This window comes from Schistocerca gregaria, chromosome 1 (assembly GCF_023897955.1).
Source record: "Schistocerca gregaria isolate iqSchGreg1 chromosome 1, iqSchGreg1.2, whole genome shotgun sequence".
NCBI lineage: Eukaryota > Metazoa > Arthropoda > Insecta > Orthoptera > Acrididae > Schistocerca > Schistocerca gregaria.
The window spans coordinates 932,953,321-933,530,036 of NC_064920.1; the positions used below are offsets into that span (position 1 = coordinate 932,953,321).

At 42.4% G+C, this 576,716-nt stretch overlaps 1 protein-coding gene and 1 non-coding gene across 2 annotated transcripts; both read left to right on the forward strand.

Moving 5' to 3' along the window:
• The first annotated feature begins 136,059 nt into the window (after window positions 1-136,059).
• On the forward strand, window positions 136,060-408,015 carry LOC126309833 (discoidin domain-containing receptor tyrosine kinase B-like). Its single transcript, XM_049992104.1, has 18 exons — window positions 136,060-136,784; window positions 174,281-174,418; window positions 254,197-254,299; window positions 258,148-258,379; window positions 282,337-282,484; window positions 326,392-326,565; window positions 332,932-333,065; window positions 335,963-336,170; window positions 339,745-339,855; window positions 352,133-352,374; window positions 358,546-358,696; window positions 364,934-365,115; window positions 374,224-374,367; window positions 389,818-390,116; window positions 397,365-397,457; window positions 402,833-402,974; window positions 404,587-404,736; window positions 407,518-408,015. The coding sequence occupies exons 2-18, from the start codon at window positions 174,322-174,324 to the stop codon at window positions 407,671-407,673; spliced, it is 2,766 nt and encodes a 921-aa protein (XP_049848061.1). The 5' UTR covers window positions 136,060-136,784; window positions 174,281-174,321; the 3' UTR covers window positions 407,674-408,015.
• On the forward strand, window positions 257,532-257,606 carry Trnas-cga (transfer RNA serine (anticodon CGA)). Its single transcript has one exon. It is a non-coding gene; the product is annotated as a tRNA-Ser (tRNA).
• Window positions 408,016-576,716: the final 168,701 nt, after the last annotated feature.

Sequence of the window (576,716 nt, forward strand, 5' to 3'; positions counted from 1 at the left end):
GAACATTGGCATACAGTCCCTTGGTTAAAAACTTAAGACAATACCTGTCTTCTCATTGATGGCCAAATATTAGTGGTGAAAATTGCTTCCATTGACAGGGCTCTAACTCCCTTCTTCTGCGACGAGTACAACAACAAAGCAGGTACATTAGTGATCTTCCCAGTAGTAGGCCAAAGAGAGCATAGATCTACTCTGCATTGCTGCCAAATTTATTCAAGATGGCGGATCCAAGTGGGCGGCGATATACGTGGCAATATCGTAATGTAGTCATGGCAGGAAGTTTAAATTTTGGAGTGAAAATAGATGAAATGGGCTACCTCCATTAACTAAACTCCTCCCCTCCCCTTCTCTATCACTTCCCTTGCCCTCCCTAACGAAGTGGTGGCCAGAAGAAAATAGCATGAAGAAACTTCGCTTGGGCTACTTCCACTAACCTAGGTCATCCAGGTACCACCTGTTCCTTTGAGTTGGCAGGGAAAGGAATCAGTCAGTGCTAGGCTGCTGGTTGGGATGGACATATATATTTATTTTGCATGCATTGTTTATTTACACAATTTGAGTTGTCATAGGTAGTAGCTCCATCCAGTGACTTCGCCAAGATGTGAGGTCCAGAGCTCAACTGACCTAGTACACAGTACTACCACCAGAGAGAGCAGTTGTATCTTCCATGACATAATCCAAGACATCGGTCAGGGTAAATAATGGTTGGCAGAGTAGTCAGTCTGTGGCCAGCTGCTGGAGAGGAAGTAATACACTTTAATTAAATTTCAACAGGAAGTTGTAACAATTTATTTAGGAATAGATATCACTTAGTTTATTTATTACACTGACAAAAAAAACTTGCTCTTATATGCCTGGAGTCACAATAAATAGCCTACAACCTACAAACTACTCTTAAATTACTGAAATAATACAGTACACTGATGTACAGACATGCAAGCAACTCGTTAATTGTCAAAATAATGCATGTAAAACGCTCTGCAAACATGCTCATTAATTGCAAACTGTCGAAATAAAGCACTGCACAGCCTACTGGCAAGTTTGCAAAGTAATGCAGTACAGTGATGTACAGACACGTTCATTACATGTAAAATGGGCAAAATAATGCATGGATAACGCTTTGCAAACACGATCACAATGCTTAAACAGTGGAAATAAACCAGTACACAAACACTCAGTGCTTGGAAAAACTATTTAGATTATCGTTAAGAAATTCGACCATAACGTGTCAGTGATCTGTTCCCTACAGAGGTCCAGGGCAGAATTATAACAAGATGCGTCAGGCACACACACTGGCCCAGCCTGTCCCACATGTGAGGTGTTTCTGGCTTCATACATGTTCACCTGCTGACCATGGCTGGTGCGCTGATGAATCGCCTTAGCAACTGCAGGTCCTGCACCAGCCTAATTGCCTAGGGAGATTTTTGCCTAGCGACTCACCCTCGCAGATGCAACTGAAAGGTTGTCAGTGCTACACTGACATATCATGTCCATATAAAGCACAGGTAAGTCTCCCTCTGGATACACTATACAATTCTTTCGCAATGCTTTCAGAAACTGATTATGATAATATCCCAGAATAACACAGGATGCATTCTTCCTAGCGATCGTAATGAGACAGCCCGTCAATCACGTATCAACCCTTCCTAGAAATCATTAAGTGCTGTAGAAGCAGTTAACAGTCGCTTTTGTAGTGGAAGCTTTCATGATGTCTCTGTTTGTAAGCATGCAAATTCATGTCCTAAAAGAATTTGTTTAGGAAAACTTCCCAGAATAATACCGAATGAAATCTTCCTGATGGTCCTAATGAGACATCCCAGCTATCACATGTTACCCTTCCTGGAAATCATTATGTCCTTCTTACCAACATCCGTCTCAGAAATGGTGAACGTTTGCTCATGTTATCATCACTAAAAGCCTTCATCACGTGTGTGCATGCTTAGGTAAACACCACTAATCATGAAAGCAGTCTTATTGTTTGGGAAGAGAGAAATGTCTATGCACAAATTGGAAAATCAGAACAATTATGTAAATAGAATTCGAAGCACTGTCCTACAGAAGAGAAAAATGGCTGGAATTTTCGATGTCCTAAAGCTGCTGGCCTGGAGATGTTCTAATTCCACAATGGCAGATGAGGGACAGCATACCACCAGAGATGGATGGTCTGCTTCAACTTGTCTTAGAACACCTGAACAAAGAAGACATCATGTTACTCTCAGAACTTTCCGTACATGACACCTTGTTGGAACCAGTCTGTAGAGGCTTCTATGCCCCAGCACAAAGGATGTGTTGTGAATGAATGGAGAATTCTGAATGGTTCTTACTGAATTTACCTGTCAAATTGCTACTGTTGGTGACGTAGGAGCACTGTCCATCATTTCTTTCTGTGGACGAGACTTTCAGTGGCAAAGATATTTTGTACAGATTGCCATATTGCACTGACGATTAACCCCAATAAAAGTGGTCTACAGATTGCCAAATACGGAAAGACACTGCCTCAATTACACTGCTCTGCTACTGATGAGCAATGCGTAAATTTTTGTCGGTACTACTGCTGCTGGTGTGGGAGCACTGTCCACCGTTTTGTGCACACGAGGCAGTCAATGGCAAAACTATCTTGCACAGATCGGCATATTGCACTGACAGTCAAATCTTGCAAATGGTGTCTACAGATGATGAAATATGGAAAGGAACTTCCTCTATTACACTGGTCTGGTACTATCGAGGAAACCTGGAGCATTCCAATGTGAAGCCTATCTCAAACCCGGCTATATCACCACATACCATATCGATATCGTAAACACACAATTCGTAACCTGCGCCATACAAAATCACTATTTTTTCATGCCGCATATACCTATCAACCACCAGACACTTGTACATATACCACAAAGGCAGACAGCATAAGCACAAGCGTCATTTATACTCCTTGGAGAACTAAACATTTCTCATCCGCTGCAGCCAACGGTTAAAAGTCAGCTGTCCCCACACACACACTAGCCTAACGGATGATCAGAACATCCTCGGCAGACTGAGGTCACTCTCCGAACTGCTGCACAAATGCTGGGACAGTTCTCTTCAGCACAAAAGCGTTACTGTTTCTGACTCCTACCAGCTTACTTCCCTGTTTTCTACACCCATCTCCAAGCTCTGGGATTACAAGAACATATATATATATATATATATATATATATATATATATATATCTTCATATGGTTTACCGGAATATTCTACCATTTATAGCATTTTGCGATATTTCTCGATATCAACCACAAAGCAATTTCGATTGCATACCATTATCGCTTCCACAATGTAATTCCCAAGGTATAGACTAAAAATTGTGTGTCTACAAACCCAAAATTTTAGCTATGTGCAGCGAGCTAGAGCGTACTGTAAACCACAAAGGATGATAAACTTATCTCGTCGGGGAAGGTATTTACGCGAATACTTGAAGAAAAACTGATAATTCTACTCGTGAATACCGATTTTCGTGGTATAACAGATTCAAAACTATCCTTATAATTTACAAAGTCAACTAAGGTGTTTCACATGTCTAGAGACCCTGCAAATATGTCTTCCACTCATCTTTCACCTGCTAGATGGCACAACATACACCAAAATCAATGTTCTCTCAACCAAGTAAAGACAGGAAATGTGCAGAAGCAGTCAACCGGACAATTTACATTGGAGAGACTAATGCTCTAGCGCAAAATACGTTCATATTGAATCTTCTCGAATTTCCATACAGAACAAACGCGATCACCAACACACACTGAGTATTAGTCCGCCATCTAGAGGGCGTGTCGAAATGGTTAGGTCAGCTTTATTCCTGTACCCCAACTAGCCTTTCGATTCAGATGGCTCCTGCTGTGAGCTAAGAACGTGAATCGTCCCCACCACAGGCCACCACTGCCGCGCGCTACTCGCCCCCAGGCAGAATCTCCCTGGGAAATCAGCCATATATGTATTTAATTGCTCTACTTACAATTAAATATTACAATTGCAATCTCAATCAGATGACATTTGACAATGAGGGTAATATCGAAAATACCCCCTCCTGACAACTGTTTCTCTGGAAATAGAAATATCTGTACCATTCTTATGACTTGACATAATTTTCGAAATAAAAAGTATATTTCATTCCCTTTGCGGCTATCGCAGTTTTTCACGTCAAATCCATACCTCCCCTTATGACAGGACACATCCATTTACTATGCACATGCCGGAACACACACACACATTATAAGTCTGACGCTAAAGGTGAATCTAGCACACATCCCCTACTACTAAGTATAATACTTCGCCAATAACTGAATGCTGGCGATATGAAGCCATACTGAGAGAAAAATCAGCAATGGATGGACATGCTTCATAATTTGTCTTGCGAGTGGTACAAAAGTGTGTTAGAAAGAGAGATGTAACCATCTAACAAGCCGCCAGATATTAAAAAACACGAGCGCAACGCCTATGTTACTGTTACAACCGGTCTTGGTTATACAGGTGCTCGTAAGTGTCGGTAACGATACCCATGTTAAAACTTGCACAAGCCATGTAATTCGAGGTATGGCATTACCTCTGAATGAAGTGGTATTTCCACTCAAATGCCGCAACACTGAATGTAAATGATGATCGATGGAGTGTATTTTAACAGACTGCAGGCTCAGTTACTGGTCGTCACAGTGTAAATTCGTAATAAAATCATGAAATTTAGAAAGTGAATTGGCTAGGGTACATGGTATGAAGCAAGTATTTCCAGCTTCCTCATGATGCTCCTATTTATTTTTTCAGTATTTGTAATGCATTCTGTCTTCATGTCACATGAGAATTTCTGTGATGTTATAGCCGATGGTTAACTGAGAACGATCACATGCAGTAAATGGTGTGCTGATTGAGGTCATAAGAAATGTACACAGGCTTTTCAGATCTCTAGTGTTACGCTTTCCAGTACAAATGCTGTCTGTGATTTGGAATCAAGTTTTTCCATTCATCCACACACCTGAGTTTGATCCTACGGTAAAGTCTTTTCATGATTACGACCACGAGTGCATCGTATTCGTGGCACTCTCATACCTCGTAACGAGTCACCTTTTTCGAACTTATATGCTACAGTAAAACTGGGCTTTTGAGAGTCACTGTGCATCTTGAAACTGCTCCTCAGACTCTGCCCTGCCGTCTCTTGCGCATGTGCTCGTTCGAATTTAAGCCGGAACTGAGCAGAAGTTGGAGAGAGCTATATCTACCACATTCTGCATCCATTTTAGAAACACGCTAAGCTGAGTTAGTGCAACAGGATCGTGTTTTGACCATTCAGTGGAAATGCGAACATGTTGTCATAGCTCCGCAAACTGAGTAAGATCTGTAAAGTCAGTACCAAATGAAGCTCGATCCTGCAACATGAGGTAGTATAAAACACAGTGTGATCTGTTATGGTAGTCCTTCTTATCGAGAAAATTAGGAAGTCTCAACATCAAATGGTTCAAATGGTTGTAAGCACTATGGGACTTAACATCTGAGGTCATCAGTCCCCTAGACATAGAACTACTTAAACCTAACTAACCCAAGGACATCACACACGTCCATGCCCGAGGCAGGATTCGAACCTGTGACCGCAGTAGCAGCGCGGTTCCTGACTGAAGCGCCTGGAACCGTTAGGCCACAGCGGCCGGCGTCTCAACATCACACAGGTACTGTAGTCCGTAGCACATATGCGTCCCTCAGGGACCATTCACGTCTATCACCCCAACATTCTATCGTCGTTACTCTGTATCATACAATGGGGAAAATTATGAACTATAAAAGTTCTTATATCTTCATAATATTTTACCACATTTCTCTCTTCCCGTATATCGAAAACAAACACGGTATGTGTGTCGGCATCAGGCATATGTGGCGATCCTATTAAATATACAGTCACGGTCCAATTCACAGACCCGTGTTAAGTGTCAATGCCCTTACTGTAAGAGGAGGAGGACCATATTCCAGAGACTATTAGATTGTCTTTCTCATAGGAAAGTAGATGTCGCACAATGTAAATCACGTTGTTGCTGCTACTACCACAAAGTACACACACTGGATGATTTTAAATAAAAGACAATCACAACATAAAGAAACTGGAAGAGTTCTGTGGCGTTGTGTAGCGTTTCCAAACTTTAGTCCGAAGGTGACTGATGGCTTCTGCATTTAAACTCATCTGTCACAGTGATGGAATAGATGATGGCACTATGTTCCATTTCGATAGATTCCTCATATTTCAGTCATGTACACAATCACTGTTTCGGCGCTAGTCGCCGCACGGGATTATCCGAGCGTTCTAAGGCGCTGCAGTCATAGACTGTGCGGCTGTTCCCGGCGGAGGTTCCAGTCCACACTCGGGTATGGGTGTGGGTGTTTTTCCTTAGGATATTTTAGGTTAAGTAGTGTGTAAGCATAGAGACTGATGACCTTAGCAGTTAAGTCCCATAAGATTTCACACACTTCTGAACATTTGAACATTTCGGTGCTAGTCGTCTCCATAAGGTGTGCCTCTCCACTAAGACTCTTCCTCCATCTCAAACAAGTGATGTCAGTCAACCATTGTGTGGTAGTCAAAAGCATACCAGTGGACAGATGGAAAAGACACCATTAGTGTACTGTAATAGTAAGAGCCACAGATGATAGTGTGAACAATTTAAGCATTATTACCTTAGTTTCATCTCTGACCAATGACGCAGAATCGTGCTTCCCTTATTCTGTATCATTGCTAAACAGTCCCCCCCAATACTTTGCGAGAACCATTATGAATGTAGATAGATGACTGAGCAGTATTCCCACCCACTGTTAATTCACGGACATATAGAGCAAAGTATACCAGATAGCGATCTACATTTTTTTAGTACTTCGCCCATAGCGTGTAATTTACGATCATCCTATATGTGTGTGGAAGTCACAAGATATTCTCTCATTCTTAGAATAAAGTTAGAGATTGAAAGATCTCCTTGCATTGTCTTTCATCAACCCACCCTGCAAAACTGTCACCAACTTCATCTGCAAACGGACGAGAAGTAGACCGCTACATTCCACGTCTCGTGAAGGAATGGAATGTGACTAGTCTGTAACTGCTGTTCCTTACCCATCGAAGTGCACAAGATTTCTCCAGATGCGCGCATGTCGAGGTGGTTAGCAACCCTTTTTGGAGTATAGTAGTAGATAAGGAAGTGTTGTGATGTAGGAGCAGACTATTAAGAACGACAAGAAACAGGCGGGCGGACTTCGAAGCAGTTTACGTAAATAAACTACGCTATTTCTAAAGTTTTGTTCTAGTATCTGGGATCAGTACCAAGAAGGTATTGGTAAGAGAGAACGTAAACATATGCACTCCTAAGGCTACACGTTTCTGCACTTAAAACTGGCTACAATGTTAGATCGTGGCAGTTTCTGACCTATTGGTCATGTGGACCAGGTTCTGTTAATATTAGAATGTAAGAAATATATTCCCCGTGCATGAAATACACCCTTCTTGCAGGTTTCTCTACGATAAACTATAGTGACAATTGGGAAAATTAAAAAACTACTTCCTTAAGACATCAGTTCCATGTCAACCATGTGGAATATAGCTTTCCACTGTTCACATCCTCATCCCTTCTATTAAACGATCGTTAGTAACAGAGAATACCTCTTACAAGGAAACAACTAAACGCATAGCAGTGGCGTATGACGTCTGAAATCACACGTCATGAAGCCACTATCTCTGTCAACAGGAAATCTGTCAACTAGATGTATACACAGGGATTGCAGTGCCTTACAAACACCTGTCGATAACTTAGAATGACTTTATTTATGAGAGGGAATGGAGTATATCGTGTAAATCTTCGTTCGCTTAGAGGAATGTGTCGAAACAGGCTGGTCACTTTTGTTTACATATGGCATGGGAGTAGTCTGATGACTGAGAGGCTTGCTCTTGACGGTCACAAGTAGACAGTGTTCAAAGTCATACACAGAAGACGCAGCTGTATACGAGTGGAAAGTGGGCTATGTCATACAATTGATGCATCCTGACAGAAAAACGGAAGAAAATGGTCAAATGACCTGCAGCAGAATCTCCCTTTCTCTCTAGAATGCGTCATCAGTCTATCATTAAATCTTACCTCATTACAACTCCATCTCAGACGATCGCTATATCCACTGTACGTCATCCTTTAACGCAGATGCATTAAGTTCAGCGGCTGGTGACACTCATTTTTTTACAGGGAAATATCAAAGGCAGCAGCCAACTCGTATCATTATTACCTCCAGAGGCATATTGTAGAATGCTGGCTCGACGAAAAAATGCCTGTATCCCTGGTTCCCGTTGCTTCTGTGGCAACGTTTTCTCGTTTTACTCTTGCTGTCACATACTCGTTCTCATGTACAAGAATTGTTCTGCGCCAGTCATAAGATACGGAAGTACTTCCTTCTGGGGAACATTCAATAAGTCTCCCATGGGACCTGTGGCAGTATTCGAAGGCTTCATGACACCTGCGGTATACGTGAACATTATTGCTGATCATTTAAATCTCTTCTTGCTTGATATCTTCACTTATGGCAGTGGCCTGTTCCAGCAAGATAATCGTGTCACTTGGCTAGAATGCCACTGCATTGGTTTAAAGAACGGAATCGTTAACTGATATCGATGGTTTGGACAGAAAATTCTATTTAAACCCGATGGAACTCATCTGGAACTCTATCAAGTGCCAGCTGCCAGGCCAGAAACCACCAGTAGATAATTTACGAGAATTGTGTGATCTCTTTGTTGACATCCGGTGCTACATACCGCTGGAAAACTGCCAAAGACTTGTCGTAGCCGTGATATGCCTAATCGTTGTTGCACTGCCTTGCAAAATGGACCGATATGCTACTAAACAGGTGGTTATAATGACATGTGAAATAATCGGGTCTACTGCCTCGTGTTTGTGTCGCTCTGCCACAATATTTTCGCCACATAACTCGTTGCCTTCTTCAGGTGCTACATGAGACTGCCGTATTGGAGGATTTTGTCCAGTGTTTATGCCCAGAGGGCGCTGGAAATTCTGTTTGCCCTCAGCGCCCGCCTGGCGCTGCTTGTAAGATGTTACTTGGTCGCCTTCTGTGGCAGCTCTCTGAGGCCCGTTCTGTGTCAGGCGTTCCGTTCGAGGTCCGCGCCCACCTGGTGCTCCTACTGAGGTTTTGGCCCTTCCCTGATTCTCCCACGGACGTCCGTGCCCGGCTCGTCCACCATCTGTGGTCGTGGCAGCTGTCTGGGGCCGGACCCGCGTTTGGCGTTCCGTTCGTGGTCCGCGCGCGCTTGGCACTGCTCCTGAAGTTATGGCCCTTCCCTGGTGCTCTGACGGACGTCCTCGCACGCCTCGTCCACCATCTGCAGTTGTAGCAGCTGTCTGAGGCCCGTCTCGCGTCAGGCGCTCCGTTCGCTGTCTGCGCCCGCCTGGCGCTGTTCCTGAGGTGTTGGCATTTCCCTGGTTCTCTGACGGATGTCCGCGCCCGGTTCGTTCATCATCTGCAGTCATGGCGACTGTCAGAGGCCCGTCCCGCGTCGGGAGTTGCGTTCGCGGTCCGCGCCCGACTGGCGCTGCTCCTGTGGCGTTACTACTTCTTGGAGGAGTTTCTTGGTTCCTTTCGTTGGGCCCTGATAAGCTCCAGAGCCGCACTCCGCGCCGAGCTGAGCTGGTAACTGGTGTCTCGGTTTATTAGGTTGTCTGTGACCTTGATCTCGTTGGCCTCCTTTATGACACTGTCCGAAAATCTTGACGTCTGTGTCACAATTTCGGTGCTGTTGTAGTCCACTGAGTAACCGACCTCCAGACAGTGCTCCGCTATCGCGGATGTGGTTTCCTGTCCGAGTCTGGTGTGCCTCTGGTGCTGTTTGCACCTGACGTCCACCGTCCTGGTTGTTTGGCCAATGTATGACTTTCCACACTGGCACGGAATGTTGTAAATGCCTGGTTTACGCAGCCCCAGGTCGTCCTTCACACTCCCTAGCATTGTCTCAATTCTGGAGGTTGGACGGAAGGTACTCTTTATATCATATTTTGAAAGAATTCTGCTGATCTTTGCAGAAATAGGTCCAGCATATGGCAGGTATGCCACAATGTTTGTTATAATGTATGCCATAATGTTTGTCATAATGTTTCGGCCTATCAACGTAGATTTTATATTATGCGTTATATGCACTTTGTCTGATACCTGGCAGTGTTCTCATTTTCCAAGAGCCTCTGAAGCAAGGGTTCTGTCGATGTTTTCGATATCTCTTGTAACTTCTTTATCTAAGCATTATCGCTAGAAATCGCTTGCAACAGTAGTTGAACTACCTGTAGAAACGACAAGAACCGACTGAAATATGAAATTTGTCACTTGTTACACTATTACGCTTCTGGAACCACATGGGCTCTCCCACTGCTGTTACAAACAGAGAAAAAGAAATTCCCTTCAAAGGCCGTATAATCCACCTTCAGGTAATATTTGTTACGTAGAGCCACGCTGTCTGTAACAGCAAAAGAAACGAGAGCCTGTACAGAGTCGTAAGAGTTTTAATACATTCAAATATCTTTGTAATTCTTTTTGTTTTAGTCACTTACTGCGCACAGTGGTATTCCATCTACCCTATAGTTACTCGTATATTTTATGTTTTAGTTTTTACTTCAACTCCAGAGTACATGACAAATCTCTGTGTGCAGTTACTCACTCCATAGAAAATAATTATATAGTCCTTACAGTCTATAAAAGCTCTTTTTTTTCACATGATGTGACAGATAGCGTGGCGTGCATAAGAGACTGTAACTGAAAATTTTAAAATAAGAATGTTATCGGTGATGCACCGGTGTTGTACACTGCAATTGTAATTATAATACTTGAGGAGTGGTGGAAAATCTCTCTTTACAGTTAGCGACTGTAATGAAAATAGTTATATAATCTCAGGACACTGGATATTTTTTTTTATTTCATCTGTCTCATTTGCATTAACACACAACTTTTGCTGCAGTGCTTACCGATTTCAGGCTGTCTCATCCATTCTCTAACAAGACACCTTGTTATTAACCGCAACTAGTCAGACATACTGTTCCAAAATGCTCGCATAGCTCCTGTACAAAAACTCCAACTATGGCCAACAAGTATTCTCGTCAATATTAGTCTATGCATCTACTGTTAATCTGACTGAGTTTGGTTGTGTCAGTCAGGTACAACAGTAGGGACATAGACTAATATCTGTGAGAGGACTTGTTGCTAACAATTGGACTACATGTAAGGAACTGTTATCACCATGCTGTATTACCAGTTACGGTTAATAACTAGGTGTGTGATTTAGGGTGGGCGTGACAGCCCGAAACCGGTACCCACAGCAGCAAAAATTTTATATTAATGTAAGTGAGACAGATGAAATAAAATGATCCAGTTTCCTCACTACTGAACAGCTCCGGACCTACCCTCTCGTGGCAGCATGCCTAGAATTAGCCAATCACAAAGACGTTTCACTGTATATGCCCTACGCTTCCGTTGCTGACACCGATAGTTTGATCTGCAGTTGGTATTCAAACTACCGAAACTGGTCATCACTTTAAAGTTAAATGCTCTTTTGGCAATACATAGATAATATTGAAAATATTTAAAAGTTGTTTAGAAAATTTTTAAAATTTTTCTAAATTCACACTGGAATCTTTTGATCGCCAATTATACATGAGCTCTGAGTCGATCCGTGGTTCCTGCACGAATAATGTAATTCGTAGTGTACTACCCTACAGATGTACGGGCTCAAGACTTTAACTGTGTGTTTGCTGTACTTTATTATTTTGTCCAACAACCAAGGCGTCACGAAATGTCCTTGTATTTCGACAGCCCACCGCTTGAGATTCTGTAGCATCAGCGCCCACGTCATCTGCTCCTGGTGCCTGTTTGCAGTTAATAAAACGAACTCTCGGCAAACAACAGCGCGGGTGCGTCAGTGTTTACACGCTTGGTTGCCGGCAGCTCCCCACAGCAAGTGCTCGCGTCGGCCTGGGACAGATAAGACGGGCGGGGTGGCGCCCGGGCCTGATAAACACGGTGTGTGTGTGTGTGTGTGTGAGGGGGGTTGTGCGACGAGGGGGGGGAGGGGTTGCGGCGAAGTGCCGAGCGGGGGTGTGATATGGAAGGCCTATCAGCTCTCCGGCACCGTCACGGTGCTGCTCGGCGTTAATGAAAATCACGCGTAGAGGTTTTGCAATTTGACAAATCAAATATTTTGTCAACACTGCATAATGTTTAGCTTGTACAGTTTGAGCGTCGAGGACAAGTAAACAATGAAAATAAATTTATTATCCTGCGGGATCGGTGACGTAATCCGAATTCTCGTGAATCTGGTTGTGTCAAGAGCAGTCGTGCTGAAACCTTGCCACGATACGTCATTATTTATCACACTCTGATGAGACAGAAACTGGTACACTAAAAGGAACTCTACAGGGTAGGACGTACATTGTCCAGTATACGATTTTAAGTCATATTTCATTCGCGTATGAAGCGAGACCAAAATAACAACCAACTCTCCACGTATGCTCCTTAATCTCTGTTTTTCGTTGTCACTGGGTTGAACAGACGACGGAAGATGAGGAACACATGTGCAGTGTTCTCCAAATAACTATTGCCTAAATTTACGACACATTGGTTTCCCTAAATCCATACATTTCTGACAGAGAATCTTCCCTAAACATTTTCGTCAAATACTCTTGCTGATTATACTGATCTGTTATAATCCTAGCAGCGTGATTTTGCATTCTCTGAATGTCTGTCGACTCACCTACCTGTCAAATGGAACAATATCTCAGAGTTGTTTATCGTAGCGTCTTGTATACAGTTTGCGCTAAACGTACGCCAAATTTTCTCAGAATCGTCCCAATTCAAATGTTCCAGACGCCTTCCCTGCAAGTGATACTAAGTGTTTATTCCTGTTTGTGCCTTTTCTGGTTTTATGACTATTTATTTAAATAATGTCACGTACTGCAGAATATTTAGCTTTATTTCGTGAGATAAACATGACATTTAACCTCTTTCCATATTTTTGCCTTCTTACTGCATTCTACATCAATAATGATATCTTCCACTAATTAATAGGCGGCCGGAGTGGCCGTGAAGTTCTAAGCGCTGCAGTCTGTAACCGAGCGACCGCTACGGTCGCAGGTTCGAAACCTGCCTTGAGCTTGGATGTGTGTGATGTCCATAGGTTAGTTAGGTTTAATTAGTTCTTAGTTCTAGGCGACTGAAGACTTCAGAAGTTAAGTCGCATAGTGCTCAGAGCCTTTTTTTATAATTAATACCCTCACAACACAACAAAAAATTAGTCACCTGCACTAGGCGTCACACTAATACTGTGCAACACCGGCTCTAACGTTGAAAATGTCTTTATTTCGGCGAGAAGGATAGTCGACAAACTTCTTCAGCATAACCAGTTCACTGTCCGCCCCTGGTAGCTGAATGGTCAGCGCGACAGACTGTCAATCCAAAGCGCCCGGGTTCGATTCCCGGCGGGGTCGGAGATTTTCTCCGCTCAGGAACTGGGTGTTGTGTTGTCTTGATCATCATTTCATCTCATCAATGCGCAATTCGCCGAATTGGTGTCAAATCGAAAGACTTGCACCAGGCGAACGGTCTACCCGACGGGAGGCCCTAGTCACACGACATTTATTTACCACTTCATTGATGATTAGATCACATATAGCTATCAAACTGCTGATATGAAGGGGTTAGATGTATAGATACACATGTTGTGATATTCGGAACCTTAATAAGTACCAAATTCAGTTGTTGTCCTCGGTTTCTGTCTTCCTACAAACACATGGCATGATTTACCACCCGATGTTTTGTGCACGGTCGCAACGGCGTTCCCAAGTGGACTGTGCCTCTCACTGTAGACTTTTAATACCTGACCTCCTGCCCAGAGGAAAATGTGCGTAAATGGCTTGCTTCTGCCACATGTACTGTTACTTGGAAGTACTAACAAATCTACAAACTTATACCTTCTAATACCTATAATTATTGGTCTTCAGTTAATGTAAATGCTGATATAATGTTGTACAGTACACTGTGATCATTCACCAAGGCAAATATCAGCACTCGTACCCCGAAGACCCTGCATTATACTACGTTTCCCCCTCTGTTCCAATTTTTTTTCCTGAATTACGACTGGGCAATATAGGAGGTCAACTAAGTTTAGCCGCGCTGGGTAGCCCTGCAGTCGAAGGCGCCTTGCCACGGTTCGCATGGCTCCCGCCGTCGGAGGTTCGAATCCTCCCTCGGGCGTGGATTTGTGTATTGTCCTTAGCGTAAGTTAGTTTCAGTTAGATAAAGTAGTTTTTAAGCCTAGAGACAGATGACCTGAGCAATTTAGTCCCATAGGAACATAACACAAATTTCCCAATTTCCATATTAAGTTGAAATACGATGCGTGAGCTTTCTTCGAATCAGGAGCATATGCACGGGTCCTGCAGATATGGCTGTTGCCATATAGGAAACTCGACTGTACACAAGATTCTCAACAAGAATATGTAGATAGAAGAGCTGCACGTGGTCTCTGCAAACATTGAAATTAAGGTGCCAGTTAAATTCCTGGTAACAGAAATGCGTTGGCTTAGGGCGGAGTTAGGAAGACAGACAACGCAAATATTATTGGTACCTATAATGTGCAAATGAAAGGACCTCAAACAGTCCTTTAACTTAGTAATGTACATCGTGCCGATGATTAGTGGGCTACAACGATGGTCCGATCGAGAACATTTTTCCACACAATCGACACACACAGAAGAAAAACAAAATATAAAAAATCATAACGTCAAGGAGTTGTGCGACATAAATCAAAGTTGGTGGACGTGTTGCTACATCTGAAAGATGACATCTACACTGCTGGCCATTAAAATTGCTACACCTCGAAGATGAAATGAAATATCGTGTGGCTAGGGCCTCCCGTCGGGTAGACCGTTCGCCTGGTGCAAGTCTTTCAAGTTGACGCCACTTAGGCGACCTGCGCGTCGATGGGAATGAAATGACGATGATTAGGACCACACAACACCCAGTCCCTGATCGGAGAAAATCTCCGACCCACCTGAGAATCGAACCCGGGACCTTAAGATTGACATTCCGTCACGCTGACCACTCAGCTACCGGTGCCGGACACATCGAAGATGACGTGCTACAGACACGATATTTAACCGACAGGAAGAAGATGCTGTGATATGCAAATGATTAGCTTTTCAGAACATTCACAGAAGGTTGGCTGACATGAGGAAACTTTCCAACCAATTTCGCATACACAAACAGCAGAGGACCGGCGTTCCCTGGTCAAACGTTGTTGTCATGCCAAGTGTAAGGAGGAGATATGCGTACAATCACGTTTCCCACTTTGATAAAGGTCGGATTTTAGCCTATCGACATTGCGGTATATCGTCTCACGACATTGCTGCTCACGTTGGTCCAGATCCGATGACTGTTAGCAGAATATGGAATCGGTGGGCTCAGGAGGGTAATACGGAACGCTGTGCTGGATCCTAACGGCCTCGTATCTCCAGCAGTGTAGATGACAGGCATCTTATCCGCATGGCAGCAGCGGGTCGTGCATCCACCTCTCGATCACTGAGTCAACACATGGGGACGTTTGCAGGACGACAACCATCTGCATGAACAGCTCGACGACGTTTGCAGCAGGATGGACTATCACCTCGGAGACATGACTGCGGTTACCCTTGAGGCTGCATCACAGGCAGAAGCGCCTACGGTGGTGTTCTCAACGAAGAACCTGAGTGCACGAATGGCAAAACCTCATTTTTTCGGATGGGTCCTGGTTCTGTTTACAGCATCATGATGGTCGCATCCGTGTTTGGCGACATCGCGGTGAACGCACATTCAATGCGTGTATTCGTCATCGCCAAACTGGCGTATCACCCGGCATGATGGTATGGGGTGCCATTGGTTACACGTCTCGGTCACCTCTTGTTCGCATTGACGGCACTTTCAAGAGTCCACGTTATATTTCAGATGTGTTACGAACAGTGCCTCTTTACCCTTCATTCGATCCCTGCGAAGTTCTACATTTCACCAGGATAATGCACGACCGCAGGTTGCAGGTCCTATACAGGCCTTTCTGGATACAGAAAATGTTCGACTGCTGTCCTGGTGAGCACATTCTCCAGATCTCTCACCAACTGAAAACGGCTGGTCAATGGTGGCCGAGCAACTGGCCCCCTCAATACGCCAGTCACTACTCTTGGTGAACTGTGGTATCGTGTTAAAGCTGCATGGACAGCTGTACCTGTACACACCATCCAAGATCTGTTTGACTCAATGCCTAGGTGCATCAAGGCCGTCATTACGGCTAGATGAGATTTTTCTGGGTACTGATTTCTCACGATCTATGCACCAAAATTGCGTTAAAATATGATCACACGTCAGTTGTAGTATAATATATTTGTCCAATGAATAATCGTGGATCATCTGCATTTCTTCTTGGTGTAGCAATTTTATTGGCCAGGAGTGTAATTATATTTCGTGCCAATTGTATAAGAAAGGCGCTTATAATGGTAGCATATAACGTTTGCTTTAAATACATTGTGTAAAGGACGTGAGTGTTCGTTACTTTTGAAATCGGACGTGTTGAGTTGACGTCAGTCAAGAGTGCCTTTTAGTAGACAAAGCCGCCATTATCAACTCCTCATTAAAATTTAACGAGATCGTGAAGTAGGGCTGCGAGAAGCTGAATATTCGTTCTGCTACATTGCGGAAAGACTTGACAGGAATGAAGCCACTGTACATAATTGTTGGCAGCGGTGGTCACGAGAAGATACAATCGGCAGAAGAGCGGACACCAGACGGCTGCCAGGCACTACCGTGACGGAGGACCATCATGTTCGGCACATGGCTCTGGCACATCGCACTGCGTCTGTAACAGTAACTCGAGCAGCACCACAGTGACGCAACGAACTCTTACAAAGCGGTTAATTCAAGGACAGAGCCTAGCCACGCGCCCCGTAGCATGCGTTCCACTGACCCCAAAGCACAGCCATTTGCGAATTCACTGGTGTAAAGCGAGAGCTCATTGGAGAATACGGTGGACGTCTGTTGTGTTTTATGATGAAAGCTGGTTTTGCTGCAGTCCCAGTGACGGCTGTGAGTTGTCTATAAGGAGGCCACTTGAAATCCTGCTGCAACCGATCTGAGTGCTAGACACACTGGACGAACGCCTTGAGTTATGGTCTGGGATGCGATTTCGTATGACGCAGGAGCACTCTCGTGGTTATCTCTCGAATCCTGATTGCTAATTTGTACGTCAGTCTGCTGATTGGACCTGTTGTGCTGCCGTTCATGAACACCGTTCCAGAGGGTTTCTCTCAACGGGATGACCCTGGCTCACATACCGTTACTGTAACCAAGCACGCTCTACAGAGTGCCGAGATGTTGCCATGACCTCCTCCATCACCAGATCTGTATCCAATCGTGCAAATACGGGACATCGTCAGATGAAAAACCGAGCGTCATCCACAACCAGAACTAAACCTTCTCTGTATTGACTGATCGAGAGCAACAGGTCTGGAATGGCTACCCCACAAATATCTGGCATCTGTATAATGCAATGCTAGCACGTCTGCGTGCTTGAATTCAACATTCTGGCTGTTACACTGGTTTTTAATGTACAAGCATTTGACTTAGCAATGCCTCATCTCACGCTTACAGTAAAGGTTGATGTTGCAATGTTAAACACTTAATCATGTTATCTAGAAAAATGTATGCCCGAATTTTTATTATTTTACTTTAAATATTTGTGAGTGCTGCGACTTTTTTCTGTCAGTGTATTTTTTTATGACTCCCGTTTCCCTCGCCGTCCTCACTCCTGTGCCATTTACTGCCTTTCCATTAGCTCTTGGTAAGACGTTTACAAATAAATCTGAACACAAATGTTGCATAAATTTGTTTTTTTTTCCTTTCAAAATAAGTATTACAGCGACAGTTATTTATAACAGAAATAAATTACTGAATATTATTCTTCGTATTATTACCCAGGCAAATTCGTAAGAAAATCACAAAAAAGGGGGAAAAGATTTATAAAGCTACGAAACTTGGAGAAAATACTCATAAGGGATATAGTAATAAGAAACAGAAAAGTTCCCCTTCGCAGGGTAAAGGGGGTGGGGGCGGGTCGCGTCCCCCTCTTATCAGCTCCAAAAGTCAGTTTTTATCATATTTTAAATTTATACGCTAAAAGGCTCAAATTTAGAACATAGCTCTTATTAGTAAATACATTCCTCGCAAAATAGTTCACGAAAAAGATCTCGCGCATATTTCATTTATAGGAATGGTTATTTAACGTAATAGTTTGCAGTTTTTGTTGCTTAGCAAAGTATTTAAATTAAAAGTGTAATTAAGTCTCTGGAAATATTTCATAGCTTATATATTCTACTTGACGATATTTCTTTTGCGATCAGCGTTGTTGAAATCTTGAGTACGCGCCAACAATGAAAATGTAAAGTTCCCCTTCCCAGTCACTCAGCACTCCCCTACCATTATTGTCGCTGCCGTTTCTTCCTACCCAGTGTCCAGTTCAGTTGAGTTAATATTGTGAAATGTCAAAGTATTCCCAGAGAGTTCTGTTTTTGTGACAATATTCATCAGTTTGTGGCGTTATGAAGTGCCTCTTCTTAGTCTCATTTCTTGTGTCTGGACTGAGAGAGGAATAATTCTTGACCTTACCACCTGTTTTATTTGTGGTAAATCTATTTCGGAAGGAGAGACATCAATAGTGATGAGGGCTTAGAAACTCTGATATGCGTCAGCAAGGAACAGTAGGATGGGGCTCATAATATTTTACAGTACGCTGGACTGATTGAAGTGCATAATGTATGTCGAACTGAATATAGTATGAAACATAACACAAGGAAACTAATTAATCAGAATATTGCACAAGCAGATGATAAAAGTTAGAGATCCCCGTCCTCTTATCCATTCAATTTCGAAAAAGACTGTTTCATATGTGCTGAAAAGTGTGACATAGAGGCGGAAACAAAACAACCACTCCACAAACGTCGTGGAGTGTTTGAAGTTCGCTCTTTAACTGTGAAACATACACCGCTTGAGAAAACAGAGAATTGCAATGATGATTTCGGTAGAAAGAATACCGAACGGATCAACAGTGTTTTGTGTTTAGTAGCTGCAGAAACTTGTTACCATGAAGATTGCTATGCAAAATTAGTGTCGAATCCCACCTCTATTAAAAAAAGAAGCCGCCCTTAAGATATTAATTTTGATGCCGCTTTTGAAGAATTATGCAAATGTATAGATAGTTCAGAGGAATGTTAATTTTCACTGTTCGATTTGTCGTAGAAAGTAATGAATCTCTCACAGAAGAAGAGACCATGACTATAAAAATTCTGAAAAATAAAGTGACTGAACACTTCAGTGATGAGGTCTTGTTTGCCACAGTGCCAAAAAATCTCCCAATTGTATGTTTTCGTGGCAGTGGCCACAAACTTTTGAATCAACGCGGCAATGAACGAACTCTTTGTGAAAAAGATGAGAGAAAGAGAATAATAGAAGCAGCAGCAGCTAACATCCGTGAAAGTATGAGGATGACTCTTTACAGTATTGCCTATTATCCAGATATCAATGACTTGACAGAGAATGCTGAAGTTATGGTTCCTGAACGAATTTGTGAAGGGTGTGGTTTTGTCAAAAATAAAGGTAGTGAATAGTCCCCTTTAGTAAATGTACAGCAATATCCGCGATTGTGTCAGCTGCCAGGCCTCTTGATCTAGCTACCAGGCCTCTTAGTCTTGCAGTGTACTTGTTACGTAAAGTGGAATAAAAAAACATTGTTGAAATTGTCTCGTATATGGGTTAGTGTTCTTCATATAGCTCTGTGGCTCTATTGGAGGCTTTTGCAGTTCATTTCTGGAAACTAAATATTTCAAATGATTCGTTCTCACAATTCGTTTTCGATAATGCTGACTTCAGTACTGCAACAATGACGGGCAAAGGTACATTCCATGCTATGGCTGAAATCATGAGTGTGACTCCAGACACAGCGATAGAACATCAGAAAGTAACAAAGCTCTCTGTTATGCCGAGCTCTACTGAAACAGTAAGTGCCCAAAAAATTAGACTGCTAACATTCCGAAGGCAGAAAAGAGTTGGAATTGAAGAAATTGTTCTGAAAAATGTCTACTCAAAACGATCATTCACTAAAGCGACAGTGCCTACGAATTACGATTTTGCTTACATGTTGGAAAAGTTTTTACAGCTTTCTATTCCTGCATGGCAACGTGTTATTGACAAAAAGCAAATGGAGAACCTTTCACGCAATCAAATGTATTATCGCTTCCATTCTGCAATAACCCGCCCACAGATTATAGCACTATTTTAATTTCTTTAACTTATGCCAACATGGAGAGTAAAAAGACCACACACTAAAGGTTTATCGTGATGTTTGATCGACAACACTACATGAAAACTAAAAATATAGTTGTAGTGAACGCTAATGCAAGGTACGAGCTATTCACTAATGTAGTTATTCGATTAGGAGGTTTTCACTTGCTAATGTCTTTTCTAGGAGCAATAGGATTCTTAGTGAAAGACAGTGGACTCTCTCGACTTTTGGAGAATGTATATGCTGCAGCCTCTGTAACCCATATGATTTCTGGTTAAGCTTACATGAGGGCAATTCATGCTCACTCGGCAGTCATGTGTGCTCTTTCAGTCATAATACTGGAGGAAATGGCTATCATGGAGGAGGAGAAACAACATATTGAAGACTGTATATCTGATATGAGTGGAAACGGTGCATCTTTCGGCGATTTGGAAAAAGATCAAGTGTTTGAAAAGCTGAAAAATAAATTTGTAAACACAATTGATGGTATTATGCAAAGAAACTTCCCAGTTAGGGATACAAGACATTCAGCTTGTCATCTTGGCACTGCATTCCATCCAAGCAGAGCGTATGGGAGATTGGGAGCTCCATATAGATTGTGTTGGACCTAAGCTCCCAATATTCCATGCAACTGGACACTTCCCTTATGCTAAGGCGTGTCATTTGTATCTCTAGGACGTGGAAAAACTTAAGGAAACCATGAAACCGCGGAGTTAGATAAATTCACCAAGGACAGATTCTTCACGGTTTCAAGCTCTGATAAGTATTGGTGTGGAATATGGACAGTCATGACTACAGGACAAAATCTTATGAAAAGTCTGAAGAGTGTTGGAAGTTTCACCGACAGTGCGTTGAACCGATGGATCACCGGCAAACCAGTAGACCATCACATATGTGAAGCTATGGAACAGTTCTGTAATTTACAATTGGTTTCGAATGATCAGCATGTTGAACTGAGGAGCCGGAGGATAGAAATCGACGAGAAAATGGTTGCAACAACACTTCAGCCTTGTTTGAGAAAGGAAAGCTGCAAGCTTTCCAACTATTCAACCACTATACCCAACTTCATAATATTCCACAGATATTCACCGAGCCTACTTCCTCTCCTGATACCATTGCAAAAGCAGGAAAGAAATTTAAACTCTCTACACAAAAAAAGTAGAGAGTCCTGATGATAACTTAAATGTCATTCGATTTCTCTGTTTTAATGTACTTGTGGGTCAGGCAAACAATGCCGTTACACTCTATCGTTTGCCACCCACTACTGATGCAGGACGCCTCCACTCTTACCGAGTTTACCTACAAGTCCAGCTATGGCTGAGGAACAAGTTGGATCCCAGAAACTGGGGTAGGAGGGAATCAAACTCATCCCTCCTACCAATTCACGTGAAACTACCACCTGCTCCACGGAAAATACTGATACTGATTTCACGCGGCTGCACTCAGGGCTACCGAAGACATTGCGGATGTGTGAAGGCTGACGTACATAGCACAACAATGTGCAAAAACTGTCGTGGAGAAAGCTGCACTAATATGCGACGCCGTAGCTTGATACAAGATTTGGATGATGATTTTATGTAAAAAAAACACATTTACAGGAATTTATTTGTTTGATAGGTATTGTCGAGATTTCATTGTCTACATGCTGTACATATGATTGTAAATACATTAGAACAAAAGTAATTATTGATTATTTTTGCAGTAATTATTAATTTTCATGAAAAATTATTTTAATTCCAATAATTTAAGTTGCATAAATGTAAAGTAAAAGACTATAAAGCAAATTTGTTCCGTATAAATGAAAGTCTGTTTAAAATAAAAATTCACTTTTTTTCCTACAAATTTTAGCTCTTTTAAAATATTTACCTTGCTTAAACATGCATTTGACCTTCTATGAGTACATTTTCATCAGAAATATTTCATCAAAAATATTCGTTAAATTAACCATTTTCGTTAAGTTTGGAATAAGGAATATAAATTACATTAATGGGTGGGGGTGGGGGAAGCTTCCCTATAACGCAGGGAACTTTTCTGTTTTTTACTTCTTCATTCCCTAAGTGTGTTTTACCTAAGTTTCAAAACTTTATAACTTTTCATCCATTTTTACTCGCTTACCTGGACTATTAGGAAGAAATAGTTCATTTCCATTACGGTAATTCCGGCGATCATTAAATGCCTTTCGTGAAAGTAAGAAGAGCTATAGTACTCTTTTCGAAGAAATAATATACAGCCAATCAGTTGCGAAATTGAAGGTTTATTGAAATCCCTTGACCACTTTTTCAACATTTATAAACACATCTTCTTCAGAAGGACATAGTGGTAAATATGTTACATGTTGTGTTGGAAGTACGTTAAAATGTAGCGGAAAGCATCTGTGAAATATACAATTTCACTTCCATAATAATTAAACCGTGTTTAAAGTAATGTTGTATTGTAGTAACCACAGTAAAGACGTGTAATCTATTAGTGTGAATGGAAAGAATAATAACTCCTGTAAATTTTTTCTTTAATAGTGTTGTTGTTGTTGTCTTCAGTCCTGAGACTGGTTTGATGCAGCTCTCCATGCTGCTCTATCCTGTGCAAGCTGCTTCATCTCCCAGTACCTACTGCAACCCACATTCTTCTGAATCTGCTTAGTGTACTCATCTCTCGGTCTCCCTCTACGATTTTTACCCTCCACGCTGCCCTCCAATGCTAAATTTGTGATCCCTTGATGCCTCAAAACATGTCCTACCAACCGATCCCTTCTTCTAATCAAGTTGTGCCACAAACTTCTCTTCTCTCCAATCCTATTCAATACCTCCTCATTAGTTATGTGATCTACCCGTCTAATCTTCAGCATTCTTCTGTAGCACCACATTTCAAAAGCTTCTATTCTCTTCTTGTCCAAACTAGTTATCGTCCATGTTTCACTTCCATACATGGCTACACTCCAAACAAATACTTTCATAAACGACTTCCTGATACATAAATCTATATTCGATGTTAACATATTTCTCTTCTTCAGAAACGCTTTCCTTGCCATTGCCAGTCTACATTTTATATCCTCCCTACTTCGACCATCATCAGTTATTTTACTTCCTAAATAGCAAAACTCCTTCACTACTTTAAGTGTCTCATTTCCTAATCTAATTCCCTCAGCATCACCCGATATAATTTGACTACATTCCATTATCCTAGTTTTTCTTTTGTTGATGTTCATCTTATATCCTCTTTTCAAGACACTGTCCAAACCGTTCAACTGCTCTACCAAATCCTTTGCCGTCTCTGACAGAATTACAATGTCATTGGCAAACCTCAAAGTTTTTACTTCTTCTCCATGAATTTTAATACCTCCTCCAAATTTTTCTTTTGTTTCCTTCACTGCTTGCTCAATATACAGATTGAATAACATCGGGGAGAGGCTACAACCCTGTCTCACTCCTTTCCCAATCACTACTTCCCTTTCATGCCCCTCGACTTTAATAACTGCCATCTGGTTTCTGTACAAATTGTAAATAGCCTTTCGCTCCCTGTATTTTACCTCTGCCACCTTTAGAATTTGAAAAAGAGTATTCCAGTCAACATTGTCAAAAGCTTTCTCTAAGTCTACAAATGCTAGAAACGTAGGTTTGCCTTTTCTTGATCTTTCTTCTAAGATAAGTCGTAAGGTCAGTATTGCCTCACGTGTTCCAACATTTCGACGGGATCCAAACTGATCCTCCCCGAGGTCTGCATCTACCAGTTTTTCCATTCGTCTGTAAAGAATTCGCGTTAGTATTTCGCAGCCGTGGCTTATTAAACTGATAGTTCGGTAATTTTCACATCTGTCAGCACCTGCTTTCTTTGGGATTGGAATTATTATATTCTTCTTGAAGTCTGAGGGTATTTCGCCTGTCTCATACATCTTGCTCACCAGCTGGTAGTTTTGTCATTACTGGCTCTCCCAAGGCCGTCAGTAGTTTTAATGGAATGTTGTCTACTCCGGGGGCCTTGTTTCGACTCAGGTCTTTCAGTACTCTGTCAAACTCTTCACACAGTATCGTATCTCCCATTTCGTCTTCATCTACATCCTCTTCTATTTCCATAATATTGTCCTCAAGTACATCGCCCTTGTATAAACCTTCTATATACTCCTTCCACCGTTCTGCATTCCCTTCTTTGCTTAGAACTGCGCTGCCATCTGAGCTCTTGATATTCATACACGTGGTTCTCTTCTCTCCAAAGGTGTCTTTAATTTTCCTGTAGGCAGTATCTATCTTACCCCTAGTGAGATAAGCTTCTACATCCTTACATTTGTCCTCTAGCCATCCCTGTTTAGCCATTTTGCACTTCCTGTCGATATCATTTTTGAGACGTTTGTATTCCTTTTTGCCTGCTTCATTTACTGCATTTTTATATTTTCTCCTTTCATCAATTAAATTCAATATTTCTTCTGTTACCCAAGGATTTCTAGCAGCCCTCGTCTTTGTACCTACTTTATCCTCTGCTGCCTTCACTACTACATCCCTCAGAGCTACCCATTCTTCTTCTACTGTATTTCTTTCCCCTATTCCTGTCAATTGTTCCCTTATGCTCTCTCTGAAACTCTGTACAACCGCTGGTTCTTTCAGTTTATCCAGGTCCCATGTCCTTAATTTCCCACATTTTTGCAGTTTCTTCAGTTTTAATCTACAGGTCATAACCAATAGATTGTGGTCAGAGTCCACATCTGCCCCTGGAAATGTCTTACAACTTAAAACCTGGTTCCTAAATCTCTGTCTTACCATTATATAATCTATCTGATACCTTTTAGTATCTCCAGGGTTCTTCCACGTATACAACCTTCTTTCATGATTCTTAAACCAAGTGTTAGCTATGATTAAGTTGTGCTCTGTGCAAAATTCTACTAGGCGGCTTCCTCTTTCATTTCTTAGCCCCAATCCATATTCACCTTCTATATTTCCTTCTCTCCCTTTTCCTACACTCGAATTCCAGTCACCCATTACTATAAAATTTTCGTCTCCCTTCACTATCTGAATAATAATTTCTTTTATTTCATCGTACATTTCTTCAATTTCTTCATCATCTGCAGAGGTAGTTGGCATATAAACTTGTACTACTGCAGTAGGTGTGGGCTTCGTATCTATCTTGGCCACAACAATGCGTTCACTGTGCTGTTTGTAGTAGCTTACCCGCATTCCTATTTTCCTATTCATTATTGAACCTACTCCTGCATTACCCCTATTTGATCTTGTGTTTATAACCCTGCAGTCACCTGACCAGAAGTCCTGTTCCTCCTGCCACCGAACTTCACTAATTCCCACAATATCTAACTTCAACCTATCCATTTCCCTTTTTAAATTTTCTAACCTACCTGCCCGATTAATGGATCTGACATTCTACGCTCCGATCCGTAGAACGCCAGTTTTCTTTCTCCTGATAACGACATCCTCCTGAGTAGTCCCGGCCCGGAGATCCGAATGGGGGACTATTTTACCTTCGGAATATTTTACCCAAGAGGATGCCATCATCATTTAATCATACAGTAAAGCTGCATGTCCTCGGGAAAAATTACGCCTGTAGTTTCCCCTTGCTTTCATCCGTTCGCAGTACCAGCACAGCAAGGCCGTTTTGGTTAATGTTGCAATGCCAGATCAGTCAATCATCCAGACTGTTGCCCCTGCAACTACTGAATAGGCTGCTGCCCGTCTTCAGGAACCAGACGTTTGTCTGGCCTCTCAATAGATACCCCTCCGTTGTGGTTGCACCTACGGTACGGCCATCTGTATCGCTGAGGCACGCAAGCCTCCCCACCAACGGCAAGGTCCATGGTTCATGGGGGGAGGTTCTTTAATAGTATAGCTTGGTAATTCTATAGTTTCTAATTATTTCATCTTACATCAGAAAATATGAGACAGAAATTAAAATAAAAAGAATAAAATTTTGTATTGATGTGTTGAACGAAAGACACTCACTGACAGCTCACTTTCTATATGTGAAGAAATCTCCCTTGTAACATTTAATGTATGAAACTGAAAAAAGGAAACACAAATTGGTTTGTAATAGCGTTGGGCAATAATCTACAAGTATGGACAAGTTTGATCCCTGCTTTAGTTCTGTGTATGTTTTACTACAGTACAATTTTTGTAGGCTTTAACTTAGTAAAATCTTTCGAAATATAATCTGAATCTATTGATTTCAAGCTATTGCTTTCAAGGGCCGAAGTCGACAGTCCACACAAATGTTTTTGATAACAGAAGCGTCCGCTTCTGTCGCTTGCTCTCAAATCGACCTTGACTAGACCTGCTTGTTGGCCCTTGGAAATGCATAGGCACAGGTGATTGGGGGATATCAAGTACTTTAAAGATGAATGGATACATTGCATCAGACAAATTAAAGCAGAACAACTATTTAAAAAGAAACTTGATTTACTTGGAAGCGCAGAGGTTTAGTGGAACTAGACGTAACACAGAAAAATACGCTCATGTCCTGCATGAAAACATAAAGGTAAAATCGCCGTTTACAATGACAAGCACGTATCTTCCCGACGATTGTTAGGGTGGCGTAAGATTTTGTGTCGTTCATGCCTAACTGCATCCTGCCATGCGGATCTTACACTTTAATGTACATCACTGATATTTGTTTGTACATTGTAAAGCACTGTAATTCATGACTCATTAAATGTCAGTAAAATTCTTATCACTTAAAGGGAATAACCAGTAGGGAGCATGGATGCATCTGTGAGTCTCATACTCTAGACAACATAAACACTTCCTAACGAGGTGTACACTGATTTGGGGACAATCGTAGAGTTGCTGTAGTGCGTTGCAGTTATTAACATCAGTTGGTGATACTTCATCAGCTCTTAGGTTTCTTCAGCAGCGTTAGAACTGCCGTTGGCTTAATACGAGAGAACAAGATAACACTTCAGCTCCTCTGGTGGTCGTAGCACCAAAAGTTCCAGAGTATGCATGACTATCAGCCAGGTTGTTTTCTGCCAAGCACTCCGTGAAAGAAACTTCTGCCGAATTCCACTTCGCAACGCCTTCTCCTCGAATGCACAGATGGCACCCCTACTAAGACTGTCAATAAATCTTTGTCCGCAAAATTTCGCTGGGAAATAATAAAAGTCCATCCAGGTACATTGCTTTTACTCTTGTTCTGCAACTCTTAACACAGCTCTCAAAATGTATGAAAACTATGAGCAAGAATTTGCGTCTTCCTGGCGTTCGGCTTAACAAAAGACCACATTATTGTTTTTAAGAGTTGTTCTCGCTGAGAAATTACTTCCTAACATTAGAATTCACCGGAAGTGTTAGTGCCCCAATGACCTAGATTCTAGAAGCTTTAAGACTAGGAACCCAAACAGCAAAAGGTGTTTCCTTCTTGCGTCAGCCAGAGACCTCGCCTCGTACGTCGTTCCAGAAGAAATGGTGTTTGAGAACGTTTTTCAAAATGTTGGTATGTCATGTAACCGGTACTGGACTCTGCTGCCAGCCATATTAGCGCTCATTGCCTTGACCACAAGTGGAGCCATCTGAGCTTTTGTCAAGCATTATGAAGACAGTTAGTTATACGTATTTACCCAATAAAAATTTACTGATACGTAACACTACTATGGGGTTTCAGACTCACAGGATACGTCCTTGTGAATACACATTCCTCAGTGCCTATACGTAGGAGCAGGTTTGGTGACTGGGTTTAGGGGCGAAGCAGGCGACAACACTACTGGTTTAACTTAGGGGTAAGGTACACTTGTAAACGGCTGCCGTTCGAATTTGGCACAACACTTGATACAAGGTGCAATGGATCCTTCAGTCCTTCAGTTAATTGCCACGAGGTTATTTCCGCATATTTATGCTTCTTCTTTCTCCTTTTTCCTATCCTTAATCACATAAGTTTTTAGTGTCACCATGCCAGTTTTAGATATGGAGCGTTAGTTGAAGAAAATGGCCAGATGCCATTGCTGTCACTGCGGGCCCCCTCACACACCAACACACCAACCCACCCACCCACACACACACACACACACACACACACACACACACACGATGTCGGACGGAATTCGTGCACCCGAACTGCCTGCACCAAGTGTTACACCAGGTGAAAGTGTATGAACAATTTTTAATGTTGGTATATCATGTAACTTAGGCCGGACTTTGGTGTTATCCCAGCATAAACGTACAGGAATGTGGGAAAGCATTTAAAAACCACATGCAAGCCAGCTGTCAAATCCGTCTACATTCTTAATGAAATTTTTGGAGTCTTCCATCTACTCCACTGTCGCTTTTAAGTGCTTTTCTATAATACTTCACGCCATCAGGCAACATTTGAGGTTGGAAGAAAGTAACGCGTCATGTTCTACACCAGAAGAAGGAAATTCACGTTATTGTCCGGCTAATACAGCATTTAATTACTTTATGACTTAGGAATTTTTCAGATTACGTTCGACTCGTGGTTCACGCAACAAATTTACAGATGGGTATGGAAATTTTCCACTAATGCTTCACATCGTCAAGCACTACTTTACGGAGAAGGAAGATAATGCATCATTTACTATGTAGGGAAAATATAATCGGCGTTATTTACCAACTATTATATCTTCCTATGACTTTAGACTTTAGGCTCAGTTGAGGTTAGTTTACTGGTGATACACAGAAAGGGATGTTGTAGCAGTTTCTGATCGGAACTATGGTGCCAGGGCTTCGTAAGATATTTACACACTTTGTCACCTTTCTTTATCACGATCAACTTCTAACCAAAAGCTAAGTCCAGAACAAGCTCTAGGACACTTCTATCTGTCAACGTAGATTTGCCAACACATCACCACTGCAAAATGTGCTAAAAATTACGCATTTTTGAGAGATCTTTATTGTACTATATCACTAAAACTGCATATTTTCGTAATACACTAGTACATCTGTGTAAAACACCAAAGACAACTGAGCCGTGCGCGGCTCGCGATCATGCCGTTTCTTGCTCGTCATCTTGTTTTCGTGGTTCTGTCAACTCGTTTTCCGTTATTCAATTTATTGGCGTCACCTACTTCCTGGTTTGCTTGTCCGTGAGTGGCAGCAGCAGCGTTTATCGATAAGTGCACTGGCGTGCTATCTCTGGAGCCACCTCTGGTATTTCCGGGTCGTCGTCTGTCGGAAGTTCAGTCGGGGACGGAGTGCAGTCCGGGACGGAGCGCCAGTGAGGTGCGGACAGCCAGTGCTCGCCGACCGCTGGCGGCACACACGATCTGTTGGATGGGAGGAGATTGGAACGGGACGACCGTTGGTTGGTCGTCTCATCGGACGACGTGTATTTGGTCTTTTGGCCGTTTCAGGGCCTCGCCGCCGGCCGCGGTGGTCTCGCGGTTCTAGGCGCGCAGTCCGGAACCATTAGACTACTACGGTCGCAGGTTCGAATCCTGCCTCGGGCATGGATGTGTGTGATGTCCTTAGGTTGGTTAGGTTTAAGTAGTTCTAAGTTCTAGGGGACTGATGACCACAGCAGTTGAGTCCCATAGTGCTCAGAGCCATTTGAACCATTTTAAGGGCCTTGTCAGTTGATCACTTCGCCGGACGTAGGTCGGTTTCGTCCTTGTGCGGAGATGTTGTGGCCAATGGGCAAGAGTTAACTCTGCATGGTTGGGTCCGATCCAGTGTGCCCGGGTCTCCGTGTCTCCGAAATCCGAACGGACATGGAGTAGAGTCGGGTTGGACCGGCAGTCAGCTTCGGACAGCCTAGACTTGTTCGACCGTTGCCGACACATGTAACTTCAGTGGTATCGACGTACGTTGATCGTTCGGTCGGTCGTCTCCGCGGACGACGTGTATTTGCTCGCCGACCGCTTGTGGATACACTCTGTGTGTCGAATTGATTCATCCTTGTTGTTCTACAGTGATTGCTTTCACAATTCTTCGAGTTCTTGTGCAAGTGTGTTTACGTGGAACTGTGTGTAGCTTCTGTGTTTATCATTGATTAGATGAATGCTGTCTGCTTACTGCAGTAGGGAATCGGTCGGTTGCGACACAGCAGCGAGGAAGTCTTTTTCGGCTGTCGTGCCGTTGGTTGGGTGGAAGGGATTTGATTAGGTTCTCGGTTCGTTGTTCAGCCATCCGTAGGTCGTGCTACCACCTGATTGTTTAGTGTTACGCTTGACTGCCTGTCTCACCTAAACCGTGCTTAGTTTTCCCTCCAGGCCGTCCCTTGGAACACTCCTGAAAACCACTGTATGTTGTTTGTGTTTGTCGCAGGTACTGTGTCAGGCCGTCAGCCATGTATTAATATTGTCTGTTTTATGTTTAGCATATGGCCTTCAGCTGAACTTAATGTCAACTATTTTAAGATTAGTCTTTCAGCGGTGTTTCGTTTTAAATTCTTGTTGCTCTGTATTTAGGCCTTCAGCCGCGTTTGTTTCTCCATCTGTGGCTTTAATATGTAAATCCTTGTCCTAACATTACTCTTTAATTATCTTGGATTCTTGAAACGGCCTTCAGCCGTGTTCAGAGAATCTTAAGGTTGTCTTTAATTATTCCTGAGTAATTGTTTGCGCGTTTAGCCGACAAGATACTCCAGGTTTTCTTAAGATGCTTTTCTGTCGTACTGGGTAAAAGCTTATCTTCAAAGCCTCTCTTCTACTCTATGTAATTCTTAAGAACTATGCCATTTTTCAGGATGTTAGGTTTCATAGCTACGGAGAAAAGGTTAATTACGGCTCAGAAATGTCAGTTTATGGCAGTTGAAATTTAAATTATTTACTTCAAATTTTGACAGTATTACTATACGTCTAGTGACTAATGCTATCGATATCTATAATCCTCATTTTCTTCCTCGTCTTTCTGTAAGAGAAATCTAACTTTCGCATATTTTCTCCTGCTGACTGAGCTTTGTCCAGTCGCACTTCATCGATGCTTTTGAGTATCTTAGGTCTGACTGCACCTATATTTATGCCTGGTCTCTGCAGGCACCTAATTCTACCTACATTTCCACTATTTAACACTAGACAGGCATGACATGCAACTCTCTTCACAAAAACTGAGGGCACGGCCACTGTTTTAGGTCAACACATTCATATAAGGTAATTGTACTCTCTGCTCTGTGTTTTCTCATGTACGCATTTTTTTCAGCAGTTCAGGATTGGCTAGATACCTGACAGTTGGTTTTATAACATGTGAAACAACAAGTGGCAAACCAGGTTTACGGCGTTTGGCTTTCCACTGAGTTTAGCCTGGGGATGTGTGCCCTATAATATGTCATAAAGGGAATCGAATCTTGATGCTTATCACCGGTGGAATGTTTGTTAAAGGATATTGCCCACACTGCTTGCTAGACTGTTTCCACTCTACACAAAAAAAATTGTAAACAAACAACAAGCAAAGATAATCTTTCTCACACTCTTGTACACTCATCCGCCGTTAGTTTCGACCATGGGACCGAAAACGTAACGCCCAAAAAAATTTTGCGTCGAGAAGGTGCGGATCACAGCATAGAAAGAGGGGCTGTGGCAGGTGCAGACACCCAAACAAACTTTTTTAAAACATATTTCTGGCCAAAATCCTATTATGAAACTATGGGATGTTGTTCTTAAAGAATCAGTCTACTAAACTACATAATTAAAAAATTGGAGTATTTTCACAGCTTTGCCCTACATCTGCCCTTAACACTGTGTAGTCTCAGAATGATTTGCTATATATATTATTTTTTTAAAAAAGTGGCGCTAAATAATGAGGCTAAAAAAACAAAAATTCTTCTGAACGTGCAAATGTGAATCATAATGAAAAGTTGCAGGTCTCAACTTGTTCGATGTAATATTTTAATCAAACTCGGCATTTTTACGAAAAACTGAAGGCGCTAAATATTAGACTCAGAAATACGAAAAATCCTATGTAGCCTCAGTTGAATATAAATCCATTAAATGTGTAACACCAATAACCTGCCTCTATTAGATTTTAAGTACTTTACTAGAAAGTAAGTTTGTGATGAAAACGTCCCTATTCACAATAGGTTGTCATTTGCGTTTGTTATAGAAAGTTCTAATTACAGCTGTACAAAGTTTCAAGACTTTAGTGACTATAACAATCATTTAAAAAATCTAAAACATTGTGTTCAAAGGTCATATTCTATTGCTGCTTCCATTCTAAAAAGTCTAACCAGAAAAGTTTCAATGCGGTCGAGCTAAAACTTTTGCAGCAACTAAATTCAACCGAATTCCATTCATGTAAAAATTAAGAATATTGTATTATTAATTAATGTGTCCAAGAAAGGGGCATTTAGATTCTGCTACATGTGGCTAGAGCTGTTGATAGCAGATGTTCCTATCGGCGATCGACTGCACCCGTATAAGAGTAAGGCCTAGTAGGCAGTTAGAAGAGACACTTCCCACCGAGATATCTTACTGTCCGTGTCAATCAAATGCCTGCGTATACTGTGCTCAGAATGACGTCACAGCAGAATAGCTACCAAAAGCATTTTAGTTCAAAGTAGCAAATGGACCGGCAAGGGCTGTACACCGTGGATTGCTTAGTTTTCACGGAAGTAACTGTTTGACAAGTGACGCGATTATTTTCCTGATTTAAAGCGAGGAATTAACTTTGATAATTAGAAATCAGATTGATGGACCATTTTACTTGGAACTTGCCGTACTGGTTGCCTCTGGACTGCTAATAGTAATTTTCCAATAGGTACATATTGCTATTATTAACATGAATATTATTATGTTTGTGAGTGTGAATTTTTACCGATTATATTAATCAGTTACAACACAAAACTTTTATTTATTTCTGAGTTCCCCCTACCGCTGAGTAAATAGCAAGTAGGAACATTTTCTGCCAGCCGCGGTGGGCGATTGGTTCTAGGAGCTTCAGTCTGGAAACGCGCGACTGCTACGGTCGTAGGTTCGAATCCTGTCTAGGGCATAGATGTGTGTGATGTCCTTATGTTGGTTAAGTTTAAGTAGTTCTAAGTTCTAGGGGACTGATGATCTCAGATGTTAAGTCCCGTCTTGCTCAGAGTCATTTAGGAATATTTTCTTCAGGGAATGCAATGAGTAATGTGGACTTGCAGCCTGGAAGTTATGATCAGTAAGGTCTCCATCGCTTTCTGGCTGACCACGAAAATAGTTTTAGACTCTTGTAAAAGGCGAAGAAGATTTATACTAATCCCCCCGTCGTCCCAGAAACTCAAAGGCTGCATGATTTAATTCTGTCAGCCAACACCATCTATGTCACTATGAAAAGGACTCTGTTTTGTGTTGTGAATTCATAAACCCCACAGGCACTTCCCCATTTTCTAGTTGAACGTAAAGTTGACCACTTTGGCAAACGAATGGTTACGAAATGTATTTATTCCCTCACCTTTAAACTTTGTGTATGGCTTTTTTGCTGCTTCATTCACAATTTCAAGATCACAACGTTTAGATACACAGTAGCTATCTTCCTTCAGGAAGTCCAAACGAAAATACAGGTTTTTTAACAGATATTTTCAAATATATTCTGGCCTAACAAACATCCTTGGGTCCAATATTTTATCCGAGTACGTATTCAATTCTATTGACAGTAAATACTGGTACCTTGTATTTACCAACTGTACATAGATTTTTCAATGTTTTGCGTAAAAAGTCGTTCATAAGCTTTGTTTTCAGATTCCCTCCTAGTTTCTTTTTTTCATACGCTTAACACATTAGATGTACTTGACGTAGCTAATTTCTGTAATAGGGAATGGTTTGTTTGTCCGATGCATAGTTTCTTTTTCTTGAGAACTACGAATTTGTGGGAACCAATCCTAATTTGGCAAGATTTATGTATGAGATTTGTGTGCCAAATGGAGCAAAATATATTTCTTTTGCTTTTATATAAACATACGTTATTCTTGTTGGAATCTTTAACATCAGCTTCGTTTATAGATAAATAACTCAAGCTTTAGGCAGACCGAAGAAACTATTGCAGATTTGTAAACAAAGCTTACACATTAATAGAAAATTCTGTATACAGGTGCGGATCACGAGATGGGGATCACAAGGTATCAGCATTTACTGTCAACCACAAATATTACTATTTACTATCAATAGCACAGTCACCATCCAGTAGAAACGAAATAGCTAGGCAGTATCTACCGTCTACAGGCCATATTGTTCTTCGCATCACAAACTTGGATCCCAAACGCTACTTTTATTCAACTTTGACACTTGCTTTGCTGCCAAATTATCTGCCACAATGTTTTGTGTTAATATTCGACACTGACTCAAATTTCCCAGTGAAACGAAGTATGTAAATGTAGGAAAGGTCAGAGATACTCGGACTTCATTCCACGGCCGCAGCTTGCTCCTATGGAGGGCGCAGCCACAGCCGCAACACGTGGGCACAACACAACCGCTCATTCACTGATGCGAGAGTGCCTGTAAATAATGCGGCACCACCCTTGTCAGTTACCTATTACTATTTTATAAAGCCTTCGATACGTGCCATTAACAGTAGGGTATTGATCTTGCCTTTATCACTTTTGTTGTTAGGCTAGCTTCCTGGACTGTTTGTGCACACTGAAGACGTCTTTCACCACGCTCTGCATTTCGTTTCTATATAGTCATTTACTTCGTGAACTCCAGAGTCACCGATAACAAGAACAGCACGTTTTATCCACCTGCCCCGTTTCACCACCAATACGGTGCTCTATCTAATCAGAGTAGTACAGAAACTCGTCCACATGTAAATTTCCACAATGTTATTTCGACATCTAAATACTCTGTATTAGTGATCTCCATTGGTACAAAACATATTTGGCCCAGATTCTTTACACTACTGGTGTAACTTACACTGTAAATATCATATTACTTATTACAGTAATATTCATGTAATTACAGATACAATGACGCTTCATCTCACCGAGCACTATTTTAGACAGGAAGAAGGCAACTCATCATCTTCTATAGTAGGGGAATGTAACTGACGTTACTGACCGGCTCATACAACTTTTCCTAACTTTCGATTTGCGTCTATGTGTTGATATAAAACTGGTTGTACTCAGAAAGGAAAACTGGGACATTAACCGATCAGAGCTATGATGCCAAGACCCATGAAAATGTTTACAGTATCTCATTTCCTTATCACAACCAACTACTAAATAATGCCAAGAGAGAAACCCGCAATATGATCTATGTGATTCTTGTTCGCAGACTTCGTTTCCCCACACTGTAGTACAACAAAGAGTACTGCAGCTTACGTTCTAGAAAGCCCATTAATACAATACACTACTAAAATTGTATATTTTCGTCATAGTCTAGTATAAATACGAAAATAGGCAAATACATGTTAGCTTCTTATCACTTATATCAAAATGACGGCTTCTTGCTTTACTTATGTTAGCCAATCACCGAAAGGATCTGCGACGTTAGGGAATCATCACTCTGTTTCATCAAGCGAAGTCATAAGCTCTGCGTATGTTTCCACATGTACTAGTGCGATTTGTGCGTAGGACATTAAGTTTACTACTTTAGCCAAAGAATGGTCCTTAAACATAGTTATCCCATCAGTTTTAAGTTCTTATTATTTTTTTCTTTTGCTAGCTTCGCTGTCTTGAAACAAACGCATTAAATACAGTATGACAATTTTCTTAAGATGATCCAAATGCGAAAAGAGTTATAGATTGATTTTTTCCCAAATATCTCCCAAAGTAGGAAACGCTTTAGGATCAATTATTTTCTGCGAATAGTACATTGGATGACCACTTCCCATGGTTTTTACACTAAATGCTCATATCTTGTAATCACCAGTCGTATGCTTTCGTATCCATCATTTCCTCCCAGTTCTCCAACAGGTGGCTACTTAATGTGCTATTGACAGTAAATACTAATATCTGCCATTGACAATAAATGCTAATATCTAACTTGTGTACAGAATTTTCCATATGCTGTGTTTACTGGGTGTGATTTGGAGACAAAACTATGTATAGGTGAATGCGTGCTTGCTCGTGTGTGTGTGTAAGGGGGGGGGGGGGGGGGGGTGAGGGGGAGTGATGGTGGGCTTTAGCCTAGGATTTTTCTTCAGTATCTTCTACGGATGGCTTCGCTTCTACGCCTCCAGTCGCTACCTTCTACCGTCTTGACTTTTCGCAGCGGTCATATCCCATGCTGCCTCCTAGACATCAACCTACCCGTTGCATTACACATTGGAGCCATATCCCAAAATCTAACCAAAAGTCGAAAAATAAATTTTGAGTTCGGGGCGTTTTAGTCGTGCGTGGTTCAGGAAGCGTGAGAGTCCGAAAATCGTACTGCACATTACAGTAGCCCATACTCCTGAGACCTGCTATTGTAATTCAGTTGAAGGTGGGCCTTAAGTCCAGCTAGACGCGTCCTGCAGTAAATGAAGGTTTCAATGGCATATTTAAGAAGATAGTGTCTCTCCTAAAAGCAATCGATTTTGAATCTAAAGGATGGAATCAGCAACTGCAAGTAAGTAGAATATCATCGTTTATCCCGTAACTACTAATAGTTCATGTGATAACAATGAACGAATGCGATTCTTGAGTTTCTCCCGGCGTATTTGATAATCAAAATATCCACGGGTGTACTGCCGGTCTATAGTGTCCAGCGGGCACAATATTTCGGCGATGAAACATGTCGCCATCATCAGGTGAACTGACGGACTGAGCTCTTGTGAACGCGCCGGCACCGAGATCCGTACGCTATGGCTGCTCAGGGGGAACTGGGTTCGGTCGCGGCGGCGGCCGATTTAAATGCCCTCCGCCCGCGGCGCACTCCCTCCGCCGTCCGCGCCTCGCGCCACGGTAGCGCGGTGGAACAGATTGCGACGGCGTCTGAGATGACGTCGGAGTGATGGCTCTGTCCGAAATTGTTACCCCAAGGTCCGATACCGCCTAGACTATATGGACTCAGGAAGGTTCACAAATAGGGGGTACCATTACGCCCCATTGTCAGCAACATCAGGGCACCTACATATTTATTGGCCAAATACCTGACGGGAATATTAATTCCTTATGTGGGTAAATGCCCTCATCACATCCATAATTCCGTGGATTTTGTTAAACGCCTTGATAGCTTTAGGTTGGATGAGTCAGATATCATGGTGAGTTTTGACGTCGTTTCCTTGTTTACGAGGGTACCCCTGCGAGAGTCGCTAGAGTTGATTGGTCAAAGGTTTGACGAGAATACCACTGAACTTTTTAGGCATGTCTTGACTTCCACGTATTTTATTTTTAATGGAGAATACTACGAACAAACGGAAGGAGTCGCCATGGGTAGCCCACTCTCACCGGTGGTAGCGAATTTGCACATGGAGAACTTCGAGGAGGAAGCCCTGTCGTCATCCGAATGGAAACCTACTTGCATTTTCCGTTACGTGGACGACACGTTCGTCATCTGGCCACATGGTATGGATAAACTCCTTGACTTCCTTACACATCTAAACTCCATACACCCCAACATCAAATTCACTATGGAGACTTAAACGGAGGGTAAATTACCTTTCCTTGACGTCTTGGTCAGGAGAAGGGCTGACGGCACCCTAGGTCATGGGGTGTATCGAAAGACAACACACACTGATCTGTATTTGCACGCAGACAGCTGCCACCACCCTTCACAGAGGAATGGGGTATTTAAAACTATAGCACATAGGGCGCGCACTATCTCTGACACAGAGAGTCTACCCCACGAATTGGAACATCTGAGAACTGTATTTCGAAAGAAATGGGTACTCAGAGTGGCAGATCCAACGTGCTCTTCGCCCAACCACTGCATCACAACCTGTTGAGATGGATGAAGTCACGAGGGAGGAGGTAGGCACTGCATTTATTCCATACACAGGCGCACTCTCGGGGAAAATCGCCCGCATTCTGAAGAAACACCGGGTCGGAACTGTGTTTTGTCCTCCGAATAAAACTCGTGCACTGGTGGGGAGCGCCAAAGATGACCTCGGTTTCAGGAAGGCCGGCGTGTACCAGATTCCGTGTCAATGTGGCAAGTCGTATATTGGTCAGACGATGCGTACCGTCGAGGATCGATGCCGTGAACACTAGAGACACACTCGACTGATGTATCCGAGCAAGTTGGCGGTCGCTGAACATTGTTTGTCGGAAAATCACGCTATGGAGTATGACCGCACGAGGATTCTGGTACAGACGTCAAGATACTGGGACAGCGTTGTTAGAGAGGCCATCGAAATTCGCACCAATGACGACCTCATAAACCGTGACTGTGGCTATAATCTTAGCAAGGCTTGGGAACCAGCGATTGGGTTAATCAAGAGTAAATCGAGCAAACGCATAGTTGTGACGACCGAGGCGGACAGAGCCATCACACCGACGTCATCTCAGACGCCGTCGCAATCTGTTCCACCGCGCTACCGTGGCGCGGGGCGCGGACGGCGGAGGGAGCGCGCCGCGGGCGGAGGGTATTTAAATCGGCCGCCGCCGCGACGGCCTGAGCTAGCGAGGCGAGCGCATCGCTGCCGTTGCGCGCTACGCTAACTCGGCAGTTGAGAGCTCGTGAAGAGGTTTCTGTGCTGTAGGAGCCGCGCAGAGCAAATTGTCGTGCGTTGTTTTCACAACGCGTGCAGATTGTCGTGTCCCGCGCCTCCCAGCATTGGAAAGAAGGGTGCGCAGAGGAAACCTGCCGTTACGAAGGGTCCTTCGGTTGCGCAACTCACTGAGCCTGCCGACCATGCAAGGAACTCCCGAGAAGACGAGTCGCGGCCTGTCCCCCCTTTACACATCAAGTGTAAAGGTGGGTGGACAGCGCTGTTCGACACCATGACGAACTGCGCACGGAACGAAGTGGTCTACGGGTCTGTCGATACAGACTCGCTGATCTGCGTTCGAGCTGCAAACGTGGCCGACCACAGGGCGATCAAGGTCGCAGTGGCCGACCACATCGTCGACGCGCCGCCGGCGCGTGAGAAGGCACCTTTCGCAGGAAGGATGAAGACGACCAAGGCACTCCTCAGGGGGCTACCTTGGTGCTGTGACGAGGCAGCGGTCCGGGAAGGGCTGCTGCGAGTCGGGTTTGGTGGTGTAACCGCAAGGCTGCACAACCGGACCAACAAGAAGAGGGCGCCGCTCTATGCCGTGACCGTGCATACGGTCGACGGCGGGAGCGACATCTTCGACTTGCGGAAGCTGCTGGGCTTCCCGGTGACGTCAGAGGCTCTCCCGACCGCCATGGACCCTCAGCCCCAGTGCTTCAGGTGCCAGGGCGAGGGCCATGTTGCGAAGTATTGCCGCAACGCGGTGCGGTGCGTCAAGTGCTCAGGGGAGCACGACAGCCGCGCCTGCAACCGCGGCAGCAACGTTCTGCCGACCTGTGTCCGGTGTGGCGGCCCGCACGTCGCCAGCTGGCGCGGTTGTGCTGCTTTCGCAAGCCGCAGCCGTGTCAGGGGCGGCGAGGCGGCCGCGGCCGCACCGACGCAGCGGAAGAAGCGAAGACGACGTCAGAAACGGCGTAGGGCGCAGAACAGTCCGCAGAGGGACGGCGCAGCAGCAGCTCCACCTGCCAGGAGCAGGGAAGACCGCTTGAAAACGGGCGGCCAGGAAGCAGCCCGCGCTCCCGAGTAGATACGTGACCTCGAACTCGGCACCGCCGTGAAGGAGGCCACTGCAGCCCTCAGAGCCGTCATTGCGACAGAGGGCTGCCTTCGCAGCCGCCGTGGCTGCAGAGAAAGAAGAGGCCTTAAGGCAGCTGCGAGCAGTCTTCGCCCGAGGTCCCGGCGCAGTAGTACCTGCGAACACTCCTGCGACCTCGCAGAAGGACGTCCGCGCGCCTGAGCTAGCGGTTGCCCCAGCAGCACCGCAGGTGAAAGGTGCTAAGAAGAAAACCGCCGCCCCAGCTGAATCGGTGGCAACGCCGACCGCTACGGGAGCGGGTCCCCCAAGGGATTGAGAAGCCAAAAGGGCAGCCTTTATCGCCCAGGCGCGAGCGAACGGCAAAACTTCCTCGGACGCTGAACTGTCGCAGCTCTTCGAACAATCGGAGCTCATGGAAGCTACATTGCGAAAGGGCTGCGGCGTGCAGTAGAGGAGGACGCTGAACGGTAGCCGATCGCTGCCGTTCTGCACCAGCCTGATGAAGCTGCACCAAGTCACCGACGACAAGGCGCAGCAGAGGGCCTAACAGCAACGCATGCGTTACAGGGAGGAAGCCACTGCAGCCGGCCCAGGGGACTACAAGCGAGCCCAGCCGCAGCACCCGGACTGACCCAGACGCATGGACAACATCACAGCCTGCATCCTGTGACGCCTGATTCAAAACTAACATGCTTACGGAGGTGACAGTAGAACTTTTGGTTTGGTCACCACGTTGGTGCGGGCGTGGAGGGGCCCCATCCTTTTTGCAAAAAAAAAAAAAAGCGACCGAACCCAGTTCCCCCTGAGGAGCCATAGCGTACGGATCTCCGTGCCGGCGCGTTCACAGGAGCTCAGTCCGTCAGTTCACCTGATGATGGCGACATGTTTGATCGCCGAAATATTGTGCCCGTTGGACACTATAGACCGGCAGTACACCCGTGGATATTTTGATTAATGAACGAATGATTTTTACAGAAATGAACGAAAGATTATAGCTGAAGATTTCAAAAACACAAAGGAAATTGCATGATTTGCCTATAGTTCTAAGACAAGATCGATGACATGTTGTGTATGGAACGATTGTTAAATGAAAAAATTAAAACAAGCCGTAAGTAACAGCAATTATGTCATGAATACGATTTCTTACCATTTGAAACAGTCCTCTGAATAATGTGTATTACAGACACGGAATGTGGAAAAATGATTCAGATAAAAGTTGTAGAGTTTTTCAATATCACTTTCCTTGTGTACTCTGGTTATCATTCCTATAATTACTCATTCTCACTGCGGGTTTTTAAATAATGACAAATTATTGTATTATATGTTGCTCATTTCTTGAATTTGTCTGCGGTCTTCTGGTATTGAGTTTTAGAATACATAATTTCCTTTTTCTTTTCAACTAATACTTTCGAGTATGTAGTAATAAAGAGGTTGAATAAGGAAATACCTATCTACATCATGTTTCCCTGTTTTATAATCTGTCGATGGTGAACGTATAGCATGTGGGTCAACAAGGCAGGAAATTTTCTCATTATTGAAAAATCATTTTAATGACAAAGTTGTAGAAACATATGTTGAGATCTAGAAGTTCGTGTGTGTTACTCCACAACGCCCCTTTGCTCTTTCAGACGCTTCACTCCAGTTGTTGCATGACTTGCATTAAAAAGTGGCAGCAAGTATAATACAAATAAGGAAACATTCTGCACAGATTTCCTGAATTGTTGAAAGTGTTCGTTTTTGTACACAAATTAAACAATTTTCCGAAAATTCGAGTAAACGGGTTCGTCCTTCACAAATTGAGGAGTATTGTGATGATGCAACACGAAGTATGTCTGAAAATGAGAAATTCCGATCTCGACCGCATTCAGACAATGAATGAATTCACTGACGACGATTGAAATTTGGTCTTCGCTGGTCATCGTCGCCCATGTCCAAGTGGGACTACAATTCTACTCCAGTCAATGTACTTACTTCAAAAAACGTTTTGCTTCACCTCCGATACGAGAGTTCTGGAACGTGTACAGAAAATTGTAATGGAGATCTACATGAACACCTTTTTTATTGCTCCTGAAAACCACACATTGCAGGTTGTACCACCATATAGCGAGACCTTCATAGGTGGTGGTCCAGATTGCTATACACACCGGTACCTCTAATACCCAGTAGCATGGCCTCTTGCACTGATGCATGCCTGTATTCGTCGTGGCATACTATTCACAAGTTCATCAAGTTACTGTTGGTCCAGATTGTCTGACTCCTCAACGGCGATTCGGCGTAGATCCCTCAGAGTGGTTGGTGGATCAGGTTGTCCATAAACAGCCCTTTTCAATCTATCCCAGGCATGTTCGATAAGGTTCATTTCGGTGGAACACGCTGGTCACTCTAGACGAGCGATGTCGTTATCCTGAAAGAGTTCATTCACAAGATGTGCACGATGGCGACGCGAATTGTCGTCCATGAAGACGAATACCTCGCTAATATGCAGCCGATATGGTTGCATTCTCAGTCGGAGGATGGCATTCACGTTACGGCTTCTTCCATTACCACCAGCGGCGTACGTCTGCTCCACATAATGCCACCCCAAAACATCAGGGAACATCCACGTTACTGCACTCGCTGGACAGTGTGTCTAAGGCGTTCAGCCTGACCAGGTTGCCTCCAAATACGTCTCCAACAATTGTATGGTTGAAGGCATATGCGACACTCGTCGGTGAAGAGAACGTGATGTCAGTCCTGTCTGGTTCATTCGGCATGTTGTTGGGCCCATATGTACCGCGCTGCATGGTGTCGTGGTTGCAAAGATGGACCACACCACGGACGTCGGAAGTGAAGTTCGGTCATCATGCAGCGTATTGCGCCCAGTTTGAGTCATAACACGAAGTCGTGTGGCTGCACGAAAAGCATTATTGGTGTTGCTGTCAGGGTTGCTCTGAGTCATAATCCGTAGGTCATCCACTGCAGTAGTAGCCGTAGGGTGGCCTGAGCGAGGCTTGTTACTGACAGTTGCTGTCTGTCTGTGTATCCTCCATATCCGAACAACGTCGCTTCGGTTCACTCCGAGGCGCCTGGACACTTCCCTTGTTGGGAGTCCTTTCTGGCACAAAGTGCCAATGAGGACTCGAACGAAGCGCCGTATTGACCGTCTAGGCATGTTTGAACTACAGACAAAAGGAACCGTGTATCTCGTTCCTGGTGGATTGACTGGAACTGTTAGGCTTTTGGACGCTTTCCGTATGATACTCGCTCCTCATGTATGATAAGCTTACTTCTTTGGGCGGGTTTAGTGACGTCTCTGAACAGTCAAAAGGACTTTGTCTGTGATACAACATCCATCTCTCCGTGTTCTGGGAACCCGGATGATGCAATTTTTTTGTGTATGTAATTCCTGGCCGAAAACGTTTATGGCGATGCCCCGGACTTCTCTGGGATACGAACCTGATTGTCGCCTGCCATTCCGCCCGACAAACAGGGGTAATTAATGACCCGGGGTGCCATTTATTTTCATAGTAAGACCCTTTTGGTGTCATACACGGGACCCTTACAGTACAGCGCTGTGGCGATGATATTCCAAGTACTGTTTCCTTGCTCTTCATGGGAATCCATTCTGGGCTTACATTTCGTCAAGATAAAGCGCTCCTGCATAGTTTCGGGAGTTTCTACGGCTAGTCCTCGGGCTCTCCGAATCCTATCACGGCCAGCATGGTCGCCGGTTCTCGCCCCAATTGATGACGTTTGGTGCTTTATGGGCATGGTCCTTCAACCATCTCGGGATTTTGATGATGTAAGGCGACAACTGTACACAATTTGGCAACAGATGCCACCCAAGGACAGCCAGCAAGTCTATCAGTCAATTCCAATGTGAGTAACTGTTTGCATAAGGGTCAGAGGTGGATGAACGCGGTACTTACTTGCACAATTTTTGGAGCTGTTTTTCTTGAATAAATCACAAAATTTTTCTGAATTTTTTAATAATTTGTCTGATAGTACATGTACATTACATTTACCGATTTCTGTCCTATTCGGAAAGTTCCTACGTGGTGCTTTGTTTCTTTTAAATTGTTTTGGCTTAGAGTGTGTTAAAAATTTTGAAGAAAATGTTCCAAAGTCAAAACAAAGGAATAGATCATTTAAACTTATTATTAACATTGGATTTGTTTATTTTGAGTTTACGTGAACTACCCTGGAAAAACTCGAACTCCCAGAAGTACTCTCATTGTTAGTCTCGCAACGTTCAGTAATACGCAGAGAAAGCTCCGGCGCTCTGAGTTGAATGAACTGATTGTGACTCGGATTAGTCTTCGGATGAAAATGCATAAACTTTTAGCAAACTCATTGTACCCTGTATCACTGTATTATACGTTATATGGATTTATTTGGTAATTTTCTTTCAAAGCGGTTCATTTTACATCCGTCAGATAGTTTTTATTTCAAATTTGGCTTCGGATGCAAAAATAGCTACCCTGAAACCCCCAAGTACTGCCCTTCAGCCAAATGTAAAACGCTTTTGACTTTTGGCCAGCTTTGTGAGATTAAGCCCCACTGTGCGGCGTACGCGACACCTTTCCTTCCTCTGGTATGGTATCCGTCGTAGTACACTTTCTATCTTCATTAATCCTATTCACATGTCCAAACATCATTTATTTTTGTCCGATATCTTTACAGATACCCCTAGGCATTTTCATACTTTGCCGAATGAAGTCATCTTTATCCTACCCATCGTAGTACAACTTGAGCTTTGTCTTGCGTTCCAGGCTTCTGTTGCTCCATAGAAACCTACACTCTAGACTTCAGTGTTACACATTCTCTTCATCGTTGTTTTTATTATCTTTTTGTTTATAGCTGTTGTTACAGCTCGTCCTACTAACTATTTCATCATTACCTCTTCGCTGTATATTAAATAAAATCCAGAGGTATTTTGCCTTTTCCACATCTTCATGTACTTCTCCATATACGTCCAAACTGTTTACTTTGCCCGTTCCAATGACCATACACTCACACTTCTCCATGTTCGTTTTCAGGCCAGCCTTATTTTTCAAAAATGGTTCAAATGGCTCTGAGCACTATGGGACTTACCATCTATGGCCATCAGTCCCCTAGAACTAAGAACTAATTAAACCTAACTAACCTAAGGGCATAACACAACACCCAGTCATCACGAGCCAGAGAAAATCCCTGACCCCGCCGGGAATCGAACCCGGGATCCCAGGCGTAGGAAGCGAAGCCTTATTGTATTACTCTTTAAATTTTCTTACCATATAGCAGAGATCATCTTCGTTATCTCTAGAAAGATCTGGTCTTTCGAAATATGAAGGCTATACACATGTCTGTCCTCTACCTGTCAATTCTATAACCAGTCGGTTTATATTCCATGTCTGTAGCACTGCTCCTAGACACAGGTTAAAGGGGGTCCGCGACAGCCCTCATCCCTGCCGCAGACCCTTATTCACCTACTATATATCTCTCCTACTAGCCTCACTTCATAAAGCCTTTCGCGGTCTTTGAGTCAACGCTCTCACTTTCAAATTCTCTCACAGTTTAAAACGTTCAAATGTTTGTGAATTCCTATGGGATCAAACTGCTGAGTTCAACGGTCCCTGGACATAGACACTACTTAAACTAACTTATGCTAAGAACAACAGATCACCGGCCGGCCGCTGTGGCCGAGCGATTCTACGTGCTTCAGTCCGGAACTGCGCGACTGCCACGATCGCAGGCTCGAATCCGGCCTCAGGTATGGATGTGTGTGATGTCCATAGGTTAGTTAGGTTTAAGTAGTTCTAGGGGACTGTTGGCCTCAGATGTTAAGTGCCATAGTGCTCAGAACCATTATTTGAACACACACACCAATGCCCTCCGGTGGGAGGGGATGCGCAATCCGTTCATGGCGCATCAAACCACGCGGCCACTCCGCACGGCTCCCACAATTTGTTTCTGGGTACATTATCATATTCTTTTTCAAGGTCATTCAATACAATATGAGTCTCCAACCTATGCACATTTTTCACATATTAATTTCATTGTGAAAATGCTGTTCATTACTGACCTTCCTCTTAGGAATCCTGCTTGCTCTTCTTGCTCCTTGTGTTTTGTGCCTCTGACACTTATTTGAGAACACAAAGGAAATGATCTTCTGGTCCTAGTACAATTATTTCACTCACTTGCAGACTGTCAAAACATCTGACAGGGTTTTTAGCTTCTCATCTGGGAAACTGCGAACATCGCGCAGATAACTGGCAGTTATTCATTGAGACCCTCAAGAAATTAAAGATATACCAAAATGACGTAATGGGGTATCTGGTCGTTGTATCACTTTTTGCGAGAGTATCGGTACAAGACACTGTGGGTCTTCTGGTTCAACAGTTTCCGCCTGAGATCGTCAAGCTATTCCGCCATGCCTTAACAACAACATACTTTCTGTACCGCAATGAAAATCACGAGATGACGATGGTGCTGCCTTGAAATGCCCACTCACTGCGGTAGTCTCGAATTTTTTCATGCAGCGCCTTGATGAGTAACCTCTGCACTCTGAGAGGTTGCGACAGCCTTGCTTCCTACGGTTGACGATACCTTCTTGATGTAACGACATGGTGGAAATGCACTACAGCAGTTCATCGATCACATGAACGGTGTCCATCCCGGCATTAAATTTACTGTCGAGTCGGAGAGGAATGGCAAGTTTCCGTTCTTGGATCTTTTAGCTGAACGGAAGACAGGGACCAGCTTGATCATTCAGTGTACAGGAAATTTACGCACACTGACCGATACCTAAACGTCAACAGTTCTCACCACCCTGTACACAAGAAAGCGGCACTGAACACCTAAGTACAGTGGGCAAATATTATTTCCAACAACGACCATCCAAAGTCTGAATTATAGCATTTGACCCCTCGTGCGTGGTTATACCAAGGGAGAAAATGCTAAAGTTTCAAGTGACACTGACGGAAGACCCTTCCTGAATTGACGAGAGGCCAAGCCAGCTGTATTCCTTCCATATTCTGGAGCAACTGCCAGCAAGGTAGGACACGCGCTGAAGAGGCATGAACTGTGACTACAATTCCGGCTCGTGATGCAAGGTAAGAGGTATGTTACGGCCCATTAAAGACAACACAGATCTTAGAGTTCCTGGAGAATATGGTGTCCCCTGTGAACGCGGCAGCATTACGTAGATCGAACCATTGTCACTGTTACCGACCTTTGTGCAGAGCTTTCACAACGTATCAAACAACGGCAACTTAAGAAATCGGTAATGGCTGAACATTGCCCAGAAAACTGGCATAAAATGCAGTTTTAAAATAAAATGAGAGGGTTGGCTCAAACACCATCATACTGGGATTCTATTGTCAAAGAAGCGGCTAAAATCTCATTAAACAACGACAGTTTTAACACAGATCATGTGAACACACTTAATAGGGCATGGAGAGCTAACTTTTGATATTGCGCGAAAACAGACGCCGACTTGACGCTTGTAGGGACGCAGAAGCCATAGCTTCAAATATGGGCCTTTCCGCTCGCACCATATTACGTCACTCAGTCCCACCAGAAGGACGGAGCCGTTATGGGCTGCCCAACTTGCCTTCCGCACATGCGCAACTCCAGCGCTTTCAAGACGGATCCAGACGCTGCCATTACATCTTCATAAGCAGAACGCCAAGCCAGCCCCCGGCAGTCAATTCCTGAGGATGATAGCCGAGACAGCTCGGGTGATTTATTTGAAATGATGCGGCTTCCAAATAGAGAAGATTTTATTGGACCTTCGAGTACAGTCTTCCATCACATGGGATCACAGCCAATCTCCTATTATTACATGGATCATTACGTGACCCTTTTTACGCACCGGTGTTATGTACCATATTTTCCATTCCTATAGAACTACTTCTCCTTTCAGTATTCTTTACTGAGCGTCTCCATCAATTTCTTTGGTTTAAACTTCAACACATCTCGATATAGTCCACTTTCTGGTGCCTTCTATCTCTTACGGTTCCCCACAACCTGCTGAGGAACTAAAGATCATTGCATTCTCACCTCACATCTGTGTGATAATTCATGCCGGTTCTCCTGGTAAATTCTTAATATAATTTTCCATTGAGTATGCGTAACGTTATTATGATATAACTTACCACTAGTGGACTTTCACATAGACTTAGTTGTACTCTATGTGTTACCACTACGTCTCCCAGAAATCATCCTCTGTACGTATTGAGATCTTCCGTCATACACCGTTTTTCCTTTTTCATACCTTCTCTTTACTTCTCTATTCAGTGTCCTACATCTATTTTTGGTTTGATCATCATTCAAAATCATGAATGTCAAATGAGGTTTCTTTTTCTTTACATCATCTCTATTTCTATCTCCCACTAAACTCTAGTGTCTTCTTCTTTCCATACTCTGGACTTCTGAGGCTTCATCTACGATATTCTTTATGTTCTATTATTCCTCTTTCCCCACAGTCCAGTATTTTAGCCAGTCGCTATCGATACAAGTACTTAGTACTATCTTCCCTTAAACTGTCCAAGTTATTTCTTATGATACCAGGCTGGTCATCACGTTGATTCCTCTTTGGTTCACCATCATTACTGTAGCCTTCACTACTTTTGTAAGAGCGGCCTCGTATATATTTATAGGACCTTTTGTAGGGAAACGTAGGTTTTGCTAATTGTTTGATATATTATATCAAATCGGAACGCACGTACTCGGAATTTTGAAAGAAATTAAGTATGCTGTAAGGAATGACTGCTGAGTCTACGTCCAGCTGATATACATTTAGTGATTCGCAGGTGCTGCTTACAATATGTGGCAAATAGTTCTCTCCTTTCGAAGACTAACACATGTGTATATGGAAGTGAATGATCACACAGGTTTGTGCAGGAGTCTAGCATTTCGCAGATCAGGTCAGATGGTAAAATAATGAGAATCAATAGTCTTTTCGTCAAAATGATCGTTTACAAAATGTGCTATAACATGAGCACACTAGGTTGAATCAAAAATAGCCTGGTTTCAGAATCTGTTACGTACCCTGTTTATTACGATGCTAAAGGAATGCTGAACTAGATAATTACTGGTATAATTACTAGGGCGAGGATGGCTCAAAGGGCTGTTCCTTTGTGGCATGCAAGGGTCGATAGCTATGAGGGTGTAGTGGAGGACACTGACCTGTACATATGAATCTAGGAGGGATATTTCTAGTTCTAACAGCGCTAATCGTTAGCGGTGCATGATAGTGGCTGTATCAGTGGGAAGGCAAGATTATGATACGAACAGTACAGTAAAGAGAGAGTAAAAAGTAGCTTTAGAAACTTGTAATTTCAAGTATCTTGTGGCTATCTATTAAACAATTGTGTTAAAGATGCTGATGCAAGGATGGAACCTCCAGATCGAATCTTTCTCTGTTATGTTGGAGAATCTGCTGGGTACACTGTGGTTTGCTACACTGTTATAAGTAGTATAGACCTTTGGTGTTCTGTGGTGTTTGAGTACGAACGTAAGCTTTGTCGTGTGTGTGGGGGGGGGGGGGGGGGGGAGGGCGGGGGGGGGGTGTTATGGGGTGGAGATAGATAGATAGATAGATAGATAGAGAGCCGTTCGTCAGTTAGTTCCACTGGTAAGAAGAAATTTCAAAATTACGATTGTATAATAATGATTTATTACGATTTAAGTACTCTAGTAGGCATCCCATGACTACATCTTGTATTTTAGATCCACCGTCTGTATAGTAGAGTCAACGAATAAAACACACATGTACAGAGACCCGGAATTGCAAAAATCTCTCAGTAATTCTGCATCCTTACAAATAAATACTGACGACATATGCTCAAAGGCTGCAAGCATGCTCGTTGTTCTTATTTTTCTAACAACAGACAGAGAGGCTTTGAGAAGCGTGAATTTGCAGACAGTTGATTCACTGGCTTCTTTTCTTTCTGAAACTAACTTACGAAATTTGACGAACAGGCTACTCACGAGGAGGACAAAAATATAATTTATTCCTGCTAGTTGATTTCCTTTTTTGTCTCTTTTTTTTTGAATTCATTACTCCTGGTCTGATATTTTCCAAAATTTCTCCGTTCTTGTGCTAATAATTCCACCCTTCTTGTGCTAATCTCTTCTTTCGAACTACCTTTAAAGCCCACTATACTGTTGTTGTTTTTGTGGTCCTCCATCCTGATACTGGTTTGATACAGCTCTCCACGCCACTCTATCCTGTGCAAGCTTCATCATCTCCCAGTACGTACTGCAGTCTACATCCTTCTGAATCTGCATAGTGTATTCATCTCTTGGTCTCCCTCTACGATTTTTGTCCTCCACGCTGCCCAATACTAAATTGGTGATCCCTTGATGCCTCAGAACATGTCCTACCAACCGATTCCTTCTTCTGATCAAGTTGCGCCACAAACTCCTCTTTCCCCAGTCCGATACCTTCTCATTAGTTATGTGATGTACCCATCTAAACTTCAGCATTCTTCTGTAGCACCACATTTCGAAAGCTTCTATTCTCTTCTTGTCCAAACTATTAATCGTCCATGTTTCACTTCCATACATGGCTACACTCCATACAAATACTTTCAGAAACGACTTATTCACACTTAAATCAATACTAGATGTTAAGAAATATCTCTTCGATAGAAGCACTTTCCTTGCCATTGCCAGTTTACATTTTATATCCTCTCTACTTCGACCAACCTCAGTTATTTTTACTACTTTAAATGTCTCATTTCCTACTCTAATTCCCACAGCATTACCCGTCTTAATTCGACTACATTCCATTATCCTCGTTTTGATTTTGTTGATGTTCATCGTATATCCTCCCATCACAACACTCTCCATTCCGTTCAACTACTCTTCCCAATCCTGAGCTGTCTCTGACAGAATTACAATGTCATCGGCGAACCATAAAATTTCTGTATTTCTCCGTGGATTTTAATACCTACTCCGAAGTTTTCTTTTGTTTCCATGGATTTTAATACGTACTGCGAATTTTTCTTTTGCTTCCTTTACTGCTTGCTCAATATACAGTTTTAATAACATCGGAGAGAGGCTACAACCCTGTCTCACTCCCTTTCCAACCACTGCTTTCCTTTCATGTCCCTCGACTCTTATAACTGCCATCTAGTTTGTGTACAAATTGTAAATAGCCTTTCGCTCCCAGTATTTTACCCCTACCGCTTTCAGAATTTTAAAGAGTGTTCCAGTCAACATTGTAAAAAGCTTTCTCCAAGTGTACAAATGCTAGAAACGTAGGTTTGCCTTTTCTTAATATAGCTTCTAAGATAAGTCGTAGGGTCAGTATTGCCTCACGTGTTCCCATATTTCTAGGAAATCCAAACTGATCTTCCCCGAGGTCAGCTTCTACCAGTTTCTCCATTAGTGTGTAAAGAATTCGCGTTAGTATTTGGCAGCCGTGACTTACTAAACTGATAGTTCTGTAATTTTCACATGTGTCAACACCTGCTTTCTTTGGGATTGGAATTATTATATTTTTCTTGACGTCTGAGGGTACTTTGCCAGTCTCATAAATTTTTCTCACCAGATGCTACACTTTCGTCAGGACTGGCTCTCCCAAAGCTGTCAGTATCTCTAATGGAATGTTGTCTACTCCGGGGACCTTGTTTGGACTTCACTGCTATATCAAACTCTTCACGCAGTATCATATCTCCCATTTCATCTTCATCTACATCCTCTTCCCTTTGTATAGCATTGCCCGCTAGTACATCGCCTTTGTATAGTCCCTCTATATACTTATTCCACCTTTATGCTTTCCCTTGTTTGCTTAGAACTTGGTCTCCATCTGAGCTCTTGATATTCGTGCAAGTGGTTCTCTTTTGTCCAAAGGTGTCTTTAATTTTCCTGTAGGCAGTATCTATCTTAACCCTCGTGAGATAAGCTTTTACAGCCTTACATTTGTCCTCTAGCCATCTCTGCTTAGCCATTTTGCATTTCCTATCGATCTCGTTTTTGAGACGTTTGTATTCCTTTTTGCCTGTTTCATTTACTGTATTTTTATATTTTCTCCTTTCATCAATTAAGTTCAATATTTCTTCTGTCACCCAAGGATTTCTACTAGCCCTCGTCGTTTTAGCTACTTGATCCTCTGCTGCCTTCACCACTTCAACCCTTAAAGCTACCCATTCTTGTACTGTATGTCTTTACCCAATTCTTATGAATTGTTCCCTTACGCTTTTCCTGAAACTCTGTACAACCTCTGGTTTAGTCAGCTTATCAAGGTCTCATCTCGTTAAATTCCCACCGTTTTGTAGTTTCTTCAGTTTTAGTCTACAGTTCATAACCAATAGATTGTGGTCAGTCCACATCTGCCCCTGGAAATGTCTTACAATTTAAAACCTGGTTCTTAAATCTGTCTTACCATTATATTATCTATCTTTTACCTTTTAGTATCTCCAGGATTCTTCCATGTATACAACCTTCTTTTATGATTCTTGAGCCAAGTGTTAGCTATGATTACGTTGTGCTCTGTGCAAATTCGACAAGGCGGCTTCCTCTTCCATTTCTAAGCCCCAATCCACATTCACCTACTACGTTTCCTTCTCTTCCTTTTCCTACTATCGATTTCCAGTCACCCATGACTATTAAATTTTCGTCTGCCTTCACTATCTGAATAATTTCTTTTATCTCATCATACATTTCTTCCATTTCTTCGTCATCTGCGGAGCTATTTGACATGTAGACTTCTACTACTACTGTCGGCAGGCTTGGGCTTCGTGTCTATCTTGGCCACAATTAAGCGTTCACTATGTTGTTTCTAGTAGCTTACCCGAACTTTTAGTACTTATAACCCAGTATTCACCTGACGAAAAGTCTTGTTCCTTCTGCCACCGAACTTCGCTAATTCCCACTATATGTGACTTTAACCTGCCCATCTCTTTTTTTAAATTTTCTAATCTACCTGCCCGATTAAGGGATCTGACATTCCAAGCTCCGATCCCAAGAATGCCAGTTTTCTTTCTCCGGATAACGACATCCTCTTGAGTAGTTCTCGCCCGGAGATCCGAATGGGGGATTATTTTACCTCCGGAACATGTTACCCAAGAGGATGCAATCATCATTTATCCATACAGTAAAGCTGCATGCCCTCGGGATAAATTACGGCCGTAGTTTCCCATTGCTTTTAGCCGTTTGCAGTACCTTCACAGCAAATCCGTTATTGTTAGTGTTACAAGGCCAGATCAGTCAATCATCCAGACTGTTACCCCTGCAACAACTGAAAAGGCTGCTGCCACTCTTCAGGAACCATACGTTTGTCTGGCCTCTCAACAGATACCCCTCCGTTGTGGTTGCAGCTACCGTACGGCTATCTGTATCGCTGAGGCATGCAAGCCCCCCCTACTAACGGCAAGGTCTATGGTTCATGGAAGGGCGGGGGGAACCCATTATACTAAGGTAACCTTATTGTGGCACTGTGGTGTTCTACTGTCTGCTCTATCCACTATTAACTTAACAGCTCATGTATAATTACTCTGAGCCAAGCCTTTGGACTCAGTGTCCGATAGAATAGGATAGGTTAGGAACAATTTAATTTCTCTGGTGGTTGTTACATCTTTGCAGTACCTGTTTATCTTAGAAAAATGTTGCCAGCTCATAAACACAAACCGTAACAAACCTCTCGATAATATTCGCTCCATCCATGAATATAAAAGTCCAACTAGTCATTTATGTTTTTTAAAGAACATTTTAGTAGATAAATTTATAGTTTTGTACGTGAAATTAACACATTGCCAACTCTAAGTTGTGTAATTTTCCTCAGTTGAGAAAGATACGTACATCATCAATGTCGATTCAAATATCACTTGCTAATTAGTGAGTGAGTAGAATAAGTAACGGCACTGTATTGTATTCTACAAGACACTGAGTCAAAAAAAGTCACCTGCTTGTAACAGGAATTTCTTTGACCAAGTCAATTTGACACTTAGCCAATTGCCACTCAGTCAAGATGGGGTACTCATCAGTAATGAAACAAAGCAGTAAGCTCTGTCAGAAATATCGTCTCTTAGATAATTTGCTATCTTAGGCAATTTATAACAAGTGTAAGTAAGCGTTACATATGTGGATTGTTATACGGTTATATCACTGTGATTGTGTATTTCACTGTTATTGCCTAACCTGCTTTCAGAAAACACTTGATAATGTCTCTTTGAAGCCGAAATCATGATTGTGTAAATTTAAATGTAATACTGGAAATAAACAACTGTTTAATGGCGATACTGACGTGTTTGGTATTAGAAGAAGTAGAAGGTATAATGAAATGGGGATCATTGACATGAAAGTGCTCGGAAACAAAGGAATATCAATAGAGAACTCTGAACATAAAGAGAGGGAAAAGTAGTGGTGGAGGGGGGTTGACGAGAGAGTACTGCAAGCAGAAATAGCTATTGTGATAAAAGATGGGCTGTTAGCCGTTCTTCAAAGCTTGAAAGGATTTCAATTTCTCTAATACTCTTAGGGAGATTGTTCCAGAATCGAGTTCCTGAACAACTAAATGTTTCGAGAATATGATAGTGTTGTGTAATGGTAGAGAGAGACTTTTCCTTTGTTGATTAAGAGTATTTCTGTGGGTTGTTCAGATAGTGGTGTAAGGACTGGAGATAAATGGGCAGCAGTGCAAAGACAGAAGAAGATGCAGCAAACACGGGGAATATAATCTCTACATATAGCCATAAGTGTTCATAACAAGGAGTCATGTGATTGAAATATCGTACTTCATAAATGTATCACATAGAACCACTCGTCGCAAGTTCCTGCCGTCGTGAGCTCTCATATGAAAGCCCATGTAGAATAGGATCACCATAACCAAGGATGACGAGTATTAGTGACTATACAAAATTCTTTTTAATTTCGCGAGGAAATGCTTCTTTATGTTTCTGTAATAAATGAAGCGATGTTGATACCTTATTACAGGTATCAGTTGTGTGTTCCGTTCAGTCTAGGTGATGGGGCACAGTTATTTCCAAACTTTGTGTAGAGAAAGGAAAGATGCTTTTTGTGCAGTTTACAATTAAGGGTAAAAAAGATTAACTGAACTGCGCTTGCACAGGCGTCTTGGGCACGGAGTCTGGCGAGTTTTTGTTGGGCATATTTGTGGGTCAATTTGAACTCGTGGCTGACTTCGAGTGCCTTCTTCGTGCGTAGCCTGGCAACAATGATGAGTTGACGTGAGTTTCGCTCTGCAGAATTCTACGCCCCCTGTGGAACTTATAAGATTCAGCTTCTATTACTTAACTTCAGTTAGGTTTTGGATTTTGAGTTCTTAACTGTTATTTTCTTATTGAGAGCTATAAGTCTATTGGGATCTTTGCGATTCCTCAGCTAATCTGTTTCAACACTGATTGGTTCCTTGAAATGTGGCTGTTATTTGCTTTTACCTGAGTCGATACAGGCCCAGATTGTCTGTGAACTGAATGACTTAAACTGTGTCAGCCGATGGTATTTCCTGAGCTGGAAAGATAACGTGTTTCTTCTATGCTTCACTTTTCTGAAGCTGTTGTTAAAGAAAGCCTGCCGTTTTTTATTTGGTAATTTCACTTAACTGTACCAGTTATTATTGAGGGCCTGCCTGTTTTCTGTTTGGCAATTCTACCTAGCTGAAACTGTTATCACTTTAGGCGTACTCTTATCTGGTTGGAAACTTTGCTTAACTGAAGCTGTTGTCATTGAAGATAAGTCTGTTTTCTGATTGTACGGTTAATTTTACTTAAATGAATTTATTATTGATTTAATTAATTAAGAGCTGTTTCATAGTTTTGATTAGCTGAAACTCTTATTCCCCAATGCCCACCTGTTTTTATTGTTCCGTTCAGATATCTTACTCAGTCTGTGTTGTAATCAATTGAAATTGTGATCGTCAAAGGCCTACCCGTTTTTTTTAGGATTGTCTATCTGTCCCTTGTGATTTGTCATTTCCTGTAGTCATTTCCTTAATGCCGAAGGGTCCCTTACCGTCTGTCAAGCACTGTGCTAATTTGTTCCATTGTTTTTGCAGGAAGGTAGCTTTCTACGGATCCAAGGGGCTGCCCCGGAATGGGAAATCTAAAGAAGGAGCACTTTCAGTATGAATGTAGACTTTGGGAGCTTAGCAGAGAGCTGGCGGCCGGGTTGCGTGCGGTATTGGGCACCCAGCTTTGCATTTCGGCGAGCACTTTAAGGGACGTAGATGTTTCTCCCGATGATATTTCTGCGGCGTTGGACGATGCGCAGCGGAACCTGTCCTTTTTGCAGACCTACTGTTAGGCAAATTGGTAGAATTCAGGCGCACTTTGCACGTTTTAGGGCATTACCTCCTTGCAACTTAGCCAGCCTGTAGACACCAGGGGGGACAGTTGAGTGATCGAGTGAGGGATCTGTAGGTCCAAGCAGTGTCCTTAAGCTTGGAAAGTCAAAAAGTGGGAACAAGTCCAGCAGCTACACCCTAAGAATCAGTTCGTTGATCAGCCGTCTGGGGCCCAGGGTTTAGGCAGTCCTCCGGCTAATCATTCCGTTTGACTACCCAACCCAGTTATGTGCCAACTCAGTGGTATTTCAGAGCCTTCACTCGATACTTTGGACTTGTCCAGTAGTTTTCGTGGCTGTTAGAGCGATTTGAGTTTCATGCCGATGCCTTGGGAAAGATACTCTGAGTGATTTTATATCCGAAGTCCTTAAGTGGGAGGGCTCAATAGGACAACTAAGGGAACGAATTGTCGATAGGAGGCTCTCGCAACGGATACGTAACGAACATGAACGTAAATCTTACAGGCGGGTACAGATATCATTTCAACAGCTCAGCCATTCTGGCTCAATATTGTATCAAACATTTTGGAGAGCACGCGTCCCGAGGGTAGGTTGCACTCTGCCTTTCCTTCCCTCTCCACCAGCTTCCGGGAATTGCAAACATTGTTTGATTCCTTTCAACGCTTCTCATTTGCAGATGGGGAGCGGAGGCGTGAGGAGCACTTTGAAACTTCCCCGCCCAGCTCGAGAATTTATAGGTCACCTCAAGCATCCAACACATTTTCTGGAAAAGCAAATGACGCCAGGCGAAGAAGGTGAGGCATTACTTCCGTCGGAGGTATGCACCATGGTGCGCGCGTATTCAGGCTCCCTTCGGGTCTGCCCTACTTTTTATCTGTGGCCATCTAGGACAAGAACACTTGTGCCACCTGTTGGATTCTGATAGTTCGGTGTCTTTGGTGAATTATAATTGGTATGGGCAGTAGTTGCCTGTGGTAGGCGAGGTGCGCAGTAGTTCATCCATTTGTACAGAGGATGACAGACTAAAGGCCGAAATATTAAATGTCTTTTTCCAAAGCTGTTTCACTGAAGAAGACTGCGCTGTAGTTCCTTCTCTAGATTGTCGCACAGATGACAAAATGGTAGATATCGAAATAGATGACAGAGGTATGAAGAAACAATTAAAATTCCTCAAGAGGATTGGCCGCTGGACCTGATGGGATACCAGTTCGATTTTACAGAGAGTACGCGAAGGAACTTGCCCCCCCTGTTGCAGCGGTTTACGGTAGGTCTGTAGAAGAGCGTAGCGTTCCAAAGGATTGGAAAAGGGCACGTGTTACCCCCGTTTTCAAGAAGGGACGTCGAACAGATGTGCAGAACTATAGACCTATATCTCTACCGCCTATCGGTTGTAGAATTTTGGATCACGCATTGTGTTAGAGTATGACTTTTCTGGAGACTAGAAATCTACTCTGTAGTAATCAGCATGGGTTTCGAAAAAGACGATCGTGTGAAAACCAGCTCGCGCTATTCGTCCACGAGACTCAGAGGGCCATAGACACGGGTTCCCAGGTAGACGCTGTGTTTCTTGGCTTCCGCAAGGCGTTCGATACAGTTCCCCACAATCGTTTAGTGAAGAAAATAAGAGCGTATGGACTATCAGACCAATTGTGTGATTGGATTGAAGAGTTCCTAGATAACAGAACGCAGCATGTCATTCTCAATGGAGAGAAGTCTTCCGAAGTAAGAGTGATTTCAGGTGTGCCACAGGAGAGTGTCGTAGGACCGTTGCTACTCACAATATACATAAATGACCTTGTCGATGACATCGGAAACTCACTGAGGCTTTTTGCGGAAAATTGTACTGAAATGCAGGAGGATCTGCTGCGAATTGACGAATGGTGCAGAGAATGGCAATTGAATCTCAATGTAGACACGTGTAATGTGCTGCGAATAAAAAGAAAGAAAGATCCCATATCATTTAGCTACAAAGTAGCAGGTCAGCAAATGGCAGCAGTTAATACCATAAATTACCTGTGAGTACGCATTAGGAGTGATTTAAAATGGAATGATCATATAAAGTTGATCGTCGGTAAAGCAGATGCCAGACTGAGATTCATTGGAAGAATCCAATGGAAATGCAATGTGAAAACAAAGGTAGTAGGTTACAGTACGCTTGTTCGCCCACTGCTTGAATACTGTTCAGCAGTGTGGGATCCGTACCAGATAGGGCTGATAGAAGAGATAGAGAAGATCCAACGGAGAGCCGCGCGCTTCGTTACAGGATAACTTAGTAATCGCGAAGAGACCATTAGGATAAAATCAGAGAGATTAGAGCCCACACAGAGGCATACCGACAATCCTTGTTTCCACGAACAATACGAGACAGGAATAGAAGGGAGAACCGATACAGGTACTCAAGGTGGCTTGTGGAGTATGGATGTAGATGTAATTTCTCATGGCTCGTTACGGTCTTCCTTTTTAAAGATCTAGCGCTCAGTCTGTTGCTTGGGTGAAACTGCTCTTACCATTGCGCAGGTGTCGGGGATTCGGTAAACTGTAATTCCAGTGAATTTGATGTGGCGCATCTACAGCCTGGTCAGGCAGGGCAGTTGAATTTATTAGGGGAGTTTCACGAGATTTTCTCTAATAAGTTGGCTGACCTTATTCCGGTGCTACTGTCTCCTTAGCTGGCGATTATGTTAAAGGCTGGGGTCATTAAGCCGTCGTCATCTACCTACGAATCGCTTTCTCAGGGACAGGAATAGAGGCTAGTGGTTGATTATAGACTCCTTAATAAAAAGGTTATCTTAGACTCTGTCCCCTTGCTTGATTTTCATAACTACAGTACCTGGTTTTCGGGGGCTAAGTGGTTCACGATGCTTGATCTCAACCAAGCTTATTATCAGATTCTTCTTTCACAGGCGACTAAAGATGTCACAAATTTCTGCACTGTTTGGAACCTTTGAGTTCAACAGGTTGCCGCTAGGCTTGGGCATTTGGGCGGTGGTTTTGTCTCGTTTCTTAGATCATATCCTGGGCGACTTGATGGTATTAATTATAGTCAGTCGTTTGAGGACCATATTTCCCATTTTTAGGAGGTCCTCTACAAGTTCTGTGATGCGTTGTTTATTTTTAAGCCATCCTAGATTACACTTGCTAGGAAAGAGGTGTTCTTTCTGGGCTTTTTCTTTTCCAGGGACAAAGTTAGGATTGACCGAGAACGAATTAAGGTGTTGAAGAAATCTCCTCAGCCCCGAAATAGGAAGGAGTTTGCCAGGTTTATTGGGATGGCGAAATATTTTCGCCTTCTTGTCTCTGATATTGTCCAGATGGGCGCTCCTCTGAATATTTCTTTTGCCGGTCTGTACCTGACAAAAAGGGCATTGGAAGGCCTTTCTATTTGGTGTAGTCTGGTCTTCTTGGTATAAGCTTTCTGGTGCACCTATTGTGAAGAGACATTTCAAACTCTTGCTTACTTAACTGAAGCAGATATTCATAATGGCCTATCTGTTTCCTATTTGGTAGTATTATCTAAACGGAAGGTGTAATTAAAGAAGGCCAGCAGCTAGTTTTCTATTTGCTAATTTGACTTAACTGAAGCTGTAATTACTGAAAGACTGCCTGTTTTCTATTAAGTAATATTACATAACTAAGGCTCTTATTTAATTAAGAGCTATATCATAATTTTAGCTGAAACTGTTTTTATTGCCCTGTTACTGAGTTCTGATGGCTTACTCAGTCTGTGTTGTAATTTACTAAAATTGTGTTTGCCAAAGGCCTACCTATTTCAGAGGTCATGATGGTACATGGGCCCCAGTCTTTCGCCATACATCCCTTTATCCATAATTGTAGGTTTCAAATATAAAAGTCGACACATCACTATCGTATAATGAGAGAAGTTGTGCGAGGAATGCTGATCCTCGCCGGGCCCCCTTACACGAGATTTCGATTGTGATGTCTTTGTCCCAGTCATTACACACTGTTGGTGGTATGTAAGGTACGAGTGGAGCCACTGTAGAGCAGTTGAAGAAAGAGTTTGACATCTGAATTTAGTAAGTAGAATGTCGAAGTCGACAGTATCGAAAGCTTTTCAGATATCCAATAAGTATAAAGGGTGGTCCATTGATCGTGACCAGGCCAAATATCTCACGAAATAAGCGTCAAACGAAAAAACTACAAACAACGAAACTTGTCTAGCTTGAAGGTGCGCTATGGTTGGCCCGCTAGATGGCGCTGTCATAGGTCAAACGGATATAAACTGCGTTTTTTAAAAATTGGAATCCCCATTTTTATTACATATTGGTGTAGTACGTAAAGAAATATTAATGTTTTAGTTGGACCACTTTTTCGCTTTGTGATAGATGGCGCTGTAACACTGACAAACATACGGCTCACAATTTTAGACGAACGTCTGGTAATAGGTAGGCTTTTTAAATTAAAATACAGAACGTAGGTACCTTCTAACATTTTATTTCGGTTGTTCCAATGTGATACATGTACCTTGGTGAACTTATCATTCCTGCGAACGCATGGTGTTACAGCGTGATTATCTGTAAATACCACATCAATGCAAAAAATGCTCAAAATGATGTCCGTCAACCTGAATGCGTTTGGCAATACGTGTAACGACATTCCTCTCAACAGCGAGTGGCTCGCCTCCCGTAATTTTCTCAAATTCATTGACAATGCGCTGACTCATGTTGTCAGTCGTTGTCGGTGGATCATGATAGCAAATAGCCCTCAAACTTCCCCACAGAAAGAAACCCGGGGACCTCAGATCCAGTGAACGTGCGAGCCGTGGTATGATTCTTCTACGACCAATCCCCTTGTCATTCAATACCTCTTCAACCGCACGCGAGCTATGTGCCGGACATCCATCATGTAGGAAGTACATCGCCATTCTGTCATGCAGTGAAACATCTTGTAGTAACAATGGTAGAACATTATGTAGGAAATCAGCATACATTGCACCATTTAGATTGCCGTCGATAAAATGTGGACCAATTATCCTTCCTCCCATAATGCCGCACCATATATTAAGCCGCCAAGGTCACTGATGTTCCACTTGTCGCAGCCATCGTGGATATTATGCCGGTTTATGTGACCGCTGTTGGTGAATGACGCTTCGTCGCTAAATAGAACGCGTGCAAAAAACCTGTCATCGTCCAGTAACTTTTCTTGTGCCTAGTGGCAGAACTGTACACGACATTCAAAGTCGTCGCCATGCAATTGTTGATGCATATAAATATGGTACGGGTGCAATCGATGTTGATGTAGAATTCTCAACACCGACGTTTTTGAAATTCACCATTCTAGCTCAATTTGTCTGCTACTGATGTGCGGATTAGCCACGACAGCAGCTAAAACACCTACTAGGGCATCATCATTTGTTGCAGGTCTTGGTTGATGTTTTACATGTGGCTAACACTTCTTGTTTCCTTAAATAACGTAAATATCCGGTGCTTACATAGCAGACGCCCTTTGGGCATTTTGATCACAATAGTCATACATCAACACGATATTGACCTTTTCCGCAATTGGTAAACGGTCCATTTTAACACGGGTAATATACACTCCTGGAAATGGAAAAAAAGAACACATTGACACCCGTGTGTCAGACCCACCATACTTGCTCCGGACACTGCGAGAGGGCTCTACAAGCAATGATCACACGCACGGCACAGCGGACACACCAGGAACCGCGGTGTTGGCCGTCGAATGACGCTAGCTGCGCAGCATTTGTGCACCGCCGCCGTCAGTGTGCCGTGGCATACGGAGCTCCATCGCAGTCTTTAACACTGGTAGCATGCCGCGACAGCGTGGACGTGAACCGTATGTGCAGTTGACGGACTTTGAGCGAGGGCGTATAGTGGGTATGCGTCGACCTGGGACCAGACCGGAGCGACGCACGGATGCACGCCAAGACCGTAGGATCCTACGCAGTGCCGTAGGGGACCGCACCGCCACTTCACAGCAAATCAGCGACACTGTTGCTCCTGGGGTATCGGCGACGACCATTCGCAACCGTCTCCATGAAGCTGGGCTACACCGTTAGGCCGTCTTCCGCTCACGCCCCAACATCGTGCAGCCCGCCTCCAGTGGTGTCGCGACAGGCATGAATGGAGGGACGAGTGGAGACGTGTCGTCTTCAGCGATGAGAGTCGCTTCTGCCTTGGTGCCAATGATGGTCGTATGCGTGTTTGGCGCCGTGCAGGTGAGCGCCACAATCAGGACTGCATACGACCGAGCCACACAGGGCCAACACCCGGCATCATGGTGTGTGGAGCGATCTCCTACACTGGCCGTACACCTCTGGTGATCGTCGAGGGGACACTGAATAGTGCACGGTACATCCAAACCGTCATCGAACCCATCGTTCTACCATTCCTAGACCGGCAAGGGAACTTGCTGTTCCAACAGGACAATGCACGTCCGCATGTATCCCGTGCCACCCAACGTGCTATAGGTGTAAGTCAATTACCCTGGCCAGCAAGATCTCCGGATCTGTCCCCCATTGAGCATGTTTGGGACTGGATGAAGCGTCGTCTCACGCGGTCTGCACGTCCAGCACGAACGCTGGTCCTACTGAAGCGCCAGGTGGAAATGGCATGGCAAGCCGTTCCACAGGACTACATCCAGCATCTCTACGATCGTCTCCATGGGAGAATAGCAGCCTGCATTGCTGCGAAAGGTGTATATACACTGTACTAGAGCCGACATTGTGCATGCTCTGTTGCCTGTGTCTATGTGCCTGTGGTTCTGTCAATGTAATCATGTGATGTATCTGACCCCAGGAATGTGTCAATAAAGTTTCCCCTTCCTGGGACAATGAATTCACGGTGTTCCTATTTCAATTTCCAGGAGTGTATCACGAAGAAAATACCGTCCGCATTGTCGGAATGTTACGTGATTTACTATAAATACTTTACTGTAAATAAAGCTCAATCTGAACACGATCTACCTTACCAAACCACTTCCTCGCTAATTTACTGTAAATAATCAGATGCACAATTAACCTTCTGGCGGTTCCATTATCAGTGCACAGCAGCTTTTTGTTTTTGTTTCTGGGATCACTTGTTGGAGTTCTTGCATCATTAAAAGATCTTCGGAGTCATTATCGTAATTTTTTATTTACTATTCTTCTTCTTTAACAAGCCATCAACATTTAAAATATTTTAACGACTTGTTTTCGGATATCACATTCGCTCCTAAGGTACCTCGTTGTAGTTTATTCAAGTGCGTCAAATTATTGTAGGCATTGCTTTGTTTTCCATCAGTGTCTTGTTCTGTTGCACTCGTATATCGATCTCAGCTTTCCCGTTCAATTTTTTCTATTTCATTTCTAAAGCAGATTTCCTTTTATATTTCTCTCTGTAAATCATTATTAGACAATGACATTGTTTTCAGACACGCCTCTTTTTTGTCTTTTATTAGGTTGCTAATGCGTTCGTTTGAAATTTAGTCCCCTTTTACACTACTTTTTCTTCCCTCGCTCCTAGTGCTTAAGTGGCTGCTTGGGTTGTGATTTCGTTAATAGTATAACGTTCTCCATTTAGCTGTTGCTTATTGGTTTCATCTGACGTTTCCAGTTCAGTCTTATTTGATTTAATAGTTTGATTTTATATACCTGTAGCAGGTGCATCTTACAAGTTGTTACATCCGAGTGTTTATGTGTGGTTTCTTCCAGAGATACCTCCATGCTACTGTAGACTCTACAGTTTCTTATCTAACTCATGCTTTCTTATTTACAACAATGTATGTTATTCACGGTGTATCTCGAGCTTACCTTGCTATTTCTATGAACGTCGCGATCTTTAACAAACTGTATCAGCGTGTTTTCATTCTCTGTATCTACTATATCCTTAATAACAATCATACCCACTAGGGCATTTAAGTTTTCCATGTGAAGTATATTATTGTTATTATTATTATTTATTTTTCTTGTAGTGTTCTGTTACAGGTCATAAATTTCATTAGTATTTTTGGTTCTTCCTTCTTCCGGCGCGTACAAAGACAATATAGAGACGTATGGTCTACCAAATTTCATTCGTAGTATTATTATTCTTTCATTTACAGACGTTTACGGTTGTATTCCATTCTTTAACACCCAGGTGGAGAATCCAACAGCAGCTCCTTATTCTTGTGATACTACGCAGTATATCATCCCGTAAATCTGTAATTCGATCATTCCCAGTAATATGTCTTTCGTTTCAGTAATGGAAGCAATAATGATCTTAACTTTCCTAGTTGTTGTTAGAGTTCTGTTTCTTTATGTGTCAAGCCTGTTGCTATTTTAAACATTTTGATACAGCCTGTGAGATTTCTCTTACATCAAAGTGAATAACTCTTTTTTTTATTTTACAGTGTAATAACCGTGACTTTGTTGCTGCGTCGTAGCACATTTTGGGTTCTACGACCAGTTACAACGAATCAGATTATCAGACATAAAGTTCCCACACTTCGCATCGGAATATTCACTATGGGACCATAAAATAAATACCGATATTAATTGGAAGTAGGAAAGGAAAGAGAAGGAAACGTCGTAAGTAAAATGTTGATTGGGGGGGGGATGAGGAATGAAAGAGGAAGCCGCCTGGTAGAATTTTGCACAGAGAGTAACTTAATCACAGCTAAAACTTGGTTCAAGAATCGTGAACGAACGTTGTATATATGGAAGAAGCCTGGAGATACTAGAAGGTATCAGATAGATTATATAATGGTAAGACAGAGATTCAGAAAACAGGTTTTAAATTGTAAGACATTTCCAGGGGCAGATGTGGACTCTGACCACAATCTATTGATCGTGAACTGTAGATTAAAACAGAAGAAATTGCAAAAAAAAAGGTGGGAATTTGAGGAGATGGGACGTAGGTAAACTGAAAGAACCAGAGGTAGTTGAGAGCTTCAGGGAGGGCATTAGGGAACGATTGACAAGATTGGGGGAAAGAAATATAGTAGGAGAAGAATGGGTAGCTTTGAGAGATGAAATAGTGAAGGTAACACGATGATCAAGTAGGTAAGAGGACGAGGGCTAATATAAATCCTTGGGTAACAAAAGAGATATTGAATTTAATTGATGAAAGGAGAAAATACAAAAATGCAGCCAAAAAGGAAGACAAACGTCTTAAAAATGAGATCGACAGGAAGTGCAAAATGGCGAAGCAGGGATGGCTAGAGGACAAATATAAGGATGTAGTGGCTCACCTAATTGGGGTAAGATAGATACTGCCTACAGGAAAATTAGAGACTTTGGAAAAAGAGAACCACTCGCTTGAATATCAAGAGCTCAGATAGAAACCCAGTTATAAACAAAGAAGGAAAAGCATAAACGTGGAACGAGTACATAGAGGGTCTAGACAAGGGCGATGTACCTGCGGACAATATTATGGAAATGGAAGAGGATGTAGATGAAGATGAAATGGGAGATACGATACTGCGTGAAGAGTTTGACAGAGCAATGAAAGGTCTAAGTCGAAACAAGGCCGCGGGGGTAGACAGCATTCCATTAGCACTACTGAAAGCATTGCGAGAGCCAGTCCTGACAAAACTCTACCATCTGGTGAGCAAGATATATCAGACAGGCGAAATACCCTCAGACTTCAACAAGAATATAATAATTCCAACACAGGTTCAAATGGTTCAAATGGCTCTGAGCACTATGGGACTCAACTGCTGTGGTTATCAGTCCCCTAGAACTTATAACTACTTAAACCTAACTAACATACGGACATCACACACATCCATGCCCGAGGCAGGATTCGAACCTGCGACCGTAGCAGTCGCACGGTTCCGGGCTGCGCGCCTAGAACCGCGAGACCACCGCGGCCGGCTCCAACACAGGGAAAGCAGGGATAGACAGATGTGAAAATTACAAAACTATCAGATTAATAAGCCACGGCTGCAAAATACTACACGAATTCTGTACAGACGAATGGAAAACCTGGTAGAAGCCGACCTCGGGGAAGATCAGTTTGGATTCCGTAGAAATATTGGAATACGTGAGGCAACACTGACCTTACGACTTATCTCAGAAGCTAGATTAAGGGAAAGCAAACCTACGTTTCTAGCATTTGTAGACTTAGAGAAACCTTTTGACAATTGTCACTGGAATACTCTCTTTCAAATTCTGAAGGTAGCAGGGGTAAAATACAGGGAGCGAAAGGCTGTTTACAATTTGTACCGAAATCAGATGGCAGTTTTAAGAGTCGAGAGATACGAAAGGGAAGCAATGGTTGGGAAGGGGTGAGACAGGGTTAAAGCCTATCCCCGATGTTATTGAATCTGTATATGGAGCAAGCAGTAAAGGAAACAACAGAAAAATTTAGAGTAGGAATTAAAATCCATGGATAAGAAATAAAAACTTTGAGGTTCGCCAATGACATTGTAATTGTGTCAGAGACAGCAAAGGTCGTGGAAGAGCAGCTGAACGGAATGGACAGTGTCTTGAAAGGAGGATATAAGATGAACATCAACAAAAGCAAAACGAGGATAATGGAATGTAGTCAAATTAAATTGGTTGCTGCTGCGGGAATTAGATAAAGAAATGAAACTCTTAAAGTACTAAATGGCTTTTGCTATTTGGGGTGCAAAATAACTGATGATGGTCGAAGTGAAGATGATATAAAATGTAGACTAGCAATGACAAGGAAAGCGTTTCTGTAGAAGAGAAATTTGTTAACATCGAGTACAGATTTAAGTGTCAGATGTCATTTCTGAAAGTATTTCTGTGGAGTGTAGCCATGTATGGAAGTGGATGATAAATAGTTGAGACAAAAAGAGATTAGAACCTTTCGAAATGTGGTGCTACAGAAGAATGCTGAAGATTACATGCGTAGGTCACATAACTAATGAGGAAGTATTGAATAGAACTGGAGAGAAGAGAAATATGTGGCACAGCTTTACTAGAGGGAGGGATCGGTTGGTAGGACATGTTCTGTGACATCGAAGGATCTCTAATTTAGTATTGGAGGACAGCGTGGAGGGTAAAAATCGTAGAGGGAGACCAAGAGATGAATACAGTAAGCAGATTCAGAAGGATGTAGGTTGCAGTAGGTACTGGAGATGAAGCAGCTTGTACAGGATAGAGTAACATGGAGAGCAACAAGGAAAAAGAAAATGGCTCTCAGCACTATGGGACTTAACATCTGAGGTCATCAGTCCCCTACAACTTACAACTACTAACCAAACCAAGGATATCACACGCAACAATGCCCGAGGCAGGATTCGAACCTGCGACCGTAGCGGTCGTGCGGTTTTGGACTGAGTCGCCTAGAACCGCTTGCTTCAATAGAAAAGAGGAATGTTGGATTTCCATTAAAGGGACGGCGTGAAAAATTCTGAGGCACTAAGGTAAAAGCCCTAATCCTTGATGACTACCATGATGATGACTAGCGATAATGCACACAGGGTGCCCCTCCAAAAAGTAGTCAGGTGCATTTTCTCTGACGCTTCTGCAAATGTTCGAAATTTAGTCTCGAAAGAGCAGATACATTTGATGACCGTGCAGTTTCTCTAAAATAAATGATAAGTAATTGAAACCTTCAGCTGACGACAGGTGTTTTATATATACCTCAATTTAGACAGTTGAAAATGTGTGCCCCGACCGGGACTCGCAGTCGGGATCTCCTGCTTTGAATCCTGTCGCAAAGAAACTGATTTCTGAAGCGGAATTTTACGCGCCAGTTCTATAGGGCATTCCCAGATTAGCACAGTGCGATATTTGTTTCTCTGTATGTATTAAGAAGGGCTGTAAAACACGAAGAACAATCAGTACTCTAGCAGCGTTAGGACCATCGTGACACGCGGTGACAGCTTCCGCCTTGCAGCACGGAAGCTCAGTCACTGTTGGAGCACTGGTCATTCTTCGCGATTTACTGTCTCTTTCAACATATTCTAATAATAATTCAACTGTCGCAGTAGACCAATCTGAAATTGCTCTGTCCTTAGACATGTAAAATTCCGTTTGGAAAACAGTTTTGCTCGTACTGGGACATAAACCTACGATTTTCTTTCTGAATGGACATCACATGAACAATATTCGTTTGAGCTGACTCCAGCTACATACACTGACGAAAAAAATGCAGCACCAAGAAGGATTTGTGCAACATAAACGAAAGTTCGCAGGTGTGTTTCTACATCTGAAAATTGAAGTCTACTTAAAATTTCGCCATAGTCGCATAAAGTGGCTCTAGTAGCGCCAGTATGAAGATGAAAATCTGCTTTACTTTAAATACACGCAGTAACAGCCGTGAGTGTTGAATGCCTTTGATACTGGACTTGATGAGTTCATGTCAGTCTGGAATACCCTTAAGACAAGGATGCCATTATCAAAACCTTACTGAGTTTTAATGATGTTGTAAAATAGGACTACAAGAAGCTTGATGATTCTTTCGCGGACATCGCGGAAAAACGTGGCAGGAATAGCCGCTGTAGATGGTTGCTGGTAGTTGTGGCCACGAGAATGTACAGTCGCGAGAAGACCGGGCTCCAAACGGTTATCTGGCGCTACCTAGAAGGAAGGCCATTGTCCTCGACCTGTGGCTCTGTCGCATTGTACTGCATCTGCAGCCACAATAATCACCACTGTGACAAAACGAACTGTTGCCAATCGGTTACTTCAGGACAGTTCCGACCGGATGTCCTGTAGTGTGCAGTCTACTGACCTTAAACCACAGCCATTGCGCCATCACTGGTGCCAAGCGAGAGCTCACTGGAGGACACGAAGAGGTCGGTTGCATTGTCTGAAATATTTTTTTCCTGCCTTGGTGGCAATGATGGCCATATGTTGGTTATAAGGAGGCCAGTTGAGAACCAGCAACCTAAGTGTCTGCATGCCTGGACACAGTGGACCTAAGAGTGGAGTTATGTTCTCGGGTGCGATTTCGTGTGACGGCAGGAGTACGTTCGTGATTACCGGATGCAACCTCACTGCAAAAATGTACGTCAGTCTAGTAATTCGACTTGTTGTGATGCTATTTATGAACAGTTGATCAGGGGATATTGTTGAACAAGATAACGCTCGTCAACAGACGACTGTTGTGAACAATCATCATCTACACAGGCTGTGGCCGTATTGCCTTGGACTGCTCGATCATTATCTCTGTCTCCCAGTAGAGCACATGTGGGAAAATATTGGACGATAACTCCAGCGTCTCCCACGTACAACGTCAAGCGCCCCCGTATTGACCGACCACGCGTTCTAGGTATAGAACTCCATCCCACAAACTGATATCTGATACCTGTACAACACAATGCCAGCAAGTTTGCTCTCGTTCAACGTTCTAGTGGTTACACTGGTACACCAACATTTCTATTTCTAATAGGTTATGTCCCGCTTACATTTCTAGGCATTGCCGATCCTTGAAACAATAGCGGAATACTTGACTATTAGCCGCAGTTAAGACAAAGACAACTCTCCGAGAGAAGAACGGCCAACAGCATACTACATCCCCTGGCTACGTCTCGCGGTGGAAAGAGGCAACACCACAGGCTGTACTCGCCAAATAGGGGGTGGGGGGGCATTGTGACCCGAGATTGTTGAGTTTGCTGTATGCGTTTGCCATTCAATACGCCATCGCCAACCACACCCGTTGCAGTCGGCCACTTTTAGCAGCCTAGCGTAGTCCATGTGCTCTCCTTGCCTCCAAGCACTCAAAACTAGTGCCTGCGGAAGTCTTGCTAATAAATTGTCGTGTGAATAAAGTTTCATTTTTGTTGATGTAACGTACATTTCACACGTACATATATCAATACAGAACAGCAGCCTCCACACAATCTATTCACATGTCCGAAAACACACACAAACACACGCACACACACACCACACACACACACACACACACACACACACACACACACACACACACACACACAGGGTCCTTTTTATACGTGAGAGCAAACTTCGATATACATCCCACCCCTCCTCATTGCTTCGTAACATCAAACTGACTAAAACTGCGGGCTTAGTCTACGATACTGTTGTCGTATGTTGTTATATTGTGTTGCACAGTTCAATGGTACAATCCCCTAACTTATGTGGGTCGTTGGAGCGCCGAGTTATGTTACACGAAGTAGAACACTGTGTCACCAGCCAGCGCCCCGTAAGCCAGTGGGTCAACATCATGCGGGGTAATCTGGTCAATTACACAAGCCGAGCAACATGAGAATATCGCACTGACCTACAGGGGAAGAAGAACTACAGACGCCAGTGGTAGAAAGTCGTATTTGGGTCCGACAGCCAGCTCGGCATCATCGACCGACAAGAGGCATTGGAGTAACGCAGAGTCCGCGTCACTTAGCACCGACAACAGTTCGGAGTCGTCACTGTCTTCGAAGTCATCATAATCGTCTCTGAGGAAATGTAGGTCGTCGCCTAGGAGGCGCCAAGGGAAGACCACCATTGAAACTACCGTCAGTAAGCAGCCGCCTGTCATGGGAGTCATCCCTTGGTGTGCACTGAGGTAACGCACTGTCGCCATCGTCCTGAGACGCTGTCCCCATAAATGCGATAACCGGGGACGGAGTCGGCGACACTGGCCCGCCGAAGCCAGACAGCCACATCTGGGGAGACAGGGCACTGATATGTCCCACTGCCACGCAGCCTCCCGTGATCACAATGCAAGCCTGCAGGGCCGGCCGAGGTGGCGCAGCGGTTCTAGGCGCTGCAGTCTGGAACCGCGCGACCGCTCCGGCCGCAGGTTAGAATCCTGCCTCGGAAGTGGGTGTGTGTGATGTCCTTAGGTTAGTTAGGTTGAAGTAGGTCTAAGTCCTAGGGGACTGATGACCTGAGAAGTTAAGTCCCATAGTGCTCAGAGCCACTTGAACCAAGCCTGCAGCGTGTGGTCTAGTCACCGCAGTTCGACCTATGCAACGTCAAGTGCCTCTGTCGATGCTGCTGATTCTCTTTACGCCAACGCAGCTGCAGTCGCAGCAGCGGGCAAGCGAGTACGTCCGCTGGTCATCTCGTCGACGCTGAATATATCACGAGAGAAAGCAAACCTCGCCCAGAGGATCTGCAACCGATGTATTGCAGCTGATCAGTAAATGTTATTCTGTCACCCGGAGCTATCCATTGACTCGCTCCTACAATCCTCTTTCTCACGCCTAGAAGAGAACCCATGTTCGAATCCATCTCGTGCCTTTAACACGGCACGTTTACACTGGTGTCAGAAACATTGCTGGGGCAGCAGTATGGAGTACCTACAGCGACGCCTGTGCCGTGGAGCAAAGCTGATTTCAGTTACTTTAGTTTAGAATCTGTTGGGTTACCCGTTTTCCTGTGGTTTCCCTGCATCATTTTTTGTTGATTAAGTTCTAGTAACGGCGAAGGAACTTTGAGCCGTTGAGGTTATGGAGCAATTTAGGAATCAGACAGATAAATTACAGATAGAGTTAAATAAGCTCAGAGTGGCGGAAAAGGGGCAGTCACATACCAACCCATCCATCCTGGATGGCACTGCTGCAGGATTGGTTATCCCATTTTCAGAGAAACGGGGAGATGTTTTTATCTTTTTTGAGAATTTGGCCACAGCCACCAAATTTATTCTGTGTTGCTAGATTGAAGTCAACGGGAGGTGCTAAAGCACATGTTATGTGTAATGAGAATCTCAGGGAGGCTAAAACATTCGAAGGAAGGGTTAACAGAGAGATATCAGAGGAACTGCGTGACAAGATATTATTGAAACCGTTACTAGTGTTTTTCATAAGCAGGATCAACTGATTGTTAGTTTCACCGACCGCATTCGTAAAATCAATGTTGGTATCGACGAGATCACGGCTGATGATAGATCTAACTCAGTGAATTTGGGGGAAACAGAGCAGAGCGTTCTTGACGAAGTTTTGAGGGGGCTGCTACCGGAAACATAAAGAGAGATTCATTTGGAATTTCCTAAGTGTTTCTGTGAAGCAAAGGATATTGCATTACCATTATAAGAAGTTGAGTCATTGGCCAGATCACGTGAACGACGGCCAGTCTTTGCAATGAACATCAATTGTTTTCGGTGTGGACGAAAGGGTCATATACGAAAACATTACAGACAGCATCTTTGCAGGTATTGTATGAAATTCGGTCACTCATTTCGGCAATGTTAGAGCATCAACAACGGAAGTTTCAGTCGCAGGGTAGATCTTACGGGCAGCAGTTACACAGCGTAGAGGGTGATGTGTCCACCGTGGAGCGCTCCCAGTAACAGCTCTGACCGGCTATGTCGGGGATGAAGTACGGAAAATGTCATTTGATACCTGTTATCAGGTATAGATTGCAACCAAGTGAATATTTGATGCAAGTAGGTTAAGTGGATTAGATGGTGAGCGTATAAATTCACTCAGTGCTAGGGTGTTGAAGTTCTGAGTGCTGGAGGTTAAATTCCATGTGGATGCTGAAGTTCTTCTTGTAGTTAGTGGTAGGTACGAGGTGATTGTCGGACTTGATTTCCTGGTTGCACATCGTGCCATTATTGACCTGAAACGGCTTACGATACAACTGGATGGCTCTTCGTTTCAGCAAGGCTCTGCAGCCGAATACGTTAATTATTGCAAGGTCAACCCGATGGCCAGGGTAAACCAGTTAAACTGCGTAGAAGTTCCCAAATGTCAATTCATCCAATAGTACATCAAAAGGTACAGGTAAGATAATTTGGATTGATGCTGGTACTAACCTGCCAGTGAACTCGTTGTGTATCGTTGAATCCGATAACAAAGCACTAAATGCAGCTATCTGTTTTGTACGACGTAGCGTTTTCTACATTCAGGAGGTACACGACATGAGAGTAGGGCCTCTCAGTATGGATAATTTTTGCCCTGAGGAAGTAAAGTTGTCGCATGGTAGAAGTGTCAGATGAGGATGGCGTAGAATGTGATTTTACTGCAAATTACACAATGCCTCGAAGGTCTGTGCACTTGTCAGTGCTAAGGAGTAAGGTGCCACAAATGGAATCACAGAATAGAGTATTGGTGGAAAAGAATTTGAGTTAGTATGTGAAATTGTCTATTCCGTCGGGTCCATTACCCGCAACACTTCCTGTTAAGCACCAAATTTCTACTGGAAATGAAGCACCCGTTTATGAAAGACCCTATTGAGTTCCAAGGAATTTTCAGCCATTTATGGAAGATTCTGTAATTTAGCAACATGGAGTATCTAGTTTTATTTCCTGTTCTGCTTTTATTGTAACTGTAAGCAAAAAATCAGCAGATTGTGACTACTGGTTCCTCAAACGGGAAACGGTGTTGGATGCATATGCTGGTGCCTAATATAACAGAGACATTGGACATGTTGGATGAGTGTCGGTGCTCGACAACACTGCATTTGCGTAGTAGTTACCACCAGTTGGAAGTAACGTCGCAGGACAGACCGAAGACTGCGTTCTCAACGATTACTAGGCATTTTCCGTATCGCCGTATGCCTTGTGAATTTAAAAACGCACTGGCGAAGTTTCAGCCTACTTTGGATAGTGCGTTGCACGGATGAAAATCCGTATGCCTGAATGACGTAATCGTGAATTTAAAGAATATTCCCGAATATCTGGTGATGTTTCTCGAAGTGTTAGATTGCCCTGCAAGCAGCACGGTTTATGCTGAGTTTGGAGAAAAGTCATTTTGTATAGCAAGACATTCAGTACTTGGTCACATTATAGGTCAGGATGGAATTTGTAGCAGTCTAAAGCTAGTTAAGGCCATTCAAAATTTTCAAACGCCCACCAAGATAAAAGGACTGCAAACCTATTTGGGCCTCGAAGTTTTACTGTAGGTGTGTTGCAAAATTTTCAGAAATTGCAAGACCTCTCACGCAATTGCTGCCGAAAGGTGTGAAGTTTCATTCAACAGCTAACTTCGAGACAGTAGTCCTGAAATTAAAAGATCTATTGATGTCTAGTCCCATCTTGGTGTATTTGAGGGATTTAGCGCAAGGAGTTATTTTGAGTCAGGAAGTAAATGGACAGCCGCTCAATAATGTTCAATGAAATTATGCCACCAAGGAGAAGGAAATGCTCTCAGTGAGTTTTGGAACTGGGTACTTTCGTTGTTATATATATCGTAAACGATTTAAAGTGGTGACTGATCACGCGGTGCTTAGATGGCTTTTGCGATAAACATCCAGGGAATAGATTGTTGGGACTTACAGGTAAACGACTTCGATTACGACGTAGTACATCGACCGGGAATGTCTCACGCTAACACTGATGGTCAACTGTAAGGTATGCGCTATCAAATGCGCAGACATCGAAGTGAGTGAATGGTGGGCAGCACAAAGTCCTGACACGGGCTGTCAGCAGTTTGCTAAGCAAGAGCAGTTCTGAACAGACGGTCGAGTATTATATCACACGATGCAAAATGGTTCGCAGCCAGGAGAGCTTGCATGATGTAGTGTTGAGGCAAGCTCATGATTCTGTTTTAGCGAGACATTTGGGTTGAAGAGCACTGGAGTGAAGGGTAGTGCAAGAATACTGGCGAATGATGGGCAGGCAGGACGTGGACCAATACATCAAAAACTGTGTTCTGTGTGCTCAAAGAGAAGAATGTAACTACCACATAACTGAACTGCAGATGTTGACAGAAGCTGATAAGCCGTTCCAAGCTATAGGACTGGACATCCTAGGACCCCTAGCGCAAACACCAGCAGAGAATTGTTATGTACTAACATTACTGACTATATTTCTTGTTATGTTTCCATGATAGCTACATAAGACCAGTATGCCACAATAGTGGTTTAGGCACTAGTGAGCCGTGGATACGTGTGTTTGAGACACCTGAAACCATAATCAGTGATCAGAGGGCAAATTTTACATCGTGATTAATGCAGCATCTATACAGACTGTTCCATATTAAGAAATTATGACGAATGATCTGCATCCACAAGCTAACAGTCACAAGCAACCATCCACAGGGCAACTGCGAAAAATTCTCAGCTTAACAGTCGGCCTATGTTGTCATTGCATACAACTCGAAAGTTCACCGGAGCACAGGTTATCCCTTTATGAAATAATTTTTGGGTTCAAGATGAAGTCTTACTTTAAGTTTTGTAAAGCCCCGCTGCAAGGAGACATCTTGTCAATGAAGAATTACTGTAGAAGACTGGAACATGTCTGGGAAAAAAACAAAAAATGGATGTGAAGGCTTCAAAGAAACAGGAAAGGGTGCATGTTGTGAAAGCAGTATCGACTAAGTACTAGGTGGATTACTGAATTCTGTTAACGAAGCCTTACATGCCAAAGGAGAAAACGATGAAGCTTGTCACATTATAATAGGTCTTACCAGGCAACAGAGATGGCATCTCCAGTTAACGCTGGGTGTTTTGTGATGTCCTTAAGTTAGTTAGGTTTAAGTAGTTCTAAGTTCTAGGGGACTGATGACCATAGATGTTAAGTCCCATAGTGCTCAGATCCATTTGAAGCATTTCTTTTTTTTCAGTTAACGTTAAACTGCAGCTTCCCATCCGCCCTTCGATAGGCAACGTACGATGAGCTCGGAGCTTTCAGGTGGATATGGACAATTTGCGTCTTTTGAATGCTGTTTCCTTAGGGATGAGGGGAGGGGGTAAGAGAGAAACATCGGACGAGGAGGAGAAAACGGAAAAAGCAAAGCCAAGTAAATGGGATATAATTGTGAATCATTGGTGAACCCTACAATTATAAATAGAAGGATGTAAGGCGAAAGCTTAGGGCCATGTGCCATTTTGTCATGTCCTGTTACAACCTTGTTGACATTATACGTTTGAAAAGTTGGGCCGTAGACAGTCAGCCTCAGTCAGTCACAATTTCACTTAATTACGACACATATTAAATAAGAAATAAGATCTCAATACTAGGGCAATAAAACTAGTAGGCATTGATTTGTAAGTGTTCCAGCTAACCCAAATTATGAAACAACTCTTAATTTAATTAAAAAGGGAACCGGCAGACATTCAATAATAACAGCTACAGTTAAGTAAATTAACCAAATGCAAACACAGGCCTTTTGTGGTAAGAGCTCCAGCTAAGCAAAATTACAAAATGCAAACAGGCAGGCCTTCAATGATAAGGGCATATTGCCAAATGCAAAACAACGAGATCTTCAACAATAACAGCCAAGACCACAAAGTCTAAGACTTAATTGGACTTCATGGATCGGAACTGAAGCTTGCCGGTTCCAAAGGGGGCCCAGAACCCAGTACAGCGAAACTGGCTTCAACTCGCTCATCGAAGTCTCTCGTCTCAGAGATGGCTGGCCAGGCTACGCACGAAGACGCCACTCGAAGTCAGACACAGATTCACATCGGTCCTCAAATATGCGCAGCAACCACTCGCTGCACTCTGTGCCTAAGACGCCTGCACAAGTTCTCGCTTTCCTCTTCGGGCGGACCTCTCACACCGTCGTCCTCGATCCGTTACCACTCACAAACTCGTCACGCCACAACACGCTACATCAGCAACCTCGAACACAGATCTTAGTGGCCTGAAACCAGCAGGAATTCGAAAGGTGTCGCCAGCAACCTCGCCACGGCTCAATCGGTTTATGCTGTACTGCAGGGATGCCGGTCTGACGTTAGAATTTTTCCTCACAGGATGCAGGTTCCTGCCTCGGGACGGGAGAAGATTGAAGCAGCATCCGGGAGCACGTTTGGTCTAAGGAGGAGGAGCACGGAGTCTTATCATGTTAGGCCAATTGCACTACAGGTGTTTAGCTCAAACGGTTAAGGTACGTTTGTGTTGAGTGTCGTTTTTTCCTGGCAGACAGACTTGATCATGTCGGATCACCAGTGGACATAAAGGGTAAATTGCACCATTTGGGCACTCGTGAACGAGATTCAGAGACTGGAAGAAACGTTTGGGGAACAGCACAGCATGATGAGTAATCAATCGAGGTACAGCGGTACACATGCAGCGTATCTTCTGCTACGATCGGTGTTTGCAAAGCTGCAGGTGCCACTGCGACAGACTATGGAGTTAGTACCTCGGATTAGACAGAAAATAAAGTGGCTGGACGCAGGTGGTAGGACCCTAAAGACAATGTTTGGTACAACCGATACGGATGACGTAGCCGAAAGTATGAAGGAGGCAGGCGGAAAGCCATCAAAGGTCAGTGAATTTGCACGCAAACAAACTAGCAAGTTCGCAAACCGAGGCGCTGGACTACACTCGGCAGCTTCTTTAGCTACTACTCTAATGTCGCATATTAGGCCGTCTGCCGAAACCACCAATCAGAAATTTCGTGTTACTGGTAATCGTTTTGATAATACTGATGCAAAGTAAATGATTTCCATATTACTACACTATCTTGCTAACAGCTTGCCGGATGCTCGTATTGAAAGTGTGGAGTTGCGGGAAGCACTGTTGGATGACACGTAGGGGCACCTTACACCAGTTCTGCTACTCGTACCACCGGAATGATTTTTGATGAGTTTGAAAGAAATCCAGACTGTTGTGCCAGCGCCTTTACCACTTATCAAATAGTAAAGGGAGACAATGCATTATATCTCGGCTACCATTACGAGGCAGCAGAGAGGGATTCACCTAGAAGCGTATAAATACCGCTAACTTGTAGAGACTGCAGCTTGGAGTACTATGCGGTACATGCAAACCTCGAACACCTTCCGTTTCTTAACGATACCATTGACGACGACCGGCTGACGTCTTTGGATCAGATGATTGCCATCGAGAGTGATCGTATTACCATGTAAAATCTATTAGAGCACGTGAGAAGCTACAGAAGTAAGCAGCAACAGCAGCTAGTAGTCTTTGGTTCATTAGCATCAGCCGCCAGTGTATTCCTTATAGTGATCGGAGTTGTATAATTCTTGTTTATGAGAAGAGTTGTCCAAATTACACGCCTCACAACTCTGAGTTTACTGGTTTGAACTATTCAGAACTGTACGCCCACCGACATTACAGCGTAATGAGTGAACAGTCATGAAGGCAAAGACAAGTGTGCTCAAAGAACGTGAAGAACAACTGTGTATAAGAGGGAGAATTCTGGTGTAGTTAGTAGTGATAAACCGCAACATATAGGTTCATAGGAAGTGAATTGTGTAAATATTATACAAGACTTGTATTGATAGTGGATTCAAAATCATGTAAATGGAGTCAGGTACAAACAGACGTAGAGACAGAATGCTGGAATGTATTTTTTTCGTAGAAGAGGTAGTGTAGAGGGTCGAATATTTAGTGATTCGGTTAGATAAAATATGAAGGAATATTGAGAGCCAGAAGTCGTGTGTGTATTAATTCTGTTGACAAGCTCAATGGTATGATAGCGTGACGTAGGGGGTCGGCGGAGTGGCGAGTTAAGTAACACGAAGCAGAACGCTGTGCCGGCTGCCAGCTCGACACACGCCAGGGCTGTGGCGAAACAAGCGCTGCATCATAGTGAGAGATACAGAGTGGAGCGAGTGTGCCAGGACTTACAGCAGTTCACTACTTATTGCGCAACATCATCATAACACGGCTGCGTATAGCACACAACATATTGTGTCATAATCTCAGAACGAAATTAAGAACAACTTTCTAAACTTTGTCAGAGTATTCTTCAGTGTATTAATGTTAACACGGTGAAATCGCACAATAATATAGTGAACATGTTTCTCTAAGTACATTATTTTAAGAAAAAAAGTGGGTGGTGCTAAATAACGTAGCCAGAAAGCTAAATATTGTTCGTGATGTGCAAATGTACGACACAATCAAAATTTACAATTCTGAACTAGATCAGAATAATATTTTGGTCAAAACTGTGTTGTTTCAAAACACTGAAGGCGTTAAAAACTAGACTCAGAAAGATGAAAATTGTATGTAGCCACTGTTTGCATAAAACTACTAAATATCTAACACAAATGGCTATCTCTGTTAGTTTTCGAATAATACACAAAAACTAAATTCGGATTAAAAATGTTCCCCTTCATAATAGGTTAAGAATCATTTGTATCTGTTATGGAAAGTTCTAATTACACCACTCGATTATATTCATAAAATGATACATCTGTACCAAGTTTAAAGTCTTTAATGAAAATAACAACCATTACAAGGAATCATAAAGAGGTAGTTCTGACGTCATGTTCTACTGTTATTCCATTCTAAAAATTCTAACCACCCAAACTTGAATGCAGTCAAGTTAAAACTTTTTCAGTAATTACAGCAGACGTTACTTCTTATAAATTAATGCGTGTCCGTGAATGGGCCACTTAGATACCGCTACCTGTGCCTAGAGAGGTTAATAGCCATTTGGCGGTCCACTCCGCCCATATACAAATATAGTCAGTGAAGCAGTGAGAAGAGCCGCTTCACACCGAGCTATCAATCTGTCCACATCAGTCAAACGCCTTCGATTATTAGGAATCTTATTTTATGTTGTGTGTGAACTCTTAGTAAATGTATCAGTTAGAACTCAAAACTATTATTTATAGACATAGTTCCTGATCCCACTGAGTAAATAGCAAGTAGGAACATTTTCTTTCGGTGAGCATGAGAACCATGTGGACTTTTTGACTAGAAAGTCTGGTTAGTATAGATTTCAGGCTCCTGTAAATGGCGAAGAAAATTAAGATTTATATTACACCGATTAATTTACTCACCGCCCTACAGCGAGTCTGTAGCGAGGGCGGTAGTTGTTTCAGTTACGCCACCCGAGCAACAACAGAATATTCCACCACCCTACTTGTCAGGAAAAATTGCAGACGCCAGCAGCACAAATTTATATTGAAGGACAGACAGCCGGCTCGGTATCATCGTCCAGCATGAGGTGTTGGAGTGACGCAATCTGCGTTACTTAGCGCCGACACCAGTTCGGAGTCGTCGCTGTCACCGTAGTCATTGTTATAGTCATAACTGTAATGCAGCTCGTCGCCTGGGAGGAGCTAGGCTGAAGAAACCGCTACAACTATCGTCGGACACCGTCAACAGGTAGCTGCCTGTCGCAGGAGTCATTGCTTGGGGTGGATGCCCATGGAACGTGATTCAGTCGACGCAGTACGACCCAGCAAGGCCGTAGCAGAAATGCCAAGGCAGCTGATTCTAGTTACGCTCTTGCAGGTGCATATGTGAGAGTCCGCTTGCCACCTTGGCCGCTGCCGAGAATGTTGTCCAAATGAGTGTGAAATCTTATGGGACTTAACTGCTAAGATCATCAGCCCTTAAGGTTATACACTAATTAAACTAAATTATCCTAAGGACTAAACATTCACCCTTGCGCGATGGACGACTCGAACCTCGCCGGGACCAGCAGCACAGTCAATGTCTGCAGCGCCTTAGACTGCTCTGCTATTCCCGCGCGACTCCGAAAATATTACAAGTGGGGAAGTAAACATCACCCAGATGACCCACAACCAATGTAAAGCAGTTTATCAATAAATATTCGTTATTATGTGATCAGGAGCTATCTGGGGACAAGTTCACCACCATACTCCTCCTCATGCCTAATATAAAACCCACGTTCAAATCTGGCGACAGGCGCTGGAGTCCTATGCGTATTAATGCATCCCGTTTGCAGATGGAGCAAACTGCCAATCTCGAAGCTCTAATTTTTTTTATATATATATATATCAGTCTACTGACTGGTTTGATGCGGCCCACCACGAATTCCTCTCCTGTGCTAACCTCTTCATCTCAGAGTAGCACTTGCAGCCTACGTCCTCAATTATTTGCTTGATGTATTCCAATCTCTGTCTTCCTCAACAGTTTTTGCCCTCTACAGTTCCCTCTAGTACCATGGAATTCATTCCCTCGTGTCTTAGCAGAAGTCCTATCATCCTGTCCCTTCTCCTTATCAGTGTTTTCCACATATTCCTTTCCTCTCCGATTCTGCGTAGAACCTCCTCATTCCTTACCTTATCAGTCCACCTAATTTTCTACATTCGTCTATAGCACCACATCTCAAATGCTTCGATTCTCTTCTGTTCCGGTTTTCCCACAGTCCATGTTTCACTACCATACAATGCTGTACTCCAGACGTACATACTCAGCAATTTCTTCCTCAAATTAAGGCCGGTATTTGATATTAGTAGACTTCTCTTGGCCAGAAAGGCCTTTTTTTGCCATAGCGAGTGTGCTTTTGATGTCCTCCTTGCTCCGTCCGCCATTGGTTACTTTACTGCCTAGGTAGTAGAATTCCTTAACTTCATTGACTTCGTGACCATCAATCCTGATGTTAAGTTTCTCGCTGTTCTCATTTCTACTACTTCTCATTACCTTCGTCTTTCCCCGATTTACTCTCAAACCATACTGTGTACTCATTAGACTGTTCATTCCGTTCAGCAGATCATTTAATTCTTAAATTTTACTCAGGATAGCAATGCCATCAGCGAATCGTATCATTGATATCCTTTCACCATGTATTTTAATTCCACTCCTGAACCTTTCTCTTATTTCCATCATTGCTTCCTCGATGTACAGATTGAAGATAGGGGCGAAAGGCTACAGCCTTGTCTTACTCCCTTCTTAATATGAGCACTTCGTTCTTAATGGTCCACTCTTATCATTCCCTCTTGGTTGTTGTACATATTGTACATGACCCGTCTCTCCCTATAGCTTACCCCTACTTTTCTCAGAATCTTGAACAGCTTGCACCATTCTATATTGTCGAACGCTTTTTACTGGTCTACAAATCCTATGAACGTGTCTTGATTTTTCTTTAGCCTTGCTTCCATTATTAGCCGTAACGTCAGAATTGCCTCTCTCGTGCCTTTACTTTTCCTAAAGCCAAACTGATCGTCACCTAGCGCATTATCAATTTTCTTTTGCATTCTTCTGTATATTATTCTTGTAAGCAGCTTCGACGCAAGAGCTGTTAAGCTGATTGTGCGATAATTCTCGCTCTTGTCAGCTCTTGCTGTCTTCGGTATTGTGTGGATGATGCTTTTCCGAAAGTCAGATGGTATGTCGCCAGACTCATATATTCTACACACCAACGTGAATAGTCGTTTTGTTGCCACTTACCTTAATGATTTTAGAAATTCTGACGGAATGTTATCTATCCCTTCTGCCTTATTTCACCGTAAGTCCTCCAAAGCTCTTTTAAATTCCGATTCTAATACTGGATCCTCTATCTCTTCTAAATCGACTCCTGTTTCTTCTTCTATCACATCAGACAAATCTTCACCCTCATAGAGGCTTTCAATGTATTCTTTCCACCAATCTGCTCTCTCCTCTGCATTTAACAGTGGAATTGTCGTTGCCCTCTTAATGTTACAACCTTTGCTTTTAATGTCACTAAAGGTTGTTTTGACTTTCCTGTATGCTGAGTCTGTCCTTCCGACAGTCACATCTTTTTCGATGTCTTCACATTTTTCCTGCAGCTATTTCGTTTTAGCTTCCCTGCACTTCCTATTTATTTTATTCCTAAGCGACTTCTATTGCTGTATTCCTGATTTTCCCGGAACATGTTTGTACTTCCTCCTTTCATCAATCAACTGCAGTATTTCTTCTATTACCCATGGTTTCTTCGCTGCTACCTTCTTTGTACCTATGTTTTCCTTCCCAACTTCTGTGATGGCCCTTTTTAGAGACGTCCATTCCTCTTCTACTCTGCTACCTACTGCGCTTTTCCTTATTGCTGTATCTATAGCGTTAGAGAACTTGAAACGTATCTCGTTATTCCTTAGAACTTCTGTATCCCACTTCATTGCTTATTGATTCTTCCTGACTAATGTCTTGATATTCAGCCTACTCTTCATCACTACTATATTGTGATTTGAGTCTATATCTACTCCTGGGTACGCCTTACAATCCAGTATCTGATTTCGGAATCTCTGTCTGAGCATGATGTAATCTAATTGAAATCTTCCCGTATCTCCCGGCCTCCTCCTCTTGTAATTCTTGAACAGGGTATTCGCTATTATTCGCTGAATCTAGTTACAGAAATCAATTAGTCTTTCTCCTCTTTCATTCCTTGTCCCGAGCACATATTCTCCTGTAACCTTTTCTTCTACTGCTTCCCCTACAACTGCATTCCAGTCGGCCATGACTATTAGATTTTCGTCCCCCTTTACATACTGCATTACCCTTTCAATATCCTCATACACTTTCTCTATCTGCTCATCTTCAGCTTGCGACGTCAGCGTGTATACCTGAGCTATCGTTGTCGGTGTTGGTCTGCTGTCGATTCTGATTAGAACAACCCGGTCATTGAACTGTTCACAGTAACACACCCTCTGCCGTACCTTCCTATTCATAACGAATCCTACACCTATTATACCATTTTCTGCTGCTGTTGATATTACCCGATACTTATCTGACCAGAAATCCTTGTCTTTCTTCCACTTCACTTCACTTCACTGACCCCTACTATATCTAGAGAGAGCCTTTGCATTGCCCTTTCCAGATTTTGCTAGTTTCCCTACCACGTTCAAGCTTCTGACATTCCACGCCCCGACTCGTAGAACATTGTCCATTCGTTGATTATTCAGTCTTTTTCTTATAGTAACCTCCCCCTTGGCAGTCCCCTCACGGAGATCCGAATGGGGGACTATTCCGGAATCTTTTGCCAATGGAGAGATCATCATGACACTTCTTCAAATACAGGCCACAAGTCCTGTGGATACACGTTACGTGTCTTTAATGCAGTGGTTTCCATTGCCTTCTGCATCCTCATGTCGTTGATCACTGCTGATTCTTCCGCCTTTAGGGGCAATTTCCCACCCCTAGGACAAGAGCGTCTATCCGCTCCTCCGCCCTCTTTGACAAGGCCGTTGGCAGAATGAGGCTGACTTCTTATGCCGGAAGTCTTCGGCCACCAATGCTGATTATTTATCAAAATTTAGGCAGTGGCGGGGATCAATCCCGGACCGAAGACGTTTTGATTATGAATCAAGGACGCTACCCCTAGACCACGGGTACACAATCATTTATGTCGTATTCTCCTGAATTTGGAATCAAGATATCGATCTATAGCACTGTATTAGCTTGGAACACGTATCATGCAAAATATCGAAGTGTGTTGATTATGTGGAACGCAGCTCATTCTGATGTAGCGGGTATAGTGCCCTTCTCTTCAATTTCAGATTAAGTATGGGTCAATGTTGTAGGGAGGGTTGGTTAAGGGTAGAGGTGCAGCTACAAGATACTCAGAGACCATCTAGACTTTTGCTCCGGATCTTTAGTCGAAAGCTTCAACGAAGAGGCAGCTCGCCTCCAAATAGAGGGCATAGTGCTGGCTGTTATGGATATGATTCATTTTTTGGGGTGGTAAGCATCAAAGATATGGGCGAGACATTTCAGGCTCGGACTTCATGTTATGAATTCGAGAATACTTTTTGACTCCCATCAACGTTAGGAGACACGGCCAAGCATAATAAAATCGTATCGAATTTATGAAATGTTTCAGCTAAGTAATGTAGTTTTTGCACCTCCTCTCTGCTGCAGGCTGTTTCTCACACTACGAAACAGTATTTGTGTCATTTGACGTACGCAGGGTAACAGGGTTACAATAAGGTCATATGTATACAGCACCTGCAAAATAGTAGAGGGATTGCTTTAGGAATGATGCAGAAAATCAGAAGCATGCTACAATATCATTGGGTGATACCATCGGGAAATCCAGGAAATAGACGTTTTGTTGAGGTGACGGTTTTGAGAGCAGTGTTTTGCAACCGAGTAATTAGCCAAATTGCATTTAAATCGCGGAAACCTGGTGAAAATGCGAAAAATTTTGGAAAATATTTCGCGAAGATTAAGAGAATAATTATTGTTATAGAGTTCCGACCTCTGCAGTTTGCTGATCCATCCCCGACAACAGTGTCTAGACAGAATTCGTAGTTCCATTCAATTGGATGTTAAGAAATAACGTTTAGGGAGAGGCTGCGAATTGCAGCTTGCTATCGTGTATGAAAACTGATGTTTCTTTTCCGTCATGTGAACAGAGAGCGTAAAAACAGCTGTTCTGTACTAATACATATGCTCTGAAATGTATGTAATATCGACATGCTGATAATTTAGTTAGATGACTTCCATAGACGTTACTTTTGAGTGCTCGGAGGCTAGGATAGCAGGTGGGCTGTGAATGGCTGCTGGTAGTGGCCGACGACAGCGGGGGTGTTTGGCGCTCACTTACTGAATAGCGACTGCCTAGAGTGACCTCAATAGCATCTGGTCACAGCGTCCGCCCCTCTGGTGAGCCAGTCCCCTAGAGCTGCCTCCACTATGAGACGTAGCCAAGGAGTGTAGGAGGCTGTTAGCCATTGATCTTCTAGAGAGTTGCCTTTGCCCCGTCCGTGACAGTCTTCAGACTTCAAGCCACATATCATTGGTAACCTGTCACCAACCAAAGCAGAGCATCATCAGCAGATGCATCAGAACCAAAGCCTGGTAGGTACTAGCAGCATAACATAGTCATTACAACTGTGTTTTCTTTAATAGTTGGTCGCTTGTAAGAGGATTACAGCACGGGTAGCACTCACAAGGAAAAAAAAAGTCAATGTGTAAGTAGTTTGTTTAAGTTTTTTTATTGGTAACGCCACCGCCACATAGCGCTCTGTATGAAAATCACTGTCTGTGCCGTGTGCAGTCTGTGGCTGGTTTGCATTGTAGTGTTGGGCTGTGGGCTGTTAACAGCACCTAGCGTTGCGCAGTTGGAGGTGAGCCACCAGCAGTGGTGGACGTGGGGAGGGAGATGGCGGAGTTTTGAAATTTGTAAGATTGGATGTCATGAACTGCTATATATATATATATATATATATATATATATATATATATATATATATATATATATATATATATAATGACTATTAAGGTAAATACATTGTTTGTTCTCTATCAAAATCTTTCATTTGCCACCTATGCCTACCAGTAGTTAGTGCCTTCCGTAGTTTGAATCTTTTATTTGGGTGGCAGTAGTGGCGTTCGCTGTATTGCAGTAGTTCGAGTAACCAAGATTTTTGTGAGGTAAGTGATATGTGAAACGTATAGGTTAATGTTAGTCAGGGCCATTCTTTTGTAGGGATTATTGAAAGTCAGACTGCGTTGCGCTAAAAATATTGTGTGTCAGTTTAAGCACAGTCATGTACAATTTTTGAAGGGAACGTTTCAAATGCATTCGGGAACGTTCGCTCAATATCGGTTATCATGTTTTGTTTGTTCCTACCAGCAATACGTTATTGGTGAAGTCTTCTACTCACCATAGTGTGTGGAAATTTCTAGCTGAATTTATTTTTAAGAACTATTCTATGCTATTAAGTGCTTACTGTGTAGTATATTCAATGCAAGATTCGATGTTCTCACTTAAGTATTCATTGTGGCAAGCGTAAGTTCATGCCACGAGAGTGTGTTTACTCTTTTTTGGCTGGAGATTTCATTGATTTTAGTACCCGCTATTGCCATGTTATCGTCGCAGTATTCGTTTTCATAGCTTAGCACCCTGTACATGACCGGATATGAGGTCTGTCGGTACAATATTCGTTGCAGCAAGCACATGAATCACACGTGTAGAGTGAGTTTACACTTATTTATCTGGAGATTTGACTAATTTCAGTACTATAGCAACTACTTTTTCTGTTAGAGCGTTCGTTTTTGAAAGCATGAGACCTCACTCGTTACATGATGTGAGGTCTGTCAGTACAATATTTGTTGCGGCAAGCATTAAGAATCACACGATACACGATGGTAATATTTGGTGTAGCAAACGAGTGTTTCTGCTTATTCAGTCACTTTTTTTTTAGATAAATGAGCTGACATTAGACCAGTCGAACTGAAAATAACAGCTACACTTTACGCAGAAACACGGTGTGTTACCACAAGGAACAAGTGATTTGCTTAAAATTCCTTCACTGTCTATTCCTCCACCATCTGTACAGCAGCAATCTTATCCTTACATAATATAAAACAAAAAAGAAAACACAAACATATACACGCACACACGCATGCACGCACGCGCGCACGAAACTGTTACTCAGTTCAGTGGACTGTCTGAAATCTCTGCTAGACAGACTGTGGACAGTTTTTCTGAAGAAGTAGAATAAATGCGAGCAAAAACGGGCTATAACCACATGCAGTGGCGGAGGCTAGCGAGTGCAGGCACTGCACTCCCCCTGTTATGGGCAGTGTGGGCAGATCAGTGCACTATTAGACAACTAATATAAAGATTCGTGCTCATCTCATTTATGATGGATGTATTATTTCAGTGTTTTTCCTACTTGAGGCTGATTTTACGTAGCTGAGGACTACTTTGAGACGGTGCCGGTACGTCCGTAACGTTTGAAAGCACGCCACTGTTGACCTTTCAGTTTTTAATCCACGACAAATAGTCACCACTACAGAGAAATACGCTTAACGGCTTGCAGGAAGCGTCCTGTTCTACAATCTTTTGTCCATCTGTAACATATTTCTGCAAGTAGCAGTCAGTATATAGGTCTCTTTGTGTACCAACAGCGACTGGTTAGACAGGCCTGGAAAACCAGCATAGTTACGAATGTGAAAGGAGTGGGAGGGTTGGAGGAGAGACAGGATGGGAGGTAAGGCTGGTTCTACGCTGCTTAGCCTGTATCCACACATCGAGGTGAAGGCATGTGCAGCTGCTGCCATTGTTTCCTGGTAAGATCATTTAGGGTCGGTTTTGCGTTATTACATTAATTTTTCTCAGTTCCCAGTGCACGTGTTGCATTTACATATTATTCTAGCAAATGGTGTACTTTTTACAACTTTTTCCATATGTAATTCAGCAGTTTACCATTTTTTATCAGTTATGTAGTCTGTATTCGCCTTTGTATACTTCAGTGTACAAGTTTCTCAGCAGCTATACAATTGTAGGTTACTAAGAGGGAACTTTATCTATACTTCAATGATAGTCTGCTGTCCATCCCCTTCATACAGTCTTTGAGTGCACAAATTCGTCAGCTGTTATTTCACTTACAGATCGGTAGTTCAATACTCATCCTAAACTTCAATGATAGTTTGCTGTCCTATCTCTTCTTACCATATACCTGTGTACAGTTTCTCAGAAGCTGTACACATGTAGATCGGTAGGAGGCAATTCCTGTAGCAGCGGCTTTATGGCAGATCCACACAAATTTCAAGTGGTATTGCAGACTGTGGGACTATGGCACACAGCAAGGTGCACAAATACACATAGGCAGTCAGAAAGGGGAGCAAAACTCTTTTCACCCATCCTTATTCGAGCCCTATATACCAAGGCCTCTAGTTTATTGAGTCTGGAGTAGTGCAATAGGACGAAGTTGTGTCCTACACTGTGAATTAACTGGCAATTTCGATAAACATGTTGCTGTAGTTGCTGTAGTTTTAGTAGTAAAGTGCATCCTCAGTTCATCGTATCGCATCACCATTATTTGCCAAAATGTATTCCCTGCTCAGCCATTATCAACTTTTTCCTCATATTGGAGGCTATGGATGCAATACTCAGCAGTATGCTCTTATTAAGCTACTGTCTGTCCACGACCAACTTCTTATCCACTGAACACATTTACGAGCAATTTAATTAATTTAATTAGTGTTTAAATAAATAAAGTATGTATTACTCGAAAGCCCTTCGTGTCATGAGATCAATTTTTCAGTAAGGCGTTTCTTTATCATCCCACCAATTTTGAGCAATTGCATTAATTTGAATTTCAAGCAGCGACACTGTAGGGTAATCGTCAGTTTCGTTTCCCCGCAAAAGTTTAGGACATTCTTCCAAAAGGATACATGAACTCAATTCACCAGACAGTACCTTACGTACTTCCTCTCCAGCCACTCGGAACAGACTGAATCTTTTCCCCAGCAATTCACAAGTGGGGTAGGGGTACGAAAGTGGGTAAAGGTAGGGACATGGGGAATGGTAGGTAAAATGGGGGAGATTGGAGGAGTGTGGTTGGAGCCATCAACAGTGCAATGTGGCTATATCTGCCCCCATGGTAAGACGGTGGGGGACCACCCAGGGTGAACAGCCGTCTTGAATAAATTTGCAAAAATGCAGACTGTATATGTACATTGGTGGAGGTAGCAAGAAAGGGAAGGGATTACAGATGCCAATTGCATTGGGACATTACACGGAATAAATAGCGACGAGTGAAAATACGTACTTGACTGGGATTCGAACCTGGGAGCTCCTGCGATAACCACCTCGCCATCCAGGACGCAGTGTTACTACAACTGCGTAAGCTATCATGGCACCCCGCATGGCATACACAAATACCCACTGAAGACCACCTATGTACAGTTCCTGTCCATTTCCTCCATACTCGGTACTCCGCGATCACGGTTCTGCACTACTCTGGATGACCATCGTCGACGAGTATGGTGGCAACATGGGAAGAGGTTCCATTATTCTATTACTTTGGAGAGGTACAACGGTTTTACCCTGTTGTTTTTGTGTGGGGACCAATGAGGTATGGCTTCAGACATGTTAGGTAGGGACTGAGGAAAATCTGAAGGCACAACGGTTCGTCACTTCGTCACTTTTATCTTGGGTCCTCATGTGCTAACGTTAATTCAACAATATCGTTGTGCCATTTTTAACAGGATAATGCTGGTCAACATGTGGCAAGTGTCCCTTTCTATTATTTATTTATTTATTTCTTTAATCATCAATTTTATGATTTGTTTGATGCGGCCTGCCACGAATTCCTCTCTTGTGCCGAACTTTTCATCTCAAACATGCTAACCTCTTCATTCCAGAACAGCACTTGCAAGCTACCTCCTCATTTATAAGCTGGATGTATTCCAAACTCTGTCTTCCTCTACAGTTTTTACTCTCTACAGTTCCAACTAGTACCTTGGAAGTTATTCCCTGATGTCTTACAGATGTTCTACCATATTGTCCCTTCTTGTCAGTGTTTTCTATATCTTCTTTCACTCTCAAGTTCTCCGAAGAACAACATCCTTCCATACCTTATCAGTCCACCAAACTTTCAACATTCATCGTTGCGCCGCGCCACATCTCAAATGCTTCGATTCCCTTCTGTTCCGGTTTTCCGACAGTCCATGTTTCACTACACTTCAAAGCTGTGCTACAAACGTATATTCTCGGAAAATTTCTCCTCAAATTAAGGCCTGTTTTATACTAGCAGATTTCTCTTGGCCAGGAAGGCCTTTTCTGCCTCTTCTGCCTTTTCTGCCTCTTTCTGCCTTTTTCTGCCTTTTTCTGCCTTTGCTGGCCTGCTTCTGATGTCCTCCTAGCCCCGTCCGTCACTCATTATTTTTCTGCCTACGTAGCAGAATTCCTGAACTTCATCTACCTCGTGACCATCAATCCCGATGTTAAGTTCCCCGCTTTTCTCATTTCTGCTACTTCTCGTTACTTTCGTCTTTCTTCGATTTTCTCTCAATCCATATTCCGTAATAATTCGATTGTTCACTACACTCAGAACATCATGCAATTCTTCTTCGCTTTCACTCAAAATAGCAGTGTCATCAGCGAATCGTATCATTGCTATTCTTTCACAATGAATTTTAATACCATCCCTAAACATTTGTTTCATTTCCATCATTCCTTCGTCTATGTACAGACTGAACAGTAGAAGCGAAAGAGTACATCCATGTCTTCACCCTTTTTAATCCGAGCGCAAGATTGACACTGTAGAATGCTTTTTTCCAGAACGACAAATCCTATAAACGTGTATTGATTTTTGTAAGTCTTGCTTCAGAATTGCCTCTCTGATGCATTTACCTTTTCCAAAACCAAAATTATTGTTCTTTTCCAGCATGTGTATTATTCTAATTGGCAACTGGAGGCGTGAGCTCTATTCCTGCTCGTGCGATAATTCTCGTACTTGTCAGCTCTTGTAGTCTACGGAATTGTGTAGATGATATTTTTGCGAAGATCAGATGGTACATCGCCAGACTCATAAATTCTATACATCAACGCGAATAGTAATTTCACTGCCACTTTCCCCAACGATTTCACAAATTCTGATAGAATGTTATTCATCCCTTTTGCCTTATTTGATTTTAAATCTTCCAAAATTCTTTGAAATTCTGATTTTAATGCTGGGTCCACTATCTCTTCTACATTACTCCTATTTCTTCTTCTACTACATCCAGTATCTGATTTCGGGATCTCTGCCTGACCATGATTCAATCTAACTGAAATCTCCCCGTATATCTCGGCCTTTCCCAGGTATACCTCCTCCTATTGTGATTACTGAACAGTGTATTCGTTAATACTAGCTGAAATTTATTCCAGAACTTAGTTAGTCTTTCTCCTCTCTCATTTCTAGTACGAAAACCGTTTTTACAGAACTCAATTAGTCAGTCCCCTCTTTCATTCCTTGTCCCAAGCCCATATTCTCCTGTAACCTTTTCTTCTACTCCTTCCCCTACAACCGCATTTCACTTCCTCATTACTATTAGATTTTTATATCCCTTTACGTAATGAATTTTCCGTTCAATATCTGTGAACTGTGTATGTGATGCTGATGTACCTCCCTGACCAGCTACATTGCCAGATCTATGTAGGACGACCTAGGACATCATCTGCATCCTTGTGCCATTATCCTGGACGTCAAAGACCAGTTACAACAGTTGTTGGCCACTTTGTGCAGAGGAAGACATAACGGCTTTATAATAATGTATGCATCCAGGTCTGATGGTTCGCAGTATCATATTACTAAATAGGCTAATTATTTTATTATTTTGAGCTTTTCCTCATTACAGAGGCTTATCTCCAACATAATAATTTACTTGGAAATTACAATACAAACAATAAACGTTCTTAAACTATATTCTCAAAATATTTCTCCAGGTGTTTCAATCTTGTGTGTCTTCTTCTTCTTCTTCGGCGCCCATTCTCCTCATTGTGTGCTGTACATTTTGGAGCCAGGTGGTCATAGGTCGTCCTCTTCTTCGTCTCTCCTCCGGTTCCCACTCTAGTATCAATTTTGGTATTCTGGTTTTCTCTATTCGTCTTACATGCCCGTACCACTGTAATTTCTTCCTATCCATTACGTCATATATTCTTTCTTTTATTTCCATTTTCCTTATTACTTCGGTGTTCCTTATCTTTTCTTTCCTGGAGATTCTTGCCAATCTTCTCCAAAACTCCATCTCTAGAGCTTGTAATGTTTTAATGTGCTTCATGTTAATTGCCCAGGTCTCCGTTCCATACTGAACCACACTCTCTAATATGGATTTGTATATTAATTTTTTAGTTCTGCTCATTACATTCCTGCTCCATAAGACCGAGTTAAGCATCCTAATGACCCTCCGTCCGCTACTAATTCTTTTATTAATTTCTGACTCTGGTTTTCCCTCGATTTCTAAAATGGATCCCAAATAACAGAAAGTGTTTATCTTTTTGATTTTCTTTCCTTCACTGTATAGCTCATTCGAATCATTAGCCAAGTATTCTGCTTTTTGGTAATTAATCTTCAAACCCCAAGTTTTGTATGCTACTGCTAGTTGATTGCACATATAGTCAGCATCCTCCCCATCTTGTGATACGACTACTTGATCATCAGCAAATAATAAATGATGTAGGTAAACTCCATCTCTTATTTCTATCCCATACTATTACATTTACGAGACCATGTTCTAAGGCTAATATCTATGTTGTTGTTGTTCGTTGTTGTCTTCAGTCCTGAGACTGGTTTGATGCAGCTCTCCATGCTACTCTATCCTGTGCAAGCTGCTTCATCTCCCAGTACCTACTGCAACCCACATCCTTCTGAATCTGCTTAGTGTACTCATCTCTCGGTCTCCCTCTACGATTTTTACCCTCCGCGCTGCCCTCCAATGCTAAATTTGTGATCCCTTGATGCCTCAAAACATGTCCTACCAACCGATCCCTTCTTCTAGTCAAGTTGTGCCACAAACTTCACTTCTCCCCAATCCTATTCAATACCTCCTCATTAGTTACGTGATCTATCCACCTTATCTCTAGTATTCTTCTGTAGCACCACATTTCGAAAGCTTCTATTCTCTTCTTGTCCAAACTAGTTATCGTCCATGTTTCACTTCCATACATGGCTACACTCCAAACAAATACTTTCATAAACGACTTCCTGATACATAAATCTATATTCGATGTTAACAAATTTCTCTTCTTCAGAAATGCTTTCCTTGCCATTGCCAGTCTACATTTTATATCCTCTCTACTTCGACCATCATCAGTTATTTTACTTCCTAAATAGCAAAACTCCTTTACTACTTTAAGTGTCTCATTTCCTAATCTAATTCCCTCAGCATCACCCGATTTAATTTGACTACATTCCATTATCCTCGTTTTGCTTTAGTTAATGTTCATCTTATATCCTCCTTTCAAGACACTGTCCATTCCGTTCAACTGCTCTTCCAAGTCCTTTGCCGTCTCTGACAGAATTACAATGTCATCGGCGAACCTCAAAGTCTTTACTTCGTCTCCATGAATTTTAATACCTACTCCAAATTTTTCTTTTGTTTCCTTTACTGCGTGCTCAATATACAGATTGAATAACATCGGGGAGAGGCTACAACCCTGTCTCACTCCTTTCCCAACCACTGCTTCCCTTTCATGCCCCTCGACTCTTATTACTGCCATCTGGTTTCTGTACAAATTATAAATAGCCTTTCACTCCCTGTATTTTACCCCTGCCATCTTTAGAATTTGAAAAAGAGTATTCCAGTCAACATTGTCAAAAGCTTTCTCTAAGTCTACAAATGCTAGAAACGTAGGTTTGCCTTTTCTTACTCTTTCTTCTAAGATAAGTCGTAAGGTCAGTATTGCCTCACGTGTTCCAACATTTCGACGGAATCCAAACTGATCCTCCCCGAGGTCTGCATCTACCAGTTTTTCCATTCGTCTGTAAAGAATTCGCGTTAGTATTTTGCAGCCGTGGCTTATTAAACTGATAGTTCGGTAATTTTCACATCTGTCAGCACCTGCTTTCTTTGGGATTGGCATTATTACATTCTTCTTGAAGTCTGAGGGTATTTCGCCTGTCTCATACATCTTGCTCACCAGCTGGTAGAGTTTTGTCATGACTGGCTCTCCCAAGGCCGTCAGTAGTTCTAATGGAATGTTGTCTACTCCGGGGGCCTTGTTTCGACTCAGGTCTTTCATTGCTCTGTCAAACTCTTCACGCAGCATCGTATCTCCCATTTCGTCTTCATCTACATCCTCTTCTATTTCCATAATATTGTCCTCAAGTACATCTCCCTTGTATAAACCTTCTATATACTCCTTCCACCTTTCTGCCTTCCCTTCTTTGCTTAGAACTGGGCTGCCATCTGAGCTCTTGATATTCATACACGTGGTTCTCTTCTCTCCAAAGGTGTCTTTAATTTTCCTGTAGGCAGTATCTATCTTACCCCTAGTGAGATAAGCTTCTACATCCTTACATTTGTCCTCTAGCCATCCCTGTTTAGCCATTTTGCACTTCCTGTCAATCTCATTTTTGAGACGTTTGTATTCCTTTTTGCCTGCTTCATTTACTGCATTTTTATATTTTCTCCTTTCATCAATTAAATTCAATATTTCTTCAGTTACCCAAGGATTTCTAGCAGCCCTCGTCTTTGTACCTACTTTATCCTCTGCTGCCTTCACTACTACATCCCTCAGAGTTACCCATTCTTCTTCTACTGTATTTCTTTCCCCTATTCCTGTCAATTGTTCCCTTATTCTCTCTCTGAAACTCTGTACAACCTCTGGTTCTTTCAGTTTATCCAGGTCCCATCTCCTTAATTTCCCACATTTTTGTAGTTTCTTCAGTTTTAATCTACAGGTCATAACCAATAGATTGTGGTCAGAGTCCACATCTGCCCCTGGAAATGTCTTACAACTTAAAACCTGGTTCCTAAATCTCTGTCTTACCATTATATGATCCATTTGATACCTTTTAGTATCTCCAGGGTTCTTCCACGTATACAACACTAATATCTATATAGATTTTAAATAACGTGTGTTACTCGGGACAGCCTTGTAAAAGGCCTTTGCTTGTTCTAAATTTCTGTGTTAGTTTATTACCAAGTTTCACTTGCAAATGTTATCTTTATACATCTGTTGTATTATTTTAATCAAGGATGGGTTTATGTTTGCCATATGCAGTGCTCTCCAAAGTAGTTTTCTTGGAACAGTATCATACACTTTTTCCAGATCTATGAAAATTAATCCTATATTTTTTGATTTTTCTCCAAAATCTGTCGCAATGTGAAAATATTGTCTACACATGATCTCCCAGCCGTGAATCCACATTGTTCTTCTTGGGTTTTAAAATTTTTTTCCAGTATGTGTTTAATTACTTTCGCAAAAATTTTCATTAATGTGTTTGTAACACAAATTCCTCGATAGTTTGAAGAAATTTTACGATCCCCTTTCTTAAATATTGTATTAATGTAACCTAGCTTCATCTCGTTGGGTATTGAATATCCATGTACCATTTTGTTGAAGAGCTGTGTTATTAGTTTCACAATTTTGTCAACACCATATTTCAGACACTTCAGATTGATATTTCCTGGTCCCGGTGATTTACCATTCTTTCCTGTTCTCAACGCCTGAAGTACTTCACTTTCTAAAATCTGGATCTCATCATCTTCATGTCCTTTATCTTCCCCTGACCTTCTTCTAGATATTCTTCTCTGTCCTCATTTAATAACTTTTGGAAATACTCTTCCCATTCCTTTTGTGTTATCAGTTGGAGATAAGTTTTGCTTTTTGTATCCTGTCGAAGCCCTTTCAATACTGACCATGCTTCTTTTGCTCTCCCAAATCCTAGTTTGCTATTCACCTTGGCACATGTTCTTTCCCATGCTTTAATTTTTGCCATCCTTATTCTTTTCATCACTTCATTCTTCTTTTCCTTGTATATCGATATTGTTTCTTCTGATTTACCATTCAACCACTGGAGGAACACATTTCGTTTTTCTCTAACTCGGACCTCTAGTTCCTTTGACCACCACTCTGTTGCATAGTTGTGGTTGCTATCTTTTTTACCCAACACCTCTGTTGCTATGAGTTTCACATTAGCTTTTATATAGTCATAAATTTCTCTGTACTTCCTTCAAATGATTCAACCAGTTTCCTTTCCATCCTGGCCGCTAAGAGTGTTCTGATGCTTCCGTCTTGTAGGCTGTCAATATTAAAAGGTAAATTTTCATCTTTGTCAGCCTGGTTCGTTTTATTTTTGTTACTTGTATCACTCCTTGCGTTCTTCCATGGCCAGAAAGACTTAATTTTACTAGATAGTGGTCTGATCCACAGTAGGCTACTCTATAAGATCTGAAGTCTACTGCTTTGAAACTACTTGTTTGCCTAATGATAATATAATCTATTATAGAACGAAGTCCTTTGGTGTTCTGTTGCCAAGTATATTTATGAATGTCCTTATGTTTGAAAAATATGTTGGTAATTTTTAGATCAAATTGTTCACAAATTGCAATCAATCATTCCCTATTGCCATTATATTCGTCCTCTCCATGTTTTCCTACTATTCAATAAGATTCTCTAATTCCTACACTTCCATTCAGATTTCCCATGATAATCAGTTCCTTTCTTCTTGGGATTTTTTCAATAGTCTCCCTGAGGGTGTCCCAAAATGTATCTTTCTCCTTATCTTTTGTGTCGTTCGTGGTTGCATATACGCCAGTAATCACAACTTCCCTTGCAAATAATGTCATTACAACAGTTATAATACGTTGATTGATGAATGTTCAATTTGTGATTCTTTCTTTCCATTATTTCTTTATCATAATGGAGACTCCTGCTTTGGCTCTTAGTGCTTTTGATCCCCCACTCCAGGTATGTACGTAATTATCCAGTTCTTCTCATTGGCCTTTCTTCTTTGTTTCACAGAGTACGACAACATCCATTTTGAACATGTCAAGTTCTGCACGTAGTAAATTTATTTTAGTGGAAATACCTTGCACATTCCAGCATCCAAACATAATTTTCCGTTTTTCATCGCCAGTTCGTCGTCCAACGTTCCAATTTTTCCGAGGCATATCATTAGGTTTTTTAGCATTTTTATGTTTTTATGTGAGTGAGGAGCTATTTCTTTTTTTGGTCAGGCAGTGTGTTTCTGGAGGGGACGGGGGTTTGTGTTGTAATCGATTATTTTGTAATGTAGTAAACTTAATCGATTATTTTGTAACGTAGTAAACTTTTCTTTTACTATGGTATCCAAAAAGAACCAATGAGTGTATCTCGTGTTCGACTATGCTATAGCTTGGGTACAAACGAAAAAACTCCTTGTGCACAATTTCTTAGTAATTCCATGATATACAGGTCATGAAAGAGTGTTCAGTGTCTAGGTCCATTCTAGGCATAAATATCTACATCTAGAATTGTAGCAGAGATTTCATTTCCGAGCTTAGAAGAGGACTGGATTGAAGTTCCAGGAAACCGCTGCATCATGTCATACTATAGGCTGACGTGAAAGCAGTATCCGCTCACAGAACTGTGAACAAATTCTAAATGACGTTTACAATAGGATGGTGGTTCTGCGACTGACTAAGATATCGTTGTTCGCCATATGTACTCCAACTGACTGTTGTTGTGTGTGCGAATTGAAGACGCTGAACCTGAAGTGTTCTTTATTATGATGAAGCGCGACTGTAATAATCGTGAAGTAGCAAAGAGTCGTCTTCGTTGGAATTATGAAACCTCTCATCAGTAACCTCCAGAACCTCCACATGTCTTAAAAACCGGATTCATCTTAATCTAACAAACCACATCTTATGAAACGTTTGTGAACAAGTTTGGACAGTGAAAGAGCTCACTCCGCCGATGACAGTCTTACGAGGTGTTTCTGATAATATAATTGTTGACTGGTCTCCTCGGTCCCCAGACATAAAATCAAGTGATATTAACCTTTGGGAAACACCTGCACATGAGCCTCGCCCACTTGAAGAATTGACATACAGGGCTCTGCTAATGGTTTCAAGAATTTCGGCAGTTTCGTTTCGACGAGTGACTGACAATGTTTCCAGAAGGAGTCTCGATTCTCTTGCAGCAGAGAGTCACTATTCTGACTTCTTGCTGGAATTAATCAAATTTATTTCTACCGCACTCCGTCTTAGCTTACGGGAAAACTATTGCCATGCGTTGCGCCGACAAAAAGCAGCTCCCGAGGGAACGGCTGCTGTATACCTCGTGCGAATCTGTAGCGTGCGTTTGCTGTGTATGTGAGATACCTTGTATAATAAAAACAGCTGCACTAAAAGTTCATTTATATCCCATCGAAAATTACTGAGCCTACCTCAACTCTACTGTCGGTTGCTTACTGCTGTCACAGTAGTAGTCGTATGACATAATGGTGATTTGTTGTCAGCACTGATAAAGAAATGAACCCAACTGAATATGTTCGCACATAAAAGCTATTAGTTAGTAAAGTCATAAGAAAAAGCTCTTGTTGCTCACGATAACGATGAATGAAGGAACTGTTACGGATTTTTCCATATTTCTTTTTTCTAAATCTGTAACGACATTATCGTTCACGAGATTACGTTCATTATTAATTTTTTTGCGTACTTGATTCAACACGGAAAATAGTAAACTTCAATCTTGATTATTGTTATTATTTTGTACTTTCTAAGTAGCAATTTTCATCCTGATCACAGGTTACTGTACAGTTCGCTGTTACCATTACGAATAGTCTGACACAAGTATCAATGTCATATAACTTGCACGCACAGATACATGGTCGAGTGATATATCTGCGTGTATAAATTGTGTAAGGTGGATACTTGTACGAGAGTATTCCTAACGATCTGGCAATGGCAGTCATCCAAAACCAGTTATTGTGACTTGTGCAGTACTGTGCGATGAAGACAGACCTTTACAAAAAAGTTGCCAAACATGATCGCGGTCTCGTTTGTAGTCATTATGTCTTCAGTTTATACATTAGTGATACAAATAAGTAATTCCGAAGAAAGTATCCCCAAAGCAATGTTAACAGTAGCCAACTTCAGATGGTTTTACACTGCAGTAACAAGTGCTCCTCTGAGATTGAGGGGCTGGTACAAGAGAGGAGTTCGTGTCGAGCCGCATCAAACAAGCTAGAAGACCAATTACTCAAAAAAGGAAAAGAAAATACAAACTAAAAATATGTATAGGACCTGAAAGAGTCTTTGCACGCTCAAAATGGTTGTATCTATACGATGTGCCACGTGTACGTTCACGTATGTTCCCTGCGCTAACGGCTTGCTTGATCACTGAGTAGGAACCGCACAAATTGCTTCCAAAGCTGTACATTTATTGAAGACATAATAAATATTCAACAAGGGCCTGTGGGTGTTTCGACTTTCAAGTGTTGCCAATAACTCGTGTTCAATTATATTTGTATTTCGTTGATTACTGCAACTACAACTCAAATTGGAGATATGCGCTTCCAAAGTGCATAGAGTTGTATGCCATCTGTCAATATCTTCAAAGAAAGGATGAAAAGCGATTTTTCTTCATATACCTGTGATCACAAATACTATCTGAAATTTTTTGTACTGGTAACAAACATAGAAGCTGATGTTCAATGGAATACGGTTACCGATCCATCATGCACGTGGCAGTAGTACAACAGAAACTGCCACACTGTTAGTAGTCTTCTTGTAATGAAATGTTGTGAGAGATGGCCGTGATCACGTTAAAAAGTGAAACATATGGTAATGCTAATTTCAGCTGATTGCAGGCAAAGCTAAGTAGTGCGACATCAAATTCATTGCGATTGGTGACAGACAAAGAATGAGTATTGTAACTTTAAAAAAAGGAGAGCTGACTATATTGAGAGACGCACTAGACTGCTTCGCGGACCTTCCTTAAAATGTGACAGATACACGAAACGAAAAGCAATACTGTAGTGTGGAGTACACAGGACGACGGCGGGCACAACATAAAATTGGACATGACCAAAATACAGCACGAAACAAACGCGCAGTCTCTTCTAAACGTCATCACTCGTAAACAACCAGCTGGCACTGCTGACGTTATCTTCTGGCTCGGTTACTCGTATGTGGCCGCTGAATAGCGCCGAATCACGCAAGCTTTCAACAACGGTAATAAGGGTCTCATGCTCAGAGTAGGGCGGTGGAAGCGATAAGTGTACTGATTTCTATCATATGTGAAATGCACCGTCCACGTCCCTCCCTGTACAGGTATCAATTTCCCCTTGTTTTGGTTATCACTTAATAATACCGTACAGCATCAAACTTACAGCGGTTGGACAAATATATGGAAACAACACGAGAAAATGCTAGCCAAGCATGCAGGACTCGCTGTTGCATTTAACGTCACCCGTACAATGTTCTGAATACGTTGTCACTCGTGGTGAGAATAGTCGTCAGCGCGTTGTGTCGTAACAGAATGAATCTGAACATGGGCAGATCGTTGGTGCTCGTGTGATGGGTGCCTCGGAAACCAAGGCAAGCCGAAGTTTTTGGTGCTTAAAGAGACCCCGCATCGAATATTTTTAACGCAACAGGGAAAGCGGGAAAACATCAACCGTTAAGTCACAACGTGAGTGAAAATGTCTTTTTAGCTATCATGGGAACGGTCGTTAAAGAGGACTGTGGTGAAAACTAAGAGGGCGAGAGCTGCAAATACCCGTAATTGGATAACGTGGTGCCGAAACCATAAGATCGGGATTTCGGAGCAATGGAAGAATGACACTTGGCCGGATGAGTCTTGCAGCACACTATTTCAAACTTCTGGCCGAGTTTACATCCGAAGAGTGAAACGTGATGGAGGTTGGGTGATAATTTGGGCAGCTATATCGTGGCATTCCATGGGCCCCATGGTTACTCTGTAACGTTGCATTACTGGCACGGACCATTTTGGCTCATCATGTCCATCCCTTGGTACAGTGTTTGTTACTCAACAGCTATAATGTGTTTAAAGACAACAAGGCGCCTAAGACTGAGGACGAAATGTCGCATTTACACTGGCTATTATAGAGCCTTTGTCGTCTACTTTGAAGAAAAAGGTGCATGATCGCTATCCACTTCCACCATCCTTGCCAGGAACTGCCACCTTTTTGCTGGAAGAATGATATAAGATTTTCTTGAAAACCATACAGTGAGATGACTAGAAGATGTTTCGAATGCCATCGGTTTTCGTACAACGTATTAGGCATGCGTTGTGTTTTTGGAGGTTTAATGTTTCAAAATGCATAATCGATAATTCCAGGCAGGTTAGATGTGGTGTTATACTAGTTTCCGATATTTAAATACCTCTTTATAACTCTTCACAATTGCCCGCCCGGTTAGCCATGCTGTCTAACGCACTGCTTTCTGGGCGTCAATCCGTGCGGCCAGTCTGTGAATTGTTAGCCGGACGCTGTGGCCGAGCAGTTCTACGCGATTCAGTCCGGACGGCCGCTACGGTAGCAGGTTCGAATCTTGCCTCGGGCAGGGATGAGTGTGATATCCTTAGGTTAGTTAGGTCTAAGTAGTTCCAAATCTGATGATCTCAGATGTTAAGTCCCATAGCGCTTAGAGCCTTTTTTTTTCTTCACAGCGATAAGTCCTAATTCTTGTATAGTGAATGTAGAATAGAAACCTCATATCGACTGAGAGGAGATGGAACAGAAAGGTTACATCGACGTCCTCAAGTAAATATGGTAAGCACAATCAATTAGAATAGAAGATTTGGTTCATGGTCTCTAGCAAGAAAAGACTTGAAGACGAAAATAGAAATCTGCTCCCCAGAAATATCAAAAAGGACAGTGAACTATTGAATCCGTTGGTCTACCTTAGTAATAACACAGGCCAGGCTCTTGCTTTGAAAACACTTACTGGCTCCTCGTCACCTAAAATGTGACTACTGTACCTGGAGAAGCGAATAATTCAGACATATTTCTGAAAGGAGCATGGGTGAGTGATAACGTATTACTACGTAAAACAAATGTCTGTTTCGGTTATACGTTTGTGAAGTAATTGCTATTTTTATGTTTGAGCGTACAAACAAAAATAGAGACTATACACTTGCGACATCACTAAACCAATGCCCCAAGCCCTTCCTGAGCTGAAGGTTTTGTCAGACCATATATAATCGCATATACCTATTATCAGCACGTCAATAAAGCCATATGAATCACCTATGGATCAGGTTCAGTCTGTTGTTTGGACAAATATTCTCAGAATAACATATGTTACCCAAAAAGGCACTGAAATTGCTTGTGTGCGATACGTGGGAGCTCTAAATGAGCGTATAATTGGTTGCCTTTAGGAGATCATAATTTTGCTGAGTTACCTCACATACTGAGTGAACTACTAACCCAGACTGATCGAAATGGTTCAAGTAGATTATCGCTATAATGCTGATACTGTTCGCATGGAGCTTAACATGTCTACACTGAAAACAGCGCCAGTGACCAAGGGGTTATTACTGTACCAATGATTACCAGTGTAAACGGTATGACAATAACAAGTAGGAATGTTACATGTTGAAAAAAGCAAAAAATAGAGGCAGTACTGTCGTTTCAAAGGAAAATTCAAAACGTTTTACTCTCGGCGCGAACACATTGAAGAACAACTACTGAATGAATATGTACCTTACATGTTCATGATGAGACATACACTTTCATGGTTTCCAATCTTTGTAAAGTACTCTTACAGCAGGTGTGACGTCTCCCTGACTGTCTAACATTCAGCGTGGTGTCTGCTTGTTCTATATCGTGTCTCCCTGCCACTTTCACGCAACGACGCTCTGAGCGTGTTTTTTAGGGATTTGACTAGTTTGAACCTGGGACCTGTTGCTGGTAGGGAGACGCCAGACAACACATGACATGTAGAATTCACAAGCGTTCTGTGAGACTAGCAATGATATAACCAAATATTTAATGATTTCAGCGTCAGCTCCACTACACTCGCTGTAAAAGAATATTAATACTAACTAAATTTAGTGGTAGGGCTTCAAGGCTTTCCTATTTTTAGTTAACTGGTAAAATAACGTCAAAGAAGCAGTTCAGTTTAGCATCGGAAATTTTATTCTACTCAAAAAACATTGTTTATAAATTGCAGTATTGATGAAAGGTGATGGTTTTTATACAGGATGGTAAAAACCAACTTCGTTCATCAAAAATGTGAACGAATATTCCCTGAATAGGTTTCCAAGTCCTACAGTGGATCGAAGGATGACCTATGCCATATCGCATCTATAATCTAAGTTTAAATTAAGTTTCACAAAGAGAGAACTATCAAAATCGTCTACAGTGACCCTCAATGATCTTTAATTACTTATCTGACATGTCGTAAATTACGGTGGCTGATGTGGCTTCTCAATATCTATATAACAGAAAAATCATCGCGTTTCAGATTTTTACTTTCAGTGGCAAATGTGAAAACCATGAGCTTTATTTGACGATCGACACTAGTATTACGCAAAAAGTGGCAAAACAGATGGAGACTTCTGCAGTTCTGAGTGAAACTTTATGCGCTGTTATGCGGCATCGCGTGCGTTCATTACTTTGTCGGTGTTCGTCAGGGGGCGGCGTGCAGCACAGCTCAGCTCACCTTGTTGTCTCCGAAGCAACTCTCTCCTTACTACAATTTACCGAAGTTGGTTTAAAAAAAAACTATCTGGCTGTGTTTTCATCTGACCAATCAGGGTCTCAATTTAACCTTAAGCTCCGCCTACAAAAATTCTGTCTATCCAATGAAAAACGTTATACTTTTCGTGGTGGGGCGATGCTTATAAGGTTTGCAACGTAACAGAGACGCAAAAAAGTCTCACGCTAAAACTTGCATGTGGTGTGGCCCTTTTTGTGTTATCGTAAGATCTATAGTGTTCTTCTGGAGGGCTCTAGCTTTTAACATGGGCTGGGGGGTGGACCTAGCGGTTAGCTGGCTATGTGGGTGTCCGTCCCTTATCGTAGGGCCTTCAGCTTAAGACAGTTTTGCTCTCGGCTTCAGTTCTCGTTTTTCCCCTCGGAACTGCGTCTGTCACAAGGTGGGAAGGTATGACATGCATTTAGGCATTCTTGTGTTAGTCTGTGGTATTCCATTTGCTCACTTGTTACTCATGTTACTTTGGTTAATCTAATGTCACGATTTTTTCGGAGCTATGTGACACACTACTGGGTTTGCTTATAATGTCAGTGTTTTCATGGAAGTTGTTGGATTTTCCTGACACCTTACAACTGGTGTAACGTAAAACATGGAGTTGCTGAAAGAAAAGTCCTAAGTAAAACGCGTTGGATGTCAGAAGGGCAAACCGTGAACCCTTCAACGACTATGGTGGTAGAATTATATCTAAAGACTCCGACAAGAGTGGAGCATATTCTCGTCATATGCAAAGGGTATTAGCGGTACCAAAGGTAATCTCCTGCCACTCACAGATTGCAGAGATTCAGAAACTGAGGAAGTAGATACGTGCCGAACCTGAACGTACTCAAGACGTAACGACCATACAATACTAGTTTCTTTTTTCCTTATTGCAACATCCTCCTGAGTGATCTGGGTCCGGAGGTCCGAATGTGGAACTCTTATACTTCGGGAGTAGTTTACTGAAGAGGACGCTGCAATCAGTTAATCTTACAGTAGAGCTGTATGCTCTCAGGAAAAATAACGGTTGTAGTTTCCCGTTGCTTCCAGCTGTTCACAGTACCAGCACAGAAAAGGCATGTCGGCCTGTGTTACAAGACTATATTAGTCAAACATCCAGAATGTTGGCCCTACAACTATTAAACACATGTCGTCTTCAGGAAGCAAATGCTTACATATCACCACCCTTCGAACTTCATTTTTGCACTGAAGTTAGGCAATGATTGAATCGTTATATAAGTCAGTCAAAAATTATTCTGGTTTCTAAATTTTGTTGCCTTATGTTCAGCCACATCATTCTATTCTATGTTAGTTTGTATTACTAATTTATATTTTTACATTCTTCCACATTATAATTCAAATGAGAAGAGAAGAATTATTTTGCTATTATTAATTTTTAATTATTTTCTGTCTTTATTTAAGTGTGAAGTTCGTTCTTGAAGAAGTTTTGTTATCGAAAGTGAGCAGTCGTTCACATCGATTTTCTTAGAAATATAGTTTTTAAAAATGTTGTAATTAAGTAAAATCTGCTCCTAACACATTTTATAAATATTATGTACAAGTAAAATGTTTTTGTTTCTAGACACTCATTTCAACATTGTTACACTAGGAAATAAGATTTATTTCCTAGAATTGCTTTGACAAGGAAATATACATACACAAGTATTAAGATGTTATCCTAATAAATGGTACAAATGTTAAAAAGGGAAAACATCCAACAAGATAATTTTTTATTCTTTGTTTTTATGAGGAGAAAATAAGTAAAATATAGTTATTCTTTTATTTTTGTGAGGAGAAAATAAGTGGCATATAGTTTTAGTGTTGATTATGCCTTACTTTTGTTCTTTATATACTGTCCATTTCAGAACTAATGACTTATTTTTATCGATAGTCTATATTTTACTTAAGCCCATTGTCAATGACTGTTATTTTGTAGTTTATTAGCTGTCTGGTGTGCTTAACTTATTTAGTTTTTCATACGTTTCGTTTGCACAATTCCTACATCACATAATTTGATTTCACACAATCCTATAAATATATGAGCATGATTTTGGCGAAAGTTTTTGCAGAAAGTTGATGGACTTGAGCGATATGGATGTGGGCAAGTATTTGATGTACAGCTTCGTTCGGCGTTCCTTGTTGGCTTTACAAGTGTGTGTTGCTGTTGTGGAGGTCCGATAATGGGATGGAGCTGTGAGTGCAGAATCTTGTGGTTCACTGGCTTTGTATGTGTGAAAGTCAGCGTTATGTGTCGCTGAAAGCGGTCGTTTTTCGTTGTAATACTTTGAAGACGACTAGTTTAGAATAGGATAGGGATTCTGGAAGGTATGTCGTTTATTCTTTACCCATCTTCTTTCTTGATCTCAGTCTTGCGAATCTTCAACTTCTGTTCTTCCTACTTTTTCTCTGCTTCTTACTTGCTTCTTGGTTCTTCTCTGGGCAGAATATCGAAATATTTATTGATAACTAGTCGCTTTGGAGATCTCCTCCTAGTAACAGTTTGATAAATTGTTTGGGCATGTCATTTTTACTTTGTCGAACTTTTCTTCAGTTTCGTGCATCAGCATGCTGTTTAATAGCAGTTGTGTGACTTTTACATATTTTTTTGCCAGTGGTGCTGCTCCGCTGAGTCGGGGCCCTCAGGGGTTTATGAGTGGTGAAAGTCCGGTGTTTGCTTGTCAGTCCCTGCACCGGTCCCTTCTGGCATTCGGTGTCTTGTCGTGTCTCTGCAGGGTTCCATGTTCTTTCCCAGCAGATATACAGCCCACTTTCGCTACAAGAAGGGCCCTCTGTTGGTCTCACTGTTGTGTCCCTTCTCTCGACGCTTCTCCCTTGCAGGAATCGTGTCTTGCTAATTATGTCCTTTTCTTTCTAGATACTTCTCGTGTTGCAACTTGTGGTTCGTTGCATCTGGTCTTTGCTGTAGTCTTTACAATAGTTCTTACAAAAAGTTTTACTTATAATCAACTAACATATGTCTATTACCTACATTGTTTTATGCCTTCTTAAAAACCTTTACAAATTTCGGAGCCCTTTCCATGTTACAATTCTAAGATATTTTGAGTCTTCGCGTCTACTCAAGAATCATCAAATTAGTTTTTTTTTATTTTTGTAATATCGTGGTGTATAGCATTTTAGTATTTCATGCTGTTACACTATCTATGCTTTACCCCTTCACCTTAATCTATGGGACTATTGGAATTATTATTGACACTACTTTCTTTTTCCCACCTTCCACTCTCTTCATTCTTATTTCTCCTGACGATCTTATCTGCAACATAATCTTGAAATATTGTGCTGATTATTTACCAGTAATAAAATTAATCTTCAAACTTTTTGATATGGCTCACATGGTGAAGTCCTAAGGTTTTGCCTGTCTTTGGGTTCATTAGTTCCACAGCATTATCATGAGCAATTCGGCTACGTATGACAGGTCCTTTGTATGCAGCACAAAACGTATATATTTTGTGTTTCTGTTTGCTGGAGAGATGGTGTGTTTTAACAAATACTTTCTGGCCTACTGAGAATGTTCTTTTAATTGCTGTTCTATCCCCTCTTTCTTTTCTTTTAACGGCTGCCTTTCTGATGTTGGAGAGTGCTGTGCTGTCTACATGGTACAATAGGAAACATAACATTTTCTCTGGTTATGTTTGGGGGTCCAATATTTTTAGGTACAGTGAATGGAAGTAATAGTGTAGTGCTATGTGGCATTTCATTTATTACTTCCTTTATTACTTCTTGGAAATCTTTAAGGCATATATCCCAAGTGTTGTGTCTTTTGCCTGCATGTAATCGGCATAAAGTGCCTATGTCCTTCACAGAACGTTGTGCTGGATTTACCCTAGGTTTGGACTTAGATATGTAGATGGGTTTTATTTTGTGTTGTTTTAACGTTTCTGCCATTGCACTGATTTGTATTGTGGGCCATTATCCGAAATTGTTCGTTCCACTCAACCTACTTGTCTGAGAAAATCTTGTCTAAATGCTTTACTTATAGTAAGACCTGTTGCCCATTTTAATGGTGTCAAGGTAACATATTTAGAAGTAAGTTCCAAAACGACAAATATGAAAATATATCCATTCTTTGTGTGTGGGAGGGGCCCCATCAAATCTGTTGCAGCTATTTGTTTTAATCTTTTAGGAATTATTGGAAACATAGATGGTTTGGTTTGGAAAGTAGCGCGTTTAGCCCTCATTTTTGCATTTGACTAATACTGTTCTAATTCGTCTTTCCATATTAGGAAAATGGCTTGTTTTATTTTTAAAAAGCATTTCTTTGGTCCAAAGTGGCCATTACTTAAATGTGTATACCATATGTACTTATTAATTAGTTCATCTGGGATATAAATTAACCACTCATTCGTTGCAAAATTTCGTCTAAAAATTAAAACATTGTTTTTTTACGAGATAGTGCTGTCGAATGTCTGGAACCTCCTTACTTCTCCAGTTGTGTTTGATTCTTAGTATTTCAGGATCCTTGTCCTGTTCTTTTCCTATGTCTTTCAATGCTGTCGTAATCTAAACTGGTCTTCTGCTGCTTCCAAACCTATGTTATTGGAAGCACCCTGTGGACATCATGATAAAGCATCTGCTAATACATTCGCTGGTCGTGGTGTGTGTGTAATAATGAAGTCAAATTTTTTGTAGTGTTAACATCCATCTGGCTAACCTCCCATGAGTTAGTTTGACTGATAACACAAATTCTAATGCTTTGTGATCAGTATATATTTTTGTTTTTCTTCAGAATAGGAAGTATCGAAAACTTTGGAAGCCCCATACCATGGCCAATGCTTCCAGCTCCGTGACTGAATAGTTTTTCTCACTTTTTGTGAGTACCCGACTGGCAAATTCAGTTCTTCTATATGTTCTTAGACCTGCCTGTTCGCATTCTTGGAATAAAACAACTCCTAAACCGGTTTTCGCGCTATCAGTGGCCATACAAACATTTTGTGTTAGATCAGGTTGTGCTAAAATCGATGCTGTTGTTAGTGCGTTTTTTCACTTTCAAACATTCTTCATTGGCTTGTTGATCATATACCCATGGCGTGTTTTTTCCATTCAATGCACATAGGCGTGGTGTTGCGAGAGAGTCGATCCAAATAAATTTTTTTATAGAATCTGGTGAGACCTAGAAATCCTCTGAGAGTTTTCTTTTTATATGGAGTACAGAATTCTATGATTGCCGTTACTTTTTCTGGGCCGGGCATTACCCCTTTATCTTAAATTATGTGTCCTAGAAATTTGACCTTTCGCCTTCCACATTTTGATTTTGTTATATTTACTGTGACCCCACGCTCTTTCATGATCTGTAAAAACTGATTTAATGTTTCGTTGTGATGTTCCCAAGAGGTTTTCTGCTATAGTCACATCATCAACATAACAAGTAATTTTTTGTAAAATTTCAGGACTGAGTATAGAATTAAATCCTATAATAAACGCTGCTGAGTGTATGTTTCAACCAAACGGGAATCGTTTAAACTGGTAACATCCACCGAATACGATAAATGCTGTAAACTTTATACATTCTGGAGCCAATTCTATTTGCCAGAAACTACTCCGTAAATCAATTGACGAAATGTCTTAGCACCGTGGAAGTTTTGTATCAATTCCCCTAATTTTTTCTCGGCGATCTGTCTCAGTGATTATGATTGTGTTGATCTATCTGGAATCAAGCACTAACCTGATGCTCCCATCTTGATTTTGTACAATATGGAGTGGGCTGTTATATGTGGAGGTAGCTGGTTCAATAATATCGTCATCTAACATTTTAGGTATCTCCTGGAATACTTTATTCCTGTAGCTTAATGGGATTGTATAGTGTGGCCCTCTAAATGGTTTGTGCTGTTTTACTTCATACTTGTACTGAAAGCGTTTAATACTGCCAGTCTTAGGTAAAAATACCTCTGCTTTATCTCCTGAAATACCCTCTAATTCTCTTTTACTGTGTTCCGAAATACCTTGAACTTGTTGCAATATTTTTGTGCAAACCATTTTAATTCTTAATACTCTTTATCTCGCGTCATTCTTAATTGTCTGTTTATAAGTGGTATTTCTTCTAATTTTAGCTTTTGCTCAAAGAGAAGTGTGACATTCCCGAATGTTACGCTACGTTTCCCCATATCTATTATCGCTCGTCTCTCATTTAAAAAATCTGCACCCATAATTAAATCTACATTTAGTTTAGGTATAATCACGAAGTTGGCTTCGATTTTTTGACCCTGGCACGAAAGGGTTAACCTTGGTTGTATCGTAACTTCCGCAGAGTTGTTTCTAATAGGACCTCTTACTTTAATCTTACTTTTTTTCAGAATTGGCAATTCCTCATTGGCATTACACTGCATAAATAAATTTTCTGAGATGGCGGTCAGTTCATTTCCGCTATCAGTTACAATAATGACTGGGATATGCTTTACCATGGCCTTCACAATTGGTTGAATTTGAAAGGATCAGTTCTGTTCTCCTTTTTGCGTCAACGAATCCTCCACTGAATCATACATGAGTCTTTTCAGGAATTTCCCTTGTGAATTCGAACTTTCTGTAGGATAAGCTTCGACTGCTACTTCTCTCTCTTTTATTTCCTCTTCTCTATTTCTTCCTTCAATTACGCTTTCTTCAACATCCTCTACTTTTTCCTCATATTCGTCTATCTTCCCCTTCTTCATTGCTACTTCCACATAATCGCAATTAAATGCTCCAATTATCACTTCATAACTTCCTTCACTATATACATTGGGTTGTGTGCCCACTAATAACTTATTTTCAACTTCTGACGACTGCGCATTATCCTCATTGAATTCGATTACCCTGGTTTCCATCTCAAATAGCTCTGCAATTCTCATTACTTCGTCCTTTCCTCCTACATTCGTTGTGCATGCCTCTGGTAATTCATCTTCAACAATATTCTCCCAATTAATTTCGTCCCAACACGATATTGTTATTTTCTTGTCTTCGTTTTCATCTGGTACCTGTGGTTTTGTTTCTTCCTTCTTCTCTTCTCGTGATAAGGTATTTACTACTTTGTTCAAGGTGCTGCAATTATCTTGGGTCGGTGTGCCATTCTCTTTGGCATGGGCGCTTAGCTGTCAATTCGAACGTTTTTCGGGGATTTGTGGTCTTACCTCCACCTCTTCTATCTGTATTCTCTTTTCTTACTCCGTTTGTTGATATTGGTTTCTTTGTTGATTATTTGTCGGTCTATTGGCGCTCCAATACCCGTTCCGGTTGTCATTGTTCCCTCTGTAATAGTTGTTGCCGTTACTAGGTGAATTATAGTTATTGCCGTATTCTCTTCTAAATCCATAACCGGTTCTTTGTTGAAATCTATAGTCGTCTCTAGGTGCAAAGTTATCACGTCGTTCGTAATTATTGTTTCTTCTTACTGTGCCTTGTGGATTTCACTGCTTTTTGCTTTCGTTTTCGCGTGCGCTTTGTCATTTTCTTGCGTCATCGTCCGAAAATATGAACTCTAGTTCCCTTAGAATACCTTTAAATGCTTCGACGTCATTGCCTCCGCGACCTACTAATGACTGCTGGTATTTGAATGGTAGCTTCATCTCGGATAATTTAATCAACTCTCCGTCACTGTATGGTACATCTAAGCAATTATTTTTCTTTGCCATTAATTCGAAAAATTTCACGGGTCTCTTCTCTCCTGAATTTTCAAAATATGGGTTCTCTAATAATTCGTACTTCACTCTGTTCTTCATCAATACCGGGAGAGAAACGTCTCTCTGAAATCTTCGTACGATCGGCATCTTGCTGCGACATTCTGCTTGGTTTCTGCGACTGTTCCTGACATGTGTGCACATATAAAGTCTAATTTGTGTGCTAGCTTCCAGTGGTCTGCTAATCCTACTCTGAATTGATCAATAAAAGTTCGTGGATGTAATCGGCTTCTTTCTCGATAGTGTTGAAATTTTCTGACTGTGAGGAAATGATCGTTGTCGTACTTCGTCATAGTTCCATATTAAATTTGGGATTCTTCACCACTTTTGTGTCTGATCAATTCTCCCGTCGTTCCTTCTGGTTGTTGTAGATCCGTTGGATATTGTCCACAGTAACTTTCGCCTACCCTTGCGTAGTATAGTTGGAGTGGTACGCAATAATTTTCTTCTATCGGTTGTGAACGTGTAGCTGAATGCATTGCACTGTATTCTTCGCGACCTGGCATTCCATTGCACGTATTGGTTGGATATCTTGTCTATCTAACCTTGCCGCTTCATTGCACGATCCTAACTTTCTTGAAGTATACACTTGTGGTTCTGCATGTGTTTGTGTTGACGTATATTCATCAAGAATTTCGAAACGTGTTTGTTGCTGTGCAGACTGTCTGATTTCACGTATGTTACTTTCCGCCTGTGACTGGAATCGCAAATGCCTAATATCTTCGTTAGTTGCTTGTTTTTCCGGTGCTGTTACAGATACGGATGTGGTTGCAGAATCTGTGCTTGTTCGATCCTGTTCACTACGTTCTTCAATGGTTTGCAACAACTCTGTTCGCAATTTCTGAAATTGTTGCTTCGTTTGCGCTTCTACACTCCTGGAAATGGAAAAAAGAACACATTGACACCGGTGTGTCAGACCCACCATACTAGCTCCGGACACTGCGAGAGGGCTGTACAAGCAATGATCACACGCACGGCACAGCGGACACACCAGGAACCGCGGTGTTGGCCGTCGAATGGCGCTAGCTGCGCAGCATTTGTGCACCGCCGCCGTCAGTGTCAGCCAGTTTGCCGTGGCATACGGAGCTCCATCGCAGTCTTTAACACTGGTAGCATGCCGCGACAGCGTGGACGTGAACCGTATGTGCAGTTGACGGACTTTGAGCGAGGGCGTATAGTGGGCATGCGGGAGGCCAGGTGGACGTACCGCCGAATTGCTCAACACGTGGAGAGTGAGGTCTCCACAGTACATCGATGTTGTCGCCAGTGGTCGGCGGAAGGCACGTGCCCGTCGACCTGGGACCGGACCGCAGCGACGCACGGATGCACGCCAAGACCGTAGGATCCTACGAAGTGTCGTAGGGGACCGCACCGCCACTTTCCAGCAAATTAGGGACACTGTTGCTCCTGGGGTATCGGCGATGACCATTCGCAACCGTCTCCATGAAGCTGGGCTACGGTCTCGCACACCGTTAGGCCGTCTTCCGCTCACGCCCCAACATCGTGCAGCCCGCCTCCAGTGGTGTCGCGACAGGCGTGAATGGAGGGACGAATGGAGACGTGTCGTCTTCAGCGATGAGAGTCGCTTCTGCCTTGGTGCCAATGATGGTCGTAAGCGTGTTTGGCGCCGTGCAGGTGAGCGCCACAATCAGGACCTCATACGACCGAGGCACACACGGCCAGCACCCGGCAGCATGGTGTGGGGAGCGATCTCCTACACTGGCCGTACACCTCTGGTTATCGTCGAGGGGACACTGAATAGTGCTCGGTACATCCAAACCGTCATCGAACCCATCGTTCTACCATTCCTTAACCGGCAAGGAAACTTGCTGTTCCAACAGGACAATGCGCATCCGCATGTATCCCGTGCCACCCAACGTGGTCTAGAAGGTGTAAGTCAACTACCCTGGCCAGCAAGATCTCCGGATCTGTCCTCCATTGAGCATGTTAGCGACTGGATGAATCGTCGTCTCACGCGGTCTGCACGTCCAGCTCGAACGCTGGTCCAACTGAGGAGCCAGGTGGAAATGGTATGGCAAGCCGTACCACAGGACTACATCCAGCATCTCTACGATCGTCTCCATGGGAGAATAGCAGCCTGCATTGCTGCGAAAGGTGGATATACACTGTAGTAGTTCCGACATTTTGCATGCTCTGTTTCCTGTGTCTCTGTGCCTGTGGTTCTATCAGTGTGATCATGTGATGTATCTGACCCCAGGAATGTGTCAATAAAGTTTCCCCTTCCTGGGACAATGAATTCACGGTGTTCTTATTTCAATTTCCAGGAGTGTATTTTGACTATGCGGTTATCATATCTTTTCAGCGCTGCTTTTGTGATACGTTTGTGTAACACACTGTTTTCAACAACTTCGCACGCTGTACCTGCTGCTTGTCTAGAAATTTCGTTTATCTGTTTCTCTAGTTTCTTGACTTCTCCATGGCTGTTGTTACGTAATGTTTTGATCTCGTCCTGTGTGTCATTACGCAATGTTTGTACGTCCGCTTGTAACTTCTCAATTGATTGTGACCTGTTAGTAAGTTTTCTATCACTTCTCGAGAGTCTTTTGCCTCGTCTTCAATATGACTTACGTGTAAGTGAATTTTTTTTTGTTTAGTTCTTTAATCTCACGCATTTGACTCGTGGTTTCTGCATTCTGAATTTGAATTTGGTTCGCTATGTCTTTATTTTGCCTTGTCATGGTTTCCGTAATTTGTTGTAATAATTCTGCCAGATTGGTGGGTCCTATTGCTTTTTCTTCCAACGTCCTATGCTCTGTGTTTTCTCCCAAGAATTGGTTCGCACCGATTGCAATGAACTGTGCAGTGACACGTTTCTGCTCGCTTTCCTTGTACTCTGTGGTGAGGAAGCTCTGATTACTTGTACTATGGGTTCTGCGTATTCAATACGCAAGTTAGAATCGTCATCGTCTGTCTCTCTACTTTCCTGCTCCTCTGTCGTACGCTGACCTAGGTTTCTGTCCCTTGGCGTACATTATCCTCGTGATGGTGCGTTATCTGTCCTATTTCTCGCGATACTGCATCGTCTGTTGTACTGTCCTCTATTCTCTGTTCATCTTCATGTTGAGTCTCTACCTTAATTCGGTCAAGGACTCGATCTGCCATTGCTAATATTTCCGAATCCCTTTTTTTCTGTTTTAAAACAATTCACACGCCCTACTTCGCGTCAACATGTGTTCATACGAGCTCACGCGTTTCATAAACTTTTTGCACACACGACTTGACAAACCATTCACTTTCTTGTTGGCTCAGAACCAAATTGTCAACGATGTTTCCGCCACATGTGCGCTTGCATTGAGGAGAAAACTTAATTCAAACAATTTTCTAAATTCTTAATTTAATTATGCTATTGTCTCTGCTAGAATGTCTCATTTTTTCTTGAATACTTTTACTGTCTATCGCTGCAGCTACTGTTTTCGACTATGTATAACTTCAGGGAAAAAAAGTTTCTTACAAAAATTTTTCAACAAGATATTTTTCTGACCTAGTTAGACATGTGATCACCTTCAGTCATGGTATTTTATCATCCTGGCAGGGTCGCCATTTTCTAACACTCTGTGTGGTGTCTGTCTGTTCTATATCATGTCTCCCTACAACTTTCATGCAACGACGATCTGAGCGTGTTTTTTAGGGAATTGACTAGTTTGAATCTGGTAGGGAGACGCCAGACAACACATGACATGTAGAATTCAGAAGAGTTCTGTGAGACTAGCAATGATATAACCAAATACTTAATGATTTCAGCGTCAGCTCCACTACACTCCCTGTAAAATAATACTTTTACTAACTAAATTTAGTGGAAGGGGTTCAAAGCTTTCCTATTTTTAGTTAGCTGGTAAAATAACGTCGAAAAAGCAGTTAAGTTTAGCATCGGAAATTTTATTCTACTCAAAAAACATTGTTTATATATTGCACTATTGATAGAAGGAGATGTTTTAATACAGGATGGTCAAAACCACCTGCGTTCAACAAAAATGTGAACGAATATTCCCTGAGTGGGTTTCCATGTTCTACAGTGGATCGAAGGATGACCTATGCCATATCACATCTATAATCTAAGTTTAAATTAAGTTTCACAAAGAGAGAACTATCAAAATGATCTACAGTGACCCTCAATTATCTTTAATTACTTATCTAAGTTGTCGTAAAATACAGAGGCTGATGTGGCTTCTCAATAACTATATAACAGAAAAATCATCGCGTTTCAGACTTTACTTGAAGTGGCAAATGTGAAGACCATGAAGTTTAATTGACGATCGACTCTAGTATTACGCACAAAGGGGCATAACAGATGAGACTTCTGCAGTTATGAGTGAAGCTGTATGCGCTGTTATGTGGCATCGCGTGCGTTCATTACCTTGTCGGTGTTCGTCGGGGGCGGCGGGCAGCACAGCTCTGCTCACCTTGTTGTCTCCGAAGCAACTGTCTCCTTACTACAATTTACCGAAGTTGGTTTAAAAAAACTATCTGGCTGTGTTTTCATCTGACCAATCAGGGTCTCAATTTAACCTTAAGCTCCGCCTACAAAAATTCTGTCTATCCAATGAGAAACGTTATACTTTTCGTGGTGGGGCAGTGCTTATAAAGTTTGCAACGTAACAGAGACGCAAAAAAGTCTCACGCTAAAACTTGCATGTGGTGTGGCCCTTTTTGTGTTATCGTAAGATCTATAGCGTCTTCTGGAGGGCTCTAGCTTTTAACATGGGCTGGGGGGTGGACCTAGCGGTTAGCTGGCTATGTGGGTGTCCGTCCCTTATCGTAGGGCCTTCAGCTTAAGACAGTTTTGCTCTCGGCTTCAGTTCTCGTTTTTCCCCTCGGAACTGCGTCTGTCACACGGTGGGAAGGTATGACATGCATTTAGGCATTCTTGTGTTAGTCTGTGGTATTCCATTTGCTCACTCGTTACTCATGTTACTTTGGTTAATTTAATGTCACGATTTTTTCGGAGCTATGTGACACACTACTGGGTTTGATTATCATGTCAGGGTTTACATGGAAGTTGTTGGATTTTCCTGACACCTTACAACTGGTGTAACGTAAAACATGGAGTTGCTGAAAGAAAAGTCCTAAGTTACACTTCGGGAGTAGTTTACTGAAGAGGACGCTGCAATCAGTTAATCTTACAGTAGAGCTGTATGCTCTCAGGAAAAATAACGGTTGTAGTTTCCTGTTGCTTTCAGCCATTCGCAATACCAGCACAGAAAAGGCATGTCGGCCTGAGTTACAAGACTATATTAGTCAAACATCCAGAATGTTGGCTCTACAAATATTAAACACTTGTCTTCTTCAGGTTGGAAAGGCTTGTCTGCTCTCTCCACAGAGGCTCAATCCCCACTCGTTGAGTCTGATGCACTCCAGACTCCCCCCCCCCCCCCCCACTCCACCCTCCCGACCAGCCGCCACACACCTCAGAAAGGTTCGTACTTCACGACATAAAGTAATTTTTCTATTGTAAATGTGACATTTATTCACTACTGCAAAATTAAGAAGTACCACTTATAAAGTCATAAAAGTAGTTTGCATGCCTTTGTAAATAGCAGAGATTAATTTTGAAATAATAAATACACGTTACTTAATTCATCATGTTCTTGTATCATGGTCGCTGTCATCCACATCTATAAGGATATGATTTAATTGTAGAAGTAACTTCATTCATTCACCAGAGAAGTGAGCTGGTACATTTGCTCTTCATGTTGTGTGTATGACACGACGTTCAACAATAATAGTAGTCTGAAATATATTTCAGTTAATTTAGTACTTACATAAATCAGCATAAACATTTATGAAGATACTTGTAAGATTGAAAAGTGATGCAAAGATAGGAAACATGCATCAAATACAGATAAAAGTAGAACCGTATATTTCACGAAACGCTAAAACATAGTATGCTATGAATAGAATATCAACGAGTCTGATAAAAATCTGCTAACTTTTAGAAATATCATGGTTTAAAAATTTTTAGATGTGTGAACTGGAACAGTCACAAACGTTCTATCGTAAGATAAATTTGTTTTAGGGAATTCTTTGGGACGATTCAACGGAAACACAGTAAGTGTACAAATTAGTTAGCTTACCTGAGCCACCCGTCTTACAATTTTGTGAGCGACCCATACGAAGTAGGTCCTACAGAGCATAATAAATGTATGTGAATGGGAGCATGACTCGTGAAATCTTTGCGCCACAAGAGAGTACTTAGGAAATTCTGAAAACCTGAGCAGCCATATATTCTTAAAAACAGATGTGCAAGATTAGTTAAGAGTTGCTTCTACGTAGCACTGTTGTGCCAGAAAAGACCAATAAACGAGTGCGAAGAGGGATTTAAGTAGTGTTCCTTCCGTGCTTCATCCATAACTGCAACGGGAAGAACTAAGAAGAGGCACAGCGGGAACGAAGGACCCTGTGTCAGGTGTTTCATTGTGCTTTTCAGGGAGTAGATGCAGATGAAGATTTAGATGTAGACACGTTTCTTCACAATCCGTACAGTAACGATGAACTGAAGACTAAATATTATTGGAGTTCATATTCGAAAACATTGAACTATATTTTCTGAGAATGTTGTATATGACATTGCATTTTGAAAGTGCGTTAAAGAACTGAGTCTGCAGCTCTTCGGTTTCACTTGCAGCAGTTCAACAAAGAAGGAGAATGAAAACTATTATAGGCATCCTACATCCTTAGAGTACACCGAAATCTGAGAAGAATAAGAAATCCAGCGTAATTCACTATAATATAAATAACTTCTGAAATATTCTTTCCTTATGAGGGCAGCTTTATTGCTACCACTATGGTCCCAAATAAATTGCCAGTTCATGATTCAGGTTTTCTACTTTTATTTTTTAAATACCACTTGATGAATAAGAACCATTTTTGTAGTCACAATTTGTTGCCGTATTACGTTCATTTTGCGTGCTATAATTTAGTGGGAGTTTGAAGCACATTTGAAAGACAAATATATGAAAACTAAAGCTAAAATTAAATAAAAATGGAATAGTATCACAAATAAAAACTGGCTGTGGCATGGATGTTGCAGTGATGTAAATAAAATTTTAAGTCATGTTTGTATGGTGCGACACACAGAACTCCTCCTTACAGCCCAGTCAAAGGAGAAAAATTAGGGAAAAAAATCCTGTTGTCGCTATTTTTCGTACAATGGTAGGACGAAGTATCATGAACAACATACTAAAAATATTGACCTGTAGTTGGGGTGGGGGTGGGGGGAGATGTGGCGTTTAAAGTGTTCTTTTTCTCGTTTTTCTTAAACAACTTGAAAATCATGGCTTCTAGCGAAACTGTTTGCCAATGCAAAATTGAAGAACGATAGTTTTCTACAAATAGCTCTTATTAATTTTTTCTCTAGGAATAATAGCTTAGACACTAAAAGGGGTGTAAAAGCCATAGTTTTTAAAAAATAGGTTTTTAATGGTGTAAAATTAACGTTTAATTCCCAACGAACTTGGAAATAACAGATAATATACAGTGGTTATTGTAAAACATCATCTTATCTTAAATTTTTACTTTTCAAGAATCAACAACTGTATCATTAACATCGTCATCATCTTCTAGATCGAGAAACGGTGTAGCATTTGTACACGTACCATGGTAAGTGCCCTTAACTATTGAACGTAAGATTCCTGCTTTTAGGCATTCACAACGTCACCCACACCCAGCAGAATATCAGCAAAAGTTGTTGTTCGGTGTAGCTTCAGGTGCTACTGGGTCTTTAGTTGTCAGTGGATGGGGCCATTCATCGCAATTCAGCCGACAGTAGGGGGTTACTGATCCACAGTTGTATCCGTAAGTAAGTAATCAAACAAGTAACAAGAAATGGTAATGTAAAAATAATTATACAAAAACAGACAGTTAATAAAATGAATTTGTCTGCACATAAACTCTAAAAGAGTGATGGTGTGCAGCTCCAGTGGTTGGCGGTAATGAGGCAAGATCTGGTTTTGGCTTCGTTGATGCCTTTAAGAATGCATCATATCGGAGCTTACTAAAATTTGCAAATATTCATTAGCATGATACATTTCTAGAAACTTCTTCTTACCAGCCTGTGCGACCTCCTTTGCTGGTGTCGACGGTTGTTGATGATGTCGGATATTGTCTCCATTTGCCTCGGGCTCTTACTGGACTGCTTAACGAGTTCTCGTTTGCATTTGTTGTAAATGGAGGAGGCTGAGTCACGCCCGCTAGAGGCATGGAGTAGGAGGATAGTGTCGGTTGAGCAAAAGGAAGTTGCTGGAATTCATTTGTTCACAACAATTTGGATTCAAGCTCTCCTTTATCAAGCTTCATGAAATATGTGTTAGTGACTGTATGTGTAAAAGCAATCAGTAAATCAGTTAAGTCGACATCTTCTCCAATTACCATGACAGCCGGGTTCAGGGCAGCTATACCTAATGCACATCTCACTATCGTTGTGGCAGTATCGCTACTGCTTTTATTCCCTTTGCTACCATTTTGTTACTAAGGAGAGTTTTAAGCCTGGTTCTGTTCTTTCCGTATGCGAGAAAATGCTCATGTTTAACTGTGACCGTTAAACATTTATTAAAATTGACTTCAACTGAAGTTTTTATGAAGACCCTTCCCTTCTGCTCTGCTTGTTTTGCGCTGTTGACATCACCATAGCTACTAAATACTACAGTACAATTTCTACCATAATGTTGGAACACATAGGCTATATACTGATTGCAAAGTGCAGAAATATTGGTGCCCACACTGTGGAGAAGGAAGCCTCCATCTACTACATTGGCGCTGGTTCGTGCGTTATGAGTTGCATAATTGTCTTCTGGAAGAGCATCATAGAATTATTGCATCAAGCTTTTGATTCGTGAATCTATCTAAACCATTAAATGGCAGAATAAACGAAAAGTGCGAGTTACAAACATAATTTATAAAGGTAGAAGGGAGCAATGAACTTACTCCACAGTAAAGTTGTTTTGCTTACTCACATAACAGAACTGGGCAGATAATGCTGTGTGTCAATTCAACAGCAAGCAGTTCTCCTAGTGGGCGAAGAGGCCTTTCCCAGAAAAAAAGACGCAACAAACGGACAGTGTGGCCAGCAATCAGTTTCCCGCCTACCAGTATAAGTTGGTGTGCAGAGATGTACGCAAATTTTGTGCGTATGTGTAGTTCTTTTAGTAACTAATGTCTATATTCCATTTCGAGTCAGTGCATTTGTGGAAATTAAACACTTCTATCACGTGTCCTCGTACAATGTATATTGTGAAATATCAAAAATCTCCAGGTGTCTCTCAGCACTGCGTCACCAGTGAGTTACGAGGTCCATTGTGGAAGGGTCGGTATAACTTCGTGAAAAATCCTGTAGTTGCTTCTTGCGATGTAATGGGGTAGATGGAACTAGGACTCACTTACTCGCTCTCCGTTTTGCAGACGCACAAGTAAGGGAAGTGCTTGACATCGTTCCGCGTCAAACCTTCCGTCATCTTCTACCCTCCATCCCCCCCCCCCCCCATCAAAAACCCACGCTCACCCACTGCCACCTGTCACATCCTCAATATTGGTCTACTGTACGTAAATAAGATATAGCAATTTAATATTTGGTCTTATACAACTTCATTTTATACCAAAAAACATTGTTTTTAGAAATTTGCTATTTTTCCACCCCTAGTAAAGCGGATACTTTTGGTCCTAGAGAAAAAATAGATGCGAGTTTTTTCTTTTTTTGTAGAAAATTCAACATACTTCAGTTTTGTACTGGAAACATTTTCTCTAGAAACCATGGTTTTACAGTTATTCAAGAAAAGGGTAAACATGTGAACTTTATCGCCCCTCATCCCAACGTTCACAACCTTCAGGTCAGGACTTTTAGCATATTGTTCATGATTCTCCCCCCCCCCCCCCCCCCCCGCCTCTTCCACAATGCAAAAGTTGTCGACGACACGAATTTATTCCCCTAATCGCCATTTCTTGGTCCTCGTTGACTGGGCTATTATATGTTATGTTTTTATGTTTTGCTCTTACTGACTTAGCGCACTGGATTCGCTGTGGGTATAAATAGAATGGCGGTAAGTTAATCTGCTTTAAACAAGTTACCGGACGTCATTACGCTGCATTTATTAACAAGATTTGCAGAACAATTCCCAATGATGCACTTTGATACCTATAAAAAGCATGGAAAATCGACTGAGTAGGCTACACAGAGTAAACCTCTTAATTGTAAGGTAACACTGACTGACGAGATTCTCGCGTAGCAGAAATCTTTAGTATACTTCATTTAGCTTCTAAGCTATTCGTATATTTTCAGCAGACTAATAAGTCTGATTTATTTCATGATATAAATTGAGTACAGCGTAGTAGCATTAACATTAATTGGGTACAGGGTAGCTTTTAATTGTTAATATTTGATAAAGAAAATGTATTAGGTAGACTACTAAATGCCAGCTGGTCCCTGTTATTAAAAAAAGCCTATTAGGCCCAACTCTAGTGGCTTACTCATAGTTCCTCACACCACTGGCGTACTTCAGTAGCAGATGCGTCGCCAGTATCGCTGTCTGTGTATCGAACATGGGCACCTCTTCCTGCTCTTCACTATAGCGTTCTAAATTGTGGCACACGAAATCGAGATACTCATGTTAACTGAAGCGTCGCAGTGGAATGGTACAATCAGTAAATAAAATGTCCAAAATTAGGTGACGACCCCTATGTATCCTTCGTTGTTTTCTTTACAGAATTATTTTTTAACAAAATTTTAATTTTGAAAATAAGTAGTCATGATATTATATTACTTAATATGTAGCCTCTGCATTTCGTTGTTTTCTCTATGCAGTAAACCTATACATTTTCTAACATCAAAAACAGTATTCTAATGAAGCGTTTTAGTTACTTATTTAATTTCAGTAATTAAGAAATCTCTTTTAATTACACAGTCCCTAAATGTAAATTCTTCATTCACTGGTTTCTTTAGAGTCCTACCACAAAATAAAAAATTACAACATTACTGAAATATATCAATGAAAATGTGGTATTAAGTTTCTGTCTTTTATGTTACAGCAGTAATCAAATCATACTTGCCACACTTTCACAATGGTAATATTCATTACCATAGATTATTTTAGTACAAACAACCAACACAATGAGATTGGTTTCAAAATAATCCTTTCAGATAATAAAACACTTTACAGAGATTAGCTTTTTTTCCCCCACACACAACTCAATACATTTCAGATTCTGCATCACACAGAATTTCAGTTTTCGTCCTGAAATAAAGTTTTAGAGATAGTAGAGGTAGTCATTATTTAAATCGCAATTTATGGCACCACTGGAAACAAAGATAAACATTACACTCAAGTATTTTTATCGACTTGAGCACCATCTGATAGGAATTAATATGATCACTCTTTAGCTACGATATCATTAGATAAATACTAATGTGATTGATTTACAATGCCTTAAAATGCTGGTCATTGCCATGTATGACACGTGTATTTATACTTTATATATGGGATATTTAATTTTCATTTCAATCTACTATGACTTATTGTCATCCACCCCAACTCTTTCATGAAGCTCTTACAACTATATGGTCATTATTTTCTGTTATTAACGATTCTTGCCCAAGTGACATACATATGTTGTCAAAGTTTGCAACTAATTGGTTATGGAATTTACATCATTTGGATATAAATTAATATTCCTTAGTTAAGTTATATGTTAATGTTATCAACCCAAACCATAATAATGTCACTTTTTATACTCTATATTTATGAACATCTATTGTGACACACCATGCTTATGTCACTAAACTCACTTCTCGCACCGCCAGTGACAGCTGTCCATCCCCGAAACGACCAATAGTCTCTAGACAAATACCTGTCCATTCCCTTTAAACATCTCGCTAATTTGTACTTTGCCTCATTCATACTTCAACAGCTTTCCACTGAGCAAGGCCAACTGTTAATTAACATTTAACACAACATACTTTCTTTACATCTGCCAGTTTGTTAACATGTTCCTTTACATCTGTTTCTGTAGATTCCGTTATTTAACTATACACATTCGACTTTGCTTAATATTCTGACTGTTAGTAATTCCTTGCTTCTTTACAAAAGAATGCTTGTTCCAGTACATGATAATTGTGTCATTATAGCCAAGCGACTTCCTATTAATTTTCAGAATATATCTTGATATATACATTATACACTCATTTGCTGACAATGACATAGCATATGTAATTAATAAATTCAGGTAAATTACCCTTCTTAATATATACTGACCTTCGAAATTCTCGTAATACTTCTCTATCTTATCATGAATACTCGATGATTTCTCTTTTTCATTAAGCCTCTGCTGTTTGAAAACACTTTTTGATACTTCAGAAGCAAATTCCTCGAGTCCCCTCTTAGAACTTCATAAATTGTTTCATTTCAACTACTTCATCTCTTGTTTCTTTGTTTGATAGCCTTATTTCTAAATATGCATGACAAACATTCCCTCTTTGTGATGTAATTTTATTTGCATTGGACACCATTCGAAAACCTGAATGCATCACCTCCTCACAGCAGAGATTTTCCACTTTTTTAGAATGACCAATAACATTTGCGCGTCTTATAGTATTCTTTCAGACGCCTTCACACTCATATTGTTCTTCTCAAAACATCAGCATGGTCCTCCAACCGATTATTTCCTATAATAAAAATAATATGGTATATATCTGGTGCTTCCACATCACTAACTCTGCTTCTTGATTCCCTATTTATGATAATACTTGTTTTTTATTGTATCACTGTTACCTGAAATGGAACCTACAATGTCAAACCTATGTATTAGTAACACTGGTATTCTCTGTTCATTATTTCTGCATGAAATGGCACACAATTTTCTACTAGTGTCAATGATTGATACTGCTTCAGTGTCATTATCTTCAACATCCATTATAAAATGATAATTTTCTTTATTCTCTTACTTTGCTTCTTCTTTTCTAATCAGGTTGCCATTGTCATGGCAGTTACATGGTACAGTATCACGAAATTTCTAATTCTCATGAAGGTTCTTCCTGTCACAAACATTATTCCATCTGTTATAATGCAAAAGCAAATTCTCATCAGTCTTTTCCTTGTCACAACCATTAATTTGTCTACATCTATGAAAATGTGAATCACTTCGTTTTCTCGTGTTTCTTTTCTGAGGAAACCGTTACTGTATCTCTCATTCTTATTTGTGAAAACATTGTTTACGTTATTGTGGTTTCCGTTCCCATTATCCTTATATTTCCAACCTACACATTTTTAACCATTAGCTTCGTACTGCTTTTTCATACAAAGAACCTAACGGAACGAGAGCCTTCACAATAGTCCCTGTTTCTACTCTGTGATTCCCAACGAGGTGTACTTTTCCTTTATTTCAGAAAGGGTTGAAAGTACCTAGTACCTGATAGTGGCCTTCATTAATAATATTTCCCCTATCATTATTTACTGCAGCTCTACTTTATAATTTTCAGCAGAAAATTGAGTCTCTATGTTACTAAAATCACTTATCTCATGCCAGATACTACTCACGTTGTCAAAAACCTTTGCATTATTGACATTAAGTGTCTTAAAAGAATTTCCTTTAGAAGATAGTGCGAATTGAGCCTGCTTGTTTGGGACTAACTTCCTATTTACAACAGAGATTCTCCTTAGCTTTTCTAAGATTAATCCCTAACAGTAGTCCGCAATGCATTAAACGTCGACTCAGTTTCATTGATAACTAATTTGGTACAACCTTGTACTCACTATATTTACTAACTTATTTCATTAATATTTCTTCCTCCATGAAACCAGTAACATTTTCAATCAATTCTTTAAGGTTTTTGTTAGTGTCATTAGCAGATGGGGCTATTTTCTCAGTATGAGCTGTTTCCATTTTGTCGAATGTCTTATTAATATCCCTAGAAGATTTTCCTGACTTATTAGTGGTCTGATTGACAGCCTTAATTTTTTTATAAAATCTGGTGTTTTGGTCCCTAACAGAGTCAACTGTAGTCTTTAGAAATACTTCCTTCATATGAATGTCCACAGTTCCAGTCCTTTTACTCTTTACCTTAGTACTTGTGTCTTCAATATTCTGAGTAAAATCTACAGTTCCTCGAGACATTTCCTACCATTAAATATTCTCTAATTTACCCATGTTATCTTTCATCTTTTGCTCTAACTTTCTTAATGATAACACACACACCACAGATCCTAATCTTTAAAATTTAGAACTGTTTTAACTTACGTAAGCTTCGACTAGTTTTCGTAATTTTCTGGCTCTCTACACGATGTAGTTGGTTGAAAATTGTAACAGCACAGTGCCCTTGCTCCAAACTGCAGATCTCTGCATGTTTGCCTGCAGCCCACCTCATATTGCTCCAACTTTCTATGCTCTTCCTGCGTAAAGTGATGCTTCCTTTTGGCAAGTGTCTGCTGCTTGGCGATACTTTCCTGATGATTGCCTGCGACATGTCGCCACGCTATTCTGATAATCGTTGGATGCATTCAAAATATTTCCTTCATGCAAACTTATTACTTCCTCCTACACACACATATGACATTATTTGAGTGCATCATTATAATTTCACAAGCCACACATTACATTCCCTTTCACTTCTGAGTTCGCGTCCCCCACAGTTCTAAAACTTCAATCAGTTTAGACAGTGTTGGTGTTTCTTAACTTCAGCACAAATATTCGGACGAAACATCCACTATCCTTAAAGAAACGTTGTCAAACAAATATTCTCTTGCCACATACATGTGCTCAAACTGCATCACTTGACCTCAACACAGGTTTCCCAACAAAATAATCTCCTCAAGGGATGCAGTAAGCAAGATCCCCCACTTTGTGCTAAGCTTCCATGAACGTTTCTCACTCCAGTGAAGAGGGCATAGACAGTGTTACAGGTGACTTGCAGTACGACTGGTCATTCCTTCCCACTCGAGAGTGCAAAAGTCAAGTCAACTCGTCCATGAAACAACTTACTGAAACAATGCTTAGAAGTCCTCCCTACCTGATGTGTGTCTTTCTTTTGCCGGCATAGTCCCTTCAAGCAGCTCTCATACCTCATTGGATTTGTTCTTAGATAAAAACAGACTATCTGTGTGTTTATAAACGGAAAGGGAAGGGTAATTTACTTTAAATAAATTTCAGAATGCCATTGTGGTGAATCTGTTATCAAATACTGCAAAATAACTCAAACCGATACTGTTTGATACACATTAACTACAACAAATACAGAAAATCGAGAGCACAAGCTAATAGAGATCAGATCTTTATTATATCCTAGCTCCGACTAACGAGGTTGACGTGCAACACATTGTTAATCGTTGGAACTATTCGTAAGCTGTTGACAAAATAACAGTATTCATTTGTTTACTGATGTAACCTGTTTACTGCATAGTAGCACTGCAGTACCCAAACTTTGAAGACACATTCACTTTAGCATTCTTTATGCTCTCGTCAGCTTTTAAGAATTAACAATTTATGAAGGTAATTTATTACTTTTATATCTAAATGTTGGCGTGTCCTTGACGTATAGAACTGCCAAGTACCGTCTACTCTCACGTCTTACTCAGTTCTTCACACTTTTGGTGTACTTCAGTATCAGATAGCACAGCTAATATTGCACCCTGTGTTCAAAAGTGAAGATCTCTTTTTAACTCTTCCCGCTGCTCTCGAAAGATAGTTATGTTGGCTGCAACGACCTAATACAATGTTAAAATGAGAAAATAAAAGGTTTCCCAGGATAAGAGGAACGTCAAGCACTTTATAAGATAGTGGTGGTGTTTTGTTTCATTATAATGGATAAAATATAATACTGTGTCATCAAAAAGGTATTTGTTTTGGTTGATTTACACTTCGAGTGTCTTTTGGACCTTCAGGGAAAGAATCCGCCTCTGTCACTGCTGCAGGTAAGGTGAGAACACGGTTTGTTTTCGAATTATATTTACGAGCTTCAAACAGGAGCGGCCTATTTTCAATTATATCTGTGGGTACTAGTTTAGTCTCCTAATTTCTTACGTTTTTGTGTCCTCACCAGACATAGTCTTTCGTTTTAATAACAGTGTGGCGTAATGTACCCCCGCTTGTGTCGACTGTCGACTCTTGTATGGATCCTAGTATCGTACAAGCATTTGTTAATTTGTTTCGGTTAGATCAGGCCATAGTCCGTTAGACCACCTGTGAGAGAGCACTTGACGCTGCTGCTACAGATGAAGATGATTATATCTACGAAATTCCAGTAGGAACGACTTATTTTCAGTTATCCGTGTGTACATTAGTTGAGTTTTCTAATTTCCTGCATATTCGCGTGATTACTAGGCACCGTCTTCTGTTCTCGTAACAGTGTAGTGTACAGTTCTCCAACCTTCTGTATGGATAGGGACTGTGACAACTGCGTTCAGATGCGAGCTGATTTGGTGACCATTAGCGCACAGTCCCAGTCAGTACTAGCATGGTCACACAGCTTGATGCTGTTGCCAACGAGATTCACTGTGAGGCTCAGGACGTGGGGATCAAGAGGACGTCTGACACGTCCCATGTATCCCACGTCCTGTCCACTATTGCGGCCACCCCAGGTTCTGCCAACACTGAAGTTGACCCCTCACCCATTATCGACTGGGAGATCACTCCAGGGAGAGGCAGGCAGCGAAAGACTTTCCAGAGGACAATTGTAGGGCCACCCTGTTTCGTCTGATGAACAAGATCCTGGCGCTATCTTTGGCTGACGAAGTTCCTCAGCCAGATGTAGTGGCTCGCCGTTTTTCCAGAGGAAGCCTCTTGGCCCGCAAGGTCTAGGCATTCACACAGGGTGGGTATACTGTTAGTGGAAGTTCCAAGGTTAGGCGCGTAATGGGGCCATAGCAATTTGGATGCCAAAGAAGAGCGAACCGGGAGGAGGCGTTTCAGATGTGGCAAAGTTGCTTTCAGATGTCATGAAGATCAGAGGTTTTAGCCAACTGCCGGAGGTGACTCATATCAGAATTAATGACTTGAGTCACTTTGTATCAGAAGAGATTCTCTCTGTTTTGGGGCACCTAGCTGAAGGACTGCCAGTCTTGCTTGCCAGACGTGGCGGAGCGCGCCTTCTATAGCATCGTCGACAGAGGTGACTGGGGTCCTTTTGTATACAGCAGTGTGGAGAGCCCCATTCAGAAGTTCAGACGGTTCTGCGCCATAGGATGGTGGGTTTCTGGGTTCGGTACAAAAGGTCAGGGTTTCATTAAACACAGAAAGCGGCTACAAGGGTAGCAGGCAATGTTCAACACTCTTCAAATGTGTGTGAACTCCTCAGGGACCAAACTGATAAGATCAGACTTACACACTACTTAAACTAACTTATGCCAAAGACAACATACACACCCATGCTTGAGGGAGGACTCGAACCTCCGGCGGGAGGGGCCGCGTGAATCCGTGACATGGCGCCACAAACGGGGCGGCCTCTCCATGCGGCAGCGGGGGATGTGTGGAGGGGGCTGTGCGAAATTTCAGGTTAGAAGGTTTCGGGAAAAGGTCATCATTGTAAAAGGGTGTAGGCAAAACACCGGAAAATAGACCTGTAAACTATTGGCATTGTAGTTGTATACTGTCATAGCTAATTGAAAGAAAAAAATAGAGCTCCAAGCGCTAATGGCGAGCACTGAAGTTCAAATCGTTACAGATACAGAAAGCTGGCTAAAGCTGGAGGTAAGTTGAGCCAAAATTTCTAAAAAGTACCCAACCGTGTTCGGAAAGGATGGTGGAGTGTTTATTGCGGTAAGAAGTGGAAGTACTTGACCTTGTAGAGAAATCGAAGTTGAAAATTCCTGTGAGTTGTTACAGGCTTAAGCCGTACTTGACAACCGGAATCAATTAATAACTGATTCCTTTCACTGACCGTCCGACTCTCAGATGATACAATTACTTCACTGCATTTCAAATGGGCACTCCACTCATAGAGCTCTAGCCGTGGCGACTTAATTCTGCCCTCGATATGTTGGCGAAAATACGTGTTTAAAGTTGGAGGTAGGTATACAACATTGAAAGCGCTCTGAATGCGTTCTCAGAACATTATTTTGAACATTTAGTCCTGGGACGCACTCTAAGTGTATATGGTTGCCAAAACATACTGGACCTCTTATAAACGAATGATCGTGAGCAAATATGGACCATAACGTTGTTGTAGAGAGACTGAATACCGTAGCATCCAGACCCACCAAAAATAAACACTAAACACATCTATTTAAAGAACCAGATAGAATTTCGTTGGGTCTTCCTAACAGAGAGTCTGCGAGGCCTTCTAATGTTCTTTGTTTAAATAATTCATTATTTTGTACGCATTGTCTTGTCCTCCTCTATCGTCATGTGCAGTATCTATAATATACTTCCCTCAACTGACGTTTCCAGCTTATATGACGTTCCTCTTGACTAGATCTGATTTTCTTTTGATAATCTAGACTCAGCTCTTGAACGTCTGGGTAATTTACATTTATAAGTGGGCATGTTTCTTATCATAAATTAGACTATGTATTTCATCACCCCAGTATTACAGGCACCTTTTGAAAAAAATAAAAATTTCTTTCGTCTGCCATGTGATTCTTTTGCTGTTTAATTAGTGCTTTCCTTATATTGTCTCACTCCTGGCTGACGTTATCAGCTTTTATACTTACACTTAAGTGTCCTTCAAGTCTTTTATGACATAGTAACCAGGTACTCTCTCCTTTAAGTAAATGTTCTTGAAATGTTGCATCATCGTTATTTTGTGTCTCTTTGAAATATATCTTTCCCACCTTTTAATTAGTTTTATTTTTGAGATGAGCAAGAAATCATCTGGAGAGACAAGCAGACCTCTCAAGAACCTTGTGTTTTGCAGTAAAGACCAAGTCCTCTTGTTTGGAATCACGTAGTCCGGAATGGTGACAAAGCCTTTACCTCAGCAGGTATATTTGTGAATCTATGAGGTCAGATGTGTAACGAAAACATTTGGCAGATATGAATACGGGTACCAGGTGAAATGATGCTGTTGTTACAGAACTGAACTTGATAACAGCTATTCTTTATTGCTCCCCTAAAAAAATCTGAGGCACATGCTGGGATGATTACTTAGAAAAGGAATTAGCCAGTGGTATTCCTCGTTCTCTTATCCAGAGATTTGCTCGACCACAGATGACTTCGCCGTCGGTGGGACATTTAACCACTACGTTATAACATGAGCGTTGGGTAAAATACAGGAAAGGGATATACTGGACTATGTTTAACCTTAAAACCTTTCGTGACACAGAAGCACCTGCAATGGCAATCATCCTGTAACTCCTTCACAGAGTACTGTAAGCAAATGGTACTCGTGAGGAGCCACGTTTTGTACTTTCATATATAACTAGAGGTAATAAGATGATTAAGATGACATTGATTCTCATAGTCCATCTGTGTTGTAATGACAGATAATACGTTGGACATCCAGCAGTGTATAAGTACAAAATTTCATTAATGGAGATGGCGGAGACGCCCGGTGTAACGAGTATAGGTGCAAATATTTGTATCGGTACGTGAGGATGGTGTACTGAACAACATGAGTCATTCATGTATGACGGTAACATCAGGGTTGACGTCATTTTCAGACCAACAAGCATAGTCATTAAAAGTAGTACGTTTTTACGTTGGTTGGCATCTCCTAGTACACGTGGAAAGAAGAAGCCATCAGTTTTCATTTTCCCATGGACAGTACGTCAGATGTTGAAGTATAAACACATGGATTCAACACTGGGAGACAATACTGACAAGCGTAGTGCACTTAGTGGTGCAGTAAGACTGCGCAAAAACACATCAGGTCGTAAATTTTGTGACGAAATTGTGGGGAGACTGTTCGACGCAGAGCAAAACCAACCAACCTAGAGACGTGTGTACATAACAGGATACCACATAGAAAATTATCTGCTCTTATACCTGTTACATTGTGTATACATTGCCTGGTATCCTATTGAAATCCTCTCTGGTCATATTGATTCACGTTTTCCATAATTAATCCAAATCTCTTCAGACGATTGCGTCATGGTTCCTTAAATGTGCCACTTCAGATTCCGTAACTTCTCATTCTATAACTGTCACAAATTTTACGGCTTCTCTATCGAAGGTACATATAATTGAAGCCAATCTTTGTTCATTCGTTTGGTGCAAGCTCTTTAATTAAAACGTTCTTATCATTAACGTTGGTTGCACTTGATATATGGAACACTAACAGCGAGGCAGTCGTAGCTCGTCTTTTATAGACACGCTTGTTTCACGACTCAGGCGCCCTATAAAATTTCCCGTTGCCTCGATGTTAAATAATACGTTTGGGGATCATGTGCGGAGGTTTCTTGCAAGGGGAACATCCTATCGCAGCTACTCAGATTCAGTGATAAAATGGCCCTTTGAGTAGCCTGTCAAAAACTGAACACTGATCAAGAATGAAAACAGGAAGGAGTTTTATTGAATTGGGGAAAGAGAAGCAACATAGAAAAAAGTGAACGGACCAAGTTCAAGACGTGCAACATAGAAATGCAAGAACCACTGTGTCGTAGTTATGTGGTTACGGTGTTGGACACCAAAGTGGGAGATCCGTGTTCAGATCTCTCTAATGCCCCTTTTTTTTTTTTTTTTGCACAAAATTATGAAGTGTCCGTCCGGTCATCCGGTCATTGAAGTGTTTGTTCTCTTTATGTAATCTTGGCAGTTGTCATGCTATGGATTGGTTATAGAGTATGAGTTATGTGGTAAGCATACATTACTGTCTCAAGTAAATGTGATGATTAACGTGAGCAGGCGAGTCCTCTCACTAAAATGAGAACAACAAATACTCTGGTGTGAACTATGTTACAGTAAAGGAAATAAAGCGTCAGAAATTCCGAAACGAAGCTCAAGAGTCATAACATGTGGTACTTCTGTTGAGCAAATAGGAGGCATGTACGTCTGAGACCTCATCGCCTTGTAATCATGGGATCACAATGTCCAGTGCCCGTGAAAACACACGAGTTTTCCTTGTTAGTAATTGTGTTATGTTTTGCACTCGAGGCTAAAAATGTGAGACAATCGGTTGTTGTGTGGTTGATACTATGATGACTTTAGTCAACGTTTTCGGCATTGGAAAATAAATATTGGAAGAGGCACACACAGCAGACCTCAGCGAAGAAAGATGCGATTTTTATGGTATGGTATTGAGAAACTGTCAAGGAAATTAAACTGAAACTAAATTTAAAGCAGTTTAATCTTTCTCTGCGTCGTTACGTTTCCAAAAGACCTTTAAATAACTTACTCGAAGGTGTTAGGTGGTTGCGCCGACGTGTTCTTTGCATAAATGAAATTGAAAAACGTATTAACTTGTGTTTTCCTGAGCCGCACACGACATAGTTATTCTTCGTATCGGACCTCTCTGGTTTTTACAATGGATTAGATATATTTAATACCACCTTTGTATAGTAAGCGACGTGTGCCTATGAATCATTGGCCCAGCCCGTCTATAGCACGGTGAGGCGAACATTTAATCTAACACGTAGATCAAAGTAAACATGAAGCATGTTTTTATAGGAATGTCACAACTTTTTCTTTGATCGCTCCGCAGTGGGAAGATAATGATCTCTAGTTTTCCTTGATCGAGCGAGGTGGCGCAATTGTTTACACTCTCTACCAGCAGTCTGCAGCAATAAAATATAATTCGCTTTCTAACTACCAGAATGAAGTTATAGATGATTTCAGTGTATATATATATTGTGGCGTATTCTGTGTTGCTTTCCTTTAAAAACTTGGGAGCAATTTACTTTCCATTCTTGTCATATCTAATCTCGTGATCTATCCTTTATGACTTGGTATTCGACGTTACATTAACCTCTAATCTTCCATCTATACTTTCCTTGGATTTCTCCATTTTACTTTTGCAAAGCCAGCCGATCAATATTTAATGGCCAGCGAGGGTTTTTAAGTTGATTTAGTAGTAAGCGTGTAAGGCAAGAAAAACACTTACGATTCACAGGAAACAAATATTTCTTTCTATACATATGTTTTTGGATAGGGTCCGCCTTTAGCAAAACACAGTTTTGTTTTTTAACCCAAACATGTTTCACTGCAGTTGCAGCATCCTCAGTGGGCTTTTATTTTACATCTGTTAAAGATAAAGAACGTTCTTTGTTGTTTTGTATACATGCAGCTATTAGTTTTTAAGAAATGTAATTACAGATATTTGAAAAAAAAACACATAAATTATGAAAAATTCATACCTTTTTACCACATGGTGGGGTTTTTCTGACTTGTGTTTCTACAGCGACTGTTTGTTCCACAGTTTGTCATCTGCAACCACTTATACCTTAAAGTAGATAAATTGTTTGAGCCAAAAATTACGATTTGAAGAACTATGTTATTACTAAAGGCGGACCCTATCCAAAAACATATGTATTGTTAAAGCAAACACGGAAGAAAAGAGCTTCAATACCAAGATGATTATTTCTTTCTATATTGCTCTTTCATACCCTGAACCAACACGGGCATGGGCGGCCTGGGATCGGTTCAGTATGCTGTCCCTCAACTGAAGAATACACGAATTGATAGGTTTTACACTTAAAACTTACAAAAAGATTGATGATGAAATATTTCGTAAGCTGAAAAACATGTGTGTTGTTTTATGACATATGGGGACGCTGATGTCAGAGCTCTTGAACATGTGGGACAAGAATTGGGACAAGTTTATGGCCTAGGAGAGGTTTACGTAGGACTGTTTGTGTATATGGGGCCAGTATTGAATATATGGAATGTTGGTATTAGGCTGTGCATGTGTGGTAGATCATGAGACTGCATGTGAGATGAAGTTCGCGTGCCATAGAGAGGAAAAGACAGGTCAGTAACCGAAAATATTGTTTTATGGGAAAAATGTCTAAAAATACGGTTACGTTCTGCTGAGAGTGCGAACGCTAATAATTGGTGTCGCGAATGAGTATTCCGTAATGCTACGAGTCGCGGAATGAACAAATATAATAAACTACTACTGTCTGGGATGTCAGATGAGGCATGAAATACAGATACCCGGAAAATAGAATCTTTTTTTGTTAATGAATCACATGAATAATTTTCAGTTATTGAGATTTTGATGTTAAAGTTGCCTAATTATAGAGAGAAATCTATTTTACGATTGAAAAAGTAAGATTTAAATTGTAAACGACTAAGATAATATAACAAAGTTCATTTCTTCTACAAGTATTTCCTTGACCTCCGAAATCCAGTGGACACCTCAGCTCTGTTACTGTATACGAGCAGATGCTGTGAGATTCACGTAAACAGCGATCGCAGTTTTTGAGTTATAGGTAACTCATCAGGCATGTCAATCAACCAACCATGAATGAGCTCAACCTACAGAAACCTGAACGACACAGTAAAATTTAATTTGTTCAAAATGTTCAAATGTGTGTGAAATCTTATGGGACTTAACTGCTAAGGTCATCAGTCCCTAAATTATCCGAAAGACAAACACACACACCTGAGGGAGGACTTGAACCTCCGCCAGGACCAGCCGCAGAGTTATAAGGGGACTGATGACTGCAACGCCTCAGACCGCTCGGATAATCCCGCGCCGCTGGAATTTGTTGGGTGAAGATGAGGTCAGGAGTAAGGGAAAAGATACGGGATAAGGGAAAAGATACGGTGGACAGAATGGATGTGTACCGTGCGTGGTTAGGAATCAGATGGGGGAAAATTTTAGATGTTGCCAAGTTATCAAAGCTGGGAGGGTACAACGTCAGAGCAGGTAGATTAAACGAAAATTGGGTAGGCTGTTGAATATAAAGTGCGTCTGATCGTGTGATGGCAGTTGAAATATGGGCAAAGACAGATTGGCGCACCTACAGGAATTTCGTAGTTTGAGTACGTTAGAATGAATGAACGTATCATTTAAGTCTGCAGTCTGTAGTAGCCGTAGTCATTCAAGGTAAAATCTTTTAAAATGTGCACTGGCCGGGGTGGCCGAGTGCTTCTATGCGCTATAGTCAGGAACCGCGCGACCGCTACGGCCGCATGTTCGAATCCTGCCTCGGGCATGGGTGTGTGTGATGTCCTTATGTTAGTTAGGTTTACGTTATAGGGGACTGATGACCTCAAAAATTAAGTGCCATAGTGCTCAGAGCCATTTGAACCATTTTTTTTAATGTGTAGTTAGAGGCACTTCGAGCCGTCTGTATTTTGAATGTAATATGCTTATTCTATGAGATTCGGCTATTCACTACGTTGTCTTCAGGCCCCCTGACCAATGAGTAGGAGGAATCCAACATGAATTATAGATTCTATACTGGTCTGCAGATGTCCGCAGTCATCCTGTACAAAGATAGACTTACAGAGTCATAATCTTTTAGATTGTTAGGCTGGATGCGTCGAGTTCTTCTTCGACTTCTTCTACACAATGAATCTGCAGCTAGTGGTGGACACCGGGTGATCCTGAAGATCGCAGTGGAAGGTTAGAAAAGTCGTTCGTGTAGAAGAAACTGAAGAGGAACATGACGTGACCCAACAACCTAATAGGTTTTGCCTTGAATGTTTTTTATTTTGTAAAGCTGTAGTCACCAAGGGACTATCTTCAGCAGTGGGGTGGGATGGAGAGAATGGTTTGTCCTGGGCTATAGACTTCTCGGATGGGAATAATGAGTTTAGATTTTGTTGGTGGAGATTAAAAGCAGAGTTCATAATATACACACTTCTTTTTCGAAACCTCGCAGCCTAGGTAGAAGTGATCTATAGACGTTTTCCACTACACTAGAAACCTTTTATCAATGCCTTTGAAATATTTTGGTAACGAGCTGTGTTCCACTGCATTACGTCCTTCCTGTGACGCTGCCGAGTTTGCTGTCCGCGGGGCAACAAGCCGCGCCAGACAGTCGAGGTCTCTGAACCGACACTGGCGGCTTCTAGCGGCGTCTGGGGGAACTAGCGCTCGGCAGGTGGCGGCCACCCCGGCAGCCTCGGTCAGTGAGCGCGCAGCCGCCACCCGCGACGGAAGGCGCTATCTCCCGCTGTCGCCAACGTTGCGGCCGTGGCCGGCGTGGAACGCATCCGACTATATCTGAACCGATATTCGCCGAGTGCTGGTAGTCGCTACGCTGACCGCGCTTGGCTTTGTTCTTTTTCTACTCAATCTATTTCCAGTTTTGGTGAATCCTTGAATGGACAAACTGTCAACTACCATGCGTAGATTCACTGTGCCATAATTCAGATTCCATCTGCCGAGCAGTAGCATAAACTGTAACATCAGCGGACCGCTTTCCGAAAGCCGTCCCAACATAAATTGCTTCATCTAGACTTCGCCACACACTCTTCAGAATATGCCATTTCCGAACATATACACATTAATACGAAGTACATATTCAGTGAACGATGCCTAGTTACTTTGAACATTGCCAGTCGTGTGCTCCAACACTATAAGGATATACTGCTTTTTAGCGGGTTTTATTCAAAACATCTGCTTCTAATCTGAAAGTATCTTGGCGTAGGACCGCTGAGGAAAAAAAGAATACACTAACGATATGTAAATAAGCCTTGACAGTTATGATCTCTTCTACCTTTGCTCCTTCAAAGAATTCCAAACATGACACAGGCGCAGAAAGAGAATAAGGTCATTAGATGATCGATTTCGAAATGTGGAAGTAAAACCGTGGTAACATCTGGACTTTCTCAACCATCAACCAGTAGTTGGTAAGTTTCAGAAAAAATTCTGCGTAGAAGGAAGTCATAACTTTTTTCATTACTCAATTTTTTATCATTTTATTTCGAATTTTTTTTTCAATTTTAGTATAGATTTCCAATAACGTGCAAGGAATAGCATGTAAATAAGACACACCAGTTGATTAGATAGCTATTGTATATGAGACATATTCTACCCTTATTTGAAATGAATATTTCATCTCCATTGTATATCATCCAAAAGCAATGCGTGAACCGATATACGAAATTCTTTCCCATTTTCGTGAATGCTTTTCTCTAAGCTATATTCACTCGTACGTAGGACTCCAAGGGTCACTTCGGCCCAGGCACTAACTGATCGTGGGCTGAGAACGAACCAGTTGAGATTTAAGATACGATATAACGTTATTTGCGTTCCTTTTATGTATAACAGTTTACTTCATAAATGTTACAACGCTAGAGTTATCATATGTATCCAAAAGAATGTCTTTACCGTGTAGATGACGTCGCTTTCCCTAGACATCGTTTCAATGCTTTACTAGTGAGTGCAAATTTTGATGTATATTTATCGCGTAAACAATTACAAGTCTAAGTTTTCAGATGTAACCTACAAGCCAACTATTCAGCCGCGTTTTATACTAAATACTTAAAGGTGAACTACTATTTGCAAAGATGATCTCTGCTCGTAAAATGCGAACCCATTTCTGGTCCTCTGACTTTTAAAAAGCACAAGTGTGGTATCGTAAGAGACGGTAGTGATATTGAGGGTTGCACAACAAGGACATTTTGTGGTTTATCACCGTTCAGCACTCACCTTCAGAAACGATAGACCTTCGTTGATCTCCTCTAATGTTCTGGCTGTTGCATACGTTTTTCAGAGTTAACCACCAGTCTCAAAGGCACGATTTATTTCATTAGCATTTTTTATTTCTTAGTGTCTATCATACTGTTCCTGAAGTCTTGCGTCAATCACGACGGCTCCTATTAAAACCATATCATAATATTTTAATAAATATTTTTACCTCAGTTGATTACTATCTCTCAATCTGGGTATAAGGAATCCTCAAAAGACGAGTAGATTTTTACTATCTCCATACCTCATCGTACATTGGTAAAGTAAGGTCCTATGGTAAAGTTGGAGGATCATGACAGCGCTGTTTTGTTAACAGTATTTACAAACAAGTAGTAAAGTAGACGAAAATACAGTTTAGAATCCCTCTATCAAGGACACTGCAGTATTTGGTCTGTAACAAGTTACATCCTACAACTTTGTAAGTAAAGCAGCGTGTAATGTAAAGTTTTTACGGGCCCTATATGTTTCTGACTTTGTGAAAGCGAGCACAGCGGATACTCGATAGCATATTTTTCTTTGGAGAAATGCGGAGGGAAGCCATGATTCAGACCGCAGATGAGCTAAGATTTGTGAAGAGGCTGGGCCTGTGAAGGAGGCAAGCGGAAGAGAGAGAGAGGGAGAGAGAGAGAGAGAGAGAGAGAGAGAGAGAGAGAGAGGGAGAGGGAGAGGGAGGGAGAGAGAGAGAGAGAGAGAGAGAGAGAGAGAGAGAGAGAGAGAGAGAGGGGGGGGGGGGAGAATGAGAAACAATAATGTATGGGAGGGACCTATAGAATTCTTAAAAGAATTTTAATGGCATTACATTTATTCAGAATTTTATCAATACAATTAATACGTTCCATAGCGCTCAATTCGTAATTAGACAATTCTTTGGCGAAATAATAATCAACAATTACGTTTTACTAATTTACTTTGACAATTTTAATGGAAATGGAAAAATTATTTATAAATTTATTTATGTGAAAACACAGTTCTTGTCAAGACAACACGTCGAGAAAACTGTAGCCCCTACTGTTTAAATGTTTTAAGCTTTATGTATTATTTTTTCGCTCATAAATGTAAAAGTAGACTTTGTTTGTTGTTGAGAGATCTCCGTGCAGTTTCGGTTAAGCGCAGATGGTATATTCAATACGAACAGGGCATCTGTGTGCATGTGAAAAAACCTCGTAGGCGAGTTTATCTCTCGAGAAAGTGTTCCGCCTCTATTAGTAAAGCACCTAATTAACATTAGTCATGCTGATGTTTTAAATGTGGATCAACGTCTACGTTCAGCCGTCCTTAGCTGATATCTACCGCTATTCATCTCGTTCACGGGTTTACGACTTAAATAAATCGGAATTGGAGACATACGTTTGATTGCCTCTCACGTAAGTACATTTCTAATATCTCGTACATCTCTCTATCCTATTCACCCCCCCCCCCCCCCCCCCTCCTCCGTCACTCCATTCCACCACTCGCCTTCGGCACTTTTGTCTTCGCATCCTCTGCATTTTCACGAGTTTGAAATTGCAGTCAGTCGAGTAATATCACCCGTAATAATAAGTCCAGAGAAACACGTCGCACGGAGTGCGTATCAGTCCCAGGCCGCAAAAAACAAAATGAATATACGCGATACTTAGTTCCGTATTTCGTCATGCCTTTATACTCACAGTGCGATTACTGATGAATATGTAAGTTTACATACTCCAAGCACCTAAACGTCGATCTATATGCACAAAACACTTCGCTTTTCAGTTAGAGATATTTTGTAAAATGACGTCGCGTTTCAACCATCCGAGACTAATTTTTGCAAAAACAAACATTTGATACGAAAGTAAGGTATTGGTATCGAATACGCACCAAGAAGTGAGGAAAATCATATGGAGTACATCAGTTGGCGTAAGTGAACCATGATGGTGATGAATCTGGAGATCAAACTAAAAATATAAGGGGTTGAAAAAAAAGGCTGATCACCATCAAATGGATGTTCCTTGTGTGAAGTGAAGAGATGCTGGGAAGATTAGATCACAAAGGAACGTATGGTACACTTGAGAGAATAGGTTCGAGAGAAACCGATGACCAGTACATAATTCTGTGGAAAGTTAGTTTGCACAAGGTAATATGTATAAATATTTTTCTTTGATAAATTGTCTTTACGGTGTAAAATACTTTCGCTGTGGATGATCCTATGGTACGACGTATATTAACGTGACGACGGAATAGTAAAATAGGAAGCTGTTCCTAAACTTGCGACTGGTTATTTAGTAGCGTAAAACCCACTTATTTTTTCAACTTGGGAGTGGAACAACTTGCTGAGAGGTTTAATGATCGAAATACACTTCTGCAGAATGTTATGAATTCTTGAGGCTAGATTGGTATGGCGGTATTACACGATGTCTTAGTGCCCACCTCCGCCGTCATTTAAGTTTGAAAACCGCTGATGAGCAGATTTCTGACTCCAATAAGATACGATTTTTCAGATGAAAAAATAGGTTTCTCTATGTTTACTCCAGTTCATACCTGTAGCTCTCGAATGCTATCTGTAAAAGAATGAAGACTGCTTACGGCCTCAGAAATTATAGGTTAGACTTGTTAGAGTTTGGAATCATAAACTGTTGTATTTCATTCCACGCCGACTAAAGCCTCCTTCAACCAGCCATTCAAAAATGTGTTACCAGTCACTCGACTGCATTCAGACTAGTTACAGCTTTTCTCAGAACCAAAAAAGTAGCAGAGTTTTTCAACGGTGGATTCCGAGATTGAAATCGTAATTTCCAAAAGCTTAATCATTTCGCCAAACGATATATTGTTAACGAAGTTCTGTATCAGAATCTAAGAAGCGTTCTGAAGTTGTTCATCAGATTTCATGTAAATTTACTGGCTGACCCATACAGTGAAGCATGACTAGTCTGCCCAGATATGTTGTTTGCAATTTCTTCTGTGATCCCATAAAGTGCGACTGACCAAGACAACTTTCGACATCTATTTTTTTTTTCTAATCGTAATAACTTTCGTACATTTACTCCGGTATCCTTTTGTGAAAAGTCTGTAAGCCCACATGGAATAGCTATTGGACCTATGATAAAAATATTTGAAAGTTCACACACCGTGCGCCAAGAGCAGTCGAAATATTATGAAATTTTTACAGAACGAGTAATAATAGGTTCACCGAAATATCATGCAATATAGAAAACAGCCGATTAGAAGAAACTGTGGAACATTTACAAGGCATCAAGATTACGGAATAAAATATAATAAATTCTCTGTCGTTTGAAGCACCAGTAATGAAGCACAGTGTCACAGAGAAGCTTAAAAAGGAGACTGGCGGGAATGGTCAGAGGAACGGAAGAAAAAGCATAGCAAATTGAGGCGGCGGTTCTGGCAGAATTAGAAGATAACTCCCAAGTAGAAACACCCTTTTTAGGGATAAAACGGACTGAAGAATAATTTCCGGGAGACATTTCTAAATTACTAGTTCTTGTTGCTACGTCATTCATAGAAACTACCCTTCCTTTGAAATTATCTGATATATCATCGTCGAACGTGAAAAACGTAGAGATGCTAGTCGAGTACTGTCGATACCTCGCTAAAATTAGGTCGTAAACGAGTGCTAATTCTGTGCCTCTCGCGTAATAACAGTCAACTTTGTTTCAGTGTCAGAAGGGATTTAAATTAGCCAAAGTGATTTCGTCAAACGAGATTCCTTTGTATTACAACGGACTGGAGAATCAGTACTTTTTCAGCCTCAAGGTTTGCCAGTCCCAATTTCCTTCCGTTTTTTAATCTTCCGAATACCGCCAAACCGCGGAATCCGCGTCGCGTTTAACGTAATTACGAGCTCAGCCGTTGATCAAACGGCGGCGCCGGACGAATGTACGTGGTCTGCGCGGGCGGCCGTTTGATATCTCCTTTGAGGCGGGACTCCATTTCAGAGGGCCGCGATTTCACAGGAGAGCAGAGAGGTCGCTCTGTCGGGCCCTGGCAATCAAAACGGCAGAGGCGAGTCCTGTTGTCAACTGTGCCTGCAAAAGGCGCTTCCGCAGTGGCCCCTGAAATAAAGCGCTAAACTGGAAAATGAAATTCTGTTTAAAAAACTAGTTTTAGCGCTTCGCTTTCTACAGAATAAACTCGCCAACAATTTAATAACTAATTATAACGGACTAACTGTGCAAAGGCTTATCTTTAAATTTTAATAATAACCATGAAAAATTAAAGTTATCCAGTTATTATATTTTTTTGTTTGTTTGTTTGTAGGTACGTATGTCGCTTCGAGCTAGAGGAGGAAAAAAGTAACTGGCACAGCTCACTGATACAGTGTCGTGGGCTGCGTCACTGGTTTTTGCTCCTCTACTCGCGTGATATGGTACTATGGCTCGCGGTTTTTCAAAGTGTACCAGGGTTGAAGAAATGGAACTAGACTCTTTGACCCGTCAGTTTATGTGATAGTTACGTGAAACGTTATCATAGACGTTGCCTAAAATTTGACACCAGTAACACGCATAACAGCCTGTACATTTTGCTAGAGGAAATATTTTAGATCCTATCGTATTAACTGACATGTATGTCTCTGTTATGGATTTACTTAATATATCGCTGACGATGGGTATTAGCTCGAAAGCCCATTTTGGTAAATAAACGTTTGTAATGCGTCTCATAGTACGCGGAAGATGTTCTTTAATATATATCTGGAAGCTGCGGAACATTAATCATTCAAGAATATTTGCTAGTCCGTTCGACAGTACATTTTCGGTGATCTCAAATTGTTATCAAACGACATACTGCTTTGAGGAAAATATATACCATTACGAGCTCTAGACTGTACTTTATTAAGTTGAAAACAACAAAGAAAACTCTTCCCAAATGTTTATCTTTATGAGTGTAATACTGCTGAAAAAGACTGGGTAGATGGATACATATATATGTTCGGTATACGTGGACCATACAAAAAAGAAAAAAAATTATGAAAAAATCCATACATTTCCAAGTGTGATTACTTTGGATATCAGAATTAACGTTTACTTTCTCTAGACAGATACCTGTTCTGTTACTCTTAACACCCGCTCGTAAGGTGGTTAGTCTATGTCAACTACCAGTATAAGTAAAGCCATTAAGCCCTAACTGAAATTATGTTGTTGTTGTTGTTGTGGTCTTCAGTCCTGAGACTGATTTGATGGAGCTCTTCATGCTACTCTATCCTGTGCAAGCTTCTCCATCTCCCACTACTTACTGCAGCCTACATCCTCCTGAATCTGCTTAGTCTATTCATCTCGTGGTCTCCCTGTACGATTTTTTCCCTCCACGCTGCCCTCCAGTACTAAGTTGGTGATCCCTTGATGCCTCAAAACATGTCCTATCAACCGATCCCTTCCTCTGGTCTAGTTGTGCCACAAACTCCTCTTCTCTCCAATTCTATTCAATAACTCCTTAGTAGTTATGTGATCTACCCATCTAATCTTCAGCATTCTTCTGTAGCACCACATTTCGAAAGCTTCTATTCTCTTCTAGTCTAAATTATTTATCGTCCATGTTTCACATCCATATATGGCTACACTCCATAGAAATACTTTCAGAAACGACTTCCTGATACATAAATCTATACTCGATGTAACAAATTTCTCTTCTTCAGAAATGCTTTCCTTACCATTGCCAGTTTACATTTTATATCCTCCGACCATCGTCAGTTATATTACTTCCTAAATAGCAAAACTCCTTTAATACTTTACGTGTCTCATTTCCTAATCTAATACCCTCAGCATCACCCGACTTAATTCGACTCCATTCTATTATTCTTGTTTTGCTTTTGCTGATGTTCATCTTATATCCTCCTTTCAAGACACTGTCCATTCCGTTCAACTGCTCTTCCAAGTCCTTTGCAGTCTCTGACAGAATTACAATGTCATCGGCGAACCTCAAAGTTTTTACTTCGTCTCCATGAATTTTAATACCTACTCCAAATTTTTCTTTTGTTTCCTTTACTGCTTGCTCAATATACAGATTGAATAGCATCGGGGAGAGGCTACAACCCTGTCTCACTCCCTTCCCAACCACTGCTTCCCTTTAATGTCCCTCAACTCTTATAACTGTCATCTTGTTTCTGTACAAATTGTAAATAGCCTTTCGCTCCTTGTATTTTCCCCCTGACACCTTCAGAATTTGAAAGAGAGTATTCTAGTCACTGAAACTATGTCTCGTTATAGTAAATTTCCTGAGATAACCAATCAATTTTTACCGCTATCTGACTTCGATAATGAAAAAGGAAATTAAATGCGCACATTACACTTACATATGTCGTGCAACGAGGCTTTTGGCAGGCATAGTATAAATAATTTAAAGCAAATAAATATGAAAATCAATCGTAGAACCTTTCAAATTTCCGTATGGTGATCAGCTTATACTCGAGCGCTGTGCAATGAGTGAAGAGGCTTCTCTCTGTAACTGCAATAGTCACATGTGAAAAGAAAATAACAGTTAGCAGTACGGTTCAGAATCATTTCAATAATGAGTTGCTCAAAAGGTATTAAAACTGAAACTACTAGCATTAACCAAGAAATAGTTATCCAAGAACAACGTCAAGACAACCAGGGAATGAGCTAAACTGAAGTAGAGAGTGACCGAATTACTGCATAGTGTTTCACAGTAAATGACGCAAACATGATTCCGAAACTATCTTTAAGCCTGATGGGTTCACAAAGACCAGGAACTTTTGAAACATCATACGCATAGATACTAAGTTCATCGCAAATTTAGCAAACGATGCTGATGAAAATCAACTTTTAAAACATCATGCGCATAGATACTAAATTCATCGCATATTTAGCACACGAAGATGATGAAAATCAACCGAGGGATACGAATACCATGTTGATGAACGAATGGGAAACCTTTTGTATCAGCAACCGCTTCAAATAATCGTAAATAAATGAATAGTTCACACCAATACTGCAGACACGCTGTCACATCCGTCTCCAACAATAATGCTCACCCATACTCTGTTCCTGCGAAGTCTAATACACACTTTGAATTTGCCAGGAAGTTTCATATCAACTCACATGCCAATAAAGGATGAAAATTTAGTTGTGGAAACATCCCCCAGAGTGTGGCAAAGCCATGTTTCCGCAGTATCATTTCTTCCGGAAGTGCTAGTTCTGCGAGATTCGCGGAAACCATATGTGAGGTTTAGAAGGTAGGTGACTGGCGGCAGTAAAGCTTTTGTGCTGGGATAGCTCAGTCGTTAGAACGCATGCTTACGAGAAGTAGAGGTCCCGATTTCAAGTGTCTGTCCAGCACACAGTTTTAATTTGCCAGGATGTTTCATAAAAGCATACACTCTGCCGCAGGGTGAAAATTTCATTCTGCATACTGTGTTCTGTTACTTAAGAAGTGTTCGAGCTACTCACATACCTGGGAATCTATTCCGTATGCTTTTACCTTCGTTAACAGTCCACAGTGTCAAACGTTTTACTCAAATCTAAGAATATGGAATCCATGGTTCGCTGGATCTCATGTGAGAAGAGGTAAAACGATAGTTTCACACGAGCGATGCTTTTCAAAACCGTACTGATTTGTGGATAGAAGTTTTTCACTGGTCGTTTCTAGGATTTCAGTCTGTCATATTTACTTCTTTCACCTCTGGCAATGTTTGCTGATGTGGAAAAGGGCGAATTGTACCATGTTTCTGAGTACACTGTAACTACCTCTACAACTGAGTGGGTAAGTTCAAAGACTGGAGGCAAGAAACGGCATACCACCACCAACAGGACCACGCCCAGTATAGCACTGAGGTGTTAGAAGCAACCTTCGGGTCCACGAGAGCTCTGTCTTTAAATTTTGTCCAGTCACAACTTTACTTGAGGAGGATATATTTCAGACAAGGTGTTGCATCTTCTTAAACTGAAACACAGCAGACTTTTCAGAGATGAAATCTTTTGGAGAGATTTATCAGCAGTAGAGACTTATAATGTAGTGCTGTAGGCGTGTCACAGAAAAAGCAACGCTATTTGATTCTTTCTGACACAGCAACGTAGAACCAATCAGGGTATGGCGTGGAAAATTCGGTCATTTGTACGCTTGTTGTTTTAAAATACGCTGTATACATGCCTTCCAATATCAGTACCTTGTCATAATGTTGATACCACAGAAGATTATTAACGCTCATTAGTAAAGAAACACACTTTATTTGGTTTGGAACAGTGTTTTGGAGTATCACTTATCCTTAATCTACGCTAGGCAGTCGAAGTAGTACAGACAAACATGTCCCACATTAACTCATCAACAACCTCTTCAAAAGAATAAGGTAAGTCACGAATAAAGATAAAAATCTATACCACTGAAGTCGTTGGATCATGTTTGTCTCATCCATCACAGGAGTAAGAGCGAACTGGCGTCGCCGTAGTCATCTGCTACGTGGCCCGGCCGCGATGGTCTCGCGGTTCTAGGCACACAGTCCGGAACCGCGCGACTGCTACGGTCGCAGGTTAGAATCCTGCCTCGGGCATGGATGTGTGTGATGTCCTTAGGTTAGTTAGGTTTAATTAGTTCTAAGTTCTAGGCGACTGATGACCACAGATGTTAAGTCGCATAGTGCTCAGAGCCATTTGAACCATTTTTTCTGCTACGTGGCAGCAAGCACTTCTTCTTCTTATTCCTGGACTTTTGCCTTGGCTCTGTTGGGTCGGCGTGTTACACCGGAAGAGGCAATCTTAGTGGAAATTGGCCGTTTGGATGCCCTCTCTTAGGCCAACGTCACAGCATGCACGATCCAATTAAAAGAGAGGCATACAACAACAGCTTGTCGTAAATACGGCAAGTCATGGAAATATTCTACAGTAAAAGAACTGTAATGCACTAAACACACCCAAAGAGTGACATCACGTTTCCTCTGTTGCTGCAGAAATAAAAGAAAGTGACGCAGTACAGTGGAATGTGGTGGGGGAAAGGAGGGGCAGGGGGGGGGGGGGAGTAAAGGTAAATGAGAGACTTGTTTTACATGAAAAGTAGTGTGCAGACTAGGAATCGGGTGCACTATCTTCGGTTTCACAGATAGTGCACATATAATTTGAACTATCCATGTATGCCCCACGTCGACTCAAGTTTTCCAACTGCCACTATCATTCTCTTGATTTCCAAATTACTCGCCAAACGTCCTATGAAGAGTGAACCTCAGCTCCACCGACAAAATTCCGATGATTTTCACTGATATGATTTGAGTATTTTGGTATAAGGGACTTAGAGTGCCCAGTGGCTTCTTACAGAGCAATTACTCCATTTCGCGTGATTTCTTACATGTATTTATGTTTGTCTAGTGGCAATATTACAAATATCGACAATAAGGGCCTTGTTGGGAAACAAGTGTGTTCCATACACTCATGGGTTTTGCTACTGACAGCAGCAGTGTTCAATCTGTCTTCGTCCTCAGACTTGCTTTCAATACCACGCGATTCTACATCTAGTTGGTTTTCCCAAAAAGGGAAATATGACTTAATGCTGGACAGCACAAAACGCCACTGAAAGTACAGCTGGTCTCTACAACACGGCAGTCTATTCTCTGCTATGCTGTGTCAGCGGCACACGACTCATGGCTACTCGTCCGCATGTCGCCAGTTCTGTACGTCCATTTATCCGTCAATATTACAGTAGTACAAGTTTATATGCCAACTAGCTCTGCAGATGATGAAGAAATTGAAGAAATGTACGATGAAATAAAAGAAATTATTCAGATAGTGAAGGGAGACGAAAATTTAATAGTAATGGGTGACTGGAATTCGAGTGTAGGAAAAGGGAGAGAAGGAAACATAGTAGGTGAATATGGACTGGGGCTAAGAAATGAAAGAGGAAGCCGCCTAGTAGAATTTTGCACAGAGCACAACTTAATCACTTGGTTTAAGAATCATGAAAGAAGGTTGTATACGTGGAAGAACCCTGGAGATACTAAAAGGAATCAGATAGATTACATAATGGTAAGACAGAGATTTAGGAACCAGGTTTTAAGTTGTAAGACATTTCCAGGGGCAGATGTGGACTCTGACCACAATCTATTGGTTATGACCTGTAGATTAAAACTGAAGAAACTGCAAAAATGTGGGAAATTAAGGAGATGGAACCTGGATAAACTGAAAGAACCAGAGGTTGTACAGAGTTTCAGAGAGAGCATAAGGGAACAATTGACAGGAATAGGGGAAAGAAATACAGTAGAAGAAGAATGGGTAACTCTGAGGGATGTAGTAGTGAAGGCAGCAGAGGATAAAGTAGGTACAAAGACGAGGGCTGCTAGAAATCCTTGGGTAACTGAAGAAATATTGAATTTAATTGATGAAAGGAGAAAATATAAAAATGCAGTAAATGAAGCAGGCAAAAAGGAATACAAACGTCTCAAAAATGAGATTGACAGGAAGTGCAAAATGGCTAAACAGGGATGGCTAGAGGACAAATGTAAGGATGTAGAAGCTTATCTCACTAGGGGTAAGATAGATACTGCCTACAGGAAAATTAAAGACACCTTTGGAGAGAAGAGAACCACGTGTATGAATATCAAGAGCTCAGATGGCAGCCCAGTTCTAAGCAAAGAAGGGAAGGCAGAAAGGTGGAAGGAGTATATAGAAGGTTTATACAAGGGCGATGTACTTGAGGACAATATTAAGGAAATAGAAGAGGATGTAGATGAAGACGAAATGGGAGATACGATACTGCGTGAAGAGTTTGACAGAGCACTGAAAGACCTGAGTCGAAACAAGGCCCCCGGAGTAGACAACATTCCATTAGAACTACTGACGGCCTTGGGAGAGCCAGTCATGACAAAACTCTACCAGCTGGTGAGCAAGATGTATGAGACAGGCGAAATACCCTCAGACTTCAAGAAGAATCTAATAATTCCAATCCCAAAGAAAGCAGGTGCTGACAGATGTGAAAATTACCGAACTATCAGTTTAATAAGCCACGGCTGCAAAATGCTAAAGTGAATTCTTTACAGACGAATGGAAAAACTGGTAGATTCAGACCTCGGGGAGGATCAGTTTGGATTCCATCGAAATGTTGGAACACGTGAGGCAATACTGACCTTACGACTTATCTTAGAAGAAAGATTAAGAAAAGGCAAACCTACGTTTCTAGCATTTGTAGACTTAGAGAAAGCTTTTGACAATGTTGACTGGAATACTCTTTTTCAAATTCTAAAGGTGGCAGGGGTAAAATACAGGGAGCGAAAGGCTATTTATAATTTGTACAGAAACCAGATGGCAGTAATAAGAGTCGAGGGGCATGAAAGGGAAGCAGTGGTTGGGAAAGGAGTGAGACAGGGATGTAGCCTCTCCCCGATGTTATTCAATCGGTATATTGAGCAAGCAGTAAAGGAAACAAAAGAAAAATTTGGAGTAGGTATTAAAATTAATGGAGACGAAGTAAAAACTTTGAGGTTCGCCGATGACATTGTAATTCTGTCAGAGACGGCAAAGGACTTGGAAGAGCAGTTGAACGAAATGGACAGTGTCTTGAAAGGAGGATATAAGATGAACATTATCAAAAGCAAAACGAGGATAATGGAATGTAGTCAAATTAAATCGGGTGATGCTGAGGGAATTAGATTAGGAAATGAGACACTTAAAGTAGTAAAGGAGTTTTGCTGTTTAGGAAGTAAAATAACTGATGATGGTCGAAGTAGAGAGGATATAAAATGTAGACTGGCAATGCCAAGGAAAGCGTTTCTGAAGAAGAGAAATTTGTTAACATCGAATATAGATTTATGTATCAGGAAGTTGTTTCTGAAAGTATTTGTTTGGAGTGTAGCCATGTATGGAAGTGAAACATGGACGATAACTAGTTTGGACAAGAAGATAATAGAAGCTTTCGAAATGTGGTGCTACAGAAGAATACTGAAGATAAGGTGGATAGATCACGTAACTAATGAGGAGGTATTGAATAGGATTGGAGAGAAGAGAAGTTTGTGGCACAACTTGACTAGAAGAAGGGATCGGTTGGTAGGACATGTTTTGAGGCATCAAGGGATCACAAATTTAGCATTGGAGGGCAGCGTGGAGGGTAAATATCGTAGAGGGAGACCGAGAGATGAGTACACTAAGCAGATTCAGAAGGATGTAGGTTGCAGTAGGTACTGGGTGATGAAGCAGCTTGCACAGGATAGAGTAGCATGGAGAGCTGCATCAAACCAGTCTCAGGACTGAAGACAACAACAACATCAATAAAATTCGCCAACTACTGTGTACTTTAACGTTTATTTTTACTTTATTATGAAGGCTACCAGTTTCGACATTTGATTTAACTTGTAGCCCTCACAATAAAATAATATAATATCTTGAAATACACGGCTGCTGGTGAATTTTATTGACACTGAGATTAACCAGCCGGTGTCCCCTGGCCCTGATGGACCAACAGAGATTTGTGAGTCAACCTGACAGTCGTCGTCCAAAGCGTTCTGCAGTTATTGCATTACGGTGAACTGTCTCTACAATCCGGTCGGCATGACGCTCCTACTTGCCATTTGAGAATGATTCCACGCTTCTTAAAGTCTGAAAGATGGCGACGGCTGCATCTGCACTTTCTCTAGGCATGTGGATTGCGATTTTCCATTTGTAAATTTCCGATAAGGTTATGAAATGAATCATGAGGTTGGCAGGCCATTTCTCCATTGGTCTAAGCCGTAGTGGAGAGTCGTGGCGAGGAGTAGGCCGATGGAAGCTTAGAAGACAATATTAAAAGTCTTTTTTATTTAATGTCTACACTCATATGCCACGGCGTCGCTGCCTCACTCCTTTCGTCGTAGTAGGGAGTGCCGCAAAGTGTTGGCTAACGCTCAGATGGTAGGCTCCAACGTTTGCAGCTGAGAATGATGCTCGCCTGCCAGCACATGACCTAGTTGGGCATGCCGAAACTGTTTGCGGGTGGTATCGGTGGCACAGATGACGGCCCAGAGCACTTGTAGAGGATGCTAGCCTCCAGTTGGGGATTCTCGTCTCGGCGACGGCGACATACGTCTCCAGGGTACCCACACCAATGTTGAGGGTTGAGCGGTTTTACCACCCTAGTCGCGGCCTACTGTCCTCTAAGCAGCAGTTGGGGTGCCGCTGGAGTGAGTCCCAAGTGACGCACCAAGTACAAGAAACAGGGCTTGGTAGTAGAAGATGGTGCAGTGGTGTCGACCACAGTTGTAGCGGTGGCTGCTTGCTGACCCATAGTGCAGCGGTAGCTACAGTACGCCTCCTCCCCCCCCCCCACATCCCCCACCCACCCAATCGTAGTAGGGGAATGAATATCTCTGTCAACAAGTGACAGTTATTTATATGGGATAGCAGCTGATTTGTTGTGCCAACGTATCGCTTCTAGTCCTTTTCCTCATAGCACTTGTGCTGCCTACTTGGACCATTCTTTAAGAAACCTATCTTACACTATGCTGGCATACCGACAACCTGTACTCGCCGAGTGCCTATGGCTTCTACCAATACTACACAGCTACACTGTTGGGCTTACAATACTCAAAAACTAGTGGCTGTGCTACATTTCGGTACACCTGAAAGCCAACATGTACTCGTACCATACGACTTCTGAAGGAACAAGTTTTTTATGAACTGAAAGTACTCAAAATAATCTCGAATAGGAATTAAATTTTAATCAACATACCCTACAGTCATAGAAATGCTGGCGTATCAGTTTAGTAGCATTCGGTCAAGGAGTTCATCGCTCATCGCTTTCCACTTAATTCAGTGTGGATATCGATCGCTGCTTTTGACTCTTCTGTATCCCCTGGCTCCGTAAACGTGCTGTTGGAGCCTAAATGGCGGTATAATCAATGCGTTTCCTGGAAGCAGACTGTTTTGCCACAACAGATATGGTTCATTTTCTGAAAATTTGTTCTACTAATTTGGCGTATTGAACACAGATTGTCTAAAACAGCGTTTATTTTTGATTATGTTACTATCGATTAATCATTAAAATAGTCATATCAACAGCAATACTTGAGTAAGAACAAGTATCTATCAAAACTCTCGTTCGACCGACACTTTAGTATTGCGATCCTCTCCAGGAAACGCAGAAGCTTCAAAGAAGAGCAGATTTCTTTAGTAACATAGTAAGTGTCCTTCACTGTAAGGTGTACACTGATCAGGCAGAACATTAGGACCATTTACCTAATAGACAGTATGTCCATCTTTAGCACGGATGACAGCGGCGACGCGTCGTGGCATGGAAGTAATGAGGCCTTGGTGGGTAGCTGGAGGGGTTTGCACCACATCTGTCGCCTAATTCTAAAATTTATGGGAGGAGGGGGTGGGGGTGACGAGCTCTGAAGCCACACTCAATCACATTACCGATTTGTTCGATGGGGTTCATATCTGGCGAGTTGGGTGGCTAACACATCAATTGAAACTCGCCACTGTGGTTAGTTAAGCCACTCCATCAAACTCCTTGACATCGTGCTATATCTTACTGAAAAAGGCCACTGCCAACGCGAAACATGATTATCATGAATAGGTGTACATAGACTGCAACCACTGTAAGATACACCTTGGCCGCCATGTTAACTTTCACGAGCTCCACTGGATCCATGGATCCCTACTTAGTGTTCCCCAGAGTATAATGGAGACGTTACCAGTTTATCTCCATCCCTTATCTCCATCCCTTAGTACAGGTTCCAAGGAACTGTTCCCCTGGAGCACTACGGATTCGCGCCATCCCATCGGCATGGCGAAGAAGGTATTGGGATTCATCATCAGACATTACAACGCTCTGCCACTGCACCGACGCCTAGAGCGTTGAGTCGTAGCTGCTGACGTCGTGTTGTTGATATTGGCACATGCATGGCTCGTTGGCAGTGGAGGCACATCGTTAGAAGTGTTCGGTGCGATATTTGCTCAGACACACGTGTACACTGCCTAGTATTGAAGTCTGATGTTAGTTCCGCCACTGTTCGCCGCAAGTCCTGTTCTATCAGTCTGCGCAGCCTACGAGGTCAGACATATGTAATCAGGTGTGGCCGCACAAACCCACGACGTCTGGACGTAGTTTTACCTTGGCTTCGCCACGTGTTGAAGGCACTCACCACAGCTCTCCTAGGCACCCGACAAGTCGTGCAGTTACAATTCGCCGTCGTTCAAACTCAGATAGATCGCGCGCCTTCCCCTTTCTTCATACAGACAGCACTCTCACTGACACTATATTCACCGTGCGTGTCTGACTAGCAGACCTTCCTTGCCAGTGACGCTGCTATGGCCTGGGCGGGTTTATTTCCGTAATGGGTCGGCGGTCATAATGTTCTAGCTGTTTAGTGTACGTTCCTAGAGGAGATAGCAAACAAATGGCTAGTATCCACGTACATCTCGCAAAAGGCCTGGAAGGTAAATGAAAGAGACTCGAACTCATACAGATACTTTTCTAGAGCCGTTCTTCCTGTATACTATTCGCAACTTGAGCGGACGGAGAAAAGTAACGGAGGTGTACAAAGTGCCTCCTGCCACACTACGTAAGGAAGCTTGCAGAACATATGTAAATGTGGATAAAGAAGTCTGTTATCGAAAAGTCTTGCTGGCACTTGTTTTTCACGTTTTCAGTTTTTTTGAAGTTCCGTGCTTGGTGTTACATTGACCTTTCAGACCGCACAACAGAAGTTGTTGTTGGTCTTTTCGCGTGCACTATCGCTCTTCCATATTTAATCGTTCGTTTGTGGTGCAACTTTCTACAGAGTTTACGATTTCAAGGACAATAGTGTCATCTCTTCCTTGTTGAAGGTTTCACGTCATAACAGAGAATCTGCCTATTTCAGAAAAGCCGCTACATTTCCGATATAGCTATACTATCGATGTTTGTTATTAATGTCTTCTAAGCATGTACCTGTATGTTATATCATGATCGAATAATGCAGTTCTGCATATAACATGTATAATATTTCACGGCTATTTATGTCGTGTGTCAAGATTATTTAGGGTGATCAGAAACACTGAAAATCTTGAACGGGTGTTGCAGGGTAGGTTGTGATGAGAGACAATAATTGAGAAAAAATCCGATACGTTGCGCCTTGAATTAATCATCACTTAAGTTAACCTATAATGCCCGCGCGCGCGCTAGGACAGACGCTCCGCCATATACAGTTAGTCCTTCTCATTGTGTAGATGACAGCTCACGAGACTGTATAGCCTTTGGTTCGGTGTAGATCATTACTACCGTCCCGTATCGAATCTTTGTATCGCTCTCCCTTGTTCGGTTTTAGGAAACCAAACTAAGAACACGTCCCACGACACCGTCTCTGGCTTGTCGCTTGAATTTACGAGCGCAACGGCCTAGTTGGATAACTTAAATAATACTTAATTCGGAATCAGTGCAACGTATCGATTTTTTTCCTGACAGTTATTTCTCAGCACAACCGACCCTGTAATACCTTCATAAGCTTTTCAAACTGCTATGACTACTTTTTATTTCTGACTTTGAAATAAGCATACACATACACTCCTGGAAATTGAAATAAGTACACCGTGAATTCATTGTCCCAGGAAGGGGAAACTTTATTGAGACATTCCTGGGGTCAGATACATCACATGATCACACTGACAGAACCACAGGCACATAGACACAGGCAACAGAGCATGCACAATGTCGGCACTAGTACAGTGTATATCCACCTTTCGCAGCAATGCAGGCTGCTATTCTCCCTTGGAGACGATCGTAGAGATGCTGGATGTAGTCCTGTGGAACGGCTTGCCATGCCATTTCCACCTGGCGCCTCAGTTGGACCAGCGTTCGTGCTGGACGTGCAGACCGCGTGAGACGACGCTTCATCCAGTCCCAAACATGTTCAATGGGGGACAGATCTGGAGATCTTGCTGGCCAGGGTAGTTGACTTACACCTTCTAGAGCACGTTGGGTGGCACGGGATACATGCGGATGTGCATTGTCCTGTTGGAACAGCAAGTTCCCTTACCGGTGTAGGAATAATAGAACGATGGGTTCGATGACGGTTTGGATGTACCGTGCACTATTCAGTGTCCCCTCGACGATCACCAGAGGTGTACGGCCAGTGTAGGAGATCGCTCCCCACACCTCGATGCCGGGTGTTGGCCCTGTGTTCCTCGGTCGTATGCAGTCCTGATTGTGGCGCTCACCTGCACGGCGCAAACACGGATACGACCATCATTGGCACCAAGGCAGAAGCGACTCTCATCGCTGAAGACGACACGTCTCCATTCGTCCCTCCATTCACGCCTGTCGCGACACCACTGGAGGCGGGCTGCACGACGTTGGGGCGTGAGCGGAAGACGGCCTAACGGTGTGCGGGACCGTAGCCCAGCTTCATGGAGACGGTTGCGAATGGTTCTCGCCGATACCCCAGGAGCAACAGTGTCCCTAATTTGCTGGGAAGTGGCGGTGCTGTCCCCTACGGCACTGCGTAGGATCCTACGGTCTTGGCGAGCATCCGTGCGTCTCTGCAGTCCGATCCCAGGTGGACGGGCACGTGCACCTTCCGCCGATCACTGGCGACAACATCGATGTGCTGTGGAGACCTCACGCCCCACGTGTTGAGCAATTCGGCGGTACGTCCACCCGGCCTCCCGCATGCCCACTATAGGCCCTCGCTCAGTCAACTGCACGTACGGTTCACGTCCACGCTGTCGCGGTATGCTACCAGTGTTAAAGTCTGCGATGGAGCTCCGTATGCCACGGCAAACTGGCTGACACTGACGGCGGCGGTGCACAAATGCTGCGCAGCTAGCGCCATTCGACGGCCAACACCGCGGTTCCTGGTGTGTCCGCTGTGTCGTGCGTGTGATCATTGCTTGTACAGCCCTCTCGCAGTGTCCGGAGCAAGTATGGTGTGTCTGACACACCGGTGTCAATGTGTTCTTTTTTCCATTTCCAGGAGTGTACATTGGACGAAGGCTAAGGGACAACACGATGAATGAAACATAAAAAGATAACAAGGTGAGGGTGATATGTACTGAGTTCTCTATGTTAAAGTGCTGGAAATATTTTCTAAGCCTCATAGCGTTCATCCTGTCTTGTATAAAGATATGCCATAATATGTTATACGCTCTCAAAACTACAGGAGCTTTATTATAAATCAGTTACTGATGACAAACTGAAAACTAGGTATCAATGGCGTACAATTTGGGAAATGGTGACATTCAGATCACCTTGTGAAAGTGAAGAAGATTACATGATATTTTGAATGGAATGAACAGTCTAATGAGTAGAGAATGTGGATTGAGAGTAAACCAGAAAAAAGCAAAAGTAATGAGAAGTAGCAGAAATAGAATTGCGTGGAATCTGTCGTCAAATTACGTGGTCACGAAGCAGACGGAGTCAAGGAATTTTGCTACTTTGGGCGTAGAGTAAGTCATGGCGATCAAACCACGGATGACATAAAAAGCAGCTGCTGATAAGACAAGAAATCAAAAGGTTTTCCACAAAACCGGTGAAGAATAGGACATTTGGAGAACACTGAAAAGAAGAAGAAACAGGTCCTGTGTTAAACCATCATTTTGCTAGAGGGAACGTTAGAGAGTAAAACTGTAGAGGAAGACAGAGATTGGAATACATCCAGAAAATACACTGACGGAAAACAATCGCAACACAAGAATGAGTTGCTCAACATAAGAAAGTTGGTAGGCGTGTTTCTACCTCTGAAAGATGAAGTATATTCATATACATGTAAAAGAAAGGCTTTGCCTCAGCTCGGTTCCGAGAGTTCCGGTACCTGTACAGAAAATTGGAATAGAGATCAACATAAACATCATTTCCGCTCTTTTTACAGCTCATGAAAACCACACATTGCGTATTGTACCACCATATAGCGAGACCTTCGGAGGTGGTCGTCCAGATTGCCGTACACACCGGTACCTCTTATACCCAGTAGCACGTAATATTGCACTGATGCATGCCCGTGTTCGTCGTGGCATACTATCCACAAGTTCATCAAGACATTGTTGGTCCATATTATCCCACTCCTCAACGGCGATTCGGCGTGGATCTGTCAGAGCGGTTGGTGGGTTACATTGTCCATAACCAGCCCTTTTCAATCTATCCCAGGCATTATCGATGTCTGGAGAACTTGCTGAAGACTCTAATCGAGTGATGTCGTATCCTGAAAGAAGTCATTCACAAGACACGCACGATGGGGGCGCGAATTGTCGTCCATGGGGACGTGTGCCTCGCCAATATGCTGCCGATATGGTTACTCTGTCGGTCCGAGGATGGCGTTCACGTATCGTACAACCGCTACGGCGCCATCCATGACCACCAACGACGTACGTTGGCCCCACATAATGCCACCCAAAAACAGCAGAGAACCTCTACTTGCTGCACTCGCTGGACAGTGTCTCTAAGGCGTGCAGCCTACCTGAGATACCTCCAAACACGTCTCCGACGATTTTCTGGTTGAAGGCATATGCGACACTCATTAGTGAAGAGAACGTGATGCCAATCCCGAGCGTTTCATTTGGCATGTTGCTGGGCCCATCTGTAACGCACTGGGAGATGTCGTGGTTGCAAAGATGAATCTCGCCATGGATGTCGGGAGTGAATTTGCGCATCAGGCAGCCTATTGTGCACAGTTTGAGTCGCAACACGTCCTGTGGCTGCACGAAAAGCATTATTCAACACGGTGACGTTGCTGCCAGGGCTTCTCCGAGCCATAATCCTTGGGTAGCGGTCATCCACTGCAATAGTAGCCCTTGGGCGGCCTGAGTTAGGCATGTCATCGACAGTTCCTGTCTCTCTATATCTCCTCCAAGTCAGAACAATATCGCTTTGGTTCACTCCAACACGCCTAGACACTTCCCTTCTTGAGAGCTCTTCCTAACATAAAGTAACAATGCGGACGCGATCTAACCTCGGTATTGACCGCCTAGGCATGGATAAATTACGGAAAACAAGAGCCATGTACCTCATTCCTCGTGGAATGACTGGAACAGATCGGCTGTCGGACCCCCTTCGTCTAATAGGCGCTGCTCATGCATGGTTGTTTACATCTTTGGCCGTGTTTAATGACATCTCTGAACAGTCAAAGGGACTGTCTGTAATACAATATCCACAGTAAACGTCTGTCTACAGGATTTCTGGGAACCGGGGTGATGCACAACATTTCTGATGTGTTTATTTCACGCAGGTCGCGCTGGTAGCGCTAGTATGAGTCTGCAAATCATGTTTGCTTTAAATAAAAGCTGCAACAGTCGTGAGCGTTAGTTACCTTTGAGATTGAACGCAGTGAGTTTATGTTAGTTTAGAAGGACTCTAAGGCGACAAAGACGACATTATCAACACCACACTGAGTTTGAACGAGGTCATGTATTCGAGCTACGAGAAACTGAATGTTCCTTCTGCGATAGGGCGAAAAGACTTTGAATAATTTAGTCATTATACATTGCCACAGAAGGCCGTGCTCCGGACGGCTACGTAGCGCTACCGAGAGGGAGGACCATCGTGTGAAGAACACCATGTTCGGTGTACGGCCATACTACACCTGCAGCAGCAATGTGAGTTGCATCTGACGGCACAGTGACACAACGGAGTGCTACAAACTGCTTGCTTTAAAACACTTCCGAACCAGACGCAGTGTATTGTGCATTCCACTGACCGCAAACCGTGCCATTTGTGAATTCAGTGGTGTCAAGCGAGAGAAAAAATGGTTCAAATGGCTCTGAGCACTATGGGACTTAACATCTTAGGTCATCAGTCCCCTAGAACTTAGAACTACTTAAACCTAACTAACCTAAGGACATCACACACAGCCATGCCCGAGGCAGGTTCGAACCTGTGACCGTAGCAGTCGCGCGGCTTCGGACTGGGCGCCTAGAACCGCTCGGCCACCGCGGCCGGCTCAAGCGAGAGCTCGGGGTGGACGTCTGCTGTGTTTTTGATGAGATCTGGTTCAGCCTCGGTGCCGGTGATGATAGAAGGAGGCCAGTTGTGGGTCTGTAAGCATCCTGCCTGCGTTCTAGGCACACCGGGCGTACACCTGGAGTTATGGGCTGGGTTGCGATTTCGTATGACAAAAGGAAGACTCTCGTGATTATCCCACCCACACAGATTGCGAATTTGTACGTCTGTCTATTGATTCGACATGTTGTGCTGCCAGTCATGAATAGTACACGAGGATGAGTTTCCAACAGGATAACAACGCTTCCCCACTTACCGCTGCTGTAACCCAACATGATGCACAGAGTGCTTGATCACTAGATCCGCCTCCAGTCGAACACTCAAGGAACGCCATCCGACGACAAATCAAGCATCATTCTAAACCAACATTAACCCCAGTATTGACCGGTCAAGAGCAGCAGGCATGGAATTCCATCCCACAAACTAACATCCTGCACCTGCGGAACACAATGAATGCAATTTTGCATGCTTGCATTAAGCATTCTGGTTATTAATGTACCAGCATTTCACACATGCAATGGGTTATCTAGCGCTTTTATTAGCCTGCGATGTTGTAACGTTGATCACTTAAATATGTTGCAGAGACAAATATATTCCAGCAATATCATTATTTTTTACAGTGCTGCGATTTTTTTTTTTTTTTTTTTTTTTTTTTTTTTTTTTTTTTTTTTTTGCCAGTGTAATAGAAGACTAAGAAGGGGCGGTATTCGTGTAGGTGCTGAACATATACAGATTAGGAAACTATTCCCGAAACAAGAATATAAATGCAAATGGTAGTAAGAATAGTATATGTGAAATATGTTTCTATTTTCTACGTGCACTAATGCGGTAGTATGACTCGTATCCTACAATACTGCCAAAAGCTTTGGTATATGCAGTATGGTGTAGCGGGAGGTGTGCTGTGAATCGGCGCTCCAAAGCCGATATGCGGTAATTATTTTTGCTTGGCATTCATAATTTCTGGAATCTTGTTGAAATATACTCGTATTGTAATTGTAATAATTGTGTAGCCGGAATATTTGATTCCTGTATAAATACTAGTATTCTGAAATAGTCGATACCTTTATAAATAACAGCAGTCGCCGTCTAATAGGTTAGCTCTGACCTGGCTGTAAGCTGGTGGTCGTAGTAATAGTGCGTTCGGTTCTAAGTGTATTACATTACTGACAAGCCTGCCTTTGGATTTGCACTTGACTGTGGTTTTAACGTCGTAATATGCTAATGGTGAAAACAGACGATAGGCAACCGTTGTAGCACGTACACAGAACGCTGTTGGACACTGTAAGTGTACTTGTAACATTATGATGTTAGTATGCTCTCCGGACGACAGTGTGTTACCCGTGTACACTGGTCGCTTGAGAGCATTTTAAAGTGTGCCTAAGTAGTACCTGATGGTCAATTGATCTCCTTCTGCTGACGTAAATCACGGCAGTGGATTGAACGGCGTCATCACAGTAACGCGGATCGACGTGGAGACGTTACAGTACAGCAGAAAGAAGTTGTCGTGTTTAGATGTTCCCATGACCGAAACGTGAGTGACGTTAACCCAATTTGTTCCTGGTGTCAACGCGTGTACCACAGCGATTTAACACGGCATAAAATCAATGGTCGTTAAGAATATCCTAAGCGATAGACACTAGATGTTTCATGTCTTGTCATATAATGGAGTCGCATATCACGAAAAACACTGGTCACCGCGGCACGTAAAGCTGTACGACTTCAGTCGGCCAAATGACACAAAACTCAGGGTTGAGATAGAGTCCCGTAGTTCGATCGGTTGCGATTTTGCGTCCGGTCAATTGTTCCAAGGCGTCGACTGTAACGATGCCACAATGCGAAGTTTAACCGAAAATGTGTGGACGGCGTACCTCAGGCCGAAAGAGATTCTGTGAGGTATTTGTCGTGTTTTTCCTACCACAAGCCGGGCCCGCTCTGTAAGGTCACCTCGAAAGAGAATCTCGATATTCAATCCAAAATTCTTGGTGACCAAGAATTGCCCTTTCTGCTGCTTCTTGGTTATTTTATGGCGAGTTCCTGTGGTACCAAACTGCTGAGGTCATTGAACCCTAGGTTTACACACTACTTAATGTAACTTACGCGAAGGACAACATACACACCCATGCCCGAGGGAGGACTCGAACCTCCGACACGGGGAGCCGCGCGAACCGTGGCAAGGCGCCCGTGATAGATTTGTTAGGACACTCTTGTCTGCTAAGGTGATAAAACCTGAGTTCAGGTGTATTACGACAGGCAGTTAATTTCTAACGTAATTCTGAAAATATCTGTTTCGATACTTCACCATATCCTGTTATCCGACTGCTTCTTGCAGTTCTAGCAGACTGCTGCAGCAGCGTCGTTCGAGAAAAATCGGCTGTCCGTCCGCAGATTGCACCCTGGGCAGGAACAGCTCCAGACGCAGCTGTTCGTCGGAGAGTTCGAGAAACTCACCCGACCGAGTTAACTGGGGAAAGACTCTTGCGGCCCGAGGAAAGACAATGGAAACTTTCCGACGTAGCAAGACGTCGCTCTGCAGAGCACAAAATCGCGTTACTGCCACTCTCAGGATACATACCACTGACAGAACTGATCTCAACCTCTGAGCCTCATGAGGCAGCTTAAGATCGCTTTTGTAGACACTGCCCTTTCAAGTAAGCTAAAAATTTGAGAAAATTAAGCGACATTAGGAAATAAATTTTATTGTTATCTTTTCTGATTGCAGTACGTGCGCGCCCTGTAAGACACTGTACGTAAATGGCACTTTTGACTTTGATATTCGCCTGTCAATTTACATCTCGTCCGTTTTCACAGCTTTTCTGTGCTCAGAACTATTGCCAGGTTGGACTGCACATTTGTCGCTAATCTGAACTCATAGGAAAGCGTGGTCTACGATACATATAGAATTACAACCGTCAGTTTTAACTTTTCCCGTGACGTGAAGGAAATACCTACTACGGTAATCATCAGGACGAAACGTGTCTCAGGAGAAAATCTGCATATTCAACTCTTCGGATGAGTCGGTTTTCTGTCAGAAGAAAGCCTTCAAAAAATTATTAACAACGAACTAAATTTCAAAACAAATTTCACGTGAAATATTGAGCGAATGTACTAGGTATTAATGTGCTTCTTGGAGAACTCACAGTAACGCTAAAGTAATTTGCCACAAAGAACAGATCTCCTAATTATATGTTGTTGACAGTCAGTTTAACAAAGACGTAATTACCTGACGAGTAACAATAGTAAATAAGAGAAAGACGACGCTAACGAAAGCATACATGTTTAATGGATTAGAGAATTCAGTGAAAGTTTTTACACTGTAAAGAAATGTAAGCGCTGTATGGAGAAGAAGCTCTGCGATGAATGTGTTTCACCATCCACAGCAGTCCAAGTTATAAGTTTAGCAGCAAGGTTTGCTTTTAAAGAAAAAAGAAATTCTGTCAAAGTACGAATTGTAAATTCAGACATGACCAAAGTGAAAGCAAAATATAGAAATAAGGATCATGTGATGAATACTGAAAGTCGATAAAATACTTTTGAATGTGTTGAAAAACGTTGTCCGTGTGTAAACCAAACTTCTGAATGGTAGGCGAACAAGTGCAACTTAGCTTACACATGAGCATACATTCATAAATAATCCACCTTTAAATGAAATTTACTTGTTTTGAGTGTAATATCATTAAATACTAAATTACTGAAAATGTAAGTAATTGAAACATTACTGAGCACTTCTGGGTGTACAGAGACGAGAGAGTTAATTGTTTCCACTCCGGCCGAGTCTGGAGCCGAGCGACCGCTACGGTCGCAGGTTCGAAAAACTGGTTCAAATGGCTCTGAGCACTATGGGACTTAACAGCTGTGGTCATCAGAACTACTTAAACCTAACTAACGTAAGGACATCACACACATCCATGCCCGAGGCCGGATTCGAATCTGCAACCGTAGCAGTCGCGCGGTTCCGGACTGAGCGCCTAGAACCGCTAGACCACCGCGGCCGGCTCGCAGGTTCGAATCCTGCCTCAGGCATGGATGTGTGTGATGTCCTTAGGTTAGTTAGGTTTAAGTAGTTCTACGTTCTAGGAGGCTGATGACCACAGCAGTTGCGTCCCATAGTGCTTAGAGCCATTTGAACCATTTTTTTGATAAATAATAAATATGTACTACGGGAGGAAACGAGATTTACTTCTTGAAAAGGCAGGCTAGACGAAGAAACGTGACAAAACAACGCGTCGGAAGTAGACGGATGTTAAAGCCAAATAGGAAAATCAGTACGTTGGAAGACGTTAGCCAGAGGACCGGAGCCCGTGATACGAACTGAGGGAGGATTTCATCAAAACAATTAAGGAAAACTCTTAAACACAAATGAATCTCACCTGAGTTTTCGTGCTTGCAGCCTATGACATCGATATCTTGTATTGATATTTCAGCTAAAAATCATTTTGTAATCTTGATACGAGTTTTATAGTGGAGATGATTGGTGTACGTCACTGACTTCGTTCCTAAAGTAGGTGTGGAGGCAGATGTGCATAATTCACTGCTGTGTGAAGGCCTCTGTCACGACTAGCGCGCCCTGTCGAATATTACTCCATCTGAGCTGAGGAGAAGCTTGTGTAACGACGACACAGCTTGCACACTCTTTGTCAAATTGTGGGACTGCGGGTGAAAATTCAAAGTAAAAAAAAATTGAACTGTAAAATCATATATTTGTTAAACCCTCTATAGATTAATATCTTTGCTGCAAGAAAAAGACAATTCGTTAGGAAAGGAAGACTTCTATTTGCGATAGTAGGGGTATTTAGTGCACGGACGCAGCGTTCGCTCCACTTCAGCACGTGGCCCGAGTCTTTAGAATGTATTGTACAGCCTGTATTTCTATAAGAAGAGCGCCATTAGGAAACCCACTCTGAAAATTGATGTGACGTATTGAGATGAAAGGCCTTATGTTTCAGAAAATGACGTATGGTCATACCAAAAGATCAAATTATGTGGCAGTGAAGTAACGGCTCTACAGTAAGTATTATTGTACGAATGTGATCGAATGAAGACTAGCAATAAGCAAACATGTTTACTGTAGGTGACAAGCCGACGGACACACAGTTTTCACCCGTTTATATAAGGAAAATAGCAAAGTCACGGTTCATCAAAAATTACCTTGGGTTACGACAGTTACGTTATTGACTGTGCTCTACAAGATGCAAGTCTCCGATCCCTACGGTGTCATCTTCTAAGAGAGAGGCAAAAAGAGGAGATAAGAAATATTTTTATATGGGTAATGGTGTCACGATCATGAAAAATGCTCAAATGTGAGAATTCATAAGGGACCAAACTGCTGAGCCCATCAGTCCCTAGACTTACACACAACCTAAACTAACTTCAACTAACTCAGGCAAACAAAAACACACACATACAACCATGCCCGGCGGGAGGGTTCGCCCAAGCCGTGATATGGAGCCTCTAACCGCGCTGCCACTCCGAGCGACGCGATCATCAAACTTCAGGTCATAAATCACATTCCATGTATAAATATATAGATGTTTAAAGCTCCCGTTACTAAATCTCGGCGACACCTGTTAGCAAACAGCAGCATCCCCACAAATAAATTCTCCACATGAAGTGTAACATCGTTCTATTTCCAGAAATTAACGCATACGAAAAATCTCGTCTAATGCGACACTGAACAAGCAACTAAACAACATCGTAGAATAACTGTATCTACATCATACTCTGCAAGCTACCTAATGGTGTGTTGTGGAGGGTACTTTCGGTACCACAATCTGATCCTTCCAGCCACGTTCCACTTGTGAATAGTGCGTGGGAAGAATGATTGTCGGTTAACCTCTGTATTGGCTCTAACGTCTTGATTTTTCTCCTCGTGGTCAATACACGAGATGTATGTGGGGAGGGGGAGAGGGGGGGGGCGGACGACGAAGTAACATGTTTCCCGACTCCTCCTGAAAAGTGCTGTCCCGAAATTTCAATTGTAAATCTCTCCGTGATGCACAATGAATCACTTGTAACGTCTGACAGTGGCAGTAACGCTCTCTCGCCAACTAAACGATCCTGTGACGAAACGCGCCGCTCTTCGTGGGATCTTCTTTATCTCCTCCATCAGTCCTACCTGACAGGGATTCCAGATAGATGAACAATATTCAAGAATCGGGTGAACAAGCGCCTTATAAGCCACTTCTTTCGTAGATAGGTTACAGATTAATATTCTTTCAATGAATCTGAGTCTTGTGTCTGCTTTTGCCCCTATCTGTTTTTCCTATGTATGTGCAATATGTTACATTAACATTATATATGCCAGAGTCTGCACCATTCATCAATTCTCTGCAGATCGTCCTGCAAATTATTACTATCATCAGAGCTTGCTACTTTGGTATAAACAACTGCATCATCTGTGAATAGCCTTAAAGAGCATCCGACGCTTTCTACTAGATTATTTGTAAATATTGTGAACAGCAACGGTCCTATCACACTGCCCTATGGTACTCTGGATATTACCTTTACCTCCGTCAATTTGGTTCTATTGATATGTTGAGTTCTATCTGCAAGAAAGTCTTGAATCCAACCGCAGTTCTGTTCCGATACTCCGTAAGCACGTATTTTTTTCATTAAACAGCAATGCGGGACTGTGTGAAATGCCTTACTGAAGTCAAGGAACACGTCATCAGCCAGAGCACCGTTGTCCACTGCTGTGTGGATCTCATGGAGGAACAGAGGGAGCTGAGTTCAGCAGGATTTCTGTTTTCGGAATCCATGTCGATTTTTATAGAGGAACTGTTCACTTTCAAAAACCGTTATAATTCTTGAGCATAAAACATGCTCCATAATTCTACAACAGACTGACGTCGACGATATACACTCCTGGAAATGGAAAAAAGAACACATTGACACCGGTGTGTCAGACCCACCATACTTGCTCCGGACATTGCGAGAGGGCTGTACAAGCAATGATCTCACGCACGGCACAGCGGACACACCAGGAACCGCGGTGTTGGCCGTCGAATGGCGCTAGCTGCGCAGCATTTGTGCACCGCCGCCGTCAGTGTCAGCCAGTTTGCCGTGGCATACGGAGCTCCATCACAGTCTTTAACACAGGTAGCATGCCGAGACAGCGTGGACGTGAACCGTATGTGCAGTTGACGGACTTTGAGCGAGGGCGTATACTGGGCATGCGGGAGGCCGGGTGGACGTACCGCCGAATTGCTCAACACGTGGGGCGTGAGGTCTCCACAGTACATCGATGTTGTCGCCAGTGGTCGGCGGAAGGTGCACGTGCCCGTCGACCTGGGACCCGACTGCAGCGACGCACGGATGCACGCCAAGACCGTAGGATCCTACGCAGTGCCGTAGGGGACCGCACCGCCACTTCCCAGCAAATTAGGGACACTGTTGCTCCTGGGGTATCGGCGAGGACCATTCGCAACCGTCTCCATGAAGCTGAGCTACAGTCCCGCACACCGTAAGGCCGTCTTCCGCTCACGCCCCAACATCGTGCAGCCCGCCTCCAGTAGTGTCGCGACAGGCGTGAATGGAGGGACGAATGGAGACGTGTCGTCTTCAGCGATGAGAGTCGCTTCTGCCTTGGTGCCAGTGATGGTCGTATGCGTGTTTGGCGCCCTGCAGGTGAGCGCCACAATCAGGACTGCATACGACCGAGGCACACAGGGCCAACACCTGGCATCATGGTGTGGGGAGCGATCTCCTACACTGGCCGTACACCTCTGGTGATCGTCGAGGGGACACTGAATAGTGCACGGTACATCCAAACCGTCATCGAACCCATCGTTCTACCATTCCTAGACCGGCAAGGGAACTTGCTGTTCCAACAGGACAATGCACATCCGCATGTATCCCGTGCCACCCAACGTGCTCTAGAAGGTGTAAGTCAACTACCCTGGCCAGCAAGATCTCCGGATCTGTCCCCCATTGAGCATGTTTGGGACTGGATGAAGCGTCGTCTCACGCGGTCTGCACGTCCAGCACGAACGCTGGTCCAACTGAGGCGCCAGGTGGAAATGGCATGGCAAGCCGTTCCACAGGACTACATCCAGCATCTCTACGATCGTCTCCATGGGAGAATAGCAGCCTGCATTGCTGCGAAAGGTGGATATACACTGTACTAGTGCCGACATTGTGCATGCTCTGTTGCCTGTGTCTATGTGCCTGTGGTTCTGTCAGTGTGATCATGTGATGTATCTGACCCCTGGAATGTGTCAATATAGTTTACCGTTCCTGGGACAATGAATTCACGGTGTTCTTATTTCAATTTCCAGGAGTGTAAATCTATAATTGTGTGGATCTGTCTTACGGCCTTTCTTAAAAACGGGAATGACCTGCCCGTTTTCCCATTCGGTAGGTAACTTTCGTTGCTCAAGCGACGTACGATAAGTTATTGCTAGAAAGGGAGCAAGGTCTTTCGCGTAATCTCTATAGAATCTTATAGGTATCTCATCTGGTCTTGAAGCCTTTCCACTACTAAGCTATTGCAGCTGCTTTCCAATTCCGCGATCGGTTATCACAATATCTGCCATTTCGACGTTTGCACGACGATTCGAAGGATGGACAGTGTTAAGATCTTCCGCCGTGAAACAACTTCGGAAGGTAGGTAAATAACGTGGACGATTAGGACAAGGCCACAGTTCATTAAGATGTACTTGCATTCTCTCAATGATGAACCGTACCAATCAGAGGAAAAAAACAAAGAAGAGTAGTAGTATGGTACTCTGCCTTAAGGCAGGTCTCCCACTTTTGTCTGTCCATAGCCAGTCTTTTCATTACTGAAAATTTGTGTCCTTTGATACTGTCCAGCATTTGATATCTTCTTTTTCCTCTTCCCCTTTTACCCTCCACCATTCCCTCCAAAGAAGATATAACAGAGAAAAATAAGAAATAAGAAACTCAACCACAGAGGTGGCCAAAGACTTACGGTATAGTGACCTTCGTTCTACCGACGGCCATGCGAAGAGAGTGGAGCAGCGTACAGGTTTTCGGGTAACTTCTTGCCACTAAAAGGAGTATGAAATTAGCAGTTCAAATGGTGCTATTATACAAATCGACTTTAAAACTGTATATTGAAAAATATAATCTAAGGACATGTAGCGCTGTAATTGAAAGAGTGATCATCTCTCCATTGGCGAAAGATTCCGGATTAGTCCCACAGTCGGATCTTTGGGAGGGGGCTGCCAAGGGGAAGTAACTATGGGGAAATTATGGAATAACCAATGATGGGACAGCCTGGATTGTCAGAAGTTTGAATGTTGTAGAAAATATAGAAAATCTGTTAGCGGAAATACGAACACTCAGTATACAGTGAAGCGCCAAAGAAACTAGTGTAGGCATTCGTATTCAAATACAGTGATGTGTAAACAGGAAGAATATGCCGCTGCGGTCGGCCTATGTATGACAAAAAATATCTGGAACACTTATTATATCGGTTACTGCGGCTACAAAGACAAAGTTATCAAGATTTAAAGGAGTTTGAACGTGGTGTATAGTCGGCGCACGAGCAACAGGACACAGCAGCTTGATATGGCGATTTTCTCGTACGACACTTTCACGAGTGTGTCGTGAATATCAGGAAACCGGTAAAACATTAAATCTGCGACATCGCTGCGGTCGGAAAAAGATTCTGCAAGAACGGGACCAAGGAAGACTGAAGAGAAACTTTAAACGTGACAGAAGTGCAACCCTTCCGCAAATTGCTGCAAATTTCAGTGCTCGCCATCAACAAGTGTCAGCATGGGAACCATTCAACGAAACATCATTGATGTGGGCTTTCGGAGCCGAAGGCCCAATAGTGTACCCATGATGACTGTTCGATACAAAGCCTTACGCCTCTACTGGGCCTGTCATCACTGCCACTGGACTGTTGATGACTGGAAATGTGTTGTCTGGTAGGACGAGTCTCGTTTCAAATCGCATCGATCGGATGTCTAGTGCATGTGCGTTTCATGCATTTAACTGCTTTTAAAATACCAAATTTAAAATTAGTAACTCACTACTCCAGCGCTTTGTCTAAAAACTTTTTAAAATATTACAATTTCAATCCAAAAAGTGTAGTGTGTCACTTGGAAGATTTCTATACATACGACATTCAAACATAAGTTAGCGCCTCATCATACGTTGTTGGATCCATTGTCAAATGTGTGGTATTTCAAAAAGTTTTAGACAACGATGCTTATAGTAGAGGGCCACTACTTCTAAATCATTTATTTTAAAAGATGATTAAGTGAATGACACACACACACATACACTAGACAGATTTATCGACTCTCATGTCGGAAAGAGATGTTATGTGATTCAAACCTCGGAAAATACAGTTTTAAATCTGCCTAAACCATCGTCAGGATGTAATAAACCTGTATTTTGCAATAGACTGGCGGTTATTTATAGTCCATTGAAAGTCAGAACTTTGCTAAAATTAAAAGCGAAAGTGTCAACATTATGAGTGCAATGGCAACTCCAAGTGCAGAGGAGAGAATGAGTAGGTGCAAGGAGTACACGGAAGGCCTCTACGAGGGGAGGACTTATGTCATAACGTGATTGACTCCTAAATAAAGAGTTCAACGGTCTTATTTGGCTTGTGAGAATTACCAGGTAGGCACTTCTCTCATTAAAGTTTCTGAGCCTCTCCAGGAAGTTGTAGCAACTTGGAACTGTAGGCTACACAGAAAAGGCTCGTTATGCAACGTCATGTGATGGACAGAAGTCACAAATATATGACTCAAAAATTACGTTACACAACACTCAACGACCAAAGCAGGAGCATTAGAAGAACCATACGAAGCACCAACCAAATTAGAATGCGGTTAAAATTGCGATTAACAAGTTTAGCAGTAGAACCTGATTCTACTGGTCACATTGTTAAACAAAATGAGATGTGTTGAATGGAAAATTACACACATCTTAGAAAACAAGCAAGAACAGAGAGCACAGTCAAGGCACATGCGTCTAACCTTTTCTTTCAGCAACGGCCGTCAGTTCGAGAGCACTGACAAAGTTATTAACCAATTTACAGCCAATCTAGATGCGGCCGACAATTATGCTACTTTAGAAATCATTACTTTCGAAGTATTACGTATTGTCGTAAGCAGTGAAAGTAGGTATGAAGCAACTTGCAACGATCTATCACAGCCGTTTCACGAAAAATTTCAGGTTTAATTGATACGGATGGAACAGATATTTGCAACGAAATACTGTTTTGCAGCTACGTAAGTTCACATTCACAGAAGTAATAGGATAGTATGGACTTTCGAACTTTCGTAATGGTGAATACTGGTAATGTACTCCTACCACGTTAAATAAAAAGAGGTGCTAAATTTTGATTTCCCAGATCATTGGACAGTAATAAGCTGGAACGATAGAGGGTGTTTTTCATCAAAATCGTGACTACACAGAGAAGTCTTATAAAATTGGCCTGGTAAAACAAATCTAAAACAGCAATTTTTTTTATTTCATGAGGCTTATTCTAGCAATAAACATAACCTTTTACATCAGGGAACGAAGATGAAAGAATTTGATGAATAAGTCTTTCGCATCATATCAAGTTATTTTCATTGGAACCTAACCTCGTTTGAAGGGTAATCTAGTATGACTAGCCCCTGTCGGTGGTCGCATGTACCAGAGTGTTGGACCCGATACTGGTGTGATACAGTCAGCTACGATTATCTCCTTTGTCAATTTCTTCGACTCAAAGAGCACGTCTTCACTACGTACTCAGTTATTTGTTCTACGTATTTCAATCTCTGACTTCTCCCGTAACTTTAGCCTCTAAGGTAGATGTCATAATAGATGTCTTCCCCTTCTCAGTGTTTTCGATATGTTTTTTTTTTTTTTAGTTTCCGATTCTGCGGAGAATTCATTTCTTGGCAGTAAGAGATTAGTGTTTAATGTCCCGCCGCCGACGAGGTTATTAGAGAGTGAGCACAGGCTCGGAATAGGGAAGGATGGAGAAGGAAAGCGACAGTGCCTTTTGGAAGGAACCACCCCTACATTTGCCTTAAGCGATTTAGGAAATCATGGAAAAGCTGAATCAGGATGGCCGGATGCGGATTTGAACGATCGTCCTCCCGAATGCGAGTCCAGTGTGCTAACCGCGGCCCTATCCCGTTCGGTAATTCATTTCTTACCAGTCCACCTAATTTTCGACATACTTCTGTTGCGCAACGTCTCAAACGCATTGATTCCTTTCTTTCCTATATTTCACACAGTCTATGATCAACCTTTAAAACAATTTTGTGCACTAAACATACAATCAACGAAATTTCTCTCTTAAATTAAGACCAGTGTTTGATGCTAAAAGACTTATTTTTTTAGGAATCCACTCTTAGTTTATGTTAATCTGTTTTCTATATCATTCTTGCTTCGTCTGTAATACATTGTCCAAAATAGCATGTAACCTCCCCACAAAATAAAATAATATTCTCATTTAGCGTAACTACCCAACAGTGAAAATATAATACGATGTGACAAACCTATAACCTTTCAATAATTGACAGTCAAGTTAACCTGGTAAATTCTGGACGTCAGCAATGCCGCGTCATGGCCCTGATACATCATTCTGAATAAACTGAAAAATCTTACCTTAATTAGATCGCCGGATAACGCCTATATATATCTGCTCCTATAAGAAATTTTTCCTGGCGCAGCTAAGTGCAATGCTGGCCGATAGATTTGTCTTATAAAAGAGGAATGAACTGACTTTTGTTTTCAATAATCGGGATGGCCAAGGATTGGAGAAATTATTGAATTGTTTGAATTGAGATTAATGTCAAAAGTTACTTTTTATGAGAAAGATTATTATTAACAGATCTTTTTTTAACATTTACATGGGACTTGATGTAACAATACTACATATGCGCGAGGCTGCTTTTACCTTGTCCTACAACGCTCAGGCTCTGCCAGCGCTGCGCACGACCGGCCCAGCCAACACGATACATCAGACACGACTGCTCACTAGCAACAACTAACTGCTACTGCTACACAGTTCCTACTGCAGTCAATACTGCTCTTTGGTCTCAGATTCTCTTCTAGCTTACATATCCCAGGCAGCGCGTGAGCAATACATCGAAATTACATCAGCTCGAGTGCGCTAGCAACAAATTTTTTAATTACGGACCTCTTACAAGCAGAATTCCTTTCTTCATGGTCACCAATTTTCAAGTTGAGTTGATCGTTAATCTCATTTTTGCTAGTCTTAATTACTTTTGCCTTTCACCGATTTTCCTCTTGACCTATAAACTGTACCCATTAGGCTATTTATTCCATTCAACACATCTTATTCGTCTTTGGCATATAATTCATTTTCTGGAAATTTGCCTTCGTTTTAGAAAGTCAAACTATTTTATAAGTCAAAAAAACCTGTGTACGTATTTATGATCAAATGGAACGTGAGAACTGTCTCCATGGTGCCTTTAACTCCCCTAAAGCCAAAAGAGATCATCGTCTAACAGAAGCTAACTATCCTAAGAAAGCCAATTAGAAATCATCAAATATCGGTTGCGAATGATAACTCGAGGAACATAGTACAACCCAGCATGTATCTGTCCCACACGGACTATAAGGACAAGATTACATAAATGGGAAATTTGTGGTAAGGTTTTATGGGAACAAATTTCTGAGGTCATTGGTCCAAAGCCTACACACTATTTAATCTAACTTAAACTTACTGACGCTAAGGACAACATACACACCCATGCCCGAGGGAGAACTCGAACCTCCGAAGCGGGGATCTGCGCGGACCGTGACAAGACGCCCCTGACCGCGAGGCTACCGCGCGAGGCAAAAAAAAATTGTTCAAATGGCTCTGAGCACTATGGGACTCAACTGCTGTGGTCATTAGTCCCCTAGAACTTAGAACTACTTAAACCTAACTAACCTAAGGACGTCACACACCACGCGAGACCACCGCGGCCGGCCCGGCGCAGCAATTACATAAACAACAGCGAGCGTGGTGATATTTAAGCATTGTTCCCGCGCTCCATATGGAAATGGAACGGTAAGAGGCCCTGAAAATTAGTAGGTTGCCACGCAGTTCACACTGGTTTGCAACATATGACGTATATGTGCTCTGAGGTGACAAAAGTTACGGGTTAGTGATATGCATATATACAGATGGCAGCAGCATCGCTACCACGAGGTATAAAAGAGTCATGCACTGGCGGAAATGTTGTTTGTACTCAAGTGATTCATGCGGGAAGGTTTCCGACCGGATTATTTGCACACGACTGGTTCAAAAAAATGGCTCTGAGCACTATGGGACTTAACATCTGAGGTCATCAGTCCCCTAGAACTTAGAACTACTTAAACCTAACTAACCTAAGGACATCACACACATCCATGCCCGAGGCAGGATTCGAACCTGCAACCGTAGCGGTCGCGCGGTTCCAGACTGTAGCGCCCAGAACCGCTCGGCCAACTCGGCCGGCCACACGACTGGAATTAGACTTTGAACACGGGATGGTAGTTGGAACTCGACGCGGACAACGCAGTTCTCACTTAACGACTGTATGCAGCGCCATACGCGTAGAATTGTCAGCGATAATAGACAAGAGACATTGCGTGAAATATCCCCATAAATCAATGTGGGACGAACGTTCGGAAAATGCGCCGAAATCTGGGGTTCATGTTCAAAGGCAATAGACGACCGATGCGATAACAGCACGGCATCGCCTGCAGCGCGTCTCCTGGGTTCTTGGCCTTATCGGTTGGACCCTAGACGACTTGAAAACCGTATCCTGATCAGATGAGCCCCGATTTGGTAAGTGCTGATCACTGGGTTTGAGTGTGAGGCAGAGTCCACGAAGCCTTGGATCCAAGTTGTCAACAAGACACTGTGCAAGCTGGTGGGGGCTCCATAATGGGCTGTGTTGTGTTTATATAGAATAGATTGGGTCCTCTGGTCCAACTGAATGGATCATTACCTGGAAATATTAGGCTACTTGGAGCCCATTTGATGCCCTTCATGGAGTCGTGAATTCGTGCGAATAATTGTGCCACGCACCAGTAACATTTCAGCAATTATGGCTATAGAGGCAGCACTTCTCAATATTTCTGCAGGGTACTTCCAGCGAGGTTTTGAGTTCCCATGGCACGTCGAACTGCTGCACTAGGTCGGGAAAAAGGATGTCCCCCACGATATTGGAAGATTTCCCAAGGCTTTTGTAGGCTCAGTGCAGATGTAGGTGCTCACCTTCCTGTATATTATACCTGTCAGCAACTTTGACACCTGCCCTGTTTAGTTGATTGTACGATTGTTTGCGCACTTATCTGCCTTTGGAGTCTTCAGAATTGTGTGGATGATACTTGTCCAAAAGTCTGATGCTACATCTCCAGTCTCACAGATTCTATGAACAAACTAGATTATTCGTTTGTTAGCCGCTTTCTCGGTGATGACAGCCCTAGAGGCCTGTTTAGCATGACGTAGTTAATGAAAGCTCCAAACAGGGGACAATCTATACGGATATCCTGGCCCCTCCGTTTATTCGCCGTCTGATCTCGATTTTGTAAACGCGCAAAATCTCTGTTCTCCCTTCAGCGGAGCACAATAGACCAGACGTGTGGCATGCAGTGTGGTTATTCTCACCCTTCGATTTGCAGTTGTGGTAAAACTTAAATTTCCGCATAACTACAATTCCTGTAGACAGTTATGTAGGAGACTTCAGGCAAATTAGTCGTGGACTTGAGAAATGATAGTATACAGACTTATAGCGAATATCTACTGTGTCTAGGGTCTGAGGTCACTTTGTGACATGCTGCTGAGACAGGATATGTGCAGAATGGGTCCTAATCTCCCATCCTGTTTATGCTGCAGGGTGGTGGCGCCATCGGCGGTGGCTGCTGGTCTGCTGTGGGATGCTGGTAGCGAGTATGCGGCCGGCGGCGCAGCTGCAGCAGCAGCTGACCACGGCTCTGGTGGTCACGCTACTCGGAGCAGCTGTGGCGCAGCAAGGTCAGTGGAGACGCTGAGTAGCATGTCCAGGTGTGGTAACGTGTCGAGAGCTTAGTTTTGTGGCGCGTCTGTACTGTTGTCCTCCTCAACACAGGATACACAAATCTTCCAGCATAATGAACCTTTTAGTGGCAGTAATTGTGCAAGAACATGGAAACTACGACCTCTATTTACACCTTTCACAAATTTAAAGTCTGAGTATTTGGTAGCGTATCTTGATTTCCCACCACCACGGTAACCTTTTCTCTGTTTTTTTGGGCTTGAAAGCGCGACATTTTTTTGTATTCTCGTTTCAGAGTCCCTTTCGTAGCGGTTTTGTAAGAAGACGCGAGCAGGGCGGTTGGGGTGAGGGGTTGGAGACAGGTGGAGGACACTTGAACGTTTCCTCCTCTCCTAAAATATTTCATGTTTTTACATATACGTATTTCCCAATTTCTTAAATAAGCAGTAAAGAATATAGCAGCATAAGAGTGAAGAGGCAGAAAAAATGCCGAGGAATTCTATAAAATTCCGAGCCCACGTGGATAGACCTGCGCCCTGGCCATCTGCGGGAAACTTTCACAAGCTAACCTGTTACTGACTACAAAGCCGACACGTTTAGAGTCCACGTGTAGAACCGGTGAAACACAGAAAGTAGAAGGAGCTGAGACAGATGGAGAAGAACATTTGCTCCACGAGAAATAAAAATTACAAAAAGTAGGCATCTGTAATATGTGCGGAAATGATTGACATTAAAAGTGTTCCCCTCATTCATGCGCTCACATATTCTTCAGACCTATGTTTATAATCATTACACTATGTAAGATGTCGATAACTGTGAAAGCGCACGCTGATTTTACATTATGCAAGTTTCAATGTTGTCAAAAAATGTAACAGTTTGTTAGAATTATTTTTCTCACTTCATGTCCCATGCACTTCTCAAATTTTTGGAAAAATGTTTTTCAAATGCTGCAGTTCTCTGAAATGAAATTTCTTATAAGTTATGCTAAGGGAGTATCCTCACTCATGTAAATCAGTTACTGCATTAAAGTGTTTTATTTTTGTTATTATTATAACCTAGACATCTGTGGCATGTTAAAAGCTATGTGAACAGTAACTTAGATTCTAGGAGATAGGAATGGGAAGAGAGAGTGTAAGAAAATGTGACCCTTCCCTCCCTCCATCTAGACCCAATCTCTGGATCCACATCTCGCTTTAACGGGTGTAGCTACATTGCCGGGCGCAGTGGCCATGCGGTACTAGGCGCTACAGTCTGGAACCTCGCGACCGCTACGGTCGCAGGTTCGAATCCTGCCTCGGGCATGGATGTGTGTGATGTCCTTAGGTTACTTAGGTTCAAGTGGTTCTAAGTTCTAGGGGACTGATGACCAAAGAAGTTAAGTCCCATAGTCCTCAGAGCCATTTGAACCATTTTTTCAGCTACATCTTAAAATTTGCTTGGGCTTGAAAAAGATTTCTCATAGCCACTGCAAGAGGTCTAAGTGCCGATAGTTTTATTGGTGACTGAGGCAGTGTACTGAAAAACATTCCGTCAGTACTTAAGTCATGCAAACTAATAACTATAGCTATTACAAGTCGTATGTTTTTAGGTTGGTTAGTACCTCCAAGTACTTGTGGCAAGACCAAACCATTAGTGCTTATTTTCGACTGGGCAGCAGGTTAGGTGTTGAAGTGTGGACGCATCAACGCAAAACGGTTAGCCTATACTGCCAAACGTAATCCACTCAGTGGTGCAGTATGATGATGCAGAAAATATCAGGTGTAGACCTTGTGACATGTTGTTGCGTACATTATTCGACGCAGAGAAAAAACAACCAACTACCTAATGCGTACACAAATTTAGTTAGCACATATAATATATCTGTACTTACACGTGTTACACATTGTTGTGTGTTTGTGTGTGCGTGAGAGAGAGAGAGAGAGAGAGAGAGAGAGAGAGAGAGAGAGTTTTTCTATTTGTATGAAGTTTTTCTCATACAATAGGAAATTAAGCTCTGGCAAGTTCATTATTTGATAATCAACAGAATGATGACTATCAGTCTTTCTTTTCTTTTACCCATATCTGTCAATAGCAATTCCTAATCATGAAAATTTTATTTTTTCTCTTTATGGGGAAAGATGAATAGTCTCGAACGTTTAACATAACGCTCTCGGTACTAACACGCCTTTTTATATGGTATTAATATAGTTTCTCTTACGAAAAGAATAGGAAAGAACGTGAAACACTATTCGTGCCGCTTTATCTTCCACGTACATTGCGGTTTCATAACTAATTAGCGCCACGTTGTTTTGAAATTTCAATCTTCGGTTTTCAAGTGTCATAAATAAGGAATAACTGTAGCGAGTGATTGTCATCCTGAAGTAAACGGCCCTTTAAAATCGGCGTCCTTTAAAATCGGTAATGTGAATGAAGATTGCCATATTGGCAAACAAACCGCTTGTAATTAATTCCAGGCTCTTCAATTAAACAAACGTCACCTTCCTTTGTAAGTTCTAAATCTTAAGTTTACCATTTACAGTCTCGTATGAAGTATAGAATAGTAGGAGAATGACTGCATTTGGAAGCTAGTTGTCGATCCTATACGTATTGATTGGCCACAATTTTGAAGTAAACTCACCCTCAGATGAACGAGAACAAGTGTTGGAGGTGCAATATAGCAGAGTGGCGAAGCGATCGATTCAGTATGTACATAAGAACGGCAAACAAAACCAAATACGTTTTTTGCAGCATCCTATGGGTGCAAACAAAAATAAAAGTAGCTTTTTATTGAATATTTTTATTTGTTACATATCCAGATACCTATTTAATCCCAGATTTATCATAGATAGTGAAGAAAGCTAGGCTATCTACTGACGTTATTAACTGTGACTACAAACATATAAAATTCTGAACTATAATGAGTGGGTCACAAACAGGAAAATCCTTGATAAATGGAACCTCTGTTCTGTTGTAAACGTATTTTAATGAAATTTAGAGACTGACCAAGCTGATTATGAATTATTTGCTATAACTGGCCGAACGGATCATATCAGTACCATAAGAGCAGTCATATTCTCATTCACCCGCTGCGAATTTCTAGTGTTACACTGCGAGAATAAATAACTACACTTACCTTAAAGCCTAGGCAGTAGAAAACTCTTTCTTCTTTACGGGATAATTTAGCGGTTAGTCACTTAAATTTTCAATGACACAATATGACCTTTAGGCACCAACGTAGCCATAACTGGAACTACATGAGAATCATCGAAGGGTCCAAAGCCTTCAGGTAAAGGTCGTAATTATATCCTCAGATATATCCAGCTCTTTTTCCTTATTTCCGTCACCTAGTAAGCTCTGTATGAAATGAAAACAATAGAGAAGAACGAGAAGGTCGACATTTTACAAAACGTAGATAAATAATCGTTAAAAACCTTAGTTCATCTCATTATGGGTTACTCATTTAGTATAAATGATATTCCTAGACCATTTAGTGCTACAACAGAACACAGATTACCACCAATGCCAGAAATAACAGATACTACAAAAGGATTAGAATAGAAGAGGACTTTTTGTTTCTCGGACATAAAGCACGAACGAGACCAACTAGTTTTACCAAGCGGATTATTATGTACTTCATAGAACGAAAAGAAGGGGCCCTGCTTCTTCGAAATTGGTGGGATGTTTAAAAAGATGTCGTCACATATAAAGGACTCCATGGCAGTGACTTATTCAAGAAGGAACGCGAAGCAAAGAAGGATTCACATGAATACTGACAAGACGTGTACGGGAGGAATAAAGAGGCTCAAAAAACCGAACAAAATCTACTGGGTGCAAGTTAAAGCACGAAGAAAGAGGTTGTTGAAAGAGCGTGATTTTCAGATGGACTTATGGAATTAAATAGCATTCATGCTGGTCAACCAAAATACTTTCACAGATAGCAAAAAATTTAGACTCTGTAATGACAGGATCACTGCGAATATAGGCAGAGAATGCGCAGAATATTAAAGGCGTTCGTTATAATCACTTTTCTTCCATCTGTCACCATCAGCGGGTGTACCGAGTGACGAAACTAGGATGTGGCCAGACTGACGATCCGGCGGTCAGTAAGCCTGTCCTTGCCTCTGGCCCTGGGCTGGCGGGACACAGCGTTACGTAAGTCACCCTAAGCCGGCGGCAGGCAGCGCCCGCTCTGGAAAAGGCGGTCCTTTCCTGGGGCTTAGCATCAGTTATTCAGTAAGCTGGTTTGCTTTACGCAACACGCCGGCTTTTGTGAGCCAAGTGGCCCGTCCGCTTTAAGACTGGTATTGGCAACGCCACCGGTGGAAACACGGGGGCCTCTACTGAAAGGAAACCTCGCCGCCCAAAGTCCTCTGTGGGCAGTTAACAACTGGTTTTGCTCTAAGGTCTTGGATGCCGCACAGACTGAAAAATGTTAGACAATGAAGAACACCGAATAAAGAGATGAATGACTGGTAGTTCACATGAAACTCTTACTAAAAGTTCTACAGATACGACTGTAATTGAGACTTCCTGAGTCTTAAAGAGGGAGAATGCCATTAGCAAATCTGATGTATTTTTCCAATTTTGTAAGATTAAAATTTGTTTATGTGTTGCAACATATTTCTATTTTTATAATTTTATTTGTTTAACTGATATCTATGAACACCTTACTATTTCAATCATTCTCATGTACTTACTTCACTTCTTATTTATTTTTACACTACTATACATTCCTGTGTTTTTCGTGTTGTTACATTCCTGCGATTTTACATCTTGTAGAATGAGTACATAGGCAAACTAAAAGTACGAGAATGAGAATGAAGCCGGAAAACACGAATCAGTATCTACAAACGCAAATGAAACTGGTATATAAGCACATAAATTAAGTAGTAACCTGTTTATTTCAGCCAACTACTAAGTGCCATTGTTAGCATATTATTAATAATAATTGTTTTAACTTTCTTATATGGAGCATAGAACTACAACATCTTGTTCTGCCTTCTGCTATTTTTTTCACTTCTTCCCGTACTATTCCTTGCTGTTGACCTCCTGTTTCAACTGATGGTCTCCGCGTCATTCTGGGCCTTCTTCGCCTCCCTCGTTCCTGTGGGGTCCAATGAAGCGCTTCCTTCGCATTGTGTTCATTTCGTAAGTCTCCAAGGTGTATGTCGTAAACATTGCCACTTCCTGCCTCTCGTTTGCAGTTCAGTTGGCTTCTGATTGAGTCCTTCCCAGAGTGTATCATTAGAGATGACATTTGGTCACCATATCCCCAGGATGTCCCTGAAATACGTCAAAAACGTGTTGTTGAATATCTGCAGCTTTTGGATTATGCGATTTGTCACTTTCCATGTTTCACACCCGTATAGGAACGCAGACTGTACGTTACTTTCAAATATCTGAATTTTGGTCCTCAGTGTTATTCCCTTCGATCTCCAGGTAGAGCGGACAGTTGTAAAAGAGCCTTTGGCTTTGTTGATGCGGTTGTTGTTGTCCTCTGTTAAACCAACCGCCATATGGTGTACTCATGCCATCAAGGTAGCCAAATTTATGCACCTTTTCGATTACCTGGCGCCTTTAGGTTTAAGGACAGCGGTGTTGTTATCATTTCCCCATATGTTTTTTGTTTTTTCCGCATTAATTATCCAGCCGAGTTTCTTCCACGCAAATTTCAGATCTTATTGTTTCTCTTTCATGTCGTTGAGGTTAAGGGGTAGAAGGCACAGGTCCTCTGCAAAATTTTGGTCTTCTGGGTGTGTTCCATTGCTCAATTTTATTCATCTCACTTTATCTATTGCTTGCGTCATTGCAAGAACTAGTACTATGTTAAGTAGTATCGGCAACAGCATGCAGCCTTGCTTACCTGCTGCTTTCACTGCTATTTGATCTGAAAGTAGGACTGGATGTTAAACCTGGCACTAGTAGTTTTCATACGTGCACTGACAAGAGCAAATATTTTCTTCGGCATTCCAAAAGTTTGCAGTGAGCCCTATTGTTTTGTTCTAATTATAGTGTCGTATTCTTTTTCAAGGTCTACAAACAGCTTGTAAAGCGGTCATTGGTATTCATATGAATGTTCAGCTACTATTCTCTGGTCAATGCAAGAGCATCCTTCTCTGAATCCTGCTTGTTCTCTTCGTATTTTCTTCTGTATACACGCTTTTATCGAATTTATTATTATTCGTAAGAGGATCTTGCTTGGGATTGACAGCCTCTCCAATTATCACAAACCGATTGATCTGCTATGACTTTGTTCCAATCATCGCTACTTTGGCTGTCAGCAGTGGATGAAAAATTTCAGCTTTTCCGTTTTTTATGTATTTGGCTGCTTCATCGATTTATTCTCCGGATAGCAGTTCAACGTTAATTGACATATCTTCTCCGTCTACATTCAGCTGAATCACAGTGTCTACTGTAGTTTCATAATTCAGAAGGTTCTCAAAATGTTAGTTCCATTATATAGGGTCTTGCTATCGCCCCTGTTAACTGCTGCCTCCGCCTTCTTGCGAGATTTTTGATGAAGGTTCTCATATGCTTTCTTAAACTCCTCTTCACCATCCTATTTAATGTGCAGAGTTCCTCTTTGATTTCTTCTTTTACTTCTCTTATCTGTGTGCAATTTAGCTAGGGTTTTACTTTTCTCGTCCCCTGTATTGCATCCCAAGTACGGCTAGAGGTCCATTCTTGTCTGCCGAGATCCTTTGTTTCGAGAATTTCTTCAGGAATCCATGTACAGATCTCTTCACTGGCTCCCATTGTTCCTCAGTGTCGTTCTCTGCGTTTCCTCTGCTAAGCACTTGAAAACGATTTCTCAATAGGGTCGACAACTCCTCTCAGACTTCCCAAAATTAAACCTAACCCTCTACTGCCCGCAATGTCTCTTGTGTGTAGCTATTTTAGACAGACTGTTGGTAGCATGAAGTGGTGATGATTGCTACCAAAATCAGCCCCTGTTTTATTCCTCGCATTTAGGAGTGGTCTTCCCCATGTCCTTCTAATTTGCAGAGGGGTGCTGTGTGCTGCCATCTGGTGAAACACACGACTCTTCGTGGCACTGTTTATAGAGTTAAATAGACCCTCCAATGCAGGCTTTGGTGGCCGAGCTGTTCTAGGCGCTACAGTCGCAGGTTCGAATCCTGCCTCGGCATGGATGTGTGTGATGTCCTTAGGTTAGTTAGGTTTAAATAGTTCTAAGTTCTAGGGGATTGATGACCTCAGCAGTTAAGTCCCATAGTGCTCAGAGCCATACCCTCCAATGATCAGGTTAAACATACCTCACAAGTTCACCATTGTCATTACAGGTTCCCAACCCATGTTGCTTTATAATCTGCTCTATTCCATGGTTGTCATTCCAAATTTTTGCATTGAAGTCACCCATCAACAGGAGGATATCATTTTTTCGACTCTTTTGTACTGTTTCTTGGAGTTTGCTATAAAACTTGTCTTTCTCGTCATCCTCAGACATTCCTGTTGGTGCGTAACATTGTACAATGGTGACTGGTCCTACCCTCGTTGCAAAGCGAGCGATTGTGAGTCTGTTTAATTGAGCGCCACGCTATCAGAGATTTCTTGGCTTTCCGGTCTTGTGCTAATGCCATTCCTTCACTATGGATTTCATCTTTTCTTCAAGAATAAAGGAGGATATGGCCTTCCTTCATTCTTTTTTCTCTAAATCCAGTTATTCTTGGTTCACTTAATCCTAAAATTGCTAATCTATATCGTTTCATTTCTTGTACTACTTCTTTTGTTTTCCTGTTTGTCACATTGTTCTCACTTTTCCAGAATCCTATTCGTGTTACCAGTTTCATCACCAAAGTTGCTATCTTTAAATCCGTCCGATTATTAGTTCAAAATGGTTCAAATTGCTCTGAACACTATGGAACTTAACATCTGAGGTCATCAGTCCCCTAGACTTAGAATTACTTAAACCTAACTAACATAAGGACATCACACACATCCATGCCCTATGCAGGATTCGAACCTGCGACAATAGCAGCAGCACGGTTCCGGACTGAAGCACCTAGAACCGCTCGGCTACAGCGACCGGCCCCGATTATTAATCAGTGCTCTCTGTTGAAGTTCCTGTGATATGCTAGCTTCAGGTTCACGGGTTATCGGGCCATACACCCTATCCCAATGGGAGGGCTCCTCCCTTGATTGTTATTGAACTAACAGATGTTTTCTGTTTAGGTTATCTCCCTTATCCTTTGAGGGTTCTCTCTTTCTGCAAGAGAGCAGCTACTCATTATGGTCCGCAACCCATATTGCCCAACAATTTGCTCTATTCTATTGTTGTCATTCTGGTGAGCGTTTCCCTATCAGACACCTAAGGACCAACAACCCCTCACGGGACTGTTCATATTGTTAGACATACAAATGCGAACGAATTCCCAAGCCATCGAAATGATGATCACAGTGCTCTACAGATGGTTTAAATACCGTGTGAATGACAGTACGAGTTACCACCGCGATATACTGTAGCTGACAATCGTTGCGGTCACCTGACGCCTGGATTGTAGTTCAGCAGTCTCCCATCGACCAACTGCGAAGTTCTCGAGTGACTATACAGTGTAGCACTGATGCCTACAGCACAGGGTTCTAAGTGGATACTCGGGGTCACCACTCCCAGCCATCAAAGGCACTATACGGTACACTCTTCCAAATTACAGGTGCTCTATATCCGTTCCCTGAAAATATGGAATAAAGACTGCGTATTACCGGCTAGTCAACTAAAGATTGTCTAAAGTTTCCTTAACGCTATATGCGGGAAGATTGTTGAGGAGAAAGAAAGGTATCTTTAACAGGACCAAATTTATATCTGGAACGACACTGCAGTGCATGTGTTGATCACAAAGAAAGAAGCAATGTCCTTCGGACACACTGAAACGACGACGTATGGAAGTCTGGGTGTCGCCGTCGGTCGTGTGTGGATAGTCAGAGTGGTTACGCCGAGCGTTCCCGTAAAGCAGTTCGTGTCTCAGTCCGGTACAAATTTTCGCTGTTCGAATTCGCAACTGCGAATACGTTTCATTTTACATCTGCAAATTTACGGCATTCTCAGAGCAAACTGTGTGCTCTATTTCGCGGCTTTCCGTGTGTCAAGTTGTATGTATCAGTCTTCACCAGTCACATAGACACACACTGTTTTCAGACCACGAAGTGAGTGGGACAGCTACAGCTATAGAAATTGATCTGAATAAATAAATTACAGCAGTCGCTGCCAAGAGATGATTTTTTGATCTCCTATTGATTCACAACTAGTTTCGTGACTGTAAGTAACATCCTCAGGTGCCAAACAATTTACCTTATTAGACATGGAAGCCTTCCTTCAATAAAACATGTAAGTCACCTTTTCTTATGATGACCATAGCGTAAAAACGCAATATAAAAAATAAAAAAAACTTGACACTGGACTGCATGTGTGATGTAACAAAAGCTGCGGTGAGAGACCGTACGTGTAGCGGCCCAGCCCACATGTATCCAAGTGCTTATATTCCACCTATAATGTTCTTGACGCTTTCTTGGATGATTTCGTCGTGTTCGTCCGTGAGTTCTCCTCTGCTAGTTAGCAACAGCACCGAAAACTTTGCCTGCATCGAGTCTTGAGATACTTGTTAGCGTCAACGTGTAAAGAATTATTCGGTTCACCTATCACATCACAAGATTTTCTTCTGAGGCCATAAAGATAAAGAGAGGTTAACGAATCATTTTTGGTCGACTAGAAATAGAATCCGCCAACCAACTGAGACCCACATGTAAAAATAAGAAGTTCTCCAAGATCTCCCACCGAGCGAGGTGGCACAGTGGTAGCATACAGGACTCGCATTTGGGACGACGATGTTTCAAATCCACCTTCGGCCATCGAGATTAAGGTTTCCCGTGATTTTCTTAAATATTTTAAGGCAAAGTCCGGGATGATCCTTTTCAAAGGGCACGCTCGATTTCCTCCTCCACCCCTTCATAATCCGACCTTGAGTTCCGTTCCTAATGACACTGGTCTTACTTCCTTCCAAATTCTGACGTTTTGTGATTTATATATTCTATCACTGATGCTGACATATAAAGTATTTCCTTCGCCCATCGGTCTCTGAATAGTAGTCAGACTACCGACGTAGGAAATGTTAGTTCACTTTCCTCCCGAAACGATTTACTTTTTTTTAATTTTGACTCCAAAATCCAATTTTGAGGTACGCCACACTCAAATGAAGTCAAGAAAGAAGTAAGCAGAACAATAATCTCAAGGAAATGTTTGGGAGTTTTCTTCAAAATTCCAATACATTCGTTTAAAATGCGTGGACATTAAAGCACAGGAAAAATGCATTTCAGGTTTAGGAGTAATAACAATAATCAGAAATTCGTCGCCATTAAAGTAGCAAATCATCAAAAATACACATGTGTGAGGTAATGAGCAAATGAGTGAAGCGTTTAGCGTTTCTTGGGCCAGTGTGAAAATGTGGACGAAAATATTGTGTAGACCAGAAAATCTAGATCATTATCAGAGTAGTGATGAAATTAAAGTGGAAGACTTAGTTCACCTATCTTATGAGAAAATGAATTTAATCTATAATTGTTATAATAATTGCTCATGCAGCTGTATAAGAGCGTCTTTAATAACAACTATTACTAGGACATACTTTAACTCCCCGTTGTTGTTGTTGTTGTGGTCTTCAGTGCTGAGACTGGTTTGATGCAGCTCTCGATGCTACTCTATCCTGTGCAAGCTTCTTCATCTCCCAGTACCTACTGCAACCTACATCCTTCTGAATCTGCTTAGTGTAGTCGTCTCCTGGTCTCCCTCTATGGTTTTTACCCTCCACGCTGCACTCCAATACTAAACTGGTGATCCCTTGATGCCTCAGGACATGTCCTACCAACCGATCCCTTCTTCTAGTCCAGTTGTGCTACAAACTTCTCTTCTCCCCAATCCTATTCAATACCTCCTCATTAGTTACGTGATCTACCCATCTAATCTTCAGCATTCTTCTGTAACACCACATTTTGAAAGCTTCTATTCTCTTCTTGTCCAAACTATTTATCGTCCATGTTTCACTTCCATACATGGCTACACTCAATACAAATACTTTGAGGAATGGCTTTCTGACACTTAAATCTATACTTGATGTTAACAAATTTCTCTTGTTCAGAAACGCTTTCCTTGCCATTGCCAGTCTACGTTTTATATCCTCTCTACTTCGACCATCTCAGTTATTTTGCTCCCCAAATAGCAAAACTCCTTTACTACTTTAAGTGTCTCATTTCCTAATCTAATTCCCTCAGCATCACTCGACTTAATTCGACTACATTCCATTATCATCGTCTTGCTTTTGTTGATGTTCATCTTATATCCTCCTTTCAAGACACTATCCATTCCGTTCAACTGCTCTTCCAAGGCCTTTTCTGTCTCTGAGAGAATTACAATGTCATCGGCGAACCTCAAAGTTTTTATTTCTTGTTCTTGGATTTTAATACCTACTCCGAACTTTTTTTTGTTTCCTTACTGCTTGTCAATATACAGATTGAATAGCATCGGGGAGAGGCTACTACCCTGTCTCACTCCCTTCCCAACCACTGCTTCCCTTTAATGTCCCTCAACTCTTATAACTGTCATCTTGTTTCTGTACAAATTGTAAATAGCCTTTCGCTCCTTGTATTTTACCCCTGCCACCTTCAGAATTGGAAAGAGTGTATTCCAGTCAACATCAGCGGATATCCGTGTCTTCGTAACAGTCAAATTGTTTATGAATGTGTTCACTCAATGCTGGTTGCAGAAAACTAATATAAGAGTAGAAATAGTTTATGTATGTGTTCACGCACCGCTTGTTGCACAGAACAAACATAGAAGTAGATTAAGCAAACAGAATAACTCTCACGGTGTTCAGTCTAGTTTCAGCTCTCTTCATTGGGTTGTTGACTTTAATACTCCCGTTTCGTCATGCGATCGAACACTCGTACAATAGTTATAGAAGCTTGAGGACGTGCCTCGCTACCAGTACCAAGTCCCACGCATGCAGCAAGCCAAGCCACCAGCAGAGCGCAATGTCATATTCATGACTCTCCACAGAGTTGGGCGCCGATGTTGTGCTGACGTCTTCGACAACAGTAAACAGGTGTCTCATAGCACCCTACAAGTGGACTCCTTAAAGTGGTTATATCAACTGACAACATCCATGTGAGTATGGACAACATCGACTGCCTCGGATTTCGATGTCCAAAGATGCGTCTACAACGAAGCGCAGAGAGACCATTAGCGGGTAAGTTCCCCGTTCAGTCTCTGAGTTCAGCCCTCACCTGCTTGGGACTCCGCGATTGGTGGTGTCTGTCGCACTACCTGTCAATGTTGGTTTGATGATGGAATACATATGGCGAGCGTTATGCCATCAACAGAGATATGCCTACTCTGCGCCCTCTTTATGCTGACCATCCTACTGATTGTGAATGTGTGGTACTTAATATCTTAGCATTGCTTAACTTTGTGGATTTACACTTCCATTCGAGATTCTTCTTTCTGAACTGGCGTCCTTGTAAATTTACAGCCCTTTCGTATGTCTGCGGATGCATGAGGTGTCATTCAATCCTTCACCTTACTCTTGATTCAATTTTATGAAGGAGGAACGTAGTTACTATTACAGTGTCTAATGACACTTCGAAAGTACAAAAGATATCGCTGCATTACTGCGTGTGGTGGCAACACTGCAACTGACGGCTTCCAAGCACATGAAAGCTATATTGTATTCATTAGTATCACTTCCATCCTTAATCTGGGAGCTCAACGAGTAGTTCTTGAGATCAGAATTCTAACGCTTCATGATATAATGGTTATTGTAGTTTGCAATGTGTAACATATAGTTACGGACAAGGCGACATTTGCTTATGTATCCAGTAACCCACTGAGCAGGGCGACCCCCATCCATTGTCACCACAGGAGGACGGAAAAGGACTCAGAATATACAAACTGGTCCATAGTCGGCAGAGAATTATTAGACTGCTAAATCTGGAATCGGGTTGGTACAGACACACATTCCAAGGAGGTTTGGGAATATTTAGTGCCGTACGTAATAGGGTGTTTGCATTGCTGGTATCGGGTGCCTTTTCGAGAGATACACCCATAACGTCTTCATACATGATGTCCTTCTGTTTTTATCACTTCGTTGTCGTGATGCAAGAGAAGTTGGAATGTTCACCTGCATTCGCATTACTCTAAAGTAGACCTGACAGTCTGTAAATTATTAATAACTGAAGGCAAAGAGTATGTATCTGTAATACTCTGGAAAACTTTCTCATCAAAAATCAAAAGTTACAGTGGTCAACTGTCACTTATGAAATCTGTATGCTTTTGTGTATGTAACTTCTGAGTTATACAGAAAATATACAAACTGATACAGTTTCCTAATTCTTCCCCACAATGTTCGTGATGGTCCTACAGTCGATTTCTACCTGGGCGATGGAAACAGCTACTCCGCTCTGCTTTAATATTTGAAAGAAGTTGTGGAGCTACATGTTCCTGAAAGAAATCACTGCACGGCTGACAGCTTTAAAATTTGCTTTAGCTACCTGTCAGTAAAGATTGATATGTTGAAAGAAACGCAGCTAGTGCGAAGTATGATAGGAAAGTGGCGTTACGTTTTACTTTCAAACAGTGAGACGATAGCTTAACGAACTAACGGCAAACGAATGATAATGTTGTTCCAAATTGAAATCATATTGCGACTATTAACCACATAGAATCTGTACTGCATTTGAATGAGATCTGTAGTATTCTTCAGACATGTCACAGACAATAAAACTGTACGGATCAGCACTGACAAGGAGGAAATTTCTGGCCAGGGAAGGTCTATTAGTATAAAAAATAGGTCGTAATATGAGGACGAAATTTTTGAGACTGTACGTTTAGAGCACAGAATTGTATGGTAGAGAAACATGGACTGTGGAAAAACAAAAGCAAAAGAGAAGCATTTGACATGTGGTGCTACAGAAAGATGTTGAAAATTAGGTGGACTAATAAAGTGTGGAATAAGGAGCTTCTACACAGAATCTGGAGGGAAGAAATATACGGAAAATTAAAGAATTGTTAACATTTAAGTCACATAAACTATTCTGTTCTGCTTTTTTTAAAAATCTTTTTAACCGAAACACAAGGGTGAAAAATTGTTACCACAGCTCTTAACAAGTGATTGATGATTCTGGAATGGATACCAAAGTATAGATTGTTAATCAGAATTCAGCTTTTGCATTACGACAGTTCGCGTAAAGTTAAATATGACGCCAAACAGCACACTTTAGAGTTAGAATTAGCGTTCACAGCAGATACGACCGCTGTCAGTATTGTCTCATTCATGCTGAAAAGTCGCACCGGAGAGCACCGCAAAATATCATCCTGTATCCTCCATGTACGCCATCCGCAGAGCTCTCTCTTGGACCACCGACAACAGGAGACTAATTGCATCTGAACAGCAGTGACGTCATCTGCAAATAACAAGGACGCACTCTCCTAAAACAACCTCTTGCAGCCGAAGCGTTAAATGTCATCCATATGTTTACGTATCCAGAGACTCTCTCTGAGGTATTTATTACAAATAAAGCTGCCACTTATCATAACTCAACAACCGTACCACTTAAACTCTCAATTACAACGACGTTATTCGGCGAGTTCACTACTGAGGCAGATGGTTTCAGTTCTGAAGTTTACTATTGTACGGAGGTATTTGATTAGTGACCAGAATATGTTCTGTCACCCCATCTTTTATCTGGCGGGACAGTTCGGACGAAATTACATACAATGCCATCCGTCAGGACACACATGACGTGAGTACTGTGCAGTGGACCAAGTCGATATTTCTAGCCCTTAGTCATTGTCAGGGGAAATGTAGTTGGTAAAGTAACAGTACAGTTTTCTTGGTTCACTTTAAGCAATTCCCGCAACATTTCCAGAACGACATGTTTCCCCTAATCTTCTGGCAAAAATGACGATGACAGACTTGCAAAGGAAATGAATTAGATTTTTATTTGAAAAAAAAAACAACCGGAAGACATGTCAATTTTCAGTTAACTAGTCTGCAGGGCCTATTTTGAGTTCACAGCGTTAGAGTCCAGGTTAAACTAACAGGTCAAGTGCAGACATAATAGGAAATTTCACGTTGCCTGTGGCAAACATTGGCAAACTGCTGTTAACCGCCCGGGGCTGTCATTACCACCCGTTCTCATTGTATTTACTGTATTATGCAAGTAAAAAATTTTACACTCAGCTTTCCATTCAACTAATAATTCGATGGGCATGTTCAGTTATAGGCTTACGTTTGTACGCAGTACGCATGCGTATTTTCTGTATTAATAATGGGCTCTTATCGTTCCCTTACTTACACCACTTTTACATGGATTATGTCCACCCGTAAGTGGTGAAGATGCGTACCACATGGTCACTCGCCATCAGAGTATTATGCGTATCACTGTATGTCTGAAATACAATTTATTTTCAGGGCAGAGTCTGGAATCTTAAACGGTTGTTTTTCCGGTTGCAGCCGCGTCTGACTGGAACTAGATCCCGTACGCCTTGTGAGAAACTGTGCTTCCATCTGCCTTGACGTTGTAATTTTGGGTACTGCACTGCTTACGACATCCAGTGGATCCCTGTGTTATCAGGGCATGCTAGAGTCACATTATTATATACTTGTTTGCTCTTTACAGAATATTTTCTTAAATTTTAATAGATTGGCGGATGGCTCCTGAGCTAAAAACATAAATCTCTAACCTTCTACAAATGTTTACTATCAGATTTTCTTAGTTAAGCTGTGGCTTTGTAGCGGCACTTACGGTTCTCTTGTTTTGAAATTGCAAGTTAAGACAAATGGCATACAGACAAGAGGAATAAATTCATCCTACCACGAACAAAAACACCATCGACATGACACTGTTACTCGTATGGTAATCTGAGCGATGAAGGAGGCTATAGTGTTAGTTCTATCATCGCGACACTCCGTTACGGGTGAAACAGTATCCGCTATTAAGCAAGTACTAGCCTATCACTGTCAATGAAAATTATGCTCTTTGTAGTGAAGTGGTGTACAGTACCACACTCTTCCTGCAGGACACTAGTGCCGCTCGGTCACACAACGAGATTTGGCCAATGAAATTCTTCGAGAAAGACACCAGTTACAGCTACAGGGAGAGAGCAAATGACCCTTAAAAAACTTCTACGAGCCTCAAAGGACACCTGGTGGAGAATGATTTGAATACTAACTCACTAATGTTTTCGTACAACAGTAATGAATATCTAAGACAATGTTGCTTACTTTTCTGCATTTGCTTTTATCCGAATGGATGAGTAATAGCAATTTACTGAGTATCTGATAACTTTCGCCTTTCTAACCTACTACCTAATGCTGTACGATGAGCAGTTCCAAAAATATTTCAAGTTGGCTGCTAATAGAGGATTGAAAAGGGGAATGTAGGCCACTTCCGTGACACACGTTTTTTGAAAAAAAATTTATTTACATTTCTTGTGTATTTGAGCAAGGCTCATTATGAAGTCGTATAGCAGTTGGCAAAGTGGCTGAACACTGTAGTATATTTCATTCAGCTGATGAACTCCAAGGAAATGCACTGTTTTAAACGATAATACGTGTAGAGGAAAAGCAGTAAATCTTCTACGTGGGTGTCCACAGACTTTTTGACAAATTAAGAGCATCCTGAAGAAAACTACTTGGCTCATAAAACTATGTGTAGGATCAGTGCACGAAATCTATATCTAGCTCTTCACGGGGCACACGCTCTACAGGCTGAGTGAGCAAACATGACTCACGATTCGTCGTCACAGTTTTGCTTCTGCCAGTGCTCTTCTCACAATTCCATAATATTTTTTACCAATATCTCCGCTTCCAGGGATACCAGACCAGTAGGAGGGGCCTGAGTAGCTTACTTCCGTGCAGTTTGGAAAGTAGGAAAGAACTGTTGGTGTTAGTACAGCCCTAAGGGTGGGTTTTGTGCAACGCGCCTGAATAACTCAGTGGACAGAACACTTCCTCGCGAAAAGTGACTGATCTCGTTTAAAGTCCCTGTCCGCGACACAGTTTTAATCTGTTTAAAACTTTCAAATCAGCCCAAACTCAGCAGCAGAATGAACATTCGCTCTGAAATCATCTCGAATATTTCTGTATGCACACACCTGTTTATTGCCGTCTATTGTTTCTATAAAAAAAAAAAAAAAGTTTTACACGCCAAAGACAGTCGTGAGCTCCTTAACGTGTATAGTTATTATCTCGCCCCGGGCAAAGTAATCTAGTGGAACACCCCTTCTGCTTTATCGGTTTACCATTTATTACACCTCAGTGGCTTCTAGGGCTTCGGGGAAGTGACAGCGAAGTGCCTGTGACACCAACTGCTACGCGTAGATCGCCGTGCGGCAAGGCACGTGCTCTTGCCCTTTCTCCTCGCAGCTCTGTGGGGGCGTAACTGGCGCGTTCCGCTGACGCGACGGATGGCCTCCTCTTCCGCGCACCGGATGACGCCACGAGGTGCGGGGGTGCCACATGTGGCACTAAGCAGTGACGCAGGCGCCACGGCCCGCCTCCGCGCGATCGTATATTGTTTTACGATACGCGGAACGACGCCGCGTAGCGCAGCCCCTGCCAGCGCTTTTATTTACATATTGCGACATGTTTTATTCAGAGACGGCGCCTCCAAAATTCAGCATCTGCAACCGAACTTCATTTACCCGCGTTTGCTTCCCGGTCTACAGCAGGGCACTGGCCGAACTGAATGTCTTTTCGGACCTCTTTGTCCTTGTTTCTCACCGTACTTACAATACATCCCGTCGAAATGAGGGTTTGTTGATTCGTAGAATACATACGGAAGCAATGAGTAATTACTTCCTAGTGCATCTTCCGTAAAAAGGTAGTATGATAGGCGGGCGTGTTTTTACTTCACAGTACGTACTGATGTGCCTGCATTTTCCACTTACTGCATCCTTATTTGGCCGAGCGGTTCTAGGCTCGTCAGCCCGGAACGGCGCTGCTGCTAGGCCGCAAGTTCGAATCCTGGTTCGGGCTTTGATGTCTATGATGTCCTCAGGTTAGTTAGGCTCAAGTACTTGTAAGTCTAGGGAACTGATGACTTCAGATGTTAAGTCCCATAGTGCTCAGAGCCATTTGACGCATCCTAATTAACGTCCGTCTTTGGTACGTTCCGACGTGGAAACTGTGATCAATGGGGTCATCCGTGAGGGGTTTTCGTCATGGCAGAAAGGGAAGGGAAACGGCGTCAATATAGTTGAAAGAGGACGGTACGACAGTAGTGGGGAGTTAGCGAGCGAGAGAGAGGCAATAGTTACAATGAAAACAATTGGACCACAATGATACTGAAGATATGAATATTCAAACTTTATAGACATAGAATTTCACACGTACATAACCCCAGAACAAGATTTAGATGGGTTTCGGGTATTAGATGTAGATAACCGAACAGTTTTACCGATGAGGGATACAGAGAGAGAGAGAGAGAGAGAGAGAGAGAGAGAGAGAGAGAGAGAGAGAGAGAGAGGGTGGGGGGAGGGGGAGAGAGGAAGCGACTAAGGGTGGGAGGTCAGACATAGTGGTGAAGGAGGATATCTCTCCAATTTTCCTCACGTCATGTCAGGTCATTTCATCGATTTTTTTCGAACTGAAGTTCATAAAGATGCTTTGCATTAGATGTAGTAGATGGCGTGCAGTATATTACTTTTCCCCCTTAGCGGTCCCAATTTAGGTTATAGGCCATAGGAAATGATTTAGTTTCGTGTGAAGAAGTTTCATTCGGATTAAAAAGAGATGGTTAAGAATAAGAACTCTTATGCCTGCCTATTACTCGTCGCCAAGGGCACCCACATCTGGGAGTCTAGGGGCAACTGGTTGCGATCTCCTCCTGGCTCTCATGGAGGCACGCGTGTTTTTAACATTCTGAGAAGTGCAACTTTTTATGACTACTTTCATAACAAATGAAACTATATAGTTCAAGAGACCTTATCAAATGACAAACATTTATAACGTATAAGGGCAGACTGAAGGACCGAATGAAAATTTATACAGACGCTGGGTTTCGAACCTATGTGTGTTGACCGGGCGGTGTGGCCGTGCGGTTCTAGGCGCTACAGTCTGGAACCGCGTGACCGCTACGGTCGCTGGTTCGAATTCTGCCTCGGGCATGGATGTGTGTAATGATCTTAAGTTTGTTAGGTTTAAGTAGTTCTAAGTTCTAGGTGACTGATGACCTCAGAAGTTAAGTCCCATAGTGCTCAGAGCAATTTGAATCTTTGTTTGAGCCTACGTCTGTTGAGCAGTCTCCTGCTCATTAATCAGGTGCGCTAAACCCTAAGCAGAGTTCTCGGACTACCATACACTCGGACTACCATACGCACCTGAGCCGACTTGGTATTTCCTCCTAAAGTCGAAAAGCATTGCACAAGTTCTCTGGCTGTAGTGGAATAGCACTTCAGGATAGAATGAAACGGAGAACCCTGCCTGCAATCTAAGGACAAGAGCTTAAATCAAATGGAGTCTCAAACATCTACGATGTACACATGCATCCTAAAGCGACGCCAGGGTAGCGTATTGATTGCTGCATCTCGCCCATTCCCTCCCCCACAAACAATCGTATGGGTGCCTTTCGGTCTGTACTACCACAATTAAAGCCACACTTTATCAGATAACATTTCAACCTCGCAGTGCTTCAGTCCCCATTTACTCTCGTTACTATGTTTAGAAAACTGTTCCTGTCCAGTTTTGTAAATCACCTAATGAAGAAATCTGTTTTTTTTTTTCTGTTACAGCGACAATGTGCACTGTTTCTGGTACATAGCTCGTACCTGAATTTTCATCATTCGTCAGTTTTCACGTAATGATGTTTTTTTCTTTTGTAAATATTTACGACAACCTACCTCTGTTACATTGTATATGCCACAACGACACGCTCGCGCAACCAGATATACGAATGCGAACGAAAAAAAAAAGAGAAAACAGTCTCACAGTACATAAAGGACTTATACAAACGAGTAACATAATAGAGAAGAAAAGTACAAATATTTGCCTTATAATCTGCTGCGTTTGCCTCAGGAATATCGCTACGTAAGACCTGTAGTAATCGAACAACGCTGTGGTACTCCATTTGCCTTAACAAGGCTCTTTCATTTGAGAAGTGTTCAGATGGAACAATTCTCAGTGTTCGACGCTAACACTGCCAAAGTTACTTTGCGACATGTCCAATCGATCGTTCAAGAAATGCAACTTATATGATGTGATACATCCCATAAGGTGATATTATTTCAGTAGTTCTTCTACAATAACGCCAAACATGTCTGTTCTGTGGTTGCCTAAAATGTTTTCACAGACGTTTGTGGAAGCCAGCCAAGCTGTTCTTTCAAAGCCAGGCAAGCTGTTGTTTCACCAACACTCAACAAATCAAGGAACTAGAATGAGATTTTCACTCTGCAGCGGAGTGTGCGCTGATATGAAACTTCTTGGCAGATTCAAACTGTGTGCCGGACCGAGACTCGAACTCGGGACCTTTGCCTATGGTGGGCAAGTGCTCTACCAACTTTTTTTTAATAATTAGTATTGAACAAACTAAAAGTACATATATAGTCATTATGCAAGATTTCTTCTAGGTACCATACCATTTAAACATAAACAAATGACTGTTAGTTAAGCAAAAAAAAATTAAGAAGAAAAACATTAAATACAACAATTCTGTCCTCTATTTTTTTTGTCGTTTGTTCGATGCATGGGAATGTGGATAAGGGTGTTGCATCATGTTACAGGTAGGCATGGTACACCCCAACTTTGAGGGGGGTCAAGGAAGACGCTGCGGAGATAACCGGCAAAAGTTTGTCGGTAAGATGGTTTTCGGGTGAGGGTGTTATGCGCTGTCACAACTTTGTACCACAAGTTAAGGACTGTATGCGGACCACTTTGAAAGGGGTATTCTAAAGCCTGTCCTCGAAACCAGATGAGGGTATGGTGCTCAGCAAGAGGGTAGTGAAGTGTCTGGGGCGACAACAGGAAATCCGGGGTTACCGTCGTTGGCGGGGCACGAAGGTAAAAGCCCACGATTCGTTGGATGAGGAGCCATACGTTTTGTTTCAGGGGGCACGTAAGACGGTGCTCATCGTTGTCTTCGAGCTGACAGTCAGGGCAGAGAGGGGAGGTGGCCAGTCCTATGCGATAAAGTCGACTTTTAGTAGGGAATTTTCCATAGACTAAAACATACCAGGGTGCGGACACAGACGACGGTAAAAAGGGTGCATGCACCCCCCCCCCCAAACCTTGCGCCAGTTAATGTCAGGATGCTGTAGCACCATGGGGTCGCAAGGGTTGGACAGCACAAACAAACGATAATAATGTTTTGTACGGGGAGAACGGGTGACTGGATGATGGGCCCGAACGTAGCTGAGTTCTGTTAAACAATTGGCGACATGGTACAATAATGGAGAAATAGGTGCCACATTGATCGGTGGATCGAGAGAAGCTGGTCGGAGGATATCTAAGAGACTGCGTGTTAAGGACGGAACCGTCCCCTGCCAGTGCCGCAACAGAGTGTGGACAAAGAGTGCAGAAGATCGTGCCCGCACGTTGACGAGTCCGAGGCCACCTTTTTCAGGAGGCAATGTTAGAGTGTTGTAGCGGACTTTGAAAAGTGCCCCTGCTGACAGGAAATATCCAAAGGCTGATTGGATGCGGCGGCCAAGGAGTAACGGCATTGGGAGGACCTGGGCGACGTGTACCAGTTTAGGGGCTACATATATGTTGACATAGGACACAAGTCGCCGGTATGCCAGGGCCACTGTGCGGTGTGTGGAGCTCGTAAATTCGATACCCAAGTAACGAAGGGTGGTACTGACTGGGAGTGGGCTCGGCACCATAGCCGGCAGGCCGCGCCCAATGTGCATCATAGTCGATTTACGGACATTAAGAATGCTGCCAGAAAGACGTCCATACTGGTAGATCCATTGGATGGCGTCATTGAGTTCCGTGGAGGAGCAGGTGAGAAAGAGGAGATCGTCCGCATAAGCCCTACAGTGAAAGGTGTAGTCACGCAAAGTGAGGCCCAGCAGTCTAGAGGTAAGTCCAGTGATCAACTGAGCTACCCAAGCACGACTCACGCCCCGTCCTCACAGCTTTGCTTCTGGCAGTACCTCGTCTCCTACCTTCCAACCTTTACAGAAGCTCTCTTGAGAACTGTTCATCAGAAGCTCAAAAAAATGTTCAAATGTGTGAAAATCATATGGGGCGTAACTGCTAAGCTCATTAGTCCTTAAGCTTACACACTACTTAACCTAAATTATCCTACGGACAAAAACAAACCTGTGCCCGAGGGAGGACTGAAACCTCCGCCGGGATCAGCCGCACAGTCCATGACTGCGGCGCGGCAAGTGGAAGCTGATTCCTTAATCTAAAGACCTACAAATGTTCCTTCCTTTATTTTTGCTTCATTGATCCTTGTAAAGATTTTCTCTGAAGTACATCAATTCACCTCAAGTTTTTTTCATGGGTTTCGTAAATTTTTGACGAGACTCGGTTTAAAGTGCTGCGGAGCTAGATACACTTTTTGATGTCAGCAAGAGGGGCGTTCACCACGTTCTTTTGTCCAGTAACAGCCTATATTCAGCCGGCCATCTTTTTCCACAGAACTGTTTTTTTCTTTCTTGTCTCTTTTGTCCCACACGCTTAGGAAGCATCAGAACTTCATGGATCCGAGCTGCATGCCAGCACTAGTAATTACCTTAAGGTATTCACAATGATGCCATTTGTATTTAACGTAGTGGATAGGTGTTAGTAATGGTTTACAAAACCGCATCACGTTTCTTGAGTGAGTATTAAAAAATGGCTATCACAATATACATTGACTTTCGCAACGCGGAGAAATCACCATCCGTTCATATTTTCAGGAGGTTGTGCCCCACAGAGCTTATATATTTGAAAAAAGTCATATTACCGCCTTGAGCTGCCGGTTAATATTCATGCAACTAGTTTAAGTCGTGTGACAATCAACGTGTACCGTATACCAATAATACCTAAGTAACATTACAGGCTTAAACAGTCACGAATTGGTTACCTGACGTAAATTTTAAAATAACACACACGTAACGAAATGCCACGTACTCACATAAAAGCGTTCACGGCGTCATTCCAGGTGAGATATAACATCGATATTGCCAGGTGGTCACAGCATGAATTATAACTGAAAATAAAAGTATATCATGACACAGTAAGTGGTTCAAATGGTTCAGATGGCTATGGGACTTAACTGCTGTGGTCATCAGTCCTCTAGAACTTATAACTACTTAAACCTAACTAACCTAAGGATATCACACACATCCATGCCCGAGGCAGGATTCGAACCTGCGACCGTAGCAGTCGCGCGGTTCCGGACTGAGCGCCTAGAACCGCGAGACCACCGCGGCCGGCGAAGACGTAAGTGGCACACATTTTTATATAGCTACCTGTTATCATATAGTAATATCAATTACGTCGTTAATCTACAAAACTGTGCTACGTAGTGGACTCCTCTATGTTAAAACTGTAATCGGCGTTAGCACTGTGATCACAGAGGCAACTTCGAAGTTGATCACTGTTTATTGGTAGAACCAAAGATGGACAGGGTGATAGACAAATTGTTTTAACAGCATCTCACATAACACAGGCTTTGTAAGTAGCTAATGATGTCCGTTAAACAGCAGCACTATTGGCTTTTATTTTTTATGCTTTAGCTGCTGTTCATTAACGCTATGTTACATCACCCTTGCATACAAGTGAAACATAGTCTTAGACGCTTAATTTGTGTGACGTTCTGCTGACATGGCCATTCTAGCGTTAAGTCTCTCTGCCTAAGATATTATATGTTTTGTAATATGAACAATAATTAAACCTACTTTAATTGACACTTCCAAAAAACAATATTTCAGTTAATATACGTCTCTGTGTGAGGGAAAAATCCTCGATTAGTCATTAATTACACGCAGCTGCCGCTTTAGCTTTTGTATGTGAGACGCAGACGTAACTGTTTGTCCATGAAACTGACCATCTTCTGCTCTACCAGGAAACAGTAATCAGCTGTGAAGTCGCCTCTACGTAATATACATCATAGCGTTAACGCTGATTACATGAATAAGTACGCTACCCAGCACACTTCTTTTTACATTCACTATGTAATTTACATTACCATATGATAACGGGTAGCTATGTAAAAATATTTGAACCACTTACGTCTTCATGATATGTAGCTTTCATAATGAGTCAGATCAGTGTGTCGTAGTATATTTTTATTTTCAGTGTTTAATTCATGCTTTTACCACCTCATGATTAACAGATTCGTGACAATTTAAGACTATAATATAAACAGTATTCTGCCAGCAGCGCAAGGTGGCAATACGATATTTTTCACCAACCATTTAATCACGATGCTACAATCTCAATCTGTTTCTTCAACAATTTTAAATCGCAGGGAAGATCTTTGAGATTCCCTTGAAACAAAAAGTATACTTTTCCTGCGTGTCCGTTACGACATTCGTCTTCACTGTCACGTTCTAAGGATTCCAAGTATTGGCATCTCTTACTATGGCAATCAGGCCTTAAAGCAGACACTGTATTTCGATGTACATTTTGTTTCCGATGTAATAACATCTATTTTTGCCTGACAAATATAACAGCCCATTATATACTCGTTGGTTCCCTCCGAAGAATAGGATAGTAGCATTGTTGAACAGCATATCTGGGGGCCTGACTGTGTCGTGATGGAGAACGCAGCATTAACATTCCACTTTTGCTCTTTCAAATTTAGCACTCGACAGATATAGTAAAAAATATCTGCGCTCTTTACACAGGTACAAGGAATTGCTTCTTCTAAATTATCACAAAATACAAACGACAAACCTTCGCGATATTTTGCAAAAATGAGTGTCTAGATCGCTAAAAGAGTTTCTTTGTAAAAAAAAAATAGTAGCTATCTTGACGGTGTTCTTCACAAAATAAATACAGTGATCACAGACTCATATAGGAAACTCATCTACTTTATTAATAAACCTTCCCTAACGTAGAACATCGATCAGTCACTTCCAACAATTGTTAAAACTTACAATGTTGACATGCAAGTGGTACAAACTCATCGTGATTCTGTAGTCGGGCATGGCACTTCGTTAGTGACGTTTTTTACCTGGAGATCGATTTCTGATTCAGAACCATGTATTTTACTTCATTGAACACACTTCGATTAGTTGTAAAGAATGAAATCTGCAGAATATACGAGGGTTGATACTTTAAAAAAAAAAAAATAAGGATGGGGCCCCTCCACGCCCACACCAATGTGGTGACCAAACCAAAAATTCTACTTTCACCTCCTAATAACATGTTAGTTTTTGAATTAGGAGTCACAGGATGCGGGCTGTGATGTTGTCCATGCGTCTGGGTAAGATTACTCATTAACATGGTCCATCAGGAGATAGAGAGTGGATGAAAGCGATCGAAGGGTAGCGGTTGTAAGGGCAGAGGAAAAAAAAGGGCCAAGGCAATAGATAAGGGAAAAAAACCTCTGCGACAGTAGGACGGGTAGTAAGGGAAATAGCGGCTTGCTATCTGCGGAAGTGCATGCAAGGTGTGGTTATGTTAGTGCGAGGTATCGTGCATCGTTACCTTTGCCGTTGCTGGAGCTCGTTGTGGGGCTTGCTGCAGTTGCCGCGTCCCTGCAACAGTTCAAGGTCGTCGTACATTAGTGGGCGATATTCAAACACGGATTTCATTTTCGATTTCAGCAGCCGCGACTCTTCAATGAATATCATTCGTATGCTTTTTGATGACCAGGTTAATTATTGAACCTTAAATCAAACAACGTTTAGAACAATAAGCGTTTCTCATTATGCGTGAGCGATTGTCAACCACAGTGCAATTGAGTTACTTGAAACCGAAGTAACTTGCTTCAGTACTTATTGCTGAATTCTTCGACGAATATGCTTCTTTTCATCGCAGATATTCTTTTTGAATTCCACTGACGCTCATCTCACTTTTAATATTTTTAATTTTGGAGATCTCTTTTCAATCGGTACGCTGTTTACTCTAGTGTCCGATACGACAAGGAAGTGTGCCAGTTTTGCTTTCATTGTTGTAACACTCACACTCTACGATCTGAATCATGCAGAGAGCCACACCACTTTTAATCAACGCACGGCATTTTATATAGACGTATTGGTAGGACATGTTTTGAGGCATCAAGGGATCACAAATTTAGCGTTGGAGGGCAGCGTGGAGGGTAAAAATCGTAGAGGGAGACCGAGAGATGAGTACACTAAGCAGATTCAGAAGGATGTAGGTTGCAGTAGGTACTGGGTGATGAAGCAGCTTGCACAGGATAGAGTAGCATGGAGAGCTGCATCAAACCAGTCTCAGGACTGAAGACAACAACAACAACTACCGTTGATGAAATATGCCCGAATACTTGTCCGGCAAATAAAGATATTGAAGTGCAGCTCATCTGTAAAACAATATGGCCTTTATGAGGCAGAATATGTATTATAGGTTAATAAGATTGTGTATAATTATTTTATAAAGTCTTCCGTTGACAGACGCACACTGGATAGGTAACTGCACCAGCAACACCATTCACTCGTGATTCAAAAGACGGAACAATGAATTTCTGTTGATGATTGCCTTGCTTTCATTATCTGTATTCATGCTTAATGAGCTAATTTTCAGAAGATAAGTCAAGACATTCTGAGGTGTTCAAACTTCCACGTGTCTTACATCACATATTACAGAGATGCGCTCTGCATGTGTACGTTCTAGGAATTGTCCGACAATTCGCGTGTGTATGGAGTAATCACCAAGCGTTTCATACAATATTTCGTTGAGAAGGCAGAGTTTGATCATTTAGTGGGAGGGATCGATACTGACGATCCAGTTAAATCAGGCTGTAGTTGAACCTAGTATAAATGCATACTCAGGTAAGTTATGTAGCACCTGCCTTAAGGAAGCTTGCTTTCTGTATACCCAGTTGAACATACTTCAACTACTCCCAACATCAAAAGCAATGTAAATGATATAACTACGAACTTCCAATAGTAAGACCACAGCTCTGTCTGAAACTGTGTTTATTGGAAGGCACCTTTCCTTCAAACTTAAAAGTAAAGAAAATTTTGAATGTTATGTTTCAGAAAACTTGATTTCAACAGCGCAGACAAATTCTTCTAATCGAAATTCAGGGCATTATGAGAGCATGAGGCTGTTTTACGGTTACGGTAAACGAATTTTAAATCACAGACATGTCCACAGCTGAATCAGTAATGTATTCCCATCTGTTAGTATCGATGAGATATTGGAATGTGAGTATTAGATATTTGTCAGCAGAATGTAAAAATGGTTCAAATGGTTCTGAGCACTATGCGACTTAACTTCTGAGGTCATCAGTCACCTAGAACTTAGAACTAATTAAACATAACTAACCTAAGGACATCACACACATCCATGCCCAAGGCACGATTCGAACCAGCGACCGTAGCGGTCGCTCGGTTCCAGACTGTAGCGCCTAGAACCACAAGGCCACTCTGGCCGGCAGAATGTAAAACATTTGTTTGCTTATCATAAGTTGTTGTTCTGCTGTCGTCTGTGATATGTGCACCAGCTGTTTCAGGAACGATGATGCTAAGCTAACAGAGCGCTGGGGGGGGGGGGGGGGGGGGGGGGATGAAGGTGGTAGATACAACTGCAAAACCTAATTCCGAGAATAGTGCAGACTCATACCTGTATGAATATCTAATTTAGGTAGTTGTATGATTCTTAATGTAGATTTCGTTTATGGATATATGCTGAAAAAATTTCTAGCAAACATGTCAAAATTAATTGCTTTAACTAGGATAGTTTGACATAACTTGCAATTACGTCAAGTAATTACGACGTTGTTTGAAATGATGTGGAAGAGTGGTTTGACACTCAGTTAATTCCGAAACTAAAGGATATAACATTCCAACTGTGAAAAATAGTTGGTTTACTGAAAGATACATGTCTGGCGAAACTATCACACAAGTAGTTGGTCTGAGAACAAAAATATACGCTCTCTACATTGGAACACATCGAGTAATGCGTAGAGTAAAAGATGGCCACTTCAGCTAAAGAACCAAGCTTTGGTGATGACCGAAAACGTGTATTGCATTTTGTTAATAAATTGGATGTTCAGTACAGAATTCGATATCCACTATGACACAGAGTACGTTGGTATTATCAGCAAAAAATTAGAAGGAGCACATCCTCGAAGATGAAATGAGTGCTTAGCTTGAGTTCATTTTCGATCGCTGGGAAGAGAAAGCAAGGCAAGTTAGTAGCTAGATACTTTCCTGTGAAACTATATTGTGTGTAGCACTGTATTGCAGAATTATACGTCATACTATATTTTAAATTAATCGAACAGTATTTAATATTTGTTTCATGCTAATGTAAATGTAGCGGAATAAAAATATTTATGAGAATGGAACAGACTGGTTGAAGATGTAGAGAATAGAAATTGTGTTATGATAATAACTTAACATAATTATGATGAATGAAGAAGTGCTGAAAGCATAGTATGACACTGTATGATATACAAAACTGTTAGAGATATAAAGTAGGTATGGGCGCTGATGACCACGCTGTTTAGCGCCCGTAAACCTCAAACACACACACACATAAAGTAGGTAACTGTTGTACCACGAAAACACAAGTGTTTCAGAGTTGAAATGATATTATGAAACTGTATCGTACTGTTTCTAGATGTGGAGTATTATGAGTAAGGAAAAAGAAAAACTCCGCTGCATAGATTTCCTAGCTGTAGCGGAGGTGAATGATGATAGAAGAAACATCTGTAACCTACTTATGATCCTAATGATCGATCTATGCCTGTCATGAAAGAGGGAAAGAGAAGATTGTCACACATATACATACAATCACTCACTCACACACACACACACACACACACACACACACACACACACGTACTTACACACACAGCGGCATGGGTACAGGGCGAGAACAAAGGTGAAGTGTTTTGGCTGTTCCAACAAGCCATGGTAAATAATTCCTGGAAAACAATGTCCATATAAGAAGCTGCAGTCAAGCAAAATGTATTAGTCAAACGCGTGGTTGGGTCTCCATTTCAAAATCGTAGCCAGTCATTGGCAATGAAACAGTGCGATTTCTTGCGACTAGTTTCACCACACTAGGTCTCTTATATTATCTCTGCGAGGCTCGTTCAATGAATAATGACATTTTTTATACAGCTGTTAGTATACGTAAGAGATCAGCAAACCAGGTGATTCAAATCTGAAGTTTCTTCTTAACGTGAGTGAAGTTTCGAACAATTCCAACAGATGGCAGGGCTATAGTGAATCACAAAAAGGTTTTTAAGGAAGACACCCATTACAAGCAATGTGCTTAACGGAAATCTCGGTTGCGGATAAAGGAACCATAACGAATATACGTCAACTTTTATGTGAAGTGTATGGCAAAGACGAAGTTGATAGGAATACTGTTTGCTGAGGAGTAAACAGGATTGTACTTTCAGGAATTGCAGAAACGGAGCTCCGTGGTCGGCTACATTCGAGAGATTAAGTCACAGCGGCTGTTCGCGACATAGTGGATCGCGTTTATGGCATTAATCGCGCAGAATGGCGCATCACCACTCGACAATTTGCTCTACAGCTATCAGTATTCATTGTAACTGTGTATCGAATGATTAAGGGTCTTAGATATTCAGAGCTGTGATCAAGATGGATTCCATGAATGCTTACAACAGATCGCACGAGCTGCTGGAAAAGTGTGAGGTCAATGGAGAAGCCTTTCAGTCACGAATCGTTACAGGTGGCGGCGAGATTTGAGTACATCAGTTACACCCGAAAAAAGGATTGGGACCAAAAAAGCAGAAATTGAAATCGAAAGTCGTAGTGGCAGTCTTTTACGACAGTGGTTGCGTCATTCCCGTGGACTTGTTGCCAAGAGCGTAACAAACTCAAGAACAATTACCGACGTATTCGGTCTGACAGGAATCCAAGAAACTCAGAACCTAGGAACACGTCGTCAGATTTTGTTGGCCATTTTGTTTCCTCAGTTGATATCCGACTTCAAACTTGAAATTTAAAATGTTTTCTAAATTCATGGAAGCCCAGAAACTAGTATCTTACCAGTAGATATGTCGATAACAGCCAAAAATCGTCGATGTTCTCGATTCCTGAAATGGAAATACAAAATGAAATTTGTACGGAACCCTATGCACGCAGGTCTTACTCGCACCTGACCAACTTTTACCTGTTGTTGTACTGTGAAACCTTTCTTCTTGCCGAATTTCATAATTCTAGACCAACTGGAAGTACCCTACATCTTTAGATGAATGAGGGGTCTTAACATGCTGACGGATGACCGAGAGTCCGGTGACAAGTGAGAACAAAGTTTTGTTGTGTGACATAACTAGAGATTAAGAATTTTCGGATTACTTCCTCTGACTTGCTTCCTGGCAAATTTTGATTCTAGGTCAACCCTGTAGGATTTGATGAGGCAGTCCGCGAAGATCAAAATGTGTGACACAAATGTCCTTTTATCTTCTGGTTGCATTGACTCAGAAGCTTACGTTTACTATATCGCCAAGCGACTGTAGACCTTAGTATAAGACATAAATTTCAACTTGATAAATCGTACTGTTAGACAGAAAAAGGTCGCTTAACAGATGGATAGACAGACAGACCAGCATGAAGAAAATAAATAAAAACAAACCTTTTTCGTGCGATATAATTACAAATTCTCAACGTCTGGATTTTTTTTCTTTGGTTGTAGAGTGAAATCTTTTTTCCACAAAATTTCATGGTTCTAAATTGGAAGTATCCTGTAGGTTTTTGCAAACGATTTTGCGAGTATGAGAATATGTGCGATATATGGCCGTCTCTCTTGACTTTTTTTACGTCTAATAGATCACTGACCTTAATGTGTGATATAAATTTCAACTGTATGCGTCTACCGCTTCGTTCAGTCGGGAAGATAGACTGGCAGACGGACAACGAAGTGATACTAAAAGGGCTCGGTTTTTATCGATTCTGGCACGGAACCTTAAAAAGAGACGTTTTGTCTGTCTTAATAGGATAAGGGGCACTGATACAATTTCCGTACCTCAGTGGAATTCTTTTTCAGTAAATTGGGACCGTTAATCTGTGTGGACATGCGAAATGAACATTTTCTGGTACAGGAAGGAAACCCGACGATCAGCATTGAGGCCTTTAGCGTTGCTTTCTGTTAGTCAGGCAGCTTTCTGCTCAGCAATCGCCACATTACTTTTTTCGGTATTCGTGAATGAGTGTGCAGTTGCTGTAATCAAAGTGACGTAAAAGGCAATGAAATATACGTACTTTTGCATTTGATGATTAACGTCTGTCGATCACGTAAATACGCAGGCAGGCAGATACGGTATTTGTATTAATAAATGACGTTTGTATTTGTTTCTCATACGAGGGACCACTCAGTATCCGTTAACAGCCTGTGAATACGTCGAGAACCTGTTTCTAATTTCATCCCACGAGGATCGCAGTGAGCCGAACAGAGTATTTCCGGTGCAGCCGTAACACAGTGGCCGCCGATCGGGATGGACGTTTCGTGTTTCCCCTGGGCATTTTCACTCCGCTCGACGAATCGGGCCTGCAGGCCAGGCGGTGACGCCAGGCGGTGAGGTCGCCGGAATTGAAAATGAACATTCCCTGACAGGCGGGCGGCGCACGGACACGCACAGACACGCACTCACGCAACTACGCGGGCAAGCGGAGCGGGGGTGGAGCCTCACCCGGCCACGCTCACACCACGCACAGCCGCGCCACGTGTCGAAAGTCGAACGCATCGACATCCGAAGTTCTTTACCCTCTGTCTCTAACAGGTACTGTCCTTCAGATATATTCTTTTATTCTAAAACACTGAGAGAAATGGTGAGTGTAACGCCATAAAAACCTTGGGCCACAAAGCTGACATTATACACTACTGGCCATTAAAATTGCTACACCAGGAAGAAATGCAGATGATGAACAGGTATTCATTGGACAAATATATTATACTAGAACTGACCTGTGATTACATTTTCACTTAATTTGGGTGCATAGGTCCTGAGAAATCAGTACCCGGAACAACCACCTCTGGCCGTGGCATTGAGTCAAACAGAGCTTGGATGGGACGAGCCAGTTGCTCGCCCACCATTGACCAGACTTTTTCAACTGGTGAGAGATCTGTAGAATATCCCCTCCATGGCAGCAGTCGAACATTTTCTGTATCCAGAAAGGCCCGTACAGGACCCCAACATTGCGATCGTGCATTATCCTGCTGAAAAGTAGGGTTTCGCAGGGATCGAATGAAGGATAGAGCCAAGGCTCGCAACACATTTGAAATGTAACATCCACTGTTTAAACTGAATTCAATGCGAACAAGAGGTGACCGAGACGTGTAACCAATGGCACCCCATACCATCAAGCCGGGTGATATGCCAGTACGGCGATGACAAATACGCGCTTCCAATGTGCGATCACGGCGATATCGCCAAACACGGATGTGACCATCATGGTGCTGTAAATAGAACCCGGAATTATACGACAAAAATTACATTTTGCCATTCGTGCACCCAGGTTCGTCGTTGAGTACACCATCACAGGTTCTCCTGTCTGTGATGCAGCGTGAAGGGTAACCACAGCCGTGATCTCTGAGCTGATAGTCCATGCTGCTGCTAACGTCGTGAAACTGCTCGTGCAGATGGTTGGTGTCTTGCAAACGTCCCCATCTGTTGACTCAGGGATCGAGACGTGGCTGTACGATCCCTTACAGCCATGCGGATTAATGCCTGTCATCTAGACTGCTAGTGATACGAGGCTGTCGGGATCGAGCACGGTGTTCCGTATTACCCTCCTCAACCCACAGATTCCACATACTGCTAACAGTCATTGGATCTCGACCAACGCGAGCAGCAATGGTGCGATACGATTAACCGCAATCGCGATAGTCTACAATCCGCCCTTTATTAAAGTCGGAAACGTGATGGTATGCATTTCTCCTCCTTACATGAGGCATCCCAACAACATTCCACCAGGCAACGCCAGTCAACTGCTGTTTGTGTATAAGAAATAAGTTGGAAACTTTCCTCATGTCAGCACGTTGTAGGTGCCGCCACCGGCGCCAATCTTGTGTGAATGCTCTGAAAATCTAATCATTTACATATCACAGCATCTTCCCCCTGTCGGTTAAATTTCGTGTGTGTAGCACATCATCTTGGTGTAGCAATTTTAATGGCCAGTAGTGAAGTATTTTAAGGCCTGTGAGATACGTTGATTAACATTTCATATTTATATCCCCTCCCCTTTCTATGATTTAGTGGTTCGGTGGCCCTATGGACAGCCCGTTAAAAACTGACCTCAGATCAAAGACGAAAACAGAAATGTGTCCTGAACTGCGCAAAAAAAAGAAGAGCAAATACACTCCTGGAAATGGAAAAAAGAACAAATTGACACCGGTGTGTCAGACCCACCATACTTGCTCCGGACACTGCGAGAGGTCTGTACAAGCAATGATCACACGCACGGCTCAGCGGACACACCAGGAACCGCCGTCGAATGGCGATAGCTGCGCAGCATTTGTGCACCGCCGCCGTCAGTGTCTGCCAGTTTGCCGTGGCATACGGAGCTCCATCGCAGTCTTTAACACTGGTAGCATGCCAAGACAGCGTGGACGTGAACCGTATGTGCAGTTGACGGACTTTGAGCGAGGGCGTATAGTCTGCATGCGGGAGGCCGGGTGGACGTACCGCCGAATTGCTCAACACGTGGGGCGTGAGGTCTCCACAGTACATCGATGTAGTCGCCAGTGGTCGGCGGAAGGTGCACGTGCCCGTCGACCTGGGACCGGACCGCAGCGACGCACGGATGCACGCCAAGACCGTAGGATCCTACGGAGTGCCGTAGGGGACCGCACCGCCACTTCCCAGCAAATTAGGGACACTGTTGCTCCTGGGGTATCGGCGAGGACCATTCGCAACCGTCTCCATGAAGCTGGCCTACGGTCCCGCACACGGTTAGGCCGTTTTCCGCTCACGCCCCAACATCGTGCAGCCCACCTCCAGTGGTATCGCGACAGGCGTGAATGGAGGGACGAATGGAGACGTGTCGTCTTCAGCGATGAGAGTCGCCTCTGCTTTGGTGCCAATGATGGTCGTATGCGTTCTACTATTCCTAGACCGGCAAGGGAACTTGCTGTTCCAACAGGACAATGCACGTCCGCATGTATCCCGTGCCACCCAACGTGCTCTAGAAGGTGTAAGTCAACTACCCTGGCCAGCAAGATCTCCGGATCTGTCCCCCATTGAGCATGTTTGGGACTGGATGAAGCGTCGTCTCACGCGGTCTGCACGTCCAGCACGAACGCTGGTCCAACTGAGGCGCTAGGTGGAAATGGCATGGCAAGCCGTTCCACAGGACTACATCCAGCATCTCTACGATCGTCTCAATATGAGAATAGCAGCCTGCATTGCTGCGAAAGGTGGATGTACACTGTACTAGTGCCGACATTGAGCATGCTCTGTTGCCTGTGTCTATGTGCCTGTGGTTCTGTCAGTGTGATCATGTGATGTATCTGACCCCAGGAATGTGTCAATAAAGTTTCCCCTTCCTGGGACAATGAATTCACGGTGTTCTTATTTCAATTTCCAGAAGTGTAGAAACATTGAAGGTCCATTTGTAAGATGTGTAACATTGAGCGAATTGCAAGTAGCACTGTGGTTCTGTGGTCATGGTGTCGGACTATAAGGCAGGACAACCGTGACATCTCGCTGAATCGGGTTTACTGCCGGTATTCTGCGTTTCTTCTAACACGACATTTCAACCTGGTACCTCGGCGTCTTCTTCAGATGCTTCCTGTGACGGAACGACAGGCTGACCATGTCCTGTATTTATGTCCAGATGCTATCTGGCGTTCCCTACGCCGTCCGATCCAGCTTCGACCGTGTCGGTTGGTAGCCAGATGTTCCGTCTTTCATCCGCGCCAGCTTCCGCTGTTTTACCCAGCATTGGCCGTTTCATGGCGTACCCTACCAGGTCCGCACCCGCCAGGCGTGTTCCTAGCACTGTTGACAGGCTCCGTTTGCTGTTGGTGACCGTTCCGACTTTTTCCAGCGCCCCTATCAGCGCGGACTTAGTAGGGTACGCCATGAAACGGCCGACGCCGGGGAAAACAGCAGAAGCGGGCGCGGACGGAACACCCAACATCTGGCGACCAACCGACGCGGTCTCAGCGGGAGCGGACGGTGTAAGGAACACCAGATACCGTCCAGGCATAAATACGGGACACGGTCACGCTGTCGTTCAGTCACAGGAAGAACCTGGTTAAGACGCCGAGGTACGACGTCGAAATATTGTGTTAGAAAAAACGCAGACCACCGGCAGTACACCCGATTCAACGATATGTCACCAAATCGCCAGGAAAGTCTAAGAAATTTTGGGAGAACCGTGTTCAAATCTCCCTTATGCCCCTTTTTTTCACTTAATTATGAACTTTTCGTCCGATCTTTGACGTGTCTGTTCTCCTTCTGTAGTCTTGGGAGTTGTCATACTATACATTGGTCACAGAATATGTGTCATGTTGTATGAATATGTTTGCGTCAATGTTATGAAAGTGTGATGAGGTGAGATGCCGCATAGGCCTCTCATAGAAATGAAAAAAAAATTAATAAATTGGTGTAAACTATGTTAAAACAAAGTGATTCAAGACTCAAATCTTCGAAAATGGAACCCAAGAGTCACCACATATGGAACTTAGGTAGGAGGACAATAGTACGTACGTACGTCTGGATGTCCCTCCCCTACAGCTCGCTCCGCCGCGCGGGATTAGCCGAGCGGTCTTGGGCGCTGCAGTTATGGACTGTGCGGCTGGTCCCGGCGGCGGTTCCTGTCCTCCCTCGGGCACGGATGTGTGTGTGTTTGTCCTTACAATGATTTACGTTAAGTAGTGCGTAAGCTTAGGGACTGATGACCTTAGAAGTCCGATAAGATTTCACACACATTTGAACATTTGAACATTAGACCTCGGCGTTGCAAACGAATATTGCACCACGACACAGACAGAAATTTGAGTACAGCGAACAGACACGGCAACGACCGGACGGGCAGTTCATAATTTCGTCACATATGTATGTGGCACGAGGAAGATTTGAACACGAATCTCTCTGTTAGCAGCCCAACACCGGGACCACACAACCACGACCACACCAAATTCGCTCGATGTTGCACATCTTGAGCTTCGACCGTTTACTGTTTCTATTTTGCTTGTTTATTCAGAATTCGGTACATCTTGCTCCTGTTTTCATGCTTGTTATTCGTTTAGTTTTAACGGGCTATTCACTGGTCCATCTTGCAACTGATTCTAAGGAGGGTGCCATGTGCAGTTTCCTTGTGACTACAGAAGGAAGCCACTCGTACACATGAACAATGGTGTGAACACATTATGGTCATTAGGAGTGTTTAACGTCTTACACTTACATCTCAGTGATTACTCTCCTATTCACAATTAATTGCTTAGCAGTCGGTTCATCAAACCACTTTCAAGCTCTTTCCCTACTGTTCCACATTCGAAAAGCTTGCGGGCAAATTAACATTCAACTCTTTCCGAGAGGGCTTTGATATCTCTTATTTTATTATAGTACCATGCCTCCCCATGCAGGCGGGCACCAACCAAATGTTTTCAGACTCTGAGGAGAAAGTTGGTGGTTGAACTTTTATGAGATGATCCTTCCGGGGTTGAAATTTTATGAGAAGACCCTACCGGAAAGAAAAACTCTTTTGTTTTAATGATTCCCAATTTTCGCATCACACCCTTGCCTCTCTCCCCCCATATTTCACGATAGTACAAAACCCGCTACTCTTCTCTGATCTTTTTCGATGTCCTCTGTCGCTCCTACCTGATGCGGATCCCGCACTGCACAGCAATACTCCAAAAGAGGGCAGACAAACGTACTGTAAGCAGTCTCTTTAGTGGACATGTAATAGTTTCTAAGAGTTCTGCAGATAAATTGCAGACTTTGGTTTACTTTTCCGTACAAAATTAAATACGAGGTCCTTCCATTTGAAGTTATTCATAATTGTAATATCTAAGTACTTCTTTGAATTTATGGCCGTTAGATTTTTGTGTCTTATCATGTAACCGAAGTTTAACTGATCCCTTCTAGTATTGATGTGAATGAGTTAACACTTTTCATTACTCACAGTCAATTACAAATTTTCACACCATACAGATACATTGTCTAAATCGCTTTGCAATTTGTTTTAATCAACTGATGACTTTTTATGACGTTATAAGACGGCAAATAACAGCATACTCTGCAAACAATCTAAGAGGGATATTCAAATTGTCTACTAAATCGTTTATGTAGATCAAGAAGAGCAGGGTTCTTGTGCGCTACCAGTTATTACTTCTGTTTTACTCAGCAACAACGAACTGTCACCTTTTTGAGATGATATCACGAAACCAGTAGCACAACTGAGACGATACTCCATAGACATTCAATATGATTAGAAGTCGCACGTGAGGAACGTTGTGAAAAGGCGTCTCGAAATCTAAAAGTGATGTCCTCGGTCAATATCACTCAATACTTCGTGAGACTAAAGCTAGTTGTGTTACAAAAGAAACCCATTTTCTGAATCCATGTTGGCTTTCAATAAACTGTTTACTTCAAGATAACTTACAGTGACCGAACACAGTATATGTTCCAAATCCTACTGCAAATCGATGTTTGCGATATGGATCTGTAATTCAGCGGATTACGCCTATTTCCATTCTTCAATGTTTGGTGAAGAAACGTGGACGAGACACATGTTGCTAGAAACCGGAGATGTTCCTACCACGCTGTTCAATCACTGTGCATCACAGTATTCCATGCAGTCACGTCTCGACAATGGAGACCTAAATAAAAAAAATTATTAATTATTTTATTTAAAATTTTTAGCTTGGCGTTATCATAACACGAAACATTTTCTTTCCTACATCAGATCATATCTATGTCTGTGTGCTTTTTCTTTTTTTTCTTTTTGGTCATCAGTCTACTGACTTGTTTGATGCGGCCCGCCACGAATTTATTTCCTGTGCTAACCTCTTCATCTCAGAGTAGCACTTGCAACCTAGGTCCTCAATTACACTCCTGGAAGTTGAAATAAGAACACCGTGAATTCATTGTCCCAGGAAGGGGAAACTTTATTGACACATTCCTGGGGTCAGATACATCACATGATCGCACTGACAGAACCACAGGCACATAGACACAGGCAACAGAGCATGCACAATTTCGGCACTAGTACAGTGGATATCCACCTTTCGCAGCAATGCAGGCTGCTATTCTCCATGGAGACGATCGTAGAGATGCTGGATGTAGTCCTGGGGAACGGCTTGCCATGCCATTTCCACTTGGCGCCTCAGTTGGACCAGCGTTCGTGCTGGACGTGCAGACCGCGTGAGACGACGCTTCATCCAGTCCCAAACATGCTCAATGGGGGACAGATCTGGAGATCTTGCTGGCCAGGGTAGTTGACTTACACCTTCTAGAGCACGTTGGGTGGCACGGGATACATGCGGACGTGCATTGTCCTGTTGCAACAGCAAATTCCCTTGCCGGTCTAGGAATGGTAGAACGATGGGTTCGATGACGGTTTGGATGTACCGTACACTATTCAGTGTCCCCTCGACGATCACCAGAGGTGTACGGCGAGTGTAGGAGATCGCTCCCCACACCATGATGCCGGGTGTTGGCCCTGTGTGCCTCGGTCGTATGCAGTCCGGATTGTGGCGCTCACCTGCACGGCGCCAAACACGCATACGACCATCATTGGCACCAAGGCAGAAGCGACTCTCATCGCTGAAGACGACACGTGTCCATTTGTCCCTCCATTCACGCCTGTCGCGATACCACTGGAGGTGGGCTGCACGATGTTGGGGCGTGAGCGGAAGACGGCCTAACGGTGTGTGGGACCGTAGCCCAGCTTCATGGAGACGGTTGCGAATGGTCCTCGCCGATACCCCAGGAGCAACAGTGTCCCTAATTTGCTGGTAAATGGCGGTGCGATCCCCTACGGCACTGCGTAGGATCCTACGGTCTTGGCGTGCATCCGTGCGTCGCTGCGGTCCGGTCCCAGGTCGACGGGCACGTGCACCTTCCGCCGACCACTGGCGACAACATCGATGTACTGTGGAGACCTCACGCCCCACGTGTTGAGCAATTCGGCGGTACGTCCACCCGGCCTGCCGCATTCCCACTATACGCCCTCACTCAAAGTCCGTCAACTGCACATACGGTTCACGTCCACGATGTCGCGGCATGCTACCAGTGTTAAAGACTGCGATGGAGCTCCGTATGCCACGGCAAACTGGCTGACACTGACGGCGGCGGTGCACAAATGCTGCGCAGCTAGCGCCATTCGAGGGCCAACACCGCGGTTCCTGGTGTGTCCGCTGTGCCGTGCGTGTGATCATTGCTTGTACAGCCCTCTCGCAGTGTCCGGAGCAAGTATGGTGGGTCTGACACACTGGTGTCAATGTGTTCTTTTTTCCATTTCCAGGAGTGTATTTGCTTTACGTATTCCAATTTCTGTCTTCCTCTACAGTTTTTGCCCTCTACAGCTCCCTCTAGTACTATGGAAGTCATTCCCTCATGTCTTAGCAGTAGTCCTATCATCCTGTCCCTTCTCCTTATCAGTGTTTTCCACATATTCCTTTCCTCTCCGATTCTGTGTAGAACCTCCTCATTCCTTACCTTATCAGTCCACCTAATTTTCAACATTCGTCTATAGCACCACATCTCAAATGCTTCGATTCTCTTCTGTTCCGGTTTTCCCACAGTCCATGTTTCACTACCATACAATGCTGTACTCCAGACGTACATCCTCAGAAATTTCTTCCTCAAATTAAGGCCGGTATTTGATATTAGTAGACTTCTCTTGGCCAGAAATGCCTTTTTTGCCATAGCGAGTCTGCTTTTGATGTCCTCCTTGCTCCGTCCGTCGTTGGTTATTTTACTGCCTAGGTAGCAGAATCCGTTAACTTCATTGACTTTGTGACCATCAATCCTGATGTGAAGTTTCTCGCTGTTCTCATTTCTACTACTTGTCATTATCTTCGTCTGTCTCCGATTTACTCTCAAACCATACTGTGTACTCATTAGACTGTTCATTCCGTTCAGCAGGTCATTTAATTCGTCTTCACTTTCACTCAGGATAGCAATGTCATCAGCGAATCGTACCATTGATATCCTTTCACCTTGTACTTTCATTCCACTCCTCAACCTTTCTTTTATTTCCATCATTGCTTCCTCGATATACAGATTGAAGAGTAGGGGCGAAAGGCTACAGCCTTGTCTTACTCCCTTCTTAATACGAGCACTTCGTTCTTGATCGTCCACTCTTGTTATTCCCTCTTGGTTGTTGTACATATTGTATATGACCCGTCTCTCCCTATAGCTTACCCCTACTTTTTTCAGAATCTTGAACAGCTTGCACCATTTTATACTGTTGAACGCTTTTTCCAGGTCGACAAATCCTATGAACGTGTCTTGATTTTTCTTTAGCATTGCTTCCATTATTAGCCGTAACGTCAGAATTGCCGCTATCGTGCCTTGACTTTTCCTAAAGCCAAACTAATCGTCACCTACCGCACTCTCCATTTTCTTTTCCACTCTTCTGTATATTATTCTTGTAAGCAGCTTCGATGCATGAGCTGTTAAGCTGATTTTGCGATAATTCTCGCATTTGTCAGCTCTTGCCGTCTTCGGAATTGTGTGGATGATGCTTTTCTGAAAGTCAGATGGTATGTCGCCAGACTCATATATTCTACACACCAAAGTGAATAGTTTTGTTGCCACTTCCCCTAATGATTTTAGAAATTCTGATGGAATGTTATCTATCCCTTCTGCCTTATTTGACCGTAAGTCCTCCAAAGCTCTTTTAAATTCCGATTTTAATACTGGATCCCCTATCTCTTCTAAATCGACTCCTGTTTCTTCTTCTATCACATCAGACAAATCTTACCCTCATAGAGGCTTTCAATGTATTCTTTCCACCTATCTGCTCTCTCCTCTGCATTTAACAGTAGAATTCCAGTTGCACTCTTAATGTTACCGCCGTTGCTTTCAATGTCACCAAAGGTTGTTTTGACTTTCCTGTATGCTGAGTCTGTCCTTTCAACAATCATATCTTTTTCGATGTCTTCACATTTTTCCTGCAGCCATCTCGTCTTAGCTTCCTTGAACTTCCTATTGATTTCATTCCTCAGCGACTTGTATTTCTGTATTCCTGATTTTCCCGGAACATGTTTGTTCTTCCAGACCTGCATCCCGCCCGTTATCGAGTGTAACAGCCGTGTTTACTACCGCGATTGACACTGTCTTATTAAATGCCCTTCTGCAACACATGAAACATACATAAGCGCCATTGATGGCAAGAGTGATTCAGTTACTTAAAACCGAAGACTTATCTTTTAATTTGAAAGCTGTATGACGGAAGGTTCGGGGTTAACATGCGTAACTGTGCTTAAAGTCTGAACAGATTAGGAAACAATATGACAGTGATAAGGCTTATTTCAAGGCAACCAACTTCTTCATTTCAATCGGCAACCAAGGTGTGTGTGGCTCCCAACCCGTCCCATCCTACAATTTTATTTTGACTAAAGCCCTGGTGACAGTTAGCTGTTAATATTTTCAAAGTTAAACTGATGGTCAGTTATTAAGACTGCACTGAAGGTGCGTCTTAAAACATTACTTGTGAACACTTATTACAAGAGAACTCACTCGGCGGAACCATAAGGTCCAGCTAAAATACTCCAACAATGACCCAGTCTTTCAAACACAGCAACCAACAGCTTAGTAAAATAGGTTGTTCAGATTATAACTAATGAGTGAGAAATGCAATAACAATCAAAGAAATGAACAGCTAAATCTATCCATAAGGTCCCTCTTTTGTTTAATGACAACCTGTGCTTTATTACAATTGTTTCAGCTGTATTTACGACCAAGAGCTGATTCATTAGATCATTAATGATAGGATACAAACCAGAAAGGAAATGCAATATATAGTAGTGGGACAAATTTTCAAACGAAAAATAGTGTCTTAGTACAATACTACTGCCAATATTTACGACCAAAGAGCCGAAAGAGTTAAGCTCTGAGGGTAGGGTACAAAACAGAAAATAATAAGGAGGGCAAATAATAAAGAAATAAATCGCCATGAGGATTACAGAATGTTACTCCCCTTAATCAGCAAGCAGCTGAATGGATCCACGGTGCGTCGCAGCAGTTACTGAGTGGTGCCGATGAAGGCCAGATGGAGGAGAGCAGCCAGGCCACGAGCAGGCGTCCGACATGAATGTTCCCAACCAGACGATGGGATGTCGGCCTGCTGCCTGCAGTCGACGCTGACCCTGGTGAAGTTTTCGGAATTTGTGGTAAGGTCTTGTGGGACCAAACTGCTGAGGTCATCGGTCCCTAAGCTTACGCAAAACTTAATCTAATTTAAACTAACCCAGGCTAACGACGACACACACACACACACACACACACACACACCCATGTCCTAGGGAGGACTCGAACCTCCAATGGGAGGAGCCACGCTTACAGCGCAAGACGCCTAAGACCGCGCAGCTACCCCGCGTCCCATAAAATACTCCGGTATCTTCGCTCTGGGCAGACCCTTCTTGCGCAGCTCGTGGCTTCAGTTGCTCGGACCTCGTGACCACCTTTTGTCGCGACGCTGCCACCAATCCCCAAGCTCCATACATCCCTCTCGGCTTTTCTTCTTTACTGTGATTTCATTCCCCTGTCCCATATGGGCAGGAGAGGGCTGTCAGCGGCACAATCCGCCGCTCTTCAGCCGAGTGATATGACAACTAAAACAAGAATAAAATGCTACATGTATAAGGCGATAAAAAAAGGGAACATAAAACAGAGTAAGGGGAGATAATGGAGGGAAAAATACACTGACAGGGAGACGTTCATGGGGGGACAATTAAGAAGTCACCATAAACTTAAAAAACACAGTTGGCGAATCTTAAAACACAAAGAAGACACTGAATGCGCAAGCACAAACTAATTTTCTTCTTCATTTCACCGCAGAGCAACAATAAATTTGTTGATTCATCCCATGGATTTGAGCAGTGTTTTGACACTGAACATGTGGCAGAGTGGATCCTCTTCTTTCACATGGACCAGATTCACTGCCTGACAAAAAAGAGAAGCAACCGGAGTAGAAGGACGAAATGAAATGCAGCTTAACAAGAGTTCAGTGGGTATGTGATGTTACTTCAGTGAATACAAAACCGAGTCAGATTTACACACACAACTTGGAAGTATGATTTTCCTTATCACTATAGCGTAGCGCCCCTCTGGCCTGGATGCATGTACTAATTCCGTTGGGGAAGCTGTTATGACACACAACTTTTTTAATTAATCCTTCATATTCTCGATACTGGCACTGGGGCAGCACTGATATCCGAGCTGGTCTCTCAAGTGTGGTCCAGCGCTGTCCTGTTGAAAAGTGGCACCACGATACTACTGCGTGAGAGATAACACATGATGAAGCAAGATGACTGTAATGAACTGTTGTTGGGTTAGAGGTCTCTCAATCACTACTAGCCATCATGGCTCCTCTGCCCAGGGCGTCGCATACTCGCCAACACAGATCATCTGAGTAGTACATACCAGAGCGTATCACCGCTGAACCCAGTAAACGCCATTCATCACTAATCGAAGCTTCCTGGTGACAGCATCAGTCTAACCGCGGCCGTTTGTGTTGTGGTATTAACGGCAACCTAAGTACTGCGAAGGTAATTTCCTAGTTCGGTTGCTACTGGTTTCCAACCAATGACACATGTTGACACAGAACGTTGCACGGAGTCTACCACTTGTTCTCAGACAGCAGGCGCCGATGTCAAGGGGTTATGACGTGCTTGGTGCACAGTACGGCGATTCCCTTTTGTAGTGGTCGGACATGGTCTACCGGAACCTTGATAACGAGATGCCTGCTGTCAGGTTCCAACGCAGCCCAACATCGTGCTGCTGTCTCGTCCGAATGCCCCACAAATCTGGATATTGCGCTACTGCACGGCCAAATGGAGACCCATATCGAGGCTCCGTCCAATCTCTTTCAGCTGCCGATAACGCTGTGTTACAAGAGTATACAGCATCTCTGTCTTCAACTATACCGGGTGGTTATAGTTAAACTTTCCCTATTTAACACTTAATAACACGGAAACTAATTACTGTACCAAAGTTAGTAGCATTAATGGGGTGCATAATTTCCTTGCGTCACAGCGTCACTGCCCAGTTCCTACTATGGCCAACAGGTGCTGTCATCAGTCATCATGATCCCTATACTCACATACCTGACCAATCGCAGTGCACTTCTTGATGTGTCAACAATAGCTTGCACAGAAGGAGCAGGGAATTATAGTTAAAGCTTTATTATCAAAACAACAGTAATGCTGCAGCAGCACTTCGAGAGTAATGCCTGCTGGAAGGATTACGGAAGGGTCCTCTTTCTCCACCTGCTGTGCGGAGCATTATGAGGAAGTTCGAATCACTCTGGGAAGAGGCCGACAACAGGTTGCTCTACAGGTGGTTGATGACATCACTGTTGCTATGGCAGACAGGCAGTACGCGTGGTGTCTCACGACAGTTGAACATCCTCTGGCTCACCGTACAGAAGGTGCTTCGAACCATTCTCAAGTGGTATCCATAAAAGATCCACATCGTACAGCAGCTTGCACCACAGGATGCACAACGATGTGGTCACTTCGCTCTCCACTTTCTCGCAAAGATTGAAGTTGATGAGGACTGTCCCTGGACTATCCCATGGACATACGAAGCTAATTTTTCTCTGACGGGTGTCGCGAACACACAGAATTGCCGACTGTGGCGATCTTCACCTCCAGTCACTATGCATGAAGTTCCTCCGTATGAGGAACGTTTCAGCGTTTGGTGTGGCTTCACAGCTGTGTTCATCATTGGTCCAATCTTTTTTGAACAGGTTGGCGTTCAAGGACCTGTAGTGTGACTGGCCAGCGTTACTATGAGGTGCTTAGCCAGCATTTCATACCCGCCATACAGAAGAGTGACGCACTGAACTTAATAGTTTTCACGCAAGATGGGGCCCAACCGCACATCACTCGTGAAGTTCACCTTCTTCTGTGAAACATTTGCAAACGATCGAACTGTCAGCCAATCTTTTCTTAAAGCTTGGTCAGCAGGATCACCTGATTACACTCCCTGTCATTTCTGATTATGGAGGTACCTGAAGGACAGGTTTTACCCGGGAGACCTCCACACGTGTGCTGATGTCAAGCGCAGCATATCAAGAGATGTCGCCACTGTACCTACGGACATGCTTCGTTCTCCTTTGCAGAATGCAATCCTGCGCTTTCTGAGTCATCTGGACGCTGGTGGGCGCCATGGTGAGCCCCTTTTGTAGCAGTAGCAGTTGGATTGTTTCTGCCTGTCCTTGACATTAATGCTACCAAGTGTGGTACTCATACGGTAATTAATTTCTAGCCGCTACAGTCTGGAACCGCGTGACCGCTACGGTCACAGGTTCGAATCCTGCCCGGGCATGGATGTGTGTGACGTTGTTAGTTTAGTTAGGTTTAAGTAGTTATAAGCTCTCGGATACTGATGAACTCAGAAGTTAAGTCCCTTAGTGCGTAGAGCCATTTGAACCAATTAATATCCGTGTTATAACATGTTAAATAGCGAAATTTTAATTATAACCACCATGTATGTATGTTGTCTGTTCCTTTCGACATGTCTGAAAGAACAGACACCACAAATTTAACTGTATAAATACGCCGCGAAGGGCATTCTACTCTTTCATTGCACATGCATTCGTCACTTTGCGGGAATACTGGGATGCTGCGAGAAATGGGGAAAGTGAAAGGCGTAACATCATCAGTAGTGATTAGCACTTGGAAATGTGATTCGAACAGGAAGCATGTCGGCATGGCCAGAGCGGTTTAGACAAAAAGTGGAACATCCGGATTTGAGTCCTGGTGACGCTAAAATTTTTAAGTGCTGCTGTTGAATTATTTTAACGGCCAAAGCAGCTATGTCATAGTAATTTCTCTTTAATTTTTCCTGTGTCCTTCACGATGCCACTCAACACGTATCGCTGTTCACGCAATGCCTGGTAACAAAATCTAACGGCACTAAAGCACTCTTTTCTCTGTTCCATCTGTCACAGAGAATTGCAACTCGAATCAGTTACATACTAGACGATGGTGTGTACATGTACATAAGACTATCTATTCTTGGTGCCTCACGTTATCAGCCACGCAGTATGTATACACTGTGGCTATCTGACTTAAGAGACATTTTCTGAAAGCGTATACATTAGGTTCGTCTAGTCTGAGCTTTCACTTCGAAGCGTTCCGTTATCAGTTTAGTTACTGGTATCCACTATTCAACATGTTGACACTATTTTGAAAAGCAGGAACATTTCGGTGAAGTTTGTAAAGTATGAGAGGAATACTGGCACAACTGAAAGCCTGAAGACAAGTAATGAGTCACAACTGGAAAACTCAGTCGGTAATAGCGTATGGAAAGATTCTGAGCTCAATTCTGTGGCTGGAACATTGATTCATTTTGTCACGAGGACCAGCAACGGTGTACATGCACAGTGGAGTGGGAGAATCAGTCTGCAAACAAATCCGAGAGCTGAACCATTTCTATACGACATTCTTTTTACAAGGCGTATTTATCAGCAAGTTATGGAGGAAGGCTTCTGAGAATTTTGAAAGTGAAAGGCAGGAACTGGAGCTACGAGGATAGGTGGAGAATCGTGACTCCATAGTAATAAAACAGTTCTGGGTCCCAGATCAGAACCACGTCCCTGTTTAAATTCTGAATAAATGTCGTCAGCAATATTGGCCTAACACTCCAGTTATGAGGAGACACGTTCTCTCCGCCAACGGCCTTTTCAAAGCTGGCGAGTAATGGACACAAATTGATGGCAAAATCTTGCACTTGGGATGGTAAACTGCCTAGAAAAAACGGAAAAAATGAGCATCAACAGCATGGGGCTGCAACAGACAATGGAAACCATAGCATTAAAGACACACAATATGCATGCATACGACATACTACATGTGACTGAAGAGTGCCGTGATGACCTCTCCATTGGCAGAAGATTCCGATTTAGACCCTCATTCGGATCTCTGGGAGGAGGAATTAACCATGAGTAAAAACTGAATAATCAACAAAACAATAACGTACAAGTTGTCGGAGAGTGGTCAGTCAGTTTGAATGTTGTAGGCAAGCTACAGTACCCGAAAAGGGCGGCTCCCCCAAGTCGGAGGATCCAGTCCTCCCTCGGATATGGGAGTGTGTGTTGTCCATAGCGTAAGTTAGTTTAAGTTAGATTAAGTAGTGCGTAATCTTAGCGACTGATGACCTCAGCAGTTTGGTCCCATAAGACCTTAGCACAAATCTGTAAATTTTTCCGAAAAGGGACACGTAAAAGCTCGATCTAGATACAGATGGCGTCAGTGCAGCGATATGAAAAGAACAAGAATTTCTGATTAGACGACCACTGAGTAACATTAAAAGCTGCAGAGCATGGCATAGCGAAAGTAGGATTTGTTATATATGGGGTAAGTATGACAGACTGAGTTACTGCGAACAGTACAGTGATCCTGTTGTTTTCTTCAGCATCAGCAGCAAACCATCCCCCACAACAATTCATGTGTACAAGACGACGACACAATCTGAAGACGAAGGGACAGAGAGAAAGAGTATGTGAATATTGAACATGTAATTCGGGGAATGGAAATCTGGTCATCGTTGGTGGCTGAACGCTGTAACAGGGGAATGAAGAGAAGTTAGAGGATAAAATGGTCTTGGCGTTACGAATGAGAAGGGAAAAAGACTAACAGAGTTCTGTAATAAATTTTAGATAGTAACAGCGAATGCACTGTTCTAAAATCACAAGTGGCCTGGAGACAAGGGAATTTTGACATGGAGTCAGATATAAAGAAAGAACATGAGGGTACAGAAAACGCGATATTTGAGGAAGGAATAGAAGAAAGAGTTGCTGGAGAATATGGGCTTTGCAGCAGGTCTGAGAGAAGAGAAAGACTAATTCAACTCAGCGAGAAATTCGCTTAGTAATGGCGAATACACTGTTCAAAAATCACATGAGGTTATGCTTGGAAGAGGAAATATTGGATTGTAGGACGTACGCAGATATACACGCAGATATAGACGCAGATCACGGTTTCTAATGATTAAGGGTAGGCTTAAGTTTAACAGATAGATCCGGAATATTCAGTGTGTAAAGAAGTAGTATACAGAAGAACTAAAGAATGATGAGCGTTTGAAGTCCTCTGAGGCTGTAGATACTACGATAATGAACAAGACGCTTGTCAGTTGAATTGGAGAGCTATGGACGCCTATGGAAAGAGCTATTATAGCATTGAGACAAACATAGGTATAGTGTACGTTACTACGAAGAAACCTTGAACAACAGCAAAAGCACTTAACTGATCGTAGAAAGAAGGAAGTACAAAGACGTTCAGTGAAATTCAAGAATAGAGAGGTTATATCACCTACAAATGAGATCAACAAAAAGTGCGTGGATGCCGAGGCGAAGCGGCTGCAGGAAGAATGGTCGTTGGGAGGAGTGGTCAAAACAAATATCTGTGAAATTAATAACAAGGGTGTCAACATTAAGACCACAGAGAGAGTGGACAGGCAGAAACAGTACACTGAAGGCCTCTACGAGGGAAAGTACTTTTTCTGATACCAAAAAAAATGAAGAAACAGGACTCGATATGGAACACATAGGCGTCCGTTTAATTGGACATTGGAAGACTTGCGATCAAATAAGCTACAGGGGACAGATAACATTCCTTTGAGATTTCAGAAATCATAGACAGAGGGAGTTTGGGGATAGGCAGAGGCAACTGAGTGACAATTCAAACATGTGTGTAAAATCTGTCTTTCTATATTCATACCATCAGACTTCCGGGGGAAAATATAGTCCATATAACACTAAAGACAGTTAGGGAAACTAAATGCGAGAACTGACGCAGAGTAAACTTAACTTCACATGCAACGAAGTTGCTGTCGACAATAATACGCCGAAGAATGGGATGAGGACCAATTAGGCTTTCGGAAAGATAAGGACACCAGAGAGGATCTTATGACACTGTGGCGTAATGGAAGCAAAACACGTTCATAGAATTCGGCGACGCGGAAAAGTGGTCGAGAATGTAAAATGATGAGAGATATTCAACAGTCTCGGAAAACAAGGTGTACTGTATATGGAAAGATGGGTAACATACAATGCGTTCAAAAACAAAGAGGAGAAAATGAAAATTGAAGGTGAAGAACGAAGTGCTCGGCTTAGTAACGGTGGATGAGAGGCGTACAGTCTTTCATCAGTACTGTTCAGTCTGCAATCAAAGAAGCAATGATGGAAATAAAAGAAAGGTTTTTCTCATTTAAAGGGAAGATGTAGCAGAGGATCTGTTGCATGGAATGAACGGTCTAATGATATACAATGCGAACTGAGAGTAGACCTAAGAAATATGACAGTAATGAGGAGTACCAAAAGTGTGATTAACTGTACTTTAACATCAGAGTTGAGTACCACGGACAAAGCTATAGAATTCCGCTACCTTGGAAGCAAAATAAATGTTGGACGAAGCAAAGAGGACATAAAACACTATCAAAACAAGCAAAGAGAGTATTTCTGGTAAAAAGATGTCTGCTAATATCAAACATTGGTCTTCACCTGAGGAAGGAAGTTTTGAGAGTGTGGAACAATCTGGAGGAAGAAGCGTTTTAGATGTATTATTAAGAGATGTTGAAAATTATGTTGATCATTAACATGGGGATTGGGGCGGTTCTCCGAAGAACGTACAAGGAACTTGACGTGTGGAAAACACTGACAAGAAGAAGGGACAGTATGATAGGACGTGTGTTAAGACATCAGGGAATGACTTCCATGGTACTAGAGCAGCAGTTCTTAAAAATTTTTTCGCTGACAATTCTCTCAAATGTGAAAAATACTTTTATTCAGTGATTATTTGAATTGTATCATAAATAGTAACACAGAAATCATAACAAAATTTTGAAAAAGAAGAAAGAAGGAACAATTTTCGTGGAACGTAGTTTGCGAAACTCTGCACTAGATGGATGTGTAGAGGGTAAACTGGAATACATCTTATAGATAATTGATGGTTTTGGGTGTCTGTTGCACTCTGAGACAAAGTGGTTCTCAGAATAGGCGAATACGCCACTAACTGTATTGAAAACCAAAAACTAAAATAAAATAATAAACAAAAATTTTCCAAGAGATAGGGTTTGATTTACACTTGTCGACTTCTAAGTACTTCTACTCTAACTGATTGCGGATGGTACAAATTACGTTATACCTGAAATAGATTTTAAGTGAGACGATTTCCGATAATCATTTTTATCATACCACTTGTACTTGTCAGAAGGAGTCAAATACAACAGGCTCGATGAATAGGCTGCTTTCGATTGGCTTATCGTATTGGCACGACGGGCATTGAAACTCCAACTGGCGTTTATAACTCCTGTTTATCGGAGGTGTATTGAAGATTAGTATTCAAGAAAAGAGCTACTTCCACTGATGAAAGAACGTCCCTACCGTATACAAACTAGTTCATAAATATAGATGAATATGTGTGGAGTGAGGTGGTTCCGACCATTATAAATGTAACTTCAAATAAGTCTGTGCTCATATTTTCCTTTAAGAATATGTTGGACTATTATCGCAGCGAATGAGGCACTTCGGTCAGCTACTTTTCGTTTACTGATGTAGCAATATACAATTAACATCGGGTTACCAAGTGGTACAGGTATTTAGTTTCGAATACTGAGTGTCCCAACTCCTAGTTTCACCTAAAATAACTTTCCATGCGTGAACATTACTGTTCACTGTAAGACCCTAGGCCGAAAATTCATAGAACACAGAAATTTAGGACGAACGTTTTTGCGTAACCGTAGTAACCACGTACATAAAGGCATCAACATTATACTCACAAGAGATTACAAAGGATCAGTTATGTAATTACATTTTCGTATAGGAAATAATTTAATTAATAGAAATACAATCAACTTTATTTTGCAGTTGAAAGATAATGGCATCATTGTTGTTCTCAGTGGGAAGACGTAGTGGCTTCAGCCTTCTTTATAATGATGGCTGCTTGCTTGTTGGATGTTATAGCAGTCCTCGGTTTTGAACGACGAAGCGGACAATCGTCAGGTATATTGGTTTGAGCAGCCAAAAGATAGAAAAAGTGTCGTCACAATTCTTACGTATAAACGACTTCCTCAACAGCTAGCAACATGCCAGGGAGGCTTCAGAGGCCCGCGTCTTGCGGATAGTATATCAGGAGAACAGTGCCTGACAACACGAGGCGAAAGTCTTGCGAGTTTTTTCCGAAGTTCAAGAAGTGCCGTTGCTTCATCGGCCTGTACTTTCGCCAGATACGTCACCTTGGATTGGTCAGCGCATCTGCTTCACGGGTGTTCGCAGCTCGTGGTCGTGCAGTAGCGTTCTCGCTTCCCGCGCCCAGGTTATCGGGTTCGATTCCCAGCTGGGTCAGGGATTTTCTGTGCCTTGTGATGTCTGGGTCTTGTGTGATGTCTTTAGGTTAGTTAGGTTTAAGTGGTCCTACGGTCTAGGGGACTGATAACCTCAGACGTTAAGTCCCATAGTTTTTTTGATTGAGTCAGAGTTCTGAGTGGCACAAAATCTATCGTTATCTCTAGTGCTGTCATCGGAGGCCATGAGGGAACGGTTTAGGTGGTCATTTTTCGTACACAGTAAACAGAAATTCCCATCATATTTTCTCATATTTTTTACATGTCATCTAGAGAAGTCCATGAGTTCTCCTTGCAAAGATGCTTTACCAGACAACATTATTATTTTTAATGGATAATAAATATTTTAGATACGTTAAAACGAAGCACAGGGTGACACAGAAAAACAGGAGCATTTCCACAATCCCATAAAACTAGTGAAGAAGGAAAGAAATTGCATTCATAGTAACTGAATCCGTACAACTTTGCCATTTCCGAAACATAGATGGTTTTTATCATTTTCTTAAGATTACGTCCTTTAGATGACGTCCTCCTGTACGAATACATTCATGTAATGTGCTCTTGAGATTCCTCATTGACCGCTGGAACATCTCAGAATGTATATTGTGAATTGCATCTCGAATTCTCTGTCTTAACTCTTCTATGGTTCTTGGTCGAGTCGTGTACACTTGGTTCTTGTGGTAGCATCACACTAAAACATCACAAACGGATAACTCTGGCGATCTATGGGGCCAGCGTGTGTTACCGAATCGTCAGATCACACGTTTGCCAAACAATTCTCGCGCATATTCCATTGACTGCCGTGCAGTGTGTGATGTCGCCCCGTCTTGTTGAAACCAGGCTTCTTGAACGTTTGGAAAGTTGTTAAATGCAGGTGTAACGAAAGTTCGTAACATCTCCACGTTACGATCGACATGGAAGTTATTGTGCTTCCCTGCTCATTTGTGAAAATATACGGTCCGATGATCCAATATGATGGAACACCACACTATACTATCACTTTACTAACGTGCGAATGGCGCTTATGAACGTCATTAGGATTTGTATTGGCCAGTAAAAGTAATTCTGTTTATTCACGTAACCTGTGAGATAAAAATGTGCCTCATCCGACATCCACAACTCGTTTAGCAATTCATTGTGATTGTTTTGGTTCGTTATCACTTGTTGACAGAATCCTAATCGTAACCGGTAATCATTGTCCTTCAATTGTTGCTCCATCTGTAGTTTGCACGGATGAAATTTTAAGAAATTTTAAACCAAGATGAAGTATTCTGCGAACCCTTTCCCGGGACGCTCCAATCACTGGTGGTTGCCTACGGATTGAACGCCATGGTTTCCTTAAGACAGACTCACGTACAACATCAATGTTCGCTGGAGAACGCACACGCTTTGGTCCTCCAGTTGCTTTCATCTTGAGGGCGCATCTAGCCTTTTCAAAGTTAATAATCCAACATTTTATCACGTGTTTCAACGAAACAGCATCATGACGTCCTAAATTATAAAAACGTCGAAACTCCCTTTACGCCGCTACCAAAATATCGTTGCTTTAATAAAACATTTGTATATCTGACGCACGCTGTTGTCCGTTCCACTGATCCACGATTACTCAAATGGCGGATTGTTGACTCGCTCTCACGAACCCGCAGTGCTGCCACCTGCCCATGGCTGCCACTACTCATTTCAAACTTTCCCGTTAATCTGTGTCACGCTGTAGTTCTTTTAGAGTTAGCTGAGTAGCAACAAACAAGTCGTTAGTATCAGCGTAGTAGTTCTTGGAATAAAGTATGTATTAAAATGCTTTTAAAGTTATGTTTGTAGGATATCTTTGTAGTAGGTGGAATGCATACCACCCTCAGTTTAATGAACAATGTTTGGAAGATTTTTTTTTATCTTCACAAGACAGCCATAGCCGCTGCACAGTTACTGGATTTGGTCCTGTAACAAACTGTTTCACTACACAATACAAATACCATTTCACTTCATTCATTCTGTGGTGGATAATATTATGAGATTACACTATCTTTCTAAGTAAGTGTGTACCAAGTTTTCACTGAAATTATTTTGTGTCAACGTATGAAACGAAGTGATACTTACTATAACTGTAACTTATTATATACTTCTCAACCAGAGGAGTGTGGAATCGATGGTTTTGTCAATCAGGCAAAATATGCAGGAAGTGAGCTGAAATACTGTAGGGAAATGTTACAAGACGGTTATTTAGGAAGTGAATGATATGTGGGTGGAAGAGAAGTTTGAGTGAAGAGTAACTCGTGAGGTCATGGTAGACAAATTCTAAAACGACTGTAATAACAGAAAGATAAATAACAAGGAGGTCTATAAATTTTCAGGAGCATTGTGTAGTTATCGGTAACCGAGTACCTGGCAAACACAATTATCTGTAGGGAGTGCACGGATAGATATTATCCTAATCAGCGATGCGGTTGGGACGTAATGATGTAGCGTCTAGCGAGAAAACCCTTAATTCGGCTTCGTAGTGTATTACTGCTTATGGCTCCCCAGAGACATGGTTGGCGAAGAGGAGAGCCATCAGACTAACCTAGTTTGCGCTGCTATCGACAATACAGCAATCCTCGCCCCTGAGATGGCACGCAGGTGCGCAATCGACGAGTAAAATTCTGAGGACAAAGAGGGAATCCGCCTCCCAGCTCGGCCATGGCGTCGCCGAACGCGCTGGGGTGTGGAAGCTATGGTCTTCGACGCCAGTGGACAGAGTCACGTAGACGGAGAAGGTTATCTTCAGTGTAGGTGGTATGGGGAATCAGTCGTTTGGACCCATGATACTGTAATGAGCGGAAATTTATAATGGAAATGGTTACGTGCTGCAGTTGGTTTCCATGGTGCCACTATTGGTCCTCACTGCTGACGCCCAAGTAGGTAGAGGAGGCTCATTTGCTGTTTGCAATGCAGGAGCACCGTTGGGCTTTTCCCAACGATCTGTGTGGTTCTGTATCTGCTTCAGAATATTGTTTTGGTGTCGACTATGGATATCCATCAGACCGCTGCTTTGATTTTTTCGTTAAAGGTGTGGACCTGTTGCTCTGCCTCCAGTTGGTTTGTTGGTAGTAGGGAAATGTTGATCACAAAACTCTTTGAAGGAGGTAGACATGAATCGGGGCCTCTTGTTCGTTGCATACCTTAGATGCCTTCCGCCATTCTGCAACACTGTAATTTTGAAAGTGATTTCAAACAGAGGCCTATATGATCGATGCGAACCCACTACTAAGGAGCGGATGATCGAGGCCATGGAGAAATATCGGTGGAGGAGAACCTTGGTGAGGACCGCAGTCAGAATGTTGGTAGGCCAGACGTTCAATTTTCTAGTCAATTTCCTAGTCCCTTGCTTACCAATAGGCACAGCAGCCGACGACACGTGAGTGCGCAATAGCGGTAGCACCTTAAGGTGGATAGGTGAAACCACCACCAATAGGATTCCCCCAAGTAGTAGCACGCCATATTTTGTAGTTATGTGGCGCCTTTCCGAAAATAAGACCTGTAATGAAGGATGCGTCCATAATGTTAGGTAAACATGGTATCCTTTCTTACCTGTGCCACAGTTGTGGATGCGGTGATGGTAAGTTCTGATTGGTGTGTCTCTGTGACTATTTTAATCCGTAAAACCTGCTGTTTGTCAAAACTGGGTCAGGACCAATTTTAAACCTAGAATATGCTACCACATTCGCATGACAGCTGGTAAGCAGGAAGATTTGAGCAATAAAGAAGGAAGTGCAGATGTCTGGGTAAATTACAAGATGAAACTTGGCACCCAAGATATATGATGAAAATTGGTTACAGCAACAATAACCCCCATATTTTCTTCGTCTATTTGCATAAGATACCACTGAATTGGTTTAGAAGCCTTGAATATGAACGCAGTGGGAGTGCTCGGAACTGTCTTAATTATTATGTAACAAAACTGCCTTTAAGTGGTATTCAGATGACCAGTTTTCCCAGCGGAGTACAGGACTACATGATGTGTAGACTGTTGTGCTTGTTTGAGAATGCAAACTGCCTTTCGAATTCCCATGATTATACTCCTTCTGAAGAGATATGACGGGTGTGATGTCTACTTTACTTTTTCAGTGACGTACAAAATACATTGATGGAAAAAGTTTCAACCCAAAAAATTGTTTATGTACGGTACTGAAATTTCTGGAATACATTTTTATAGGCCACGTTCTTAAAGAGATTAACATCGCAAGATCACCGGCTAATTTAAGCATGAGATAAGCCGTTGCAAATGGGAAATGTCGGTACATTAGTAGCCGGTGTTATCGGCAGAATATTGATAGCAGCATGCAAACATACATTAACTGTGTTGTACAGGTGCCAGATGTCAATGTGTGGGATGGAGTTCCTTGCCCGTCGTACCTGGCCGCTCAGTACAGGAGTGGTTACCGCTGTTCGTGGATGAAGCTCGAGTTGTCCGACTTGAGACAGATTCGATGACTGATAAGGAGGCCAAGGTAACATGTCGACACTCAGTAGAGTATGTTGGGTTACCACAGTAGCATCTGGGCGATTGTTATCCTGTTGGAAAACACCTGGAATGCTGTTCATAAAAGGCAGCACAACAGATGGAATCATCAGATTCCATACACTTTTGCAGCCAGGGTGCGTGGTATAAATACGAGAGAGTACCTTGTGTCATGCGAGATCGCACCTCCGACCATAGCTCCAAGTGTAGGTCCAGTGCGTATAGCACACAGACAGACTGGTTCCAAGCCCTCCACTGGCCTTCTTATAACTAACACACAACAATCACCGGCACTGAGGCAGAACCAGCTTTCATAAGAAGTGACAACGACCTCCACCCTGCCTGCCAATGAACTCTTGCGTGACACCATTAAAGTCGCATGTCCCGGTGGGTTGATGTCAGCGAAAAGTACACTAGAGGTCGTCTGGTTCGGAGTTGTCCATCACGTATCCGATTTGCAACAGTTTGTTTCGTCACTGTGGCGCCAACTGCTGCTCAGACACCTGCTGCACATTCAGTATGATGTGACAGAGCCATATGTGGAACACGAATGTCGTCCTTGTCGGTAGTGCCACGTGTCTCTCCTGGGCGCTTTCACCAGTTATGTACTATAGCTGCAGTCCAGCAAATTGTTTCTGCAGTATCACAGAATGAACAGTCAGCTCCTCGTATCCATACTACATGATTTCGTTCAAGCTAAGTATGGAGTTGATAACGGCATCTTCGTCGCATTAAAGGAATGCTTCGATGATATCAACTGGCCACCTCCAATCTCAAGGGCAACTAACGCTCACGAACGTTTCAGCGTGTACATAAAGCAAACCTGATTTGGATCCTCATAATGGTGCTACTAGGGCTACCCTTCTGCGACTGCCACAAAATTGGAATAGACATCATCTTTCAGGTGCCAAAAACACGACTACTATCTTTCGTTTATGTTGCACAACTCCTTCTTTGTGCTGCAATTTCAGTTTGTCACAGTCGTTTATTTTTCCCGTGATGGATAGTAGTTGCGTGAAGGTAGTGGCTTGAATATAGTACAAGGCTAAAATAACATCCTGTCTGCTGTCCACGAAAACAAGATAATACACAAGGTGTTTTAATAATTGATTCTTCCGTAGACTGTAAATCAGCCCAGCATGCTGCAATGAACAGCACGGGGATGATATTCAGATGTTCAAGGATGTTGCCACCAACAATTACGTCAGGAAGATGCTCTAATAACGCAACAATATTACTGAAGAGCTGTTCTGGGCGCACTGAAAGTTGATCAGAAGGGTTTGGGAGGGGGGAGGAGGGGAGGAGTATAAAGTCAGGAAACGCTAAATTAAAAATTATGGTACTGACATATGCCACACTGATGTATTTCAAGCCAGCCGCGGTGGTCTAGTGGTTCAAGCGCTCAATCCGGAACCGCGCGACTGCTACGGTCGCAGGTTCGAATCCTCCCTCGGGCATGGATGTGTGTGATGTCCTTAGGTTAGTTAGGTTTAAGTAGTTCTAAATTCTAGGGGACTGATGACCACAGATGTTAAGTCCCATAGTGCTCAGAGCCATTTTTTGATGTATTTCAAACTAACAAACGTTGAGACTATGGATGTAATATAAGTTCTAAATATGCACTGGACAGACTGACTTAGTTTTATAGAATACCCTCCCCCCCCCCCCCCCCCTATACAAGAGCTCTATATACACTTGAAATACTACTGTATTCTGTGAGTTTTCTATATCAATTAATACATTTTGTAAATTGCTTGTTTTGGGTTTACTTAAATTTGAATATTCTGCACTGAAACATAACGGTATGGCTACGTGGCCTTGATAAAAATTACTAGCTTTTCAGCCGTTACTCATGTTTCTCACAAAAGACAAAGGAATCAGATTTCGTGTTGCTTAGGATACTGTTAGCACAGATGTCATGCATAAGCACTGATGGCAAGGTCGTAGTAGTAGAACTAGGCTGCTATAGCCTCCCCCCCCCCCCCCACCTCTGCATTGTTGCCAAATTTATTCAAGATGGCGGTTCATAGATGGCGGCCATAGATGTGACAATGCATCAGTATTGTCCTGGTGGGGAGACCACATTTTGACAAAAAAGAGGTCAGTTGAGCTACCTCCACTAACCTAACTACATCACCCTCTCCTACCCTCCCCCCTCCCTCCCCATCTGGCGGTAAAAGGACTCAGTCCGTCCTGGGCTGCTGGATGGGATTGATATGTCTTTATTTAAACAATTAGAGTTGTCATTGGCTCTAGCTCCATTTAGTGTATTCACCTCAATGTCCATAGTCCAACTTACCTAGTTTACAATGCTACCACCAGAGGGCGCTGTCAGCCCTCGAAATCTCCCCTTGTGTGACGTAATCCAAAATGGCGATCTGGGGAAAATTAGTGGGAAAAACGCTCAGTCTGTGTCTAGCTGCTGGACTGTGAGTATGAATGTAATTGATAACTGTGTCCTATGTCTTCAATGTATGAGACCGCTGTGCTGGAGAAGGAGGTATATTGGCTGTAATCTGGCACATGAGGACGGTGTCCATAGCTAGCTGCATTAAATTTGAAAAGCAGTGGTATTTGATGAATGCATAACGAAGACGAATACCCTTCATCAGATAATGAAGATGTGGCAGCATGTGGTAAGTTACACATGGCAATTCGTGCTCATAAATATGTGTGCTGTAACTATAGATCATTCGATAGAAGTCCAGTCATTCTTCCGAAGTGCAAGAGGCAAGACATTTACCAACTCAAGCACTCACGTCCCTGTTCCAGAGTCTGAAAGTGGCCACACACCAGGCTCACAGCACCACCTTAGGATAGCTGTAGGGGTGGCTGCGCCCTAAGTACTCCTGTCACATGGGAAGTACCCAAAGGATGCACTTCGTTGGTGAACACGAACTGCTTCGGGAGATATTAAATCTGGTGTTCAAGCAATGTGCAGAATATTGTCACGTACGTAACTTAAAGATGTCACAGGAACTAAATGAACATGCAAAAGGAAAGTTATCTTTGCAGATGACACAAGAATATTTAAAAAATTTGCCATGTAATTACATATTTCATTCTGAGGAATATCACCACCGCACTTGAACACGGGGTCTAAAAAGAGATCACAGCACGCTTGTGAAAACGTCCCTGAGATGACCGTCGTGTGATTTTGTCGGAAAACAGCACATCCTTCCTTTACCATAAGTACGAGCTGCTTCAGGAGTTGCTAAATCCGACTGAATATAACTCTAAATACGCCTTCAAAAAGATCACTGCACAATTGTTTGCTTTTATTTCGTGATATATACCGCTCCTTTTGGATACAGACCCTACAAGGACCGCGGCACACTTGTAGAAACTCCCTGAGAACTTCACGCACTTTTGTGGGGAATAACACAACCTTCCCTGCTCTTTGAGCATGAGCTGCTTCTGGAGGTATTAAATCCAAGTGAATACGGCTCTATATACACTTTCGAAAAGGTCGCTGCACAGTAGTTTGCTTCAGTTGTACTTCCACATTTGAACGCGGACTGTAAATAGATCGCAGCACTCTGGCGAAAACTCTCTTTCTCCGCTGCTATGGATAATGCATAAAGAAATTAGGTAAAGTGTATAACGCCTCAATACATTTGCAAATGTTGCTTTAAACAATTTCTTTCAAATGCACTACATTGCCTTTCCAGTAACATGGGGAATAGAAATACTTTATGGGAAATACACTCGAAAATCCATCATACAGGAATATTGTTTATGAACTGTATCTCTGAAGACTATCTTACATCAGGTAAAAAAAAGTTAAATACACTATCACAGTAGTTTGCACCACAAGGAACGATATATCTCGGGACCCGCGAAGCGGTGGCCCGTCCGTCAGCGGTCGCAGGTCGCAACAGAGTGTAACGGTGACTGGAAACGAGGACTGTCTTTGAGCACGGGCTGCTGCAGGACTCACTAAAGCCAATTAAATATCTCTCTAAATACACTTTCGAAAACATTAATTTGCTTCAGTTTAGAGATGACACCATCACTCACGTCCACATAAACTCCTGGAAATGGAAAAAAGAACACATTGACACCGGTGTGTCAGACCCACCATACTTGCTCCGGACACTGCGAGAGGGCTGTACAAGCAATGATCACACGCACGGCACAGCGGACATACCAGGAACCGCGGTGTTGGCCGTCGAATGGCGCTAGCTGCGCAGCATTTGTGCACCGCCACCGTCAGTGTCAGCCTGTTTGCCGTGGCATACGGAGCTCCATCGCAGTCTTTAACACTGGTAGCATGCCGCGATAGCGTGGACGTGAACCGTATGTGCAGTTGACGGACTTTGAGTAGGGCGTATAGTGGGCATGCGGGAGGCCGGGTGGACGTACCGCCGAATTGCTCAACACGTGGGGCGTGAGGTCTCCACAGTACATCGATGTTGTCGCCAGTGGTCGGCGGAAGGTGCACGTGCCCGTCGACCTGGGACCGGACCGCAGCGACGCACGGATGCACGCCAAGACCGTAGGATCCTACGCAGTGCCGTAGGGGACCGCACCGCCACTTCCCAGCAAATTAGGGACACTGTTGCTCCTGGGGTATCGGCGAGGACCATTCGCAACCGTCTCCATGAAGCTGGGCTACGGTCCCGCACACCGTTAGGCCGTCTTCCGCTCACGCCCCAACATCATGCAGCCCGCCTCCAGTGGTGTCGCGACAGGCGTGAATGGAGGGACGAATGGAGACGTGTCGTCTTCAGCGATGAGAGTCGCTTCTGCCTTGGTGCCAATGATGGTCGTATGCGTGTTTGGTGCCGTGCAGGTGAGCGCCACAATCAGGACTGCATACGACTGAGGCACACAGGGCCAACACCCGGCATCATGGTGTGGGGAGCGATCTCCTACACTGGCCGTACACCTCTGGTGGTCGTCGAGGGGACACTGAATAGTGCACGGTACATCCAAACCGTCATCGAACCCATCGTTCTACCATTCCTAGACCGGCAAGGGAACTTGCTGTTCCAACAGGACAATGCACGTCCGCATGTATCCCGTGCCACCCAACGTGCTCTAGAAGGTGTAAGTCAATTACCCTGGCCAGCAAGATCTCAGGATCTCTCCCCCATTGAGCATGTTTGGGACTGGATGAAGCGTCGTCTCACGCGGTCTGCACGTCCAGCACGAACGCTGGTCCAACTGAGGCGCCAGGTGGAAATGGCATGGCAAGCCGTTCCTCAGGACTACATCCAGAATCTCTACGATCGTCTCCATGGCAGAATAGCAGCCTGCATTGCTGCGAAAGGTGGATATACACTGTACTAGTGCCGACATTGTGCATGCTCTGTTGCCTGTGTGTACGTGCCTGTGGTTCTGTCAGTGTGATCATGTGATGTATCTGACCCCAGGAATGTGTCAATAAAGTTTCCCCTTCCTGGGACAATGAATTCACGGTGTTCATATTTCAATTTCCAGGAGTGTAGACTCTAAAAAGATCGCTGCACAATTGAGAAACCTCCCTGAGACACTTCACACGCTTCTGTGGGAATTAGATCCCGAAACCATTATCGCCTGGATTTTATGTGCCAAAACGACGATATTTAGAAGTCGAAATAAATATCTCTGTGACTTTAAACAGGCCACTCACCACTTTTCCCACTTTTAGCTGCTTGTTTGCACGCACTGCCAGAGAGAGAGAGAAACATATTAGTCCTTCAGCCCCTGTGGTGTTCATCACTTTCCTGATACGGTATGCGGACTTAATTTATGCACTGGTGTCCAAAATTAAAGCAACAAACTGCTATTTCCAGTTTCTGTGTCTAATTCGCCATATAATCATAGAAACTGTCACGTAGATGTCTGTACGATCGTGTTCTGCACGGAAGATGGCATTCTGGTCAACAGACAACCATGCCAACAATGACATCAAGGCTAGAACGAGGTAGTGTTTACCGTACAGACTCACATCCACAATCAATCTGTACAGTCACAGATGGTGCAGTAAGGCACAGAGTAGATGCTTACCAGACTCTCTGCGGTATAGCGCCATAGAAAGAAGGAAGCAGGATAGTCCCAAACTGATTTGGCCATATAGTTTAATGTGGATCGTTCTGTTGTTTCTCGGTTGTGGATAGGATTTATAGAGAGCGAAGCTGTATCCCGAAGACCAGGACAGGACCAACCACGTTTGACCTTAGAAGAGGGGAACGCTATTTGGCTGTAAGGGCACGACATTACCGCCTTAGTATCACAGGGCAACAGCCACATGAGCTCGCAACATACACTAGACATGTTTTATCGAGACAAACGCTGTGCATAAGACTTAGGCAGAATGGCCTTCGTTGTCAGAGACATGCGAATTCTCAGAAGGGAAAATCTTGAGCGGAGACATCAAAATGCCAACTTAACTATAAAACAGTGGGCCGATATTGTTTTCACAGATGAGTCCCGATTTAGCCTGGAGAGTGATTCTCGCTGGATAGGCATCTGGAGGGAACTTGGAACACTATTTGGGACCCAAACACTGTAGAGAGAGACTGCGGTCGAGGAGATTCCCTAAAGGCGTGTGCCACTCAAACCCTTCTTCATGAAATTGTTTGGGTGAATCGGGATGGTTTCCTGATGTCAGGTATCATGATGAGATCTTGGGACCTCACGTGCAATTGTTGCGAGGTACTGATGCAAGATAATCCTCGACCTCATATAGCACGGGTCGTTGATGTTTTCTTTGGAAACAGAAGATACTGCAGACATGGCGTGGCTTGCTCGCTCTTCCGCTTTGACTCCTACATAGCATGACTGCGATGCACTAGTGAGATGGTTTGCATCATTTCAGCATCCACCAACCACTCTCCGAGACTGCGAGGACCTCTGCAAGAAGAATGGGCGGTGATGCCTCAACATAAGACTAATGACATCATTCACTGTATGCTCCTTCGTTATCAGACCTGTATTGTTGCCAGAGGTGCTCACAACCAATAATGAGCACATCAGTCAGTTGCGGAATGTGTGTTCAAATCCATCGAAAAAAGAGGAAGAACATTTTTGTCTACCGTTAGAAAGTTGTAGATCTTTGCGTTCTATTTTATTTGCATTACGTATACTTACCATCACCTGTTTACACTGTTTTGTGGCAAAATAAATGCAACCTTGCTAAAAATCTTTTGTTCATTTCAATTTGGACAACAGTGTATTTGCTGCTGGAGTCACGGACATTATTTTCCTCGCTTCATGAAGCACACGCTGGTGTCTAAGCACAAACGGGAGAATCGGAAAATTACACAAACACAATTCGAAATACTGTCCTATACACGAAAAAAATGGCTGTAATTTTCAGTGAATTTTCGGTGTCCTACAGCTTCTAGTCTGGTGATGCTCTAAACCCACAGTGGCCAGTAAGGGACAGCATCCCGCCTGTCCGAACTAGAGGAGGATGGACTGCTTGAAGCTGTCTGTGACCACTCGAATAAGGTGACATCACATAACTCTCAGACGTCACAGAACTTCTGTAGATACCTTGCCCTTTGCTTGTTTAAGCCAGTCTGTAGTGGCTCCTATGCCCCGCAAAAATCATGTCGTGTGACTATCTGACGTCATGTAAGATCCTGTGACTGGAGCATTCTGATTGGTTCTTACTAGATTTACCTCCGAAACTGCTGTTGTTGCCGGTGTGAAGCACTGTCAACCATTTTCTTCAGATAGATAAATTACGAGATTTTCAGTGCCTAAATTACTTTGTGCAGATTGGGAAAAAAATACAGCAGTCATACTGAAGTGACAGTTAATCCCTGCAAAAGTGCTCTACAAATCATGAAATACGGAAACTATCGCCAAAGAACTTCCTCAATTACATTAGTCTGCTACTGTCGTACTCTGATACTGTCGAGGAAAGCGTGAAACCGATCTCCAACCGGGCTATATCACCACAAACGATTACCATAAAGATGTAGTAAACACAATTCATAGCCTGCACCATACAAAATCATCACCTCTTCATCCTTCATATAGCTGTCAGCCACCAGACACTCACAGATATACCGCGAAGACAGACAGATCTCAAAATACAAGAGCGCATGCATTCTGCATTGCATGTAGTAGTAGCGCTTGCCATTTCCCACTAGGTCAGTTGGTCATCCACCGTGGCCACAGAACTACACACCCCCCACGCCCCCCCCCCCCCCCCCACACACACACACAGTGCCTAAATCACGATCAGAGCGCCGTCTGCAGACCATAGTCACTGTTCAAACTGGTGGGCAAAGGTTCTTAGTATCGTTACCATCGTTGATGGCAAATGCAACAAAACGTATGGCGTCATTACCATATCGATGAGATCATCCTGATATTCAACTTAAATTATTCATTACTTTTACGGTACTTCCGCGATTTTACTTTCTTTATTGACCAGTAATTTGATGTCCCTCCTTCAATTTGTGTACAAATGAAAATGAAGAGTTTTGGATTTTTAAATGGATTCTCCAGATAACGCAACCAAACTGCCAGAGTTATCGAAAATGCAAATGCTCTCATGTGTTTTCAAGTTAATCTTCTAATAAAGACTCACTGCCTACGCAGGAAGTGTGACTGTCGTATTCATGGACCAACTGTGGGAGCATATACTATCTCGGAATCCATCGTGTGTGTAGTCCTTTAGCAACAACTATATACGAAAGTTCTTCTTGAGATAGATTGTGTACTAATATTTTGTACTCCTCTTACAGAAATCACTCACAAAATTCCTGTCCATCATTCAGTGCGAGCCAAAATCTATACACGTGATTGCCATGTATTTCTCATTTTAAGCTATGGCACACAGCTTTTAGCAGCAACAAACATCCTGGTGAAGCAGTAGCATCTTTGACTAATAATGAAAGCATTCTTGGTGTTGTGCGCGAACTTCCCGACTCGTTACAATATGAAAAAAAAATCATCATCCATAGCGGCTGAAGACTTCCGGTCTGGAGAAATAAATGTTCAGAGAAGTGGGAAAGTGACGTATTGAGGAACGATAAAGTGCGCATGATTTTTCTACCAGCTTTAGTTATTATTATAATGAATGGCATTTCACTTGAAGAGCAATAGACATCTAAAAAAATGGCAGTCACAGAAATTGGAAAGGAAAGTATAGGTGTAAGGAAGGAAACAGCAGTGAACTCTTGGGTAAGGAAGCAATACTCCAACTGATAGACGAAAGAAGGCAATACAGGAATGCTAAGGGATATAAAGAAATACGGCAGTAAAAGTTGCTTAGTAGTGAAGTAAAGAGGAAGTGAGGGGAATCCAAGGTGAAACAGCTTCAACAAAAGTATAAAGAAATAGGAAAAGAAATGTTCGTCGGAAGGAGCACTTCAGGCAATAGAAAAGTCAAAAAAATCGTCAAATGCGTCGACATCAACAGAGCAGGAGGCATTCCGCTGTTAATCGTAGACGAGAGATTGGATAAGCTAATATATTACATTGACAGCGACTATGAGGGGGAGGAACAGTCTAATGGCACCTACAAGAAGAAATGGGGTCGATAGGAGGGACAAAGCGTATCCATTATTGGATTGGGTGATAGCAGTTTTGACATATTTGAGATCAAGTAAGTCAATAGGATTAAATGGAACGCCTTCAGAATTTCTAAAGCCATTGGAAGAGACGGCAACGAAATGGCCTTTCATACTGACGTGTAAAATCTATGAGACTGGATATATACCATCAGACATTAGGAAAGGTATCATCCAAACGGTTTCGAACACTGCAAGATCAGATAAGTGCTACAACTACCACACAGTCGCTTTAACATCTCGTGCACCCAAGTTACTGACAAGGAATGGTGAATAAAATTGACAATTTCTTTCCTGACGGTAAATTTTTCTTTAAGAAAGGTAAGACGATCATACAGAAGGATCTAATGAGGAACTGGTTAGTGGAACGAATACTGAAGAAGAATCAGGACGATTTCACGGGATTTGTCGACCTCCAAAAACAGTTTATACCAGGGGTTCACGATGTAAAATGATGCAAGATGTTAGGAAACATACAATATGTATTAGAGTAATGAAAAAGCAACTTTTACCTTTGAAATCGCTCTAACGTATGTGATTTTCTTATCTCCTGTTGTAAATCTATTGACTTTTTCCCCATATACTAACGCCGTCAATTGTGTCGACAAGCGCTGTAGGTAGCATGTATCAATCAAACAGTCTCGAACACTGCAAGATCAGGTAAGCGGAACAACTTCACACATGAGATTACAATTTTTTTATAAAAGTTAGCTGAGGTGGGGTGGATTATTAATTAAGAAAAATTCCAAGTTGTATCCGCTATCGCTTCATAAATTTACCTGTAAGTGAAAGATTTTAGCATGAAGGTGGTATCTCCTATCAATTAGTTTTGGCTATCAATTAAAATTTTCTTGTGCCAGCTTGACGTTACAATAATATACGTTAAGTAATATAATTAATTTTATGGATTTTTCATTCAGGTTTCCTACACTAAACAGGTATTCGAGGAGAAATCCGAGATGCAGTTATGCAGCCTTATAGAGGGGACTTCGAAGGCAATTTGGCATTTATTTTAAGATTAGGCGAATAATTCGCAAAAGAATGATTATTGATGAAATTTAAAATCACATGAAATAAACTTGTGCAGCATCTACCAGTAAAAAATAATTTCATATATACCGAAGAAAGGACAACGGAAACCTTAAATATAACTAACTTTATTTCTAAGTACCTAATTAGGGAGGCACGAAAGTATATTTTTTGCAGTTATGTTTCGCTGATATCGTTGCTGATTTCTTTTTCCGATCACATTCTTTCTTAGTTCAAAGAAGACTGCCAAAGACTGGGGTGATTTGAGTGGATTTCATGCATACGTTTTCCATCTCAATATAGTTGTAGCAAATGACTTCATTCTTTGGACATTTATATCATATAAAATATGTCTTTGTTAATAATTCCAGCAATCATGGAATGCCCAATGTGTACTTGTTTATTCTATATGTAAGTTGCTGCTTAAGGCTGGGAAAAGTAGCAGTACAAGGGAGTAAACAATTTTTTTTTCCTGTGGAAATGCAGCAATTGGTGCCGATAACAAATACGTAAAAATAATTTTTTATCGTTGTGGTAAGTACTACAAGTTTCATTTGGTAAATAATAACATAAATCGTCTACTGAATTTGTATTGGTTACCTCCATTAGTATTTGTATATCGAAGGGTTTATTATACGGCATCGTTTACACACTGGCAGTTCAGTAATGAAACAGAAAGCATATTCCTACATTCTGTAAATAGGATGCCATTAGTATTACGTTTCACAATACGCATTCAGTAAACGATACCGATAAAAAGTCTCCCTTTCAGTTGGGCACAATGAAATTATTTTTCTACATTGCGTATGCATTTGCATTATTGGTATTAAGTTGCATTCCGTAATTGTTGGTAAATGTTTGTACTGCTTAGAGAGGAATTATTTATATGCGGATCTTGTCATATTATGGTACTTTACTTGGTTACGCAAAGTGCTTGAATATGAAAGAAAAACCAGAATATGCCGTGAAGCTGAACAGCAATCTAAATTTCGCCGTATACTGTATTTTAGTACTTTTTTATAACTGTGGTTTTTTACGCCGTAAAAAACAAGCAGAAAGCCTTATTCTGAACTGGTTGAAGGAATGGGACTAGGCACTTTGGACAGGCCCTCGTTAAGTCAGTATGTTAACCGTTAACGACAGTAGTTACACAACAAATTAGAGTTGCAAAAATTTTCATATGTTTAATTGGACGTATGTAACAGCCCATAACAAAACTGAGTAGAGTATTTAAACTTTGCTCTACATTTTCCATACATGTAACGTTTGATATCCGTTCAATACTGTACTTCACAGACTGGTACTGAACAAGTTACAGTAGAAACATGTTTAATTGACCAACAAAGCTACAGCTCAGTATCTTTTACAATCCTGTTTGCTTTTCTGAAGTTACCAGCAGGATTGTTTCACAAATTACATGAGAGAAATAACAGAACTGCGTTCACACTAAGTATTAATACTGTGGCCTAATTCAGGTAGTTGTTCGTGCATAAACAGAAGCCTCCATAACGAAATCTTCTCTTACTTAGAGGCGAGTTTGTAGTTTCAGCCAATATGTCCATGTGAAGCCAAATCCTATAGCATCCAATCTGCCACGCGGGATTAGCCGAGTGGTTTAGGGTGCTACAGTCATGGACTGTGCGGCTAGTCCGGGCGGAGGTTCGAGTCCTCCCTCCGGCCTGGGTGTGTGTGTTTGTCCTTAGGATAATTTAGGTTAAATAGAGTGTAAGCTTAGAGACTGATGACCTTAGCAGTTAAGTCCCCTAGAATTTGACATACATTTGAAAAATTGAGCATCCCATCTAAACCTTTTTCTGCTATATTTGATTTTACTATCACCCTGTTGCACACTTAGGTGTACTCTCATCTACCAATGAAGCGTGACGTTATACGGGAGAGACTGTTTAATATTCCTGTACGAACACATTCACTTGGAAATCTTAACACTTCCACAAACTTGGTTGTAGCATTCCTTCAAGATGTCACTACAAAGCTGATTGTTTCCGGTTTAGACTTTGATGTACGAATTTCAGTTCTTTCTGTTTAAATTACATTACTATAGCATTATAGGTGTACAGTTGATCGTGACCGGATTCAGCTTTAAATATACCACCTATACTTCTGTCAGCTTTAACTGCCTTATTAACGCATTGCGAACACAAGCATTAAAACAGTGTACTATCATTTCTTGAAACCAAACGTTAGTTTCCTCCAGCAGGATCAAAGTTTCAGTGAATGATTTCGCGTGAACGCATGTTAGAAGCTGATAAAGAGCTGTCTGCATTAGGTAAACCAGAAAATGTACTGTATTCGGTCACAGAGCTTCTCCAGGCAGCAGCTGATGGTAAAACTTAAATAACCGCTTTGGCATATATGGTCCATCCCATTTCATAACAGCAATAATGGTTGGCTTTATTCTCGTTTTTTGATATGGTCATAGCCGAAGATTAAATTTATCCCCTGATACAGAATTTCTTTTGACGGTCTTAGTGAGGTGACGCAACACACATCAAATTGTGACATAATTCAGTGACATGAAATACAAAGCCAAACTCTGCTTGCACGCGGGATTTAATTCTTGTGGGAAGTGCAAGATGTCTCTACTGCCGATGTTTGTGTGTGTGGGAAGGGGGACGGAGGGTGGGGAAGGGGTATAGGGGGATAGGTAGACGTAAACTTTGCTTCCGGTTGCGAAAGTTACGTTGTCTCACATAGAGCCTCAATTATTTTACAAGCGTAATACACTTGGCGTTTGACTGACGCTTCAGAGGAGGCCTGTTAATAACTGTTCAGTGTCACCAACGTAGATATCCAACGATGCTCGCAGAAACATGCTCAGAACCTACGTTCAATCAGGTATCGCGTTTATAAATACGATGGTCGTTCAGTAAGTAATGCAACATTTTCTTCTTAAAACACGTTGGTTTTACTCAGAATGTCAATACATCATACTATTCTCTACTCTTTTCGGTACAAACTTGTATCTTCCAACATAATCACCGTGCAATGCAACAGCCTTCCGCCATCTTAGAGGAATGGCATGTATTCGCGCATGGTACCACTATAGTGGTCCCCCACTGGGACAAACAGACCGAAGTCGGAAGGCGCAAGATCCGGAATGTAGAGTCAATGTGGAAGCTGTGATGTCCTCTCGGATCCACAGACTTCTGTGAGGCCTCTCAGATCAGAGTGTCCACACTCAACAACATTGCGGGAGTCATAGCTGTGTGCGTCCGGCCGGCGTGCAGGAGATCGGACAGGTTTGCGCAATCTTGTTGCGATGATGACAGACGACTCGCCCAATGCATCACTGTGCTTTTGTTCACTGCCAGTTCTCCGAAGACATTCTGTAAGTGCCTGTAAATATCTGTGATGCTCGGATTTTCCGCCAAAGAAACTCTTTGACAGCTCTCTGCTTTGAATGCAGCTCCATTACAGACGCCATTTTGAGGGCTACAGATAGCGCCCCTCCATGAAACTATAGGGGCTCAAGCGAGAGTATTAAACAATACCCCACAACTAACTCTGCATATTTTTAAATGAAATCTGCAGAGAAAAAAATGTGTAGCATCAGTTATTTGGCGCCCCTCGTATCTCACAGCACATGAGAAGGCCTGCTCACAGCTTAAATGGAGTGCTTTAAACAGCTTTTAATCTACAAAGTCAACAGTCTCTTTATCATCACTGACTCCACTTCTGTTCTGTGGCTCCCACTGTTACAGATCTCCACAACTCCTTCGACGACGGATGACACGCAAATATTTCTTTACTGCAACGAATTCCGCCTGTTTTCACAAAACACAATTTATTTTTTTTGTTGTCTTCTCATCCAAATGCGCTTCAGAACATACACTGATAAAACATTACGTCAACTGCTCCGCAGATCCTACATTCCATTTCGCAAACGTGACCGTAATGGCACTAGGCGATAATGGATCCGGTGATGGGCAAGGCCACAGATGTCGAAATCCACTGACGTAAACGACTTCCAGAAATGGCCGATTGTTATGGCCCTGCGCCAGTGAACGAGCACATCAGCGAAGGTGGCCGACTGTTTGCGTGTTGCTGCCATATGCATCTGTGAAAAGTACTTGAAGGACGGTGAAACCACGATCTGGGGAGCAAGGTGTTGGACGTCCACACTTCATCACAGATGAGGAGGTCAGAGGCTTCCCAGAGTACAATGACGATGTAAGCAAGCAGTAGTGTTTCGGAGCACATCGTTCTGCGCACTGTTGAACATGGGGCTCCATTGCAGACCCCTAGGTGTTTCCATATTGACACAAATACGTCATCAATTACGATTGCAGTGGCTACAGGATCGTCGAGATTGGGATGGACTGGATCAATGGAAAATTTGAGCAACCATTATCTTTCTGTATGAATATTAACTGAATACTTTCTCAAGGAATTAAAAAGTCACATTTCTTATTACACCAAGTCTATGATCGTTCCGGAATACACAGTCATTCTCATGAATGGCCGTTCGATACATGCACTACACCTCTGCTGATCGTCGAGGGGACACTGAATAGTGCACGGTACATCCAAACCGTCATCGAACCCATCGTTCTACCATTCCTAGACCGGCAAGTGAACTTGCTGTTCCAACAGAACAATGCACGTCCGCGTGTATCCCGTGCCACCCAACGTGCTCTAGAAGGTGTAAGTCAACTACCCTGGCCAGCAAGATCTCCGGATCTGTCCCCCATTGAGCATGTTTGGGACTGGATGAAGCGTCGTCTCACGCGGTCTGCACGTCCAGCACGAACGCTGGTCCAACTGAGGCGCCAGGTGGAAATGGCATGGCAAGTCGTTCCACAGGACTACATCCAGCATCTCTACGATCGTCTCCATGGGAGAATAGCAGCCTGCATTGCTGTGAAAGGTGGATATACACTGTACTAGTGCCGACATTGTGCATGCTCTGTTGCCTGTGTCTATGTGCCTGTGGTTCTGTCAGTGTGATCATGTGATGTATCTGACCTCAGGAATGTGTCAATAAAGTTTCCCCTTCCCGGGACAATGAATTCACGGTGTTCTTATTTCAATTTCCGGGAGTGTATTTCACACACGTTTATCGGAAATCTATCATGGTTCACACCACGCTGAATAGCTGTTATTTCACCTTCCGGAGTTGGGCCAACTCGCTATTATACAGCTGGTCATAATGCTTTGCTTATTTGACATTATCAGAGGATTGAAATTTTATTGATAACATTCATTACTAATTGGTTAGATCCTGTAGAGCCTTCAGAGAACTATCACAGTTTGTTTTGACCCTCTGTAGAACCATATTATGAAATGTTATGTAATAAGATTATTGTCACTTACTACAGACAATCCGAAGATGCGCTACCCGCGCGAAAAGCGTCATTGTTAATAAAACCTTTTTAACACAAAATGTTTTCTATTTTTGGGTCATTGAACTACTGTTTCTGCAAGAGATCAAAACAGAGGGGAATAAGGTGTGCAGTTATTGAAGGTTCGACAAGAGCAAACGAACTAGTAATTACGATTTTCAGTTAAATGAGACACTACTGATGATTTTCTAGATGTTCTGGAAATATTTGGGAAATTTCGTTAATGTACAGTTTGAGTATTGAAGTCAATCATAGACTATGGAAAAACCGGAAAAGGAGATAATCTAATAGTTTGTGATGTGTTGTTACAGTAGTCTGTGCAAAAGCAGGGGAAAAGACAAGATTAAATGAAAAGGTTCTCCGTATAATCGGCAAGGAGAAGAACATATCGAAGGCAGTGAGAAGAAGAAGAAACATGTGAAATTCAGATTTCCCTTTTCTCACATACAGCCCTGCGAACGGTAGATGAAGGGAAACAGGTAGATTCCGTATTCCTAGTTTTTCGAAAAGCGTTTGACACAGCGCTTCACTGCAGACTGTTAACGAATCCAGGGCCAAATTGAATAGTTTCCAAGATATGTGAGTGGACCGAAGACTTCTGAAGTAATAGAACACTGTCCATTGTGAAAGGACCGCTATTAATCTGTATATACAGAAATGGTCTGAGAGGCAAGGTGAGCGGTAAACTGCGGCCATTTGCTGATGATGCTTTGTTGTACCTGAAGGTTTCGTAATTGAGTGACCTTAGGAGGGTAAAAGACGACTTAGACTAAATTTCTATTTGATGTACTGAATGGTAGCTAGCTCTAAATGTAGAATGGTAAGTTAATGCACATCAGTAAGAAAAAAATCAAATAATATTCGTATATAATATCAGTAGTGTGCTGCTTCACACAGTCACAAAGATTAAATATCCAGACGTAACGTTGCAAAGCAATATGAAACGAAATGAGCATGTAGGAACTGTAGTAGGGAACGCGAACAGCCGACTCTGGTTTATTGGGAGAATTTACTGGGAGAGTATAGGGAAGTGTGATTCATCTCTAAAGCAGATCACGTATAGAAAATAAGTGGAACCCATTCTTGCAAACTGCTCGAGTATTCGGGATCCATACCAGGTAGAATTATAGGAAGACATTGAAGCAATTCAGAGGCGGGCGAGTAGATGAGACTCGGCATTTGAAGCTGTCCGCAGAACGATTCTACTGCCGGCCGGGGTGGCCGAGCGGCTCTAGGCGCTACTGTCTGGAACCGCGTGACCGCTACGGTCGCAGGTTCGAATCCTGCCCCGGGCATAGATGTGTGTGATGTACTTAGGTTAGTTGGGTTTATGTAGTTCTAAGTTCTAAGTCCCACAGGGCTCAGATGCATTTGAAAGATTTTGAACGAATCTACCGCCGCCAACGTACATTTCGCGTAAGAACCACAAAGATAAAAGGAAGTAGGACTGAGGCATACAGACACTCACTTTCCCGTATTCCCTCCCTCTATTTGCGAGTGGAACAGGAAAGGCTATTACCAGTAGTAGTGCAAGGTACACTCTGCCACGCACCATTCTGTGACTTGCGTAGTATGTACGTAGATGTAAATGTAGACGCAGATGAGATGGAAAATGTGTTAAGCTGTCAAGAATAACTTCCATCGTTCTTTGCGGGAGCTGAAGAGAGAAAAATCATATACGATGAACTTCAATTTTGTAAGAAACAGAGAATTCTCTAGTATCAATTAGTTTTCGTGCAGTCATAATTGATTTTGGAGCATCAAAAAAAAATGTTGAAATGTGTGTGAAATCTTACTGTTAAGGTAATCAGTCCCTAAGCTTACACACTACTTAACTTAAATATCCTAAGGACAAACACACACACCCATGGCCGAAGGAGGACTCGAACCTCTGCCGAGACCAGCCGCACAGTCCATGACTGCAGCGCCCAAGACCGCTCGGCTAATCCCACGCGGCGGAGCATCAAAATATATGTATGCTTATTATGTGCAGTAAGACGACATTCACAAACGCTCTGGTTTTCGCCCGCCCAGCAGTTCGTGCCATTACTGGCTCATGTTCTCCGCCGCGCCAGTGAGTGAGCATAACTGCTTGTCGGCGAGTGCCGTACCTCTGTGAGGTATGAAGCCGCGTAGTGGCAGAGCTGAAAGTCGGAAGCACCCATCCCAGTCGGCCACGTCAATTTTGTGCCAGTCCTGATCTGCCGTGAGCAGCGTAAGCAAAACTTCATTAGGCAAGCCAGCCGGATTTGCTTATATCCTGGAGTGGCTGTCCCAGAAATTCCCCCCACTGTCATCTGCGAAAGGAGCAGCAGCGAAGATGGAGCTACGAGGCGAGGAGGGGCCGGTTGCCAGTCTGTTGGGATATGCTCTCGAAATAATGTGGACACAGGACGAACTGAACTGTGCCGTGGTGTTAACAGACAGCATAGAGATAACAGAGTACTTGGATGGTGAATGGTCGACATCGCTGGGATGCTGTAGCAAATGGTGCTTAGCTCTGTACATCCAAAAGATACAGCATCTGAAAGCCAAGAAGGTATCGCATAAAATTTTTCTGTATTGACGATTGACAAGCAGACTGTAAGATTGACTTGTGCTGTTGAATAATACTGATAATTACGTTTGTGCTGGCATCGGTGTCCGACCAACAGTTGAAGTGTCAACACAGAGTGGCAGGATGGCGGGGGGGGGGGGGGGGGGGGGGAAATTGTGGCTGCAACTGTATTCATAGTACGGTGCGTTTTATAATTGTCGCTGAACTGATAAAGCGCACTGAGACCTTGGAGTGAGTTAATGTGTCCTAAAAATAAGCTTTAATGACACTGCTGGTAATCAATAGTTCACTTCATGTTAGTTGTTTTAGTGTAGATTGTGTTGTTCGCACATGATGTCTGTCTGGAGTGTGATTTGGGTGCTGGTTGTAACTGCATGTTGTACTATCTGGTGAACTAGTGTTGTTCCACAAATACTTTCAGGTGCTCCGTATGTAAACTTAGTTTAAATTGGGCTAAGCTACATTTGTTCTGAGACCAAACATTTCTTCCGACGCTTTCCGAATCGCTGGTTACTCTCTCCTAAGGGCAGATCGTGAAACACGACGCGGGGTGGTGTGGGTGCCTATGTTCGCTCTGATCTGACATCTACTGTACTATGCACATCGGATGCAAAGGGCGAAGGAGAAGCAGAGTTCTTGTTTTTCGAAATAAGTACCTCAAATCAGAAACTGCTAATTGGAGTAATCTATAAACCTCCAAACGTCGGTGCCATGTCCTCCTTTCAGTCTGCCCTGTCCTCACTCGTGACACAGTATGAACACATAATCATTATGGGCGACACAAACATCGACTTACAGTTAAAATCTCCCTCTGCCGAAAACCTAAGGCGACTGTTCCACTCCAATGATATGAGTTTAACACCACTGGACCCAACTCATCACACGCCACACAGCCACACACTCATAGATATAATAGCAACAAAGCGACCAGATAAAATAATCCGCGCCAATCAGACATCCGCTCCGGGACTCTCTGCTCATGACGTGATATTCTTAAATTACTCAGTGCATACTACCAAAGAAAAATCTCACCTGGTAACATACAGAAACTTAAAAAATGTTAACCATGACGCTCTTCAAAAGGATTGCTCAGACATCCCTTGGCATGATATAAGCAATGAACCGACTTTAGACGGAAAAATTCGGCAATTATATAGCAAAATTATTGCACTGTTTGATAAACATGCTCCTCAACGCACTGTCAGGGTAAATAGAGCTCCTGCTCCGTGGCTCACCACTGCATTACGCCAGTTAATGAATAAACGTGATGCTGCACACAGGGCCTTCAAGCGTAACCCAACTCCCGAGGCGTACGAAGCTTATAGGAAACTCCGAAACAGAACGAAGCAAAGCGTGAGGAATGCAAAAATCAGACATGCCCGCTCTGTCGTATGCGGCATATCAAAACCTGCTGCACTGTGGAAAAAGCTGCGCAGTTTCGGTATAGGGAAGCGATGATATGACGCTGTTTATCAAGCGTCTGCAGAAGAATTAAACGATTTCTTCTCAACAGCTGTAATCTGCCACGCAGCGACAAATTACCAGCCCTAAGATATCTATCTCTCGAGAGACAAGTTTTTCCTAAAACATGTCACCACCGGCACAGTACACAAGGCAATTATGAGAATCTCTTCCGAGGCAGTAGGAAATGATGGAGTGAGCATTGGCATGATTAAAAACGTCGTAGACACTATTATTCCAGTTATCACAGACATCTTCAACCTGTCTCTTGTCAGTAGTATATATCCTACTGAGTGGAAGCAAAGTTTAATCCAGCCTATACCCAAGACTGACAACCCTAAGGCGCCAGGTGACTACAGGCCGATCAGCATACTACCTGCAATATCTAAAGCCCTAGAATACATCGTCCATGAACAGCTGACGGATTACCTCAAAACTCATAACATCCATGACGAATATCAGTCAGGGTTTCGAAAGCACCATAGTACAGCAACTGCATTAATCAAAGTAACTGATGACATTAAACATGCTATGGACAGACGTGAAGCTACTATCCTAACACTGCTTGACTTTAGCAAGGCTTTTGACACAGTTGACTTCGATATATTACTAATTAAAATGAAACAGCTGAATTTCTCAGTCAGCGCAATACACTGGTCGTTTGTGGGTCGGAAAAGTCATCATGTAAAAGCGTGCACTCTGGAGTTCCCCAAGGATCCGTCCTTGGTCCATTACTCTTCTTACTGTACATTAATGATATTTCTTCAGTGATTCACTCCTGCAGCTACCATCTATATGCTGACGACATCCAACTGTACATTAGTGCAAGCCCCAAAAACATTGCTGGCGCAGTAGCGAGTATGAACGCAGATCTTTGCTCTGTTTCTCGATGGGCACAGAACCTAGGTCTGAAACTAAACCCCAAGAAATCCCAGGTCACACTTATATCTCATCCAAAGTTAATCAGCCGGTACTTTCGCGAAACGGTCCCTAAAATACTCCTCAATGGTACCCAACTACCATACCAAAAAACAGTAAAAGATCTTGGAATAATCTTGGATGGACACCTAAACTGGGAAGAAGAAACAGTCACAGGTTGCCGGAAATCGCTCTCCTCCCTACATGCAATTCAAAAATTTAGAAAAATATTTCCAACCCATGTTAAACAAAAATTAGTCCAAACACTAGTCTTGCCTAATCTTTACTACTGCGATGTAGTTCAACACGGCACAAATAGTGAAAATTCTAGATGCCTCGAGCTAGTGATGAATGCTTGCGTTAGATACGTGTGCAATATTCGGTTGTATGATCATATCAGTCCCTCATACTCCCAGCTAGGTTGGATACGCCCACATAAGGCACGCGATCTCCACACGATGTGCTTACGTCATCGATTTCTTAGCCACTGGTGCCCCCAATACTTATCTTCTCACATTAAACACCTATCATCATTCCACAATCGCAATACCAGATCGGATACGTCTATCATCTTGGCTGTACCTTTACATAACACAAAATCTTTCTCCGTGTCATTCTCCATCTCAGCCATACGACTATGGAACGCACTCCCCTGTAATCTGCGTCTTATCCAGAACTACTCATCATTCAAGAGGGAACTCAAAACTTACATATTAGAGACGGTATAGCCACCATTTTTGTGCCCCTCCCATCTCTTTCTTTCTCCTCTCCATCACAGCTTCGAATTTTACCATTCTTTTTCTCTTCCTCTAACCTATCTACCTCTTATATATCTCTTTCACCCCATTCTATCGTCTTATGTCTCTGCTCGATGAGAATAACTCACAAGCTGCAAGAATATAACGAGAAAATTCCCAACTAACAATGGGACTGACATTCACAAAAGAAAAGTATATTTACTTTCATATACATAGTCACTATCTTTATTATTATTATTATTATTATTATCGTTATTATTATCATTATTATTCTTGATTGTTATAGTTATTTTTATTGTTGTAATTATCATTGTACTACTGTTATAATCTCAATTTTTTTGTTTAACATCAATACTGCATGATACGTTAAATGTCCTTAATGTTATTTAGAAACTGTAACTCGTTCAATCTGAGTATGCCTGGTTAGGTGTAAGAGAGGGCCTGAAGGCCCTAATCTTCCCAGGTAAAATAAATGCATAAATAAATAAATAAAATAAATACTAGCACATGTATCTTACTTTTTCTCTTGTATGTTCGATCGTGCCAGTTTGAACTTTTAATTATTTTACTACTGACGGTGAGTATTATTTTTCTCAAACTAAATTTCTTGCACCAGAAGTTAATTCGGAAGACTGAGCGCAAACGCTTGCCTTGTCTATTTATGCATGACCTCTTTCGGTAAGTTTTTCTTAATAAAGCTGAGTACTTGGATAAGAGCCATCTCTCACACAGTCCACAGCCATCGTGTGCCACAATTACCTATACTTCTACCCTTTCTCATAGGATTAGTCACGCAGTCATCTTTGCTAACGTTAGTTGATTATGTGCTGGATTTTCAGGTAGATAAGTATTATCATGCTTCAAAATGTCCAAATTTATGTTATAATTGCCGTCGGATTCCCCGCATTTCACACAGTTTAATACCTTCCCCAGTATTGTACATTAGACCGACATTCTACTATTTAGAGTACCTCGACAGCTCAGTAATGAAACCGATAATAGCCGGCAGTTGAATAGAAAGCAAACCAGTCATACCGTTCGGGAACTGGATTCACTGTGACGGTGCATGATACGTATTCGAGGAATATTACGATGAGAGGTCTTGCCTCTATACAGGGTGAACATTACTAAAACCGACAAACGGCAGAGACGGGTTCCTGGCTGTAAATGGAGGAGAAATGGTCCTGTGATCTTGTGTCCAGAAATGGACGGTGTGACTGCAATGATAATAAATCCTCCCGGAACACAGTACAGAGCTGCATCGCATCCAAGTCACAACAGATGATCAAAGACGCCTCTGTGGAATTCTAGGTGATAGGGATAGTAGCAGTTGTCATGCAGGATACACGTATCCTAATTTGACTAGGCTTCGCCTCAATATCCTGTAGAAACTGGTCCTCCAAATCTGGTGTACGCACAGTACTCCGTATCCCTCCACATTCATCTGTCTGGAAAGAGCCACGATTGCACAAACGCCCAAAAAGGGTTTGAAATGTTGGGTGATGTGTTTGCCTGTGGGGGTACTTGTTTTGGACCGCTTCCATTTGCTTGCCCGTACGCAGATCCCATCTCGGGTTATTCCCAACATGAGCACCGGACCATTTGCTACTTTCAGTAGTCTGCGTCAGTCACACAGCCTGTGACACTCAAGGAATAGGGCACGTAGTCAGAGGAACTGTCATTCGTTCGTGCTGTCTACCGTGGCAACTATGCATTTCCGGAAACATATTCACGGGACCTATCTTCCTTCATTTCCACTCAGGAAACCGTCGCTGCAGTTTGTCGGTTTTATTGATGTTCACCCTGTATCACAAAGCAGAGTCAGGTATTTCACTCAGTTTTTTGCCGTCACTTTCGCGGATGGAAGGTGGTTTACGTCTCATTATAATGAAAAATTAAGTTTATTTCCACAGTACAACGGGCGGTTTTATATCTGCACATTTTTATCGTTTTCTTCAAGAAGAGACGCCAGCCATAATGCAGGAGTCAGGTAAGAGGGTGAACCACAGAGTCGTTTGCTTGCATGGGAGACATCGCTTGCAGAGCAGGCCCCTATGTTGCAGGTGACTGTGATGCGCCGCTTGGCCTCGAGTCTGGGGCCATTCCGGACTCAGCCCTCTCTGCGAGCTCCAGCTACGTGGGAAGTGTTGGTCCCCGATACGGCAGGTTAGTGAGATACAACCATAAATTTCATAAAATTTCTTACACCGAGTGTACAGGACATTCGATTAATTGTATGGAAAAAAGAAAAGAAAGGTGAACACACCAGGGAAAAGAAATATCATCCCACGAAGTGATGTGCAACTAGTACTGTGAAACATCACCTCAGGCAATGATCATTGCCTCCATTCGTCTGGGAGACAGATATGAAAAGTTTATTTAGATATGCCATATCCAGATGAAGCCTCTCGTTGATGACAAATCCTGCAGAGCTACCAAACTGCCAAGATATTAACTCCCAGTCCCCGATATTTTCTACTGGATCAGGATCGGTTGATTTAGCGGGACAATGGAGATGCCATAGGGTCCCTGACTCTCCTAAAAACAAAGAGGTTATACGTCAACCTCTCTGAACATAGCCACCGTTATCTTGGAAGACCGCAGTACGCGCACCATTTCCATATAGCAGAATGGGCAATACTCGGGAACCGATAATGGTGAAAGGAAATACCTGGGTCATGCTCCTGAAATCCTAAATGAATGGACGCCACTCATAGTAGGAAAGAAAACAATACATCACAATACTACCTCAGTATTGATCCAAGCTTCCATTACGCTGTCGATACACTCAACGCATTGAAGAGAGGCAGCATCGTATATCTTACGAAACTACTCGACTCTAGCCAGCCATGTTCCAGTTTCTGTGTTGCTTGGTTACTCTATAGCATCTGTTTGCAGCGGTGTTTTGGGAGATGTGCGACTCCACATGTCGAGAGGGTTCATCGAACCACCTTTGGACTATTTCTTTATCGTTCCACTCTCTGATACGGCATAGAAAAAATAAGCACTTAAAACTTTCGTACGAGCTCCAGTTTCTCTTATTTTATTTCGATTAGTCTTCATTCTTTGGAGGTTGGCGGCAATAAAACATTTTTACAGTCAGAGGAGAAAATTGGTGTTTAAAATTTCCGTGAAATGATCTCGGTGAATTGATAAATGCCTTAGTTTTAATGGTTACTACCCCAGTTCGCTCGGCATGCCCTTGATACTCTCTGCCCTGTTTCACGATAACACAAAATGCGCTGCCCTTCTTTGGTCATTTTCGATGTCCTTCATCTGATAACTATCCGATACCGCACCGTAATACTCTAGCAGAGGACAAGTATAGTGTAGGTAGTCTCTTCAGCAGACCTCTTGCATCTTCCAAGTGTTCTGCCAGTAAACCACATTCTTTGTTTTTTTTCTCCCTACGTGATTGTTCCAATTCGAGTTGTTCGTGATTGTAATTCCCAGGCGTGTAGCTGAAGCGGCAGCCTTTCGATATTTGTGATTTATTGTGTAACAGAAATTTAAGGGATATCTTTCAGTACTCTTGTGGATATCATTACTATTGCGAATGTCCTCACACTTTTCACTATGGAGAGTAAATTGCCACTTTTCTCACCATACAGATATCGTTCTGCATTGAGTTTGGTCTCCTGAAGGCTTTAGATGATAAACAACAGCATCATCTGCCAAAAATATAAGAGGATGCTGAGATTGTCTCCCATAGCGTTTCTGTAGTTTATGAACAGCAGAGGGCCTCAAACACTTCCTTGGGGAACGTCAGATATCACTTATATTTTCGTCGATTACTTTCCTTCGATTACTGCGTATTGGAACTTCCTGATTGGAAATCACAAATCCAACTACTCTGTAGGCACGGAATTTGATGAGAAGAAGCTTGAGAGGAACGGTGCCAGAAACATTCCGGAAATTTAGAAATATGGAATGAATTTAAGATCCCCGGTCAATAACAAATGGTTCAAATGGCTCTGAGCACTATGGGACTTAACTTCTGAGGTCATCAGTCCCCTAGAACTTAGAACTACTTAAACCTAACTAACCTAAGGACATCACACACATCCATGCCCCAGGCAGGATTCGAACCTGTGGTCGATAACACTCGTTGCTTCGTGCGAATAAAGAGTTAGTTGTGTTTCACAAGAAACGATACTGTCTAAATCTGTGCTAGCTAGGTATCAATATATCGTTATAGTGGAGATAATTCATAGCGTTCGAGCTCAGTATATGTTCAAAAACCCTATTGCAAATTGACGTCAGGGATAAGGGTCAGTAATTTATCAGACTACTATATTTTCTTACTTGATTACTGGAGTGTCTTTGATAACTTTCTAGTATTTTTGGTACAGATCTTTCGTCGAGCGAACTGTTGTATACTACTGTTAAATATGGGACTGTTTTATCAACTTACTCTGAAAGGAAACTCACCGGTATACATCCGAAACGAAGGACTAGTCTTTATTGAGTGATTTAAGTTGCTTCGCTATACCGATGATACTTCTGAGTTACTGTTGTCGATCTAAATTATCGAGAGTTTACTTTGTTGTCGAAGGAATTTCGGAAAACTGTGTCTAGTATCTCCGCTTTAGTGGTGCTGTCAAGTGTAGTGAAGGTATTGATTGTGTCTTGCTGTTGGTGTAATTTACATGTGGGCAGTATCTCTTAGAAGTTTGTAACAGATTTCGAAACAAAGTTTCGTTGTGGAGACTATTAAACACATCTCGCATTGAAGTCCGCGCTAAGTTTCGAACTTAAGTGAAACATCTTCAGTTCTGGGATTTTGTGTTCCTTTACATTTAGCAAGGTTTCTTCTTTGCTTCTGATGACGTGTTCAGTTCTGTTTTTTATGTCTTTATTAATTTATTGTTTACAAATCTCTCAATTGCCGCCGATACCGTTTATCTGAATTCAAGCCAAAACTGGTCTACCCTTATTTTGTTAGTCTGGAAGGAGTGGAGACTGTCTCTTAGATAGTTGTGAAGCGAAATCTTATCAGCTTTTTTAAATAGATATGTTCTTCCAGAATGAGATTTTCAGTCTGTAGTGGAGTGTGCGCTGATAGTAAACTTCCTGGCAGATGAAAACTGTGTGCCGGACCGAGACTCGAACTCGGGACCTTTGCCATTCGCGGGCAAGTGCTCTACCAACTGAGCCACCCAAGCGCGACTCACGCAACGTCCTCACAGCTTTACTTCTGCCAGTATCTTGTGTCCTACCTTCCAAACTTTACAGAAGCTCTCCTGCGAACATTGCAGAAGTAGCACTACTGAAAGAAAGGATATTGCGGTGATATGGCTTAGCCACAGCCTGGGGGGGGGGGGTGTTCCCAGAATGAGATTTTCACTCTGCACGAGATACTGGCAGAAGTAAAGCTGTGAGGACGGGATGTGAGTCGTGCTCGGGTAGCTCAGTTGGTAGAGCACTTGCCCTCGAAAGGCAAAGGTCCCGAGTTAGAGTCTCGGTCCGGCACACAGTTTTCATCTGCCAGGAAGATTCAGATGTATTCTTCTCTTGGTGGATCTGGATATTGTAGTGCAGGATGTCATTATGACGACATTCTGGGTGACTAACCTCTTTATGCGTCATGATGCTCTCTGTTTGCTCTGTTTCTTAGCTCTACATGATCTAATCTACAATGAGAGCATGTGGCATACCCTAAGAATCGTGTTAGCGCTCTTTATTGACTAATGAGACCATTATCATAGCTTGATGCAATGTTAAACTTTTTAGCATGTGGTCCTCAGGAAGTAAGCATTTTCTTGTCCATTGTAGTTCTCTTTGATTATGTCACTCCTGAGTGAATTCGTACGCAATTATTCTTAATAGTATTACTGTTCTGTACCCTAGTTCTGATGAAAAGTCTTTAAAGCAATTGAAGATCAAGGTTTTGTCACATTTAAGCCAGATGACGAAAGTTTAAGTCTTATAGCTTAGTAGGTTAAGATCCAGGTTCGTGTCCCAGTAAGTGGATTCCACCGTGCGACTGACAGAGTTGCTGCTTCCGCCCGCAGACTGCGCAGCGAGCGCGGCGGCGGCGCGTGGTGCCCCAAGTCGCAGGTGTCGCGCGGGGTGCGCGAGTGGCTGTCGGTGGCGCTGGCCGGGGTGCACGTGGTGACGGCGGTGCACACGCAGGGCCGCTACGACCACGCGCGCGGCCAGGAGTACGCCGAGGAGTACTCCGTCGAGTACTGGCGGCCCGGCCTGCGCGACTGGAGGACCTACCGCCGCTGGGACGGCAAGCAGGTGAGGCGCGCGCTAGCTAGATATGCCAAGGAGTACTCCGTCGAGTACTGGCGGCCCGGCCTGCGAGACTGGAGGACCTACCGCCGCTGGGACGGCAAGCAGGTGAGGCGCGCGCTAGCTAGATATGCCAAGGAGTACTCCGTCGAGAAATGGCGGCCCGGCCTGCGCGACTTGAGGACCTACCGCCGCTGGGACGGCAAGCAGGTGAGGCGCGCGCTAGCTAGATATGCCAAGGAGTACTCCGTCGAGTACTGGCGGCCCGGCCTGCGAGACTGGAGGACCTACCGCTCCTGGGACGGCAAGCAGGTGAGGCGCGCGCTAGCTAGATATGCCAAGGAGTACTCCGTCGAGTACTGGCGGCCCGGCCTGCGCGACTGGAGGAGCTACCGCCGCTGGGACGGCAAGCAGGTGAGGCGCGCGCTCGCTAGATATGCCAAGGAGTACTCCGTCGAGTACTGGCGGCCCGGCCTGCGCGACTGGAGGAGCTACCGCCGCTGGGACGGCAAGCAGGTGAGGCGCGCGCTCGCTAGATCTGCCAAGGAGTACTCCGTGGAGTACTGGCGGCCCGGCCTGCGAGACTGGAGGACCTACCGCCGCTGGGACGGCAAGCAGGTGAGGCGCGCGCTAGCTAGATATGCCAAGGAGTACTCCGTCGAGTACTGGCGGCCCGGCCTGCGCGACTGGAGGACCTACCGCCGCTGGGACGGCAAGCAGGTGAGGCGCGCGATCCCTAGATATGCCAAGGAGTACTCCGTCGAGTACTGGCGGCCCGGCCTGCGCGACTGGAGGACCTACCGCCGCTGGGACGGCAAGCAGGTGAGGCGCGCGCTCGCTAGATATGCCAAGGAGTACTCCGTCGAGCACTGGCGGCCCGGCCTGCGAGACTGGAGGACCTACCGCAGCTGGGACGGCAAGCAGGTGAGGCGCGCGCTCGCGAATTCTGCCGAGGAATACTGCATCGCGTACTGGCGGCCCAGGCTGCACAACTTGGGGAACTTAACAGACTGGAACGGCAAACGGGTGAAGCGCGCAGTCGGGAACACTGCCTAGGAGTACTCCGTCAAGTATTCGAAGCCCAGCCTGCGTGAATGGAGGACCAGCCCCTGCTAGGACGGCAAGCAGGTGATATGCGCGCTCTCGAACTCTGCCATGGAGTATTCTGTCACATACTGGTGCCCCGGCCTGCGCTACCAGAGGATGTACCCGCACTGGAGCGATAAGCAGGTAAGGCGCGCGCTCTCGAGCACTAATAAGCAGTACTCCGGCGAGTACTGGCGACCCGGCCTCCTTCAATGGAGAGCATAGTGGCATAGACACCAGAGAGCAATATATCTACCATTTAATAAAGAATGCTCACAGCCAGAAAGCTCAGTGTCGGCAGACGTCTGAAGCAAGCTACGGAGACGCACTTGTGCTTTCTACAGCCAACTGTGCGAGTTTGCTAGGGGTCGCATTGCTGCTTTTCGAGTGGAGGGATGGTCTTCTCGCAGAACTTCCAAATAAGTTGGACGTGCCAAGCAGTTGTGCAACGATGCCGGTTTCAGGAGATGCACTAACATTCTCACACTCGTAGCCGAGGTTCTGGACTTTCAAACAACCCTACCACAACAAATGTCAAACATTAATTATGATTGTAGTGTTGCTCACTCTACAAAATATTGCATTTCCCGCCAACAACAAAGTTATATTATGTGGCAGCTGTCATTAGAGAACAGTTAATAAAGTCATTTCATAAAATAATGGATAAACAAGGCACTTATCTTTTCGTGTTTCCCACGCTGGTCTCATTGTGAACTCATGGCTCAATCGTCGAAAATCTAGGTGGTGATGATTCCAAGCTCGGATGTAAAGTGGCCTAGGTGTTATTCTGCGATATTCTAAAGTTTTATAGATGTGTTTCATAAACCATTCTTGTAGATTAAACTTTTGCAAGTTAGCACAATGGTGATGTATAATAGTAATCAGCACTCGGAATTTAAGTTACACTTTTTTTTTTACTTTTGTTGTTATATCACGCAACACACAAAACATCACTTCACAATATAAAGCATACCTGAAAATATCTTCCTCAGTGTTAAAGTTCGTATTTTATAAATTGACTACAATTTTCGTCTTTTCAACATGACGACCAAGACTTGACTCGACTCTAATAACCGCTTACACGCCCAAAAATCATAGTTACAAGTAAGACACAGATCATATTGACAAAAGAAAGAATACACATCAGAATAATATCATTGCAATATAAACATATCGATGTATCAAAGTACCTCTACATTAATGAAATCAAATCTGAATGTTGTCACAGAAATATGTTAATTGTTCTACAGTAGAATATTACTGGTAACGAGAAATTGAGGTGAGGTGCCGTAATGGTTACGTAATTCAAGTACCATTACAACTTATACGCACCACAAACACCCGCCAGGATCGTCGTATTATAAGGGCGGCAGTGGCAGATTGTACAGCTATCACAGCACAGATAAGAGGGTTTGTCAACCTAGACGTATCAACACGTAAAGTTGGAAAGCCGTTATTAGCAGTGGAACTATGGGCACGCACACCTCTAGCCCTCCTTTCAGTCTCGCCACAGCATCGGTGTGCACGGCTCGTCTGGTGCCGCCATCTCTATTGGAAGACGGAATGGTGTGCCATGGTCTGCAGTGATGAAAGCAGATTCTGGCTGCGACAAACGATTGTCGTTTGCACGAATGATGTAGACTTCGTGAGTGCCGACTCATTGAGTGCATTCGTCCAAAACACACTAGCCACGCTCCAGGCCTTATGGTACGAGATGCAGTAAGCTGCTACTCTCGTTCTCCTTTGGTGTTTCGGGAAGGAACGCTAATCAGCGCTCGCCTCATGCTGAATTTTGTTACGTCCGCTCTTTTGCCGTTCTTGCAATTGGAAGGTGATGTTGCAAGAGGATAATGCCCGCCAACATACGGCCCGTTACACTCAGCGTACTCTGCAAGAAGTGCAACAACTTCCCCGGACAGCAAGATTTCAGAACTTGTGTGCAATGGAGCACGTGTGAGATACGATGCAACCAGTGCGACTCGTCAGCCGACAACTCTCACGGAACTACGTGAACAGGTAGAGCGGGCGTGGCACAACGTATCCGAGGACAGTGTTCGCCATCTATACGATCGACTGGATGCCGGTGTCAGCGCCTGCGTGGGCGTCCGCGGATGCATGGGTCGATATCTGGTACCTGAGAATCGATTATGTTATTGAAGTGTCAAAGTAATATTTCTTGTAAAAATAAATCTAGGGTAACTCGAAACCTCAAAATGGTGTACTAATTTTTTTCAGTAGTGAATCTATAATCGAAATAACAAAAGTTTCAGTGAACAAACAAAATAACGTTTGCCCGGAAAATTTGATTGAAAAGCCATTTCTTCTTCAACTGCACACGGATTTGCAAGTAAACGTTGCAATATCTGATCGCAAGAATGGAGTTGCACAGGAAAAATAGCTCAGTTCTGAAAAACTTTCTTCTAGTATTTAATTTCGCTAATCTCCTGTAAAAGAAAATTAAATGATATGAGAAAGATTTCTGTTGCCACAGTTCTGCGACTTGCAATATTACTACTGTGTTTCTGTACATGAATATCATGAATAGAACGTAGTACCTCAGCGCTAATGGAACTTGAAACAGGAATTTACTTAATGTCACTTAGAATCAGACAGTTCCCTGGTATTACACTTAGAATGGTCCTAATAAATTATTTATTTTCTAATTAATTTTTGCAGCGATGAAGTGGGCAGCATAACTCCGTGTTACCATAATACATTCTCAATTTTTTGAATACAAATGAGTTACGTTTAAAAAGAGATACAACAGTTTTTGATTCACGTGACTACTGTGGGATTTGTCACTTAGAACATTTGTGATTTCCACTCTTAATATGATGTGCGAGGTTAGGCTTCTGTAGCCTCTACTATACAATAACACCTTTCTGGTATGTCGCCTCCTCGTCATGCATCATTTTCTGCTTTTGATGGAATAAGCTTTCCAATTAGTGTTCATTTACATCAACCAAACCAAAGCCGTTTCCGATGTCGGTCGAACCTTTGGTTTTGTAAACGACAGCAGGTCGCGGTCGCATACCAAGGAACGTTTAATTTAAGATCACCTGCAATCAGCAGAATCAGATCGAAATCCGACTGTCATAACGCAGATTTCTCCTTGTCATTGCACGAAATTATCGATTTCTTTTCTAACATAAAGGGAAAAAAATCTTCTACTGACGCCAATCTCTGCTCTTTTCTCAATTTCTCATTTTCTACGTAAGGATCTGCAATTCACAGAACATCTACTTCCATGCCGATTTCACTAATAGCAGTGCTCTGCACCGCTAAGTCGTAAGCTCCATTCCCAGTAGTGGAAAAAATTTTCATCCTCGGTATTTGCCCCGCAATGAGCGGAACGGATCGGAAGTGTGGGGGTCAGAGGGGGTGAGTGGGGGAGGCTGATGACGAATGTTTTGAGACCACCGCATTTGCGACAGTGAACTGAGTGAAATTCCGAACATTATCACAGTCCCTTTGATTGAAAACATGTGAAACTGTTGATTTCTAAGCATCTGTTGACGCTATATTTCCTGTTCAGAGACCAGCTTTTATGGTGTGAGGTAGTACCACACACGCACACGCGCACACACACAGCATTACTGTACTTGAATAAAACAGACAGGCATTTTGAAACTACGCAGAACAGAACTGTGTACCTCAAATCTGATTCCATTGCTCTGTCGGATGACGGTATTTCTTAAATACAGCTATAGCAGCTTGTAAAAAGTATCAAATTATTACAGTTTCTCAGTTTAATCTTATATAAGCACTAAGACCAAAAAAAGAAAAAAAAGAAAAAGGAAAACGATACAACAGCAATGAAATGCAGAGCCATGCGCACACGTGTATTCGCTTACAAACACACACACACACACACACACACACACACACACACACATACACATACACACACGCGCACATGGTGCTTCTTTTGAGAAGAGATGGACAACTTCCTTCCGCAGAGGGTGAACAGGAAGAGCGATTATTGCACTTACTCTTCTGAAACATCTCTGATCGGTGAATAGTACAGCAATCGAGTAAATGGATGGACATATCCTGTTGTATTAAAACAAATGGTTCAAATGGCTCTGAGCACTATGTGACTCAACATCTGAGGTCATCAGTCCTCTAAAACTTAGAATTACTCTAACTAACTAACCTAAGGACATTACACACATCCATGCCCGAGCAAGGATTCGAACCTGCACCCGTAACGGTCGCGCGGTTCCAGACTGAAGCGCCTAGAACCGCTCGGCCACAGCGGCCGGCCCGTGTTGTATTCATTGTTAAATATCAGATAGCCAATTTTTGGAGTTTCAAGTTAAATTCTCAGGGCGCACCATGCTTTTCATGTAACTTCTCTCATCAGCTTTTCCTTGAAAATTCTTGGCGATAATATAATACCAAAAGGGTGCTTAAGTCGAGAACCTATCAATAGTTTGTGCCCGTGTTTCTTATTTGTTTTCTTTACACTACCTTTTCATTACATTCTCGTCAGAGCTTCTGTTGAAGCATTGTTAGTACGGCAAGTTACTGTAGCTGAGAAGACTTCCCAAGCTTATGGATTGCCTGGCCTCCTGTTCCGGTAATCCGCCTTACGTCCACGTCACATCCTAAGGCTTCGCGGCCCACCACTAGCAACACACACAACTAAAAGGCACTTTCACGTCAGTACTAACAAAGAGAAACTGCTCGTGCGTGTGTGTTTGTGTGTATATGTGTGTGTGTGTGTGTGTGTGTGTGTGTGTGTGTGTAATAGTGAGAGAGAGAGAGAGAGGCTGAGAGAGAAAGGGGAGGGGGGAGGGGAGTACTTGAGGTGGAGGAGGGAAAGATGTAAGTGTGATGACGTTGGTTTGCTACGATTTATTTTTTCCGCTAGTGTTCGATCCAACCTTACTTTTGTTTTCGTAATTGCTTCTTCGACTTGTGGATTTAACAATAGGGCCAGAAGGCTACATCACTGTGTTACATACTTTTAATTCATGCACTTCGTTCTTAGTCTTCCACTCTTATTGCTCCATCATAGTTCTTGAATACTACCCATCCCACGCTATAGATTACCTCTTTTTCCCTCAGGATTTCAAGGTCTTGCACCATTTTACACTGTCGAACGCTTTTTCCAGTCCGACAAATTCCATGAACATGGCTTGGATTTTCTTCAGTCTTTCTTCCATTGTCTCCTTCTTCTCTGGTCCCTTTACCTTTTTTAAAGCCAAAATATCGTCATCTAGCTAATCATCAATAATGTTTTCCATTCTCCTGTATAATGTTCTTGTTGTAACTAGGATGTATGAGCTGTTAAGCTGAATGCGCGATCATTCCGTCACGTACCAATTCTTATTATCTCTACTGCATCCCCTATCTCTTCTATATGAATTCCTATTTCTTCTTCTATCATATCATTAGACAAGTCTTCCCCCTCATAGAGGTCTTCAAAGTACACTTTCTATCTATCCGCTCTCTCCCCTTCATTTAACAGTGGAATTCCCATTACGCTCTTAATATTACCTACCTCGCTATTAATTTCACTGAAGGTGGTTTTCACTTTCTTACAGGCTGCATCAGTTTTCCAATCTTCATTTCCTTTTCGTCTTCTTCACATTTTTCATGCAGCCATTTCGCCTTGGCTTCATTGTACTTAATATTTATTTCATTCCTAAGTGACCTGTATTCCCATGTTCCTGAACTGCCCTGAACATTTTTGTACTTTCATCTTTCATCCATCAGTTGAAGTATTTATGTTACCCATATTTGCTTCACAGTTACCATCTTTGCATCTATGTTTTTCTTACCTACTTGGGTGATTGTAATTTTAGCTATGTTCCTTCCTGTTCAACTAAACAGCCTAATAAACTATTCCTTGTTGCAGTACCTACAGTTACAGAGAACTTCAAGCACGTTTCTTCATTCCTTAGTACTTCTGAATCGCAATACTTTGCACCTTGACTCTTCCTGACTACACAGAAACTTCAGCTTACTCTTCGTTACTACTAAATTATGATCTGAGTCTATATCCACTCCTGGGTACGCCTTATAATCCGATATCTGATTTCAGAACCTCTGGATGGCCAAGATGCAATCTAAGTTAAATCTTCTCTAATCTCACAGGCCTTTCCCAATTATACCTCCTTCTCTTGTGATTCTTGAACAGAGTGTTATTACTAACTTATATCTATTGTAGAACTCAGTCTTTTTCCTCTGCCTTTCATTGAACCACGCCTATATTCTCTCGTAACCCTTTCTTCTACACCTTCCCCTACAACCGCATTCCAGTCCCACATGATTATTAGTTTTTCCTCCCCCATTGCGTACCGAATTGCTCATTCAATATCGCCACGGCATGCATACCTGAACTGCCGTTGTCGATGTTGGTGTGCTGTCAATTCCGATGAGAGCAACCCTATCACTTAACTGTTCACAGTAACATACTCTCCACCCTATCTTCCTGTTCACGAGTCCTAGTCCCGTTAAACCATTTTCCGATGCTGTTGACATCACCCTATACTCATCTGCTTTGAAATGCTTGTGATCTTTCCATTACTCTTCACTGATCCTCACTACATCTAGATTGAGACATTGCATTTCCATTTTCAGATTTTCTGGCTTCCCTACTACGTTCAGACCTTTAACATTTAATGCCATGACTCGCAGAACGTTATGCTTTCGTTGGTTATTCAATTTGTCGTAGTCACCTCCCCTTGACAGAACACTTCCGGAGATCCCAATGGGGCTAGTCCTGAATCTTTCGCCAGTGGAGAGATTATCAAGATACTTTTCCACTTACAGGCAACATGTTCTGTGGACATACATTTTTTGTCTTTGAAGTAGTGGTTTCCATTCCCTTCTGGATCCTAACACCATTGATTGTTGCTGATTCTTCCGCTTTTAGGGGCGCTTTCCCACTACCAGGGCAAGACAGAGCCCTGTACCTCTGTCCTTTTGGTAAGTCCATTGACAGGATGGCTTCTTTCGCCAGAAGCCTTCGGACGCCATAGCTCATGTTTTTATCCAAAATTTAAGCGGATGTGTTTCCATCTAGGATGTTTCGATTATTTATCAAAAATGATACCCATTTTTCCTGCATTTTTTGTTATTGTTCTCAGGGTTTGTGGGGGCAGACGTCATACGACATCTAGAGATGGTCGTTGAATACTTCACACAGTTTTTTTTTATTATTACAGAGAGCAGTCAGCGCTCTGATCGAACACGGAGAGCTACCGGGCCGATACCCCTAGACCAAGGGACCATCTTGTCCGTTGCAAAACTGAAATGAAAATTGGGTTCATAAAAATGAAGTGTGATGAGATCAGGCTTTGTGTCTGTAAACGTAAGGTACGGAATGCCACCAAAAAACGCTCAGGAGGTTGGCGAAAATGAACAACAGCAGTATCATGACAGTCTCTTCTTAGTCTGACTAGCAATTATACGAACATTGCATTAGTTATTTCACAACCATTCTAAACTTTTAGTATTTCTTTACTGTTAAATTCTTTATTGCAAGCACCAATGAAAGGTTGGAATTAAATTTACTTAAAAAAAAAAAAAGAACTCCAACGTTTCATTTAGAGATATACGTCCAAACAAACAACGCGCTTCTTTAAAATTCGGTTTTTAATCGTAAGGTGAGTAAATTTTTAATGAGACATTATTTACAAAGTTTTGTATTATTAAATAAAGAAATGATGATTTTGCATTTCTATCTTCAAAGTTTTTGTGCATAAAATATGACGTACACATATTATCAATCGAAGGGCTTCAACCAATCAATGATTCAATAGTTACTTTGTATTCCACGTAATTTCTTACAATTTCGGTCCTTTAGTTAATTTACGAAATAAACGAAAAACTGTATGCTGTGTCAACTATGTGGAGATAATTATTTTATTATGATAATTGTTATTGCTATTATTACCGTAATTATAATTTCGAAGCGCAACAACACAGTTGCGCCAATGGTAATAAATCCCCCGTTAGTGATATTACCATTTCCATGTGGTCGGTTACATATAGCATTCATTTATTTTCCTTTACCGCAAAAACAGCCATCTTCATTCGTGCTGTGAGACAAATTTAAAATGCAGCTGTAGATTTTAAATCACACGCACAACGCATACCAGATACACGCTATGAACTGTGACCGTACAAGTCACGAACTTCAGATATCGCAGGCCGGTGGTGCTACAGACCGTTGCAGAGATAGTTATCAAGGACGACATGCGCTGTGCCCAACTCAGTTTTATTAAAGCTGTGTCCTACTTGCGTAATTACAGCAGTAACTCTTCGAACAATATTCCTGAGTAACTTCGCGTATTAATGTTTGTATTGACTTCTGTCGATTATTAGGTCCCCTCACTCGTTATGCACATTTCCTAAGCTAAACCACTGGAGGATTTCAACCAAACTTGGTACACACATCCCTTGCTGTCAGGCAACAATCACTGTCGATGTAAGAAACACCTACCTGTAATAATCATGCAATCTGACATCATAAACATGAGACGTGTGACAAAACTCAGCATCATGCATGAAGTTTTAACAAATTCATTCTTTAGTACAAAGACACTGCCACAGTCGAGTCAATTTAAGGACATTGCTGACACCTGGCAACGTTTTCGATAACTTTTAAGTTGCGAAACGTAAACGGCTGTAGGTGAAAATAATCTCCGTCCATAGAGTTATGAAGAGGCGTTGGCATTGAGGTGTTTACGAAATCGTTTTATGGACAAACTGTTCGGAATATTACACTACAAAAACAGTACAATGTTTGTTTCTGTTTATAATCGAAAATAGGCAAAATGAATACCCGGACAATGCTAGGTTTTTCTACTAGTGTAATAATAAAACAGGAATCAATGGGTTGTTCAAGGAGATGGTTGGAAAATCAAAGGAAACGTAGAGCATAAGAAGTACGAGCAGCTAAGAGTTAATACTTCCAATTACATTTTATCTTCCTGTCAAACCGAGAAATAACTAAGTTGTTGAACGGATAGTCATTAAGGTGAAGTTGAGATACATATTCATTGTTAATTTACACATCAGTGTTGAAAGTGGAAATCACGAAATTCAGTGGCAAGTGTGCATTCCTAATTGGCTCAGCTGCTAAGTCCCATTTTAGAGATCAGTAGGTTCGTCTCCAGTTAGTTCAAGGATTTTATTTGTGTCTAGTCGCTTTTTTAACTACAAAGGTTTTGTTGTTCTGTAGCCGTATATTCAATTAATAAGGGAACCCTGGAGGGAAGACGATGTTTTTTCACCAGCGGTGTTGAGGAAATTAGAGAATCCGCTTTTTATACTGACTGCTGAACAATACTTCTGCCGTCAAAGCATATTTCAGGTAAGAGGCTGGAATATAAGAGGAAGACAAATTATGGCGCGTAAGGATGCTTGGAGACGGTCGTTTTCCCCTTGCCCTTTTTAGCGATGGAACAGGAAAGGTAATGAGAAGTCTGGCCGCTGAAATACCGTATGTGATACTAAGGCACGTGTAGCGCATTGTGTGGAGGGAACACTCTAACGCCAGTCCGAGATTTGCTATTTTTAACGTTGCCATGCGGATGGTGCTGCGTCGCCATACGTACAGGTCAGTGTTCCGTGTGATGGCTCTCAATGGATGCAAAGCGTTTGTTTTGTGCTCCTCGACTTTTTTTGGATTGTCATTACCGATTTTGTGTGTGTTAGTGGTGCTGTGTAAAGTGTCATATTGTTAAGTGATACAGTGTCTTTCTCAGTTCGCAGTAAAGTGGGTAGGAGCACTACCTTAAAGAGCTAGTCTCGTCAGTTCGTATATACTCGTACGTACGATGCTATTTTCAGGAAGACACGATTAACGGTAGTCTTCTTATATTGTTATCGAAATTCGTCGGAGGAATTGTGGCAGCCCTGTAAATTGGAACAACCTCTGTGAACAAAATAGAGACAAATGTACACGAGGTCTACAGGATTGAACTGCTGCTCGTTTGACTACAGGAGAAACTACAGTCAGCGCTGCTAAAACAACGGAATTGGATAATTTTGAAAAGTATTCTATTTCGCTACATATACGATTTGATGATTATTATGTGTCTAAAGAATATCCCAATGGGAAGAAGTTTTGCTCTGCCACAGCGGGTTAGTGAATTGTTTTTTGGAGGAACAAGCCATTCAGTGGTACTAAAGAAGACAGAGTTTCGCTGGAAGAAGAGTTCTGCTTGCACGGCATTAAGTCGTTGACCGGAAATGCCGTTTCTTGTTGGAAGTGTATAAGTGCAAACCTCACGAAATAGTTTGATTGGACGATGGACGAAACGTAGCTTAATCCTGGTCACTCCAGATCGACTGCATGTATCCAACACTCTTCTCGAGAAACATTGAAAGCTGTATTTGGATAAGGCAGTTGACTCATTCTCTTACTTGCTGGAACAGTAGGATTGTTCCAAATGCTTTCTTGATCCACACATGGTCTAGGGACCACCATCAGGAAATGACGGCAACGGAATTTAAAGAGTGGTTCGTACACTTTTTGCTCCAAATATAGAATAGAACTCGAATATAATATTTGATGATGCACCATATCACTTCATTCAATTATATAAAGCCCCAGCATGAAGCAGCAGTAAGCAATAATACCATTTATGACATTTACAAAATTGTTTTCCACCATAACATTGCCGTTTCAGAGAAACAGAACTTGTGTGGGCTCAGATCAAATCATAAGTTACAGTCAAAAACAAAGATTTTAAATTAGGATGAAGAGATTCTAGTAGATGTGTCGTTGGATAATATTACTCCCACAAAATGAATGAATGTTGTCGCACATCTTAGAAGAGGCGTGACAACGAAAAGCTACACTGGGACGAAAGGTGGAAGCGTTAATAATGTGACTAAGGCCCGACAGCGGCAGGAGCAGTAGCAGTGAAGATATTGATGGTGACAGATGTGGCTAACGGCAACACTCTCTTTGAAGACAGTGCAGTTTACCGTCTTTCATGAAGTGCAGGTAACAGATATATTAAAATAGCTGCTGAAAGACTGAAAACCTTTACTTTATCTGTACATATAATGTTTCGTCCCTCGAGGCTATTACTGATTTATCACTTTTCAGTAGTATGACATTGCAAACACTCTACAGTTTCCAGGTGAGCGACCGACACTACCAAACAACAAACAGCCGCGTAGTAGCAATGGTAACACAGCCGCCGCCCCTCATAGAGGTTTCCTCTGTGGCCCGTTGTTTCAGTGTAGTATTGGTACATGCTGCCGTCCGCCATGCGCCGCATGGTAAATGTAGATGTAATATGATACTTATTTAAGTAAACGACCGGTTTCGGGTTTCACTTCCAAGCTGTATTCAGATCCACTTGAAAATGGCCTGCATGTGAAACTCGAAACCAGTCGTTGCTATGGGTAGGAGAGACTACTAATTTTTCAACTCTGTCGTTGTTTGTTAACGTGAAAATTGCGAAGTTTCACAGTGGTTGGGAATCACAGTAAACTGTAGGTTCGACTATAACTGATTGCCAATGCACGTGTACTAAGATTTTAAAAGTTATAGCATCTGATCATGGTGTAGCTGCTGAACAGAAACTCGAATACAGTACTACTGTTCAACAAACTCCAGCGGAGTTCACTCGTTTCTGTTCAAATAATATTTTTCAACCTTCCCCTAGTTAATTTAACGAAGTACTAAACCAGTCAAGAAGTTACGCTAGTTATCAGGGAGGTATAAGAAGAAATAAAATTTATGTTACACATTACATTTGCTGGTATTAAAGGCAAAGTAAATAAATATAACGTCAGCAATCAGCTCTAGTGCACAAACACATGTTTCTGTTGTTGAATTAATTATGTTATTGTGTCTTGATAACAGTTCAAACAGTAATAATGAGCAAAATACTCCCTTCGACACATCTAGCACAACGGTAAACAAGGACACAGCAGCAAAATGTATGAGAAACCATAAGAAATTTTGTTTCACGTGCCACTATCAACACAAAATGACTGCTACCATCATGTAAGGCAGAAAATCTAAAAAGGATAGTACTTACAGTGCTGAAATTTAGTTGCGTAAAAGGAAAATAAACAAATTGCTTCTTCCGTAAGGCGTTAATTCGGTCCAATATTACTTTCCAGTTGACGGAAAGGAAGAACTGCAGTATCGAAAAAACGGTCACTACGTGAAAAACTTGTGTAGGAGGAAGTAACACATTTTGTGGCTTTTCCTGGAACGTAGATTCTTGGAAATACAGTGGTAAATTTTTATCTGAATCATGTCTTTCGAGTACAGTCTGAAATTATAAATTACAGAAAATTCCTGTGATGCTTCCTACATATACCAGTGACGAGTGGACCAACACCTCTCTCAGTTTTGTGTGTCTTTTTCATTAGCACAACTTGATGACTCTACTACGCTGTCGAACAACACACTGATAAATGTCACAGCAAACAGTCTACTGACTAAGAAATTAGTGCAGTTAGTTATCTATTTCGATATCTCGCATTTTACATAGTCAGTAACGAGCCGATTACGTATAATCGTGGTCAGATGTGTCTAGAAGAAAAGTGACATCGCATAACTACAGCTGCTGAAATATTTATTGATGTGTCAGACTAATGAATATCGGTGAACTGTTATTCAAGCTGCATATTTAGTTCTTACTCAACACTTAGTGTAATTTGGAGATTTGCTTTCTGCAGGCCGGCCGCTGTGGCCGAACGGTTCTAGGCACTTCAGTCTGGAACCGCACGACCGCTACTGTCGCAGGTTCGAGTCCTGACTCGGGCATGTATGTGTGTGATGTCCTTAGGTTAGTTAGGTTTAAGTAGTTCTAAGTTCTAGGGGACTGATGACCTCCGATGTTAAGTCCTATAGTGCTCAGAGCCATTTGAGCCATTTTGCTTTGTGCCAAGCGTTCTGGTTGATTCCCAATTTTTCTTGGGATATAAATGCGAGCATAGTTATAAACAGCTTCAGTTTACTCTGCAAACGCTAACACAGGCTTTATGGGCTCGCATCAATGGCCGCCGACTTTTCAAGCAGTAAATTCCTTAAATAATAGAAGTTCATATTCATGAAATGCTCTAGACTTATTGATATCAGAAGGCCTTCTGATCTGAAGTTAGGCAGCCCTTGGCGCTGGTTTAATTCGCTTTGGAAAAAAAAGAGACTAATATAATGTAAAATTGGGAGAAAAATACACCCCGTGATGACAAACTAAGCTCTGAGATGTCGCAGTCGGACGACAGTGTAATTTAGTACAGTTACACTGCATAGGAGTGTATGTAAATGGTATGATTAGAGCCGAAACATTCAGTGACATGTAGAACAGTCATCATTGGGCATAAATTTTTTCAAGTATAGTGTTGTTGCCAGACCAGCTAGGCTAAATAATAGGTGTCAGCAGTGTCTGACATTGAGTGATTGCTTCTAACTCGTACGAGACGGCGTTATCAGCATCTGACAAAGCTTGAAGAGAGCCTGATTGTGGGTCTCCATTTGCGCCTGCCAGCCGAGAATAATTAATGGACTTACTGCAACGTTTTGTGTCATAGTCGGAGACTAGCAGTAGCTGCACAAGAGAATTAGATTGCCACTAACAGTGCAGCAAAAATGGCTGCCTTTGGAAGGTGCTGTGATCGGGACGCATGAACAGCTGAAAAATGGTATCGCATCGTGTTCAGCTATGAACCGCAGTTCTACACCACCCCGGATGACCACCGCCGGCGAGTGCTAGGAAGAGGTCCTATTCCACGAGCGTGTTAGAGAAGCAAAACGGTGCTATCCTGGCGTCATGGTCTCGAGAGCTATCGGGTACGTCATCAGGTCACGGCTGGTTCTAATTGAGGGAACTGTGACAACACGGACATCCTGCGCCCTCATGTATTACCTCTCAAGTGGTTCTGTCTATCAACAGGACAGCGCTCATCCACACATTGGGCGTGCCTCTGAACTTTATGTGTGGTACCGAGATACTCCCGTGACCAATAGGAAATGTATGGCACCATCTCGGTCTTCAACTCCGGTCCAGTGTCAGTCTCAAGGATAAGAAAGACCAGTCGGGTGAGCGAGCTTCCCTCAGGAGGCCAGAAGGGGTGTGACGTCATACTGCTTAATGGGTTCATGTTATCACCGAACTAATATTACATAACCTTTCAGCCCGTGACATTTCATTTCGTCTCCCTACCCACTTCCTGACTCTAAACCTTTTTGGTCAAGTAATGTACTCAACGAAGATCTTTTGTTTTCAATCTGGTATTTAACTTTCGATATTCTAACTGCTAAGTGAAAAAAATAACTTAACCCTTTTATACTAGAAAGATTATAAAGCTTAAGATACTTAACCTCGTGAGTAGCCGTGGGTTTCTAAGTGAAACCTTTTACTTATCTCCACCACCTATCATCATCCAAATGTGGTGATTCCATAACCTGAAGGAATAAATAGAAATCACACCTATGTTCGCTTCGAATCAGTTTTTTTCTGTAAAGTACACAAACAAAGAAAATGGACTCAAACTTCTTCGAGCATTACTTGCAAGATAGGAACCCCAGGACATTCTATGACAGATCCTACCTAAAACTATAACTCTACCACTCACATACGAGAATGAACTAAGCGGCTTGGTGCAAGTCACCATCTGGTGTCGGTTGTCTTCTGATCTTACATCCAGTCAGTCTTCGTACCTGGAAGCGGTAGTCATCAGTACGCGTTGAATTACAGTAGTATTACCATCTCAAATCATAATCGAAGAACACTCCCTCGGGTTCTCATAATTGAAATAACTGCACAGATATTGCAAGCTGGCTTGACCACAATTGCAATCTGGTCAGATTACTGGACAGATAACAAGTTTAGAAAACAGACGTCTACGGTCTGGTTGATAATCAAATACAACAAATTTCAGTGGGACCCGTTAGATATCATTTTTCTGGCTAGTGCTCCCATATTGTTTACCTTATTACCTGAAGCAGGTCCCTCGCATGGTTTCCTTTCATAATTTGAGCGATTTTGTAATTGGAACAAGTGGTTCACAAACAATATTAAAATAGCATTAGTGCATCTATATATATTAAATTCCTGCTTAAAAGAATCGGTATTGCATAGTGCAATACATTAACCTCAATTTGCCGCAGTCTTATAAGAATCGTTTGGACGACTGTTTCGAAGAAAAATTCTTCTGTGTATTTGAAATAAACGCATTTACTAATCTTCTACGAGAACTGTCTACCATCTCCAATAGTCATATTTTGTTCGATGATTCTACGATTAGCTATATGTAAGTGATCTTGGCGAGTAGTTTTACATGCTTGTCACAATGCTTGTTAATACTCGTACAGTATGTGCCATGTTCCTTCCCTTCAAAGTTATATCAATAATCAATTGCCTGACGGTGGGCCAGCTCTTTCGCTAAACTTAGAATCTAGTAGGCACCAAGACTAAAGGTTTTCGACAGTTTGTGAGACAAAATTTTTGTTTTGAAGTTCGATGACCAAGGTATGCATAAATTTAAAGTGGATTATTTGTACAGGGACATAGGGAATTAAAGGAATTCTGGCTTAGCGAAACATACCGTTTAATGTAGCTGCTCCACTGAATTCCAAGAAACATCGAAATATGCTTTTAAACATGTCTGTCCGCTAACTGCTTAAATTTAATATGGCAATATCGATTTTCTTTAGAAAATGATAAATCAGTTTACAGTTCTGAATCACAGTTTGACGCAAGAAATAATAATTATAGATCTTGCTTCTTCTCGATTATTACTTTGGGAGCAGCTAAACAGATACATGTCTTAAAGAGGTCGTTGAATCGTTTTCTTCGGTTAGATGAAAAGGTAATAGGCACTTTAAGTGATCAGCAGGTTGTATATTGGTATTTAAAGAGGATACTACTGTATTCTACATTCGCAGTAGTCATACAAGCGCATCACTGAATTTCTGGTGAGAGTTATTGTCTACTCTCATGTCTGTGCTGTCATATGTGTATGTGGGTGGGGGGAGGGAGACAATAATGTTTATTGTTTGTTGTTGTGCGTCATTTTATACGCACACGTCTAATCGCGTATGTTGTTTACCAGAGGTTAGATAGTTATATTGCCGAACCAAGACTACCATTAACGTTAATCAGGGCTTTATTACATCGGACTGCTTGGATTCATTTTTAGAGTACCACGTATGTGGTACTCATCATATTAAGCTTTAGTTGAGCCAGGAAATACCTAAGAAAACCTGTAATCTACAACCACTATATGAATTTAAACTTACGGCACTGGACTACTGTTCCGAACAGATGATAGTTCCTCTCACCCAATATTTTCAGAGGTACGTATCACTGAGGTCCGCGAAAGCCCCATATTACACTTAACATCCTTATTTAATTGTCGCATCACTTCAAGACGTTTAAGTGCGTAGTTAGGTGAAAAACTTGTACTTAGATGAGTTTTGTGTATTGTCTTTTCTCAATTTTTCTTTTATACTTAGAATAGCATTTTTGTAGAAAATCATTAGCACTATGTTATTTTAGTTGTCTCTGTAAAAACAATAATTCTTCTGCCCTATCACACGCTAGTGAGTTTCATTTAAAGTTCATTAGAGCGTTGTCGCTTACAACACCGACAGCATGATATTTCGTCACCTTTATTCTCTGTCCTCGAGCTCCATTTGTTCTACGGAACTATCCCTTCCTAAAGTTATTGAAGAAATATAAAACAAACTGCAACACCATAAACCTTTTCCCCCGTTCTGCTATAACATTTTAATATTTAATGTTTTTAATCATCTGAAAGTTGGAAATTAAAAATTGCCTCCACTGCTGGGGATATTGAATGACTGAAAGAGTCCACTATAAATTCATTACTTAAAATTGATAAAGCTAAGTACATTGTTTCCTTTTGAAATGTAGGAAAAATATACTTACGCAAAGCCTTATACCTATTTCCAAAAAAAGAATTTAAATGCCCGAACGCATAGTTGTAGCTTTTACAAAAATAATAAAAAAAACATTTTGGCATAAACTATTTTACTGTTTCCCGGTATGTTCGCCTGTAAAATTTGAACACTTATACATGATTCGAATCATTTTTGGCAATATTTTCTTTCCGCTCTGATACTGGTACCTCAACATTGTTTTCTAATGACTAAAAAGTATATTGAGACTGCAAAAATCAGTTTCCAAGGAATGTTGGTTATACATAAAGCAATAAACAGAAGTCATTCGGTGATAATGTAGATCAGTGGATTTTCTCAATATCTTTTGTAAAGGATGGTCAGATACAGGGTGAAAAGCTTGTAAGTGTACTGCATTGGAGATTGTGTTGTGAAATAATAGTTAACAAAAAACTTTTGCATTGCGCGATTTACGAGATATTAACACTGAAGGAAGTCTGTCAGGTCACTGCGCGCTCGGATTCAAGCCGCCCGCTAGACACAGTGTCGCCAAACGCGTTCTTCGTTTAGTTTCCTAAAACCAAACAAGAGAGTGATACAAAACTTGGATCTGTGTTAGGTAGTATAGATCGAAGGCGAGCTAAAGACTGAGCAGTCTTGTAAGCTGTCTTCTATGCTACTAAAACAACTGAAACTAATTGTATTTGGCGGGCCGCTTGAATTTGCGCGAGCAAAGGCCCAATTGGCTAAATTCAATGATAATTAACTCTGAAACGCTGCAACGTATCGAATTTTCTTCTTAACAATTATTTCTCAGGCTATTTCTGACCATACTGTTTCTTGTTAACGGATATGTGTTGGCTACACCGTAAACCGTAATAGATAGTCGCCGAATTAGTTTTTTAACTTTCGATTTTTTTTATGAACGACATGATTAGTTTTATCTCGAAGAAAGACCTGAATCCAGTCGAAAACGTGGTACGGTACCCTATAACACTTTCCTCCGCTGCTCTTATACCATAACCTTAAAGTTGGAGGCGGTTCGTATAATGAAATTATCTTTTATTCAAGCAATTATGGTACAAAGCAACAGAGCAGTGTTACCCTCTGAGAGAAATTTTGTTATGTTGACCGAGTTGTACCTAACAGAGGTAGCCTATCGGAAGTGAATGTCAAAATTACGTAAATATTTAAACAGTAACAAACAATATTTTTACCTATCCACACTGTTCCAAGGATAAAGAAAACGGTCACCATCGTAATTAGGCATAAGAATGAGTAACATTCTTGTTCAAGAAAATAGATGTAGCTAACTTTAATGGACGGACACAGCCTATACTTTATCATCTGAGAGTGCAATAGACTCTGACAGTGGCTTATGTTGACATTAAAGAAATTGCTAACAGTTATAGGAGAACAAGGCTATTTGCATTAGGACAACAGAAAATGACATACACTTTTGCTTTCAAAGCTTGGTCAAACTGAGTGGTTTCAATAATATTAGTATTACAGTGCACTTTAGAATCATAAATTGGACATACGTTCAATATTACATTTTCAAACATATTCCTATTTGGCATGAAATATGGATATGGTTCACAGTAAAATTAATTATTAAGCATAGATTAAGTCCCTCACTACTAAACACCTTTCTGCTTAGAATGAAAATTAAATGGAATTCCCTAATAGGTTACTTCTCACTGTCTTCTGAATAAAGAAATTATTGTTTTCGTAGATAGTGGTCTTTCTATTAATCGTTATCTAGCATGAGCACAATAGACGAACTGTTGATCCTGGTACACCATTAATATGCACTTTTAATACACAAGAGGAAAGGAATATTGTACAAAATTTGACTTGAATAGCATGAGTAATTGAAACTTTCTGTAATTAAGTAACTTTGTGCCTTTGAACTACTGGGGTGGGGGGCTTCATCTTGACCACTATAGCAGAGAAAACTAAACACATCTTCATTACATCAGTGAAACACTTAACAAGCATGAACATATAACTCTCAACAGTTGGAATTCTATACTTTTATTGCAGTGAAACACCAAACTGAGATATTTGTTAGAGCCTTTCAACAACCATTATTAATCTTAGCGCACTCAATTAGCATATAAATTTTAATATGATTTCAATAAAGGATTCTCGGTAATCATAGTTCAAACGGAGAGGAACCTGATAGGTGTTGTGATAAGGAAAAAATGAAGGTAGGTACATAAATTCAGTTATAAATTACCTGGTATTGTAGCACATTTATACATCCAATGAGCTGATCCTTCACTGTACATTACTATCGTTTTTCTGTTCTATTACAGTGATTGTGCAATTTGGTTGCGTGTGCATGTTCGTAGGTGTATTTTCAGGTAGAATTGCTGGAATCTGTCATTCGTTGGTGGAGATGATAGATACCAATTTCGGAATAATTCCAGCTCTTTATCCATCCATTTGAGGCATTGGAAAGCGTCAGGAAAAGCCTCTATCGGAACCAGCACAATACACACCTTTTACATGAGCAGTTGATAGTTAGGTAGCTCATCCTCGACTGACTCTTTGTTCCACCTTTTCTACCTAGGCCAACCACAATTTGCGCGCGGTAAACACTTCCGTTCCCAAGGGGAACGACAACACCTTTTATATAGAAAATAATTGAGAACCCTAAGTGAAGGTCAGCAGTTTACATAAAAGAAACCAAAGATTTTAAATAAAACCGAACATTTGCATATATTGGTAGTTCTACACAAAACTATTTAAATAAAATTATTTAATTTTAAAAATAAACGAAGAGATTGTATGACAAAGACAAAACATATAACTTGCGCGTCTCTCCAGCTACTGCCGGGTCTCGGTTCTGACGAGTCCTCTCCATTTGGCTCGGTCCTCCCACCACTTTTCTTCCTCCACTTGCTGCCAGGTCACACCATTCATTTCTACAGATACTTTCACTCCCATTTTCCACCGTGTTCTTGGGCGCCTTCTAGGTCTTTTCCCATCCATGTTTAGTTCTTCCACATTTTTGGGGAGTCTCTGCCCATGCATCCTCTTAATATGCCCATACCATCTTAATCTCTTTCTTTTAATTTCTTCTCTCATACTTTCTTGTTTCAGGTCCTTTCTAATCTCTACATTCCTTACTCTGTCCATTCCTGTTTTTCCCTTAACTGCTCTGAGAAATTTCATTTCGCCTGCTTGCAGTCTGCTCCAGTCCCTTTCTGTCATTGTACATGTTTCTCCACCATAGGTTACAATAGGGATGCAATAATTCTTATACATAAGGAGTTTTGCTCTTTCTGAAACTTCATTATTCCAAATCAGGTTTTTTATTGTTTGGTAGAAATTGCCTCCCTTCTGTAACCTCTTATAAATATCGTTAGTTATTCTTCCATCCCTAGATATTTCAGTCCCTAAATAAGTGAAACTTTCTACCACTTTAAGGGGTTCTCCATTCAAGGTAATATTTCCGATGATCCCTTTCTCTCTTCCAAATACCATTACTTCACTCTTATCTTTATTTATTTTTAATCCATATCTTTCCATTATTTCCTTCGACGCATCAAGATGTAACTGTACATCTACCTCTTTATCACCACATATTACCATATCATCAGCAAAAATCATCTTTTTGTCTTTTTCTTTTACTATATCTTTAACTGCCCTATTCATTCCCTCCATCACAACATTAAAAAGTGCCAGAGATAGAATATTTCCTTGCTTAAGTCCTTGTCTTATTTCGAAGTATTCAGAGTTCCCCAATGGTGTTCTAATTGTCCTCTGTACATTGTCTTTATAACATTAATGTATCGATCTTCTATATCCATCTACTTCATTTATTCCCAGAGTCTTTCCCTATCAAGTGAGTCATATGCCTTTTCTACACTCCTGGAAATGGAAGAAAGAACACATTGACACCAGTGTGTCAGACCCACCATACTTGCTCCGGACACTGCGAGAGGGCTGTACAAGCAATGATCACACGCGCGGAACAGCGGACACACCAGGAACCGCGGTGTTGGCCGTCGAATGGCGCTAGCTGCGCAGCATTTGTGCACCGCCGCAGTCAGTGTCAGCCAGTTTGGAGCGAGGGCGTATAGTGGGAATGCGGGAGGCCGGGTGAATGTACCGCCGAATTGCTCAACACGTGGGGCGTGAGGTCTCCACAGTACATCGATGTTGTCGCCAGTGGTCGGCGGAAGGTGCACGTGCCCGTCGACCTGGGACCGGACCGCAGCGACGCACGGATGCACACCAAGACCGTAGGATCCTACGCAGTGCCGTAGGGGACGGCACCGCCACTTCCCAGCAAATTAGGGACACTGTTGCTCCTGGGGTATCGGCAAGGACCATTCGCAACCGTCTCCATGAAGCTGGGCTACGGTCAAGCACACCGTTAGGCCGTCTTCCGCTCACGCCCCAACATCGTGCAGCCCGCCTCCAGTGGTGTCGCGACAGGCGTGAATGGAGGGACGAATGGAGACGTGTCGTCTTCAGCGATGAGAGTCGCTTCTGCCTTGGTGCCAATGATGGTCGTATGCGTGTTTGGCGCCGTGCAGGTGAGCGCCACAATCAGGACTGCATACGACCGAGGCACACAGGGCCAACACCCGGCATCATGGTGTGGGGAGCAATCTCCTACACTGGCCGTACACCTCTGGTGATCGTCGAGGGGACACTGAATAGTGCACGGTACATCCAAACCGTCATCGAAACCATCGTTCCACCATTCCTAGACCGACAAGGGAACTTGCTGTTCCAACAGGACAGTGCACGTCCGCATGTATCCCGTGCCACCCAACGTGCTCTAGAAGGTGTAAGTCAACTACCCTGGCCAGCAAGATCTCCGTATCTGTCCCCCATGGAGCATGTTTGAGACTGGATGAAGCGTCGTCTCACGCGGTCTGCACGTCCAGCATGAACGCTGGTCCAACTGAGGCGCCAGGTGGAAATGGCATAGCAAGCCGTTCCACAGGACTACATCCAGCATCTCTACGATCGTCTCCAAGGGAGAATAGCAGCCTGCGTTGTTGCGAAAGGTGGATATACACTGTACTAGTGCCGACATTGTGCATGCTCTGTTGCCTGTGTCTATGTGCTTGTGGTTGTGTCAGTGTGATCATGTGATGTATCTGACCCCAGGAATGTGTCAATAAAGTTTCCCCTTCCTGGGTCAATGAATTGACGGTGTTCTTATTTCAATTTCCAGTAGTGTATGTTTATAAAAACCATTATCACCCTTTTGTTATACTCCCAACTTTTTTCCATCAGTTGACGGATAGAAAATATCAGGTCGATCGTGCTTCTTCCTTTCCTAAAACCCATGCTGTTCTGCACTCAGCTCCTTTTCTATCTTTTCATTTATTCGATTCAGAAAAATTCTTTCAAAAATCTAGCCTCTTTGACTCATAAGGGTTATTCCTCTGTAGTCTTTACAAAGTCTTTTATTGCCTTTCTTGAAGATGGGAACATATGTCTCCTGTTCTCCAGTCGTCAGGTATTGTACTACTTCTCCATACGCTTGATAGTACTCTATACAGCCACAGCATTCCCACTGGACCTGCTGCTCTTATCACGTCCACTGATACTTCATCAGGTCCTGGGGATTTCCCCCCATTTATCTTCTTCACAGCTTTTCCCATTTCTTCCCGTGTAATTTGTCCTAATTCTACTTTCAAAACACAGAAGCAGCAGAAACTTGAGCATATTGTACATATTACAGAGATTAAACTTCCTACACTCCAAAAGACATTAAAACTTTTTACAACGAAAGGAGTATACAATTTTGTGTTATCGATTCAATCCAACAACATCTACAGAAACTCAGCGATATAACACTAAACGAAAAAAACGCCAAATAAATCAGTACAGCATTAGAGGTATAGTGTTACAACCCGTTAAGCTCGTAGTTTGCTCGCAGGGTTGCAATGAACTTGTTGATGCCCACCAGATAGAAGAGCAAGAGCTGTGTCTTGCAGTGGTGCTAGTTTACTTCCTCGACCTGCAGAGGGTACGCCCCTGTCCGCAGATCCTGAGTGGGAACAGCGACACGGCCACGGTGGTGACACAGCGCCTGCTGCCCGCCATCTTCGCCAGCCAGCTGCGGGTGCTGCCCTACAGCGTCCACCGCAGAACCGTCTGCCTGCGCCTCGAGCTCTCCGGCTGCCCCGCCACAGGTGGGTCAACCACTGGCTACAGCCGAGTCCTCAGTATCACGCTTGCTCTGTTGGTTTCAAGTGACGCCACGAGTAAGTCTCCTTCCATGTGCGCTGTAACAGCTGTCTCTTTTAAATTCAATGTCCATCAATTACGATTTGTAGGAACGAGGTAGTATTGTACAGCCACAAGTCAAAACGGTGGATAGAGTTCTTTTACTAGGATTTGGTGCTGCCGGATTATGTAGAGGAGGTGCTGTGGCTACTGGAACATGGGCTGCGCCGTGTAGTATTTCCTCTTATAACCGCATGTAACCATACCGTCGTGCAGGAATTGCCATGTGTAACAGGGAATGGACAGTGTCTATAACGGGGGGTATAACATGAACATCAACAAAAGCAAAACGAGGATAATGGAACGTAGTCGAATTAAATCGGGTGATGCTGAGGGAATAGAATCTTTCGAAATGTGGTGCTACAGAAGAATGCTGAAGATTAGATGGGTAGATCACATAACTAATGAGAAGGTATTGAACAGAATTGAGGAGAAGAGGAGCTTGTGGCACAACTTGACTAGAAGAAGGGATCGGTTAGTAGGACATGTTCTGAGGCATCAAGGGATCACCAATTTAGCACTGGAGGGCAGCATGGAGGGTGAAAATCGTAGAGGGAGACCAAGAGATGAATACACTAAGCAGATTCAGAAGGGTGTAGGCTTCAGTAGGTACTGGGAAATGAAGAGTATTGCACAGGATAGAGTAGCATGGAGAACTGCATCAAACCAGTCTCAGGACTGAAGACTACAACAACAACAACAACAACAACAGGGTTAGATACATGTACCTGCAAACAAACAAAAAATCAATTACCCAATTTTATCTTCTCGAGGTAATAATTAAAACCTTATGTCTACCCATCTTAGGCACTTCACTTTGTCGTAGGGTTTCGTCGTTATAGTCTGGCTCACCTTGTGACGTGTTAAGCCACTATGGCGCAGTAATTTCAGTGTGTACCAGAACTACAGTCATGGACCTGCAACAAATCAAAAATTACCTAACTTTATTTATTCAGTTATTGAATGAGCAATAAAACTGAATTACTACCACTCATAAGAAACCCCTCAGGGAGAGTGGTGTTTTAGCAGACGGCAGCGTACGAGGCGGCTATCCCAATGTCCAACTGTTGTCGTAGTAGGTCCGAGCAGAGATTTCATCTGAGGCAGAACTGGTGATTATTCAAGCATTATCGCCTGATTCGAAACAAAAGTACTGTACCATCTTGAAGTTCTTTTAAAGACACCTCGTGCGGAGCAAAGAAACTATCTGCGATGGTTTTACTTTTAGCGATAAGCATATACAAAATATGTTAATTCTGAAAATCCTCCCAATTAATAACAATAATTGTTATAAATAATTGTGACACGTAATTCAGGCATTTCTCATTACCACAGTTTAAAAAAAATAATTTTAAAATGGCACACGATACACAAAAACTGTTTGTGCCAAGGAAACCAGCAGAGCAAACAAAGTGGAATGACGTGCCATTTTTATTTGTTATTTTAGTGAGCCGTTCCGTTGCTATAACTGTTTGACGTCTTTCACTGATTTTATACAGTAATTTTCTCGGTACAAATTTGGAGCATCAGCTCGCAACTACCGGTTCCGTTCTCCAACGTCTATGTGAAATCATTAGTTAAATATTGCATGAGGTAGCATTTTGGCTGCTAACATATGATGTACAAAGAGAACGTTCAAACGGCAAGTGAGATGAAAGTGTAGGCAACACCTCAAGACCTGCACCGAGATCAAAGGCAGGAATAAGACGATTTAGTCCTAGTTTCGAACGTAGGTTATTTTATGCTCACAGTTGGTTTCCAGTTTATTCAAATACTAATGAAAATTTGATCTATTCCTTACGAACAGATGGTATCTGGCCGGAAAGAACGATACATAAACTTTTGTATGAGGAATTAGGTGGACTTTTAGGAAATTGGTATGGTCTCAAGAGGTAATCGTGAAACTAGTTAATGCAACTTCACTTTAAAACTATTTTGAGTTTGAAATAAACGAGCTAAAACTGTAGATTTTTGTCGGCGGTGTTGTTACAGCATATAACTTGCACCAACGTGCTTTGTATTCAGCTGCTGCAATTACTTTAAATTCAGCGAAGTATTAGGCGTGTGTGTGGAGGAAGCCAAGACGGAGAAGAAGCCAATGTTACAGTTTCAGGCCACAGATGTTCTAGAGACCTATTGAATAAAAGTGTGTAAAAAATAGACAATTGCGTGGCAAGATACAGGTGCTTAATAACATACAACGGGGTATCCAAACTCAAAGTGAAGATTTAGCCTTTATTAAACTGTTATCTACCAATTCTGAATACTTAAGAATCATTTAATTGTGTTACGAGGAGTGAAGTGTCGAGTATTAGACAGTATTGGTTTCACATAAAAGTTTTTGAGTTATTTGACTCTGACAGATACGTTTAAACCACCATTCACACACTGATGAGTATTGAAGATACCAAGTCGAATTAACTATACACGAATAAGCGTAGGTTACATTTGCGGAAAATAACCAGCTTAGCATTCCAGTGCCTGAAAAACCATGACATCGGAACTGGGCATTTTGTTTCACCGTAGTCACTCTCAGAATAAAACTAGCTACGAGTGCTAGTGGGTATGGCGTCTTGGACATTAATAGCTCCTTCTTCGTTACAAAAGACAGTACCTGAAAATAAGCCTTGATCATGAAGTTCCCAGACTGCGCCTACACTTCACTACACTTGCATCACAATCGTCATCAGTGTTCTGCCAAAAGGCAGGTTTTCACATGGTAGTTCTCCAGGCTGTGCGCTCTTCTGCCATCTTCTTTAGGTCTGCATAATTTACTCGTCCCTTTATGTCGTCTATTATCTTGTATATCCTCCTTCCTCTCAGTCTTGTCCCACAAACTAATCCTTCCAAACCATATACTAGCAAGCATTCCCTTCTCAATGAATGTTCCAACTGGTTCTTTGTCCTTTCTCTTACAACCTTCAGCAGACATCTTCTCTCACCAACCCTAACCAATACTCTTTCATTATTTACTCTTTCCATCCTGCTTATTCTCTCCATTCTCCTCCACGTCCAAATCGCCAATGCTTCTAACCTTTTTTCATCCTCTCGTCTTAGCGTCCATGTTTCTGCCTCATGTAGTGCCACACTCCAGACAAAACATTTGCCAAGCCTTTTCCTTAGACCTTTATCTGATTTTCCACATAAGAGTCTCCTCTTTCTGTTGAAAGCCTCCTTCGCTATGATGATTCTAGTTTTCACTTCCTGGTGACATCTCAAGTATTCAGTTATGCTTCAAAGATATTTAAATACACTTACTTGGCTAAAGGTAGATTGTCTTATTTTAATATTGGACAGTTTGCATCTTGTACTGATGACGATACTCTTTATTTTTGCTGTGTTTGTTTGCATCCCATATTCCACACAAGCTTCATTCATAGCCTTTAGCATGATTTGAAAAGAAGGGAAAAGAGGAATATGTATTGGTGGAAGGAGAATAGAATCTATAAGATTTGCTGATGACATGGTATTAGTGGCAGAAAATAAGCGGACAGTGAATAACATGCTGAAAGATCTGCATCACAATGCATGTATGAAATATTTATGTCATCATAAAGTGACAGTTCACGTCGAAATGAAAGATATAAATGAGCCAACGTCATCATTATTTGAAGAGTACTTCCTTCATCTGTACTTCTCAATACTACAGAGCTACACACTTCATATTCGAGCAAAATGTGGCAATATAATAACTGTAGCGTCTATTTCAGACGTATGGTGTAAAGATATCCGATATGCAGGTGTCGGTTTTCTAAAGAGAATTGAATAATATGGCAAAGTTATTCGACCAAAACCCACCATTTAACCACCAAACTATTACAGTCACACGAAGGTAACCATTAAGCCAAACATGTGAACCACCTGCACAACAGTATCCAATATGGTACTTGGACTAGAAAGTAAAAATACTGTTTAGGTTAATGGCTACAAAAAAGTAGGACATCCTAGTTTATAGATGGAGTCATCTTGTAGTAGTGAACTAAAGCATAAATTGATAACAATTCGTTAAGAGATGCATCCAAACGGGCTATATTACACATTTAATAAAACCAGTACTTCATGACGATATTAAGAAACTGATTAAAACCATTCGTTTAAGCAGTAAGTATTGGATAATTAAATTTACGAACTCTATTAGAACATAACGTGCGCTAAACAATGAATGTCTACAACAATATTAGAAAACTCTAATGTTTGGTACTTTTATTACAAGAAGTGCCTCCGTAATGACGAAAATGCTATTCATTTTCGTCTTTACAAACACCGGCAGCGAATCGTTTGTGGGTTCCAGATATTTACATCCATGAAATATTTTTTTAGGCAGAAGATCAACCAAGTATGACGGAAGACTCGCAGTGGTATCCGTACAACACAGCACTCGTCCCTGGAACTTGTATTTCTATAGCTTACTTTCTTTCCTTTTTTCTTTTGTAGACACAATTTTTTATTTACCACAATTATTCCGCCAATGATGTATTTGTACATTGTTTCTTCGGTGTTATTACGATATATAAACATAGCAACCAGTTTCACGATATGCTGCCGACGAAGGAAATGTGCTGGATTTGCGTAAGAATGGTAATCCGGACACCATATTAGTGAAAACATTGCAGCAATCACGGACTATTCAACGATTCATCGAAGTTTGTCTCACGTAGTATACTTTGCAACGTGTGAAAATAGACTAAAGTTGAAGTCATTAAGCTTCCAATGAGTTACCTGTCATGTTTATGCTAAGTGTTTTACACGGTGCAAGATACGTAAATTGTAACGCTAAAGCCAGTTTCGCGAATTTGACATGCCATACATGGCAAGAAAGTATAACAGCACTCACTGATTGCGAAATCGGACCACAGTACTCTCCGAAAGACGTTTATAATGGTATACGTCTTATTCAAATCATAATTTACCATATCAAAAACGACAGTTATATAACTGAACTCATAATGGGAGAACTGTCATCCACAATACTTCATGAAGGGTTTTGTGAATTAAATAACTTAATTATATGCGTTCGTTAACGTAAACTTACAAATGTTAAAATTATACAAGTGATCCAGATGTAGTGTTCAACGAAACATTTGCGACTTTCGATAAAAAAAATTATATTGCTTACATGAATCCAGAAAAATCGTTAATTAGCTGAAAGGCAAACATCTCAAAAGATGAAGATATTCTCTAACTGCAAAACCGTAGTAGAACTAATCCATGACGTTTATTACACTATGAACATGCCGTTGTCTCTGAGTTAACTGAAGAGTGCCACAAAGCGATAGTGAACTTTATACATGTACTATATTCCAACTCTAAGCTAAAAGGAAGTCAAGAAAATTTCGGCAGAGAAACATTGTTTCCCCTTGACATCTGGTTAGAATTTATTTCCATTGCCCTCTCTCCTATCTTTTGACGCTTCATATAATCGTTTTCTGTGGCTGACTGCGAAAATCAAGGCGTACGTTTTTCAAAACAGTATATGTGTGAAATAATTCGACGCGCCATGCTGATCATTCCAACAGTTTTAGGCTATTGTGGAAACCTCGGAGTAAGTGTGTGTATGCCGAAGGAGAGAGAGATAGGAAGAATTTGGCTGTTTTTTCCTCAACTGATACCACCAACATGCTGCGTCTAAGTCACATATTTCCCTTTTAAACAATTTTACGTCACTTAAGGTACTATCCTGTAAACTACAGCACATTTCAAATAATGTGATGGTTTCTCTGCTGCAGTTACCCGCATGAGAGTTGGTAGTATATTGTGAGAAATCATTTTTTGTTCACATAGCTGGCGTAGGAGCAGAGTCTTCTTCGACTAGTAATCAAAACATCATGGTTCCGGGGTTCAAATCCAGCTGTTGCTTAAATTCTCAATATAAATTATCAGCAACGGTGGCTGAAGATATCCGGCTTACGAAGTAGCCCTCGTTCTGCCAACGGCCTTGTCAACGATGTCTCGTCCTTAGAATCGGAAATTGTTCCTAAAAGGCGGAAAGATTAGCAATTTTCAGTTTATGAAGATGCAGAAATCAATGTAAATCAACGGATTAAAGACACAAAATGTGTGGTCTTCCCGTTGGCAAAAGTTTCCGGATTAGTCCCCCGTTCAGATTACAGGGAGTGGACTGTCGAGGTGGAGGTGACCAGGCGAGAAAGGTGGAATAGCCAACGGTGCATGGAGTGCCAGAAGTTTGAACTTAGTAGAAAAACTACAAAATCTGAAAAGGGAAATTCTAAGGCTCAACCTAGATATAGTGGAACTCGGTGAAATAAAATGGTAAGAAAATACAGTTTTCTGTTCAGACGAATATAGGGTGATACCAACAGCAGCAGAAAACGGTTAACGCGAAGAGGATACATTACGAATAGGAAAGCAGAGTGGAGATTGAGCTACTGTGAACTGTTCCGTGGTAGGATTACTCTCATTAGATTCGAAAACAGACCGACACCGACAACGGTAGTTCAGATATAGGCCACTACATATCAACGACGCGAGTAGAACATGAAGAGATGGAATGAGAATATGAGCCTACTGAACAGGTACCACATTATGTAAAGGGGGATGAAAATCTGTAAACATGAGCGACTGGAATGCGATTACAGAGTAAGGAATAGAACGAAGTGATACAGCGATATATGTAATATAATCGTCACTAAGAACGAGATAGAGGAAAGACTAATTTGTTCTGCAATAAATTTCAGATATTACTAGCGAATCCCCTGTTGGAGAACAACAAGAAGAGGAGGGAACAATCATAACAGATCCGGAGGCGCGGAATGATTCCAGCTTTGTCAGACAGAATTCCGAAATCAGATACTGTGAGGTGTAACTGGGTGCAATTGTAGACTCAGATAATGATGAAGAGTAGACTGAAGCTTAAGAGAATTGTCAGATGGAATCAGTGTGAGAGGAGGGGGGATAATAAAGTGATGACGAATTATGAAACTCGTATGAAGTTTGGTAAAGAGGTGGATATGGTCATAAAGATTACTAGAGTAGGGAGTTCTGTTGAAGATGAATGGTAACTGTGAAGGACCCTTGGGCAACATAAGAAATGCTTCTCCTGATCGACGAAAAAGGAAGTACAAAAGAGAGCAGGGAAAACAGGCATACAGCAACACGATTACCTTAGTAACAAGATAAATGGGTATTACAGGGCAATAAAGGAGAAGTGGCTGCAGGAAACGGGACTGCCTCAGCATATACACTCCTGGAAATGAAAAAAAGAACACATTGACACCGGTGTGTCAGACCCACCATACTTGCTCCGGACACTGCGAGAGGGCTCTACAAGCAATGATCACACGCACGGCACAGCGGACACACCAGGAACCGCGGTGTTGGCCGTCGAATGGCGCTAGCTGCGCAGCATTTGTGCACCGCCGCCGTCAGTGTCTGCCAGTTTGCCGTGGCATACGGAGCTCCATCGCAGTCTTTAACACTGGTAGCATGCCGCGACAGCGTGGACGTGAACCGTATGTGCAGTTGACGGACTTTGAGCGAGGGCGTATAGTGGGCATGCGGGAGGCCGGGTGGACGTACCGCCGAATTGCTCAACACGTGGGGCGTGAGGTCTCCACAGTACATCGATGTTGTCGCCAGTGGTCGGCGGAAGGTGCACGTGCCCGTCGACCTGGGACCGGACCGCAGCGACGCACGGATGCACGCCAAGACCGTAGGATCCTACACAGTGCCGTAGGGGATCGAACCGCCACTTCCCAGCAAATTAGGGACACTGTTGTTCCTGGGGTATCGGCGAGGACCATTCGCAACCGTCTCCATGAAGCTGGGCTCCAGTGGTGTCGCGACAGGCGTGAATGGAGGGACGAATGGAGACGTGTCGTCTTCAGCGATGAGAGTCGCTTCTGCCTTGGTGCCAATGATGGTCGTATGCGTGTTTGGCGCCGTGCAGGTGAGCGCCACAATCAGGACTGCATACGACCGAGGCACACAGGGCCAACACCCGGCATCATGGTGCGGGGAGCGATCTCCTACACTAGCCGTACACCTCTGGTGATCGTCTAGGGGACACTGAATAGTGCACGGTACATCCAGACGGTCATCGAACCCATCGTTCTACCATTCCTAGGCCGGCAAGGGAACTTGCTGTTCCAACAGGACAATGCACGTCCGCATGTATCCCGTGCCACCCAACGTGCTCTAGAAGGTGTAAGTCAACTACCCTGGCCAGGAAGATCTCCGGATCTGTCCCCCATTGAGCATGTTGGGGACTGGATGAAGCGTCGTCTCACGCGGTCTGCACGTCCAGCACGAACGCTGGTCCAACTGAGGCGCCAAGTGGAAATGGCATGGCAAGCCGTTCCACAGGACTACATCCAGCATCTCTACGATCGTCTCCATGGGAGAATAGCAGCCTGCATTGCTGCGAAAGGTGGATATACACTGTACTAGTGCCGACATTGTGCATGCTCTGTTGCCTGTGTCTATGTGCTTGTGGTTGTGTCAGTGTGATCATGTGATGTATCTGACCCCAGGAATGTGTCAATAAAGTTTCCCCTTCCTGGCACAATGAATTCACGGTGCTCTTATTTCAATTTCCAGGAGTGTATTAAAGTCAAAGCAAGCTTCAGTGCAATTAATAGCAATGGTAGTGACAGTAAGACTGCAGTTGGAAGTCAACTGTTTAACGCAGAGGAGAGAGTGAACAAGGGGAAATATTAAGTTGACAGTCTCTATGACGCGGACGACTTGTCTGATGACGTGACAGGAGAGGAAACTGTAATCAACATGGAATACTAGACGATATTACAGTTAGGATTTAAAGGAACACTAGAAGACTTGAGATAAAAAAAAACAGAAGGGATGGATACTATTCACCCGGAATTAGCAAAATCATTAGGGGAAGTGGCTAATACACTTCTAAGTTGGTGTGTAGAATCTATGAGACTGGAAGCGTGCCATCAGACTTCGGGAAAAGTATCATCTCACTCGATTCCGAAGATAGCAAGGGCTGATAAATGCGAGAAATATGGCGCAATAAGCTTAACAGTCCATGAGTCCAGATACTGATAAGAATAACATACTGAGACTTGTAAAAGAAAATCGTGGGGATCTATTTTATGACGATTACTTTTGTTTTAGGGAAGGTAAAGGCACCGGAGAAGCATTTATGACGTTGTGCTTGATAATCACACAAGGCAGAAGGAGTTTCAAGACACTGTCGTATTATTTGTGGTTTTACTGCTAACAGACTAGAAACACTGGGTGAAATAACCGCAGAAATCAATGTGGGACGCGCGACGAGCGTATCCCTCAGGACAGTGCGTCGAAGTTCGGTGTTAATGGACAATAGCAGCAGATGACTGACGCGAGTGGTCTTGCTAACAGCACAACATCGACTTCAATGCCTCCCCTGGGTTCGTGAACATAAATCTGTTGCAGCCTAGGCTATTGGAAAACTGTGGCCCGGTGAGGTGAGTCCCGATTTCAGTTGGTAAGAGCTGATGGTGGGGTTCCACTGTGTTGCAGACCCCACGAAGCCATGGACCCAAATTGTCTACAACGGACTGTGTTGGTGACAGTTCCATAGTGGTTTGGGTTGTGTGTACATGCGAGCGGTCTAAGGCGCTGCAGTCGCGGACTGTGCGGCTGTTCCCGGCGGAGGTTCGAGTCCTCCCTCGGGCATGGGTGTGTGTGTTCGTCCTTAGGATAATTTAGGGTAAGTAGTGTGTAAGATTAGGGACTGATGACATTAGCAGTTAAGTCCCTTAAGATTTCACACACATTTTTTGTGTGTACATGGAATGGACTGGGCCCTCTGGTCCAACTGAAACGATCATTGACTGGAAATGCTTATATTCGGCTACCTGACGACCATTTGCAGCCATTCAGCGACTTGATATTCCCAGGCGACGATGGAATTTTTATGGCTGACAATGCGCCGTGTCACCAGTCCACAGTTATTCGCAATCGGTTAGAAAACATTCTGAACATTTCGAGCAAATGATTAATTTATGAGTCATAATTATAATCTTGAGGTCAGTTAGAGGCAGCAGGGTTCAGTATTTCCACAGGGGACTTCCTACGACTTGTTGTGTCCCTGCCACGTCGAGATGCTGCATAACGGCCGGCGAAAGTAGCCCCTACTCGAAATTAAGTGGTATCCCATGACTTTTGTCACCTCAGTTTATGTCATTCACACGCTAGAGTTGATAAGATCTTCAAAAGAAAATAAGGAGAAATGTCTTGAGTTTATGTTGCTGCTCTGGTCCTTAATAGTACCTAAGAAAGTAAAAGTAAATAATTTACGACAGTGCTACCACAGTTAGCCCGCTCTGGAAATTTCAGTTCACTCATCTTACACCTCTCTGAGATCCACAAAGCCTCTTCTGCAGAGTCTGGTCCCATAGAATAACTATAACTTCTTGCTGTTACAAAATGAAGCCGAGACTGAGCTTTTTCATCATATCTGAATCTCCTCTATCAATCACTAGAGTTGATAAGATCTTCAAAAGAAAATAAGGAGAAATGTCAATACGATCAACTTTCTAAAATTTTTCCCATAAGTTGTTTAAAGTCGTCATTTGGCTTTAATCTGCATATTTTATGAGTGTGGTAGTTTCCAGTGATTCATTGCGAATCGTTTTATTGAACGGTATAGGGTCATATAAATACGCAATACATTATATTTGTTTGTGTTTAAGGCAAACTGCCAGTCCCAGCAAAAGACATGAATATTTTTCTGTTCCTGGCAGGTCTTTGCAATTTCATGTCATTGTGACATCCACTGGCATAACAGTATTATCCACGAGATACGTCATGGGGCTTCCGACAAGGCTTTGTAGAATTACACTCGCCTTCGTTCGAAGTTATCTTCGTATTTGACATTTCCTCCGCCTCAAACGCTTCCAGCTGGCCCAATATTGAATATATTTGTTCATTGCGCACAGCCATAAGGCACTACTTTGGGAAACAAGAAACACGGTACTATCTTAGACACATTTATTAACTGCAGTTAGTAACCATGGACGAGAAGAATTCCATAACATCTCTATTACTTGAAAACCAGGTTGTTATTAAGTAGGCGAATTTCTGTCTCCATAACATATAATTACAGTGTGCGCATATATGTTCTACTATTGTAAAAGTAATTTCACTACCCATTTAGCCATGCCCATGAGTGCAACAGACGCATTTCATATATTAGATAACGACCTGCACCTTTTTCCAAACGTTTTATTTCTCCAGCGATCTTCAGTGTACTGCTGCAAAACTGAATGATGTTCATTCGCATAATCTGCATATAACTGTATAGATCTTCTATTTCCTCTGATCAGTTAGGCTAAATGGTTCAAACGGCTCTGAGCACTATGGGACATAACATCTGTTGCCATCAGTCCCCTAAAACTTAAACTACTTAAACCTAACTAACCTAAGGACACTACAAACATACATGGTGAAGGCAGGATTCGAACCTGCGGCCGTAGCGGTCGCGCGGTTCCAGCCTGTAGCGCCTAGAACCGCTCGACCACTCCGGCCGGCTACATTGCTTTACAAGTATTCATTAATCATTAAATATAACCAAATTTGTTAAAATGACAGAAACATTACTATAATAACACAAACAATGCAGAGAGCACCCAAGAGATAAATAATAGCCATATATATTTGTTATATTAGATGTGTTCGTGCTAATTAATTAAAAATACATTACACTTTACGCTCTATTGGAACAGCCAACTACAGTCTCAACAAAGGAATTATTACAGATAAATATAGAAAACTTCCAGTTATTTTGTCTGGATGATTCTGACTAATTTCGTTAATATCACTTTATTTGAGTAAAATGACATTTCTGCAAGTATGCTGCCAGCAATCTGACAGAGACATAATAAATTATGTTGTCCATCGTTCAGGCCAATTATCTCATAAAATGAAAGGAAGTTAATAAAATGTTTAGCCGATGACAAAGACTTAATTTTTCTCATGAATAAGTCACATAAAGTGCGACCGCGGTGGCCGAGCGGTTCTAGGCTCTTCAGTCCGGAACCGTGCGACTGCTACGGTCGCAGGTTGGAACCCTGCCTCGGGCATGGATGTGTACGATGTTCATGGGTTAGTTAGGTTTAAGTAGTTCTAAGTTCTAGGGGACTGATGACCTCAAATGTTAAGTCCCATAGTGCTCAGTGCCATTTTGGAGCCATTCATCCCTCACCTAGTCATACCTTGCTTTGTGAAATGCTGATTAATATTTTGTTTCCTATAAGTATCTCAAGCGATTACTCTGATTTCCTTTACACAAAATATGCAATCTATCTATTCTTCTTTGTTGTTGTTGTTGTGGTCTGCAGTCCAGGGACTGGTTTGATGCAGCTCTCCAAGCTACTCGATCCTGTGCAAGCTTCTTCGTCTCCCAGTACCTACTGCAAACCAACATCCTTCTGAATCTGCTTAGTGTGTTCATCTCTTGGTCTCCCTCTACGATTTTTATCCTCCAAACTGTCTTCCAATACTAAATTGGTGATTCCTTGATGCCTCAGAACATGTCCTACCAAAATCTTCCTTCTTCTAGTCAAATTTTGCCACAAATTTCTCTTCTCCCTAATTCTGTTCAATACCTCCTCACCAGTTATGTGATCTACCCAACTTCCTTATTAATGAAACAATTATTTTCCTTAATGTGAGTTACACTATGGGGTATGGTGGTGCACTGATTTAGAGCAGTTTATCTAATTCAGAAGTCATTGTACATGTACGTTTGTCTTAAGAAAATATATTTTACAAGATAGAGTATTAAGGAAAAATATGCAAATAAAATGAATTCTGAACGATGTTTGACAGGCTCAGAAGCTTGCTGTGTTTGTGGATTTTTCGTTTCACGAGGCTCAGAAAACAAAATTTAGAGCACTTGCGATCTTCGAAGTACCATATATTTTTAAGAGTAAGTTTAGGAACGAGAGTAGTCTGCTGCCGGCTGAGGTGGCCGAGCGGTTCTAGGCCATACAGTCTGGAACCGCTCGACCGCTACGATCGCAGGTTCGAATCCTGCCTCGGGCATGGATGTGTGTGACGTCCTTAGGTTAGTCCCTAAGTTCTAGGGAGCTGATGACCTCAGAAGTTAAGCCCCATAGCGCTCAGAGCCATTTGAACCTAGAGTTGTCTGCTGAAGAGTCCACCAATTGCCAATAACTGAGTAAATGACTATTGGCTGAGTTCTCGGTAACGTTTGAGTTCATTAGGGATGTTAGCTACGTATTACGTCCGCAGCAAGCACTCTAGATGTTTACAGATCATTTAAAAGCCTTTACGATTTTGTAATATATTTGTAAAACCTTACGAAGTGGGCGTAGCTGACGACAACAAAGCGAGGTACGCTTCGCAGATATTATATACTGCGACCTCCATTTAAGTAGAGCACAAGGCAACAGCGAACACCGAGAAATAAATTGCTGCATCGGCAGCATTGCTACGAGGAATGCCGTTAACGGTAAGAGCCCCTTCTGTCACGGCAAATCGCCTCCCTCCCGCGCGTCTAACAAAACACAGGCCATTTCAATTGGCCGCCGGGGGCGAGCGGCTGTTTTGTATCGCGGGGCAACGGTTGCGCCGGCCGGTCGTACACAAACGACCGCCCACATCGGCGGCACTTGCCTTCACATGACATTAATAGCGGTCGTAAATACAGCGCTTAGCGCCTGAGTAATGACAGGCCTGCTTACGGTCGTGCGCCGCGGCAGTAAACGTACAGTAGGTACCTGCCGGTGTTCATAAAAAGCGGCGCGCGCGGCGTTCGTGCCGCGCAATCCGATTTGTGCGAGCTGCCGGGCCAGCGCTGCACGGACGGGACGGGGCCCGCGGCTTACGGAATGCGAGTAGCCCGGGCGCTCGCTCGCCAGCGCCGGCCGTCAAATATAATGGAAAACCCGCCGTCGCTCCGCCTTATGCTGGCACGGCCGATACGGCGCACGAGCCCGGGACCGGGGGACACGCGAGCGTTCATGCCGGTCCGCGATCTGCGTAACGAAAAACCGAATCTGACATTGCAGGCATACGAAAGGGGGCGTTATTCACTCACTAGAACTGGCAACTTACGAGTATCAACCTACCATTAAGTTGGTCTCAACGTCTCCTTTTTTTCGATCTGACGATTTCTTAAAGTCTGGCGTTGTTTATCACAATATTATCAACTACACTTTAAGAGGGAACTCCTGACCATTTTACACAGAATATTGTAATACACAACATATATACAGCGTGTTACATAAATAATAACCAAAACTGGCAAGAGCAAAGAGATAACTGAAGAAAAATAACTGCAATAAACATGAGTTGTCAAGCAAACCATTAAGATGATAACTGCAGATGAGTGATCACGAACTGTCACAGTCTTCAATACAAACCATTGTGCTGTTGAATATACACTACTGCCCATTAAAATTGCTACTCGAAGAAAAAATGCAGATGATAAACTTGTATTCATGAACAAATTTATTATGCCGGAACTGACATGTGATTACATTTTCACGCAATGTCGGTGCATAGATGCTGAGAAAACAGTACCCAGAACAACCGCCTCTGGCCTTAATAACGGCCTTCATACGCCTGGGCATTTGCGTGTATAGGTACAGCTGCCCATGGAGTTTCAACACGATAAGTTAATGGATCAACAACTAACTGAAACGGGTGTCTTGCGACGTCCGCCCCGAGCAGATGCAAAGATCAGAAACGAACAAAATTAGATTTAAAAAAAAAGGGGGTAGCGTCTTTGATTCATAATGAAAATGTCTTCGGCCCGGGTTCGATCCCCGCCACTGCCTAAATTTTGATAAATAATCAGCATTGGCGGCCGAAGACTTCCGGCATAAGACGTCAGCCTCATTCTGCCAACGGCCATGTCAAAGAGGGCGGAGGAGCGGATAGAGGTTCAGGGCACTCTCTTGTCCTAGGGGTGAGAAATTGCCCCTAAAGGCGGAAGAGTCAGCAATGATCAACGACATGAGGATGCAGAAGGCAATGGAAACCACTGCATTAAAGACACGTAACGTGTATCCACAGGACATGTGGCCTCTAGTTGAAGAAGTGTCATGATGATCTCTCCATTGGCAAAAGATTCCCGAATAGTCCCCCATTCGGATCTCCGGGAGGGGACTGCCAACGGGGAGGTTACCATGAGAAAAAGACTGAATAATCAACGAAAGGATAATGTTCTACGAGTCGGGGCGTGGAATGTCAGAAGCTTGAACGTGGTAGGGAAACTAGAAAATCTGAAAAGGGAAATGCAAAGGCTCAATCTACATATAGTAGGGGTTAGTGAAGTGAAGTGGACGGAAGACAAGGATTTCTGGTCAGATGAGTATCGGGTAATATCAACAGCAGCAGAAAATGGTATAACAGGTGTAGGATTCGTTATGAATAGGAAGGTAGGGCAGAGGGTGTGTTACTGTGAACAGTTCAGTGACCGGGCTGTTCTAATCAGAATCGACAGCAGACCACCACCGACAACGATAGCTCAGGTATACAAGCCGACGTCGCAAGCTGAAGATGAACAGATAGAGAAAGTGTATGAGGACATTGAAAGGGTAATGCAGTGTGTAAAGGGGGACGAAAATCTAATAGTCATGGGCGACTGGAATGCAGTTGTAGGGGAAGGAGTAGAAGTAAAGGTTACAGGAGAATATGGGCTTGGGACAAGGAATGAAAGAGGAGAAAGACTAATTGAGTTCTGTAACAAGTTTCAGCTAGTAATAGAGAATACCCTGTTCAAGAATCACAAGAGGAGGAGGTATACTTAGAAAAGGCCGGGAGATACGGGAAGATTTCAATTAGATTACATCATGGTCAGACAGAGATTCCGAAATCAGATACTGGATTGTAAGGCTTACCCAGGAGCAGATATAGACTCAGATCACAATATAGTAGTGATGAAGAGTAGGCTGAAGTTCAAGACATTAGTCAGGAAGAATCAATACGCTAAGAGATGGGATACGGAAGTTCTAAGGAATGACGAGATGCGTTTCAAGTTCTCTAACGCTGTGGATACAGCAATAAGGAATAGCGCAGTAGGCAACACAGTTGATGAGGAATGGACGTCTCTAAAAAGGGCCATCACAGAAGTTGCGAAGGAAAACATAGGTACAAAGAAGTTAGCTGCGAAGAAACCATGGGTAGCAGAGGAAATACTTCAGTTGATTGCTGAAAGAAGGAAGTACAAACATGTTCCGGGAAAATCAGGACTACAGAAATACGAGTCACAGTGGAATAAAATGAATAGGAAGTGCACGGAAGCTAAGACGAAATGGGTGCAGGAAAAATGTGAAGACATCGAAAAAGATATGACTGTCGGAAGGACAGATTCAGCATACAGGAAAGTCAACACAGCCTTTGGTGACATTAAAAGCAACGGTGGTAACATTAAGAGTGCAACGGGAATTCCACTGTTAAATGCAGAGGAGAGAGCAGATAGGTGGAAAGAATACACTGAAAGCCGCTATTACGGTGAAGATTTGTCTGATGTGATAGAAGAAGAAACAGGAGTCGATTTAGGAGAGATAGGGGATCCAGACTAGAATCGGAATTTAAAAGAGCTTTGGAGGACTTACGGTCAAATAAGGCAGAAGGGATAGATAATATTCCATCAGAATTAATAAAATCATTAGGGGAAGTGGCAACAAAACGACTATCACGTTGGTGTGAAGAATATATGAGTCTGGCGACATACCATCTGACTTTCGGAAAAGCATCATCCACCCAATTCCGAAGACGGCAAGAGCTGACAAGTGCGAGAATTATCGCACAATCAGCTTAACAGCTCATGCATCGAAGCTGCTTACAAGAATAATATACAGAAGAATGGAAAAGAAAATTGAGAATGCGGTAGGTGACGATCAGTTTGGCTTTAGGAAAAGTAAAGGCACGAGAGAGGCAATTCTGACGTTACGGCTAATAACGGGAGCAAGGCTAAAGATAAATCAAGACACGTTCATAGGAAAAAGCGTTCGACAATATAAAATGGTGCAAGCTGTTCAAGGTTCTAAAAAAAGTAGGGGTAAGCTATAGCGAGAGACGGGTCATATACAATGTGTACAACAACCAAGAGGGAATAATAAGAGTGGACGATCAAGAACGAAGTGCTCGTATTAAGAAGGGTGTAAGACAAGGCTGTAGCCTTTCGCCCCTACTCTTCAATCTGTACATCGAGGAAGCAATGATGGAAATAAAAGAAAGGTTCAGGAGTGGAATTAAAATACAAGGTGAAAGGATATCAGTGATACGATTCGCTGATGACATTGCTATCATGAGTGAAAGTGAAGAAGAATTACATGATCTGCTGAACGGAATGAACAGTTTAATGAGTACACAGTATGGTTTGAGAGTAAATCGGAGAAAGACGAATGTTATGAGAAGTAGTAGAAATGAGAACAGCGAGAAACTTAACATCAGGATTGATGATAACGAAGTCAATGAAGTTAAGGAATTCTGCTACCTAGGCAGTAAAATAACCATTGACGGACGGAGCAAGGAGGACATCAAAAGCAGACTCGCTATGGCAAAAAAAAAAAAAAAATTCTGGCCAAGAGAAGTCTACTAATATCAAATACCGGCCTTAATTTGAGGAAGAAATTTCTGAGGATGTACGTCTGGAGTACAGCATTGTATGGTAGTGAAACATGGACTGCGGGAATACCGGAACAGAAGAGAATCGAAGCATTTGAGATGTGGTGCAATAGACGAATGTTGAAAATTAGGTGGACTGATAAGGTAAGGAATGAGGAGGTGCTACGCAGAATCGGAGAGGAAAGGAATATGTGGAAAACACTAATAAGGAGAAGGGACAAGATGATAGAACATCTGCTAAGACATGAGGGAATGACTTCCATGGTACTAGAGGGAGCTGTAGATGGTAAAAACTGTAGAGGAAGACAGAGATTGGAATACGTCAAGCAAATAATTGAGGACGCAGGTTGCAAGTGCTACTGGCGTATTGTGAGAGGCAGTTGCTCGGCCACCATTGACCTGACGTTTTCAATTATTGAGAGAGCTGTAGTATGTGCAGGCGAGGGCAGCAGTCGAACCTTTTTTGTATCCAGAAAGGCCCGTACAGGACCTGCGGTCGTGCATTATCCTTCAGAAATGAAGGGTTTCGCATTGATCGAATGAAGGATCGTTTACTGTTCTAAGTGCCGTCAATGCGAACAAGAGGTGACCGAGACGTGTAACCAATGGAACCCCATACCATAACTCCGAGTGATAGGCTAGTATGGTGATGACGAATACACGCTTCCAATGTGCGTTCACCGTGATGTCGCCAAACACGGATGCTACCATCATGTTGCTGTAAACAGAACCTGAATTCATCCGAAAAAATACCGCTTTGCCATTCGTGCACTCAGGTTCGTCGTTGTGTAACCATCGCAGGCGCTCGTGTCTGTGATGCAGTGTCAAGGGTAACTGCAGCCATGGTCTCCGAGCTGATAGTCCATGCTGCTGCAAACGTCGTGTAGATGGTTGTTGTCTTTCAAATTTTCCCATCTGTTGACTCATGGATCGAGACGTGGCTGCGTGATCCGTTACAGCCATGCGTATTAGATGTCTGTCATCTCGACTGTTAGTGATATGAGGCCGTTGGGATCCACCACAGCGTTCCGCATTACCCTCCTGAACCCAACGATTCCATATTCTGCTAACAGTCATTGGATCTCGCCCAACGCGAGCATCATTGTCGCTATACGATAAAGCGCAATCGTGATTGGCTACAATCCTACCTTTATCAAAGTCGGAAAGGTGATGGTACGCATTTCTCCTCCTTTTACGAGGCATCACAACAACGTTTCACCAGGCAACGCCGGTCAACTGCTATTTGTGTATGAGAAATCGGTTGAAAACTTTCCTCATGTCAGCACGTTGTAGGTGTTGCCACCGGCGCCAACCTTGTGTAAAAACTCTGAAAAGCTAACTATTTGCGTATTACAGCATCTTCTTCCTTTCGGTCTGTAGCAAGTCATCTTCGTGGTGTAGAAATTTCAATGGCCAGTAGTGTAAATAAGTTGTGATGGTAGCTGTTACCTGAAAGGAATGACACTAATCTTGAGTCTGTTCTACGCTTACCACAATGTCTCCGTCATATCATACACCACGTGATCAAAAGAATTTGGATACGTTTTTCATATTAGGTGCACTATGTGGCCATCTCCTGCCAGGTACTCCATATCAGCGATCTGGGTAGTCATTAGTCATCGTAATAGAGCAGAATGGAAGTCTCTGCAGAACTGACGGACTTCGAACGTGGTCAAGTGATTAGGTGTCACTTGTGTCATATATCTGTACGCGAAATTTCCATACTCCTAAGCAGCCGTAACTCCATTGTTTCGGGTGTGATAGTGAAGCGGAAACGTGAAGGGACACGTACACCACAAAAGCGTACAGGGCGACCTCGTCTGTTGGCGGACAGAGGTCGCCGTCAGTTGAAGAAGATAATAATGTGTAATAGGCCATCACACAGGAATTCCAAACTGCTTCAGGATCCACTGCGAGTGCTATGACAGTTACACGGGAAGGGAGGAAACTTGTATTTCATCTACATCTACATCTACGTGATTACTCTGCTATTCACAATAAAGTGCCTGGCAGAGGGTTCAATCCACCACGTTCATGCTGTCTCTCTACCGTACCACTTTCGAAAATCGGGAAAAACGAGCACTTAAATTTATTTTTGCGAGACCTAATTTCTGTTATTTTATCGTGATGATCATTTCTCCCTATGTAGGTGGCTGCTAACAGAATGTTTTCACAATCGGAGGAGAAAACTGGTGATTGAAATTTCACGAGAAGTTCCCGTCGCAACTAAAAACGTCTTTGTTTTAATGAGTACCGCTAGAATTCACGTATCATGTTTGTGACACTATCTCCCGTATGTCGCGATAATACAAAACGAGGTGCCCTTCTTTGTACTTTTCCGATGTCATCCGTCAGTCCCATCTGATGCGGATCCCACACCGCACAGCAGTACTCCAGAACAGGGTGAACAAGGGTGGTGTAAGCAGTCTCTTTGGATACCTGTAGCACCTTCAAGGTGTTCTGACAATGAATCGCAGTTTTTGGTTTGCTCTACCCACAATATTATCTATGTGATGGTTCCAATTTAGGTATTTGTAATTGTAATCCCTAAGTATTTTGTTGAATTTACAGCCCTCAGACTAGTGTGACTTTCCGCGTAATAGAAATTTAGCTGATTTCCTTTAGTACTCCTGTGAATAACTTCACACTTTTCTTTATTCCGGGTGAATTGCTATTTTTCGCACCTTACAGATATCTTACCTAAATCATTTTGCAAGTCGTTTTGGTCACGTGATGACTTTACAAGACGGTAAATGACAGCATCATCTGCAAACAATCTAAGACGGCTACTCAGATTGTCTCCTATGTCGTTAATGTAGATCAGGAAGAATAGAGGGACTATAACACTTCCTTGGGGAACGCTAGATATTACTTCTGTTTTACACGATGACGTTCCATCTATTACTACGAACTGGGACCTTTCTGACGGGAAACCACGAATTCAGTCGCACAACTGAGTCGATACTCCGTAGGCACGCTGTTAGGTTAGAAGACGCTTGTGAGGAACGGTGTCGAAAGCCTCCTGGAAATCTAAAGATATGGAATCAATTTGATATCCCCTGTCAACAGCACTTATTACTTTATGAGTATAAAGAGCTAGTCGTGTTTCAAGAGAACGATATTTTCTGAATCCGTGCTGACTATATGTCAATAAATCGTTTTCTTCGAGGTACTTCATTATGTTCGAATAAAGTATATGTTCTAAACTCCTACTGCAAATCGACGTTAGTGATATAGGCTTGTAATTCAGCGGACTACTCTCTTTTTGGGTATTGATGGGCCTTGAGCAATTTTACGGTCCTTAGGTACGGATCTTTCTGTGAGCGAGTGGATGTATATAACTGCTAAATATGGAGCTATTTTATAGCATACTCTAAGAAGAACCTGACCGGTTTACAATCTGGACCGGAGGCTTTGCCTTTATTAATTGATTTAAGATGCTTTGTTAAACCGAGGATATCTTTTTCTATGTTTCTCATCCTGTCAGTTGCTTTTGATTGGAATTCAGGAAAATTTACTTCGTATTCTTTTTTGAAGGAGTTTCGGAAAACAGTGTTTAAAAACTCTGCCTTATTGGCACTTGCACCAGTTACTTCACCGTTGTTATCGCGCAGTGAATGTATTGATTGATTCTTGCCACTGGTGTGCTTTATGTATGACAAGGGTCCCTTTGGGTTTTCTGCCAGATTTCGAGACAGCGTCTCGTTGTGGAAATTATTAAAAGCATTTCGCATTGAAGAACTGCGTTACGTTTCGAACTTCTGTAAAACTTTGCCAATCTTGGGAATTTTGAATACTTTTAAATTTGGCATGCTTTTTCGGTTGGTTCTGCAACAACGATCTGACCAGTTTTGCTTACCATGGGGGATCAGTACCATCACTTATTAATTTATGTGGTATATCTCTCTCAATTGCTGTTGATACTATCTCCTGGAAAACATTCCACAACTTTTCTACACTTACATGATCAGATCGGAAGAAGTGAAGACTGTCTCTTAAAAAAGCGTTACGAGCATTTTTGTCAGCTTTCTTAAATAGATATACTTTACGTTTCTTTTTGATAGTACCAGGTGTTACGGAATTCATTCTATCAGCAACTGCTTTGCGGTCGTTAATCCCTGTATTCGTCAAAACACTCACTATTTGTCCAGCATTATTTGTTGCTAAAAGATGAAGTATGCTTTCGCAACCATTTAAGGTTGGAGTTGGCTCATGAGCTAATTGTTCAAAATAATTTTCTGAGAAAGTATTCAGTACAATTACGGATGATGTTTTATGCCTGCCGCCGGCTTTAAACGTATAATTTTTTTCAGGATATCGATGGTAGATTGAAGTCACCATTGACCATAATTGTATGAGCGGGGTACTTATTTGAAATGAGACTCATGTTTCCTTTGAACTGATCAGCATCTATTTCTTCTGAGCCGGGAGGGGGGGGGGGGGGGCGTTGTGGGGAGGGGGGGTCAGTAAAACGATCCAATCAATAGTTTAGTCCGATTGTCAGGTATAACCTCTCCATCACATGAACTATCTACCATTTCGCTAAAAGGCAGACTACCTCTGACAGCAATAAATACTCCACCACCAACTTTATTTAATCTATCCTTTCTGAACATTGTTAGATCGTTTGAAAAATTTCCGTTGAACTTATTTCCGGCCTTAGCTAGCTCTCTGTACCTTCAACTATATGAGCTTCAATGCTTTCTATTAGGGCTTGGAGCTCTGGTTCTTTCCCAACACAGTTACGACACTTTACAGCTACAATACCAGTCGTTTCTGCAACTACCTTACTGTGATTTACCTGCCCAATTTTAGACGAAATACCCTTCTGTGGTTCCCTGAGACCCTCTAACCTAAAAAAAACCACCCAGTCCCTTCCACACATTCTCCGCTACCCGTGTAGCCGCCTCGTGTGTGTAGCTGGCTCCTGACCTATTAAGCGGAACCCGGAAACCTACCACCCGGTGGCGCAAAGTCAAGGAATCTGCAGCCTACACGGTCACATAACCGCCAGAGCCTCTGATTCAGACCCTCTACTTGGCTCTGCACCAAAGGACCACAGTCGGTTCTATCGACGATGCTGTAGATGGTGAGCTCCGCCTAAATCTCGGAAGCAAGACTGGCAGTGTTTACCATTTCCGCAAGCCGCCCGAAACCAGGCAGAATCTGCTCCGATCCAAAGCGACACACTCATCGGTACCGACGTGAGCCACCACTTGCAGCTGGCTGCACCCTGTACTCTTCATGACATCCTGCAGCACTCTTTCCACTTCCGGAATGGCTCCCCACGGAATGCAGACGGGGTGCACACTGTCTTCCTTCCCCCCATTGTAGCCATGTTCTTAAGGGGCCCCATTAAGCGCCTAACGTTGGAGCTCCGAACTACCAGCAAACCCAAACTATGTGAAAGTCCAGACCTTGCGGGCCGAGAAGTTCCCTCTGAAACAGAGTGGACGACTGCATCAGGCTCAGAGACATCGTCAGCCACAGATAACGCCCGAAAACTGTTCGTCAAACGAACCAGGGAGGCCCTACGATCGGCCCCTCGGAAAGTTTTTCCCTGCCTGTCAGACTTTGGAATGATCTCCCACTAAACCACGTGTGACGGGTCAACCTCAGTGCAGGGAGTACCCGAGGAGGTCACAGCAGTGGACCGATCGCAGGACACGTGGGGCGTGCTCGACGTCCCTCGCATCCTCGCGTCCGTACCCCCACAGTGGCGCCCCTTGGCAGCAGCCTCAAGCTGTGTGTCGGACGCCAACGCAGCCTGAAGCTGTGAGCGAAGGGTCGTCAACTCAGCTCACATCTGTACAAAACATTCACAGTTCCTATCCATTACTGCAGTCGCTCATGTTTGAAGCTCTTAAAAATATGCAACAAACGAATGGTGTACTCGCCTTATTAGTAGCACGAGCTAGCGGTGCGCTCTCACTGACGGTCCAACTGACACTGAGCTGTTCTAGCCATGCAAACAAAAGCCTGCATTGTACGAGAGTCGATACAACGGTCGATAGCAACGGTAGTACTGTACACTACACTGTTATTGAAATAAAATGTTGTGCCTAGTAATCACTCGAACACGCAAGAAATTACAAAAATAAATTACTAACTACACAGATAACGGAAATTAAGTCGCTCATATTTGAAGCTCGTAAAAATATGCAACAAACGAACGGTGTACTCGCCTTATTAGTAGCAGGAACTAGCTCATGGTCGAGCGGCTGGTTTTATGCCACACATCACCCCAGTAAATGCCAAACGACACTTTGCTTGGTGTAATGTGCGTGAAAATTGGATGACTGAACAGTGGCAAAAAGGTTGTGTGGAGTGATAAATCACGGTATACAATGTGGCGATCCGATAACAGCGGGTGGGTGTGGTAAATGCCCAGTGAACGTCATCTGCCAGCGTGTGTAGTGCCAATATTAAAATTCGGAGGCGGTGGTGTTACGGTGTGGTCAAGTTTTTCATGGAGGGAGCTTGCATCCCTTGTTCTTTTGCGTGTCACTGTCACGACATAGGCCTATATTGATGTTTTAAGCACATTGGTTCCCACTGTTGAAGAGCAATTTGGGCATGGCGATTGCATCTTTCAACACACTCGGGGACCTGTTCATAATGCACAGCCAATGGCGGTTACTCGACAATAACATCCCTGTAGTTGACTGGTGTGCACAGAGTCCTGACCTGAATCCCATAGAACACCTTTGGGATGTTTTGGAATGCCGCTTCGTGTCAGGCCTCACCGACTGACATCAGTACCTCTCCTCAGTGCAGCAATCCGTGAAGAATGGGCTGCAATTCCCCAAGGAACCTTCCAGCAGCTGATTGGACGTATCTCCAGTTGGAATACTCGAGGGTGTGTCTCCACATGGTTCCTCGTCGCCTGGCGTAAGACCATAGAGAGAGAGGAAGGATCATCTGTGTGGAATCACATTAGCCTTACGAGGCTCATCATTTTTTGACGAACCTGTGTTCATCACTTACAACCCGGTACAAACCATCACTCCTCTCCTCCCCATAAAAATTCAAAGCCACCCCATGAGTCTGTAAAGTCAAGGCGTCTGTCTTCTGGGAGTCTGAAGGGCTTATTCAGTTTCATGAACTCTTTCAGGGCGCAACGGCCAGCTCCGAAGTGTACTGTGGTACCCTCAGGAAACTGAAGAAACGACTGCAGCGTGTTCGTTTCCACAAAAATGCAATGCGCAACAGCCAGCTCCGAAGTGTACTGTGGTACCCTCAGGAAACTGAACAAACGACTGCAGCGCGTTCGTTTCCACAAAAATGCAAATGAATTTCTCCTTCTCCATGACAACTAAGGCTTCACAGGTGTTTGGGCCCCCGAGGGAAGCTTACAAAACTTAATTGGACTGTTCTTCCTCATCCACCCTACAACCCCGGTGTCGTGCCTTCTAACTTCCATCTCTTTGGGCCAATGAAGGATAAACTCCGCAGGAAGCAGTACTTGAATGGAGGTTATTGATGCCGTAATACGTTTGCTCTGGCGTTGACCAGTGGACTAGTATCATACTGTCACAAATACTCTCCCAGTAAGGAGGCGACAGGCTGTCGCAGTCAACAGAGATTGTATTGAAAAATAGGGTTTTGCAGCGAAAAGTGTGGGTAATATTATAGTGATTGGAATCGTGGATAGAACCAAAGCGGTTTCAGAAAAAAATTATTTCATTCCTGACCGAAAACTCCCAGTGGATCAACAATTTTACTAGCTGTTTTTACATTTTCACACTTCAAAAGAAACTGAGGACTGTGAGAGAAAAACAAAAATAGAACAACTCAAAACATACGGAGTGACATGTACTGCCTACAACTCTAAATGTACTGGGATGACTGGATGTAATTTGTATCAAGTACGAAGAAGATATAAAGGCACTGAATACTGACTGTACCCACTCCACTAATGGGAAACAGCTAATAAAAGTATGTCACCACAGCAGTGGGACGAAACGGATATGACAATCATCTCAGAACAACAAAATTTAGAGAATTGTTACTCTGCAGCTAGAATATGTCATAGTAAGACCATATATACAAACGAAAATATTCTCAGTCACCGAAATAGCAATAACCAGACGAACAACATTCAAACTAATTGACTGTTTACGGTAAAAAAATCTGACAGAATATGTCCACCCAAGAGCAATGTGACATCAGCGGAGAGGGCTGCTTTACGCTCTCTCAGAGCTGATCCGGACATTGTCATTTTACCTGCGGACAAGGGCAATGCCACCGTTGTTTTGAACAAACATGACTATGTACAAAAGATGAATTGTTTATTATCTGACTCAGCGTATCGCAGGATCGATGCTGACCCCACGAAAAGCGTTGAGAGGAAGACCAACAACCTCCTGAAGAAAAGTGGTTTGCCACAGGACACTATCAAGAGTCTTAACACCTATAGTGCTGTTCCCCCCAGGTTATATGGCCTTCCGAAACTACATAAGGAGGGGGTCCCTCTCCGCCCCATAGTCAGCAATATCGGTGCTCCAACATATCGTGTGGCTAAGCACCTTGCTTCAATGTTAAGCCCACAAGTTGGACGTTGTGAACATCATATTAAGAACTCAGCTGACTTCTTACGGCGTTTGGAGGGAATGCAGTTGAATGACTCTGATATGTTAGTAGGTTTTGATGTGGTCTCGCTCTTTACTCGTGTTCCTTTATCTGATTCGTTGCTGTTAATTGAAGTGAAGTTTGGATTGGAACTAACTAATTTGTTTCGACATGTGTTGACTTCCACGTATTTCTTATTCAATGACCAGTATTACGAGCAGACAGATGGAGTTGCGATTGGTAGCCCGTTATCTCCTGTGATTGCAAATCTGTTCATGGAAGACTTCGAGGAGCGTGCATTGGAGTCGGCGACATTGAAACCTGCCTGTTTTTTCAGATACGTTGACGATACTTTTGTTGTTTGGCCGCATGGCAGGGAGAATTTGAATGCCTTTTTAGAACATCTAAACTCGATCCATCCCAACATTCGTTTTACCATGGAGGTGGAAGAGGATGGTTGCCTTCCCTTTCTTGACGTTTTGCTTAGGAGGAAGGTGGATGGATCGTTGGGACATGCAGTTTATAGGAAGCGTACTCACACTGACATGTATCTGCAGGCGGACAGTTGTCATCATCCGGCCCAACGTGAAGGGGTACTTCGTACCCTGGTACACAGGGCACATGTCATCTCCGACGTTGAGACTTTGCCTGCTGAGCTGGCCCATCTTGAGGCTACCTTCCGCCACAATGGGTATAGTGAAAGACAGATTGAACGGGCGTTGCGATATCAACCAACTGTGCGCCAAGTGACTGATGATAATTCTCAGTTGACTCCTAAATCTATTGCCTTTTTGCCCTACAGAGGAAGCACTTCAAACAAGACAGGTCGTATTTTACGGAAATACAATGTGAAATGTGTTTTCCGACCTCCATCTAAGATTAAAGCGCTTTTGGGGTCTGTTAAGGATGATCTTGGTTTACGTAAGGCAGGTGTTTATCGCATTCCTTGTAGCTGTGGCATGGCATACATTGGTCAGACCATCAGGACCGTGGAGGACCGGTGTATTGAACATAAACGGCACACGCGACTACAGCACCCTAGCAAATCTGCTATTGCCGAACATTGTTTGGACACTGGTCACCCCATGTGGTATAATAATACCTAGATATTAGCATGCACGTCCGGCTATTGGGATAGTGTGATTAAGGAGTCTGTTGAAATTAAATTGGCTAGCAACCTTGTGAATAGGGATGGAGGCTTTTGTTTAAAGTCGGCCTGGAATCCTGCTCTTTCACTTGTTAAAAAACATAGGGACAGAGTTAACGTTTCCTCAACTACCAGTCCATAGTTTCTTACTATCGATAACTCTGACTTCGTTCATCTTTGGTGGCTTTTGTTTAGGTGTGTGTTATCTTTTCTGTTAGACTCGCAGGACCGAGCTCTCGTGTTTTCTGCACTTCGTCTGGTCGTTGCAGTTAAGCCTTGAAAATGGCGGAGGGTGCATCCGCCGAAATATCGGCAGTTGTCGAAAATTCAACCTGGCTGAATGCCCGTAAGTACTTTGAACAGAACATGTATACTTATGTTATTTTCTTTATATTATAGCCTGCTGAAGTTGCCATGTACGAAAAGGTGAAAACATATTTCGTATATACAAAAACTCTTTTACAAAAGACGAAATTTGTTGTTATGCATATTATTATGACGAAGTCCCATGCTTCTTGACAGAGCGTAGGGGAACGATGTGGAAATCCCGCAACGCCCTACTTGGCAACGACCTAACGGAGGTGGTTTGTCGTTATCTTCCTTCGAACGTAATGGGAATAAACGATGATGATGAAGACGACGCAACATCAACCAGTCTTCTCGGGGCAAGTGAAAATCCCTGACCCCACCGAGATCGAACCCGGGACCCCGTCCTCGGGAAGTGAGAACACTACCGCGAGACCACGAGCTGTGAATAACAAAACGTACACTTGTGTATGAAACATGTGTATAACAAAATATAAATTCAGTTAGGTTCAATAGGGAGTTAAGCAGAGAATTTTAACTGGGACGTAAAAGAGATACTGTTTACTCTGTATACCTTCATAAGCAGTCTATCCACCTCTCCCAGGCACTTAATTGTGAACTGAAGAGTTGTCACGTAGATGTATAATGATAATGCCTTGCGCTATCAGGGTAGCTTGAACTTCAGAGTTGGGTACTGTATTCCGTTGCCTGGCTAGTGTGAGGAATGCTGCTGCTCTGGCGGCCACCGAGTGGTTATCTTGTCAAGTTCTGGTTCAGTATGTATACCTGCACACGGCCGAGTTGTGTCGCAGGCCTCTGGGGTGTCGCTGCTAGATCCGTAGGCGGCTGTCAGCTGATCCATACGGCTAGGTTGAGAGGAGCTCCTCTCAGCTCGTCCATTCCAGACTTACCCGAGAATGTCCTAAATACCATTATCCACGCCGCTATATACCAACATCGTTTCCCCTCCATTCTTCACCTATCACCAGGTGTTGGGACAGCATTGTCAAGATTTCTATGCTCCACTCTCCAGCATTGCGCCAAGGACGGCCCTCCCTCTTCTTTCGCATTTCCTTTATGGATTTTACTCTTCCTCTTAGCCAACAACGTATTGCGGGAACAACTCACATTAGTTCTGTGCATGTTACACAATGTGGTTTACTAGAAACTACTCGCGAACACAATAAAGCATGACGGAGGGAACTCCATGTAAGTCGCAAGATGTATCACTGTGAACGTGTGAGTCGCCGGCAGTGTAACCAATTGAGTCTGGTCACCTTCCTGGAATATCGCATTGACTATTGAGAGTGCCGTCGAGTGCTAATTCTGGCCTTCCGTAGAAGACTCGTTTGCATACATTATAGTGTTTGAAAGCTAAACATTTCGATTAAGTCCCTAATCAGTCTGAAATTTCACCCATGGCCATCATGTGAACAATGTGATATGTGCATGTTGGGGAAATGGCGCATTATTTCTGCTGATTTAAGATGACACTTAACGAACCAGCTGGATAGGTCGAGTAGGGTCTGTAACTAGAACTCCAACATCACCTGACCTCAACTCTTCACAGCTTTAGTATCATATAACAATTTTTCTGTGCCACACTCCCATAAGTTTGAAGATCTGGTGCAGCCATGTAATGCCTTGATTTACGAGATGCACCGAGAGTGTTTCAAAGAATTTATAACTCACTGAAAAGAGAGTTATTGCATGCAGATGGGAGAGAGACGCGGGGAACTCTTCCATTAATGGTACGGATGCACAGTAAACTGAATCATGTAACGTGCTGAAGTAGTAATGTCTTTCTTGTTCAGGGAGGCCAGGGGATAAATTTGATTTCAATTAGATGTAGACTTAGTCGAGAAGTTCACATTTCAAATCCATTTGTACTAATTAGGACAACATTTCTACTGAAATCAGTGGCGGTTAGTAACCACACATTCACGGTCAGTTTGCAAATGGATCTTTTGTGTACTCGCAGTAGACTGGGATGTTTTCGAGTTTGCTATACTTCCAGCCGTGTCAATTTTCGCTATAAAATTGTGGTACAGCATGCATCCTCACTGATTCAAGAAACATGTTTTTCTTTGTGGAAGGAAGGAAAATTGGAGTTAAGCGTATATGTGACAGCAGGCTTCCTCTGCGGATTCCAATGATGAAATCTTATCGGGTGATCTTCCGAATGATGGCGTCGTCTTGTCGCAAGGTCTTGCTGAATTTTGTATCCCTCATCTTCGCTTGAAGATGATGTGTACGAAGCGCTTCGAAACGCTGCGACGAGACGGCACCACCACTCAGCGTATCACCAACAACGATATCGTTATGTGAACTACACATATCGTCGACAAGGAGCTCATTGCAAACGGAACAGAAGTTCAGACTAGGGAAAAATTGGAAAAGAAATCGGTTGTATCCCTTTCAGGTTAGTATGTAACTCATTCGCAGTTAATATGTAATTTATTCACAGTTTCGAATATGGACAGTCATCAGCTGTATAATTTAATGACGTTAATGATAATTTGTGCCGGGCTTGGGCTCGAACCTGGATTTCCCGCTCATCGCGATCGGTCGCCTTACCATTAGGCTATCCGAGCAAGACTCTCGGAGGGACCAAGACTTTCATATGTCGTCAACCAAGTGTCTACAGTGAGCACTCATACATTCATTATGTATATTTTCATACAGGGGTGACATTTTAATTGAATGTCGTTTGCCCGGTGTAGGAGGATAAATACGATAGCGCATTGTCTGCGTTGTTCAGAAGTACGATGCGAAGTTTTTCGGACATGCATGCATGTCTCAAGGAACAGGCACTACGCTGAAAACAGCCGTAGGTTGTAGTCATATGACTGAAGACATATGGAAATATGGATCTGGCCCTGAGTTGTGGTCGGGTGGCCCACTGGTGAGGCGAACGCTCGCTATGAGCGGGAAATCCAGATTTGAGTCCCTGTCAGTCACAAATTTTCATTATAAAGCTTATCCATATGCCTGTCAATGTAATATATTTCATAAATGCAGTTGTCCGACACACATTTCAGGAAATACGACGTGACAGACATCCAGATGCATGAAAAAATCTCGCATCTTGCATGAATTTTGAATTTATTGCTTCTTTGCCCCTATCCCTATTTGCAACACGTTTTGCAGACAGTATCCATGCACACCTTTGAATGTAGCTACAAAACTATTTCATTTTATGATATGTAGGAGATATAACGTACAATACTGAGATGTGTAAGAAACTACCGCACCATGCACGATGTTTTAATTTATTACTTCTTTACTGCTAACTCTATTCACAGCATATTTCGAAGACAGCAGTCACGTATACCACTGGATGTAGTTGTAAAATTATATCATTGTAAAACACGTAGTTCGGGAGATATCATGTCATAAACATAGAGTTTCATGAAAATGAAACTGTAGTCCGCGAATCTGTGAAGATACAATACAAATACCTGTACAAATACGTGTGAAAAATGTTAAATGCGGGAAAAGACAGAGGTAAAAAACTCATCCTACGTCTCTGGAACAATTGCTGCCAAATGTAGTAAACATATTTGTTACGATCAGGAAAGGAATACTGTGGTGGAGGAAACACCATCATTATATTGGGTTGGTGGTTATAACTTGGAGTGAAAAGGGGGAGGAGGAGATCGACTTGAACAGAGGAGGAATGAGGTGACAGAAAATGATTAGGGGCAGAGGAGAGAGGGATAAATGAACAGACAGAAAGACGATGGCATAGACAAAGGAAGGGATGAGGAAGTGTTGTACAAAGATTGGGGGAGGGAAAGAGATGGCAGCGAAAGGGGGAATGAGGAGATAAACACTTGGAGGGGGTAGGAAGAGATGGACAGGGATATGGGTAGAAGATGATGGAAAGGGAGAGGGGCAGAAGGATATGGACAGACAGTGGGAGAGGTGGAAATAGGGTTTGAGGAATAGATGGGCAGGATTAGTGGAGAAGGAGATGGACCGAGAGAGTGCAGGAGGAGATGGGCAGAAAATGGGGGAGGTGAAGATGGACAGAGAGAGGAGGGAGGGAAACGGATAGAGAAAGAGGAGCAGATGGACAGAGAGAGGGGTAGGAGGAGGTGGAAAAATAGAGGGGAAGGAGGAGATGAGCAGAGTTTGAAGGGCTGAAGAGATGAACAGAGAGAGGGGTTGGAACAGATGGACAGAGAGGGGGAAAGGAGGATGTGGAGTGAGAGATGGAAGATGGAGACGTGAAGTAAAAGAAGATTGGAAAAAATACAAAGCCAGACTACGCCAGGTACTCAGCTAGTACATTATAACTGACAACCGTATAGCACTCACTGTGCGGTATATGTGGATCATAAAGGGAAATAAATAGGTGTTACCAATTCGGTAGATGACACGATCAATAACGGTGGCAACGAAGGCAACACATTGTACGATGTACTTCGGGAGGAAAAACACCGACTTGTACTGAAATTACTTACATTCACAGTGGAACATACTGTAAGCTAATTCTAATTAACGAATAGTGCGTATTTTACTGTCACATTCTCAATTATTTGGTGTAAAGTGTTAAATATATTTTGTTTCAGCTGCAATCTCTAATTGGAGCCTTAATGATCTAACATATATCATTTAAGATGCACAAAATGTATGAAGATTAGGCATTTGGATGAATTTATTTTTCACTACATTTACTGTACATGCAAACTTAACCACTTTGACAGGTCACGTTAATTGTGTCTGGCTTTGAGACATATTTTTCCAACAAGGCAGGCTTTATTATTCTGGTCGTCAGGCGATTAAAAACATTCTTGTTATACAGAGACCACATAGGTCCTATATTCCATTGCTGGAATCGGAATCCAAGTCCTTAATGCGATGCCCTGTATCTAATGTCCCTTAGTCAAAAGTCTCCTTAACATCACACCACAATGATTTTAGTAAGGACAGAGCTATGAGCTCATTTCAGGATTCAACTCATGATAACAGAAAAGTTTTAACTTTTGTTGGTATAGAAGCTAGAGTTTAACGCTCCACTATCATGTGACCATAAGAAGCTCAGCACTAACTGATCTGAACCCGAAATGTATAGGAAATTCGTCGTACAGATATTGACTGATACCTTCCTGATGTTTTATTTTAATGACTGAGAAAACTAAAACTAAATTAGTTTGATAAGTACGCCAAGTACGTAGTGTTTCATGTCCAACTCTCCCGAAAACCAGATGCAGAATAACAAATCTTTCTTAACGCGCAGAGTGGACACAACCTGTCATAATCACATATCACGGAGTGAAATACACAATTCCACAAAATAGAGGCTTATTTTTCCGTTCGCTTTCTTCTACGCTAATACGTGTTATCTGTTATGCTCACGCAGATAATAATTCTTAAACCTTAGAGTCACGTATTATCGTTTGAGATGAATAAGGGTTTCATCTTACCTCTCCCGTTCGTAGTGAAATAATTCGCGATTTCTCGTACGCCTGTTGGTGTAATACACTCATACACTCAATGTTGCAGGTTTGTGATGTGCCTATATACATGGCTGACACAGGAAATGCGAAGCAACAGCAGCGTTTAATTAGTCTTTCTACGTCCATCCTTGTAATAGAGATTACAAAGACTTCGGCTGTTCAACGCGAAATCTGAAGCCGTTGCTTTTGCATGTAATTAATTTACGCGTGCGGTTTGGCTTTGCATTACACCATCTCCATTTCCCTTCATCAATGTCAATTGGGAGGAATCCAATCTTGGCCGAACAAGTCATAGCAGGAGTCAGTATTATAGAACCGGTGTCCGTACATCTCTGGATTATACGACACTATCTCTTCGTACATCAATTGCTAGTCAGAGGGATTCCGAAACCTGCGTGAGGACGACTGCTATCTGAAACTTGCTCAAAATTATTCGTTCGTTAGGAAACGTCTCAAATCGTACCGCTAATGACCCTTCCTTTTTAGTTTTACTCTGTTTTTCACGGTCTCAATAAGATCCGTATACAAATATGCTCTGATTCTAAAAATTGCAATGTCAGTGGAATCTTAAACAGTAACTTCCTACCAAAACCAGTTAAAAACTTTCCTGCCACCACCTGTCGGAACCAGAACTTTGCGAGCAATGCGTATGAAAGGCACTTGACGGATTCCCCCTGATATGGTGAGGTGCACTTCTAGCTTTACGGAAAACTTTGAGAGCTATGTTTCACGAAGGGTCTGAATATTGTCGGGTTGCACAGTAGCCCTCAGAAATCCCAGTATTGATCTTTGGCTGAGCAAACGCTGACACATCACGCCCGTGGCCACGCTCCGCTGAATAGGGTCTTCGAACATGAGAAGCCACTTCGGACCGCGCTGGTTAATAAGGGCGCTGTAAGGAGCTCGTGCTGGCGGCTGGCACAGACTGCGATGTTTCCCCCATATCGATAAATGAATAACAGGAAGTCATGCATCAGAATTAAATACTTTTGGATTAGTACATAGAAACAGCAATATGCCAAGACCCAATACGTCAAAGTGTGTACACTGCTTAAGACGGAGTACCTAATCTCAGTGGCTTTGTTTACAAATTGTGTTGACACCGTGAAACCACTGTGCTCTTTGCAAAATTGCAATATGAATTGGAGAAGCTAATGGATACTGATGAATGAATGGAGAGCCATCTACACGTCATGTAAGTAGTGACAAATACAACACAAAAACTGAAAAATAAACCCATTACAACTTCTATCTCATCACAGAAATGGTCAAGAGAATACAAAGAGGTGATCATAAACTTGAATTTTTGTATGGTAAACAATAGTGAAGCCTTGTCTCTTACCTCTCTATGTACAAGAACATTGTAGCACCGTAAATAAAATTTTTATACGTGCAGGATAATGCAGGATGACGCCCATGTTTGCAGTATACTTCTTACTTATGGAAAGACCATTGCTGCGTTGGAAGTGGCGTAGCAGAAACATAGGCTACGGAGTAGGAGTGGCAGGTGGCTGTGAAGTGCAATCATTACTAAACAGTGCTACCATTTAGTAACAATAATACAATTGAGCAAGATCACCGAACAATTAAGTAAAATTCTCCTAAACCTGTTATTTTAAAAAAGAACAGTAATACAAGCAAAATCCTACTGGTTCAAAATTAATAATACTAAATCCCAAAATAATGGTACAAAAACGTTCATTAACTAAGTGTCGAAGTAAATCACTCTGCCCGTATGTTAAAGGTCTCGCAAACCTTCTAAATCAAGAATATTCGGAATCCTCAATTAGAAACTAATCAGCATTTTGCAAACTACATTGTGTTCAGCACATATGCAGATGTGAAAGTACATCTTGTGGGATGAGAATCGCAAATAGTTGTATGTAAAAGTCTTTACTTAGAACCACAACCGGTTTCGTAGTTTACAGCTACAACTTTCTGTGGGTATATAAAATACGCATATGAGATCCGAATCTGGCGATGGATAAGAGACTCAGCATTCGCTGTCCACAAAGTATTAATACGCCAAGTGATGATGATGGCATCATTCAGCCTATTTAATACTCGATAGTACGCTCACTTGGCGTATTACCGTTACCTGGACAGTGAATGCTAGGTCTTGTGTCCATTTCCAAATTGGAACTGAAGAGGTTGAAGAATCGACCAACCAGTTGCAAACCAATTATTTATTTAGCTCTTACCTAGGTTTCGATTTTGCTAAAAATATCTTCTTCAGTAGGAGTGGGCCGTATTACGCCACATGGTGGTAAAGTACATTAGCTGAAGCTAATCAACATGGGATGTAACAAAGCCAACTCCTTCTGAAATAGATAGTTTTAGAAATATCGAAACCTAGATCAAGGGCTAAATAGACCTTTGACTTGTAACTTGTCGGCTGATTTTTTCACCCTCTTAAAATTTGTACACTTTCTGTTTCGCAGCCATGTTTCAGATTTTGACATTTGGATCTCATATGACGTAATTTGCGTAGCCATCGGAAGTCGTGGGTTTAAGCTATGAAACCGGTTGTGGTTCTAAATAAAGGATATTGCATGCATGTGTTTGCAGTTTACATTCCATAAGATGAATCAGCAGTTAAACGCTGAAACTATAACCTAAGTAGTATAGAATAATATTACCATTAAATATATACATTACACTGAATGAATACATCGCAATCAAGTAGGTAAACATCTGTAGCGGTGCCGAGCAGAGACACCACTATATTCCCGGAATGAGGTTTTCACTCTGCAGCGGAGTGTGCGCTGAAATTAAACTTCCTGGCAGATTAAAACTGTGTGCCAGACCGAGACTCGAACTCGGTACCTTTGCTACCCAAGCACGAATCACGACCCGCCTTAACAGCTTGAATCGTGCCAGTACCTCGCCTCCTACCTTCCAAACTTCACACAAAGTCTCCTGAGAACCATGTAGGACAAGCACTCCTGGAAGAAAGGATATGTTGAGACATAGTTTAGCCACAGCTTGGGGGAAGTTTCCAGAATGAGATTAACTGGCAGAATTGAAGCTATGAAGGTGGGACGAAAGTCGTGCTTGGGTAGCTCAGTTGGTAGAGCACTTGGCCGCCAAAGGCGAAGGACCCGAGTTCGACTCTCGGTCTGGCACCCAGTTTTAATCTTCCAGGAATTATCAACTCTGTGTTATCTTGATGGTGTTGTGTAAACTGTGGAGTGTCTTTCGGTGCAAATAAAACGTGACTACAAGTTAACATTTACGTATTCCGATTTACAGTTCAGTAGGCAGGCAATTGCTAAGTGGATGAGTGTTAGGGCATGGTTACTTGGATGTTGTCATCTCATGAACACTAAGCAGCAAGTTAACGAGAAGTGCTGGAATGTCTAATACATGGATGTCAGGTGCTAAACTGCAGTAATCATTGAACAATAAACATTGAATCGAGCACTTCGGCACAAGTACCACTGATCCTAATAACTAACTGGCTCAGAGATGGAAACCTGCAGCATGTAAGGAGACAAGTGGGAGGTAATGCTGTGAGGCTCTGTTCGCCATGACCAAATGTATTCCACTTCTTTACTAGTGATCATTGGTACTCATTCCACGCGTTTGCTTAACAATTTTTTATGGGCTTTCATCTGCATTGTCAAGTCTCTGGAATGTATTATTACATACAATGTAAAGCTCGTTGCTTCACGTAACAACAGCTAACCAATATATCTTGGTCTCTCTCTCTCTCTCTTTCTCTCTCTCTCTCTCTCTCTCTACATGTTGCCTTTTTTTTTAATGTGTAACTTGTGCCTGGCGATTGATGCCAATGTAGGAACTCGATCTTCTGTACATGATTGACAGAGCTGATTGTATCTTTCTGCTGCATATCTTCACCATCTCCTCCTTGTGTTGGTTGTAGCTGTGCTAGTGTGAACTTACGAAAAATTCTAATACCTTCTCCTTTTCTACTCTCTGACTTACCCCTACGATACCGACTTAATCCGAACTATTTCATTAATTGAAAACGTCCCTAACACACACACACACAAGCACGCACACTCAGTCACACACACACACCACACACACACATAGACACGTGAGCCTTCCATTAATATCAGAAACATCATATCGTAAGATTGTGACGACCCCTTACCGGAGCTAAGCTTCAATCCTGAAAGATAATATGACGCCCAACTAAAAAAATGAGAATTTATGAACAATATTTTAGCGGTGCAAACACGAATATCCACTAAGGCCTTCCCTCAACAGCTTCAGTGGGACTAAACTGGGCAGACATGGTCACCAATCTAACGATACTGCGTTTTCATTTGCCTGTAGTAGACAGTCAACAGTCAGCAACACAGCTTCAAAATAGTACTGTATTGGTATCCACGAAGGTAAGCCACGATATTAACAACCGCTGCATACCGCCATGTTTGACAGCTTCCTTGAGTAATACTGTCTATTGGGCACATTTCACAAATCACCGCCACATCTGTGCACTCCAGACGCATTTTTCTCAGTAACCGTCAAAACACCATACTGCCCACTCCTCGCGTGTTTGGCGCGGCTCTTTCACCTTCACAGGCATATGTTTCCTGACAAGGCTGCACCACGCCAGAAACAATGAAAGCTATGGCTACCCAATCCTCCTTGAGAGGGGGGCTGTCACTATATGTTGTCAGCAACCATCCAATATCACACGTTGTATCACTTCTCGTCACCCAGGTTCACCCTCCCAGACTTTGGGGTTCTGCTCCAAAACAGCTGCAAACGGTAAAGTAAAATCTGCCGCCCTATTCTCTTTGCATATAGGGTCCATTACATGTGTCATCAGCTCTCAAAGGTGACTATTCCCACAAGGTGCACGCTGCATGACTCAGTGTCTTTGCTGTTTAGCCACACAACTTCAAAATACAACTAAACCAATCCACAGACAACATGCACTGCTCCCTCCATGCAACCGATGCTGCACATGACAGTCCGCCGCTGCCTACAGTCCCAGCGTTCGAGATTCGGCTTGATCGCTATCCCACTCAAGACTCCATAAGGCTGCCGCACTCGTCGACTCACCGTAGCACTGTCTGAACTATTGTGATGGCTTGCAAGGCATCTGGTGCTGTACAGACACCCTCAGCCTTTGTGACCATTACCAAACGGCACACAATTACAGCACAATGCTAACGTTTACGTACTTTTAATCTAAGAAGCAGATCAGAAACATAAGATCTCCGCTGTTATGTGAATAAAGACGCGAATTATTCGAAAATTAGTGACCTACTTAAACTGGGAGCAGCCTGTCCCGTTCTTGACCTATAAGATACAGTACCTCCCATTAATATTGCTACACCAATAAGAAATGCAGATGATAAACGGGTATTCATTGGACAAATGTATTATACTGGAACTTACATGTGATTACATTTTCACGCAATTTGGGTGCATAGACCGTGAGAAATCAGTGCCCAGAACAACCACCTCTGACAGTATTAACGTTCTTGATACGCCTGGGCATTGAGTCACACAGAACTTGGATGGCGTGTACAGGTACAGCTGCCCATGCAGCTTCAACGCGATACCACAGTTCATCAAGACTACATTGGCGTATTGCGACGAGCCAGTTGCTCGACCACCATTAACCAGACGTTTTCCATTAGTGAGAGATCTGGAGAATGTGCTTGCCAGGGGAGCAGTCTAACATTTACTGTATCCAGAAAGGCCCGTACAGGACCTGCAACTGCGGTCGTGCATTATCCTGCTGAAATTTAGGGTTTCGCACGGATCGAATGAAGGGTAGAACCAAGGGTCTTAACACATCTGAAATGTACCGTCAATGCGAATAAGAGGTGAACGAGACGTGTAACCAATGGCACCCCATGCCATCACGCCGGGTGATATGCCAGTATGGCGATGATGAATACACGCTTCCAATGTGCGTTCAGCGCGATGTCGCCAAACACGGATGCGACCATCATGAAGCTGTAAACAGAACCTGGATTCATCCGAAAAAATGACGTTTTGCCTTTCGTACACCCAGGTTCATCGTTGAGTACACCATCACAGGCGCTCCTGTCTGTGATGCAGCGTCAAGGGTAACTGCAGCCATGGTCTCTGAGCTGATAGTCCATGCTGCTGCACACGTCGTCGAACTGTTCGTGCAGATGGTTGTTGTCTTGCAAACGTCGCCTTATGTTGACTCATGGATCGAGACGTGGCTGCACGATCCGTTACACCCATGCGGATAAGATGCCTGTCATTTCGACTGCTAGTGATAGGAGGCCGTTGGGATCCAGCACGGCGTTCCGTATTACTTTCCGTATTACCCTCCTGAGTCCATCGAGTCCATACGCTGCTAACAGTTATTGGATCTCAACCAACGCGAGTAGCAATGTCGCGATACGATAAACTGCAATCACGATAGGCTACAATCGAACCTTTATAAAAATCGGAAACGTGATGATACGCATTTCTCCCCCTTACTCGAGGCATCAAAACTACATTTCACCAGACAACGCCGGTCAACTGCTGTTTGTATATCGGTTGGAAACCTTCCTCATGTCAGCACATTGTAGGTGTCGCCACCGACGCCAACCTCGTGGGAATGCTCTGAATAACTAATCATTTGCATATCACAGCATCCTCTTCGTGTCGGTTAAATTTCGCGACTGTAGCACGTCATCTTCGTGGTGTATCTATTTTAATGACCAGTAGTTTAGTATTTCAAACATCCGCAATCTTGACTCTCAAGTGATGGGCGCAATTGATAAGGTAATGGACTCCTATGCAGAGAATACAAGGGTAAGGTATTGTTCCAGATATTCAGACTGAGATGTATAGTGATTTCCCGAAATCATGTAAGATGAATGCCGACATGTTTTCTATGGAATTGCTGCAGACCGTCCTTACACTAGCGGAATTCTCCTCCATATCTACTGACGTCATTAGCTATGAAATGCTGTACCTCAGTCTTCTTTCCTTCACAATATGCAGCAATAGCTGAGGTAGTAGATTCGTGTAATGATTGTAGCATGTTGTGTCAGCAACGTGGCATGATTGGCAACAAACGCTGTAGTGAATTACAATAGCCGTTGTGGCGCCTTGTTTCTAGTGTTATGCTCAATTTGGACGTCAGAGAGACTAAACACGCCAATGGTTAAACGTGCTATCTTTATTCTCGCGATAACTGTTCAACATGGTCAGATGCATACATTCGTTTTTTAGCAAATAAAACTTTCCTTTATCGGCCAATCACAGTGAAATTCACGCATGAGTAGTTGCATTATACGTTTATTTATCCCTAGTATTTTAGAATGTATCGTGGCAGTCACTGCATGAGACAATGCTGGAGTTTGTGCATCGCTTTAGTCATTTAACAATTATCTTCCATCCTTGTGTCACAGGCGGATGTGCAAGGTGGGTTCTGCTGAGAAATAACTAGCAAAAACAAGTATATTACATATATTTTAGGATACGAAATCAGTTCAAGGAAAGTGGAACGGACAATAATATCAAGCCATAAAAGGTTAAATCTTCGAGTCGATATCATAGTCAGATAGGGGAAGGAGTTTCAAGTTTCGCTGGGATTGGGTGTGAAGTTGTAAAGTTAGGGGAATGTGTTGGTAAAATCACATTTGTGTGCGATGGTTGGTAATGTCAGATACATGATTAGGTGGCTGGTGTCAGTCTTGTGGAAAGTGTCAGGTGTTCAATGTATGAGACGTTTAATGTATAAGAAAAATTAAAGTCATAAACGTATAGGTCTTAAGCGGAGAAGTGTTGACGGATATGGCAAACAAGCTGTAGTTAAACATTTTGGAAGAAGTGAAAGAATATAGGTGGACCGGAGACCCATGTGACATTGGTGTCTGTGAGTGTGTTAAAGGAATGCTAGTTGGACTAGATAATAGATTGATCACTTCACTCAACTACAGAATTTTTGTGAAGTTTCCACGTTAGTTTGTGGTTGTGGAGCTCGACAGGACAGAAATAAATGGTGAGGAGGTTATCACGAGGGCAGAGCCCTGCTTTCGTTCTACAATTTTTGCGTGTGTCTTGGAAGATTTGAAATCGAAGCGCCAATGGTTAACAGGGAGTTGAAATCGTTGCGCTTTCTGGTGGGTGCAAATGAGTCTTGGAAGGCGGACATCAAGTTGAAATGGTCTAAAGGAATAGAGGGTTTGTGCATATCGGTAGTAGAGTTAGGATTAATCCTTCAGGCATCCCCTTGTAGGAATGGAAGGTGCGGAAATAGATGCTGTTTATGGGTTACATTGAACACACAGTTGGATAGATGGAATGCAAGATGACGTTCTCAATTTATTGGGAGTGCAAAATGAGTCTAGAATTAGAGAAGTAAACAGGAATGCCAAATATGACCGTATTCCTTGCCTGCTTTGAGAAAAACAGAGAGGACAGATTTACAGTTTTTAAGTAAGCGAGGTAAGAGGTGAGTAAGGGACGCTTAATCAACGTCGGAGAATAGCGAGGAGCCGCACACTTGACTTGGATTGATAGGTGCACTTCAGGTGCGTATGGATTCTTGTAGAGCTGATAGTTTGAAATAACTTTTCCTTTAAATGGGATACAACAGACGAGCAACCACACCATCGAGAACCTCCTCTTTGCGGCAGGGTGCAGAAATCATCGTACTATACCTATGATTCTCTCCTCACTGTAGCCGGCCGGCGTGGCCGAGCGGTTCTAGGCGCTCTAGTCTGGAGCCACGCGGCCGCTACGGTCGCAGGTTCGAATCCTGCTTTGGGCATGGATGTGTGTGATGTCCTCTGGTTAGTTAAGTTTAAGTAGTTCTAAGTTCTAGTGGACTGATAACCTCAGATGTTAAGTCCCATAGTGCTCAGAGCCATGTGAACCTCTCCCCACTGTATGACACTGAGAGCTGAGATTAGCGTAGGTAATTGTGCATACGAACCATGATATGCTGAACTGATGAGCCGCGACGCTAGCGAAGCGTACGAGCGCGTCGAGATTCACGTGAGTCGCTGTTTTCCATCTTCCAAAAGGGCAACACTAATAGGTTTGCGTGGGATAAATTGACTCCATTGATATGTATATCAATGTCGGTCACTATCGAACGATATACAAATCTAGTCTGTAATCATGTGCATCCGTTTGGTTGCCTACAGAATTCTGGAGGTGAATTGTAGCTTAATAGAGATCTTTAACACTCGAACTGTGTTAGATATTTTGAGGAAGACCAAAAGAGTGCACGGGTATAATATGACGATCCTTAGTTTGATTACTCGTCATTCCTGGTAGTACCTAACGAGAGACTCAATTTATTGCTCCTAGTCTCTATTACACAGACGGCATACCACAAACATAACATACACACTAAGCCAAATACTAGACATTAAAGACTTCACGACAAACGAAATACTGAACTTGGTCACGACGGCACTACATGTTATCTGCAAGGATGGCCTCATTCTTGAAACTCTTTCCAGCCGTTATGGGCCATCATTCATTCAATTTTCAGTTTCAATTCAGTTTCAATTTACTGCCACGAATTTTTGGTCTTTTATCTAGAAACTCTAATCATATCGGACACATTAAATAGTCGTGATGACATACAATAAATGATTTTAAACATCCGGTATGAAATTATGTTAACAGCAACCACTTCTTACATTAAAGTGGAAATAAAACATAAAATTGTAAACAATAATCAGTTAAAAAACATAAAATCAATGTAAATAACTAAAGTTTTAAATGAATAACTCCCAACTTACATTATTAGATACGTTACGTGCGTCTCGGATGAACTCGAAGTTTGCCATCTAACTACAACTGTACCTACTTCTAAACTCATTGCTGTTACATTATTCTATATTGTCCTCCCTCCGGTATGTGCTTCTCTCGGTAATCCCCGAGTCTACACACACCTATGTGGGTGACCATAGTATTCTCTTTAACTTTCTTTTATTTTCTAAATGTTTCGTATTTATTTGTGTATTATATATATTCTAAAGTATTTCGTAATTAAATTTTTGTCTGCCTATCATTGTCTGTAACGAAGGAAACGCTTTTTGTGATCTGTCGACGTTATTTTACTATCCAGAGCGTCCATATGATCTTACAGAATCAAAATAATGCAGCTGCCTTTTAGATATTCTATGCGCAGTCACATTAACTGTAACCGAAAAGTTTCCTCACTTACAATTGACTGCAGACTGCAGTCAAATTGTCGGCACTCTCTCTACCTGAAAAATGGGGCAACTGAAAACGGCAAGTCCAGCGGAACCTTCCTCTTCACATGCACGGACTGATGTCTTACGACATCCCACTAGACGAAAACGTCTGAGATATGGACCGTGAGCTGTTAATATGTCCACCATACCTCTAGTAGTGGAAATGTCGCCCAATTGGAGACTGCTGCTTGGGACGATATTTAAACCCGCCTTGCAGTGCTTCCGCTGTTTCAGTCAGACTGTCATTCATGTAACTTCCAGGTTCGAAACTTTTTATCGGAAATACCATTTTCTGTGATCTCCTACACACGATCATACTGTTCAAGCCCCAACAAATACAACGCTGCCCTGTAACGTACCACGATGTCCATCGAACATACTAGCTAAAGTCGTGAGCTGTAGGAAACCTTCCATAGCTTCAATCATAATGCACCTGTCAGCGACAGCTTCTTCTAGGGATCCACCAAAGTAATTTAGTTGAACATTGTCCTCGCAAGTAATCAGCAAGACACCAGTAGCACAGTACTACAGGCGAGAGAGAGCATACTCAGGAAACAATGTCGTGATGTTTGTGCCCTCAGGAGGAGTCGTGTCCTACTCGATCCCGGAGGACACGGTGGCGGTGTCGCAGGAGCTGTCGGACGCCACGTATGACGGGGAGCACCGCGGCGGCATGCTGGTCGGCGGGCTCGGTCGCCTCGTGGACGGGCAGCTGGGCGCCGACAACTTCCGCATCGACGTCGGATACGGCAGAGGTCTGAACTCTTACTCACCAAATTTTTGTCTCCTTTTCCATCTCTACGTTACAGGTTATGGGACTCGTAAATGATAAGTGTATGCTTGTTGTCTACAATGATGAGCCAAAACATTATGACCAGTGCTCAAAAGTCAGATCGAACGATACCAGGTAGCGGTGCTGGCAGGTAACACAGTAAGGATGGTATATAAAATGAGCAGAGACAAATGGAAACTTATTCTAGCAATGCTACTATAGGGACCGGAAATGGTGAAGTACACTAACAGATACGGCTTCGACAAATGGCAGATTCTCATCGTTCGGATGCCTTGGATAAAATATTTCCCAAACAGCGAGAGTGCTGGCTGTCAGCGTCCTACCATCGTAAGCATCTGTGCAAAGTACTTGAACGTCAATAAAACCACGACTGGCGACGAGGTGTAGGACGCGCACGCCTCATCACAAGTTCTATAAAACAGAATAGGTGGCGAAATGTGGAAGATCAGGAACGGAGTATAGTGCTGGAGCAGGCACAAGTGTTTCGGAACACATTGATCGGCGAACACTGTTGAACATAGGGATATGCAGCAGGTGACTGCAGTGTGTTCTAATACGACATCAATTACGATTGCAATGCGCACGGAATCATCCAAATTCAACCGTGTATCAGGGAAAACAAGTGACTCAGTCGCACGAACATGTTTCTTGTTACACTTGGTGAATAGTCGTGTCCCGATATGCCGTCATCGAGTAGAACATCTCCTCGAAACATGCATCGTGCTACCGACGCAGGTCAGTGAGGATAGTATTTTGTTATTGGGGCTTCCACGGGAGCTGTGGTAGTAATCGATGGCAACATGATAGCTGTGGACTAGGTGAACAACAAAGCGGAACACTGCCATTGTTTCGTCCTTGATGTCTTTCCCGACAGTGAAGGTACCTTCCAGGACAATAAATCCCATGCGAAAGTAGTTTTGCGACGTGAGACTGAACTTACATTGACTTCTTGAGGGCAAAATTAGCCTGATCTGAACCAGATGGAACTTCTTGGCCACTGTCGTACACCAGATCCGCGTAATTTAAGAGATTTTCTAGACCCGAGGGTAGACATATAGTGTTACATACCTCTGGAAACTACCACTGATTTGTAGAATATACGCGTCGGAGAATCCCTGTTGTAGGGGTTAACAAGCTATTAAGTATGTGATCGGAATGTGGGTTGACACCACAGCCACTGCAAATTAAGAGAAAGATACCATTCAACAGATTTGTATTTGAAACTGTACATCATAAGCACTACTAGGCTACAGAATAACTCACTATAAATTCATATGTAACAGATGTGGATAAAACATCTTCAAACGTAAGTGGCGTTCCGTGCCTACTAGTGGATAATTGTTGAAATTCGCAAATACACGTTACAGGATCTATGTTTGACGAGGATGTATACACATCTGAGGCCCGGTGAAATGGCGCATTTACATTCATAAAATTTCCATTGCTGTTTGTCAACGTGAAGTTGCGCCGTCTAGTGCGACTTTTCACAGTCCGTGCGGTTCCCCCCCCCCCCCCCCCCCCCCCCATCGGAGGTCCGACTCCTCTCTCGGGCATAGGTGTCTGTGTTGTCTGTAGCGTAACTTAGATTAAGTAGTGTGTAGGCTTAGGCACCCATGACCTTTGCAGTTTGGTCCCATAAACACCTTACCACAAATTTCCAAATGGCTTCAGATAGTCTCCAAATAACCAAATATACCCATTTCAGTCAGTGATCGATTCAGTTGTTCCAGAGGACCCAGTCCATTCCATGTAAACACAGCCCACACCATTATGGAGCTACCACCAGCTTGCACAGTTGCTTGTTGACACTTGGATCAATGAGTTCGTGGGGTCTACGCCACATTATAACCTTACTTCAGCCGACCAGGCCACGTTTTTCAGTCGTCTAGGGTCCAGTCGATATGGTCACGAACTCAGGACAGACGCTGCTGCAGATGTCGTGCTGTTAACAACGGCACTCGGTCGGTCGTCTGTTGCTATGGCCCATTAACGCCAAATGTCACATCACTATCCTAATTGATGCGTTACTCGTACGTTCCACATCGATTATTGAGGTCAGTTCACGGAATGTAGCATGTCTGTTAGCACTGACAAACGTCGCAGCTTTTAGTCTTTTAATGAAAGCTGTTGACCACTACGCTGTCCGTGCTGAAACATAATGTCTGAAATTTTATGTTATTGGTACACTCTTGGTACTGTGGATCTAGGAATACCGAATTCCGTAACGATTTCCGCAAGGGAATTTCCCATACGTCTAGGTCCAACCACTATTCGCCCTCCAAAGTCTATTAATTCATGTCGTGCGACCATAAACATATAGGAAACCTTTTCACATGAATCACCTGAATACGAATTACAGCTCCTCCAATGCAGCGCCCTTTTAAACATTTTGTGCGCGATACTACCGCCATCCGTAAACGTGCATATCGCTATCCCGTGACTTTTGTCACCTCAGTGTATTATAACTGCTTGTACGCCATCTACTACACGGTCACCAAAACTTCACATTTTCGTGGGAGTAGAATAATGTGTGGAAACTGGATAATTTTGCACCGGTTCCCTCTCGTCTTTGTCACTAGGGAACAGCACAATAGCAGCACTCTAGTAGGCATTATGAATGCAGTGGTGATTGATTATGGTATAATGCTTGCCCTGTGAACAGAAGACGGGACTAACCTCCCCTCCCACTGCAACATGATTAAGCTCCCAGCATGTTTTGTGAAGTGAGTATTATGTGCAAAAGAACCGTACTTCTATCCTCTGTTACGCCAGCGTACCTTGGATTTCCACCCCTTCCCAGTTCTATAAAGCCCTCCAAATCCTGGAACGCCATGCGCTCCGCCTCGCCTTCCGCATCTGCCTTCCGTCCCCCACGCTCATCCTCTACGACCTCGTCCCCTTCCCCCACCTTCTCCTGTTCCTTGAACACATCCAAACACTATATATTATCTGCTGCCTTGATCCCCCTCACCCCCTGGTGTCTCCCTTCCTCTCCACCATCAACCATTTGCCACCCTCTCTCCATCTCCACACTATCCACCTCCTTTCCCAACGCAACTTGCACCATCTACCCCTCGCGGATGATGTGCTTCGCCCTGATATCTACCCTTCCTACCAACTCTAACCCCATCGTCCTGCCTCCTCTTCAGGGCTCCCTCTCCTCCCCCTTCCTCCTCCTGAGCGGCTTCCCCCTCCTATCCCCCCTCCCTCTCTTGTGCCTCCTTCCAGTGTCTCCTGCCTTGTATTCCCTCTTCATCTCCTGCCCCACGTGTCTCCTGCCTCTTAGCGTACCCACTGATGCCCCTACTCTCTTCATCCCGCCACTTCCCTTGCTGCCCCTTCTCTCCTTTTCCATCCTTTCTGACCTTTCCCTCGCAGGTCCCACCTGGCAGTTTTATTCTTCGTAATGTGTGCTCCAAGTGAGTTTTAAGTGTGTTGTTCTGGAGTGTTTTTAATACTGTGGGCGAATTTTAAACTGTGCATGCGCATTCACTGTCTTCTATATGTTTTAAGAATCGCCAACTGGTTTTTTTTAACTTTCTGATGACTTTTTTAACTGTCCTCCATGAACGTTTCCATATCAGTATTTTACCTCCATTTTCTCCCCTTACTCTGTTTTATGTTCCCCCTTTTTTATCGCCTTATGTATGTATCATTTTATTCTTGTTTTAGTTGTAGTGTCACTCGGTTGAAGAGCAGCGGATTGTGCCGCTGACAGCCCTCCCCTGCCCATATGGGGCAGCGGAATGAAACCACAATACAGAAAAAAACTGTACTTCTAAACTGCTTGAATTCCTGTCAGTGTGTCGGGGTGGATTGATAAGCATTTGTTTTGGACATAGACGTTCCACAGCTGTATAGTTCAATTTTGATTTATTACTCTAGGCCATTTTACTTTGGCAGCGACCATCTGTGACGCCGGTTCACAGTCTGATAACTTGTCTCAGAGCACAAATAACTGTCTCAAAGTGGGTTACAGCCCCAAAATTACAGGATAATCAGTAAAGTGTTGTTTAGATTAATGAGAGCATACGCAGTTTTAATTAACTTTAATGAAATTACGTTATTATTAGTGTGGCATTGCGATTACTCGAAGGTTTTTGCCAAGTCGCCCAACAACTGGAAAATATATTATGATTACAATTTTGAATGTTTCACATTAAATGTATAGGCATGATATATACGAAATGAAAAGTGGATTGAAGTGTAGGCCATTTTCCACTCAGCTCTGGCAAAACTTGAAGATGTCTGGAGATAGCCGCAACCCGAATATCAGCTAGAGATATTTACGTAAGAAGTAACGTATTACATTTCTCTCTTTCGTTTCGTTATTTACCTTGATGTGTATTCTATATAACTAATTGTATTTTCTTTATACATACATGTTGCTGAGTTATATTGTTTAGTTTAATAGCTTAATATTGCATTATTGAAGTTAAGAAAAAAACTATTGTTATGTAGACAATTTTCAATGTACTATCTACTTTAGAAACAAAGGGGGCAGGTATTATGAACGTCACAAATAAATAAATGCACTATCAACAATACAGACACTTAAATAAAATATGAAAATATGGCTGTGGAGAGTCCATTTTCTGCATAAACACTTTATCAGCTACGGTCTACTCACTAAAATTGTTCCTGAAAAGTAATCTACATGATAATGAGAAATACAGTAATAAGCCTAGTAAATATTTATGAAAGAGCAGTATGATAAATTAGGCTGTTCTAGTTGAGTTAAGTATAAGTATGATAATGCATTTGTTGATAATACAATACCATATTACGTTCACATGTTACATAGCAGCCATTAAACGGTTAATGTCACGTGTGACTTGCAGCATGCACAGAAGCTTTCCGTATTCAGACTTTTGTCTGTGGAGGGCTTGATAGCCGTCCGTATATATACCGTATCTGATTAAGCTTATGTGCAGCTTGCGGGGGTATTTAAGAACAATTTCATCGAAGTAATTGAACTGAAATGTCAAAATTTTAAACATGGCTGAAGCAGCTACTGTTAAAAATCTTCACGATAAATGACAACAGCCACACAGTTGCAGGATAAAGTTTTATTGAAGTCCTTAACCACGGTTACGGTATATCTAAATATACCATCAGCAGAATCAAAGATACACCTGAACTGGAAGACGCCTTCATTAGCGAAAAAATACTAACATAACTGAGAAAGAAGAAAAGACAAACACATACAGCGTTAACTAACCATAAAATTACCAAAAGTATTACAAGCACAAAAAATTTTAAGTCACTTAGTAAAATAACATCCTGCAGTGGAGATGTAAAAAACAATCGTGCCAAAGGCGTCACCAGTAGTTAAAATTAAAATATCACCTCCATCTGTACAGCATAATTATGAAAGATGGCTGATGCGAAAGCGGCATACTATCAGTGCTTAGCCTGTGAACTAGAGTGAAGAGGGTGTTGAAGCACTAGGACAGACAGTTCCACCGAGAGAGGGCACTTGTGGTATGGGCGAGACACTTACGCACATTAAATCCCGGGATACATACTCATGCGCGAGTGTTACTGTGTTGAGTATGACATGAAGTTATGGAATAATGGAAAACCACATGAAAGGTATATTCTTAAGACATTGGAATGATGGCTCAAGAACGTGATCTATAGACCAGTGTATGTGCAGACCATCATTAAAAGTGTAACAGACTATCATACTATTTCACTCTGCAGGTAGATGTAGTTCTTAAACACGGTGTATAATCAGCTCTTCTCCCCTTGTAGGCTAAATTCTGACAACGAACTTTCTTTCCATCACCAGAATTCCAACCGACTACTTATGAACCGAGAGCTACGAAAACTTGGAAATTTGTGGTAAGGCCTTTCGGGACCAAACTCCTGAGGTCATTGGTCCCTAAGCTTACATCCTAGTTAATCTAACTTCCACAAAGGACAACATACACACCCATGCCCGAGGGAGGACTGGAACCGAAGACGGGAAGAGCCGCGCGGATCGTGACAAGGCTTCTCAGAGTGCTCGGGAGGGATTACGACACCACTGTCGCATTTCGTTTACTGTTTGGTTTTCAGATAACATACTCATTACAGTAAAACACGAATATCTTTATCTTAAATTTGGAATACTGGTTTACAGCCAGCGGAGATAACTCCAGCAAAAGAAGTTCAAAACTGGCAACAGGAAAACAGGAGTCCAAGCTGTTGCATGCACGTAACATAGCGTCAACAAATGTGGTCATGAATTGTCATGTCTTACACTGTTACGGCCGTTATATGAGAATTACTTCACCGTGGGTGTTGGTGACCGTAAATAATGCTGGCTTTTCTCCCGTAACAGGTAACGCCTGGGTTGGCTGGACTAACGAATCTTTCCCCAGTGGCTACGTTGACCTCGTATTCGAGTTCGACCAAGTGCGTAACTTCAGCGCTGTGCAGATCTTTGCCAACAACTTCTTCCTCAGAGATGTTCAGGTTCGTATAAATATGCACGTTACTTTGCAACTAATTTTCATAGGCCCTAAGCAACTCTATCTAGATATCATTTCATGTCCCAGAATTATAAGGATCTGCAGCACAACCTATTAAAAATCAATAGTAAATTGCTATCACTATTCATTTCGAGAAGTGGAATAAGAATTTTTACTTAACTGTAGAACTGGGAATAGTACAGCTTTTGAATAAGAAAGTATTCTATGTACGACAGGCGAAAGAAAGAAAATAATAGAAATAGATTTAAGCAAGTAAGAGACCTCATTAGACAAGGTATTGATGTAGAACAGGGGGACGAAATGTTTGTGTGGAACGCAGCTCTGGACAGAAGTGAAACGTGAATGATGCGATCATCTGGTGAGGAGAAACAGTAAGAGTTTTATATGTGGCTCTACGCAAGAATGTTCATAATTGGTAAATCAGATGCAAAACGAGGAGATGCGATAGTAAATGAGCATAGATATAGGTCTACCGAAGACCGTCCGCAGAGGAGGGATAAAATTAGTAGTACATGTCATACAACAACTGAGGTTACTTAATGTAGCACTATAATGAACACTGGAGAGGGAAATCTATACCAGCACAAAAAAGCACTAAAATGCGGAACAGGCCATAGTGGATGTGAGATGTGGTAGACATGAAAATCTTAGCATAATATTATTGAAGTGCTTGCGTATTATACGATGAAGCACGGCGTCAAGCCAGTGGAAAGAATTAATGATTAAAAGAGAAGGAAAACATGATCTAAAAATATCCATCTTATCCTTTCTCTTTTCATTGTCAAGTCAGTGACGCTGGCAGTGTCACCTCCAATTTAACTAAAATTACAGATTCAGTTCCAGCTAAATAGGTAGTCTACGTCTTTCTTCCTTATGGGGAGTTCTCACCAGCGTGTTCACAGGTAGAATACTTTATATTACTACGATATCGCAGTAATGGGTGAGGGAGGAGAACTCACTTACTGAAGTCAAATGTCCACGTTCCAAGTGAATTTTATAATGTATCGCATCATATCATACATTTCTGGCACGAGGGTTCGTAAGAAAAATATGAGAAAATAACATTCCTCAACAAGTAGCCATAATTGGCTGCACAGACAAGCGTATGGAACACATTTCATCACACTCATTCCCTATAAAATGTCTCTTACGATAAAAAGGAAGATTTCGGACGCGCCGATTGCAGATGTCTTCGGGTAGTGTACCCTTTCCTTTTATGTTTCAAAGCCAGCTTCACCTCGAAGCTTCAGTAACATCCCCTCCAGGTCTAATTGCAGCTAACACCGTTTCTCTTCCCACGCGTCTTCCTGCAGGGCAAAAAAAAATATTATTTTTTCATTTGCAGCCAAATAAACGCAACAGTAGTACCTAAATTTTCTTTTAATTTCGACAAACAGTTTCTGGCCTCAAGGCCATTTTCCAGTGGCTCTCTGAACGATATTAAAAACCAAATAAAATGGAATAGATTGCAACAAAAATAATAAAAAAGTCAGATAACAAGTAACGTTGCACAATAACAAGGAAGTAACAAAAAACATTGTAAAAAACAAACATTTAAATTAAATAATATTTTTATGGCAACTCGATCACAAACATAATCAAAACAGCTTAGTAAATTAAGTAATCCAAAATTTAACAAAATAATAAATAGTACCTGAAATTACATGACCGTCGTATTAACAGTACACATACTGGTGAGATCTGTGAAATGGTACTTAAATGGGGGAGTGGCAGGCTACAATGATCCATATGATGGAAAATAAATTAATTATTTTCTCATTGTTCTACGCTAATGTCAAATTTATATTAACACCAGAGACATTAGAAAGCAGAGACTCATACTGGATCACGTTGAAATTCTTCTGTTGCAAACTAATCAGTGTGTTTCTAAAACATCCACCTGATATCACAAGAGGATACGTCCTATACGAATGAACATAGAAGTACGGATTAAATTTTAACTTTGCCTTAAGACTACAAAGTTTATATCTATAAAAAACATAAATGCGAAACCTAGGGGTGCATTTTACAGTTACATTTAACAAAAAATTTTCACTTTGCTATCAGAAGTGTTCAACGTGACCTTCAGTGGGCGCACTACAAACCAGCAGATGATTATCAAATTCGTTCCATGCTCTTGTGATCGTGTCTGCAGTTACTGCATTCACTGCTCTTTCTATACGACGTTGCAGCTGGCTCAAAATTGCTGGAAGGAGAGACGCATAGACAGTGTAGTGCCGTAATTGCGGCAAAACTCATGCCTAAATGCTTCAACTGAATTGCACGTTTTGGTATGGAGGAGCTAAACATCTTTCAATAAATGTATTAACTTCATTTCGACTCGCTTCTCATTTGTCAAGCGGGCCATGTAGTGCTACCCGGAAAATGTAAGTTACATGCACCAAGGGGAATATTTATTTTGGATGGGTAAGCTAAAATTTACTCATAGTTTCTTTTTCATCCATATAAAGGGTGTAATTTTGTGAAATATGAGAATTTTTTCGAAAAACGATGTACCTCACCTCCAGCTGTGTCCACAGCCGTATATAATCATTAATAATAACGCACGGATTACTTAGGCTATCGTACAAATAGCATAGAGAGCTGCATCAAACCAGTCTTTGGACTGAACATCACAACAACACATCGTACAAGTAGCGGATGTCCTCCTAGGATCTCGCTAAAATCTAAGTACGCAAAATAGAAATCATTTGGAAATTGCAGTTTCTAGTTTAGTGACTCCGTTATGCTCCAGTGTACAATTTTTATTGTTCTACCGTATCGAGTAACAATACACTCCTCGCTGACTCATTGCCATATGTCGTATCAAAGGTGTTCCTCTTCCCGTCGAGAACAATAGGTTGCCTCCATGTGGTACAGGTGTTCCGGCGGGCTCTGGTGTCCTTCAGCGTGGGCGGGCAGGTGTTTCCGGGCCGGCCCATCAGCTTCACGTACATGCCGGACATGGTGTTGGAGAACGCACGCTACGTCACCATCAGGCTGCATGGCCGTCTTGGCCGCTTCGTCAGACTGCGGCTCCTCTTCGCCGCCCGCTGGATCATGATCAGCGAGGTCACCTTCGATTCAGGTCAGCCTTCTGAAGTCAGTGCAATAATGCTACATTCTAGACATTAAATTTTATTACTGTTGCTTTAATCGTGACACCGCATAGGGCTCGAAACGTCGATTATTCTCGAAGGAAATATAATGCTGCCTGACAATCCACAAAATTTTTACTTCAGTGACAACGGCCACGAAGCCTGATGACTGTCTCTATCCGAAGTATGACCATGAGCTACAGGTGCACGTCCCCTGGGCATACTGTGTTGCAATGTTTCTGTTGTATAGCAATCTGTTGTCCAGAGTTCGTGATAGCACTTCACCAGTAACCTCTGTCTACATCCCAGCTGTTGTCATGAGCCAGTTCGCAAGATCCAGTATCCTATTATCATTTCGTAAAGTAAGCCTTCAGGAAGAACACATGCCTACCCTTCTTGACACACTATTTTTCCTTGGTCTATATCGTCACCACTCTTTTTGTTCTCCATGTCGCTGCACCACAGTCGAACGTAAGATTTGTTGGCATTATGCTGTCGTGTTCCTCATTCCAATATATTGATCTCTTTCCGAAGTAAGACCATGAGTTGCCGGTGCACATCCCCTAGGCATACTGTGTTGTGACGTCCAGCTGAAGAGTTCCAGTAACGTTCGGTATCTCTAACAATAATACTCCGTTTTCTTCATAGGGCAACATGCATCCGTTCAGAGAGTTGGATACGTGAGCTGTCATTTCTGGAAATGTTCTTATTAGGTCATTTATATATACGCTGTTTCATGGCGCACCTTCACTTCAGTTTCTTAAATACAGTATAATGCCAACTTTCTTCTATTTTTATCATTAGGTCAACCACGTGAACAAATGTTTTTACAGTTTTCATAGTTTCGCCCATGTAAGCAGATATAGAGGTTCATATTATGAGGTGTGGACGTCTGAATTTACTTAAACGTTTAGTAAAGTTCGTTGATTGCTTAAACCTTTTATCATAGCAATGGAAGAGCCTGCTTAGTAAATCTGATCATTTGTTTGCCTGTCTACAGACACGAATCAATTTTATGTGACGGCACTGTGTGGATGATTTGTTTATATGTTATGAGAAACCTACCCTCAAGTGGTGCTCTGTCCACCGATATGTGTCATTTTTCTGTATGACATTTCTTCTGAACACCCAGTGGTACTTACGAATAACCTGGTCTTTATACTTTTTAAGTAATTTCACTTGATTTCGAAGCCAACTGGCGTCAACCACAGTCACCTGAATATGACAACAAAATCGTCTCCCAAAGGCTACCTTCTGAGCTTAACCAATTTTATACACTACTGGCCATTAACGTTGCTACACCACGAAGATGAAGTGATACAGGCGCCAAATTTAACCGACAAGAATAAGATGCTGTGATATGCAAATGATTACCTTTTCAGAGCATTCACACAAGGCTGGCGCCTGTGGCTACACTTACAACGTGCTGACATAAGGAAATTTTCCAACCGATTTCTCATACACAAACAGCAGTTGACCGGTGTTGCCTGCTGAAACGTTGTTGTGATGCCTCGTGTAAGGAGGAGAAATGCGTACCATCACCTTTCCGACTTTGATAAAAGTCGGATTGTAGCCTATCGCGTTTGCGGTTTATCGTATTGCGACATTGCTACTCACGTTTGTTCGAAATCCAATGACTGTTAGCAGAATATGGAATCGGTGGGTTCAGGAGGGTAATACGCAACGCCGTGCTGGGTCCCAACGGCCTCGTATCACTAGCAGTCGAGATGACAGGCATCTTATCTGCATGGCTGTAGCTGATCGTGCAGCCACGTCTCGATCCCTAAGACAACAGATGGGGACGTTTGCAAGACAACAACTATCTGCACGAACAGTTCGACGACGTTAACAGCAGCATGCAGTATCAGCTTGGAAACCGTGGCTGCGGTTACCCTTGACGCTGTTCACAGACAGGAGCGCCTGCGATGGTGTACTCAACGTCGAACCTGGGTGCACGAATGGCAAAACGTCCTTTTTTTGGATGAATCCAGGTTTTGTTTACAGCATCATGATGGTAGCATCCGTGTTTGGCGACATCGCGGTGAACGTACATTGGAAGCGTGTATTCGTCATCGCCATACTGGCGTATCACCCAGCGTGATGGTATGGAGTACCATTGGTTACACGTCTCGGTCACCTGTTGTTCGCATTGACCGCACTTTGAACAGTGGACGTCACATTTAAGATGTGTTACGAACCGTGGCTCTAACCTTCATTCGATCCCTGCGAAACCCTACATTTCAGCAGGATAATGCAAGTCCGCATGTTGAAAGTACTGTACGGGCCTTTCTGGATACAGAAAATATTCGACTGCTGCCCTGGCCATCACATTCTCCGGATCTCTCACCAAGCGAAAACGTCTGGTCAATGGTGGCCGAGCAACTGGCTCGTCACAATACGCCAGTCTAGTCTTGATGAACCGTGGTACCGTGTTGAAGCTGCATGGGCAGCTGTACCTGTACACGCCATCCAAGCTCCATTTGACTCAATGCCCAGGCGTAACAAGACCGTTATTACGGCCAGAGGTTGTTGTTCTAGGCACTGATTTCTCCGGATCTATGCACCCAAATTGCGTGAAAATGTAATCACATGTCAGTTCTAGTATAATATATTTGTCCAATGAATACCCGTTTATCATCTGCATTTCTCCTTGGTGTGGCAATTTTAATGTTCAGTAGCGTATTAAAATTCACAGTGTCATGTTCAGAAATAGTGTTTCGTTGTCTCCACTGGTCTGTTCCACAGGAAGCTCAAAGTTGTAACACAACACGCACTTGCCATAATAATAAAAATAAATCCACCTGATATAATAATAAAAATAAATCCACCTGATATTGAAACACGTTGTGGAAGTAAATTAAACAGCGATTGTAAACAGCGAACATTTTTCTTCACTTTGAGAATAAAACCTTTTTCTTTTGATATGGACTGTAGTTAGAGGAAAGCGAACAACACAGCTTCTTGCACACAAAAGTAATAGGAAGTGAATAGCTGTTTTCCATTTCCAGTATTAAAAAAATGGACTTCTTTATAAACTTTTGTCTCCCCTGGAAGTAGATTGTATTATAAGATTAATTTCAAGATCTTTGCGACGTGCCGGACGTTGTGGCCGGTCGGTTCTAGGCGCTTCAGCCCGGAACTGCGTCACTGCTACTGTCGCAGGATCGAACCCTGCCTAGGGCATGGATGTGTGTGATGTCCTTAGGATAATTAGGTTTAAATAGTACTAAGCTATATGGGCTGATGACCTCATATGTTAAGTCTCATAGTGCTCAGAGCCATTCTGAACCATCTTTGTGACGTGTAACCGAGCCTAAGATCTTAAATATTTCGATGAATGTTTCCATTGATTTATGCAAAAGTTTCATCAGTAACATAGCGGTTTTGATGTGTTCTAGATTTATTAGTGAATGAATATTTTATAAGTTACTTCGTTATGCCGTACCACTGGTCATTTCTTCTTCACCTTTATCATAATAAATAGCAAAATTCATCTTTATTATAAAGCGCAACATCAGCAAGATAAATATAATTTTAATCTTTATTGTTCCTCCGTTTCCACAGTTCCTGTGTCGGGCAACTTCACCTCTGAAACTGATTCTGATGCGGAGATCATCGGGCCGGAGGAGCTTTACTACGAGGAAGAAGAAATCGTCTCTGAGCATCTCGAAACTGGTAACTGTTGATTTATGCCAAACAGAGAAATATTAGAGCACCTCCATGTTCATAACTATTTATCTGAGTCTCCAATAAAATTATTTTTATTCCTTCTAGTCCCACCTGTGGTGTAGGGATAGCGTCTTGGTTAATAGCCAAAACGTCTTGCATCCTGGGTTCGAAGCCTGCCATCGCTTATACGAGGGTTGACTGAAAAGTAATGCCTCCACCTTCATAACTCTTCAACAGTAAGAAGAATTGGTATGGCTTGTTCTGTAGCTCCTTCTCTACAGCTCCAGTTGAAGGGAAGCCTTAGCATTGTACGGAACCCTGCGCAGGCGGTCGGTCAATGCGATTTAAGCAACGTGCAGTCATTGAATTCTTGGCAGCAGAAGGTGTCACCCCAAGGGAGATTCATCAGAGACTGAAAGCCGTTTATGGTCATTGTGTTTATGTGAGTAATGTGCGTCATTGGGCGAGTAAGTTTAAAGATGTTGAGGCGGGAATATCTGAGCTGCGTGACAAACAAGGAGTTGGACGTCGGGCGACAGCAACCACCGAGCTTCACAAGCAAAATATTGACAGATTGATTTAGTACGATCGTCGTATCACTCAAAGAGAAATTACAAGCACAATCGCCATTTAACAAGTACGTGTGGGTCACTTTATTGCTTTTCTTGGCAAACCACACACTTCACTTGCCACCACAGCAGAACTTGGAGACACTGAATCTCACCACCGTACGCATCCTCCATGCAGTCCAGATTCAGTACCGTTTGACTTGCATCTATTCCTGATAATGCTTCTGATGAAGACGTTGAGAGGACTGTGAGACTGTGGTTGCGGAAACATAGTGTCGACGTCTCTCGTGAATGCTTCAGAAAACTTTTTTCATTGTTGGCAGAAGTTCATCCAATTGGCTGGTGATTATGTGGAAAAGTGAATATTGGTGATTAAAGATCACATTCTAAGGATTATTTCTGCGTTTGGTTTACTAAAATATTCCCATCCAAATCCAATTAACGAAGGTGGAGGCATTACTTTTCATTCAACCCTCGTATTTTGATTAATAATCAGCAATAACGACCGAAGGCTTCCTGCATATGAAGTCACCCTCATTCTGCAACGGACTTGTCAAAGAGGATGGAGGAGCGGGAAAAGATTCAGGGAACTATCTTGCCCTTGGGGTGGGAAACTGCCGCTGAAGACGGACAAATCAGCAATGATCAATGGCACTAGGATGCAGAAGACAATGGAAACATCTGGAATTATGACACACAACGTGTATCCACAGGACGTGTAGCCTGTAACTGAAAAAGCGTCATGATGATCTCTCCACTGGCAAAAGATTCCTGAATAATCCCCCATTCGGATCTCTAGGAGGGGACTGCCAAGGGAGAAGTGACCATGAAAAAAAGATTGAATAACGAACGAAATGATACCGTTTTACTAGTCGAGGCGTGGAATGTCTGAAGCTTTAATGTGGCTAAAAAACTGAAAATGGAGATGCAGTGACTCAGTTTAGATATAGTAGAGGTCATTGAAGTGAGATGGAAAGAAGACAAGGGTTTCTGGTCAGATAAATTTATGGCAATATTAACACCAGCAGCAGAAAATGGTATAACAGGAGTAGGGTACGATGTGAATGGGAAGGTAGGGCAGAAAGTTTGTTACTGTGAATAGTACAGTGATAGTGTTGCTCTTACCACAACCAACACCGACAACGATAATTCAGGTATACATAACAACTTCGCAAGATGATAGTGATAGAGAAAATACACTACTGGACATTGAAATAAGAACACCGTGAATTCATTGTCCCAGGAAGGGGAAACTTTATTGACACATTCCTGGGGTCAGATACATCACATGATCACACTGACAGAACCACAGGCACATAGACACAGGCAACAGAGCATGCACAATGTCGGCACTAGTACAGTGTATATACACATTTCGCAGCAATGCAGGCTGCTATTCTCCCATGGAGACGATCGTAGAGATGCTGGATGTAGTCCTGTGGAAAGGCTTGCCATGCCATTTCCACCTGGCGCCTCAGTTGGACCAGCGTTCGTGCAGGACGTGCAGACCGCGTGAGACGACGCTCAATGGGGGACAGATCCGGAGATCTTGCTGGCCAGGGTAGTTGACTTACACCTTCTAGAGCACGTTGGGTGGCACGGGATACATGCGGACGTGCATTGTCCTGTTGGAACAGCAAGTTCCCTTGCCGGTCTAGGAATGGTAGAACGATGGGTTCGATGACGGTTTGGATGTACCGTGCACTATTCAGTGTCCCCTCGACGATCACCAGAGGTGTATGGCCAGTGTAGGAGATCGCTCCCCACACCATGATGCCGGGTGTTGGCCCTGTGTGCCTCGGTCGTATGCAGTCCTGATTGCGGCGCTCACCTGCACGGCGCAAAACACGCATACGACCACCATTGGCACCAAGGCAGAAGCGACTCTCATCGCTGAAGACGACACGTCTCCATTCGTCCCTCCATTCACGCCTGTCGCGACACCACTGGAGGCGGGCTGCACGATGTTGGGGCGTGAGCGGAAGACGGCCTAACGGTGTGCGGGACCGTAGCCCAGCTTCATGGAGACGGTTGCGAATGGTCCTCGCCGATACCCCAGGAACAACAGTGTCCCTAATTTGCTGGGAAGTGGCGGTGCGGTCCCCTACAGGACTTCGTAGGATCCTACGGTCTTGGCGTGCATCCGTGCGTCGCTGCGGTCCGGTCCGAGGTCGACGGGCACGTGCACCTTCCGCCGACCACTGGCGACAACATTGATGTACTGTGGAGACCTCACGCCCCACGTGTTGAGCAATTCGGCGGTACGTCCACCCGGCCTCCCGCATGCCCACTATACGCCCTCGCTCAAAGTCCGTCAACTGCACATACGGTTCACGTCAACGCTGTCGCGGCATGCTACCAGTGTTAAAGAATGCGATGGAGCTCGTATGCCCCGGCAAACTGGCTGACACTGACGACGGCGGTGCACAAATGCTGCGTACCTAGCGCCATTCGACGGCCAATACCGCGGTTCCTGGTGTGTCCGTTGTGCCGTGCGTGTGATCATTGCTTGTACAGCCCTCTCGCAGTGTCCGGAGCAAGTATGGTGGGTCTGACACACCGGTGTCAATGTGTTCTTTTTTCCATTTCCAGGAGTGTAGTTTGATAAAGGCTAAATCTTCAGTTTGAGTTTGGATACCCCGTTGTATGTTATTAAGCACCTGTATCTTGCAATTGTCTATTTTTTACACACTTTTATTCAATAGGTCCCTGGAACATCTGTGGCCTGAAACAGAAACATTGGCTTCTTCTCCGTCTTTGCTTCCTCCACACACACACGCCTAATACTTCGCCGAATTTAAAGTAATTGCCACAGCTGAATATAAAGTACGTTGGTGCCAGTTATATGCTGTAACAACTCCGCCGAAAAAACCTACAGATTTAGCTCATGTATTTCATAGTTTTAAAGTGTAGTTGCATTAACTAGTTTCACGATTACCTCTTGAGACCATACCAGTTTGCTAAAAGTCCACCTAATTCCTCATACAAAAGCTAATGGATCGTTCTTCCCAGCCAGATACCAACTGTTCGTAAGGAATAGATCAAATTTTCATCAGTATTTGAATAAACTGGAAACCAACTGTGAGCATAAAATAACCTACGTTCGAAAGTAGGACTAAATTGTCTTATTCCTGGAAAAGGCTGGGTGATACAGAAAGATTTCAGTTGGATTACATCATGGTCAGACACAAATTCTAAAATCAGATACTGTATTCTATGGCATACGCAGATGTAAACTCGGATCACAATGTAAAAGTGATGAAGAGTAGGCTGAAGTTTAAGAGACCTGGCAGGAAGAACCAATATGCAAAGAAGTGGGAGACGGATGTACTAACGAATGACGAGATACGATTGAAATTCTATAAGGCTATAGATGCATCAGTAGGCAGTACAGGTGAAGAGGAATGGGCATCTCTAAAAAGGATTCGAATCCTGCCTCGGATGTGTGTGATGCCCTTAGGTTAGTTAGGTTTAAGTAGTTCTAAATTCTAGGGGGCTGATGATCTCAGAAGTTAAGTCCCATAGTTCTCAGAGCCATTTGAACCATTTCTACTACCTGGGCAGGAAAATAATCAGCGAGGTACGGAGCAAGGAGGACATCAAAAGCAAACTAGCTATGGCGAAAAGGGCATCACAAAATTGTTAAGGCTTTCGTTGCCACTTGTTGACAAACTGCCGATTGGCTTCTGTCTCGGGTTCTTCGGCCGACGTTCATCTAATGATTTTAGTGACGTTTCGCCAGCGCGAGTGGCTGGCATTGTCAAAGCTTCACCCTCCACTCACCACCGGCAATGGAGGGTGAAGCTTTGAAAATGCCAAGAAGGATGGTGCAATTTACAAACTGCATATTGCAGACATGACGAGCACGGATGCAGTTACAGGTGCAGATCGGCACCACGTCCTCCCAGCCGTTGTCATCTGTCTTGACCGGAGTCGCTATTACCAACTAAATTTGCTGCTCCATTCGCCATGCAGGATATGAGTGGATCCCGCTTGCCAACTGCACTTTGCAGACTAAGATGGTGGTCAAGCCTGACATCGGTTAACTTCGTTGATTGGGAATGAACCAGTGTTTCCACAGCAGCAAGTCTGTTGGCAGGAGACATTGTATAGAACTAAATATAGTAAGAAATGAGCAGCTCATTGAAAAAAGTCGTTGGTCTGTATAAGATGATAAATCTAACGTCCGCCGAAGTGGTAATCTCCTACTATTCCTGCGTTGTGGTCCACATAGGATGATAATGCATGACAGTCACAACTTCCCTGACTGTAACTTCTCTTCAGAACCAACTATTACACCCAGATTCTGCCCCAAACTACAGTACTAAACTACATTCCAAAGATTCTGGTACCCCTACCTAATAACCCGTAGCGCCCCAGCGAGCACGCAGAAGTGCTACAATACGACATGGCATAGTCTCTACTAATGTCCGAAGTGGTGTTGGACGAAACTGACACAATGAATCTTTCAAGGCTCTCCATAAATCTGATAGTACGAGGGGATAGAGATCTCTTCTGAACAACACATTGCAAACCATCTCAGATATGCTCAATAATGTTCATGTTGTGGGAGTTTGGTGGACAGCATGTTTGAACTCAGACGATTGTTCCTGGAGCCACTCTGTAGCAATTCTGGACTTGTGGAATATCGCATTGTCTTGCTGCAATTGCCTAAGTTCGTCAGAATTGCCTCGCGGGATTAGCAGAGCAGTCTTCGGCGCTGCAGTCATGGACTGTGCGGCTGGTCCCGGCGGAGGTTCGCGTCCTCCCTCGGGCATGGGTGTGTGTGTTTGTCCTTAGGATAATGTAGGTTAAGTAGTGTGTAAGCTTAGGGACTGATGAACTTAGCAGTAGTCCCATAAGATTTCACACACATATGAATATTTGATTTCGTCGGACTTCACAATGTACATGAATGGATGCAGGTGATCACACAGGATGCTCCCATACGCGTTACATATCAGAGTCGTATCTAGACATATCGGGGGTCCTATATGACTCCAACTACACACGCCTCACACCTTTATAGCGTCTCCAGCAATTTGAACAGCTGCTGACATGCAGGACCCATGGATTAATGATGTTGTCTCCATACCCGTAGACGTCCACCTGCTCGATACAATTTGAAACGTGTTTCGTCCTACCAGACAACATGTTTCCTATCATCAACACTCCATTGTCGGTGTTGATGGGCCCAGGTAAGGCGTAAAGCTTAGTGTCGTGCAGTCATAAAGAATACACGAGTGGACCTTCGGCTCCGAATGCCTATATCGATTATGTTTCGTCGAAAGGTTCGCACGTTGACACTTGTTGGTGGCACAGCACTTAAGTCTGCTATAATTTGTGGAAGTGTTGCTCTTCTGTCACGTTGAACCGTTGTTGGTTCTGTTCTTGCAGGATCTTTTTCAGGCCGCAGTGAAGTGGGAGATTTGATGTTTCACCGGAGTCCTGATATTGACGGTACACTCCGGAAATGGTCGTCCTGGAAAATCCCCACTTTATCGCTGCATCGGAGGTGCTGTGTCCCATCACTCATGTGCTAACTGTAAGACCACCATCAAACTCACTTAAATCTTGATAAACTGCCATTGTAGCAAAAGTAACCGATCTAACAACTGCGCCAGACACCTATACCAGTTTCTTTGATGCTTCACTGTAGATAAGGAAATAAAGTTAGCGTAGGACCTTCCAAAGCAGGCGCTCTCCTCCCACCATCATTGTTGATAAATACAATAAATAAATAAATAAAATTGTTGCAAATACAGCAAATTTGGCAGAAACGACATTTCAATACTTTGAACAAAATACTGAACGTGTCCAATTCAGATACAAACACATACACACACATACACACACACTCTCACACACACACACACACACACACACACACACACACACACACACACACATTCTCACACACATACCCAAATCAAAATGTGCTGTGACTGAAACACAACTCACTTCAGCATTATTTGAAAGCAAAAGTTAGTGAGTGGTTTAATTATTTATTTATTGTTCCGTGGGACCAAATTAAGGAGAAGTCTCCATGGTCATGGAACGAGTCAATGCATGAAATTATAACACGATATTAGAAACAGATAAAATGAAATATAAAAAAACATATTCAGGTGACAAGTCGTAAGTTTAAATAAAGAAAATCAACAATGTAACACTGGAATTAGCTTAATTTTTTAGCTCTTCCAGGAGCTCCTCGACAGAACAGAAGGAGTGAGCCATGATGAAACTCTTCAGTTTAGACTTAAAAGAGTTTGGGCTACTGCTAAGATTTTTGAGTTCTTGTGGTAGCTTATTGAAAATGGATGCAGCAGAATACTCCACTCCTTTCTGCACAAGAGTCAAGGAAGTGCATTCCACATGCAGATTGGATTTCTGCCTCGTATTAACTGAGTGAAAGATGCTAACTCTTGGGAATAGGCTAATATTGCTAACAACAAACGACATTAAAGAAAATATATACTGTGAGGGTAATGTCAGAATTCCCAGACTATTGAATAGGGGTCAACAAGAGGTTCTCGAACTTACACCACATATAGCTCGAACAGCACGTTTTTTAGCCAAAAATACCCTTTTTCAATCCGAAGAATTACCCCAATAAATAATACCATACGACATAAGCATATGAAAATATGCGAAGTAAACTACTTTTCATGTTGAAGTGTCACTTATTTCAGATACTGCTCTAATGGTCAATAAAGCAGCATTTAGTTTCTGAACAAGATCCTGGACATGGGCTTTTCTCAACAGCTTAATATCTATCCGAACGCCTAGGAACTTGAACCGTTCCGTCTCGCTTATAATACGCCCATTCTGTCCGATCCAAATATCGGTTCTTGTTGAATTGTGAGTTAGAAACTGTAAAAACTGAGTCTTACTGTGATTTAGCATCAAATTATTTTCCACAAGCCACGAACTTTTTTCATGAACTACATTATTTGATACTGTTTCAATATTACACGGAAGATCCTTCACTACCAAACTGGTGTCATCAGCAAACAGAAATATTTTTGAATCACCTGTAATACTAGAAGGCATATCATTTACACTCCTGGAAATTGAAATAAGAACACCGTGAATTCATTGACCCAGGAAGGGGAAACTTTATTGACACATTCCTGGGGTCAGATACATCACATGATCACACTGACAGAACCACAGGCACATAGACACAGGCAACAGATCATGCACAATGTCGGCACTAGTACAGTGTATATCCACCTTTCGCAGCAATGCAGGCTGCTATTCTCCCATGGAGACGATCGTAGAGATGCTGGATGTAGTCCTGTGGAAAGGCTTGCCATGCCATTTCCACCTGGCGCCTCAATTGGACCAGCGTTCGTGCTGGACGTCCAGACCGCGTGAGACGACGCTTCATCCAGTCCCAAACATGCTCAATGGGGGACATATCCGGAGATATTGCTGGCCAGGGTAGTTGACTTACACCTTCTAGAACACGTTGGCTGGCACGGAATACATGCGGACGTGTATTGTCCTGTTGGAACAGCAACTTCCCTTGCCGGTCTAGGAATGGTAGAACGATGGGTTCGATGACGGTTTGGATGTACCGTGCACTATTCAGTGTCCCCTCGACGATCACCAGAGGTGTATGGCCAGTGTAGGAGATGGCTCCCCACACCATGATGCCGGGTGTTGGCCCTGTGTGCCTCGGTCGTATGCAGTCCTGATTGTGGCGCTCACCTGCACGGTGCCAAACACGCATACGACCATCATTGGCACCAAGGCAGAAGCGACTCTCATCGCTGAAGACCACACGTCTCCATTCGTCCCTCCATTCACGCCTGTCGCGACACCACTGGAGGCGGGCTGCACGATGTTGGGGCGTGAGCGGAAGACGGCCTAATGGTGTGCGGGACCGTAGCCCAGCTTCATGGAGACGGTTGCGAATGGTCCTCGCCGATATCCCAGGTGCAATAGTGTCCCTAATTTGCTGGGAAGTGGTGGTGCGGTCCCCTACGGCACTGCGTAGGATCCTACGGTCTTGGCGTGCATCCGTGCGTCGCTGCGATCCGGTCCCAGGTCGACGGGCACGTGCACCTTCCGCCGACCACTGGCGACAACATCGATGTACTGTGGAGACCTCACGCCCCACGTGTTGAGCAATTCGGCGGTACGTCCGACCGGCCTCCCGCATGCCCACTATACGCCCTCGCTCAAAGTCTGTCAACTACACACACGGTTCACGTCCAAGATGTCGCGGCATGCTACCAGTGTTAAAGACTGCGATGGAGCTCCGTATGCCACGGCAAACTGGCTGACACTGACGGCGGCGGTGCACAAATGCTGCGCAGCTAGCGCCATTCGATGGCCAACACCGCGGTTCCTGGTGTGTCCGCTGTGCCGTGCGTGTGATCATTGCTTGTACAGCCCTCTCGCAGTGTCCGGAGCAAGTATGGTGGGTCTGACACACCGGTGTCAATGTGTTCTTTTTTCCATTTCCAGGAGTGTATATAAACGAGAAACAGCATTGGCCCCAGCACCGACCCTTGGGGAACGCCCCACTTAACAGTGCCCCATTGGGACTGAACATCACTACCACTCTCAATATTGCGGAGAATTACCTTCTACTTTCTGTTCTTAAAGTAAGAGGCGAACCAACTGTAAGCTACTCCCCTTATTCCATAATCGTCCAACTTCTGCAGTAATATTATGTGGTCAACACAGTCAAAAGCCTTCGTTAAATCAAAGGAAACACCTAGCGTTCGCAACCTTTTATTTAATCCGTCCAAAACCTCACAGAGAAAAGAGAATATAGCATTTTCAGTTGTTAAACCATTTCTAAAACCAAACTGAACATTTGACAGCAAATTATGCGAATTTAAGTGCTCCAGTAACCTTGTATATGCAACCTTCTCGATAACTTTAGCAAACACCGATGGCATAGAAATAGGTCTATAATTGTCAATATTAGCCCTGTCTTATCTCTGGCTTCACTACCGAGTACTTTAATAGGTTAGGAAATCGACCACTCCTAAAGGAAAAGTTACAGATACGGCTAAGTACTGGGCTAACATACATAGAACAATACTTCCGCATTCTGCTAGATACCCCGTCATATCCATGAGAGTCTTTGGTCTTTAGTGATTTAAATATTAACTCAATCACCCTCTTGTCAGTATCATGGAGGAGCATTTCAGGTAACAGTCTCGGAACACTTCTTTCTGAGAGCGCTATATGATTCCCAGTTGGGAATCTTAGTCTGGGGATCTATAAATAACAACAGTTAGAAGTTTAGCTCCTTTAAATTTAACCACACCTGCACAACATTCAAGCGCCTTTTAAGTGCAGTACTTTGAAACATCAATTGACTCAAATGGGATGCCGTTTTTCACATACATGGCTACTCCCCCACACCGCAAAGAGCTCCTAGAAAAGCTGCCAGCCAACCTGTATCCTGCTAAATGAAGCCTCTGAATTATCTCCTTATTTAAGAAGTGTTCAGATATACCAATAATTTCAGAGTTAACATCTATAAGCAATTCACTAACTTTATCTCTAATACCATGTATATTTTGATAAAATATACTAATTCCCTGATTACTCGGATACCTAAGCTTTGTCAAAAGTGATTCCTTTGATAGAGAGACTTCTCTTAAGCAGGAATACCTATCAGCTGACTTCAATCTAAAAAAGGTGCAGCTCTAACTCCCACTACTGCAGAGATTTTGCGATGAGTGATTCCACCACCCCCACCTATGCTGTCACCTATAAGCTTTGCTAACCTCCCCTTCCCATACCTGTTGAGGTGCAGGCTATGTCTAGTGAAACCTGTCCTGCTGATAGACTCCACCGTCACCACTGCAATGTGACCCCTGCTTTCTGTCATCAGCGCACCCCTAAGTCTCATGTTATTACGCCTGACGGCTGTATTAAGATGAGGCCGATCGTGACGCTGAAAGAGTTCCACGATATGCAGATTCGTGTTGCCAGTCTGAGTGGCTATCTTTTCCTGGTCACGATCTATATCATACTCCCCATCCCTATCAGTACTATTACCAGCCCCACCCACTGTCACTACCTGATCCTCTTTAGTAAAATCCCTACACGACCCCATATGTTAACAGTCACCTGAGCCAATCCTGCATTAGGCTTCACAATGCTGGTGACCTGGTACTCACTCCCCAGCACTTCCTGCAACTGCTGGCCTACACCTCTGCATGAGAACTACCTAACAGCAGAACCTTCTTCTTCCTCTTCGACTTTGCAACCGTTGTAGATACCGTAACTACTGAGGTCTGCTGCATACTTCCTACATCTACAGCTACTAGAGATTCCTCTCCACTAGACTCTGACAGTTGGTCATACATATTGAAAACATCAATAGTAAAACTATCTGAAAATCTTCTTCTCCTAGCAGATATCCTGCCAACAGCCAGCACCCATTCCCCAAACCTCTTCTCCCTCCTCATCCTTTCTAGCTCCTCCTGTGCGCTTTTCAACTGCACCTGAAGGGCACAGATCTTACGCTCCTGCTCCTCTATCAACTTTCTCTTGCTACATAAACTGCAGTTCCAGGAGAGGATCCCACCAGAATGCCCAAAGGCTTCCTCACTGCATTCCCAGCAGTGAAAATACTTCGAACAAGTCTCACACTGCAATCCACTACTCACGAACCTACGGCAAAGCCCACACTTCTCACTCATGGTAAAATTTTACTTTTTCTATGTTCCGCAACTACAATAAGAAGATGCTAAAAAACTGACTACAATAATCACAAACTTACTCTACAAGGGAAGTAACTACTGTTATTAACAGTATTAATAAACAACAAATGTGAATATAACAAAAGACTAATACAGAAAGAGAATCAAACGTCTAATTAGACAGTAAGGAAGCTGAAAACAGTTCCCAAAAGTTTCTTCTGAAATTATTTCACCAGAAAACACAAAAAACACCGGTTGAAGACTACTAAAGTTACTAAATAAACCACTATACACAAGCAATTAATTAGTACTTAGCTTTCGATCCGCCGCTACAGCTGCAACTGGTCAGCACGGAATGTAAACACAGGTAAGAGGTTACGTTGCTCGATACGAAACACTCACAAATATCAGGCCACAACAGAAGAAAGTCAGAGGTGAATGAAGAAACCACTAATAAATTAATTGAATATTATCACAAAATCCGTGAAAATATGCATCTGAAACCTGAAAATATATAAAAAAACTTACAGAGCGATCTCACACGCAGTCACTCGCTTATGACGTCACACACCATTTCGATACCTTGAACGTGACGGTGTCCAAATTACATCGCGTAGCCTGTATAAGTCTAAATAGTTATAAGGCCAAAGTTAATCGAAACATTTCTGTGCGCTTTAAAATAAAACATGTCTGCTGTAATCCTAATTCTTACGCAGATACGAAGGTACAGAAACGAAGATGGTAGTTATTTTGCTGTAAATCATCACTTCGTGTACTTTTAGCGTGAACCGCCTAGTTTAGATCTTAGGAAGCAAAACAGATATGATAAACGATGGACAAGAGTACGTTTCAACCGAAGAAGGGGGAGGAAGTGAAGAAAACTCATCACATCATAATTCTTTTGTTTCTTACATTCTCCTTCCATTTATTCCAGAACTTATCAGGCCATCCGTTTTTCGTCATTGTTTTGTTACGTAAGTCTGACCATCAATAGTTTTGCCATCTCGAAAGTTCTACTTAAAACTTTTTACACAGTTCCTGCGACGGTGAACGTGAACGAGATACCCGTAGACGCCAATATGAAAGACGCACGCGAGGAGACCAGTGAGGAGGGAGGCAGCGTGGAGGTGGTGATCGGCGTGCTGACGGCGGTCATGCTGCTGCTGCTCGTCGTCTTCGTGGTGATCCTGGCGCTCAGCAGGAGGCACAAGATGCAGGCCGGCTCCTCCCCCACGCTGCTCAGGAACCCCTTCAGCGGAGTCACCCTCAACATGAAGGTCAGTTCGGAACGCGTTACTTTTTTTCGGTCGGATGATTCTAATAGGATTATAGGGAGGGAAACTAATCAGACATAATAAAAAATACAAAAATTAATTGTTAACAAAATAATTTTTGATTACATACAGAATAAAAGCATGACGTTTTTATGATAGAAGTGATTTCCCAATTTATTACTTCTTTCCTAAACGTCACTTCAGTTTCAGAACTTTAGCGATAATAAGTTTTGGACGTTTCTGTATGATTAATCGCTCGCATATTATTTATCTGGTGCTGTAACCTTCTCAAAACCCTGTTCATAAAATTGCAGTTATTTCTCCATTATGACTGAGTTTCTGCTCGTAGCTGTTATGAAGGAAGCTGTTGACAGCAGACATACACTCCTGGAAATGGAAAAAAGAACACATTGACACCGGTGTGTCAGACCCACCATACTTGCTCCGGACACTGCGAGAGGGCTGTACAAGCAATGATCACACGCACGGCACAGCGGACACACCAGGAACCGCGGTGTTGGCCGTCGAATGGCGCTAGCTGCGCAGCATTTGTGCACCGCCGCCGTCAGTGTCAGCAGGTTTGCCGTGGCATACGGAGCTCCATCGCAGTCTTTAACACTGGTAGCATGCCGCGACAGCGTGGACGTGAACCGTATGTGCAGTTGACGGACTTTGAGCGAGGGCGTATAGTGGGCATGCGGGAGGCCGGGTGGACGTACCGCCGAATTGCTCAACACGTGGGGCGTGAGGTCTCCACAGTACATCGATGTTGTCACCAGTGGTCGGCGGAAGGTGCACGTGCCCGTCGACCTCGGACCGGACCGCAGCGACGCACGGATGCACGCCAAGACCGTAGGATCCTACGCAGTGCCATAGGGGACCGCACCGCCACTTCCCAGCAAATTAGGGACACTGTTGCTCCTGGGATTTCGGCGAGGACCATTCGCAACCGTCTCCATGAAACTGGGGTACGGTCCCGCACACCGTTAGGCCGTCTTCCGCTCACGTCCCAACATCGTGCAGCCCGCCTCAAGTGGTGTCGCGACAGGCGTGAATGGAGGGACGAATGGAGACGTGTGGTCTTCAGCGATGAGAGTCGCTTCTGCCTTGGTGCCAATGATGGTCGTATGCGTGTTTGGCACCGTGCAGGTGAGCGCCACAATCAGGACTGCATACGACCGAGGCACACAGGGCCAACACCCGGCATCATGGTGTGGGGAGCGATCTCCTACACTGGCCGTACACCTCTGGTGATCGTCGAGGGGACACTGAACAGTGCATGGTACATCCAAACCATCATCGAACCCATCGTTCTACCATTCCTAGACCGGCAAGGGAACTTGCTGTTCCAACAGGACAATGCACGTCCGCATGTATCCCGTGCCACCCAACGTGCTCTAGAAGGTGTAAGTCAACTACCCTGGCCAGCAAGATCTCCGGATCTGTCCCCCATTGAGCATGTTTGGGACTGGATGAAGCGTCGTCTCACGCGGTCTGCACGTCCTGCACGAACGCTGGTCCAACTGAGGCGCCAGGTGGAAATGGCATGGCAAGCCGTTCCACAGGACTACATCCAGCATCTCTACGATCGTCTCCATGGGAGAATAGCAGCCTGCATTGCTGCGAAAGGTGGATATACACTGTACTAGTGCCGACATTGTGCATGCTCTGTTGTCTGTGTCTATGTGCCTGTGGTTCTGTCAGTGTGACCATGTGATGTATCTGACACCAGGAATGTGTCAATAAAGTTTCCCCTTCCTGGGACAATGAATTCACAGTGTTCTTATTTCAATTTCCAGGAGTGTATTTGGACTACAACAAAAATCAGTTCCGTTGGCTGTATGTCTATATTACTTTTTGGGTTAAGTTATTACTAAATATCACAATAAATTCTGAAAGAAGCAATAAAAGTTTCCTCTGAAATCGTTAATTATGCAATCAGTGACAGACATTGTTTGTAAGATGCACACTTAGTCACGAGCACCTCAAAAATGGTATACGTGTGGTAATGACAGAAAAATTCCAGAAGCTCATTCAGTCGTAACAAACATTTCCATTAACTGATAGTGATCTTCTGATATATTCTTGTAGCTCGAAGCCTTCATTGTCAAGATCAACACTAAAGGTTATACAAATCCTAAGGCATACGAGATACAACTATCACGATTTGCTGAATTTACGGGTGACGTCAGTGTTTCTGAAATAAAGCACACTGTTGTGGTTAACTCTAAGGAATTGCGGCTGTTAAGAACTGGAACGAGTATATATACAGAGTTAGGGTGATTTTAGCCTTTCCCGGTGTATAATGTTTTTGAAATGTTCTTGGGTTCGTCCCAGAGGCTCTGTGTATAGTATGCACCATTTCGACATCCCAACTCCATTAGAAAATACAGATGTAGCTTTTGTAGTCGTTCGACTGCATATGATTTTAAAGCATCAGAATCTTATTTGATGCATCTTACTCAATCGAATTATACAGGCTCCCTCAGAGGTGTTGCTCAATATTCGGCGATGTGACAGGAAAGAACATTCGAAACAAAAAAGTCAAATAAACACGGTCTCTAAAACGCTTACCATTAGAAGATTTGTGTTCAGAATAGCGAAGATCAACAAGTGCTCAATGCTCTTAACGTATTCATCTTAGAGCACATGGTTACTGGACGTTTTCTCCTTGTTTTCGTCCATACTAACACTTCCCAAAATATGCAACACAAAGAGCATCCTGTAGAAGAGATTTGTTTCACAGTATGGAAGGCTAGAATTGCACATAGCTCTAAATGTATGCGTTTTTTGTTTCCAATGATCATTCCTCTCATATCCCTGAATATTGACCATCGCTTGTGAAACACCCTGCATATATTGGAAGTGGAAAAGAGCATAATTATTCGGTCATATCTGTGATGCACCTGAACCAAAACTAGAATTTCACTTTCGTACCAATAGCTGTAATAACAGCATCAGAACATAGTAACATCGAGGAACCATTAAAGGTAAGCCTGAAGTTTTACTTCAACTTTTCGTTTCGCACCTGCTTGACATTGAGACTCACTTAGGGACAGTACTGGTCTACTGATGAGAATTCACGCAAAATTTCGTACAGTGGTATACGCGCTGACGGAAAAAAGTCTCAACACACACCAAAAAATAATTAGAGTAATGAAATTTCGGGACAGCGTTTGTCTAGGTAACATATTTCCGTGACTATCATTGTGAGGTCACAGGTTAATGTAAGCGTGAAATAAGCCCCTGAAAATGTAAAATGCTAGTATTTTAATAACCGGTGTAACCGCTGAATGTAGAATGCAAGAATGCAGACGTGCATGCCTTGTATAGTACACGTGCCGGATGTGAGTTTGTGCCATGGGGTCCATGAATGTTGCACCTGGTTGGTCAGTAAAGCGACGGTTAATGCTATTTGTTGATGATTCCGAGATTATTGGCCGATGATGTTCCATATGCATTCTACTGGAGATAGCTCTGGTGATCGAGCAACCGAGGTAACATGTCGATCCTTTTTAGAGCATGTTAGGTTACAACACTGGTCTCTGGGCGAGGGTTATTCCGTTGGCAAACAGGCCCTGGAATGCTGCTCGTGAATGTCACCACAATAGGCTGACTGGCTAGATTTACGTACAAATTTGCAGTCAGCGTGCTTGTGATACCCATGAGAGTGCTGCTGCTGTCATAGGAAATAATACCCCTCACCATAGCTCCAAGTTTACGTCATTGTGTCTAGCACGTAGACAGGTTGGTTGCAAATCCTCAACTGGCCTCCTTGTAACCAACACAAGACCATCACTGGCACCGGGACAGAACCAGCTTTCTTCAGAAAATACAACAGGTATCCATTGCGCCCTCCAATGAGCGCTTGCTAGGCATCACTGAAGTCGCAAATAGCAATGGTTTGGGGCCAGTGATATGCACGCCACAGAGTGTGTGGCTTGGAGCTGTCCATAAAGTAAACGACTGATTCGTTGTGTCATTACGGTGTCTCATTGTGGTGCCAACTGCTGCTCAAATTGCTCATGCAAATGCAGTACTATGCACCAAAGTCATACGCCCATCACGATGGTCTTCCCTTTCAGTAGTGTCATGTGGCCGTCTGGGGCCCGGACTACTTACGAATGTACATTCTTTTGAACATCTGTGCCAGTAATAGTGTCCATAGGTTACATTACTGCCTAGCCTTTCTGCAGTACCACAGAAGGAACGCCCAGCTTCTCGTAGTCCTAGTACATCACCTCGTTCAAGCTCAGAGCAATGCTGTCGCCCTTAATGCATTCTTGGTTGACATCAGCTCACCAATCTCAAAGATAGCTAACGCTCACGACAGTCACACGGTGTATTTAAAGCAAACCTTATTTACATCCTCATAGTGGCGCTAATAGTGCCACCTTCATGTAACTGGAGAGAAATCTGAGCGGACATAACCATTCAGATGTAGAAACACACATGTGATCTTTCATTTATGTTACATTCCTTGGTGTTGTAATATTTCCGTCATTGTAGTCAAACTGTTATCAAAGATCTACTAACTGAAGGCGAGATCTTTAGACCTGTGACATGAATTCTTTTTGCTTTGCTCGAATGATGAATAATACCGAAAGTGCATGGAATATAATATAACAGACAACGCCTAAGGCGTCGATTAGCAATCTTCATAAAATGAGTATTCAAAACTGAGAGAAATCTTGTCGCATATCAATAAAATACCATGTATGACGCACGAATGTTGCTCCTAATTGAGGTGTACGGCACGAGTGCTAGCATGTCTCTTGCAGACCAGACAGACTTGGAAAGTGAGGCGATAATTAGAATGAGTCATATCGGAGATTGCTATAGAATTCGAGTCTAGCGTTGCTAATCAATATCTCCGCGACAACGTTTCCAACACCATAAACCGCCGCACAGGGAGGGTAAAAGTGTTTGATTTAACGCACATTACGTCAGCCCAGTAGCGCTGTACGTGGCGACCGTCGCTCTACTGTGAGTAGTTTGGAGAGGGAGAGAAGAACCCATTTCTTTCACTCCAACACGGAGACAAATTCATGACATAGACGTCAGTATCTGACGACATGCTCTTGTCTCCTTTCTGATATCTACATAGAGAGATAAACGATTGGCCTGTCGGCGTTTGACCATAAGAGAGAGTCGGCGAATAGCACGCTTTCCTATTTGTTTTATCGAGCTAATTTGCGCGTGAGAGTGTGTCATATAGCCCATGAAGTTATGTATTATATGTGTGTACAAGACTCTTTTCAGGTAGAAGGTGGCTCAATTGTGGTTTGGACTCTGTTCACGTTGAATTATTTCCCAGCTACTGAGACAGTTGCATGTTATGTGGGCACTTCTGAATATCGGAACTTCTTTATAGCATTAAGGTGCCCTGATGGAAAAGCCATGTTTCACAGGACACTGTGACGATTCACCTTTCTTTGATTGAACGCAGTTCGCGTTTTGAGCATTTAAGTGAATTCGCGATAATTACGTGCGCCTCTTCCCTCACATTCTCTCCCCAGTCCAACCAGTTACAACCCAGTCTACTACATATGCGATGCTTAAGTTATCAGTGCAGTCTCAATTAATTCAGCACCAAAGAATCTAAACCAGTTGTGTAGCATTGACAGATGCGTGGATGGATCTCTCACCAGAGCGATGCCACTACCTCGTAGAATTAATGCCTGTTATTGTAGTTTTGGAGGCTCGCAATGGAAAAACTAACTATTAACATGTAATGACTTTTGGGCACTTAGCGTATTAACGTCATGCATGAAGTTGGGAAGTGGTCCTAAATTAGCGCACTGACACAATTTAGTTAGCTTTAGACTCATTAGTGTCATGTAGATACTCAAACTCTACAGTTGTTGACAAACTGCCTATTGGTTTCTGTCTCGGGTTCTTCGGCCGACTTTCATCTAATGAGTAAAATCATTAGATGAACGTCGACCGAAGAACCCCAGACAGAAGCCAATAGGCCGTTTGTAAACAAATGGCCACGGAAGCCTTAACAATTTTCTACAGTTGTTGTCACTGCACGAGATACGAATTACATGAATTACAAAGATGGTCACATAAGTGTGTATGGTTTCTATAAGGTCTCATTTCTTATAATGTAGAAGCTGATGTGATTATGTAGGAGCTACAGCTGAACGAGTGTGTACTTTCCGTTGTTAGGACCTTCTGCTTAGCGTGGTGCCTGGCCCTGCGGGAGGCGCCATCGTTCCAAGGGAGTGTGCGCCCTGCTCGCCGTCCACCACGATCGGCGGGGATGTCAGCCTCTCAGGCGTCGCCTGTGCCCGCTACGATACACTCCCGTCGCACACAGGTAAGACCCATTTCACTTCTCCACCAGCCTTTAAACGGCATCGTGTGCATTCCTTTCAGGGATCAGATCAAAGCTACTAATGCTGTCGAAAGCACTGCTTTTTTTCATGACTCAACACTCATCACTTGCCTACTAAAACAAATGAAATGAACGGCCATTGCCTTTTGATTCAAGCTCACTGCACGTGTATTTTTGTCTTATTTTAATCTTACTTGAAGGAACATAGAAATGTTAATTTTCAGTTAAGACTTCACTAGTTTTAAAATTACCGAAAAGTCCTACATCTCGTCTTCAGAATAAACTGAAAACATCGGAACATAATTGTGAGAATTTTTGTCAAGTTGGGACCCATAAGTAAGAAATTAACACTTGATTGTTAAAAGGTACCAAAGTTATCGTATTATTGAACAATTTGTTCCACAAGTCTTTCCCTGGTTACAAACAAGCATCAGTCAGAAAATCTGACACATAGGCACATATTCTTACCTTGAAATGCAGTTAATATATCCAAGTTTTAGCGCACACAGATACAGTTAATAAATTTCGACGTGTGCTCCTTTCGTTACCCGAAGGATATCCAAGCCATGTTCGAAACCAAAAACGTATTGGTCATCATCTCGTGACGGATACATTGCATGACGTCGGTAATTTTTCAACGTAATGGTGTCATATCGTTCTCTGGTTTTGGTAATCCTGGTCCTTGATATCACCCGAAAGGAAGAAATCTAGCGATCGAAGAGGCCAGTTGATGGATCCAACACGCCTGATCCATCTACCTTCAAATTTTGTAGGCAAATATGCACTAATATAAAACCCCAATGAGGTGGCACAACATCTTGTTGGAAAATTATGCACGGAATGTTCTCAACTTGTGGCACAACAAATAATTTCAACATATCAAGATAGATATTGGCTGTGATTGTTGTTTCACTGAAGAAAAAAGTCCTTTGATTTTATTGTGCGTAAGACCGCATCACACTTTCAGCAAAATAAAGTGCTGTCAGGTCTCAAACTCCGTGTGGCGATTCTCGGACCCACAGATGAGACATTTCAGGTAGTCGTTATCTTCTTCACTCTCCACCAGCATGGCAACAACGAAGTCATAACGGTCACTTTAATCTGTTAGTTGGACAGAGTGCACAATCTTAACTTTGTACACACGGAAAATAGATTGTTTATGTAGGATACGGTGCAATGATGTCTTCGGAACCTGCAACTCAGTGAGGCGCTGCCAACGGACTTCCTGGGGCTTCTCACAAAGACGTCTCTCACTGTTTGAATGATCCGTGCACTACATCCAGGCCTGCTTGTTCTAGGGAGATCACAGACGTTCCCTGCTTCCTTCCATTTTTCATATCACATCTTGACGCATTTAACGTCTGATGGCTGTCTATGGTAAGCCGTCTTGAATTTTCTCTTGACTGTTTTTGGTGACTATCTCTCGTGATGTTGGAGGACACATTGGGCTTTCTCCTCCTTTGAGTACATGTTGCTTGAAGATGGCGTCCGATTCCGCTGTTGCTACGTTAGTGCTCCCAGTAACAAACAAAGTAACAGAAGGTATGTATGCACACAAAGTATCAAACGCAATTCAAGAACAAAGTATTTATCTATGTGTCACGTATTAGTAGGTAGTGTCGGAAGTTCCATGCGGCGTTTCGCTGATGATGCTGTAGTATACAGAGAACTTGCAGCATTAGAAAATTGCAGTTAATTTACAGGAAGATATGCAGCGGATAGGCACTTGGTGCAGGGTGTGGCAACTGACCCTTAACATAGACAAATTTAATTTATTGCGAATACATAGAAAGAAGGATCATTTATTGTATGATTATACGATAGCGGAACAAACGTTGGTAGCAGTTACTTCTGTAAAATATCTGGGAGTATGTGTACAGGTTGATTTGAAGTGGAATGATCATATAAAATTAATTGTTGGTAAGGCGGGTTTTAGGTTGAGATTCATTGGGAGATTCCTTAGAAAATGTAGTCCATCAACAAAGCAGATGGCTAAAAAAACACTCGTTCGACCTATACTTGAGTATTGCTCATCAGTGTGGGATCCGTACCAGGTCGGGTTGACAGAGGAGATAAAGAAGATCAAAAAAAAAAAAAAAGCGGCGCGTTTCGTCACAGGGTTATTTGCTAAGCTTGATAGCGTTACGGAGATGTTTATCAAACTCAAGTGGCAGACTCTGCAAGAGAGGCGCTCTGCATCGTGGTGTAGAGTGCTGTCCAGGTTTCGAGAGGGTGCGTTTCTGAATGATGTATCGATTATATTGCTTACCCCTGCTTATGACGCCCGAGGAGATCACGAATGTAAAATTAGAGATATTCGAGCGGGCACGGAGGCTTTCCGGCAGTCGTTCTTCCGGCGAACCATACGCGAGTGGAACAGGAAGAGAGGTAATGACAGTGGCACGTAAAGTACCCTCTACCACACACCGTTTGGTGGCTTGCGGTGTATAAATGTAGATGTAGATGCTTTATGAATGCTTCTAAACTGGAAAAGACTCTGGGACACGAAGGAATTTTTGTCATTGAAAAACACTGCAACGGTCATGGAGCAGTGTGCCCACAGTCCATTACCAGTTAACTATTTCCTCAAAGAATTTCTACTTGTTTGGTCGAAAATAAAGCGGATTCGTTAGTTTTTTTTGCGTCTTTCTAAAAACTGCCAAGAAGTGAGTTATGTCAACAATCGCCTGTTCAACTAATCATTGAAACTCATGTAAATATTTGACTATTAGTAAACAGCAGTATTTTTCATGTATCCCGTTCAGACTTTTTCTTTTTGGTTCGGTAAGAACACTGGCTTTTGGGGAAAGTGCTTCTTATGAATGAACTGAAGAGTGATATAATACGTTACTATTAAATTCTTTGTAATAAACTTTGTGACAGAAACTTGAAGTTTAGTGCTGATTAGGTGGAAGTCGTTTCTGCGATTTCTGTTTACAACTATACCACAGTTAGTTATCAGATCATTTAATTAGAGAAGCTAGACTTGATGCATAGAAAAAATTAAAGCAGACCAACAGTTCAACGGATTATAATCTGGGGACATGTACAATGCCGTAAGATTTTGGCAGGTTCTCTTGGCTCAGGTCGTTATGTGTTGTCCTAGACCAGGCAGTGGATTGTGATACTTTCGGACACATACGTGCTTTGGCGTTGGAACGCGATCCCACTGAAGCTAGCATGCTGAAAATGTCGACAATGATAAAGCTGTATAATAACAGAAATTATACACACTGTTAGCAATTTTATAGCTACATAGCCTTTTGCAACGGACTCTTCGAATGAAAATTTATGGAATAACGTGCCACGTAAAAGTACCAAGCTTTCCATTAGTATCTTCATAATGGGGTGAATGTTGTGAAACAGTTATTTTTCCTTTGCTATTTTAATTCCACACGAAGGGGTGGGTGTAAACGAATGAAACAGCTCTCGAACCAAATGATATTTTGAAATAGATAAAGAAACAAACGATAATAAACATTTTTTTAATCGCATTGTTGGACAATATTTTTTTTAAGTGTACATATGAATTTATATTACAGCTAAAATCAAATCACTGATGGTAACGTTAATTATATGGTGTAATGGGGATACAGATGGTACATGATAATGATAGAAATGGTGTGATGAATATGATTATGGAGCCATGCGGGATCGCAGATAGCTACTAAAACTCGGTGAGTTGGTGGAAGGGAGATGGAGGAACGCTGAAGGATGTGAGGTGGAACGCTGTGGCTACTTAGGAAAGAGGGGTATATCTCTGGAGGGATCATCGTTGTTTGTCGGAGTCGGATTAAATTACGTCAGTACAGAATGGATAAGTCACGGAAGGTTGAATATACTTACAGCGGCGCAGCAGGGACCTTGGTTTGCCCTTAGTGTGTGTAGTAGTGGGTACTGTGACTGAAGATGCTGCAGGAAGAGTAGAATGTGTGGGAAGTGAGGATGCGAGGTGGGGAAGGTAACGGATGCGGAAGGCCAGGCGGAGTCTTTCCCGGATTTCATGGGAACCGTAGAATTTAGGACAGGGGGAGAGCCAATCAACTTTGACTTAAGAGAAGATGGGGCGGGTGATTCATATGAGATTCCAACATTTATTCCCAGATGAGGCATTTGATTGACTAGCCCTCTACGTCTATAGATTACGTTTACGCTAACTATCCAATGTTGCTTGTCTTGCCATCACTTACATTTATAGGCAAAGCGTGAGAAGCTTACCTCCGTGCTTATTCTTTATCAAGTGCAGGCTTCCATACATTGCTAAGTTCGCAGCCGGTACTTCAGTCTAATCTTCACTGCTCCCTTAATCACAGAGTCCCAACAGTCCGATGTGTAGAACATAAATACCAAATGTTCGAACACAATCTTGTGTTCAACATGCTGTGCCCGGCCACCACTGAATTATTCTTTCAAATTTCCTGTATTTAACGTGAGTTGTTTAACGCAGCAAATACTCGTTGCCCTTTTACACTTCCTTACGTAACTATTGCACACTCTCAAGGAAAATTATAATTCTTTGGTACTTTGAGGCTGAAATTATCTTCACCAAATCGCCACATTTCTTTAATTTTCCTCTGTGTCTGGAGGACTCGTGTGATTCCTTGGCTGTTTAGGGTTATCACAGAATGAAAGCCGTGCTATGTGTTTGTCCTCCTGGTTTGTTTAGCCTGCGTCGCGTCTTTGCTTCTTCGATGCGTTGATCTGATACCACGGAGTGTATCGGTTCATTCTTAACACCTTCGCGGTATGATTACTCTCGGAGCCGAGGTGGTCCATTCCCGGCAGTCGTTGCTCCGTGAGCATATTCAATACAACTCTCTTCTGAGATGGACGATGATGGCTATGCCCCTTTACATACATGTCGATATGCGTTGATTCAGTAATATATTGTCCTTCACTGTTCACAACACTCTGCCAACGCTGGCGTACGTGTGGAAATCACATCGTCTTTAGGCGAAGATCTCTTTGAGCCGTGTCCAGAACGCATTTTCACACGGGAAATAACTTCCTTGAAGGATATTCGGCTGTTTGCGGAAAAGGTGAAACTCTGAGTACACATGATCAGATGCTACGGAGGTTGCGAAATCACTTTCCACTTCCCAACCCAGTTCCTGTATTGAGTTTTACTCAGTCTTTCAGAATTCGGGCGGCCGTCATCTTGAGTAGCATCAGTTATATCAGTCTTCGTGATCGTTGCTCTTGCAAACGTCTCAGTTGTTGACAGTAAATGTAAGCGGTGATGGTTTCACCTCGGGTAAGCAATTCGTAGTACACAATAACGTTGCTGTTCCACCGGCATTATTTTTAGTGGAAGCGCACGATCTTTGCACAGGGTGTTTCTGGTTTGTTTCGGCTTAACCAGTCCTTTCCTTTCATTATGTTTGCATAACGACATCATTTCTCATCAGCAATAACGACAGAGGATAGAAATGGTCGATGCTGTTCACGAGCCAATTGACGTCGAGCAGGCAGAGATGCAAACATGACTTTGGCTTAGAGCAGACGGTCCCAATACAAGCAGTTTCTGAACCTTCCCCATTGTACGCATTTGTCCAAGATGTTAGAATGATCACAGTTCATCGCATCTTTCAGTTATTGACTATACTGATGTGGATCATTGTGGACTAATGCGTTAAAGCAATCATCAGCAATTCCCGAATGTCTTCCTGAACTTAGAGAGAGATACTAATGTCAAAACGATACTCCTTAAAACGAGGAAACCAATTTCTTGCCTTGCTCAGTGCAGTGCCGTCATCCACATAAAGTGTTTCTCACTGGAGTCACCTCTCCATTCAACTCAAACAGAAGAAAATATGGGAAATATTCCGAATTCTCCACCTGGAATTGCAAATCACCAAAGCTTCTCTGTCTCGAAGAAACAAAATAATAGTGTGTAAACACAAATAGCAACACTGATCTGCAAGTAAAAAATCAGACCGATAAATAAACTCATAGGAAGCGGAAAATGTACAAAACAAAAACCCTACTTTCTTATGCACAAACTTACGATTATGAATCAGTTAAGAATGGCACACTATATATGGAGGCATTGTACACGCAGTAAAACCCTCTGGACTTTAGGTAAACGTAAGTGGTTACGTTGCACTCATAGAGCACTATGCTCAGCTCAGTTCGTCAACGAAATCAATTGATCTAGTTTGTTGACGGTTCCTGACGCAGCAGTGGCTGAACCACAACATGCTCTTGCCCCCCGCGCAGACGCAGTGGAGGTGCAGTCGCTGGTGGTGCGCCTGGACGAGGAGTCGGGCGGCGGCGCGGCGCGGCACTTCCACACTCTGCAGCTGGCGGCGGCGCCCTGCGGCGGCCCGGCCTCCGACGTCGCCTCGCCGCGCCACGCCAAGGGCCGGCGCTGCCACACGGCGCCCAAGGAGCGCCGGCCGGTCAGTGTCCGCACTCAACACACTTTGGTCCATTTACAGTCCTTCCCGCCTCTCGCCTTGAATATGGGTGTGCATCGAGTTCAGTAGATTTCAAACTCATAGATGATGAAGAGGTTGAAGAATTGTGTAGTAGATAAAAGAAATTATTCAGATAGCTAAGGGGAACGAAAATTTAATTACGATATAGGACTGGAATTCGATTATAGGAAGAGAAAGAAAAGAAAAAGTAGTGGTGGGAAAAATTATAGAGGAAGTCGTCTGGTAAAATTTTGAATACAGTGTAGTTTAACCACACTTGGATTGAGAATCATGTAGGAAGGTCATATTCGTGGAAGAGACATGGAAACACCGGAGGGTTTCAGATTAATTTTATAATGGTAATATAGAGGTTTCGGAACCAGAGTTCAAATCGTAATAAATTTGCAGGGGAGATGTGAACTCTGATCAAAGTTTATTGATTATGAATTCTAAATTAAAACTGAAGAAAAAGCAAAAAGGTAGGAATTCAAACGGATGGGAGCTGGATAAACTGAAAGAACGAGAAGGAGCTATTGAGAAGAACAGGGTAAAGGAAGGATGGATAGCCTTAAAAGATGGAATAGTGAAGGCAGCAGAGGATCAAATAGGTAAAAGGATAACGTCTAGTAGAAATCCCTGGATAACACAGGAGACACCAATTTCAGCTGATGAAAGGAGAAAACATAAAAATGAAGCAAATAAAGCAGGCGAAAGCGAATACAAACGTCTAAAAATGAGATTAAGGGGAAGTGCAAATTGGCTATGCAGCAACGGCTAGAGGTCACATGTAAGAGATTAGAAGAATATTTCGCTGGGGGAAAGATAGATAGCGCATACAGGAAAATAAATTCCAATTTTGGAGAAAGGAGAAGCGGATGTGTACATAGCAAGATCTCAGATGTTAAACTAGTTGAAAGGTGGAAATAGTGTATAGATGTTCTGTATAAGGGAGATGAACGCAATAATACAAGCATAGATGTAGAATAATACGAGATGGGAGAATTCTACGTTAAGGATTCGACAGAGCTCTGAAATATCTAAATCCAAACAAGGCCCCTGGAGTAGACGACTTTCCGACAGATATACTGAGAGCATTCGGAAATCCAGTAATAAGAAAACTCTTCCATCTGGTGGGCAGAATGTATGAGACAGGCGGAATACCCAAAGACTTTAAAAATAATGTAATAGTTCCCCAAGAAAAACAGTTTCTGACACTTATGAAAATTACTATCAGTTTAATAAGTCATGGTTGCAAAATGCCAATATGAATTTCTTACATCAGAATGGAAAAAGGGGCAGAAGTCGACTTCAGTGAAAATCAGTTTGGATTTCGAAGTAATCTAGGAAAACGTGGGTTAATACTGACCCTACGCCTTATCATAGAAGATATGGTTCAGATGGCTCTGAGCACTATGGGACTTTACATCTGAGTTCATCAGTCCCCTAAACTGAGAACTACTTAAACCTAATTAACATAAGGACAACACACACATCAATGCCCGAGACAGGATTCGAACCTGCAACCGTAGCAGCAGTGCGGTTCCGGACTGAAGCGTCTAGAACCGCTCGGCCACAGCGGCCGATTTAGAAGATATGTTAAGGAAAGGCAAACCTATCTTTATATCTTTTGTAAACTTAGAGATAGCTTCGAATTGGTGACAGGAATGCTATCTTTGGAATTCTAAACGTAGTAAGATTAAAAGGCAGGGGTAAAAATTGTTTGCAGCTGGTACAAAAACCAAAGGGTAGTTACAAAAGTCATGAGGCAAGGAAAGGGAAGCAGTGGTTAAGAAGGATTATAGCCTTTCCCCGATGTTATTCAATCTGTATACTGAGAAAACAGGAAAGAAAGCCAAAGAAAAATTTGCAGTACGAATTAAACTTCAGAAAGAAGAAATAAAAACCTTGAGGTTTGCTGATGATATTGTAGTTCTGTGAGGACTGCAAAAGACGTGGAAGAGCAGTTGAAGAAATGAGCAGTGTCTTGAAAGGAGGGTACAAGATTAACATCAACAAAACTGAGACAAGAATAACGGAGTGTAACAGAATAAAAGCAGGTGATGCTCAGAATACTAGTTTATAAACTATACACTTAAAGCAATAAATAACTGGTGCTAGCCAGACTGGAGCGGCAATGGCAAGAATGGCGTTCCTGTTAAACAGAAATTTGTTAGTATCCAATATGGGCTTAAATGGCACGATGTCTCTTGTAAATGTATTTTTTTTAGTGTAGTCGTGTATGGAAGTGAAACATGGACGATAAACAGCTTAAAAAAAGAAGAGAATAGAACCTTTATAAATGTGATGCTACAAATGAATGCTGAAGTAACATGTGTGCATCAGGTAACTGTTAAGGAGGTATTCAAAAATGGTTCAAATGGCTCTGAGCACTATGGGACTTAACATCTTAGGTCATCAGTCCCCTAGAACTTAGAACTACTTAAACCTAACTAACCTAAGGACATCACACAACACCCAACCATCACGAGGCAGAGAAAATCCCTGACCCCGCCGGGAATCGAACCCGGGAACCCGGGCGTGGGAAGCGAGAACGCTACCGCACGACCTCGAGATGCGGGCAAGAGGAGGTATTGAACAGAACTGGAGAGACAAGAAATTTGAGGCAAAATTTGCTAAGAGAAGGAATATGTTGATAGAACACGTTCTGAGATATGAAGGGAGGATTAATTTAGTATTGGAGAGAAGTGTGGTGGGTAAAAATTGTAGAAAGAGAACAGTGATGAATACAGTAAGCAGACTCAGAAAGATATAGGTTGCATTAGTTACTCGAAGACGATGAGTCTTGCACAGGATAGAATAGCGCCGAGAACTGCATCAAACCAATCCTTGGACTGAAGACCACGACGACGACGACAACAACAATAACAAGAACAATAACGACAACAGACGACAAAACGTAGCAAAAACATGTTTGAAAATAATGAAGTCTTACAAATTACCTAATAACCTGATTTATTTGCGCAGAGGTCATTCATACAAGTTTAATCGATGAGATGTTGTGGAGTGATTCAGCAATGTTAACGATCATTTGAAGCGAAGTAGCTTACCACATAACATTAACAGAATCATAAGGTTTTGCACAAAATCATGAGTCTTTTTCAGGTCAACAGCTGAAATATTTCAACTCGATAGTAAAAACTGTTTGTACAGTCATCGTTGGTATATTTTTAATCCACATGACGGCTTTCCATATTTTAAAACTCCTTCTCATATAATAAGTTTGTTGATGACATTATGCGCAGCAAGTATATAAATATTCGTTTTATAAACGGAAACGACATTTTCTCAATGCAAGCTAATATTTCTTTCATTTGCGTTCCAGACGAATTTCACCTTCACGTTAAAGGTAGATTTAGGTTACAAACCACTGAGGATATCTTTAATACTAGTAGAAAGGGCAGAACACATCTGGAACGCAAATAAAACAAAACAGCCGGTAGCAAGAAAATGGAGTTTGAAATTACACTCCTGGAAATGGAAAAAAGAACACATTGACACCGGTGTGTCAGACCCACCATACTTGCTCCGGACACTGCGAGAGGGCTATACAAGCAATGATCACACGCACAGCACAGCGGACACACCAGGAACCGCGGTGTTGGCCGTCGAATGGCGCTAGCTGCGCAGCTTTTGTGCACCGCCGTATTCAGTGTCAGCCAGTTTGCTGTGGCATACGGAGCTCCATCGTAGTCTTTAACACTGGAAGCATACCGCGACAACGTGGACGTGAACCGTATGTGCAGTTGACGGACTTTGAGCGAGGGCGTATAGTGGGCATGCGGGAGGCCGGGTGGACGTACCGACGAATTGCTCAACACGTGGGGCGTGAGGTCTCCACAGTACATCGATGTTGTCGCCAGTGGTCGGCGGAAGGTGCACGTGCCCGACGACCTGGGACCGGACCGCAGCGATGCACGTATGCACGCCAAGACCGTAGGATCCTACGCAGTGCCGTAGGGGACTGCACCGCCACTTCCGAGCACATTATGGACACTGTTGCTCCTGGGGTATCGGCGAGGACCATTCGCAACCTTCTCCATGAAGCTGGGCTTCGGTCCCGCACACCGTTACGCCGTCTTCCGCTCGCGCCCCAGCATCGTGCAGCCCGCCTCCAGTGGTGTCGCGACAGGCGTGAATAGAGGGACGAATGGAGACGTGTGGTCTTCAGCGATGAGAGTCGCTTCTGCCTTGGTGCCAATGATGGTCGTATGCGTATTTAGCGCCGTGCAGGTGAGCGCCACAATCAGGACTGCATACGACCGAGGCACACAGGGTCAACACCCGGCATCATGGTGTGGGGAGCGATCTCCTACACTGGCCGTACACCTCTGGTGATCGTCGAGGGGACACTGAATAGTGCACGGTACATCCAAACCGTCATCGAACCCATCGTTCTACCATTCCTAGACCGGCAAGGGAACTTGCTGTTCCAACAGGACAATACACGTCCGCATTTATCCCGTGCCACCCAACGTGCTCTAGAAGGTGTAAGTCAACTACCCTGGCCAGCAAGATCTCCGGATCTGTCCCCCATTGAGCATGTTTGGGACTGGATGAAGCGTCGTCTCACGCGGTCTGCACGTCCAGCACGAACGCTGGTCCAACTGAGGCGCCAGGTGGAAATGGCATGGCAAGCCGTGCCACAGGACTACGTCCAGCATCTCTACGATCGTCTCCATGGGAGAATAGCAGCCTGCATTGCTGCGAAAGGTGGATATACACTGTACTAGTGCCGACATTGTGCATGCTCTGTTGCCTGTGTCTATGTGCCTGTGGTTCTGTCAGTGTGATCATGTGATGTATCTGACCCCAGGAATGTGTCCATAAAGTTTCCCCTTCCTGGGACAATGAATTCACGGTGTTCTTATTTCAATTTCCAGGAGTGTATAAAACGAATGGTTTTCAATCCATTATTGGTTCTTTTTGTGGTACCTAAGAGGCCAATGGTTGCTTCATTGCTTTTATAGCGCTTATAATAACTGTACCTTGGGTAACTACAGTCATGGCCTCATAAAATGGTCGTCAAATGTCTCCGACTCGCCCCTATAACCTCACTTTCTGTAATGTATTTAGATCAATTTAATGACTTTTATGATAAAAAGCTCCTCCATTTCTCTATCGTATGGTGTTAATACATATATTCCATTTATTTCGTAGTCTGACTCAATGATTTTAGTGAAGTATTCATAGACATTGTGTCATTGAATGTGTCACTCTCAGATAATTTTCTAGTCTCGTGGATTCTTTACGGAAGATCTTAACGTCTTTCAGCAGTCATGAAGGTGTGCTCTTTCCTGCTTAGCTTATCCATATTCTCGTTCACACCCGTTTTGATAGGATCGTAAGAATAACATCCAAAAGTAAATGTGATGAGCTAGATTATTGTATAGGAGAACCTGAAGAAATAATCATATATTTCCTGAACGAATAGTCATGCGACATGAAGGGCATATCTACTTATGAAATTTAATAGCAATAAAATTTATTACGAATAGAGTATAACAAACGCAAGCTCAGAACCAACTATTAACAACAAAGGTACTTATTTACAGCATTCCTTTTATTTTCTTTCTCGAGTAAAACAGGTTGGTTTTCTTTCCGTAGTAAGTTCCATAGTGTTTATTACGCATTCGTTTTGTAGGAGACGTTGTTAATAACGTTTTACGATGAGTATATGACCAGAAACTACTGGTCTACATGTGACAAGAAAACTAATAGGCTTGAATAAAAATCATTATTCGGTAGCAACGTGCTGTTGAAACGTAGCCCGATGCGATAGACATTATGTTCGTTCCAAAAATTGTGACCGTGTAATGAGACTGAATACAGCCACTCACACATATTTGACAATTTAATTCAGAAATGATATCCTGTGCAACCAGCTCGTCTTCTGACGGTACAGAGGTTTGTAAACAAGTTTCTTTATAATTCTACATAAGAAAACTAAGGAAATAAATGATACCAGCCATATGGAGCAATTCTAAATGTCCAACTTCGAATCGATATGGTTTAGAAAGAGAGCTGCAAAATGCTGAAGCAGCGTTTCTTCAGTAACGCTCAGTAACACATATTCCAAGCATCCCAGAGGCACTTCTTGTAGCGACGACAGGTCTTTTAACTTTTTTTCTTTTCGTTGCATGGATGCGGATGATAACTGCGTCTGTTTTACGAATTTTATAAGGAGCTCAGTTTGCCGCTTCAGTCATGTTTAATAATAGCTTTTAGTTTCGCACTTGCATTTTAGCAGTGTTAAGTTATCGTCATGTACTCATATCTTAGTCGTACACTAAGCTAAACAGGGTGATTTAGCTCCACTTGCCAATGGGTTTTATGCAATCCACAACGCCTTTAAAAATCACGTGTGAGACATTCATATTCTCTCGCTCGTTACGGCAAACTGTTAGTGCTACAAAAAAAGAGGAACAGTACCTTCCTGTAGAAAATTTAATGTTATCATTGTTTTCTGGAATGTTTTTTTTACTAATGGCAACGGTTTTCGACTTATTCAAGAGAAACCTCCAAAAGTGACTTTCAAATGCACCTCCATCTTCACAATCACCCCTCATCAGTCAGGATTTCTAGTATAATTTTGTGACAATCTCGCCTACCGCTGTACAAATATTTCTTGCTACACGAACTGTTCCCGATATTCGACCTTTCATAGTCTTTACTGAATGAGTTAGTACACCACCAGCAATGTTGGCAATCTCCTTAACATTATTGATTTAAATGTGCCCGTGAGGCAATAAAAGAAAAACGAATTTGTTACCTTACGCCAAAAGTAATTCTGTTTGCAATTCGGTACAAACTTAATCCTTACAAGTGTAGTAGATTCGTAGTCAGAAGGCTTGACGAATACAACAACGTAATTGTTTACTTTATAGTGCCAAAATTCACAAAAATCTTGGGTAAAATTTACACATATGTCTATTATACAGTTTGTAATTGCTCGACCTAGCTGGTGGCATAGTAAGGCCAGTCAATGAAGACCAAACGAGGTCGAATGTGTTAAGTAATTTGTGCAGTCGCAAATATTTTTACAATGTTAAGAGGTAGTGCAATAAACGACTTACTAGAAATTCCGACCGGTGGTGACTGAGTATGAGAGTAAGGGTGCAGTTGAAGGTCACTTTTGTAGGATTATGGTGAATAACGCGAAAACTATGGCCTCTAAGGAAAACATATTCCAGCACCAAATTTAACTACATTAAATGTCCCACAAAACGATTTTGTTCATTTTTTCTGTAGGGCCAGTAGTTTGCTTTTAGCGAGTGAGGAATAATGAAACTATCACCCGTATATTTTAATTCGTTGTAGGTTTCATAAAACCCATCAGTAAAGGCAGCTGAATCATGCTGTATATGGGTGAGGTTTTTATTGGTGTTGTGTGTGAACCTTTCTTGTGCACACAACAAATATTAATTTATTGTTATTAGACGGGCAGTTGATGATAGCAGAATTCTGCCAAAACGCATTGTGGTGGACTACATGTTGCTGTTAATTCTGACTGAAGTGGCACGCCGCGTTCTCTAGGATCTGCGTGCTGGAGTTTAATGGTAAACTTCAGTTCGGACTAGTTAGTCACTGGGCAGCTTGGAAATAGAGCATATTTTGTATTATCGATTGACAATATCATATAATTATTTAGTATGTTTAGCTTACCGTACATGGCTATTACATACGAAATGAGAGACATCCATTATGTGTAACTTCATCTTGTATATTCTCACTATTACCTCTACAAGTGTCTTATGCAAAACCCCGATCACTTTCTTCCACTCTGACAAGACACATGTTACATAATCAGTGAAATGTTGCAAGTTCGCTCAAAGGAGAAAAACTTAAAGTAACACGCAAATTAAACATGAGGAAGACTAAAGTAATGGCAAAGGGTGTATTACTCGCTGATCGCTTACAAAAATTATGAATGAGTCAGCAACGCAGATAACATATTAAAATCCCCTCTCTGAATTATTGTTGAGAAAGGTAGCGCAGTGGACAGCACACTAGATCTGCATTCGGGACGGCGATGCTCAAATCCTCTTCGGGCCAGACGCATTTAGGCTTCCCTAAATCGACTGAAGCAAATGCCAGAACTGTTGCTTTGAATAAGATGCGGCCGACTTCCATCCAAGCAATCCAAGCATGTGATCCTTGTCCAATGACGTATCGCCCATGGCACGTCCGACAATTCATGTAATCTTAAGAGTCGTCCCACACTCTTCTTTTATCAGCTGATATAACTTGAAGGCGTGTTGATAAACTAGCCTTTTCATCTCAATGTAAGGCACAGCCAACCATATTGCCTCATATGTGAACGAAGCATCACTCATTAAAGGATCATCGAGCGTCATATACAAGTCATACATTATAGGGCTGCTTCCTACACGTGGTGAAGAACACCGCGTCTGTATGGCTGCATGAATGGGACATTCAGTCACTCTTCGTCCCAGCTACACGTAACTCTATCTGAGCAGCGAGGTGACGGCATGTAGGGGGCAGGAATATTGCACTGCCTGCTTCATTCATTGGCTGCTTCTCCGGTTAATTCGTTCTCTTGATTTTCTAAACACCCTGGTACCTAGCAGAATAATAGGACATGTAGTAAGTAGGAAATTACCCACTATTAACTATCCCTAGTACATATTCCCGAGATACTACCGGTTGTAACAGCGACTGACGCAATTAGAAAAAATGTTTGCTGTAATGTATAGTTGCATTTTCATTATTATTATTTCGGCATCAAGAACTATCCTCGGAGCATCCCCTGATGACAACCGTCAATCTTGTTTCCCAAGTTGGTGTGGCACAGATTCCACAGCATTTATCACATCTAATTGGAAACAGACGACTGGCACCAGGGGAAGTTCCGATGGTTGTCCAGTAGACATAATAAAAGTGCAACAATATATTAAAGAAATTTTTTTTCCTTTTCATTTTCCGTTGCTTCTACATTACTTTTCTTGAGGATAACCCTTTTACTAGCTTTTTACGATGTGCGTGCTGTATTGTTTAGAACTGAGTAATTTTTCTGAAACATTGATTTCAGTGTTTTTGAACATTTTGCAGCGCCAGACGCCGCCCACAGTGAGCTGGAACATCGTGCCCGTGGCGGACCGTCCTTACCGCTGCAAGGAGGCTCCCTCGCTGCCACAGGTGCCCAGGGAGTGCCTCAGGGTCATCGAAAGGGTCGGCTCCTGCCACCTAGGAGAGGTACGCAGTCTCCCCGCGAGAGAGCACTTTCGTCGCTCGTAGGCACACATACATTCCAAAATCAGTAACTAATGTTGTACCTGAAGTAGCTTCTGCTTTCGGAGAACAAATCATTAATGATAATGGACGGTAGTTAAGGCAGTTCGACACTTACAGTACACTGAAAATATGGTTCTTTTTTAGCGAAAAATACATTAAGAAAATATGTGGACTGTAGTATGCTTTAAATCGATAGTAGAATACTTTGTCGTAAAATCAAAACAGAGTAATCAAATACAGGAAATAAGGGTACATGGAGGAAAAGATATACATGATTCAGACCATTTTCTCTTCGTTGAAACAAAAAGGTTAGTAGGGAAATGGAACAAATTTGCTGAAAAGAACCACATCCTTCAGAAGAAGTGTTCAAGTATGTTTATGACGATGAAGTGAGCATTAAGAAACTAAATCAATAGAGAATACAGGTATACCTAGTAAAAACGGCCACTGCACATGATGAGTAGGCAGAATGTAACCATGTAAAAGAGTGTGTTTAAAGAGCTGCTTTTGAAGCGATTGGTAAGCAGAGTAAGTTAAAAAGGAGAGTGTTAAAAGTATGGAAGGCTTGAAGGGGAAACAAAAGGCTTATGTGCTCCTACTAAAAAAGAGCACAGAAAACCGAGTAACGGTAGAAGAAAAAACCCGAAACATGTTAAGCAAGTAATACGTAAACATGCCAATAATCTTAGTACAAATTAGTTAGTAATATCGAACATGATGTACATGGGAAACAGAACTCTGCATATAAAACTTTAAAGTACTTAAATCAGTCAAAAAGAGATAATGCTCGAATTATAGTAATTCATAAAGAACAGTGGATACAACATTATAATAATTTATACTATTATGAATAAATACAGAATAAGTAACACTGTGACAAGCCCATTAATTCCGTAACCTTACATGAGGTTCTGCAGGTTGTGAGACGTTTGAAAAATCGCAAAATTTGTAGCCCAGATGGAATAAAAGTTGAACTTATTAGGCATGGAGGGACGCTGTGGGAACTAAGGCTGTTTAATTTATCTAAAAAATGCTGGTAATGTTAAAGATCAATGATGATTGGAAAATCGTCCAAGTAATTTTGTTTTTAAATAGCGTCAAAGACAGTTACAGTGGTACAAGCCTCTCGATTGCAGTTGATACAGCACACTCAAAACTAATAAACAATTTTTTAAAGTAATAACACATGCTTCTTTGGGAAAAGAGAAAAGTGAACTAAGAGTTGGACGCTCGTGGAGTGTTACTGTTATTAGTATCAGGAGAATTTTAAAGGAACGACGTGCTGTCAATCTATAAATACATTTTTCTTTTACTAACTTTGAAAAAGTCTCTGATTCGCTCATTAGCAGTGATAGGCTACGGACAGTAATGGACAAGACAAGCGAGGCTATGCATCTTCTGCAGGTCATCAAGAAGCCTATACAGAGACATGATTTATAATAAAGGCAAAAAGAATACCAATAATCATAAATACGGGATCTCCATAAAAAATAAGATGAAAATAAATCAAGATCTCAGACAGCGATGTAACTCGTCACGGACTTTTCTTAACGCCTATAGTAAGGACTTACTAAGAAACTGGAAGAAGGAGGTCAACGAAGGTATACAATTGAAAAGAAATGCTACACTTTGTGCAGATAATGCAACTGTACTACCAAATACAGACATAGATCTATAACAGCCTGTGTTTAAGTTACATGAGTTGGGAAGAAAACATTACAATAAAAAATATATGTCTTACTTACAGAAATAGTTGTACCTCACCACCGAAAACTGACATTTATCCCTAATACCATTTTAGAGAAAAAGGTACTTGAGAAAGTCTATAGCATCAATAAGTCCGGACATAGGCTGAGACACAAAAAAGGAAACCAACGAATTTCAATATCTCGTTTGTCGAACAATAAATAAAACTTTACAGAAATAAAATTAGAAAAGTCACAAAATCCAAACTGTACATAATAGTGGCAGCGCCTCTGCTACTTTATAACTGCGAATTCAGGGACCGAGAGCAAAAGAGAGAAAATTAACATACAGTCTGCAGAAATGAGATTTCTCAGAACTGCCAGAAATTGCTCAGGAAGGACCACATAAAAATTATGATATCCGGGAAGAACTGATAAGTTACAATTTAAATGAGAATATTAAGTATACAGAGAAGAATAGACAACAACTTCAAGCCGATAGATGAAGGCAAAGCTCCAGACGTTATAAACAAGAAAAATCCTTTAGGAAGGAGAGATGTAGAAAGGAGGGCAGATACAGATGAAGTTAACTATGTGAAGCCGGAACAGTTATATTACATAGACCTAGAAATGCAGAAGAACGAGTAAATTATTTCCTCTTATGGCTGCTGACATCCCAAGGCGTGAAAACATTCACGCGTCGGAAATGTTGGGTTCTTATCTGAAAGTAAGCTCTGAAACGGTTGAGCTGTCAAAACACTAGTTGATGAATTGTCAGTTTAATGGTGTGTAGTAGGGCAAATACTGATTTGTTTCCAGAAACTTAAAGTAATAAATATGATTAAATTTCAAGTTGCAAGTGCCAAATACATTTGTGCCTTGAAAAATGACAGGGTGTTGACCTGCCGGAAAATTGTCGGTTCTCGAGTACGAAACGAGACTGCACTTTAGAAAGTAGTTTAAACTTTTATACGTAGAGAGGAACTCACGTTTCATATGTATTCCGTGTTTCTCTATGAATATACTGCTGAAGCACCAAACTCTGGAATTCGTACTGGGCTGCAGTTTTCAGCAGTAGAATGTTCGGAGCATTCTGACACTTCAAGAATAGATGACATCTATAAAACAGAAAAAAATGGTGTTAGTGATTAAAATAGGATTCACAACTGGTACTGAGAGTCATCTGACAACCTGAAACAACATAATTGCTTTTTTTACGTATTTCTGTTACCAATGGGCCTCTCACAAGCGAGAAAGGACGGCTTCACAAAGTTTTTCACCTTCCGATACGTAACACGGGTTCAGCTATAAAAATTATTCAGATCCCACCGTGGAAAAGCCATGATTTGAATCCCATTGTGGCATAATAAATCGCGATTTTACTCCTCTAATAGGTGAAGGGTAAGTTCCCTGGTACCAATTGTATGGCACTTCTTTGCCAATTGCAAAATACCTGTCACACTGCAGTCGCTTGGGGAGAGTGTATGACGCTTCCAATAGGAGGAAAGTGAAAATTTGGTAAACGCGGAGAGTGAGTGAGTTTCGGCAGCGTTACATATGAAACTTCCTGGCAGATTAAGACTGTGCGCTTGGCCGAGACGTGAACTCGAGATATTTGCCTTACGCAGGCATGTGCTATACCGGCTGTGCTACTCAAGCACGACTCAAGATCTGTCCTCACAGCTTTCAGCGGATTTCATATCAGAGCAGAGTGGATATTTCACTTCACTGTATCGCAGAAGTACGCGAACAATTGACTTAGCCTTGCCACAAGTTCAACGCTTTATCGTCTGAGGAAGACATAGGTCTTTCATCACATAGACATAGTCAAAAATGTAATTCTAGAAAAATTTCTTTAAGTTGCCTACTGTGAAGAGAAAGGCTCTTACAGATTCTGTCCTTGGTGCTCCGCATTCTCTTTCATCTCTTTACCTACTGTTTTATTGCTATACATCTTGAGCCATTATTACAAACATGATTTACCCAACTTTTAAAAGATAAATATAGGGAATTTGGTCAAAATTTCATTTTTTGCAGATTTATGTAACGATGACCCTCTGCGCTGTCACTTTCGCCTTCTCTAGGACAAGGATTACAAACGCAAAAGTTCACTCTTACGAGTATATCAGTTTACCTGTTGTCATATTCAATATACATCATAAAAGTAAGTGTACAATGCGCGTGCCACTAAAACTCAGAAACCAGTTCCGCTTCAATCAAGGGATTTATATGGTGTGGTGGCCCTCTAACTCAATCCATGAAGAGGATTCTCGTTTTTTCCTGAAGGGTGTGCTTTTGAAGACATAAGAGCTGGGAGGTTCTACCCTCTAGCAATTTGTAGAACATTCCAGAACATTCAAGAGTATTCGAGAACATTCCAGAGAATTCTAAAGCATTCCAGAGATTTCCAGAATGTTCCGGAATGTTTAACAGTGATCCAGATTAATCTGATATGTTCAGAAGTAGGCTGGAATGTTTGGAAAAATTACAAAATATTTGGGAACATCCCGGAGCATCCCTGATCACTGTGGAACATTTCAGAACACTCTCAAATGTTGAGGAATTCTCTGGAACATTGTGAACCATTCGAAGTCATTTTGCTAAGTTTTGAAATTCGCCACTAGTGGAGATACCAATTAGTAGGGGATATAAAGCAAGACCCGTCGTGGGTTCGAGCGTCAGTTTGTCAGTGACGAAGGGAGGAATCGAAAAAGTAGTGCAGAGAGTGAATAAAAACAGTGATGTGTGTGTAGTCAGAGTTATATAGCGACTGAAAATAAAGTGTGAAATGTGTGTAAAATGTGCTTACAGTGTTTATAAAGCAGTAAAAGTATCGCATGAGGCATGACATTATTTATTACTTCTTTACGACCCACAGTATTCTTGACACACGTTGCAGACAGAATGCACATATGCCACTGAATGCAACTGCAACATTATACCTTTGTACGACGCAGGTTAAGAGACATGACGTCATAAACAATGAGATGCGTGTAAAACTGCCGCATCATGCAAGACGTTTGATTTTATTACTTCGGTGCTACTTATTCCATTCGCAACACATAGTGCAGACAGTTTTACCACGTACCACTATATGTACATACAGAACTATATCATTCTACAAAACATAATCCATACGGTGCAAGGTATGCACAGCTGTAAATAAATACCTGCGTAATGCCGGGTTTCTCTGTTAGTATTGAAAAGTAGTATGATGCTTCCGAAAACTCTTGAAGACTTGTTTCTCAGCAGAATCAACCTGACGACGACACATTTCTCCCAACGAGAGACCAGTTTGTTAGCCGGTCGGTGTGGCCGTGCTGTTCTAGGCACTTCAGTCTGGAATCGCGTGACCGCTACGCTTGCAGGTTCGAATCCTGCCTCGGGCATGGATGTGTGTGATGTCCTTAGGTTAGTTGGGTTTAAGTAGTTCTAAGTTCTAGGGGACTGATGATTCTAGGGGACTGATGACCATAGATGTTGAACCAAGACCAGTTTGTTGATATCGTCACCGTTCAATGTTTGACTTTGTTTACAGAGCTACTACCTCACCCTTGCTTCCTCCGTTTCATCACTATCAAAGTGAAGTCCTCTAAGGTGTTCTTTACGTTTTAGATGAAACTCAGATGCGGCAAAGTCTTGACTAGATGGACGATGATTGGTGACAGTGAACCCAAGACGTCGGATTTTTGTAGATGTCTCAGTGCTCATGTGTGTCTGGAATTATAAAGCTGAAGGAGTAACTGCGCCTTGTGTGGACGATTTCTTCGAATTTGAAAGTCGATTGCAGCACGGTGGTTCTCACACATCGACACAGTTATGTTACACACCGCTATCTTGCATGCTACAATTCGGAACACTGTAGCAGTAGAGGGCTGCAAATATGTATTCACGAAGAACGAAGATGGAGAATGTTAATAATATTTGTTTTATTAAACTAGCTTTTAGAGTTTTCACATTAAAAATTTGGAGGCATTATCTTTCAGTGCGCTATCGTAAGTGTGAGCATCTATTTACACGTTTTCGTCCAAGAAAATACCATTCTTAAAATAATGATTTGCATCTCAGATGTATTTTTCTAAATAATTTAATTTCTTTGAATAATTCCAAAGAATATTTCACTGTAGAATTATGTAGATTATTCTTGATTCTAATCTGAATACGTGGTTCTTGGTGAAAAGTTACATGAGTTTAAGTCATACTGCTCTTTAATCAAGCTGAATGTTAAATTGAAAGTGCAATATATCTGCGTATGTCTAGAGTTAAATTTCGTTCAACATTAACAGCGTTTCAATAATAAAAGTGTCAGTATTGACTACTTCTGGTACATTGATGTGCTACTCATTTTCTGGTTAACTGTAGAAGAAAAATGTAAACCGAGGTTTTACTGGGCAGTCACTGACTACAAATCGGCCACAATGTGCGAAAGCTAAACGATCACAAACATTTAATATTGTGTTTGTCATATCAGTTAGAGAGAAAAAAATCTACTTAGGTGAAGGGCCTTGATTTGATTTGTTTTGTTTTGTTTTTCAGCGTGCGCACGTCCCGAAAAAGATGCACTGTAATTCTTGTATAAGTAATTCAGTCAGTTGAAGTGCTTGTGAGTTAAGTGACTCGGAAGTGAAACAAGCATTTTCCCGCTATTATTATTTTTTTACATGAAGAATATTGAAGATTTATGCCAAATACGTATTCGGAGACACAATGAAAATATTTTAGTAAATATAGGGAGTGAGTGACACTGATATTCGAAAGTTGTTTTATTAATATTAGGAGCTTAGATAATTCAGCAAATTACATATGAACAAGCCTCGATTTAAACACTCAAAACAGAGACAGACTACTGCCATGATTCGAAGCTGTAAGTTCTCATCATTTCCCTTCCATGGAGAATTTACTCTTATGTGTACGTTTTGAAGATGCGACAGTGCATATTACTTTGCCTAATATTAAACGTAATCCTTCATATTTTCTTTCAATTCTGACATTGCGTTGGTGTAAGGAGGGTTGTTACGACGAGATCATGGCCGCAATATACACTCATCGTTATCCAGGTGCATCACCATTATGTTTCCATCAACGATTTCCGATAGACTGGTCAGCTACGTCCGTCGCTTTTCCAGGCAGTGAAGAGATTCCTAGAAAGAACGGAAACTTACTACCTCAGGGTGGTGACACAAATTGAATCATTAAAAAATGGTTAATATGGCTCTCAGCACTATGGGACTTAACTTCTGAGGTCATCAGTCCTCTAGAACTTAGAACTACTTAAACCTAGCAAACCTAAGGACAACACACACCCATGCCCGAGGCAGGATTCGAACTTGCGACCGTAGCGGTCGCGCTGTTCCAGACTGCAGCGCCTAGAACCGCTTGGCCACTCCGGCCGGCTTGAATCATTAAGTCACAAGGTGGTAATACATGTGTCGACGAGTATCAACAGAGGCCTAGAGACAGAACGTTATATAAATGAAGTGACTGAATGCGAGGCTGTCTACAGAAAGTGAGATTGATTTATTTGTAAGCTCTGCTTCCTTACCTTAATTGTAATCTGCAGACCATTAGCCGACTGACCGTATAGGCGGTGGCTTCGTCATCGTTATCAAGACTCAGGTATAAGTTTCTGCTATTAAATTCAGCTCTTATTTTGGACTATGAACTGAAATCACTTCGTCTTTCTCTCTCTTTCTCTCTTCTGTGCCTACTAGTGTTAAAAGTTCGCTCACTACTTACGATGATCTTTTCATTTGTCTTGTTATTATACACTCTTGAGACTGTGTCAAAGGCAAATAAGATATCATTTAACATGGGACAAATGTAAGTTCCTCAAGTCATTCATCTCGAGCCTACCGTGCATCAAAATGAGTACAGAAACCGTTTGAAGATATAACGTTGTTATAATTGATGGAAATGTGACTTCGGATAACCAAAAAAAGAGAAAAAATATATTTTAAAAGAGATGAAGCACTTAAGCAGAGCTGTGGCTTGCGAATCTCGTTAAACTGTAGGGCCCCCAGTAGCTGACTGAATAAATTAGTTCAAAACTAGGGAAAGGCAAGTACATGCCACCTCCAACAGAACTATGCCAACTAAAATGTTGCAGTTTTCAGCCTAATCTTTGAGTCAAGGACAACTTCACTATGCGGTGTACAGAGAGTATCCAAGTTGAAAGATACGAGAGTAAATTAAAAGGGAACAGAATTCAATGAAACAAAATATATTACTGAAAATATCGCAGGCCTTGGACTCATTTAGATAGAACAGCCATCGTGTTAAGACATTTTTTGTAAGGATACATCACACATTTTACCTCCACGGAGAAGAAAGATGCTGTCTGTATTGATGCCCAAGTCATAAAAACTTTGTTTGGAAGCATATATATCCTGGATTATACTGTTATCAAGGAAATTTCTCACGTCCGAAAGGAAACTAAAATCACAGGCGGCGACGTCAGGACTACAGATGAAGTGAAATAAGGTTTCAGGGTCAAGGTTTATCGTCTTCACGTTGCGGAAGACATATGGCTGTAATTACTGTCTTGGAAATAAACAGCCCCAACGTACAGTTTGAAGCTCCTTCTTGGACAAGAGCTTCTAGGCAGTCATAAAAGGCAGATGTAAACACGTTTCCATACATTCAAGGTCTCCTGATTGGTTTCTGAAGCTCTGTAAGATGTCTCATACGAATTCATTGTCATTAAAAACTGGTTATACTCGTCATAGTAAAATGTAAGAAATGTTATGGTGCATCAGATTTGCTTTGTGTGACCTTCTGTTAGCATACAGAGGAAATTCTTCTAGTGCGACATACCGTCATATTGCAGTGACTGGGAAACTCGTGTAAGATTTACGTGCAGACTCGTCGTGAATTATATGTTCTCTGTCTTCTCTTCCTCATCATGTTTCAATTAGCCTGTCACCAGAAACGTAGGCTCGTTTTATTCCACACGATGTGTGGATCTCCCTGTCACTATATCGTCACATATCTCTCGAAAGAACTTACACAAACATTATCTCTTTAGCAAACTTAGCAGAAAGTCATGACCTGATGAATTGCTGGCCAGTTGTTTAGCGATATGAGCTCGTATTTCTTAAAAGTACTAAATTACTTACCTGTAATGTAAGAAAATAACGGCTAATAAGAGGTTATTTCACAAATTAGAGCGCTTGGATTTTTGATTTCTGGATAACCAACATAACAAATATTGGTCACACTGGAACTATCCATCAGATTGCCTTTTTTGTAATTCCATTAAGATGGCAAAAAAACCGTTTCGGTTAATAAACAGATCTTTTGGATTTCTTCTAAATCAGGAAGGCGCAGTGACATGCAAGAGTGGCAGATCGTGGAGGCGAGTGATAAATAGATTTGTCACTAGGCTATCCCGCAAAGGTTGTGATGGTCAACGTCATTGGTAATTTACGTACATAAATCTAGGCCCTCTTTGGCAGTATAAACGATACTGCTTCAATAGGGTATACACAAACAGGAAGAACACGTCTACACTACAATAGCAATACGCAAGTACATTTTCCCATGCATATATCTCCATCTGCAGATTTAGCCATTACTCAACAAGTCCAAGGACAGAAAAGCATTTATGAACAATACGTGACAGGTTTTTAAGTCCTTTTGTAAGGAATTAGCCTTTCCAATCGAAGTTCTGGCCTCTGGATGGAAAATAATTACGTGACAGCACCGTAGGACAATGCCACACACTACGAGGGGAGTTCAGTAAGTAATGAAGCATTTTTTTTTCTGAAAACAGTTTTGTTACGTTCAGGATTACAATGCACCATACTACTCCGCACCGTTCTGGCGATAAAACCTGAGTTTTCAACGTAATCTCCTTTCAGTGTGATGGCCTTACGTCATCTTATTGCCTTACTGGAAGGGCCTGTATGCTCGCATGGTACCACTCGACTGGTCGACGTCGGAGCCGACGTCTTGCTGTGTCAAAAATTTTGAACATCAGCACAGTAACACGCAACCAACTTCTCATACGTGATCCTTCGCTGATCTTTCTGGTTTTCTGTTGAGCGACGAGGAACCCTGTGGGTGCACATTTATGTGTACCGCTACCAGTACTGGTGGACGAGTGTGCCAGCACTACCAATAGAGACGTTCAGTTGTGCAGCGAGATGTTTCATTATGACCCATCAATTACCTTGAAAGATTTTGTCCGCACATTCCAACACTGCGGGGTGACAGTTCTGTGCGACTAGCAGGCACACTTGAGACCGGACAGGTTTCGCGTCTCACTATTCTATTGTTTTCTGCCAGGTCTCCGTAGATATTCTGTATAGGTCTACGAATATCTGTGATGCTCTACTTTCCCGCGAAAAGAAATTCAGCGATAACTCTCTGCTTGGAACGCCCTTCCAAGACTTCGTGTTGCATCGCCACCTGTCGGAACTTCATGAAACTATAGGCGCTGAAGCGGGAATATTTCACGATGTCCCATGACAAATATCGCACTTTTTAACTGCTACTGACCGAGAGAAGAAAATGTGTTGCATTATTTGTTGAACGCCTCTGTTAGAAAGAAGTGAAGTAGCGACACATCCGTTAAGAAATCCTAGTGTTAACATTGCGACATTCAGCATGGGGATCTGAGCACAATATCTGCCTCTATAGTTAAACACCCACTGTATCGGACCTCAATGCAGAGGTCCGGGTTTCAGTTATCGGCCCCGCTTGTGGGCATGTGGTATGTAAGGAGAGGTAATGGGGTTGTCTGCCAGCAGGCGCTTAGGAAGTGGTGAAGTGTTGTTCCTGTACAGATACATTTGGAAAGTTCTCAACAAAGCTGTGTGTATGGCACCGAAGTTGTCTGCCAAATTTGGGTACTTACAGGTGTACTTAGACACTGCGTTTGTCAATGTAGAAATCCCCCCCCCCCCCCTCACTTGATCACGCCAGAGGAGGGCGCGGAACAGGAGGATCTAAAAATCATTAAAAACTCTTTCCTAGACTCCGTCGAATGGTTTTGAACGGTCCTTAGTGGTCTCATACTGTATATCGTAGTAAAAATATCAATCGCGCTCCACTCCAAAGGGATATTATGTTCAGTTGGATTAGAGCCCCACGATGTGCATAGAGTGGGGGTAATTCATCTGGAGAGTGTTGGTAGCGTCAAAGGTTGTCACGACCGTGATTCACTTGCCCATAGCACAGAAAACTGTCGTTTCCGACTGCCAAATGCATGTCCATAAAGCCTCAAGGAAAGATGTTTCAAGTGATGACCTTTAGGGCACCTTCTGATGCCCTTTCTTGTCATTTACAAGCAGCAGTGTGTCTGATATGTTTTTCACGGCAGCTCAAAAGAAAATCGCAGAATTTCAGTATTGGGAATCGCGATTCTGACTCCTTCGTAAAGGCGTCAAGAGTAGGGGTAGATGCAGTTGAGAGGGGGAGGGGGGGGGCGGCGTGAGGACCTTCAGCACGATGGCGTTAGGCAGCATTTTGGTGAAATCTGGTCGAATTGTGACCCCATCAACTCACCTTACACCTCACATCAATCTCTGAGTTGAGGCCTTTCTTTCGCACGTGATGACACTCTGCTATTTGAAGCCTCGAAGAGACCGTGAGTGATGTCGCATGGCGCACGCTTTTGTAACTTCTAGGCAACTTTGAGCCAAATTTCACACTTCTACCTAGCTATTCTGGTAAATGACTATAACGTAAGTCAAGTAAGCATCACTAATTGTTCTGCGCAGAGTAGATGTGACATTTCAAAGTGAATGGCATCTCTATATTTCCTAACATGCCTGCCCCTTACTGATGCGCTCTGCAATTATGGCACGGGGTGCATTACGAATCGAAACTTGGGGAACTACCCTATACACAGATATTTATCATTTTCATATATATCTAGTAAATTTCGCCCAGTTGTATTCTGACACACGGGTTATACTTACGAGCAATGCTGTATTTCCATTGCTTTAAAAACATTGCTATGATTAATTTAAATCCAAAGACGCTGGCTGTTAGTTACCCTCACTTTATCTGACGTGTCGCAGAAGTCATCAAACGCAGACGCCACCCTGCAACACACCTCTGCCAAGCGGGTTTACAAGCGCAGACTCTGCGGTTCAACGACTGCACATGACAGCGAACCAAGAAATTTACCACAGACTTGAAGAACGGGTGGAGCGCACAACCGCATGAAGGGTCGCTCCTGGTGCAGACCTTTTGCTGCATCTGGCGTGACACACACTGTCAATCGAAAGCAAGTATAACTCCGCCAAGCGAGTATTTAAGGACGACGTCGGTCCTTATCCGGCAGTTCCGTCGGAGGCAGCCAGCTGATGTCATCTGCCACGGGCACATTACCGCTTCCGACTGCAACGCGCTTTGGCCTCCAGTAGCCAGCGGACAGCGCTAGGTTCGGCTACGTGCTCGTGGGAATTGTTAGTATCATTCGTTACCGTCCGACTCGTTCTGCGAGATTAAAGGGACTTGGAAATTATACCGGTTATGCTGGAATCTTATTCTTTTCATCTTATAGTCCCAAGGGGGGGTGGGGTGGACTTAGACTGTTCCTCATGACCGATCGAGTAGAAAGACTGTGTCATATCAAATATATTTGGGTGTTCCACTAATATAAGGACTGCATTATTAACCCTTGCACCACTTCGGGGGGGGGGGGGGGGGGGCGAGGCAAGGGGGCAAAAGTTCCCAAAGTATTTGTTTTATTTGAATAATATATCTATTTGTTGAAGTGAAGAAGCAAGAATTTACGTATTTGTAGAAAAATATCTAGAGTATGTGCCGTCGTGGTTTTATGATATTTGTGAATTATTTAGATCTGCCTGTCACATTTAATTTAAGTGTTCGCCCCCCCCCCCCCCCCCCCTCCATTAGACATCAATGAGACAACTTGTCTCATTAAAATATTTCTGAATATGGCAGAAAGGAATGAAGTTTCTCACTGGTTGTACCGCTGTATTTAGTTGCCATCGTTGTTTTGAAATAAACGTCCTTTGTTGTTCGAGCAGTTGTACATTACTCGCAGTTCTAACAAAATGCCTCGTTAGTATCAGAGGTTTCTCACAGATGAAGAGGCGTCAACTATAATAAATGAAGCAAGTGGAGGTGACGAAAGTGATCCAGAATAAGATTGTACATTTGTGAGATACGATAGTGACACAGCAATTGAAAATGAATCAAGTTCACGGACTTCATCCCCTGATGAACAGCTTGCTGCTGCTTCCAGCATCACTGTTTAAGCAAAAAGCACTAGGGAATATATTATGGCGCTTCCAAGGCAAGTACGTAGGTAAGTACAAAGTTAAGTGAACTTTCGTGAAGGTTTGACTCATGAAGGCTTGACCTCTAGTGTGTCAAAATCCATCAAAAAGTTTGTAACTCCCGAAATAATGAAGATTATAGTGGACTATACAAACCAAGAAGTACGCAATAAGAACTTAAAACTTACAACCATAGAAGAAATGTACGCCTTCATTGATATTTTGATACAAATAGGCACAAATAATGACACTAGGCTGCCTCTGGAGGACAAATGGGGTGAAGTACTGGGAAAGAATAACTACATAGCTACAATGAGTCGTATTCGATTTGAGAACTTCTAATCCTGATTAAATTTGACGATATAGAAACAAGAACCGAAAGACAAAAGCTGGATAAGTTTTGACCCCTTCGTGAGGTTTTCGAAAAAAAATTACGAAATGTTTGTGAAATATTACATACCAAGTGCAGATCTAACGATCGATGAAAAACTCTCCCTTTTTCGAGGAAGACGTCCCTGTAAGGTCTTTATGAAAGACAAGCCTGGGAAGTACAGCATATTGATTAGGATGTTATCAGACGCATACACCCGTTTAATTATAAAAATGGAGGTCGATGGGGGGAGGGATGAACGACCTGCCAAGGAACGGAGTGAAAAGGCAGTTGTTAGACACCTAGTGAATCCGCTGGATGGAAGTGGAAGAAATATAACAACAGATCGTTGTTATAAATGCATAGACTTAGTTGAGAAGCTTTACAATGATGACAACACAACAGAACAACTAAAGAAGACGCTCGAGAGCTATTTCCTTCTAAGTTTTTATTCACAGATCCCAAAACAGGTAACGCACCAGTTACCTTGGTTTCATACATCTCCAAACTGAAGCCTACTAAGATTCTTCTACTTCTTTTCGCACAATAAATTGATAACAAGGTGGATGAATCGACAGAGAAAAGAAAGACAAACAACAATCTCTGTTACAATGAAACCAAAGGGAGCATAGACAGCATTGATCAAATGACGTGACATCATTCAGTAAAACGAAGGACGAGAAGGTGGTCATTATCGCCCTTTTTCACCTTGATAGATATTGCCGGTCTAAATGCTGGAATAATTTTCATGGTAAACAACCGAAACCTGAATAAGAAGAAGTATAATGTAAGAAGGCTGTATCTGCTAGAATTAGGTCAACAGCTGGTTAGGCCAGCGGTGGAAGAGAGAGAAAAAAATATCATGGGTTTACGAAAGCCTGTCGTCTCTGTACTGGAAAGTGTTTTAGTGAAAACGCTGTCCAGAATTACTACAACTGTTCAATTTGTTGAATTTTACTCAAAAGGAAGATGCCACATCTGTCTGAAGAGCAAAAACTCTGGAAAGGAAAAAGAGAAGATGATAAAAGAGCCTGTAGTTGGTTGCAGTTGTTCCAAGTATGTGAGTTCCACTCATTCTGCACAATCACTCATACGCATAGGTTGTGAAACTGAAAGTGAAAGTGAAGAGGAAGGAAAACCTCAATTGTAATTTCTGACTTTGATTTCCTGTTTTCTTATTTGTGGTTCGCTATTGTACGTTCTTTTATGATTTCTTAACACAAGTCTGATGTATATGGATCCGGCACTGCGTTACGTATTATCCTCCTGAACCCACCGATTCCATATGCTGCTAACAGTCACTGGATCTCGACCAACGCGAGCAGCAATATCGCGATACGATAAACCGCAGTCGCGATAGCCTACATCCGACCTTTATCAAAGTCGGAAACGTGATGGTAAGCATTTCTCCTCCTTACAGGAGACATCACAACGACATTTTACCAGGCAAAGCCAGTCACCTGCTGTTTGTGTATGAGAAACCGATTGGAAACTTTCCTCATGTCAGCACGTTATAGCTGTCGCCACCGGCGCCAACCTTGTGTGAATGCTCTGAAAAGCTAATAATTTGCATCTCACAGCATATTCTTCCTGGCGGCTAAATTTCGCGCCTGTAGCACGTCATCTTCGTAGTGTAGCAATTTTAATGGCCAGTAGTGTATAATAATCTTTCTCATACTCATTACTTTATTTAGTTTATTTGTATGCAAAATAGAAAATAATGTTAAAAAGTGAAAAGAATGTGAGTGTGATTTTTGCCCTCCCGTTAGACATCCATGTGACAGATCCGAGCTTAGTGGTGCTAGGTTTAAGCATTAAGTGAACTTTCTATTCAGTCTCAAATTTTCTACCAGATTAGTGACTCTTTTGCACTTAGTCAGTGTTTAGCTTCAGTATCGGTCAAAGGAGACAATTTGTGTTGAAAATAAATTTGTTGGTAAATGGTGACAATTCTGTTCTTAGGTTTCTTGCGGGAGTGCTCCGAGCCACGAATACTTCATTCTCCTCTCTCTAAAATCTGAGCATTGCGGCTGCCGGGCACTTGGTAGCAAATACTAGCTGCGGTAGGTGGCTAACCCGCGTCTTTGTGGTGGCGTTGCAGGTGCTGCTGTGCGAGACGGAGGAGCCGGCGCTGCAGGCGGCGGGCGGTGCGTGCCGCACGGTGTTTGCGCGGACGCTGCCGCGAGACTGGGACGGCGGGGGCGGCGGCGGCGGCGGCGGCGGGAGCGCGCGCGAGCTGCGCATGTTGGCGGCGCTCAGCGACGAGCACGTGGCGCGCCTGCTCGCCGTGTCGCCGGCGCCCGCGCCCGGCCAGCCCGCCTGGGCGCTCACGCAGTACCCGGAGCTGGGCGACCTGGCGCTCTACCTGCAGTACCACGCCGCCACCAGGCCGCCCCTCAGGTCCGTCTGCACTCCCCTCGCTGCTCCGGCGTACCAGGGCTGTTCGGGAAGCTAGGAACGATCGTTCGCGAAATGGAAACTGCAGTGAGAAACCGATGAAGTTTGGCACGGATGTGTTGGGCAGTGACCTTCTATTCCCGTAGACAACGTTCCGTCGAATATCTCATTTCTGAGCGCACAGTGAACACGTAAAGATGCCTAGAAAACAGTGTCTCCCGCCAAATATATGCGCTGCCGCGATATTTCGATTGATTTCATGCAACCCTACATAACGTAACTGTCCTGCATTTGCTTCTTCATGGCAAATCTCGGCTACACGCTGCAGGGGCAATGTTGCATTTTCGATGAGAAGTGTTTGATCACCCACCATACAGCCAGGAGTTGGCTTCCCCTCTGCTAAAATGAACTGCTGCCTATCAAGCCAACGTTTTGGCACAGACAACGTCCTGTAGTGCAGCATAGAAAACTATCGGAAAGCACATACGGCTACCACCTAATAGGCGGCGGTATGAGAAATTCGGAAGAACTGTACTATGTCGGAGCGGCGATTATGTAGAGACGTAGTAGGAAGATGTAGCTAACTGTTGCAAATAAAACGACTTTAATTTTCGCTGTGGTTTCCATTTTTCGACCGATCGTTCCTTACTTTCCGAACAGCTCTCGTAGCTAACGTGTGTACCAATCGTGAACGTAACCGATTTAGCGTTTCAACAAAACAATAGAAATGTACATCAACAGGGTGGAGTGGTGGACTGGGCTGATTCAAACACGCAGGTTGGACATTATTCTGTGCATTTTTCGTAAGGAATACTCTTAACGAAGTTCACAAGACACAATTCTTTCAATACCACTGACATTAATGTACTACCTCGATGACAGCAATCTTTAGAATTTCTCAATTTTTTTTAAAGGAGCAACTTAGGTTAAAGGTCAGCCGTTAATAAAGCATCGTTTGTAAAATACTATCTAACATAGGGATCAAAACTCAGTCTGATCAAAGCATGAAACTCAGGTCAATCTTAATTTCCCTCACACTTATCCAATAGATAACACATTAAATGGAACCTTAGTATTTCTTCATTAAAGGAACAGTCAATTTAATGTTATTCTTCCTTGAACACTTTTGATGAAAGCTTTATCACAGGATAAGACATATGCAAATATCACAGATTCACACGGAATATCAAAGGGGTTGCTCTCCTGTGACTAATCAGCTCAGTTGCAGTGAAACACGATCCATCGAACGAATTCTTCACACATCACGGAGACATACGTCAAATAATTATCACCGGCAACCAATCAGACTTTAGAAAATAGTGACATGACATTACCCCCCTGCTCACAACCCTCTTGTGTACTGCAGTCAGTTTTAAAGGGGCGAGACGGTACATTCAGGAGGAGGACTCATGGTAACCGATTACGACATTTGACACGCGCAAGACAGATATATCTGAAGCTGGCTTACGTACCCAAATTATAGAGGCATTTACAGGCCTCCCCAAATTAAGAGCGCAGACATGATACAATGCCTTATTTCTCGCTGCATCAAACACTGGACGTCGGCCAAGTCGCTTTAAAACGAGAGTAATTATCAATCCGCACACACTGCTTTGCTCCGGCGCACACACAGTGGGGCAGCAAGACTCCACCAGCCACTCCTCCGGCCTCTGCTGTCAGTTTTTAGCGCCGTTCCTCCTCTCCACGCCTACAGTGTTCTCTCATGTCCCGCACGCTCCCAGACGCGATTGACTCCCCACCGCTCCGTCTCTCTCTTTAACGCCTAGCACTACTCTTGTGTGTCGGCGCCCCTGATGCTCGACATTCCCGCTAGATGACGCGGAACGCGGTTTCCAACAACCGATCGGCCGCGCGGCGAATTCGAAATGTGCGGGCACCCAGCACCAGCGATACGCTCAAGCGACCAATGAAAGTAAATGATCGCCTGGCGTGAATAACCGGGAGACCTCGTCTGGGGTTATTCGATCACTTTTCACAAGTCTTTATATTTGACGCTACTTCAGCAACTTACACGTCGACGATGATAAGATGAAATGATTAGAACAACGCAAACACCAGCACCAAACTAAGAAAATCTCCAACCCGGTTGGGAACCGAAATCAGGACCCCATGATCTAGAAACAGCAACACTAAGTACCAGACCACGAGGCGCGGACTAACGCAGCAATGAGTCACCTAGTACCAAGGACTGGCACAAGGGCATACCAATTACAGAAACAGCTTTCAGTGCTCAAAAAACAAACCGTGATACCTGATAAAGGTTAATGAAAACCACGGGACTCGTGTGAAACATTCGCACCTCTTTAGTGGGGACTCGTGTGAAACATTCGCACCTCTTTAGTGGGGACTCGTGTGAAACATTCGCACCCCTTTAATTTCAAAGAATGATGCTATCTGGAGTACTTGTAGTCGTTATAATAACGGTAGTTGCGGGTAGGAAGAATAAACATCTTCAAAACCAGCCCAACGACATGATATCATAATCATGAATTTTTTATACTTTCTTGTAGATACACTGCCACGTACGTAATTTTGAACAAAATTCTTTACCGAACATTACAATACCTAGGAGTAAACGATATTTGACATAATAAGCTAATCTTTGTGTAATTTTAGTTTTTCATTTTCTTTAAGGGATAGCAAAATGTAAAGCCATTTACTTACCCTGGAAAAATCAGAACACAACTGTCCGTGAATAATTATATCATTTGGCAAATACAGTCCTGCTCTTTGAAGAGTTATTTCCTACTCATTTTTTTAGTGATTAAAAATCCGTTTTTAAGTAACTGTCTTCTTGGCAATTGAAAAGGCATGCTTGAATCAGATGATGTTAAGTTTATCCGCGGTATTACAACAGATCTTCCAGCTCAATCAGCTGAGCATCCATTGTAAATTAATTGGGTTTTGTTACAATCGTGGGAGCTTCATCGACTAAGCTCTGTTTAGCAAGCAGGTTTCTTATCATCTTGACCACAGTATTACTGTGTAATGTAAATTAATGTTTCGGTACTACTGACAGATCTAATGAATGTAAGAATTCTGCACTATACAACTGATTGTCCGACACCTCGCTGGGCTTTGAGGAGTCACAACTGTAGTAAATGTTGTATGTATAGGTTAGAACGTAGTGTTGGCTTCTCAACTTGGATATCACTAAGGCCTCAATAACCTCTAACTGTATTTTGAGATCTTAATTGCACCTCTAATGTCCAATATAATTGACGCACGGAATTTAAACTGGAAAAACGATTATGGGCACCATTCGATTGAATGCACACACTTCTGAGCCTTTAGCTAAATATTTACAACACTAAAAATTGCTTCTCGAATTGTCTTACAAACCTAATAAATTAACACCATAGAAATTACATATTTCTTCGGAAAATTTACTGTGATAAGAAGAGCTATTCTAGAACAGAGTAGTAAACAACTGTCTCAAAAAAAAGATCATTAATAGTAAAACAAATAATCAAGCCTGTGCTGGACGATGGAAGTCGTAGAACGAAGGCTGAAGTTCCAACAGACCACTGTCCAGCACACTCATCGTGAACGCTAAGTCTCTGAAGAGCGTGAGTGGTGAAAAAGTTACTAACTACGGTTACCGGAACGATGACAAAGTCCAAACGCGCCGAGCTGGCAGTCTGGTCGCCGGGGGCCGAAGTCTTGGTTGTATGGAGGCAGAGGATAGTGGATAGGACTGGACGGCGACCGCGCCCGTGGTTCTGGCGAGGTTCATCGGTTCCGGGCTGGCGATGTCATTGCCTCCGGCAGCCCCGGAGCGATCTTAAATTCTCGACGTGCGGGGTACTGCGTCTTTCTGATTAGTTGCGTGGCTGGGACTCGGAAGCAGAACTTAGACTCGATCGGCGCACGCCAATGGCAGCTGCGAGTGGCGTTTGAGATACCGGTGCGGACGCCGTCGTCACTCTCTGATGGTGTACTCGCTGACATTTTGGTCCTGCCGCGGTTTGAGTGGAAACCGCTGGCGTCAGAATTGTTCGACCGGCAGACATTCGGCCACGCGCGCTCCGCGGTTGGCAAGCCACAGTACTTCTCACTTTACCTAAGTACGTTCGGCCGTAGAGACAATAGGTGAATCACAGTTCAACGCGACAATGACCAATATGTTTGTCTTTTCAGATAGCATCTTCGTTTAGAACAGTTAACTTCCACGACGGGCAGAGATAATGAACTACCGTGGTGATTATGGGTACTTCTAAGACAATGCTGTATACAGGGTAGTCCATTTATAGTGACCAGGCCAAATATCTCACAAAATAAACATCAAAAGAAAAAACTACAAAGAACGAAACTCGTCTAGCTTGAAAGGGGGAACCAGATTGCGCTATAGTTAACCCGCTAGATGCCGCTGCCACAGGACAAACGGACATCAACTGCATTTTTTAAAATAAGAACCTCCATTTTTATTACATATTCGTGTAGTACGTAAAGAAACATGGATGTTAAAGTTGGACCACTTTTTCAGCTTTGTGATGGATGGCGCTGTAATAGTCAGAAACCTATAAGTACGTGGTATCACTAAACATTCCGCCAATGCGGACGGTATTTGCTTCGTGATACATTGCCAGTATTACAATTGACCGTTTACCAATTGCCGAGAAGGTCGATATCGTGTTGCTGTATGGCTATTGTGATCAATATGTCCAACGGGCGTGTGCTGTGCATGCTGCTAGGTATCTGGACGACATCATCCAGGTGTCCGGACAGTTCGCGGGAGTGTTTACATTATTTAAGGAAATAGGAAGTGTTCAGCCACAAGTGAAACGTCAACCACGACCTGCAACAAATGATGATACCCAAAAAGGTGTTTTAGCTACTGTCGCGGCTAATCCGCACATCAGAAGCAGACAAATTGCACGAGAATCGGGAATCTCAAACACGTCGGTTTTCAGAATGCTACATCAACATCGATTGCACCCGTACCATATTTCTATGACCAGGAATTGCATGGCGACGACTTTGAACGTCGTGTACAGTTCTGCCACTAGGCACAAGAGAAATTACGGGACGATGACAGATTTTTTTTGCACGCGTTCTATTTATAGACGAATCGGCATTCACCTACAGCGGTTAAATAACGGGCATAATTTGCGCTATTGGGCAACGGAAAATCCACGATGGCAGCGACAAGTGGAACATCAGCGACCTTGGCGGGCTAATGTATGGTGCGGCATTATGGGACGAAGGATAATTAGCCCTCATTTTATCAATGGCACTCTAAATGGTGCAATGTATGCAGATTTCCTGCGTAATGTTCCACAGATGTATCTACAAGGTGTTTTACTGCATGACAGAATGGATATGTACTTCCAACCGGCACATAGTTCGCGTGTGGTTGAAGCGCTATTGAATAGCATTTTTCATGACAGGTGGATCAAGCACCGTACCATGGCCCGCACGTTCACCGGATCTGACATCCCTCGATTCCTTTAAGTGGTGAAAGTTGAAGGATATTTGCTATCCCGATCCACCGACAACGCCTGACAACATGCGTCAGCGCATGTGCCAACATTATGGAACGCGAACTACTCGCTGTTGAGAGGAATGTCGTTACATTTAATGCCAAATCCATTCAGGCTGACGGACATCATTTGAGCATTTATTGCATTAATGTGGTATTTACAGGTTATCACGCTGCAACAGCATGCGTTCTCAGAAATGATAAGTTACAAAGGTAGATGTATCACATTGGAAGAACCGAAAAAAAAGTTCAAACGTACCTTCTTTCTGTACTTTAATTTAAAGTACCAACCTCTTACCAACTGTTCGTCTAAAATTGTGAGCAATATGTTTGTGACTATTACAGCGCCATCTATCAGTAAGCGAAAAAAGTGGTGCAACTAAGACATTCATATTTCTTTACGTACTACACGAATATGTAATAAAAATGGTTGTTCCTATTTAAAAAAACGCAGTTGATATACGTTTCACCTATGGCAGTGCCATCTAGCGGGCCCACCATAGCGCCATTTGGTTTCCCCCTTCAAGCTAGACAAGTTTCGTTCTTTGTAGTTTTTTCGTTTGACGCTTATTTCGTGAAATATTGGGCCCGGTCACGATCAATGGACCACCCTGTACAGATTATCCAGTTAATAAGTATTTAAAACATATAAAATGGTTTTTATAATAAGACATTGTGAGAAGGAAGTGTCTTATATGTGATTAATAAGTTAGGTTTACGATATATAGATTTGAAACTGTGCATTCGTGAGGCCTTTTTGCCCACGAATGTTAAAACTCTCTTTATGTTATAATTTATCATAAATAGTAAGTCTTAGCAAAAATCGGTATGCAGTGTCAGAATCCGGTTAAGAAAACTTTCTAACAATACCTTATTCATCCCTGTACCATTAGTATGAGTTAAAAAAAAGGGACGTTGACTTGAGAAAAAATATACACTGATCTACCAGAACAGTATGACCACCGACCTTCTACCGATACAAACCCGTCCAGCCGATAGCAACGTCACCAGCTGACGAATAACTGTTAGTCAAGACAGACGCTAGCTGCACGTAATAGCAGTGAGCGAGTTATCCGTATGTAGAATGAGGAAGGCGCGCTATCTATCTGCGTGTGACTGATGGTTGTGATGAACCAGAAGCTCGGCACCAGCATTTCGGAAACTGCACGTCTTGTCGGGTGTTCGAGGACTGCTGTGTTGTCTTCAACGCGTGGCGAGACAATGGTGAAGCAGGTCCAGACATCGTAGGTTGGGCGGTCACCCTTCGTTACAGTTGTCGGACGTTGCAGCCTGGACTGATTGATAAAAAGGGTTAGGCACTGAAATGTGGCGGAACAAACCTCAGATATTAATGCTGAGCAAGGTACAAGTGGGTCAGAACACACAGTGCTACGAACACTCCTAACGATGGGCCCCCGCAGCCGACGCCACATCCATATGGCAATGTTAACAACACGACATCGGCAACTACAGCTGAATGGCTACGTTACCATCGGCACAGGATGTTGGCGCAGTGGCAGAGCGTTGTATGGTATGATGAATCCCGATACCTCTTCACCATGCCGATGGGAGTGAGTCAGTGCTCATCGCCCTACTCACCGGAATTTACAGGAATTAGGTGACTTTTACAATGCAACATTTTTTGTTACATTTGAACTGCCAGATACATCTAGAGAAACACGGCCCATTCATTCATTGTGAAAGACAGTCGTATTTATTCGAATAATACTTACATTTCTGTTTTACAGCATTGAGTGCCTTACCTCCATGGCAACGCAGATAGCGTCTGGAATGAAGTACCTGGAGTCAAGAAACCTCGTTCACAAGGATCTGGCTGCAAGGTAAGATACTCAATACATATGTAAACGAATCGTAAAGTATTCGGTTTATTCCCTTGATATTTTTAAATACAGCAACGTAGATTTACGGTTGTTGCAAATCAGGAAGATGCCTCTGGATCTCAAATGTCCAACAATAGAATATGATGATTGGGTTCTATAGTTTAAAACTTATCTTATAATGTCATTTTGTAGAAAATAGGGGAAACATGTTAAGTGGTATTGATAAGATTATTATTAAGTATTGAGCCGAACGCCAGTTTAAAGACAAACAGGATCTCAAATCTCTGGGTCACTTGGAAAGTAATATTTGCTGGTGTAGTATATTCTTTCCAAAATGCCTTATTAATTATGTAACGTAGCTTGGAGCATTGACTACCTGCAGGTAAAAGTTGCCTTCTGGATGCTAAATGCGAGGAAATGGACGCATGATTTATTGCTCATGTGTGACGATGGGCAGATCCAGTGCCAAATATAACACCATGTGATATCCTGTCAACGGCAATGCCCATTCCACCTGCTTAAACTGTGACCTGTTGACAAACGTGACGCGTATCGTTGTGGCTTTCCTCGTAGAGTAAACTGTTGTTGTGGTCTTCAGTGCAGAGACTGGTTTGATGCATCTCTCCATGCTACTCCATCCTGTGCAAGATTCCATATCTCCCAGTACCTACTGCAACCGGCATCCTTCTGAATCTGTTTAGTGTATTCATCTCTTGGTCTCCCTATACGATTTTTACCCTCCACTCTGCCCTCCAGTACTAAATTGGTGATCCCTTGATGCCTCAGAATATGCTCTACCAAGCGATCGCTTCTTCTAGTCAAGTTGTGCCACAAATTTCTCTTCTCTCCAAATTCAATTCAGTACCTCCTCATTAGTTATGTGATCTACCCATCTAATCTTCAGCATTCTTCTGCAGCACCACATTTCGAAAGCTTCTATTCTCGTCTTGTCTAAACTATTTATCGTCGACGTTTCACTTCCATACATGGCTACACTATACACAAATACTTTCAGAAACGACTTCTTGACACTTAAATCTAGACTCGATGCTAAAAAATTCTCTTCTTCAGAAATGCTTTCCTTGCCAATGCCAGCCTACATTTTATGTCCTCTCTACTTCGGCCATCATCATAGAGTAAACTATGTGATAAAAACATCATTGCCCGCGGCTGAATGTTCTGTCGACGGCGGCTTATTCTTGAGCTACTGGGTGGTTCCTGGTACGTTCGATGCCCGCATGACGACGAGATATGGGGCGTATCACCTCTCGGTCTCCAACCTTCCAGCTACGATTACAATGATATTACGCGGCTGCGGAAATGCAGATATGTGGTAAAGACTATGGGACCAACCGGCTGCGGCCATCGGTCCCTGGGCTTACACGCTACTTAATCTAACCTAAACTAACTTACGCTAAGGACAACACACACACACCCATACCCGAGGGAAGACTCGAACTCCGACGGGGAGAACCACGTGAACCGTGACAAGATGCCCAAGACCCTACGGCTACACGTCTGCATCCAGTGACACGCTGAATGGCAGTTTTTCGATACTCCAGTTATTTGATACGATAAATCATTCTATTCGATGGGGAGATATAAGTGCTCCATTTACAACATAGATAGTCCATCTGCTCATGAGAGCACACTGCTGTTAGAAAATTTTCTGGACACTTCTATACACATCGTACAGACGCTAAAGTTTCCAAACGTTAATAAGTCGAAAGGAAAAGTGCTCTTTAGGATAAACACTTCTTTAACATCTGGATTACTGAGTCCTATTCGATGTTGCAGTTGACAGAAAGTGGTCTGATATTCCAGTTCAACTTTTCTCGTTTTTATCTATTCAGATCACTTTCAAGGCTGTGATAGTGGCCTAAATATACTTTTTCTGCTATATTTAATTCACTCTAAAATTTCTGCAGGCAGATTGTGACCTTTTGATGGTCTTTAATTGGCGTGAGAGATTTGTTCAAAGTAAATATCTTGGTAATGATCTCCCATTGAACCTTAACTACGTCAGCTAATGAGCTAATTCCAAAATGGTGGATAAAAATAATGTGCGGTGTCATTCGTAGTGTCATTTATTTTGTCCGCAGTCCACTGACTAAGTTATACTTTTATCGCAGGTAGAATATTAGTAATAGATTATCTGCTGCACCAAAAATAAAAAAACTGCAAGTTTTGTTCATTAGGCATTGGTCCTCTAAACGAGTTATTATCATCAAGAACATAGTTTTTTGTCGCTGTAGTTAGTAAATTTTAACAACAAATGCGTCATATATATTCTATGAACTGTGGATATAGCTCAATAAGATAGTTATAACGGTTCCTATCTTCTTGAAATCGAGCGAATGTCATGACTGAGTAGTTGAGCAAATGGCACACTATGTGTTATAATAGCTTTTTCTTCAAAATGGCAATACTTCTCTTTTACCAAGATCTGTGTATTTGACGAGGTGGAAGTGGAAAGCTCTTCACGTGCTAGTGAAGAAGTATTTACCGGATGCGAATTTCTCGACCTCTGCTATAGGGTACAGAATTTCTGGTTTGCCAGTTGCTGGGCTCCCCTTAATAGGTCTTGCGTGCACTACAAGCAGGAAGCGGCTATTAGGGTAGCGGAGTACATGGGGCTTTTTTAGGTTAGAGAGATCCTCCCTTGGATTGCCTAATAAATTGGTCACAATGTCCTCAGAAAATGTTTGTCGTCGCAGATCAGAGATAGAAAAGGTTAATATGATTTTAGTAAACTGCACGGGCATACAAGGAAAGGTCCCAGAATTAGAGTCGCTTACTGAAGGTTAATACAATCAAATCTCGTGCCAGAGACAGGGATTCTTGTGACATTGCTATGGATGTCTAGTCCGCAAATTTTTTTGAGCAGATAGCTAGAGAATCAACTCGTGAGGGTAACGACTTAGACTCCCTGGGAACAAACAGACCTGAACTTATCGAGTCAGTTAATGTAGGGGACTGTATCGGTGATCATAAGGCATCTATGACAACGAGTCTGACAAAGATTGTTAAGAAAGGCAGGAAGATATTTTGGTGTAGCAAGAGTGTCAGGTTACAAATTTCTGAGTACCTGAGGAGTCAGCATTAAATATTCGGTTGTGAGGACGAAGCTATGGAAAACAAATAGAAAAAATTCAAAGGAATCGTTCAATGTTCCCTACACAAATATGTTCCGAGTAAGGTATTAAGGGATGGGAAACACCCACAAAGGTATAATAGCCGTGTGAGAACACTGCTACTGAAACAAATGGAACTTCACCTCAGATTCAAGCTACGTAAAAACCTAGCTGACAAAAAGCTGAAAAAAGCGACAATGGGCGTAGGGAGAGCAATGAGAGAAGTTTGCAATTACTTTGAAAGTAAAGCGTTGTCAATCAATCTGAGTAAAAACCTTAAGAGATTTTGGCCGTATGTAAAATCAGTATCTGAGTCAAAATCATCAGTTCATTCACTAAGTGGCCATGGAAGGTGACAGAGAGAGGGCCGAAATACTGATTTCGGTCTTTCAAAATTGTTTCGCCGTGAAAGATCATAACACGGACCTTCCCTTCATGGTTGAACGAACGTCAAAATTTCAGATATTGCGGTAGCTGATCTCGGAATAGAAAAACAACTAAAATCCCTTAGTAGTGGAAAGGCGTCAGGAGCAGATGAGATAATTACAAGATTCCACGAAGATTATGCGAAAGAAGTTCCTCCCCTTCTAGCAGTAATTCATCGTAAATCACTTGAGCAACAATTGGTGCCTATCGACTAAACGAAAGCGCAGGTCATTCCCGTTTTTATGAAGGGCCGTAGGACAGATTCTGGTGTAGAATTATCGAACATGTTTTGTGCTAAAGAGATATGACGTTCTTAGAGAAGGAAAATCTCCTCTGTAAAAATCGCCATGGATTCTGCAAATAGAGATCCTGCGAAGCTCAAGTCTCTCTGTTCCTCCATGACGTCCACAGTGTCGTAGACAATAGCGCTCAGGTTGATGCCGTGTTCCCAACTTCAGGAAGGCATTTGACACCGTCTTGTACTGCCGTTTAGTGAAACACATACGATCTCATCGAGTATCGGAGCAGACTTTCGGCTGGATTCAAAACCTCCTTGCAGATAGACCTCAACATGCCGCTCTTAATGGAACAATACCGACAGATCTAAAGGTAATTTCCGGTGTACCCCAAGGAAGCGTGGTAGGACCGATAGTGTTTACAATATACATAAATGATGTACTAGAAAGCATCGGATGCCCTCTAAGGTTGTTCACCGATGGTAGGTTGTCCACAACCAAGTAGCAACGCCAGAAGACAGTAACGATTTGTAGAATTACCTGCAGATAATTAGTTAAAGGTACAAGCTCTGGTAGTTGACCCTGAACGTAAATAAATGCAATATATTGCGCAAACGTAGGAAAAGAAATCCACTACTGTGTAGATACACTATTGATATCAAACCGATGGAAACAGTATCTATCTACGAGCAACTATGCGGAGCGACCTTCAGTAGAATGACAATACAAAACAAATAGTGGGAAAAACAGGTACCAGACTCATATTCATAGGAAGAATCTTAAGGAAAAGTAATTCATCCACGAAGCCAGTGACTTATAAGGCTCTTGTTCGACCCAATCTTGAGTATTTTTCATCTATCTGGGACCGCTAGCAGATAGGAATGATAGAAGAAATAGAGAAGATCCAACGAAGGGTGGCACATTTCATCACGGGTTCGTTTATTCGGAACGAGAGGCGTTACGGAGATGTTCAACAAATTCCATTGGCAGACGTTACGAGCAAGGCGTTGTACATCACTAAGAGATTTACTATTGAAATATCGAGAAAGCACTTTAGAATGAGTAGCAAACATATTACTTCCCCCTACATACGTCTCGCGTTATGACCATGAGGAAAAAATTCGAGAAATTAGACCCAATACAGAGACTTACCGACTATCATACTTCCCACGCGCTATTCGCGAATGGAACACGTTTGGAGGGCTCTGTTAGTAGTACAAAAAGTACTCTCCTCCACACACCATAACGTGTAGATGTTTCTTAGGGGAAGAGGGTAGTTATTCTGCCAGGTAGTGTTCTTCAGATAATACTGTAATCTTAATAATGTAGCGTAGTAACTTCGGAAACAATACATCAAGTTTTTACTTGGCTATACCGTTTGACATTTGACTACGAACTATTTGTATACTTTAGGCAAAATTTTCTTATTTTCGAACAATAGATTGCAGTGTACTATCGATACCAAGGGTTGTGTTATCTCATCTAGGTGCAGTAAAATATCACTTCAACTAACTGAATTGCTAAATATTCTTCTTCATTATTGATAATAATACTAACATGTGTTTTTGAATGTTAACAGAAATTGCTTGCTCGGCCGCGGGTACGTAGTGAAAGTCGCAGACCTGGCTATGGGCTGCGACCTCTACAAGAAGGACTACTACCAAGTTGGTGGACCTGCTCCAGTTCCAATCCGATGGTTGCCTTGGGAGAGCATACTACTGGTTAGATATTTCACAACACTACACAAATGTTTTCAACACTACTGTTACATTCATAAAGAATAGTATGAAGATTACATTGACCTAAAATAGGAATATCGTAGTCTTAAAAAATGTTATTAGAAATCAGCAACAGGTAAGACAAGTTTTTATTTAGGGAAATCAGTTTACCTGATTTTGAGTAGCTGTATGGGGATTTGGACCTGGCTCTTATCGGAAACTAAATAAACTTTCCGCAGTTATCACCACAACATCGAGTAGAAAAATGGATATTGACTTGAAATGTTAAAATTCTCACCAAACTTAATGTCGATATTACGTAACGCGTAAAGGGACTGGACATGAATTCTAAGGAATCTCATTCAGACCATCCAATCATTCTCCCTGATTCTAGTATCTCATAGTTCAAGAGATTTTCTTATTAAATTTCCTTTATCTTCGTTCAACGTCGGTAGAAACCATGGCAATAGAGTACCGGTATGATAGCTTATATTGTCCTGCTCTAACTTTCTTCATCTAGATGAAACTTCATGTCTATGATCTTTGTGGCTTCTAAGCACAACTTTATGCAAAGGGCCTCTTCAAATCAGTCAAACTGTTTCGAATAAATTGCAGGCTTTGCATCCAGTCGTCGTCTACTGCACTCACGATACATCGACTGGGAATTTTCCAATCATCCTCAGGTGAGCCACCGAACCAATCCCGAATTTGGCTGCCAGGTGCCCTGAGTAATATGATAGTGAGCAGTTGTCGGCGACTAGCTGCAAGCCTGATATTTCATCCAACACTAAATTCGCCGCGAAAATTCTAAAATTTTCTCCTACATTGTAATATACTAGAAACTGTAGATAAGCACTGTAAGACAAAAATACGAACGACGCGCCGCGAAGGTGTTATCCGAATGCGGCTGAAATCAGTAAATGTGACGTACATTTATAGGCAAACAAATGATTACAATTTTGGAAAAATAGGATGATTCATTCAAGAAAATGAGGATCACAAATTGAGCAACTCAATAACGCGCTGGTTCACCTCTGGCCCTAATGCTAGGAGGAATTTATTCACAGAATTGTAAAGGTGGTTCTATGAAGCATCTGCCAAGAGCTTGAAAGTGATTTGCAGGTTATCCACGTAGATGTAGATGCAGATGGACGTCCGGGAACTCTTATCACCTGATGCCAAGCCGATTACCTGCTTGCATATGGAACAGAGGTGGACCAATTCGCTATTGATTTGCTTAGTTTATGAATCTCCTGCTTTTGAATAAGTTATCCAGTTTTTGTGAAATAATCATTTGTTTGTCTGTATACGCACAGCACGGCTATCGATTTTCATCTCATTCGGATAATTCCTTTGTCCTGTCTTAAATTGTATTTTCAACATCTTCGCGGATCTGAACATATTCTATTATATATGAATTCTTCACGGGTCGTGACTTCATATATGAAATTTTGGAGAAAGCCTGCACTCGCATATATTCTATTATTAGCTGAATGTTTGTTAACTCCATAAACGACGACTGTAATATGTTGAATTTCCTTTCATGTAGCCATGTGAGATTTTACACAATAGCACGACGCAACTCGTGTACAGTTAGCACTTTCTCTGGCCTTAGGACCGGTACACGCCAGCAAGCAGCGTGTGGTCCTTCGGCGTGACGCTGTGGGAGATCCTGAGTCTGGCGGGTGAGCGGCCGTTCCAGCACCTGTCCAACGAGGAGGTCATCCAGAACGCCGAACACATGTACTACGGCAGCGAGTTGCAGGTACATGTGCAACCCTGTTGCTTTCCAGGATAATTAGCGTGAGTTGGGCAGTAAAGGTATGCCGAGTCCTAGATAGTAACGTTTGCTTTGACAGGAAACGTAACATAATTGGCAATCCTACATACTTCAGCAGTAGCACACACAGAAATAAGTTTCTTTTCAGCTAGCACACTACACTTATTTAAGCTAAATTAATTCCAAAGTAAACGGAGGCAATGAGGCAAATAAGAGGCACAACACACTTGACAGGAGGCAACCATAAGTAAACTCTAGCAACCTGAGAAACACGTGTAATTCCGTCACTAACCAAATTGAAATAATCAGATGAGGAAAGCTAAATCACAGTCCTTACCAAACAAGCACCCACCGGACGCTACGGTAATACAAACGAACCAGCCCGTCTGTGATGGTCACTAGCTGCAGTGACCGAATGTCTGCCGAATGCCGCGCCCGCGCCGAGTTTCCATCTCTTACAGCGCCCCCTCCACATCCACTGACTCTGGCTGAGACGCCAGAGCTGAACCACTTCTTACCGTATTCACGATACACTGTGGCATCATTGTTTAGATCTGTGTGTCTCAGAAGCTTCCGATACGATAGGAACCAGCACATTAAAGCCATCCTCATCTTTTCATAGTTTTGGAAATATAACAGGGATCCATTTTTTCCAGTTTATTAAAAAAATAGAAAAGGAGATACAAACAACAGTAGGACTACAAAATGATCAACAGAAACTCTTTGTGCAAATCGAGCAGGAGAAGTGTTACTGAGTAGCACAAACTTTTTCTGAGTTACGCGAACATGTGGCTCTGAAGAAACCGCTATAGTTATCGCTTTTTTTTGTAATACCGTTCAGCGTTTACCTGTTGACATCTGGGAAAGTAGAAGGAAGAAAGGAAGGTTAGTGAATAACGTTCCATCTTTAACCAGATCATTAGAGGCCGAGCACGAGTTGACACCACAGAAGGGTGAGGAAGGAAATTAGTCGTGTCCTTTCAAAACCACAATCGAAGCATTTCCAAAAAGTGATTACAGAATCAATGAAGACCTAAATATGGATGTTACATATTTCCAACATACTGTCAGCAGAACAGTGAGCAATAGAATACTGCTTCAGACGATTATATATATATTTCTTTTTTTGGATGCTGCCTACCAGTTTTGGTACACAGTACCAGTATCACCTTCATGCCACAATTAAAAAGTATCAGTAGCCTCTTATCCCATGCGCACTGTCGTAAAATACATCTACTTGGAAAGTAAAAGTAAGTGGTAAGAGGCTACCTATACGTTTTAAGAAAGGCCTCAGAATGTTACTGTGTACCAAAATCGGTAGCCAGTTCAGAAAATAAATAAACGTTTTCAGCAAATCTGGATGGTCTAAAGAGGATCTGAACCGTGGTCATTCCGAAAGCGAGTCTATCCCGCTCGGTCTTCTAGGAAAGAACTCAACGAAAAGAATGGCCTTTCGGATCAAGAACGCCATTCGCACCTATTTACAGAATGACACTGTGTGATTGATTGTAGCCTTGCCAAAAATCTAATACGACGCCAATGCAACGAATGCAGCTTAGTTTCTATTACAAGTAGCCAGCTCATTGTTCATCAACCATGTCGATCCTGTTCAAAACTTTCGCTATTGTGTTTCTGCTAAAGAACTGTAACCACTGCTTATATGGATTTCGTTTTGTAGTCAGTGAGGACCTGCATATCACTCTGCTCTCACGGTCATTTTGACGAAGTTCTGAAAATATGAACGCAGTTCCAATTTCTTTTATGTGGCCCTATCCTTAAGGATGGATCTGCCGATGAATTTTAATTAGCCTTTTCCTTTATGCATTTGTCATGTATCTGACCCTGCAGTTCGGAAAAAAAGAAGAAAGATACCATTTTCAGCTGCCAAGGCATTGATAGACTTATAGGGAAACGTCAAGTGCCACTTTACGGAAGTCATGACCTGCCACACTCATTTATGCGGACTAGCTTCCATCAGTGCTCGACCGTTCTCATTAGGCTGCCTAGGTAACTTACTTTGCGGATAACCTGTTAACTGGAGCATGAGCTCAGATTCAGTGATATCCTTATACGAAATTTCTAATACACAAAATCACATCCAATAACTGATAAACACATTGACAGAGTAAATGAGTAAAAGGTAAATTAGGAACTGAGCGATGGGCGACTAAGGAGCTAAATCTAGAATGACGTGATCAAAATGCAAGAGGACCGCTTTCATTGGACAAGAAAGTACGTTTCCACCAGAAAACTATAGAGATATAATGTTCAGTTTTATTGCACAATTGATTTCGTTGGACAGGTCACTTGGAAGTGGTTTTGAGATGCCTTAGAACATGCTGTAACTATAACCATAAGCAAGTAGTGGACCAAACTGATTCAGTTGGTTTGCCATAGGTTATCCAAATACATAAATAATCCAGTTCTCAGCTTCGCGATCTATAGCATATTAATGAGTCGGGACCTTTTCACTACAGAGCAGCGAGTTACTGTTCTTAGATAAATTTATCGCGAGAATACGACGTGTTGCACAATGATGTTACGTAGAAATATTAAACAGAAAGCTCCTACGCCCTGTTCATTACTTGCTCTCGCCAGATAGCAATTTAGTTTTCAGTCTAGTATCAGCGCAAATATTCATTCATGTCTGTACAAACAAAATATATTTTTGTCCGTCACTTATAAAGCTGGAAAATAAAGCTGTACAGTGTCCGATTGAATCTGCTCTAGTTGTTGTGATAATTTTAATCTTTTTGTTTGTTTCAGGTGTTCCTTCCCAAACCAACAATTTGTCCACCAGAACTGTATGACCTGATGTGCGATTGCTGGAAGAGAGACGAAACAGTACGACCTAGGTTCAAAGAGATCTACCTTTTTCTGAAATACAGAAACTCTGTCCATCCAGTTGAGTACAGGGAGTGACCTCACACCCAAAGTTGCGTGAAATTAGAGTAATGGGGCCACCATGATTTCAGAATGTTATTCATTAAAGACTTCTAATAACGTTTGAACTACGGCTGACATACTTCGAATATATCAGGAAAAAAGTGTTATTGGAAACTCGTGATGGTCTGTGAAATCCTCGTGACGCTCTAGGAAAATGAAAATTTTTATCACTAAAGCCAATATGAGATACATTAATACATTTTTTATCACAATTTGTACTATAACTTCTTTTGGAAAAATGTTATCAAAAATATCTGTTACATGGATAATATGTGTACAGCAATGGATGTACAGACAACAGTAAATTTTTCACAGACTTCTTGTCCTTGTCGATTTTACCCAAACATTCTTGCGGTGAGTATTGTAAGTTCCTCATATCTGTTGTTTCATTATTAGTGAACGCATTCCTCCCACATCCCACACTTTCACCACCATATAGACACACTGTTCGTAGATGGTTACACTAATGGCCATTAAAATTGCTACACCACGATGATTACGTGCTACAGGCGCGAAATTTAACCGACAGGAAGATGATGCTGTGATATGCAAATGATCAGCTTTTCAGAGCATTCACGCAAGGTTGGCACCTGTGGCGACACTTACAGCGTGCTGACAAGAGGAAGGTTTCCAACCGATTTCTCATACACAAACAGAAGTTTACCGGCGTTGCCTGGTGAAACGTTGTTGTGATGCCTCGTGTAAGGAGGAGAAATGCGTACCATCACGCTTCCGACTTTGATAAAGGTCGGATTGTAGCCTATCGCGATTGCAGGTTATCGTATCGTGACACTGCTGCTCGCGTTGGTCGAGATCCAATGACTGTTAGCAGGATATGGAATCAGTGGGTCACAGGAGGGTTATACGGAACGTTGTGCTAGATCCCAACGGCCTCGCATCACTAGCAGTCGAGATGACAGGCATCTTATCAGCATGGCTGTAACGGATCGTGCAGTCACGACTTGATCCATGAGTCAACACATGGGGACGTTTGAAAGACAACAATCATCTGCATGAACCGTTCGACAACGTTTGCAGCAGCATAGACTATCAGCTCGGAAACCACGGCTGCGGTTACCCTTGACGCAGCATCACAGACAGGAGCGCCTGCGATGGTGTACTAAACGACGAATCTGGATGCATGAATAGCAAAATGGCATTTTTTCGGATGAATCAAGATTCTGTTTACTGCATCATGATGGTCGCATCCGGGTTTGGCGACATCGCGGTGAACGCACATTGGAAGCTTTATTCGTCATCGCCATACTGGCGTATCACCCGGCGAGATGGTATGGGTTGCCATTGGTTACACGTCTCGGTCACCTCTTGTTCGCATTGATGGCACTTAGAACAGTGGGCGTTACATTTGAGATGTGTTACGACCCGTGGCTCTACCCTTCATTTGATCCCTGCGAAACCCTACATTTTAGCAGGATAATGCATGACCGCATGTTGCAGGTCCTGTACGAGCCTTTCTGGATACAGAAAATGTTGGACTGCTGCCCTGGCTAGCACGTTCTCCAGATCTCTCACCAGTTGAAAAAGTCTGGTCAATGGTGGCCGAGCAACTAGCTCGTCACAATACGCCAGTCACTACTCTTGATGAACTACTGTGGTATCGTGTTGAAGCTGCATGGGCAGCTGTACCTGTACACGCCATCCAAGCTCTGTTTGACACAATTCCCAGGCGTATCATGGCCATTATTACTCCCAGAGCTGGTTGTTCTGGGTACTGATTTCTCAGGATCCATGCACCCAAATTATGTGAAAATGTGATCACATGTCAGTTCTAGTGTAATATATTCGTCCAATGAATACCCGTTTATCATCTAGATTTCATCTTGGTGTAGCAATTTCAATGGTCAGTAGTATACATAAAATTGGTGTTTTAAATTTTATGGACTTCAAGCGGGATTAAATGCGTTAATGTACTAAGGCTCTGTAGGTGGAAATGAAGAGAATGTTTCGACAAAAATATGGCGTTTGTATATTCTCTTCGTCCTAATATGTACACATTACGCTTGCTTTCTTTCGGTTTCAGATAGTCATGCTTTAACTCATATTTCATGGCGCTGTACATCCCCGTATGTGATGTCCTGAATGAAACGAGGCATGCATAGTGTTACGTACATGAATTCTATTTATATAGTGCATAGATGAGATATTTCTATAGTTGACTGAAAACGCTGTGCTGAACAACGCAACATAGGTAGTCATTTACCGACTAACAATTACAGCTATTACAAGTCGCATGTTTTTAGGTTGCGTAGTACGTCTAACTAAATGTGGTAAATCGCTGTTTTTCCCCTTGTGCAGCAGGTCAGGTGTTGAAGTGTAGACACGCGGCCTGAAAAACGTAGTCCACTTGGGGGTGCAGTTATGACTGTGCAGAAAACATCAGGTGGCAAATTATGTGGCCGGTTTGTGGGAAGACTGTTAGACACAGAGAAAAAAAAAACCAACTCACAGATGAGTCTAAATATTGAGGTACCACATGTGCGTTACAGTCTACATGTATGCGGATGTTATGTGGTTAAAATGGACATTTGTGGGAGAACTGTAGCGTAATTCCCAATCCTTATAAATGGGTAAGTATTTAATAGGAACCGTCAAGCTTAAGTAATGTATTTGAATGATGAAAACCCAGAAAGACTCTCCTGGATAGCTATCTATAACAAGAGAATAGCAACGCATGGTTGACACTGTAGTGATATTGTGTATCCATATACTCAGTAGCACTTCTGTTGGAAAAGCAAGAAACATCCATCTCCATCCGTCAAAAGCCGCCCGACAAGCAGAAAGTGTGAATAAATAGCGAATCGTCAACAGAGTATCGGTATGTATGGACTCAACCCTATCTTCAGGTGTATGTGTAACTCAAAAGAAAACAACATCTCTGAATTGCAAGACCATAAACAGGTTAAAAGAGCTGGAGATTGTGAAAGTGGTATATCACGTTATACGGTTGAGAGTTGTGTCATAAAACATTATGTATTGGAAGGAATTCGAAATACGGTGATTATAGGGTAGATGATTTTCTTCGTGTAGGATACCGCACCGTTAAAGGACGGTGTCAAGGCATACGCTAGCTGTGGCTTAATTAACAATTATTTACCTTATTATGTTTTCAGACCAAACGCCAGTTTTAGCCTTACAGGCCTTCTCAGGTTCTGTAGGTTGCTGTTATACAGGGTGGGTCACTAACTATTGCCTCCTTGAATAACTCCGGAAGTATGATAGGAGCTGTAAAGTTTGTAGGACATAGGTTACATGGGACAACGGGGCCCATAACATGACGTCGGTTTGGTGTTGCTAGGTGGGGTCGCTTCAGAGATAGAGAGGACATTTTTTTTCTTTTCTTGAAATGAGATGGTATAGTTTGGTACTCATTTTCAGTTAGAGGCTATCGGGACGAATCGAATGATGTGTAACAGTAAGGTCTTTGAAGGTCAGCGAAGGTCACAAAGGTGGCGTGAACATCCATTTACAGAAGATGTTCGAAGTGATGACCATTGGTATCAATACAGTGCTGCAATCTTCTTATAATGGATTGAGTGTTCTTCCTTATCACATCGGCAACTATCGAAGCAAGTGCTCTGGTAACTCTTTCTCGCATTTCTTCAGGTGCCTTTATAAACAATGTCTTTTACGAATCCCCACAAGGAAAAATTCAGAGGTGTCAATTCTGGCGAATGTGCCGGCCACAGCATATCTCCTCCGCGTCCAATTCAACGATTTGGGAATTTTCCGTGCAGCTCATTTCTAGCCAACAGCGAAACATGTGCCACAGACCCATTGTGTTGGTACCACATTCTGTTCCTTGCTCCTAAAGACATTTCTTCCAATAACAGACCTAATGTTTCTTGCTGGAATGTGGTGTACTTCCTACCACTAATATTTCCTTCGATGAAATAGGGGCCTATAATTCTATCCTCCAGAATCCCACATCACACATTCACCAACCACGGTTTTTGGTGTGCAACTTGCCGCAGCCAATATAGGTTTTCAGTTGCCAATAATGCATATTATACAAATTTACATTTTGAATGGTTCGTGAATGTAGCCTCGTCAGTAAATAAAACCAATTTAATAAATGTGGGAACCCTCGGAATCTGAAGTTGAGCCCATGGACAGAATTCAATGCGACGCATACAATCTGTATTAGTTAATTCTTGATGGAGATTCATATTGCAAGGGTGACATTTATGACGATGTAGAGCACGAACAACACTACTCTGGATAATGCCAGATTCCCTTGAAATTTGACGCAAACTAACACAAGGGTCACGAACCACAGTGGCACGAGTACCAATTTCCATTTCTTCGTTAGTAAATTTCCTTTGTTGAAGTGTTTACGATGCGTTAAAGATCCAGTTATTCTCAGTTTATCGTACACATATATAAAAGTACGGCGTGTAGGGTGAGTACGTTGAGGATATCTTTCAGCGTATAAGTCTCCATCTCTCACTGAATTTAGTTGGAATTCTTCGTAAATGGGAAGCATATCGACTTGTTCTTCGAAGGAATACGTCATTTACATTCGCTTGATTCGACAATATTAGTCTTAACGTTGCTATTAGTATTGTATTGCGAAACCGTCGAATGGTGTTCAGATGTCAATGGCACGTTGGATCGTCACGCCGTATTTGGCGAATGTTTACTATTTGCACGATTTACGAAAAAGAATTGTCAGGGCATGTGCTTCGACATGTCCCGATGTGATAAGGAATACCACTCAATCCATGATGATTGCAGCACTGCATTGATACCAATGGTCACCACTTTGAACACCTTCTGTAAATGAACCTTTTCGACCTTCGTTGACATTCAAAGACCTTACTGTTACATATCATTGGATTCGTCTGGATAGCCAATATCAGAAAGTAAGTACCAAACCATAGAAACCCATTGAAAAAAAACAAACGAAGTTGACCTTCATATCGTCGACGCCTCTCCACCTAGCAACAAAAACCCAACGTCATATTATGGCCCCCGTTGTCCCATGCAACATTTGTCCCACAAACTTTTCAGATCCTATCACACTTTCGGATTTATTGTATGTGGCAATAGTTAGTGACTCACCCCGTATACTGTTGAGAATGTTTTTGAAGTCCTATAGGTTGATGTTATATGTTGTTGAGAACGTCCAGTAAGACCTAAATTGGCCAATCCTGCGAAATGAAGAAAGTAAATATTTGTTAATTAGGCAACAGTCGATGTGGAGCCATGACACCGTTACTTAATAGTGTCACAATGAACTACGTATGTCATAACTGCTGTCTGCGACTTAATCGACGACAATCCCACAGTCACCGTCGAGATAACACTCTCAGAAAAATACTGCACAGATACTGCATTGTTGCCGGCCTGGGTGGCCGAGCGGTTCGAGGCGCTACAGTCTGGAACCGCGCGACCGCTACGGTCGCAGATTCGAATCCTGCCTCGCGAATGGATGTGTGTGATGCCCTTAGGTTGGTTAGGTTTAAGTAGTTCTACGTTCTAAGGGACTGATGACCTCATTAGTTAAGTCCCATAGTGCTCAGAGCCATTTGAACCATACTGCATTGTTATTTTGTAAACCAAGGAGGAATCAACTAACATAAACAGCAGTATCTATTTATTAGGATCATAGGAAATACTTCAATCGCCGTCTGCTCGTCTAACGCGTGACAGAGCTTTACCAGTAACACTAAGTGAGCTGGAGAACGAGATAAACGAGAAAGAAGAATCCATAATCAAATGAAAGAATGAACTCTTCTTACCGTATCTGCAGATGCAGCACTGTTACTGTAGGTGGTAGAACATTTTGTACTTCCTACTTGGGGGAAACTTGATGACACCTTCAAAAAGCCAGAGCGAAGCTGTTTCGTGTGGTAACATCTATCGTGATTTTTACACGCTGCGTACCCAACGTCGAAGCTATCATTTTCCTCATTTTGCGATCACTTGAACAAATGTGTCATTTTGCAAGCTACGCATATCTCAGTTCTGCTTTCCTCTAAAATTGGTACTATAACACTGTGTATATTTTATAGCTGCTTGTGTGACTTTCGACCAACGTGCTCAAGAGATGCTCACACATAATCACGCACACACACACACACACACACACACACACACACACACACACACACACACACACGGAGGGACAGAGAGAGAGAGAGAGAGAGAGAGATATGGAGGGAGGGAGATTGGTTACAGCAACATGCGGTATCCGTCACCTACAAGTTAACAAATTTTCTGGTTCACCTCCATTCGTGATTGAACATTGTGTCTGGCAGCAGCATCCCACGCTCGGTGCCACCATGCGTGAAGAAGAAGCTACTAACGCCGTTAACATATGTATCCACTTTTAAGTTACGTTATCCGATGTTAAAAATTAATATTTCCTCTTTAGAATCAGTCATTCAGAAATAATTACTGTAGTCTCTACCGCCGTTTATTTTGTTAGACATAGATGAACCTCTCTCCTCTACCAGCTACATTGTTGGTACAAGTTATCGTTATGCCACATACGGCCTATTCCCCAACTTCCTTGTTTTCACAACCGATTCCGTGTTAACTACGGATTGTGTGTGCCTTCACATAATATCTTTCTGATGACTTAGCTGTATAACTGAAGACTGGTCTGTGGTCTGCTTCAGAGAAATGCAGGTAAGAAAAATGTTAAGAAAAGTGGATAAGTACAGAGTTCTAAAAATTCCAAGCATACTTATTCACTTCTGCTGTAAAGTTTGCTGTTACATAGTTTGCAGTGCAAAGGGCTTGCTTAGGATGTTCCTATGCGCAAAAACCAAAAAGTGTTGACAAATTTCGACTGCAATTGAGAGGCAGATAAACAAACTGCGAAGAGTACTCTTGCCCAAATTTTTGTGCACAAAGTTGCTGCCCTACTTTTTCATTGAGTGGGTCTTATAAGCCACAATGAAACAAACGTTTAAAGGATTCCGGCTGAACGTAGTTGAATTAGTTGCTCGGTCACAAGATAGTAATGGCTCTTCAGTGATATGTAAGTTAGACAATTGTAAAATATAAAGGCATGTTCCAAATGAAAATTTACGCAACGATACAACTAGCTGCCACATTGAGAGTTGGACCCAGATACATGCCTTTAGGAGGTAGCTTGTAATCCAAGCACACTTTAGAGAGTGACTAGAATCTTTAGCATCCCACTGACAGCAGGAATTCTTAATTTTCCGCACACATTCATTGGATATATACTCAGCTAAAAAGAATAGACCTGTCATTTGTGAGACTTAAAACTTTTTCATTCGGTCGTGAGACGTTTTCGTCGTACATTCCAGTCTTAGAAATTTCTTTCCTAGATTTTAACACATTTCGACGTTTGTACAAACTGCTGCCTTCCTTCTCTTTATTCATAACACCAGTCATCAAATATAAAACGCAATATGTTGTTACTGGAAGTAGCAACGTTCACCATAGTATTTCAAATTCATTCCTTCATAATGAAACTTTCCGTATCTTTTTGAGAAGTTTTGATACTTCCTGATGAAACAATCCGGTTTGACAAGTGCATTTCTTCTGTGGATGCTGGTAACGAATATATCGAAATGAGAGGCACTGTTTTACTGTCCCCTTTCTTTTAGCATTTGCTGAGGGTAGGAATTTGCTTTATCTGTTCCTTTTTTCCTGTAAAGGGTCGACACCTTAGAAATTAAAAATGTAATACTTTAGATATTTTCATATTCTTCATCTTAATGAAATTAGATAGTAAGAATATACAGAATTAGCTACTATCGGTTTACATTAAACGTAATGAAATCACACCTTACAGTTATGTCGCAAATATCATGCGTATTTAAGTCTTCGCCTTGTCTCAAATAAATCTAAAAGTAAACTCCCTACCCATCGATCCTGTGCAGAACTAAAAAAATTACGTGTTATACCGTCAGTGAGAGAGCACCTCGAGTTCCTGCTGTTAATAAGGCGAGTCACCGTTCGTTTGTTGTATATTTTTACGTGCTTCAAACAGAAACGACTTATTTTCAGTTTTCTGTGTAGTTACTAGTTTGTTTTTGTACTTCTTGCGTGTTTGAGTGCTTACTAGGCATAACTTTTTATTATATCAACAGTGTAGCGTACAGTACCACCGTTGTTATTGACGCTTGTATCGACGCTTTAGTTTGTTTTCAATAGAGTAGCTCAGTGTCGGTTAGACAGCCAGTGAGAGAGCACTCCAAACAGGAGTGACTTCAGTAATGGATAGGAACTGTGATTGCCGTGTACAGATGCGAGCTGACTTGGTGACCCTTCACTCACACCTCCAGGCTGTGTTGGCTTCTGTCGTGGGAGACCATTCCAAAGTTTGGCCGGCAGTGAAAGACTTTTAGAGGGGCCGCTCGTACCGCCTTCCCGGTTCATTTGACGAACAGGGTCCTGGCGTTACTGTGGCTGACGAAATCTCTAAGCCGAATGCAGTCTTCTATCCCGTTCCAGAGGAAGCTTCTCGGCCTGCGAGGTCTGAGCATTCACAGAGGATGGGTTTGCTGGTAGTTGGGAGCTCCAACGTGCGGCGCGTAATGGGGCCCTTAGGAACACGGCTGCCAAGGAGGGGAAGAAAGCCAGTGTGCACTCTTTCTGCATACCAGAATGAGTCATTCCGGATGTGGAGAGGTCGTTTCTGGATGCCATGAAGAGTGCATCGTGCAGACAACTGCATATGGTGGATCATGTTGGTACCAATGACGTGTGTTGCTTGGATCGGAGGAGATTCTCTGTTTTTCGGGCAGCTAGCGGAAATGATAAAATTGCCTGTCTTACTTGAAAAGATTAAGGCGGAACCCACCATCTGCAGCATCATCGATAGAACCAACTGTCGTCCTTTGGTGCAGAGCCTAGTGGAGCGTCTGACTCAGAGACTCAGTCAGTTCTGTGACCGTGTATGCTGCAGATTCCTTGACTTGCGCCATCGGGTGGTGGGTTTCCGGTTTCTGCTTGATAGATCAAAACTACACATTGGAAGCGCCTACACGGGAAGCGGGGGCTGTATGGAAGGAACTGCGTGGTTTTTAGATTAGATGATCTCAGGAAACGACAGAAACGGATTCCGTCTAAGAGGGGGCCGGTAAAACCCAGTAAGGTAGTTTTAGCAACAATCGGTATTGTAACTGCAAATTGTCGGAGTCATGTAGGGAAAGTACCAGAACTGCAACCCCTAAAAGAAAGCACTGAAGCTCAAATGGTTATAAGTACGGAAAGCTGGCTAAGAAAGGAAATAAGTTCAGCTGAAATAGATTAAATACAGTTCGTGGTGTAGTATATATTGCTGTCGGAAGTAGTTTACCCTGTAGTGAAGTTCAGTTAGATACTTCCTTGGTAGAAGTTATACTTGACAATCGGACTAAACTATTCACTGGGTCGTTTTACCAGCCCCCCGACTCAGAAGATATAGTTGCTGAACAGTTCAAAGAAAACGTGAGTCTCATTTCAAATCGATATCCTACTCATACAATTTTAGCCGGCAGTGACTTCAGTCTACCCTCGAAAGTCATCGAGTAAAACAGAAGTAATATCCAAACTTCCGCAAGGAAGTGTTATAGGCCCTCTATTGTCGCTGATATTTATTAACGACATAGGAGACTGTCTGAGTAGCCCTCTTAAATTATTTGCAGATGATACTGTTATTTACCGTGTCTTAAAGTCATCTGATGACCAAAACTAATTGCAGAATGATTGTGATAAGATATCTGGGAAAATAATAAGCTTAAAGCTAGCGGCAGGCATAAAATGTTATCTGAAGTTCTTCTGAAATCTTTCTCAGGAAATTATTTTGAACGATTAGTTCATGAGCCCGCTCGAATCGTAAACTGTTGCGAACGCATACTTGACTCCTTAGCTACAAATTATCCTGGACAAATGGGCAGTATCATGAAGGATATAAGGGTTAGCAACCACAAGGCAGTTGCTGATAGGCTGAATACCGTAACACCCACAACCATAAAAAACCAACGCAAAGTACATCTATTTTTAAATAAAAGCTAATAAAATCATCTCAAAGCCTTTTTAAGAGACAATCTCCTTCATATATTATCATATAAGCGTAGAAAAGATGTGGAATGATTTCAAAGAGATATAATCGATGGCAATTGAGATATACATGCCACATAAATTAATTGGTGATGGTACTTATCCCCCATGGTACGCAAAACGGGTCAAATCGCTTTTGCAGAAGCAACGAAAAAAGCATGCCAAATTTAAAAGAACGCAAAATTCCCTAGATTGTCAACGATTTGCGGAAATTCGAAATATAGCGCGTACTTTAATGCGAAATGCTTTTAATAATTTCCGCAACGAAACTCAGTCTCGGGATCTGGCAGAAAACCCAGAGATTCTGATAAACATTAAGCACACTGGCGGCAAGACGAAATCAATACCTTCCCCATGCGATAACAACGGTGAAATCACTGATGACAGTGCCACGAAAGCAGAGTTATTATACAGGGTTTTTCGAAACTGCTTCAGCAAAGAAATCGAAGTAAATATTGCTGAATTGTAATGAAGAACAGCTTCAAGATGAGAAACATGGAAACAGATATCCTCCGTATACCAAAACATCTTAATTCACTTATCAAAGACGAGGCCTCCGGACCAGATTGTATACCACTCAGGTTCCTTTCAGAGAATGCTGATACAATAGCTCCATACTTAGCAATTAGATACAACCGCTTGCTCATAGAAAGATCTGTACCTACAGGCTGGAAAATTGCTCCAGTCATACCAACACACAAAAAGGGAAAAGTTGATGATCTGATGAATTACAGGCCGATATCAGTAAATCTCGATTTGCAGTAGGGTTTTAGAACATATACTGTGTTCAAACATTATGAATTACCTCGAAGAAAACGATTTATTGACAAACAGCCAACACGGATTCAGAGAATATCGTTCTTGTGACACACCAATAGGTCTTTATTCTCAAACAGAATTGAGTGCTACCGGCACGGGATGTCAAATTGATCCCATGTTTTTATAATTCCAGAAGGCTTTTGACACCGTTCCCATAATCGACTTCTAACAAATTATATAGCTATAGAGTATAGTTTTAGATTTGCGTCTGGATTCGTGATTTCCCGTCGGATAGGTGACAGTTCGCAGTAATAGATGGAAAGTCATCGAGTAAAACAGAAGTAATATCCAGAGTTACCCAAGGAAGTGTTATAGGCCCTCTATTGTCGCTGTTCTTTATTAACGACATAGGAGACTGTCTGAGTAGCCCTTTTAAATTATTTGCAGATGATACTGTTATTTACCGTGTTTTAAAGTCATCTGATAACCAAAACTAATAGCAGAATGATTTAGATAAGATATCTATAGGGTGCGAAAAGAGGAAATTGACCCTGAATAAAGAAAAGTGTAATGTTATTCACATGAGTTCTAATTAGAAATCCACTAAATTTCGATTACATGATAAGTCACACAAATTTGATCGCTGTAAATTCAACAAAATACTTATAGATTACAATTACAAATAACCTAAATTGGAACTATCGCGTAGATAATGTTGTGGTTAGAGCTAACCAAATACTGCGTTTCTTTGGCGGAACACTTAGGTGTAACAGATCTACTAAAGAGACTGCTTACAACACGCTTGTCCCTTTATTCTGAAGTACTGCTGTGATGTGTGGGCTCTGCATCAAGAGGGAATGACGGATGACATCGAAAAATGTACAAAGAAGGGCATCTTCTTTTGTATTATCCCCAAATAGGGGAGATAGTGCCACAGGCATTACCCGTGCATTGGAGCAGTAATCTTTAAAACAAAGACATTTTTCGTGGCGACGGGATGTTCTCAAGAAATTTCAGTCACTAGTTTTTCCTCTGATAGAGGAAAACTTCTGTTGGCACCCACCTACTTAGGGAGAAATGATCGTCACTATAAAACAAGAGAAGTCAGCGCTCGTACAGCAAAATGTAAGTGCTTGTTTTTCCCGCGCGACGTTCGAGAATGGAACGGTAGAGAGACAGCTTGAAGGTGGTTCATTGAATCCTCTGCCAGGCACTTTATTGTAAATAGCGCAGTACTCACGTCGATGTAGATGCAGATGTCTCATGAACGATATAATTTGTTATGGATTTTTATTTTCTAAATGAAACTCAATGGTTTTGCCGAACTGGGTAGAACTTGAGTTGCTGTGTACTGTGTGGGTAGCCAGTTGCTCGTTTTTGTGATACAATATACAAGTAAATTACAAAATATGTAAGAAAAATGAATACCACTTTTAAATACACACATCAAAAGTTTTGCATCACCTTGGCTCCGAGAGCTCCGGAACATGTACAGAAAACTGGAATATACGTCATTTGCGCCGTTTTTGTTTCTCGTGAAAACTACACAATGCACGTTGTACCACCACACAGCGTGACCTTCAGAGGTAGCGGTCCTGATTTCTCTACACACCGGTACCTCTACTACCCAATAGCACGTCCTCTTGGATTGATATGTGCCTGTATTCGTCGCGGCATACTATCCACAAGTCATCAAGACACAGGTAGTCTAGATTGTCCCACTCCTCAATGGCGATTCGGCGTAGATCCCTTTGAGTGGCAGGTGGGTCACGTCGTCCTTAAACAGCCGTTTTCAATCTATCCCAGGCATGTTCGGTAGTGTTCAGGTCCGGAGAAGATGTTGGCCACTCTTTCGAACGGTGTTGTTATTCTGAAGGAAGTAATTCACAAGATGTGCACGATGGGGGCGCGAATTGTCCTCCATGAAGACGAATGCCTCGCTAATATGCAACCGATATGGTTGCTGTATCGGTCGGAGGATGGCATTCATGTATCGTACATCCGTTACGGCACCTTCCATGAATACCAACGGCGTACGTCGGCCCCACATAATGCCTCCCCAAAACAGCAGGTAATCTCCACCGCGTTGCATTCGCTGGACGTATGTCTAAGACGTTCAGTCTGGCCGGTTTGCCTCCAAAAACGTCTCCGTCGATTGTCTGGTTGAAGGCATATGAGACACTCATCGGTGAAGAGAACACGATGCCACTCCTGAGCTGTCCTTTCGGCATGTTGTTGGGACCATATGTACCGCGCTGCATGGTGTCGTGGTTGCAACGATGCACCTCGCGTCTGACGTCTGGAGTGAAGCTGCGCATCTTGCAGCCTACTGCGCACAGTTTTAGTCGTAACACGACGTCCTGTGGCTGAACAAAATACTTATTCAATATGGTGGAGTTGCTGTCAGGGTCCCTCCGAGACATCCACTGCAGTAGCAGCCTTTGGGTGGCCTGAGAGAGGCATGTCATCGACAATTCTTGTCTCTCCGTATCTCCTCCATGTTCGAACAACATCGCCTCGGTTCACTCCGAGACATCTGAACACTTCCCTTGTTGTGAGTCCTTCCTGGCACGAAGTAACAATGCGGACGCGATCGAACGGTGGTATTGACGGTCTAGGCATGGTTGAACTACAGACAGCACGAGCCATGTAGCTTCTTCCTGGCGGAATGACTGAAATGATCGGCTTTTGTGACAAAATGAAACACCTACAGTTGTCCTTATGATTTTATTTTATTTTGTTGCAACCAGTTTTCAACGATGTTATCTTCAGGTTGTTGTTGATGCAGTACGGGTTGATATGATCTATACATATATATCAGTTGCCAGCATTACTGGATACGCAGATAAAGTGTCAGCACTCCAACCATCAACTGCCAGTTAATTGTTGGAACAGCGGTTTTTATCCACTGCGAGCCCATCCCCTTTGTGGGCAACTGAAACAACAATAAAGAAAAGTAGCCTCGGCATCAACTTTCAACATAACTCAGTAGTAGCAGTGTTCTCCAAAAGATGGCGGACAGTTGGATCGCCGAAATATTGAACGAAGCTGATTTTAGGATCCGGCATTAAACCTGAGGAAACATTCAAGACCTATTACGCCAGGAAAGCCTATGAAATTCGAGTGTTATTTGAAGCTGCCCAGGGTCTGCATTTCTTACTGTGTAGCGAAGAAGTACATTTACAGACTTGTTGTCACCAGTATTGCTGTTTAGGGGACACTGTAGCTCAACATGAAACTGTGGTACGACAATCGTGTGAGTCTAATTGTCCAGTGTCGTTTTTATACAGAAATCACAGTTTTCAGCAGACATTAGATAAATCGCTAATTAAAGATTTAATCTATGTAGAAAACTTTAGCTACAGTGTTACATATTGTCTGCACGTCACAAACACCGAGTTACACTTACCTTTCTCCACACTTCCTTGAGAGTCATAACTGGTATATGAATAGTTTGTGAGGTGACGGGCGACCTGTGGCGCCCTGAAAATATCCTAAGTTCAGAGTTGGCTCGGCTGCGCTGGCGCCTTTCGACGGGCCGTGGCTCGTCGTCGGCAGCGTGGTGCCGAACGTTAGGCGGGGTCCAGGCCGACCGCGTGGCTGGTAATTTCATGGTGACACTGTGCCGGTGAAGGGGACATGCCGGGAGTGCCAAAGATAGCGGGTTTTGTGAAACTTAATGGCAGACATTTCACAGTTCGTATAGAAATTAATAGCAGCCAGATGAATCGTGATACCTCAAAAAGAAACATGTACATTACCATTATTTGCAGGAAGATTCTGATGTAATCACATCCACTGTACTCAGCTTATGTGAATATATGATGTGGTTTCAGAAGGTCCTTCATTGTATGTCCGTTAGTCCCCGGGGACTGACACCTCTGACATCCCCCACTCTTCTTGGGTCTACAGCGATATCTGCACATTATAAAGACCCCCTTGTGTAACACGTGATTTCATATTTTCAAGAACGCAAATGTGTCCACAAGACCATTTTCATGGAAGTTGGCGCAACACAGTATGCCGCAGGCCATGTGAAAAGTTTGCTTCCAGAAACCTTCACTGATGACCACTTCATTTCTAGATATTTTCAAGATCTGTGGCGTTCCATATCCCGTGACCTACGTCCGTGTGCCTTCCATTGTGGGGATATTTGAAGGTCGACTAGCGATGTATCCGGGCTCTTCATGAAGGATATAGCATACGATAATATATCGCTCTTACTACACAGGATGTGCCGCGAGAAAATATCGACCATGCCGTTTTACGAACGCAGGATGTTGCTGAATCGGGAAATCGTACTGAAGGGATGTTGTTGCAGATAACCATATAAAGGTGCCAGAACCACTGTTACCGTGTGATCGTTCCTCTCCTTTTCCTGCACACAATCCACATTCTGACAGCTTTCAGCGCCACATTTTCACCTAGTGGCAGAATATACAACGACTTTTTTTCAGAATATTCCACGAGCCGACCGGTTAATTACCATACTTAAGATGATTCAGCGTCCTGCGATGTATACAGCTGACACTACAACAATCGAAACACTATCAGTTTAGTTATAACCATCCGGTGCCTTTATTTCAATACAAACTAGTGTATTAGACCTTCGAATTTTCACGATACCACTTCTCCAACTACCTCAGAAATGGAACATTATGCGAATCCTCACAAATGTATACCCCATAACATGGGCATTGTATCCTATTTCGAATCTTCCTTTCTTGGCTCATGTTTTACTGCATTAAATTTGTTATTTATTAAAGGTATATAGTAAAATTTCTAATCTTTCTTATTAATGATAAAATAAGAATTAACATAGCTACGTTTGACGTTCCTACTCGAATGAGTAAATGAATAACAAAGACAGTTTGTATTTAGAATTATGGCTACAAAATTCTCAGTTGCTTGTAGACATCCTCACAAGTTTAAGATGCACGATGCGTGACTTAATCATACAATTCTATATAACCTATCATATCTATACTTTTAATTTAGTCACGAACGTCCTTCTGGTAATACTTCAGGACGAAATGAAAAAACTCTTTCCGATAATGATAATGAAGCGACCAGGCTTTGAATAAAATATTCACTCCCACAGCGGGGTGGCGCAAATGCAAAAGGTTCGATCTGCGCTGCCTTAATGGGTTTACCCAACACAAAACGCTCACGAGCGCTGTCTCATTCTGTTGTGACAGTCTTTGTCACGGCATTTCAACCCTGAAAGACAGAAATAAGTTGCGTCTCTCTTAAATAGCACACAGTCCTTATACTATTGTCGCTGTCTATATTCGGGATTTGAAATTGAGGCGGTACATTGAACTGTTTACGAAGATTCAGTTTTGATTTATCTTCTGGACATCAAGTAAATTGCGTGTCTCCAATAGGACAGCAAGATTTAAATGAGGTTGATAACCAGGACGACAGAAACAGGAATTTGCATCTTCTGCAAGTGTGAAAGGTTTCTTACCGAGGACTGATTCGGTACACAGACGATACACTTAAGTGCTTCCTTTCCTAAGATAGTTTTTATGGGACCGTATAATGCGGTAGTCTATTCACTGAACTTCCAGTTCCTCAGAAATTTTTGCAGCGATTGGAAAATTAGTAGCATTACACGGCAATTATTTATGACGATACGTTGCGGAACGCCGAGGTAAAATAAATGAAACTTTCTTATAGTTAAGCTCGCGTTAAATAACATTTGTTACTGACTACTCGTTTCGACAGTTGAAATTCTTATCTTCTGATTTGCAAAATATTTTTGGTAATAGATCGCATTCCATTACGAGTTTATCACTCGTGCCCTGTTGTCATTATGGTGGAAAATATACTACAGCACCTCATACTTTGTACATAGGCCAGTCAAAAGTGAAACCACATACAGATAAGAAGAAAAGGGCATGCTCACACACGAAGCACTACACCGAGGCTTGTTAGTTCCTAAAATGCACGATTTTTAGTACAAATACACATTTGTACAAATGTTTACTTTTACATATCATATTATACACATGTCTACATCGTAATCAAAGTTTACGGTGCAACGAGCAACTTCAGCAGACATCTATCCATGATGTAAAAAATATTTCATGTGAGCGTAAAAATTTGTACAAATGTTCAGCTTTACAACATACGTAGAATTTAAGAATTAAAAAGCCTCAGTGGAATGTTACGTGTGTGAACATGCCCATTTGCAAACGTGCTTTTTATCTGTATAGTGTGTGGTATATTATGATCACTACAAGGCGTGAGTTGTAAACTCGTAAAGGAACACGATTTTTAAAGATCGGAAGATGACAAAAAGCTGATGAAAACGGTCGCCAATAATAAATATTAATTAATGCAGTCTTGGCTGTAAAACTTTTTCAGGTTAAATACAGATCAGTCCTTCCATTTTCTCAATATGAGGAAATTCAATCACGTTTGGTGTTCGAATCACTTATTATGAAACGAGTCTCGTTAATTAGCACACCATGAGGTATGTTTCATTTCGATGTAATTATTCTCTTTTGATGTTCGCATCACAAACAGACTTTCATGCCGTTACCCTGCTTCCTCGGTTCATAGATCATATGGAATGTCCAATTTTCAAGAGACTTTCAATATTTTAAGACTTCTGTCACGTCCCTCTTTTCCGTACCACTGATACAGAAGAGATACTATTCCTTCCACATTGCCAACAAATCTTACTTCTATATTACATTAAGGTAGAAGCCGCAGCAATAAGCAGTACGGAATCTGGATCAGACCTAATTCATCTTACCATAAAACTTGTCCATTAGATTTATACCGAGAGCCACGAAGCAAAGCTTGGTTCAGACGGCCGAGTAATTGCAGATAGTGTACAAATCGTACTAACACGTAGCTAGACACTCGCAACAGTGGTGTACGAAGGTAGATACGTGAAGTGAAAGGCATTTTGCTATGCATCGAAACATGCAATGGTGGCATTTTCTAAACCCTGGGTTCGGGACGTCGTAAATATTCTACTGCCACTGGCACGTCTTACGTTGCCCTGCTCCTCGTCGGAAATAAGGGCAGATTTCCTGTGTCCTACGTTGCAACGTTACGGTTACACCTGGGACGACCAAGGTCTTTGCATCTGTGAAGTGTTTTCGCATGTATGCAGAGCTCTGTCGCCACGCTGCACATTTTTCCCATTACGACGCCATGCTGTCTAAGCGGCGGAGGAGGGGAGGTGGAGGCAGGGGGAAACTATGAGTGTGGTGCATTTAGATGGAAATGCAGTGCCGCACGGTGACAGGAGGAATTGCATGCGGCTTGGTTTCATGTTTCTCAACGATATAAATCACAAACAAATCATCAATTTTCATCATGGCTTACATATTTTGAGCATGCTGATGAATAATAAAGTTTTTATCTGGCACGGACCTCAGGTAACGTAACTCTTTTTATTTAGTTTCATAACTGAAAAGCCCTTTCAAACACAATGTTTTCATCGAAATATTGAATCACGTGCGCAACCTCATTACGGAGTCGTGGAAATACTTCCAGACAGAAAATGCAGAACCACTGGACAGTTTCGTTCCAAAAGAACATGTCTTTCATAAGAAAATTACACTGCAGTTCTATCACTACCATTTTCACATGCCCTTTCAACGAAATTGGTAAACAGTCTCGATACCAGCTCAGATATAAGACCAGTAGTGTCCTCAAAACGTTTAGAAAACTAACCTTGTTATTCTTTCAACACAGCTCCCAATTGTTTAAAATCCGCGCTTGTATGAACATCATTGAGCCTATGGACATGGAAGGCGTTTTTTTCAGAGTCTGACCCTTTTACAGTGCGATTTTCTCTTTAACCGTGTACCCATCTAATGAGAAACAAGTTGTTTCTAACCTTCCAACATGTTACTGTTGGCTGTGCACCCGGAGGTCTACATAAAATGTTAATTCTGCAATCCTTGTTCTATTTTTCTTCCTGATTTCCTTTTTCCTTCACAAATTCAACAGTAGTAGATTTTAAATCAAAAAATCGTTGCACGTATGTCCCTTGACTTCAAAACGCACATTGTCGTAGTATACATTGCTTCCAACATCGTCCTTTTTTCCGTCGAAAACATTTGCACTGACTGTGTACTATTGCATGCGACGTTAGAAAATTTACTGTTCTTACCACCAATTCCACCAAGTGCTTCACGCCTGCAAATTTAGCGCGAAGTCCTTCTTGACGTACATAACAATGAATCCCGTAAAATTGTGTGTCGATCGTTGTAATTTTTCATTCAACATCGTCACCTGAGTCCTTCACTTCTTTCGCATTGTATTGTATTACAGTTCTGTAGCATATATGCGGTGCTCATGGATTGTGAGGTTGCATAATACATAATGAAAATTCTCATTTTCCGCTTCTGTGACTTTCACTCGTTTTTGAAAGCTTGCCACTACATATCGTTAGACTGCCTCTTTTTGTGCAAACAGCCACTGCGCGTGTGAACTTCTTTTGTACTACGAACAAACAGCGAAAGATAAATAACGCTGGCATCAGATTCTGCAGAACCGAAGAAAGTCGTACCAAGCGAAAAATGTCGCACTCTAGATGAGATCTCGTCCTGTACCGAACACTTCCGAAAAGGACCGAGCAAAGCTGCGGCGTCCAGTACTGCCGAGACACGCCGCCCCTTTGACTGGATAAGTGCAACATTCTGTGCACGCTGTCCTACATGATTCGAAAAGACTTTTTGGCAACTTACTTTTTTCCTACCCTAAAGAACGTTAGTGCATACAGTATCAATAGCAAGCGCATACATTGCACACGAATTCGTAATTCTGAGTGTAGCAGAACCTGACAAGACATTTAATAACACCAGGTTTGCGCTAGATCACAATGACACATACAGTAATTTGCCGTTACTGAGAAAGTGAAAGTTGTACGCCACTGTTGGATGAGAGACCCTCAGGTGTTGTGCAGTCGCCTAGCTGTTAGACTTCCTTTCCTCGGCCGCAACCATGACTTCTCTTTGTGAAGTTTTATACCTGAGTCGGAATCATTTAAGCGATTGTATCCAGTGCATGTCGAAACTGGCGGCATGTTTCCATTTTTCAAGATGATGAGAGAGAGAGAGAGAGAGAGAGAGAGAGAGAGCAGGGTGAAGGTAAAATTTGTTAGTCAATAGCCTACCTAACGATATATATCCGAGTCACGTGTAGCAGCATTCCCTTTCAGCCAGCAGTGCCTGGTCAAGATCTGACGTCTGTTATTTCATTGCGCCGGGTCCAACTACTTGACGTCAGGTCAGTACAATTCACAAAATTTTCCGATCTTTTTTGAGGAGCTAACATCCCAGTGCCACCCCGCAAGGATTGCTATCACGTTGTACTTGATGGCGCTCTCGTGGACACAGTGGTAAAATGGGAACCGTTATTATAAACTAATAATATACCAAAATGTAAAAATCGCCGGAATTTCTCTTGTTGAACAGCACCAAGCGAAACGCCTATCTTTAACGTCCACATTCGTCACAAACACACATGTTTTCACCCTAGGAAACACTACTGGGGCACATTCGTACAGAGCCTAGTAACGCCGGAAATGCATATCCTCCTATTTGCATCTATTGCACTATATTTTTTTCCTTATTTTGTTACTTGAAGATATGACGTTTCTGTGTCTTTGTATGTTGTAATTGTTTTGCTGTTTGTAAATATATATTTATGCACTTATGTTGGTTTGTTTTGTGAATATTATTTGTATTTGTACGCTGGGTCTGGCCAAGGGAAAACTATGCTGTCGAAAGAATACATCGATAGGTCGTGTGGAGAACCAGTGTTTAGGATCTTTGGTAGTGTTAACTCTGTCGCTTGGAGCGCGGGCAGAGGGGAGTCTGGCTGGAGAAGAGTGGTGGAGCATGTGTGTTGTGTGAGTTGCCGTGCGTTCGGGGTTGGGCAGCTATGATAGTTTCTGACACGGTGTAGCGGACGGGAAGCATCAGCTGGCGCACATCAAGAGCCCGTATCGCCTGGTGACCGCGTCGAGAAGAGAGCGCGCCAACATCCAGCTTCTGCAACAGCGACGGCCAACAATGAGTGACGGTCGCCACCTCCTCGATCGACGGCTTCAAACCTTCAATCAACCAACAAGGAAGACTGGAAGCACGTAAAGTTTTAGAACTGTATGGCAGATCTCAGCTTTTCAAACTGTTCCATTTTCGTAACTATAATTACAGCAACTTAGCATGAACATTTGTTGCTCCTTGACCCAATTGCATTACCAAACAGGGTCCCTTCCTTTTTCAGAATGAACCCCAGTGTCGTTGAAATTCAAACGCCAGCATTAAAGTAATATTATTCCATTTCACTGCTTTAATTTCAAAGTTCAGTTAAAATATTCATAGCTGGCTACAATATTTAGATTACACAAGCACAAATTAAGAGTGCGGGTTTTGTTACCGTATTTTAGCTTACCTGTGACTGCAGCTCAGCTTGGTACGTACTAAATTTTACTATTGTTAATTGTTCAGAATCATTTAATTCAAGTTCAAAGTTAAATCTCTTATTTCTAAATTGCGTAGATTCAAGTAGCTTTTGAAATGATTTTTGAGGTAGCCCAAGACTAACCGTATTTGACTGAATTTCGATGTGCTTCAGAAACAAAGCTCACTATTAATTTCAGTCACTAAATTAACTTTAAATTTTCCGGTTTTATTAATTATTTTGCTAAATTAAGTCAGAGTGTAGCGAAATTTATTAATTCTGACAAACTTTCAGTTTTCGTATTACACGTGTCAGCCTTCAGTTGCCACGCTTCTAGTGCTAATTATATGTGTAATAACCTCTTTTTTAAGTTACTATAGTAATTGTCCATAGGGCTGGCGATCGTAATTTCCCCCAAATCTCAAATATCTAATAACCGCTAGTTAATTGTTAACGTATCGGCCGCAAATTTCCTTTCTTTATTAACTTTACCCCTTTTCAAAATTAATTTCTACCAGTTTCATTTGCATTTTTCCTTTCATTTAGATGTAATCCATTCCTCCCACTTTATCGACAGATTAACTTTGGTGACGATTCCTTTTCCCAAATTTCCATTAAGTACACGTGGTTTAATTTTTCACTGTCATTAAGGTCGATAAGTGACGGGGAGGTTACAGCCTGATGACCTGGAACTGTGTGTTTCCACCTCTGGTCCCCTTTCCGGGCAGATGATGGTGATGAAGGTAGCAGGATTCAAACAGTTGACCACCGGGTCTACCTCCATAACACAAACGATATTAGTGACTTTTTGTGCCTCATTTCTCTCCGTCAGCACCATCTCGTTCTCATCATTAGCTTTCAATTGCTATTGTCTTGCTCTAGATCATTTCTTTGAGGATGTTTCTCCTGTGTGCCAAAGTATTAAAAAAAAACCTCGTTCCAGCTACAGCGTGTCAGAACTACTGAGGCGTAGGGCCACTCCGTCGTTCCTATTGAGATGGGATATCTGTGGATAAGCGTGCAGTATGAGTCACGGCCAGGACCGGTGGCGTGAGAATGCTCGAGAGTATGTTGTTCGTCTGTGATCTGGTAGGCGTTACTAACTGACCAATACTGTTTGAGCTGCAAGCAAAATACTTTCAGTTTTATTTCCGGTTCTGTTTGTTTAGTTTTCTAGTTGTTTATTAACTACTATTATAATTGTGTTTAGTTATGAGAGTGAATGAAGATGTGATTGTGAAACACCGTTGTATATAAGGCTTTTATACTATACAAGGAAGTAGCTGGTCACATGAGGAATGTTCGGTAATGACGTGTGTGTTAGTTATTCGTATCGGGAAATTTTTTATACACTGTTTCGTTAATTTATGGTACTGGGAAGATGAGATTATGATTTCGGTGAAGTATTTTTGTTCGGAGGGAATTAATTTTTTATTTGTGGGTTTCCAAAAATAATTATGTTAATTTACTGTTCTGAAGCAGTGACGAATTTTGATTGGTTCTGTATATACGTGCGGGATGGCGCGGGTTTGATGCTGCTTTCCGGCTGGCTGTGATGTTTCGCGCAAATTATAGAGAACTAAAAACTTCTGTTATAGAGTAGAGTCGGGGCTTCGAACTCAATGTGATCACCCCTATTGATACGTTATCCGTTGAAAATGACTAAATTGGGTGCAAAATGCATGAGAAGTGACGTAAAGTGTGAAATTCGTAAAATTTGGTGACATTTAAGTAACTAAATTCCGCGTGGCGAGATGCATACTCGCGATCTCAAACATTTTGTTTCGTGAGACTGATTGTATCAATATTTGAGCGAACTATTCGAAAAGAAACGATCCGTTTGTACACTTTCGTTGAAGAATAATACATAATTACCACAATCTGGCTACGATTATGAATTATGTGTGCGTGTAGACTTATCAGAATTTTGACAATTTATAGTAATGCGTGGTAGTGACTCCTGTATGGAAGCTTATCTTAATAGAGTGAAATGCTACCCACATAAATAATTTCTTTTAACTATTCCTTCCACCGACAAAACAGTTTTAGTGCGACTCGTGGCTACGATGTATAAAGCTGTTTTTTTCTATAGCTTTTGCCGGACGAGAACTGCATGTTCGTAACTTATAACTGGCGTGCGTGTAAGAACAGAATTTATCACCAAGTGAGTGGAACTTTGCAATGCAGTGCGCCGCCGCATCACTTTCCAGTCTTATCGTTGGAGATGAACAAAAACACACATTTATACAAGAAAAAAAAGCCTGTTCTATCAGAGCTTTTTTCACTAGCTTGGAAAAAAAGTTGGAAATTTGCGGTAAGTTCCAGTGGGACAAAACTGCTGAGGTCATCGGTGCCTAGGCTTACACACTACATAACGTAACTTAAACTAACTTACACTAATGATGGGCTCGCAGCTTGTGGTCGTGCGGTAGCGTTCTCGCTTCCCACGCCCGGGTTCCCGGGTTCGATTCCCGGCAGGGTCAGGGATTTTCCCTGCCTCGTGATGGCTGGGTGTTGTGTGATGTCCTTAGGTTAGTTAGGTTTAAGTAGTTCTAAGTTCTAGGGGACTGATGACCATAGATGTTAAGTCCCATAGTGCTCAGAGCCATTTCTGCTAATGATGGCACATATACACGTGCCCAAGGGAGAACTCCAACCTCCGACCGGGGGAGCCGCGCAAACCGTGGCGAGGCGCCCTAGACCGACGGCTAGCCTGTGTGGCTATTAGCTTGTAGAAAGAACTTCGGCTTATATCTAGATGGGGCTAATATGAAGTCTCCATGTCGCTGATTTATGCATCCCGGTGTTTACGCGACGGTAATCACTAGTAATGTGGGTTCGTGTGCATTTATTTCTGCTCCAGATCGTACGAGCACCCTTGGGTGCCCACTGACTCATTAATGAATTCGTTTTGATCAATGTTCTTGAATGAGTCTATTCTTATTAAGTTTCGCTTATTATTTTGTGTTGCTGACCATGTCTAGCTGTCGCTGTATGAGACTGGGCGTCTCAGTTTGGACTATGTAATTCGCACCGAGATGAGCTTATGTAGGAAAAACTAGACTGCTGCTAAAAGAAATTAGTCAGCTGGAAAGAAGACATCGACTTTGATCCGATGACAGTATATGCCACCTGGGGGATAGTAGGTGCGCTGATGAAGGTTTCAAAGATCTTTCCCAACAGACAACGTGGTAGCATACCTACCAGAGTGCAGTCTGTGTAAAACTTTTAATATGGAATGCACACAGACAGATGGCTCAGTATGGTGCAGATTTGTGAAGCACTCGTGCTTCCTACAGCCAACTGAGCGAGTTCGAAAGGGTTCAGATTGTTGCATTCCAGGTGGCGGGATGACCGTTTCGAAAAATTGCCACGCGAATTGGGCGTGCTGTGTGAACTGTGCAACGATGCTGGTATCAATGGTCACGTGAACATTCTCACAACCCTAGACGAGGTTCTGAACGTCCACGCGACACATGTGCCAGACAGGATCGTTGTATTGTAAGGGTAGCAGTAGCAGATCGTACGGCTATCACAGAACAGAAAACAGGGCTTATCAGCCCAGATATGGCAACACGAACTGTTGCGAACCAGCCATTAGCAGTGGGACTGCAGACACGCCCACTTTTAGTCCATCTTCCACTCACTTTACAGAAACGACGTGTCCGACTCGTCTGATGCTGTCAGAGGATCACTTGGAAGAGCGAAAGACGTGCCATTGTCTTCAGCGATGACAGCAAATTCTACCTCTACGCCACTGACGCGTGCAACATAGACCTGGTGAGTACTGTCACGTAGAGTACATTCGTCGCAGACACACTGGCCCCAGCTCAGGCCTTAAGGTCTGGAGTGCGATAAGCTACAACACTCGTTCATCTAACGAGCGCTCGGTACTTGGGAAGGTTTCTTATCCCTTCTGCTGCTCTTGCAACAGGAACGTGGTGTATTGTTCCAAAAAAATAACGGTGGACCATTCGCTGCTGGCGAATTTCAGCGTGCTCTCCAAGACGTGCAGCAACTTCCCTGGCCACGACGCTCTCCACCCTTGTCTCCAATCGGACGTGTGTGAGATGAGATGAGAAGTGACTCAACTCTTACAGAACTACGTGAACAGGTCGAGCAGGCTTGGCACAGCAGGACAGTATTCGTCATCTGTACGCTCGACTGAATGTCAGATTGAGTGCCTGCACTGCCACCCGTGGAGGCTACACTCTGTACCAATATGAGTGTTTCACCTTGGGTCGATACCCTATACTTCAGAACCTCTTGAGCTATTGATTTGTGAATGTAATCATCTCCTGTACTCCATATCCACTGTTGACTGAATTGGGAACCTATAAAAGGATGTACTACTTTTTCCGGCAATGCGTTCCAAGTCGTCGATCACAATACTTAAGTATCTGTGGAAGAATGAGTTCCATTTCACTCCTGCTCTTTATACATAATCCTCTGCGCTTGCTGATTATAATAGATTCAATCGCCTATCACAGCGTTCTGTTGTTGTTAGAGGAGCTTGTGATACGTTACGGCCAGTTAACCATGCGCTACCGTCACTGCTATTCCTGGGGCAACTGTTACATTTCGTACGTAGTATTACATCAACTTCGATTTTAGTTGACATTATTCTGTTAACAATCACAAACGTTCTTTTCATCAGTGCCTATTTGTTGCTCTCCATATGAGCAGCTAAGTCAATCACCTAAATTCTGTGACAACAAGGGTTATACGTGAGGTGTATCTTAAAATTCTGATCTTTAGTACTAAAAGAGTGTCATGAACTCATATCATGTGGCTTCTTTTCTGAATTGTTTCAGATGAATGTTTTCAAAACGTTTGTCCAGTTTTTCAGGGGATATTTCAATAAAGTCAGATGTGTGTAGAAGGTATCTACAAATGGTCTAAAAATTTGTGACTTGGACTTGAGTAAGATATGTTCGTGTACATCCGGCGCAGGCATTTGCCATCATTGATACTTGAGTTATCAGTAAGGCGTCATAGCATAAGCCTGAAGAATCATTTCGCTGTAGACTAATAAAATATCTAAAAATTAGAAACTGTGATTCCTAACTAGGTACAGACGCTTACAATTTGGTCTGATTGCAGAAACTTCAGTGCGAAATTCTTGAACTTAGTGCATTGCTTTCTTTACCCTAAACCGCATCAAAAGTCTGGTATCACCGTCCAAAAATTGTGTTACCTATTCTCTGACATATAATTCTACATTCGTGGGGTATATCGCACACAGCAAGGTGATGCTGCAGTCCTACCAGGTAAAAAAATTTTAGTCCTTTCCTTCTGTAATGCAGTAGCAAGGTTTTCAAACTACTTTAGCCACAAGAGTATTAATATTTTAACCGACCCATAACTCGCAGTGATTTATAATGCGTTAGTAACATATGTCATTCCTTAACTACATTGATCTTAATTAAGAGCCGATTATCACAGCTGGTCTTGTTTTGACACTTATACAATAGTGGACTCGGTTGCCGTCTTTCACTGGAGACGATAAGGATTTTATTCAGTCTGTTACCTATTAGTGACGTTTTCATTACTATTTTTTTACATACACAATTTTGACCAAGTAACCTGTGAAACAATGAGTACATTGTATTGTATACATGTCTTCATATTTTTAATGAGTTTTGTCCTCTAAGATATTAGCAGCCTCAAATCATTATATGCAACATAATGTACCAAAAGGTAACTTTACATATTTAATCGGTTTTGTCGTCTAAGATATTAGGGTACAGAGCCTCCAATCACATAAGACACAATGTGCCAGAAGGTGACATTAAAGAAAATTATGATGTAGAGCTGTTTCTTGGTTACCGTGCCTAGAAGAAGAACAGTAATAGAACATGTTCCTTGCTTCTCATGGGCTAAAAACAATATTCCTGTAAACAAAGTATAAGTTTCACTTTATTATACTTATCCAAGTTGTGTTAGATAGGAAACAACGATATGCGGCTATATGAATACAGACAAAGATGCTGAATATCTCATCGCATGTCAGATCCTCTCGATACTAACCGTGAATGTAAACATGTCTCCTATTTCACACATATTTTAAAGTAGTACACTGTGAAGTAGTTACGTTGCAATTCGGTGGTGCACTGAAGCAAAAATAGTTGTTCGTAGACAATTTACCGTGGAAGACACATTGTTAGGTATCTTACGAAATATGTCAAACAGTTCCAAACGAGTTCCTCTTCTTCCCTGAGTTCAGGTAGTTCGTTCAGTTAGAGTCTCATGGACTGTAATTTTACTTACACGGAAATACAAGAATCAAAAAGCACTAAGGAATTTACAAACACAGGTAGAAAATAGAATCAAATGAAATGTATCATCAACATACCCACGCACATGCGAATACATACACCCACCCATCCACACATACTAACACACACACACACACACACACACACACACACACACAGCCACAAGATAAAAATTCATGATCTCATTTGCAAGTCAGTTCTCTTGTTGCATTCAGATTACAGTGAACACTCTGAATAACAAAAGAGCGGTCTGTTTAGTCATCGGATGTTTATGGCATAGCCCTTGATTTCCATTTCTGTGAAGCTGAGCCGGACTAAGCGAAGAAGTCCATGTTTACTACTATCATTAAGAAAGTGTAATTCATCTTCGCTTTTAGAATTATGGCCAGCCGGGGTGGCCGAGCGGTTCTAAGCGCTACAGTCTGGAACCGTGCGTCCGCTGCGGTGGCAGGTTCGAATCCTGCCTCGGGCATGGGTGTTTGTGATGTCCTTAGGTTAGTTAGGTTTAAGAAGTTCTGAGTTATAGAGAACTGATGACCACAGCAGTTAAGTCCCATAGAGCTCAGAGCCACTTTTTAGAATTGTGCGGAAAAACAGTTTCATCGATGTGTTCTCCACTGTTTTCAATAATTAACTTGAATTCAGTATATTCTAAATAATGATTTTAACTACTGGTAATTACGAAAACATAATAATTTGAAATATTTGTATAACACGCACAATAGTATACCCACGGACTGTTACACCGCCTCGGTTGTGTCAGATTACATTCATCAAGTGACAACAAAGCTAGTTTCGTAGCGTGAGACCATGCTACCTCAAGGAACGACATTAAATTACTGTTCGAGATTAGAAATAATTATAGTACGACGAAGTAGTGTGTCGGAATATTTTGGCATTAAAATGGTTTCTAAGATGCCTCGTACTTGAATATTATTGGCATACCAATTTATCAGAGTTTTAAGCATTTTAAACATATTTAAACCTATTGAAACATTTTAAACCTATTTCTCTTTGTTACTAATTTCCAATTTCACCGACTTCTATATACATTAACACATAGTGGCTGGACAAAAATACGGAAAGTCCGTGACAAATGGGTACCTGAACATAAATAGAAATGTTATCCAAGCCTGCAGGTTGCACTATTGTATTTGACTACGAACGGAACTTTCTCGATGTCTTCAGCGCGTTTCAAGTGTCAGCCGTGTTCAGAATAGTGTTGTGTGTAATTGTGAGTGCACTATATTGGAGCTAAGTGGATTCGAAATTGCTCGTTATCGAATGGTGGGAGCTTCCGATTCCAAGGGAGCCCAAGTGCTCGGTATTTCAAGAGGCAACGTATAGAAAATTTATACCGAATAAAGGGAAACTGAAAGAAAACATCATCTGGCAAGTCACAATTTGTGTGGTTACGACAGACGGTCATTGAAGAACGTTGTGACGAAAAATAAGAGGACTCCAACTGCAGACATCACTGCAGAACTGCATGTCTCACTAATGAACCCCGTCAGCACCAAAGCAGGTATCTCCACAAGCAGGGAATGGAAGGGCTAACTCGAAGTCTAAAACCAAACATCAGTGATGCAAACACCCGTAACAGGGAAACGTGGTGCTGAAGCCCTTGAACCTGGACTGTGGAGCAGTGGTAGATAGTCGTTTGGAGAGATGTGTCTTCTGGCCTTGTGTATTTACAAAGAGAGAACCGCGGCGAGGAGGGGGGGGGGGGAGGGGGGAAGGGGGGAGGGGGTCAGTGATGATTTGGGCTATCCTATCCTCGTAGTCAATGAGTCGCGTGGTTACTCCACAAGGTCACATTACTGCCAGGGACTATGCTACCTGTTTGGCTTATCAGGTGAATAACATGATGCAACGCTTGTTCCCCACAGGTGATGCTGTGTTGCAAGACAACAGGACCCCTCTTCACAAAGATGGCAGGGCTGGTTTGATTAACACGAGGATGAATTTTCGCATCTCCCATGGCAACCACAGTTACCAGGTCTCATTGTTCTTGAGCCTCTGTTGTCTACTTGGAGAGAAAGGGGCGTGACCGCTGGCTAACTCCATCATTATTAGCTGAGTTGCGGCTATTTTACAGGAAGAAAAAAAACGTGTAGGACCTGTGTTCATCCATTCCGAGATGGAAACTGTTTTCAGTGCCAATGAGTTTCCCTCATCGTATTAGGCATGATAGTATGTCGAGTTTTTGGTGTTTCCGTATTTTTGCCCAACCCTTGTAACGCAAGCGCTTGAAGTACAGCACCAGCCTTTTTTAGTCGTTGACAATAAATACATGGTCGACCTTCGATTCCTACTTTGTATCAACTAAAATCATTTCATACATTTTCCAGAACCTATTTTTCGTAAAAAGCTGATAACTGTTTAATTTTATCATACCGAACCGCAGACATGGATGTCTCATAGACAGCATAGAGCAGCATCTTCTGCTCCACGTTCGTTTGAGACAGTTCACATTTGGAAAATACTGCAAGAAATAAGAAAATAGTGTAACGTACTCACTTTAAGTGTTGGTTGTATAATTTAGTATCACACCAGATGTAATTGCATCGGAAACAACTTAAAATTTACAGATTCTGTACAGTGTTGACTAAACGTCCGTTCCGCACTGGACAAGAATTGGAATTTAAATTGGACTGAGGAAAAAGTGGTCGACGAGGAGGTGCAACTAGGCTACGGCTCGAACTCCCGTAGGTAATAAATCCTAATAAGGTTGCGAAAAAAGTAAATTGCTCTGGCCGCTGTTTCTACCTGCTACAGATGTAATCTGCTACAGAGGAGCGTGCGCGCACCTCAGGGGAATAATTCAGAATGCAATTACTGGCTCGCTGGAATACAGCATTAACTTCCTGTTTACGGATGGTCTCTGACAGTAACACTCTTACCGGTGTTGAAGAATCACAGGAAACGCATCCTCCCGTATATGAGTGAAAGCTGCAGAAGCGGATCATACCGATAGCTGTTTGCGAACGTGTAACAACACGTTTCAGTGCTAAATTAGTAAACGGGTGGCTGCTAAGTACTCCAGAATTATTCTGCTTCCCAGTCACGCACCTATGTTTATCATACGAATCACATCAACCTTCTCGTCAACAGGACACTGATTAACACTGCAACTGCGTAAAACTCATTGAGCGGTACAGAGACAAGATGCAACTATTTATTACTATATTTAGTTAACAACCTAGCACTAAATTTACTTACGTCACTGGTTATAACACTCTTGCATTCAAAGAAAGCACTTTCTATCCAAACCAAAATGGAATCATGTGATTAGGCGACTCTTCTAGTTTTACATTTTCGTAAAAACCATCGATGCGTTTTATTGGCGTGCTTCCAGGTGTTCTTCCGAACTGTTGTTTCAATGTTATTCACAATATTTTCTAAATATTTCATCATTTGCAGCGAGTTTTGCTGTTGTCTGTACTCGCTGCCTGGACTCCAACCAAACTGCGCACTGCTGCTGATCTCACGCCTCTATCTATAACCGCGCTTCATTCAAGGTGCCCACTATGCCGTTTGACGCTCCTTTGATTTTCAGAATTCGCGCTTGAAATCGGAAATCACCAGCATCAGGGAAATGACATGGAAGGACTAGACCCCTTTAACTAACATCGTTTATCTTATCGATCACAAAATTTTTCAAAGTATCACCAGGTCTCCTTGAAGAAAAACAGATAGGAAAATTCCACGTTAATTTGCCATGTTCAGTCTGCAGACTTGAAGGCTTTCAAAACAGTAAATGATACACTCACTGAATTACAATAATAATGACATTAAATAAGACGTGAAAATAAGCCTTCAACAATGTTGCCCCTTAAAGAATTTAAATTAGAAAAATCAAATAATTCAACAAATAAAACTAACAAAAACTGAGTTACCGATAAATTTCTTCAAGCGAGCTGAAATCCAAGACAATAGGCAGATCACAGAAAGATAAATGTTAACTAGTTAATAGGACATAACTTTTGCCTTTATGGCTTACCTCGAAGGTTTACATCAAATAATTTAGTCTACGCCAAATTATTTACAATAGAATTTAAATCTATGTTGTACAGAACAATAACATCAAAGGGAAAATTCTCTGTGGAAAGCCAATTCATCACAGCCCTCTTACCCGACAGCAAAATTTCATTCACATTGCAAGTCAGCTGACAAAAGGTATCCACTGAGCACAGACAGTTAGGGCGTGCGACTGCGAACAATAGCAAGCCTCGCTAAGAAATACTAGAGAACCGCCCACCAGCCGGAAAGCGAGCCTGGCCCACACGCAAGAAGAGACCGACACGGAACGCTCTCCCGGCAGCTTAGTAGGTTCTGTTAACAAACACCGAACGTAAATGTGTCACTGAATTACACCAAACTTAAAGATAATGTTTAACCACGATTGCAGTTACAGAACCTTACCAAATATGTCACACGCCCTGGGAAATAAGCTTCTCTAAAAATGTAAGGTATAAAAGAGAACTACTCAAAAGGAGCTGTAAATGTTTCCAAGAAGCAACATACAAGGTTTACAACTTCGCTTCCGCCGTTTGCAGATACATGGCGCCAACGGTAAGTAGCGGTCGAAAGAAACAGATCACAGACGTCAGGCAGTTAGCTTGGAGCTCATTCAAACAGTAGTCGATTTGTGTCTGCATCATAAAGTTGTTCTTGATTGAAAATGTCAGTTTACGAGCCTAATTCTCGTCATTTGCGGGAGGTGTTACTCTTTTGTTTCAATGTAAAGAAATCAGCGGCTGAGTCTCATCGAATGCTCTCTGGAAGCTATTACTGAAAGAACGTGTCGTGAGTGGTCCCAAGGCTTCAAGAACGGTGATTTTAACGTCGTAGACCAGCATAGTGGTGGAAGAGAGAATGTTTTCGAAGATGCAGAACTGGAAACATTGCTGAGTGAAGACTAGCGTCAAATTCAAGAAGAATTGGCACGATTAGTGGGAGTGACACAGCACGCCATTTCAAAACGTCTCAAAGCTATGGGTATGATTTGGAAAGAATGAAGTTGGGTCCCGCGCGAGCTGAAACAAAGAGATGTTGAACGGCGTTTTTGTGTTTGTGAGCAATTGCTTCAGAGGGAAAAACGGAAGGGATTTCTGCATCGCATTGTGACCGGCGACGAAAAATGGGTCCATTACGATCATCCAAAATGCAAAAAATAGTGTGGGTATCCCGGCCACGCTTCCGCGTCGAAGGCCAAAGCGAATATTGATGGCTCCAAGATAATGCTCTGCATTTGGTGGGACCAGCTCGGCATCGTGTACTGTGAGGTGTTAAAACCAAGTGAAACAATCACAGGTGCTCGTTATCGAACGCGATTAATGCGTCTGAGCAGAGCATTAAAAGACAAACAACAGCAATACAGTGAGAGGCACGATAAAGTAATTTTGTAGCACGAAAACGCTCGACCCCACTTTTAAAAAGAGGTCAAAGCGTACTTGGAAACGATAAAATGGGAAGTCCTACCCCAACCGCCGTATTCTCCACCCATTGCACCCTCTGACTATCACCTATTTAGATCAATGGCGCATGGCCTGGCTCTGCAAGATTTCCGATTTCAAGAAAAAGTCACAAATTGGATCTATTAGTAGATCGCTTCAAAAGATGAACAATTTTTTCGACCCTGGATCCGTACACTGCCAGAAAGATGGGAGAAATTTGTGGCCAACGATGGAAAATACTTTGAATGATACATCTGTAACCAATTTGTTGCATTAAAGCCTCAAATGTTGGCGAAAAACGGCAGGAGCAAAGTTGTACACCTTGTAAATAAAAACTCGCCAACGTCTTATCGTTAGATTGAGGTCATAACACAAAAAAGTTAAAGGGTCGGATAATAGTAATACCAGATAGCACTCCAGCTTCTAAAACATAGCAAAAACAAATATTCAAATTCTGAAACAATAAGTTCTTTCGATTAAAACAATTTAAAAACCAGATTTTTAAAAACTAGATAATTCACAAGCCTCTGCTATAATTATGTGTGAAAGCTGAGCGTATTGCACATTCATATCGACATAAACTTAGCAAACTTTTAGAGAGAATGCTGCCCAGCAGATTAACACAAGTTAATTCAAAAACACATAGAGCAGACACGGCAATAATTTTGTCCTGGTATCTACTTAGAGTCAAGGAACAAAATCGTGCATGTTGAGCCAATGAATATAAACTCGAAAATCTGCTCAAACAGCTTGTGGAGCAGGAAATCGTTTCAGAGAGGTGAACAAACAGATACGTACAGCATAGACGAACCAAACCTTATGCCTTCTACACAGTTCTGGCAAAGAAGAGTGAACTACGATCTGGAGAAGACGTGCGAGCCACTCGGCGTATCCTTTGCTCCAGGCACCGCCGCTGGCTCCACCTCCTGTACTGCGGTGTTCCAAGGCCTCTCTCCCGACGCTGCCATAGCGTTCGCCTTTGAAGCCTAGCCGGGGAAGCGGTAACCGCACAAGGAAGTGATCTCTGGTAAATGTGATGGCCGACGAGATTTTAATAAATGAATGCTTAAGTCCAAGCCTCATTTAAATCGAAACCTACGCCCCTGTTTGTTACATTTTCTGATATCTTTATTTTGACAGACTCCATAATTAAGCTATTCCAGAAACTGGGTGTTTGCAAGATACTAGCCTCATCGTATTTGATTTCATAGTTATATTCTAGAAGGCACCCGGCGACAGTTTATTTGCTTCATTGTTATAGTCCACTGTGCCACTGATGTTCCTTCCACCTTTTCTTGAATGTCCTAACAGTTTGCCCTTTGAATGACATATTACATTCACATGGAATGCGAAACCCATCCAACTTTCGGAGACGTACATCGTCTTTAACATTACAAAGAATACTTTTCATCCCAGTCGAACTGAACGAAATCCACTGGAAACAATGTTTCCATAGGAATCCACCTATCTTTCCGGATACTAAGCCAACGCAAGGTAAATAAGCGATTTATGGCATCTCTTCCTCAGTATCAAACTTCATCTGGCTCGTTCTTAAATTTGACTCCATCGTCTTCCTATATACGGAAGTGGCCTGCACTTTGTGTAAGCTAGTAAGACAGATTCTCGTTAATCTCGATCACCTCAGAATATGCCATGCAGATCTTACTTCTACGATAGGATGCATCACATCATCGGTCCGTGACACCGATTCCTAACGCACAGTAGCGAGAGAGAGCCCAGAGATAGGCAGGCTCCTCGTTGAAAGAAAATTTGGTCTCACAATTAGACGGGCGGATAAACGAAAAGTGATGTCATAACACGGGTTACCACTAAACAGTACAGCTCATCCTGGAGAAAGTCTCATATCCCCTATGAGTGTTTTAGGAAAGGGTCACCTAATTCACTGTTGAAGGTGATACATCCTTTTGAAAGGATAGTACAGCCAGATGCACCTTTCGGGGTCAGTCAAAAGAACTAAATTTAATGTGGGCTCTAGGGTTTTCATTCCGTCTTTTACGATAGTCATCTGACACGAACAAATACTACACTTAACAGAAACTCATAATAGCTACCTTAAATATACACATAGCCTCAACTCAACTTCACCCTTTGCGCAGGAACAATGATCCTGTTTTATTCTGTGGATATCGTTTTCTCGACATTCAATTACTAACTGTGTAGTGTTCTCCGAAATATTAGTGAAGGCAGTATGTATTTTCTCCTTTTTTCTGTTAACGTTGCTTATCTTGGATTGTAACTGTTTTGTTTGTACAGATACAATGCAGAGTATTTTGTAGAATCAATGTTGTTATTTATTGCGTAATGTTAATTCGATGTCTGTATGTAATTTCATTCTAATTTTAGGAACTTATGTCCGTTAGGAAAATTACCATCTGAGAATAATGGTACGAAGAGACAGCTAAAGAGGGATGATGATCTACACTCCTGGAAATGGAAAAAAGAACATATTGACACCGGTGTGTCAGAACCACCATACTTGCTCCGGACACTGCGAGAGGGCTGTACAAGCAATGATCACACGCACGGCACAGCGGACACACCAGGAACCGCGGTGTTGGCCGTCGAATGGCGCTAGCTGCGCAGCATTTGTGCACCGCCGCCGTCAGTGTCAGCCAGTTTGCCGTGGCATACGGTGCTCCATCGCAGTCTTTAACACTGGTAGCATGCCGCGACAGCGTGGACGTGAACCGTATGTGCAGTTGACGGACTTTGAGCGAGGGCATATAGTGGGCATGCGGGAGGCCGGGTGGACGTACCGCCGAATTGCACAGCACGTGCGGCGTGAGGTCTCCACAGTACATCGATGTTGTCGCCAGTGGTCGGCGGAAGGTGCACGTGCCCGTCGACCTGGGACCGGACCGCAGCGACGCACGGATGCACGCCATGACCGTAGTATCCTACGCAGTGCCGTAGGGGACAGCACCGCCACTTCCAGCAAATTAGGGACACTATTGCTCCTGGGGTATCGGCGAGGACCATTCGCAACCGTCTCCATGAAGCTGGGCTACGGTCCCGCACACCGTTAGGCCGTCTTCCGCTCATGCCCCAACATCGTGCAGCCCGCCTCCAGTGGTGTCGGGACAGGCGTGAATGGAGGGACGAATGGAGACGTGTCGTCTTCAGCGATGAGAGTCGCCTCTGCCTTGGTGCCAATGATGGTCGTATGCGTGTTTGGCGCCGTGAAGGTGAGCGCCACAATCAGGACTGCATACGACCGAGGCACACAGGGCCAACACCCGGCATCATGGTGTGGGGAGCGATCTCCTACACTGGCCGTACACCTCTGGTGATCGTCGAGGGGACACTGAATAGTGCACGGTACATCCAAACCGTCATCGAACCCATCGTTCTACCATTCCTAGACCGACAAGGGAACTTGCTGTTCCAACAGGACAATGCACGTCCGCATGTATCCCGTGCCACCCAACGTGCTCTACAAAGTGTAAGTCAACTACCCTGGCCAGCAAGATCTCCGGATCTGTCCCCCATTGAGAATGTTTGGGACTGGATGAAGCGTCGTCTCATGCGGTCTGCACGTCCAGCACGAACGCTGGTCCAACTGAGGCGCCAGGTGGAAATGGCATGGCAAACCGTTCCACAGGACTACATCCAGCATCTCTACGATCGTCTCCATGGGAGAATAGCAGCCTGCATTGCTGCGAAAGGTGGATATACACTGTACTAGTGCCGACATTGTGCATGCTTTGTTGCCTGTGTCTATGTGCCTGTGGTTCTGTCAGTGTGATCATGTGATGTATCTGACCCCAGGAATGTGTCAATAAAGTTTCCCCTTCCTGGGACAATGAATTCACGGTGTTCTTATTTCAACTTCCAGGAGGGTATGTTGGGTTACAACTACGAGTTAAGCTGAATATTACGAGTGAAATTGACTGTCCTCGTTTGGGGCCGTGAGGTGTTGATGATATGATTTGGTATGCTCGAAACTGTATTGGAATCTGTGAGAGGGCCGAGCTTCTGAATGGTTTAATTTTGGTAAAGTGAAAAATAGATGGACTATGTGTCGGGGTTCGTGCTCGGCCGGTCGTACACTGTTTCTCTGGAAATTTGAATTCTTCATATTAAATGTACTTGATTGAGACAGTCCCGTTCTGATTTTAGACCAGAGAAGTTTTATTTATGGTGAACCCTGACGGAACGGCGATCGACGAGACAGTGGAGCGTCGTCACCAGAGATCTTGCAGCAGTCGTCTCAGCAAAGACATACATTACTAGTCTGTTTGCTGTTTGGTTTTTTGACTACGGTTATACATTACTAGAATGGCAATACTTATCCAGTATCACTGATGTCACCGAAGCAAGCTCATTAGAACCGCAAAGTGGCAGCGAGCGCAAATGACGTGTAAACAGCTGTTTATTAACTAATAAGACAGTATTAAGAAATGGGGATGAACTGATGTTACTGCGTTACCTTTAGAGTTTTGAAATAATGGTCGGTACATGCGTCGTATTCTGCTGTAATTTTTCGTACAGCATACGGAAGATAACATAGAAAGAGACATGCCAATGTATTAAACGTGTGCATATGTAAATTGAGTTTCTTCTCATAACACGATTCTGCAATGTATGTGTTTTTACTCAACTAGTACGCAAATAGTTACTCAACCGTAGAGCTTGTTTAGACCACCTCGTAAAGATTACAACGTCATTTTGTTGCAGAAAATCGTAGTAGTAACATATATTTATCCCCTGACGTCGCCATCTGACATCACCAAACGTCAGGCTTCAGTAAAAGGTACGTCTCTGCGTCTAGAAATGTACGTCTGTGCGTCTCAGGTAGGTGCGGAGCGCATATCTCTACAATCACGCTGCCGACTTTCAACCGACTTTCAACCGACTTCCAACCGACATTTCGAGACTGCGAAGCAATAAAAAACAATTAAACTCCTGTAGGCAAATATTTGTAAGGCGTGTTACAAAGCTTCAGGTCAATTTTGGAATTTCCATTTAACAGTTCGCCTTCAGCACCTCAAATTGAAGTTACATTTGTGCTGGTGAGGGAGATTTCGATTTTAGAAATCTACGTAAATGTCACATAAGAACATGTAATCATCTAATGGTTGTAATTTAACTAATGATATTTTGAAGACCCTTAGGATAAAGATTGACCAATTTTGTTCTGTTGATGTTATGAACTCACATTATTCAAGACAATGCTCGTGAAACAATACAGGCATTTATAACCAGGAGGAATGGGTGTCCCTATAGACGACGAGTTCTTGTTCACTCTATTTTTTGCTGACGACCAAGTGGTAGTAGCTGGAGATGAGGAAGATTCAAATTACATGCTCCGCAAATTAAAAGAAGAACATGAAAAATGGGGTCTCGTCATAAACGTATCTAAAACAAAATTTCTGAAAGTGGGAGAAAATACTGTTAACGACTTACAGCTCGGTTCTGATACTTTTAAAGGGTGTCATAATTTTAAGTACTTCGGAGTGACACTGCCGTACAATGGTAAAAGTATGAATGATGTGAACTATAAAATAGGCCAGGGAAAGCGAGCCATAAAACAACTAAATGGTATTCTCTGGAACAAAAACACAACGCGCAGAACAAAACATACCATCTACCACACAATTATTGAAAGTATCACAATATATGGTGCAGAGTTGTGGGAACTAACTCAGTGGCAGAAAGATCGCCTGCTGGCTGTCGAGATGAATTTCTGGAGACCGAGTTGTGGATACTCCAGACTTAAGCATATTAGAAATGATAGGATCAGAGAGGTATGAATTTCAAAAGCACAATCCTAGACTACATAGAAAGGAAGTGCCCACTCTGGCAAGGTCATTTACAGCGTATGCCAGACACAAGATGGCCAAAACGGGTATGGCAATGGACTCCACATCATAGACGAAAGCGCGGTAGACCTGAGAGATGCTGGAAAGACGACGCAACGAAACAATGGCGGCGAGAGGTCCTAATGAAGGAGACTGGAATGACCGTGAAGAATGCAGATTGGGATGCGAGAGCGGCGGCAGTCGTAGAAACCTTGAAGTAGAATCTGTTTACAGCTGCGTCATTTCAAGCCAGGTTATCACTCATCTTCAGTGCTGACATTAACTTTATTCCAGTCAGGAATCATTTGCACCGCTAAATAACTAAAATTTCCCACCAAGGGCCTACTTAATCTAACAGATTCAAGTTGCTATCAATAGTATGCCAATATGCATCAAATTCACTATTATTGTAAAAGGCTTTATTGCACAACAAATGTGCACTACCTTGCCCACATATCCATCTTCTATCTCAAACAGTAGACCAGAATTATTTATTGTTACAGCACCTCTTGCTAAACTCTATTTGTAGATATTTCATATGTATTTATTTGGTATGTGATTGAAGTGTGCTTGTGTCTCTTATCTCTATCACAGTCAATCTTTCTTAGAGATTGACGCTATCTACCGAATAATATCAGGATAATCATAGACCGTCAAAGGATTGTATTAAACGAACAGGTACGTGGTGCTATAATCCCAACAGTTTACGAGGTGCTTTGGTGATTGTTTTGCTACAGAACATTTATGCGCTTGTTTTGCTACAGAACATTTATGTATTATATTTAGCAAGGCATTTTCAAATTTCAGTAGCTAATTGACAAGGCGGTGGAAGGCATCAACAACGTATTTACTTGTGGGCGCCGTGCACTGACTGCCGGCGATGCACCACAGGCGCCGACCATGTACACGGTACATTTTTTGAGATGTGCTCGTTCCGAAGGCTGCAGCTGGCTGCCTATCGCTGACCGCACCTATCCCCAGCTAGCCCGCGCCGGCAAGGCGCTTGTGTCCATCATTAACACGCACTTTCCACCGTTTCGCGACACGAGTGTGACATACAACTTGACAGCAGACTCTTCAGGTGAGCAAATAGAATGTGTTACTCGAAACGGTAGACAGAAAATAACGTGTGTGCAGAACGACAACTTTGTAGTCATCACCCCGAAATATACGAAATTATTACAAGAAGGCAGAATTTTAAATAGCTGTCTGTTGTTCAAAACTGTATAAACACAAAGGGCAGAATTTGAGGCACCTTATATCCTACTTCATTTCTGGTTTCCTGCAGGATGAAACTGACATAAGGCTGATGTATATCAAATACCACTCAGCAGTAGATAGCCAATAGCAACTGGAAACCTCCTACATGACAGTTTCCACAAATGTGCAGAACAGCCAGAAGACTGTGTGAACACACTTTAGCATCATGTATTATGGAGAGGAGAAGGACAGGGTAACAGGGTAATCTGAACTCAGAGATTAAAGGAAAAATCATTTGAAGTGATAGAAATATAATGGAGAAGATACCTAAGTCGAAAATCAGAAAATGACAACTGGAGAACACCATAGTAATAGTAATTATGTTTCTTAGGAGAGACGTCACACGTCCTTGTGAAATTTGTACAGCATTTCACTGGCGCAACTGTCCTACATCTGCGCAGTTTATTGTATGGCTGGGAGAAATACGAAGCTTCGGTCATGGCCTCGGCAGTGTGTTCGCCGCTCCTACAGCTCTCGTTCAGTTACGCCCATGACGCATTGTGGAAATTTCAAGACATCCGAGTTCTCACGCGAGAACCACAACTAGTCCGTTGGGCAAGCCTCAAACACATAATCATAGAAGTTCCTTTAAGGATAAAAACAGATACTGCTGCAAAAACATAACGGTTCTGCAGTTAAGGCATGGCAGTATACCGGCAATTATTTCTGCGTAAATGCAATGAAAAACATGGCACAAGTCATGCTCCTAAGAAGAGCTCGAAATGTATAATACTCGACCTTTGTATTCAGTAATTCATTCTGATTAGATAGAGTGCTTCCCACCTAGAAGACTATCGGAGCAGCTATGGTTGAAAGAGCAGATGACGATGGCCAAGCGAAATGAATCTCGTATATGCCAGTATGATTAATACTTATTTGAGGCAGCTGCCACGAATAATATTCAGGAGTGACTGTTGTTTGACCTTGCATTTTTGTTTTCGAGCCTGCTCTAAAGACCATATGGAATTCCGAAGACCACAACTGACAAGAAAGACAGTGCCAGTTTGTGACCTAATTTTATGGGAATGTACATCTGAAATTTTTATACAAAACTGCCACGTATTTGCGAAAGTAACGTAACAGATGGATAAAAATTGTAAGCTCACATAAAAAATACCTCGTCAAGCGATAAGTTAATTCTGTTCTTTTTTGCTATATCGTGCTTAGTAATTGGTGTGCAGGCATACTGGCTAAACGTTGTGCGATGTAAAGAATGTGTATTCTTGCAAGTTAGTAGCACTTTCGGATATATCCTTGTGGAACACTTCATCATCTTTTGCATATATGTGACAGGTATATGACTTACTAACAGCTTTATGAAGCTGAACCAAGTATGAAGGAAGGCCAAGGAGGGGATAAAGGGCCAATTCTAGTTCAGGACTTGATAGCTAAATACGCAGGGCGCGAAATGGGATAGTATCTATAAGGAGAACTAGTCTTCGCTATTTTTCCTTTTTGCCACATCGTGGGACATGCCTCGGCAGCCAACATCGTTAATGCACGTTTGTGCGGTGGATGTTGACTCTGATTAGCCAGTACTGCTCCTAGTGGTAGAAGAAACTGACGACGGCAGTGTTTCTACCGGAAAGGGGTGTAGAAGTGATGGCGTAAGATTTGTAGTTACCACCGTCTTTAAGTAAATTACGAACCACATTACCTTACCCATCTTCTTACGTAAATTTTAAATGTTCATTATAAAGTAGTGCAAATTACAAACAACAAAGAGAACGACGAGTATGTCGAACTTTTGAGTAACTCACTGAAAATCTATTATGGTATTTCTAGACTCGGTCGCTAGTCTAATTAGACAAAATTTTTTCATTAACCAATGGGATATCAGAACAATAATTGTAATGTCGTTTACATGAAGTAAAGTGTGCTAACAAAATAGTCGTTCCACTAAAACAATTGAGCCATTTTGCTAAAAAAAAAAGAAATATTAACTACGTTTTAAGTTAGCACAGAAAATCAGATATAATGATTAGGAAATGAAAATTCAAATGAGTCTTAGAAAATCATTAAAATGTGAGTTTTTTCCATTGCATTCGTAGTTATATTACATGGTAATAACGTTTACCTGCATGCACTAAAAATATCTCCACGTATCAAGTTAATAGAATGTGTACCTTTTCTTAGAAAGAATTAATAACAGTAAAAATGCGATGCAGTTGCAAGCTGGAATGTGAGAAAGCAAGCAACAAGAAAGACTTTCACAAAATCAGTTATAAATAAAAAAGTTTGGAAAAATATAGTCTTTAGTTTATCTGTATTATTGCAATAAAATTAATTTTATATTACGTTAATAGCATTGCCATTCAAATCATTGTGATTTTAACTGTCTCTGATTGTTATTTTGAACAAACTAACTGACTGAGTTATTACTGAGTACATTAGATCGTTTTCCAACAAAACGAAAATGGCATAAAAGAAAAATTCTTGCTTTAACAGGTTACATATTTATTAACAATAGTCGGTTTTATAACAGTAGGAACAGTGTAGGATCCTAGTCCAGGTAACTGAATGAGTTTAATGATAATATCGAGGTGTTGGAATTTTATATGATTAGCATTATTACTCGTTTTCAATTAATTGCGCTGCTTGTGTCTAACAGAAATTAAAGGGTAGTATCATGGGAACATTTACACAGGTTGTTGACGCAGCTGAGACGACACGGACAGTGGTCTATTGCTAGTGAGTCATTCAGAAGGTTCTTGGCTAACCTGAGGGCGCTTCAGAGCTAGGCTCTTGATGTTAGTTATGACACTGCTTCATAACATAGGATCATAATGGGACCACTCTGGTTAACTGCAGACGAGTTATAGAAACGCTATTGATGTTACTTGTGGCATGTAATGTTTTTCTACGTAACTTAAACGGTAATGCAAAATATTTGACTACTATTTAAATACTCTTCACTGCTCGTAAAGAAATAATTACTACAGCAAAGATTTATCCTTCAAAATGTCTTTTTAACTGACTGAGATGAAAAATAGTCTTTGTGTAACTGTAGCGTCGGACGAATGTGGATCAAGTGTTAGTATGTTTCTGTGAGATCCAACAAAGTTCATACCTTACTCTGTTGATGCAACGTTGTCTTTGCTCACGACTAGGATTGTCTCCGTTTATAGTTCTCTGATGAATGGCATGGGCTGCCATTACGCCGATATGGGGTTTTCGTAATGAAAAATTTGCTAAAACAGACTGTACAAGAGTTGCCCATATAGTAATTCACCGATTTTTTTTTTCAGGCGAAAACAATGCTACGAATGTTATACGTTACTTCGGTATTATCTGAAGTCTCCCGACTGAGCGCGCCAAGTTTGCGTCACTTCCGACAGACAGCGTAGCTGCAGGACAGAATCAAAACGTCGTCTGTAGATGATGTACGCTATGTGGAACGTGCCGTCACTGAAATTCTCACTACAGAGAAAGAAACTGTGGGGAATAATCGCAAACGCTTGTGTAAAGTCTATGGAGCATCTGCTGTCGACAGACGTACGGAGGGTGAGGTCATCAGAAGGCGGTTCGGCTGAGCTCCACGATTTTCAGCGATCGGGGAAACCATCCACGGCTGTCACACCTGACATGTTGCAGCGAGCTGATGTTGTCATTTGCGAGTACAGACATATTACGATTCAATAGTTGGCTTTGTATCTGGAGATCATTCACACAGTGAAGCACTGGCTCCGCCACAGGGACAAAGATTGGTACCGACAGAACTTACACGCCCCAGTTTCCCGCTGGGGGAAGGCCATAGAGCGGGTTGGAGATTACTTGGAAAAATAGGGTATGTAGATACCATTCTTTCGTGTGTGTAAATCTAATTATGCTCTATAAGGAATTGTCGAATAAAAAAATGCGGTGCATTATTTTCTGGGCAGCCTTCGTAGCTACAACACTTTGTCCAACACTGGAAACTGCATCCAGCAGCAGGAAAACAGTAGTCGGCGCCTCATTCGAAGACCAGCAATCATGATACATAGTGTAAGAAGCAATAGATAAGAGCATTTCTACATTCCCTCCATCACTATGACCTATTACAATACAGTTCCCCCTCCTTCCACCTTAAAAGACCAATGGCAGCAGCAATCTTAATAAGAAATGTGGAGTAATTTCATGATCAGTGAGTAGTAATGACAAAATATAAGGTAATCTGCAAAGCTAAAACTTACCAGTAGACCCGGGTGATAGCACTGTAACCGTGGCCGAAACTATGGTTTCTCCAACGCAGTAATTTACATTATGACGCTGCACCAAATCCGAAAAATTTTGTGTCAACTTTTCGATAGAGTTTAGGCGGTATCTTGGGTGTGTTTGTTTGAGTTTATTTACGTCTATAATGTTGTCGGTAACAAGAATGGGTTATCTGGTGATAATATATTTGACTGACACGGCATTAAGGTATTTATAATTCTCACTTCCTGGATAACGTGCGCTTTGACCCTCACAATAAATCATTTCACAATAATTTCTCCGTTCCCAGTCCACCTACTCAAAATGGAGAATTTAGATAAACAGTTATCTTCTATGACGTAGTGCACATCTCTTTTGTAGCTCGCTGTCTCTCTCATCTCATTCATTATCTTCACAGGTTTCTTTGATGAAAGCCACTCATGACTTTTGTTTAGTCGTCATGAAATCTTCGTTCTTCTATCGGCCTCGTTGTGGATCTCTTTGATAAATCTTTGGTTCTTATTCCTTCTCTCTTTGTCTTCCGCTTATCAGGTTCTCTTTACCAACGAAATATTCAAACATGGTGTTCCTTTTTAAAATATGATGATTCATTACAACAATGATATCGTGATGAGATTCTTGGAATTCCTCCATTCAGCTTGTCTTGAAATTTCAAAAATATATTACAACTTGTGTCTTGACATAACAACCTCCACAAAATACCAGTCTTTCCTCCACTAAATATTCGGCCATGTCTTCCCAGTTCGTCTTTCACCCCATCCTCCTGACTTCAACTGTCCTTTATAGCACAATAAAAAAGAAACACATAAAATTTCACCCTGCATCACATCTGCATGTTTATACAGCAGTTCACAATTTAGCGCCTGGCAGAAGGTTCATCGATCTACCTTCAAGCAACTTCTCTACCGTTACACTCTTGAAAAGAGCTCGTCGTGAAGAACGAACGCTTAAATTTCTCCGTGCGAGCTCTCATTTCCGTTATTTCATTATGATGATCATTCCTGTCTATGAGGTGGGCGTCCACTAATACTTTTACACTATGTGGGGAAAGTTGGTGACTTGAATTTCATGAGCAGCTCCTCTCGCAACGAAAAAAGCCGTGTTTTCATTATTGCCACAACAATTTGCGTGTGATATCCGTGGTACTCTGACACCTACTTCAAAATAACACAAAACGAGCTGCCCTTCTTGGAAACTTTCTCGACGTCCACTGTCGATCATATCTGACATGGATCCCACACAACACAGCCAGAAGACGGCGGACAACCATAGTGTAAGTAGTACACCCATTGCATTTGCTAAGTGTTTTGCCAATAAATCCCAGTCGTCGGTTTGCTTGCCCCACAACATTAGCTATGTGGCCGTTTCAGCTTAAATCATTCGTAATAGTAAGCCCTAAGTATTCAGTTGAATTGACAGCCTTTAGATTTGTGTGTTTCATCCTTAACGGAAATTTAGCGGATTCCTTACAGAACACATGTGGATGATACTCATATAGAAGTCTTTACACTTTTCCTTATTTACTGTTAACTGCCACTTTTGACACGATACAGATTCCTCGTCTAAATCGTTTTGAAGTTTAATTTGATTTTATTAGTCGCTAAATGACAGTATCATCTGCAAATAATCGAAGACGGGTGCACAGATTGTGGCCTAAATGTTTATGTAGACCAGAAATAGCAGAAGGCCTATAACAATTCATTGGGGAACCCCAGATATTATTTCTGATTTACTCGATGGCCTTCCGTCAGTTTCTATGAACTGTGATCTCTGACAGGAAATGACGAATCCAGTCGCAGAAATACATAGGCATATAATTTGTTAGAAGTCGTTTATGAGAAACGGTGCCAGAAGCCTTTGCGAAATATAAAAATATTGAATCAGTTTGACAACCGGTGTCGATAGCAATCATTACTTCTTGAGATAAAAGAGCTAACAGTATGTCACAAGAACTACATTCTCTGAATCCATGTTGGCTGTTAGTTAGTAAATCGGTTCCTTTGAAGTAACTCATAATAATCCAACTGTAAATATGGTTAGCGATATGGTTCTGTAATTCAGCTGATTACTCTTATTTCCTTTCTTGGATACTGTTGTGACTTGTGCAATTTTCCAGTCTTTAGGTACGGATTTTTTGACGAGCCACCGGCTGCACGTATATGACTGCTAAGTGTGGAGCTATTTTGTATGCCTAATATCACAAAAATAAACTGGTATACAATCTTGCCTTTATTAAGTAATGCAAGTGATGTCTACTTTAGTTGCTAATGTTGACAGTTGTTCTTTATTTGAATTCCGGAATATTAACTTCGTCTTCTTTGATGGAGGAATTTTACAAAAACTGCTTTTAGCAACATTGCTTTAGTGGCACTGTCATCTGTAGCATCACCATTGATATAATGAAGTGAGCATATTTATTGTGTCTCCCCAAGGAGAGTTTTAGAAATGACAAGAATCTCTTTGGAATTTAGCCAGATTTCGAGACAGGATTTCGTTGAGGAAACTATGAAAAACATGTTCCATCGAACTTCGCTCTAAATTTCGAGATTCTGTAGAATTTCACCAGTCTTGGAGATTTGTTTTCTTTGAAAGTCGGCATGCTTTCTCGTTGCTTCTACAAAAATGTTCTGAGCTGTTTTGTTTACCACGGGGGATCAATACCGTTTCTTATTATTTTCTTTGGCATACTTCTCTTAACTACCGTGCATAACATTTCTTTGAATATAAATCACATCTGGTCTACGCTTACGCAGTCATAATGGAAGGAGTGAAGACTGTCTATTAGGAAGGCTTCAAGAGAATTTTTATCTGCTTTTTTAAGCAGATGCATTTTGCGTTTTTTTTTATTTTCTACCAAACCAAAACACCTTCTACAGGAGATGAATGTTACAAAGAACATAACAAACATATTTTTTACAGATCAGATTGAATTCGGAGACAATCACACTCACATGAAAGTGAAACTTTTACTTCAAGCGCCGGCCCCAGTGGGCGAGCGGTTCTAGGCGCTTCAGTCTGGAAGCGCGCGGTTGCTACGGTCGCAGGTTCGAATCCTGCCTGAGGCATGGATGTTAGGTTAGTTAGGTTTAAGTAGTTCTAAGTCTAGAGGACTGATGACCTCAGATGTTAAGTCCCGTAGTGCTTGGAGCCTTTTTTTTTTTTTTTGTACTTACAACAAATAAATTGGAAACAAGATCACGAGTCACGTACAAGTCGAATTGTAGTTGACGTATCTGCCTTGTAAAAGAAAAACTCGTATAAAACTCCATATCAAACTAAAGCACATATTTGACTGATTCCAAGGACACTGAAGGCTATGGAGATCACACTGCGGCCAGCTTGGAGACTTGAATCACCCTAGGACCCAACCGTCTTCACAGCTACTAACACTGATGACGTTCTCATCTTTCCTCTCGCGCCCGCCAAGTTCTCTGGCTCTGGCCTCTATATCAGAACAACTTTTTTCTAATTTTCTGTAGGTCCAAGAGGGAAGTGAAGTTGTCGATACTGCATCCCAGTTTGGACCATTGTGCTATATTTATGGATGTCATTATTTCTTTCATATTGTGCCTGGTTTTACGTAGGAAACTTCACGATAGAATAAAAGTACTGTAAATCTATTGTTAGTATGCCTATATTTTAAATCTTTGCTTACCTGAGTTTCGTGGAAGGAAATTCCAATCGACCATAATTCTGTTGATTTAATACTCTTTGTCTATGTGGGGAATAGCCACAGAAAATTATTCCGCATCAAAATACTTAAGAGACGTCTGCGAACTAAGACCATTATCGGCAATGATATGCAGAATAAATGTCGTAAAGTTGAAGCATTTGAGAAGATTAGCATAATGTGCAATATTCAGTCCATATTTTGATCGGTACGAGCAAAAAATTTTGAATATTCAGTCTTACATATTTCGTTTTTCCTTGCTGAGAACGGAATTACCGGTATTTTTACAAGTGATGAGATAGGTCGTCTATCAGAATTTAACTGCTGTTATTCAGTACCTAATTTGTCATTTGTGCCGACATTGCACATCTTTTGAGCTTCACTGTGATGCTTCCATCGTCAACCAAGAGCAGTGTTTCAGAATTATCAGCGTAAAACGGTCATTTATATACTACAGTAATAAGAGAAGTCTCAGAATTCAAATGTGTGGAGCTCCTGGTCATACGTTCACACTCAAAACGAGAATCAGCACGAAAACAGCATGAAATATATCGTACGCCATTTTGCTTCGTATCAGTTAAATATGCACTAATCCACTTAAGCGGTTTACTTTGGCACCCACAAAATTTGAGTTTCTCCACAACAACCAGTCCTGAAGAAAATCGCTGAAGTTGGAATTTTGCAAGTTTAGTATCTTGTCTTAAATAATCTCATATACTATATACTTCTATTCCATAACTTTACAACTCAATATATAAAACCTTTTACGTTGGGGACAGCTTTTGCTCAGCTACGAGTACATTTGAAATGCTGCAGGGTCGAAATCGCTCAAACGTCTATCTTTACAGTTTTAATCCTGTTCAGTTATCTTTATTTCTGTTATTTTCTGTTACACAGTTTTAAATTTCGAATGAACACTGTAACTTTTGAACAAGACGAAACTAAAAGGAGTGGTACTATCATTATATAATCATATGACTGCTGTTTCAACTAGAAACACAGATCCCCCGACAAGCAAACAATATACATCCTCTCAATACATCCTGTCAGTGTACTTCTTATACTTGCTTAAATGTCGTAAGACTCATTCGTCGGCATCAGAGACTTTTTTCTCTGAAAATCTTGCACATACATTTTTGCTACATGGAAAACACGAAAATTATGACAGAAAAGACTAAGCAAAATAGCGGATTTGTTAAATACTGTAAATATGTCACTACTGATGTCAGCAGCAATGGGGAAAGTGACCAGTAATCGTGTACGTTTCTGTTAAGAAAAAAAAGTCCAAAATTTATAAGAGATATTGCTTTATTTATTACTCAAGGTATAACATACCACCAAACTACACTGTGCACCTGCTCCCGGCGGAAGTTCGAGTCCTCTCTCGAGCATGGTTGTGTGTGTTTGTCCTTAAGGTTATTTAGATTAAGTAGTGTGTAAGCTTAGGGACTGAAGACCTTAGCATTTACATCCTATAAGATTTCACACACCTTTTTTTTAATCAAACTGCAAAATCTGTAGTACTCATTTAATGCAGCAATTACAGATCAAATGCATGTTTTCTGTCAAAAACAATTATATTAAAGTTTTTAATAGACATATATATTTAAAAAAAATCTATCTATAATTACTGGTAAGTAAGTAGAGCACTTGCCTGCGAAAGGCAAAGGTCCCGAGTTCGAGTCTAGGTCCGGCACACAGTTCTAGTGTGCTAGGAAGTTTCATATAAGCGCACACTCCGTTGCAGAGTGAAAGTCTCATTCTGAACACTGATAAGTAGTAGGTACAAAATGTGTATAGAATGCTGCAGCAACCGGGCGCAATCTGATATTTATTTAATTTATTGAAAAATCACCGTTACCTCGATGTTACATGTTCATCGTCCGGTCTTTAGCATGCTATTATAAAACTACATGGTCTGTGTTAGTTCACATGTGAGTTCCAGTGAGATGACTGCCCGTAATATTTATCTTCACTGTCTTCCTCTAACGTCTTTTTCCACATACACTCGCTGTGGTCATCATTGTTAATCATTTTCGTTCGGATGGCGACACCAGTTATTTAAACGCATACTTACTTGAGATATAAGTATGCAAGCCACATGTTTGTACACTCCTGGAAATGGAAAAAAGAACACATTGACACCGGTGTGTCAGACCCACCATACTTGCTCCGGACACTGCGAGAGGGCTGTACAAGCAATGATCACACGCACGGCACAGCGGACACACCAGGAAACGTGGTGTTGGCCGACGAATGGCGCTAGCTGCACAGCATTTGTGCACCGCCGCCGTCAGTGTCAGCCAGTTTGCCGTGGCATACGGAGCTCCATCGCAGTCTTTAACACTGGTAGCATGCCGCGACAGCGTGGACGTGAACCGTATGTGCAGTTGACGGACTTTGAGCGAGGGCGTATAGTGGGCATGCGGGAGGCCGGGTGGACGTACCGCCGAATTGCACAACACGTGGGGCGTGAGGTCTCCACAGTACATCGATGTTGTCGCCAGTGGTCGGCGGAAGGTGCACGTGCCCGTCGACCTGGGACGGGACCGTAGCGACGCACGGATGCACGCCAAGACCGTAGGATCCTACGCAGTGCCGTAGGGGACCGCACCGCCACTTCCAGCAAATTAGGGACACTGTTGCTCCTGGGGTATCGGCGAGGACCATTCGCAACCGTCTCCATGAAGCCGGACTACGGTCCCGCACACCGTTAGGCCGTCTTCCGCTCACGCCCCAACATCGTGCAGCCCGCCTCCAGTGGTGTCGCGACAGGCGTGAATGGAGGGACGAATGGAGACGTGTCGTCTTCAGCTATGAGAGTCGCTTCTGCCTTGGTGCCAATGATGGTCGTATGCGTGTTTGGCGCCGTGCAGGTGAGCGCCACAATCAGGACTGCATACGACCGAGGCACACAGGGCCAACACCCGGCATCATGGTGTGAGGAGCGATCTCCTACACTGGCCGTACACCTCTGCTGATCGTCGAGGGGACACTGAATAGTGCACGGTACATCCAAACCGTCATCGAACCCATCGTTCTACCATTCCTAGACCGGCAAGGGAACTTGCTGTTCCAATAGGACAATGCACGTCCGCATGTATCCCGTGCCACCCAACGTGCTCTACAAAGTGTAAGTCAACTACCATGGCCAGCAAAATCTCCGGATCTGTCCCCCATTGAGCATGTTTGGGACTGGATGAAGCGTTGTCTCACGCGGTCTGCACGTCCAGCTCGAACGCTGGTCCAACTGAGGCGCCAGGGGGAAATGGCATGGCAAACCGTTCCACAGGACTACATCCAGCATCTCTACGATCGTCTCCATGGGAGAATAGCAGCCTGCATTGCTGCGAAAGATGGATATACACTGTACTAGTGCCGACATTGTGCATGCTCTGTTGCCTGTGTCTATGTGCCTGTGGTTCTGTCAGTGTGATCATGTGATGTATCTGACCCCAGAAATGTGTCAATAAAGTTTCCCCTTCCTGGGACAATGAATTCACGGTGTTCTTATTTCAATTTCCAGGAGTGTATATAACCAAAATCCAATTATTCCACTGTCGGACAAAGTAGAATTAAACTGGTTGGTGTCGTTCTAGACTTACATGGGGTTAATCACACTGTAATTTACGAAAAGTTCCATCGTGATAGCGTTAACAGGTTGTAAGAAAATGTGCCTCATTGAGAAACGCGTTTATGACTGGAGATAGGTCTTAATAAACGCCTGGACATATTTGGGCAGCTAAAGTTAATTCCGCCAATAATCCGTGGGCTAACCCCTAAGTAATGTTTACAGCCTTCACAGAACACTGTCGCCTCCCGAGCCGAGCGAAACGGACGAGCGGGAGAATGGGCCCGCGGACAGCGTGCAGAGCACGCCCCAATGCCGTGCGACCGCAGTTTGTACACAGGAGATCCGCAGCGAAGATTAAGGCCTGGCAAGTGCGCAATAAAATGTTTACGAGCGCAGCGCCGGGTTACGCGGGATGTCTTTGAAATAAGGAGCCCCTCGACGCTCGGTGCCGCCGCTCATAAACCTTTGCTTTGTAGCGGAGAGCTCTTTTGAACAATTTTGTGCCGGCGCGGAAAGAGTTTCCACGAGATAAGGACACTCCTAGAGCCCTCCCATTGCGTCAGCCCGTTAATTCCAGCGAGGCTGCCTCATCCACAGCAGAGCGAGACTTCTGCTGACAGCGTGCGTCAGTTGCTGCCACGTAGAAGGGTCATAATTACCTCAAACCCACTACAGTCCTCAGATTCCGTCAGCTTACTACATGGAAAAAATTTCCTGCTAGCAAACCTTGAGTACTAGCGTTTATGGCACATCTCTTGTTTTCATATTCCTACCATAAATTTGGAGACCTAACAGCATGTATAAGCTGTGACACATATGATATATCATATTTCGGGCATGCCAACATTGAATCCCTTTGTAATCCCAAAATCTAACGGCTTTTGTGCATTTTTACTTCTCACGGTGTAATGAATAATCCCCCATTTTTCGTGCAAGCACCCTCTCAAAAAGTACTTCTTCAACTGATATCATTCTGGCAGACACAGAATGAGTCGCAATGAACGACGGCAAACTGCTGCTCGATAACCGAATCGAATGTCTGAACGCTGTCATCACAAGTGACGCGTGTGTAAGTGAACCTCTTTGCCACCGACCAGCGTCAGCAACTTACATTCACGATACCGCCGCGGTGGAGACGACTGTTATCAGGGCGTGAGTAGTGTTGGTTTTGCATCAGGAGGCACTCTCCCACTTCGCTCTTTCCGCCTTCCTTTGGTCGTCGGTGGGTGCTGTGAAAGACGATTCAGAATTAGTTATTTACTATGATTACGTATGCTTTCCCTGGGTAAAAAATCTTGAAAGTCTCTTAGGGTTTGCTGCCGGATCCTAAAATATACTTGACTCGATATTTCGGCCTTCCAACTGGTCACCAACATCAGGAGAATGCTGCTTCTGCAGATGAGTCCCGCTGAGAACTGACGCCAGGCTGCAAATCGACGTCATATATAGGCCTCCGTTCAGTACACGACGCACGCGCCGCCCATCACGGTTGGTGCCCTCCAAGACAGGGAGGTGGCGCCACCCTTAGTGGAATACTGCTGGCAACGATATATCCCACTCATGGCCGCACCGAAGAACGTTCAATTTTGATGGGAGACAATACAGGATTCCACGCCTTGATAAGAGGAAACCCATTGTCTCCGTTGATTAAAGCCGGCCTAGGTGGCCGAACGGTTATAGGCGCTACAGTCTGGAACCGCGCTGCTGCTACGGTTGCACGTTCGAACCCTGCCACGGGCATTGATGTACGTGATGTCCTTAGGTTAGTTAGGTTTAAGTAGTTCTAAGTTCTAGGGTACTGATGACCTCAGAAGTTAAGTCCCATAATGGTCAGAGACATTGAACCATTGTTGATCAAATCGCCGCTTTATAGACACTGTTCCAAAAACCGGAAATGTTGGCCACGACCACAGTTTCATAAAATTTCATACTGTGTCCCTCATTTAAGCAGTGTTGTCCTACTGCCGATTTCTCTAGCTGCTGTAGCTTAGTATGACTGCGATGTTCTACACACCTGTCATGCACTGTTTTTTACTACCGTAAAAATGCAGGTAGCGTCTCGATACGTGATTGGCATGGTGTGTCAAAGCCCGCTGAGGAATCGCCGTAAGCAGCCTTCAGTCCGCTCACAGCAGCTGACACCGCACCTTCGTTCCAGCTGGCTGCTGCACTGGCGGTTCACCGCTTGCGGTGTCCCGTTTCTGGCTGTTTCGTGACGCCGCGGCAGTGACGGCGACGCGTGTATTAAACTTACAAACGCCGACATGGTAGGTGCTCTGTCCCCTCTCGCTCACCACTGTTCTTCGTCACCCGTCGTACCGCGATACGGGTGCCATTTAGTCGTGAAGTTCGACGATACTGGCCAGCAGACCAGAGAGTCCCTATTCAGTCGGCCGGAATGTCAGGATCCTGGTGGGACGTTTTGCATCTGCAATGTGATACATAAATTATTATATAGAATCCGAATGCACGGTTAAAAATGTTCCAGAACGTAAGACTGTTGAATTTTTAAGAGTTTTTCTTTATTTTCCTGTTTCTTTTTTTTTTTTTTTGTTTAGATGGTCAATGTTTTAATTTTTTTGTTTTGGTACAAAAAGATACACAAATCTTCACTAGATGGCACGTTTGATAAAGATTTTAAGCTTCACTCGTCTGGCGATAAGGTAATCGATAGTGTGAAAAAGTTTTTATGATCTAGAGCATGTTGAAACACGCGTGGTGCAATTCTCATCTGTAAATGAATTTTATGCCGCCGTAAAAGATTTTAAATTAGCAACTCTCACTGGAAGTTGCGTGTCTATTTACTAATATCATGTAAATAGTGACTTTTTTTGTCTTACAAAATTTGAAAATTCGTAATCATATCTAGTAAAAGGATGAAAAGACCGACATCATGAGTAACTTCACGGGAAATGGCCGGGAAATGCTGCCTTCTGAAATCCCAGCTCTGCGTGATATAAGATATGAACTCCTGCCAGGAGAGTAGAGTGGAGAGAATGTTAGAAATCAGCCAGCAGTCACTCTTGCAAAGGACACGTCTCCGAAAGTGCTAGAAAAGTATGGGCTAGCAAACCGCTGTTTTCTGGTGCCAATTTTAAGTTCAAGGTTTACAGTGAGGGCGATAGAAGGAAACTGGGAAAGGACAAGAAATACATTACTAGGCAGAGGAAAACCGGAAATGAAAGACGCTTTCACTGAAATGTCAGACAAGCTGTTTGACATCTTCAGTTGCAGTTGTGAGAATTTGAAGGGCCATGTCCAAGTGGTACTGGCTGTAAAGTTGGAGTGCACAGCTCCTGCTCTTGTGCTAAGGATATGAAGGTCCCTCCCAAAGGAGCAGTGTTTATTGAAGATCAAAGAGAGAAAGATGGATCTGTTAGATAGCACAGATCTACATGTGTACAGAAGACAAATTAAAAAACAGAAGAGGATAAAATGAATTAAGAAGAATTTATGAAATCAAACAGAAAACGAAAAAAGAGTTAACATCACCATCAAATTAAATTATTTTCTCCAAGGATGACGACGAGACATCTGATGGTAAAATTAAAGCTTATAAAGATCCTCTGCAGGTACCATCACAGCACCTGCATAATTGGAAGATAGATTACTTACTGAAGGAGATAAGGGACGTGGGGTTGTTCACAATAAAGTGAAAAGGGTCCAAGAAACGGTTATGAAGTCATATGATTACAATTTCGTGTCCCACGAAAGACAGGCAAGATTGTACCTATCTTCTTTGATGGACACCAAGATTCCACTGAAGTTTTGTTATAAGAAGACAACTCAAGTTATCAACTTTCAAGTGTTCTAAAAGGAGAGCATTACATTGTTCGCAGTGAGCTAGGTGGAATGTATCTTCGCCATTTTATTTCAGAGAAAGACTTAAGAAAAAGGAAACCTGCAGATTTTTTTGCCAACCATATTGTGGATTGTTTAAAGAAAAACAGCACTGATAAAAGTTTTCATGCTATAGATGGAGATTCAACGAATTTTAGCACTGGATGGAGAAGAGGAGTCATGCATTGAGTTGAGACAAAGTTGAATCGTAAACTCATCTAGCTGGTATGTGCTCTTCAGACTAATGAGATGCCTTTGCGCCACAACTTTAACAACAAATGGAGTGGTGAGATTGGCAACATGCTTGATAGTGCAACGGAACTGGAAATCAATACCTTATTTTTCAGAATATCCTTTCCACATCCTTTAGTTCCGTTAAGTGGCGCTGTTGCCAAAAATCTCTCTACATATCAGGCTTGTGGTTACAGGATAAATCAGACTACAAGGAAAGGTGCACTTCCAACTGACCTGGCACTATTTGAAATTGACACTGTATGTCACTTTAGGTGGTTACCAACTGCAATTAAGATTTTTCGCTTATGGATTTCAAAATATGGTCTTAAAGGCAATACAAATGTTTGTACAATGCTTTTTTTGCGTTCACTATCCATACTGGTTTAGAATCAAGTCGGAACTCTACTGGGTGGAAGGACCCCGCCACAAACTTTATCAGCTGAAGCTCCTCAAATCCCGGAAGAAGGCAGTAGCAAAAATTGTTTTGGCAACAATTCTACATTTATCGTGGTTCCTGTTTAATGAAATAGAGCTTCCGACACTTCTATGCCCAGGAGATGAAGAAGAAAGGAAATCAGGGGTACAGGGTATAACTGAACTGAGGAACAAAAATGTTGCTACACCAGCCTAGGAAAACACCTGGAGTAAATCCAAATGCATTTTCACTTTTGTAAGTGATAGTGTTATGAGAAAATGTGTATGAACCTCCAGTTACTTGTCAACTCAAACTATCAGAAATAACAAAGTTTGTTAAAGAGCCAATGCAAAAAATGGTTCAAATGGCTATGAGCACTGTAGGACTGAACATCTGAAGTCATCAGTCCCCTGCAACTTAGAACTACTTAAACCTAACTAATCTAAGGACATCACACACATCCATGACCGAGGCAGGATTCGAACTTGCGACCGTAGATTCAGCGCGGATCAGTGCTCAAGCGCCTAGAACTGCTCGGTCACAGCGGCCTGCCATAACACATCAAAAGGCACATTTTTAGTATTCCCTCTAAAATGACGCGCCCTACTACCTTGGTCAGCAAGGTCGCAGGATCTCTCCCCAACTGAGAACCTTTGCAGCATTATGGGCCATCTCGGGATTTTAAAGATCTAAGGCACAAATTAGATGACATTTAACATGATAATTCTCAGGAAGACATCCTATAACTCTCTCAATCAGATCCAAGCCTAATAATTGCTTGCCTAAGAGCCAGATGTGAACTAACACGTTATTGAGTTGCTTAATGTCTGAATCTCTTTCTCTTGAAAAACCACATATTTATTCTGAGCTTGTGATCATTTATTTTTCTGTACGTGCACATCACATGAACCGATTTTCAATCGCCCACTGCTCGATTCAACACTCTGGTAAATTGTAGGAGTGAAAAACTCAGATGAGGGCCTCATTTTCCTGTAACTGTTAAATACCTTTGTTCGGTAAGTAACTAGAGGATGGCATCTCTGCAAAGATCGATGAAAGTAGGTCACAGTCTTTGGACTTGATTTAGACTCGTTTTGTTCTTTAGTGTGTCAGATGACTTTAACAAAGGTGAAGTGATGCGTGGGATCATGCGTGTCATCTACTGGCCATTTTACCTGCAAAACTCGCTGCTTTAAATTTCACTCGGACGGTACCCTTGTACGAGTCCGACTCGTCCGAACAGCGGGAGGCGCCGCTTGTGTGGTACGGAGCGCGACCAGTGGTCCACAGAGGAGCGGCCCGGAATTATTCAGCAGCTCATCAGCGGCTATGAGTGCCGGCGTCTGGGCTGTCCCTAACGCGGCCGCTACTGCCGGCCGCCTCTAATATTCAGGGGCGGACTGCTGCCGCCGGCACCGGAGGCTAGCGAGGACGCCGCCACCACCGACTCTGTCTGCAAGCAGCCGACCGCCGAGCGTCCCCGGAGTCCACCAGGCCACTGTCGTAACTGTAGTTGGCAGGGGGTTACGCTATTCCCACCTCCGCAACGACGTACCACGAGGCTGTTTGTACGCTATTCATGAGACTCATCGTTGACACAGTTTCATTACAAGTACTCTTTCCTCTTTGCCTGTACCAAGACTCCATCTCCCTAGCTGATTGGCCACATTGAAGGCCTTACGAAAAGCCTATATTTTCTAAAAATGTTCGATAGCTCTTCCAAAAAGATTATTAAGATCCTATATTTTCTCTTAGTAATAAGAGGGTGAGAGCACATACGAAGAAATAGTACAAAGAGATTCTCTATGAGGAGGAAGATCTGTCTGATGTGCAATAGAAGAAGAAACAGAAGTCGATAGAGCAACAGGATACAGTATTAGAATCAGAATTTAGAGTGTAGCGGCAGCCGCCGAGCCGAGAAGATGCGCAGCAGAGCTTCAGCAGCAGCCCTTGTGTGATACACTGTAAATTAATGTAGTCTTTGTTTTTTGTTCACGTGGGGGTACAAAGTAGTGAACTGTACGTGTGTGTTCTACTGTGTAGACCAGTAGTTAGAAAATGTATTGTAGTTTTTGTTTTTGCGAAAGTCTTGTTAATATCCTTGTGCACGGCTGCCTCCTAGTGTAAAGTTTGCGAGTAGAGAATTTTATTTCTGCTTCATACACTACTGGCCATTAAAATTGCTACACCACGAAGATAACGTGCTACAGACGCGAAATTTAACCGACAGGATGAAGATGGTGTGATATGCAGATAATTAGCTTTTCAGAGCATTTACACAAGGTTGGCGCCGGTGGCGACACCTACAACGTGCTGACATGAGGAAAGTTTCCAGTAGCTTTCAAATACACAAACAGCAGTTGACCGGCGTTGCCCGGTGGAACGTTGTTGTGATGCCTCGTGTAAGGAGGAGAAATGCGTACCAGCACGTTTCCGACTTTGACAAATGTCGTATTGTAGCCTATCGAGATTGCGGTTTATCGTATCGCGACATTACTGCTCGCGTTGATCGAGATCCAATCACTGTTAGCAGAATATGGAATCGGTGGGTTCAGGAGAGTAATATAGAACGCCGTGCTGGATCCCAACGGCATCGTATCACTAGCAGTCGAGATGACAGGCATCTAATCCGCATGGTTGTAACGGATCGTGCACCCACGTCTCGATCCCTGAGTCGACAGATGGGGACGTTTGCAAGAAAACAACCATCTGCACCAACAGTTCAGCGACGTTTGCAGCAGCATGGACTATCAGCTCGGAGACCATGACTGCGGTTACCCTTCCCGCTGCATCACAGACAGGAGCGCCTGCGGTGGTGTACTCAACCACGAACCTGGGTGCAAGAATGGCAAAACGTCATTTTTTCGGATGAATCCAGGTTCTGTTTACAGCATCATAATGGTCGCATCCGTGTTTGGCGACATCGCAACGAACCCACATTGGAAGTGTGTATTCGTCATCGCCACACTGGCGTATCACCCGCCGTGATGGTATGGGGTACCATTGGTTACTCGTCTCGGTCACCTCTTGTTAGCATTGACGGCACTTTGAACAGTGGACGTTACATTTCAGCTGTGTTACGACTCGTGGTTCTACCCTTCGTTCGATCCCTGCGAAACCCTACATTTCATCAGGATAATGCACGACCGCATGTTGCAGGTTCTGTACGGGCCTTTCTGGATACAGATAATGTTCGACTGCTGCCCAGGCTAGCAAATGCTCCAAATCTCTCACCAATTGAAAACGTCTGGTCAATGGTGGCCGAGCAACTGACTCGTTACAATACGCCAGTCACTACTCTTGATGAACTGTGGCATCGTGCTGAAGCTGCATGGGCAACTGTACCTGTACACGCCATCCAAGCTCTGTTTGACTTAATGCCCAGGCGTATCAAGGACGTTAATACGGCCAGAGGTGGTTTTAGTGGGTACTTATTTCTCAGGGTCTATGCACCCAATAATAAGAGTGGACGATCAAGAACGAAGTACTCGTATTAAGATGGGAGTAAGACAAGGCTATAGCCTTTCGCCCCTACTCTTCAATCTGTACATCGAGGAAGCAACGTCATAATTCTTGAGCATAAAACATGTTCCATAATTCTACAACAGATTGACGTCATTGATATAATTGTAAGGATCTGTTTTACGCCCGCCGGTCGCTGAGACCGGATGGTTTCAGGCGGTTCAGTTCGGAACCGCGTTGCTGCTACGGTCGCACGTTGGAATCCTGCCTCGGGCATGGATGTGTGTGATATCCGTATGTTAGTTAGGTTTAAGTAGTTCTAAGTCTAGGGGACTGATGACCTCATATGTTAAGTCCCGTAGTGCTTAGAGCAATTTGAACCTTTTTTCTTACGCCCTTTCTTAACAAATGAATGACCTGAGCTTTTTTTCAGTTGTTAGGTACCTTTAGTTGCTCAAGCGAGATACGATAAATTTGCTGCTAGAAGGGAAGCTATTTCTTTCGCATAATCTTTATAATATGTTATAGGTTTTACATCTGGTCCTGCAACCTTTCCACTACTAAGCGATTGTAGATGCTTTTCAATTCCGCGATCGGTTATCTCAATATCTGCCATTTCGATGTTCGCACGACGATTGAGAGGCGGGACAGTGTTAAGATCTTCGGCGGTGAAACAACATCGGAACACCGAATTCAGTATTTCGGCCCCCCACAGTTTCGGTGCCGGTGGGTCGCTGAGAAAATGAACAGATGATTTTAACCCCCTTACTGATTTTATATTTTAATGAGGTCAGTTGACAACGTCTGTCTTTCGAAATCATGTAACGCTTATCTCATTGCGCTCCTTACGCTCATTTTCGCTTCGTTCAGCTTTTATTTGTCAGCTAGGTGTTTACTTCTCTTGAATCTGAGATGAAGTGCTCTTTGTTTACGTAGCGCTTTTCTAACACGGCTATTAAACCATAGTGAATCTTTCCCATTCCTCAAAACCTTACTCGGAACGTTCTTGATTAGGGCATATTGAAAGATACATTTGAATTTTTTCCATTTGTTCAACAAATCTTCGTCTTCATCACCGAATCTTTCATGCTGGGTACTGAGATATTCTGAAATTTGCATCCTGTCACCCTTGCTGAGCAAATGTATCTTCCTACCTTTCTTAACATTCTTTGTAAGACCCTTCCTCTACGTTAACTGATTCTGTAAGTTAAAGTCCGTTTGTTCCAGGAGGCCTAAGACGTTGCTCTCACGAGTTGGTTCTCTAACTATCTGCTCAAGGTAATGTTCGGACAACACATCCAGAACAATTCCACACGATTCCCTGTCTCTGACACCAGTTTTGATGGCATAACACTCACCATCTATACCTGGAAAGTTGAATTCACCCCTATTACAACGGCATGATCAGGAACATTACTAATGATATTGAAGCGCTCTACAACTACAGATTCTGACCCAGGTGCTCTATAAAATTATTCATTAACCATTTTTGACCGTTATTTGATACTCAGTTTCACTCAGATTAATTCCTATTCGGAATTTTATCGAATTTTTGGCTGCAATAAATTCACCGCCACCACTGGCGGCTAACATATCCTTACACTAAACATTCCAGTCTGAACTTAGGATTTCGTTGTCATCGACGTCTCGCTTAAACCAGCTTGCTGTTCCCAATACTATATGTGCATAATAGCCTTCAATAAGCGAAGCTAATTCTAGAATCTTTCCTTGGATGCTCCTGTAGTTTACTAAAATCATATTAATCTTTTCTATCCCGGATCTGCGAGGACCAAGATTCTCTGAGGTCTCTGTGGCTGACGTAACAGGAAAACCGTGTTTGCTCCCAAGAAAGGCGTCCTCTAACTTAAAAAAGTCCCATGTGCACGCCATACTACTCCGCTACCCTAGTAGCCGCTTCCTTCGTGCAGTGCACGCCTGACATATTACGGGGAACCCTACAATTCTGCAGCCGATAGCGGAGGCATAGAAATTCGCTGCCGATACCGTCGCAGAGACGTCTGAGCCTTTGGTTTAGACCTTACACTCTGTTCCAATCCAGAGAACCGCGATCAACTCTGGGTACGATGTCACAAATAGAGATCTTAGCCTGCATCCCGCTTGTGTTGCTAGTTGCCTTCACCAAGTCAGCCAGCCACCGAAACGAGCCGAGGATGGCCTCAGAACCCAAGCGCCAGGCTAATTCGTGTCGACATGTGCCACGACAGGCAGCCGGCTGCACCCAGTGCGCTCGATAGCCGCAGGCATGGCCTCCTCCACGTCACGGATGAAACCTCTCCGCAAAGATCCGGCATGCACACTGGAATTCTTTCTCGCTTTGCTTGATATCCCTCTGAGAGGCTTCATCATACGCGTAACATTGGAGCTCCCAATGACTATCATACCCTCCCTCTGTACTTGTCAGGACTGGCCAGAAAAATCGACCGCTGGCCCAACAGGAGAGGCATCCAGTGCTGGCTCTGAGTTATCACCAACTCTTTGAAGCACCTTGTACCTCTTTCTAAAACGTAGGAGGCCAGCCACGTTCCGCCCAGTGACACGCGAACCCACCACAGTTTGCCACCCACTCTGGAGAAGGGACGGACCGGTCAGATGTTGCGTATCGGAAGCCGCAGTGACGTTCGGGCCAACACGGGATTCCGCAGGTCATGTCACTGGCTTCCCGACATCACCGCAACTTCGAGCATTAGCTAGAAGCTTGTCGATGGTAGCTAAAGCAGCTTCCAGATATTAACGGACAGCAGCCAACTGTCCTTGTGCCGCTCACAACAAGCAGTCCCCTAGCCATATCGTACTGTATATAAAATAGATATGTGGTCTCAAATGGCGCTGCTGAGTTTGCAAATAAACCAAAGGAGGATAAAGTGACACTAAAAGTTGGTGCGCAGATTTTTCACTGAACTCTGAGAGCGCAAGCTGCACTACTGGTCATTAAAATTGCTATACCAAGAAGAAATGCAGATGATAAAAGGGTATTCATTGGACAAATATATTATACTAGAACTGACATGTGATTACATTTTCACGCAATTTGGGTGCATTTGTTTTTTGGTCATCAGTCTTCTGACTGGGGTTGATGCGGCGCGCCACCAATTCCTTTCCTGTGCTAACCTCTTCATCTCAGAGTAGAACTTGCAACTTACGTCCTCAATTATTTGCTTGACGTATTCCAATCTCTGTCTTCCTCTACAGTTTTTGCCCTCTACAGCTCCCTCTAGTACCATGGAAGTCATTCCCTCATATCTTAGCAGATGTCCTATCATCTTGTCCCTTCTCCTTATCAGTGTTTTCCACATATTCCTTTCCTCTCTTATTCTGCGTAGAACCTCCTCATTCCTTACAGTCCACCTAATTTTCAACATTCGTCTATAGCACCACATCTCAAATGCTTCGATTCTCTTCTGTTCCGGTTTTCCCACAGTCCATGTTTCACTACCATGCAATGCTGTACTCCAGACGTACATCTTCAGAAATTGCTTCCTCAAATAAAGGCCGGTATTTGATATTAGTAGACTTCTCTTGGCCAGAAATGCCTTTTTTGCCATAGCGAGTCTGCTTTTGATGTCCTCCTTGATCCGTCCGTCATTGATTATTTTACTGCCTAGGTAGCAGAATTCCTTAACTTCATTGACTTCGTGACCATCAATCCTGATGTTATGTTTCTCGCTGTTCTCATTTCTACTACTTCTCATTACCTTCGTCTTTCTCCGATTTACTCTCAAACCATACTGTGTACTCATTAGACTGTTCATTCCGTTCAGCAGATCATGTAATTCTTCTTCACTTTCACTCATGATAGCAATGTCATCAGCGAATCGTATCATTGATATCCTTTCACCTTGTATTTTAATTCCACTCCAGAACCTTTCTTTTATTCCCATCATTGCTTCCTCGATGTACAGATTGGAAAATTAACATCGCCTCTATAAAAATCAAAATGGACTCCGCAAATAGAGAGTCTGCGAAACTCTACTCGCTCTGTTCCTCCATGAGATCAACAGTACAGTGGACAACGGCTCTCAGGCTGATGCCGTATTCCTTGATTTCAGTCAGTCATTTGACACCGTCCCGCATTGCCGTTTAATGAAAAAAATGCGAGTTTACGGCGTATCGGAGCAGACTTGCGATAGGATTCAAGACTTTCTTGCAGATAAAACTCACCACGTCACTCTTAACAGAACTAAATCGAGTACCACAGGGAAGTATGATAGGAGCCCTGCTGTGTACAGCATATATAAGTGATCTAGTAGATGGAGTCGGGACCTCTTGAAGGCTATTCGCAGAAGATAGTAAAAGTTTTCAGAATGACCTGCAGAGAATTGATGATTGGTGCAGGCTCTTGCAGTTGATCCTGAACGTAAATAAATGTAACATATTGCGCACACATAGGAAAAGAAACCCACTACTGTACAGCTAAACTATTGATGACAAACAGTTGGAGACAGCGTCTGTTGTAAAAAGAACTAGGCTTAACTATCCAGAGCGACCTTAAGTCGAATGACCATACAAAACAGATAATGGGAAAAGCAGACAGAAGACTCAGATTCATCGGAAGAATCTTAAGGAAATGTAATTTATTCACGAAAGAATTGGCTTATAAGGCTCTTATTAGCCCGATGCTTGAGTATTGTTCATCTATCTGGGATACCTATCAGGTAGGACTGATAGAGGAGATAGAGATGATCAAATGAAGAGCGGTGCGTTTCGTCACGGGATCGTTTAGCTGGCGAGAGAGCGTAACGGAGATGCTAAATAAACTCCACTGGCAGACGTTACAAGAGAGACGTTGTTCATCAAGGAGAGACTTGCTACTGTAATTTCGGGACAGCACTTTTCAGTAGGAGTCAGACAAAATATGACTTCATCCCACGTACATCTCGCGTATCGACCACGAGGAGACAGTAAGTATATGAAATTGGAGCCAATACAGAGGCTTACCGATAATCATTCTTCTCAAGCACTATTCGCGAATGGAACAGGATTGGAGAGATCAGATAGTGGTACCGAAGATACCCCCCACCACACACCATTAGGTGCCTTGCAGAGTATGATGTAGATGGAGAAGTGCTTTAGAAGACTTAAAGTCAAATAAGGCAGTTGTTGTTGTTGTTGTGGTCTTCAGTCCTGCGACTGGTTTGATGCAACTCTCCATGCTACTCTATCCTGTGCAAACTTCTTCATCCGCCAGTAACTACTGCAACCTACATCCTTCTGAATCTGCTTAGTGTATTCATCTCTTGGTCTCCCTCTACGATTTTTACCCTCAACGCTGCCCTCCAATACTAAATTGGTGATCCGTTGATGCCTCAGAACATGTCCTACCAATCGATCCCTTCTTCTAGTCAAGTTGTGCCACAAATTTCGCTTCTCCCCAACCCTATTCAATACCTCCTCATTAGTTATGTGATCTACCCATCTAATCTTCAGCATAAATAAGGCAGAAGGGACAGATAACATTCCATCTAAATTTCTACAACCGTAGGTGAAGTGGCAACAGAACGATTATTCACCTTAGTGTGTAGAATGTATGAGATTGGAAATATACCACCTGACTTTTGGAAAAACATCATCTACAGAATTCGCAAGACTGCAATAGCCGATTATTGCGAGTATGCTTTCTTAGGCGACAATCAATTTGGCTTCAGGAAAAGTAAAGGCACCAAAAAGGCAGTTCTGACCTTGCGTTTGATAATGGAAGCAAAACTAAAGAGAGATCGACAAATTCTTAGGATTTATCGACCTCGAAAAGGTATGTGACAATGTCAAATCGTTGCAAGATATTCGAAGTCCTGAAAAAAGTATTGGTAAGCTATAGGGAAGATAAGTAACATAGAGTATGCACATGAGCGAAGCGAAAACAGTAAGAATGCTTTCCCAAGAACAAAGTGCACAGATTAAAAAGGATTTAAGGTAGGAAAGTATTCTTTCAACGCTGCTGTTCAATCTATACGCCGATGAAACAATGACGGAAATAAAAGGAAGGTTCAGAGTGGAATCAAAATTCAAGGTGAAGGGATATCAGTGTTTAGATTTGCTGATAACACAGTTATCCTAAGTGAAAGTGAAGAAGAAATATACGATCTGCTGAATGGAATGAAGATCTAATGAGTGCGGAATACGGATTGAGAATAAATCGAAGAAAGACGAAAGTAGTAAGAGGTGGCAAAAATGTGAACAGGGAGGAAATGAACATCGTAGCTGGTGATCAGGAAGTAGATGAAGTTAAGGAATCTGCTACCTAGGCAGCAAAATAAGCTATGAGGGACGCAGTGAGGAGGACATAAGATGGCGACTAACACTCACAAAAAAAGGCTTTCCTGGGCAAGAGAAGTATACTAGTATTGAACATAGTTCTCAATTTGAGGAAGAGATTTCTGAGAATGTTCGTATGGAGAGCAGCATGTATGATAGTGAGACACTGACTGTGTGGAAACTGGAACAGAAGAGAGGCATTTGAGACGTGGTGCTACAGAAGAATGTGGAAAATTACATGGCCTGATAAACTAAATAATGAGGAGGTTCTCCGCAGAATCAGCGAATCAGCCATTGACCTCAGTGGTGGAAGGGAGAGCTGTAGAGGGAAAAAACTTTGCAGGAAGTCAGAGACTGGGATATATCCAGCAAATGGCTCAGGGTGTTGCTGCTCTGAGATGAAAAGATGCGCATGGGAAAGGAATCCGTGCAGGCCGCATCAAACCAGTCAGCAGACAGAAGACTCATAAGACAATGGGGCGATACGTATAAATCTGAACTACTTGACTGGGTAATAATTTCCTCCCAAAAACTCGTAGAAACTTGAAAGTTGTTTTTATGATAGCTCTGGGGGAATCCGAAGTACCGCATGTTGTTGGCAAGTTTACTATTGTTTCGCCGCATGACGTCCTTTGCCCGGTATAATACCGCGCCTGCTCAGCCCGAGTTAGTTCGTTCGTAGTCTCTTCGGTCACGGTTTGTCAAATCTGCGAGTGTGCTGTTGGGACCGGGTGACAATAACTAGCAAATTAGTGAGTCGCTACCAGTCTTCAGCTGGCAAAAACATGCGGTTCTTGAGAAAACGTAATGGAAGACAGAGTCATTGGTTCAACATAATGGGCGTTCCGGAGAGTGTTCAACCTGTTGAATATTCTAGCGATTTTATCGTCAGTAAGGAAATTGGAGACTACTGGTGCATAAGGGGCATTCAAATGGAACCCGGTCACTAGTTTAAAGTAACGGTAACGACTATATTAACTCAAAAATGTAGTGATACACAGTGCAACTGCTCAAAAATAGTCGCGAAAACTGTTGGCACATTTATCCCATTGCGACACTAGCCGGTCGACTCCATCCTTGAAGAAGCTGGCAGGCTGCTGTCAGATCCAGGCCTGGACCCAGTCACACACTTCGACGTCCGTTGCGAATCGATGTCCACGAATAGCTTGTATTAGAGGTCCGAACTCATGAAAGTCACACGATGAAAGGTCGGGACCGTACAGTGGATGTTCCAGCGTTTCTTACCGGATATACGGCACTGTCGTCCTCACCGCCATGACCGTGCATGGGCGGGCATTGTCATGCAGGAGGGCAACGCCACTGGACAACATGCTTCAGCGTTTCGACTTGATATCTCATCAAAGGTTCTGTAAAGTGGCTTGATAACGTTGGGCATTGATGGTGGTTCCCCGAAACTCTACAAGCGTTGGGCCCTTGTGGTTAAAAAAAAAAAAAAAATTTATAATAATAAAATCTTGACCTTACCAGAACTGTTGTGCACGGCCTTTGATTTCTTTGCGGGTGGTGAAGTCGCATGTTTCTACTGCGTGCTCTGACTTTGGCTTTTCGGTTTAAAATGGCGACACCATGTTTCGTTACCTGTGACAATATGCGACGGAAAGCTGTATTCCTCCTCATGATAAAGTTACAGATGACTTAAAGACAGGGCCTTCTTTTGTATTGCGCTGTTCAGCGGTCATTTAGTGGGGAGACCCGGAGATCCGGAAAGAGGACCACTCTGGAATCTTTGCCAATGGAAGATCATCCCGTCACTTTCTCACTTACCGGCCACGCATGCTGAAGATACATATTAAGTGAATTTAATGCAATGGTTTCAATTGCCTTCTGCATCCTCCATCCTCATGGATTTGATCATATCTGACTCTTCCGCCTTTAGTTGCTGTTTCCGACCCCAAGGGCAAGAGTGTGTCCTGAACATCTGTCCGATCCTCCGCCCACTTTGACAAGGCAGAACCAGAGTGACATGCCGGAAGTCTTCGGTGAGGCGAGGTGGCGAGGTTCAAACCCGGAACCGAAGACGTTTTGATTCCTAATCAAAGCCTCCTAAGCACGTGTGAAACTGCCGATTGTGACAGGCGACAAAGGAGTCAGTGATGTACATTTTTACAGACCACTGCATATATTTCTCCATTTTTTTAGTTTCTCGCTCGAACTCTTTCTTGCACTGTTAGAGCTTAGTTCGCAGATTAAGGTTTCTGTTTAGGAAGCTGGAATACAGTATGTCTTACACCATAAAGCGGGAATATCTAATGAGTGAATTGTTTGTAAAGCACGTGTTGCTAACTTCAAACGGACACCGTGAGTTCTTTACGACGCTGTGTTTTACATTTTACACGACCCTGTTTTCTCATTTTTATTAATTACTTCGAGCAATAATGCTGATTCACGTTAGCTGTAAATAAATATCAAAATTCGTCAATTGGCGAGTAGTTACATTGCATAGGTAAGTACCGAAAGATCTAACTATAGTTATTATACTGCCCATAGTCGCCTTATGTGTTGATTACGCAGTGTAAGAAGAAATAAAAACGTATCGCTAATTTATCTGATTTTATGAGCACATATTTACGAGAAGACTTCTGCTTAAAAAGTTCATCGTAATATGAATTCTGTAATGTAAAATATATAGAATTCCTGGTTAGCTGTAAGAGAGGACCTGACGGCCCGAATCTTTCCAGGTTAAATAAATCAGTAATAAAAACAATAAACAAATAATTTGATGTGGTGGTCTTCGAGAGTACTCCTATTCAGTCGCGATTGTATACAATTTTGAGCAGTTTGCACCATCATATGATTTATTGCCCCTATATTACCTCTAGATACCCATCCTCCACCCCCCCCCCCCCCCCCCCCCGATCGTGAACCACTGATATTGTCCTGGTTTTGGTATGTATATGAATGTGTGTGTGTGTGTGTGTGTGTGTGTGTATGTGTGTGTGTGTGTGTGTGTGTGTGTGTGTGTGTGTGTGTGTCTGTGTGTAAGGTTTGAGGTAAAATAGTCCCCCATTTGGATCTTCGGGCGGGAACTACTTAGGAGGTGTCTTCATCGGGAGAGACAAAACAGGCTTGGAGCGTTCGATGCATTAACCGGAGTGGTAGGTGAGAAGATTTAGTAAGGAAAGCGGCTAAATTGAAGTTAGATATAGTGTGAATAAGCGAAGTATAGTGGCAGGAGGAACATCATTTCTGGTCGGATGAGTACACGGTTATATATCTAAATTCAAGTTGCGGTAATGCAGGAGTAACGAAGCCAAGGAAGACACGAAGCCAGCACCCAATTCAGTAGTACAAGTTTATAACCCAACTAGCTGCGCAGGTGATGAAGAAATTGGAGAAATTTATCATTAGATAAAAGAAATTATTCTGGTAGCTAAGGGAAACGAAAATTTAATTGTGATGGGAGTCTGGAATTCGACAGAAGGAAAAGGAACGAGTGGAACAGTGGCATGTTGATACTTAGTCAGGGAAAGTAATGCAAGAGGAAGCCGCCTGAAGAATTTAGCACAGAGCATAATATAATCGTAGCTGACACTTGTCTTATGAATTATGTGAGAAGACAGTGTATGTGTATGAGAGCTGGAGACGTCGAAATTTCCGATGTATTGTATAGCGATAAGATCCAGAGTCAGAGGTTAATCTATCAGAAATTTCCATGAGCAGTTGTACAACCAAAATTTATTGGTTATGAACTGTAGATTAAAACTAAAGAAATCGCAGAAAGATGAGAAATAATTGAAAGTAGGTGGTAAACAATTTGATAATATCAAAGGCTGCTAAGAATTTCAGCGTGAGCATCAGGGAATGATTGATTACAACAAGAGAAAGGAAAACAATAGAAGACGAATGAGGAGCTTTGACAGATGAAATAGTGAAAGCAGTAAAGTATCAAAATAGCAAAAGACCAAGCCCTTATAGAAATCCTTAGATATCACAGGAGTTATTGAATTTAATTAATGAAAAGATAACATATAAAGGAAGGAAGCGAAAGGGAGCACAAATATCCAAAAAATGAGACTGAGAGGAGGTTCAAAACGGCTAAGCACAAATGGCTGCAGAACGTATGTAATGATATGGAAGCATATATTACGAGGGAAAAGATAAATACAGCCGAAAAGAAAATTAAATTAGCCTTTAGAGAAAAGATAAGTAGTTGTGAGGATACCAAGAGATCATAGGTAAACCAATACTAAGGAAAGAAGGGAAAGCTGAAAGATGGAAGCAGTACATTGAGGGGTGTACAAGGGAAATCAGCTTGATGGAAAGGGTTTTAGCAAGTGAAGAGGACTTATATGAAGTTGAGATGGGAGATGTGATACTGCGAGAAGAATTCGACGGAGCACTGAAAGAACTAAGCCGAATCAATATTCTGGAGTAAAAGACACAACATTGAAACTACTGATATCACTGGGAGAGCCATCTGTTCTATCAGGGTGGAAGATATTTGCGACAGGAAAAATATCCTCACAAGTCAAGAACAATGTAATACATCCAAAGAAAGCAGATGACGACAAGTGTAAATTATAGCGAACAACAATTTTACTTAGATATGAGTTCAAAATGTAAATATGAATTCTTTACAGAAGGTATTCAATAAGTCATGCCAATCAGCTGTATAAAGTTTACTGCAATAAGTCTTACTAGGTTTCATTACCTTCAGAAACAGTAAGGCAACCTGAGTTTGATAAAATATGAAGCCTACGTTAAGAGCTTGTAAATTATGTGACATTATTCCCTTTGAAGAAAGTACCCGAATGGTACTGAAACCTGTTCAATGTCTTTTACAATAACATTTAAGCTACCATTTTACTGTGTACACCTTTTATTAAAAGTTTGTTTATAGCTGCTGTTGTCGACATATTTAAAAATGTGACTCCACAGGAGAATGGAAAAACTGGTAGATGACGACCTCGGGGAAAATCAGTCTGGATTTTGGCGAAATGAATGAAGATGCAAAGCAATGCTGGCCATAGGACGTCTTTTACCTTAAAAGAAGGTAAAGTTACGTTTACAGTATCTGTAGATTTAGACAAAGTTTTTGACAATAATGACTTGAAAACACTCTCTGAAATTCTGAAACTAACAACTGTAAAATACAGAAAGAGAAATGCTGTTTGAAACTTGTACAGAGAGCAATTGTCTGTGCCGAGGGGCATGTAAGGGAAGCAGTGGTAGAGAAGGAAGTGAGACTCAGCATTAGCTTATTCCCATTGCGATTCACTCCTTGGAAGTATAAATCTGAGCACTTAGAAACTGGAAACTGTCACCAAAAGATTTAGAGGATGAATGAAAGTTCAGGGATAAGAAATAACGACACTGAGGGTTCCCGACGACATTGTAATCCCGTCAGAGGCAGCAAAAGAATTTGAAGAGCAGTTGGGTGGAATGTGCAGTGCCTTAAGGATATGAGATGAAGATAAACAAATGCAAAACAAGAGGAATGGAATGAAGTCATATTAAATCGGGCCTGCTGAGGAAATTATATTAAAAAAAGACTGAAAGTAAAAGTGAGGAATTTAGCTATTTGGGCAGTAAAGTAACTGATCATAGTCGAAGTAGGGAGGATATAAAATGTAGACTGGCGACGGACAGAAAAGCGTTTCTGAAGAAGAGAAATTTGTTAACATCGGATATAGTGTTAAGTTTTAGGAAGTCTTTTCTGAAAGTGTTTCTGTGGAGTGTGAACTTGTCAGTAAGTGAAGCTTGGATGATAAACAGTTCGGACCAGAAGAGAATAGAAACATTTGAAACGTGATACTACAAAAGAGTGATGAAGATCAGAAAGGTAGGAGGTACAGAATAGAACTGGACAGAAAAGAAATTCGTGGCACAACTTGACTAAAAGAAGGGATCAATTGAGAGGACACATTCTAAGACGTTAAGGAATCACCGGTTTTGGCTGAGCACGTAGGAGAGCAAGGGATTAATACAGTAAGAAGGTTCAACAGGATGTCGGTTGCATTAGTTATTCCGAGATGAAGAGACTAGTACAGAGTAGAGAAACACAGAGAGCTGCATAAAATCAGTCTTAGGAATGAAGACCACAAGAACCACAATAGGTTACACATCTCCATAAACATAAAGCTTATTCTAAAGTAGTGCCTGTAGGAAGTAACGTTAGTATTACGACATTGGCAATGATTACGTGCAATTAATACCTTAGCTTCCGTACATATGAACGAAGGTGAATGATTTATATATGTAAGTTATTTTTCAGCCCTGGTTGCACAATTTTTACAGTATGCCTAGTTTCGATCTCCCTGAATAATTTTCTGAGCGATATAGTAACGTCAGCAACCTGTCGTGTCTGTAACGAAACTACACGTCAGAATACTGCAGTGTTCGGCTTTCAAAACCAGTCGGTTGCCTCATTACTAGTTCTTGAGATAACCTGAGTTTAACCAACATGTTCCATTAATTTTAATGTAGACGACCTGTCCTAGTCCAGAGAGGCATATTCTGCAGCATAAAAACACTGTGGCACTGGATGGAACGACTGTTGGAGGATGTGCGTCCCGTTCTGATCCTGACAGTTTACGCATAACATTGTTTTGTCTGCTGTTCACATGACGGTCTTGAATGTAAGAGATCTTCCAAGCGCTACTCGGAGCTAGTTTTGAGAGTGACAATGCTGTAATCGGGTTCCTAGGTTGCAGTAGGTACTGGGAGATGAAGAAGCTTGCACAAGATAGAGTAGCATGGAGAGCTGCATCAAATCAGTCTCAGGACTGAGGACCAGAACAACAACAACTACACCGTATGTGGGGCGTGAGCTTTCCTCGTCTGTATATTAACTAAACAGAGTTGTAATCGTCAGAGGTGTTTACAGAGCCTTTACTGTTCTCACCGGCTTGTGATGGACTAGCTGAAATACTCTTTGCTGTGAAATTCACAACATTCGACGAGCAGAAGGAGTTGCTTTCGACACGATACTCGACCTCGCAACAGCCGACAAGGTTGTTGGGGACCGTCTTATCTCCACAGGAGCCCCAATGTCGCGCCCTACTTCCTGTTCATTGACTTCTCGGTCGAGCGTGAAAATTGGATCAGGAGCGTAGGCGACGCTGTGCCACGACCCTGCTATGTGCGAAGCGGATGGGTCGGGTCGTTATAGGTGAATCGTATTTTATGATGATGAGTGTTTTAGAAAAAAGTCACTGGACACAATGGTTTACAATGATTACCGAACAATCACAGTACATGTGATCTCATTACATTGTAGCTATGTCCCTACACAATATTAGAATCGATGAGATCCCATTGTGCCCAGAGATCGTTGAATACAGATAAATGAGAGAAGAATAGTATTCTTATGCGAAATCCATCGTTTTATTAGAGCAGTACTCGTTTAGGTTCATGTTACACTCCTTTACGTTCTACATTGCTTGTTGCTTGACACTTTGGACTAATGTCACCAGTTGTTATATGCACTGAATGTGACTATGCAATAGTTAACGTCTATAATTGATGTAATAAAACGACGAGACATTTTCATTTAAAATCTGAAGGATCCGCACTGCATGAGAAGTATTTTGAATAGCGATAATATGTTTCATAGAGTTGAACGGTGTGCATAGAAAAAATAGGGGTCAGTTACAGAGTGACAGTTATTGAACTACATGAAATAAACGCACATTATTGACAAACTATGGCGTGCACAAACTTTATTCAACATGTAAACATCAGTACAGATGTTCGAAACTAATTATGACACGTTCTTTACGCCTGACATCATTGGGGATGATGTGGCGCAGACAGGTAGCGAAATTCTGCCTGACCGCTGAAGCGTCGGAAAATCGATGATGCCGATAACCTCCTCAATGGCTGTTTTCAGCTTAGCAATGCTTTAAGGGTTATTGGTGTACATCTTGTCCGTAATAGAGCCTCGTAAAAAGGAGTGGCATGTGTTCAGATCCAGAGAATATGGCGGCTGCCAATCGAGGCCCATGCCAGTGGCCTCTGGGTACACCAGAGTCAAAATGCGCTCCCCAGAGTGCTCCTGTAGGACATTAGATATTCTCTTGCTCCGATGGCGTCGAGCTCCGTCCTGCATGAACCACAATTGGGGGCGAAATCATCTTCCAAAACCTTCATGTGCTGTTTGGTACTCACCATGCATCAAAGAATATCTCAATGATTATTCCGTGACTGTATACTGCACATCACACAGTCACCCGTTAAGGGTGAAGAGACTTCTCTATCATGAAGTGCAGATTCTCAGTCCCCCAAGTGTGCCAATTTTGCTTATTGAGGAAACCACCCAAATGAAAGCGGGCCTTGTCGCTAAACCAAATCATGCTTGCGCATACTAATTCTCATCGTTCCGTGCGGCCAACCGTACAGGTTTAACATCCTAACGCAAACCGTTTGGAATGTACGACGGTTTTATTCCACGAAGTTCAATGTGGCAGAATCAGCGGATGGGATGGCGGTGGACATTTTGGAAACATCAGTACAAAGTTTCTTTTGTAAGATTATTTATTGGCAAAAGCTACACTATAGGGAATACATCGTCGGGCCAGGGGAGGTGAGGGTGAGCCAGAATGTGAAGTATGTCACAGGTTGGTGTCTGCAAAAATCAAGGCCACAGGGACACAGCACCGGGAGAAGCAGCAGACGTTCACTGATACAGGGTGCACATCAGACTCACCGGAGAGCAATACAACAAGAGATGGGCAGCCGGGTATATTCGACGCACCACGCGGTATCCTCCACCCTGATTGGTCGGGATCGAGAAAACCGTTCGGCCGGCGTGGAACTTTCCAGAGCGTCTCCAGCTCAGTGATGCTTCCGCATAGCGTACCCTCGTCAGCATACGAGGGAGGCTCGTGGTCAAAGTGCCCTTCCTCAGTGCTGACTTCCTGCTGCTAGACCGGAGGATGAAAGAATTTACAGACGGCCAACACTGCCGGCTGGGCCTTGGCCATAATGGAAAAATGAAGTTACCTCTGGGAGCTAATGCAATAAATTAAAATTTCGCTACTGACTGGTTCATCCTTTACAAATAATTGTAGGAAACCTATGGATACGAAGGTAGGGGCTAGCGGAGATACTGAGAATAAAGAAAGGGGGAAAGACAATCAAGGAGAGTTTGGAGTGTGGGTGGTTGATAGAAGGAATAAATTTCGGGTCAGATGTCATTGTCAGGGAGAGATACTTGGTTCACATTTCGTTGGGATATAGTATGGAGTGAGTGTAGACGCAGGGACGTTTGGATGAGTTTGTAGGGACGCCGTAACATACTAGGGTTGGTGATCAGATAGGAGACAATGGGGATATTAAAATCTAGTGTGCGAATAGCATAGGACATGTGCATGTGTTCGGTGTGAGTGAGGGGGGTAACAGACGTTTTTGCAGCTTGCGATTTGTAGTATAAGCCTACATTAATCTCAATGCGAACCAAACTGATGGTCCATGTAGGTTCAATGTGACCAAAACAGTTACATGATTTTAAAAATAAATGACAGCAATGAAAGATAGATACAATAACACAATAAGCTAGACGTTTAGTGGCGAGGTAGTAGCTCCAAATGCTCCAATTATATGACGCTGTACGTTGCGCTGCGGGTATCAGCAGGCATAAATTAAGCTCGACCTTTGCAGGCAGTATTTGAAACCACATAGCCGGTTTTTCAAAATGTTCACCTTTCACAATAAAAACGTGTCACAATGAGAAATGAAATTTGCCATCTGCCGCGACATCTCATAGGGCGTCAGTCGTAAATGGATTCAGTTCAAAGATCGATCAGCTCTTTCATTATGTTGGAATAATTACACTCTCATTTGTGTCTCCCAAAGTGACCCACAAAAAGTAGTCACATGGAGTCAAATCGGATGAATATGGATCCAGTCCACATCTGCTCCAGTTAATCTGGGACAATCCATCGCAATTACCATATTGCCAAAGCCATCCATTAAGAAAGCAAAACACCTATTGTATACGATGTGGTTAGCCCTCATATTGCAAGAACCATTCGTGCCTTGTCGAGTCGATCTGTATGGCAAAAAGTTGTTCCTAAAGGGAAAAATAACGTTCACCTGTTACTGAGCCAGACCAGATGAAAGGCCGATAATGTCTCTGCCGTAAACAGAGTTCTTTTCTAATATCAAATTGCACTTCAAAAATGTTCCTTGTTGCCTTAATTCAGCGTTTTACTCCAAACCTTTTCAGAACGAGAAAGACACGTTGTTCACTGTATTTCCAATTCTTCCTTCAGTACCGTAATCCCATGTTGGGTTACAGCTGTGGAACTAATACCTCTGGGCAACGGACTATGATTTATAGGCACTACCTACTGTGATTAGATCGCCATCTACTAGCAGATTTTGTGACTACTATTACGAAATATTTATAGAAATTTATTACAGCTTTCACAATAAACATATTGTTCGTTGCATGCTGCTATCGGTACTTGTTTCCAATTTATTTAAGTTTCTTAAAAATTGTTGGGCACCTTCTAAGTGGCGGCGTACAATCTTACGAAAATGTTTCCGGCGCAATCTTTCTGTGGCTGCGACAAATCGTGGGAAGAGTGGGTCCCATTCTCCACTGGTAGCATCTCTGAAATAGGCCTGCGTGATATGCATATTATGGTACATACTTAAAAATTATGTGGTTAATGTTATTATCACGTTATCACATGTAACACAAACAACAGTTACTGAAGCTGCAAGACCTCTAAGGAAGTCAATGATAGTCATATCTTATTATTTATTTCAGTTCAGTGAACGTCACGAAGTATGAGTAGTTACCCTTCGGTCAGAAGTCAGAAACATGAAAATCATTAAATTTTTTGTATTATAAAATATTTAGTACTACCAGTATCACGGAATCCCTTTGTTTTACAACAACAACGTTTGCACCTAGAAGTATGAACCACTCAGATCCATCAAAATACTGAAGTAGACTCTCACTGCCCATCTCGTTTATGGACGTTAGATGTACAAATGAATGCAACCAGTGTTGTGCAATGCACGCATACTTTTTTGCAGGTCTGAGTACGTATAACTCAAAGGAGAGTCAGTACTACACAACTAGCTGTTTATTAGTGTTGCAGTCTTCTGATAGAAAGCTTTTCATTTGCCAACGAAGGATAAAACGATCGTTATATTTCCCTTGCGACCATTCAGCTAAAAATTTTTCGAAAAGCAGACGGCAACGCCTTACTTAAACATTGCCTCCTGTACCAATGACTGTATCCGGTAGTTACAGCTCTTTATTCCCATGAGGTAATGACCGCTGTGGAAAGAGGATCTCAAAGATATTACATATTTCCATATTTCCACAAGACTTTTAATATCGTTACTCTCAAGCGACTTCTAATCATATTGTGTGCGCAAGGAGTATCGTTTGAGTTGTGAAAAGCTATTCATTATTTCCCCTCAGAGGAATCACATTTCATAACAATTGACGGACAGCACCGAGAAAAACAGAAGTTCTACCTGGCGTTCCTCAAACAAGTGTTCCTGATCTATATAAATGATTTATGAGACCATCTCATCAGCCATCTTAGATGGTTTTCAGATGATGCTGTAATTTACCGTCTAGTAAAGCGGTCAGAAGACCAAAATTAATCCAAACTGATTTAGAAAAAATATTGGTATGCTGCGAAAAGTGGCAACTGATCGTAAGTAATGAAATTTCGGTTACTCAATGAATTACATAAGTCTGAAAGCTGCAAATTCAATTAGATATCTGGGAACTACAATTATGATCAGCTTAATGTGGGAGTACCACATAGATAATGCTGTGGGAAAGGCTAACCACAGACTGCGTTTAATTGCTAGAGCAGACGCAACAAACCCATTGACAAGACTGCTTTCACTAACTTTGTGTGTTCTATAATACAGTATTGCTGTATCCTTACCAAAAAACACTGACGGAGAACATCGAAAAAGTTCAAAGAAGGGCACCTCATTTTGTATAACCGTGAAATAGGGGAGAGAGTGTCACGGATATGATACGCGAGCTGGAGTCGCAATCATCCAAACAATCTCCTACTTTCTCCACCGAAGGCGAAACTATTTTGTTGACGTTCACCTATAAAAACCAGAAATGATCATCGTAATACGATAAGAGAAATCAGAGCTCGCAAGGAAATATTTCAGTGTTCGTTTTTCCCAGGCGCTTTCGAGATTTGAACGGCAGAGAAATAGTGTGAAAGTGTGGTTCATTAACCTCCTGCCAGGCGCAGAGGAGGTAGGATAAAACGCGATGTAAGCATGTGGCCTGTTCCTCTCGAATGGCATGCAAACTTCATCTCCCAGCGTACTGAGTGCCATAAATATTATTAGATAAATAACTTTATAACTCAAAGGTTTTTGAAATTCTGTCTAGGACGCTTTCGTGCTCGTAACTTATGCCTGTGCTGTAGAGAGAAACTAGACTGCGCAATTTTTAGAGTCTGCAGCAGCGGCCTCGACAGGCCCGCTTCTCTTCCAGTTGGCAGCAGGCAGCATACGGCCCCGCAGGGAACGGCGTGGCACGAAACGGCACTGTGCGGTTCTGACGCCGCCTGTCCGACAGGGAAACCTACTCTCCAGGAGCACACGCGCTGCACTTGCACCAGAAAAGGGTGTCTGCAGGAGCGCTCCGCCGTCGGCATGTAAATGCGTTTGTGGCAGCACTGTCTCCACCATTCCGTATCTCTGTTGTCGGTGGACCTACTATGAACCAGAGATTTTAATTTGTGTGTTTCTACTAGCATTTCTTGTGTTATTGAAATAATGTTCAAATCCATCTTACATCATTTCGCTGATACAGAATATTTATTTCCCACCTCAACAATGTTTCGAATATATTAGTTATCTAGAAATGTAGAGAATTTTGACCTCGTACGGGGAATACACATTCCATTTCTAATTGAATTTTTTTCGGCTTTAGCTGAGATACAGAAAAACAATTCACACTAATTCCACGATAATCAGGGATTTCACTAACAACGAATAGGGTTCCCCTGAAACCTAAAACCAAAAGCATTTCAAAAACTTTATTATAGAATTCCTGTTCTGTGTCATAGAACTATTCCAGCAAAAGGTACTGGTGAACACTGATGCATTACACTTACGTACGTAGTTTCACTTACATACTAATGCAGTAGTTCTCTTCTTTACACCAATCTTTCTGTAGCGTTTCAATTTTGTCCATGGTCGAGTTGGCTCCTATCCAAATTCCAAACACCTTTGGGTGGTAAAGATGGTCACCCAACTCAGAATAATTTACAGTTATTTCCACTTCATGTACTCGTATTAGCCTCACGAGCAGGGAAACAAATGGTTCAAATGGCTCTGAGCACTATGGGACTTGACATCTGAGGTCATCAGTCCTCTATAAATTAGAACTACTTAAGCCTAACGAACCTAAAGACGTCACACACATCCATGCCCGAGGCAGGATTCGAACCTGCAGCCGTATCGGTCGTGCGGTTCCAGACTGAAGTGCCTAGAACCCCTCTGTCACATCGGCCGACGAACAAAGAAACAACTCGTTGTCATTCTCGTAATACGCCATACCAAAATATGAGAGACAAAATTGTAAGATTTGCTCAACAAGCTGAGCCGTGCATGGTGACTTGCTTCACTACCTCTCTGATGGGTCGTCTGGAAATCCCTGCAGACTCTCCCGCCCATTGGCAGTGGTGTGGTTTGGCACGCCGATACATAGACAGGCTCGAGCTGCTTGGGAAGAAGTTGTGGTTGTGTGGGAAATGGAGAGTGCTTTCTTGGCGTCCAAGATTTATGTGGACGTGTTTATTGTGTACCATGGCGGAACATAGCGGAATTGCAGCAGCCATGGCTCAGGACAGTATGTCTTGTGACTGTAGGTTTTATTTGGAAAGAGCTGAAAACTCAACCATTGGAAGGATGGTGCCTTAGCTACCTGATTGAAATTAATGATGAGCAGTCTTCTAGATGAACTTCGCATGTTTGCGTGGATTGTAACTCACCAGCCAGGTTACCTATTGCCTAATTGTGGGATAGCTTTGCGTCTTGCCTTATTACAAGCGTCGGTACATGTCATTTATTGTTCTATTCAAGATGAATTGGCAAGCGGCCGAACATTTGGGTGTTTTGGTGTGTGATCCACTTGTCTACTTGACTCATGCGACCTGCGTTCTTCTTAGTGAACTTCAGCTTGGATTCATTAAGTTGTTTACCGTCAATTGTTATGTGTTGTTGGATGTACGTTACCTAATCGAAAATTGTGTATTTCAGGCTGTCAGTAAACTCATTCATTCCCGTTCTGTAAATGAAAGTGTAATTAAATGGTCCTTTGATTTGTGACAGCAGTCTTACCAGTTCCCATCAGACCACCAAAGTTTACAGCTGTTGGTCTAGCACTTGAATGGCGACCCTCTGGGCCTGCCGAGCGCTGTTGGCAGGCGGGATGCATTCAGCCCTTGTGGGGGCAATTGAGGAGCTATTTGACTGTCACTTAATTGTTACGATTATTATTTGTTTAAATTAAGAATATTTGTTCTGTGTGTCTATTATTATTCCTGACCTATCAACTTCCAGTTGTTAATGTGTTCTGTTAGTAAGAATTATTTTATGTAAGTTTGCATGCTTTCTTGGCCGTTATGACTGAAGTTAAAATCATCTGCGTTGTTAGGTCGTGTCATATTTCCTCTAAAATAATCAACGTTTCCACACCTCTGCTGGGATTTTCTTCAGGATAATTCGGTGTCCCATACTGCTAGAACACTGTCAGAGACAAGCATCGCGTTCTATTGAAGAGGGTAGTTTTCCCGCGTTTGTGCTGGAGAAATGGGAGTACTGGTTAAAATTCTTGTGCCTTCCATTGGTGGGCCATCGCCATAGGCTAATATTCCAGCGCTGATGCAGAAGAAGGGGCTTTATTGACTAAACAGCACAAACGCGGGAAACATCGGCTTATGAAAGAACCCGACACTGGTCTCTGACCGTGTTCTAGCAGTGTGGGACACCGAAAGAGAAGAAGATCCCAGCAGAGGAGTCGAAACGTCGATACTGTTAGAGGGAAGATGATGCGGCCTAACAACCCACAAGATTTTAATTTTAAGAATTATTTTTTTAACGGTGGGTTCGCACTGTAAATGATGGCTGCTGTTGATTTAAACTGAGACGTCTTTACTGAACTGCCTTTCGTTTATCCGCCTTTGCTAAACACGAGTTAGGATCATTTCTATCTTTGGGTCATGAAGCGTAAGTGTTATTTTACTTCTGCTGCTGCTTCGTAAGACTTCTGTAGTTCAGTTTGGTGCTATACCACTACTTTGTGTGTTCTTTGAGGCTATGGTTAATGGCCTCTCACAATTTCATTGTCGTCTGTGACAGCTTTCTCATGCAAATGCTCCTGTTAGAGGCCAAATAACATGGCGGACCTATTAGGATTAATACCACCATTTAATATTTTGGCTGTTTAAATATTTTTTGTGTATGTGAGGGTGGGGGGACTAGAGACTGGTCTTATTAGTTCCTTTGTTAACTACATCTCAGCTTTTGAAAAAGGAAAATTGTGTCACCCTTGATTTTAAAGGATTGGATTTGTCGTTTCCTCTTTTGTGACTATTTTTAAAAATTTATGTGGTCAATTATTTAAAGATTTAGCTCACCTTTAACTGTTTCCTGTCTGCTTTAAAATGTAATATTTGAAAAACGTATCATTCAGTCAAAATTTTATGTTGACGAACTCTTACCGGAAAGTACTGTCACAAATTTCAAAAGTTAACCTGTCTATGTTGCACAACACCTTCCTGTGTCACTTGCCATTGCAGTTCGTTGACCATCTGTTTAACGCCCTCGGATCTACCAAACGATTCCGTAACACAACGCGGCGCTCTTGGTTGGAACTTCCCTGTCTCTTCTACCATTCCTACCCACAATGACGAACAGCACCCAAGTATCGGCGAACAAGGGTTTTATAAGCCACTTCATTCATGTCGCAAGATGGATGAGCTACCATTTATTACTATTCTTCTTGTGAATCTCATCCTGGAATCTGTTTTTCCTACTATTTCTTTTATGTAGTCACTCCATTTAAGTTCACTTGGATAGTAGTCTTAGATATTTTACGATTTTCTCTCGTGTTCAGGAGCATACCGAAATGAAAAATTAAAGAGGTTCGGTTCGCCATGATTTACTAGTGTCTCCATTCTACGGAGGCAGAAGCAATGAATAACAATATAGAGGGTATGTTACTGGAGAACGGATCCCATATACTGTCTGTGAGTAACCTACAAACCTTTAATGAACCAAACAATTACGCCGCATGCTTGGAGAATGTATCCTTTACTGAGGAAGTGTGGGCTCACCTCGTTCTTTGTCAGTGAGGAAGGTTTAGGCCACAGTTCAAGCGAGTACAGCTGATCCAAAACTGATAAGAGGTGTTAAGTGCTTTTTTTGTAACAAGGGAGGATGCAACTGGCCAGTAGCTAAAGTAAGAGAGGGGACAGTCGAAAGGGGGGGGGGGCGAGTTCACGCCTTAATTAAACACTGCACTAAAGTCAATGACGGCTCCCGCCCATGCCTACCGTTCGTGGGTGTTACATTAAATAACGAACCAGTGGACGCTCTGTGGGACTCTGTAAGTAATATTTCCTTAATCCATTGTAGATGGTATGAGGAACTAGGTAGAGTTTGCAAGTTTGTGGTGCTACGCCGGTCGCTCAGCACATGGAGAACTACACTCCTGGAAATTGAAATAAGAACACCGTGAATTCATTGTCCCAGGAAGGGGAAACTTTATTGACACATTCCTGGGGTCAGATACATCACATGATCACACTGACAGAACCACAGGCACATAGACACAGGCAACAGAGCATGCACAACGTCGGCACTAGTACAGTGTATATCCACCTTTCGCAACAATGCAGGCTGCTATTCTCTCATGGAGACGATCGTAGAGATGCTGGATGTAGTCCTGTGGAGCGGCTTGCCATGCCATTTCCACCTGTCGCCTCAGTTGGACCACCGTTCGTGCTGGACGTGCAGACCGCGTGAGACGACGCTTCATCCAGTCCCAAACATGCTCAATGGGGGACAGATCCGGAGATCTTGCTGGCCAGGGTAGTTGACTTACACCTTCTAGAGCACGTTGGGTGGCACGGGATACATGCGGACGTGTATTGTCCTGTTGGAACAGCAAGTTCCCTTGCCGGTCTAGGAATGGTAGAACGATGGGTTCGATGACGGTTTGGATGTACCGTGCACTATTCAGTGTCCCCTCGACGATCACCAGAGGTGTACGGCCAGTGTAGGAGATCGCTCCCCACACCATGATGCCGGGTGTTGGCCCTATGTGCCTCGGTCGTATGCAGTCCTGTTTGTAGCGCTCACCTGCACGGCGCCAAACACGCATACGACCATCATTGGCACCAAGGCAGAAGCGACTCTCATCGCTGAAGACGACACGTCTCCATTTGTCCCTCCATTCACGCCTGTCGCAACACCTCTGGAGGCGGGCTGCACGATGTTGGGGCGTGAGCGGAAGACGGCCTAACGGTGTCCGGGACCGTAGCCCAGCTTCATGGAGACGGTTGCAAATGGTCCTCGCCGATACCCCAGGAACAACAGTGTCCCTTATTTGCTGGGAAGTGGCGGTGCGGTCCCCTACGGCACTGCGTAGGTTCCTACGGTCTTGGCGTGCATCCGTGCGTCGCTGCGGTCCGGTCCCAGGTCGACGGGCACGTGCACCTTCCGCCGACCACTGGCGACCACATCGATGTACTGTGGAGACCTCACGCCCCACGTGTTGAGCAATTCGGCGGTACGTCCACCCGGCCTCCCGCATGCCCACTATATGCCCTCGCTCAAAGTCCGTCAACTGCACATACGGTTCACGTCCACGCTGTCGCGGCATGCTACCAGTGTTAAAGTCTGCGATGGAGCTCCGTATGCCACGGCAAACTGGCTGGCTAACACTGACGGCGGCGGTGCGCAAATGCTGCGCAGCTAGCGCCATTCGACGGCCAACACCGCGGTTCCTGGTGTGTCCGCTGTGCCGTGCGTGTGATCATTGCTTGTGCAGCCCTCTCGCAGTGTCCGGAGCAAGTATGGTGGGTCTGACACACCGGTGTCAATGTGTTCTTTTTTCCATTTCCAGGAGTGTATTAATGGGAGATAATAGGAGTGGGGCCTAAGGTATCTTAAACTGAAAGAGTTATCGTGGGCAAATGACTTGACTATAGTGAAAGGATTAAGCACAGATGAACTATTAGGGTGTCATTTCATTGAAAAGACAGGATTATATCAAATTAGGTTGAAATAGTGATTTCATTCAACCCTGAAATGCAGTTGTCCATTGAAATGGATAGCTGTTCATGTCACATCTGTGGCGTTTTTGATCAATCCTGAGGCTGCAAATACACACAATCCCCTCCAGTGGGTGGTTCCTACTGTTTCTGTACCTTGCGCACACTTGCAGCCTTAGGACAGTTTAAAAACGTCAAAAAAGACACATTAACAGATCACGATTAAGTTTAAACCTGGAGAGAGTATAAACAGGTATTTGTGCCAACATCAGTGCTGTCATGAAGTGTGCTCTTATAAGGTTAAGAATTTACATTTCGATATTTCTGATTTAGACTAAACGCAACGTCCGACACTGTTAGAGGTTTTGAAACGTCCCCTTTTGAAAAATTATTACAAGAATGTGCTTAAACTGACACGCAATATTTTTAGCGCAACGCAATCTGACATTCAATAATCCCTACGAAAGAATGGCCCTGACTAACATTAACCTATACGTTTCACAAATCACTTACCTCACAAAAATCTTCGTTACTCAAGCTACTGCAATACAGCGAGCGCCACTACTGCCAGCTAAATAAAAGATTCAAACTACGGAAGGCACTAACTACTGATAGGTATAGTTAGCAAATGAAAGATTTTAATAGAGAACAAACAATGTATTTACCTTAGTAGTCATAATATATATATATCACTTCATGACACCAATTCTTACAAATTTCAAAACTCCGCCATCTCTCTACCCACGTCCACCAATGCTGGCGGCTCACCTCCAACTGCGCAACGCTACGCGCTGTTAGTATCCAGCTGCCGCTGCCCAACAATACAATGGCGAGTATTACAACAATGCCAACCAGCCACAGACTGCACACGGCACTGCCAGTGATTTTCATACAGAGCGCTACGTGGCGGCGGCGTTACCAATAAAAAAACTTAAACAGCCTACGTACATAGCCCCCATGCTCCCCACAAAAATTTACAAATTGTTTTGGGCAGTGGCCAATACAGATTTGAAAAATTTTGTCATAATTACAATAACAAAGAAATGAAATGCACACACTTATCGATACAATGTTGGTCAAAAGCTATAATTTTCTCACAGTCCATAAAGACAGTCCTGATCATTCATCAAAGTAAAATTGCAGTGTTTTTCTCAAAGTCTGAGTAGTAAAAGAAAATGCACACGGAAGTGGTGGATTTCCATGCAGTCTTGAAGAAGTAGTGTTGTCCCTCCAACGGAAAGACAGTGCTGACTCTTGACATGCAGACAGGTAATGGGCCACAACAGAGCAAACCCACAGCAGAGTCAGTCGAAGTTTTGAAGAATATTGGTAGGTAGGTCATCTCAGAGCAGACCCACTGTAGTACTGGTAGAGATTACGGTATTGGTGGGCCACCAGAGATGCAGACCGACTGTAGACCTTGTAGGAATAATGGTATTGGTGGGTCATCAAAGGTGAAGACCCACTGTAGGCCTTGTAGAGATGGCCAGCAGCCATCTGTTTGACTGCGCAGGTGCACAATCACCATTGAAGAGTCATGCAGATAATATAGCAAGTCCATAACCACCACTTGTGCACTCAGAAAATTTTTTTTTTTTGAAATGTGCTTAGAACCAGCAATGCTGTTATCCAGTCCCTTGCTGAATTATTAACACACGTGCAAACACTATCAGTCCCTACTTCTCACATATTATCCATATACTATGACCAACAGAAACGTGTGAAGTGGAATGTAATTTACAAGTTACTTAATTTGATGAACTGGTGTCAATTACAATTTTATAACATGAGAATACAATAACAAAGGTACAAAATATACCACTAAAAACATAATAGTACAGATAACATTTGCAGTAATACAGGCTTTACAAAAGAATAGAAATAAACATGGACATCTGTCTTACAAAACTTATGACATAAGTACATACATAAAGATCAGAATAACTTTTGAAACATCAGCTTCACATATGAGCAACAAAACAGAACAGATAAATAATGTCTAAATATCTTTACAAATTAAATAACATATTATTAATGCAAATTATATTTGAGGATAACAGTATTCCTCATCATAGTTTATGTAACTGAGTATTAGAAAAATTCTGCAACATAAATCTTATCAGATAAACATATAAAGACCGGAAGAACATAAATACACAAGGGTACACCAACACATAGCGGGATAACACAAGGAAAGGACAGGGTTTGTTTTCAGTGTAACATTTGGTACTGCAGTCCAACCCAAAACGTCATTCTGTAGATCTTTCGTCTTATCTCAACATTTGTTTCCACCAAAATATCCTATCCAAGCATGCTTTTTGTATTTTGTTCACATCCTCCTTCAAAAATAGTTTTCCTCCACTGTATACTACTTTTTTGGCCAAATCATTTTCATATAGCTTCTCAATGCATTTCTTCCAATTCATCACAACTCGTTCTCTTTTATAGCCTACCCCATCTTAAGCTAACTTAAATCTGCTGAGCTCAGATGCTTATCTAAGGGACGAGGCAATGCAGCGGCACAAAACAATTAATACAAACAGCTATGACGAAAAAAATGCAAGTAAGCATAGCGAGCACCAATAAATGTAATAATTTATATCTAAACATGACAGTGGTGCAGCAGAGTACGAGCTACCGAGTCAATGGGGAAGAAGAACAGACTGGACGGTAAATTAAATAAAATGTAATACAACCATTCCATAAAGCACACAACACACCCATACATGATACACCAAACTAACTGAAACTGTACATCCAGTGGCTGCACAGCTCCTCCACACCCAGTTTCAGTTGCATAAAAGATGTCATTGAATAAACTGTACACAAATGAAATTGACATCTTCCCCAGACTGAGGTAGTTGGAGTGGCATGATTATCAGTGCCATACACCAGAGTGAGTACAGGAAACTGAAACAAAACCATTTCTTACAAGTTTCAACGTAGCGTCTGGAGATATTGCTTCCTTATTCACTGGCATCATAGGGAAGAGTAGAAGAAACTTGCTCCGTTGCTGTGTCTACACAGAAACCCGAAAGGATCAGATAGTTTAAGCCGTTTCTATCTGTACCAGCTTCACACGGGATGCTGACCAATGGCTACTAATGCCTCTCTGACCCAACGGAGCTGTATTCAAAACTCTACAATGTTGAGTGGTACTTAAGACAAGTAAATAAACTAGTGAAATCAAAGTGAAAGAGAAATTAGAGAGTTACATACTGGCAAACAGTGGGCAGAGTCGAAGAGACAATGACTGTGAAGTCAGTCAGTTCAGAAGAAGCCATCGCCCTCCCCACGTAAGCGGACGCTGTCGATTCAGCCGTCAGGGCATCGCCGGACCGCCTCACGTGTTTCTTAGTTGTCACATGTGAGCAAAGGCCCTCGCCTACATTCCAAGAGCCAATCACCGACGTTAAGAAGATTCTTCGAGAAGCTTTTCAACGTGACAGAAGAGGCAATGACCGTGAAGTCGTTCACCTCCAGTGAGCTGAAGTGAATAAATACGCGAGATGCAGTGGGCTCAAATGGTTGAAATGGCTCTGAGCACTATGCAACTTAACTTCTTAGGTCATCAGTCGCCCAGAACGTAGAACTAATTAAACCTAACTAACCTAAGGACATCACACACATCCATGCCCGAGACAGGATTCGAACCTGCGACCGTAGCGGTCGCTCGGTTCCAGACTGTAGCGCCTAGAACCGCACGGCCACTCCGGCCGGCGACGCAGTGGGCCCGAGGAGAAGAGCAGCATTGTTTTCAGTCAGTTTCGGTGCTGAAGACAGTCATGCAAGAAGAGACTACATCATACACAGACGCAGCAAGTCCGCCGCTGTAATGGAATAGCAAGCAGCAGCCTCGGCGCCAGAAGACAGAAGCTAAAAGGTATTTGAAGACTGATTTTACGTACCCGGGTGACTCGTGAGGACGGGAAGGAGACGGCCTCACATTAGCAGTCACCTTTGAGCTGGGATGAAGATCTGACAGCCGAAGACTGGCAAGCGGGAGTCAGTTGTTCGAGTCCGGGATACTGGCCTTCCCCCGCCGCGCCGCTCCGCTGGCCGACGCACAACACTGATACACGCGGCCGCATAGAGAAGAGAAACACTGGGGCGCCACATCCAAGGTATCACCATCCGATGCACGACTTCGTTCTCAATAATTAAACGGGTCACCACGATGGGCGTCTCCAGTCAACTGGGCGAGACGGCGACACGAGATACACACCGCCAGGCGTAATCAGACGCCGCCGCTGCAGCAGCAGAAGGTAATCAGACGCCGCCGCTGCCGCTCTCCGAGCCAAAACATCCAGTAAGCAAACAGTTGTACAAAAATTTCAATAAAAGTTATCTTATGTAAAAATGCTGTTTCATTCTACCTCATACCCGAGTTAAGGAGAAACCCACCTTGCCCACATGTTGTTAAGAGAGAAAAATTAATTTATTTAGTATTTTCGCCCTGACGTAATGATTTATAATTAAATGCCCATTGCCGCAATGCTCATCCTGACAATTGACTAGCATCAAAAGAGAAAACCCAGTTACATTTAGTAGCAGAAGTGTTACATTTAGTGTCAGAACTGTTACAACACTAAGGTTAGCTAAACTGTCCTTAACCTTCAAGGAAATCTCCTGGCAACTAAGACAAACTATACATTCATTCCAGCAGACGCCGGCCTATGTGGCCGAGCAGTTATAGGCGCTACAATCTGGAACCGCGCTGCTGCTACGGTTGCAGGTTCGAATCCTGCCACGGGCATGGATGTTGTGATGTTCTTAGGTTAGTTAGGTTTAAGTAGTTCTAAGTTCTAGAGGACTAATGACCACAGAAGTTGAGTCCCATAGTGCTCAGAGCCATTTTTTCCAGCAGACGACAGTGGGGACAGGAAACATGTGACGTAACTACATGACAATAACAGATTACACAGATACATACAGAACACAGTTAAGAAGCTGAAACTCAAAAAGACATTCTCCTTTGGCGTCGCAATGCCACTGAGAAATGCCGCTGTAATATCATGCACTCTCCCGTCCATTCTTCTCTCCAGGCATAGCTGTATCAAATATTTGATTCGCTAAGAATTGTAGCAAAACCGAAGGTTGATTTCCAAGCTCAGTGGAACAGGTCACATTTTTCATAACATGGAGGGAAAAAAACAGGTCTTTGCCATGGAATGGCATTTCCTATCATTTTTTTGTCACGAAACTTATGCACAATTTAGAGGTAAGACAAACATCTGTCAACCGGAAACCAATTTTTGTGTCAAGAAATTCCAATATGAATCTTGCGATAAACAAAATATGCAGAATTTAAGACAACTGAGTGCAAAAGACAGATTTTAAGTGTACACATCAGGATGATGCTTCATGCAACACTCAATTCTTGCGAGAAATCAAACGAATCAGTTATATAAAATTACAATATAAAATGACTAAGGACATAAAAAACTAATTATTATCTACAAACAAATCAAAGCAAATAAGAATTTACACAATCATCATAGGAATAAAATATCGATAAGATTGCAAGTTACAAAGAAATTAATATACACTCCTGGAAATGGAAAAAAGAACACATTGGCACCGGTGTGTCAGACCCACCATACTTGCTCCGGACACTGCGAGAGGGCTGCACAAGCAATGATCACACGCACGGCACAGCGGACACACCAGGAACCGCGGTGTTGGCCGTCGAATGGCGCTAGCTGCGCAGCATTTGTGCACCGCCGCCGTCAGTGTCAGCCAGTTTGCCGTGGCATACGGAGCTCCATCGCAGTCTTTAACACTGGTAGCATGCCGCGACAGCGTGGACGTGAACCGTATGTGCAGTTGACGGACTTTGAGCGAGGGCATATAGTGGGCATGCGGGAGGCCGGGTGGACGTACCGCCGAATTGCTCAACACGTGGGGCGTGAGGTCTCCACAGTACATCGATGTGGTCGCCAATGGTCGGCGGAAGGTGCACGTGCCCGTCGACCTGGGACCGGACCGCAGCGACGCACGGATGCACGCCAAGACCGTAGGAAACTACGCAGTGCCGTAGGGGACCGCACCGCCACTTCCCAGCAAATTAGGGACACTGTTGTTCCTGGGGTATCGGCGAGGACCATTTGCAACCGTCTCCATGAAGCTGGGCTACGGTCCCGGACACCGTTAGGCCGTCTTCCGCTCACGCCCCAACATCGTGCAGCCCGCCTCCAGAGGTGTCGCGACAGGCGTGAATGGAGGGACAAATGGAGACGTGTCGTCTTCAGCGATGAGAGTCGCTTCTGCCTTGGTGCCAATGATGGTCGTATGCGTGTTTGGCGCCGTGCAGGTGAGCGCCACAATCAGGACTGCATACGACCGAGGCACACAGGGCCAACACCCGGCATCATGGTGTGGGGAGCGATCTCCTACACTGGCCGTACACCTCTGGTGATCGTCGAGGGGACACTGAATAGTGCACGGTACATCCAAACCGTCATCGAACCCATCGTTCTACCATTCCTAGACCGGCAAGGGAACTTGCTGTTCCAACAGGACAATACACGTCCGCATGTATCCCGTGCCACCCAACGTGCTCTAGAAGGTGTAAGTCAACTACCCTGGCCAGCAAGATCTCCGGATCTGTCCCCCATTCAGCATGTTTGGGACTGGATGAAGCGTCGTCTCACGCGGTCTGGACGTCCAGCACGAACGGTGGTCCAACTGAGGCGCCAGGTGGAAATGGCATGGCAAGCCGCTCCACAGGACTACATCCAGCATCTCTACGATCGTCTCCATGGGAGTATGGATGCCTGCATTGCTGCGAAATGTGGATATACACTGTACTAGTGTCGACATCGTGCATGCTGTGTTGCCTGTGTCTATGTGCCTGTGGTTCTGTCAGTGTGATCATGTGACGTATCTGACCCCAGGAATGTGTCAATAAAGTTTCCCCTTCCTGGGACAATGAATTCACGGTGTTCTTATTTCAATTTCCAGGAGTGTAGAAAGATTAAGAGGTGAAGTGTTATGAAAAACAACAGATGAAACAAGGACAATCACTATATCGTAACCTGTGTATGTATAGGATATGAAGTACAGCTTTCATGATATTCCTGGAAACATGAATATTGAAGTTCCCAGAATATTAACTCGTTTTTAACTGAGATGTATCAAAACAGGACGTCTAGTTATTGGTTAACAGTGCTAAAATTTGGTCTCGTAAATTAGTTAAATAGTCGTAAGTTTATGTGAAACATTAAACAAACGAATCACTGATAATCTTCTACCAGTCCTGCCACCAAAGGTAGAGAATTTTTTAAGGAGATTGGAGTATGAGCATTCCACCTCAGATAATCATGTAGTTCAAAATTCATTCAGCAATTGAGTAATATAAAACAGTTGCATCAGAAAATTTTGTGTCGATGAAGGAAAACACACCTTTGGAACACAGGTCACACTCACAAACACTGGTAGGATTAGGTTACGTGGGTGGACTTCCATGATGTGGGATATTTGAGGGACGCTGAAAGGAGGATGTGCAGTTGTCAGTGACTGTCGACTGTTCATAGCGAATGTCGACCGTTCCTCTGCGACGAAGTCACCTCCTTGGCCCTGAGGTTTCTCCTTCGACTGGATGTGGCTCATTCGACTCCATATCGAATTGCGTCTGCGGCACACCACAGGAGAGATTGGAAGTACAGATACGGCGTATGGCCGCCACCACAAAGACCGGATGACAGCAACTCAAGTGTTACGTTGCCTACAGTCGCCGGTTCATAATAGGCGTAAGGACTCGCCCACCTCACACCTCGTCGTAGTTTATCATTGACGGTGACTAGGGTACTGACAGCCATTGCTGATTGTACAGTGCCCTGGGAGTACGAATTCTTCAACTGCTACCATGGATGCAAATCTCACATAACCACAATGCCCCACTCCAGCTGTGAGTCAGACACGCTTCTTGGTGGTGGTGCAGTAATTGGTAATGTGTTGCAGCCTCCAGATCTGCAGGTCTGTACTGCTTGTCCGCAGATGTCTTGACGAGGGACTCCTCGCAGCGCGGATAGGGGGGCGCCGGCCGCTGTGGCCGAGCGGTTCTAGGCGCTTCAGCCTGGAACCACGCTGATGCTACGGTGCAGGTTCGAATCCTGCCCCAAGCATGATTGTGTGTGATGTCCTTAGATTAGTTGGGTTTAAGTAGTTCTAAGCCTAGGTGACTGATGACTTCAGATTTTACGTTCAATAGTGCTTAGAGCCATTTGAACCATTTTTTTATAATTTTTTTTTAGAGGGCCGCTCTCGTTATCACCTTTGCCGATCTGCGACAGGGCCGGCACCGAAAGCCGTAACGTCAGGAGGGGGATGAGGCTGACGGCTGGCAAGTGGAAGATGGCCGGCACTCCCCATCTGTTCTGCCGCTAACGACGCTCGCCACTGTTTTTGGGCCGCGCTGGACGACAGCGGTCGCATTCTTGACGACTACTGGACCGTCCCACGTGACTTACAATGTGGTTTGGAACCTAAGTCAATCTTAACTCTACCGTAACTTAGAATGAGAAAGAACAAACTGGCCCAAAGATTCTGAAATAAGAGATTTACAAAACAAAAGAAAAATTATAGGTTTTTTACGTTTTTCAAATTAAATCTGTGTCTCACTAAGGCCAAGAAATGGACTTCACACAGTTTTAAAATTTTATGCATCAGGCATTGTTTTGAAATTCAATGAATGCCAAAAAAAAATTACTAACTTAACCGTAGAAATGTTGGAACACTTGGGGCAATACTGACCCTACGACTTATCTTAGAAGCTAGATTAAGGAAGGGCAAACCTACGTTTCTAGCATTTGTAGACTTACAGAAAGCGTTTGACAATGTTGACTGGAATACTCTCTTTCAAATTCTAAAGGTGGCAGGGGTAAAATACAGGGAGCGAAAGGCTATTTACAATTTGCACAGAAACCAGATGGCAGTAATAAGATTCGAGGGACATGAAAGAGAAGCAGTGGTTGGGAAGGGAGTGAAACAGTGTTATTCAATCCCTATATTGAGCAAGCAGTGAAGGAAACAAAAGAAAATTTCGGAGTAGGTATTAAAGTCCATGGAGAAGAAATAAAAACTTTCAGGTTCGCCGATGACATCGTAATTCTGTCAGAGACAGCAAAGGACTTGGAAGAGCAGTTGAACGGAATTGATAGTGTCTTGAAAGGTGGATATAAGATGAAAATTAACAAAAGCAAAACGAGGATAATGGAATGTAGTCGAATTAAGTCGGGTGATGCTGAGGGAATTAGATTAGGAAATGAGACACTTAAAGTAGTAACGGAGTTTTGCTATTTGGGGAGCAAAATAAAATAGAGAGGATATAAAATGTAGACTGGCAATGGCAAGGAAAGCGTTTCTGAAGAAGAGAAATTTGTTAACATCGAGTATAGATTGAAGTGTCAGGAAGTCTTTTCTGAAAGTATTTGTATGGAGTGTAGCCATGTATGGAATTGAAACGTGGACGACAAATAGTTTCGACAAGAAGAGAATAGAAGCTTTCGAAATGTGGTGCTATAGAGGAATGCTGAACATTAGATTGGTAGATCACACAACTAATGAGGAAGTATTGAATAGGATTGGGGAGAAGAGACGTTTGTGGCACAACTTGACCAGAAGAAGGGATCGGTTGGTAGGACATGTTCTGAGGCATCAAGGGATCACAAAATTAGAATTGGAGGGCAGCGTGGAGGGTAAAAATCGTAGAGGGAGGCCAAGAGATGACTACACTAAGCAGATTCAGAAAGATGCAGGTTGAAGTAGGTATTGGGAGATGAAGCAGCTTGCACAGGGTAGAGTAGCATGGAGAGCTGCAACAAACCAGTCTCAGGACTGAAGACCACAACAACAACAACCGTGAAAGTGGAGACGGCTCGCTAAGAATAGTCACATATTAAAACTCGGGATTCGCAACGTCGCCTATAGATTCACGCATCAGAGAACAAATTCTTACACAGCGACAGTGATTTGTCAAACTGAACATTCAATCCTCACCTCCTGTGGCGTCACAGTGACGCATACACGTTGCTCACTACAGTAACTAACTACGCTTTGTACCATTTTCCATTACTACAACCTAATAAACACATATTACTATTTATAACACAACAGAAAACAGTTCTATTACTACAGACATGTATCCTGACTTAAGGTACAGCACTGACAGCTCTGTTACTACAAAAACACAAATTTCATTTATACTCCTCTGTAGCTAATTATGTGCTTCACGTTGCTTCTCGTCGCCTGATTTTATCCATAGAGTAATGTAGTCATCACGTACTTGTCCACAAAACGCACTGATTGTTTATAACTTATTACTAATAGAACATTAGGCATGAAACGAAATATACATATTACCTGTTTCCACATAGTGATTGCAGCTTAATGTTGCTCTTTCGTTCACTCTATGGGCGACTTGACATTGGAAATATGATATAATCCCCGTGATATGCGCGATCGGAGAGTCTGGACTTTCACGTCGTTGGAGTGAGGAATGTGGCATTTTCGGTACAGACCACTGATAACACTAAAGAGCTTCTTGCAGACTCCTTTTCGCTTGTTAGACAGTTTATGAGAACGAAATACGACCTTCTGACCGTTTCAGACTTCCATACTTTCTCTTGATAGGTGTTCTGCTCACTTCAGCTGCAGCTTTAATATTTTTCAACCCCACTTCAATGATAGTCTAGTGCCGGAGTCTTGGCTCTGCTGGCGGGAGCACAGCCTCTGTTATCTTACTGTGCGGCTCCTTATTCTTCAGTACCATGACAGGAGGTAACGTAGCAGACACGTTTAGCAGCTCATTCAGGATTTCTTGTAAGGACTCGAGATACACATCCCACGGGCTATGTTTTCCATGGCAGTACAATCTACATAGCCTACCCAGTTCATTCATTATGTGTTCTGAAGTCTTTGAAGATTGGTGGAGCAATGAGATGAAGGTCGATTTTATCCTTCTCCTTCTAAGCTTCTGTAACCAATGTTATGATCGCTATTGCGGCCCATTACCAAAGAAAACTCGCTTCAGCCACCCGAACTCACGCAAGAAGTTACGGCGAATGCTGCAGCAACAGCTTTCCGTATTGCCCTCCGCAATGCAATGAGACATACAAACTTTGGGATCAGTTCCACTAGGACAAAAGTATCTGAATAACCTAGCTTGGTACGCATTATTGGCGCGAATAGGACAACAGCAGGGAGGTCTCGCAATTTACTCGGAATCATTGGATAGATAGGAGCGGTAAATGACTCAGTGAGTGGTTTGGCCTTTTGATAATGTTGGCACACTCTAATAATACGCTGTATCATTTTAAACTTGTTATTGAAATAGCATGTCTCTGTAGTTTTCGCAAGCACTTTCATGCCCCAAAATGATAGTAGTTAGGTGACTATACCAAATTAACTTTTTCTCCGGTTCGTCTGGTATCACCAATAACCACCTCTAGTTCTCTAGACTCTGAAAAGAATAATGTTCTTCACCAAATAATATTGTCGAATAACAGCTTGGTTCCTATCTCTCCACCTTTCTTTCACCTCTCTCAGAATCGAATCTTTGACTTGCTCGAGGCCACCATTTTGCGAGGACTTCGTAATAAAAGTCTCCAACTCTACTTTCTTAAGATAGAGAATACTGAAGTTATTCTCGCCCAGATCTCCATCTCCCTCGTTCACAGGTGCTACTGCAAGTGGCTCTGCAACTGTATTCTAGTCTCCCGAAATACAATCGATTGTGAATTGACGTTCTTGGAGGTTAATAGCCCAGTGAACCAAACTTCAAAGTCTTAGCTTCGCCGATATCAAAAATTGCAGAGTGCGGTGACCCGTGAATATCTTAGTATTCCGGTCATACAGACAGTACCTGAAATTGGTAAATGAGCACACTACTGCGAGACATTCAAGTTCCGTTACAGAACAGTTTTCTCAGAAAGAGGCAGAGCACGACTCGCAAATGATATACACCCCTGGAAATTGAAATAAGAACACCGTGAATTCATTGTCCCAGGAAGGGGAAACTTTATTGACACATTCCTGGGGTCAGATACATCACATGATCACACTGACAGAACCACAGGCACATAGACACAGGCAACAGAGCATGCACAATGTCGGCACTAGTACAGTGTATATCCACCTTTCGCAGCAATGCAGGCTGCTATTCTCCCATGGAGACGATCGTAGAGATGCTGGATGTAGTCCTGTGGAACGGCTTGCCATGCCATTTCCACCTGGCGTCTCAGTTGGACCAGCGTTCGTGCTGGACGTGCAGACCGCGTGAGACAACGCTTCATCCAGTCCCAAACATGCTGAATGGGGGACAGATCCGGAGATCTTGCTGGCCAGGATAGTTGACTTACACCTTCTAGAGCACGTTGGGTGGCACGGGATACATGCGGACGTGCATTGTCCTGTTGGAACAGCAAGTTCCCTTGCCGGTCTAGGAATGGTAGAACGATGGGTTCGATGACGGTTTGGATGTACCGTGCACTATTCAGTGTCCCCTCGACGATCACCAGAGGTGTACGGCCAGTGTAGGAGATCGCTCCCCACACCATGATGCCGGGTGTTGGCCCTGTGTGCCTCGGTCGTATGCAGTCCTGATTGTGGCGCTCACCTGCACGGCGCCAAACACGCATACGACCATCATTGGCACCAAGGCAGAAGCGACTCTCATCGCTGAAGACGACACGTCTCCATTTGTCCCTCCATTCACGCCTGTCGCGACACCACTGGAGGCGGGCTGCACGATGTTGGGGGGTGAGCGGAAGGCGGCCTAACGGTGTGCGGGACCGTAGCCCAGCTTCATGGAGACGGTTGCGAATGGTCCTCGCCGATACTCCAGGAGCAACAGTGTCCCTAATTTGCTGGGAAGTGGCGGAGCGATCCCCTACGGCACTGCGTAGGACCCTACGGTCTTGGCGTGCATCCGTGCGTCGTTGCGGTCCGGTCCCAGGTCGACGGGCACGTGCACCTTCCGCCGACCACTGGCGACAACATCGATGTACTGTGGAGACCTCACGCCCCACGTGTTGAGCAATTCGGCGGTACGTCCACCAGGCCTCCCGCATGCCCACTATACGCCCTCGCTCAAAGTCCGTCAACTGCACATACGGTTCACGTCCTCGCCGTCGCGGCATGCTACCAGTGTTAAAGACTGCGATGGAGCTCCGTATGCCACGGCAAACTGGCTGGCTGACACTGACGGCGGCGGTGCACAAGTGCTGCGCAGGTAGCGCCATTCGACGGCCAACACCGCGGTTCCTGGTGTGTCCGCTGTGCCGTGCGTGTGATCATTTCTTGTACAGCCCTCTCGCAGTGTCCGGAACAAGTATGGTGGGTCTGAGACACCGGTGTCAATGTGTTCTTTTTTCCATTTCCAGGAGTGTAGTTCTCTAGGTGGAAGGATCACTTCCTTCTTCCGCATGGAACAAAACCGCCGCAAACCTCTTTCAGCGAGTTGCCCTTCATCAAATAAATATCCTAATTGAAGTCAGGTTGTGGCAGAATGGGTGCAGTTACTATCACTTTCTTGAGAAATATAAATTCATCTAGTGCTTGTTGATCCCAATTTCAAACAGTATTCTTCGCCGTGACAGCACACAGACGTGGTTAACACACTCAGAGTCACAATTTTTTATAAAAATTGGTGAGGTCTAAAAGTCGTCTAAGTTGTGTTTTCGTCGCTCCGGAATGTCCTCGGTTAGGATTCTGTTTCAGCCTCTCATGAAAGCTGCCGATAACACACTTAGCCCAAATGGGAGCGGTTTAAACTGATAGGAATTCCTATAGCACAGAAATGCGGTGTACAGCCTACATCACGCGTGGAGTACAGTCTGCCAATAACTAGACCTCAACTTGATCGAGGAAAGAACCTTCACACCATGGAAGCGCTGTAACAACTCATCCAGGTTCTCAGATATACTTGTTTCTGACTTAATAATTGTAGTTATCTGTCTAGAGTACAGCACCAATCTCACAGATTCATCTTATTCCGGAACGACAATGAAAGGAACATTATAGGAGCTCATGGTCCGCTCATTCACACCTTGCTTCAACATCCTGGTAATTTCGGCCTTTACTTTCGAGCTAACGGATTCGTGTATTGTTTGACATAGAACTTTTGATGATCCCATGCTTTGAACTTATAATCAAACCTTTTAATCGCACCAGATGCATCGAAAAATATTTGCTTATCGTTCTTAGTCTCACTCGGTCGGCGTCTGACGCTTTCCCCACACCAGCCATGCTCCCTTCTGCAATTTTCGTGAAAGCTTCATTTCTTTCACACTCGGAAAATGGAGAACTCACTCCACCCCTGTAATTGATAAGGATTTCTGGTTCCGTTATCAACTTTGGAAAAGCGAGAATTCACAGGCAGCTCACTTCTGATTTGTCTCTCATAATGTAATCATCAAAAACCAACACAACCAAGTTTCCTTCGAAATTGAGTGTCATGATACCTCCACCTATATCCAAAATTGTACGGTGGGCAATCGTGACGTCTACTCTGAAAATCACTTCCCCGTCCATTAGCGGCAAATTAATAAATTACTTTCAATTAAGAAGGATCTGAGTCTGCAACTCGACCTCTACACTCTTTTCATAAACTGCTTCCTTCACCTTCGTTCCCCGCAAAAATTGGCCAAGCTCCTGCCTCTTCGTATTTCCAATATGCAGCCTCGCACATCGTAGGAAAAGGGCAACCTTTGTCGACGACAAAGGGCAGAAATACCTCCCCAATGGAGATCGCAATATTAGGGCCAACCCCTGAAATTTTATTAGTAGTTTGTTTCTTCAGTAACATTCCTATATCTTCCAGGCCAACGTAGCACACAGTAAATGTTTCTTTTACCGCGGGCCGTGTAACAACACCCCCTCGTCAGGTACCAGCCATAACCGATGAGGCCCACTATCTTTTCTGGATTATTGTGTCGTTACAAGGCTGATATAACTTCCATGTCCCCTGAAACAATTCGCCAACCATTACCGTTTTTCTGTTCCTTACCATTATTTCCTCGAGTCCCGTCATCATTCCTTTCCCAACTTTGCCTGTTCCCATTATTTCACATATCGTTTCTATCATTTAGATTTCTGTTTCCCCACTGGTTGCGATATGGCTGGCAGTGGTTATCATTGTGCTGTTCTTCACGTGTCTGCTTGCGCTGAAGAGTCCTACTCCGGCCACAGTTACTATCTCGCGGTCGTGACACATAATGACCTTTCCCAGCCTCGACATTATTCTACAGTTTTACTCTAGTTTCTGTAGTAGTAACATCAACGCTTCTAAGTCATCTTTGCACTGTCCTGCTAAAGCAATTTGACGAAGGTGCGTTAGTAGGCTCGTTATCCAAATCCCCAACAACTTGCCGATCTGTAGGGATTGTACGAAAACTGGTTGCTTTGAAGTATGTGCTCAAACAGCCGCGCTGGGCCTCCAAAATCTGTTTTAAATTCTACAGCTTCGTTATTTCGTGTTTCACCCGTTGTTGAGGGGCCTCGGACTAGTATGTCAATAGTAATGCAAGGTGGAAGTTATGTTCAGTGCCGCACGTGCGTACTATCGACATTTTAATGGCTGTTCCCCCCTCGAGATGTCCACACATGAATATAATTTTATGATTACTCGGCCAAGTAGGAGGAAGGCAATACTGATATTATTCAAGTTAAACACGAGGATGTATCCCTTTTGATGACCTTAAATATTTCACACTCTTGGACAGAAAAGGATTGCTTACGAGTGGTGCGCGGCTCGGGGTCATGCCGTTTCTTGTTCGTCATCTCGTTTTTGTGGTTCTGTCGCCCCGTTTTTCTTTTAATTGGATTTACTGGCGTCACCAGCTTGCTGGTTTGCTTGTCCGTGAGTGATTATTGATAAGGGCACTGTCGTACCATCTCTTGAGCGACCACTACTATTTCCGGGTCGTAGTCTGTCGAGAGTGGAGTGCTGTCAGGGGAGGGGGGGGGGGGGGGGGAAGGAGCGCCAGTAAGGCGTGGACAGCCAGTACTCGCCGACCGCTAGCGACACACATGTACCGTCCGATGGAAGGATGGAAGGAGACTGGAGCGGGAACGACCGTTGGTTGGTCGTTCGGTCGGTCATGTCATCAGGCGACGTTTATTTGGACTTTTGACCGTTTCTGGACCTCGTTGGTTGGTCATCTTGCCGGACGTGTGTCGGCTCTTTGCTTGTGCAGAGATGTCGGGTGGCCAATGGGCCGGTCTTGCCTCTGCATAGTTTGGTCCAAGCCAGTGTATTCGGGTGTCCGTGTCTCCGAGTTCCGAACGGAAGTTGAGCTGAGTTGGGTTGGAGCTGCAGTGAGCTCCGGACAGCTAAGACTCGCCCGGCCGTTGCTGAGACTCGTAACTTGAGTGGGGACGACCGTGGTTGGTCGTTCGGTCGGTCGTCTCATCGGACGACGTGTATTTGGTCGCCGACCACTTATGGAAACACTGTGTGTGCGTGTGACTTCTCATTTCTCCTTGTTGCCCCACGGTGATTGGTTTAAGGATTGTCGGAATTCTTGGCTCAAGTGTTTACGTGGAACTATGTGTAGCGTGGAACTGTGTGTAGCTTCCGTGATTTCCGCCGAGCAGATGGATGCTGTCTGCGGAGTGGAGTAGCCAGTCGGTCGGTTGCGAAAGAGCGGCCGATATTTTCGGTAGTCGTGCAATTGATAGGGTGGAAGAAAATTGATTAGGTTGTCAGTTGGTTCGTCACCCGTCCGCAGGTCATGCTGACACCCGATTATTTAGTGTTATGCTTGGCTGTCTGTCTCACCTAAACTGTTGTTCCTCCCCAGGCCGACCTTTCGAACACTTCTGAGCACCACTGTTCTGTTGTTTGTGATTGTGATTTTCTTTTGTCGCAAGTACTGTGCCAGGCCTTCAGCCGTGTATTAATTTTGTCTGTTCTATGTTCACTATATGGCCTTCAGCCAACCTTATGTGAAGTATTTTAAGAACAGGCCTTCAGCCATGTTTTACTAAAAATTCTTGTTTGCTCTGTATTTAGGCCTTGAGCCACGTTTGTTTTAAAATTTGTGACTTTCAGCTGTAATGCGTATATTCCTGTCTGTAAGCTTTCTCTTTAATGATCTTGAATTCTTAAAACAGCTTTCAGCCGTACTGTGTAAATGCTTATCTTAAGGTTTGTCTTTAATTATTTTGAATAATTGCTTGGGCCTTCAGCCGTAAAAATGTTTCAGGTTATTTAAGATGGTTTTCTGTTGTATTATGTGAATGCTTGTCTTTAAAGGTTGCCTTTTATTATGTTGAAATATAATTTGGGCTTTAAGCCGAGGAATTAATTGAAGTGTTCCTAAATATGGCTGTTAGCCGAAATTGGTAAATGCTTGCCTTGTAAAGAATGTCCTTTGTTGATCTGAAATATTATTCGAGCCTTTAGCCGAGAAGATATTTTAATTTTATTTAAGTAAGGCCTTAAGCCCTTTGGTAAATTCTTATGCCTTAAAAGGAATTATTTGAGGATATTTGAATTTTACTTACGTAAGGTCTTCAGCCGTTTCTCTAAATGCTTGTGTTTTAAAAGGAATCATTTAAACTTCATTATTGAGAAGTTACGTGGGCCCTCAGCTGTGAATTGATCCTTATTGTTTTAAAGAGAAAACTGTGTATTGGTTTTCGATTAATGAAGTTGTGCGTTCTTGTATAACTAACAGTAACTGGTCTTGTCCCCTTTCTACAACCTGATGAGCTCTGACCTGGGATAATAATGTAGTCCGCGAAGCGATGCATCCAGCTAAGTACGAAGATACTGAGTTATCCACTGATTTCATCTGCAATTACGCGCACCCTCTGCGAATAAACAGATTAATCACTCACTGTTTCCTCCCACTCAACGCAAAACGTCCAGACTCACATTTTATAAACATCTACAAACTGTTCATATATTGAAACTTCCTGGCAGATTAAAACTGTATGCCCGACCGAGACTCGGACTCGGGACCTTTGCGTTTCGCGAGCAAGTGCTCTACCATCTGAGCTACCGAAGTACGACTTACGCCCGGTACTCACAGCTGTACTTCTGCCAGTATCTCGTCTTCTACCTTCCAAACTTTACAGACGCTCTCCTGCGAACCTTGCAGAACTAGCACTCCTGAAAAAAAGGATACTGCGGCGACATGGCTTAGCCACATCCTGGGGGTTGTTTCTAGAATGAGATTTTCACTCTTCAGCGGAGTGTGCACTAATATGAAACTTCCTGGCTTATTAAAACTGTGTGCCCGACAGAGACTCGAACTCGGGAGTTTTGCCTTTCGCTGGCAAGTGCTCTGCCATCTAAGCTACCGAAGCAAGACTCGCGCCCGGTACTCACAGCTTTACTTCTGCCAGCATCTCGTCTCCTACCTTTCAAACTTTACAGAAGCTCTCCTGCCTATATTTTACGCTTGGGTTGATTGTGTACGACCCTGCCACGGGAAACATCAACAGCGGCTCCCTACTTGAACAAACGGGCGTGAACAATAGCGCTTGGTCATTACTGATAGGAAAACAAAAAAATTAAAAAAAATCAGGACTATGCTTCCCGTCAAAATTGTCGCACTCAGCTCCGAATGTTCCAGAGAATCAGCGATGCGTGTGGGGTACGAAGGACTGCGCCACGCCCTACAAGCTATTCGAACAGACTTCAGAAAATACACTACAAAAGTCGTCCCATGTTAAGACCGCTGCATAACAAAACCAGTGCGTTGTCAGAATAGAGTAGACACTCCGGGTTTCCTGCGGACGTTCAGAGTGGTTAAATTTCAAGTACAGCTACTCACAGGGGTCTAGCGGGCGCTGAAATTATTGTATGACAGCAAATCTTGATAGTTATTCTAGAGCGTTAATGCGAAACCGATCTACGCTTGAAAAAATTAGTTCCAGCTTATAATCAGAACCCTGTTCTTCCTCACCGTGCAACCTTTCGCAATAGTTTCTGCTTCTCTCCCGACTACCCCTAACGTCAGTCACCCTCATGGCCCGAATCTCTATCATTATTTTCATTCAGGTTCTTCCGCATGAGCCGGCCGGAGTGGCCATGCGGTTCTAGGCGCTACACTCTGGAACCGAGTGACCGCTGCGGTCGCAGATTCGAATCCTGCCTCGGGCATGGATGTGTGTGATGTCCTTAGGTTAGTTAGGTGTAATTAGTTCTAAGTTCTAGGCAACTGATGACCTCAGAAGTTAAGTCGCATAGTACTCAGAGCCATTTTCTTCCGCATGTATACTCGGTGCTCTATACCGTGCCGGGAAAGTTCTCCATGTGAGGCAGGCGTTCCTGCAATTAATTTATGGCATCTCCGTGCCTCCTATTGACCTCGTACTTCCATTCCTCAAACTTAATGAGGGACTTGGCCTCTTCACTTTCCGCAACGTATACTGGTGCCATCCTATCGCCACACTCCGGCACCGTCAAAACTACCAGTTTCTATGTAAGCCTATCCAAATCCTCTTTGAATTTTTCATTTTGCTCACTGCCCTTTGGCTTCGCTGCTTCAATTTTATTTCCTAGTTCGTGAATCGGTGGAAGATTCCTTTATACTTTCGTCCTAAGTGACTCACAAATTTCACAATGCTACTACGCTCACATCTTTCACTTCTTTTCTGGAATTTTTCTGGTCTTCCAGCACTGATTCTGAATTCGTCGCTCGCACTCTTTTGTTCCGTTTCTATCACATGTAGTCCATTCCCTGCCTCTTCACATTCCGCTTTAAATTACGCTGCGACCCCATTTTTAGTTTCGATAGCTAACTCTTTATTTCTCTCTCGTGACCTTTCCTCCGATTCCCCAAATTTTGCTTCCTTCCTTCGTAGAATTTCAGCAAATTGGCTAGGCTTGCATTGCTCAGAGCTACACACACCTCTGTGCTCTGTTAGTTAACTGTGGTTTCAGCGTCGCTCACATTCGCAGTTCTGAGATTGTGCGTCTGGTTTGAAACATCATTAACCGCGGGTGGAACAGACTGTGCACCGCCCAAGTTTGAAATCGACGCAGCGCCATTGAAATCTGGGTCCGTCAGATTGCTTACCCATTCCTTCACTTTCCGCACTCTCCTGACTAAATGCCGCGAGTTTATTATCTCCTCCACTCGCCTCTGTCTCCAGAGCCTCTTTTCCGGGCATTTTACCTAACTCCTGAGCATCTAATGTATTTTTCTTGTACTCTTCTTAGAGCGATCATGAGTATTCATCTAGGAAAGAAAGCAAATGAGAGCTAATATCAAAAATACTCTCTTATTTAAAGTAGCTTTGCCTAAATACACGCTCAAACAGTTTTAAAATTTTTGCATAGATTAAAGTACAATACTCATCGCACACAACCAAATGCAAGGAAAGGAAACTTCACTTCCAAGACTGAGGCAAAAATAAATCGCCACAGGTACACAAATTACATAAAATTCTCCAATCACTTTTAACGCTTAACGTCTTCCAAAAACATCAATACACTTCAGACATAAATAAAAAAATAGAAGCAAACGCAGTATTGCACAATGCGGGTAACAACGCTGTTAAACGACTACAAAGAAACTGTGTGAAACCTGAGTAAAAGCTAAATTATTTGTTAGAATGTCCTAATAGTCTTGCAACATCATGAGAAGATTACTAGTGTAACCGAAATCATGACAGACGGTCGCCATTATGAATGATACCTGTCGGCTTTTACTACTGAAAGGTACTGGTAAGATCATTTCGCGAAATATCTGTTTTCTCTCAGGAGGGACTATGTAATTAGAGCTTACGTTTACTTGCCTTGAACAGGTACCAAACACAAAATTTTCGATTACAGGTCGAAATTTATTTAAATGTTACTAATAAAACTGCTATCCATATATTGGATATACAACAACCACGATAAATTTCAGTGAAACGTTATTAAAGGGAGGTGCTAACAAACTGATCTTAAGGATCCGGACAAGGAATCTTAATTGCCCTTTGAGATGTAACGGCAGCGAATTTAGTAATAATTAACATTTATTTCCCCATTAAAAGTAACACAAATACACATACACAGTTGGTTAGTTAAAACACACTTCTTGGAATACTGGCGCGTGGATCTCTAGACATGATACATTGCACGATGATGAGCCAAATCATTATGATCACTTGCTTACTAGCTTGATTGTCCATCTTTTTTTTTACGTAATAAGCCACTGATAGTACGCATCATGGGTCCAGCAGTTTGTTGGTAAGTTTGTGAAGGTACTAGTATGTGGCATTAAATGTCATGCAATCCGTGTAAATCAGACCGCGGATTTGCGTACGCGGTCATGGCACCCGATAGCGAACCAGATGAGTTCCATAGGATTTATATCGGTCAGGTGAAATTGGTCGCCGAGACATCAGCGTCAGTTCACTATGAAGCTCCACAAACCTCTGCAGCATGGCTCTGGCTACTAGACACGGACAGTTATACTGCTAAAGATGACATCACCGTCATGAAAGGCATCAAGAATGTAGGGAGGCAGGTAGTTCGCAGCTGCCAGCGTGTCTTAGATTAGTACCACAGGCCCCATGCAAGCGCAACAGAATGTGTCCTATAGCCTGCATCCGTCTCGCGTTGCACGTTTCGAGCCGCCGTTCACCCTGATGAAGGCGTTTGTGGAGGCAACCATCGACCTAGTGAGGCAAAAATATGACTCACATGAAGAGCCAGCACGTTTCCCTTGATCGACCGTAGACCCAATGGCCACTGCAATCGCAATTGCCGATGTCGTTGGGTCAACTTGACGACGCGTAGGCATGGTCTAGTGCAGACCTCCATGTTCCACAAACTTTGATGAACGGTGTACTCCGAAACACTTGTGCGTGCAATGGCATTGTGCTCTTTGGGCAGAGGTACCACAGGTCAACATCCATCCTGCTTCACAGAGCAGAAAAGCCTCTGAGTCCCACGTTCTCCGAAGAGTCGTGTAAGTCCAACCGTTTAGAACCTACTGGTAGTTTTACTCAAGTTTACCTCTTTCCGTACGTACCCAATACCGTAGCACTTGAACAGACGACCAGATTCACCCTTTTCTTGATAATCTTTGACAGTCTGTGCGTGACAATAATCTGCACTTTGTCAAAGTCGCTTATCTGAATGGATTTCCCCATTTGCAGCCCATAACTTCATTATGGTGCTCTCCCGACCGTGTTGACTCCGATTACATACGTTTGTTACCTCGTCACATGGCCGCAACGGCACCAGACGGCACCCAATTTCGCTTTTAGCGGTGGTTATAATATCTTAGCTTACCATTGTACAATGCAACAACTGAACCGACACATATCGGGGCATGTCTGATAAATTGCTGGTTATAAATTACCAAGATCACACACACCATGTTCACACTGGTCACTCACAGAACAAAAGACAGAATTTAGAAGAGATTCCATACTCCACAGGTGAGCTCACTGGTCAGAGCGTGACTGGCTTTAACGGTCAATTTCACAAAACAAAGTTCACTTCTGAAATTCCGTACAACTCAATAATTTTGTAAATTAACTTACCAGACGTGGACACATCCACTCCACGATAAAACTGAGGATTTAACTCGCTCGTCCACATCAGGTTGGAACTGCATAAATTATCTCATCGAATAATCTGAATACTAATGAAATTAACACCGATCTCTGACAGAAGTAGTTGGTGCGGCATGGTTTCAAATTCCACACACCAGAGTGAATACCCGACAGTCAGACAAAGCTAACTTTTACACATTTCAACGTAGCGGCCAGAGATACTGCTCAGAGCATTCTTACTCACTGACCCCTAGAGAAGAGAAAAACTGACCCGCCCCGTCGGCGGTGTCTACAAATAAACCCGAAAGGGATCAGAGAGAGTAAGCCGTTTCTCCATGCACCAAGCTCATAGTGGATGCTGACCAATGACCACTAATCCTGATGCAACGTAGCCGTTTCCAAAGCTCGACAGAAAGGTCGGGTTAACTGTCCTAATCTCCTAGCAACTAAGAAAATCTGAAATGCCCGTTACAGACAAACCATACATTAATACTAGCAGACGACAGTGGGGACAGGAAAGATATGACATGACTAAATGACAGTAATGGATTACACAGGTAAGTGCAGAACAGTTTATGAATTTAAAGCTAAAAAAGACATTCTGTTTTGGCGTCGAAATGAAACTGTTATATCACACACTCTCTCGTCCATCTTTCTCTCCGTGCATAGTCGTGCCGAATATTTGAGTCATTAAGGACTGTAGCATAATCAAAGGTTGCTCTCCAAGATCAATGGAACGGCAAATATTGAAACGTCTTAGTCTTTTTCTTTTGCTTATTTAATAGCTTACTTTCAAATGTCAGTTATTATGTGAGTCGAATAATGCGTCCCCTGTGTCCTTCATATCGACTGTCATATCTTCTTTTAACTTATTATTTTGTCAGGTAAGTCCCTCCCTCGTAAGGGCCTTCAGAGTACTCTTTCCACCAATGCGCTCTCGCCTCAGCTTGTAGCAGTGTAGATCGCATTGCGCTATAAATATTTATCTTAATTGGGCCAAAGACTGTTTTGACTATTCTATACCGGGTTCCCGGGTTCGATTCCCGGCGGGGTCAGGGATTTTCTCTGCCTCGTGTTGACTGGGTATTGTGTGCTGTCCTTAGATTAGTTAGGTTTACGTAGTTCTAAGTTCTAGGGGACTGATGACCATAGATGCTAAGTCCCATAGTGCTCAGAGCCAATTGACTGTTCTATACGCTGAATCTTCACCGAGTCCATCTTTTTTTTCTTCTCAGCCTCGCATTGGCTTCCTTGCACTTTGTATTTATTTCATTCCTAAGAGCCTTATGTTGCTGCATTTCTGTTTGATGATTGATATTAAGAAAACCAGACATCAACGGTGAACCATCAAACCGATTCATTAGTACATATATATGCTGACATCTATGTATATACTTTGTTAAAGGGAGTATGTGATGGTGTGAGAAAGTTATCAATATGTAAACATCTATAAGCTACGTATTTAATGCAATCGTTCTGTTAATTCTCATTTGATAATAATATTGTAATAATGTTTTTTTAGGCTAGGTCCGTCTGCTTGCAACTGAATATAAATATTCACTTGCAAAAAGATGATTTTTAATCTAAATATCGTTAATATACGCATGTTGTATGCATCTTTGATTCACAGTTGTAAGCTGGTAATGCTCTTCGAGTTACAAGACAGCGTATTTCTACTCGTATACCATTATGACCTCTGGGCTGGTTTTGTTTTCTTATTTATGTATGACATTCAGTGGCGCAAATGTGTGTATATAGTGACCTACTGTGTGCAGTTTGTTAGGACTTCTTGCTGTAGCTTTGTTATTGTTTATACCTTATAACTCGGCGCCATATTTCGGTAAGCTTTGACACATAATAAGTAACTACAAAATAATTACGCGTAAAAGATACATCTGGCTCGATTCAGTAAAATGCATACACTGATTCACCTAAATATGAGGAGGTAAGCCCTCTAGACAGGTCGTAGAAGAAAATAAATGTAACTGTCCCAGATAACTGTTTTAATTCCACTTCTATGTTATATCCCGATGTTAACACCTTAAACGATTTACTCAATCTTGTGTCACTGAATTTCAGCTTTTTCAAACAATGTACTCTAGATTATTAGTGGGCCAAATGGTACTCTGTTCTCTCTCTTCTATATCGCTTGGAAGAAAAATAATTTAAATTGCTGAAAATTAGGAAAGTCCATGGGAGAAAATAATAGAGAGAAAGACACCTCCAGCCTCCAGGCTTTCTTTACTCAACGAAATAACCAAAACGCTTTGCGTTTCGTAAGTAAAGGGTCTTCAGGTAACAATAAAAAACTCATAACTTTACTAAAGTGAAACGCGGAATGTATTTGCTTGGAAAACGTAAGTTTTGTTTTGTAAGTGACATTTTACTACCAACGTGAATTTATTCAGTGCTGAGTAATATTAATATAAAGGATTTGACTGAACGTTAAAGTATGTCTGGTCTCTTTTGGAATATGAAAATTCCGTGAAACCCAAAAAGCAAATATGCTGAGAGGGAAACAGAATTTAGAGCGAAAGGCGTCACTGTGACGAACTGTCAATTTATGCCACAAAAGAGAGCGGCTGAAATTGTCGGAATCACAGAAATTACTCCAGTCAATGCATGTCAGCAATAAAACGTCCCAGTAAATCGCTACATACATTCCCAATTTGTCATTCGTATTGAAATTGGGCGACACAGCACGGTAATTGAGGAAGTAGGGGTGCGGCCCAAGTGCTGAAGGACAAGTGTTCCGTGTAATTTAGCATCCCCCCAATGGCAGCCTCGAATTACGTTTTCATTCAGCAGACCACAAACAGGGCAACTGAATGACGTGTTGATGTGGTTATGCCGCCGTGTACTCTGAGTCTCATGAGGAGCAGCCGAAATATTTTTTCGCCCAGTTAACCGTAGGTGCCAGATTTTAAAGTTAAAGTCTACAAAAATAATACATGTTGTCCAAGATTCAAAGAAGATAATTATACTTGTGTGCCTTAACTTCACAAGCATAGTAAATTATTTTGCAGTGGAATATTCTTATTTACATGAGAAGAGTTTACTTGGATGAGAGGCCATAGTCCAAGAGGCCTGTATTTCATCCGTAGTGTTTCACCTTGAGTTTCGCCGGGACCCTTCAGAGCTCCAATGTTTCTCTGACTACTGGTCAATTATGTAACAGTGACATCGGCTTTGGGAGTTTACCTTACATAAATATCAGTATTATTTAATTCTATTTATAGAAATAGAAAGTAACTTTTTAAATGATCTAGAATACAATAGAAATCTTATAACCAAATTCCCTTGTATAATCGAAATAGTTGTCAACAGAAAAATATACATAACGCAAAAAATGGTCCAAATGGCTCTGAGCACTATGGGACTTAACAGCTATGGTCATCAGTCCCCTAGAACTTAGAACTAATTAAACCTAACTAACCTAAGGACATCACACAACACCCAGTCATCACAAGGCAGAGAAAATCCCTGACCCCGACGGGAATCATAACGCAAGAAGATAGAATTGAAAATAGACAGCAACTAACGTAGGTCTGCTGTCAGGTTATATGCATGTTACTGCTGTTCTCAAAGGTACATGAAGCATATTTTCTTCCTCTTTACTTTTCATATTAGTGTTTTAAGACAATAATTAACACAGGAGACGCTTTTAGCTTTAGGAAATGCATAAAGCATTCCTCAACGGCCCGAGTGCCTGATAATGTACAGCAACACCTCACGTTTGCCATAGTCGCGCTGGCTGTATGAAGCGAAATAGTTCATTCTCCTCGTGATGACTGGGTGTTGTGTGATGTCCTTAGGTTTGTTAGGTTTAAGTAGTTCTAAGTTCTAGGGTACTGATGACAGTAGATGTTAAGTCCCATAGTGCTCAGAGCTAGTTAATTCTCGTAGTTGTGATGGAGTGATTTGACAGGAAGAATTGGCCAATTGCAGTACTCTAGAAACTGCCATGCCTTTTTCTCTTTTTTTGTTCTCCTTCCAAGCTACCAAACATCCATCCAAACCAATGAAGATCACAATCTCAGACATTTGGCGCCTCTTTGACGCCGCAATATTTCCAGTAACGTGCTAATAATTCATACACACATGAAGATATTCTGAAATATAGAGGATGAATAATTCACTCGGAAGTAGACATAGAACGTTATTTTGTAACGTCCTTGCAAATTAAAACTATTTATCCGAACCGGAACTCAAACCTGGAACCTTACCTTTCGTGGACAACTGTCTTGCCGACTGTGTTATCCACTCCCTGCTCCTCAAAGTTTTTCTTTCCCCAGTACCTCTCTCCTATCTGAAGAATTTAGCAGAAATTCTCCTTCATACCGTGTGGGACATCCAACCCCGGTAGAAACGACGGGGAAGCTATTGCCGCAGTGTCCATCCTCTCAAGAGTGACAGTGCTGCAAGAGTCGTAGGAAAACTCATGAGAGGCTCAGAGGGTAGGAGACAGACACTGGCGGAAGTAAACCAGTGAGTCATGTCCGGACATCAGTCATAAAGAGCACAATAAGTACGATCTGTGTTCGAGTCCCGGTGTGGCACAATATTTTATATGCAAGTAATTTTGATTTTTTTTAGCAACATTTTTATATTCCGGGCAACTGCAGTTGTTTTGAGGTTTGATGTTAGGAAGAACTCCTTTTACAGTTTGTAAAACTAATGCTTATTAAAACACAGCCGGTTTCGCTGCTTTAAGCCGCATCGTCACCAAATTTTGCGTATATTAAAATTAATAAAGGAATGTCTAAAATGAGCTCATAACCTTAAAATTTCGAATGAATATCCATCTGTCCTACTCAAAATTTACTATTCAGTGAATATCGTCAACACTATGGCGAGCGAAAGATAAAGGAAAACTACCCCGTTCGCTACAATTTACCTGCATCTAAAAAGAAAAAGAAAATATTTTATACTGTGAGGATGATAAAAGTTTTTTTAACAAAGAGTCCGGATTGGCCATCAAGACTGGTCACTGCAACGTAATTAGTCGCGGTTTTGTATCCCGCCTGGAAGGCGGCGGGTGGGTCTGGTCCTGTGAACTGAAGGATAGGCCGAATGTAGGAAGTGAGTAGGTCATCCTACTGACTTCAGTATAAAAACAGGAAACAGCTTGTAAACAGTTTTGCAGGATTTAATCATAACGCCAACCACACGTATGCTGATGTGTGACTTCAATAAGATGTGTGCTAAAAATAAACTATTGCTCAGGTGCAAAGTGTTACCTCGGAGATCTGAGTATCGCTTTGGATGGTGCTCGACTATCTATGGCAGATAATCTAGGGAGGTCGAAGAAATGCTGGCTTTATTAAAAATTGTTTTACCTTTTAATCATTTTAAATTCGGGTCTAATTTTTATTCACAACAAGAAGGCTTAGGCATGGGCTCTCGACCTGCCTACTGCATAGTAAATATTTTTGTGGCAAACTTTGAGCAAGAATTGACGACAAAATTCCCTCATCGTGCTAGAAGATTTATTTTATGGAACAGATATGTTGACGATGTTTTCAAATTATATGATGGTAACAACGAGGAAAGAGAACAGTTTCTTCGGGATATAAATACGAGGGTTCGAACTTAAATAGTGGCTACTACTTATTCACAACCGATACAAAATAGTTAAATGTTTGCACCTGTTACTGTTTTTCAAAGTAGTACCCGTTGCCAGCGATGTTGAAGACGTAGTGTACCGTTAGCAAAGCCTGTTCTGTTGATGGTGCGAATGGAGCGGTCTACTGCCTGTCGAATCTCTGGAACAGTTCTGAAGCTAATGCCACGATGTGGTTCCTTCCTCTTCGGAATCAAATCAAAGTCACAAGGACTTAAGTCCGTGGGGTATGGTGGATGGTACAGTACTTTCCAGTCTCATCGACCGAACATAGCAGCTACAGCTTGCGCTGTATGCGCCCACGAATTGTAGTGCAAAATTATGGGTGGGTTGCGCACAAAGTGTCGCCGCATCTTTCGCAAAGCTGGTCGCAGGTAATGATCCAAAAACGAGCAGTAATATTGTGTATTGACCGTCTGCCGTGGAGGAACGTTAATGCGTTAGTGTAACATCATCACCGTTGTACACGAGATCCACGATAACTTTAAACTCCTCCATTCGCACCATCAACAGAACAGTCTCTGCTAACGGTACACTACGTCTTCGGCATAGCTGGCAACGGGTTCTACACAACACTGGTGACTACTTTGAAGAACAGTAACAGGTGCAAACATGTATTTCTTTTGTATCGGTAGTGAATAAGTAGTTGCCACTATTTAAGTTCCAAACCTCGTAGTTTGATCCAGAAGGTACAGTTCACTGGGCAGTGCGCTGACCGTACAAAATGGAAATATGGGCTTCGATATTTACGGAAAGCTAACCACGACAGATCTTGTCATACATAGACAGCCATGTCACCCAGCGAAATATAAGTCCACACCAATCCGAGCCATGTTAAACAGTATGTGTGGAGAGCCCCTTACCACAGAAGCTCAAGTGGCAGAATATAAGGTTCTACATTATACAGTAGAAGCAGATTTTACAACACTTAGACCAGCCAAGCAGATGAAGGAACGCTCTATTTTTTTTTGTAGACTACCATATCTGGGTGCCATATCTGAAAAAGTTTGGAGACGTATGAAATCCAAAAACATTATTTCTGCGTATTTTACATTTACAGGTCCAGGCAGAAAACTCAGGCAGAACGAGAAATCTGTGGTGAATAAACATAATGAAGTGAACGTATACAGCATTTGAAACGTCCCCTTAGAAAAATTATACAAGAGTGTGCTTAAACTGACACACAATATATTTAGCGCAACCCAATCTGACTTTCAAAAATCCCTACAAAAGAATGGCCCTGACTAACATTAACCTATACTTTCACATATCACTTACCTCAGAAAAATCTTCCTTACTCAAGATACTGCAATACAGCGAGCGCCATTACTGCCAGCTAAATAAAAGATTCAAACTACGGAAGGCACTAACTACTGATAGGCATAGTTCGCGAATGAAAGATTTTAATAGAGAACAAACAATGTATTTACCTTAACAGTCATAATATATATATATATCAGTTCATGACACCCATTCTTACAAATTTCAAAACTCCGCCATCTCTCTCCCCACATCCACCACTGCTGGCGGCTCACCAACTGCGTAACGCTACGCGCCGCTAACAGCCAATTGCCGCTGCCCAACACTACAATGGCAGACAACAATGCAAACCAGCCACAGACTGTACACAGCACAGCCAGTGATTTTCAGAGCGCTACGTGGCGTTACCAGTAAAAAAACCTAAACAGCCTACTTACACATTACCTGCAACGACAGGCCTAAGAAATATGTAGGACAAACCGGTCACACTGTCCACAAGGATAGCTTACTTTCCGGCAGCCACCTAGCCTCTCTTTGTCGTTCGGGTGGGCCGCTTTTCCTTTACCCTGCACTGAGCTGTCCTGCTGTCATACTGGTAAGATACTGCCACCTGTTCTTTACACATCGTAATTTGTGTGTGTCGCGACTAATCACGTTGCAGTGACAATTCTTTATGGCCAATCCGGACTCTCTCATAAAAAAATTTTATCATCCGCTCATTATAAAATATTTTCTTTTTTCTTTTTAGAGGCAGGAAAATTTTTACAAATGGGTAAGTTTTCCTTTATTTTTCGATCGCCTTAGTATTGACAATATCCTCTGAATAGTAAATTTTGATTAGGATCGATGGGTATGTCTACGATCTTTTAAAGGTTTTGAATATATTTTACACATTCCTTTTCTAATTTCAATACACGCAGTATGTGGTGACACTGTACAGTAGGTTCACGTGACGATGCGGCTTAACGCAGCGAAATGGGCTGCTTTTAAATAAACAACGATTTTACCAGCTGCGAAAGGAGTTCTTCCTAACATTATGGATTTTCATTTTAAGCTACTCATTGTTTCTGGATAAAGGTACATTCAGAAGAGCTTTAGTTGAAAAACTTATATACCCTATGAGAAATGAACTGTCTCAGTACTTCTCAACAGAGTTTGGAAGTTGGGAAGGTAGAATAGGATTTCCCATGGACGCGAGTTCGTTAAAAACGGTACACCAGCAAGGAAAGTAGAAGGACAGGGGAAGGGAACTGGTCGTGTGTATATCAACGAACAACGAGGACATGTCTTAAGTCATTTACGGAGACCGAGGGACCTCAGTCTACATTTCAGGACGGTTAATTGATAGCTGACCCTCCCAAATGTGAGTATATTATCTTAGCCACTGAACCACTTGCACTGGTGCAGTAGTTCTATTATCGAGGCAAGGAAATGTGTCAGTTTCATTTGGTACGGGAAACAAAGAAGGATGCACCACTGCGTTCATTGCAAGGGGCATACAGCTTCTCATCTAGCAGTTTACTGGCCTGAATCACAAAACTACGATCTTTGACTGCCTCTGATGAAGAAAGGTGATTGGTATTTTTGCCTTGTGCTTTTTGTAACTGTCTCGTGGCGCTTTCCGACCCGGACGCCAGCGTATTATTCATGTTAGTACTGTGTTTCAGTTTGATTGTAATGACAAAATGAAGAAGGTTTTCATTATGTGTTAAAACGTACGAAGCGTAACGTAGAAACATTCGCCTGCATCCAGAGTGCGCTCATACTGTTGTTATTGGTCCCATATCATTCGAACAATCTGCGTCAGCAGTAGAATGTTTTTGCTCGCAAGCGACGAGAGATGAATAGCTGTGGCATTAGTCTGACAGAATAAGCCGACTATGGTTTCGTATTTACTGCTATATAATGCGTAATGCTGCATTACTAAGAGGAGAGATTACACGGTCTATCGTTAGTTATTACGCTTTTTGTGGGTTGTTAAAGTAGTGGCAGCCGAACGGACGCGGCGGTCATATGTATAGGAATAATTACCTATCCATTTACCTGACATTAGCGACGACTACATTAATTAATAGGAGTGACTGCTATGGAAGACCAGTACTGCAAAATGTGAGGCTGGGGATCGCTGACCCTACCTACTTACTGTTCAAGAAATTATATTTTCCTTAATGTCATTGATTAAGGTTGAACAATCCACATAAATAATTATGAAATAAGAAAAGCGTAAAAATGAATATGTTGTATTAGTTATTAATCGTGTCAGGCTGTGATATGAAGCCATATCTTCTGCTTACAGAGAGAAGACGCATTAACTAAGTAAATTATCTAAGTATGGCTGTGGCACCGAGCATATATTCAAATTCTGTATGAGAAGAACGTAGGACATTACGAAGGGTAGTTGAGATACGTACTGGAAATGGTATCCAGTTCATATGAGACAGTAATTTTAATGTTTGGTCTGAGAGAATATTACAATAAACCCTGACCCACATTATAAATCTCACATAATAGTGTGTACCAACACACTAACACAAAGTTATTAGCCATAGCAACATCATTGGTGAGCAGACTTTGGCCAGTAGTGAGAGAAACTATTATTGTTTCTACAACTGGGTAGGCTCCTGTGACTAGAGTTAGCTGACATAAAAGTTTTCTGAATGTCATACCGCGTCATGATGCAAAATACACTTGTGTACTGGAGAAACCAACGTTTCGATTATAGTTACAGTGACCTTCTTCTGGTGGCCGAAAAGGTTGTTCCTCCAGTGTAGTTTTTTAAATAATGACTTGGTACAGTACTCAGAAAACTTTGATGCCTGCATATTCAAATTTGTAAAATTATAAATTGTTGATCATGGTAATATAACCTAAAAGTTCCAGGGTAGTTCGTTTTGATCTGTCACTTTATTTGGATGTGTAGAATCTCCTCTTGCTGTGTATTACATAAGATTTCACGAGAAATATTTATGTACAAATTATAACGCCGAATCGAGAAGGAAATACACGCCTCGTAATTAAGCTAACAGTGTCATGGCGGTGCACGTGTAGCAGCGTAAATTTCAGGTCATCTTCGTTGAAGTACTGGGGATTCAATTAAAGTACAAGATAGAGAAAGGCACTTCTGCCAGAATTTTAAATTTTCGTTTTCTGTTTCTTTTTGTGTCAACTGGTAACTGGAGTGTATTCTACGCATTGTGCAGGAGGGTCACACATTTAATCACAGGAGTATGATTTCTCTGGAAGCTGATTATGTTGCCGTATGCAGAGTGGAAATGTCTAGCACAGCTGTTGCCTTTCTGCAAATGTAGGTAATGTCGGCTATGCGCTATTGTACACAGAGGTGACAAAAGACAAGGGATAGTGATACGCACATATGGAAATGGCGGTCGTGTCGAGTACAGAAGGTATGAAAGGGTGTGTGTTGGCGGAGCTGTCATTTGTACTCACGACAGGAATTAACAAACTTTGCACGCGGAATGGTAGTTGGAGCTATATTTAAGGGAATTTACGTTTCGGAAAACATTAGGGAGTTCAATATTCCAGGTTGCACAGTGTCAAGACTGTGCTAAGAGAACCAAATTTCAGGCATCACCTCTCACATGTACTCGCCGATGGCCTTCACTTAACGACGGACTGTCAATGTGGGACTTGCGGTAAACGTATGCGTCAGGACAGTGCAGCTAAATGTGGCGTTAATAGGCTATAACAGCAGACGATCAAAGCGAGTGACTCTGTTAACGACTGTGACGCATCTCCTGGGTTAGACCCCATATGACTGGAAGACCGTGGCATTGTCGTAAGAGTTCAGCTTTCAGTTGGTAGGCGCTGACGGTAGGGTTCGAGTGTAGCGCAGACCCCACGAAGCCATGACCCCAAATGCAAATCGTTACGTTTCGTCGTACAGGACATCACTGTTCTACCTTTACTTGCGTAGAAAATTACGGTGCATACGAACGAAGCTGAAAAAAGCAGAGTAAAAGTGGCCAATTAAATCATCCACAGCGTACGCGAATCAAAAATGTGAATCCAGAGATAAGACATTACGATAAGGAACTCACTGAACGATTTTTCAGTTAGTACTATGGGCTTGTGTCATTTGACTGCAAAAATTCACTAGAAAGATACTCAATTACTAGTTCCAACACAAAAACTTAACCAATAGGTTTGAAATAATAAGCTAAATATGTTGTCTCTACAGTAGATCCTACTCATAGTGGTTGGGATTAAAGCAAATTTGTCATTTGATGGTGCACATTTAAATATCCATTTACATGCCATCCATGTCTGTCATGAATTAGTACTTTCTCAAATTATTTTGTATTACCAATTGCATTCTGTATTCTCCAGGACATAGCTACAGTTCATGGCTTTACATGCCACTGTCTAATCAGTCCATGAAATATAACTTACCTGTGATGTCTCAAAGCTTGTGTCTAATTCTTAACTAGTACTTCTACAAATATATTTACATGTATACATTTCTCCTTGTGACTAACACAATTGATCATTTTTCTGTGACTCTCAAGAATTAAACAAAAATATTTACGATCTATGACTTAAATTGAAAATGCTCTCTCATCTTGGTTACGAGGCTTGATGTTTACGTGTGAAATGCCTTTCGTAACATATTTCAGAATTACGATAGTTCATTCATTTAAAAGAAGAATTCCATCAAGCTTACTTTAAATTCCAACGTAACTATTAATACTACGTATGAAGTGAAATTATATACAAACACTGGATATTCCTCATGCTTCACACTTTGTCATAAAATAAATGCAGTTTTCATTACAGTCTTTTTATGATCAGTGCACTATATAATAGCTTTATAGTATTCACTGCATGTAAACTGACTTAGTCTTCAGCGAAATTAGATTTTTCCAAATTCGCTCTGACTCCGCTATTAGAAAATTTCTGCAGCACCGCTGACAGCAAACCAATGTGTCCCTCCCAAGGTTCAGTAGCTATTAACAAATCATTCTAATCAAGTGTTGCCTTGTCCGAGAGTTCTGAATCTAACACAGTATTGAGAGTAGTTATTCCCAAACTTACATTAAGTCCATATCGTACTACTCGGAAATGATATGATCTCCCACCAAACATAACATTCGTAGACTCTTCTGACAAGAGAATCTGTCAGTAGGGTGCACAGAGGTCTGTCACAGTTCAATATTTCACTCCTTGAAACTTCTGTAACCATTTCTCTACACATTCAGGTCTAGTTCACATCCAAACTATGATTTTATTTGTGGTGTCACCGCCAGACACCACACTTGCTATGTGGTAGCTTTTAAATCGGCCGCGGTCCGGTAGTATACGTCGGACCCGCGTGTCGCCACTATCAGTGATTGCAGACCGAGCTCCGCCACACGGCAGGACTAGAGAGACTTCCTAGCACTCGCCCAGTTGTACAGCCGACTTTGCTAGCGATGGTTCGCTGACTTCGACGCTCTCATTTGTCGAGACGATAGTTAGCATAGCCTTCAGCTACGTTATTTGCTACGACCTAGCAAGGCGCCAGTATCCGCACTATTGATATTGTAAGTCATGTACCATAAAGAGCGACGTTCATCCTTAATAGATTAAAGTTAAGTATTCCACCAGCTACGTCCGTTTTTCTCAATTCTAATTCCCTTGCCATGTTCCAGTCCTCACACCAGCCTCCGTGGGCTAAAACGCGTGCATTTCGGCCTCCTTTACTAACACGGTTGGCTCTCCTGCCAACCACAACATTATTGACAGTCCTAACGTCAATGACAAGGCATACTCCTCCAAGGTCAGTACTACGGCGACAAAGACATTTCAGTTTTCTTCCGTTCAACTATTTTTTGCAGTTCGTTTTTCACTGCCCCTCTTCATGCCCAGCGAATGGAATTTGTCACATGACAATAGGTTTGATGTGGGACTACCTACATGTCATACTGGTACCCCTTTATAATGTCAGGTTTATTCTAGAAGACATTTGAATATCTATTTGGGAAATGAATGCAGACTTTTGTTGTTCTATTATACACCCTGATTCTCCCAATTTCGTTTGAATATGGGATAAAATACCCATGGCATCCTCTGTGTTTCGACAGTCTGTTGCATAGTGACCACAGTGCTGTCCATCATTAGTGTGCAGAGTCTTAGTTTTTATCATTTTTAACCTCACTTTCTCGTAGTACTTGTCATCAAGTGGTTTGGCCCTAATAAAATTAATTTCCTACCACCTATTATTGAACGACGCGCTCCGTTCAGAAAGCCTATCTTCGCGTCCCCTCCTCGCGGAAATTCCGTGCCAAATAGATAGGACACAGACTAATTCTTTACAATGAGAAACGTACGTGCTACTGTTACACCCTCAAATTCCACAGTCACCTGCGCCTGCCGCTTAAATAATTGTCCCTTGGCTTCAGCAGTACCGGAGACTATACGATTTTGGACTGGCAATGTCGTTACACGAGTTTGACTGGTTTCTCTTTTAGACGATAACACTTTTTAGGACGATAACACTTACACATATATCAAAAGCAATTATCGTGTGCATGCCTCCCACTACAGCACTAACCGCACCCTGAAATAGTTCTCTATTAGGTTGGGTGAACTATTCAAAATCGCCTCAAAGTTCTTCTTAAATGTTTGTGTACTCATTCTATCGTGACATGTGAATCTCTTGATGTTGACTGTAAATCCCATTCCATCCATGTCCGACCGTCATCAGGGAGTAAGATGGGATCGGTTGTAGTCTGACACGTCGGCGTCGTTCGAGTTCTGTTCCTCAGACACCTTCACAATGCGCACATCATTTTCGCTGGTGGTGCCCAGTCGGTGGAGGCCCCGCTTTTTGTGCCAACATGCCTTGACCTTTGTTATTGTCATAAATATTCGGCGGCAGCTGTCTGTAATCTGGCTGCCGTTGGCCAGAATATAGTGATTGTCACCTGTGTCTTCTCTTGTTACTGTTGTTCGGAGGGCCGTGGTGCGCCAGACTAGATCGACGTCTTTTCTTTTATTTCCGGTGTTCCCTGTTTACGTGCGACGGGTAGTACATATTTTCTTGTTTGTCACGGCTTTCATTCGTCTGATACGGTGTTGCCCGTTGCCACGCTCTCCCGATAAGTAAACGTGATTGTTGCTGCTGCCGTTAACCGGTGGGCGCTGCCCCCGCCGTTGCCTTTGCAACTTTTACAGTCTTCTTGTATCAGATCTGTTGACCCCAAGACAGATAAAAAGTTTTCTAAATCATGGTCCGGTACGTGGATAAGTTTTCCACGTATCGGTGTTGGTAGTTGGTTTCAGTATTCTTAACAGATCCTTAATCGCTATGGGCTCATCCTAATGGCAGCAGGGTTGCCAAATGGCCGGTTTTAGATTGGGCAGCCAGAGTTTTAAATAACAACTGCATGACCGGTCAAACAGCCCGACCGGACGTCAGAAGACCGGTACTTTAGGACCACCTTAAGTTAGGCTAAATTCATACTGACTAATTTCATTTAAGCAGTACAATCAAAATCGAGTAAGTTCAACTTTTCAATTTAACTATTCTTTGATTCAGTATTTTGTATTAGAGTGTGTCAGGAAATGAGAACATTGTGGATCTGTCGCACCTAGTTCCAATGTAGTTTAATATGAGGTGGCAAGTTCGTTTGTTCGACAATCCGTGTCAAACAGATTTTGTATTTTTATTACACCGTGGTGTTCATTGTCATCAAGTCGACTTGATGACCGGTGCGTTGAGAACGAACTAGGAAAGACAAGTGAATAAGAGCCTGCATTTTCTTACGACAGCAGCATGTCACTTACACATGACAGTCAAGGAGAGTTACAATATCAGTTTACGTCTGTTTGTTCATATGCATAGTTATAGTGTACAAGGTGAAGAAAAATTCGCGCACTCGGACTTCGTAGAGCAATTCCTCACGTACTAACTAGGAATACAAAAATGTCTCTCACAAAATTTCGTTCTGCGTGTATTTCCGGCAGTAATTGGACTTTAAAGATTGGGAATCTGGCAACACTGTAATCAAATGTTCGGTAATTACATCTGTCAGAATGTAGCAGTAATGCTGTGCAGTTGGTGCAGTGAATAGCGTTTGGGGTTAGCATGCAAAAAGTCAAAGATTCGATTCTGGATTGAGCTGTATTTGTTTTCATTTGTTAAATGTAGTCAGCGTGGTATGTTCTCTGGTGTCTTTATCCTCATACAACGATTGCAGCGGGTCTTGTACAAACCATTTTCACTTACAAGGGTCACTCCAAAAGAAATGCACACTATTGTTTTTTTAAAGTCCATCTTTTATTCTATATGTTTGAAAGTTTTACAGTGTGTAGATACATCCTTTAGTAACAATATTCTCATTTCTCCACATAATTTCCCTCCTTCTCAACTGCCTTACGCCATCTTGGAACCAGCGCCTGTATACCAGAACGGTAAAATTCTGACCAACCTGTTGGAGAAACCGGTTGGCAGCGTGCACAACACTTACAGCATTCTGCAAACACTTCCTTCCCCTATTCCAACATAGCGTGACAATTCGTTCACTGTGATGCGTCTGTCAGCAGTCACCAATTCGTTAACTCTCTGCCCATTGTCTTGAAAGCGAGCAGTACGAGACCTGCCGCTGCAAGGACAACAATATGGCCGTGCCCGCTTTCGTCACGTAACCTGCTTGCCCACCGACTAACTGTACTGCGATCGACAGCAGCATCTCCATACACATTTTTCAACCTCTTGTGGATGTTTCCCACTGTCTCATTTTCACAGCACAGGAATTCTGTGACAGCACGTTGCTTCTGACGAACGTCAAGTGTAGCAGCCATCTTGAAGACAATCTGTGACTGCACCACTCACGGGAACAGGTTTAACTAAGTTTGAAAACAAGCGGGAAGGAAGTACCTACACACTGTAAAACTTTCATACATGCAGAATGAAAACTGTATTTTTACAAAAATAGGGTGCATCTCTTTTGGAGTGACCCTCGTACATACCACCAACACAGAATTGTAACTACAATCGTTTTCACTGGTCAGCTTCTAAAGAAGCCTTTTGCAAGTCGTGGACGCGAACTGTTTCACACCACTGCCCCTGAAGATATAGTAGAGAATGTACTTGCTCCACATCCTCTGCAATAAGTTCTGGGAAAATATGGTAGAATTCTGTTCTCGATTCAATCTGATGCTTCTGATTAAGGAAATACGAAATTATTTACAGTTGCTATCTTGTACTTCGTTCAAGTAATGGGAACGATCCAGCTTTTACGAAGAAGCTGATGAAATATCAACTACTATCGCCAAGGAATTTAAAGAGAGTGTCATTAAGACCGGTCTTTTAGGATAGCAACTAGCTGCTCATGGTGCGAACAACGGCTCCTTCAATTACGGGAATAACGAACCTGTTTTGGTGGAGTTGAAAAACAATGTTTGACGCACCGTATGTTATTGCAGGATATTGTCACATGCATATATTGCAGAATACCAAGAAATATGGACTGAAACTACTGTCTTACGGTGCTGAAACGTTAGTGATCAAGGTATTTAATGAATTTCCTTAATGAACGAGGAAGGGGATCGAAATGAATAACTTTTTTTAGTTCCTGCAGTCAGAGTAGCCTACACTACTCCAGCATGTTTCTGTATGTTTTTTGGCTCGTTTTTCTGGTGTAGACAGATTGTTCGAGAACAGAACATTGTTGGTCTATTTTCTAAGCCAGGGTGAAGACCATACTGCTAAACGTATTTGGACTTTCGTAGCCCATGAAGTGGAAGATGAAGTAACACTCCCAGAGGTTTACATTTATTTTGTCCACAATTTTATGCACTTTATTACATAATAATGCAATCATAAAACACGTGGAAGTGATTATATACAGATAACTGAAATATTGCCTGTTTTCCTGAAATTATTAATAAATAAAAATTATTAGCAGAGAATATATAATTTCTTCGGATTCAACGTATTACAAAAGCAAAATTTGTCAGAGAAGCTCAGCAAGACTGCTAATATTATGGAGTAACTAGAAAAATGGTTTGATTTCAGTGAAGATTAAATATTCAAACTTTGCTTTCAGTTAAATCTTAGCGGCCCCTTCAAAAGAAGAACATAATCAAACTTCTGGATTATTTCAACATCAATATTAATGGCGACGAACTACTTTATGAAATGTATGCACTGAATGATGTCATGCCATTCATTAAGGTCTTACCAGATTCAAACATTTCAAAGAAATGGGTGGCATTTTGAAGAGATGCAAAGCACAGAATTTGCTGAAACTTGTTCAATATGTGCTAGTAGTGCTAATGGTCTGGAGCAATGAAAGAAACAGACCGAAATGGAAATGCTGAAAACCGAACAGTTTGTGAATTCTAGCTACCGTTTGAAATGTGCTGAATTTGCTAAATTTGTCGAATCCGACAAAGGGAAACAACTTAAAGCTGTGAAGTCAGAAAAGGAGTACAGTTTCAAAATATGACTAGAAAAAGAACTATAGGCTCGCAGAAATGACTGGATTCGCAATATTAACGATGAATATCGCATTAAATAAATGCATGCTTCCTGTTGTAGCAGCTATAACATATATATTTTGTAATGTGTTGTCAATAGTAATAATACAACAACATAAATATAATCATATATTTTTGAGTTGTCCGGTTTCGCTCCAATTAAAGCTGGCAACCCTAAATAGCGGGTTTTCTCAGTGCACTTCTCAAAATACTTTTGAAGACTTCCCTATTTCGGATTACAGACTTCTGGAGAAAAAATTTGTTTCGATGATCTCTCATGAGAACACTACGACCAACATTTTTCAAGAAAAGCGTTCTCAAAATCATCATGGGGTGCACGAGATTCTGCTACCATAGCTGCCATCAAGGCAGCGTCACTTAGAACGTGAGAAATAACAAACTGAATTTTCTGATTTTCATTCCAAGTGCAAGGAAGTATTCCTCTGCAAGCTATGATGAACCCCACTAGGCGCGGATACTATTTCTCTTCCATGAAAACTTAGTACTGCAGGTGTTTTAAAAGACTTTCTTCTAGTAAAACTGTTGTCAAAGCCGAAACTGCCCCCATCGATTCGGTTGAGTAAAAGGCGTATGCACTAGCCGGATTCGGCAAATCCCTGCGAACCGTATGGTGTTTGTTTCCGTTTCCATACACGTCATGATCATGTGTTGGTGTCGGATACGCATTATATCCGGCACTTTTCATTGTAGAAACTTCACGTCGTAAGTCAGCGACTTGTGCGTTTATACTACCTTGCCATTCTGATAATCGCTCTTTAACATCTTTTTAACTTGCGTTAAATAGCCTTGGACATCTTCGTTCATGGCACTCGTTTTACGTCATGCCTCTGCAGGTTCAGTTACCTCTGCTACATATAAACCAGTATCAGTTTCGTTTTAATGAGGCTATCCTCTTCTAACCAGCGATTTAAATCATTTACCATCTTCGTGGTTTGGACTGCAAGTCGCTCATTAATTTTGGTTTACTGAGTGACCGTTAGTCCACTTAATTGTCGGGTAACTTTTGTCGCGTCAGTCTGAAGAACATCGTGCACGCTTTTCAGTGCATCGACGTCAGCCGATAACATTTTCACAGATTCAGGTATATCGTGATATGCGTTTTGAATGTTGTAAAATTTTCCATAAATCTTTGGTTCGGTTCTTGGTCCATACATTCAAAATCTACTCTCACCTGTTCACATTGTTCCCTAGAAACACGCTCAATACCGATGTTTATTTGTACATCGTGTTGTAACAATTTGTCAAAATTCGCTGTAAAGTGTACTCGTGCAGTGTGATCGAAATCAGCCCTCAGCTGTTCTGATTGCTGTCACCTGATTCGCCCAGGAGTCGTATTTATTTGTTCTGACTGCTTTAATACCGAATGTTGGAAGTTGGCATCCACCATACCTGCTGATTTACTAACCAATAGACTAAACGGATCTTCAGCAGTGCTCGCCTGCGGAGTTTCTTCCGCCGTTCAGGCAGGGCATTTTCGTCATCTTTGTCGTCATCTGAATCTACGTCTGGCACTGTCGGATCGACTACATCGTCGTTTATGGACATCTGAACCGTTTTGAGTGTTATTTAATTCATCCATATTTATGGTTTTCCCTATCTTTGTCGTAGTATGTAACGATGGTTCAAATGGTTCAAATGGCTCTGAGCACTATGGGACATAACATCTGTGTTCATCAGTCCCCTAGAACTTAGAACTACTTAAACCTAACTAACCTAAGGACATCATACAACACCCAGCCATCACGAGCAGAGAAAAATCCCTGACCCCGCCGGGAATCGAACCCGGGAACCCGAGCGTGGGAAGCTAGAATGCTACCGCACGACCACGAGATGTGGGCTATGTAACGATGCAATCGTGATCTAGGGGTAGCGTGGTTGATAGGTACTCAAAACGTTCTCTGTCCCGGTTTCGAAAACCACCTCTTCATACATTCTGATGAATAATCAGCATTGGCGGCCGAAGACTTCCGGCATAAGAAGCCACCATCATTCTGCCAACTGCCTTGTCAAAGAGGGCGGAGGGCCTCACTTGTCCTAGCGTTGGGAAACTGCCCCTCAACGCGGAAAAATCATCAATGACCCAATGGCGTGAGGATATAGAAAGCAATAGAAACTACTGCATTAAAGACACGCAACGCCTATCCACAAGACATATAGCCTGTAACTGTCAAAGTGTCATGATGACGGGGGCCAACTGCCAAGGGGGAGGTGACCATGAGTAAAAGATTGAATAATCAACGAAAGGATAATGTTCAACGAGTCGTGGCGTGGAATGTCAGAAGCTTCAACGTGGTAGGAAAGCTATAAAATCTGAAAAGGGAAATGCAAAGGCTAAATCTACATATAGCAGGGATCAGTGAAGTGAAATGGAAAGAAGAGAAGGATTTCTGATCAAATGAGTATAGGGTAATATCTACAGCAGCAGAAAACAGTATAACGAGAGTAAGATTGGCTATGAATAGGAAGGTAGGGCTAAGAGTGTGATATTGAGAACACTTCAGTGATAGGGTTGTTCTCATCAGAATCGAAAGCAAACAACATCGACAACAATAGTTCAGGTATTCACGCCGACGTCGAAATCCGAGGATGAAGAAATAGAGACACAGAGAAATGAATGGGTAATTCAGGGGGATGAAAATCTGTGTGATAGGAGATTGGACCATAGTTTTAGGGGAACGATCAGAAGAAAACGTTGCAGACTAATGTGGACTAAGAGCAAGGAATAAGAAGGAGAAACACTAATTGAGTTCTAAAATAAATTTCACCTAGTAATAGCGAATACAATGTTCACGAATCACAAGAGGAGGAGGTATACTTGGACTGGGGCGAGTGATAAGGGAAGACTTCAGTTACATTACGTCTAGGTCGGACAGAGATTAAGAAATGAAATAGTGGTTTGTAAGGCGCATCCAAGAGTAGATATAGACCACGATCACAATATAGTAGTAATGAAGAGTGGGCTAAAGTTTAAGAGATTAGTCAGGAATAATCGATACCGAAAGAAGTGGGATATGAAAGTACTAAGGAATGTTTAGATACGCTTGAAGATCTGTAAGGCTGCAGACAGAGCAATAAGGAATGGGTCAGTAAGCACTACAGTGGAAGAGAAATGACTATCTCTAAAAAGGTCAATCGCAGAACTTGGTATGAAAAACATAGGTACAAAGAAGGTAACTACGAAGAAACCATGTGTAACAGAAGAAATACTTCACTTGATCGTTGAATGAAGGACGTACAAAGACGTTTAAGCAAATTCAGGAATACAGAAATACAAGTTACTGAGGAATGAAATAAATGTGCAGCGAAGCTAAGACGAAAAACTCCATGAAAAAAATGAAGAAATCGAAAAAAATGACTAAAGGACTGTCAGAAAAACTGACTCAGCAGATAGGAAAATAAAATGGCGTTCAGTGAAGCGTAAGCAAGGATGGTAACATTAACAAAGTACCGAGAATACCACTATTAAATTCAAAGGAGAGAGGAGAAAGATGAAAAGAGTACATTGACGGCTTCTATAAGGGGGAAGATTTGTCTGATGTGACACAAGAAGAAGCTTTAGGAAAGGTAAACGTATGAGAGACGCAATTCTGACGTTTTGGTTGATAAAGGAAGCAAAACTAGAGAAATATCAAGACACGTTCATAGAAATTGTCATCCTGGAAGAAGCGTTCGACAGAGTAAAATGATGAAAAATGTTCAAAATTCTGAGGATAATAGGGAGAGACGGGTTATACAAAATATGTGCAAGAGCCAAAAGATAGTAATAAAAGTGGATGACCAAGAAATAAGAGCTCAGATAAGAAGGTGTAAGACAGGGATGAAGTCTTCGCCCCTACTGTTCAACCCGCACATAGAGGAACAATGATGGAAACCAAAAAAAGGTTCAGGAATGGAATTATAATGCAAGGTGAAAGGATATCAATGATACGATTCGCTGATGACATTGCTGTCTTCAGTGAAAGTGCAGAAGAATTACATGATCTGCTGAACGGAATGAACAGTCTAATAAGTACCGAGTATGGATTACTACAGCAAAATGGATGCCACTATTTTAAACAGACGACAAACAACCTACATCCATCTTGTTCGCATAGAGCACTTTTGCTGCCTTGTGGCTTCGACATTTTCAATTTACTGGTATTAAATTCCTTAATTGAAAATGGTCCAATTCTTTTCTTTGACCATCAGTTTTCCGACTGGCAGTACTTGCACCCTACGTCCTCAATTATTTGCTGAATGTATTCCAGTCTCTCTCTTCCTCTACAGTTTTCCCCGCTATAGATCCATCTAGTATCACGAAAAGGTTCCCTGACATTTTATCAGATATCCTATCATCCTGTCCCTTCTCTTTGTCAGTGTTTTCCAAATACTGCTTTCCTCTCCGATCCGGTGCGGAAACTCCTCATTCCTTATCAGTCCACCTAATTTTCAACATTCGTCTGTAGCCTTGCATCTAAATTGTTTCCGTTCTGTTCCATTCCTGTTTTCCCACTGTCCATGTTTCACTACCATACAATGCTCTGCTCGGAACGTACAGTCTGAGAAAAATCTTTCTCAAATTAATGCCTATATTTGATACTAGTTTCTCTTGGCCAGGAATTCCCTTTTTGCCAGTACTAGCGTGCTTTTGATGTCCTTGTTCCTGCCGTCATAGGTTATTTTGCTGCCTAATTAGCAGAATTCCTTGATTTCATCTACTTCGTGACTATCAATCCCGACGTTAAGTTTCTCGATGTCCTCATTTCTGCTATTTCTCATTAGTTTTGTCCTTCTTTGACTTACTTTAATCCATATTCTGCACTCATTAGACTGTCCATACCATCCAGCGCACCATATAATTCTTCTTCACTTTCAGTCACGGCATCAATGTCATCAGCAAATCTTATAACTGACATCTTTTCACCTTGAATTTTAATTCCACTCTGTAACCTTTTTTTATTTCCATCATTGCGTCCCCGATGTACTCCCGTTTTAATCCGAGCACTTTGTTCTTGGTCGTCCCTCTTGGCTCTTGTGCATATTTTATATAACTTCTAATTTCCTATAGCTTACCCCTGCTTTTCTCTGAAATACGAATTTATTTCACCATTTTACACCGTCGAATGCTTTTATTCACGTCGATGAACCCTGCGAATATCTCTTGATTTTTCTTCAGTCTTGCTTCTATTATCAACCGCAACGTCTCGTGCCTTTACCTTTCCTGATGCAAAATTGATAGTCATCCTACACATCCTCAATTTCTTTTCCATTCTTCTGCATATTATTCTTGTCAGGAACTAGGATGCATGGGGTGTTCAGATGATTGTGTGATAATTCTTGCACTTGTCAGCTCTTGCAGAGGATGCTATTTATCTGAAAGTCAGGTGGTATGCTGCCAGATTCATGCACTCTACACATCAACGTGAATAGGCGTTTTGTGTCGACTTACTCCAATGACTCTAGAAATTCTGATGGAGCGTTATCTATCACTTATGACTTTTTTACCTGCCAAGCTCTTTTCAATTCTATTACTGGATCCCCAATTTTTTCTAAATCGACTCCTGATTCTTCTTATATCACATCAGACCAATCTTCCCCCTCATAGAGACCTTCAGTGTACTCTTTCCATCTGTTCACTCTCTCCTCTAAATTTAATAGTGGAATACCCGTTACACTCTTAATTTTACCATGCTTGCTTTTAATTTCACCGGATGCCACTTCTGCTTTCCTATATACTGATTCAGTCCTTCCGACGGCCATTTAGTCATTACTTCTACGATTTCTTCAAATTTCCATGCAGCCATTTCGTTTTAGCTTCCCTACACTTTCTATTTATTTCGTTCCCCAGCGACTTGTATTTCTGTATTCCTGAATTTCCCTGAACGTTTTTGTACTTCCTTCTTTCATCGACCAACCGAAGTATTTCTTCTGTTACACATATTGTTATTCGCTTGATACGGGCAAATCTTCAGGTCCAGATTGTATACCGATTAGGTTCCTTTCAGATTACGCTGATACTATAGCTCCCTACTTAGCACTCATATACAACCGCTCGCTCACCGATAGATCTGTACCTACAGATTGGAAAATTGCGCAGGTCGCACCAGTGTTCAAGAAGGGTAGTAGGAGTAATCCATTTAACTACAGACCTATATCATTGACGTCGGTTTGCAGTAGGGTTTTGGAGCATATACTGTATTCAAACATTATGAACAACCTCGAAGGGAACGATCTATTGACACGTAATCAGCATGGCTTCAGAAAACATCGCTCTTGTGCAACGCAGCTAGCTCTTTATTCGCACGAAGTAATGGCCGCTATCGACAGGGGATCTCAAGTTGATTCCGTATTTCTAGATTTCCGGAAAGCTTTTGACACCGTTCCTCACAAGCGACTTCTAATCAAGCTGCGGAGCTATGGGGTATCGTCTCAGTTGTGCGACTGGATTCGTGATTTCCTGTCGGGAAGGTCGCAGTTCGTAGTAATAGACGGCAAATCATCGAGTAAAACTGAAGTGATATCAGGTGTTCCCCAGGGAAGCGTCCTGGGACCTCTACTGTTCCTGATCTATATAAATGACCTGGGTGACAATCTCAGCAGTTCTCTTAGACTGTTCGCAGATGATGCTGTAATTTACCGTCTAGTAAGGTCATCCGAAGACCAGTATCAGCTGCAAAGCGATTTAGAAAAGATTGCTGTATGGTGTGTCAGGTGGCAGTTGACGCTAAATAACGAAAAGTGTGAGATGATACACATGAGTTCCAAAAGAAATCCGTTGGAATTCGATTACTCGATAAATAGTACAATTCTCAAGGCTGCCAATTCAACTAAGTACCTGGGTGTTAAAATTACGAACAACTTCAGTTGGAAGGACCACATAGATAATATTGTCGGGAAGGCGAGCCAAAGGTTGCGTTTCATTGGCAGGACACTTAGAAGATGCAACAAGTCCACTAAAGAGACAGCTTACACTACACTCGTTCGTCCTCTGTTAGAATATTGCTGCGCGGTGTGGGATCCTTACCAGGTGAGATTGACGGAGAACATCGAAAGGGTGCAAAAAAAAAAGGGCAGCTCGTTTTGTATTATCACGTTATAGGGGAGAGAGTGTGGCAGATATGATACACGAGTTGGGATGGAAGTCATTACAGCATAGACGTTTTTCGTCGCGGCGAGACCTTTTTACGAAATTTCAGTCACCAACTTTCTCTTCCGAATGCGAAAATATTTTGTTGAGCCCAACCTACATAGGTAGGAATGATCATCAAAATAAAATAAGAGAAATCAGAGCTCGAACAGGAAGGTTTAGGTGTTCGTTTTTCCCGCTCGCTGTTCGGGAGTGGAATAGTAGAGAGATAGTATGATTGTGGTTCGATGAACCCTCTGCCAAGCACTTAAATGTGAATTGCAGAGTAGTCATGTAGATGTAGATGTAGATGTGCCTATGTTTTCCTTTCGAGCTTCTCTGATTGCCGCCTTTAGAGATGTTCATTCCTCTTCAACTGTACTTCCTACTGGGCTATTCCGAACTTCTCTATCTATATCCCTAGAGAACTTCAAGCGCATTTCGTCATTCCTTAGTACTTCCGTATCCCACTTCCTTCCATGTTGATTCTTACTGGCTAATGCCGTAAACTTCAGCCTACTCTTCATCACTACTGTATTGTGATCTGAGTCTAATCTGCTTCTTGTTACGCCTTAGAAGTCAGTATCTGCACCCGTGGTCTAGAGGGCCGGTAGCTCAGAGTGTTAGGCTAGAAGGTTAGCTGCCCTCTGCAATAAAAACACTGAGTCAATAGCTCAACACTGAACTAGAACGGGTGTCCCGGGACATCCGCACTGAACAAATGCAACGCACCATATCGAAAAGATGTAGCGTCTTTCACTCATAATCTAAAAGTATTCGGACTGGGGTTCGAATCCGGCTGCTGCTTAAATTTTGATTAATAATTAGCGTCGGCGGCCGAAGTCTTCCGGCATGAGAAGTCACCTCTCGTTCTGCCAACTGCCTTGTCAAAAAGGGTGGAAGAGCGGACAGAGGTTCAGGGCACTCTCTTGTCCTTCTGATGGAAAACTGCCCCTAAAGGCGGGACAATAAGCAATGATCAACGGCGTGAGGATGCAGAAGGCAATGGAAACCACTGCAAGTAACGTGTATCCACAGGACATGTGGCCTGTAATTGAAGAACTGTCATGATGAATTCTCCATTGGCAAAAGAATTCGGAATAGTCCCCATTCCCATCTCCGGGAGGGGACTGCCAGGAGGGAGATAACCATCAGGAAAAGATTGAACAATCAACGGAAGGATAACGTTCTACGAGTCGGGGTGTGGAATGTCAGAGGCTTGAACGTTATGGGGAAACTAGAAAATCTAACAAGGGAAATGCATAGGCTCAATCTAGATATAGGAAGGGTCAGTGAAGTGGAGTGGGAAGAAGACAAGGAAGTCTGGTCAGATGAGTATAGAGTATCAACAGCAGCAGGAAATGGTATCACGGGAGGGCGGTTCGTTATCAATAGCAAAGTAGGGCAGAGAGTGTGTTACTGTGAACAGTTCAGCAAAGGGTTGTTCTATCAAAATCGACAGCAAACCAACATCGATAACGGTGGTTCAGGTATACATGCTGACGTAGCAAGCTGAAGATGAAGAGAGAGAGAAAGTGTATGAGGATATTGAAAGGGTAATACCGTACGTAAAGCGATATGAAAATCGAATAGTCATGGGAAACTGGAATTAAGTTGTTGGGGAAGGAGCACATGGAAAGGTTACAGGAGAATATGGTCTTGGGTGCAGGTATGAGAGAGGACAAAAATTGAGTTCTGTAACAAGTTTGAGCAAGTAATAGGAAATACTCTGTTCAAGAATCACAAGAGGAGGAGTTATACTTGGAAAATGCCCGCTTATACGGGAAAATTTCAGTTAGATTACATCATGGTCAGACAGAGATTCCGTAATCAGATACTGGATTCTTAGGCGCACCCAGGAGCAGACATAGACTCAGATCACAATATAGTAGTGGTTAAGAGTAGGCTAAAGATTAAGACATTAGTCAGGAAGAATCAATACGCAAAAAAAATGGGATAGGGAAGTAGTAAGGAATGACGAGTTCTCTAAGGCTACAGTTACATCAATAAGGAATACCTTAGTAGGCAGTACAATTGAAGAGGAATGGACATCTCTCAGAAAGACCATCACAGAAGCTGGGAAGGAATACATTGATTCAAAGAAGGTAACTGCGAACAAACCATGGGTAACAGAAGAAATAAATGGATCTGAGCACTGTGGGACTTTACATCTATGGCCATCAGTCCCCTAGAACTGAGAACTACTTAAACCTAACTAACCTAAGGACAGCACACAACACCCAGTCATCTCGAGGCAGAGAAAATCCCTGACCCTGCCGGGAATCGAACCCGGGAACCCAGGCGTGGGAAGCGAGAACGCTACTGCACGACCACGAGCTGCGGACAACAGAAGAAATACTTCAACTGATCGGTGAAAGGAGGAAGTACAAAAATGTTCCGGGAAATTCACAAATAGGGAAATAGAAGTACTGAAGAATGAAGTGAAGAGGAAGTGTAGGGAAGCTAACACGAAATGGCTGCAGGAAAAATGTGAAGACATCGAAAAGAAATGATTGTCGGAAGCATACACCCAGCACACAGGAAAGTCAACCTTCGATGACATTAAAAGCAAGGGTGAGAACATTAAGAGTGTAACGTGAATTCCACTGTTAAATGCACAAGAGAGAGCAGATAGGTGCAAAGAACACATTGAAAGCTCCTACGAGGGGAAAGATTTGTCTGATGTGTTAGAAGAAGAAAAACGAGTCGATAGTGATAGATAACATTCCGTCAGAATTTCTAAAATCATTGGCGATAGGGCAACAAAACGACTGTACACGTGGGTGTTTAGAATTTATGACTCTGGTGACATATCTGATTTCGGAAAAGGATCATCCACACAATTCCGAAGACGGCAAGAGATGACAAGTGCGAGAATTACCGAACAATCAACCTAACAGCTCATGAATCCGAGTTGCTGACAAGAATAATCATGACACTTTTTAAGTAGGGGCCACATGTCCTGTGTATACACGTTATATGTCTTTAATGCAGTGGTTTCCATTACTATCAGCATTCTCATGCCGTTGATCATTGCTGATTCTTCTGCCATTAGGCGCACTTTCCCACCTCAAGGACAGGAGAGTGACCTGAACCTCCGTCTGCTCCTCAGCTCTCTGTGTCAAGGCATACTATTACAACGGCAAATATAAACTATGAGTTGCTTTTGGGACTGTGCAAAAGTCGTAGCAACGCAAACAATGTAAATGCGTATCAGTGGTGTCCTTATCTGATTTCAGTGCGTTGCATCTTCGTAATTTATACATTAATACTGTTCGCTCCTTGTTAATGACAAATAAGTGTCAGAGCTTGTAAGGATTCTGTCCTCTTGTGATTTTTCGTCACAACCGACATTGCTACATGTAACAGAAAAATACGTCGTATAAACATAAATAATACTAATTTTATTTGCTTATGCTCTACGATTGGCACCACTGAAGCGTTTCTCTCTCTCTCTCTCTCTCTCTCTCTCTCTCTCTCTCTTTCTCTCTCTCTCTCTCTATGAATTTATAGTGCGTGATAATATTCTGGGAGATGACTTATAAGGAAGGCTACTTCCGTGGTGGGCGAGAGGAACGTCAATAGACAGCAAACGTAAGCAAAATTATCAGAAAATGTAATTAATTACTACTGATAACAGATGCGAATTTAGCATCCGTTTACGCCGTCGTCTAATATTTGAGGGGCAGAAGACCATCAGGCCACTGAAACAATTGTCGATGCCGCTGTTCGACCGTGAAGTTATATACAAGAAATGAAAAGAAATGATCGGCAATTCCATTTTAGAGAAGAACACGTAACGTGTCCGATCGTTCTCGATCAAATGGTGCAAATGGCTCTGAGCACTATGGGACTTAACCTTTGAGGTTATCAGTCCCCTGGAACGTAGAATTACTTTAACCTAACTAACTTAAGGACATCATACACATCCAAGCCCGACGCAGGATCCGATCTTTCTATCGTGAAACAGTTCGACATTAATGTTTTTTTTACTTGTTTTGAAAAGAAAGAAATATACATTTGTTATCGCGGGAATCAATGAGGGCTGCTTTTTTAAATAATCTAGACTTACTTAATTCAGTGAAACATCATATATGAAACTTAATGCAGAGGCTCATAGATGCAGGCTGGCGATAATGAATGAAGTACACAATAATAGTTTGTTTCTTTACCGTTACTTCTTGGATCTCTTAGGAAATGTCTATGGCCACATCATGTCATTACGACTTTAATAACAAAAAGTATTTCCTTGTAAAGAAAACAACAAGCATTATTTCAATGTAAATTACAGGATTAATACATTTCTATAAAAAAGGTTTTGAAATAACTTTGGGGGCCACACATAAATGTCTTACATAAATAGCGACCACATACAATGTTTTAAAAAATATCCCCTCGCCCCACGGATCATACATATAGCCGTACCGTAGGAGCAGCCACAACAGCGGGAGGGGGGAGTCTATCTGTTGAGAGGCCAGAGAAACGTGTTGTTCCTGAAGAAGGGCAGCTGCCTTTCAGTAGTTGTAGGGGCAACAGTCTGGATGACTGACTGTTCTGCTGTGTAACATTAACCAAAACGGACTTTCTGTGCTGATACTGCAAAGCAAGGAGAAATTACAGCCGTAATTTTTCCCAAGGGCATGCACCTTTACTTTATGGTTAAATGACGATGGCGTACTCTTAGATAGCATATTCCTAAGGTATAACAGACCCCCATTCGGATCTCGAGGCGGAGACAGCTCCGTAAGACGTCTTTATCAGGAGAAAGAAAACTGGATCGGAGCATGGAAACTGACATCGCTTAATCGTGCAGGTAGGTTAGAGAATTAGAAAATGGAAATGGATGGGTTAAAGCTAGATATAGTGGAGATTAGTGAAGTTCGGTGGCATGAGGAACAAGACCTCTGTTGAGGTGAATACAGGGTTACAAATAATGCATGAATGGGTTTAATAATGAATAAAGAAAACTGGAGAGTGGATAAGCTACTGCGCGCAGCATGGTGAACGCATTATTTTAGCCAAGATAAACACGTGGCTCACGCCTACCACACTAGTACAAGTATATATGCCAACTAGCGCCGCAGATGATGACGAGATTGAAACAGCGCGTGGTAGCCGGGCGGTCTGGGGCGCCTTGCGACGGCCCGCGCAGCTGCTCACGACGGAGTTTCGACTCCTCCCTCACGTAAGGGTATGTGAGTTGTCCTTAGCGTAAGTTCAGTAGTATGTAAGCCTATGGACCGATGACCTCAGGAGTTTGGTCCAAAACGAACTTACCACAACATTCCAGACAAAACTTGACTGAAGAAATGTATGATGCGATAAAAGGAATTATTCAGAAAGTTAAGGGAGATGAAATTTAAAAGTCATGGGAGGACTGGAATTAGACAGTAGCAAAAGGAAGAGAGGGAAAAGTATTACGTGAATATGGACAGGGGTAAAGAATGAAAGAGGAAGCTGACTGGTAGGATTTTGCACAGAGCATAACTCAGTCATAGCAAACATCTAGGTAAAAATCATGAAAAAAGGTTGTATACATGGAAGAGGCCTGGAGACACTGGAAGGTTTCAGACAGATATTGGGATATCAGAGATTTAGGAACCTGGTTTTAAATTTTAAGACATTTACAGGGGCAGTTGTGGTCTCTGACCACATTTCATTTGCTATGAACTGTAGATTAAAACTGCAGAAACTGCAGAGAGGTAGGAATTTAAGAATATGGGACCTGGATAAACTGAAAGAACCAGAGGTTGTAGTGAGTTTCAGAGAGAGCTTTAGGGAGCGATTGGCAACAGCAGTGGAAAAAAATACAGTGGAAGAAAAATGAGTAGCTTTGAGAGATGAAATAGTGAAGGCAGCAGAGGATCTAGTAGCTAAAAAGAGGAGGGCTAGTAGGGATACTTAGGCAATAGATGAGATACTGAATTTAACTGATAAAAGGAGAAAAGTTCAGTGAGACTAGCGATGATATAACCAAATACTTAATGATCTCAGCGTCAGCTCCACTGCACTCCCTGTAAGAGAATATTAATACGACGCAGACAAAAAGGAGTTCAAACGTCTCCAAAATGAGACCTACAGGAAGTGGAAAATCGTTAAGCATGGATGACTAGAGGACAAATGTAAGCCTGTAGAGGCACTAGCGGTAAGATAGATACTGCCTACAGGATAATTAAGAAGACCTTTGGAGAAAAGAGAACCACTTGCATGAATATCAAGAGCGCCAGTGGAAAACCAGTCCTAATCAAAGACAGGAAAGCAGAGTGGTGAAAGATATATATAGAAGGTCTATACAAGAGCGATGTATAGAGGGCAGGATGCGATGACTGAAGCATCCAAATCACAAAATGAGCATAACAGACTGGAGTATACAGCACAGTGGTCAAATATGGCAGTTTTTCATCAAACTTTAACATGTTATCTGGATAATGTCATAATATGTACACTTGATAGAGCTGGAAAACATGTTAAAATATTTCAAGGTAACTGCAATGCAGAGATATGTATGTTTCCTTGGAGTATAAAACCCAGACTAAAATTTAAAACAATTTATACAGTATCACGCCATTGTGATAGCTGTATCACGGAAGATCTGGCTCTACACCAATTACAGTTCTTGCTAAAGAAGTTTGTTTGAGTTACTGGTATATGGAGTTCCCTCAAGTACTCACAGCAAGCAGATGTATCATCATTTTATTATAAACAACCCCAGGAAATCAGAGTTGCTGTTGAAATGCAGTTTTTATCACAGTATGTGAACGCCAAAAACGCAAGTACCAAAGTACCATTGTTGATTTGCCTGAGAATTATTTATGATACACAAGTATCAAGATTCCTATAGTGTAATAACCTAACATAGCACATTTAACAAAATAAACACCTAAACATATGCATTCATAAATCAGATAATTATTCTCAAACACATAAATAAATTACACTCCTGGAAATTGAAATAAGAACACCGTGAATTCATTGTCCCAGGAAGGGGAAACTTTATTCACACATTCCTGGGGTCAGATACATCACATGATCACACTGACAGAACCACAGGCACATAGACACAGGCAACAGAGCATGCACAATGTCGGCACTAGTACAGTGTATATCCACCTTTCGCAGCAATGCAGGCTGCTATTCTCCCATGGAGACGATCGTAGAGATGCTGGATGTAGTCCTGTGGAACGGCTTGCCATGCCATTTCCACCTGGCGCCTCAGTTGGACCAGCGTTCGTGCTGGTCGTGCAGACCGCGTGAGACGACGCTTCATCCAGTACCAAACATGCTCAATGGGGGACAGATCCGGAGATCTTGCTGGCCAGGGTAGTTGACTTACACCTTCTAGAGCACGTTGGGTGGCACGGGATACATGCGGACGTGCATTGTCCTGTTGGAACAGCAAGTTCCCTTGCCGGTCTAGGAATGGCAGAACGATGGGTTCGATGACGGTTTGGATATACCGTGCACTATTCAGTGTCCCCTCGACGATCACCAGAGGTGTACGGCCAGTGTAGGAGATCGCTCCCCACACCATGATGCCGGGTGTTGGCCCTGTGTGCCTCGGTCGTATGCAGTCCTGATTGTGGCGCTCACCTGCACGGCGCCAAACACGCTTACGACCATCATTGGCACCAAGACAGAAGCGACTCTCATCTCTGAAGACGACACGTCTCCATTCGTCCCTCCATTCACGCCTGTCGTGAAACCACTGGAGGCGGGCTGCACGATGTTGGGGCGTGAGCGGAAGACGGCCTAACGGTGTGCGGGACCGTAGCCCAGCTTCATGGAGACGGTTGCGAATGGTCCTCGCCGATACCCCAGCAGCAACAGTGTCCCTAATTTGCTGGGAAGTGGCGTTGCGGTCCCCTACGGCACTGCGTGGGATCCTACGGTCTTGGCGTGCATCCGTGCGTCGCTGCGGTCCGGTCCCAGGTCGACGGGCACGTGCACCTTCCGCCGACCACTGGCGACAACATCGATGTACTGTGGAGACCTCACGCCCCACGTGTTGAGCAATTCGGCGGTACGTCCACCCGGCCTCCCGTATGCCCACTATACGCCCTCGCTCAAAGTCTGTCAGCTGCACATACGGTTCACGTCCACGCTGTCGCGGCATGCTACCAGTGTTAAAGACTGCGATGGAGCTCCGTATTCCACGGCAAACTGGTTGACACTGACGGCGGCGGTGCACAAATGCTGCGCAGCTAGCGCCATTCGACGGCCAACACCGCGGTTCCTGGTGTGTCCGCTGTGCCGTGCGTGTGATCATTGCTTGTACAGCCCTCTCGCAGTGTCCGGAGCAAGTATGGTGGGTCTGACACACCGGTGTCAATGTGTTCTTTTTTCCATTTCCAGGAGTGTAGTTTTCATTTCATAAGTAAGTCATCTTTCTGTACTCTACCCTCTCGACTACATTAAATGGAAGATATTCCTTAGCCAGCCTGTGTGGCCGAGCGGTTCTAGCCGCTTCACTCTGGAACCGCGCGACCGCTACGGTCGCAGGTTCGAATCCTGCCTCGGGCATGGATGTGTGTGACGTACTTAGGTTGATTAGGTTTAAGTAGTTCTAAGTTCTAGGGGACTGATGACCTCAGATGTTAAGTCCCATAATGCTCATATCCATTTGAACCAAGATATTCCATAACAACAAGTCTTAAAATCTGTTCGTCTATTTTGGCTCGTTTGGATGAAGGCATTGGTAATGATGGAAATCCAGTAATCTTTGTTTATCTATCACATCTACCCAGAACTCAACCAGTGGAAGTGCTGGGTATTTCTTGCACAGATTTTTCATCTTGATTTACAGGCACTGAAATGGCAGATTCCTGAACAATTGCTGTCTAAACTGAACTGGTTTCGTCGCTGTCCTGACTCATAAAAACTGCTTTCGAGCGTGTTTCACTTAAATTGTTGGATGCTTATGTCGCAAAGGTCTGGTTAAGGAAGAAATTGAACTACTTTTAAACGATAACGCTGCCGAGCACAAATTACATATAATTTTCTCGGGATTTATCTTCATAAAATAATCCCACACCGGGCTTCGTAACGCTATATCTGAAGACAGAAGTACTAACAAGAACGGAACTGGAGGCGCTAGCAAACTGCCGAAACAACGGATACGCTACTGGGATTCACACATTTCGTTACTATGGATAATATACCCGTCCTGCTAATTTCCATGCACAAAAAAGGAGTCACTGTGGGGAATAGGCACACTGACTATAGACTCACAAATAAAGCCACATAATTCGAATAAGTAACAAACTACAGGAGAAAAAATTTGTCCCCCAGAGTGTTTCGACCCATTATTATAAATTCACCCAGCTTCCCAGCCCTTCCCTTTTAACCATTACACCATCAGTGATCCGTCAGACTGCTTGAAAGTACATCCAGCTTATGTATATATCTAAACACTGCCACTCTACGCATTTTTTAAATTCAGAATGTTGTAGGTTTAATTGCGTTTTTTAATGTGATTCCTATACATGCACAGAAAAGTATATGTTATTAGAGATGTGTAATTTAATTTAATGTTTTTCACACTTTTATTATTTTGAATGCGAACAGTGTGCGTTATTTTGTTGTTTGTTAGTGTTTATAAATCACATATTACGCCATTTCCGAATAGGGCAGTCAATTAGAAAGGAAGCTTTATTTTCGGAAATATTAAGCTTAATGCTGTTATGTGTATAAAAGATTTCGACAGTCTTGAAAGTGTTTTATGAAGCAGAATGTTAAACGTGTTTCAGTATCTGTGCCGTGCCTGAATCTCGTCCGAAACCGAGCGAAATGAAACATAACTGTTTCGTTACAATTAGCCCGTTTCAAGTGCGAGTGGACCGAAACAGCGTTATTTTGAAACAACTATACAGTTTCTGCGTCAGGTTCTAGATTGAATCTGTTCCCGTTATTCGACACAGAGCGGAATGAAACATAATTGTTTCGAGACACTGAAACAGTTCCAGGTATCAGTACACTGTGTCGAAACAGAAACAGTGGCCACGTCTAGTGGCCATGAACTTCCTATCAGAAAAGTCTTCCCTTTCGAGTGAGCTCATAAGGGAAACCATGGGAAATCTGGAAAAAGGCTAATTTAAGCTTATGTTCCACCCAGTAAGCTACGAAAATTATTTAAAATTTTAACTGACAGATCTGTAAGTGTCTTTATATAATGTGTTCTTGGACTGGTGGAGACAGGTATAAAAAATGTGAAGATATTTTGTTGGTGACGTCAGCACGACGTATGGTGGAACGTGCAGGGCAGGCGTGGGGAGAGACGGATGATGACCCTCTTGCTATTGTGTGTGGGATGGTATGGATGGTCAGGAACAGTGTTGATCCTCAGTAGGAGACAGACTGGAACAGACCCTCATACCTCCAACACAGGCGGTGATGTGTGAAAATGTAATATACCGTGGAACAGGTATCAATGCTAGTAATTACTGATGGAAAAGCGTTGTGAGAGAACGGGTTAGCACGTATAATTTTCATTCTCACGCTACTGGTCTGAATTCAGAGATTCGGAAGAAGCAATACACAACCAATTTTCGTCTTTATGTATTCACTTATGAATATCTGAGTACCATATCAACACATGTTGTCAGTGGTGCAATTCTGGTGATAAATCTCTATTTTAATGAAGCACTGTAATCGTTATCGTATATGCCGCACTTGAGTATATCTTTGCTCTTTAGCACACAGAAAATCACTCTTGCGTCTCTTCGCTAGGCCCTATTTATGACACTGCACCAGTAGATGTTCATACCTTATTTCGCACCTGATAATACGCAACACTTCATTGGTTGTTGTTCACAGTATACAATTCGCATTTCAGTCAGTCTTGAAAACTGGATCCAACTTTTACAGAATTCAATCACAAATTTATTTACTACCCGCGAATCTGCATAAATTCAGCTCAGTCGATAGTCTTAATCTGTTGTCATAACTCTTACTTTAAATAATGACGATTTAATTTCAAACACCCACAACGGCCACACATATCTCACTGAGCCTGTTCCAGCATTATCCTTCCTAATATCCTCGTAATCTATATCAACAAAATTTCGTAAACACTCCGCCGTGTGAACTGAGTTTTGTCTTCAAAATATTTAATCATTTGTATTCATTTGTCGTTGCCTTGAATATATGCCGTCATATGCTCTTGAAGTGAATATTCCCATGTACCCAACACTAATATTTTCATAAAAAACTGAAACAGAAACACACACCCACTAATAACTATTGTCTTAACTGAAATTAAGAAACATCATAACTAACTTTTCCTTAAAACTAAAAATCATGTTGCTGAAACAAAACATATATATTTACAAAATCACCATGAATGATCTCTTATGCATTTCTATTAAATCATCACACGCTTAACTGAAATTATTAAAAAAATGCTTGTATTAAGCTTAGTTAAAATTATTTTCTTTCTCTGCCATTCCATCGTTCCTTCATTTGTGAAACTTTTTGTTAATGCCTTTATATTTCTTGTTTCAGGATGTCATAAGAGATATGCTCCTGGTTTTGGTATCCTAATTACCTCGATGGTCCTTCGTACATTAATTGCCATTTCTGATTTGTTTTGTTTAGTAATGACGCACGTGAGTGTGTACTTAATAATACTCTTTCCCCAATGCAAAAGGTTGGTCTTCGTAATATCCTTGTCAAAATCTATCTTCCTTTTTCTTGCCGTTTCCCTGAGATATATTAATGCTGTTCTAAACTTATCTTGCCAGTAGGTTTCTTCTCCTGCTGTCTTCGGAATCTTATCTGTCCATTCATTTCTTTCTATTATCTCATACATTAATTCAGCTGGTGGGAAGGTTTAGGTCATATGAGGCAAATCGTTCAATATATCTTCAAAGGTATCGAGAGATTTGGTCCATCTTGTTTGTTTCGAATAGCAATAAGTTCGCATAAACCTGTTTAATTAACGAAAAACTCTCTAATCGGTTCGTGCCAGGATTGTATTTGTAAATAAAGATCTGTGTTATATTTCCTCGGGCTAATGGATGTTTATACCTGTATCCGGTTTGTAGCATTGTCGGATAAAACCGCGTTCGATTTCCCAACGCGCGGAATGTAGTCATTGAATTGCTGATTCAGAATTGGTGATGCTGTAGCAATTCTCATTGGCTAGAATTTTACATATTTGGCAAACACGTCCAAGAAAACTACAATATATTTACAACCTCGTTTAGCCCTCGGTAACGGTCCACAGATATCGTCCGATAAAATACCTAGCGGATTTTCAGAAATGATCGAACGTTGCAGGCCTTTACTATCTCTGTTGTACCGTTTTGTTTCCTGACATATTACAACATTTTCTCAGTATCCTCCATTTATTCCTACGTAAGTCTGGGAAGTAACTGTCCATTCTCAGTTGGTTTGCACATTCGCGACACCAAAATGTGCTATGGGTTGTGAGTATACGTTCTAAACCTCTCCTCACATTATGTGTGTTCGTTGATTTTTCCGGCAAATGAGATGCTTGAAGGTCTCTAGGGCAATCAGCCGGGGTTGACCGGTCGTTGTAGAACGAATTTTCGACGGCGCAACGTGCCATCATCATCAGGTTACCCCTGTACCTTCACGCCCCAAGTTGTCATCACCCGTCACAAAGGGAAGGAGTACTAAATACATTGGTTCACAGAGCTCGTGTGAACTCCGACGAAGAAAGCTTAAAACCGGAACTAGACCACCTCAAGAATGTGTTCCAGAAGAACGGCTATAGTGACCGCCAAATTCGACGCGCTTCAAGCAGAAGACCACACCACAGCCGACACCTGAAGATGATCCACCGAAAGCGACAGCCTACATACCATACGCGGGCAACGTATCTGGAAAAATAGGCAGGATTCTAGGACGTCATAACATCAAATGCGTCTATCGTCCGCCACCAAAGATCAAATCCCTTGTAGGGACAGTGAAGGACGATTTAGGACTCGGGAAATTTGGTGTTTATTTCATACCGTAAGAGCGTGGCAAAGCATACGTGGGGCAAACCATTCACACGATCGAGGAAAGGTGTGCTGAATACAAGCGGCACACCGATCTCCAACAGCCTACAAAATCTGCAATCGCAGAACATTGCCTCGAGACAAATCATCGTATGAAATACGAGAACACAGAAGTCCTGCACAACACATCCCGCTTTTGGGACTGTGTATGCAAGGAAGCGATTGAAATCCGGCTGCACAAGAACCTTATTAAGAAGGACAACGGATTTCAAGTCAGCCAAGCGTGGAATCCAGCAATTAAAGTTTTGCAGGAGCAGCGGAAACGTGGCACCACACTCGCCGACGGCGGCATGCTTATTGACGCCCATCAGACATTTTGTCAGCGCAAGCTACCCCAACCACCGAGGCCTGCACATCCCTCGGTCCATACTCGGAGTCAGTGGAGGGGAGAGGCGACAGGTATATATACAACACCACCCGCGGGCCTAGGACGTCAGTCAACAGGAGTAATCTGATGATGATGGCACGTTACGCTGTCGAAAATTCATTCTAAAGACCAGTCAACCCGGCTGCATGCCCGAGAGACCTTCAAGCCTCTCCTCACATTCCTCAGTTATACACACACACACCAGTTCTGAATCATATTGCTCCGACAGTGAAATAGTACACCATTCACTACCTTATACTATTATCTTATTTTATCTTCTTGTGCATATTCTAATTTCTGTCGAAAGTTTATCCACCTTGGATCATTTTGTTGGAATCTCGTCATTTCTTCACATAACTATAAATAGTATTTTCGGTTTACATGGTCTCTCATCAATTATATTGGAAACTCGTCTTCATTTTTATCCGAGATGATGCCTTCTTCTAATATTTCTGGAAGACGGGATAGCGCATCGGATATATACACTACGAATTCCTGAAGAGCGACAGTCCACCTTCCTAATCTCGCATGTAATAGCTTACAGGTTTGTAAAAATCTAAGAGCTTGATGGTCACAATATACTGTGTGGTTCTTGCTCCATATAAATAATAATCAAACTTTTTGAAAGCCCATACTACTGCAAGATCCTCCTGTTCAGTTGTAGTATAAGATCTCTCGCCACTTGACAGTGTCCTACTAGCGAAAGCTATTGGGCAAAAGGTGGGCTTGCCGTTTATTATTTGAAACTGGAACATACACCCAAACCAACAGATGAAGCATAAATCAGTAATTCAGATGCAACTGACATATCAGGATGATATAGAATCTTCACATTGGACAAAGCTTGTTTGATTGCTTCGAATGCTCAGTGACATTCCTTATGGTGGTGGTGGTGGTGGTGGTTAGTGTTTAACGTCCCGTCGACAACGAGGTCATTAGAGACGGACCGCAAGCTCAGGTTAGGGAAGGATTGGGAAGGAAATCGCCCGTGCCCTTTCAAAGGAACCATCCCGGCATTTGCCTGAAACGATTTAGAGAAATCACGGAAAACCTAAATCAGGATGGCTGGAGACGGGATTGAACCGTCGTCTTCCCGAATGCGAGTCCAGTGTGCTAACCACTGCGCCACCTCGCTCGGTGACATTCCTTAGTCCACTGCCAGTGCACATTCTTTATTAATTAATGTTTTAATGACTCAGAATTCATAGATTGATCGTTACTGAATCGACGAAAAATCAATGCCAGACCTAAAAATCCTTTTAACTTCCATTTTGTTCTAGGAACATGAAAATTTTTATTGTACTGATCTTGTTTTCATCAGGTAAAATACCTCTCTAATTTATTAAATGAAATAAGAATTTTATTTTCACCAGGTAGAAATGTGACTTTTGTAGATTTGGTGTTATTTCCACACTAAAAAAATATACTCGTGTCAACAAACTCACATGTTCTTCCCAAGTATCTGTAGCTATCAGGATGCTATCGACAAATAATGTAAGCTGACTCCTATGTTCTGATCCTTATGCTGCATCAAACGCAAATATGAATACTCCTGCACTAATATTCAAACCAAATGGAAGGAACTTCAAATGATAACTGCTAGTGGCGTATAGAAATGCAGTATACTTTCTTGAATCTTCATCTAACCTTACTTGCCTGTATCAATCACGCAAATCAATTGTTGTAAAATACTTCACTCCATTGATCTTTTGAATCAGCTCATCTATATTTCCTGGGTGAGTGCATACGGGTGCAATAATTGTGTTAATCACACGAGCGTCGAGTACTAGACGTACTTTTCCACTTAGACATGGCACAAAGAGAAGCGGACTGCGGTAGGGACTGTTTGTGGGTTCAATCAGATTCCAGTATAACATCCTCTGTACTTCTTGGTCCAATGCATTGCGTTGTTTCCAAGGAACGGGATAGAAACTATGGCAGTATGTTCTGTGTGGCTTGACTTTGAGATGAGATGTATAATCCGTGATGACACCTGCTTGCTCTTCGAATACTCTCATATACTTGCATAACAGAGCAGACAATTGTGTCCTTTGCTCTTCCTTAATGATCACTTAACTTCTGTTGTATCTGCTCGGATTCTTGTACTACTTGTATTACTCTAATCGAACGTATCTAGAATTAGCCGCGAGCTTTTATTATTAATTGTAATTTTGCCTCTCGGCAGAATCTTCCATGTTTTTCCCCTTTTTCCTTAGCTAGTCTACCTGGGCTAGGGCTCCGTCGATCAAAAAGTTAACCTTCCAGGTAGAGGAGTCTAAGTTTGCGCCCTTCTCCCAGATAATCTCTAATACAAGAACATAGTCGATTATTAATTCATCAACTACTAGGAATGAGCACGTTATCGCTGTGTTTCCTATATTCAGTTTTAGCATCCTCACGGGTTGGGAGTGCGTGCTTAACGCTCCCGGTATCTTGCGGTGTTGTGTAGGAAAAGTCGGTAACTGCGTCTACTTCATTAATTTATTAAATAGGTTCATAGATACTGCATTAACCAATGCGTCCGTATCCAAAACTACTGTCCATGGAATACCATGTATTATAACTTTAATGAAGATACGGGTTCTGATAAGTATTGCTCTGCACATTTTGTTGTGTCACCACAAAGCTCTTCTTCTATTATCTTTCCCTCGTTATATCAGATCATACGAACTTTCTGCCAAAGCCCTATGCCTTTCCTCGACCGCTCCGCTGGGGCACGATTCGTCGGAATTAGTTTCCCGATCGCGATTCATTTGCATCAATTGCACCCTCTCTCTCTTCTGTATTAACTGATACCTGTTGTCTCCAGTCGTTATTCATTGGCACAGAAGACTGCATCTGTCTGTTGTTCGTTTGCCAATTCGTAGTATTTGGATTTACATTACGTCCTGGATTGTATCTATCGTGTCTGTTCTGTCTGTTTTAGCCATGACGGAAATTATTCCCATTGCCGGTAAGTTGGTTACCATGTCGGTCGTAATTATTAAAATGCTGCGGGGCGCGACTCGCATTTGTTTCTTGAATCAGCTTATTGCTCGCACGGCTGCAGTACGCATTATTCGTCTGCGAGTACGAGCTGTGTCTATCTGCTCTTGCCTTTATCTCTTCTTGGATTAGGTCAGTGGAGTCCAAGACTGACATAAATTCTTCTAAATCCTCCTCTGACGCTTGAATTAATTTTTCGCGCATCTCAGCCGCAAGTTTCGCCTCATAATCCGCTAAATATCCTTATGCTTTATAGGGTCATCCCAGTATCTCGCTTTTTTCAATATATCTCAAAGTATTGCCGTAGACTTCCAGATTTTGCACAGAAAGATTCCGGGTTAAATACTTCTTTCCTTAATCGTCCATGTACTTCGCGGGAATAATACTTAGCGAGAAACGCCTTCTCAAATTCCTCGTAAGTTCCAAACGTATCCATCAAATCGGTTGCCCATAAAGCACCATCACGTTGGATAAATCCTGAAACGCACGTAGCTAATCTTTTGCGCTTCAGTCTATGCCTTTGGTAATACTCCATGAAATTCTCGTATGAATACAAGAGGGTTTATTGATTTTCGGTAAGATGAGAATGGCTGAAATTGCCGATGCTTCAACACTCTTTCATTAGCATTGCAGCATACACATTATTAGCTTGTGGCACTGCATGCATTCCTTTATAATTTACATTTCCCATAGACGAAGCATGTGCGTTTCCAAAACTTCATCCGTGGCTCGAGGCCACGTTCGCTCTGCTTCACGCAGCTCGTTTCTACTATCTTTTACTGCCTCTCGAATCTGTTGAACATCTTTTAAAATGTTTTCGACAGGATGGACTATTTCGTCCTACCATTGTTTGAAATTCGCTCCTAATTGTTCTTTTACCTCCATAATATCTTCCTTGATATTCTATGAAATTGGTAAGCTGTCAATAGACAATTTGCTATGCGGTTCTCTTATGTTTTCGTCTACACTTTGCATCATTTGCTGTCCTTTAGCGGATGCCCATTCGTCTAGTTTAGTTGAGAAATGTAGTAGATGCTTACTGAAGTTTGCTTGCATCAACTGATCGCTGCCATAAACTACGCTAGTCACAGTTTCTGTTAACTCTTCTACGGAAATTTCTACTTCCTCCTGCTTTGATGTAATGATTTGCATTTCTTGGGTAATCTTTTGACATTCCAGAGGAAATACGCTGTTTCTAATTCACAATTCCGTTGTATCAATTGAGGTTTGTTGTTGCTTGTTAACTGCTGCCTGAATTGCACGTTGACATATCAGTTTATTTTTGACACATGTCTGCTTGTTTCTGTGATACAGTTTGTACCACCGCTGACATATCAGTTTGCTTTTGCGATACTTCTTGTGCTACATCAGCTTGTTTCTGTGACCTGTCAGCTAGTTTCTGTTACCTGTCAGCTTGTTTCTGTGACATGTCCTGCACCACTACTGGCATATCTATTTGCTTTTGTGATATTGTCGATAATGACACAGATAAAAGTCTCAGCTGTACCAAAATTAAAGTTAAAGGAATTAGGAGGCACGTCAGCGTTTGCCGTAATTTTGATGGTTTATTGACAGCAAAATCGATTTCCGATCACATAATGATCATCTACAGTGGAGTAATGTACAAATCAAAACTCATAGACACTGGAAGTCAGGTCAGCGTTTGCCGTAATTTGGATGGTTTATTGACAGCAAAATCGATTTTCGATCACATGATGATCATCTTCAGTGCTGTAGTGTACAAATTAAAACTCATAGACACTGGTGTCAAATTGTTACCAGTACCCAAAGCTATGAAACGATCACAATAACGAGCCAGCCAAAACACATCGCCTCTGTGTCCAATCCAACGATTTGGGAACTGTCTCTGCAACCCATTTCTAGCCATCAGCGAAAAAATGGCCGGAGACCCATCATGTTGATACCACATTCAGTTCCTTGTTCCTAAAGGTATTTCTTGCAATAACAGACCTAATGTTCTTTGCGGGAATGTGGTGTACTTCCTACAATTAAGATTTAATTTGATGAAATAGGGGCCTGCAATTCTGTCCTTTATAGTCCCACACCAGTGTAACTTGCCAGAGGCATCATGGATTTTCAGTTGACCAATAATGCTCGTTATGCAAATTAACATTTCCATGGTTCGTGTATGTAGCATCCTCAGTAAGTAAAATCATATTAATAAACGTGTCATCCCTCCTAATCTGAAGTTGAGACCATCAGCAGAATTCAGTGCCAGAATGCAATCCGTACCAGTTAATTTTTGGTGGAGACTGATATGGTAAGGATGATATTTATGGCGGTGCGGAACACAAATACTTCTCTGACTCATGCCAGATTCCCTTGTGATTTGACGCGAACTAACATAAGGATATCGAACCTAGTGGCAAGAGTACCAATTTCAGTTTCCCCGTTAGTAACCTACCCTTGCCGGATTTGTTTCCGATGCGTTAAAGACCCAGTTTTTCTCAATTTATCATACACATATTTAAATGTATGAGGTGTAGGGTGAGTACGTTTAGGATACCTTCCAGCGTTGAAGTCTCAGCTCTCAATGAATTTCGTTAGCATTCTCCGTAAATAAGAAGCATAAAGACTTGTCCTTCTAAGGAATGCATCAGTCACATTCGTTTGTTTCGACGATACCAGTCTTACCGTTCTTATTAGTGTTGTACTTCGAAACGTGGAACGGTGTTTACATGTCAATGGCAACGTAGATGGATACGCCGTATTCGGCGAATATTTAGTATTTGCACGATAAATTCTCAGAGCATGTGCTTCGATAAGTGCCGAAGTGATACGGAATACCTCTCAGTCCATGATAAGAAGACTGCAGCGCTGCATTGATACCAATGATCATCACTTCGTACACCTTCTGTAAATGGACGCTCATGCCACCTTTTTCACCTTCAAATACCTTACTGTTACATATCACTGGACTCGTCTCGATAGCCGCCATCAGAAAATAACTACCCAACTATAGCATCCCATTAAAAAAAAGTTGACCTTCATATCTCGGACGCGACCTATCCTAGCAGCAGAAAACCAACGTCATATTATGGCCCCCGTTGTCCCATGCAACATTTCTCCGACAAACTTTTCAGTTTTTATCATACTTTTGGAATTGTTCTAGATGACAATAGTTAGTCACCCTGTGTAATAGAGGAAAACTTAATTCATTGGCCAGAGCTAGGTCCCAAGGAATTCATAACCACATAATCGAAGGAAAGATTTTAGGGAGTAAAAGGAAACCACAACAGAATAGTCTGGATTCTACGGTGATTGAACTTAAATTCAATTTGTACGCTGATACGAAACGCTCAGCAAAAGAGGGACAAATAATGATGGATCGGCTATGGTGATGATGCAACAAAATGCAATGCACATTTTCTGACACGAAACTGTTGTAAGTGTGAAATATTACAGTCAGAAGGTGGTCCAATAGTCAGTGAAACCGACCGTTTTAAGCACTTGGGACTGGGGTAGATGGAAAGCTTTCTTGGAAGTACCACTTTCGAGAACTTATCCAGAAACTTAATGGTGATATCTTCACTGTAAGAATTGTCTGCACTGTCTTTGACAATGGAACAATAAGGTTTGTTTACATTACTAACTTTTACTCCGCGGAAGTTCAGGTGTCTCGGAATACTACATCTGCCGTTCCAGTAGATTTCTCCATTATAAGTTGACAGTATTGACTAATTGAGAAGAAACTGGAACATTCATTCAGGGAACACAAGACTGTAAAATGATAGGCCCTTGAATAAACGTTTCTTAAGCATTTTACAGAAAGATATCCACTAATCAGCGGGTTTCGTTTCTAATAGGTTTCCAGCGCAAACTGAGAAATGTCAAGTGGTAAACTCCACGAATTCTAATCCAGGATGGACTATTTGCGTGTGTCGCACTCCTATTCTGTACAGCAGTTCCTTGCAGTAGTTAAACGTTTCTCTGTAAAATGCTATTTTTTCTTGCACATTCTGCTTCTTCGTGTTTTATTAATTCACTGTTTATAAATTTTTCAATCCACTTTCTGTAAACAGTGTACTGACTCGTCCCAAGACCATGTAGCTTTCACTCACTCGATCCCTTGGAACTTAAATTACGATGTATGTGCTAATGAACCAATATATTAAATGTAAATAGCACTGACTGGGTCGATTAGAACCAGATACAGCTGAGTATTGACGCAAGATAAACACCTGTGAGGGACGCTCTGATTTGAGCCCTGGAAATACCGGCGACCCAGCTCCCACACGTGAGGTGATCCCACGACGCTCGTCTTAGGATAAGGTGCCGAGGGTGAGCAGTTGAATGGGAAAGTAAGTTCCTGTTTGTGTGTAGGTAGTGGCGGGGAGCAGGGCGAGGGAGCGGGAGAGGGAGGGAATCTGCCAGGATAAAAGGGAAAACCTCTTCCACAGCTTTTCTTCACATTCGCAAACACAGACACACACGCGCGCGCGCTCGCGTGGACACGCACAAACACATCACGCACGCGCATACACACAGATTGTGGAGCTAGGAAGGGGTTTGGGGAGGAGGGGGGGGGGGGGGGGGAAGAGACACACACTCTCGTTCTTTCTTTCTGCTGTTGTCGTACTCCGGACCGAATCGCTTGCTGCCTTCGACTGATCTCTCATAGTGTAAAAGCTAAGATAAGAGCATTCTCCAAAGCTTCTCTTCGGGCAAACCTTTCAAACTGTTTTCGTTCGTTGAGAAACAGCGGTTCGCTCCTTTCCAATGTATACGCAGTCGAGATTTCATTATTCTCTGTTCAGAGTTTATCATATACAGAATTTTTTTTTGTCAACTGCCACTAATTTAGTGTTTTCCTATAAGATATTATAGAAATTATAATTTAGTTCATAGATACTTCACCGACTTTGAAAATCTGAACATAAGCGCTATTCCAATACCATGTGTTACTTTTGATAATAACTGCCGTATGTCACAATAATTCACTTAGTACGCTTCTCATAGTTTTTAATGTTACATTATACGAAGAGCAACAGAATTGGCCTCAACCAGCGTTTACAAAATCTATTTGGCGTTTATTGAGGGGAAAGTGACCAAAATCATATATTTCTCCTCTCTCTCTCTCTCTCTCTCTCTCTCTCCCAAGGTATTCTTCCACAGAAGAGCGATTTTTAATAGGAAAACCGATTGGAAAAACGTAAAGAAACTTATGGTTACATCATGTTTATAAATGCGGGTATTGATCTACTAAGTGCCATTGTACTCAAAATTGTAAGATCATGTTACGTGCAACTGAATGATAAAACCATAATCGATGTCCGGTTTGTATTAATGTCGATCGTTATTTTTTAAGTAGACTTCTTAAGTCCAGACATTTCTTAGCTGCAGCTTCCTGCGCTGTGGTGTCCAATGCGTGTCTCTTCGTGTTTACACAAGCATCCACTTGTACACGCTTAAGTCAATAAAGTTTTGGTGTCTCTCTCTCTCTCTCTCTCTCTCTCTCTCTCTCTCTCTCTCTCTCTCTCCCCCTCTCTCTCTACAGTTTCTACCCTCTCCAACTCTCTGCTTGTCGAAAGTAGCTACTGTTTAAAATGTCCTATCAACCGTTACCAGGTTTTTGTCAATGATTTTCTTTCCTTACGACTTCGATTAAGTTACCCTTCAATAGTTTTGTCAGCTGCCAGTCTAATCTTCAGCAACTTTCTGGAGCAGATGTCAAAATCTTATATCCTCTTTCTATCTGCACTGTTTCGTCCACGTTTAACCCTAGAAATTCCAACTTATTTTCTAAAACTCGTAGTGCCAAAGGACTGGGGGGCAGGGCGTACTTTGTGAGCACGATAAATAAAAAAAAAAATAAAAAAAATCGTCTTATGTGCTTAACTTTATGAAAAACATACGTTTTACATGGGTATTATGGACAAGTAGTGTTCAGAGCCTGAAAATATCTTTTAGCACGATCTTAGCAACAACAACGCAATTTTCTTTGTGTTTGCACCGAGTGGAGGAGTATTTCGTGACCACCATATAAACGTCCCAAAATTTCGTTAATTGTGGTCGATTTTCGAAGACAACATACATTTTAAAGTTATGTGGACGTGTAAGAATGGCCGTGAACCTGAAAATATGAATATGACATTTGTTGTGACAAGTCACGTTCAACACTAGGATTTAAATTTTACTAAGAAATAAAATAGTTGTGGCATTTCATATAAGAAATTATTAAAAACAATAAATATCTTTTTCAAAATTTTAGAGTATAAAGTACCAAATTAGATTGCGATATTTTCAAAAGATGGGCACAAAGTACTCCCCCGCTCCCCCGTGGTAATTCGAGGGTTTATTTCCATGGATGTGAATTTTAAGTCTTAGGAATTCTTTTCTGAAAGTATTTGTCTCGATGGTAATGCTACCATCGAGGTAATTCAATTCAGGAAAGAAACCCTAACACTTAAAATTTGTGCTATATGTAAATATAATTCTCTTCTTCATTAGAGCTTTTATTGCTGCTACATGTTTGGGTTTTATATCTTACTCATCGCTGCCATCATCAAGAATTTACCTGCACAAACGGCAGTATTAAAACTTGGCTATAAATCTCAGAGTCATGTTTCATAATCTAAACTCCTCACAGTTATCTGATTTCATCCACTAAACACCATTTCACTTCTTTCAATTTGGTTGATGTTCATATTATTATACTTTTTCAAGAGAGCTTTTACCTCATTGAACAGATTTTCCAAATTCTTTGCTGGCTTTGATATAATTACTAAGTCGTCGAGATGCCTGGAGCGTTGAACATATTTCTTTCACCATCAAACTACAAATAACGCAGCATATCCACGCGAAATACGACAGTTTTAGTACCCAGTTTGTAAGCCTTGCTGCAGCGCTAACGTAGTAAGACAATGTTGGATAATGTTACAAGGTGAAACCAGTGAATCATCTGCATTGTTGCCACTACAATTACGGAAAATGTTGCGTTCCTTCATGAGGAACCATGTTAGGCTGGCGTCTCATAGTACATTCCCTCAGTGTGGTTGCATCTATAATGCGAGTTCCTGTATCGCTGTGGCACGCTCGCCACGCCACTGCACCATGCACATTTTCCGCAGGACAAAACAATTAAGACATTTTGTTCAATTGTAATCTGACCAATTAGGAATTGAATTTTAATCTGTGGTATGAAGAAATCGTGTTGTCGCTGGAGGATTATCAGCTGACAGCATAGAAGAATCCAGTTAAACTGAAGCGATGGTAGTTCGTTAGTATGAAGTTCTACAAAACAGTAAACTCGGTTTAAAAAGTGAAAGGGAAATTTAAATAATGTTTAGTTATCATCACAAAATAAAAACGTTGTTTCTAGTATGTTATGTGCGGAATTATGAAATTTTCTGGTCGATTTCAAGTATGGTTCGATTATTTTCCGGTTGCTTTCAGTATCTGTGTCTTCAGGATCACTTGTTCGTGATATTAAGAAAACCAATTTAGCTTCAGCTGTGGGATCCTTCCCTACCTGATGCTGATATTCAACAACGCTTTGAACTTCATATAGGGCAGTAAATGAAGTCACCTCACAGAAAGAGGCCTAAGAGTTAAATTTAAAAACAAATTGTCTCACTTCCATTCCATAACATAGCACAGTATCATATTTTGAAACATCTCGTCAAGTTAAGCTAAACATTGGATTTTTGTGCCCGAAAACTAAAACACGAATTACGTTTGTATTTAATTCCAGAAGGTCCTGGAATAGCGTACTGAAGGGACTGCGTGTACTAACTACTACTGCTTCTCACCATATAGTTACCATAATGAAATTTTTTACCAAGCGGATAAGTAAGTACACAGAATAATAAAAAGCAACTTCTTAAAGACTTCACGTCACTCGCTATTTCGCTAGTACCATTAATCAGGAATAGATATTTTCAGTAGATTCTCAGAAACAATAAAAAATTTTGCTTCTAAGCAGGTACACTTTAAGAGGACCCTAATGGATAAATATTGTGGTGGTTCTTTTTTACGTGTTGGTATGAAAGCGTCATGAAAAAATTGAATTAGTGTTAATCTGGCTTCACAACTGGAAAATTATTTACGTCAGTGACTCAGTTGTGGTACTTCTCGCAGTTAGTTTGCCCGACATGATATTTTTATACTAAAAGACACCATCAACACATTAAGTTATTGATATTTAAGTGTAATTGTTAGAGACGGGCAAACTGAAACACGTAACTGTTTCGAAACAAACGAAATAATACAATTTTTTGTTTCGATACGCTGTTTCGAATCAGTGAAACAGTCTATGTTTTGTAATCTAATAAACCTACACATTTTTATCATCGTGAATGTCTACTATATAAGTGTGTCCTTATAAACACAAATGAGGTGCGAGACCGCAAATCATGCCGCAGAAAGTATGATACTATCACTTAGGCGTCTTGGCAAATGCGCTGCTTTCGTGTCGTGTGACTCATACTTTTCAATTGGCTGAGGACAGCCATAGCTGAAGACAGAAGAACTACCACGAACGGAAATGGAGGTGGGAGCAAACTGCAGAAACAACGGGTATGCTACTTGGATTCCCACATTCCGTTAGTATGGGTAATATACCCATCCTGCTATTTTCCATGCACATAAAGGGAATCATTGTGGATAATAGGCACAGTGACTATAGACTCACAAGTAACGCCAAACAGTTCGAATAAATAACAAAATATAACACAAAAAATTTTGTCTTTCAAAGTGTTTCGAACCATTACTATAAATTCACCATGCTTCCCAGCCCTTCCCGTTCACCATTACACTGTAAGTGATATGTCAAACAGATTGCTTGCAATTATACCTACATCAAATTTATGAATATGTCTAATAACCGTCACTCTACGCCTTCTTTTTATTCAAAATGTTGTAGGCGTACTTGCGTTTCTTATTATGATTTCTGTACATGAACAGAGAAGCGTATGTTATAAAAAAGTGTAACTTAACTGAATGATTTTCACATATTTATTATTTTGAATGTGAGTAGTATGCGTTGTTTTACTGTTTAGTTAGTGTTTATAAAGCAGATGTTACGCCATTTCGGAATAGGACAGTCAGCTAGAAACGAAGCTTTATTTTCGAATATCTTAAGCTTCATGCAAATGCTTGTCAAATAGATTTCGAAACTCTTCAAAGTGTTTCATGAAGTGGTATGTTGTGTTTCAGTACCTGTGCGGAGCCCGAATCTCGTCCGACACAGAGCGGAATGAAACATCACTGTTTCGATACAATTAGTCCGTTCCAAGCACAGGTGGACTGAAACAGCCTTATTTTGAAACAACGATACAGTTTCTGTGTCTGGCTCGAGATTGAATCTCGAGATGGGGGCGGAATGAAACACCACTGTTTCGAAAAGGTGAACCACAGCCGTTCCAAAACATTGAAACAGTTCCACGTATCGATACACTGTATCGAAACATAGAAACAGTGGCCAAGTCTAGCATTTATTATTGCGATTGACATTTGTTAATTAATTATTTTAATTTAGTGTGAATACAACGGAATTCCCGTTAAGAGGGAATCAAAAGAATTTACTGGAATCAGTTCTCTCAAATATCATAAAATGTTGGAAAAACTGCTTAAAATATTTCTTAAGAAGAACAGTTACTCAAGAATTCATTTACATTTATTTTTATTTCTAAAAATTACCCTATAAAATTGGCATAAAGCACTTAAGTTATTCACTTCATGAATAGAGGATCTGTTACAGTGAAACATTAGCGGCACTTTTAAGTAATAATTGATTGTATTTAGGCTAAATATTGCATGAAATGTACACGTATTCGTGTCTCGTCACAAAATGGATTCCGACAATACGAAGAATCAAAAGAGAAGCAAGCGCGATCCTTTTTCGAAACGAAAAGAGATTGCAATTACATTCGTAGATCATATTAATTGATTATAGACTTTTTGTCACTTTTATGCGATAACATTTATTTCGTTACGACGTCAGCTTTGTTATATTTGCGAAGTTCTTGAATATTAATTTTTCACGTTATGTGGCGTACCGTCACAGTATGTGAACAACTTCTTCAACTTCTGCAGCATTACAATTAATATTAATAAAGAGTTAGATATTTTTCTTTGAGACACTGCTCTATCCCAGCAATTATTTTCTGCTCTTGATTACGTAAAAGTTTGTCGTAAGATTTTTATCAAATCTATAAATGAGGAAACGTACGACAATTTTTACTATTTCCACATCATTTAGAACCATCACATTTAGGATCTATGAAAGAAAGATTAGCGTGTCAGTTCTTTCGTAAATAAGTATTAAGTATTTTTTCCTCGTATCTTTCGCATATTGATATACAGTCTGAACAGGTGTACAGTCTGAACAGTCTATGTAATACAAGCTACATCAGGCTGAGCCGGAGTCTTGATACTGTATTTGGGTGACAGTAAGGGAATTATAGTAGAAAAGAAACCAAAACTGACAAATACAGTTGATGGACAGGAAAACAGGTAGCCTACAAAAATGGCGATACTACTATTATTTCACCAAATGAAAGGCAGCAGGAGGTGGGTAAGTCATCTTCGGTGAGCACACTTTTCGTCATGTTTTACAGGAATCCTGTGGCAGGTAAAAGCTCATCAATTTGCTGCACTGTTTCTGAAACATGCTTCTCATTTAAAATCCTCGACCGGAGGCCCGTCCGGTAAAGTTGCTCTTCTGCTCTCGAAATAATGACGTAGCTGTATCAGTCGTCGTTTCATTTCAGCAGACAGTAACAGGAACATCGGAGCTGTGTCCCGCGCCAGTCTGGAAATTACGTGGAGCGATGGGAGCACCTGTTAATGTTGATGGGCGGCCAGTTCGACGTAACGCTGCGTTGTCCGCGCATTGTTTGGAGAGCTGCTAGCGCTCTCAAAACGGCACTGATTTTCAGCTCGACATTGCAGCCGGATTACCACATCAATTCAGAGACGCAGAGTACCTCCGGAATGGTGTAGTGGGTGGAGCTGTACTCGCGACCTAATAACAATTCCAGCAACTCACTGACAAATTACGCTGAAGTGTTCTGCGAACTATGCGGAAGGACTTTTCGAAAATCTGAGTTTGTAAATTCGATGACGTCCACTGCGGTAAGTGCAGCGCACGCTATTTCGAACTGCGGTTTTTTGGTTGTTTTTCAGTTTAGTCTGATACTGCAGTTTGCTGATTTGTTTCCTATAAAGCTGTAATAATTTTTCCGTAATCGGCTAAGCCAAAGTCCTTTATATCACAAGATTTTTTTTCCATTTCTTAAATTGTTAGCTTGCCTCTACTTCGTCACCTGATTATATGCTGAATGGTATAATGTACACGACACTAAACTTTGAAATAGTTTTTCCCAAAGATTTCTTTTCCCTCTTTTCCTCTTCGTTGTATTGTGACAACGAAAAAGCAGTTATATAGACAGCATATTGTTCGATACCTGTGCTGCAAATGACTCCACTCAAGGTGCCTCTCAAATATGTTTTTGCGATTTATTGTTTCTAGGGTATGCATTTCATTTCTCGGCTTTTCCTTATTTGCCAGCCTATCAGTGACACACTCAGTACTTTATAGTGGATTAGGATTGAATTTTTAGCGCATATCGTAACATAAATGCTTGTCTAAAAGATAATAGGGCTCTTTTATTATTATTTTCATTGTGTATAGCTTTTAGTTTTTCTTGTGCAGCTTGCAGCGTTACAGCGCAGTCTTGAATAACTATAGTAAGATAACCACCCGTACTCGCATTTCCTTGTGAGTCAGCTACACCTACATCTGTATATACTTTTACATCTGCACGACTACTCTGGAATTCACAATTCAGTGCCTGGCAGAGGATTTATCGAATTACATTCAAGCTATTTCTCTACTGTTCTTCTCTCGAACGGCCCACGGGGTAAACGGGCACTTAAATCTTTCTATGCGAGCTATGATTCCTCTTATTTTATCACGATAATAATTTCTCCCTATGCTGTTAAACTCTTACATAATATATATTTAGAATCGGAGGAGAATGTTGTTGATTCAGATTTCACGACAAGATCCTGTTGCAACAAAAAACGCTTTGGCCCTAATTATAACCACGTTAATTCACGTATCAAGTCCGTGACATTCTCTGCCCTACTTCACCTAAAAAAAAAGAAAAAAGAAAAAAGCAGTTGCCCTTCTTTGAATTTTTTCGATGATCTCCGTCAGTACAGTCCGTTGCGGATCCCACACCGCGCAGCAATATTCTAGAAGAGGGCGGACAAGCAGGGCATAAGCAGTATTTTTAGTATATGTGTTTCATTTTCTGAGTGTTCTTTGAATAAATCGCAGGCTTTGGTTTGTTTTACCCAAAACATGACATATGTGATCCCTCTAGTTTAACGTATTCGTAACTGTTATCCCAAAGTACTTAGTTCAATTTACAGTCTTTAGATTTGTGTCATACATCATGAAACCGAAATTCAACGCATTTCTTTAAGTACTTCGTGTGGATGAATGTACTCTTTTCATGATTTAGAGTCAGAAACCGAAATTCAACACATTTCTCTAAGTACTTCATGTGGATGAATGTACTCTTTTCATTATTTAGAGTCAACTGCAACATAAATACTTTTAAAACGTTTTGCAATTGTTTTCTATCATCTAATGACTTTACAATATGTTAAATGATTGCATCATCTGCAAACAATCTGAGAGGGTTGCGGCTCCTAAATCGTTTATGAAGATCAAGAACATCGAAGACTTACAAAATATTCTTGGGGAGCGCCAGATATTACTTCTGATTTACTTGGTGAGTTTCCATTAGTTACTACCATGATTGTTCTGACAGAAAGTCACGAATCCACCCGCACAACTGAAGCGATGCTTCATAGGGACGCAAATTGATTATGAGATGCTTGTCAGGTTGAAAAAATCGTTCAAATGGCTCTGAGCACTATGGGACTTAACATATGAGGTCATAAGTCCCCTAGAACTTAGAACTACTTAAACCTAACTAACCTAAGGACATCACACACATCCATGCACCAGGAAGGATTCGAACCTGGGACCGTAGCGGTCGAGCGGTTCCAGACTGTAGCGCCTAGAACCGCTCCGTCAGTCCGGCTGGCTGCTTGTCAGGAATGGAGTCAAAAGCCTTCTGGAAATCGAAAAATATGGAATAAATTTGATATCCCTTGTCGATAGCACTTATTTCATGAGAATGAAGAATTTTTGTGTCCCACAAGAAAGACATTATCTTACTACATTCTGAATATTTGTCACTAACTCATTTTCTTCGACAGAATTCATAATGTTAGAACACAGTACACAAGGCCTGTCCAAAAAATTTCGGAACTTTGTCCACAAAATTTTTCTACTCTTATACAGAGCTCCCAACGCCGTTTCCACTTCCAGAAGCAGTCTTGGGACGCCTCTTGCTGGATAATGTGAAGTTCAGTCTGCGATTTTTCTTTTATCTAGTCTATTGTTGGATACCCTTCATCTTTTCAAAAGGGTTTTCAACTTTTGAAAGAAGAAAAAGTCTGGAGGGACCATGTCTGGACGGTTAGGGTTAAGGGTTAATTTGGGGGAAGGAGACCAAACTGCGAGGTCATCGGTCTCACAGGATTTGGGAAGGATGGGGAAGGAAGTCGGCTGTGCCCTTTCATAGGAACCACCCCGGTACTTTCCTGAAGTGATTAAGGGAAATCACGTAAAACCTAAATTGGGATGGCTAGGTGCGGGATTGAACTGTCGTCCTCCCGAATGCGAGTCCAGTGAACTAACCACTGTGCCATCTCGCTCGGTGGTCTTGAGAGTACGGACGATGAGGTAGCGCAGTGAGTTTTTCTTTTTTTTTTTTCAATAATCAGCACCAACAAGGATGAACGTGCCCGTGCGTTATCGGTATGCAAGAGCCACGACTTTTCTCGCCACACTTCAGACCGTTTCCTTCTCACATTATTGCAGCAGGCTTCACAATACGTCCTGATAGCACCATTGATTAAAAGTTTGTCCCTGTGGAACGAATACATGATGAACTAATGCTTTAAAGCATGGCTTTGACATTTGATCATACATAATGAGCTTTTTTCGGTCTTGGAGAACATTTCCCGACCCACTGTGAAGATTGAACCTTGGTAGCAACATCATAACCGGTGATCCCTGTCTCATCACCAGCTTAAGGAATATCTCATTCTTCTAGGCGTGCAGTCCGGAACCGTGCGACTGCTACGGTCGCAGGTTGGAATCCTGCTTCGGGGATGGATGTGTGTGATGTCCTTAGGTTAGTTAGGTTTAAGTAGTTCTAAGTTCTAGGGGACTGATGACCACAGCAGTTGAGTCCCATAGCGCTCAGAGCCATTTGAACCAATATCTCATTCTGATTGGCACGACCCAAAGGCTCTTCACAAATTGTGGGACGATGGTCTTTGTTGTCTTGACTTATGTGCCGTGGGGCCATCTTTGCGGATACATGACGTATTCCAAGATGCTGTGACTTGATGACATGATCCCACTGAAATGTTACATTCTCTTGCAATCCCTTGCACAGTCAGTCTTCGACTGACTCGCACACTTTCGTTGACGCTGCTGCACGAGCGCCGTCGGTAGACATCGAAGGACGTCCTGAACCAGGGTCATCCTTAGCTTCCATCCGGCAATTTCGGAACCATGTGAACTATTCGTAACACCGAGTACGTCTTATAAACTCATCACCGTGGACTTCTTGTTATCATTTGATGTGTGTCTGTAAAGGTTTTCTTGAGTTTCACGCCAAATTTAATGCAGCCGCATTGCTCCTTTAACGCTACCATCTCGAAATGCACAAACTGTGAGCCACAACGTCCCGCTCACTATAGCACTCAACACAATAACTAACAGACATCAACAATAAAACTTCTGGCAGTTGCACATTAAACACAGGCATGTGCCGGGATGTCAACCATACTTCGCTCCAACATCTCATTGGCACAAAATTACGAAAGTTACAGTATTTTTGAATCTCGGGTATGTTTCAGAACCCTACAGCAAATCGACGTAGGGATAAGGCTGTGTGATTCAGCGGATTACTCCGATTTCCTTTCTTGGGTATTGGCGTGACTTGTTCAACTTTCCAGTCTTTAAGCATGGAGTTTTCAATGAGGGAGCGATTATGTGTGACTATTAAGTATGGAGCTATACCATCAGCATACTCTGAAACGAACCTGAATGGTATACAATATGGACCAGCGACCTGGCCTTTATTAAGTTATTTAAGCTACTGTGCCGCACCAAGGATGTCTACTTCGACGCTACTCCTGTTGACAGTTGTTCTAAATTCGAATTCTGGATTATTTACTTCGTTTTCTTTGATGAAGGAGTTTCGGTAAACCATGTTTAGTAACTATGCTCCAGTGCCACTGTCATCAGAGACATGACCATTTTTATAGGGCAGCGAAAGTATTGATCGCGTCCTGCTCCTGGTATACTTTACATATGACCAGAATCTCTTTGGTTTTTATGCCAGATTCCGAGACGGCGCTTTCTTGTGTTAACTATTAACAGTATCCTGCTTTGAAGTTCATGCTACATTTCGAGCGTCTGTGAAACTTCGCCAATCTTAGGGATTTTGAGTTCTTTTAAATTTGAAATATGTTTTTCGTCGCTTGTGCAACAGTGTTCTGCACCGTTTCGTGGCGCTCATTAATATACGTGGTATATATATCTCACCTGCTATCGATACTATTTCTTTGAATACAAACCAGATCTGTTCAAAAAATGGTTCAAATCGCTTTGAGCAGTATGGGACTTAACATCTGAGGTCATCAGTCCTCTACACTTAGAACTACTTAAACCTAACTAACCTAAGGACATCACACACATCCACGCTGAAGGCAGGATTCGAACCGGTGACCATAGCAGCAGCGCGGTTCCAGACTTCAGCACCTACAACTGCTTGGCCAAATCGACCGGCCCAGATCTGGTCTATCCTTACAGATAGGAACGAGTGGAGACTGTCTCTTGAAAGGCGTCAAGCGAATTATTATTTACTTTTTAAATGTATATACTTTTCGATTATTTATGTTGGTTTTGGATGTAAAGTTATTCAGTCACGCTACAACAGCCATGTGGTCACTAACCCTGTGTCGGTCACAATGCTCAGGATTATGTGTTGCTAAGAGGTCAAGTTTGTTTTAGCAACCATTTACAGTTCGACTAGGCTCCTGAACCAAATGTTCAAAATAATTTTCTGAGCAAGTATTCAGCACAATTTCGGACTGCGTTTTATGCCTACACCCACATGTATTTTTGTTAACGTATCGAGGGAAGACAGAAGCCACAACCAATTGTAATTGTGTGAATGAGTTTCTATTTGAATAAGAGTCAAATTTTCTTTGAATCAGCAATTGTATCATCTGAGCCAGGGCATCGGTAAAACGAAATATTAATTGATTTATTTTGGTTATCAAGTATGACCTCTTAATATCTACTCATACTAACTCACAGGAGCCATCTACTTTAATTTCACTGCAAGTTAAACTAACTATGCCTGAAATGAGCCCTACAACATCAAATGAATGTAGTATATCTGAAAGCATCCAACCAAAATGGTTTCCTTTTTTAATCAGTGAAAGTATCAAAAGCTAAAATTTTTCCAAGTTAATTATTCAACAAACCTGCATCTGACTGTGTCTGTTGTTTCTTGCACTCCTCTATTTTGCCAGTAATTAAACAAGTATTTGACTCAGCAGTCAAGTTTTAGAGACTAATGCCGTTTGTGCAATGGCATTAAGATGCTACTGAAAATTTACTGTGTGACCCTGATGTTTAATTAATGAAAGTATATATTGCCTTGAATAATGCCAGTTGTGAAATGGCATTAAATTAGTTTATTTGAAATAACTTTGTTCTGATAACTTAAGTTATACCAAAATCGATTTTAAAACATGAACTGCACATATATATTGCATAGAGGCCTCATTTTCTTTACGTTCTTTCATTGCTGGGTAACTTTACTACCTGTTTTCATATTCAGTACAAGCCTAGGATGTGGATAATGATTCAGGCTGTTAGATTTAAACACAATATGGAACTCAATACGTATATTGTTAAAATTTTAAGTCATACACAAAAACTACCATTTCTAGCATTTTTGTTGGACGAATCACTCATACAAAAATTTTTACAAAACGCTTGCTGCGTCAAACCTTGGACATACAAATCCTAACTCTGAATATTATCTACCAAAAACCATTTGGAAATCATTATGTATCTTCTCTCATTTACATGCTAAAGTTTGCCCTACCTTAAAGCTGTCACCACGAGTCTACCCCCTCCGGGTGCCTAGCTGCGACTCCCGAGTTTGTTACTGCGCGCGCCCGGCTCTCTTAACCATCAAAGATCCTCCTACTCGAAGATATTATACTCATTCCACCTTGCAGTTGGCCACTACCGACTTTATTTTCTGGATATACCCTTATCAGACTTTAGCACATACCTTTCATATCCTTTCTGAACATGGTTTGGCTTTTGTAAAAATTTCCGCTGAACTCATTTTCGACTTTATCCAGCTTTATGTATCCATAGCGACTTGAGGTTCAGTGCTTTCTGTTAGCGCCTGGAGCTCTGGTTATTTCCCAACACAGCTACGACAATTTACATCTAAAATACCGATTCTGTATAGTTCTACCTTCCTGTGTTTGCCCTGCACCCTTTCAGAGTGATGCGGCTTCTGTAGTTTACCGAGACCCTTTAACCTAAGAAACAGCCTATTCCTCTTCAGACAGCGCCTGCTAGACATATAGCAGCTTCCTGTGTCTAGTGGACACATTAAGTGAAACTGGGAAAAGCACCTCCCAATAGCACCAGTCGAGAAATCTGCAAAGTACACGGTCGCAAAACAGCCTCATCATGTGATTCAGACCATCCACTCGGCCCTGCAGGACCACTGTCGGATCTGTTGACCATGCTACAGATGGTGAGCTCCGCCCTCGTCTCGCAAACAAGACTGGCAATCTTGGACACCTCACCTTGTCACCCAAACCCAGAAAGAACTTCTTCTGATCCCAAGGGACAATAGAACCTCTTCTGATCCAAAGGGACATATATAATTGGTACCAACATGAGGCACCACCTGCTGTTGACTGCAACCTGTGCTCTTCATGGCATCTGGATGTTGTTGTTTTTGGGGGAGGAGACTAGACAGAAAGGTCATTGGTCTCATCGGAATAGGGATGGAAGAGGAAGGAAGTCGGCTATGCCCTTCCATAGGAATCATCCTGGAATTTGCCTGGAGCGAATTAGGGAAATCATGGAAAACCTAAATCAGGATTGTACCGTTGTCCTCCCGAATGCGAGTCCAGTGTGCTAGCCACTGCGCCACCTCGCTAGGTCATGGCATCTGGAATCACCGTTTCCACATCTGGAATGACTCCTCCCAGTATGCACATAGAGTGAACACAGGATACTTTGCCCTCCTTGGAAGCCATATCCCTGAGGGGCCTCATTGCTCGACTAACGTTGAAGCCCCCAACTACCAGTAACCGCACTCTTCGTGAATGCGCATACTTCAGTGGCTGACACGATCCCTCTGGAACAGGGCAAGTGACTGTACCTGGCGGAGCGACTTCGTCAGTGCCAGTTACCTGTTCTTCAGATGAACGAAGGACGCTCTCTGATCAGCCCTTCGGAATATCATTCTCTGCCTGCCACACTTTGGAACGATCTCCCACTCGATTACAGGCGAGGGGCCAACCTCAGTGCTGGCAGTAGCTGGGGTGGTCAAAATAGCGAACTGAAGTGCGGCCCTCTGCAGTAATGCCCATTGGCAAGAGCCATAAGTTGTGTGACTGAAGCTAAGCCCACCTGAAGCTATGAGCCAAGGGTCAAGAACTCAGCTTGCATCTGCACACAGCAATTACAGTTTCTACCCATACCATGGCTAAACTATACTTTTGTCAGTGCATAGACGTTGACCTGTGCCGGAAAAATAAACAAATTCGCACGAAATAAACGCGTTTAAACTAAAGACCACAGAGGAAATTTTTAAAATATGTCACCTCGTGGGACGAGTTTCTGTCAAATCAAACCCACAGAGCAAACTGTGCTCGCAGATGTGCTGATGCAGTAGCGAAAGCTACCAGGGTGCAGTGCAGTAGTGTAATTTTCTAGAAGCTTGAGTTTGTGATCTTAAGAAGTTCGATAGTGTAAATTCGTGTTTAAAAACAAAAATAGTCGTTCCGGTTTTCTCTGACAGTTTAGGGATAGTGTGTGGTTGCAGTGTGTAGACGCAGGAGGGGATAGCCACAGAACTCTGCAGGCTGCTGCATCTGGGAGTAGTAGCGTCTCTCGTCGCACGGAACACCTCAAGTATGGCTGGAATTGACGACAGGCTCTACTGCTGAGGTGGAGGGAGAGAGGGGGGGGGGGGAGGGGAGGAGGAATGGGCTCGCCTGAAATGTGGAGGAAACTGCATTCACCTTCAGTTTGTGGCTTATGTCAACACCAATGCCGCCTGTCAGTTGGATTCTGAGGCCTTTCTCAGTAAGTCAAGACAGCTAATGGAAGTGGTGTTAGCGTTGCCCCTAGGTTGCAAGAACAGTCGACAGTTTACAGCATCGCACTGAAAAGTGATCGGGGTCCGTTGGTTTGAGTTGAGAGAGGCTCTGTCGATTCTGTGACAGTTTAGGCAGGAGATATCTGAACCTGCGTTATGAGGTGGAGGATTGTAGGATTCTACTTAAATGAGTTACTCTACATTATTAGTATAAAGAATAAGAAATTCATTCTTTGGACATTAATAACTAGTGCCTTAGTTTACATGGACAGGAGAAACATGTACAAAAACGCACCTGCTACTGTAAATTGCAAAATCACAAGGACGTTGTGGGGCGGCGAAGAAGTTGTCGAATGAGTTGTTTGAATGTTCATTTCACGTAACAGACTATTGCCGATGCAACATATGTGGGACGGCGAAGAAGTCGTTGTTTAATGTTGCATGAAAGTTGAACATTGCCACCTTAAATCACGCGAGCCTGGCAACTAATTTGGTGGCCAGTCAGAAAGCGAAGGGAAACTTACTGACCTTAGTTCCCAGTCTGCACGGCCACATTCCTGTACAGCCCAGCTAAACGAAAAATATCCATAGTTCTTCACGGGATTAGGGCTGCTTCAATAAAATTTAAAGTTCCAAACAAGATTTTATTATCTTAAAGGCTCACACAAATTACTCGAAACTTCTGAAAATGCTAAAGACATTAAATATTGTTAATTCAGCCAATCGTTTAATAGTTCAGAGGCGACTTCTACAGCAAGTTCCTCCCGAATAGTTCATTACTCTAACTAACGGTGCTCTATTAATAGTTCGCAATAATGTTAAAAAAAAAGATTAATGCTCGCCTTAAAAGTGGAGTTAGTCACCACTTGCCACGCGGAATTATACTTCACACGGACGGCACAATAACAGTTTGTTACCGAAGTCTAAACGATCCAGGACGGTGTACAGTCCTCGCGATTTTCAATGTCCGTTTACATTGCTAAGTACGCGCATGTCACAGCCCGCTATGACGTCACCCGAGGCGAGGCGCGATCGGACGTTAAGCTCGCGTGGACTAGGCGTTGGTCTAATGCGGAGTGAGCTTACTACTGCCTCTGCCGCTCTTTTTATATAGCTCCGGCGCGTACCGCCAAGAGAGCATGTGTTCTTTCCTTTCCTATGCAGATGCCTGCAGCCTCCAAATGATCGCTATCTCAGGCACATAATCTTAAATATCACATTTAATAATAGCTTTACAAACTTCTCAATTTTTGTATACATACATCTGAGCAGTACAGAAGCATGTAGAAAATCTCAGCCCGCTAAAATTAAAACTTTACTCTCTAGAATTTTTACAATGGAACTAACGGTAGATTGTTACCTCTGAACCATAGCTTTATCATTACTTGTATCAGCTGTTAATTATGCTACAAGACTAAAACTTGGTGTAGCTTTGTTAATTGTCCTATCTGATCATTGGTCTTAAAGAATTTGTTTTATCATTAAAATTTAAAGTACTTAATCTATAATGCTTATGTACATTTTACTCACAAAAGTAGTTTTTACTAAATTACTAAAAAACTAGAAGAGGTAACTGATTGTGGTATTTCCATTATTATTATTAGGGTGAACTGAAGCATCCTACCAATTTTCAATATTGTAGCTCTATTATTTCGCGCCTCTGATTTTACCGAAAAACGCGGATTCTGGAGTCAATTTTAGTTTTATGGTTTTGGAAACCAGCACCACTCATTAATGACTTCTTACTGCACCTTCTCACCAAATTTTGGCTTCCTAGCGTCATTATTTAGCGCCTCCTATTTTTCTTTCAAAACGTGAATTTTACGTAAACTACTAATTTTATAACATTAAGATTTGTTACCTGAAACATTATTACATAGAACTATACTTTAACAAAGTTTTACACACAAATCTTAATTTTTACTTTTATGTTAAATGTGGTGCAATACTATATGCAGGCGCGTTACGATGACGTGACGCTACTAGCAGTGAACTAGGGTAAGTCCCGTGCACTCGCTCGCCTCTGTATCTTATACATGATACAGCGCTTGCTTTGCTTCATCACCCCCTTTTTAATTTTCGTGAAAATCTATTTTTGAACAAAATTAAATTTCTAAAAGAACAAACAAGCGATGGATTACTTTAGTATACCTCTTTCAACTTAAGTTGCTTCTTCTTAGGAA

Excerpts from the sequence above, each read along its gene's own strand:
- LOC126309833 (XM_049992104.1), top strand. The coding sequence starts at position 174,322 with ATGCTGGTAGCGAGTATGCGGCCGGCGGCGCAGCTGCAGCAGCAGCTG. Across the intron at positions 333,066-335,962 it reads TCTTCCTCAGAGATGTTCAG|GTGTTCCGGCGGGCTCTGGT; the intron begins GTTCGTATAAAT and ends CATGTGGTACAG. Across the intron at positions 374,368-389,817 it reads GCTCCTGCCACCTAGGAGAG|GTGCTGCTGTGCGAGACGGA; the intron begins GTACGCAGTCTC and ends GTGGCGTTGCAG.